Source organism: Homo sapiens, chromosome 5 (genome assembly GCF_000001405.40).
Source record: "Homo sapiens chromosome 5, GRCh38.p14 Primary Assembly".
NCBI classification, from domain to species: Eukaryota; Metazoa; Chordata; class Mammalia; order Primates; family Hominidae; genus Homo; species Homo sapiens.
The window spans coordinates 101,475,683-102,052,398 of record NC_000005.10 but is presented as its reverse complement, the minus strand read 5'-3'; the positions used below and the strand labels follow the sequence as shown (position 1 = coordinate 102,052,398).

At 35.4% G+C, this 576,716-nt stretch overlaps 1 long non-coding RNA gene and 2 pseudogenes across 3 annotated transcripts, besides 3 other annotated features; 2 read left to right on the top strand and 1 right to left on the bottom strand.

Moving 5' to 3' along the window:
* The first annotated feature begins 198,063 nt into the window (after positions 1-198,063).
* Positions 198,064-526,816, top strand: LOC105379102 (uncharacterized). Of its 3 annotated transcripts, XR_948628.3 has the most exons (7): positions 198,064-198,274; positions 236,660-236,742; positions 322,097-322,190; positions 421,190-421,265; positions 460,678-460,762; positions 516,491-516,568; positions 521,237-524,757. It is a non-coding gene; the product is annotated as an uncharacterized LOC105379102 (long non-coding RNA). The 3 variants fall into 3 exon arrangements; XR_007058891.1 differs by lacking the exon at positions 516,491-516,568 and having other exon boundaries at positions 521,237-526,816; XR_001742829.2 differs by lacking the exons at positions 198,064-198,274; positions 236,660-236,742; positions 322,097-322,190 and adding an exon at positions 373,671-373,795 and having other exon boundaries at positions 521,237-524,253.
* OR7H2P (olfactory receptor family 7 subfamily H member 2 pseudogene) lies at positions 235,619-236,516 on the top strand (annotated as a pseudogene).
* Positions 269,041-269,793: an enhancer, noted in NCBI's record as "NANOG-H3K4me1 hESC enhancer chr5:101118310-101119062 (GRCh37/hg19 assembly coordinates)". NCBI's record gives its function as "activates a minimal SCP1, AML or CMV promoter by ChIP-STARR-seq in primed H9 embryonic stem cells {active_cell/tissue: H9 hESC(primed)}" and the evidence as "EXISTENCE:reporter gene assay evidence [ECO:0000049][PMID:30033119]".
* Positions 333,141-333,733: an enhancer, noted in NCBI's record as "NANOG hESC enhancer chr5:101054370-101054962 (GRCh37/hg19 assembly coordinates)". NCBI's record gives its function as "activates a minimal SCP1, AML or CMV promoter by ChIP-STARR-seq in primed H9 embryonic stem cells {active_cell/tissue: H9 hESC(primed)}" and the evidence as "EXISTENCE:reporter gene assay evidence [ECO:0000049][PMID:30033119]".
* Positions 393,026-393,526: an enhancer, noted in NCBI's record as "H3K27ac hESC enhancer chr5:100994577-100995077 (GRCh37/hg19 assembly coordinates)". NCBI's record gives its function as "activates a minimal SCP1, AML or CMV promoter by ChIP-STARR-seq in naive H9 embryonic stem cells {active_cell/tissue: H9 hESC(naive)}" and the evidence as "EXISTENCE:reporter gene assay evidence [ECO:0000049][PMID:30033119]".
* On the bottom strand, positions 470,271-470,569 carry RN7SL802P (RNA, 7SL, cytoplasmic 802, pseudogene; annotated as a pseudogene).
* Positions 526,817-576,716: the final 49,900 nt, after the last annotated feature.

The window sequence follows — 576,716 nt, the reverse complement described above, 5'->3', positions numbered from 1 at the left end:
CACATACACACACACACACAAACACGCACACGTGCACACGTGCACAGACACACACATGGAAATGGAAAAAAATGGTGAGAAAATTCAAGTTAATAATGGCCAAATTGCCTAAGAATATCTATGACTTTTTCATATGAGTAGGCCAATATCGTCTGGTTGCCAAGTTGTAATATATTTACACATGTGAAAAGAGTATGCATTGATTTCACTCCCAACAGGATTGTGACCACAGATTTGATGTTGTAACATCCCAGGTAGATAGAATTATTACCCTTCCTATTGTTTTGTTTTCAATTTATATTTTCTGGCACCTGAAAAAATGTTTAGTAATTATCTTAAACAGTATCCTTCTTTTTCTTTGTTGGTGTCATTACATAAAGCCATCCTTTGGAAATTGTGCATAAATAACTACCATAAATCTGAAGTCATTATTAAAGACTGCAGAGTTTCCTGAGTATGTTCTCTTTTCTTAATTCCTTTGGAAAACTGATGAGATCATGGTATTCAGAGATGATCAGATTTTTTATTGCTTAATGGAATATGAAATTATGCACTAGAAATGAAGTTCCCAACTAGAAAGTTAAATCACATTGCAATTAGTTTAAGATATAATGGTATTTAATGGATGTAGTAAAATGCAGGGTTATCAGTCTCTGGATTCTTCTATCTATTTCTCATACATTTTTTTTGCAACAATAGAACTCAATGTTCCAATCTATTTAATATACAAACTCTCTTCTTCTAAAAAGAGGTTATAATTGATGCTACACTCACTTCCTTCCCTTTCCTGAAAGCCATGGCTATATATATGCTTAGTAACATACAGCTTAGGTGTAACACAATTATTTTTACTATGCTAATTCTTCAAGACATGAGAATGGAGAATGAGCATTTTACCAGTACTGCCTAATCCTATAACGTATTTGACACTATACTTCCTATTGCTACAAATTAATCATCATCTGCGTAAGAAAGTATTGAATTGGGATAATTTCAATCTATTTTCTTGGAGTAATGGGATAGAGGTTATTTCACTTCAAATATATATAGCCATGGCTTTCATAGCTATATATATATAGAGAGAGCTATATATATATAAAAATATATATAGAGAGAGTTATATATATATATAAATATATATATAGAGAGAGCTATGTATATATATAAATATATATAGAGAGAGCTATATATATATATAAATATATATAGAGAGAGCTATATATATAAAAATATATATAGAGAGAGCTATATATATATAAAAATATATATATAGAGAGAGCTATATATATAAAAATATATATAGAGAGAGAGCTATATATATATAAAAATATATATATAGAGAGAGCTATATATATAAAAATATATATATAGAGAGAGCTATATATATATAAAAATATATATATAGAGAGAGCTATATATATATAAAAATATATATATAGAGAGAGCTATATATATATAAAAATATATATAGAGAGAGCTATATATATATAAATATATATAGAGAGAGCTATATATATATAAATATATATAGAGAGAGCTATATATATATAAATATATATAGAGAGAGCTATATATATATAAATATATATAGAGAGAGCTATATATATATAAATATATATAGAGAGAGCTATATATATAAATATATAGAGAGAGCTATATATATAAATATATAGAGAGAGCTATATATATAAATATATATAGAGAGAGCTATATATAAAAATATATATATATATATATATATATATATATATATATATATATATATTGCTCTGTGTCTTCAAATAGGGGAATTCTGATATTTGCTTTCTTCCCTTTTATGCTTTTGGGTTTGTTTCATGAAGTAAGTTTTTTTGATAACTCCAAATAATTGTTTATTCTGCAAATTTCTAGGCATCCCTAAAGTCTCATTGTTGTTTTTCATGCTACATCCAGGCCATGATTAAAAAGCTGTTACCATAGACACCCTATAGTAAGTCCCTAGAACTCTTAATTTCTATGTATTAATTCAAGACACCACCAGGAGTTGTTATGCATATTCTAAATGAGTTGACATTATTTTTTATTTTTATTTTTATCTTTTGAGACGGAGTCTCCCTCTCTGACCCAGGCTGGAGTGCAGTGGCACGATCTTGGCTCACTGCAAATTCACCTCCCAGATTCAAGTGTTTCTCCTGCCTCAGCCTCCTAAGTATCTGGGATTACAGGCAGCCACCACCACACCCGGCTCATTTTTGTATTTTTAGTATAGATGAGGTTTCACCATCTTGGCCAGCTGGTCTTGAACTCTTGACCTCAAGTGATCTGCCTGCCTTGACCTCCCAAAGTGCTGGGATTACAGGCATGAGCCACTGCGCCCGAGCAAACTTATGTTTTTTGTTTTCATTTTTTTTTTTTTACCATAGTTTAATTATTTTTGGTCTCATGTTGCCTTGTACAGGCTCTATCAGGATGTTAAGTGAGAAGAGTCAGTTTTGCTAGATTAAAGCATGTATCTTAAACAGTAACTATTCTGTACTTTAACTTATTTATTTCCCTTTTTCTAAATGTTGCTGCCTAAGCTCACCATGCCTGCCTAGATGGGGTTTCTGAATGGTAGCATAATACCAACAATCATGCTGAGCATTTAGTGAAACACAGACTGTGGAATCACAGGAAGCAGGTGCAATTCCTATTGTCAAGATTGATGATGTGTAATGTTGCTTAAGACAGGAAGAGCCTAGCACTGTTCTCTCATGCCAACATCTGCCAATGTAAAATAAACTTTAGCCACTAGATGCTGCTTGTGGATATATCTTCATGGACAAATACCATAGATTATCTAAGGCTTCTGATGGCTCTAAAAACTAATGATAGTTAATGATTTACCAACTTTGAGGTAGATAAAAATATAGGCAAGTAACATATAGCTTAGGTGTAACACAATTATTTTTACTATGCTAATTCTTCAAGACATGAGAATGGAGAATGAGCATTTTACCAGTACTGCCTAATCCTATAACATATTTGACACTATACTTCCTATTGCTACAAATTAATCATCATTTGCATAAGAAAGTATTGAATTGGGATAATTTCAATCTATTTTCTTGGAGTAATGGGATAGAGGTTATTTCACTTCAAAGAGGTGATTTGTGGGACAGTGACAACAGTGATTACTAAATCACACATCTCTACACTTAACAGATGGCTGCCTGAGAACTTGAACTTGATAAATGAGCTTTCTGTCTAGAGCACTTGCTACTTTAATGCCCCCAAAGGAGGCATATGATTGGAGAGCATCTAAGGAGGGAAGTGGTTTTCAGAGAGTGATGCAATCATTACAGGAATGTAGTCCAGAAGTAATTTCTGTCCCTCTGGGTTAAGAGAGACTCTCCAGGGGAGGAATAATCTGATTTCCAACAGAAACATATTAGGATTGATTTTTGTATAACTTGCTCTTACATTATCCGGATTAATATTTTGCATACCTGGGTATTAAAAATAAGTGTGTGATATTTGCCTTGATTATTAAATAGTCATTTAAGGTACAGGCTTAAAATAATCTTTACCAGGAAGTTTGACTTATTTTCCTATTAATTTTGGGAATTCAAAGATAAAGAGAAAAGCAAGAGTGGCTTTCTTCTAGGTTTAAGTGATCACCACACAAGGCTGATACAGATAGCTCTGTGGGATTTTAAAAAATTTATCCCAGTACTCTGTGTGTGTGTGTGTGTGTGTGTGTGTGTGTGTGTGTGTGTTTCTTGTAATAATAATAAAATTAATTAATAGATAGAATCAAAGAATGTACATAGCCAAAAACAGATTGGAAAAGGACAAATTTATTTTTAAAAATGAAATTAAAAATAATAAAATTATATATTTATGTTGGAGATTTTCTGCATTCTATACTGATTTTAAGATTTTAAGTTTAAATCATAATGCTTTCTTAGAATATAGCCAATGTTGGCCTGGCGTGGTGACTTACAGCTGTAATCCCAGCACTTTGGGAGGCTGAGGCAGGCCGATCACGAGGTCAAGAGATCGAGACCATCCTGGCCAACATGGTGAAACCCTGTCTCTACTAAAAATGCAAAAATTACCTGGGAGTAAAATTACCTACTTGGGAGGCTGAGGCAGGAGAATTGCTTGAACCCAGGAGGTGGAGGTTGCAGTGAGCCAAGGTCACGCCGCTGCACTCCCACCTGGTTACAGAGCAAGACTCTGTCTTTAAAAAAAAAAAAAAAGAATATAACAAACTTCTCTATCAAAGCTTTGTGAAGACAGATCTTGAAATTTTAATACTAAATAACTGCAAATAATCTATCCCACATTTCAGAATAAAATTAATATGCAAGTAATCTTCTAATATACAGTTTACCATATATTGCCCAGGCAATGGAACTAGGAAGTAATCTTAGAGCTCCTACATGTCTAAGTATTCATTTAAGATAATTAATTGCTTGAATTCATAAAACTATGTCAGATGCTTGATTTCAGATGAGATTGTTATAAATCTGCCGCCTCATCTTTTAAGATGGGGTTAGGGGAAGCACAGATAAAGGGGACTGAGAAGACATTTTAGACCAACTTGCAAAGGTCAAGAACTGCCATAGATGTGAATTGAAAACAGAGGTTACCAATTGTGGAAAATGAAATCAGCAGTGAACAATAATAGCCTATCTAAAAAGAAAGGTGTCCGTTTAGACACTGATTTAAAGATCCTTTCATTATTTTGTAAAGCTATGTCTAATTCATTTAGAAAGCATCCTACTTATGAAAACAGCTTACTTGCAGCTACATTTAAAAAGTAATTATGTTTACTTATTTATTTATATTTTTAAATTATATTTTAAATTCTGGGATACATGTGCAGAACTTGGAGGTTGTTACATAGGTATACATGTGCCATGGTGGTTTGCTGCACCCATCAACCCATCATCTACATTAGGTATTTCTCCTAATGCTATCCTCCCTTAGCCTCCCACCCCATGACAGGTCCCAGTGTGTGATATTCCCCTCCCTGTGTCCATGTGTTCTCATTGTTCAACTCCCACTTATGAGTAAGAACATGTGGTGTTTGGTTTTCTGTTCCTGTGTTAGTTTGCTGAGAATGATGGTTTACAGCTTCATCCATGTCCCTGCAAAGGACAAGAACACATCCTTTTTTATGGCTGCATAGTATTCCATGGTGTATATGTGCCACATTTTCTTTATCCAGTCTATTAGTGATGGGCATTTGGGTTGGTTCCAAGTCTTTGTGATTGTGAATAGTGTAGCAATAAACATATGTGTGCATATGTCTTTATAGTAGAATGATTTAGAATCCTTTAGGTATATACCCAGTAGTGGGATTGCTGGGTCAAATGGTATTTCTGGTTCTAGATCCTTGAGGAGTTGCCACACTGTCTTCCACAATGGTTGAACTAATTTACACTCCCACCAACAGTATAAAGACGTTCCTATTTCTCTGCATTCTCTCCAGCATCTGTTGTTTCCTGACTTTTTAATCATTGCCATTCTAACTGGTGTGAAATAATATCTCATTGTAGTTTTGATTTGCATTTCTCTAATGACCAGTGATGATGAGCTTTTTTTCATATATCTGTTGGCTGCATAAATGTCTTCCATTGAAAAATGTCTGTTCATATCCTTCACCCACTTTTTGATGGGGTTGTTTGTTTTTTTCTTGGAAATTTGCTTAAGTTCCTTGTAGATTCTGGATATTAGCCGTTTGTCAGATGGATAGATTGCAAAAGTTTTCTCCTATTCTGTAGATTGCCGGTTCACTCTGATGATAGTTTCTTTTACTGTGCAGAAGCTCTTTAGTTTAATTAGATCCCATTTCTCAATTTTGGCTTTTATTGCCATTGCTTTTGGTATTTTAGTAATGAAGTCTTTGCCCATGCCTATGTCCTGAATGGTATTACCTAGGTTTTATTCTAGGGATTTTATGGTTTTAGGTCTTATGTTTTGTCTTTAATCCATCTTGAGTTAATTTTTGTGTAAAGTGTAAGGAAGGGGTCCAGTTTCAGTTTTATGCATATGGCTAGCCAGTTTTCCCAACACCATTTATTAAATAGGGAATCCTTTCCCTATTGCTTTTTTTTGTCAGGTTTATCAAAGATGAGATGTTTGTAAATGTGCGGCATTATTTCTGAGGCTTCTGTTCTGTTTCATTGGTCTATGTATCTGTTTTGGTAACAGTACCAAGCCGTTTTGGTTACTGTAGCCTTGTAGTATAGATTGAAGTCAGGTAACATGATACCTCCAGCTTGTTCTTTTTGCTTAGGATTGTCTTGGCAATGCGGGCTCTTTTTTGGTTCCATATAAAATTTAAAGAAATTTTTTCTAATTCTGTGAAGAAAGTCAATGGTAGCTTGATGTGATAGCACTGAATCTATAAATTACTTTGGGCAGTATGGCCATTTTCACGATATCGATTCTTCCTATCCATAAGCATGGAATGTTTTTCCATTTGTTTGTGTCCTCTCTTATTTCCTTGAGCAGTGGTTTGTAGTTCTCCTTGAAGAGGTCCTCCACATCCCTTGTAAGTTGGATTCCTAGGTATTTTTGTTCTCTTTGTAGCAATTGTGAATGGGAGTTTACTCATGATTAGGCTCTCTTTGTCTGTTATTGGTGTATAGGAATGCTTGTGATTTTTGCACATTGATTTTGTTTGTATCCTGAGACTTTGTTGAAGTTGCTTATCGGCTTAAGGAGATTTTGGGCTGAGAGGATGGGGTTTTCTTTTCTTTTTTTCTTTTTCTTTTTCTTTTTTTTTTGAGATGGAGTTTTGCTCTTGTTTCCCAGGCTGGAGTTCAATGGTGCGATCTCAGCTCACCACAACCTCTGCCTCCAGGGTTCAAACTACTCTCCTGTCTCAGCCTCCCGAGGAGCTGGGATTACAGATGCATGCCACCACACCCAGCTATTTTTGTATTTTTAGTAGAGACAGGGTTTCCTCATATTGGTCAGGCTGGTCTCAAACTCCTGATCTCAATTGATTGGCCCACCTCGGCCTCCCAAAGTGCTGGAAATACAGGCGTGAGCCACTGCGCCTGGCCTGACGATGGGGTTTTCTAAATATACAGTCATGTCATCTGCAAACAGAGACAATTCAACTTCCTCTCTTCCTATTTGAATACCCTTTATTTCTTCTCTTGCCTGATTGCCCTGGTCCGAACTTCCAAAACTATGTTGAATGGGAGTGGTAAGAGAGGGCATCCTTGTCTTGTTCCCGTTTTCAAAGGGAATGCTTCCAGCTTTTGCCCATTCAGTATGATATCAATTAATGATTAATTTCCATCTAATCAGAAGGCACAGAGCATTTTAAATGAGACTTCTGCCCCTTAACACTCTATACAGGCATTCACATAATATTAACAGTTCGGTAATTTATACATAGCTATAAATACAAACACTTTTTTACATTATTCTTCACATATCTAAAAGACCCTATGCAGAGAGATAGTAACAAAATGTTACTCTCTCAACATCTGTTAAATGTATTAGGAAACAAAAAATTAATTTTACTCATTTTATGTACGGATAACAAAAATAGCATGTAATTTTGCAGAAATTATAGTAAATTATTAAATTACAGAAATTATTAAATTAATTTCATAAATGTTTGCTCTTAACAAAGGGGTTACTTTTCCCTGTTAAATTTTGCAATAACAATGTGGAAAATGAAACTAAAGTTTTTAAAACTTTAGGTATCATTTTTGGGAATAAATAAAAAATAAGATCAAATTACTGATAATGCACACAAGATTTCATTTCTTTAAAGGAGTAACAAAAGACCATATAGTTTTATTAAATCTCTAGGCTGGAAAGAAACTTATATTTTTTGGTATTCCACTGAAAATCTCCATTTTTTTATATAAGACTTTATCAAAATAGTTGTCCAGTCTCTAAATAGTTATTGGTTTGTCATAAATAGCTCTTATTTTGAGATACGTTCCATCAATACCTAGTTTATTAAGAGTTTTTAGAATGAAGGGGTGTTGAATTTTTTTGAAGGCCTTTTATGCATGTATTGAGATAATCGTGATTTTTGTCATTGATTCTGTTTATGTGATGGATTACGTTTATTGATTTGCGTATGTTGAACCAGCCTTGCATCCCAGGGATGAAGCCAGCTTGATCATGGTGGATAAGGTTTTTAATGTGCTGCTGGATTCGGTTTGCCAGTATTTTATTGAGGATTTTCGCTCTGATGTTCATCAGGGATAATGGCCTGAAATTTTGTTGTTGTTGTTGTGTGTATGTTAGGTTTTGGTATCAGGATGATGCTGGCCTCATAAAATGAGTTAGGGAGGATTCCCTCTTTTTCTATTGTTTGGAATCGTTTCAGAAGGAATGGTACCAGCTCCTCTTTGTACCTCTGAAAGAGCTTTTCTGTAACCAGTAATAGAGAAGTCCTAGCTAGGAGCTAATGTGATAAATAGAACACATGAACAAGCAGGTATAACATTTTTTGAAACATTATTTAGGATCTCTTCTAGAGTTGCCTTGAGACAAAATTCTCACATGATAAAAAAAATTATTAAAGGCCTGAATCATGGCAGACACATCTCTTTGAGTCAAAGTAATTAGTCAAGCCAGATATTATCTCGTGTTTGTACAAAAATATCAAACAACACATTTTCTTTTTTACTCAGAAGACAAACTTGAAAATTTACCTGAAAGTGCAAGGTTAGTCTATATTTTTTCTAAGAATTGTATAAAATAATAAATACTAAGAAAATGGCTTATTTTTTTGTAGCTTATTAATATCTTAATAATAGTGTCTGTGGGTTGCCTAGTTTTCAAAGTATGTGATGATACAATATAGCAAATACATTTCTGAGAAATTAAATTTGTGTGTGTGTATAGGAGAATAGTATTGATTGGGAAAAAATAATATAGACAGCCAAGGTAGGTAGTTTACCTCGAGGTCATTGAGCACCCACAATATATACATTGGTCCCAAATATTTAGCAACATCTTGAATCAGAGAGTTTCTTCATGATCTTTGGACTTAAAATGCTCCATTAATTTTTAAAATGCTTCTTGAATACACAATTTTTAAAACTATTTAATAAAATGAGATGTGCTGTTGTAAGTTTGCCTTATTAAATAGATATATCCTGGCCTAGTTTGGGTGTTTGCTGTTCAGAATCTTATAAACAAAATACATAATTCTTTGTTTTAAATTTTACATGTATCTAAAAAGCACACTATGACAAACTGAACATTTTGATGTAGTGAATGTAGGCAGCAATCCCGTAAATGATAAAGAATTACTCCTTAGGTGACTTAATTATATCATATGTACTTTCAGTGCTGAACTATAACTATATAGTATCAACTGTAATGCAAAATGGAATGTTTTAATATCTCATGATAAGATTGCTTTAGAGAAAACAAAGTCTGAGAGTTACGTAAAAAGTGCATGGATTTATGTATGTATCCATTGAGACATTTAGATAATTCACATTATGAAAATCCCAATATTCATGGTTAAAAAATAAACAATTATCAGGCACTTGTTTTATGAAAAATTCTTCAAAATGCGTACAAGACAGGGGAAAAACACTTCAGTATTCACTTGATACAAAACAAGTTGGTTTCTCATCACAAAGAAACATAATACGAACTTTTCACAAATATTTGCACGGGACTATTGCACTAAAACTCCCTCTTTGATAGTGTTTTCTGGATTTCCTCTCAATGTCTACCGAGAAATAGCACATATGTAGAGATAGGCATATAAAAATTCATGCATATGGGTACATTGGCCTTCTGTAGGAACATTATTGTGTGAACTTATTTCTGAAAACATGTAACACTAAGGAAAGATAACAGATTGAACTGAACTGGTATGTTTGTGGCTCATTAATTCAGTACAGATGTTGAGAAATCAAGGGATCAATCTTACACTCATAAAGAATGATAATAAATATTATATTATCACAAATAGAGATGCATTTTGGAGTAGAATGCAAAATCTTTTTAAATTTTAAAAACAAATTCAAGGCTCTCATAGAAACTCGAGCTTTTGAAAAGTTGCTTGGGATGATCCAATCAGGCTTGGATGGTATGCTCATTCTGTCTCTTCTGCTGGTAAAAGTAATTTCTTAGAAAAGTTAGAGAAAAACATGTAGAGTCCAGTCATCGTACCATCTTCATTAGCTTTTTTTTTTTAATTTAGCTTTATTAAGGCATGGTTTACAAAATTGTATATGTATAAGGTGTACAACCTGATGATTCGATAGTCATATACATTGTGAAATAATTATGACAATCAAACTAATTAGCACATTCATCACCTTACATATTTCCCTTTTTTAGAATTTTATAGTAGGAACACTTAAGATTCTTCTCTGAAAACTATTAACTATAGTTAATAATAATTACTATTATTAACTATAGTATTATTAACTATACTCCCCATGTTCAACATTAGAGTTATAGCAATTATTTATCCTTCATAACTGAAAGTTTGTACCCTTTGACCTGCATCACTCCACTTCATCCTCTCTCCAGTCCTTGGTAACCACCATTCTACTCTGTTTCTATGAACTCGACGTTTTTAGATTCCACATATAAGGGAGATCATGCAGCACCTGACTTATCTCACTCAGTGCAATGTCCTCCAGGTTTACCCATGGTGTCACAAATGGCAGGATTTCTTTCTTTTTTAAGACTAAATAATAACTACATTTTCTTTATGTATCTATTGATGGATACTTACGTTATTTTCATATCTTGGCTATTGAGAATAATGCTGCAATAAACGTGAGTGCAAATGTCTTTTCAGCATACTGTTCATTTCTATTGGGTATATATGTAGAAGAAGGATTACTGGATAATGTTAATTCTATTTTTAATATTTTGAGGAACTTACATATTATTTTCTATAATTGCTGTGCCAGTTAACAGTCCTACCAACAATGTACAAGGATTTCTTTCTCTCCACATCCTGATCAATATTTGTTATGTCTTGTCTTTTTTATAATAGCCATCCTAACAGGGGTGAGGTGATACCTTATTGTGGGTTTAATTTGCATTTCCCTGATGATTAGTGAATGATTGTATTAGCTTTCTGATTGCTTATTAGCAGTGAGATTTCTGTCATGGAACTTATTTAGAGACTGGACAACTATTTTGATAAAGTTTTATATAAAAAAATGGAGATTTTCAGTGGAATACCATAAAATATAAGTTTCTTTTCAGCCTAGAGATTTAATAAAACTATATGGTCCTTTGTTACTCCTTTAAAGAAATGAAATCTTGTGTGCATTATCAGTAATTTGATCTTACTTTTTATTTATTCCCAAAATGATACCTAAAGTTTTAAAAACTTTAGTTTCATTTTCCACATTGTTATTGCAAAATTTAACAGGGAAAAGCAACCCCTTTGTTAAGAGTAAACATTTATGAAATTAATTTAATAATTTCTGTAATTTGATAATTTACTGTAATTTCTGCAATGTTACATGCTATTTTGTTATCTGTACATAAAATGAGTAAAATTAATTTTTTGTTTCCTAATACATTTAACAGATGTTGAGAAAGTAACATTTTGTTACTATCTCTCTGCATAGGTTCTTTTAGATATGTGAAGAATAATGTAAAAAAGTGTTTGTATTTATAGGTATGTATAAATTACCGAACTGTTAATATGTGAATGCCTGTACAGAGTGTTAAGAGGCAGAAGTCTCATTTAAAATGCTCTGTGCCTTCTGATAGGATGGAAATTAATCATTAATTGGCTAACAAATGTTTTAAAAAGCTGAGGATAAACAGAAACACTAATGGAAACAATGATTACTTCCAAGGTTTGCAGAAGCTAGCATCTTTGAATGTTGGGCCATTACTGATAATTAAGAGCCTTTTTGTCTGGTTTTCCTGCTGTGCATGTCATTTTACTGTGAAAAGCAGGGACTAGTGTGGCACAGTGGGAAACCAAGCATGGCAGGATTCTAGAGTCTACAACATTCTAAAATTTCCTTTAATTTCCTCGCATGCTCATTTAAGAATGCAAATGCTTCCATCCATCATCCTTGTGTGTATAGAGGGGAGGGGGTTTCTGATGAAGAATATTACTTAAAATGTTGCTTGAGAAACCTGGTTAATAATAATGGTGATGATGATGTCTGGGAATTATAAGACTTTTGCTTTAAAGTGCAATAATTGGCTCTGATTTTGTAGATAATTTTGTTCATTGATTGGAGCTGGAGATTTGTTAACTACTTTATGACACCAGTCAATTTTATAAATATTATTTCCAGGAAACAGCAGTTTATGCAACAATCTCAGACTGTGCATCTGTCTTAAATTTTCTTAATTTGTAGGTCACCTTGGAGGATCCTTTCAACTATGTATTTTGTTATTTTGATTGGAAAATATTTTTCATATTATTTTATTTGAAATATCATGAAATGGTAAATGCAGCACATTATTTATTTTGGGTATTTCATGTATTGGGGGCCTATTTAAAGGTTCTGAAGTGGTGTAAATATCCAATGAGTTAAAAATACCAAAAATGTTGCATAATAAATGCATGAAAATAATATGTACTAGCAAGAGAGAACCTCACATAAACTATGGTCTTTGAATGATAATGATGTGTCAATGTGGGTTCATCAATTGTAGCAAGTATACCACTCTAGTGCAGGACATCAGTTATGGGGGAAGCTGCAAACATATGAGGGAAGAAAATACATGGCAAATCTTTATCTTCTGCTCAGTTTGGCCTTGAACCTAAAACTTTTCTAAAACAAATAATTTTTTTTTGAAAATTAAGTTTATTGCAAAAAGAATATGTACAATGCAATGGTTATTGCTATGTTTAATTAATTTTGGAAATGATTGTGGTGCAATTTGTAATATATTTAAAAATTTAAAAAGTCGATTTATTTTCAGGCCATATGAAACATAAACATCATTGAAATGTCTATCTTAGCAATAATATGAGAGTGAACCAATTTTTAAAAAATTCAGAGTAAAACAGACATTAGACCTGATCAGCTTGAGGCTGTGTAAAACAAGCAGAACACACCTGTACCAAATAACACTAAAATATACATTAATTAAATGAGCAATCAAGCCTGTGTAGCATTGACCTAAAGTTTTGAAAAAATGGGAGAGAAATAACATGAACACAAACTCCTGACCATTAAAGCATTTGAGAAATAATAAAATCAAATGTCTGACAACCCTTAACAGCATAATATAACACACTAATGTGGCTAACAATAACATATTGTTTAATACTCTTGAGCACATACTTTGTGTAATGCAAATTATTTTAAACAGTTCATGGCTATGAACTACTTTAATTCCCATAAGGTACAGTGAGAAAGATACTGTTTTAATCCCCATTATACAGATAAAGAAACATGCACAAGAGGTTAAGTAATTTGCACACCATTTCACAATTAAAATATGGCAAGAAAATCAGGGATATACAAATGAAAATATATATATATATATATATGAAAAGGAGACTCTTTGGGAAGGCTTTTTGTTGCTGAACTATGCCCCACTAAATTTAGAAGTCAGTGTTTTCCCCATCTAAATTTAATCCAATAATTATCTTGACCATTCATTGCTTTTAATATTAATTTAGCTAAAAAATTACTTTTGGCAAGATACTTGTTTTTAAATTAAAGAATAGATTTTTCAGCTTCCATGTGAGGTCAAAGAAAATATAAGCATTTGTTTTCCTGTTTCTGGATTACGATTAAGATCTTAATACATCAGCTTTCAAGAAAGTATATTAGATTAACTGTTTCTTTTGAAGCATGAACACTATTATTACGAGACTCCTTTATGGCTTCTCTCTCTGTCTCTCTCTGTGTCTCTCTCCCTCTCTCTCCACTCCCCACCAAAAATATAACACACACATTGTGTAAATGAGGTCTCATGGGGATCTGATCTCTCCCAACTCTGTGCTTATCTCCCTAAGACGTGGAGTGAAGACATGGTACTAATTCTTTTTTTTTTTTTTTTTTTTTTTTGAGACAGAGTCTTGCTCTGTCGCCCAGGCTGGAGTGCAGTGGCGCTATCTCGGCTCACTGCAAGCTCCGCCTCCCGGGTTAAAGCCATTCTCCTGCCTCAGCCTCAGTAGCTGGGACTACAGGTGCCCACCACCACGCCCGGCTAATTTTTTGTATTTTTAGTAGAGACGGGGTTTCACCGTGTTAGCCAGGATGGTCTCGATCTTGTGACCTCGTGATCCGCCCGCCTCGGCCTCCCAAAGTGGTGGGATTACAGGCATGAGCCACTGCGCCCAGCCGGTACTCTGGAAGATATCTCTAGAAGTGTCAGACCATCTCAGATGTCCTTCTGTGGTTTTGTTTCTCTTGTTGTATTGTATTTAACTTTTATTAAAGTTTTGTGAGATTTGGTTAGCCCCTGAAATAATCCAAATGTGCATAATTAACAAAACTGGCTATATAAAAATTTATATACACATATATGTATGTATAAAATGTACGTATGCACATTTCATCTATTTATTTATTATATGATCCGTGATTATTGGTTGTAAGCCAGACACTGACTGAAAAAATGATGCAACACAAAGATAAGCAAAATGTGATCCTTCCTTGAGCTACTCACACTTCTTTTTGCATGTTAGTAAATTAGTAATGATGATATTAGGTAATTAAGGAGTCAAGTACTGTCACCCCAAAATATGGCATCCTTTTATACTGAGTATTTTGTAACTAAAATACTTAACCATTCCTTTCAGTGAAAAGGTCCCTAGAGGGAGGTGTGGCTACATTCTAGAGAAGTGTTTTGCAGATTATTGTGGTGATGAACTATTCCACTTTTCTTATTTCCAAATTATCCCATCTAATTTTTTTTTTTGTAAAATAGGCCAGTGTGTACAGAGTGTAACACCTAGTGATTTAAATAATGGGAGACCTTTTTATTAAAAAAATCACTATGGTAATTCTACAATTTACTTCTACCAATGAAAATACATTTCTAACAATTATTATTTAAATTAGCGAAAAAAGCAATATAAGGCGGGGGAGGGGAGTAGCTAAGCTACTTGTAGCAGCCTCCAGAACAGCCTGTTCTGTTTAAAAATACTTGATCATCTGCCAGTAGTGAACTCTCAGTCACACTAAGTGACTATCCAAGATCCATAGTAAAAACATCACCCTATATAAAATGAAGATTGTGCTTTAAAGTATATTATAGTAATCATATGTCTTAGTCCATTTGCACTGATATAAAGCAAGGGTTCCCAAGCCCCAGGCTGTGTACTGGTACTGGTCAGTGGCCAGTTAGGAACCAGGCAGCACAGCAGGAGGTGAGTGGCCAGTGAGCCAGCATTACTGCCTGAGTTCTGCCTCCTGTCAGATCAGTAGTTGGCATTAGATTCTCACAGGAACATGAACTTGTGAACTGTGCATGTGAGGGATCTAGGCTGCACACTCCTTATGAAAATCTAACTGATGCCTGATGGTCTGAAGTGGAACAATTTCATCCAGAAAACATACCCTCTCCACCCACACACACCCCCACCCCACAAAGTGGTAGAAAAATTGTCTTCCAAGAAACAAGGCCCTGGTGCTAGAAAGCTTGGGGACTGCTGTAAAAGAATACCCGAGTTTGGGTAACATAAATAAAAGGTTGATTCGGCTCACAGTTCTGCAGGCTATACAAGAAACATGGAGCCAGCATCTGTTTCTGCCAAGGGACCTCAGGAAGTTTTCATGGATGTGGAAGGCAAAGGGGAGCAGGCATCATAAAACAAGAGAAGGAGCAAAAAAGTGAGGGGAGGGGTGTCATGCTTTTTTAAATAAGCACTTCTTGCATGAGCTAACAGAATACTCACTCTTGAAGCCTCCAACCATTGTGTAAGAAGTGTTATTTTCCAGAAATTACTGTGCTATGAAAAAGTTAAAATTAGCCAATGCAGAGAGACCACTAGAAAAGCTTGAGCAAGGAATTAAAATAGTCAGGCTGTGATCCATTTGTTTTCTGATTGAGGAATCAGGGAGAAGTACTTCCAGGGGAAAAAAGATAAGTGTCTAATTCCATTGTAACTAATGGATCTCCTGGTAAATGGACAGACGATAATTTCTGGGAGGGGAGTGCTGACCTATGGAATGCACTGTAAAGAGTGTTCCAGGTATAGGATTGTTTGTAGTAAATACACTTTTACTCAATTCATTTATTAAGTACTTCTCCTTGGAGAGAATCATATAAGTTATACAACTCCCTGATGGGCAAAATTGAATGTTTTATCACATAAAAGCATCTTGCTGGGTGAAGTAACTTGCAACTTTACTGAGAGACATCTGTGCTTCTTGATTCTTTGCATCCTTAGTTATTAGGGAGACTTTGTACCAAGTTGTGTGGTTTGTTTGAGTCTCATTTGACAATGTGATGTTTTATGTTTGCTTAATTTGAACTGCTGTACTGTCAAATTATATTAAAAAGTAGTATGATGTAGACTTTCAATTCTGATGCCTTAAAATTATCTTTCTGATTCTGGACCAGTAAAATACTTTAATTAAAAATAGATTTTAAAATATTGCTTTCAAGTATTTTGTGGAGAAACTCATCTCTTTCTTTACCTCTCTTCAAATAATTCTTGGTGATGTTTTATTTTTCCTATTCCAAGATACATTTAATATAATTTTTGTCAAGTCCCAGAGATAATTTTACAGATGGAATATAATATTTATAATATTTGGATTTCCTATCCTGGAACATCAATAATTTTTCTTCATTTCTTCAAATCTTCTCTTCCATTTTCCACAGATATCTCTGTATTTTTATTTAGATAATGTCTACAAATTAACGTTTAAAAGCATTGATACTGTTTCAGTTCTTCTAAGTAATATACCAATTTCCCTTAAATGTTCTGTATTTTTCAACAATTAAAAAAGAGTAATGCATGTTTCATTGTACCAATGTATAAAAATAAAGTTGCAATTGTTCCTAGTCTCTTCCATTGTCCCTGTACTGTTTTAGCATAGCAGTGTGTCCCTCAACAACTTTTTTCTTTGTGTTGATATAAAAACAAACATAAACACAAATGTGCAGACACACACACACACAGGTGTTTACTTCTTCAAAATCGTATTATGTAATTTGCATGCATCCCATTCTGTTTTCTGCTTAGTAATATCTGTTATATAGAAAAGGTTTTACTTTTATAAAATGCAGTGTTTTTTTTTGTCACTTTCAGGTAAATTATCATATGTAAATAATGCTAACAATATCCATATTCCTACTTTTCATAAATGTGCTTTTTATTTTTTTCACATTAGCTAGACCTTAAGAAAAAAAAAAGATGAAAATGGTGTTAAAAACATTATTGATATTGTATATTTCCTAATTATTTTGATAATTTCAGTAATTTTTCTCTTATCATAATCAGAAAAATATGCATCTTTTCCAGATTACTGATTTTCTGGTGGTACAATTCGATAGAAAATATCATCATATATATCACAGTCTATCAAGGAAATGATAATTGAATAATAATAGAAAGACAAATTATGTTGTTAAATTTGCTAATATTTGGCATTTTTTAAATCTTAAATACGACCAGTTTAATTTCTTTTAAAAATAATGCATGTTCAGGAAGAATAGCTAATGGATGCTAGACTTAATACCTAGGGGGTGGGATAATGTGTGCAGCAAACCACCATGGCACATGTTTCTCTCTGTAACAAACCTGCGCATCCTGCACATGTACCCTGGAACTTAAAATAAAAGTTAAAAAAAATACAGGGTTTTAATTTTTTGTTCTTGCTTCAGGTTTAAGTTGGATGTTCAGTGCATTAATATTGATTAAAATAGTAAAACCGTAAGTTTTACTCTGAGTGTGGCTTTGTGAAATAGCATATATTAAGATAACATATTGAAGATACCATAAGAAATCATAGACTAAATGCCATGTGTTAAGAAACTACATATATAGTAATTATATATGGTATATAAATATATAGTCATTTTTTAAATAGTCTGTAATCATAATTTAGATAAGGTTCTTTCTATTCTTTTGTTATTTAGGAATTTTTATAATTGTTTTAAATGGTTTGGATTATTTGGAGTTGAGTTTTTTGGTCAGTTTGGAAAAAAACGTAGCTAATTACATTCCAGTTAGTGTATATGCTCTTGTATTATTTCTTTTCTAGAAATTTTTCTGTATGTATCAACACAGGTAACTGTTTTTTGAACTTTAGAACACACACACACACATGCACACACACACAAATACAGTGTATTAAAGCAGCCTTAACAATATCAGCAGTCCTCAGTATATGCTCTGTGATCTCCTGGGGGACTTAAACTCTTTCAAGTGGTCCACAGTTGAAAACTATTTTCATAATAATACTATGATGTTATTTGTGTTTTTTTTGTTACATTGATATTTAGACTGATGTTGTAAAAACATTAGTAGGTCAAATGCCTGGCTCTTACACATGAGTGAAGGCACAGGCATTCTGTTGTATTAGTATTAATGTAATCTTTACCACCATACACTCACAACTAAAAAAAATACATTTTCATTTAAGAATGTTTTGTTGAAGCAGTGAAAATTATTAAAAAATCTTTAGCTTTGAGCATTTATATTTTTAATATTTTAATAAATATTTAATGAATATACATATTTTTAATAAAGCAGTTCTGCTGCAAATCAGAATATGTTTGTCTCTGGGAAAACCACTTGTGAGGTTGAGGTGTAGGATAAACTAGCCACTTTTTTTATGGAGCACTATGTTCATCTGGCAAAATGACTAGCATGCAAACTATTGTCATTCGGACATGAGTAATGGATTTCCTTTTGAAGAAACAAAGTGAATTTGCTGCTGACAGGGAAAATAAGTGACAGCATTATTGCCAAAGTGAGAAGTATATCTGTTAAAGAAAAATTTGAGTGTTGAATTCCTCAAATCTGCAGCCCTGAGCATGACAGTTTATCAATATTTAAAGACTTCTGATGAGGTTTGTGGAGTATTAAAAAATGTGACTTTTTTATGTTACCAAGATTCTTCATAATTCACTATCATCACAAATGTGATATATTATATGATACTTTACATTAATTATTGCAAAAAATCCTCTTGGTTCATGAAATAGTAATAGGAAAATATGCGTTAACATTTATTATAAAATGTTTAAAATACTATAAAAATGATTAGTAAATACGAAAGGTACCATTTTCACAAAGTAATCTTTACATAATAAATTTGCATGTGCAAAATAAATGTCCAAATAAATCTATGATAATAACAACTGATTTTCCAAACAAAACACACAATTCAATTAGTACTTTTGTCTTCTTTGGGAAAAACAGTAGGTAGTTTAGATATAAGAAATAAAAGAGTCAATCTATCAAGGATGACATTATAATACAGCAAATGTCTTAGTAGGAAACCTAAATTGATTTCTATGCTTAGGATCTATTTTCCCTTTAGTCCCATTTATCAGTCTGGCAACTGTGAATAACCTTATGGTTTTCTACTCTTATTACCTTTTTAAATAAGAATAAACTTTGCTTTACTTTTTCAAATAAGACACTTAGCAGGTACAGTCGAGCAGTGAGACAACAGGGCAGCCGCTGTAAGGGAAATATTTCCAAAGGTTGTCAAACCTTTTAGCCAAATTTCACCAGTCACAGGATGATTATGCAATCAAATCTGTTCATGCTCATACCTCGCTCTTAATAGTTTTAGATGAAATATATAACTAGAGATGCCAACATGTTATTGAATTTTACACCTACTTTCTACTAGATATGTAGGTGTTTTCAAAATAGGTGCTTCAGCCACAGTGATTATGTGCATTAGACATGTGAAAACATGTCATTGAGTCTAGTGTTTTCAAGTTTTAAACTAAAGTAACAGTGTGGGTGTGTATTAATACATTTTCACGCTGCTGATAAGACATACCCAAGACTGGGCAATTTACAAAAGAAAGAGGTTTAATTGGACGTACAGCTGCACTTGGCTGGGGAAGACTGACAATCATGGCAGAAGGCAAGGAGGAACAAGTCACGTCTTACATGGATGGTGGCAGGCAAAGAGAGCTTGTGCAGGGAAACTCCCATTTTTAAAACCATCAGATCTCATGAGACCCATTCACTATTATGAGGACAGCATGGGAAAGACACACCCTGTAATTCAGTCATCTCCCACCGGGTCCCTCCCACAACATGTGGGAATTATGGGAGCTACAGATGAGATTTGGGTGGAGACACAGAGCCAAACCATATCAGGGTTATTCCTGCATGCCAAGAATATGTAGCTTCATTCCTAGGGGACATATTTCTAAATAATTTCCAAAATAAATTCTTCGTGATGAGCAATAGGCACCAGCATTTTATATGACACAAAATGTATGGACACATTCACCTCACCACTGAGGAAAGCAAAATCAGTATTTTTTTTGCATACTACATGGCAATCATCATGGAATACAGTAAATGAGAGACAGTAAAAAGTTACAAAGTACATATGTTTGACAGGGTTCGTGGCCTCTACCTTTACAGCCTGGTTGAGAAAGAAGACACTGTCCCTGAAACCTATGTGTAGCAATGATTTCATGTAAATCCAAGTGTTAAGGAAAGAGCCAATGAGCAGGTGTTGAAAATGCTAAAAATGATGTAACTCAAAAGACATAGTAGTATACTGCCATTTAACAGGTTTGCTGAATACTCAATACTCTGAATATTCCTAAGGGTGAATATTAGAGATGTTTTTATGCAATTGTTGTTAGAAGGTTTTATTAAGATCATCAATTTCAATTTTCCCTTGTCAGAAATCTCAAAAATATTCTGAGTAGTAATATTATCGATTTTTTTAATAATTAGCACCAGAAGGCATCAATGCTTTTGCTAAATTTATTGACATTTTATGGGATCCTAAGATCTACTCTCATAAGATAAACATATTATAATTGTTTACTCTGTGAAAATGGCTATGCTGTTTATTTTATTTAATAATGTATAAATTATGAGGCATCCCTTTAAAGTGTTTACTTGTATGATAGTAGTGGTAGGCAGAATAATGGCCCCTACCTCTACCCCTCACAAGATGTTTATGTTCTAATCTCCAGAACTTGCAAATGTTTTACCTTACATGGGGAAAAGGACTTTTCAGATGTAATTAAGGGTACTGACCTTGGAATGAGGAGATTATCCTAGATTATCCAAGTGGGTTCAGTGTAATCACCTGAGTAAAGCCAGTAACTTTTCCTGACTGGGTCACAGAGATGAGAAGAAAGAAGGAGGAGAAATTCAAACCATTAGAGAGACTTGACCTGCCGTTGCTGACTTCGAAAATGTGTAAGGGGACCATAAACAAGAAATGTGGGTGGCTTCTAGAAACTAGGAAGGCCCTCAGCTGCCCACTAGCAAGAAAACAGGTATCTCAGTTCCACGGTTGCAAGGAACTGAATTCTGTGAATGACTCAAGTGAGCCAGAAGTGGAGCCTCTCCTAGAACCTCCAGAAGTAAACAAAGCCCTGCCAAAAATCTTGATGTCAGTTCTATGAGACCCATGTCAGATTTCTGACCCACAGAACTATAAAATAGTAAACTTAGATTGTTTAAGCCACTAAGTTTGTTGTAATTTGTTATAACAGTAATAGAATATTAATAACTTTTTCTACCCTATCCACTTGGATATGAGACTCTTCCATTAATCATCTTTTGCTCCAGAAATCCTGCATTCAGTTGTACACATTTAAGTTTTCTGTCTTTTGATGATTGAACAGATTTACACATGCATTTCTAATGTAAACCGCTTTAATTACTCAGAATATTTAAATATAAGTTTTCATTTAACAAGATTTGTTATTCTTATGATTTCAGCCATGAGTGATGGTTTCACCAAGGTCCCAGCTTTGTTTGCATGCATGTAATCAAGTGAAGTGCAGCCAGTGTTCACAATTTGTTCATTGCCTTTGATACCTTTGCTAATTCCAGAAAAAGAAAATGTGTTCTGAAGATTTGGTATTTAGTTTTGCTCCCAAAGGATCTCGTATAAAGGTTCTGAACTTTACATTAAAAAGTTTGTTTTGTCTTATTAATAAGAAATATTCTTATTAGATTAAACACAATAGAGCCTTGAATAGTATTTATCCTTTTATAGAAAATGAATTCACATTTAAGACATCAAAATTCCAAACATAATACTCCACATGAACACCGTGCAATAAATCTTCTTTGAAGAAACTTTCTCAACCCAAAATTTTGAACAGTATAATAAACACTATGGTAAAAAGTGGTTCATTCTTATTGTCATAAAGAAAGGATATGAAGAATAGATGTTTTTCTAATTCATCTGATATTCTAGCAATATAGTTTGCTACTATAACCTGCAGAAATAAAGATAGAAAAATTAACTTTATTGAAAAAGCCTGAAGTTTATATTTTAAAGTAAATACCTGGTTAAAAAATAGTTTTTTTCCCCCATTAGGAAGATGGCAAAGTTCTATCTTTATCTAACATTAGACAATACATTGTTATGGACAATACATTAAGCCAACTTTTTAATGTAGGAAGAACTCATTTGTAATTTATATGTTGAGTGGCTCAACAGTAATTTCAAATCTTGACAACCTAAGTAACACCATGAAAACATAGACCACTTGGAGATTATAATATTAATAAAAAAGAAATACACAGATAAAGTATAAGGCAATTAGAAGCAAATGGAATGAAGATGGATCTGAAGTTAATCCATAAGTTTCTGTGTAGGTAGCTTTTGCTACACACTTTCAGGGAGGACTGCAATGTGTAATAACAGACTGGATATTAAGGAACCAGAGAATAATGCATGTTGAATGATTAAGAAGCTCGTCTCTCAACATTGGTTCAGCCAAGAAAAAAAGAAGGAAGGAAGGAAATAAAGGAATGCTTTAACTAATCATTGGAATTATTTTAATTTACTCAATTTACTCAATGCTATTGAAAATTTAAAATAGTGGAGGTGATAGCTGAGGAGTCATGGGTGATTCAATTATGGATATTACAGCCCATCTTATGATTATGTACAATATTATTTTGCTACAGGCTATATCTTTATTTGGTCAGTAACAGGAATGATGACAGGTGAAACAAAGACAAAGGAACATCATGTAGGTCTCAAATAAACACTCTTTTTTCTCCCCCCAAAATTTATGGCTAATTTAAAACAGAATAATATATGATCTAAGTACCAATAAACTTAAGAGACTAGACCTATGAACTAATGCACTGAAATAGAGTTTGCATGGTATAGAAGAATTAGTCAATAATTTTCATTAAAAATTGAATTTTTACAAATTTACTGACAATATTAAATACTGAAAATGTGCCAAGATACCATGCTAGCTGGTAGAAAACACTAGTAAATGCAGTATTTATTGTTCCTACCATCTTAGAATTTCTGTTCTAAGGGGGAGTATAGTCAGTACACAAATTATATAAACAAATTAAATAATTTGTAATAACCAATATTAAGCAGATTTAAAAAGTGACATAGAAAACAATGTGAATTTTGTTTGTTTGTATTTTGTACTTCTTATAGTCAGGTAGATCTATGCCAAACTAAGTTTTAGACTGAAATATTTTGCTATCTAACATAGAGGTATCTGATCAAAATAATCTCATGAATGGATATCCTAAAATAAGTTTGTTGAGAAGGACATGACATTTCTATTTTGATAAATGATTATAACATACTTGTATATTTTTCATGTAGTTACTTATAATCAGATCAAACTGAGTGGTGATAAACTCGTAGAAAGCACAAAGTAATAATAATAACAGTAAATTATTGTATGTTAGGTTTATCTGTTTCAAATTGTATAGATTTCAAATAGAAAATCATGAGATTTTCTAGTACATTAGTAGAATGTTAGTCAAAATATTTAATTTCCTGCATGAAAACAAATATTTGCTTTTAAGTGAGCTGACCAACTTATTTTCTTTTTTCAAATTACTTTTCATATTGACAACTTAGTTTTAAAATAGCAATGTATAATTTTCTTAGCTGGATTTAGACTTTTCCTCAGGAAATAGTTTAAAATATTTTCATCAATTTTAAGCTTTGCTTTTGCTTAATTAGCTTTCAATTCCATGTCAGTAATAACCTTGTCTCTATGTTATATGAAAGAATGAAAGAGCTATTTAAAAACTTGCTTATGTCTCAGAATTGCTGTGAATATGAAGAAGTCTTTTACTGATTTATAGTAGGTTTTATATTAATGTAAGAGGCTATCATTGGCATGCTTAATACCATTATTGATAACAACATGTCTTTTGAGTTAAGTGAAAATAACAGAAGTGGTTCTTGGATACATAAAAATATTCATAGCTTTTTACATTAAGGAGAATGTTGTCTTTCATAAAATCTGTAGAAAATAAACAAATTACTAAAAAGTAGAAAATGTTGGCATTAAAACCTAGTGCTTAAAACACTATTTCTCTTAAGCCTGTAACTATGTAACCATTTCTCTTATGCCTGTAACATGTAAGTTACATGTACATATATGTATATATGTATGTTTTAAGTTCAGGGGTACAAGTGCGGGTTTATTACATAGATAAACATGTCATGGGGGTTTGCTGTACAGATTATTTCAACACCCAGGTATTAAACCTACTGAAAAAATTGTCAAACTCTAGGTGACAAAATCACAGTTGAGAATGAGGCACAAAAAGCATTTGAAAGGAAATATATATATATATACACACACACACACACACACACACATATATATACACACACACATATATATAACTATGTAAAGGAAATATATGTATTTACATATTGCTATATATAAAGGAAAAATATATATATTTGAGTTTGAACATGTTTAATTTACTGTAATATTAGAGTCAAAAGAATTCTGTCATTTCTTGCAGATTTCTTTAACATTTATTTTAGGTTCAGGGGCACATGTGAAGATTTGTTACATAGGTAAACGCATGTTATGGGGTTTGTTGTACAGATTATTTCATCACACAGGAATTAAGCCCAGTAACCAGTAGTTATCTTTTCTCTTCCTCTCCCTTCTCCCATCCTCCACCCTCGAGTAGATCCCAGTGTCTGTTGTTTCCTTCTTTGTGTTCATAAGTTCTCATCATTTAGCTCACACTTACAAGTGAGAACATGTGGTATTTGGTTTTCTGTTCCTGTGTTAGTTTGCTGAGAATAATAGCCTCCATCTCCATCTATGTTCCCACAAAAGACACGATCTCGTTCTGTTTTTATGGCTGTATAGTATTTCATGGTTTATATGTACCACATTTTCTTTATTCCATCTGTCACTAATGGGCATATAGGCTGATTCCATGTCTTTGCTATTGTGAATAGTGCCGCATGTGTCTTTATGGTAGAATAATTTATATTCCTCTGGTTATCTACCCAGTATTGGAATTGCTGGGTTAAATGGTAGTTCTGCATTTAGCTCTTTGAAAAATTGCCATACTACTTTCCACAATGGCTGAAATAATTTACATTCCCACCAATGGGATCACTCTATTTGAGAGGAAAACAGGCACCTGTGTGAAATATGTCTAAAGTCCATATGTAATGAAATTGTTTTCATTTTGAGAGAGTCACATTTGGGTTAAATGTTAATAAATCACAGCCTAAAATTTAACTAAAAGGCGGCTTCCTTCACCATCTGGCCACAGCAACTTTTATAATATGCTAGATATTGACAGTCAATATTTTCTCCTCTCAAGTGTGAACCTCTGGAAGAATCAGTTAAATGGCAAAATGTACTCCAAGATTTTTATTTTTTCCATAACTATGTTTTCCAATGATGCTTGGAGATTAGAATCCAGATGTATATTATGAAGGTAGATGACCTCCTCCTTTATGGCAGAAACTTTTTAAATCCATTGCAGTAGTTTCATTTAAATAATTTTAACACTGTATTTTCAATATCCACCACACTGAAGCTTAAAATACCTAAGTAGAAGAGAAATAGAGGAAGTAATTTTTAGCTGAGTGGGTACTACCTTACAACTTTTATTTTACCTTATATATTAAGTACTTATACATAAAGGAAGCTTAAATTACTTAATAGAGAAGCCAAAAAACCACATAAAAATCACTGAGATCTTGTGAGACACTGGAATGATGGAACCATTCTATGTATTGATATGGTGGTGATTATTGACTATGTCTATACTGGTCATAGCATATTGAAATTTATGGAAAATTTGAGGAATTGTAAATAAATGATCACTTAATAAAGCTGATTTTATAAAAAAAATACAACTTGGCAAGTTGGAAGTGCTTTACAAAATATTTCAGCCTTAGAGATAATACATATGCATAATATACTTAGTTAAAACTGAAATAAAATTACTATTGGAAGAGCCAAACTATAAAACCAAAAGCAATATGAATACTTATGGGAGCATCTTTCCTTACATTTTGTTGTTAAAGATGCTGCTTTTAGGAACAAAATCTTTAGACGTATCACAGACATTATAGTAGCATGTTTTGTGAAGGAACAACATGGCAAATGCATGTTAATCACTTTACTTACATCCTACACCCTACAGATTAGACAACTGATGCCTAGAGAGGGGAGATAGCTTGATCAATGTCACAAAGCTACTATGTGCTTGAGTCAGTAGATAACGGTTAGAGCTTTTTTCTTTACATGATTTTTAAAAATGTGTTTCATTTTTGCTATTAGAATGACAAAAATTCACTATCTTTTCTCATTAGACATAGACTTTCTTGAGATAGGTATAGAGTTTTAATTAGACCCTAGAATTTAGCTCTCTCAAATATATCACTATGTTTTAAAGTCGTGATGAATGTTCCAAAATATGCATCACTATCCATTCATTATGCTTTCTACCTGGAAGGTATTATGCTAATACTAAATATTGTATGTAAACTATTTTAATCCACCAAATCCTGCAGAGTCAATATAATTTCTAATTTGAAATTAAAAAAAAATGAAGCTTAGAGGGTAAGTTACCTGTCTAAAGTTGCAGAGCAATTAAATAGTAGAGGTTAATAAAATAAAATCAGCCATCACATGCCAAAAGTTGATCTCATGTGTTGGCATTGTCATAATGATGATGTTTTTGGTTACAGTATCTTTCCACTGCTAGCATCTGGGAAAAATAAGAAGAAAAACAAGAGGAAATATCACTCAAGCCAAAGTTATGAATGCACAATAAAATTATTAGCCTATACTTTTTAAAAATATTCAGGTCATTAATTACAAAAAATGTGAAGAAATTGTTCCAGATAAAATAGACTAAGGAAACATGACAGCTAAATTTAATGCATATTCCTGGATGGTGTTTTAGACTGGGGAAAATAGTCATAATAGACATTTTTGCAAAAATATGTGAAAATTATGAACTATGGAGTAGAAATTAGCATTGTGTCTATATGGAAATTTCTGATTTTGTAATATGCTTATATAAGAGGAGTCGTCATTCGTAAGACACACATACGTATGGGCAAAGTAATATAATACCTGCAACCTACTCTTTTTTTTGTACATTAATTCAGGAGGTGTAATTTACTTCACACCTACTATTCCTGTGTTACAAACAACCCAATTCTTGCTCCTTGGGAACATTCTCAGATTTGCTTTGTTTTCTGTTTTTTTTTTTTTTAATTATCATATTTTAAGTTCTGGAGTACATGTGCAGAACATACAGGTTTGTTACATAGGTATACACGTGCCATTGTGGTTTGCTGCACCCATCAACCTGTCATCTACATTAGATATTTCTCCAAATGCTATCCCTGCCCTGGCCCCCGCCCCCTGACAGGCCCCGGTGATACTCCTCACCCTGTGTTCATGTGTTCTCATTGATCAACTCCCACTTATGAGTGAGAACATGTAGTGTTTGGTTTTCTGTTCCTGTGTTAGTTTGCTGAGAATGATGGTTTCCAGCATCATCCATGTCCCTGCAAGGGACATGAACTCATCCTTTTTTATGGCTGCATAGTATTCCATGGTGTATATGTGCCAGATTTTGTTAATCCAGTCTATCATTGATGGGCATTTGGGTTGGTTCCAAGTCTTTGCTATTGTGAACAGTGTCGCAATAAACATATGTGTGCATGCATCTTTATAGTAGAATGATTTATAATCCTTTGGGTATATACCCAGTAATGAGATTGCTGAGTCAAATGGTATTTCTAGTTCTAGATCCTTGACAAATTGTGACACTGTCTTACACAATGGTTGAACTAATTTACAACAGTGTAAACACATTCCTATTTCTCCACATCCTCTCCAGCATCTGTTGTTTCCTGACTTTTAATTATCGCCATTCTAAGTGACATGAGATGGTATCTAATTGTGGTTTTTATGTCCATTTCTCTAATGACCAGTGATGATGAGCTTTTTTTCATATGTTTGTTGGCTGCATAAATGTTTTCTTTTGAGAAGTGTCTGTTCATATCCTTCACCCACTTTTTGATGGGGTTGGTCATTTTTTAAAATTGTAAATTAGTTTAAGTTCCTTGTAGATTCTAGATATTAGCCCTTTGTCAGATGGATAGATTGCAAAAATTTTCTCCCATTCTATAGGTTGCTTGTTCACTCTGATGATAGTTTATTTTGCCCTGCAGAAGCTCTTTAGTTTAATCAGATGCCATTTGTCAATTTTGGCTTTTGTTACCATTGCTTTTGTGTTTTAGTCATGAAGTCTTTGCACAGGCCTATGTCCTGAATGGTATAGCCTAGGTTTTCTTCTAAGGATTTTACAGTTTTAGTTTGTATGTTTAAGTTTTTAGTCCATCTTGAGTTAATTTTTGTATAAAGTGCAAGAAGGGGAAACAGTTTCAGCTTTCTGCATATGGCCAGCCAATTTTGCCAACACCATTTATTAAATAGGGAATCCTTTCCCCATTGCTTGTTTTTGTCAGGTTTGTCAAATATCAATGGTTGTAGATTTGTGGCATTATTTTTGAGGCCTCTGTTCTGTTCCATTGGTCTATGTATGTGTTTTGGTACCAGTACCATGCTGTTTTGGTTACTGTAGCCTTGTAGTATAGTTTGAAGTCAGGTAGCATGATGCCTCCAGCTTTGTTCTTTTTGCTTAGGAGTGTCTTGACTATGCAGGATCTTTTTTGGTTTCATATGAAATTTAAAGTAGTTTTCCAATTCTGTGAAGAAAGTCAATGGTAGCTTGATGGGGATAGCACTGATTCAATAAATTGCTTTGGGCAGTAGGGCCATTTTCATGATATTGATATTTCCTATCCATGATCATGGAATGTTTTTCCATTTGTTTGTGTCCTCTCTTATTTCCTTGACCAGTAGTTTGTACTTCTTCTGGAATAGGTCCTTCATATCCCTTGTAAGTTGGATTCCTAGGTATTTTATTCTTTTAGTAGCAATTGTTAATGGGAGTTCACTCATGATTTGGCTCTCTGTTTGTCTATTATTGTTGTATAGGAATGCTTGTGATTTTTGCACATTGATTTTGTATCCTGAGACTTTGCTGAAGTTGCTTATCAGCTTAAGGAGATTTTGAGTTGAGAGGATGAGGTTTTCTAAATATACAATCATATCTTCTGCAAACAGAGACAATTTGACTTCCTTTTTTCCTAATTGAATACCCTTTATTTCTTTCTCTTGTCTGATTGCCCTTGCCAGAACTTCCAATACTATGTTGAATAGGAGTTGTAAGAGAGGGCATCCTTGTCTTGGACCTTCTCAGCACCACATCACACTTATTCTAAAATTGAAGGGAATGCTTCCAGTTTTTGCCCATTCAGTGTGATATTGGCTGTGGGTTTGTCATAAAGAGCTCTTATTATTTTGAGATACTTTCCATCAATGCCTAGTTTATTGAGTGTTTTTAGCATGAAGGGTTGTTGAATTTTGTTGAAGGCCTTTTCTGCATGTATTGAGATAATCATGAGGTTTTTGTCATTAGTTCTGTTTATGTGATGGATTACATTTATTGATTTGTGTATGTTGAACCAGCCTTGCATCCCAGGGATGAAACACACTTGATCATGGTGGATAAGCTTTTTGATGTGATGCTGGATTTGTTTTGCCAGTATTTTATTGAGGGTTTTCACATCAATGTTCATCAGGGATAATGGCCTGAAGTTTTCTTACTTTGTTGTGTCTCTGCCAGGTTTTGGTATCAGGTGATGCTGGCCTCATAAAATGAGTTAGGGAGGATTCCCTCTTTTTCTATTGATTGGAATAGTTTCAGAAGAAATGGTACCAGCTCATCTTTGTACCTCTGGTAGAATTCTGCTGTGAATCTGTCTGGTCCTGGCCTTTTTTTGGTTGGGAGGCTATTAAAGGGTGTCTCTATTTCAGAACTTGTTATTGTTCTATTCAGGGATTCAAATTCTTCTTGGTTTAGTCTTGGGAGGGTGTATGTGTCGAGGAATTTATCCATTTCTTCTAGATTTTCTAGTTTATTTGTGTAGAGGTGTTTATAGTATTCTCTGATGGTAGTTTGTATTTTCATGGGATTGTCGGTGATATCCCCTTTATCATTTTTTATTGCATCTATTTGATTCTTCCCTCTTGTCTTTTTTGTTAGTCTGGCTAGTGGTCTATCTATTTTGTTGATCTTTTTAAAAAACCAGCTTTTGGATTCATTGATTTTTTGAAGGGTTTTTCATGTCTCTATCTCCTTCAGTTCTGCTCTGATCTGAATTATTTCTTGTCTTCTGCTAGCTTTTGAATTTGTTTGCTCTTGCTTTTCTAGTTCTTTTGTGATGTTAGGGTGTTGATTTTAGATCTTTGCTGCTTTTTCTTGTGGAGATTTAGTGCTATAAATTTCCCTCTACACACTGCTTTAAATATGTCCCAGAGATTCTGGTACCTTGTGCCTTTGTTCTCATTGGTTTCAAAGAACATCTTTATTTCTGCCTTCATATCGTTATTTACTCAATAGTCATTTAGAAGCAGGTTGTTCAGTTTCTATGTAGTTGTTTGGTTTTGAGTTTCTTAATCATGAGTTGTAATTTGATTGCACTGTGGTCTGAGAGACTATTACGATTTCCATTCTTTTGCATTTGCTGAGGAGTGTTTTACTTCCAATTATGTGGTCAATTTTAGAATAAGTGTGATGTGGTGCTGAGAAGAATCTGCATTCTGTTCATTTTGGGTGGAGAGTTCTGTAAATATCTGTTAGGTCTGCTTGGTCCAGATCTGAATTCAAGTTCTGGATATCCTTGTTAATTTACTGTCTTTTTGATCTGTTTAATATTGACAATGGGGTGTTAAAGTCTCCCACTATTATTGTGTGGGAGTCTAAGTCTCTTTGTGGGTCTCTAAGAACTTGCTTTATGAATCTGGGTGCTCCTCTATTGGGTGTATATATATTTAGGATAGTTAGCTCTTCTTGTTGCATTGATCCCTTTACCATTATGTAATGCCCTTCTTTGTCTCTTTTGATCTTCGCTGGTTTAAAGTCTGTTTTATCAGAGGCTAGGATTGCGACCCCTGGTTTTTTTTTGCTTTCCGTTTGCTTGGTAAATATTCCTCCATCCCTTTATTTTCAACCTATGTTTGTCTTTGCAAATCAGATGAGTCTCCTGAATACAGCACACTCATGGGTCTTGACTCTATCCAATTTGCCAGTCTGTGTCTTTTAATCGGGACATTTAACCTGCTTACATTTAAGGTTAATGTTGTTATGTGTGAATTTGATCCTGACGTTATGATGCTAGCTGGTTATTTTGCCTGTTAGTTGATGCAGTTTCTTCATAGCGTCAATGGTCTTTACAATTTGGTATGTTTTTGCAATGGCTAGTACCAGTTGTTCCTTTCCATGTTTAGTGCTTACTTCTGGAGCTCTTGTAAGGTAGGCCTGGTGGTGACAAAATTTCTCAGCATTTCCTTGTCTGTAAAGGATTTTATTTCTCCTTCATGTATGAAGCTTAGTTTGGCTGGATATGAAATTCTGGGTTGAAAATTCTTTTCTTTTTTTTTAATTATACTTTAAGTTTTAGGGTACATGTGCACATTGTGCAGGTTAGTTACACATGGATGAAAATTCTTTTCTTTAAGAATGTTGAATATTGGCCCCCATTCTCTTCTGGCTGGTAGAGTTTCTGCAGACAGATCCACTGTTAGTCTGATGGGCTTCCCTTTGTTGGTAACCCGACCTTTCTCTCTGGTAGCCCTTAATATTTTTTCTTTCATTTCAACCTTGGTGAATCTGACGATTATGTGTCTTGGGGTTGCTCTTCTCGAGGAGTATCTTTGTCGTGTTCTCTGTATTTCCTGAATTTAATGTTGGCCTGTCTTGCTAGACTGGGGGAGTTCTCCTGGGTAATATGCTGAAGAGTGTTTTCCAACTTGGTTCCATTCTCCCTGTCACTTTCAAGTACAACAATCAAATGTAGATTTGGTCTTTTCACATAGTCCCACATTTCTTGGAGGCTTTGTTTGTTTCTTCTCACTCTTTTTTCTCTAATCTTTTCTTCATCCTTTATTTCATTGAGTTGATCTTCAATCTCTGATATCCTTTCTCTGCTTGATCAATTCAGCTATTGATACTTGTGTATGCTTCACAAAGTTCTCATGCTGTGTTTTTCAGCTCTATCAGATCATTTATGTTCTTCTCTCAACTGGTTATTCTAGTTAGCAATTCGTATAACCGTTTTTCAAGGTTCTTAGCTTCCTTGCATTGGGTTAGAACATGCTCCTTTAGCTCAGAGGAGTTTGTTATTACCCACCTTCTGAAGCCTACTTCTGTCAATTCGTCAAACTCATTCTCCATCCAGTTTTGTTCTCTTGCTGCTGAGGAGTTGTGATCCTTTGGAGGAGAAGAGGCATTCTTGTTTTTGGAATTTTCAGCCTTTTGCGCTGGTTTCTCCCCATCTTCGTGGATTTATCTACCTTTGGTCTTTGAAGTGAGTGACTTTCAGATGGGATCTCTGAGTGGATGTCCTTTTTGTTGATGTTGATACTATTCCTTTTTGTCAGTTTTCCTTCTAACACTCAGGCCCCTCTGCTGCAGGTCTGCTGGAGTTTGCTGGAGGTCTCCTCCAGACCCAGTTTGCCTGGGTATCACTGGCAGAGGCTGCAGAACAGCAAAGATTGCTCCCTGTTCCTTCCTCTGGAAGCTTCATCCCAGTGGGGCACCCATCAGATGCTGGCCAGAGCTCTCTCGTATGAGGTGTATGTCGGCCCCTAATGGGAGATGTCTCCCAGTTAGGATACACTGGGGGTCGGGGACCCACTTGAGGATGCAGGCTTCTCCCTTATCAGAGCTGGAATGCTGTGCTGGGAGATCCGCTGCTCTCTTCAGAGCTACCAGGTTGGGACGTCTAAGTCTGCTGAAGCTGAGCCCAAAACTGCTCCTTCCCCCAGGTGCTCTGTCCCAGGGAGTTGGGGGTTTTATCTGTTAAGTCTCTGACTGGGGCTGCTGCCATTTTTTTCAGAGATACCCTGCCCAGAGAGGAGGAAATCTAGAGAAGCAATCTGGCAGCAGTGGCCTTGCTGAGCTGCAGTGGGCTTCACCCAGTTCAAACTTCCTGGTGGCTTTGTTTACACTGTGAGGGTAAAACCGCCTACTCAATCCTCTGCAATGGCAGATGCCCCACCCCCCACAAAGCTTGAGTGTCTCAGGTCTAGCTCAGACTGCTATCATGGAGAGAGAATTTCAAGCCAGTGGATCTTAGCTTGCTGGGCTCCGTGCGGGTGGCACCCACCGAGCCAGACAACTTGGCTCCCTGACTTCAGCGCCCTTTCCGGGGAAGTGAACAGTTCTGTCTTGCCGGCATTCCAGGCGCCACTGGGGTATGAAAAAAAAAAAACTCCTGTGGCTAGCTCGGTGTCTGCCCAAATGGGCTCAGAGTTTTGTGTTGGAAACCCAGGGCCCTGGTGGTGTAGGCACTGGAGGAATCTCCTGGTCTGTAGGTTGTGAAGACTGGGAAAAGCACACTATCTGGGCCGAAGTGTACGGTACGGTCCCTAATGGCTTCTCTTGGCTAGGAGAGGGAGTTCCCTGAGCCCTTGCACTTCCCAGGTGAGGCAGAGCCCCGCCCTGCTTCGGCTGGCCCTCCTTGGGCTGAACCCACTGTCCAACCAGTCCCAGTGAGATGAACTTGGTACCTCTGTTGGAAATGCAGAAATCACCTGCCTTCTGCATCAATCTTGTTAGGAGCTGCAGACCGGAGCTTTTCTATTTTGGCCATCTTGCCAGCTGCACCTGCAATCTACTCTTAAATGATTAAAAAAGTATTTATCTAACACTCTATCTATCCATCCATACATAATGCTTTGTAGCTAACCATTTATCATTTTATCAGATTAAAAATACGCACACCTTTTTATTTAACAATATTATATCAACTAATTGAAATGTTTACCACAATTATCTCTGTAAAATATTACTTTTTCTGCTTTCAGTTTCACAGATGTATGAAAACTTCCCATTTCCACACCCCTAATTATATTTCAGAACTATATTCACATAAAGCATGCTTGCATATTATTAAGTACAAATTTTGCTTCAGTAGCTTTCTAGTAGATTGGACTGACTTCACATACATGTATTTTGTGCCAGCACTACTCAATGATTAATGTGCATTAGAATCATCTACTTGTTAAAGTGATGATTTAGATTCAGTAGTTCTGGAATAAGCCTAGGCTTCTGTCTTAGGGTTCTACATTTCTTCAAAGATCTCAAGGTGATGCCATTACTAAAGAACACTGTGAGACAAGGTCTAGAATTTACCTTTCTCTAGCATCTTTTCTGAAGGCATTTCCTTCCTCTGAATAGCCCCCCTAAACCCTCTTAATAATGATTTTCAAGAGGATGTATGATTGAGCACAAAATGGGCACAACTTAGATTTATCTCAGAAAAGATGAACTAGGGAATCTGTATTTATCAGGGTTCTTGAGAGAAATAAAATAGTGTGTACACACACACACATATACATATACACACGTACACAGAGATAAATATATAGAAAGAGGCACAGATATTTTTTCTGGATTCCTTTTAATAATAAATAAACTTATGAATTATCATATGTTTTATAGCATGGAGATTTGTTATGAGTATTTTCCCAAGTGGTTATGGAGGCCAAGAAGTCCCACAATCTACTACCTGCAGTCTGTAGAACCAGGAAAGCTGGTACAATTCAGCCTGAGTCTCAAGGCCTGAGAACAAGGGGAGTAGATGTGTAACTTCCAGTTCTAGTCTAATGACTTTAGAACCAGGGGGTTGTTTGTGTAAGTACCAGTGACCAAAAGCTGAAGAACTGGGAGCTCCAATGTCTAAGGGCAGGAGAAGATGAATGTTCCAGCTCAAAGAAGGAAGAGCAAATTGTCTCTTAGCCTTTATGTTCTATTTGGACCTGCAACAGTTGAATCTTCTTTACTCAGACTACCAATTCAAATGCTAATCTCATTCCAAAACACACTCACAGAAATATCCAGAAATAATATTTTATCAGCTATCTGGGTATCCCATAGCTCTGTGAAGTTGACACATAAAATTAACTATCACAAAGTCATTTCTCTTTGAATAAGTTTAATTGAAGAAAAAGATCAGATTAAGAGTGGAAGCATGGAATAAAATTTGAAGAGAACTGGAGCAAAATTTGGAGAAAGAACTTGACTGTTAAATATAGTGACTATAGTGATAAAATGCAGGCAAATATTTCTCAGGGCATCCAACATACTTCAATGCACTTCAATATCCAGATTTTTACATTTCTTGTTTAAGAAAAATTTATTTTTAGTATTTCACACACTAAAAAGGCATCAAATGTCCAGGAAATTTTAAGATTCTTCTGTCTCAAACAGCTGCACAGAAAATTTTTTGTCTGAAAAATTGTCTTTGTTCACTTTAATTCTCTTTGCATTTACCAGATGCATTTGCAGCTCTACAATTATTACTGTTGAAATGCATATGACTTTATTTTGTTTCATTTTGCTGTCTCTTTAACTGATATTTTAAAAATTGGCAACTGATATTTTAAAAACATAGGTTATCTTTAGTTTTTTTGATGAGGTGGAAATAGCAGGATCTATATACTAGCATATAGTTTGCAGAAGATAAAAGCTGAAGATGCACAAAATAGACATCTCAGCTACTGCATAAATCTGTCTAAAGAAATTTGTTTTGCATTATGGTTGTTTGTGTCAGTCAACCAGTGTTAGTTCTGTTGAGATAGAATATTGTCTTCTTTGTAATATCATTGATGACAGGCTGCTCTTTAGAACAGAAAATAATTGAGTTTTATATTGCACTTCAGGTTTTCCTTTCTTCCCTGGACATTTTTATAGGTGTGTTATTTACAGCATAATTTCATATATTAGTTATTTATGTGACTCTTCAAATTCTCATCAGATACAAGTAATACCATGAAAGTATCTATATTCCAACATGTCACATATAATTTAATACACTAGAGTGTTCAATCTTTTTTTCTTTATTGAGGCACAGAATTTTATTCTGAATTTCTTTTAATAGTAAAAAACTTTATATGTTATTTTATATTTTTATAGTGTGCCCCATAATATTAAATTTTACCTCACTGATTTATCTTGATATATGCAGTTTCATTAAATTAATAGGTACATAATTTTAGGTCAAAAATATAAATGGATATGCTATTTAATAAAGTTTTTTAAAACATGATATGTTTTTGTCTCAGCTTTTGTGATGTGTATATATGGAGAAAAGCAAAAGTTATTGGGTGTGCTTTTAAGAATATCAGATTAAAGAAAGGGGCTATGAAATGTCAAAAAGAACTGGGACATAATAAGTATAAATTGATGACAAGATAAGAGTGGAAAAAAACTGGTTAATTCAACTATAAGTTAGACATAAAATGTAAAATATCTTCCAATCTTATCCTTCACCACGAGTTCTACAGGGTTCTCCATTTTTCCAGTGAATTTATTGAACTTCAGAGAAGACTCAATCCTGACACTCTCCCACCCTTTCCCATGCACTTTGTGGTTTGAAATATGATGAACATATATACATCCATGTGCTCATACATATTTTCCTATGGCTTATGACAACTCATAAATGCATAGTTTTTGAGGATATCATGTCTAGTAAATATTTTCCATGAAACTTAGTAGCCTAGTTAATACAATTTCAGGGAGGAAGGGTAAAGACCTGTAGCAATGAAAACCAGAGAAAGTAGCAGTAAGAATGGAGAAAAATATGTAGGAAGAGAGTAACTTTTAAATATTAAGAATAATAACAGTTTGGGGAAAGAATTTACTGACCTTATGAGATTAAGTAACTTGAAATATGAATTTTATATACATAAGATTACACACACACACACACACACACACACACACATATATATATATATATATGTATGATAGTGTTTCTTTCATCTAGGCTGGAGTTCAGTGGTACAGTCATAGATCACTGTAACCTGGAACTCCTGGGCTCAAGCTATCTTCTCCTCTCCTGCCTCCCAAGAGTAGCTAGGAAGACAAGTGCTCACCACCATGACTGGCTAAATTTTTATTTTTACTTTTGTATCATCAAGGTCTCACTGTGTTGCCTCGGCTGCTCTTGAACTTCTGGCCTCAAGCAATTCTACTGCCTTGGCCTCCCAAAGTGCTAGGATTACAGGCATGAACTGTAACACCAGGCAAAATAAAAAAAAAATTCAGCAAAAGAATATAAATCTTTCTTGATCCCACATCCTCCTGAAGCTACTATCCAATTTCTCTTTCCGTCTTTATAAGAAAAATTTCTCTTTCCTTCTTTACAGGAAAAAAACTTTCCAAAATTCCTGTAGCATTTTGTGTTCTAGAATTTGAAATGTTTGTGGTTGAAAATTTGTACACAATAATATTCAAATATCAAAAATAATAGCATTCTTTATTTTTTACAGGTAGTTTCCCTTCCCTTCCCTTTTCCCTTTCCCTCTCCCTTCCCTTTTCCCTTTCCTTCCCTTTTCTCTTCTTTTTTCCCTTCCTTTTTCCCTTCCCTTCCATTCTCTTTTTCTTTCTCTTTTAATCTTCTGGAAGGCATGTTGGGGGAAGAGTGGAAGGAAATAAACAATTCCATAATTTTAAAGAGTCATATGAATTAATCTATATCATAGCTTTTGATACACATTAAATGTTTTAGACTCTCTTATTTTCCATTTTTCTAGACAAAAGAGATCTTGCCAAAGAAAAAATATTTGTCTCCTTTCATGTTAACAACTCTCTCAGCTGTTTGTAAACTCACAAGCTCAGCGATATTCTGGTGTTAGGCTGGATGCATTGCCGAATACATTTGCACATATCCCAATCTTCCAGAAATGTTTTCAGAATCCACCAGGATTTCCCATTAACATCTCTAGATATTTCTAAACACATTCCTAAGGTATTAGGGATGAACAAACACTTGGTCTAGCCCCTTTCTCTCTTCTAATTCCTCATCCACTTAATGGGTGGGAATTTTAGTATAGCTGTGGAAATAGGGAGTGTGGGGGAAAAATGGATTCCTTGAAATAGAATAGGTCATTCTGCATTGAGGTTAGAGGCTCTGCATTGAGCTGTTAGAGCAAGGTTCTCTTGGAGATGCACATTTTCAATCATGCTTTTTTTTCTGGTACCCAAAATTATGTAATGCCTCTGGCTATATAATTTTTTAAGCTAAACCACTATAATCTATTAGAGATTAATAATGTAGTAAGATAGTATAAAATAAAATGTGCTTGTATTATATAAATTCTCATCATTAAGGAATAAAATAAAAGTAATTTAAAATGCCACGGTTTGCTTTCATGTAAAATAAGAAAATATTTTTATTTTCTTTAAATAATATTCAAAGTTTAAAAAACTGTGTAATAAAGGCCAATTCTAATTTTACATGTTATATATGCATAAAATAAGAAATTAAATACTTCAACAGCTGTTTTAACACGAGGTAGATTTTTTTCCTCCAGCGAGGAAAAACCGGTAAACCTGGAGAGATGCTTATTTATCAAACCCCCAACTTGCTCTCCAAAATTGTGACATCTTTAATTTAGCACTAGATTGATATCGACTTCTTCATTTTATTTTTATATAACCTGAACAGTAAATTTGTCTTTTCTTGAAAATGTAATATACAATTTTATAACTTTCAAACATTAATACAATATAAAATTAAATTTTGTTATAATTTATTAAATCAGTAAGTTGAGACAGGTTTGTCTTTTTTTTTTACATTTATAGGTTCCCAATATTTACCTTAAATTAGTGCACTTACTTCATTAATCAAGACTATTTGTGTGGCATATCCAATATTTTTATCATTCTGTTATTTAGTAACCTTATTGAGTTATAATTTACATATCATAAATTCAATCCACATGATTAAACGATTTTAGTAAATGTCTAGTTGTGTGCCATCACTACAACTTAGTTTTAGAACATTTCACAACATGGTTAACTTTGCCTGATTTTTCAGGCTTTCCTGGTTTTAACACTAAAAGTCCCACATCCCATGAAACAATCCAGACAAACCCAAGTGATTGGTCACTCTATATTTCAATCATTCTGAATGTAGCTTCCTATCAGGGTATAGTCAACATAAAATGTCTCTTCATTTATTTAGATATTTAGTTTTCTTCACATTTTATATTTTTCAGTGTATAAATGTAAGATATATTAAACTTAAGTTCCAAAGGAAAATATATGAAAGAGACAGAGGAATTCTTGGGAAAGGTAGGAAGTTCAGGGCATTAGAGTGTTACAAAAGGCAGAGACTGGTAGGAAGACTGGGCTGGAAAACAGAATTTAATCCCAAAGGTTGTAAATTCAATGGCAGGAGAAAAATAGAAAAAGATACAGATTTTAAAACACTGTAAATATGTGTCCTTATAATTTCTGAAGTTTTATGCTTCATAATTCCATAGGGATTAAGGTAATTAAGGGGTTGAACAGGAAAAGAATGAGATATATGCAAAATAATTTTTTATTGGCTCAGGGACATAAATTATTGCTAGAGAAGTCAACAAAATCAAGTTAAAATTGCTTAATTTTATTTTGTTTTAAATATTCGGGAATTTTTGTTGTGTTTTTGAATGAGAAACCACTAGCAAAGAAGAGATGGAATATTTTAAAAGAAGAAATAAATGTGGTCGTACAATCCTTCAGGAGTAAGAAATTGGTGGGAGTTGAAGCCCAGGTGCTACAATTTATTTGAAGAAATGGAAAGGCATTTTTCTCTTATTAAATAAAGAAAGGTGAGAAAAGGCATGCCATGAGAATGAAGAGTCCTAATAGATTGAGCTCTCAACGTCTTTCTCTAATAGCAATATTTTTTTTCTTTTTTCTTTTTTTTTTTGAAACGGAGTCTCGCTCTGTCAACCAGGCTGGAGTGCAGTGGCATGAACTTGGCTCACTGCAAGCTGCACCTCCCGGGTTCACGCCATTCTCCTGCCACAGCCTCCCGAGTAGCTGGGACTACAGGCGCCCGCCACCACGCCGGGCTAATTTTTTGTATTTTTAGTAGAGATGGGGTTTCACTGTGTTAGCCAGGATGGTCTCGATCTCCTGACCTCGTGATCTGCCCGCCTCGGCCTCCCAAAGAGCTGGGATTACAGGCGTGAGCCACCGCGCCCGGCCGGCAATATTTTTAATATCAGAACTGAAGGGAAAAGTTTGGGAGGTGAGAATTATACAAAGTTATTAATAATTAGATCAAAGTAAAATGAAAGTTGAATTTTGAGTGAGGTCAGTAAAAGGCTATTTATGCCGTTCATATAGGGCAGTAATACCAGAAAATAGGCAGTAGTTAGGAACTCTATTTAATAAACTGACAGAAAATAAGTAAATAGAGAGTCTGTAAGAAAAGATTATTTTTCTTGATTTCTGAAGAGATCAGCTTCAAAAGCTGATTTTATAAAAATAACTATACTTTAGAGGAAGACTACCTATCTCTCCTCACCAACCTAACACAAATTGTTTCTTAAATAATCTAGAAAATATTCCTAACATAAAATAATTGATGGCCTAAGCACTCTTTGAACTTCGTATATTATTTCTCTATTTACTGGTTAAATAAATGTTTAAATGACCCTGAATAATTGTGAGTAAAATTATACAGACTTCTTTTAACTTCTTTCCATTTAAAAAAGAATAATTTGTTTAAATTAGTGTACGTAGATAATGGCATCATGTACCAGTATGTCTATATAGCCGAAGATGTTTTTAAAACAAAAATTTATCTGTATATAATGTGTGTTTCATTTCAAATATTTGTGTATTATTAAAACATATTGCTTTGGGAGATCATAAACATATAAATTTGCTTTATAATTTTTAAAGTTTTTCTTGATAATTTATAAGTAGTAAATCATAAAGATCATCTAGCCCCAAATTTTCAGTAAATGGATAATTATTCTTAAAATTGCTAGTTTCCCTAATATGGATTTTAACCATCTCTACTTTCAAAATCATATAAAAATTGAGGATATCTTAAAGCATAGTTTTATTATAAAATCCATTTATCAAAACTAATTGAGTGAAATGAGTGAAGGAGTTACCATGGCATATTTCTTAGTACCTAATGTTCTCAGATTTATAAGTACAGATAAAGCTTTAACTAGGTTTACATAATATTCTATGAATAGAAAATGTAGGAACATCAAATGGGCTCTAAAAGCTCTGCAGAACTTACCAATTAAATTAAGAGACACATAAAACCCTTGTGTCTCCACTAATAGAGATGTAATGATTAACAAGTGAACACAGTTCTAAAGACATGATGTCAGTAACATGGTTTTATTTGAGTTGAATTTTTATCATTATATGCATCTTCAAATTTCTAAGCAAATATGTTTTTTATGTTTTATCATGAAAGACTGGTTATCACACCATTTCCCTGATTTTATAATACTCTTATTATTCCTATTGAATTAAAATTAAGCTGGGTGTGGTGACTTATGCATGTAATCGCAGCTACGTTGGAGGCTGAGGTAGGAGGATTGCTTCAGCCCAGGAGTTTGAAGCTGCAGTGAGATATGGTCACACCATGCACCCCAGCCTGGGCAATAGAGCGAGAACCCGTCTCCAAAAAAATAAAATAAAAAATGTATAAATTGTGTTAGGACTTATTTTATTTAATAGTCTGTGTTAGGGTTTATTTTGTTTTACTATGTATATACATATATATATACACACACACACACACACTATATCATTATATTGTGTAGTGATATCTATCACACATATATATGTATATCTATCTATACACACATATATATGTATATGACTACATATAGGAAAAAATTACATTTTTGTGTCCTTAAATGTAAGAAACAGTAAATTCACAGAGTTAATTCCAAATGAAATTAAACATCTGCTGTATAATCATTCTAGAAACAGGATGGATTAAACGTAAGATTTTTTATTTTTAACCTGGGAATACAAAATTCCTGTACTTTGTTTTGGGGTAGTTCAGCTAGGTAGGATTTTTGTCATTTTGGAACATGGTAGGCATGCCATTTTCCCCAGAAAGTTCTTTTGTTTATTTATTTATTTATTTTCTCTCTAAAGTGACAATAGAACAGAATGTTCTTAAAATATTGATCAGATATTATTAACAGTAAATGTTCTCTAAATGATCTCACTACTAAGTAATTAAACTGTTTAACAAAATGTGCAGCTTACTGACCATAACCCTATTGAAAACTCCATGTCTAAAGAGATCCAAGAATAAATATGTTTCCAAGTCATACCAATTCTTGTGACATTGCATGCCCTTAACCACTATGGACAAAAGATCAGTTCATCAGAGGATATTTTCCTAATAAATTTCTAGCTACTATCCTGCTCTTCATAAAACTTCATGGTTAGTTTCCCTGATTCAATCTTATAAGGACAATAATACGATATTACCTGGAGTTCAATATTAATTAAATACAAAGCTTTATTAAGGATTCTAGCAAAGCAAAATCTAAAAGGTAGGAATAAAATTCTGTTGATACTGATTAGCAAAATTGTGAATTCTTTTTTAATGATTCCAGGAACAATGCAATATAATCAAAATGTTAATGTATAGTTCCCCAGTACTTGATACATTCTAGAACATACTAACTCAAAGAAGAGTTCCAGCAGCAGCAGCCCTCCCTGATCTCTTATTAAAAATGCAAAATGTCACACTCAACCCAGACATCAGAATCTGCATTTTAAACAGATTTCTACTTAGGTGATTTTTGTGCAAATGAAAGTTTGAGAAGCCCTGATTTAAAATATTATACTTTCATCCACCAACCATAGTCTTCTTGAGTACCACAAATATACGAGACTCTATGCTAGACATAGTGGGTATTAAGATAAATTATTCCTGCACTGAAGAGTCTTAACACAGTAGAAGGAGAGAAAAGCAGCCACTATGGTGATAGTTGGGTGAACAGAAGGAACCAAGAAGAGAAAATAAGTCACCACCCTGTGATAGGCAGAGAATAAAGAGATCGACATTGCCACTGGGCCTTAAAAGGTGGGAGTATTTCTCAAGCTTTCAAACTTTTATCAGCAAAGGATAGAAGGGAATTCTGTTTCAGGTAAGACAAATTTCCCACAAAGTCTTCAATTCTCTCTACATGCTCTAAGTAATTCCACACAACCCCTGAGCAGGATCTTTACCCCTGTACATTGGGATACTCACTACTCCATGCCTCACAGCAAGCACATTTTTGCTAAAACTATATAACTGGATTTTACTATCATTAAACTCATAAGATTGTTGCAAGTACTACAGGAAGCCCCAAACTTTCTTATACCTCCTGGGTTATCTCTTGAATACTTTCTAAACTCGTAGCTGACCTTTTTAGTCCTCATCTCTGACCACTCTCAAACTCTCTACGATTCATATTGTCAACCTCTTTTCTGAAATTTTTCTTCAACATTTTACTCTAACAGAAACTTGGATCTCTCCTGATGATACCTCTTTTCCTGAAACCCTCTGAAGTGATACTTTTTTTTTTCAGATTTCTAAAACCACCAGAATTAAAGATGAAGTATTTGTCCTTTAGGTCTCTCATTGACAATTCCAGACTCCCTCCATTGTCCCTAAAACTAACAATTCTGAATCTCCCATCTTACTGTACATGGCTATTTCTTATTGTGTTATTTACAAATATCTGGAAACTCCCTTCACCTCTCGATGATTTCTAGCTATTATCTCGTTGTTCTTACCAAATCTCCTTACATCTTATTTCCTGATGATTTGAATAAAGAGATGATTCTTCCAACCCTTTGGCCTCTCCATTACTTTAAATATTCCCCTGCAAGGAGCTTGACCACCACTGTCTCAGCCATTCACTCTTATGGTCAGAACCCAGAGCATGTCAATTCCAATACGTGTAACCTTTCCATTATCTCAGTTTCATATATCTCATTCTTTGATTACTCCTCTTTCTTTCTAGTTCACTTCCTCTAGAATTCCAAATCTAACAAGTTATTGACCTACCGTGACCTCCTGTCCATCAAACCTACCAGTCTCTTTGCCGGTCTTTCTTCTTTTCCTTACCCTTTGCACCATTTTTTTTTTCTGTCTACACTCACTCCCTTGGTGATCTAATTTCATCTGATATATTTACATAGCATGTATATACTAATGATACCCAAATTCACGTCTCCAACCTACAGCTCTCTTTTAAACTCCAGACACAACCTAATATATCCCACATAGACAATTCGTTTTGCTTTTGCTGTTGTTGTTCATTTGTGTGTTTCAGTTGTTTGAGCAATGTCTGGAACATGGCAGGCCTTTAATAAATGAATAGATGTGATTTTTTTTTTCCCACCAAAGCAAAGAAATAGGGTAGTAGATGGCTTACTGAAATAATTTGGAGTAGTATTATATGGTAGACATGAAGAGTTCATGTATATTTGTAAGGATGGGAATATTGATTGGAGTGAATTTTAAGGAGATTTTACTTTATTTTTTAGACATAAAGGAATCTGATTATTTTAAGCATCTGAGGTTTCTATCTTCAGTTAGCAGGTATATGGTGAAGCAATCAACACAGAGTGGGGAAAGAGTTTATGAGGTAGTCTTTCTTAGTTTGAATTGGACATCCCTGTGAGATAACCAAAATATTAGCCTTTAAACAACAGCATAAGCATTAAGCTGGCAGTGAAGGGTAGTGTCAGCTACAGATAAATATCGGGAAGGAAGGATTATATTCCTAAGACATATTTTATGAATAATTTTAAGTACTGATTTCTTTCAGTAAGGTACATCTTTATGTCAGTTTACTGGTGTGATTCACAAAAACACCTTTCTTTGAGTGGAAGTCATACAAAAGTACAGGAGTTTTAGGGAAAACATAACACATATCTTCAAAAGTATTTAACAATAATTTATTTTATATTATAGTAATATAACTTATTTATTAAAATAAATATAAATATAAAAATAACATCTTTTGTGACTAGCTGGTCTAAGTTCATTAAATAAAATTATATCATTATATTTAATGGATATATAAATGTTTTATATAAACATGGACACAAGCACAAATACATATGTATCTATTTGTGTATGTATACCTATATGTGTATCTATGCATACACACATATTCTGACCATGTCTCTAATTTTTGCATTTATGTGTTCAATAAATCAAAAGATTCAGTCTTTATTAAAGTATACTTTGTTATCATAGTATCTTAGTTTTTCATAGAATTATAGAATAATAAATCATCCTCAGGAGAGAATTCATAGCCTGAACTTACATATCATGGTATGTTATCTAGCATGTCATGTCTATTTCTATGAAATTAGTAAGCAAATAACCATGTAAACTATAGCTGTAAAAAGTATGATATACAGCAAATGTATGAAAAAGGCATAGTAAACGTTCATGGACAAATATATATACGATGAATATAATATCTTGATCATCATAAAAATTTAAAAATATTGGGATGGAAGAATTTGCATTCATGTGTACTTTAAGTGAAGTACTTGATAAGAATTGGGAAAAGATATGATACTTTATGCAATTTTATTGCAACATAAAAATGTTTTTGCAGCTGTAATGAATGGCCCATCTTGTTGTAAAAGAGAGGTGAATGGTAGAAAATTGGCCAGACTTTAATGTCATAATACCATGTTTCCTCATCTTGGCTAAAAAATCATTAAGTTTAATATCAGCCTGAACATACTGCCATTCTTCTTTCCTAACACTGCATAGGCATGAATAACAATTCATAATAAATGAGGGATTCATTAATAAAAGATTTATTGGATATGGGCTACAGGTAGTGAGCTTTGCTTCACTGCAGCAACCATATGTGTCAATGCACTTTTTCAGCACTCAGCATATAGTCCCAGTACAAGAAGCAGAATTAATTTTTTATCTGGTTTCTCTTAAGAAATGTGTCGAGGTATTATTAACTTTATAGTATCTCCGGAAAAGTATATTTTATGGTTACATCAGTGAATTAGTTGTACTTTTGTACATAAACTTATTTCTGTTTATTAAATGTACCTCACCATCTATTACCAAACTATTGTAAAACTGCTTCAGTATTTTTTGTAATATATCCCAAAATGTTATATCAGTTAATATACTAAGTGGAATTAACTACAATTCTTTTATTTCCATAAAGTTAAAATAACACCAATCTTCAAAAACAGAGAGATCACCATAGTAATATCACTAATATTATAAAGGACTATTATGAAAATCTTCATGCAAAAAACTGATAACTTAGATGAAATAAGCAAATTCATAGACATATAAATTACAATTCTGTCCCAGCTTTCCATCAAGAAGTGGCTCCTGCTTCACCAGTCCTTGAATCTGGATTGGCCATGTGATTTACTAAGCCAATGGGACTTCAGTAAAAGTGGCAAAGATAGATGCTTGAAAAATTTTGGCATTTGATGCTGTTTTGTTATTGTTAAATGTGGAAATCTTAAGGTGAAGAATCCAGTGTCTGCTGGAGGATGAGAAAATATGTGGAGAAAAGCAATGCACCTGAGACAACAGTTTGTCTATGGCTATAAACCTAAGTGAAGACACTTTAAATCTTCTGGGTACCTCATGACCTAGCAACTGACAATAGATATATGAGAAGGCTAAGCAGAGTCCACCCAAGATGATCTAGTTTATAAAACCACCCATTAAAACCCCCAATTATGAGATAATTTAAATTCTTGTTTTAAACTTCTAAGCTTTGGAATAATTTATTATAAAGAAATAGCTAACTGATGCAGCAATGTGTTTTTCTTATTGATACTCTCTTTACTATAAAAGCACACAAAAAAGAAAAAAATCTGACATACGCTTTTAAACTATCACTTGTCAGAGCCTGATTAAATAAATAAACTAGATAACATCTGCTTTCTCCATTTCTAGCTGGAAGTTGAGAGCACTAACATAGAGGCAGAATTTCAGGGTTATGAATAAGAATCAAATGATTAAAAAGCCCAAATTATATTTTGACTTATTTCAATACTTCATTTGAAGTATGTTTCAGAAAGAGTTGTTTAGGATAAATTTATGAGAGGCAGAGAGAGAAAAAAAAGGGAGACTGGGAAAAAATAGAGGTAAGAAGACCAATTAGAGGACCCTTGCAATGATATAAGTGAAAGATAAAAGATTCTGAATTATGATTGGCAATGAGAATTAGTTCAAGATTGGTTCAAAAAGATTGTGAATGAATCATTAGCTTATAAAAAATTGCTGTAATGCAAAATCTGGTGTTACTCAGTCTAAGCTAAATGAGGTAATTTATTTTCCTGAAAGAAATAATATCAAAGCTTAAATAAATTAAATATTCCAGAAAAATATTTTAATACATGAAAAATAATATACCTTTTAATTATATATTAGTGTTGAAACTCCATTAAATAATACAAGGTCATACTTTTAATATAATTTTTATCTTTTTTCTTTACTTCTTGAATTTTGTGCTTTTCCTCTTCCTCTTCTCCCTCTGCCTCCCCCTCTCTGTCATCCTCCTTTTTTTGGATACTTTTTGGTTATAATATAGACTTCTAGCACCCTGTCTTCAGTAATCCATGGGAAAGAATACATTATAGTGGTGGATGGTGGACTCAATGTTTATGGCTCAGATCCAGCACCTACTAATTTGGTAAACTTGGATATGTTACTGAAACTCTCTGTAACTCTGTTCTAATATACATATGGAATCACAAGAGACCACAAATGAAAAATCAGTCTTGAGAAAGAACAACAAAGCTGTAGACATTACACCTCTTGATTTTAAAATATATTATGAAGCCACAGCAAACAAAACAGTATGGTACTGGCATGAAGTCAGATTTCTTTAGTTTCTATGTTTCTAAAATTAGAAAACTTTGGAAACTATTTGTGTCTATGTTAATCTTATCTAATTTCCTTAAAAAACATCCTCGCCAACCCTTCTTGTCTTTCAACAATGGCTTATTTTCTTGCCACTTTTATAATAGTTTTAAATTTTTAAAATTAAAAATAACAAACCACTGTTGCAGCATGGATTCAGTAGACTCCTACTTAAAATTCAAATTACATTTTTGCAGCATATTAGAAAGTACAAATGAGCAAGGATTCACTAATTTTTTTTAGTCTAGTAACTTTTATACCCTTTAGAAATAATATTTTTGATGCTTAAATTTCATATTATGAAATTTGTATACTTGCACATGAATTTGCATTTTTAAATGAGTTGGGTTCAAATTATATGGAACATATCACAGTATATTTGGTGTTAACCAAGCTCAGGTGACATTTATTATACCAAGTCTTACGTATAAGTGCTCTAATTAGTTAAATTGATTATTTATTCAGAAAGGAATGTTTCCAGAGATTTAATTATAGAATTAAATTTTGTATTTTCAGATTCATGCTATGTCAGAAAAGATGAATCTATCTTAATTCAAATATCATCCATTTACCCTGTGCATATATTGACTCTTACATGGAAGCTTCTATGTATATATGAAATTCAAATATTTCAGAAAAAAGGCTATTTATAGCTGAATCTAAATTCGTGATTAAAATTATTTATGAAAGTGTTGATTTTATCATCAGCCATAGGAATAAGGCATAAATGAACAAAATCAATTTATACTACAATTATTTATCTCACTTTACTGACAATTTCTTTTTTATAGCTTTATTGAGACCTTATCAGTTGCTACTTATATTTATTAGTGGTTTTCTTTGCTCTTTGTCTTTTAGCTAATTAGCTGTTTGAACCTATGTGAATTCAAGAAAATGTCTTTATGCTTTAATATTCCATTAGTCACACTTTACTTATATTAATAATGTCCAATTTAGCAATGCAGCAATTGTGGAGGTGAGATATTGCCTAATGAAACATTCATCAGCTTATTACCTTCTTCCTCACTAATTTATGCTCTGCCATGTGTTTTATTTCATTTTCATCTTATTTTATCTATTTTGTTACCTGATCATCTTTATTCAAAACTGAAATAAAATTGTAATTTAATGGGAAGTTTCCTGGAACAAAATTCACCAGAGATAAAATAAGTAGGATGGGGAAGATTTTAAATGTTGTTCTAGATCTTAGAAGATACATTTTTCTTCTTTCTTTTTTGAGTTTTTAATGTTCTGTGAAACTCTGTTTTCCTCTGACTAAACACATGTTCAAAAGAAAGATTGAAGTAATTATTTAAAAAATATTTTTTCCAAAGTTGTATGTAATATAATCCAGCATAAGGTGGTAAATCAAAAGATAGACACTTCAAAATTAAAAGTTGAAATCCTGATTATGTTACCTTGCACTGCAAAACATGCCAGTGTTTGTGAAGCTAATTAGTTTTCTATAATGGAAAACAGTATAATTGAGTCTATATGGTTATGAGATAAAATTGAAAACAATTGCATATTTCCTGAAATTTATATTCCTAAATTATCAAACATAATTGTTTTTAGTTTTGCAGATAATTGACTTGCAATTTTATAAAGTTATTGGAGTATATTTCTGCTTCAAAATCTTTTCATAATCCATATTCCAATAATTTCATTTCAAAGACTTCAGAATGTTACATTTTTAACCCATTAGTTGGCTGCAAGAATTATTAATTTTACTAAATGAGAGTCACTTTATGGATAAACTAATACTTTCTTATAAATGGCAACAATCCTGTTTATTATAAAGTCAACATAAATATTGCAGAAATGTCAAATTAGAGGGGGGAAATCCTTAATTCCAAACAACCTGAAATGATAGCATTGCAATGTTATTGTATTGTTGAAACTGTTGTATGAATTTTTATATAGCTATGTATATAAACATATAATGTCTTTTCATTTGTTTATATCTTTAAGTTCCTTCATCAATGTTTTTAGTTTTCAATATACAAGACTTTTACCTCTTTAGTTAGTTTTATTCCTGAGTATTTTATTCTTTTTGATACTGTTGTAAATGGAATAGTTTTCCTGATTGCCTTTTCAGATAGTTTGTATATATAGAAACACAATTGATTTTTGGATATTGGTTTTGTATCTTGCAATTTTATTGAATTTGTTTCTTAGAACTAACAATTCTTTTTTTTAAATGAAGTTATTAGGCTTTTCTGTATATAAGACCATGTTGTCTTGAAACAGAGACCATTTTACTTCTTCCTTTCCAATTCGGATGCCACTAAATTGACTTTTCTTGCCTAATTGCTCTGACTAGGACTTTCAGTACTATGTTGAATAGAGAGCACAGAAATAATTTCATGTAAATGTGGCAAACTGATTTTCAACAAGGGTGCTAGGAATACACAACAGGAAAAGGATGATCTCTTCAACAAATGGTATTGGCAAATTGGATATCCACATGTAAAAGAGCGAAATCTGACCCTTAACTTACCCCATCCGTTAAAATCAATTCAAAATGGATGAAAGACTTAAATGTAAGACCAGAAACTGTAAAACTCTTTGAAGAACATATAGGGAAAAAGCTTCATGACATTGATTTTTCAGTGATTTCATGGATATGACACCAAAAGCACAGGCAACGAAAACAACAACAAAATAATTAGGACTATGTCAAACTGAAAAGCTTTCCAAAGCAAAGAAAAAAAATCAACACAGTCAAAGGCATCCAATGGAATGAGAGAACATATTTGCAATTCTTATGTCTAATAAAATGCTAATGTACAAAATATATAAGGAACCTCTACAACTCAGTTGCAAAAAAAAATAAAAAACTAATAACTGAACTAACAAATAGACTAGGACTTGAGTATACATTTCTCCAAAGAAGACATACAAGTGACCAACAGGTACATGAAAAAATGTTCAGTGTTACCAATTGTTAGAGAAATGCAAATCAAAATCACAGTCTCACAGAGATATTATCTCTCACATATTATAATGGATATAATTTTTAAAAGCAAAAAAAAGACAAGTATTGGCAAGAATACAGAGAAATTGGAATGCTTGCACACTGTTGGTAGGAATACAAAATGGTACAGCTACTATGAAAAATAGTTTATAGATTCCTAAAAAAATTACAAGTAGAACTACTATATGATTCAGCAATTTCACTTCTGGGTATTTATTCAAAGGAACTGAAATCAGGATCTCGAAGAGATATTAACACTCTCATGTTTATTGCAGCACTAGTTACAATAGCTAAAATGTGGGAAAAAAACTGAATGTCCATTTCAGAGATCTACGGATAAAGAAAATGCATTATATACCTACAAGGGAATACTACTTAGCCTTAAAAAGGAAGGAAATTCTGCAATATGCAATATGCATATTGCATAACAAACCACTGTTGCAGCATGGATTCAGTAGAATCCATGCATATTGCATGGAATATGCATATTGCAATATGCAATAAAATGGATGAACCTTGAGGACAGTATACTAAGTGAAATAAGCCAGTCACAGAAAGACGAATAATACATGATTCCACTTATTTGAGGTATCTAAAATAGTCAGATTCATAGAAGCAAATAGTGGGATGGCGTTCGCAAGCGGGTGGAAGTGGAAGAAATGGAGAGTTACTAATCCATAAGCATGAAGTTCAGTTAAACAAGATAAGTAAGTTCTAGAGTTCTGCGGTACAACATTTTACCTGTAGTTAATAATATGGTATACTACACTTAGAAATTTATTAAGTGGGTAGAATTAATGTTAAGAATTCTTACCACAATTTTTTAAAAGAGGGGTCTCTAAATATTTTTTAAAATTTCAAAATATATCTACTGTTATTTATTTTTAAAAAATAACTGAATATTTTTAAACCTGAAAAAAGCCAACTTTTCAAAGAGCTATCTATATAATAGAATATTTACCTTTCAAAAGCCAACATTTTATATTTTCTGCAAAATTTGAAAGAAAGCATGAATTTATCCTTTTCTTTGCTTCTGACTATTATTCTCATAGCTGCAGAATAAGCCAGGCTCTAGAAGGCGGGGGAGAACCCTGGGCAGCAAAGACTGCATGTTTTTGATCTGATGAAAATCAATTCAGTCAAAACTCACTAGCCAAATCAGTAAGGAAATAAAATCATATATTTTATTTGATTGATTTAACCATTTGAGTCTTTTGTGATGCTTAATCTAGAGCCAGCACAAGTAGAAAAAAAAGAAACTCCCTATGCTTTCAAAATAAATTTTCCTGAATCATATATTTAGGTCAACTTAATTATTTTTTGAACTTATGAGAATTCTTTCAGTTTCCAATCTTCAGCTTTGAAGTTTTCTTTCATTGCTAACCTTCATTATAAAGTATGCCTGCCTTTATTGTCTTTCAAAAGATGAATAATGAATATATTTTTGAAGGTAGATAAGAAATCTGTTCCTATAATAACATTCAGAAATATGTTTCCTCAGTATAATGAATATTTTTATTTGGTCAGTAGATCTTTATTTTTTTCTTGATATTGGTAAATTGTAGTGTTTTGGGCTGTATATATTTATCCTTTATATAAAATGGCTTTGGAAAATTAGACTTTCCTTGTCTTTCTCATAGTAGCACATGACTTTGAAAGGACATTTATTTTCTCTTTCTTGAAAATTATTGGAAAACAGGCCTTTTCCTCTAGACTTCTATTGCATCAATAAATGTGGCCTAACAGTGACATTTATAGCATGAAGTCCTCCTGTTCTGCTTAGGATCTCTGTTTACATTAAATTGCCATTGTGCTGCTTTCTTATATGCAAAATAAATAGAAAAGACTACTGTTTTAACATTTTATTTTTAACATAATATATTTTTATGAAACATAATCTACCACTCTTGTTTCCCTGATCTGGAGTCATTTCTGCCAAATGCAGGGATTTTAGTCACAGGACTGATAGACCAATGGAATCAGTGAATTCCAAGATACTTTCCAGCTACAAAAGTCTGTGGTAATTCTAATTTTTAATAATGGGAAATTTTCAGAACTTTTTCAATATATTGTCTCTGCTTTCTTTTTCTGGAACGTCCTCTCTCAGGCTAACACACTTGGAAGTTCCTCCAGAATCTATCTTTAGAAGTCATAGCTCAATTTCCATTTTCCACAAAACATCATTGTCCTTCAAAGAAAATTAGGCTCTATGGTCTTTGTATTTCTCTAGTCGATACTCCAGTTGGCTATCATCAAATGTTTGTCGAATTGAATTGTTGAAAGGAGAAAGAAAAGAAATAGATGAAAATCAAAACATTGTTTGAAGCAGTGGTTACAATAGCTAAGATGTGGGAAAAAACATGAATGTCAGCTTAAGAGACAGATCAATGGATAAAGAAAATTCTCTATATACTTAACAAGGGAATACTATTTAGCCTTAAAAAAGAAGGAAATTCTGCAATATGCAGCAACATGGATGAACCTTGAGGACAGTATGCTAAGTGAAATAAGCCAGTCACAGAAAGTTATTGGAAGAGTCCATTGAAATAAACAGTACAGAAAGACAGCGTAACATCTGTCAAATTTACTCTGTGTCACAAACTCTAGTCACCAAATGTTTTATGGCCATTATCATCAGCCATTTGTGTAGCAGCTGAAGGAAGGCCTCCATCCTAAGGGAAGAGGTGTTATGGGTAGCGTGGTATCCACTACATCTGTCAGAAACTGCAGAAAGTTTGAAACTTTAAAAAGGCAAATTACTCAGCAACTATGTGTATCAAAGTAAAGACAAAATAAATTTACATTTAGTTTTGCTCTAATATGTAAAGTAAATGATTTAATAAGTTCTTCATTTAGCATGAACTAAGCTATCTTTAATGCCTTACATTCTCTGGAAAGCATTAATTTCATAAAACAATGAATTACATTTTTTCAAGTCATTTCTACCATGCATCACAGAATAACATAATGACCTGACAACAATTTTTACTAAGAGCATCAGTTGCTATTTCTAGAACATATAAGGGTAAAATGTCAAAAGCCAGGAGTCAACTAAAATGTCTCTATGTAATGTTTGCTAGCTATTACCAGAAACATAGAAAATAATTTAAAATACTCAATGATAATGATGTGGATAAACAACTTGGAATCTAACATTTCCAGGTTACCCATCAGAAACAATTATTTGAATTAATATGAATTTTCCCTTTTCCGCTGACCTGTCTTCTCACTTTGGCTTCCATTTTCCATAAACAATCTATAAAATAAAATCTCACATTTTATAAAAAGTTTTTCAAACCAGGAGCAGTATTAACCACTTTTATTATGTGTATCGAATGTGTTCATTTACGGTTTCTGTAATGAATAGGTTGATAATAGAAATGCCAAAATAGTCATCACTCACAAATTTACTAAGAAATTATGAAACGTGCTTTAAATACTAATGGAATTTCTACCCTTATTTTGAATATGATGATCATCATTGTGAAAGAAAAGACTCATGGATATAAATAAATTCAGAATTAGGATAAATTTGGCGATTAAAGTAAAGATTACACACTGACAACTCTTTTCATAAGCCAGCTTATTTAATGAAATTAGTAATGAGAGGGAGAGAAAGAGGTGGGGAGTTGGGAAGGAGGGAGGGAGGGATAAGTTGCAAGGGAGAGAACACTAAATAGGATGCGAAAGAGGTAAGACTAACAACACTGATGAATTTATCTTTCCAAATATATACAACAAAGGATAATCATGAACAAATACATTCTGGCACAGGATCCATTAATGTACATATCCAAGTGATAAAGTGCATTTTTTTGTGTGTGAGAAAACCTGGATTCTTCTATCCCTCTGTTCTCTCTTTTTTTTCCTCCTTCTCCTTTTCCTCCCACTTGTTCCTCATCTTCCTCTTCCTCCTCATTCTTTGTTCCTTATCCCCCTTCTTCTTCTCTTTCTTCTTCTTTTTTATTTCTTTTTCTTTCTCTTTATTCTTTCTTTTTCAAGTGCCTTATTCATGTTTAGAACTTTGGCTTAATCTTTTAAAAATTATTTGAAAAGTAATTTTCCTGTTGCATGCAAAGACTTCATCTAGCATGAACTAAGCTAGTTTGAATGCTAGCAACTTATAACTGCTATGAAACAAATGACTCACAAAGCATTCTCCTCTTTGAAAAATGTAAAATATACTGTAATAGTTTAGCAGTCTTCAACTGCTGAATTTAAATTCACATTTTGGATTCATTCTGCCGTAGCTGATAAGAGTCTGAGGATAAAGGTGTTGTGAGGAGTATTCAATGGCAGTTTTGGACAGACTGTAATGTTATCAACTCCAGCAATATTCTGTCATCTGCCTTGGCAGCAGGAAAAGCAAAGATCTATCTCACAACAACAACAACAACAAAAAAGCAGCAGTAAACCAAAATAAATGACAAAAAAAACTACTCAGAAAGTCTTGAATGTCATTGGCCTTGTCTGGGACCCTGCTATGGGGTCCTGTTATATTATACTCCACTAACAACAGACAATTTCAGAAATGTTAAAAGAAAAAAAAAACATTTTTAGCCTTGACAATGGTCAAAGTTGTAAGAAATATCAGCAGGATGACGATATCCCTATTGATATGGCATGGATTATGTAGGATGATGATGTGAGTAGAAAAGTCAGCAGCTTCTCACCCTAAGTCCTTATTTTCTAAATGCACAGTGTCAGGGCAGAAATCTTTGATAGATCAGTTTTTAACTTTGAAATTTCATTGTCAACAGAAAGGGCTTAATGGTTTATGGCACATCTTAACATATATTATTTTTCCAATGGTAACACTGATCATAGTCAGTTTTATGCCTGTTTTAAGATCTTAATTGTCATACAATATCACTAATAAAGTAAGTCTTGAGAGGTAATTATAGACACTTATCAACAGGTTGTGTTGGTGGCAGAGGACAATTCTGTTTCAAACAGTATATTCAATTCTGTTTCAAACAGTAATTTCAAATAATATTGCTATGTTTATTTGTAAGTAATATAAAATTTTTATTTAATGCTCACATTTTAACTCAAACTAAATATAAATCTTATTTGAGTCATAGCCAATTTTCTTAACATGTCTTCTCATAGTTTTGATAATTTCATTAAACTTTCAGGTTGTAGTGTGTTCGCATGCTGGACAACCAAAAATAAGATTCTCATGGGAGTGACAAAGACATTCTCCTTGACCAAACCTTAGGCTTCTGTGAGCCTTGTTCTTGAGTACACCTCAACATTGGCCTTTTGTCTTTATCTTTGCCGAGAACAGTTTTAGCAAGAATTTTACTAAGCTTAGCAAGAATCACCTACCATTGAGAGCTGATAAATTTCTTCCCACACCCTTAATACCTAAGTCCTTTGTTTGCTTTAGCAAGAATCCTGTTAGGCCAGTTTTGCAAGAATCTCCCTATTCTTTATGTCTTCTGGTAGTAATTTTCGATTTACTGACCACTTAGCTCTACTCCCTTGCTATAAAACCCCACTTTTCCTTCTGTTCAGAGTCCAGCTCAATCTCTCTCTTTATTGCAGCAGCCTTGAAGGAAGTCTTCCTTACTGTTTTTAACAAGTGTCAGAATAATTGTTCTTAGACAGGAGGGATACTTTGATTCTTCTTCCTTGTATTTCCATGACATGATTTTTGTTCTAAACCTCCAATCTCAAGAGGAAATAGTATTGGGAAAACTACGTTTGTTTTTTCACTCCACTTCTCTCATTGATTTCTCCCCTCAAAAAAAAAAAAAAAAAAAAGGAAAGAAAAGGAACGAAGAAGGTAAATATATAGAAAAATTTGTTGAAAAATGAATTCCTATTATGTCTACTATTACTAAATATCTACTGCTGTGTTTACAGTCATAGTTCCTGTATGGCCCCATATCTTCTCATCCCCTTTTCTCCCCTCTCTCTCTCTGGTTCTCACTCATGCTATCTACAGTTAGCTCATATGTCTTCCTCTGATGATCCTCACCAGTCACTACTCACTTTGGGGCAAGGCTTCTTTATATGTTTGAGGATAAGTGGGGTCTGTATCCTTCCAACTGTTCCATTCCCTACCAGGGTGGCTCCATCGGTTGAATTCTGAGAAAAGGGAAAAAAAAAAGAAACAATTTAGGATCATTTTCAAACCTCTGCCTCCAACCCACTATTGTTTCTGTAGTGAAAACAAAGTCATTGAATTCTCATATGGTCTCAGTTTAGAATACAATAGTGAGGAGAGTTCCCACTGTCATCTCTATAAATAATTAGGGTTTATAAGAAACCTGGAAAACAAGATCAAGGTATAGCAATAACTTGATTAATGGGGTCAGAAAAACACCCAATAAACTTCATAGAGGGGGCTGCTCTTTGTTAGATAGGAGATGTGCCTTAGCTTAGCTTTGATTTAGAAAGATCTATAAGAACATCCCCTTCCCTAAATCAAATCTACAGGTTCCCCATCAGTATCTTATACAATGTTTGCCTGGGGCAGTCATTTGTCATCCTATTGGGAAACCTTGATCTGAAATTCTCCCCCAATTTTAAGTAGACTTTCTAACAGTAGTGCTATTTTTATTCTCTTTAAAGCATTATGTCCTGGTGGGTTTTTTAACCTTTATCTGCAGGTAAAGAATATATAGGTTTCAGTATTTCAACAGTGGGTCAATGCCAGATATTCTTGACCTGTCAAATTGTACTTTTGACATGATGATATGAGATAAATGGGCATTCTAATTCTAAAACCTCTACTTATTAAACAAAACATCATAATTACCTCCACTTTTTTCTTAATATGCATCAGCCAACATTCCTTTCAAAGCTTCCCTTTCAGTTCCTTTATTAGTTTTATTTTTATTCTGAACTCCTTTCCGTTTGTCTGACACACTCAAATAATAATATAAAACATCTTACTTATATCCAGAAGGATAGGACATCTTTTACAATGCTACTTAGAGAAGATATGACAGCTGCCTTCCTCACAATGCAAAGCTCTCAGTGTGACTCTAAAACAAGTGTTACCAGCGTCTGCATTAAACACATAAAAGTATCATTTGATAATTACATATAGTGATACAATTAATTAATTGGTTCATTAGCAATGTCTTAAAAATACTTATTTCTTCAATGTTAAAATAGGAACAAGTCAGTAATAATCATTTGAAAATAAGTATTAAAGGGTTGTACTTTTGGCTATGACTGAGTGATTTATGATCAGGAAATATGCTCTCCAAAAACAACTATAAAGTTGTACCAAATGGACAGAAACAAATATTTCAGCACACCAGAACTTAACTAAAGTTGTAGAGAAGACTGAAAAGTGTTTGTTTTTAAAAGTATGCTGAATATCAAAGAGTCTATTAGAGAAGTAGATGGCAAGGCTGAACTGTAGTTTATAGAGTGTAATGAAAAAGATTGGGATTGTGGCTTAAATACAATAATCTAAATAACTATATGTATCCAGCTAGGCGGGGAATCACAGCAATCAAAAACCACAATCTGCTTATGACAATATTGTTGGCAAAATTCTGTTCCCTTAGAATTATGGGGAGCTCAATTATCTGTGTGTTTGTGTATAGTAGGTACAGGGTTAGCAATACCATAATGGAAACATATATAGGAAGAAAAAGAAAGCTCCAATGAGAAAGTGGTCAGTTTGGTTTTCTCTGTAGGCAGCAAGAACAGCAAGAAAGCCTTCATAAAGATGTCACTCACAAAAGTCCTGAAGTGGAAAAGATGAATGTCTGTGGTAAGATGTGTTGGACAGGGGATGAAAGAAGAAAGGGCATTTAAGATAAACAGGCACAAGGACAATACAAAGATATAATTTGGTCGGCTAGTCTGTCAAATGGTGATTCAAAGAAGTTGCAGTGCATTTTGAAGATAGTTGGGCACCAGACCCAGATGGCCTTTTTCGTAAATGGACGGAGAGTCATTATTAAAAAGCTGGTTACTGGTGAGTCTATACTCACCAGTATCAGTTGTACCTATTAGAAATTCCAGTCTGATAACAGCATGGATAGACTGAAATGAGAATGAAGTCAGGGAGACCACTTGGGAAGGTTGCTATAATCATCCAATTAGTGTATAATGAATATATAGACCTAGAGCTGCAGTTCTCAAGCTGTTTGGTCTAGGGACCTCTTTACACTGTTAAAGATTATTGAGATTGCAAAAAGCTTTTGCTTTTTTTTCTTTCCTTCATATTTTCTGTATGAAAAATTAATACAAATTTTAACAATTAATAATTGTAATTAAAATATCAATAACAAAGTTACTACAGAATATTTTACATTTCTGGAAAGGTAATTATATTTTCCACATTAAAAAAAAATCAGTTAAAAGAGTAACATTGTTTACAGTTTTGTAAATCTTTTCAATGTTTGCCTGGATCTTTATATCTGCTTCTGCATCCAAAACAATCAATTTTCTTTTGGCTGATGGTTATGAAAACAACTTGGCTTCACATAGATCTGAGTTGAAAAAGGAAGGATTATTTTAATTATCTTTTCAGATCACCCTTAGTATTCCTCTTTAACATTACACCAAAACTTAACAAGCGAGAGTTCATTAAAGTTTAGTTTTAATATGAAATCTGAAAATACATCAATAAACTTTTCATATCCTCTTACGTTAAAATTCCTTGATCATCTTGCACTTTAGTAGATCTTTGTTCCATGAATGACTTCATAGCATAATTAACTGGTCATTTGGAAAGTACTGAGCCACTACATTTTTCACCTTTCAAATATTGAGACATATCATTATGTAATATTTTAGGAAATTTTGTTTGTTCTATCAGATCTCATCAGAAAAGCCTTTAAGAACTGGAAGCAGTCAAACTAATGGTGATGAAAATTGTTTTTCTAAAATTTTAATTTTCAATCGAAATCTCAAATGTCATTGGCAACAAATATCATCAGTTGTTTAAGTTACAGGCTCACAACATTGAATTGTGAAAAAGTGTCTGACAAATACCGAAGTCTGAATAACAATAATTTGTCCAACAATCAGTCATTCTATCAGGTAAACATGTTGTTGTATGAAAAAAAAAAAAAAGGCAACCCAAAACTTAATCACACAATGGTTTTCTTCCAGATTACCATTGTACTTCAGTATACAAAAGAAATGTTTTGTGTGTACTTTCCATTTTCTCACACAGAAGATGTATTCATTGCTAAGGTTTAATTAAATTTTAAACAAAAAGTAAACTTTTTGTTTCATAAAGGACATTTTTTTTTTCTGAGATAGAGTCTCACTCTGTCACCCAGTCTGGAGTGCAGTGGTGTGATCATGGCTCACTGTAGCCTTGAACCCCTGAGCTCAAGGGATCCTCCTGCCTCAGCCTCCTAAGTAGCTGGTATGTGCCACCAGGCCTAGCCATTTTTTTTAATTTTTTTTTTTTTTTTTTTTTTTTGTAGAGATGGAGTCTCACTATGTTGCCCAGGCTTGTCTGGTCATGAAGGACATTCTTAAGTGTAACTGCTATTTATTTTTCCTGAGAGTACTCAGCCTCCTAAGTAGCTGGGTGTCAGGTGTGTGACACGAGGCCTAGCCAATTTTTTTTTTTTAACATTTTTTATAGAGCTGGTAACTTACTATGTTGCCCAGGCTTGTTTGGTCATAAAGGACATTCTTAAGTGCAACTGCTATTTATTTTTCCTGAGAGTGCATGGCAGTGAAGAATAAAATGACTAAAAATCAGTGTACTTTGTTTCCACTTCTAAAAAGCCATCAATTTTACCTACCATTGTGTTTGCACTGTTAGTACAAATAACAATATGACAAGAAAAACAAATAATATAATTGTATGAATAAAAAAATGATTTTTACCTGTAGACTTCCTGGAAGGGTGTCAAGATGACCAGGAGTCCGTAGACCACACTCTGAGAATCACTGACTTGGAGTAGAACAGAAGAGAAACAAAGTGTGAATGAATGCAAAAGATTTGGATAAATAAAATTTTTAAGAAAATGTCTTTTTTATCCTTTCAAAATGCTGATGTTCATCTATTTGAATTATACAGGGTAGCCCTTTTTGTGTGCTTCTCTGTATTCTTTTCAAATGGTTTCTCTGTACAATTTGTCTAACTGATCTACTTGTTAAAGCTTTGGGAAAAAGAGTCTGTCTTTTTCTGTAACCATGTAGAATCTCCATAAATGTTGGTCACGTAGTAATTACACACACAGTTAATAAGTTTTGAATTAGTTTGTAGCTACTGAAATAGACTGAAGGAGTTGTACAGTAGATTTGCACTCATGTAATCTAATATTATTTTATTAAGAACAACTCATATTTTTAAATTACTCTGAAATTTAGAACTTTCAAATACTAAAGTTACAGCTATTGTCATATTAATTTTTAAAATTTAATTACAGATGACTTTTGAATAATGCAGGGTTTAGGGGTGCTAACCCCCTATGCAATTGAAAATCTGTGTATAACTTTTGACTCCCCCAAAACTTAACTACTAATAGCCTACTGTTCATCAGAAGCCTTGCTGATAACATAAATGGTCAATTAACATGTATTTTATGTGTTATATGAATTATATATTGTATTCTTACAACAAAGTAAGCTAGAGAAAAATTTTATGAAGAAAATCACAAGGAAAAAAACTGTATTTGTCGATACCATAAGTTCATTTAGCCTGTTTACAAGGTGAATTGTCTCTCTGAAATGGCAGGTAACTACAGCTGCACGACACAGCTGCATATCAAGCAATTCAACTTCTTCTTGTAATGACATGACTTTTCTCTGCTTCTTGAGAGACTTCCATGATCACTAATGGCACTTTGTATGGGTCTTATGGTGTTATCAAAGGTCCACGGTATCACACTAACAACAATGAAAAATATATGACAACCATGAGAGGTCACTTTTTACTGTGATACGCAATTTACTGAAGAGATGAGCTGCTCATACATAGATGATTAGAGTCACATACCTATAGACTTCAACATGATTTGAATAAAAGCAAAGTTATTAAATAAAAACTTAAAGCAAAAGGAAGGTGAAAGCTCTAAAGCTGGAGAATTTAATGCCAGTAAAGGATGGTTTGATAATTTTAGAAAAATGTCAAGATAGAAGAAGAAGTTGTTTCTGCTTATCCAGAGATAGCACACAAGTTCCCAGGCATTATTAAGACAATCATTGAGGAGAAATTATAGCTTCCTAAACAAGTTTTTAATGCAGGTAAAAGTGTCTTATCTAGAAAGAAAAAAAAAAGCCACAGAGAACATTTAGTAAGGAAGAGAAACAAGAAACAGGATTTAAGGCAGGAGGAGATAGGCTAACTCTACTGTTTTGTGCAAATGTAGTCAGTTTTATGATCAGGATTGCCCTTGTGTATAAAGCTGCTAACCCTTGATCCTTGAAGGGAAAATATAAACACCAGCTACCAGTGTTTTTATTGCATAACAAGAAATCCCACACAAGAGAACTCTTTTTGTGGGTTGGTTCCATTGATGCTTTGTCGTTGAAGTCAGGAATTAACTTGCAGGTAAAAAGGACTGCTTTTTAATGCTCCTTTGATATTGAACAATGCCTCTGGCAACCCCGAACCCCCTGAGTTCAGCACTGAAGATGTCAAAGTGGTCTCCTTGCCCTCAAACAGTCTGTCTAATTCAACCTCTACATCAGAGAGTCATAAGGACCTTTAAGGCTCATTACATGTGATATTCTATAGAAAGAATTGTCAACACTATAGAAGAGATCCCAGTAGAGAGAACAACATAATGAAAGTCTGAAAGGATTACATCATTGAAGATGCCATCATTGTTGTAGGAAAAGGCTATGAAAGCATAAAGCTTAAAACACTAAATTGAGTAAATTCCTGTTGTAGAAAACTATATCCATATGTTTTGTGCATAGTTTCACAGGATTTATAACAAAGCTAATCAAGGAAATCATGAAAGAGATTATGGATATGAAAAAAAGGGTGGGGCATAAAGGATTTCAAGATACAGATCCTGGAGAAATTCAAGAGCTCATAGACATGACACCAGAGGAATTAACCGATGGAGATTAGTGCTTCCAAACCACTGCCAGACAGTGAGGGAAAGACATGGAAGATGCAATACCAGAAAACAAATTGACATTGGAAAATCTGGAGAAAGATTTTGATTACACAAGAATTGCTTTTGACTTATTTTATGACACTGAGCCTTCTAAGATATAGGCACCAAAACTAAAGCAAAAAGTGGAAGGATTGGTACTATTTAGAACATTTATAGAGAAATGCAAAAGCGAAACAGTCAGAGATTACAGTGTATTTTTGTAAGTTAAGCTGAGTGTGCCTGGATCTCCTGCCTCCCCTTCCACCTCCTCTGCCTTTTCTGTGTCTGCCACCCTGAGACACCAAGACCAACCCCTCCTCTTCGTCTTCCTCCTCAGACTACTCAACGTGAAAACAACAGGATGACCTTTATATTGATCCATTGCCACTGAATATATAGTAAATAATATTCTTTCCTCCTTATGGTGAGACTCCGTCTCAAAAAAATAAAATAAAATAATAAAACATTTTCTTTTATCTTGCTTATTTTATTTAAAGAATACAGTGCATAATACATATAACATACCAAATACGTGTTGATTGACGTTTATGTTACCAGTAAGGCTTCTAACCAACAATAGACTATTAGTAGTTAAATTTTGGTGGAGTCAAAAGTTAAATACAGATTTTTGGCTGTGTGGGCAAATTAGTTCTCCTAACTACTGTGTTGTTTAAGGGTCAACTGTACTTTCAAACTTTATATAAAAAGGCCCAACTCTATCTCATAATGAGCAAATAATTTTAAGACATCACAACTTATAGGAATATTGATAATAACTTCTAAAATAGGATGGCAGATTTTCTATGGATTAGTTAATGCTTTCATTCTGTTTTAGCATCCCCAAATAAGCATACATGATGCGTGACGAAGAAAACAAGAGCATAAGGACATCTCTTTCTCTTTCTTCCTTTAACTCTGCCTCAAAAATTGGCCTCTATTACTATAATAAATAGCTGCGGGTGCTTGGAAAAAAATTAGACCCGCTTTCCAAGCAGAACAGGAAGAATGCTTCAGGGAGTCAAAGTTGCCATTTGTAGCCCTGATAAAAATGGAAAAGTGTAAACTACTTTAATCAGTCTTACCCTGCACTTGCTTGTGCAGTTATCCTATAAATTCACCTTTTCTCTAATTGTATATGAATTGAATGTGGCAGGTTTTTTGTTTTTTTTTTTTTAGACGGAGGCTTGCTCTGTCGCCCAGGCTAGAGTGCAATGGCGCAATCTCGGCTTACTGCAACCTCCGCCTCCTCCCAGGTTCAAGCGATTTTCCTGCCTCAGCCTCCCGAGCAGCTGAGAATACAGGCGCCCGCCACCGCGTCCAGCTAATTTTTGTGTTTTTTAGTAGAGACGGGGTTTCATCATCTTGGCCAATCTGATATCGAACTCCTGACCTCATGATCCACCCGCCTTGGCCTCCCAAAGTGCTGGGATTACAGGCATGAGCCACTGCGCCTGGCCGAATGTGGCAGTTTTTGATGGAATTAACATATGTTGCTTCTGCCTACTTGATTGCTATGTCTCCTTTGTCACACAAGGAAGTCTTGATTTCTTTGTGAGGGAATCATTCTTCTCACTCTGTGTCTAGTGTTCATGGCAGAGTCTGAATGTAGTCAGACCTGAGTCAATCAATTATTCAATTATTTTTCAACTTATTTTGTCATCACCTAGGCAGAGTGATTTTTTCAGGAAGGGCTCCTGACCTACTTCTGGCCAGCTTCCCATAAGTCCTGATTTTATAGACACCTTTTGGAAGGAGAAGGTCTCTCTTCTCTTTTTTTTTCTGTGGTTGCTGACAGAATACGATATAGGCTTAGAGTTAAATAGCAAACATGTTTTCCTGTGAGGTAAGTTGGTTTGTGACCAAAAAAAAGAGTAAAAAATCTTAGTTATAACTGAACTTTTAACTTATAATAAAAACTAAAATTTTCTTCTCCGTAAGCCATTTCAAGTACGGCATCTTATTATTTTGCATTTGAAAATTTCACTCTAATACATAAAACTCTCTGCTGTCCCTTCATATTTCTTTACGTGTACATTATCTTAATAGAATTAATTGATTTTACAACTGCTAAAATTAAAATTAAATTTAATTTAATTAAAATTAAAATTTTTCTAGTGTCCCTATGAACTGAGGACATAAACACACACACACACACACACACACACGAGATCATAAACTATCACAAATAGTCTCTCAAATAGCTCATTTAGTTAAAAATACAAAAAAGAATCTAGTACTTTGCTTTAATCTTTGATAAAAGCATGGTTTGCTAGATAATTATATTTGTATATTATCTATTCAAAATTTAACAATAATCCATTTCAAAGAGTATTGTGTATTCAATTATTTTTGAACTAATTTTTCACATGTAGATCACACACTAAGGGAAATAGTACTAAAAAACATAGGTATAAAATAAGTGGAAAGAATTAGTATGCATACAAAATATTCTCATGAGGAGAATTTAATTTGATCTTTTTTTCATGCCTTGCCTTGAAAAATAATTTTGATTATAATAAATGTAGCTTAAGTAGTTATAGCTAATTATATCAAAACTTATAGCTGTGTAGAACCTTTGCTTAACATTGACCTTGAGATAGTTCTTGTGTCTGCCAAGAGAAGATTTATCCATACTTGAAATGTTGTAGCTTTCTCAGCCTCAAAGAAATTGTATCCTGTGAAATTTCCATTATGGTATTTTCCTTGGGATGGAGCTATATTTTCTGTCAGAGTAATTGAAATTGTGGCTATATATTGATACTGAATAGCCTAGGGCTTAAAAGACAGTGCTGGACAAATTCGTATTATCTACACCCTCAAAAAATGGGTATGACAGCAAAAAAAAAATTAATCATGTCTCTCACTTCAGGAAGATGAAGGAGGCAAAGATGAAGAAGTGCCGCTCATTGAATGCAGTTTCCATTCAATTATAAAATAGAAGTTAAAGCCTTCCTATCATGTCAATGAGCTTACGATCCAAAAAAGATGAAAAAATAATATGCTGAGAAAATGTATATAATTCTAAAACAAAACTGTCTGATAAGACATATAAGACTTAGGATTTACCCTGGGTAAAGTGGGAAGCCATTAGCAGGTTTGGAGCAGAATGACACTCTGAAATATTTTATGAGGAGGAATTATTCAGATTTCTTTGTGGAAAGTGGGCTGTGGAAGAGCAAGAGTGGAAATAGGGAGAGCATTATCAAATCTTTTAAAATATTCCAAGTAAAGGTAATTGTGTCTTGGACTAGGGTGGTTGCAGCGGAAGTACTGGAGAGTAGTTGGATTCTGGATATGTTTTTATAATATGATGTGCTGTTAAATTAGATGTAAATGTGAAAAAAAACAAAATAACAAAGTGACTCCAAATTTCTTGTTCTGAATATCTAGAAAATTGGTGGTATCATTTACTGAGGTAAGAAGGAAAGTAAGACAAAGATTTGTAAGACAGGCGAGTATGGGGTGAATTGTTTGAGATATCTATTGGTCATGTAGATGGAGATATCAAGCAGGCTGATGTGTACATGGAAATGGAGTTAAGAGAAAGTCAGAGAAATAAATTTGACATCATCAGAAATAATTAATATTTAAAGCCAAAGAACCATATATGATCATCTTCATAGTACATGTAGACACAGAAGTATCCAAGAATAATTCCCAGGACATGTGTATTTAGAGATGGAGATGAAGAAATCAGTGAAGGAAACCCGGAAGAAACAAAGAGTGTGTCAGAGGCACAACAAGAGAGAGTGACGTATCTGAGCAGACAAATTGATAGTTGATAAGGGAGAATTCAAAGATGATACTGAGGTTTGTCTATAATCAGAAAGCTGGTCATGCATTACCTAAAACTGGGTAAAGAGAGTATAATTATGTGTGGTTATTGTTTTTTCTATTCTAAATTGGAATGCTTTTTTTTTTGGCCAGGTATGGTGGCTCATGCCTGTATTCTCAGCACTTTGGGAGGCTGAGGCAGGAGGCTTGCTTGAGCTTAGGAGTTTGAGACCAGTCTGGGCAACATAATGAGAAAAAAAAAATGAGCCAGGTTATGGTGGTGTGTGTCTACAGGCCCAGCTTACTCAGGGAAGCTGAGGTGGGAGGATCACCTGAGCCTGGGAGATTGAGGCTGCAGTGAGCCATAATCATACGCTGCACTCTAGCCTAAGTGACAGCCTGGTCTCTAAAATAAATTAGAATGCTTTTTGTATAAGTTGTTATAGATAAAAGAAGCTGAAATAAATACCAATATTCCAAATATGGGTCATTTAAAAGATAGAACAAATAATATATTAAATTCTTTTAAATTCTTAATACATGTCCTAAAATTTTAATGATTTTTTTCACAGTATTAGTAACAGAGGCTGGGAAATTTTATTAATAACAAGCTTACATACTTCACTGTGCTTATTAAATTATCATTGTTCTCTAGTGGTAGTAAGTAGATTCAGTTATATCTGAATATATAATGTTAACCATTCTAACGATGGTAAATTTGAGTTAAGAAATCTCCGGAAAGAGTATGGCATGGTCTCCTGAGTTTTCTGCTTATTTACACAGAACAGCAGGGATTTTCAAATTTTTTATTTAGCAATTATAAAAAAGGGATTTGTATGCCTTCACCAAATTTTTAAGTTTAATAAGAATTTCTTTTAGCGTGATCAGATTGTCATGCTTTCCACAGAGATATAAGAATTCTCATTAATATCACCAATATTGGGATTCCTAAATCCTACTTTGACAGCGATGGTATCTCTATGAACTCATTTATGTGAGAGTCAGCCAACACAACTCGTATTCAACAAGGCATGCTATCTAATGAATTCTGGCCCAATACTTTAATTGAACTTTGGGAACATAGTATAATTAACAAACTCTTTAATTATCCAGACTTTCTTTCTTATTCATGCATTTGCTTTTATTTCCAACACATATTAAGTACTCAACATATTCAATTGGATCACATAGAATTTTATGTAGACAGAGTAAGAATGCGATAGTTAAGAATCCTTTCTGAAAGTCTTAGAATGATGAAAATATATAGTGGTGTCACCATGGTAGAATGAAATACACACTGTATTTTATCTAACAGTTACTCATATATTTTGTGCAATTGGACATTTTCTTTTATGGAATAAATACATCATTTTACCACAACACGATAAAATTAATATAACTTTTCATGGGAAATAAGTGCTATAGTTTGATTTTTAATTTTCGTAAACATTTCTACATCACTCTTCAAAATTTACATTCAAAGTTAAATCAGCAATTTCAGTATAAGAAGTATTAAATTATAATGCAATAATAAGACCATTTACTTGGACATAACTGGGTCATATCTTTGAATATGGCTTTTGGTACAACTATTTTCCAATTATATATCTATCTAAGAATCTAATTTTGTCAAGTGGAATTTTTCCATTTGATAGGATAGGTGATAAAAACAGTAACATTCAATGACCTTATCATTTAAGAAACTGTGTAACAGCATTTCCTGATTACATGGGTAATAGCAAAATATTATTTGTGATAGTTAGATATAATTCATATTGTTACACTCAGAAAATAAGCTCTAAATAGTTATCTCACTTTTAAAGCATTAGCGCAGGCATAATGTGCTTTCGACATATTCACATATCTTCCACAAATACCTTTCACATACATTAAAAACAATAAAGGAAACACATCCATATGTAAAAGAACAGCTCGTTTACTCTTTTTCCAGATACAAATTCGTACTGCCAAGAGAGGGAGAAGAATATGTTTGTTCCTACTGGGGATGAGAAAGGGTGAGTGTCTATACACGTTGCCATAGGCTGGAGTGAGAAGTCACTCTCCAAAAGCCTTCAGTCCCTGACATACTGTAGTGCCAAGATGGAATGGAATTTCAGCAGCTCCATGGTATATCATTCTTTGGTGGAAAATTACTCAAACCCTAAATGTGCTCAAGAAGAGAGGAAAGGCACTCCTATCCTATTTCTGGTTTCCCCTTTTCTCATACACCCGTACACATTTTCTTTTACTGTCGTTGATTTTTAAGGGTAAACTGCTAATACCACTAAAATATACAGGAATATTAAAAGTTGTAGAGTCCAATAAATAATTACATTTGCTAAGTAACAGTTTAAGTGTTTTCTCCTCAACTTAACCTATGAAAATATAAGGATAATCAAGTAACAAACCTGGATTAATAAACAAAAATAAACTTACCATCTTAGCTTAGAACAGTACTTTCCAAGTGCTGATTGTGCATATGAACCCTTTGTAGAAATTCAGTATTTTTTACACAGTTGGGCACGTGTGGCAGCCCACCTAGCTCTCCTCTTCCCTGGTTCAGCTTCTGAGTATGCACACAGAACCCAAGGGCTCTGCTATGTATTTTGAAAAGCAGTGGAGTATAATGTTAAATTTTCATTAAATATTAGTTTTGATGATTATGATGATGATTAAACCCTTCTAACACAAGTAACTATTGTGTTTACAATTCAAAAAATGTTATTGTGTCTTTGCTATGCATCAGGCATGTTGCTGAGGACATAAGATGATCCTTCTGTTCTTTTGGTTTTGTTGTATTTTTACAAAAATGCTACCCTTCATAAAAGTTTCCAGCTATGGAAGCATTTGAATATGCTTCTTGTTTTAGCCCTTGAGAATTCTGAATTATCATTATTATTATTTTTGTGTATGCGTGTAGGTAAAATGTGTGTAGACTTGTTAATGACATTAGAATTCAGAAAAAATATTTTGTGTACTTTGAATAATTTTAATGACTAGCTGGATGCAGACAGAAGAAGAAAAAAGGCATAAACAATATGAATAAAAAAGTTATGTAAAAATTGAACAAAATATCATCTCTTCAGTGACCCTTTTTCTGGTAGTTGGAACCCTGGCATAAGAAGATAGGCGTTCAAGTCACAGCTCTAGAGTGCACTTCCAATCCCTAAGCCCACCCTCTTTCTGATCCTTACAGATCAGTAGCAAACCTTTCTCCTCAGTTTCTCAGGCCAGCGTTTCCAGCACTATCTTTACTTACTCTTCTTTGCCTCTCAGTTCGTATCTCATCCATCCGCAGTCTTAATGATTCTGAATCCAAAGCATAACTTTAATCTGACTACACCTGCTCATCTCCATCTCTACCGTTCTGGTCCTAAACTTAATCACACTTCTCTTAGTCTACTGCAATAGTGTTTAAATTGCTCTCTATATTTGCACCCTTGCTTCTGTATAATGTAAATTAAAAAAAATTAATCATATATTATGTCCACTCAATACTACCCCTTTCAACCTTTGCAATTAGAATAAAGTTCAGCCCTTTGAAGGTTATTACAAATCCCTGATTGATCAGTCTCTGTCTACTTCTCTGTCCTCTTCTTCTTTCTCTTTCCCCTTTATCCCGTGTAGCCATGCTGGTCTTTCTCCTCTTCTTCAAAGATGCCACACTCAGTCCTTTTTCACAGCCTTCTCACACCCTTTTCTCCCCCAGAATGCTCTTTCGCCTCATCTTTACAGGTTTTATATTTTCTAGACAGTCACATCTTAGTTTAAAAGCCACTTTCTCAAAGAGGTCTTCCTCTCTGATCAATCGGTTACTAATTATTAATTACACAGTTTGGTTATATAGTACTTGTTTCTATTATTTTTTTCTTGGCTTGCATGTTTATATCTTCAGCCTTCCCCTACTGAAAAATAAGCTCCATGGAAGAAATAAGTGCAACTTAACTACTGCAAAATCTTTAGCCCTTGAAAAGTTCTGATACATAGCAGCCTCTCAATAATTATTTACTATGGGAAGAATGAAATTCCTCATCTATAAAAAGGCTAACAAAATGTACCTACACTTTCAGAAATTTTATTAGTATTGTACGATGACCGCGTAGAACTTAGCACAACATGGTAAATATTAAGAGCTCAGGTAATGTTGGCATTATTATTGTAACACTATTACTAAATGTAAAATTATTATGAACATTCCTATGGATGACTGGCTAATCATGGGAGCTGTTTTTATCTATGTTAGTTTTTTTCTAAAATGGTTACATAGAATGTTAATATATCATTCTAATGCTCTGAAAAACCAGGTTCAATAAATCAATAAAAGTCTCAAGAAACATCTTCATCTTCAATGGTCTTTCAAATTTCAGTGGAAATTTCGTAGCATTTTATAAGTTTTACAAAAGGCTTTTACTTCTTTCTCTTCACTTGATCTTTATTCCCATGCTCTCAATTCTATTTCTTTAGTAAATGAAAGGATAGAATGGCCATAATTTTAAAGTCATTTGCTTGAAGATACTACTTTCTTCCAAATCTTTTCAAGTTGGGGCTAATTTTCCACGATTCCGTATCTTGAAGCCAATGCCTTTTCAGCACTATCACTCTGTATATTAGTATAAATAACTATTTTGATTATATTTTTGAATTAGTGATTTCAGGAGAAAGTCACTGAACAGTCAATGACGTATGCCTGTTAATCATTCTACAAATGTTTTGAACACAGTTCTTAATGTTAGTTACTTTAAGGGTGTGGAGGTTAGTGGTGGATGTGGTCATATTTTATCAAATAAATATAAAACACAGACCTTGTTCTAAAGAAGCTGAAAATATATTAGGAGGGTAAACAAGTTGGGTAACCACAAGTTGACACTATGAAGTATTAAAAAGAGTTAGTATTAATATCTTTTTTGATAAAAGAAGATTTGATAAGATAGAAACAGATTTAATATAGTTCAGGAAAATTCTCACTTTAAAAAGAAATATAAAAATATTGTTAACCTGATTGCACTGAGCCTCAGCAGTAGGATAATTTAGTTATGCCCATGTAAATATCAAGTGACCAAGCATCTTAGTAACATGAGGAAGTTTCAGATTTCAGGTTCATGTTCCCTTTTAATAAAGTGTTATTAAAAATGTCTCATTCTGAACACTTTGTTCCTTATGTTTGGTGCCCCACGTGCTGGTGCTAGGTAGAAGGGGATGGCTGTTGGACCTATAGTTCTCATTTAGTTATTTTTTTTTCTCTGTCTCTTAAGGCCTTATGATGAAAGAACTGAGAAACCAGGTACCTAATCAGGTGCCAGGCATCCCTTAGCACAAATTAATACTAGGTGGGGTAAAGTGGCAGCTTAACATCTTAATGTCATTCCCTTCTTTGTATATGGTGTTTAAATGTGTAAGAAATTACTCCCCAATTCTTGTTTTTTATTCAGCTTTCACCAATATTTTCAGCCTTTATCTCAGCTAACCAGCATCACTTTCAGGATTCCTGAGCTTATATCTCTTTCCACATTTTTCTAACAGCACCCTTATATTAGTCTGTTTTCACGCTGCTGATAAAGACATACCCGAGACTGGGCAATTTACAAAGGAAAGGTTTAATGGAGAACTCACAGTTCCACGTGTCTGGGGAAGCCTCACAGTCATGGCGGAAGGCAAGGAGGAGAAAGTCACATCTTACGTGGGTGGCGGCAGGGAAAGAGAGAGCTTGCACAGGCAAAGTCTTATTTGTAAAGCCATCAGATGTCCTGAGACTTATTCACGATCACAAGAACAGCACAGGAAAGACAAACTCCCATGATTCAATTATCTCTCACAGGGTCCCTCCGACAACATGTGGGAATTATCGGAGCTACAGGATGAGATTTGGGTGGGGACACAGAGCCAAACCACATCAACCCTATACTAGACTGTCTCAATCCCAGGGTTCAGGATTCCAAAATATTTATCTCCTATATTAACCTAAGGTCCTCTCAGGATTGTTACATTATATTAATACTATTCATATTTACTGAGTATCTAATATATACCAACAATCTTTAAGGGCTAAAGGTAAAAATGCCAAATAAGATAATTCTTCTTCCCTGAAAAGGTTTACAATTAAGTGGACACAGACAAACACATAAACTCATGATTGCAATGTAACGTGAAAGGGGTAATATAAAGCAGGTATTTACAATTTTGTCCAAGCTTTGGGGTCTCTGGAGAAATTTTAAAAATACCAATATCTAGGCTTAATCCTGACCAACTCAATACAAATCTCTAGTAATTTCCAAAGTTTCTCAGAAGATAGGATTGGGGATCCTTGAGAAACAAAGGCATTCATAATCACTAATGGGAACATGGAAAAAATTATGGACGGCTGGAAGTTTTTTTTTTTTTTTTTGCAAGTGACTCTAAGTCTTGTGGGATGAAAAAGACTTCTCTTGGACAAGGATGGTGAAATGAACATTACAAGGAGAGAAAATATCCTGGAAAATTGACAAAAGCTTATTACTTTATTTGAAATCTTGATGTTTATATAAATCATCTTTGCATACCTCTTTTCTTCCAGCTCTTAGTCTTTCTCCACCTGGCTCCTACATACGTGATATAAAAAAATTATCAAAATATTAAAATTTAATATAAAATCTGAAAATCTTCACCCCAAAGCTTTAGAGAGTTTTAAGATTTAAGAGATTTAAGGGAGTTTTACAATATTGGAATATACATAACTTATATAAGCTTCAAAAACAAGGTATTATTATGCTTGAATGAAATGTGTAAAATGAATAATCTTGGTTAAGTTTTTGTTGTGAGTATATCTTTGGAATACAATAAGTTTTACTTTGAGTATAGTTTTTCATTTATACCTATGTTTGGGTAGCTAATACCCAAAGCAGGCTTAGTATGGTTGGTATTAAGAGAAAAGTATTTATAAAATTGAACCTCCATCTCCCTTGCAAATGCACCAAATTTCTCCAAAATAAGGGGTCTTTCTCTGTCTTTCTTCTTTCTCTCCCTCCCTCCCTGTTTAGCTCTGTAATATAATCAATGCAAATTAATCAAAATGGGTACTTTATTTGAATAGAGCTCTGAGTGTGTCATACACTTATACTTTTATATATTTGACATAATAAACTTGTAATTTTAGATATTATGCACATATTATTCAAGTTTTAAGCAAATCTCATATGATTGGTCTTTTGTGATAAATAGTATTTTCTAAAAGACCCTTCAGTAAATTATAATCACAAATCTTCCAAGTCTTCATTTTGCACATGCACACAAAACAATTTCTGTCTCTGTCACTGAGTCTCTATGTGTGTATTTCAGAACTGGTGGGTTGCATCTTACTAAAACAACAACAAAAACCAACAAACAAAAGTACCACATTTTAGTTTTGTTTGAAATTGAGCCTGAAAGTGTGGATTGTTTGAATTTGAAATATCACCACTAGATGGTGCTCGGTATCCTGTCAGAAATGTGAGGCTTTTTAAAAGAACAAAACCCTTGAAACTGGTGTTACCAAGGCAACCTGCTTAGCTTGGTCTGGTTGCTTTTCCTTGTGCCCATTTTTCTGTCTCTGCCTCCTTTTTATTCTTTTTCCAATTAATTTATTTTTCTGTTAATGCACATGGGTTTATACTGTGGGTTTCTATATGGGTTGCTATTAAAAAAAATTGAGAAAAAAGAATGTGGTGTATATCATTTTGGAGTAACCACTGTGTGCCAGTCACTTCTGAGGGGAATACAGGGGAAGTTTTGGCCATGGTCTGCAGCAGTTTACAAACTGATTCTTAAATCAGTTTTATGTCATAAAAAGAAAAAAAAGCAAAAACATGAAATACCTTGTTCGTACTAAATATGATCTCTTATTAGTAAATATGGCTTGCTCAAGAGAGCATCATTTCATGAATTAGAAGATAATCTAGATGGGCCACTAATTAAATGGGTTACATGAAGCAATTTATTTAATCTCCCCTGTTCTTAGAAATGTTTGAATAAACTAAATGATCTTTAAGGCACCATCCAATTCTAATATAATTTAACTTATTTTTTTTTTTATCTTTTAGAGTTATAGGAATTGCATGAAATGTACTTTAGGCCACAGTAGTCAGAAAAATCTCATTTATTAATAGGAATTAATAATGTATATTTGAGAAGGCAAAGTCTAAAGAAGAGAAATAAGTGAGGAATCTGATATTGTCTAATACTCAGACATGCCCAGACCTGGAGTGTGTTTGTTAAGCTAAGAGGGTTTCAGGTGCTCATGTAGGAAATGTGCTCTGTAAATTTGTATGTTTGTACTCCCTCCAAGTACTTGGGAATGAGGCATGGCCTTAATAGTTATGGTAATAAAATAAAACCATAAAGGTTTAGAGGAACATTTTTTTTAAAAAAAAGCCCAGTAAAATGTTATTATCTTTCAGATCATATAGTTTTTTAAAAATCTCTACATATTCTCATGATACTTTCCAAACTAGATCTTGATTTAAATCTGACTCATCAGTAGACCCTAGAGGAGAAGCTACATAGGATCCAGATTCAAATTCAGCCACATCTTTTTTTAGTTCTCTAGTTGTGCTTTCTTGCAACTCTTGCTGTATCTTCAACAAGTAGTTCTTTATTCTGTTATTTGAAGTCTGTGGGCCTGAGGTAGGGATCATTAAGTTTTCTCTTGGAATATGTTTTCTGTAGAGCCCTAAACTATTATTAAGATTTCCAACACAAGGTGAGTCTAGGACTGGCCTTGTAGTATGATTAGTAAATAAAGATCTGGTCTGCTCTTTCTCCACAAGAAGTTTGGTACTGACCTCTGCTAGTCTCTCATTAGTTCTGTAAAAACAGATTGACTTCATTTAATTTTTCTACTATTACCTGTCTTGCTCTTTCTTTAGTCTCTGATTGATACTGTTCTAATTGTCCACATTCTGCCATATTCATTTCTGTGTGGCTTTCAAGGTTTATTACTTCTTATTCCAATTTCTTTGTATTCTTCTGTAGTTCTTCACATTTCTTTTGTATTGTTTTCATAGATAATAACTCTTTTTTACTTGCTGTGCCTTCTGCCAAACGTGCAATCTTGTTAGATGTCCCTTCTGCCAACCATTATCCTTCTCTTTACCTTGGAAAGGTCTACATACAGAGTTACTTTCTATAGAAGTCTTTAAACTGTTGGTATCTTTACCCAGGTGACAGGTGCAGTAAAATTTCAGACTTCACCAGTATACAATTCATCCATGTAACCAAAAACCACTTGTACCCCTAAAGCTATTGAAATAATTTTTTTTTTTGACGAACAAATTGTTCCTTGTAGATTCTGGATATTAGTCCTTTGTCAGATGTATAGTTTGCAAATATTTTATCCCACTCTGTGGGTTGTCTGTTTACAGTGCTTATTATTTCTTTTGCCTAAAGCCATAATTTAAAAAAAATAGATGTTGGCATGGATGTGGTGAAAAGGCAACACTTTTATACTGCTGGTGGAAATATAAACTAGTACAATCACTATGGAAAACAGTGTGGAAATTCCTTACAGAACTAAAAGTAGAACTACCATTTGATTCAACAATTCCACAAGAAAATCCACAAAGGAAAAGAAGTCTTTGTATGAAAAAGACACTTGCACACCCATGTTTACAGTAGCACAATTTGCAGTTGCAAAATTATGGAACCAGCCTAAATGCCCATCAAACAAACACTGGAAAAAGAAAATGTGGTATATACACACCATGGAATACTACCCAACCATAAAAAAGGAATAAAATAATGGCACTTGCAGCAACTTGGAAGGAGTTGGAGACCATTATTCTAAGTGGAGTAACTCAGAAATGGAAAACCAAATATCGCATGTGCTCACTTATACGTGGGAGCTAAGTTATGAGGATGTAAAGCCATGAGAATGATATAATGGACTTTTGGGATGCAGGGGGAAAGATGGGAGTGGGGGTGAGGGATAAAAGACTACAATTGGGTACACTGTACACTGCTCAGGTGACAGGTGCACCAAAATCTCAGAAATCAACACTAAGGAACATATCCATGTTTCTCCCAAACTATTGAAATATAATAATAAACAAATAAGTAAATAAATTGTTGGTGTCTGCCATGCCAAAACAGCAAGAGAGTAATTATGACATAATCATGTGAAAAATGGCATAACCCATTTTTATCAATGCATTTTGAGTACCCTCTACATTGAAATCACCTCTGGTGGTTGTTAAAACTAGATTTTCTTGATGCACTAGAAATCTATTGTATTAGAATTTTTGTGGGGTAAGTTTTGAAAATTTTCTTTCTTAAGGAGAATCTTAGAAGATTCTGAGAGAGATCATAAATTGAGAGCACCCACTATTACCTACAAAAGTGCACTGATGATTTAAAGCAATAATATGTTAATGAAGAGAAGTCTGAAAAGAGGATATCAGTGGACAGGAAATCAGGTGTATGTTTCGCTCAGGCAACAGGGTACCCCATCTGTTGTTTGTTTCTCAATAGGAGATGGAATATTGACAAGACTAGCAATTGAGACAGTGATATAAATGGCTTGTGGCTCACATGTTACACAATGTCAATAATTTATTTTTAAAAAGTAACATTTAACATTTGGTTAAATTTTTATCTTCTGTTATGCATCTTGAACTAGTATTCTGTATAAAGCACTATTTAGCAAATGTTTAGATAAATGAGTGAAGAGAGGAAATTTCCTGAAGACAAATTTACAATAAATCAAAAGGAAGGAGACCTCATGAAAAGGCACTGGAGTAGCTAACTTTTTGTTTTGGCTCAAATGTCATATTCGCAGATATCAACTTTCTTTACCACTGTCTTAAATTAGCACATTCCAGCTTTCTAATTATCCCATAGCTCTGTTTATTTCATTATAGTATTCATCACATTATGGATATATTGGATTTTATGTGTTTACTTATTTATTATCTATCTCTACTCATTCATTTTAGGCTCCTGGGAAAGTTAATTTCATTATTTTCTTACTGATGAAGAAGTAAATGGTATCACCGGAGTCTACATAGTGGCATTCAATTGTTGAATAATTGGCATAGATGGTCGACACTGTAAACATTAAATTGTTGAATAAAGGAAAAAGTAAATAAGTTAAGTTAGCTTATAAGTAAATATAAGTAAATCACATAATTTCATTAGATTTAGAAAGATATGAATGCTCCAAATATCTCCTGTCTATTGCTGATGTAACACTATCTATTTGTAGAAGCTCACGAAGTTTTTTTTGGGTAGAAAAAGCTTACCTGTTGTATTAGTTTGTTCTCACGCTGCTATAAAGAATTGCCTGAGAGGAGTTCGAGACTAGCCTGGCCAACACAGTGAAACCCCTTCACCACTAAAGATACAAAAATTAGCTGGGCATGGTGGCCCAGGCCTGTAATCCCTACTAGTTGGGAGACCGAGGCAGGAGAATCCCTTGAACCCAGGAGATGGAAGCTGAAGTGAGCCAAGATCACACCACTGCACTTCAGTCTGGGTGACAGAGTGAGACTCTGTCTCAAAACAAAACAAAACAAAACAAAAGAACTGCCTAATACTGGGTAATTTATAAAGGAAAGAAGTTTAATTGACTCACAGTTAGGCATGGCTGGGGAAGCCTCAGGAAACTTACAATCATGGTGTAAGGGTAAGCAAACACATCCTTCTTCACATGGTGGCAGGAGAGAAGAGTGCTGAGCAAAGAAAGGGGAAAAGCCACTTATAAAACCATCAGATCTCGTGAGAGCTCACTCATTGTTATGAGAACAGCATGAGGGTAACTGCCCCCATGATTCAATTAAATCCCATTGAGTCCCTCCCATGACACACGGGGATTATGGGAACTACAACTGAAGATGAGATTTGAGTGGGGACACAACCAAACCATATTACCTGTTAACAAGTATTATTAACTTACAGTGAAATTTAAGTTCCTTTTAAAAACAGTATCTAGTGGAGAAAATATTTGTATGTAGAAGGTATAAAGAGAGGAAGTACAGAGTATAAAACATTCTATGGGAAGACTAATTAGAATAGGAGGCATGTTCTTGGGCACATGGATTAGGGAGAGGGCAACAGAATAAAATGTGTACATTCCTCAACAAACCTTTTAACAAGTGTTTCTAGCAGGACATCAGTACCGTTCGAACCCACGTGTATTTAGCACAACCTTCTTTCAAGACATTTTGCAGGATATTTTTAGAGATTCACATGAGGAGATGTTTTTTCTCTCCTATTGGAAGTTGAAGTTTAATGCATTGAATGAAAAATTAACAGAAGAAAAAATAATTAACTTCAGAGTTTTTCTTTGGCTCATATCTGGGTTTTTTGCAACACTCAAAATAGAGCTCACCTTGGATTCACCAGTAATGGGGCCCTGCACTTTAAATGCCTAGGAATGTTATATAAACCTCTCTAATTGTATAACAGTGTGATGCTACACTTACCGGTTTGTATGTAATTGGTTAACAAAAATAAAGCATAATTATTGCATTAAAAAGTTAAATTACTTGATAAATGTTATAATATTGTAATGTAGTGATATAACTGACAGAATATTTCCTTGGATTTTAACCTTCTACTGAAGATAATTGGAAATGTTTTTCTTCTTGAATAGATGTATTTGTGATTGTATGGTTTTAACATTCTGATGGGATTTGTTGCTTTAGCCCTTCTTAAACTCTTACCTCAAGAGAGATAGTTCTCAGATCATTCCATTACGGCAGCATTACCCTGATACCAAAACCTGATAAAGACATTACAGGAAAAGAAAACTACAGACTAATATTTACCATGAACATAGATGCAAAAATTCTAATACAATTTTAAAAAATCAAGTTCAACAAAATATAAAAACAAATAATCCATGGTAGCTAATGAGATTTATCTTGGGAAAGAAAGGCTGATTTAATATAATAGGATGCTTAATGACATTAATCAATAGGGACATGCAGTGACATACACACCGATAAGAATGGCTACATTTAGGCCTGGCGCGGTGGCTCGCGCCTGTAATCCCAGCACTTTGGGAAGCCGAGGCCGGCGGATCACGAGGTCAGGAGATCGAGACCATCCTGGCTAACACGGTGAAACCCCGTCTCTACTAAAAATATAAAAAAATTAGCTGTGCGTGGTGGCAGGTGCCTGTAGTCCCAGCTTGCTCGGGAGGCTGAGGCAGGAGAATGGTGTGAACCCGGGAGGCGGAGCCTGCAGTGAGCCGAGATATCGCGCCACTGCACTCCAGCCTGGGCGACAGAGCAAGACTCCATCTCAAAAAAAAAAAAAAAAAAAAAAAAGAATGGCTGCAATTAAATATACTGACCATATTAAGTGTGGAGAAGACTGTGGAGCAGCTGAAACACTCATGCAGTGCTGGTGGGAATGTAAATGCTACAAACAATTTGGAAATCAGTTTGGCAGTTTCTTAATAAGTTAAACATACACTTAACATACAACACAGCAATTATAGGTATTTTACCAAGAGAAATAAAATAAACTTGTTAGTTTCCCTGATGTGATTAGAGAGACAAACAATGCAGCAAAACACAAGGCTAAAATTCCCAGGACGACTTCAAGGATGAGAGAAGGGTAGATATACCGGAAAGTTATACTAGTATTACATTGCACAACTCATAAAAGACCCAGGGAAAGATGAAGGCATTCAGTGGCTTGTCTGAGGTTATGCATCTAGTGAGTGATGAAGCTGAGCTTGACCAGCATTAAGTTCTATAATCACTGAAACATGGCGAAGGATGAGGTAAAATTTCTGAAAAACTAATAGCCATCAATAACTTAGCAGGTTTTAGTATATCTATGGTGTGATAGTGAATAGTATTTGTCCCTGAGGGATTCTAATTTTCTATGTTTATGCATCAAATAAACTTAGTGTGTTTGCTTCATTCTTTTTTGTAATGTCAGTTTAATTACAATAAACTTGTATTTTAGAATAGTTTTAGAATTATATAAAGGTTCAGAAGATAGTACCAAGTTCACATATATCCCACTTTCAGATTTTCCTCTCATTAACATGATATGTTAGTATAATACTAACATATATAATACTAACATACCATGTTATCATACTGGTGCTTGTTGGTGGGGTGGTTTGATATGGGTGAGGTTGAACATTCTATACTATTATAATTTAGTGGGCCTGTGTTTTGGTATTATAGGCTTCACTAGTGTTTCTGTTAGTCCTCTGGTTTTTGTTTTCCTGTGCTATTCCAAATCTATTTCTTTTGAGTCCCTGTTCTCAATTTGCTACATGTTATTTTTCCCCCATTGTAAGACAAGAAGGCTGGAGGAAGTTGAAGTAGGAAGGTATTCCCTTTCCCTAGTTGGGATATGGTTTCAGAATTGTGTTCTGGTGAAGTCCTTTTGCTATAGATAAGTCTCTTCCTGTGTTTCAAAATGGTTATTCTTTTTCTACCATGTTTGGGTCCAGCAGGGCTCTTTCTTAGGCTTTCACTGTGAAAACCTGATGGAGTCCTGGGAGGAATGTGAGTGTGAGCACCATCACCCTCTCTCCATAAGAATTTAGCTATCAGAAATTTTTTATTCTCATGAAAGTCTTCATTAAGCTTACAAAAACTTGTCAAACTTGTCAAATTAAATATTCCTACCAGTTTATGGCTTCAGTGGCTTCTATTCAGCAGGTGTTTGTTGGATGTGCATCTTTTGGATATGCATGTCTCTCCAGAGTGGAGTGGCAATTTGCTTTATGATCTCAGTTTTTGATGGGCCCACAAAGTCACTGACTTTCAGTTTCTATACTTTCTTGTTGTAAGGATGGCAATTATGTTTCTAAGTTCTTTACAACTGGAGTTAACACCAGAATTTCTCATTTCATTCATTTTTCAACAAATATTTGTTGAGAACCTATTTTATGCAGGTAATTCTTAATCATTAAAGATAAAAAGGTAAACAAAACAAGCATGAATTGGGCCCTTATGGACTATAATGTGGAAAAGAGTCATTAAATAAGTAATTATAAATATATCTAATCCATCTTTATGCATACTGTATAAAATAAAGATAACAAAAATGATAAATATAACAAAAATAAGGATTGCTGTAAGAATGCATAATAAAGTGACGTGCACAATCCATATGCTGAAATGCCAAAAAGTTCCATCAAATTAAGCCATTAACTTGTTACAAATTTATTAGGTGCCTTCATGTTTCTCCAGAGTTTTTTAGCAGCAATCATCTAGGTAAGAGAGTAGAAAGCATGATTTCTGAATCTGATCAAGACATTTTTTAATCTGAGTGTTGGATTTATTGTAATCTTTAGAATATGAGCAGAAAGGAAAGCACTCAGTTAAAACATTTGATTTACTGTAGAGTATCACATCAGCTTAATTCTGTTCAGGGAATCAAATGAACATATTTGGGTTAAGAGCCACTAACAGAGACCAAGTGGGATATATTTGCTTCTAGTTAAACATCAGCTTTTCCTGGGAACAAAGCAGTATAATGTAAACAATATTTGGCAGTAGTTTTTAAAAAGCCTATTATGCATTGGAAAAGTAAATTGCTTTATTTGAAAATGTTAAGTATTTCCCAGAATAACGGAGCACAAAGCCATTTATCTACAACTTCATCTATAATTATTTATAAAACATAGATTTTTTAATACATAGCAGGATTCTTGGGTAGGTGTTCTACTTAAAGATGAAATTAGAATTTTTAAAGTAGTATTTGGTCCTTGATCGATAAGATATTAATAATGAAGTCACCATTCTTCACTCACTTTAAAGCTATCAAATTAACAGGAATTTACTGAGTTCTTACTATGTGACTAGAATTGTGGTAGTCACTTTATATTGGAAAACAAAATATGGTTCCTGTATTCCAATAAAACACAGTATTTTGAAGAAAAAAGTACAATTCAGAAAATTTAGTAATACATTATCAAATTGCTTGAGATAAACATGAAGTTCAAAATGAGTTTAGAGAATGAATAATAAAAAGAGGCTTTCATGACTAGAATTGTCAAAAAAGGTTTGCTTGAGGAAAGAGGTCTTTATTTCAAAATGGTTATTCTCCCTCTACTCTGCCTGGGTCGAGTGGAGCTCTTTCTTAGACTTTCACGTGAAAACTTGATGGGGTCATGGGAAGAATGTAAGTGTGAGAACTACCACCCTCTCTCCATAAGAATTTAGTCATCAGAAATTTTTTATTCTCATGAAAGTCCTCAGTAAGCTTCCAGAAACTTGCTAGGTCTGACTTAAAGCATGCCTTGAATCACCAGAAGAGAAAAAACGATATTATTCAGGGCAAGGATCAATTTGTGTGGAGGTTGGAATAAGATAAATAATCTTTGATTCCATTATACCAGGGCCTGGAAGGGCCTGAATGAATGGTCTGTGTTAAAGAAAAAAGACTTTTTTTTTTTTTTTCCAAGATTTTGTTTTCCTTTCTAGGCTGGAAACTACTCAGAAGAGGACATGTGTGACATGCGTGGACTTGTTAACCATTTATGACAAGTAGTGCATCAATCTAATTCAAGAGATTACTGAAAACAACAACCTTGCATATGCTTGGGGTGGTTTGGGTTTACATGTTCAAGTAAAACATAACATTTCAATGAATAAAATGTTGCAATCCCAGAGGCAAAATATCTTTACCTCATCTTTAATCCTATCAGATATCCTTAAACATTTTTTGGCAGTCCTTAAAATTGGACTGTCAGTAACCAAAACAGCATGGTACTGGTACTAAAACAGATATATAGACCAATGAAAGAGAACAGAAGCCTCAGAAATAGGGCCACAAATCTACAAGCATCTGATCTTTGACAAACCCGACACAAACAAGCAATGGGGAAAGGATTCCCTATTTAATAAATGGTGTTGGGAAAACTGGCTAGCCATATGCAGAAAACTTAAACTGGACCCCTTCCTTACACCTTATACAAAAATTAACTCAAGATGGATTAAAGACTTAGACATAAGACCTAAAACCATAAAAACCCTAGAAGAAAACCTAGGCAATACCATTCAGGACATAGGCATAGGCAAAGACTTCATGACGAAAACACTAAAAGCAATGACAACAAAAGCCAAAATTGACAAATGGGATCTAATTAAACTAAAGAGCTTCTGCTTAGGAAAAGAAATTATCATCAGAGTGAACAGGCAACCTACAGAATGGGAGAAAAATTTTGAAATCTATCCATCTGACAAAGGGGTAACATCCAGAATCTACAAAGAACTTAAACACATTTACAAGAAAAAACAAATGAGCCCCTCAAAAAATGAGAGAAGGAGATTGACAGACACTTCTCGAAAGAAGACATCTATGCGGCCAACAAACATATAAAAAAAAATGCTCATCATCACTGGTCATTAGAGAAATGCAAATCAAAACAACAATGAGATATCATCTCATGCCAGTTAGAATGGCTATCATTAAAAACTCAGGAAACAACAGATGCTGGAGAGAATGTGGAGAAATAGGAACACTTTTACACTGTTGGTGGGAGTGTAAATTAGTTCAACCATTGTGGAAGACAGTGTGGCGATTACTCATGGATCTAGAATAAGAAATACCATTTGACCAGCAATCTCATTACTGTGTACATACCCAAAGGATTATAAATCACTCTACTATAAAGTCACATGCACACGTATGTTTATTGCAGCACTGTTCACAATAGCAAAGACTTGGAACCAACCCAAATGCCCATCCATGATAGATTGGATAAAGAAAATGTGGCACATGTACACCATGGAATACTATGCAGCCATAAAAATGATGAGTTCATGTCCTTTGCAGGGACATGGATGATGCTGGAAACCATCATTCTCAGCAAACTAACACAGGAAGAGAAAACCAAACACCACATGTTCTCACTCATAAGTGGGAACTAAACAATGAGAACATATGGACACAGGGAGGGGAACATCATACACTGGGGCTTGTCGGGGGCTGGGGGGCTAGGGGAGGGAGAACATTAGGAAAAATACCTAATGTAGATGACGGGCTAAAGGGTGCAGCATACCAACATGGCACGTGTATACCTATGTAACAAATCTGCACATTCTGCACATGTATCCCAGAACTTAATGTATAATAATAATAAAAAAAACCAAACAAACAAAGGAAAGGACTATCAAAACAAGTTGTTAATTTTAATGACATATCAGTGTACAAATTATAAGAACATATACCCGTTTTCAAAAATCCTAGAGGCTAATTTTGGTGAAGAATTTGTAAAATGTTTAGTATATTCCTTGGGAGAGAATTTTGTTGCTCCCGTGGATTATGTGAAGTAAGAAAGTCTTTGTTTTTTATTTTCTCCAGAGTGCAACAGACATTTGTTAACCATGAGTGTTTGGGAACACCGTATACATTAACCATAATTTGGCAAATATACTGACAGAAATACAATTTAGGTTTTAAAAATAACACAGATATCTAGTTCATATTCTCAAATTGACTTCTTTTCTCTTTTTTGATATTGAATTTACGGGTAGGGAACAGAACAGAAAGCCACACTGAGAGAGAGAAGAGAAGATCGATATGCCGAAAGAAACACACTTGGGTGCTTCATGAAAGAGAAGATTAAAACTCTAGCTTTCTCATGGGTATTGAAGAATGAAGATTACTGCATCACCCATTGCTCAGTGTTGTATGGGGTCTGATAAAAAGGCTGAATAAAGCCACTGTGGAGGCTTTTCTCTGTGAGGCTCATAGAACCAAGCATGACTAAAGAGCACTGTGAGCTGGAAACAAAACTGGGCTGCTTGGAACTTGTTTCTTTTTGTTAGTTTTCTATAAATCTGAGTTGTCAGCTGAGCAAACCTTTGTATAAAGTACATTGTTCATGCAGGAATCAGGATGGAAGAGTGGGCTTAATTTTAACTGCATCTTGCATATTTATCAGGGGAAACATAAAAATATGCTACAAGTTCTTTTAGAGGCCTCATGTTTATTAGCAGACTTGAGATTATTCATTACCCACATTTTTCCAGTATTAACACTTGGTTCTTTGCAAAACCAAGTATGGAATTCAATTTTAAAACTACAATTCATATGTAAAATCCATATAATTGATATAATATTTTGCAGACATTCAAATGAGGTCTCTTCATATTGGCATATAATTTTTTTGACATATATTAAGTAATAAAAGGTACAGAACAGAGTCCATAGTATGGAATATCTGCATAGCAAAGTGATATATACATACGTTTTGCCTATCTGTGAAAGGATAATAAAAAGGATTATACTCCACAATGTCACTGGCCAGGTAGACAGAGGAATAAAAGTGTAAGATGGAAGGTTTTAATTGACAGAGCCCTATATGATCTCCTACTTTGCACAATGGTTTACTGTTCTTTACATATAAATTTCTCAGATGATCAAAATTATTTTCAAATATAATACATGCATATGGAAAAACTTTAAAGAATATTAAAAGGGATAAATTACAAATAATAATGGTTAGCTATTATTTAAATTGAAGTTGCAAATTCAGAGGCTTCTTTCTCCTATCTTTAAAATAGTACTGTATTTTATCTTCTCTCCCATATTCTACCTTATAAGATTATCATAATCTTCATGAAATTTCAGAATAACCAAGAAGTGTGTTCTCAAAATTCTACATGTTATATGAGTTTGCATTATTTGTGTAGTAGACTGACTCAAATATTTGCAAAAATAATACATATTTCAAGAACCAATATGTATTGATATGTAGAGATTCACAGCTGTAGTTTTATTTTTTGTTTTATTTCTATCATCTTTAATCTCTTCTTGCACTCTCATCTGCTCTTCAACTCTTCCTCCGTTACCTCGCAATAAGCACAGAAAGGATGAGCCTGCTAATATTTAATCACTAATATGTCTTTGCTTGCTGCTGATGGTGAATATGAAAGTCATATTTAATAATAGATTATTATTTGATCATTGACTAACAGTTGATGTTGTTAAATATCTCTTTCTTCAGGTCTTTACTCAGGTTTCTCCTTCATAGAAAATATTCCATGAACATTGTGTTAAAATTGTAACCTCACCAGGATTCCTAACCATTACGCATTGATTATGTTCTTCTGCTTTCTCCCTAACTTAATATATGCGTGTTGAATAATAGGAAAATTTGAACTCTGTGGCCTAGGCCACTCTTAGATTTCAAGAACTTTTACTGTATAAAAGAAGTAATGCATTACATTGATTCTTTCCTCCTGTCTTAGTCCAGTCAAACCACTATAAGAGAATACCATATATTGAGTGGCTTATGGACAACAAAAATTTAAGCATTACTGTTCTAGAGTCTGGAAAACCCTAGATCAAGGCACTGGACACATCTACTGTTTGGTGAGAGCACTCTTCCTGGTTCTTCTCCTTGTGTCTTCTCATGGAGAATGGGCGGAGGGAGTTCTCCAAGTTCTCTTTTTTAAGGGCACTAGTCCCATTCATGAAGTCTCCCACCTCATGGCTAATCACCTCCTAAAGACCCCACCTCCTAAATCCATCTCATTGAGGGTTAGGATTTCAACCCATGAATTTTGAGAAGACACATGCATTCATTCTATAGCAATTCTCTTCCTTTTCTAATAATATCTTTCTTCGGGATGCCAAGGTTTTATTTCTCTGGATACTCACGTTCCTCCTGCTCTTCATTTATTATTTACTCTCTCAATGTCATTTTCTTCTTTTATTCATGTTTATTAATTGTAAAAACTTTATGAAGCTCTTTTCTTTTTGCAAACAAGCTAATCCAAGCCTTGAGTTAACTTTTCTGTTGTTTATATATATTTTGTTAATATTTAAAAATAGTATAAAATGAATACTTACTCTTGCTTAAATTGAAAAGTAGGATTAGCTGAGAATATAAACAGAAGAACAACCTTGAACAACCCTGTTTCAAAACTGCTTAAAAGGCACAAACAACATATTAATATTTTAAATTCAATATTGAACACTTACTATGTGATGGACACTATTTTAGCTCTCATAGATAGTGCTTCTGGAAGGAGTGAGGCAGGAATTGTTGTCAGAAATTATTATAAATACACATGCTTAGTGTCTGTCTCCAGAGGTTATAACAGGATTGCTGGTAGACTAGGAGGAAACTATGTGTATTTTGACAAAATTTTCCTCATGATTTGCATATACTATACTCTTTCTTTACCTTTCCATCCCAATGTCCGTATATTTTATTTTATTTTTCTAAAGAGATAGAGTTAGTGATGTGACCATGGCTTACTGCAGCCTCAATCCCCTAGCCTTCCAAATAGTTTGATTACAAGCACATGCCACCAAGCCCAGCTTACTAAAAAAAAATGTTTTTCTAGAGAAGGGGTCTGGACTTTGTTGCCCAGACCGGTCTTCAACACCTGCTCAAGTGATCCTCCCACTTCAGCCTCCAAAAGTGCTGAGATTATAGGCATGAGCCACCATGCCCAGCCTAATCTCCCCATCGTTGACACAGTCTTCATTATAGGTGTCCTCGTCTGATTTATGCTCATCTCCTTATGGTACTCGATAGTACACTTTGGCTGGGACATCATAATAAATAATTGCTGAGTGACTGAATAACTAAATGAACATCCAAGAGACAATAAAAATTGAATGGCTGGTCAAACATGCATGCTTCTGAGTATTCTGAATTTTCTAAATTTGATTTTGTGATTCATTGTTAATTATTACAGCCTCGGATGGCTTTCAGCCTTGATAGTAATACCTGTGACAGCCTTAGGCTGCTTTGCCTGTCTCTATTTATGGCCCTTAAGAGTGGCATAAATTCTCAGTCTCTTTGGCTTTATTTTCTGTTTAAGGTGTGATGTTCACTCTAAAAAATATGTAGACAATTTCTTGGGATTTCCATGAATAAAAATGAAAAATTTGGAATGTTATGTGGAATACACATTCTAAGAAAGAAATGAGAGAAATTCCTATAGTCCAGTTTCACTACACTAGAAAAGGTACAGAGTATGAATAAGGTCTCAGTTTCTTACAGGACAAATTGAAATTTCTGATGTATTCCAATAAAATCAGTATAATAAAACAATATCTTGATTCCTCAGAAAGACAATAAATGTCATTTTAGCAGCATACCTGAATTTCAGTAATACAGATTTAATCTATAATGTGAATATTCTGTTTATAATAAGGTTCATTAACATTCAAAGAGCTCCTTATGAATGGATGATTGGAACATAGCTGTTGGTAAATCAGGACAGCATGTATTTATTTGCAAGCGCCTGCAAAGATTCCAAGTGTGTTATCAAAAAATTTGTATCAGACATTTTTAATGTAAATTAGCAACCTTTGTAATAAAAGCTTTGTAAATGAAATGCGCTTATCGGCAATATGCTTCTATTCCATAATCATCAATATTCAGTTTTTTTGAGATTATGGCATATACATATGTGAGAGGTGACAGCATGCTGGCAGTCCTCAGAGCCCTCGCTTGCTCTCGGCACTTCCCCTGCTTGGGCTCCCACTTTGGTGGCATTTGAGGAGCCCTTCAGCCCCCCCCACTGCACTGTGGGAGCCCTTTTCTGGGCTGGCCAAGGCTGGAGCCCACTCCCTCAGCTTGCAGGGAGGTGTGGAGGGAGAGGCGTGAGCGGGAACCGGGGCTGCCTGCGGCGCTTGCGGGCCAGCTGGAGTTCCGGGTGGGCGTGGGCTTGGCGGGCCCCGCACTGGGAGCAGCCGGCCAGCCCTGCTGGCCCCGGGCAATGAGGGACTTAGCACCCGGGCCAGTGGCTGCGGAGGGTGTACTGGGTCCCCCAGCAGTGCCAGCCCACTAGCGCTGCGCTCGATTTCTCACCCAGCCTTAGCTGCCTTCCCGCGGGGCAGGGCTCCGGACCTGCAGCCCGCCATGCCTGAGCCTCCCACCCACTCCATGGGCTCCTGTGCGGCCCGAGCCTCCCCAGCGAGCACCACCCCCTGCTCCACAGCGCCCAGTCCCATCGACCACCCAAGGGCTGAGGAATGCGAGCGCACGACACAGGACTGGCAGGCAGCTGCACCTGCAGCCCCTGTGCGGGATCCACTAGGTGAAGCCAGCTGGGCTCCTGAGTCTGGTGGGGACTTGGAGAATCTTCATATCTAGCTCAGGGATTATAAATACACCAATCAGCACCCTGTGTTTAGCTCAAGGTTTGTGAGTGCACCAATGGACACTCTGTATCTAGCTGCTCTGGTGGGGCCTTGGAGAACTTTTATGTCTAGCTCAGGGATTGTAAATACACCAATCAGCACCCTGTGTTTAGCTCAAGGTTTGTGAGTGCACCAATCGACACTCAGCATCTAGCTGCTCTGGTGGGGACGTGGAGAACCTTTATGTCTAGCTCAGGGATTGTAAATACACCAATCGGCAATTTGTATCTAGCTCAAGGTTTGTAAACACACCAATCAGCACCCTGTGTTTAGCTCAAGGTTTGTGAATGCACCAATCGACACTCTGTGTCTAGCTGCTCTGGTGGGGCCTTGGAGAATCTGTGTGTCGAAACTCTGTATCTAACTAATCTGATGGGGACGTGGAGAACCTTTGTATCTAGCTCAGGGATTGTAAATGCACCAATCAGCGCCCTGACAAAACAGGCCACTGGGCTCTACCAATCAGCAGGATGTGGGTGGGGCCAGATAAGAGAATAAAAGCAGGCTGCCCGAGCCAGCACTGGCAACCCGCTTGGGTCCCCTTCCACACTGTGGAAGCTTTGTTCTTTCGCTCTTTGCAATAAATCTTGCTACTGCTCACTCTTTGGGTCCACACTGCTTTTATGAGCTGTACCACTCACCGGGAAGATCTGCAGCTTCACTCCTGAGCCCAGCGAGACCACGAGCCCACTGGGAGGAATGAACAACTCCAGACGTGCTGCCTTAAGAGCTGTAACACTCCCCGCGAAGGTCTGCAGCTTCACTCCTGAGCCAGCGAGACCACGAACCCACCAGAAGGAAGAAACTCCGAACACATCTGAACATCAGAAGGGACAGACCCCCGACGCGCCACCTTAAGCGCTATAACACTCATCGCGAGGGTCCGCGGCTTCATTCTTGAAGTCAGTGAGACCAAGAACCCACCAATTCCGGACACATATGTATTTGTCTTGAAAAAAGGTGTGCTAGAACCCAGTTTGATTAATGAGTTGCTGTGTTAGCCAATCAACTATGTAAAAATCTATATGCTTTCTTCATTGCAAATGAAACAGTAAAACAATAAAAAAGCATTATATGCCACCCCTGATTTTAGAGTAGTATTGTGAGAAAAATATGAACAAAGAAGAAGTGGGGTCTCGTAATCTATAGTTTCTCTCTATTCTTTGCGCTTAAAGCTAACTTTTAAAAACTATGTATTGAATTTCTAAAATTATTTGTATTTGAATGTTGCTTAAGTCATGTCATAAGATATAGTCAAGAGCTTATTAATTGACAAAAGTCTTATCATGGGAAAGTTTTTTGTTGCTACTTTGTAAATAATGAAATAAATAAAAGGACAGTGTAACTTACTTGGAAATTCTTGTTCTACTTGTTTTCTTTCACTCTTTGCCTCATTGTTAAAAATTACATTAAAAAGTACTGAATTTGTACTTGTTATTCCTATTTTTATCTCCAATCACATATCACTTATGTCAATCCACATATGTAAAACATTTAAGAGAAGACAGACGTTAGCTTTAATGAGCCTACATATATTGCATATATTAAAATAACAAATACAATGTATAATTATAAATTTAATTTATTTAAGAACATTGGTGGTTTTGGCTATTCCCTTCTGGATTCACATGTTAATAAAATCTGCTTGCATTGATAGTTCTTTTCTCTATATAATTATTAAGTCTGTTTTAGGGCTTTAAGTGCACAAAAAACTGATTAAAACAAACGAATACAACAATTGAGCTTAAGACCAGAGACTAAGTTGCAGAAACCAGAAGCTATCCTAAATATTTTAAAAAGAAATGAATTTAATATAGACAGAATTAGTGTCTTATATAAGCAATGAAGGTGCTGGTAGAGTGGCCCTGGACCATGAAGAAAATCGTTTTGAAAAAGATCACTTAACAGGTGTTCACGGTGAAATGCTGCTTCCGCTAAGATGGAGAATCAGAAGGTTGCCATGGAATTTGTTAGATCAAAGGATACATTGTCCTAGTTTTTCATCCATCATAGGAAATTACGGCTTCAAATCCTGCCTCCTCTATTGCATCTGCCTCTTGAAATCCATGATGCCAACACATGCACACCTATGTGCCATTGCAAACAACCTTACTACCTCTGCAAAGCAGCTTGTGAGGTACAATAGCTAAAAAGCAGAGAAAGACGGCCACTGCTTAAACATAGATACCTCTAATTATTGGAACCTAATTTCCCTCTACAAACATAGCTGCAAGGCAATGTGAACAATATAGTTTTTAGCCTTACAGATTCTGTAGTTCACAAAGACGCACTAAAGGCAATTGAAACAGATGTTGGATGCCTTACCATATCTACAATATTCATGTTTGTCAGTCTCTACTAACCTTGTAATAAATATGTTATGACTTCAAAGAAAGAACATATTAATCAGATTAAACTATTACTTGGTTGTAATGTGAATTTCTTAAGGGCAGTGATTACATATTAATTTTTGTGGAGCTTCAGAGCATCCAGCAGGACTTGGCACCTTAAGGGCAAATACACATTAAAAATAAGAGCCTTAGTTTGCTCTGTTGAAAATAAGGGAGGATATTTTTTCCTTGCCCCTTTTTTCTGAGAGCATTTATTTTAAAAACATGTAAGCATAAGTTCTCTTTCTGTCTCTTTGAACTGTGTGAAAATCTTTTAAAAATTTAAATGTACCACTTGTCAGTTTAATGTCTCGGGAATGACTTTCTGCAGGACCTGAGAACCATCTCACTGGAATATAAACATACAGAGAAGATAGGGCCCCCTATTCATTAGTCTCTGTGGAAGGTTAGGAGCCTAACTTCCCTAGTGGGTCTTGCATTAAATTGCAAAACTATTTTTTATTGTTGTAAAAGTATGAGTATTTTTTCCTTTGGATAAAGCCAAGTAGGCAACAAAAACTGTCACCAAAATTATGAGGTAAACTTAAGACAAACTGCATGTGACTGATGCTGATGTCAAGTCCTCTTACTTGAGGACGAGTTGTTTATCCTCAAAACGTGTGTAATGGGTTGTATCTATTTAGTTATAAAAGGGGTGAGGTGTTTTTGCTTGTTTATTTATTTATTTTTGTTTTCAATTTCTTAGCCAGATTGCCTTTAATAAGCATTACATTTTGGTTTGATGCTTATTCGATAATAATAATAAGTTTGTCTTTTTTTTTTCTCTTTTCTTTCATGGAGATGTTTTCTGGGTTGGGAGAAGCTTTTGTTTTTAACTATATTTCTCCAACAGCACATAGGAAATATTTGCTATAAGATATTGTTATTTGCACAGGCACAAATTTCTTTCTTCTTATAGTACATTCTTATGGGATGTAGAAGTCTCCACTCTGCTTCATTCCTTAATGTATTTTTAGGCAAAAATAAATGAAACATTATATATATATATAATTATAGTTATTTGTAATATGTTATATATATAATGTATTATATATATATAATGTGATTTTTAAGATACAGTTCTGAGAAATAACTAAAACATGTTTGGTATTTAGGGACCAAGGGAGAACTTTCCCTCTGGACCTCTGGAGGTTTGCTGAAAAATCAACTTTCAAAAGGGAAGTTAACTGCAGAAAAGGCATACAAATTTATATAACATGTATACATGAGACACTACGGAATACAAACCTAAAGATACAGGGAATATTGCCCATTTTTATGCTTAGGTTTAATAAAGTATGGGCAGCCATCTAGAAATACGACTGAACAAAAAGGGATGTGATAGAATGCTAACAGACTGAGTGGGAAAACTCAGCCAGGGCTTTCTGTCCAGAATCGTCTTGGCCTCTCTGAGCAAGCATTTCTTCCTTCTGGGTATGAGGTATGAGGCAGGACCCTCTCTGGAATGGGGGTCTTATGACCTACATTCAAACAAGGAAGTTCAGATAATTTCTTTATGGCCAATTTTTACAAAGATAAGGTAGAAAGAGTAACATTTTTAGGTTTTATGACTAGCTTTGGGGAAAAGAGGTTCTGGTTTCTACCGCCCACCTTGGGGAAAAGGAATTCTAGTTTTTATGGTTAGCTTTGGGGGAGAATGGGGCTGAGAGATAGAAGGTCAGGAGAAGGTCAGATAAAAAAATTGCTTCTGGGGCTGATGCTGAGGTCTTCATTTTGGGATATTGTTTTCTGAGTCCTGGTAATTATTATAGAAGGCTACTCTGCCATTCTTACCAAATCAATCAGTCCAGCCAGAAACACAATTTTGTTTTGCTGAAATAGATAATACACAAAGATGAAAGATAAACAGACTTCAAAAAAATAATGTAAGCTTTATAACAGCTGATATTTAAATAATCTCCAATCATATCTTTTACTTTTAAAATAAAAGATCTCAGTGCTTTATATTCTCAAAAACATTAATGTCAACTTGTGTTCTAATATGTTTTTCCTCTTAAGTGCTTACTAAAGTAATCTTTTATTTGTAAATTCTACTTGCCTGAACAAATTTTAAAATATAAAAAAAAATCTTTAAAAAATATGGAAATTGTTGTCTGAAAAAATATAAAATGCATTTTGTGATAGCAAGCAATGATTATTAATCAGCATAGTATCTGTATCATTACATGTAGTCAGTTAAATGATTTTATTATATTTTAACAATTTTAACTTTTAATAATTTGACTTTAAAAATTTTATTTTACTCTGAATAACTATTGAGACCTATAGCCCTTTGCTAACCTCTTTGCAAAAATGTTTATATATTTTTCTTTATTTCTTTGTTTATTCTTATTCTACATATACTTTTATTGCCTTACAAATTATGTTTACTCCATGAATATTTATTTAAATACTAATCACTGAGCTCTGGGCAAATTTGTTTTAACTATATCATTCTATTTTACTTTATGTTTATCTTACTTTTACTGATGTATCACTGCCCTGCAGTTACACATTTTGCGATTTTATGCCACATCTCTCATCCCAGGTATTAAAGTTAAGTTGTCTAGAACCAAATCCCCATATGGATAACAATTCTCTATTCAGGTTAGGTCAATTTCACTGCCTAAAATCTCTTGCCATCCAGTATACCTATGATTGTTCTCAATGCTCATTACAAATGATCATATTTCATGACCCCATAGGTTAGTCTTTGGTATTTTGTACTCTATTGAAAATGGTCTCAAATCTAAGGCTATTATGTCCACAGATTTTTCTTACTAACTCTGTGTTCTGTCTAAAAAAAATTGTCCCATTTCCTAGGCACTTTCCCTGCTTTTATGATTTCTCTGTGTGACTGACATATTTAATCAACCTTTTATTCTTATTTAGGTCTCTGAAAATGTGGCTTTAGTAGAAAACTTTAGAATTATCTTCTTTTAAAATTTAAAATTTCTTTAGAACTTTCAGGGATAAATGTGTTGCACTATAATGGCTTCCAGTGTCCACTTTTCCAGTGTGGAAATGTTGGTTTTGATTAAGCTGGCAATATTGCAAAAAACAAGTAAACTAACCAGAAATCAAGGTGAGAAATGCAGTTTGTTCAGCAGAAATTAGAGTTAGCATTCTGAGAAAACTTTTTGTTGTTGTTGTTGTTGTTTTTCCTTTTGAGATGGACTCTCACTCTGTCACCCAGGCTGGAATGCAGTGGAGTGATCTCGGCTCACTGCAACCTCTGCCTCCCGGGTTCAAGCAATTCTCTTGTCTCAACCTCCTGAGTAGCAGGGACTAGAGGTGCTCACCACCATGCTTGGCTAATTTTTTTGTATTTTTAGTAGAGTTGGTGTTTCACCGTAATGATCAGACTGGTCTTGAACTCCTGACATCATGTGATCCACCTGCATTGACCTCCCAAACTACTGGGATTACAGTCATGAGCCACTGCACCCCGCCTGGAAAAAGTATTGATGAAACAAATCAGCTTCTCAGGGCACTATGAGAGCTAATAGAGGGTTTAAGCTGTGTCCCAGGAGGTGCTGGAACTTGGAGAATTAGCCAATATTACTGTTAAATCAAACTAAAATTTGGCCTGAGAAAGCTTCTGTACTTGCAGACTTGAGTTTTTATGCAGGAACCACAACCTAACTCTATACATAAACAAGCTTAAAAATCTAACTTAGGAGTACGCTTCTGTAACAATAGCCAAGTCTCAGCTAGTCACAGCACATCCTTCACTCACAGTTGGCTAACTGTTCAAACCATGTTCAAATAAGGCAAATCTTGAGCTGTGACCAATCCAGATGTTTCTGTAACTCACTTCTGTTTTCTGTACATCAATTTCCTTTTCCTGTTCATAAATCTTAGTTGGCCATGTGACAGCTCTAAAGTCTCTCTGAATCTCTTGTATTTATGGGACTTGCCAGATTCTCAAATTGTTTTTTCTTTTATTTTTTTCTTGCTAGAGGTCTTAGTCCCAGAGGGAGGAATGCTGCCACCAAGAGACACAACAACGATTCCATTAAACTGGAAGTTAAGATTGCCACCTGGACACTTCGTGCTCCTCCTACCTTCAAGTCAACAGGCTAAGAAAGGAGTTACAGTGTTGGCTGTGGTGATTGACTTGGACTATCAAGATGAAATCAGTCTACTACTGCACAACAGAGGTAAGGAAGGGTATGCGTGGAATACAGGCGATCCATTAGGGCATCTCTTGGTATTACCATGCCCTATGATTAAGGTCAATGGGAAACTACAACAGTCCAATTTAGGCAGGGCTACAAATGGCCTAAACCCTTCAGGAGTGAAGGTTTGGGTCACTCCACCAGGAAAAAAACCACGACCTGCTGAGGTGCTTGCTGAAGGTGAAGGGAAATCAGAATGGGCAGTAGAAGAAGGTAGTCATCAATACTAGCTATGGCCACGTGACCAGCTGCAGAAATGAGGACTGTAATGGTCATTAATATTTCCTCCTTCTTTTGTTGAAAACATGTTTGTGCATGTATACACTTGTACTAAGAAAATGTCTTCATTTCTCATTCCTTTTTCCTTTATCATGTGACATAAGATTTACTGACTTCACATCAGCATTTAAGTATTGTTAACTTTATGTAATATTATTTGGGTTGGGGACTGGTGCGTTTTCAGTTGTATGAAGGATAGTTATGTTAGGAATAATTATGACCTTATTATTGTCTTTATTTGAAGATTATGTATGATCTCAGGAGAGTGTGTGGTTCAGGTGTATGGGTTCAAGTTGAGAAGGCGTGGACTTGTGATGGTTAATAATGAGTGTCCACTTGATGGGATTGAAAGATACAGAGTATTGATCCTGGGTGTGTCTGTGAGGGTGTTGCCAAAGGTGATTAACATTTGAGTCAGAGGGCTGGGAAAGGCAGACCCATCCTTAATCTGGGTGGGCACCACCTAATCAGCTTCCAGCACAGCTAAAATGTAAAGCAGAAAGAAAAAACATGAAAAGATGAGAATAGCCTAACCTCCCAGCCTACATCTTTCTCCCATGTTGGATGCTTCCTGCCCTTGAACATTGGATGCCACGTTCTTCAGTTTGGGACTTGGACTGGCTCTCCTTGCTCCTCAGCTTGTAAATGGCCTACTGTGGGAACTTGTGATCATGTGAGTTAATACTTAATAAACTCTTATCTATCTATCTATCTATCTATCTATCTATCTATCTGTCTATATCTATCTATCATCTATCTATCTATTGGAGTTATATAAACCTGTTTATATAAATATTATATATATATTTATATATAAATAAAATATTTATATTTATATGTTCAAACCATTTCAAAAAAGGCAAACCTTGGGCTGATATATATATATATCTCTGTCCTATTAGTTCTGTCCCTCTAGAGAACCCTGACTAACACAATACTTTATCACGAGAGAACCCTGAAGTATGGTTACAGGGCAAAGTAAGAAGGGCTGTCATAGCAGAACTTGTAAAGATACCGTTAAAACCAAACATCCCAACACCAAGGGTGAAACAGTTTCCCCTAAAACCTGAAGCACTACAGGAATATAGCCCATGTTAGAAAGCTTCTTACACCAGGGGCAGATCAGGTCTTGCCCGTCCCCATATAACACCCCTATCCTGCCTCTTCAGAAATCAGGAGCAGGAGAGTATAGGTTTGTGCAGGACCTTTAAGCAGTCAACAGTGTTGTTCAGGACATTCTCCCAGCAGTGCCCAATTCCTATACATTTCTAGCCATTCTCCCAGGGGACAAAAACCTTTATTGTGCTACATCTCAAATATGCCCTCTTTTGTGTCCCTCTAAGCACTGACTCTCAGAAATTATTTGCCTTTGAATGGAAATATTCTAAGATGCATCAGGGGCAGCAGTATTGCGGGATAGTCCTTCTCCAGGGTTTCAAGAACTCCCCAACGATTTTGGGGGGAATCTTGAGTTGGTATCTGTGGGACTTGCACATAGGAGCAGGGCATGGCTCTACCAATAAGTAGATTATATCCTTATGGCCAGACTCACTAAGGAAGATTCTGATAAAATTACAATTCTAATCCTGAATTTTCTAGCAGCAAGGGGCTGTAAGGTGTTAAGGAAAAAGGCTCAGATTTCAAAGATGGTCCAGTACTTGGGGTATGTCATCTCTCAGGGGCAGCAAGTCTTCCCTAAGACCAGAAATTGGCTCTCTGCTGCTTGGCCTCTCACAGAAATTGCAAGCAACTGTGCAGATTTTTGGGCATGGTGGGATTCTGCTGCATCTGGATCCCAGATTTTAAGCTCATAGCAAAGCTGCTTTATAAGAAACTTCAGAGCACCAACACTAACGCTTTTGAATGAGATGGTCAATGTGATCAGACCTGTTGGAAGCTAACAAAACCTGTTATTAGAGGCTCTGGCCCTAGGACTGCTAGCTGAACTTAGCCTTTTGTTCTCTGCATCCATGAAGAGCAAGAAACAGCTTTCAGACTGACCCAAATGCTAAGACGTGTGAAAATTATAGTGACCTACTTCTCTAGAAAACTTGATGTTGTGACAAGGGGCTCAGCCCCTGCCTTAAGTCAGTGGCGCCACTTGTATGCTTATCCAGAAGCCAAGAAGCGCACAATGGGCCAGGATTCAACTCTTCAGGTCCCCCACCAAATGACAAATGTATTAGAGGCCAAAAGGCGTCATTAGTTGACAAGCAGCAGAGTGTGGCAGTATCAGGCCCTATTGTTAGACACCCCAACATCTGTGAGTGTACATGCTAAACCCTTAACCCTGCTACCCTAATTCCCAGTACCCAAGATCCCCTAATCCTAGCCTAATCCACAACTGCTCTGCCACCCTAGAGGAAATACTCCTGCAGAAAGGATTTGCAGAATGTCTTCTTCCTGGTTTGGAAGACATATGGTTTGTAGATGACAGTAGCTGCATGGGAAGAGGCCATAGAAGGGCAGGATATGTGGTTATCTTCCTACAAGAAGCCATTAAGGCCAAGAGCTTCTCCTTAGGGGCTTCAGCCCAAAAGGCTGAGATAATAGCCTTAATAGCTCTTAATAGTTGCAGGTAAAAGGGAACATTTCTCATACAAGAAACACGACATCAGGGAAAGCATAGGTGTGATATAGAATGAAAATCTGTCTCAGTCTTCTTGAGCACAGATGCCTCAGAGTGTTTTTATTTTTAATACAAGGAGAATTCCTTAATGATGAAATATGCAATAGTATCCCCTAGTTTGAGGCCAGCAAGAAAGGAAAAGAGGAATCCAGTCCAGTAGCTTTTGAGGGACTGACGTCTTTGAGCGCAGTATTTGACTCTGTCAAGATTGCTAATGATAGAATAGTCTTTATAGTATGTGACAAACTGGGCATGGAAGGTGCAGAAAGACAGTTTTAAAGCAAATTATTATTTGTTTGTTTAATGATTCTGTTGTCCATGCTTAATTTTTAAGCCATCTAGTATGTCACATTACTATGAAGGGAATCATGAAAAGATATTTTGGGAACAAATTGGGTTGGAATATGAGAGTTTGGAAAAATGGATCCTAGGATTCACCGCTTGGAACAAAGTGTTTAACAATGTATACAATTTCCCAAGGTTAAAGTAAGACTTATGAAATAATAAAGGAAATAACTGGGGTCACTTTGACATAAGGAACATTTTGCCATCTGAAAATTTTCCTGCAATAATTAATATTTACATATCCTGAGCTGCATTTCCCAAGGAAGATGATTTCTTTTACAGGCTTATAGATTCTTTTTGCATCCTTTCCAAAAGGGAAGTTTAAAATGAACAGATATATCCTCCAAGGACATTCTGAACCCAATTACTGGGGTTGTGAACCCTATGAGCAGAGTGTGGATGAATTCTTTAGAAAGCTTGGCTTCATTTTGTAGATATTTCATAGGGGCATGCTTCTGAGGGTATGCCCAGTAACTGGGGACCTAACAGGGTTTTCATTCGTCCATTAGGAATCTTTACCTGAAGTAGACACAGCCCATGGACAACTCTCAGTGCTAAGGTACATGGTCCTACATGTAGGCTGGATTTTACCTTTACATACCCATTTTTTTCCAGATAGTTTTTGTAGAGTATACATCCTACAAAGCTCAGTGAATCATCCCAGCTGATAATTTCAATTTACTTAATTTCAGGCCAAATAGAAAAAAATGGCAATATAATCTCATAGAATAGGAACACAGACAAACTCTCCTTTTCGTTTTCTCTCACAATCTTACCTTGATTAAGACATATGCCTGGTTTTCAAAAAGAAAAATAATTCATAGGACAGTTACATATTTTGTAGTAATCTTCATATATTCAAAAGCAATATAGAAAAAGCCATTATGAGACAGAACAAGTGGAAGCTTTAAGCTCAGAAGTATTTATTCTTCTACATTTTTTACATACTTACTTTATAGTCATTATTAAGTTGAATTAGAACTGTGTGTATATTTTCTTGCTTACTCCCAAAAGATGCTCCTTAAGGGCGAGGAGACTGCATTTCATGTTTGAATTCCAAGAAAAGAGCATGGTGCCTGGCACATAGTTGGCATTTAATGAATGCATGGTATTTCTTATTTCTCACTCTCTTACTTTCTTAAGGAACATTAGAATTTTTTTTTTGGAGTAACGAAGAATATTTCTGATGACACATAGCCGTGTTTTTTCTCTGTACTTTATTTCTTTTTAAGATACTTTTATAAAGACTATGCCTTAAAATACTATTATAGCTAGCCAACAGTAAAATTTTTATGCTGAGCCTCTTTTATTTTACTTTTTTTTTCTTCTATTTTGAGGCTGCACTTTGAGTGATAAAATTGGGGATCTATGTCCTCTGTCAATCTTTACTAATTATACATTTTAAGTGACTATTTAATGACCCTAAGCTCAGCACAGTCTGTGGTAAAATATAATAATTTGACAAATTGTAGCTTGGTTATAAAATAGAATTATTGATTTGAAATTGCCTAAAATAGGATTAAACATTAGAAGAAACAACAGACTGTATTCAAAGTATGATTGTATTCAGCCTCTGATTGAACAAATCTTGTTTTCAGCCAGTATTTAATGTCTCTGTAATGTATACAGAGCTGTCTTGTTTTCCTTTTTATTTTATTAAAACTTCTATGACATGAAGGATCTTACAGAATTTATTAGTATGTCAAAAGTACATTTTAAAACATTTAAGCATGATCTTATTCTGTCCTAATAATTCAATAAAATAAAACCCTCTCCTGCCCAGGTTTAGTGCCTGCAGTATGAAAACAACTTTTGAAATATTCTATTGGAAGTTGCCATGTTTAAATCCTTTCCATTTTTTGCAAAACTTCATTTGTTTTTAATAAGGAATCAAGTAGAAAATTGGAGGCCTGAATATGAAACACTTTCTGGTGATTATTTAACACAAGTAAACATTTTTGTTTTGGAACTGAAATAAATTCCTTATATCAATTTTTAAGAAATGTTTGTAGGGTAAATTTGTCATTCATGATTCTTCAAACATGGGCTTTGCAAAATGATCTTGAAAATAATCTGTATTTAAATCTTAAAAAAAGCTTATGAGGAGAATAATACTAACTCTAGAGTTTACAATGGTTTATGTCATTTAGAGGGAATAATATAAAGCTGTCCCTGACTTCCTATGGTAATTAGTGCCTCTTTTATGGCACCATAAAATGCTCTAATGGTAATGTTGTGGGAAGTCATTTTTTTTTTTTTTTATCAACTGCTGAAATTACTTTGGATGTTGTCACTGAAAATAGAGAGATATATAAGTATGTCAGCACTCAGGATGCAGTAGTGCAGCACATGCCTGCCTGAACCCAGCTTTTATTTTTTGGAGGCTCAGATTAAAGGCCTGATTTTGTTGTCTCCTCCCTCACAGTAAGTGAAGTCACTCACTGACATTCACTCAGTTGTTCTTATGGAAGTAAGGAAAGGAGGTCAGGGTTAAGGAATGAGAGGGAAAGAAATAATTAGGGAGATACTTGAAATTTTTTAATTGTTTGGCATTTTAACCACTTACTAAATATTAATCTATAAAGTTCTACATATGATGACTAATCTCACTTTCAAAGTTTGTTTTAAAGAAGATAATTTTTAAATAATATTTCTGTACAGTTTCTAATAAGACAAATATGAGAGAAGAGAGAAAAAAAACAAACAGAACAAGACCAAACGCAGGAAGAAATTAAAAAAGAGAAAGCCTGAAAAGTCTTTGTCAAGCTGCCACATTGTTAGAGATGGTCAAAGTTTCTCAGCTCTTTTGCAGTTCAGTTCGTCTTGCTGACTTTTTTCTCATGCTATCACTGTTCATTTTTGTCTCTCTTTGCTTATACCTATTTTCTTATTTTTCTTTCTAAATGTTCATCTTTACATGATCTGTCATGTGACATCTTTCAGTTAGCCTAATAGTATCTGCTATAACCTTGACACTTATTACTATTTCTATTACATGCGTGAGGCTAATGCATCTGTGAACATCATAACCTACCCAACTCTGAAAATGGCAGCTCTCCACCAGGGGAGTGTTTCTCAAAATTTTTGTCTGAGAGCAAATATCAGAGTGGGGCTAAATGCTCTCGAGTTATATAAAGATGGCTGTGGAGGGCAAAGCAACTCTATCTTGGAAGCTAATCTGCCATGTTGGCTTCTGATTAACCCCTGTTCCTGGAAGACCTCTAAGATTTCAGTCTATCTATTGCTTGTTGTGTAAGAGCAGGTACAGCAGGTACTTACCATAAATCCTGCCCTTAGGTCAATAACCTTAATGTTATTGTATTTCAATTGTCCTACACATCTCTTCTAAACTATCCCTCTCCTATGGTCTGCAGGATAATGGCATGGGGATCTACCATCTTGTCTCACTGCCGCCTGAGACACAGACAGGTCTTCTGTTTGTAAGTCCCTATTAAATGTTTCTTTGTAGGAAACTGGATTTGTCAGCCTCTTTCTTTGGCCTAAGATTCCTCAGACTTTGGGGTCAGGTTTACATAGATTTATCCACTGCAGAACTATGGCCAATTAGCTAATCTGTTTCTAGAAATATATTTTAAAATTTTCTCAACAATCCTATGATTATAAATATGCTGACAGGTACAAAATTGCAGACCTGAGTTTGGAAGAAGTCTGGGATTGCATGCAATTAATAATCATGAGAATAAATTCATAGAAATATGAATATATTTAAAAGGATAGCATATTTCATCATTTAGTGAAGACAGTTCTAATTGTTCAACTGATGATTTTCGCTTTATGGACTGACAGTATGACAACATTCAGAAGTCAAAATCAAAGTTAGTGCAGGACCATATGACTGTTCTGGAATGGGAATGTGAGTTAAAATGATGTGTTTCCTTTAGTCAGAGGCATGTATAAGTTAGTATGTTTCTTTTTCTCTTCCATCTCTCTTTCTCTGCCTTGACAATCCTAGAAATCATGGAAAGCAGCCATCAGAAGGTGGAGGGAAACCCCTACCTGGCTGCACTGACTTTTCACAAATGAGAAATAAATTTTTATAGTACTCAGTCACTGATAATTTATGCTTTATTTGTTACCACAAAAGAATGTAGCTGATTCTAACACCTATGTTTAGTGCAAAGTCCTAGAACATACTTTCTATTAAATGATAATTATCATGTTATGATAGTATTCTGTGGGTCTACTGGAAGATGAAGTACATTTATTCTACCTTCATGGATAATGATCTTTATGAAAATAAAATCAGGCAAATATGATAGAAGGTACTTTAGATATTTATTAATTTCCTTTGGCTCACTGTGTAGTATATTGTAACATGACAGCAAGTAGGTCATTTTCATTTAGATATACTATGTCTTTTAATTTATGTTATCTTTTACATAACCAGTAATGTCTTTGGCCTAATTTTCAGAGCTCTCCATCATTTAAATAATTAATAACATAGAAAGAATTTTAGAAGATAAGATAAGGTAGAGAACTGGAACAGAAAAAAACTACAAAAAATGGAGAAAACAGGAAAACTTGTCTTCGGAGTTATTTTATGTTACTTCCCTCAACAGACTGCTCTAGCACTAGTATAGGTTTTTAAGACTTCTACATAGAGGAGCTGAAATCACTTAATATATTAAATGACTCAAATAACCAAGAAGCTAGATAGTGAATAAAGCATGTCAACATGTCAAAACTGTAGTCATGAAGTATGGCTTGACTGCTTATCCTGCTGGAAGTTTTAGGAGAAGATCCAAGAAAAATAACTGTATACAGGTCCCATGATTAAAGAGGTCATTTACAGAGATAAAGAGCCTTGAATTTGTTAGTCAGCAGGTCTAACTGGTGTTTATAGGTGGACTTTTAAAGCGCATATAATGGTTGTTATAACCTCAACTCTCCAATTGTACACATTGTGAGAATAGCACATGTATTTGATGTACTCAAAGCATGCTCTTCTTAAAGAAGTGCAGCAGGATATTTTAGCAGTGAAAGTAAACTCAAGTTTACTTAAATGTTCATGATAACTTAAATGTTCATGATAACTTAAAATGTTCATGATAAATTTGACATCTAAAAAAACTAGTCTTTAATGTGAACAGAGTAATTTTTATTCTTTTATATAAGGTATCTATTTATATCTTTTTTATACTTTTTAATTTGTTTTTCTTATACATGTCATCCTGATAGAAAATGCCTCTCTCTATGAAGAAAAAGTAAAATGAATTCCATTTCTCTGTTAATCATTTTGCTGTGACAATATTTTTTAGCCATGAATTGGATAATCAATTTGTGGCTTGGGTGCAATACGCTAGGTTTGGATTCAAGGTTGTTCTGCGTATCTCTGATTCTAAAACAGAGGTAAAATAAATAGCAGTCATTGGGGGTATGCTCTTTTTGTAGCAGATAGCAGAAGGCAAGAGGGCAAATAGAAGTATGTAGCACCTTTCAAAGTCCCTGCCTGGTGTGGCACCATTTCATGTGGGTGAGAGTTTCCTTGGTTAAAGCAAGTCGTGTGACCAAGATCAAAGTTAATGGGGTATAGATGTATAGTCTACTCTCCTGAGAGTTCCTACAGAATTCTTGATATATAATTATAATATTTATATTCCATTAGATAATCACATGTATTTTTTGTTTATATCTTGACAATAAATTAACCCTATAAGTGAATATTTTATTTAAAAATGTTAGAGAATGGTGTGTTCCTTTTCTTTATTATATGAACATTCAAAATCATTATTTAAAAGTGCTCATTTGCAAATTAAGTCAAATTAACTGCATTCATAAAGCTACATTTATGTACAATAATTCTGACCATTATGAATGTTAAGATTGAGTTATAGTTATACAAATACCATTTCAATTTACTTTTATGTGTTACTTAAATTATAACTTCTTATAGTCATAGTAAAGTTATTTAGAATATATTATCTTTTAAAAATGTAATCATGTTATACAGAGTATATATGGGCATTTGTATACATTGAAGTATTGTCTTAACTAAAATTTAATAATGTCTCTAATAACAAGTAAGTAACTACTATTAATAATATTTCCCAGGCCAGGTGTGGTGACTCATGCCTGTAATCCCAGCACTTTGGGAGGCTGAGGCAGGTGAATTATTTGAGGTCAGGAGTTCGAGACTAGCCTGGCCAACATGGTGAAACCCCGTCTCTACTAAATACAAAAAAAATTAGCTGGGCATGGTGGAGCATGCCTGTAAGCCCAGCTACTTGGGAGGCTGAGGCAGGAGAATCACTAGAATCTGGGAGTGGAGGTTGCAGTGAGCTGAGATTGCACTACTGCACTCCAGCCTGGGCAACAGAGCAAAACTCCATCTCAAAAAATAAAAATAAATTATAAATAATATTTTCCAAGAGAGTAATGAGTGCTTGAGTTTCATGATGCTTGTATGCATTTTATGCATGATGTAATATAAAATAAGACAAGACTATGTGCACCATTTATTTAGTATATACCTTGTACCAGATTCAGTGGTCACTACCTTACTTGGATTATTTCTCTATAATTTCCCAAGAGCTCCATGAATCTGCAACTATTATTGTCCTCCTTTTACAAATGAACAAATTTTATTTAGAGATTGATTGGCTCAAATTTATGCAATTAATAAGGGCTAAACAGATGTATTATGAGACAACAGAATGTCAAATGTAATCATTATTTTGTGATCACATCTTCCATCACAATTAAATTCTAAAAAAACCTAGGAAACCTAGCAATAAATTATGTGGAATGGATAACTCATGGTGATTAACTGTACCAGTAAGACTTTTTTCATATTATAGGAGCATTTTTTAAGACAATAGGTTACCTGAGGGGAATTTAAACATGTTGTACTTTATAAAAAAATCAGTTGGCAGGTTTCAAGTGCACATTTATTGGGTTATTTTAGATAAACATGATTCATGAAGGAGCCGTGAAGATGGTCTGAATTGCAGCAAGCAGACTGTACTGGATTGGAGAATTAATATTGTTAAAATGTCTATACTACCAAAAAAGATCTACAGATTAAATGCCATCTCTATCAAAATTCCAATGACTTTTTTTACAGAAATAGAAAAACCTATTCTAAAATTGGTATGGAACCACAAAAATCCCCAAATAGCCAATACAATCTTGACAAAAAAAGAGCAAGTTTGGAGACACACTTCTTGATTTCAAATTATGCTATAAGACTATAGTAACCAAAGAAGTATGGTCCTGGCATGAAAACAGACACATAGACTGATGGGGCAGAATAGAGAGCCCAGAAATAACCCATGCATATAAGGTCAACTAATTTTGACATGGACGCCAAGAATATACAATGAGAAAAGGGTAGCCTCTTCAATAAATTGTGTTGGAAATACTGGATATCTACATGCAAAAGAATGCAATAGGACTCATCTTACACCACACACAAAGATCAACCCAAAGTGGATTAAATACTTAAGGATAGAAACTGTAAACCTCCTATAAGAAAAAATAGGGAAGACTCTTCTTAACATTGGTTTTGGCACTGATTTTTTTGAACATGACACCAAACGCACAGGTAACAAAAGCAAAAATAAGTAAGTGGCACTACATCAAACTTAAAAGCTTCTGCACACCAAAGGAAACAATCAATAAAATGAAACAAATCAAACTTAAACAAATCAACAATAAAAGACAAATTACCCCATTAAAAAGTGAGCAAGGAGCATGAACAGACAATTCTTAAAAGAAGACATACATGTGGCCAAAAAAAGATGAAAAAATGCTTGACATCTCTAATCATTAGAGAGATAAACATCAAAACCACAATAAGATAACGTCTCACACCAGTCAGAATGGCTATTATTAAAAATATAACCATCAAAAAATAACATCATCAAAAAATAACATACATAGGCGAGGTTGCAGGGAAAAGGGAATATACACTTTATACACTGTTGATAGGAATGTAAACTATTTCAGCCTCTGTGTGAAGCCATTTGGAGATGCTATAAAGCAGTGGTCCCTAACCTTTTTGGCACAATTTTTCCATGAACAGGGCAGAGTTGCGGAGATAGTTTTGGGATGAAACTGTTCCACCTCAGATCATCAGGCATTAGTTAGACTGTCATAAAGAACATAACCTAGATACTTTGCATGTGTAGCTCACAGTAGAGTTCACAGTCCTATGAGAATCTAAGGCTGCCCCTGATCTGACAGGAGGCGGAGCTCAGGGGTAATGCTTGCTGGTTACTCACCTCCTGCTCTGTGGCAGGGTCCCTAACAGGCCACAAATCTGTACTGGTCTATGGCCCAGGGGTTGGGGACCCCTGCTATAAAAGAATACCTGAGACTAGGCAATTTGTAAAGAAAAGAGTTTTATTTTGGCTCATGGTTCTGTAGACTGTAAAGGAAGCTTGGTGCTGGCATCTGCCTCAGGGAGCTTACAATCATAGCATAAGGGGAAGGGGAAATGAGTCAGCATGTTACATGGCAAAGGAGGAAGCAAGATTGATGGGGAAGTGTTACACTCTTTTAAACAACCAGATCTCCTTTGAACTCAGCAAGAACTCACTCATTACCTCCAGGAGGGCTCCAAGCTGTTCCTGAGGGATCCAACCTCATTACCCAAATATCTCTCAGTAGGCCCCACCTCCAAAATTGAGGATCACGTTTCAACATGAGATTTGGAGAGGATACATATCCAAACTATATCAGAAGATTTCTCGAAGAGCTAAAAATAGAATTATCATTTGACTGAACAACCCTATTACTGATTACATACCCCAAAGGAAATAAATTTTCCATAAAAAAGATACCTTTACTTATATGTTTATCTCAGTACTATTCATAATAGTAAAGACATGGAATTAACCCAAGTGTACATCAATGGTCAACTGGATAAAGAAAATGTGGTTATGTGTTTAAGATAAGTAACTAGATGCAACTGGGAAGCGCCACTCTCACAGAGAGAAACCAGGATTTTGGCCATACCAACATAATTTGTACAGACCTTTGGGGAGAAAATGCCAAATGTGGATGGTGAAGACACAGTCACTGATGCTGATGAGAGAGGAGACTAGGAACCCTATGTGGTTATCTAAATGCTACGTCTGGTTCACTGCTCCAAAAGATGCCTGGGTATGGATGAGTGAAGGGACTGGGGGACTGTTCACTCTTGCTGCAAACCTTTGGAATCCTAGCTGCAGTGACCCCACAGCCCATGAATGTGTGAGCCGGCAGGGGATTCTCCCTGGAGATTAGATGGAGATGGAGCTGCAGCAAGCACAAAGCTGGGGACCTTTGAGTGGATCAGCTCTGGCAAAGCTCAGCTGTAAGCACCCATCCCCTAGGGCTGCCCATCTACCTTTGAGAGGCTGTGGCCCCAGCTTATGGCTATGGGGAAAGCCAGGCCAGTTTCTCCCTGGGACTGGGACTTATCTTTCCTGCAGGCCCACCTATCCGCCAGCCTCTCCTAGGGCCACTGCCTGGCTACTCCATACAAGTGTGTATATAATGCAGCCTCTGCTTCCCAGCTCAGTTGCTTTGCTCCACCTACATACTTTCCAGCAACGTAGATGTCCTTTAGATGTCAGGCTGCACCCAAAACCCAACTCCAAGCGACCGGAGGAGGGAGCTGTGAGAGGGTCCTAGTACCTTAGAGCTATGGCCTGTGGCTCAGAAGTACTGAGCTGCGAGCTGTGCTCTGCATTTGAAAGGGGCAGGAGTCACACTCTCAGAAAACTGGAAGAGCTGGGTTGCACAGTTTGATGGGCTGATGTGGGACCTGGCTGTGCCTCCTTCCACTCGGTTGGGGTGTGGCCTGATTCTCTAAGGGACTTCTCCCCAAGGGAGCCCTGTGGCCTGAAAGACCTAACAGCAACAGGAAAGAAAATCATGAGAAGATTGCTGGTGATCAGGGGTAGCTCCCCGGGGGCCTTTGAGCAGATCTGGTGAGGGTGTCACCTCTATCCCCATCGCACTGCAGAACACAACTGCAAATGTGAAGATATACAAAGGAACTGTGTGGCTAGGAACTGCCTATGGCTCTCAAGTGCCATCTATTGGATCGCAGCCCAAACTACATCAAAAATTCTCTCTCATTGGAAACAGCAAGAACGCTACAACAAAGAATCTGTACAAAGCATTAGTCTTCTGAAATTCCAAAAATGAAGGCAATAGGCAATTCTCAGTTTACACCACAACTAAGGAAATACCAGCCCTGCCAGGTGGGAAAGGATCAGTGAAATAACTCTGGCAATTCAAAAAGCCAGAGTGTTCCCTTACCTCCAAATGAGCCCACTAGCTCCCCAGTGATGGTTCTTAACTTGTCTGAATTGTCTGAAATAACAGACATGGAACTCTGAATCTGGATGGCAAGGAAGCTCATTGAAATCAAGAAGAAACTTGAAACAATCTAACATAGTGAAACAATACAGTAAAACTATTCAAGAGCTGAAAGATGAAACTCCCATTTTAAGAAAAATCCAAACTGAGCTTCTTGAGCTGAAAAATTCAGTATGATAATTTCATAATACATTTGAAAGTATTAACTGCAGCATAGCCAAGCTGAGGAAAGAGTCTTCAGGCTAATGCTTCAAATCAACTAAATCAGACAAAAATAGAGACAGAAGAATTAAGAAAAATGAGCAAAACCTCTGAGAAATACAGGATCATGTAAAGAGACAAACCTGTGACTCAGTGGCATTCCTGAGAGAGAAGAAGGGAGAATAAGCAACTTGAGCATTATATTTGAGGATATATTCCACAGCAATTTCCTTAATCTTGCTAGAGAGGTTGACATGAAAATCTAAGAAATACAGAGAACTCCAGCCAGATACTATACAAGGCAACCATCCCCAAGACACATAGTCATCAGATTCACTAAGGCCAGTGAAAAAGAAAATATCTTAAAAGTAGCTAGAGAGGAAGGTTCAGGTAACCTAAAGAAGGAACCCCATCAGGCTAGCAGAAGACCTCTCAGCAGAAACTTTTATCAGCCAGAAGACATTGAGGGCCTATTTTCGGTGTCCTTTAAGAAAAGAAAACCCAACCAAGAATTTAATATTCTGCCTTACTAAGTTTCATAAGTGAGGGAGAAATAAAATCCTTTTCAGACAGGCAAATATTGCGGGAATATGTTTCAACTAGACCAGTCTTACAAGAAGTTTTTAAGGGACTGTTAAATATGGATTCTAAAGAAGGACACTTGCTATCACAAAAGCACATCTAAGCATACGGCCCACAGGCACTATAAAATGCAACTACGCATCAAGTCTACATAACAACCAGCTAGCAACACTATGACAGGATAAAAATCACACATATCAATGCTAACCTTGAGTATAAATAGTCTAAATGTCTAACTTAAAAGACACAGTGTCAGACTGGATACAAAGACAAGACGCAAACATCTGTTGTCTCTAAGAGACCCACCTCGCATATAATGATATCCAAGGGCTAAATAAAAGAGTGGACTAATATGTAGCATGCAAATGGAAAACCAAAAAGAGCAGGAGTCTATTCCTGTATCAGATAAAACAAACTTTAAACCAATCAAAATTAAGAAGGACAATGAAGGGCATTACATAACGATAAAGGGTACAATCCAACAAGAAGCCTTAACTATTCTAAATATATACACCCCCAACATTGGAGCACCCAGATTCATAAAATGGGTTCCTGGCCAACAAAAAGACTTAGACAATCACAGAATAATAGTGGGAGACATTAACACCCCACTGACAGTGTTAGACAGATCTCGGAGGCAAAAAACTCACAAAGAAACTCTGGACTTCAACTTGACACTTGACCAACTGTACCTAATGACACCTACAGAATACTTTACCCTACAACTACAGAATATACATTCCTCTCATCTGCACATGGAACATATTCTAAGATCAACCACATGCTTGGTGGTGAAGCAAGCCTTGATAAATCCAAAAAAATTAAAATCATACCAAACCAAACACACTCTTGGACCACAGTGCAATAAAAAATAGAAATCAATACCAAGAGTATCTCTCAAAATGATACAAATACATGGAAATTAAACAACTTACTCCTGAATAACTCCTGGGTAAACATAATTAAGGCAAACATTTTTTAAAACTTGAAATTAATGTAAATAGGTACACAACTTACCAAAATCTCTGGGATGCAGCAAAAGCAGTGTTACAAGGAAAGTTTATAGCTCGTAACTCCTTCATCAAGAAATTAGAAAGTCTCAAGTTAACAATCTATTGTTACACCTAAAGGAACTGGAATAAAAAATAACAAACCAAACCCAAAACTAGCAGAAGAAAATAGATAACTAAAATTAGAGAATAACTTGTTGAAATTGAAATGCAAATTCCATACAAAAGATCAATGAAATGCAGATGGTTTTTTTGAAAAAAATAAATAAGACTGATGGGCCCCTAGCTAAACTAACCAAAATAAAACAGAAAGAGAAGATCGAAATAAGGACAATCAGAAATGACAAAGGTGATATTACAACATACAAAAGATATCAGAGACTACTATGAACAACTGTATGCACACAAATTAGAAAATCTAGAGGAAATGGACAAATTCCTGGAAGTACACTATCTTCCAAGATTAAATGAGGTACAGATTGAAACCCTGAATAGACCAATATCAACTTCTGAAATTGAAACAGTAATAAGGAGCACCCCCTCAAAAAAAAAAGCCCCGACCAGATAAATTCACAGCCAAATTCTACCAGACACACAAAGAAATGCCAATATACCAACAATATTAAAACTATTCCAAAAAATTGAGGAGGAGGGGCTCCTCCCTAACACATTCTATGAAGCCACCATCAGCCTGATATCAAAATCTGACAAAGACACAACGAAAAAAGGAAACTTCAGACCAATATCCCTCACAAACATACACATAAAGGTCCTCAACAAAATACTAGCAAATTGAATCCAGCAGCACATAAAAAAACTTAATACATGTCTTTTTTGGGAACATGAATGGAGCTAGAGGCTATTATCCTTAGCAAACTAACGTAGAGACAGAAAATCAAATACAACATGTTCTCATTTATAAGTGAGAGCTAAATGATGAAAAGAAAAGATAATTATTGGGTACTGGGCCTAATACGTGGGTGATGAAATAATCTGCACAACAAATCCCTGTGACACGAGTTCACCTATGATGTTAAAAACCTTCACATGTACTTCTGAACCTAAAATAAAAGTTTTTTTTTTAAAGTTAATATACACTATGACCAAGTAGGTTTTATTTCTGAGATATAAAGCTGGTTCAATGTACACAAACCAATAAATGTGATTTACCACGTATACAAAATCAAAAGCAAAAACCATATGATCATCTTCGTAGATGTAGAGAAAGCATTAAATAAGAAACAACATCCCTTCGAAGTAGAAACTCTCAACAGACTAGGCATTAAAAGAAGATCCCTCAAAATAATAACAGCCATCTATCACAAACCCACAGCCAACATTACACTGAGTGGGCAAAAGTTTGAACTATTTCCCTTGAGGCCTGGAACAAGGCAAGGATGTCCATTCCCATCACTCCTATTCAACATAGTACTGGAAGTCCTAGCCAGAGCAATCAAGCAAGGGAAAGAAATAAAAGGCATTCAAGTAGGAAAAGAAGGAGTCAAACTATCTCTCTTCACTAATGTTATGATTTTGTACCCAGAAAATCCTAAAAGCTCTGACAAAAGGCTCTAGAATGGATAAACAGTCTTAGTAAGGTTTTGGGATACAAAATCAATGTACACAAACAGTAGCATATCTGTACAACAACACCATCTAGGCTGAAAGTGAAATCAAGAACACAATCCCACTCACAAGACCCACAAAGAACATGAAATACCTGGGAATACAGCTAACCAAAGAGGTAAAATATCTCTACGAGGAGAAGCACAAAACGCTGTTGAAAGAAGTCAGAGATGACACAAATAACTGGAAAAAAAACAGTCCATGCTCATAGATTAGAAGAATCAATATCATAAAAATGACTATACTGCCCAAAGCAATTTAGAGATTCAATGCTATTCCTACAAAACTACCAACATCATTCTTCACAGAATTAGAGAAAACTATTCTAAAATTCATATGGAACCAAAAAAGAGCCCAAATAGCCAAAGCAATCCTAATAAAAAAGAACAAAGCTGGAAGCATCACACTGCCCGACTTCAAACTATACTATAAAGCCACAGTAAACAAAACAGTTTTGTACTGGAAAAAAAAAAAAACCCAGACACATAGACCAATGGAACACAATAGAAAACTCAGAAATATAGCTACACAATGACAACCATTTGATCTCAAACAAGGGTGACAAAAACAAGCAATGAGGAAAGAACTCCCCATTCAAAAAAATGGTGCTGGAATAACTGGCAAGCCATATGCAGAGTTATTGAAGCTGGACACTTTTTACCACATACAACAATTAACTCAAAATGGATTAAAGATTTAAATGTAAGACCTCAAACTATAAAAATCCTAGAAGACGACCTAGAAAATATCCTCTCAATATCGGCCTTGGCAAAAACTTTTAGGTAACTCCCCCAAAGCAATTGCAATAAACCAAAAATTGACAAGTGGGAACTAATTAAACTAAAGAGCTTCTGCACAGCAAAATAAGCTATCAACAGAGTAAACAGACAACCTACAGAATGGAAGAAAATATTTGCAAATTAAGTATCCAGCAAGGGTCTAATATCCAGAATCTATAGAGAACTCGAAGAAATCAACAAGCGAAAAACAAATAACCCTTTTAAAAAGGGGGCAAAGGACATAAATAGACACTTTTCAAAAGAAGACATAGAAGTAGCCAAGAAACATATTTTTTAAATGCTCAGCATCACTAATCAGAAAAATGTAAATCAAAAGCATGATGAGATACCATCCCACACCAGTCAGAATGCCTGTTATTAAAAAGTCAAAAAACCAAAACAAAACAAAAAACAGATGCTGGTAATGCTTGGTAGAAAAAAGAGAATGCTTATATGCTGTTGGTAGAAATGTAAATTAGTCCAGTCACTATGGAAAGCAGTTTGGATATATTTTACAGAACTTTAAACAGAGCTACCATTTGACCCAGCAATCCCATTATTGGGTATATACCCCAAATAAAATAAATCAGTCTACCAAAAAGATGCATGCACTTCCGTGTTCACTGATGTACTATTCACAACAGCAAAAACATGGAATCAACCCAGGTGCCCATCAATGGTAGACTGGATAAAGAAAATGTGGTACATATACGCAATGGAATAATATGCAGCCATGAAAAGAATGAAATCATGTCCTTTGCATCAACATAGTTAGAGCTGGAGGCCACAATGCTAAACAAATGTATGCAGGAACAGAACACCAAATACTATATGTTCTCACTTATAAGTAGAAGCTAAACATTTAACACACATGGACATAAATATGGGAAGAATAGACACTGAGGATTACTAGAGGGCGGAGGGAGGTGTAGGTGGGTTCTGAAACTACCCATCGGGTACCATGCTCCCTACCAGGATGATGGGATCCATATTCTAAACCTCTGAATTATGCATTACTCCCAATCTGCACATTTATCCCCTGTATCTAAAATAAAAGTTGAAATAAAAAAAATTAAAAGTCTCTACCTCCCAAAATAAAATGTGGTACATATACACCAGGGAATCCTATGCAGCCATATTAAAGAATGAGATCATGTCCCCCTCAGCAACATGTCTGAAGCTGGAGGTAATTAATCTAAATTAATTAATGTAGAAACTGAAAATCAAAAACCACATGTTCTCACTTATAAGTGGGCATATGCAGGTACAAAGATTGGAACAACAGACACTGGGAACTCCAAATAGGGTGAGGGAGGGAGCCAAGGGTTAAAAAACTACCTACTGAGTACTATGGTCATTATTTGGGTGATGGGAACAAGAAAAGCCCAAACCTCAGCATCCCACCATATACTATGTACCTTGGGGATGTCTACATCCAGAGCATGTGTCCCCTGAAGCTAAAATAAAAAAACACAAACAATCATGTTGTACACCTTAATATATACAATAGGTTGAATGTGGTGTCTCTCACCTGTAACCCCAGCACTTTAGGAGGCAAGGTGGGTGGATTGCTTGAGCCCAGAAGTTTGAGACCAGCCTGGGCAATGTGGTGAAACACTGTCTCTACCAAAAAAAAACTAATAATAAATAAACAAAATAAAATAAATTAGTTGGTCTTGGGTGGTGTAGTCCCAGCTACTTGGGAGGTTGAGGTGGGAGATCACCTGAGCCCAGGAAGTTGAGGCTTCAGTGAGCCATGATTGCGCCACTGCACTCCAGACTGGGTAACAGAGTGAGATCCTGTCTCGGAAAAAAAAATAATAATAATAAATAAACATATATGATAAAAAAAATGAGATATATCCTCATACTTGTTAGGATGACTTATCAAAAAATAATATATATGTATCTTTTAAGATATATATATATACATATTTTTTTCAAAGAAAATGGAATCACTATCTTGAAGATGTCTGCACTCTCATGTTCATTATAGCATTACTCACAATAGCCAAGATACAGAAACAGCCTGTGTCTGTCAATAGATGAATGGATAGGAAAATGTGGTGTGTGTGTGTGTGTGTGTGTGTGTGTGTATAAAATGAAATATTATTCAACCTTTAAAAAAATTCTGCCATCTGTGACAACATGGATAAACCTGGAGCATATTATGCTAAGAGAAATAAGCCAGAACAGGAAGAAAAATACTGCATGATTTTCATTATATGCAAAATTTAAAAAAAGTCAGATTCACAGAAGCAGAGAGTAGAATGGTAGTTCTAATAGCAGGGGCAGGGGGAAATGGGGAGATGTTAGTCAAAGGGTACAAAGTTTAAGTTACATAGGATGAATAAGTTTTGGAGATCTCATATACAGTATAGAGACTATGTTAATATTGTAATGTACACTTGGAATTTGTTAGATAGAAGATCTTATGTGTTCTCACCACAGAAAAAACAGTAAAACAATATCATTGTGATATGATTCCTAGTTATCTGAAGTCAGTGAGTGGTATAAGTTCTGTAATACACAGAAGCTGAAATGCAGTTGAGAATGTCTCATATTACCAATGGCAAGAAGAAAAAGATAAACTGGCTTACATACTTGATCTATATTATCTATACTCAATAAATGCTGAGTCAAACTATTGGCTTATTTTTTTCCTTATTACAAATATGCTTAAGTATTGGATGGTTCCATTTTATGGAATTGAGAATTTTACTCTTATTGAAATTCACCATCATGGCTTTTCATATGGAAATTACTATTCCTCAAGTATACCAGAATAAAAGTATAGTTTTTAATACTTCAGACTCTAAAGAGGGTCTAGATCTTGCTGTTAATGAATGTGTAATTGTCTGTAAAGCATTTCAGATTAAAAGAAAATTTATTTACCATAAATATTTCGATGGTTCCTTTGAAAACAAACACCTTTTAAACAGTTGAACCATAATGGATCTAAATATTTCTAAAATATATCTTAAGTAAAATATTGAGTCCGTATACAATAATTGCACATAAATATGTATTTGGGAAATCATTTTTGTACTTTATGGATTTAGTAACCTCTTGCTAATCTTCATTTCTCTCCTGACACATAGGCACACGTTAGCCAAAGCGTCCTTTATTCTGGATAGTGCATTTTTGCCATACTGTCTCAAAACTTTATTAACTATTTTAATTAAATTATAGCAATAAAATTAAGTTATTATTGATCATTAGACACAATGGCAATTCTACCTTTTACATTTTTTTCTTAACTTTATATTTTTATATTGCACATTGAATCATAGACACTTAAAGTTGTACCATAAAATTCTTGGGATGGAAAAGCATTTAGAAGTCATCCAGCCCAGTGAGTTATAACTTTACTTTGCCAGCACAACTCTTTTATTTTCAGATACAATTGTATATGGAATCCCAATAATAAAGCAGATAGAAAGTGCAGCAGCTCTGATTCAAGAGAAAGAAGCAAGCTTGGCTTCATCCCCCACAATAGGACTCTGAGGTTCCCCCGAGCACAGTTTGATGATCATTGACCTGGCTAATTTGTTCAAATCTGCTCAGAATCTTTTTCTAAAATATTTCTTTTGAAAAATGATCATATCGTATCATTGATAATATGTCTAGGCACAGGGATATGATTCCTTACAAGAAAGGCCATTTTGTTGGGCGGGGGGGGGGAATGTATTAACTATTATCAAATAAAAAGTATTTTCTATATTAAACCTGCAAGGAACACTTCCTTATTTATTTTATTGTTGTTTTCTTTGGTGATTAAGTCAGGGCAACAATTTTCCAGATATTTGAAGACAGTAAAGCGCTATGACTTACATTACTCTGGCCAGAAATAAACTTGGCTAAAAGCTAAAGGTGTTCAAATTTTCCTTCTAGAGAAGTGAAATACTTTCTGTCCCTTGCTTTGATCTTCCTGGATGATACTATGTTCAGGAGACATAGTGACTCTGTCCTTTTGTTATGTCCATGGAGCAAAACAGAATCTTATAGCAGAAGCCAGATGAAAATTGAATTCTGAGTGTGGCAGTCACAGGAATATATAAAGAGTATCAGTTTTGAAGTCCCAGGGATTCGATAGAGAAGAAAAACCATACTCAAAGCAAGAGGGACTAAAAAGGTAAATATGTAAGATAAAAATAATTTGGGAGACAGAAAATAGAGAGATCCAAAGTGAAATAAAACTTTATGTAGAAGGAAGGAACATTTTATGGAGGACTTTTTCCTACAAAGAGAATGTGATAAATACATTAATACATGTATGTGTTCCGTCTTACCTGGTACACTTGTTACAATGAATGAACAAATATAATACATCATTATTAATTAACATTGACAGTTAATTCATATTTTTCTATTTTTTATCTAATGTCCTTTATGAGTTCCAGGAACGCACCGAAAATAGCACATTACATTTAGTCATTATGTCTCTCTAGGCTCCTCCTGACTGAAAGCTTCTCCAGTTTTCTTTGTTTTATATGACCTTGATGGTTTTGAGGAACGTTGGCCAGGTATTTTGTAGCATGCTCCTTCATTGAAATTTGTCAAATGTTTTTCTCATATTTAGACTGTGGTTATGGATTTTAGAGGATATACCACAGAGGTAAATTGCCATATTCATTACATCGTATGTAGGGTACTAGCAATGTGATTTATCATTCTTGGTGTTGTTGATGTTGACCTTAATGATGTGTCTGAGGAAAGATTTGCCAGGTTTTTTCATTGTAAGTTTACTTTTCTTCCCCATGGCCTCTTTTCATACTTCCATCTTTGGAAGGAAGTCCACTCTTAGGAAATAAAGAGTTAAGTTCCCCTCCTGAGGGCAGGGTATTTATATAAGTTCTTTGGATTTTTTCTCCATGAGAGATTGGTCTTCCATCTCACGTTTACTTATTAATTAATTAATTTATTTGTATCAATATGGATATATAAATATTTATTTTATACTGAAGATTATTGTATAGTACTACTTATTTGTTTTCTTGTTCTGATTCTTTCAGCTTTGGCCATTGAGAGATTTTTCAGTTGGCTCCTGTGTCCTTTTGACATACCCCTATCAATGTGTTTTAGTGCGTATTTACTTTTTGGCTATACAAGACACTCCAGGCTCAGTTTGTACCTTTCCACAATGACACTGAGTCATTCTTCCAGGAAACCCTGGTTCCTTTTATTCAGCACACAACTATTATCTATGTTAAGGTAAATATTACTTCATATTAACGTCTCTAGCTCTAATCCATTACCAAATTTATCATTCTATACTACTCGTTTGGGTTATTTGTAAATTCCCACACCAATGGTGAGAAACCTGACTCCCACCATTTACAATGTATTTACTTAATTACTGAATTTTGCTATGTATGTATAGCAGTATCACCATTTTAATCCGCACCTTGCAAGAAACAGCCTTATCAGCAATGCAGTGCATTATGTTCAATTCCATTTGCCTCTAAACTTACAGAAGCCATTCATTTCTAAACTTCCTAAGGTCAGCAGGTTTACTGTCCTGTCTCCTAACTATTTTCAGCAATGCCATTCCATGTTTGTAATACAGATAGATTCTTTTCTTACAGTTTGCATTCTATTTCAGATCTTTTCTCCTAAATGACTTTTTCTTTAAGTTTGCATACATTAAGTTTCAGTCTTTGTCCAGTGAAGTTTTATGGGGTTGACAAATGTGTAGTATCATATATCCACCATTGCAGCATCATACAGAATAATTTGCCACTGTCAAAAATGCCCTGTGTTTCATCAAACTCTGAATATTTAATTGTCTCTATAGTTTTCTTTTCCAGAATGTCAAATAATTGGAATTACACAGTGTCTATAATTCTTTCAAACTGGCTTCTCTCATTCAGAAATGTGCATTTACGGTTCCTGTAAGTCCTTTCATGGCTTGAAAGCCCTTTTCTTTTTATTATTAAATAGTATTCCATTTTATGGATGTAACGGATTTTTAATACATTCACCTACTGAAGAAAATCTTGATTGCTTCAGTTGTGATGATTGTGAATAAAACTGATATGAATATTTGTGTGCGGGCTTTTGCCTGGGCTTGAATTTTCATAGTACTGCCAAGGAGTGTAATTGCTGGATTATATGGTAAAACAAGTTTTAGGTTTGTAAGAAACTGCCAAATCATTTTCGAAAATGGCTGGCCCACTTTGTATTTTCACTATCAGTTAATTATAATTTCTATTGTACCATATAATTGCAAGCATTTAGTATTATCAATTTTTTAAAGTATTAGTCATTCTTCAAGATTCTTCAAGTCAATGCAGTGCTCTCAGTGATGTTTTAATTTGCAGTTTTTCAATCCCAAATGATATTAAGCATCTTATATGCTTAATTGCAATATGTGTATCTTCTTTCATTGGATATCTGTTCCGGTCTTTTGCCCAATACTTGAGTTATTTTTAATCTTATTTTTGAGTTTCAAGAGTTATTTGTATGTATTGGGTACAAGCTCTTTATCAGATATGTGTTTTCCACATATTTGTTTTCTAGGCTTATATTTATCTTTGATCCCTTAAAAGTTTTTTTCAGAGAAGAAGGTTGTAATGTTTTAAAAGTTCATCTTGTCAATGCTCTTTCATAGATAGTTCTTTTTGTGTTGCTAATACTATCATTTGATTGCTGAGATCTGTCCCTTCCAGAAAAGTATATGTCCTATTAAAATTGTATATTTCCATTTGTCTGAAGGCTAACAAAATATTTCATTAATTATATGCTTATTTGCTTTTAAATTTTTTTTTCGAGACTGGATCTCACTCTGTCGTCCAGGTGGCTCTCAAACTCTCAAGCTCATATGAGCTTCACCTCAGCCTCCCAAGTAGCTGGGACTGTAGGCATATGCCTAGCTTCTGACCTGCTTATATTCTATATTGTACAACTAAGAGAGAGGTGGCAAAGATTGTGTAAATACAATGTGTATTATAAAGTTCTATAGCTATTTTAAATTTTCTATATAAATATATATAGGTTATGTTAGAAATAACCTATATATATGTATTTATATATATGACTACACTTAATCTGTACCTAAAAATATATAAAGAAACAATGTCAAGATAAAAGTTACATATGTTTAATGAGTTTTAAAAGGTATTTCATAAATAAAATTTGGAGTGGGAAATTTATACTACCAGCTAATCAAATTATTTGAGCTATGTTCTTATTTGAAAATTTAAATTTAAATGTAGACAGTTTGAGTGAATGAGGCCAGAGAACATGTTGTCTGATATAGCTAGTTAATCGAGGCACCTGTTTAACTCAAATTATCCTAATAAACAATTCACTTAATCACCTATGTGCATTTAAACATCTTGTAAATTAGTAACTAAAAAATGTACATTAGGGATTATATACTCAAAATATGTTTTTGTGCTTTGAAGTACACTACTTCATGGATTAGTGTTATGTCCAATTTAGAAAAAACCTCCCTCAGAATTATAATTTTCCATTTTTTTGAACATAGTGAAAAAAAATCACAAATTGGGATGTCAAGATGTAAGCAAGATTGAACTTGCAATACTTGTTTCAATTTTGATTTTATCATTGTTCTCTCTTTGATAGTACTAAGCAACAAGTATAATTTGATTTAGCATACATTTTTAAATAAACTTCCAAAGTATATTCTTACAATGTGAATTATTTATATTACATAGACCTGATACTGAAGCGTTAATGCTCTTGATCATATAACTAAGATTATTATTATGAGTCATATGCTTAGGAGGTTTATTGAAAGTTATAAAATGTAATCCTGTCAATCTGGGAATGTGAAAATGGGAAGATTGGCAGTGAGTAGACAACCAATTTTCTTTTACTCATTCGTTTAAAGTTTCCAAATATTGTTGCTAGAAAAAAGAGGAGCTATTACCTACAAAAATGTTGAAGTCTGCATTTTAAAAATGACAGACAGTACTGGCTTTAAATTATTGTATTTTTTTCATTCCTCAAGGCATTATAAATCACAATGTCAGTGAAACCAGAGGCTTCTTTATTCTCTCAACATAAATCATAATGAGTTCCAGATGAGTAGACTAGTAGATATTTGTATGACTATTTAAATGCTTTGATTTAGAGTAGTAATGATCTCATAAAAGCACAGAAGACAAGTGAAGGTAAACAGCATGAAACAGATATGATAATTTAACACTGGGTTTTTCACTAAATGCTTGAAGGATATACACAGTTTATGGGCTAATAAACACTGACTTTTATTTTCAACAAAATGTGTTTGAGAAGAAATCAAGCACTGTTTCATAGTGACTAAGAACAGAACTTGAGCTTTTTAACTCTTTGGAAGGTATTAATATGTATAATTATCAGTGATGTTGAATGTCCCTGTGCTGGTCCTTCTTCAAATTCTTTGGAAAAATTTGCAAATGTTCTTTCTCAATTCATGACAAATAGAATATGGACCCAGGCATACAGAGATTAGCTCTATGGTCTAGTGAATCACCATTTATTTTTTTTTCCATTTCTTTTTATTTTTTTTATTTATTTAATTTTTTATGTTTAATTTTTGTGGGTACATAGTAGGTGTATATATTTATGGGGTCCATGAGATATTTTGGTACAAGCCTGCAATGAGTAATAACCACATCATGGTAAATTGGGCATCCACCCCCTCCAGCCTTTATCTTTTGTGTTACAAACAATCCAATTAGACTCTTTTAGTTATTTTTAAATGTACCATTTATTTTTGCAGTAAATATTGGAATACTACTTTTTGATAAGTAATATCCAACTTTATTAACCAAGAAGCATAAATTAAACAATACATTTTTTCCCATCAAATAAGACTTTTAAAATGGGCAGAAACCCTCTCACACACCATTGATAAAAATATAACACAATGTTTCTGCAAAACAATTTGGAAAATACATTTAAAAACCTCAAAATTCCCTTTCACTCACTCATCACTTCTAGAGCTGGATGGAGTCACTAACACCTGTTATGGGGATAGGATAAGGCCAATAAAGGCTCTGCCCTCCAGGAACTATTCTAGAGTACCTTAAAACTGTAGATTGAGTGGCTTTTTACAATTAGTCAGATGTTGACCTCAGACAAGGTGCCTGTCTTTGAAGCCAGGAAATTGCATGAACGATCTTGGTACCTACAAGTCATGTCAGGAACAAAAGGGGTATGGCAAAAATTTATAGGAATAACATTGTATTAGTATCCTTGACATGTATGACCACGATTCCTTCTACTTGACAAGATTAATTTATACATAGACAAAATATAATAAGGCCCATAGAGAAACTAGTCTTAGCTGTTAAAATAGGCCAATATTTATTTAGAGTCAAATAATTTTCACAAGAGAGAGAAAACAGCAATAAGTCTCTTAGCTTCCTATGCCATATTGGACTCTGCTGATAGTGAGGTTCTGTGGGGACACATAATTCACTAAAATGCCATGCAATAATGAAATGATCAGCCTCTCTTTTTTTAATTGAGGAATAAGTTTATTATGTAGAGTTCTTATTATTATTATTTTTGTACTTTAAGTTTTAAGGTACATGTGCACAATGTGCAGGTTAGTTACATATGTATACATGTGCCATGCTGGTGTGCTGCACCCATTAACTTGTCATTTAGCATTAGGTATATCTCCTAATGCTATCCCTCCCCCCTCCCCCCACCCCACAACAGTCCCCAGAGTGTGATGTTCCCCTTGCTGTGTCCATGTGTTCTCATTGTTCAGTTCCCACCTATCAGTGAGAACATGCGGTGTTTGGTTTTTTGTCCTTGCCATAGTTTACTGAGAATGATGATTTCCAGTTTCATCCATGTCCCTACAAAGGACATGAACTCATCATTTTTTATGGCTGCATAGTATTCCATGGTGTATATGTGCCACATTTTCTTAATCCAGTCTATCGTTGTTGGACATTTGGGTTGGTTCCAAGTCTTTGCTATTGTGAATAGTGCCGCAATAAACATACGTGTGCATGTGTCTTTATAGCAGCATGATTTATAGTCCTTTGGGTATATACCCAGTAATGGGATGGCTGGGTCAAATGGTATTTCTAGTTCCAGATCCCTGAGGAATCGCCACACTGACTTCCACAATGGTTGAACTAGTTTACAGTCCCACCAACAGTGTAAAAGTGTTGCTATTTCTCCACATCCTCTCCAGTACCTGTTGTTTCCTGACTTTTTAATGATTGCCATTCTAAGTGGTGTGAGATGGTATCTCATTGTGGTTTTGATTTGCATTTCTCTGATGGCCAGTGATGGTGAGCATTTTTTCATGTGTTTTTTGGCTACATAAATGTCTTCTTTTGAGAAGTGTCTGTTCATATCCTTTGCCCACTTTTTGATGGGGTTGTTTGTTTTTTTCTTGTAAATTTGTTTGAGTTCTTTGTAGATTCTGGATATTAGCCCTTTGTCAGAGGAGTAGGTTGCAAAAATTTTCTCCCATTTTGTAGGTTGCCTGTTCACTCTGATGGTAGTTTCTTTTGCTGTGCAGAAGCTCTTTAGTTTAATTAGATCCCATTTGTCAGCCTCTCTTTTTGTAAAATTACTCAGAAGGAATCAGAAGTCTAGAAGTGTATTGACTAACAATGTGGAAAACACATTCCTTATGTATGATTAATGAAACAAAAAACTTGAATTAAGAAGTGAAAAGTAGCAGGAGAAAGAAAAACACAATAAAACTATAAATGAAGAAGATTAAATTATTAGTTTTGATTTCTTCCTGGTTTTCAATTAAGGGGCAAGTTCCTAGTCATAATATGATACTGAGGTATTAATTTACAATAAGTATTATCTGAAGATATTGTTTAGTTTCCTATTGCTGTTATAAGAAATTATTACAAACTTAGTGGCTTAAAATAACACAAATTTATTCTCTTATAGTTCCAGAAGTGAGAAGTCCAAAATGGGTCACACTAAGCTAAAATTAAAGTATCAGCTGGGATGTGTTTCTTCTGGAAACTCTGTGGGAGAATCCGTTTCCTGCATTTTCCAATGTCTAGAAGTTATCTGCATTCCTCGGCTTGTGGCCCCATGTCACTCAGATCTCTGCTTTTATTGTCATATCTTCTCTGACTCTGACTCTCCCAACTCCTGCTTTCCTTATAAGGAAACCCTTATAAGGTGATTACAATGGGTTTATTCATATAAATCAGGATAATCTTCCTATTTTAAGACTCTGAAGTCAATGACATCTTCAAAGTCTCTTTTACCATGGAAGAATACATGTTCAAAGATTCTAAAGAGGAGAAGTGGATACCTTTGGAGGGCCATTCTCCCCACCACAAGCTTATGACACTGCTTTTTATGCAAAGCAAGGTGCTGTTCCTAGGAAGAGTATTGTACATGGAGAAAAAAGAATGTTGGTTCCAATTTATGACTCTACTATCACAGTCACATGTTCTGTAAGCCAGTAATTCTGAGCATCATTTTCCTAAACTGTCTAGAGTCAGAGATGCCTCCCTTGATTACTTCCCAGCTGTGCTGTAAAAATTCAATGACATAATCTAGGTAAATGTTTTCTGCAAGGTGTACATAACTTATAATAGGTGAGATTTTATTAATAATACTGAGCAAATTAAGGACCCCAGCAAAATAAATAAAGATTCTAAATTCCATGGCCTGTCAAATTCCATGGAGGAAAGGGAACCCAGAAATGACACTTTCACAAATTTATTAAATAAAATTTGTGCAAGTAATCTCTTTGCAGCATTGCTCAAAAGTTTCATAGACGACACTATTGAAACTGCAAATGGAGATAAATAAAAATGTGTGAGGAAGGAGTACAGTGTGATGAACAGCACTTGTGAGATTGCGTTTTAGACACGTGGCTTGTGGGGATGAAACTGTTTTATGTGTACTCAGGAAAGTGGTTTGAAAACTGTTCATTCCATTCTGCTAAATGGGAAAATAGCAAGCCAAATGTGTTGCCTGTTGCATCTAGTCATTAATGTAGAACTGTGAGATATTTTTATTTGGCTTTGGGAAGTGATCAACATATTCCTTGGAAACCTAAGGATTAATAACCATTTCTGACTCCTACAAAATCTCTTAGAAGCACTCAACATATCATCAGAACCTTAGACAAATTGATGCAAGAGTTTAAAAAGATATCCTAGAGCATCAAAGTGTGCTGAGGTGGGAGAGTGAATCATTAAACTTATAGCCCTTTAAACAATCTTCTCATCTTACTTTTTTTGCCTTTCACCTTTCTCTTTATAATTTAATTGTATCAATCGTTTTTGAGTACATCACCTGAAGTAATGTTTTCTTTTTGCAGGTTTGTATTTATATTGGCAATTTGTAAACATGTTTAAATCAATTTCTCACATCTCCACATGTTAACATTTAGAATTAAGCTCCTTTTGTTGATGTTGTCATAGGTGCCTGTCCTTTTATTGTATCAGCCTTTAGATTTCTTTTCTCTGAAATTTACCTCTGTCTGTAAGCTTTGTGAGAAAATTTCCAACAGTGCATGCACACAGCTTATCTCCGGAGAGTAGAGTGTGGGGCAGAAGAGAGAGGAGAAGAAGGAAGAGAAGAAGAGGAAGAGAAAGAGAATAATGTACATTACTTATTTTATGTGCATTATAGTTTTCTACTATATGATATGCAATATTTTATTTATATTAATTTTTCACCTTTAAAGACAATTGTTTACATCTGTCATGTGCAAGAGCATACCTACGTTACAGATGTAAATATTAAGTTGTACATTGTAGGATGCATATATCTTTAAATGTACCAAAAACTATGCAACAAAATTACTTTGTAGCCCTGCTTTTTTTTTTAAAGGTGTGAAAAATAAAGGATGAAGAAAATAAACTTTTTATTTGAGACATGTGAGCCACTTTAAATTACCAGGACCAGAGAGGCATTGGAATGAAATGGCAGTCTCGTCACATCCCTTTGAGCTAAAATAATTACCTCTTGAAACCACTTACTATGTGGACTCTGGACTAACTGATGCCAAGTAGCAATAAAATGCCATACAGTCTATAGTTCAATAATATATAACCTATCATTAACCAATGTTATTTCTATAAACCAATGAGAATTCCTGACAAACAACTTTTTTTTTTCAATATACTGTATATGAAATTCTTTTTATTATTATTATACTTTAAGTTTTAGGGTACATGTGCACAATGTGCAGGTTGGTTACATATGTATACATGTGCCATGCTGGTGTGCTGCACCCATTAACTCGTCATTTAGCATTAGGTATATCTCCTAATGCTATCCCTCCCCGCTCCCCCCACCCCACAACAGTCCCCAGAGTGTGATGTTCCCCTTCCTGTGTCCACGTGTTCTCATCGTTCAATTCCCACCTATGAGTGAGAACATGTGGTGTTTGGTTTTTTGTCCTTGCCATAGTTTACTGAGAATGATGATTTCCAATTTCGTCCATGTCCCTACAAAGGACATGAACTCATCATTTTTTATGGCTGCATAGTATTCCATGGTGTATATGTGCCACATTTTCTTAATCCAGTCTATCATTGTTGGACATTTGGGTTGGTTCCAAGTCTTTGCTATTGTGAATAGTGCCGCAATAAACATACGTGTGCATGTGTCTTTATAGCAGCATGATTTATGGTCCTTTGGGTATATACCCAGTAATGGGATGGCTAGGTCAAATGGTATTTCTAGTTCTAGATCCCTGAGGAATCGCCACACTGACTTCCACAATGGTTGAACTAGTTTACAGTCCCACCAACAGTGTAAAAGTGTTCCTATTTGTCCACATCCTCTCCAGCATCTGTTGTTTCCTGACTTTTGAATGATTGCCATTCTAACTGGTGTGAGATGGTATCTCATTGTGGTTTTGATTTGCATTTCTCTGATGGCCAGTGATAATGAGCATTTTTTCATGTGTGTGTTGGCTGCATAAATGTCTTCTTTTGAGAAGTGTCTGTTCCTATCCTTTGCCCACTTTTTGATGGGGTTGTTTGTTTTTTTCTTGTAAATTTGTTTGAATTCATTGTAGATTCTGGATATTAGCCCTTTGTCAGATGAGTAGGTTGCGAAAGTTTTCTCCCATTTTGTAGGTTGCCTGTTCACTCTGATGGTAGTTTCTTTTGGTGTGCAGAAGCTCTTTAGTTTAATTAGATCCCATTTGTCAATTTTGTCTTTTGTTGCCGTTGCTTTTGGTGTTTTAGACATGAAGTCCTTGCCCATGCCTATGTCCTGAATGGTAATGCCTAGGTTTTCTTCTAGGGTTTTTATGGTTTTAGGTCTAACATTTAAGTCTTTAATCCATCTTGAATTGATTTTTGTATAAGGTGTAAGGAAGGGATCCGGTTTCAGCTTTCTATATATGGCTAGCCAGTTTTCCCAGCACCATTTATTAAATAGGGAATCCTTTCCCCATTGCTTGTTTTTGTCAGGTTTGTCAAAGATCAGATAGTTGTAGATATGCGGCATTATTTCTGAGGGCTCTGTTCTGTTCCATTGATCTATATCTCTCTTTGGTACCAGTACCATGCTGTTTTGGTTACTGTAGCCTTGTAGTATAGTTTGAAGTCAGGTAGCGTGATGCCTCCAGCTTTGTTCTTTTGGCTTAGGATTGATTTGGCGATGCGGGCTCTTTTTTGGTTCCATATGAACTTTAAAGTAGTTTTTTCCAATTCTGTGAAGAAAGTCATTGGTAGCTTGATGGGGATGGCATTGAATCTATAAATTACCTTGGGCAGTATGGCCATTTTCACGATATTCATTCTTCCTATTCATGAGCATGGAATGTTCTTCCATTTGTTCATATCCTCTTTTATTTCATTGAGCAGTGGTTTGTAGTTCTCCTTGAAGAGGTCCTTCACGTCCCTTGTAAGGTGGATTCCTAGGTATTTTATTCTCTTTGAAGCAATTGTGAATGGGAGTTCACTCATGATTTGGCTCTCTGTTTGTCTGTTGTTGGTGTATAAGAATGCTTGTGATTTTCGTGCATTGATTTTGTATCCTGAGACTTTGCTGAAGTTGCTTATCAGCTTAAGGAGATTTTGGGCTGAGACGATGGGGTTTTCTAGATATACAATCATGTTGTCTGCAAACAGGGACAATTTGACTTCCTCTTTTCCTAATTGACTACCTTTATTTCCTTGTCCTGTCTAATTGCCCTGGCCAGAACTTCCAACACTATGTTGAATAGGAGTGGTGAGAAAGGGCATCCCTGTCTTGTGCCGGTTTTCAAAGGGAATGCTTCCAGTTTTTGCCCATTCAGTATGATATTGACTGTGGGTTTGTCATAGATAGCTCTTATTATTTTGAGATATGTCCCATCAATACCTAATTTATTGAGAGTTTTTAGCGTGAAACGTTGTTGAATTTTGTCAAAGGCCTTTTCTGCGTCTATTGAGATAATCATGTGGTTTTTGTCTTTGGCTCTGTTTATATGCTGGATTACATTTATTGATTTGCCTATATTGAACCAGCCTTGCATCCCAGGGATGAAGCCCACTTGATCATGGTGGATAAGCTTTTTGATGTGCTGCTGGATTCGGTTTGCCAGTATTTTATTGAGGATTTTTGCATCGATGTTCATCAGGGATATTGGTCTAAAATTCTCTTTTTTTTTGTGTCTCTGCCAGGCTTTGGTATCAGGATGACGCTGGCCTCATAAAATGAGTTAGGGAGGATTCCCTCTTTTTCTATTGATTGGAATAGTTTCAGAAGGAATGGTACCAGTTCCTCCTTGTACCTCTGGTAGAATTCGGCTGTGAATCCATCTGGTCCTGGACTCTTTTTGGTTGGGAAGCCATTGATTATTGCCACAATTTCAGATCCTGTTATTGGTCTATTCAGAGATTCAACTTCTTCCTGGTTTAGTCTTGGGAGAGTGTATGTGTCTAGGAATTTATCCATTTCTTCTAGATTTTCTAGTTTGTTTGCGTAGAGGTGTTTGTAGTATTCTCTGATTGTGGTTTGTATTTCTGTGGGATCGGTGGTGATATCCCCTTTATCATTTTTTATTGCGTCTCTTTGATTCTTCTCTCTTTTTTTCTTTATTAGTCTTGCTAGCGGTCTATCAATTTTGTTGATCCTTTCAAAAAACCAGCTCCTGGATTCATTAATTTTTGAAGGGTTTTTTGTGTCTCTATTTCCTTCAGTTCTGCTCTGATTTTATTTATTTCTTGCCTTCTGCTAGCTTTTGAATGTGTTTGCTGTTGCTTCTCTAGTTCTTTTAATTGTGATGTTAGGGTGTCAATTTTGCATCTTTCCTGCTTTCTCTTGTAGGCATTTAGTGCTATAAATTTCCCTCTACACACTGCTTTGAGTGTGTCCCAGAGCTTCTGGTATGTTGTGCCTTTGTTCTCGTTGGTTTCAAAGAACATCTTTATTTCTGCCTTCATTTCGTTATGTACCCAGTAGTCATTCAGGAGCAGGTTGTTCAGTTTCCATGTATTTGAGCGGTTTTGAGTGAGTTTCTTAATCCTCAGTTCTAGTTTGATTGCACTGTGGTCTGAGAGACAGTTTGTTATAATTTCTGTTCTTTTACATTTGCTGAGGAGAGCTTTACTTCCAACTATGTGGTCAATTTTGGAATAGGTGTGGTGTGGTGCTGAAAAAAATGTATATTCTGTTGATTTGGGGTGGAGAGTTCTGTAGATGTCTATTAGGTCTGCTTGGTGCAGAGCTGAATTCAATTCCTGGGTATCCTTGTTAACTTTCTGTCTCGTTGATCTGTCTAATGTTGGCAGTGGGGTGTTAAAGTCTCCGATTATTATTGTGTGAGAGTCTAAATCTCTTTGTAGGTCACTCAGGACTTGCTTTATGAATCTGAGTGCTCCTGTATTGGGTGCATATATTTGAAATTGCCCCCATCACTTCTGATTCATCCCTTTATCTTTAAAAATCTGAACCTCTCTTTTGTTCTCTGGTGCACTCCCTGAGGCATCTTGGAAGTGTGTCCTGGGCCGCAGTGCTCAACCTTGACCCAAATAAACTCTTTATGTTAATTTTGCCTCAGCTTCTTCCTTTTAGGTTGCTGACACATGGTAAAATGAAAAAAAATCTTACGTCCTCTTTTCATATACTATGCCATTCTGGGCAAGTCATTTGCCATTCCTGTGCCTCACTTCTTCTCAGCTATATGGAATAATTAGTACAAACCTCAGAAGGTTGCTGTGAATGAAAATTAAAAGAAGTTGTGTGTAAGAATTCAAGTAACAGTGCCTGTGAGGGGAGGCAATTAATAGTGAATTTAAAAAAAGCGGAAGGAAATATGAAAAATGTTAACAACCATTCATTACATTTACAACTTCTTGCTTTCTTCTTTTTTTGTTTTGGAACTGAACAGTTATATATGCAATGGAGACTTAATGTTGGCTAATATTCAGGGAGAAAAGGACTAGTAACAAGGTCTGGTTTCAGAATACCTGGCTTCTATTCTGAGCTGCAACACTAACATCTGGGCTTCTTTTGTTTGCATTTTCAAATGTAGTTTGGGGCTAGATTTATTAGATAATTATTTAGTCATTAAGACGTAAAGTCTTCCATTTTCAAAATATATCAATTAGGAAGTACATTTTTATACAATCTGCATGTCTAAAGCAATTTATACTTTTTCCAGTTAAAATTTATATAACTGCTATGATTGAACACATCCAAGAAAAGAGCGTACTATCTTCAAAAGAGAGCTCACTTCATCTTCAAACATTTTTGAATGGTAGAACACGTATTTTATATTGAATGGTCATCTGCCTTCCTGTAAAAGCCTCATGGATGTGTTGATATGCGAATTTTTTAAAAAAATTATCGTGGAAACTCATTGTACAATTGTTTTCCTAGGCACTTTATAGACATCCTGAAAAAAGAAACATTTTATAGACATCCTGAGAAAAGAAACTTTTGCTCAAGGTGACATGTCTTAATAATTGTAAGAGAGGCAGAATTCTAACTAATTAATATCTTAATTACTTTTCTGTTGCAACTGGATTTTTATCCATTTTATTTACATGCACAACTAGTTTAATAGCTTTTACTGAATACATTATTTGAACTAATTGACTGGAGAGTTAAATAATCAAACCAGTGCTGCATGGAGATGTGAAGTAAATTTCTACTTTTATAGAATTTAGCTGGTCATTAGCCTGCTTTATGAAAGTCTTAACTAATTCTTACTGACCTCTTCACCCTGTACTGTTCCTTTTAGGTCATTCTGCTGAGATGAAAAAGCTTACTGTAGCAAATGAGATTATTGAATAGATAGTAACATAATTTATCCTCCAATAGTTGCTTGTTTATTAAATAGGTCATTATTTGAGAAATTTGTTTTATTCTACTATGTCTCATGGCCACTATGTTCATATCGCCCTTGGTTCTTATTTGAAGGATTTCCAGTTATTTTTGTGACAAGCATTCACTTTTAGAATATTTCAAAACTAATTTTGACTTTCTATTTTGTGATAATTCCCAAAGGTGAATGTGAGAGTTACATGAAGTTGTAAGAAATGATTCAGAAAGGTCCCTTATACTATTCCCCTAGTATTCTCCAGTGACAACATATTGTACAACTATAATCAAATATCACAACCAGAATACTGACACTGATACAATCTACTTAATCTATTCAGATTTCATCAGTTTTAAATGAACTCATGTGTGTAGGCTAGTGTATGGGCATATCTAGTTCTATGCAATTTTATCACCACATGTACCTTTGTGTGACCACTGTCACAATCAAGATACAGAACAGGTTCATCTCTATTGGAATCCCCATAAATATACCCACCGGCATCTTGACGTTGTTGTTATTGTCCTCATTCTCCTCCTTCTTTTCCTCTTTCTCCTTGACAAAGTTGCCACTGGGGAAAGAAAAATCTTTTCAATAAATGGCGTTAGAACAAGTGGATAGACAAATATTTATTTTGTATTATTTTAAAAAAGAAACTACACTCTTCCCTCACACAAAATACAAAAATTCACTTCACTCACTTTAGTCCAAATGGATCATAGATAAAAATATATTAAGCTTCTGGAAGAAAACATAGGAGAAAATTCATAGTAATCTTGAGTTAGACAAACAAATGGTTAAAAATTGATAAATTGAATATTGTCAAAACAGTCATATTAGACATTGAAGGTTGCAGAGTTTGATAAGATCTTTCTTATAAAATTAAAAATGTACTTATTGTAGCCCAACAATCCCACTGCTATTTACCCAAGTGAAATAAAAATCAACAGACAAAAACTTCTATTCTAATATTTAGACACTTTATTCATAATTGCCCCAAACTGGAAATTACCCAATTGTCTGTCAACTGGAGAATGGATACATAAACTCTGGTTCATCAATAAAATGAAATGGTTCTCGGCCGGGCGCAGTGGCTCACCCCTGTAATCCCAGCATTTTGGGAGGCCGAGGCTGGTGGATCACGAGGTCAGGAGATTGAGAGCATCCTGGCTAACACGGTGAAACACCATCTCTACTAAAAATATAAAAAATTAGCCGAGCCTGGTGGCGGGCGCCTGTAGTCCCAGCTACTTGGGAGGCTGAGGCAGGAGAATGGCCTGAACCCAGGAGGCAGAGGTTGCAGTGAGCCAAGATGGCGCCACTGCACTCCAGCCTGGGCAACAGAGTGAGACTCTGACTCAAAAATAAAAAATAAATAAAAATAAATAAAAATAAAATGAAATGGTACTCAGTAAGAAAAATAAATATATTATTAACACACATGACAACATGATGACATGGACAATCCTCAGATATATTATGGTAGGTTAAAGAAGCCAGATTCAAAGGCTGCATACCACCATTTGATTTTATTTGTATGCTATGTTGGAAAAGGAAAAATTTAAGAATAGCAAAAAGATTAGGAATTTTCAAAGACTGAGTGTTTGACAAGTGTTGGACTACAAAAGGCCAGTTAGGAATTTCTGGTGTGACTGAATTGTTCTGTATTTTGATTATAGTGGTCACTACGGAACTTCAGGTGTTTGTAAAAACTCACAGAACTATATACTGAAAAGAGTATACTTTACCATATATAAATTGGCATTAAATATAAAATATGCACTAAGTCAGAAAATGATATGATAAAACTTGGATATTAACCTTGAAAAATGGGTTGGAAACCTGTATTTAGTCACATAACACATAAATTTCAGACACTGAAATATAAAACACAAAACTTTAAAAATACTGGAAGAAAATATAATATGTTTATAATTTTAGGATAAGGAAGATCCACTTAAGTCAAAAGATGAAGAAATTATAAAGAAACAGATGCCTTTGTTTACATAACATTAAACATTTTTATGTTACAAAATATGTCAGAAACAAATTTTAAATACTAATAACAGGCTGGAAAATATTTAAAGCATATATCAGAAACAAAGAATGTGTAGGAAAATAATGGAAAGAAGAAAACCAGATAAAGCTTAACCAAACAACTTGAAAAGTTTGTGGACAAGAAAATCACACAGCAGAATATCAAAATTACTTTTAAACATCTGAAAATATTTAACCTCACATGCCATCTGGAAAATAAAAGCAAAGATAATTATATACTTTTCTCCAACAGACGGCAAAATATAAAGGAAGAAAAATAGATACATCTGACATATTGGATAAAGTCCAGAATTGGCCAAGTCGTGAGAAAACCCTCATGAATATTTCAAAGGACTATTAATTGGTTCAGTGCTCTTGGAAAGCAATATCACAGTATGTATTATGTTTAAAATTTGCATAATTTTAAATTCAGAAATGCTTTCTCAAAATATCTTGAAAAATATTTGTACAAAGAGAAATACATTGCATTTTTGTACTATTTTTTAAAAACTTGGAGATAGACTAAATGTCTATTAGTATCAAAATTGTTCCTTATGTCATGGTGCAAAATTATTATGGCACACTTAAAAATGGAATGTAGTGAAATAGATTTATATCTACAAGGAAAATCCTCTTATTTAAAATAACATAATTTATAAAAATTTATATGGCCTTATTCCAGTTATAAAGAAAGCCAGACTGAACACGAAACTACAAGTTCTTCCATCAATACCTGTTTACAGTACCGTTAAAATTATATATAGCTATATCTATTAAAATTTGACCAAGTTTATAATATAGATAGGTAGATATAGATTCACCGTCCTGCAACACTAACGTTTTGTGAAGTAAAATGATAGTGCCAAAGGGCAAATATTTTTCATGTAAATCATTGTCTACCATTATAACAATTTTTGAATTGATTTTTTTAGGAATCTACGAGTTTAAAAGGGAGTCTAATCTTAGGAGATAAAGAAAACCACACATACTGCATTAATATTTACTCATTGCAAAATCTTAAGAATCTATCAACATATTTAGTAACATACTGCAAAAATACCTAATAAACAATAAGGAAAGCATGTTTAAAATACAATAAATTGTTTCATTTGAATATCACAAATTAGAATTTAAAGGAATACAAATTTAAAATCCACTGTGATGTTTAGTTCAGGAGAATCGTGGGTGATGAAGCAGTTTCAAACACGTTGGGTTTTAATGTATGACAATATTTTGATTTTACTGTTCATCTTGCTATATAATATCTCTGCCTGAGGCTACAAAAAGCATCCCATTTTAGATTCTTGAATAAAAATGATAAACTCAAGATATTAAAACTCTAAGAGATAAAAAGTTTCTATATAATTTACTCCAGTCAAAAGGAAAATTATTCTTTTAATCAGCTTACCAGATAAATTCTAAATTAGGCAATAGGCTTTAACAGGTTTAATAATGTCAATGCACTCACATTGCCTCTTCATAGAGGAGAAATTGTCATTAACAGCCTCCAGAAAGGAAATCAAACAGATGCTCGAATCCTAAATTTAAGAAAATGCTTAATTTAAAAGTGTGTTTAACATCTTATTTTCATTAGTAAAAGCATAACTTTTGAAATCTTTTTCTTTCCTATTTCGTTATCATCTACTGCCTTCCTGTTCTCTTGGAAATGTAAAGCTTAATGAGATATTCTTATGTAACAACAGAAGTTCTTAGAAGAAAATTAGAATGTTTGCTCCTGAAGCGATTTACAGATTAATTTGCCCAATCACCTCATACTATAAGGGAAGAAATCAAATAAACATTTTACGCAAACAGAAAGAATGACTTTTTTTTCTCCATGTCTATTATGCGGGGAGTTTCGCTGGCTTCTTTCGGTGTGGTTTGATGTTAGGCTTTTATAAGGTGACTCACGACTCAAGACGTGAAAGACATGCAGGCATCAGCAGGAGCACTTCTGGAGGCTGGTAACATGCAGACCATACTCAAAGCAGACTGTGGATCTCCAGCTATTTTTATTTCATTTTGTTTTGTCTTTGCTAAGGACTGAGAAAAGGAAACCATGGAATATTGAGGAATTATCTAAGGTTAATATCCCTTCCTTGTGTACAGACAAGCTGGGGACAACTTACACAGAAACCAGATACACTCTCCAGGCGCACACACACACACAATCACTCACAGCTAGTTAGAAGGGAAAACACAAAAAAGAAAGAAATGTGAGGGTGGAGTGTGGAGGACTTATTTCACAAAAAACTTCGACAATCTGTATTCTATTGTACATTAAACTGTATCCATTGTACTGAATTTTACATGGTTGTGAAATCATTACCCTTTTTTCACTTGGGTTATTAAGCCTTTTTGGTTCTTTGAGGATCTGTGGTTATGAATATTTACATCAAAGAATGACATTTGAAAAGCAAAGTATTATAACTGAAGCAATTTTCAAATTATTCTGAGTAGTTGGAGTTATTACAGAGGCTGCATCATTTGTTCATCTCTGTGACTGTGGCTATCATCAGCCATCATTCAGGTCCATGACAAGTTGTCTTTTTTCAAGACAGAGAAATTGTTTGTTCCAGTTGACATGATGAAAAAGGCAACTAAAGATGCTTGTAGCATGCCCACAACTCAATTGTCAGCCGACCTCGTGCACTCTGTAAAATTGCAACTTGAGAAACTCATGGGTAAGCAGTATTAATAAAAGACACAGATATCCTCACACGCAACCAAATTATGAAAGCAAAATATCTAAAAAGGAGCATAATGAAACTGTATATTTTTATCAGGATAGAAAGTCCTTGACCTAATAAAATAGAAGAAAATATTAGATGATGAAGTTCTACTTGTTACTAACTTAAGATGCAGTTCCCAGGGAGTAAACTTAATCTCTAAATTTAGGGAAAGAACAAATGTGCAATTAAGTAACAGAAATATTTCAGCCAAGAATTTAGGAGAATTCTCTTAGCCCTGGACTCCCTAACCTGCCAAAGCTAAATGAGATCTTCCAACTATACCAAACTACTGTTTGTCAGGCTTGAAAGAGTTCAGTCCACTACAGTGTCCTACATCAGAAAGCACATTGGCCTCAATAGAATGTGAATGTAGAATAAAATGTATATGGTTGCTGGAACTGAAAACAAACCTTTGCTGCATATAGAAAAGTGTTACTTGTGGAAAATTCCCTATTTAATTCCGGTCCGAAAATATCTCTGCCAGGCACACAAAGGTAATTTGAAAACAAACATATATATGTGTATATTTGTATAAGAAAATATAAATATATAAAAATATATATAAATTTATAGACTTTACTTTTTAAAAATCTGCCAAAAAATGAAGTTCATTATTTCATTATTACAGAAATGCCTTGTGTGGGGAACCAATGGCCTGAGTCACCTAAGTGATGGAAGTGGTTCTAGTCCATAGAGTGGGGCAGACTAGGGTTGGATCACACAATTTGCAAAGTGAATAATGTCATCCTTGCTAGGAGTGAAAAATAGCTACTGCTTTCTACATATGGCTAGCCAGTTTTTCCAGCACCATTTATTAAATAGGGACTCCTTTCCGTGCTGGGAAAACTGGCTAGCCATATGTGGAAAGCTGAAACTGGATCCCTTCCTTACATCTTATACAAAAATTAATTCGAGATGGATTAAAGTCTTAAATGTTAGACCTAAAACCATAAAAACCCTAGAAGAAAACCTAGGCATTACCATTCAGGACATAGGCATGGGCAAGGACTTCATGTCTAAAACACCAAAAGCAATGGCAACAAAAGACAAAATTGACAAATGGGATCTAATTAAACTAAAGAGCTTCTGCACAGCAAAAGAAACTACCATCAGAGTGAACAGGCAACCTACAAAATGGGAGAAAACTTTCGCAACCTACTCATCTGACAAAGGGCTAATATCCAGAATCTACAATGAACTCAAACAAATTTACAAGAAAAAAACAAACAACTCCATCAAAAAGTGGGCAAAGGATATGAACAGACACTTCTCAAAAGAAGACATTTATGCAGCCAACACACACATGAAAAAATGCTCATCATCACTGGCCATCAGAGAAATGCAAATCAAAACCACAATGAGATACCATCTAACACCAGTTAGAATGGCAATCACTAAAAAGTCAGGAAACAACAGATGCTGGAGAGGATGTGGAGAAATAGGAACACTTTTACACTGTTGGTGGGACTGTAAACTAGTTTAACCATTGTGGAAGTCAGTGTAGCGATTCCTCAGGGATCTAGAACTAGAAATACCATTTGACCTAGCCATCCCATTACTGGGTATATACCCAAAGGATTATAAATCATGCTGCTATAAAGACACATGCACACGTTTGTTTATTGCGGCACTATTCACGATAGCAAAGACTTGGAACCAACCCAAATGTCCAACAATGATAGACTGGATTAAGAAAATGTGGCACATATACACCATGGAATACTATGCAGCCATAAAAAATGATGAGTTCATGTCCTTTGTAGGGACATGGACGAAATTGGAAATCATCATTCTCAGTAAACTATCGCAAGAACAAAAACCAAACACCACATATTCTCACTCATAGGTGGGAATTGAACAATGAGAACACGTGGACACAGGAAGGGGAACATCACACTCTGGGGAATGTTGTGGGGTCGGGGGAGGGGGTAGGGATAGCATTAGGAGATATACCTAATGCTAAATGACGAGTTAATGGGTGCAGCACACCAGCATGGCACATGTATACATATGTAACTAACCTGCACGTTGTGCACATGTACCCTAAAACTTAAAGTATAATAATAAAAAAAAAACAGCTACTGACTGTGGAGTGTCAGTTGGCTCTCCTCTTCAGGGTTCCATGTAGGAAAGGGAAGAATGAGGTAGCTTTGGAAAAGAACCAGTGTTTAACTACTCTTTTTTTTCTTTTTTTTTTTTTGGTAAACTTAAAAAGTGAAAGTCAATTTTACCTATTCACAGATCTCCATTCAAATGATATAAATACTACTTTATAGTGAAAATAAAGGAATCTTTCAAAATATTTTGGTAAAGAAAAAGTTAAAACATTATTTATGAGGATTATTTGATTTCAGATTAACTTCTCTGTTTGCAGATGACATCATTCTGTATCTAGAAAACCTCATAGTTCTGGCCCCAAATCTCCTTCAGCTGATAAACAATTTTAGCAAGGTTTCAGGATACAAAATCCATGTACAAAATCACTAGCATTCCTATCCTATACACCAACAACATCCAAGAAAAGAGCCAAATCGGAAAAGCAATCCCATTCACAATTCCCTCAAAAAGAATAAAATATCTAAGAATACAGCTAATTAGGGAGGTGAAAGATCTCTAAAATGAGAATTACAAAACACTGCTAAAAAGAAACAGAGAAGACACGAACAAATGGAAAAACATCCTATGCTCATGGACAGGAAGAATCATTATTATTAAAATGGCCATACTTCCCAAAGCAATTTACAGATTCAATGCTATTTCTGCCAAACCACCAATGATATTCTTCACAGAACTAGAGAAAGCTATTTTAAAATTATTCTGGAGCCAAAATAGAGCTCAAATAGCCATAGCAATCCAAAGCCAAAAGAACAAAGATGGAGGCATAACTCTAGGCGACTTCAAATTATGCTGTCAGGCTACAGTAACCAAAACAGAATGGTACTGGTACAAAAATAGGCACATAGACTAATGGAATAGAGTAAAGAGCCCAGAAATAAGGCCACACACCTAAGACCATCTAATCTTCAACAAAGCTGACAAAAACAAGCAATGGGAAAAAGGCTCCCATTCAATAAATGGTGCAGAGATAACTGGCTAGCCATATGCAGAAGACTGATGCTGGATTCCTTCCTTATACTATATACAAAAATCAACTCAAGATGTATTTTACTGGGCACAGTGGTTCACGCCTGTAATCCCAGCACTTTTGGAGGCCGAGGTGGGAGAATCACTTGAAGTCAGGAGTTCAAGACCAGCCTGGCCAACACGGTGAAACCCCATCTCTACTAAAAATACAAAAATTAGCTGGGCATGGTGGCATGCACTTGTAATTCCAGCTACTTGGAAGGCTGAAGCACGAGAATCCCTTGAACCCAGGAGGCAGAGGTTGCAGTGAGCCAAGATAGCGGCACTGCACTCCAGCCTGGCAGCAGAGAGAGACTCTTTCTAAAAAAAAAAAAAATCAACTCAAGATGAATTAAAGACTTAAATGTAAAACCCCAAACTAAAAACCCTAGAAGACAACCTAGGCAATACCATCCTGGATATAGGAAGAGGCAAAGATTTAATGACAAAGACACCAATAGCAATTGCAACAAAAGCCAAAATTGACAAATGAAATCTAATTAAACTAATGAGCTTCTGCACAGAAAAAAAAAAAACTATCAACAGAGTAAACAGACAACCTACAGAATGGGAGAAAATGTTTGCTAAGTATGCATCTAACAAAGGTCTAATATCCAGCATCTATTAGGAACTTAAGCAAATTTACAAGAAATAAACAAACAACCCCATTAAAAAGTGGGCAAAGGACATGAACAGATATTTTTCAGAAGAAGACATACGTGTGGCCAACAAGCATATAAAGAAAAGCTCTATATCACTGATCATTAGAGAAATGCAAATCAAAACCTCAATGAGATACCATCTCACAACCACTCAGAATGGCTATTATTAAAAAGTCAAAAAACAAATTATGCTGGCAAGGTTGCAAAGCAAAGGGAACACTTATCCACTGCTGGTAGGAGTGTAAATTAACTCAACCATTGTGGAAAGCAGTATGGTGATTCCTCAAAGAGTTGAAAGCAGAACTACCATTGAACTCAGCAATTCCAACACTGGGTATATACTTAGAGGAATATAAAGCATTCTCTCATAAATATACATGCACGTGAATGTTCACTACAGCACTATTCACAATAGCAAATACGCAGAATCAACCTAAATGCCCATTGACAGATTGGATAAAGAAACTGCGGTACATATACACACCATGGAACACTATGCAGGCATAAAAAGGAACGAGATTATGTCCTTCGTGGGAACATGAATGGAGCTGGTGGCTATTATCCTCAGCCAATTAATGCAGGAACAGAAAAGCAAATACAGCATATTCTCACTTATAAGGGGGAGCTGAGTAATGGGAACTTTTGAACACAAAGAAGGAAATAACAGACACTAGGGTTCTCTTGAGGGTGGAGGTTGGGAGGAGAAAGAAGAGCAGAAAAGATATCTACTGGGTACTGGGCTAAATTCCTGAGTGATGAAATAATCTGTACAACAAACCCCAGTGACATGAGTACCTATGTAGCAAACCTTCACATGTACCCCCAAACCTAAAATAAAACTTAAAAAAAAAGTCCTGTTAGCATAGCCAAGAACATACAATAACCACCCTCAAATGGTAAATTATTGAATTGAAAACTTGGAACACATTCACCATGAGTAACCTGAATTCATGAGGATAAGATTTTTTTTTTTTTTGAGATGGAATATCTAGCTCTGTCCCTCAAGCTGGAGTGCAGTGGCACGATCTTGGCTCACTGCAACCTCCACCTCCTGGGTTCAAGCAATTTTCTTGTCTCAGCCTGCTGAGTAGCTGGGATTAGGGACCGTCACCACACCGGGCTAATTTTTGTATTTTGGTAGGGGCGGGGTTTCACCATGTTGGCCAGGTTGGTCTCGAACTCCTGACCTGAAGTGATCCACCCACTTTGGCCTCCCAAAGTGCAGGGATTACAGGAGTGAGACACCACGCCTGGCCCAACTCCAGTATATATTATAAATACAAAGAAGATAGAAAAACTAAGATATTTCTGAGGAATGCAAGAAACAACTATGGTCAGAAGAATGATACCCTGATGTCTTATGTCTTTGTCTTCCTCATGCTAATTCATATCAGGTCATTGATAACTTAGATACATCATCCAAAATAATATTTCAGAGTTGAGAAAATTTGCTGTGATTCTGAAAGATATTTGCTGGTGCTTTTGACTTTTAGGTACTCTTAGATCCTGCTTTCTCTACTTTATCAATTCCAATTTCAATTCCATTTGACTCCATTAAGTTTATTTTTATTTTTATATTCTTACAGCAAGCAGGTTGCTATGCCTAATGTTTCAGGGAAAGAAGAGGCAAGTAAGACACATACTCTACTCTTAAAACTTTTAGTTTATTAGTAACAATCAAAAGTTCAACACTAATATATTTCAAGAAGAATATATATAGTATGAAAGAAATCTAATAAAAATGTTATAATAATTTTTAAATAATCAAATAACAAATAAAATTTCCTAACCTAAATGGTGCCTCTAATTAAATTGAAAAAATGCTTGTCTCTTCTTTGCCTCAAGTTTACTTCCATTTCCTTGAAAACTATCATAACACATATGCACATGCAAGTGCTGCCTCCCTGAGCTCTGTACAGCTATATACAGTGGCCATAAAATAAAATTAAAAATCTATATTTATATACATATAAACATATGTATATTTATAAATATATATATAAAGATACACGCACACACATAAAGGAGAGAACATGAAACAAAATGCCCTTAGGGAACAAAATAAGTGACTTACCCCCAAGATATGATACATTTATTACAAAGTATGTTCCTTATTATCAAGGGGGATTTTTAAAGAACTCTTATTCAAAAGCTCAGCAAACTCTTGAAGTCATTCAAATAGAATTACCCTTGAACAATGTGGAGGTTAGGGTTGCCTTGAAAAATGTGTGCCAAGCCTTGCACAGTGGAAAATGTGAGCACAACTTTTGATTCCCCAACAACTTAACTCTCAATAGCATACTGTTGGCCAGGAGTCTTGCCAATAACATAATTGTCACTTAACACACATTTTGAATGTTATATGCATTATATACTGTATTGTATTACAATGAAGCTAGAAAAAAGCTAAGGCTATTAAGAAAATCATAAGGAAAAGAAAATACATTTATCATTTATTAAGTGGGAGTGTATCGTAAAGATCTTCATCCTCACCACCCTCACATTGAGCAGACTGTGGAAGAGAAAGGGGAGGGAGGAGTTGGTCTTACTGTCTCAGGACTGGCAGAAGCAGAAGAAGTGGAAGGGGAGTCAGGAGAGGTAGACACACTCAATGTAACTATGAAAATACATCCTAATTTATGTTTTACATTTTTGCTTTTTCATTTCACTAAAAATATTGTATATAATACCAATCATTCTTCCACCATTTTCTTCAGTTTCAGTGCCCAAATCATAGAAAGGTCCATGTGGTAAAAGAAGTCAAAAGTGTTTTTGAATAATTGGAACCTTTCTGCCAGATTATCTTGTGTCAATTTGTTTCTTGGCATTGCTTCTTCTACATCTTCTTCCTCATCTTTGGGCACTGATTTGGAAGCATTCATCTCCATCAGATCGTCTTTTGTTAATTCCTCTGATGTGGTGTCTATTAGATCTATATCTTGAAATCCATCACCCTCCACCTTTTTGTCATAGCACAAACTCTGTCATGATTTTCTTGATTCTCTCATAAATCCTATGAAACGTGTACATCAGGACACAGTTTCTCCAGCAGGAATTTATTATTTTTGAGGCTTTCATTGCTTTTTCTATAACAACTATGGAATCTTCAATGGTATAATCCTTCCAGCCTTTCATGATGTTCTCTTTACCAGGGTTCTCTTCCACAATATTGATGATCCTTTTCTTAGAGTACCATGTGTAATGAGACTTAACGTTCCTTGTCACTACCTGACAAAGTGTTTGGGAATTTGTAGACCACTTCAGTGCTTTTGGTGTTGAACTCATGGAGTTCTGGATGGCCAGGGGCATTGTCTAATATTAACAGAATTTTGTAGGGAAGTTCCTTGCTGGCAAGCTACTTCTGACTTTGGCGACAAAGCATCAATGGAACCAATACAGAAAAAAAGGGGTTTCATTCAGGTTTTCTTATAGTACAAGCAAAAGATTGACAGCTCATGTTTATCTTTTCCCTTCAAAGCTTGGGGGTTAGTAGCTTTATAGATAAGGACAGTTCTGATCATAAACCTGACTGCATCTGCACAAAGCAATAGAGAATCTATTCCTTCCTGCCTTAAATCCTGGTGCTCACTTCTCTTTCTTATTAATAAATATCCTTCGTGGCATTTTTTTTCCAGAATAGAATACTTTCAAGGGCATTAAAAACATATTTGGGCAGATATCCATTATCCTCAATGATTTTCTTAATGGTATCTGGGAACTTGTCTGCTGTCTCTTGGCCAATAGAAGCTTGTTTTCCTATTATCTTGACTTTTTTTTTTTTTTTTTTTTTTTTTTTTTTTTTTTTTTTAGCGTCTCGCTCTTTCAGCAGGCTGAAGTGCAGTGGCGTGATCTTGGCTCACTGCAACCTTCACCTCCCAGGTTCAAGTGATTCTCTTGCCTCAGCCTACCAAGTAGCTGGGACTACAGGTGTGTGCCACCACACCCGGCTAATTTTTTGTATTTTTAGTAGAGACGAGGTTTCACCATGTTAGCCAGGATGGTCTCGATTTACTGGCCTCATGGTCTGCCCACCTCGACCTCCGAAAGTGCTGGGATTACAGGTGTGAGCCACGGCACCCGGCCTGTCTTGACATTTTTAAAGCTAAACCTCTTTCTAAAATTGTCAAGCCATCCTTTGTTGGCATTAAATTCTTCAGTTTTAGATTGTTCACCTTCCTTTTGCTTTAAGTTGTCATATAATCACTTCTCCTCACATCATATGAGAATCTATAGGTATATCTTTATTACAGCAATCCTACACCCATATACACACTGCATTTTCAGTATAAGATAAAAAGGTATTTCACAAAAAGTGCAAGATTTCAATGCATGCTACCATAGCTGCAGCTATGGATTCATGAATTTCTTCTTCTTTTTTTATACAGTGGTCCTTATGCTGATTCATTTATCTTTGACATGGCAGGCAATTGTAGTTGAAGACCCCAGTATATGGTACATATCAATCCATGAAACTTTTTCTTGTAATGTCTTGACTTTTCTCTGCTTCTTATGAGCATTTCCAGCATCACTAGTGGTACTTCGCTTGGGTCCATGGTGTTATTCAAGGTTTGTGGTATTGCACTAAATGTGATGAAAAACATATGCTAGAACCATAAGAGATCATTTTTACTGTGATACGTAATTCACTGGAGAGATGAACTGTTCACAGGAAGACAGTTAGCATCATACAGCATTTTAGGGGATGCTCACAACACTTGAGCTCACCTCACTAGCAACAGGAAGTGGTTATAAAATTATTGACAGTAGTATGTAGTATGTACTACATTTAATTTTATGTAGTTATAATTTAATACTGTATATTTACATATTTTTACATTTGTTTTGACTGCAAATGGTACTGTGTATGCTCTTAAGTATTTATGTGTATGAGTTTTGATAAAATTTAACTTTTTATAATAGATTTGTGTGTATTTATGGTAGTAAATATTAATAGAGAGTAGTATCTACACATACTTCATTTTTATTTATTTTTTGAGATGGAGTCTCACTCTGTCACCCATGCTGAAGTGCAATCTTGGCTCACTGCAACCTCTGTCTCCCAGGTTCAAGCAATTCTCTTGCCTCAGCCTCCCAAGTAGCTGGGATTAAAGGCATGTGCCACCATGCCCAGCTAATTTTTCTATTTTTAGTAGAGACACGGTTTCACTATGTTGGCCAGGCTGGTCTCGAACTTCTGACCTCAAGTGATTTGTCCCCCTCAGCCTCCCAAAATGCTGGGATTACAGGCGTAAGCCGCTATGCCTGGCAATATCTATACAAATTTCATGCATTCATAACACCTAACTTTAAAAAAATTTTCAATATTTTTAGGCTACATGGTTTACTTGCAGGTTTTTTCAGTATGTTGCAAATATCCAAAAAAGCTTTCCAACATATTTATTAAAAAAATCTGCGTCTATATTGACTCACACAGTTCAACCCCATGCTGTTCTTCAAGGGGCAACCATACTCTAATACTGGGAATATTGTTTTTTTTTTTCCTATTGCTTTTACACACAAAAACTAGAACATTTCTGTAAGTGGCATTTATCAATGCCTCCATTGATTAAAATAACAAAAGTCATCCACCCTGTTTTGTACAAAATTTCAATGTTCAAGTGAACCTTTTCCAAAACAAGGGAAACATGACTAGCAAAAAGGTTTCAGCTCTAATAGCAAACTTCTAGCTTGCTATTATTTCAAAATAGAAATAAATAACTCAGTTTTAAAGAAAGATGTTTTACTTTCAGACATTTAATATTTTCTCCATTCTGACCTAAATTATATTTTCACCTTTTTCACAATTTGTGTTGTACATATTATTTAACTCAAATTAGTGTTCTAGATATTAGAAACTATTTTTGAACCATAGCAGCTACACAGAGTCAGCTGGAGATTACTCACAATAGATAACTTCATATTAAGGGTGAGACCCTCCAGAGCTTTTGTCTTTAGTCATGAAGGTGGAAGTTATTTATTTGCCATATTCTAACAATGGAAGGTCAGACCATTGTGTAACACATTTACTGTTTTATTCATGCTATTATAAAGTAGGTCTTTTGCCTGGGAAAAAACAAAGACAAATCTTTGTAAATAGCTACAGAAACCTGGAAATACCATAAAACAGTTCTGGAATCTTTTCTCTTGTTTCTGGCACACAGATCTCATTTGGCAGTTTCCATGAATATTGCACAATTACTGCTTTCTGTGTAGTTCAAGGAAACAATGATGTGGCATTACTGAGGTTGTTCTGGACCTAAGAAAGAATTCCCAGAGCTGGGCACTGATAAAGGGTCTAGATGGAAACGGGAGCCAGGAGAAGGCTTGTTTTAAGAAAGCTAAGTCAAGTCACCTCTGGGACACTGGGAGAGGCAAAAGTATAGCAGGAATGCTAGAAAGCCTTTGTAAATGCCGCTTCATTAATCCTCACTCTCCCTAATTTTCTCTCACACACATTCTAAAACCTAAAACTAAACTGAAAAGCTCTGGTATTCTCAGGTGCCTTCTCGGTCACAGGATTATTGAGGAAGAAAAAAAGCCAACTTCACTACTGATTCAAATTTACTCGTAACCTAGAAATGGCGTGGGAACAGGTATAGATTTGGAATTTCCTTCTGGTCCTATTTACTGTAAAATATAATAAACAAAATCTTAATAAGCTTTTGCAGTAAAGCACATCTATGGAGATATAGGGTGTTTTTTTGTTTTCACTTTTTGAAAAACAAATTGGAAAGCATTAATATTTTGATAACTTATAAAATTCTATATTTATCTCACATCAGTGTAAATGTAATGTTCAATGTTGAAAAGTGGCCATTTCATAGTGATGCTAATGACTACCCTAATAGTTTGTGAGCTGAAATTTGAGATTAAAAAAGTTTTCTTTTATGAAATTGATACATGGAAAATTCAATGATCCTTTAATCTAACTAAAACACATTATAAACATCTTATCCTCGGTCCACATTGCATGGCAAAATTTCTTATGCGAATGAGAGTTGTTTACTTTTATAACATCGTGCAGAATTTAAGTAAAAATTTGGGCATATACTGAGGCATTGGGCATATACTGAGAGGCATATACAAAGAAAATATACTATTTCTATACTATAAGACTTTATAATTTAATTTAGGAATGTGTTAATTTAGTTCCTCCAAGAAGCAGACGCCAAGACAGAGTTAGATACGTGAAATATTTACTGGGGTTGGGGAGAAGGAATGCCAGAGAAATAAAGAGGATGCAGAAATAGGCATGAAGAGACTTCAGAGTTAAGGCAGACCTGACACCTATGAGAAGAGAGAGGGAACTAAAAAAGATTGGTCAGAAAGTGCTGTATTGCAGTCCTGAGTAGTACCAATCAGACTGACGGGGAGTTCTCAAGATGAGTTATGCATCAGGGGAGTTCCATATCTTACAGGAATGGTCCTGAACTATCCCCAGCATGTGCAGTCATTGACTAAGAGCAGCCCAAGGGAATAATGGCTTTAGTGCAAACACTGCAGTTTATCCAGACAGGAGTCACTTGGAAGAATTGTGCATTTTCCAGGATAGGCTACTCTTTCTATCATGCAAACTTATTTCTCCACAGAGATACAGACAGCAAATCCTTGTTAGTTCCTGTGGACTTCTCCTTTTGAGGAAAATTTAGAAAAAAGAAAGGCAATGAGATGAAATGTAGCCCCTCCTGTAGTTTCAATTGAATTCTTACTTGTCTGTATGTTGTCTGGCATTGGTTACACAAAAGCAAGTGTTCACATCCTGTTTCATTAATGCTCATGGCAGCTCTGCAATGGAATTAGTCTCCCATACTAAAAACAAACAAAAGCAATACAACAAGAAAGCAAGGAAAAGAAAGAGAAAAAATGGAAGAAGAAACACATAATGAAAATTCAGAAATGAATGCTTACTGTTGGTTATTGGAGAGAAAAAAATGTCACTTAATTTCTAGGAATCATGACCCTGACTGTTAAAATGTGCAGTAATTAGAAAAGTTAGTTCTAAATTCTAATAAAATGCAACAGTTTTGGGTAAGAGAATACACTTCATTAAGCCTGATTAACATAATTTAAAAAGCTGGTTGATTTAAATTTTTAAAAAGAAAAGGAGATGTAGAAGAAGAGCTAATGTAAAAAAAGAAACAGAATGCCACATATATGGAAGGCATTCTTTGTAAGTATACATCTTGGAAGTATACCACTCTTTGTAAGATGATTTCTTACAAATCAATCTATAATCAAGCTTATCTGTGTTATTATCTTTATTTTCCATTTCTATATCTGTATCTAACTACTTTATATATAAAGAGATGAATAAACACTGTATTTCTATTCCCATGGCTTTCTCTTTCTATTTGCTTTGATTTGCCTTTAAATTTTTACTGTGGTTCCCTTTGAATACATCAATATCATGCCAGCATAAAAGATGAAAAGGAATTATGAGGCAAAGAAAGAGCCACAGAGATAGAGATGTTAGAGCCTTAAGTCTGATTCCCTCTAACTCAAGGTTTTCTCTTTTATATTGCTAACTCTTATATACACTGTATGATCTTCTTTTTGGCTTTGAGAGCATTTTTCTCTTCAAACTAATTAATATGTTGATTTATACATGTTTCTGAGATGAGTGTTGGGGGCGGATTTAATTAATGTGTTACTTCTTTCTCAACCAGGGTGTTAAAAAAAAAAGAAGTTTGATCTAACATTTGTTTACAAACCATATTAGAAAATACTTTTCTAGGTTCTTGTAATTCCAGCTACTCAAGAGGCTGAGGTGGGAAGATCGCTTGAGCCCAGGAGTTCAAGGTCACTCTAGGCAATATAGTGAAACACCATCTCTAAACATATATGTATTTTTATATATCTATCTCTATATATTTATGTATTACTATTTAATCATTATGACATCTTAATGATCTAGATTTTTGTCACTTTAGTTTATGTGAGAAAACACCTAAGTTTATTAATTTCAGACTAGACTTAACTGCACGTAAAAAATTATGCTACATATCTTTGGCTGTCTTCCACAGTACCGCACGTTAAGACCAGCCCAACATGTAGCTAACATAACCGATGTTGAGAATGTGAGCTTCTTAAATTTTTCCTGTACATACTACTATAACTCAAAGATGGGACAAAGAGAGAAAATTTATAGTACCCACAATATTACCACCTAAATAAGTTAGGTAATTCTAATAGGCAAATGTATTTGACAATTTTTTTTTTTTTGAGACAGAGTTTCGCACTGTCGCCCAGACTGGAGTGCAGTGGTGCTATCTCTGCTCACTGCAACCTCTGCCTCCCGGGTTCAAGCAATTCTTCTTCCTCAGCCTCCGGAGTAGCTGGGATTACAGGAGACCACCACCATGCCCAGCTATTTTTTTTTTTTTATTTTTAGTAGAGATGGGATTTCACTATGTTTGCCAGGCTGGTCTTGAACTCCTGACCTCATGATCCACCCGCCTCAGCCTCTCAAATTTCTGGGATTACAGGCATGAGCCACCACACCTAGCCGACAATTTTTAATATGATTAGTGTGTGTGCTAACAACAATAGATACATTATTGTTTTTAAGTGCCTTTTTCCCACTGATATGTATTTGATACTTTTCATGTCAATAAATGTGTATCTACATTGTCACTCACACTGAGTGAATGTTATTCTATTGTATGTCCTACATTATTTATCAATCAAGGGATTTCATACATACCATTGTTAAAATGAGGCCATTAAAGTAGGGTAGATCCCTAGTTCTATATGAGTGATATGCTTACAAGAAGATGGCCACGTGAAGGCAGAGACTTATAGGAAGAACATTATGATACATCCAAAGCAGAGATTGCATTGATGCAGCTACAGGCCAAGAAACACGAAAGATTGCCAGCAAAACGTTAGAAGCTAGACTAGGCAAGGAAGGATTCCCCTGCATGTTTCAGAGACATCATTGACCTGCTGACACCTTGATCTTAGAATTCCAGTCTCCAGAATTTCTGTTGTTTTAAGCCACCCAATTTTTGTACTGTTACAACAGCCCAAACAAACTTATACAAGTGACAACACCAAAACTATTATTTATAATAAAGACGCCAAAGTTTCTCTAGTTAGAATTCCATAATACAAACCCATTGTAAACATGAACCTCTGTAATGTACGGAAAATAGAAACCAAGAAATAAAGATGATATTCCACATCTTTGTTTAATTTGGGATCATGGATGTTTTTGATGTTTGAAACTTAGAGAGTATGATATTGACTAAAACATTGCATCCCAAATTTCTTCAAAAGATACCCAACCAAATAAAGAGGATTAGTTATAAATCTTATATGAAGGCCTTGTTATCTCCAATTGATACCCTTAAGAAAGTATGCAAGTACATCTGTTCCATTATTACAAAATATCTCATTTGGATAATTGAATGAAGAGTATAATGTAAGAAAGTTTTATGTTTTAAAGCAAGCTAAAAGACATAAAGATATGGACAGAGCCTCTCAGTACAATACAGAGCAGAAATCATGGAACCATTAGCATTTAAGGGAAGACTACAATAAGGCTATTAAAATATAACAGGAATAAAGCCTGCTCGATTTAACAGAGATATCTATATTAAGAATGGTTCTTAAAAAATACGGGTAGAAGTTGCTGGCCTTCAGAAAGCTTTTATTGTAGTGACAATAACCTCACTCCAAGCTGAGCAAATTGCTTGATGAAAGCAAGTGCGGCAATAACCTTCAGCTCCTTCAGTCTGCAGAAAAATACTAAAAACAAAGAAAACAAAAATCTCTAAACTTGAAGTTTTCAAACTATGGGTCAAGGCACCTGGAAAAAAACTCAGCAAAGTAAGCAAAGTGCTCTGCAGTATTTTACATTTCCAAGGGAAACATAACTACCTTTGTTGGACACAGCATAAGCTACTATCTTGAGGTAGTTTATAGTTTCAACATTAAACTAATTTTCATAATGACATATATTTGCAGAGCTGGATTTTAACAGTTTGCCTGATAAAAAAACAAACACAAGTATCGTATGAAAATTTATCTGGGATAGGTAATGCATGGTGATGTCCAATAGGACTCAAAGATTTGAAAAGTTGTACAGTGATCAAAACATGCTCAGTTGTTAAGACATAAATACTTATCAAGATGTTAGAATTAACTACTGTTTAAAATAAACTGTTAGGGTTTGTTTAGGTTTAAGGATTCCATGAAAAACATTACTAACATGCTAAGTGCACCCTGAAGCAAGATGATGTGGAGACCTTCAGAGTAAATGTTAAAAATATTTTATACAAGAGTGATGGTTGTTATTCCCCAGCTATTCTGGAACCTTATAAGCCTAATTGCCTAAAATAAACTCAACGATTCAGCCAAGGGAAGCACCTAGGAAATGGAACTTTTCTCCTTGAAGTTTATATTTTATTAAACAGAAAAATCTGGTTTTATAAAATCTTTTAAATCTTAGATTTTAAGTCGTAAATTGTAAAATATCACATTTTTTCCCAATAGAAGATCAGTTAGCCATGATTTTTAATCTTTTTGAAATATTGCAGATTAAAAACAACAACATTGTATCATCAGTGTTGTCAAATACAGTGTTCTATATTGGAGGGTGAAAACTGTTTCAGCATTTTGAGCAGAATATATGAGTGCATACATAAAAACATCTATATTCTTTACCAATTGTGTATTTTGTTAAATTTATTCTAAGAAAATGATCAAATGAGTATTCATGTAAGTATATTAATTTCAACACTCTTTATAGAAGAAAAAATGGAAGTAAAGCCATTATCTACTTATAGGGAATCTCTTGAATGAATACTGTCATATATATGAAACATGTTTCTCATATATAACATATCAAATATATGACATATTTTTTATACATATGATATGTTATTTATATTTGTTGTTGTCCATGCTGAAAAATAAAAATGATTTTATGTATTTTCACAGAGAGAATGTATATATATTTGGAATAAAAAAGTATTAACTTGATCTTATAAAAATACAAATTACCTGATTGTAATCATAGAACTAGAAGAAGGATTCAGAGAAAATAATATTAAAATATAAGTACCATTATTTTGCTAATATATAGTATACACACTTTCACTTTTGATGATTAAACATGAAATACATAGAGATAGCATATTTAGAAACAGAAAATATACAAAAGATCCAATCTAAAAATGTGACTTTTTTTTTGCCTTCTTTGTGGTTGGTATTATACAAGGATTCGAAGGGGTTCAAACAAGCACTTTGAGACATAGTTCTTGAGGAGTTAGCATAAAAACATTACTTAAATATTCTCCTCATCCCATCCCTTATTTAGAAAATGCCTCAGTGAATGTGTACAGCTCTGATATAAATATTTACACATGAATGGAAAATGACTATGTGCACTGGTGTGTGTATATATATATATATATATATTATTTGCACATTATTTATATTTATATGTTTATATGTCTGTTTCTCCAACTAGCCTGTGAGCTGCTTATGGTGAATGTTATGTCTTATTCCATGCCCAACCCCTGGCACATTGAGGTGCTAAATAAGTATTTGTGAAATGGAACAAGACACGGTCTCTGCCTTCAAAAAGCCTATAATCTAGAACATCTGTAAATCTAAATAACTTAACCTTATCAAATACTGAACACATTTTTAAAAATAATTTATCTGTATATAAAGAATATGAACTTTTGCATTCTGTAAGCCTAAATAACAATCGAGGAGAGTAAATTGCAAAAATAGTAAATAGTATAGTAAGCAGCAGCATTTTTTTTAAAAAAGCAAAACTTATAGAGAATGTATATTTTTAGAAAAAGGGAAGCGATAGAGCAGCTGAAATTCTGAAGAGAAGGTGAATGTATAGAGGGATCAGTGACGTTAGAAAACTGCGACTTTTCCAGATGACCAGAGAAGCAAAATGGAACATGGTATTCCCCAGAGGTCAGTGTGGTCTCAGCAGCTGGTGATACTGCTGTTGGAAACACTACCAGATGCCTCTTTATTAGGCAGCAGGAGCTCTGCTCTCAGACACATTGCCACTTCTTGCCATTATGGCAGCAACTCACAGTAAGCCATAGTCACATGCTGCTCCTGTAAAGAGAAACCCAGGAAGTGTGCTGCTGAGAATGCTGGAGTACACCTCTCACTACTGTTGTTGGAACCACGCTGTCTGAGCAGGCACCTCGGAGTCTGTACTTACCTGGCATTTATAGAGCTGTTTACAGACACCAAAAATAAATGGCTCATCTTTTCTCCCCCATGTGCAGTACTCTGCCAGCGGCTCTCACTGGAAGACTCTTTAACTTGAAGTCAATTTGCAAATGAGTCTAGATAACATAGTTTGTTAGCCTCTATACTTCCTATGGCACAGAGGAGAACACAGAACAGTGATAAAATTGAGAGCTAGAAAACCAGCACACCTCATAATGAATAGTATGCAAATTTATACACAAATAAATTTTATCACATGGAAATATGTTCAAAATATTTTTCTATTTAAAATTAGCAGTTGCAAGAATAATATGTACATAAAACATATTAATCGTATCATCTATATTTCTCAAAAAAGATTAAATCTGGGAAAGTGAAAATATATAAAGATGTTTGTAATCATTTAATTTACATGATTTGCATATTTATAAGTATATATTTGATTTACACACTTAATATAACATATGTTCTATATCAGTGCAAAAAGATCTGATTAATTCTTTCTAGAAGCATTATAAGCTACTGTTTATGAACTGCTTTCACCATGCTGTATATATTCCAAGAAAAATAATTTACCTTTTATTGACAAATATTTATTGATAAGAAAATATTTATGATCTGATTAGGGCATGATCTGAACTTGTACCATGTGTATATGCATAAATGCCAGGTAAAACATATTTTTGTACAAACGCTTACAGTCTCCTTTGAAATCCCTGCTGCTAGAGAATTCAAGACTTGCCTGCTCAACTTTTCCCTATACTTTAGGGTGAATGTGTCTTTCAGAGTGGTTTTGAGACTTTGTAAAACAGAATCTGGAAAATGGAAGAGAAAGTAAATGAAATCCATATGAGGCAAATGATAGAACATGTAATAAGGAGAAGCATAAAGAAATAGAAATAAAAAGAAAGAAAAAGAGAAGCCTGGCCAGAAATACTAAGTTCACCCTTCACCTAGAAATACTAAAATATATTTAGGCAGATTAGAACATGAACTACAGGGAAGTGAGTTCAAAGTATGCATATGGGAATACTTTGACATAGAAATGAGCAGATATACTTTAAAGGAGTGCTTTCAAAACAGCTTTTGCAGGGGCAAAAATGAACAAATAACGAAACAGCAACAACAAAAAGCAAAAGGAGTAACTACCAGCAATTGGTTAGTGAAGAGGAAAAATAAAAATCTCATAGGACAAAAGTCAATTGCAGGTTTGGAGGACTTATTTCAGAACCAAAACAATTAAATGAAATACTATCAGAATACATGAACTTTGCAAAACTGAGAGAAGATATTATGAATTTACAACTACCATAAAATGCACTAAAATTGTAAAAATTAACAAAAGTAATGTACAGTTCACACAGACCTATTGTACAATCTCAAGAAATGAAAGTGCACACATATCAAATGAGGAAATCCACCTCTAAAAGACAATCTTGGGAAAAAGGAAATTATAATTCAAACAGAATTATATATACTCAAAGGAGTATTTGTGGATATAAAAAAATCACCTTGAATTGGAAAGTCAAAAACTATATAAGGCAAAGAATGTTAACTAAACTCAGGAAAGAAAAGAAAGAAAAAATAATAAGAAATGAGGAATAAATGCCAAGGTGCTCAAGGGAGAATAGAGTGAAATAAAATGTAATAGGAACATTAGGGAAAGACAGGAAAACAACCAAAGGAATGAAAATAATAAAGAAATATGCAAAGTGGGTTATAGAAAATGTAGTAGAAATACTAGTTGGGAAAAAGAAGAGTGATATTAATATTAGCAGAGAACCTGAAGAATCAAAACAATAGAAAAGAGTCAATATTTAAAACCATAATTCAAGAAAACCTTTAAAAAAGTTGAACAATGCTTGGATCTATATATTGAAAGGGACTGCCAGTTAACTTAGAAAATCAACTCATAATAATCATCTATGAAACACATTCTACTAAAATTATTGAATTTTATAGAAGATAAAATCCTCAATGCCTTTAGGCAAGAAGATCAAATAACTTGAAGTGATAAAAGAATTGACTATCAACAAACTTTTCAAAACCCAAATGCAAAACACGGCAGCAAGAGAGCAGCATTTTTATAAAGCTCAGTAAAAGAAAGTGTGTACTAAGGATTTTATATGCACCCAAGCTGTCCTTCAAATATCAAGGCTATAGAAAAATTTATGATAGAAGATTTAGGGAATTCTGTACCCAGCAGCTCTTCTAGAGTAACATTTATCATTTTAGTCCAGGAGGAAATATCATCAGACCTAGGCCTTTAAGAGTGTAATTAGAAAAGTGTCAGCTGTAGTTCTTCTCCAGTAATGCCATGTAAAATAACATATTTGCCGGTTTCCAGGATTACAACATGGACATCGTAGGGAAGGCATTATTTAACCTATCACAGCTGGATTTATGTTCATTTATAAGGTCCCACCTTTAAATCTGGGAGTTAACTAAGTAACTAGAATAAAGGAAAAAAAAATAATATGTATGCTAATATGATTTTAATTTCTACTTAATTTTTAATTTTAATACTTTATAATTGTTTCTTAATCAGAAATTTATTAAGTGCTGTTAAATGCTAGTTAGTTAATTGAATTATATAATCTGTGGAAAATTATTTTTGAAAAAAACAATAGCAAAACATGCACTAGATTGAGTCAGAACACTTAGACTATGTTCCCACTTCCACCAGGATTAGTCTGAGTGATCTTGTATCCTCAACTCTTAATATCTCTAGGCCTCAGTCTCCCCTTGAATTGCGTAATATATTTAATTAGATCAGTGATTTTCACACTGTGTTCTGTGAAGGCCTAGGACTTAGTGGAAACATTAAGGAGAATAAGCAGGGAGGGCTTATTCCTTTATGTTTTATATATCAGGTTTCTGACTGATTTTATTTGATGACTAACAAATAAATATTAAAACTAGTAGGTAAAAACAATTTTAGAATACTCATATTTTCTATAAAGTTATTAGGAAAAAAAATGGAGACGAATTGTAACCAGGCAGCTTAACTTCAAAATGCATTTTAAGCTTATTTTTTCCTCTTTATTTTGGGTTTCAAGATATAACTTTGAGGTAAACTGCAGAAGCCTTTCTCCTTAGCTTTAAAATTGACTCCATGTCCCTCCCTTTCTCCCTGTAATATACTCCCTTCACATTCATCTAACTGCATTCTAGTATCTAATTATGTGCCATCTTAGAAGTTTCAGGGGCTAATCTTGACAGACCAAATATGGAGATCCAGCTGCAAAATTCCAGAGATAACTTCAAGGCAGCTAATTAACAACCCAGCCATTGTTGAGATGATGCTAGCCTGGGATCCATGTGGACTGAGACCCAGAATAGCTACCAGAACCAGACACACAGACGTCATACTCAGCACAATTCTTGTAAGCTATACCTTCCTTATCAAGCTTTTTATTCTTTTTTTTTTCTTTTCTTTTTTGAGATGGAGTACCGCTCTTGTTGCACAGGCTGGAGTGCAGTGGCGCAGTCTTGGCTCACTGCAACCTCCATATCCTGGGTTCAAGCGATTCTCCTGCCTCAGCCTCCCAAGTAGCTGGGATTACAGACGCCCATCACCATGCCTGGCTATTATTTTGTATTTTTAGTAGAGATGAGGTTTCACCATGTTGGCCAGGCTGGTCTCGAACTCCTGACCTCAAGTGATCCACCCACCTCGGCCTCCCAAAGTGCTGTGATTACAGGCGTGAGCCACCTTGCTTGGCCAAGTTTTTCTTTTTTAATCCCCTGTCTTGCCCGTAAAAACAGAAGTGATTGCTTGGGATGAGAATCCAGCCACTTCTCTTTTACTAGTTTTGGTTAGTAAAGTCACTTTCTTTCTACCAACCCCTGCTTTTGTTAATTAGACTCTGCAAGTGGAAAGTATTTGGACCTGTGTTCCATTACAGAATTCCTACTGCATATAAGACTCTAAGAATTCTGAGGATTCTTCCTCTTGAAGAATGTATAACGTGGTTGAGGAAACTTAAAAAAATAATAATAATAAAATTTAAAAAACCCCCAAAGACAAAAAAAGTGAATCCTGGACATGCAATTGTTTTAGCTGGCCAAACTTTACCTTCACCTATAAATTATGTTCATACTACCTTCTTCTTGTGTTTATTAAAAACAGTACAGAACGTAGTACAGTAAATTCCTTCTCTTTGACATTATTACAACTATATAAATTTGTCAAGGACTTTTGTAGTAAAAGCCAAGTGAACAAGTTGTGAGGACTGTCAGAAGTAAACTGTCATCCAGCACCTTCCACCAATGTCTTTGTACCACTTTGTATTCGTTTTCAAAACTTGGCAGAAACTGACAGCCACACCACCATATCTGAGCCTGCTAGCTCTCAAATCTATTTTTCTTCCTTTCTCCTGCTCTGCTCTGATGCTGAAACCTGAAGGACACATTTCCCAGGCTCTGCTGTCACCTTCTTCTGGCAGGTTGGGCTAATGGGAATCACTGGAATCTTAGCTTGTAGGGGTAAGAAAGCAAATGATGAGCCAGGATGTTTTTCTCTTCCCTCTCTTCCTTGGGGAACTTCTTTGGAAGCTCCTGTATCGATCTGTGGGTCCTACTTCCTCTGGATAGGTCCACCCTATTTTCAGTTCCCATCACAGGATCCAACCTCCAGACTCTGGTAACACTAAATCCTTCTCCCTTTCTTTCCTTCAGACCAAGAGTGGCCCAGAAATCCCATTTCTGGGTATATGCTCAAATAAAATGAAGTCACTATCTTAAAGAAATATTTTCACCTGCACGTTCTTTGTAGCATTATTTACAATAGCCAGGGTTTAGAAACAACCTATGCGACCTTTGATTAATAAAGAAATGTGGTGTATGTATACAATGAAATATTATTCATCCTTAGAAAGGAAGGAAATTCTGCCATTTGCAACAACATGGTTGAATATTATGCTAAATAGAATAAGCCAGACATAGAAAGACGAACACTCTACAATCCCACTTATATGTGGAATCTAAAAACATTTAATTAATAGAAGCAGAGAGTAGAATGATTATTGTCTAGGGCTTGGGGAGAAGAGGGAAGAAGTTGGTCAAAGATTACAAACTTTCAGTTAGAAGATGAATTAGCTCTGAGGGTCTGTTAGAGCATGGTGACTATTAATATAATTAATCATACTGTATTGTATACTTGAAATTTCCTAAGAGAGTAGATCTTAAGTGTTCTCCCCATAATAATAAAAAGGTAATCATGTGAGGTGACAGATATGTTAATTGGCTTGATTGTGGTAATCATTTCACAATATATACATGCATTAAATCATCACATTGTACACCTTAAATATTTATAATTTTTAATTTCTCAATTAGATATCAAAGGTGAAAAAGGAAACAGTGCTCTTGGCATATTGCTAATCTTGTAGTTACCTCTTTTCTCTATTTTGTTTTGATAACGTCCATTGCCTGTGGAATCCATTTGTTGCATTCTGTTTCTTCTGTTTTAACTTCCAGAAGGACTTTCTGTTTTCTGTGATAGATCTAGACCAATATACTATCCTTAAAAAAGAGGGGTTCTAGTTTGCCCTACTCCTTAAGTAAGAGGCAGTTGACCTTCATTTATGGAACCCTCCCTTTTTATAGAAATCATTTCATTTATTTCCCAGGAAACTGGGGTCTAATTCAGGAATATTCTCTGGCTTAGCATGTTATGTACAGTTGCTACAGCATTAGTGGACTTTGAAAAAAATTGTAGTTCTCTGTTCTCTTTTAAGAAAAAATGCATCCTTTCAACTTGGTCTCAGTACTTTTCTACATAATGTAGTTTATAGTTTCTTGATAGAATTTTTCTTTATAAAACATATTACACTGCTTGTGTTTCATGTTTTATGGTGTGTAACTGTAGCCTGCAAAGGAATAAGATTACTGATATTTGATGAATATTCTTCCAAACCAATAAGCCAATTATTTTATGATGTAAGGAAATGTTGCTAAAATGATTAATTCCATGGAGAGTAATAGTGCAAAAGGTGACAGAATTCACAAATACATTTAGGGGACAAGTGTAAAGAGCAGTTAGGATCTTGATACATAGTGGATAGCTAACTAACCTCACCATCTTATTATGTTTATTTCTCAGAAAACTAAAAATAGAACATGTGATTTTCATAATTTAGAGAATGATTTTTTAATCCTAAATTTAGATAGAAAAATTACTTTGAAAAAATATCTTTTCTAGTTAGAGATTCAACCAGTTACTTTAAAAGGGAATTTATTTATTAATCAATTAAAAATGTGAATGTATAATTTAAAAATATTCAGCAACATACTAGGCAATATAAGAAATATAAGCTGTAGTTAGGGCCAGGTGCAGTGGCTCACGCCTGTGATCCCAGCACTTTGGGAAACTGGGATGGGTGGACCACATGAGGTCAGGAGTTTGAGACCAGCTCAGCCAACATGGTAAAACCCCGTCTCTACTAAAAATACAAAAATTAGCCAGGTGTCGTGGCAGGCACCAGTAACCCCAGCTACTCAGGAGGGTGAGGCAGAAGAATCACTTGAACCCAGGATGCCGAAGCTCCAGTGAGCTGAGATGGCACCATTGCACTCCAGCCTGGGCAACAGAGGGAGACTCTGTCTCAAAAAAAAAAAAAAAAAAAGATGTAGTTAGACACTTTTCTCACAATCTTGAATTCTAATTAAAGAAAAAGATACAAATATGGAAATATATGTAAATGGGCTAAATGGGCTAAATGCCCCAGTTAAAAGACACAGACTGGCAAATTGTATAGAGTCAAGACCCATTGGTGTGCTGTATTCAGGAGACCCATCTCACATACAAAGACACACATAAGTTGAAAATAAATGGATGGAGGAAGATCTGCTAAGCAAAGGGAAAGCAAAAAAAAGCAGGGGTTGCAATCCTGGTCTCTGATAAAACAGATGTTAAACCAACAAAGATCAAAAGAGACAAGGAAGCCAATGACATAATGGTGTAGGGGTTAATTCAACAAGAAGAGCTAACTATCCTAAATATATATGCACCCAATACAGAAGAACCCAGATTCATAAAGCAAGTTCTTAGAAACCTACAAAGAGACTTAGACTCTCACACAATAATAATGGGAGACTTCAACACCCCACTGTCAATATTAGACAGATCAACGAGACAGAGAATTATCAAGGATATTCACCTCTGGACCAAGTGGACCTAATAGACATCTACAGAACTCTCCACCCCAAATCAACAGAATGTACATTCTTCTCAGCATCACATCGCATTTATTCTAAAATTGTCCACATAATCAGAAGTAGAACACTCCTCAGCAAATGAAAATGAACAGAAATCACAACAAGCTGTCTCTCAGATCACAGCGCAATCAAGTTAGAACTCAGGATGAAGAAACTCACTCAAAACCACACAACTACATGGAAATGAACAACCTGCTCCTGAATGACTACTGGGTACATACCAAAACGAAGGCAGAAATAAAGATGTTCTTTGAAACCAATGAGAGCAAAGACACAACATACCAGAATCTCTGGGACACATTTAAAGCAGTGTGTAGAGGGAAATTTATAGCACTAAATGCCCACAAGAGAAAGCAGGGAAGATCTAAAATTGACACCCTAACATCACAATTAAAAGAACTAGAGAAGCAAGAGCAAACAAATTCAAAAGCTAGCAGAAGGCAAGAAATAAATAAGATCAGAGCAGAACTGAAGGAGATAGAGACACAAAAAACCCTTCAAAAAATCAATGAATCCAGGAGCTGGCTTTCTGAGAAGATCAACAAAATTGATAGACCGCTAGCAAGACTAATACAGAAGAAAAGAGAGAAGAATCAAACAGACGCAATAAAAAATGATAAAGGGGATATCGCCACCGATCCCACAGAAATACAAACTACCATCAGAGAATACTTATAAACACCTCTACACAAATAAACTAGAAAATCTAGAAGAAATGGATAAATTCCTGGACACATACACCCTTCCAAGACTAAACCAGGAAGAAGTTGAATCTCTGAATAGACCAATAACAGGTTCTGAAATTGAGGCAAAAATTAATAGCCTATCAACCAAAAAAAGTCCAGGACTAGACGGATTCACAGCCAAATTCTACCAGAGATACAAAGAGAAGCTGGTGCCATTCCTTCTGAAAGTATTCCAATCAATAGAAAAAGAGGGAATCCTCCCTAACTCATTTTATGAGGCCAGCATCATCCTGATACCAAAGCCTGGCAGAGACACAACAAAAAAAGAGAATTTTAGGCCAATATCCCTGATGAACATTGATGTGAAAATCCTCAATAAAATACTGGCAAATTGAATCCAGCAGCATATCAAAAAGCTTATCCACCACGATCAAGTCTGCTCCATCCCTGGGATGCAAGGCTGGTTCAACAAATGCAAATCAATAAACATAATCTATCACGTAAACAGAACCAATGACAAAAACCACATGATTATGTCAATACACGCAGAAACGGCCTTTGACAAAATTCAACAGCCTTTCATGCTAAAAACTCCCAATAAACTGTGTTGATGGAATGCATCTCAAAAGAATAAGAGCTATTTACGACAAACCCACAGCCAATATCATACTGAATGTGCAAAAACTGGAAGCGTTCCCTTTGAAAACTGGTACAAGGATGCCCTTTCTCACCACTCCTAGTCAACATAGTGTTGGAAGTTCTGGCAAGCGCAGTCAGGCAAAAGAAAGAAATAAAGTGTATTCAATTCAGAAAAGAGGAAGTCAAATTGTCTCTGTTTGCAAATGACATGATTGTATATATTTAGAAAACCCCATCATCTCAGCCCAAAGTCTCCTTAAGCTGATAAGCAACTTCAGCAAAGTCTCAGGATACAAAATCAGTGTGCAAAAATCACAAGCATTCCTATACACCAAGAAAAGACAAACAGAGAGCCAAATCATGAGTGAACTCCCATTCACAATTACTACAAAGAGAATAAAATACCTAGGAATCCAACTTACATGGGATGCAAAGGACCGCTTCAAGGAGAACTACAAACCACTGCTTAACGAAATAAAAGAGGATACAAACAAATGGAAGAACATCCCATTTTCATGGGTAGGAAGAATGAATATCGTGAAAATGGCCATACTGCCCAAGGTAATTTATAGATTCAATGCTATCTCCATCAAGCTACCACTGACTTTCTTCATAGAATTGGAAAAAACTACTTTAAATTTCCTATGGAACCAAAAAAGAGCCCGCATTGCCAAGACAATCCTAAGCCAAAAGAACAAAGCTGGAGGCATCACGCTACCTGACTTCAAAGTATACTACAAGGCTACAGTAACCAAAACAGCATGATACTGGTACCAAAGCAGATATATCGAGCAATGGAACAGAACAGAGCCCTCAGAAATAACACCACACCTCTACAACCAACTGATCTTTGACAAACCTGACAAAAACAAGCAATGGGGAAAGGATTCCCAGTGCTGGGAAAACTGGCTAGCCTTATGTACAAAGCTGAAACTGGATTCCTTCCTTACATCTTATACAAAAATTAACTCAAGATGGATTAAAGACTTAAATGTAAGACCTAAAACTATAGAAACCCTAGAAGAAAACCTAGGCAAAACCATTCAGGACGTAGGCATGGACAAAGACTTCATGACTAAAACACCAAAAGCAATGGCAACAAAAGCCAAAATTGACAAATGGGATTTATTAAACTAAAGAGCTTCTACACAGCCAAAGAAACTATCATCAGAGTGAACAGGTAATCTACAGAATAGGAGAAAATTTTGCAATCTATCCATCTGACCCAGGGCTAATATCCAGAATCTACAAATAACTTAAACAAATTGACAAGAAAAAAAACAAGCAACCTCTTCAAAAAGTGGGCTAGGGATATAAACTGACACTTCTCAAAAGAAGACATTTATTCAGCCAAGAGACATATGAAAGAATGCTCATCATCACTGGTCATCAGAGAAACGCAAATCAAAACCACAATGAGATACCATCTCATGCCAGTTAGAATGGTGATCATTAAAAAGTCAGGAAACAACAGATGCTGGAGAGGATGTGGAAAAATAGGAGTGCTTTTACAATGATGGTGGGAGTGTAAATTAGTTCAAGCATTGTGGAAGACTGTGGCAATTCCTCAAGGATCTATACTGGAAATACCATTTGACCCAGAAATCCCATTACTGGGTGTATACCTAAAGGATTGTAAATCATGCTACTATAAAGACACATGCAGATGCATGTTTATTGCGGCACTATTCACAATAGCAAAGACTTGGAACCAACCCAAATGTCCATCAATAATAGACCGGATAAAGAAAATGTGGCACATATACACCATGGAATACTATGCAGCCATAAAAAAGGATGAGTTTATGTCCTTTGCAGGGACATGGATGAAGCTGGAAACCATCATTCTCAGCAAAATATCACAAGGACAGAAAACCAAACACCGCATGTTCTCACTCATAAGTGGGAGTTGAAAAATGAGAACACATGGACACAGGGAGGGGAACATTGCACACAGGAGCCTGTTGGGGGGTGAGGGGCTGGGGGAGGGGTAGTGTTAGGAGAAATATCTAATGTAAATGACCAGTTGATGGGTGCAGCAAACCACCATGGCACATGTATACCTATGTAATAAACCTGCATGTTGTGCACATGTACCCTAGAATTTAAAGTATAATAATAATAATGAAAAAGAAAATATATGTACCAAAAAAATTTAAAAATTGTGAAAATGTCACCTGCAGATATCACAAGACATAACATTACTTGAGTGTCTGATAAGAGTTCTAGAGGGCTCCATCAGAATCTTCTGAAATGCCTTTTAAAATAATATATCTCTATACCTAAAGATCTACTTAGCCAGAAATTCATGCATGATGTTGAGGTACTATACCTCTGAGGAAGCCAGGCCTTATTTTATTGGTGGGAAGTGCCAGGGGCAGTGGGGGATGTAGGTCAGGGGAGTGAAACATTGCAGGATCTGAAGTGACATGGGAGGGCTTTTAGGAAGAAACATGACTCTACCAGAGCCTTGGAGGTTGGGGTTATACCGGTAGGTTGATAAGGGATGGGGATGGATTCTGTTAGGAAACTAAAGTTGGGGTTATATGTATCAATATAGAGATGATGAATTTACCAGCCCTCCTAGACCAGAAAATTTACCTAAGAAAGAAGGAGGAAAAGAAGAAAAAGGCAGAGGAAGAGGAGGAGGAAGAAGAGGAGAGAAAAAAAAATCTGTTTTGGACTTAATTGTGCTACCCAAAACTCATATGCTGAAACCCTGAGCCTTGGTACCTCAGAATGTGACTGTATTCGGAGACAGGGGCTCTAAATAATTGATTAAGTTAAATGAAGCCATTAGGTCGCTCTAATTCAATCTGACTGTTGTCTTTGTAATTGGAGATTAGGACACACAGAGAGATACTAGAAGTTCAGGTGCACAGAGGGATGACCCAGTGAAGATGCAGAAAGAGGGCAGATATCTGCAAGCTGGGAAGAGAGGCCTCAAAGGAAACCAGCTGTGCCAGTACTTTGATCTTGGACTTCCAGCCTCTAGAACTGTGAGAAAATAAATTTCTGTTGCTTAAGCCAGTCTGTGGTGCTTTGTTATGGCAGTCGTGGTAAAAATAATACAATATATAATGCAGTTACGTTCCATATTTGAGCAGCATGACACACAGTTTGCTATATTTCTTCTACATCTTCTGATCCAAATCAGAGGAAAACAGCCCCTAAAGGAGTTCAGGAAATCTGAAGAGATTATAGATCCTGGTGATGTTTGTACACTGAGAAAAAGTGGACCTTGGTGTTTAGATTATTTAATACAACAGGTCCATGAATAACGTTGTTTTGTTCAATGTCATTTCATTATAATGTTGATGAGAATAAAGATCGATTTCCAGCGAGGACCACTGTCTGTGTGGAGTCTGGAGGTGCTTCCTATGTCTGTGTGGGTTTTCTCTAGGTACTCTGTTTTCCCCCCACGTCTCACAGCGGTGCATGTGAGATGAGTTGGCCTGTGTGATGGTCCCAGTGTGAGTGAGTATGAGTGTGGGCGTGAGTGTGCTCTGTGATGGGTTGGTGTCCTGTCCAGGATTGGTTACTGCCTGGAACCCTGAGCTGCCAGGACAGTCTCTGGCCACCTGTGACTCTGAACTGAAGTAAGTGGGTAAATAATTATCTTACTTGTTTTTATGAATCTTTTTAAAATGTGTGTATAGCTCACATTTATGTCACTGTTTAATACTAAAAGAGTTTGGAGTCTTTTTTTAGAAGTTTGATGATTTTTTTTATTACCAGAAATATTTCATAGGAACTGAAGTCTTGTTTATATTAACTAGTTTAGGGTCAAATATGTCTTCTTAGACTTTGCTTTGCTTAAAATTGTGGTTTCCAAGAACCTATCCACAAGGTTACATGAGGACTTACTGTAATTCTGTGCTTCTCCATGTCTTTTTCTGTAAATTTCCAAGTTATAAATATTAAAAAAACTATTAACAAAGTACTTATATATAATAATTAGTGTGGTTGTTTTTTAATCTCAGGCTATAAAAAGGAAGAAAATTTGGTGGCATTTGCCATAAAATCATTTTCATTATGTGACAAAATAAATTTAAAAGATTAACCTTTTGTTACTGAATAATCATTTCATTCTTATAGAATGAATTAACAAACAAAACTATTTCATGATTATGATTATCTGATAAATGAATACATATATTTTTATAAAAATTATTGAAGATTAGGCAAAATTGAAAAAACAATTCTAGCTAGAAAATTATTTTGTTATTATCATTAATGAAGTATTGTTGGAACTGAGTTTTTACATATCTGCCTTTTACATCTACAAACTTATTTTGTTTTCTGATTAATCTATGAAAATATCAGCTCTGTTAAACTGGAAATATTGATTTTTTTGTTGTTGTTGTTCACTGCCTTTTCCCAAAGCCTAGAACAGTGCATGGTACATAGTAGGTTTTAAAAAAGTGTGTAGAATTTATAAAGGAATCACAAATGTAACACAACCTCCCAGGTAAAAATGCAAACAACCTAAGAGTATATAAAATATAAATAGTTTTGTGTTTCTCTCCTTCTTTTTCTCACTTTCCAGGATGAAATCACAGTTACCATGGCATGTGTTTTAATACATGTATTTTGTGTGCTTATCTGCCTTCCTCAGCACAGGAACCACAGATAAATAAGTAAATCACTGCAGCTACTCACCCAGGAGTGTAGAGTTTTCCATTTGAGAAGTAGCTTGATCATAAATCCATGTCAGCTGTTAAATATATCGTGTGGCTTTTAACTTAGGGTTCCTATTTGAACCTGATATTTTTTTCTGTTTATTCACAGCAGTTCTATTTTTTTTGAATACTTAAATAATTCTGAAGGGCTTAAATCTCAACATATCTGTTATGTCTCTTTTGATTTGCATTAACTAAAGGTTTCCTGAAGCACTTTCTAATTCTCTGGAGAATTAAGAAAATGACCAGCTATAACTTTGAGCTGCCCACCCTTGTTTCAGGCACCAAGTCTCAAAAAGTTACTTCGATTACATAAGATAATTTTATGATTTAAGACTTAACATCACAAACATACACTCCAAAGTTAATGAAAACATGCCTTTTATGGTGTAATATAATAATAAAAATGTCTAAAACTAGTTTAATTTAGGCAGCAATATTTTAATCTCTTTCCTCTAATGTTTGAGGAAGCTTTAAGGAGACATTTAAATCATGGGAAATAGGAAGACACATAAGACTACATAAGGAAAAAATAAAATCATGTCAATACATAGGTCATAAACTAATATTCAGTAACTAATTTTAGTATGAAAATAGGCACTTATCTGCCTATCAACAAAAAATAAGTCTATTTATTTAACCAACATTAAAGAGAAAATTGTTTCCTTTGAAGATAAAATGCTATTTCTAGCACACATTTGAAAAAAAATGTTTTCTTATCCATATATTACATTGGCTTGAAATTAGCTTACATCTTGGTTAGAATATCTTCCAGTAGCCTAAAACTGTCTACCTTAAGGAGGCAGTTACGAAGTTATAAGATAGCATTCATCATTTAAACTGTCTAACTACAGATAGGCTTCAAATGTTTAGGTTATTCAAAACATCACAGTCTGAGAGTAGAAAAATCCTTGAGAAATCATCTAGCTTATCTTTTTTATTTTACAGTAAAAAAAAACCTGTATGCCTTTGATAAGGGCTATTTAATTTTTCAATCCTTTATACATAGACTTGTTCAAGAAACAATAAGTTAGTACAGAGTAAGAAAATTATTTGAGTTAAATATTGAAGCTGGCCCTAAATGACTGTGATCATTTTTCTTCTCTAAACCAGTTTCTTCATTTTACTTATAGGGAAGGTAAAATTCCTCATCTAACCTGTTAGGATATCCAGCTGGGACTGATATAAAACAGATTAGCAGGAGAAAAACATACAAATTTTATTTAGTAGTTTTTACATGTATATGGGAGCCCTCACTAGAAAAATGAAGACCCAAAGAAGTAGATAGGCCTGAGTGGTTATATACTAGGTTAAAGAAAGAATAACAATTGCAGAAAATTAAAATATATGGGAAGACAAAAGGAAGGTAATTATCTATTTGTACAGGGTTCTCACAGCTTTGACTGCCCATCTCTGGCAGTAAAAATGTTTCTTTTCTCCTGATATAGGGAGGGTATCTTAGAAATGGACAGTGATATTTATAATTACCTATTTACTTAACTTACCAAGATAATGACTTACAACCTAGATTTTTATTTCCTTTATTTATTTTTTCCACCAAATAAACATTTTCCAATTTCTTCTTTAAAACTGTGAAAAAATATGGTTTTGCAAGACGTTATACTGACCAAATTTATGCAGTTGCTTCAATTGTGTTCAGTTTTGCCTGGAATCTGTCTACATTTTACCAAAAAAAAAATGGCACATTTATTTTCTAGCCTCATTTAATTATGTGTAATTTGGTCCACATATTGACAGGATTTTAAAAAGTGTAAAGTTTTCATCTACCATAAATGATTTGAACATCAACAAATAGCCTTGCAACTTTCTTCTAAGGAATGGAAATCTTGAAACACTATGTTATTGCCTTTCATATCTTGGTTTTTGAATAGCTAGCGTGGCTATATTTTCTTAGCCAGTTATTCTTCATACTTTACAGTGTGAGTCCAGAACACATTAATAGGAGACACTTGGATTATTATGTTGTTATGAAACTAATAACTGCTATTGGCTATGTTTATGTAGAAGGGGCATAAAATGTAGCATTTATTTACTGAATAAATCTCTATTAACAGAGATAATTAAAAACACTGATTCTAGAAGTCAAATAGCTCATTATTATCATATGTCCCAGGGGCAAATATAAAATTGGCTAAAGTTTGATTTATTCAGCAGGGAATGAAACCTAGATTCACATTTTGACTGGCCTGCAATATTTTAGCATTGCTATTCCCCATAAAGAGATATTTCTAAATAGATTGGAAAGTAAATATAATTATGTTCACACCACTGGCTAATTAATTATGTAAATGGGCCTTTGCTTGCATTATGTTCCTCTTCTGTGAATAAGTGATTAAAGTTAGGAAAAAGAAGTGTTGCTATTTCACGGTTTTTCAGAATGTCCTTTGGATAGCAATATTAGAGTTTTGTTTTGCTGCTTGTTTCAAGTTTAGTTTATTCTGCCTTTTCTAATGTCTTAAATTGGAAATTTAGATTATTATTTGAGACTGTTCTTCTTTTCGACTGTAAGCATTAGTTTTTGTCCTAGCTGTTGTGGTTATTTCTCACAAATTTTGAATTTTCATTCTTATTCAGTTTAAAATATTTTCAATTTTCCCAAAATGTTCCCATTAACCCCTGTTTGACCTATAAGAGGGTTGTTTGTTAATTTCTATATATATGAGAATTTTCCACGTAGTTTTTTTGTTTGTTTGTTTGTTTGTGTGTTTTTGACACAGAGTCTTGCTCTGTTGCCCAGGCTGGAGTGCAGTGGCCCGATCTCAGCTCACTGCAAGCTCCGCCTCCTGGGTTCATGCCATTCTCCTGCCTCAGCCTCCCAAGTAGCTGGGACTACAGGTGCCCACCACCACGCCCAGCTAATTTTTCGTATTTTTAGTAGAGATGGGGTTTCGCCATGTTAGCCAGGATGGTCTTGATCTCCTGACCTCGTGATCCACCTGCCTCAGTCTCCCAAAGTGCTGGGATTACAGGCGTGAGCCACAGCACATGGCCTTCCACATAGTTTTTTTAAATTACATGTTATTTTGTGATCTAAGAATATGAAGTATATTCTTTCTTTTTTTTTTTTTTTTTTGCGATGGAGTCTTGCTTTGTCACCAGGCTGGAGCACAGTGGCACAGTCTTGGCTCATTCCAACCTCCACCTGCCAGGTTCAAGTGATTCTCCTGCCTCAGCCTCCCGAGTAGCTGGGACTACAGGCCTGCACCACCACACCCAGCTATTTTTTTGTATTTTTAGTAGAGACAGCTTTCACCATGTTGGTCAGGATGATCTTGATCTCTTGACCTTGTGATCCACCTGCCACAGCCTCCCAAAGTGCTGGGATTACAGGCATGAGTCACTGAGCCCAGCTGAAGTGTATTATTTCTATTGTTTTAAAATTATGAAGGTACGATTTGTGGGCTGAAACAAAATCTGTTTTGGTGAACGTTCCATGTGTACTTTAAGAAATATTGTATTCTGTTTCAGGCTATGTAAGTGTCAATTAGGTCTAGTTGGATGATAGTTTTGTTAAAAGTATATATTAATTCTAGTTTTAGCTCTGACATAAATGAAGCTAAGAAATAATAACTCACATCCTTACAACAAGAAAAATGGGACAAGCTGAAAATCAACCACTGTCCTTTAACCTGTCAAAGCAAAAATCACACCAGACACACTGAAACAGGCAGGAAAAACTTTAAGGTTATTAGAACAGAGGAAAGAAACTCAACTAAATTCTGCTAAAACAAATAACTGAAGAATTTTTAAGAGCTGGGATGAGGTGAATCACAGGCCATATGTGTATGTTAATTGGCTTTACCAGAAGGAAAGGTAAATTTTCTCCTATCTTCATGACAAGAGGTAGTTTTACACATTGGAGCAGCAAAGTGTCCACCTGTTAGGCTCCTAACTCCTACGATATTGAGAGATAAGGGCTTTATCTTTTTTCATGAGTACATTTCAAAGGATAGCTCCCAGGTGCTTGAGAAAGACATTCATGGGTTGCAAAACTGACCAGAGGCTTTTAAAGTTTGTTTTATTTTTGGATTTAAAATAGACATTTATTTGTCTTTCAGACAGCATTCTGAGGTAAGCAGGGATGGCAGATGAGCAGATGGCTTTACCTGTTTTGTCCTTTAGGCACCCAGCTTCTTGCTATCTGACTGCTCTACCATTGCTTAAAGCAGTACTGCCCATGAGAAGTTTCTGTGATGATGGGAATATTCTATAATTTGCATTGTCTTATATGGTTGAGCCACATGTGGCTATTGAGTACTTGAAATGTGGCTAGTGAGGCTGAAGAACTGAATATGTGATTTATTTAATTTTAACCAATTACTTAAATTTAAATAGCCACATGTGGCTAGTAGCTGTCGTATTGCTTAGAATAGCTCTAGAGCATTGTTTCTTGGTTTTGTGTGGTTTTGGTTTATTTATTTGATTGTTTTCGGCTTCGTCAAGGTATAATTGACAAATAAAACTTGTATATATTTAAGGTGTACAATGTGATGCTTCCATATACAGATAAATTGTGAAATGATTATCACAATTAAGCCAATTAACATAGCAATCACCTCACGTGGTTAACTATTTTTGTGCTTATGGTGAGAATACTTACCTGCTCTCTTAGCAAGTTTCAGGTGTACAATACATTATTATTAATTATAGTAGCATGCTGTGCATTAGACCCTCAGAACTTCTCAACCTTATGACCAATTTGTACTCTTTGACTAACATCTCCCCATTTCTCCCACTCCCAAACCCTTGGCATTATCTTTTATATATAGAATATAAAAATGTTAAAGTCATACAAATGGAAAGTAGAAGGGTGATTACCAGTGGCCAGAGAGTTTTAGAAATATTTATGCCCTCAAAGGGGCAGAGAAATAATATGCAAGTTTTCTAAAGTAAATGCTCTAAGGAGAAGGAGAATAGGGGCCTAGTGGCAAGAAGAAGCCTATGGAAAGTTTAGTAAAGCTGAGAGAAAAGTAAAGGCTTTCTTGGTCAAACTCATCAGAGATCTGATGTCACAAGTCAAAGCACCATGACAAAATCTGGAGAGATAAGAGTACTCCCCCACCAAAAAATTGAACTGAGATCTACTGATGGCTAGGCCTCTAGAAGACTGTGTGGGATATTTTTATGCCTCCTCTTGTAAAAATAAGCACATTTTGGCTAAGAATAAGCAAAACAAGCCCATTATACCTTGCTTCCTTGCATGATCAGTGGATTACTTCACACAAAGGTTTGCTCAGCCAAAAACTCACATTTATAGAAAACTTAAAGAAATAAGCTCCAAGTGGCCGTGCTCCATTGCCAGCTCACAGTCCTGTTTCGTCACACCGGGTTCTGTGAGCCACACAGAGAAAAGCCTCCACACTGGCTTTATTCTGCTTTTTTAATCAGCCCCCAAACAACATGAGCAGTGGGTGTTGCAGCAATCTTCACTCCTTATCACCCATGAGAAACCTGGAGTTTTAATTTTCTCTTTCATGAAGCACCAAAATATCTTTTTCTATTAGCAGGTTGATCTTCTTTCTTCTCTCAGCACAACTTTTTGTTTTATTCTTTACTCATAGACTGTGCCACATGAACAAGAAAGAAATCAGTGTGGAAATTTCATTTGGATATTTGTGTTATTATTCAGTTTCCTAAATTGTATTTATATAGCTATTAGTGTAATTCTGTGATTACTGTACCATGTGCTCAAATACTCATGATTAACAAATGTCTATAGCACTCTGGAGGAGACGAAGTACAAATACTCTCTTATTTCACATAATCACCCAAACCAATGAATTTTTTTCCATAAGACTAAGGAAACATTATGTTATACAAATCATTTATCAATAATTTTAATGTAGGGTTTTATTAAACTCTGTTCCTTTTTTGAATATTTCCCATATTGAAATGCATAATCAGGCACTTGTCATGATACTTCATTTTCAATAACCACACACATACACACACACACACACACACACACACACACACACACACGATTTAGGGCTATCTGTTATAATTAAAGATGAGATAAAATTTCATGTTTCCAGGATTGCCAAACTTTACTCATTAGACTATTATGTTTCACTTGAACATATAAACCTAAAACACCCCAAGTAAATGCCAGTGATCATTCAGACCATTGTTTTCTGTAATGTTTTATATTACACTGACCTATTATGTGTCAAAAATGATTCATGAGTTCCTACACATGTCTCCTATGAGTAGTTGTTAGCCCAGGAAGCAAAATAAAATCTTGGAGCTAATCTCTGCTCTTTGACACAGACCATTCAGGTCCTCCCAGGTCCTAGACTAATGGTCTCCAAGATGATTTATGTCATTCTACCCTTGACACAGAGTGATGTTTGCCCTGAATAATATCCTTTCGTTTCTGCTCTGTGATCCAAGGCATATAAGTCAGATCCAGCAAGTGTTCTGCTTTCTTCATCAAAACTTTCTTACAATTCTAGTCTCAGAAGCCTCTTCCCGTTATTCATTCTCTAATCTCATTTTGCACTTTTCTCTGTATCAAATGAATCTCTCCAAATATTCTTTTTATTGAATACAGAAACCGTATTCTCAGTTTCTGTGATACACAGAACTGACTATTATAGTGTGAGGCACACAATAAGAGCTCAGTAAATGGCTATTCATTTGACAGTTCAAAAATTAGTGAAAATTTAATTGATTCATATAAAATGAGAGCCTCCATTATTAATGTCCAAAGAGAATCAAGAAACACATGCTCTTGTAAAAATTCTGATTTGTTTTAAATAGAATACCTTATGTCTGGACCTACACGATGGCCCTGCCTTGTCTGTATATTCTATTTTGTGAATAATGGTAGACAAAGTTGTGGGAAAATGGCTCTGTGCTCAGTTTTCCTGGGAAAGCATTGATATTTCAAATAATGGAATTCAGTATTCCAATGCATAACAGGTTTTTAAAAACCTAGCAAAAGTTTATTCACATAAGCTTGTTCTGTCCCTAAGGAAAAATAACTAGAAATAAACACATCCAACTTGGTCTTCATTGGCAGTTATTCACCCAAACATGTTCACTTGCTCCGAATAAAGACTTAAGCTAATACCATACTTTTTGTAGTGAGTCACAAGTTCTAACTGAACATTTATCATTCTTCAAATATATTATTTTATGTTCCAAAGATTACAATGAACACCACACTCACAAAGAAAAAAATATCTTGAGCAAATGCAGAAACCTTAACAGAAATCTGTGGTCATCCTCCCCAAAACCTATAAACCTCTGTAACCATGAGAAAAGTATTACACAAACGCATATAAAAAACATTTTACAAAAAAACCTCACCATTACTCCTCAAAACTGTAAAGTCATTCAAATAAGGAAGACTGAGAAACTGCTGCAGCCAATAGGGGCCTAAGAAGACATCGTTACTAAACATAATGTGGTATCCTGATTGGGACCCTAAAACAGAAAAAAAAGGCATTAGGTTAAAAAATAAGAAAATTGGAGTAAAGCATATACTTTATTTAATAATAATATGTCAGTACTGGTTTATTACTTGTGACAAATATAGCATATTAATGTTAATGATAAGGTAAACTGGTTGTAGGGTATATAGGAGCCTTCTGTACTAGGTTCACAACATTTCTGTAAATCTTAAGCTATTCAAAAGTAAAAGTGTATTTTTTAAAATATGCATTTTAATGAATTTATAAAAGTATTGAATAAGTATGAGGAGAATAAACATGGCACTTCCACATGGGAAATGTCTTTTGAGATCAGCAGTGTATCCAACGTAGAGGGACATGAATAGCCAAGCGATTTCCAGCACATATCTACCGTTTTAATTCTACATAGATTTAATCCATATAATATTGTCACATTATTTAACATAGATAATACTAATTTAGATTTCTCATGTTAATTCTTAAAATCACTCTTTACCTTATCATTGAACTGGTCTCATTTCATTTTTACCGAAATAATACCTTTTTAAATATGGTTGTCAATGAAAAATTCAAGTTTTTTTTTTTCAAAAATCCCTTTATCTTGTTTCATTTGGAGATACCATTTAGCTGGTTATATTAGTCTTCTTGGGCTGCAATAACAAAATACCACTGACTGGGTGATTTAAACAACAGAAATTTATTTCTCACGGTTCTGGAGACTGGGAAGTCTGAGATCAAGGTGCCAGACAGGAAGGTTTCATTCGGAGGCCTCTTCTCATACTCCTAGTGTCTGCCGTCCCACTGTGCCATGTGCTCACATGACTTCTTTGCACATGAGAGGGGAGAAAGAGAGAGAAGCCGCTCGTATTTTTATTGTAAGGACACTAATCCTGTTAGGACTCCAACCTTATGATCTCCTTTAACAGTAGCTACCTCCCTATAGGCTCTATTTTTAATATAGTCATACTGGGGGTTACAGCTTTAATATGGATTTTGTGGGGGACACAATTCAGCCCATAGCACTGGTTATAAAATTTTATGTTGCTTGGTATGCTATTTAATTACATTGCTTTCTGTTTTTAATTGTTTAAGTTGAAAGTTATCTGCAAGTTTTATTCGCGTCCCTTTGAAGGCATTTTGTCATTTTCCTCTTTTGCTTTCTGAATATTCTCTTTCTCTTTTTTACCACTATTTTATAAATCAAAGGCAGCAGAAAGTAGTTTCTTTTATTGTTGTTTTGTCTCATTTCTGTATTTCATTTTGTTTTCCCTTTCTTTCAGTAAGCCAGTAGCTAATGAGTTGGCAGATTTACTGTCTCCGCAAGGGCACATCTCTGGTCTAAAACCCATCAGGAAGAGCGGGGGGCAGTCATTTCTTTCTCAACATGATGGAGGTTCTTATTTTATTCCAGCACAGAATGTCAGCAGGCAAAGCTTTTTGAGAGTATAAATAGCATGCTGGTACTTACAATTCTTCTCTAATGAAATAAACCAGCAGTTTTGGCTCAGGTCACCTTGAAATCCACTGATTTTCCTACCTGTATCTAAGAAACGCCACTGTGTCTTCTGCTGCTACCTCCTCAGCCTTTGCCAGTGGAATTCTCACTTGTTTTCCCCATGATATTTAAGAATTTTAAGCCTGAGACTCACCTTCCAAGATCCAACAGTAGTCTCTATTGAGTATTGTGTGGCTCCAGAGAGGAAGATAGAAAAGCAAGAAATTTAGAACCAGACATTTAGGATTCCCCCTATTCCATTTTGTTTGCATTTACTACAAATGTGTTCAGTTTTATGTTGAAAGTTATAACCATAACATTGTATCAATGGTTTTATATTTGAACTTATATGTAAAGTATTTTCACAGAGCAATTTGGAAATAATTTCAGATTCTAGAATAGGCCTAGGTCACTTTGTTAAAGTTACTTTACGTATATGTTATGTTACTTTACATATATGTTAATGTTAAATATGTGTTGAAGTACTTTAAAGTACTTTACATATAAGTACCAGAAGATTCACGCTATTTTAATGCACTAAACATGTAGCTCTCTGTACTGCATTTTCTATTTCTGTAGAAATAGAAAACTATTTACATAAAAACATTTTTATTAGGTATTTCTCGAGCAAGTCTTAAAATTAGGCTTATATCACTGTATCCATTTTATTGAGTTATTCACACAATCTGTTTTTGCATGTCGCCACTGAATTCAAGAAAATGTTGGTTTGAAAATGATTTATATGACGGTGAATGAGTGGACTGAACTGGCTGAGATAAAACAAATATATGTCTCTGGTCTCATCTGCACACCTGACTGCTTTTGTGATTCCTGGGAAAGTAGTGCTGCCCTCTAAGCTGTATTTTGTAAGAATATAGCTCTGAAATAAGATCCCAGAGGTAATGACTTTGATTTCAAATGTGATTTCCTAATATGCTTATATCTGCTTGATATGTTTGAAAAAGAAAATAATCCAATAAATGTATAACCTACTATAGTATTTTCTGATCAGTTGAAGTTTTATTATCTTTTTCTGTTGTCTGAGATAAGTTCACTGATTTAGGCTGCTCAATATTTTTCCATATAAGATCATTCCTACTTTCACTTAACTCTACTTTCCCTTCTCATTAGCCTGGTCACTCACTGGTCTCATCTCTTTATCTTTTTATAAGTGTCGTGAACGAAACCTACAGGATTCAGCTTTGTAGTGGGATTTACCTCAAGGGAACATAATCCAAGATCATACATTGATTTTGAAATTGATCAGTTCATTTATTATGTTTAAAAGATTAAAGTGTATTGTATTAGGAATAGTTTTATTAAAAGGTAGTAAGAGACTCCCTTCTTGCTAAACTGTAAATTATTTAATACGTTCTTTATACAAAATTGCGGATGAAATATGCAGCTCTCATAGACAGAAGGGTATTTTAACAAAGCACCTCAAATTGTGTTTAAAATGAGAGTAAGTCATTACAAGATAATGAATCTGGTGAGTAGATTATTCTTTCTGAATAGCTTCAAAAGTCTGAGCATCTCTAATCCAAATTTAGGACAGACAAATAGATCTTATCACTCCTTTCTTTATGAGGTAGAAATTGCCTTAGTCATTTATATCTAAGGGCATCCATAGTAATGATAAACAGTTTCAAACTTTCCTTTCTTATTTAAAGCACAGATCCCCTTAAGAGATATTACAATATAGCTTCACTGTACCAGTCTCTCTCTGCAACAGCTTTCTAGTCTCTGTGTGTGTGTGTGTGTGTGTGTGTGTGTGAGAGAGAGAGAGAGAGATAAATAAGCGTATAAATAAGCGTATAAGCATTGCTGGATAGCTAGTGGTATGTGGCCTTTCCAAGGGTGTCATGCAATAATCTAAAGTACCTGTAAAACTTCCTAAAATCCCCCTTTATCAACTGATCAATTCTCCATCTACTTCTCAAATCCCAAAGATTATCACTATCCAAGCCAGAAAAAACTCCCTTCAACACTGGGTGCTCATGGCTGTCTCAGTGCTTTAATCTTAACCCATCCCAGCCCACTCCATCCTCTCTCACCTTTTTATGAGCCCAGAACTTGTACACTTCTTTTGATCCCACAACATCTCTATCTAGAATACACTAAATTTGTTTTATTGCTTGTATTCCTCTAGTTTCTCCAAATCTTACACCAAAAATTCCTGATGACAGGACACTTCTATAAAGTCAGAAAACACTAAGTAAAAAAGGCAGAACTATCTTTAGATGATACAGATGAGAGAAGAGGAAAGGGTAGAAAAATACATGTTAAAATATGTATTCCTATTAATATGTTTTTTAAACTGTTTCTCGGTAGAGGTGGTCATGAGTAAAATGAAGATAATCACTTGATGACTTGTGGTCAAGTAAAGGGCCCTGAAAAGAAACTCTTTGGGACCCAGTCGATACATAGGACCCCCTCTCCCGTTCTGCTGAAGGCAAATGCCAGGTTACTGTCCTTATGAATAATGCTATTATAACTTTTAATATCCATTAAGACATGAAACCAAAGCAGACTCATACTAATAATGAGATATCAATTAATTCACAGCTTTTGACATTAAACCACCTAGTGGCAAATGACACGAAGGACAAAAGCAGAGCCCTGGGGTCATAAGCACTAGGTTTTGAATCAGGTTTCTCTGTCTTATATTGTCTATTTAGTTTAACCATTTTTTTTTGTATCTCTGCTTTTTATATTTGATGTGATAACAATATATATGTAACAACTCTTAGTTTTAAAGACAATGCATATTGAGCACCTAACTCCATGCCTAGTATGTACTACTTAATTCAAAGATGGCACCAACTCTTTTCTTGCATTTTTTCTTTTTGTTATCTATTCATATATACTTATATGTGTTTATATATTCATTTATTTAATTACTTAAGAAGCTTATTTGTTCTCCTATAAAATGGGTACAGCAATAAAAATCCATTTATTTTAGAGTATGACCTATTAAGTAAACTTGTATTTTGGGTTTTGTAAGAAATTCCAAAGGTCTGAAACGTGAAAAGTGAATGGAAGATAGGAGACAGCTGCTGGTTAAATATCACTAATCAAGCATTTCATGAACTCCTGCTTCAGTATTAGATCTCTAAACACTTAGAAGCTGACATCTTAAAGAAGTTGGGTATCTGAGTTAAATTATAAATGTGGCTAAGGCAATAAATATTTTAAAAACATTAATTAAATCTGATATTTGGGGCCATAGGATAAAATCTTTATTTAATAAATTCCAAAGGTTAAAGCTTTCAAATCAGCCAACCAGAAATTTCTGAGCAGGTCAACATATGAGCAGTTCAAAGTCAATTTTGCAGTGAATATAAAGTTAAATTTTATATTTACATATGCAACAATTTTTTTTTTTTTTTTTGAGACGGAGTCTGGCTCTGTCGCCCAGGCTAGAGTGCAGTGGCACCATCTTGGCTCACTGCAAGCTCCGTCTCCCGGGTTCACGCCATTCTCCTGCCTCAGCCTCCCGAGTAGCTGGGACTACAGGCGCCCGCCACCACGCCCGGCTAATTTTTCGTATTTTTAGTAGAGACGGGGTTTTACCGTGTTAGCCAGGATGGTCTCAGTCTCCTGACCTGGCCATCTGCCGTCCTCGGCCTCCCAAAGTGCTGGGATTACAGGCGTGAGCCACCGCGCCCTGCCTACATATGCAACTTTTATTAGACATACATTTGCTCAAACTCTGGAAAATTATTGAGAGATTTAAGTTAAATCTAAAGAGCAATTTCTGCCTGAAGTAAAAACAGTCTCTTACATTTTAGATTGCTAAACTGCTTGAGCTCCAGATAACCTATGATGTGAATTGCCAATATGTATGTCCATCAGTGTTTCAGATTACCAAGACATAACTCAATTCTTTCAATCTCATGTTCAATTAATGAAGTAGACATCTCCAATTTTTAACAACATTTATATAATCAGACTGGCAAATATTAAACGTAAAGTATTTGTGAGTTTTACAAGTACAGATTTTTAAAAGTGTTATTTGTAGAAAAAATTTTGTGTGAACTCCAATTTTATTTTAGCTTCCTTTTTTTTTAGGTATACTTAGAATGTCTATTCAATAGGCATGATTACCTTTAAAGTTAAAACAAATAGTTCAGGAGAACTAGAATTTGAGGAATGTTAGTTAGAAAAAAATACTCTTTGGTAAATCAATGAAATTAATGCGTCAACTCTTTTCACCCAACTTCTCACCCCACCCCAATCTGATACACTATCTTCAGGCTCAGTTGACTCCCTTCTTTACATGAAGTATATGTAGCCCATTCTGGTCTCCAGTACTTTGTGCTTGCTATTTATGACTTATGTTTGAATGATCTTCCTGGAGACAGTCACACAAGTAACTCTCATTCATACTCCTCGGAGAAGCAGTCCCTTTGGAAAGTACACACCTACTTAATTATAAGTAGCCACCCTCAACTTCACAATTACCACCGTTCTTTATCACATGTATATTCTGTTTATAGTACTTAGAAAAATATTTTTAAAATGTTTTTATATAGTTGATTTTTCATTGTCTGCTTTCCCCTACTGAATTTTAACTTCAGTGAGGCCAAGAACCATAACAGACTTATTTGTCTGTATCCCAGGGCTTGAAACAGTGGGTGAAAAACTCAGGTAATGATGGTTGTCAAGCAAGTAAATAAATTTTGCATCTTCAAAAATCTCATATTAATTGGGTTTTTTCCTGAATCATTCTTTAAAAAAAGATTGCTTTGCAAAATTATATAAAGTAAAGCAAAGACTTAGATTTTTGTCTTAGATAATTAACTCAACCATAATATTTCAATTTTTTTATTATTTATGGTTCCACAGTGCTCTGTAACTAGGTGGAAGTTTATTGCTTGCTTGTTTATTCTTATAATAGTATGTATAATTGGTTTTAATAATCATTTATGAAGCATAAATTAGATTTAAAATACTTAGGATATCGTGTATAATTTATTTTAGCCAAACTAATTTAAACTTGTCAAATCTGGGTTAAGCTGATTATTTGTGCATAGAAGGACTAACATTTTGCTTTCTAAAGTCTTAAAACTTAGGTGTCCCTATTGTCTTTATATTGCTTTCTTTGTCACCCTTGGAGGGTATTCATCTGTCTTCACCGTTGATCCTTGAACTGTGCCAGTCCGCTTATATGTGAATTTTTTTCAACCAAACTTGGATGGAAAATACAGTATTCACAGGATGCAAAACCCATGTATATGGAGGGCCAACTTTTCATATGTGCAGGCTCTGTGGGGCCCACCGCAAGACTTGCATGTGCTTAGGTTTTGGAATATGTAGGGGTCCTGGAACCATTCCCCCAACCAATACAGAGGGACAGCTGTAATTTATAAGCAGGTATACTAAGAGAAAGAGACTGTATAATTAAGGATAATAATATGTGTGTAAATTATAGATGTTATCAATTGCAATGACATGGAATATTATATATGTATACACATGTGCATACAGATATACAAAAACTATCAAATCTACAGTTTTGTGAGTTTTGTCTTGTCAAATGAAACTACTGCTGCAATCAAGATGCAGAGTATTTCCATCCTCTACAAAATTTTCCCCATGGCCATTTGCAGTCCATCTTTTCTGCTGCCCCTAGCCACAGGCAATCACTGATTGCCTTTTTGTTATTTATAGATTCATTTGCAATCTCTAGAATTTTATATAAGTGGAATCATAAAATAAGTTTTTGATTCTGGCTTCCTTCATTTAGAACACTGACTTTTATATCAATCTATGTTTCAGGTATCAGTAAGTATTTTCTGGTATATACATATTTATTGCTATTACTGAATAACATTCTACCATGTAGATGTGCAACACTATGTTTGGTAGATATCTGGATTTATTTCTGCCACTATGAATAAAACTACCATGGACATTTATACACTAGACTTTGTGATTTTATTTATCTTAAATAAATACCTAAGAGTGGAATGTTTGGATTGAATGTCAAGTGCTCATTAATTATTTTTAGAAACTATCACTTTTCCATGGTGTTTTATATGTAAAATGGATATTAGCAATGTATGAGAGTTGAAGTTATTCACTATCCTCATCAACACTTTGTGATTTTAGACTTTTTTTTCACTTTTTCCATTCAAGTTATGAATAGTGTTATTTTATTATGATTATAACTTACCTTTTCCAGATGACTAAATATTAACCATTCTTTCATATGCTTATTGGGCATTTCTAACTCCCTTTTGTAAAGTGTCAATCAAATTTTATTCTTTCCCCTCGATGAATTACTTGATATTTGTCTGCAATATCAGGTGATCCATTATGTGTGGGACTATTTGTGCACAATTCATGGCTTATTAGGAGGTTTCACATGCACACAAATGAGGCAGAAAATGCCTATTCAAAAGTAACATCCAGGATGGACTTGGAAAATGCCTAATTCTTGAATGCACTGTCCAATCCACTGTGAGATCCTTTGATAGAGAATGGAACCGTGACTAAAGTAAGATATTCAAACATAACCTCTGCCAAACCTGTGGCTGAATACTAACCTATGCAAACACAGGTGCATCCCCTAGGAATCCAAGTTAAAAATAAAAAAGAATGTAAAAAGCAGCTGCACATTGAGAGGAAGCGAAATTCAACAGATCTTACAAGTTATTATAGTTAAAAATATCAATAGTGAAAAGAAAATTCAAACCTTCTAAAATATTAGAATTAAGAGTTATAAAGCTATATGACCTTAAATGTCTAAGTTTCTACAATAAAAAAATCAGAGACATTCTAAGAAAGAGGAGAAAATAGTTGAGCAGTGACCTTATGCATAAGAAGGTGACACAGGCAACTTCTATGCCAGAGAAAATATACTGTGGGACAACATTAAGTATACCTGTATACTAAATGAGGACCCCAGAAGGAGAGAAAAGACAGGCAAAAAATGTAAATAAATGGCAAAAAAAAGTCCAAGTTTGATGAGAAACATAAATCTACATATTAAGCACATCAGCAATTCTAACATAGAATAAATATAAACACATAGACACAACATAGCCAAACTGTTAAAGGTGAAGAATAAGAGTATTTGTTGAAATCAAGATGATAAAAATAGCTAGCTATGGTAAAGGTTATACGATGCAAACAGTAGCCTTAAGAGAGCCAGAGCAATTATTTTAATGTAAGACAAAACATATTTTAGAACAAGAAGTATTATTGGATACAAAGAGATTTTTATTTTTGAAATAACAAAAGTGGATTTTATTAATATCGTCAGTGTCATGAAAATACTTTGTTCTCAACTGTCATTATAAACTCATGTTATCATTTTATCCCTTTGGTAATTTATATATTTCTTTTTTTGAACTTTTATTTTAGGTTTTGAGGGTACATGGAAGGTTTGTTACATAGGTAAACTCATGTCATGGACATTGGTTGTTCAGATTATTTCATCACCCAGGAATTAAGCCCAATAAGTACCCAATAGTTATCTGTTCTGCTCCTCTCCCTCCTCCCACCCTCCACCCTTCAGAGGACCTCAGTGTCTGTTGTTTCCTTGTGATTATGGGTTCTCATAATGTAGCTCCTATTTATAAGTGAGAACATGCAGTATTTGATTTTCTGTTCCTGTGTTAGTTTGCTGAGGATAATAGATTCCTACCTTTCTTACGGCTGCATAGTTCAAAAATTGCCAGCAAACCAAAAGGAGGTAAGAGAGAGGCATGGGACAAATTTCCCTCTGACATACATCAGAAGGAATCAACCGTGCTGGCATCTTGATCTGAACCTTGTATTCTCCAGAACCATGAGACAATAAATTTCTGTTGTTTAAGCCACTCAATCTGTGGTACTTGGTTATGTCAGCCCTAGAAACTAACACAGCTAGGAATGAAATTTCTCCATTATTTTTAACTCTAAGTCTTGTTTTTCTTTTCCCAATGCGCAGTGGACGTGTTGGTTCTATGGATTATCGAGGTATTCTCCAGCTCTTTCACTATATAATTCAGATGACCCTCTGATTTCTGTTTTTCCATAGGTAGATGAAATTGCTTGTCATTTTGTTAGCTTTCCCTTCAGTTGGGCAACAAATTATTTAGATTCTTCACTAGAATATCATTTGTTTATGCTTAGGCAGCCCAAGAAAACCATGGTTATCAGGATTGATGTTCTTTACACAGGTGTCCTTCTGTTTAATTAACTTTGGCAGAAGAATAAATTTCTAAACACATTGAATATTTAGTTAGGTGTTATAGATGCCTTAGGCTTTCTATGAAGACTCATTCAAGACAGTTCCAGCTGATGTCCAGGTGTATTTCATGACGGCAACATTTTCTTTTGTGCACTAACAACCGTAAACAATAAAACAGTAAAAGATATTTTCCTTATCCCAACTTTTCTTGTCACTTGGCTTCATGTGCTATGGGAAGGAACTTCCTCCCGTAGCATATAGGAAGAACTGATATATATTGTGCCAAGATGATTGTTTTATTGTCTGGGAAATAATTCTCATGGTGGCACTTTTGGGAAATTGACCCTTTCATCGAGAGCAAGTACACAATTACTTTGTCAGTGCAGAAAATAATACAGGAAAGAGAATTCTAGATACACCCTTTCTACTACAGATTTTTTAAATTAATGCAAACATCAGAAGCCAAGGTACAGCTAAGAACATGACAATAAAGAAATAGAATAATGGCAGTCACCATCAATAGCAACATGGAGTAAATGGAATATGCAAGATCTTTGTGGGAGGCAAATTTTAATAGAATATTTCACAAGATAATAAGGAGGGAAAGAGAAATATTGCTTATAAGCTCACATGGACATAATAGTGTAATAAAACCTGGAGTAAACAAGTATGGTAAAATGAAAAGTCTGAAAGAAAAGAAGAGAATCCATAAGATGCTTCTGAAAATGTCACCAGGGTTTCATTAGGAATAGGTTTGAAATAGGAATGAAAATAGGTCACTGCTGAGAAATTTGTGACATCCCTGAATAAAAAACAAAAAAGAGAGAAAAATAAAGATAGGTGAGAATACAAAATAAAATGAAATGCTGATTTAGTTATTCATCACTAGGTAAAATTTGGTTTAAATTATGATGTCATATATATTCTCAAGTAAACATCAATTATTAAGCCAAATTTCGGTAACCTGAAAATATATCAGTAACATTGCAAATGTTCAAATCCACACAGCATATGTGGAATCCTTAGAGCACTGTTCTTTAGGTGTTATTAATTGTCCTGTGGAAGAGAAAGAGAAGGAATTCTTAAATGGCATTTGAAATTTTATCATTTTCACCTGCTTTCCATGCTCTTCACTAAAATGTCTTTCTTACTGAAATGCAGACAGTTTCTTTTTAACTTTTATTTTAAGTTCGGTGGTACATGTTCAGCTTTGTTATATAAGTAAAGTTGTATCATAGGAGTTTATTGTACAGATTGTTTCGTCATTCAGGTATTGAGCCTAGTATCCATTCATTATTTTTCCTGATTCTCACCCTCCTCCTACCCTCCACCTTTTGATAGTCCCCAGTGTACTCTATATGTCCATGTGTTGTCATCATTTAACTCTCACTTTTAAGTGAGACCACGTGGTATTTGAATTTCTGTTCCCATGTTAGTTTCCTAAAAATAATGTCCTCCAGCTTCATCCATGTTCTTGCAAAGAACATAATCATCTTCTTTTTTATCACTGCATAGCATTCTATGGTGTATATGTACCACATTTTCTTTATCTAGTTTACCATTGATGGGCATTTAGGTTGATTCCATGTCTTTGATATAGTGAATAGTGCTGCAGTGTGCATATGTGTGCATGTGTCTTCATAATAGAAAAATTTATATTCCTTTGGGTTTATGCCCAGTAATGAGATTAGAGTCAAATTGTATTTCTGTTTTTAGATCTTTGAGGAATTGCTACACTGTTTTCCACAATGGTTAAACTAATTTACACTCCCACCGAAAGTCTATAAACATTCCCTTTTCTCCACAATCTCGCCAGCACCTATTATTTTTTGACTTTTTAATAATAGCCATTCTGACTGGTGTGAGATGGTATCTCATTGTGGTTTTGATTTGCATTTCTCTAATGATCAGTACGTTGAGCTTTTTTCATATGATTCTTGGCCTCATGTATGTCTTTTGAAAAGTACATGTTCATGTCTTTTGCCCACTTTTTATGAAGTGATTTGTTTTTTTTCTGGTAAATTTGCTTAAGTTCCTTATAGATGCTGGGTATTAGACCTTTGTCAGATGCATAGTTTGCAAAATTTTTCTCCCATTCTGTAGGTTGTCTGTTCACTCTGTTGATAGTTTCTTTTACTATGCTGAAGCTCTTTAGTTTACTTAGATATCACTTGTAAATTTTTGCTTTTGTTGCAATTGCTTTGGAATCTTTGTCATAAAATCTTTGCCTGTTCCTATGTCCAGAAAGGTATTGCCAAGTTGTCTTCCAGGGTTTTTTTAGTTTTAGAATTTACATTTAAGTCTTTCACCCATCTTGAATTAATTTTTGTATATGATGTAAGGAAGGAGTCCAGTTTCAATCTTCTGAATATGGCTAGCCAGTTATCACAACACCATTTGTTGAATTGTTGAATAGGAAATCCTTTCCCAATTGCTTGTTTTTGTCAGTTTTGTTGAAAATCATTTAGTTGTAGGTGTGCAGCCTTATTTCTGGGTTCTCTATTTTATTCCATTGGTCTATGTGTTGTTTTTATAAAAGTACCATGCTGTTTTGCTTACTGTAGGCCAGTAATATAGTTTGAAGTCAGGTAGTGTGATACCTCCAGCTTTGTTCTTTTTGCATAGGATTGCCTCAGCTATTTGGACTCTTTTTTGGTTCCATATAAATTCCAAAATATATTTTTCTAGTTCTGTAAAAAATGCCATAGATAGTTTAATAAAAATAGCATTAAATCTATAAATTGCCTTGGGCAGTATGGCCATTTTAACTGTATTGATTCTTCCCATTCATGATAATGGGATGTTTTTCAATGTTTGTGTTATCTCTGATTTCTTTGAACAGTGTTTTGTAGTTCTCCTTGTAGAAATCTTTTCCCTCCCTGGTTAGCTGTATTCCTAGGTATTTTATTCTTTTTTGTGGCAATTGTGAATGGGATTGCATATCTGATTTGGCTCTTGGCTTGACTGTTGTTAGTGTATAAGAATGTTATTAATTTTTGTATGTTGATTCTGTATCCTGAAACTTCGTTGAAGTTGTTTATCAGCTTAAGAATGAGGCTATAGGGTTTTCTAGATATAGATTCATGTCATCTGCAAACAGGGATAATTTGACGTTGTCTGTTCTTATGTGGAAGGCTTTTCTTCCTTTCTCTTGCCTGATTGCTCTGGCTAGGATTTCCAATACTGTGTTGAATAGGAGTAGTGAGAGAGGGCATCCTTGACTTGTGCTACTTTTTAAGGGGAATACTTTCAGCTTTTACCCATTCAGTATGATGTTAGTTGCAGTTTTTTATAGACGGGTCTTAGTATTTTGAAGTATGTTCCTTGAATACCTAGTTTATAGGAGTTTTTATTATGAATGGGTGTTGTTGTTGTTCTTTTTTTTTTTGAGGCAGAGTCTCACTCTGTCACCCAGGCTGGAGTGCAGCGGCACGATCTTAGCTCACTGCAAGCTCTGCCTCCCGAGTTCATGCCATTCTCCTGCCTCAGCCTCCCGAGTAGCTGGGACTACAGGCACCCGCCACCACGCCCGGCTATTTTTTTTTTTTTTTTTGTATTTTTTTAGTAGAGACGAGGTTTCACCGTGTTAGCCAGGTTGGTCTCGATCTCCTGACCTCATGATCCACCTGCCTCAGCCTCCCAAAGTGCTGGGATTACAGGCATGAGACACCATGCCCGGCTGAATGGGTGTTGATTTTTATCAAAAGCTTTTTTCTCTATTTATTGAGATAATTAATGTGGTTTTTGTCTGCAGTTCTGTTTATGTGATGAATCACATTTATTGATTTGTGTATGTTGAATCAACCTTGCATCACAGAGATAAAGCCTGCTTGATTTTGGCAGGTTAGCTTTTTGATGTGCTGCTGGATTTGATTGGCTAGTATTTTGTTGAGGGTTTTTACCTTCATGTTCATCAGGGTATTGGCATGATTTTTTCATTTTTGGTTGTGTTTCTGCCAGGTTTTGGTTTGATAATGCTGGCCTCATAGAATACATTAGAGAGGAGTTCTTCCTACTTAACTTTTTGGTGTAGTTTTGGTAGAAATATTGCCAGCTGTTCTTTGTACATCTGGTAGAATTCGGCTGTGAATCCATGTAGTCTTGGTCTTTTTCTGGTTGGTAGACTTTTTATTACTGCTTCAATTTTGGAAGTCATTATTGGTCTGTTCAGGGATTCAATTTCTTCCTGGTTTAAACTTGGGAGATTGTAGTTTTCCAGGAATTTATCCAATTCCAAGTTCTAGCTTGTGTGCATAGAGGTGTTCATAGCTGTCATCTCTGAGAGTTTTTTTTCTCCCCATGGGGTCGGTGGTAATGTCACTATTATCAATTCTGATTGTGTTTATTTATATCTTATCTTTCTTTCATTATTAGTCTAGCTAGTGGTCTATGTCATTTATTGTTTCAAAAAACTAACTCTTGCATTCATTTGCCTTTTGTATGTTTTTTCATGCTTCAATTTTATTCTGTTCAGCTCTGATTTGTGTTATTTTTTGTCTTCTGCTAGCTTTGGGGTTGGTCTGTTCTTGGTTCTCTAGTTCTCTTAGTTGTGATGTTAGGTTGTTAAACAGATCTTTCTAACCGTTTGATGTGGGCATTCAGTGCTGTAAATTTCCCTCTTAAGTCTGCCATAGCTGTGTCTCAGAGATTCTAGTATGTTACATGTTCTCATTATTTTCAAAGAACTTCTAGATTTCTGCCTTAATTTCAAAAGTCGGACAGGAGTAGGTTATTTAATTTCTACATATTTGTATGGTTTTGATGATTTTCTTAGTCTTGATTTCTAGTTTTATTGTGCTGAGGTTCAAAAGAGTGGTTGTTATGATTTCTAGTCTTTTGTATTTGCTGAAGATTGTTTTATTTTCTGTTGTGTGATTGATTTTAGATTATGTGTCATGTGACAATGAGAAGAGTGTATATTCTGTTGTGTTTGGGTAGACAGTTCTGTAGATAGGATGTAAATGGACTCTGTCAGGTCCATTTGATCCAGTGCTGAGTTCAGGTCCTGAATATCTTTGTTAATTTTCTGCCTCAGTGATCTGTCTAATACTATCAGTGGGGTGTTGAAGTCTCCCACTATTATTGCATGGGAGTCTAAGTCTCTTTGAAGGTTTCTAAGAACTTGTTTTGTGAATCTGGATGCTCCTGTGTTGGGTTTTGGGTCTTTATCCAGCTTGCCAGTCTGTATCACTTTATTGGGTCATTTAGCTCATTTATGTTTAAAGTTAGTATTGATATGTATGGATTTGATACTGTCATCATGATGTTAGCTAATTATTATGCACACTTGTTTGTGTGGTTGCTTTATAGTGTCACTGACCTGTGTATTTAAGTGAATTTTTATAGTGGCTGGTAATGATCTTTCCTTTCCATATTTAGTGTTTCTTTCAGGAGCTCTGGTAAGGCACATCTGGTGGTAATGAATTGCCTTATGTGTCTGAAAAGGATCTTATTTCTCCTTGCTTCTGAATCTTAGTTTGACCAGATATTAAATTCTGTGTTAGAATTTCTTTTCTTTAAGAATGTTGAATATTGTCTCTCAGCCTCTTCTGGCTTACAGAGTTTCTGTTGAGAGGCCCACTTAGACTGATGGGCTTCCCTTTGTAGGTGACCTGAACTTTCTCTATAGCTGCCTTTAACATTTTTTTTTTCATTTTGACCTTGGACAATCTGATGACTATGTGTCTTGGGGAAGATCTTGTTAAGTATCTTACTGGGGTTCTCTGCATTTCCTGAGTTTGAATATTTTCCTCACTAGCTAGATTGGGGAAGTTCTCATGGTGATACCCTCAAATGTGTTTTCCAAGTTGCTTACACTCTCCCTGTCTTTTTCAGGGACACCAGAGATTCATAGATTTGGTCTGTTTACATAATCCAATATTTCTCAGAGATTTTATTATTTTTCATTTTTTTCTGTATTCTTGACTGGCTTTTTTGTTGTTGTTGCTGCTGTTTGTTTGTTTTCAGACAGCCAGACTTCAAGCTCTGAGATTCTTTCCTCAGCTTGGTCTATCCTGCTGTTGATACTTGTGATTGCATTATGAAATGCTTGTAGTGTGTTTTTCAGTTCTATCAGATCAATTATCTTCTTTTCTATAGTGGCTATTTTGTCTGGCAGTTCCTGGATCATTTTATTGTGATCTTAGCTACCTTAGATTGAGCTTCAACATACTGCTGCATCTCAATAATCTTTATTCCTATCCATATTCTGAATTCTATTTCTGTTATTTCAGCCTTCTCAGTCTGGTCAAGAACCCTTGCTGGAGAGGCGATATGATTGTTTGGAGGAAAGAAGGCACTCTGGCTTTTTGAGTTGTTTGAGTTCTTGTGTTTCTTCTCATCTTTATGGGCTGATGATTCTTCAATCTTTGAAGTTGCTGAACTTTGGATTTTTTTTCTTTTTCCTATTTGATAACCTTGAGGGTTTAGCTGTGCTATAAGGTGAATTCATCCAATAAACTACATTTTTGGAAGATTTTAGGGGGCCAGCACCTCAGCTCTCAACTCCTGGATTACATGCTCTAACTCTGGGGACCTTATATTGGGGCCTGACTTTGTTATCTAGCTCCTAGAGGTTAGGAATCCACTGCACTGGTTGTAGGGGAGGGGGGTGATGAGGTGCTCCTGGACCGTTTGTCATTGAACTCCAGTGGGTCCACCCAAAGCATTTTGTAGTGAGGTGGCAGTTGAATCCTTACTTTTTCACAAGTATGAGCAGCAGCAGCCGCAGCAGCAGCAGTGCAGCAGGGTGCATACTCGTTGGCTGCTGCAGGATGCTAGTGGGTGCCGGGGTGCCTGCTTCCATGTGGGGATTCACTCCAGTGGTGGAGGCAGCACGGCTGTGGGGTTGGGGGCCCTTGCTTAAAACTGTGAGTGAGATTTGCTGGTAGTAGTGTTAGCATGGGGGCAGGGAGCTGACAGCACAAGTCTGTGTGTGCTCTTTGTGCACCACAGGCAGGAGTGGTTGCTCAGGGCAGGGGAAGGTCCACTGTTCTCTGTGCCTAGTTTCACTCCCACGGTAGTGTTGGTGCAAGAGTGGCTAGCTGGCTCTGTGGTTCTGACAGCAACGGTGGTCTAGTGGGGAGATATGGGCAAACTGCATTCCTGCCACAGCTGTGGCAGGGCAGGGCGTATCCACACGCTCGTGCTGGTAGGGCAAGGAAGGCAAAACCCGCCTCCTCAAGCCGACGTGCTGGCGAAACAATATGAGGGGTTTGCTGTGGGCCTGGGGTAAGCTGCAGTGTGGGGAGGCAGCAGGTATGCTGGTGTATAACCATGGGGGCTGCCCTGCTAGAGCTCTCTTCAGGTTAGGCACATCCACTGGTGCAGGAGCTATGATGCGTGCCCCCAAGGCACCTGAGGCGCCCTGCAAGCTGGTGTGGCCAGGCTGGCACCCTACAGAGGCCACAGACCAACAGTTGCTCAGGTTGAACTGGCCCCATCTGATAGGGAAGACCGCTCTGCAGAGTTCAGGACCGACAGTTTTCTTATGGCTGAAGTCTCCTACCGGAGCAAGTTGAGCCTAGGGGAATGGCCTTCCCTGGCTGTGCTCTGCTACAGATACACTGGCACCAGACCCTCTGAACTTCACATCAGCTGGCTTGAGGCCCCTACCACTTCTGTAAACAGCTCTCCCTGCCAACTCAAGTGTTTGTGGTGGTCAAGGGGGTCTCCTCCTGTTGGCATTCTGGAGGCCCATGGCGAGAGTGGGTTACTCCTTGTCAGTTCAAATTCACCCGGTCCCCCAGAGTCACTGGGAGCCCACAATTAGTCTCATTGCACAGTATCTCTCTGCAGGGTTCCCAGCTTCTTCTCCTTTCAGCCCGGCTTCTGCGTCTTCCCTTCCTCCACTCTCCGTGCCTCCCCTCTGAAGATCTGGTAGGAGTGCACCAGTCGTCTTAGTTCCTCAGAGGCAACAGTTCCACCTGGCTGGGTCTAGTCGGCCATCTTGCCCTCTCCCCAACCACTCTCATTTTATTGTTTTCACTTACTTGTAGCTTTATATGCTATTACACAGTTATATAGAAAAGAAATCTCTTTAAAGGATATGTAAATGATTCATATAGCTCACCAAATATTCCTGCTTTTGCCCACATCCAGGTATAATACAGGCTTTCAACTACCAGCCCCTTTCAATCTACAAGTTGCCATTTGATTTGCTTTGGATAATAAAGCATGAATGATTACAACCACATTTACATAGAATTCGGAGTGCTAAGATGCAAAATTCACCACATCTTACTTCTTTGCCTTGGTAATCATGGATGAATGTTCCAAGATGATGATGAAAACTACAGCAGCCCGGGTTACTAAGTGACTACAACCGAGAACACCCCACATGCCTCCCCACATCATCATCTGTGAGGGACAGGTGGCATGAGCAAAAATATAAATATTTGTTAGTGTAAGCCACTGAAATTACAGGATTGTCTGTTACTTTGGTATACCATATATTAATTGATAAGAATGGTATCAAATCTTCTACTTCGTTATTTAAAAATGCATCAAAATATAACATACACTTAAAGATTTGAGTAGTTATTTCTTTAAAAAAGCAATTAACAGAGAATCCACTTTGAATGTGTCACTAAAGAAAAAGCAAAATCAAGCAAACAAATCAAAATAAAACCTTAACTATCTATGAATTGTTTTCCTAGAAAAAGTGTTATATATTTTTAGAATCAAAATTAGCAGATTTTAAAGTATTCTGAGCTATTAAAAATTAAAGAAATTAAATTTATTTGTTCCAAAAATTTATAATTTTGGTCTCTCTGTCTCTTATTAAAATAACGGCAATTCATTTTCTGGAATAAAATAGTATTGTTTTTAATTCTATGTGTCTAGATTCACAGAGTCATGAAATTTTAATAACCTTATGGAATCCTGATAGAAACATTCTAATCTGTCATACTATCTGTTTTTGTATGTCTTCCCACTATTCCAAAAGGGATTTATAGTAAGTAATATATGTAGTGGGTATAAAGCTAATCTATCAGACAAGATCAGCACAATGTTGCATTTGATTAGTAATCTTGTTAATCATCCAAAGACATTGGAAATTATTCCAGATGTTTTCTGAATTATACCAAGAAGTGGCAAAGAAAAATTACACTTATGAAATAACGTAACTAGTTTAATGTTATTTTCTTGCTGAGCTACCACTACCTCACGTGAAATTAGTTACTTCTCAAATTTGCAAATCACTCCTCAATACCATCTCTTCAAACTGAGCCTTCTGTATTTCTCATTCTCTCTCTCTTAACTGCCTGATATGATTTGGCTGTGTCCCCACCCAAATCTCATCTTGAATTGTAATCCCCATAATCCCTACGTGTCATAGGAGGCACCTGTTGGGAGGTAATTGAACCATGGGGGCGGTTTCCTCCGTGTTGTTCTCGTGATAGTGAGTGAGTTCTCACAAGATCTGGTGGTTTAAAAGTGTTTTTACAGTCCCCTCACTCTTCTCTGTCTCTCTCCCCTGGCTAGGTAAAATGCACCATGCTTCCCTTTCGCCTTCCGTCCTGATTGTAAATTTCCTGAGGCTTCCCCAGCCATTCGTAACTGTGAGTCAATTAAAACTCTTTTCTTTATAAATTACCCAGTCTCGGGTATTTATTCATAGCAGCATGAGAACTGACTAATATACTGCCCTTATCAGAACTATTATTTCGTTAAGTTATTAAATGTTCAATTTGGAGCTTCTTTTAATATTTTGCTACCTTTTACATCAATACAAGTCATTGGCCAAGTGGTGGTCAAACATAAGAAATGCATTAATACAGTAAGAAAAGTTTTAATGTCCATTAACGTATAAAAGCAAATGTCAATTTTAAACAATATAGACATATCCAGAAAATATAACATTAGCTTAGACTATAAGTTGAAATATTTTTAACTTTTATTTCTAGATTTTAACTTGTATTACATTATGTACAGAATGGTCTGTTTATTTATTTTAATTTGCTTCCCTCATATTTCATTGTGTTTATTTAACACCTTTCTACCACCAGTGTGGATCTTGAGTAAATGGGGAAATTTATTAAGCTTCCACACTGTCCTTCTATTAGTAAGCAGATAAGGCTTATATTGTCACCATTATTAGGGTCTTTTTTCCCTCTAGGTCTTATTATTTTAGTTGCTTCCCATGATGCTCAGTTTATACATTAAGGAGATAGCAGAGGATCTTTAAAACTGTATTTAATTTCTAAGAAGTAAGTTTTTGAATGTAATAGCAAAATATTAACAGACGGTTGCATCCCTTAAATCCATGTGAGAGCACTCTTGAGAAATCTAGCATGAACAGTGTAAGTTCAACCTTTTAAGATTCCTATCTAGTGAGAAATTGTCATCTATATTTTCTTCTCTTAGGTATTTCGAGATAAAAATCACACAGTAGCATTTCATATTTCACAAACTAAATGACAGTACAGGAGTAGTTTCCCATAATAAAGGTGCTTTGGGGAGTTGAGAACTATTATATGACTCATCAGCTTCAAATAATTTTGCCACTGGAGATGAAGGGTAATATCTCCTGTTGAAAGCACAAGTTGAAATAAGTATTTTTATGAGAAAATTTTTAGAAACTCTCTGCATAACGTATAGTCCAAAATTGTGACAGGTTTATACTATGCAGTTCTGCTTAATGGCTTGTGAGAAACCAAATCAACAAGAAATAGCTAAAGAAAAAAAGGGATGTGCAGAGTGCATGGTAGAGAAATTTAGTGACTGAAGCCAGTAGGCTAGCTCATAGGTACATAAAAAGCTACTTTGATGACCCCTAGAATCAAATGAAATAGAATAAATTATACCTTAAATGGAAATCTTATTCCCCTGATGTGCTAATTATCACCAGAGTTGGATAATCACTTTATGGGTATTAATCCTTTCTGGACAGTAGATTGTTATGTACTAAGACTGGTTTAAATAATAGCCTAAAAACTAGAATACTTTATTATTAGGGGAAAAGTTAATTTATCATTCTTCAAATTTAATCTCAAATGTGACAAAAGATATTTCAAAATGGCATTTCTTTTTGAACACCTGATGTTCTGCAAACAATATTACTCAGTAAATATGATTACAATTGTCTAATTTATTTTTGTATTTATAAGCCTGTGATTGGTCCATTGCAAGAAGGCACTGGTGGAAATATCCCCCACTCAGATTTTTCTCTCAGTCGTACAGTGTCCTAATGTGGGCAGATAATAATTTATGAAGTGAAATGATGCAAAATGTTAAAGAATGAGTTTAGAAATAATAACATGTACCTTTGAGTAGGAAAAAATTAGATCATTCTGTTGGCACTTCTGAGAAAGACTAGAGGAAACCTTAGTAGAATAGTCTTCATAAAATGATAGACACGTAGCTTCATTTTTAAATTATTTTTAATTATATTTTTCTTTATTTCATATGGACTTGGGAAATTTTATCTTTCTCTTTTTCTCACACCCTTTCTTCCACTCTTAATAAAATACAAACAGCCAAACAGAAACAATTGTATTCCATAATTTACAAAGAGTCTGAAGTACAAAGGAGTACCTGGCTTACTGCAGTCCAGCAATCTGCAGAATGCATTAAGTGTTACTATTCCCATATCCAGGTACTACTTAGTGGACCAATGATTTGTGGTTTTGTAGTTTGCTTTTATGAGAATTGAATTGCAAATGCAAATGCCATGAAATGGTTTGAATTGTAACATTGATGAAAATGTGTTTGCTAAGTGATTTCCTAAATTACTTTATGGAGCATAAAATATCTGCATTTAGTTTGATTCTGTTTGGCTGAAAAATAAACATTTCTAAACAATACCCTTCATGCTTGATAATGATAATATACTGAAAACTTTAAATTGCATAAGGCAATCTAAATGTTTTCTCTTAAAAAGCAGATGATATTGTTAGTTTGTGACATGCTAGACTGTACTGCTTAAATGGCATATTCTTCCTAAAGATATGTAAATGTCATGGTTGTGTATTCTCACTTACAAAGCAAACAATAAAGGACTATCTGATAAATACTGGGATATAAGAAGACAACTTTTGGATCTACTTTTCAAAATTGACAAGTGTAATAATAAAATACCCTCTTATAAAATGATGAAAGAAACAATAGGGAGACAATGTTTCTTGATTTCCTCAAATAGAGAAGGCAAAATTCAATAATTCTATATTGCTTAGTAATTTCATATTCCTTGTCTAGCAAACATTAAATTTAGAGTAATGCACAACAAGAGTCAATACATGATTTATCAAGGTGTTTTGGATACAACAGAAATTTCTTTTTTTTAAATTTTTTTATTTTTTATTTATTTATTTTATTATACTTTAAGTTCTGGGATACGTGTGCAGAATGTGCAGGCTTGTTACATCAGTATACACGTGCCATGGTGGTTTGCTGCACTCATCAACCCATCATCTACATTAGATATTTCTCCTGATGCTATCCCTCCCCTAGCCCCCACCCCCCGACAGGCCCCAGTGTGTGATGTTCCCTTCCCTGTGTCCATGTGTTCTCATTGTTCAACTCCCACTTATGAGTGAGAACATGCGGTGTTTGGTTTTCTGTTCCTGTGTTAGTTTGCTGAGAATGATCGTTTCCAGCTTCATCCATGTCCCTACAAAGGACATGAACTCATCCTTTTTTATGGTTTCATAGTATTCCATGGTGTATATGTGCCACATTTTCTTTATCCAGTCTATCACTGATGGGCATTTGGGTTGGTTCCAAGTCTTTGCTATTGTGAACAGTGCTGCAATAAACATACATGTGCATGTGTCTTTATAGTCGAATGATTTATAATCCTTTGGGTATATACCCAGTAATGGGATTGCTGGGTCAAATGGTATTTCTAGTTCTAGATCCTTAAGGAATCGCCACACTGTCTTCCACAACGGTGGAACTAATTAACACTCCTACCAACAGTGTAAAAGCGTTCCTGTTTTTCCACATCCTCTCCAGCATCTGTTGTTTCCTGACGTTTTAATGATCGCCATTCTAATTAACATGAGATGGTATCTCATTGTGGTTTTGATTTGCATTTCTCTAATGACCAATGATGATGGTTTTTTTTCATATGTTTGTTGGCCGCATAAATGTCTTCTTTTGAGAAGTGTCTGTTCATATTCTTTGCCCACTTTTTGATGGGGTTGTTTTTTGCTTGTAAATTTGTTTAAGTTCCTTGTAGATTCTAGATATTAGACCTTTGTCTGATGGATAGATTCCAAAAATTTTCTCCCATTCCATAGGGTGCCTTGGATACAACAGAAATTTCAACCAGAGGTTTTCTGTAAAGAAAACGAAAAGGACACCATGTGTGTTGTGATCTTTGTGTCAGAAGACCCATGGAGCATGCTTCCTACAGTGTGCTGATGCTGAACAGCCAGTATGATTTGGTTTCTGCTTCTCATGCATCGAGACAGGAAGAGTTGGTCCTGTGAAGAAACCTGTGGTGAGGAAGGTGAATGCCTGACTTGATCTCATTTTTTCCATTGTAGAAACCACAAGTCCAGGGTATCTTTTCAACATGTTTTCTGCCAGTTTGGAAAAGGGTTGTTGTGGATACAGAGATCTGTTTCTCTTACTGTGGATACAGAGATCTGTTTCTCTTACTTCTGCTTGCAGTTTTTTTACTTCCCCTTGGCCCCAAGGATCATAACTGTCTCCGTTTTGAGTTCCGGGATATTCCTTGGGATAAGGATGGCACCGAATAGTTGTTTTTGGTTTTCTGAAGGGAAAGGTGGGCCAGATGACTTCTACTCTGCCATTTTGGTGATGCCACTTTCTTGACTGATTTTTTATGCTGATTTAGTATCTTACAACTTTGCTTTTTTTAGTAGTTCTTTTTCCTGGTGGAGTCTTTATATTTTTTAAAATATATAAATTGTGTCATCAACAAGCAGAACTTGTTTCTACTTTCAAATTTAGATGACTTTTATTTCTTTTTCTTGGTAATTTCTTTGGTTAGGACTTCTGGTACTATGGGAAATAGAAGTGTTTGGAGTGGGCACCCTTGTCTGTTCCTGGTCTTGGAGAACAAACTTTCAGTTTTTCACTATTTTGAATGATGTTAGCTGTGGGCTTGTCATACTTGGCTTTTATTACTTTGAGGTAAATTTCTTCTATACCTAGTTTATAGAAAGTTTTATTATGGCCAATATGTTAATTTTTTTCAAATATTTTTCTGCATCTATAGAGGCAATCACATGATTTATTATTTTACATTCTGTTAATGCGGTGTATCGTTTTGTTTGGGTTGAACATGTTAAAACATCTTGCATGTCAAGGATAAATCCTTCTTGGTGTTGGTGTATGAGCTTATTAAAATGCTATTGTATTTGGTTTGCTAGTATTTTATTGAAGATTTTGCTTCCATATGTATCAAGAAAATTGGCTTATAGTTATTTTTGTTTTGTTTTGTTTTTTGTACTGGTCTTATCTGGTTTTAGTATCTGGGTAGTGCTGGCCTCACAGATGAGTTTGGAAGTGTCACATTCTGTTCAGGCTGCCCTGACAAAATGTCCTAGACTGAATGACTTATAAATAATAGAAATTTATTTCTCAAAGATCTTGAACTTCGAGGTCCAAGATCAAGGTATGAGCAGTTTAGGTGTCTGGTGAGGGCCTTCTTTTTAAATAGATTTCTTCTTGTCTCTTCTGAAAATTTTTGACTTAATAGCTGCTTTGTCTAATATAAGGATAGCCAACCCTGCTTTCTTGGTTACCATTTTCATGGACTATATTTTTGTATCGTGTCATTATCAGGCTATGTGTGTCCTCAGATCTAAAGTAAGTTTTAGTAGACAGCATATAGTTGTATCTTTTTCTTAAAATCCATCTAGCCAATCAACGCCTTTTTTTTTTTTTTTTTTTTGAGATGGAGTCTTGCTCTGTCGCCCAGGCTGGAGTGCAGTGGTGCGATCTCGGCTCACTGCAACCTCTGCCTCCTGGGTTCAAACTATTCTCCTGCCTCAGCCTCCTGAGTAGCTGGGACTACAGGCGTGTGCCACCATGCACAGCTAATCTTTTGTGTTTTTAGTAGAGACGGGGTTTCACCATGTTAGCCAGGATGGTCTAGATCTCCTGACTTCGTGATCCGCCCTCCTCGGCCTCCCAAAGTGCTGGGATCACAGGCATGAACCACTGCACCTGGCCCAATCTATGTCTTTTGATTCAACAAATGTTTAAGAAATTACATTTATAGCAATTATTTATATGGAGAAACGTCCTTTTCCCACTTTGTTAATTGTCAGTTTTCTAGTTCTTTTGTCCTGCTTTTTCTCTCTTGTTGACTTCCTTTGTGATTCATTGATTTTTTTTGCAGTGATATGCCTTCAATCATTTTTGTTTTCTTTGTGTATTTTTGTAGATATTTTCACCATGAAACTTACATAAAATATATTTTAGCTATAGTAGTCTATTTTAAGCTAATAACAGGTTAACTTCAATCTCATACAAAAATGCTACTCTTGTATTTTCCCTTTACACTTTGTTATTACTGTCACAATTTACATCCTTTCATAGTGTATGCATTAACATATATTTGTTAGTACAGTTATTCCAAATACTTTTGTTTTTCAACTCTGTATCATAATTAAGTGATTTATACTACCATTTTAGTATTACTGTATTCTGTATTTGTTTATATTTACTTGTGAGTTTTGTACTTCATATACATTTGTGTTGCATTCTTTTGTTTCAACTTGAAGGACGTCCTTTCAAAATTTTTTGAGACAAGTCTAGTGTTGATAAACTTCCGTAGTCTTTGTCTGGGAAAGTGTTTATCTCTCTTTCATTTTGAGAGACAGTTTTCCCTTATGTGGTATTTTTGTTTTTTTGTTTTTCTTTTAGCATTTTGAATATATTATACCACTTCCTTCTGACCTGCAAGATATCTGCTGAGAAATCTGATAGTCTTATGGAGGCTTCCTTATACATGACAAATATTTTTCTCTTGCTGCTTTCAAAATTCTTTTTATCTTTGACTTTTGACAATTTCAGTTTAGTGTTTTTAGTGTAGACTTATTTGGGTTTAACCTACTTCAGGGCTGTTGGGCTTTATGAGTCTGGATGCCCATTTCAGATTCCTTAGGTTTGGAGTTTTCAAAAATATTTTTTAAAAAATCAGCATTCTGTTTTGTGTGTGTGTGTTTAAAACATGTATTCTCGTTAAAGGACTCCTATGATGCATACACTGTTCCACTTGATGGTGTACCAAAAGTCCTTTAGGTTTTCTTTACTCTTTTATTTATTTATTTTCCTCATCTGACTAGATAATTTCTAATAACCTATTTTCTTAGTTCACTGATTCTTTCTCAAGTCAGATTATGTTTTAGTCCATCTTCTGCTGCTTATAACAGAATATCCCAAACTGGGCAATTTATAAAGAAAAGAAATTTCTTTCTTATAGTTACAGAACCTGAGAAGTGCAAGACTGAGGGGCTGCATTTGGTGAAAGCCTTCTTTGCTCATGGGAACTCTTTGCAGAGCATCAGGGTGGCATATCACATCACATGGTGAAGTAGTTGAGTATGCTAGTTAAGGTCTCTCTTTCTCTTCTTAAAAAAAGCATCATTGGACAGATCTTCCAGACCAAAAAAAAAAAAAATCAACAAAGAGACATCCAGTGTAATCTGCGCTGTAGACCAAATGGATCTAATTAATATTCACACAATATTTTATCCAATGACTGCAGAATATACATTATTTTCCTCAGCACATGAATTACTCTCAAGGATAGAACATGTGTTAGGTCATAAAACAAGTCTTAAAACATTCAAAACAATTGCAATAATACCAAGCATATTCTCTGACCACAATGGAATAAAATAAATTAATAAGAGGAATTTTAGAAACTATACTAATATATGGAAATTATATACAATATGCTTCTGAATGACCTGTGAGTCAATGAATAAATTAAGAATAAAATTGAAAAATTTCTTGAAAGAAAGGATAATGGAAACACGGTACACTAAAACCTGTGGGATACAGCAAAAAAAGAGTACTAAGAGTGAAGTTTATAGCTGTAAGTGTCTGCATCAAAAAAGAAGAAAATTTTCAAATAAACAATCCAATGCATCTTAAATACAGCAAACCAAACCCAAATTAGTAGAAGAGGAGGAATAATAAAGATCAGGGCAGAAATAAATGAGATTGAAGAAAACAATATGAAAGATCAATAAAAAAAAAGTTGACTTCTGAAGAGTTAAAAAAAAGATAAACCTTTAGCCAGACTAAGAAAAAAGAGGCAAGACCCAAATAAATAAAATCAGAAATGAAAAATGAGACATTACAATTGATACTGCAGAAATTCAAAGGATCATTAGTTGGTACTATGATCAACTATATGCCAATACATTGGAAAATCTAGAAGAAATGGACAAATTCCTAGACACATACAACTTGACAAGATTGAACCATGAAGACATCCAAAACTTGATCAGACCAATAACAAGTAATGACATTGAAGCTGTAATAAAAAGTGTCCCAGTAAAGAATAGCCTGGGATCTGATGGCTTCACTTCTGAATTCTATCAAACATTTAAAGAAGAACTCATACCAACTCTACTCAAAATGTTCTGAAAAATAGAGGAGGAGGGAATAATTTAAACACATTCTACCAGGTAAGTATTACCCTGATATCAAAACCAGTCAAAGACACATCAAAAGAAGAAAACTACAGGCCAATATCTGATGAATATTGATGCAAAAATACTCAACAAATTACTAGCAAACTAAATTCAACAATATATTATAAAGATCATTCATCATGACTAGGTGGGATTTATGCCTAAGAGGCAAAGATAGTTCAACATATGCAAATTAATCAATGTCATGCATCACATCAACAGAAGGAAAGATAAAAACCACATGGTCATTTCAACTGATGCTGAAAAATCATTTGATAAAATTCAACATCACTTCATTGCAAAAACCCTAAAACAATTAGAGGTAGAAGGAACAAACCTCAGCATAATAAAAGCTATATACAATAGACCCATGGCTAGTATCATATTGAATGGAGAAAAACTAAAGTATTTTTCCTAAGATCTGGAACATGACAAGGATGCCCACTGTCAACATAGTACTGGATGTCCTAGCTAGACTAATCAGACCAAAGAAAGATATAAATAAAGATATAAAGATACAAAAGAAAGATATAACGGGCATCCAAATTGGAATGGAAGAAGTCAAATATCCTTCTTTGCAGATGATATGATCTTATATTTGGAAAAACCTAAAGGCTTCACACACACACACACAAACTATTAGAGCTGATAAACAAATTCAGTAAAGTTGCAGAATACAAACTCAACATACAAAATTAACCGTGAATAATCTGAAACAGAAATTAAAAAAATCCCATCTACAATAGCCACATATAAAATTAAATACCTGGAAATTAACTTAACCAAAGAAGTGAAAGACATCTATAATGAAAACTATAAAACCTTGATGAAAGAAATTGAAGAGAACATCAAAAAATGGAAAAAGGTTTCATGTTCATGGAGTGAAAGAATCAATATTGTCAAAATGTCCATACTACACAAAGCAATCTACAGAGTCAATGCAATCTCTGTCAAAATACCAATGACATTCTTCACAGAAATAGAAAATAAATCCTAAAATTTATATGAAACTACAAAAGTCTCAGCATTGCCAAAGCTATCCTAAGTAAAAGGAGCAATACTGGAGGAATTACATTCCATTATTTCAAATTATACTACAGAGTTATAGTAACCAAAACAGCATCATAGTGGCATAAAAACAGACACAGACCAATGGTTCAGAATAGAGAACTCACAAACATCCATACACCTACAGTGAACTCTCGACAAAAGTGCCAAGAACATACACTGGTGTAAAACCAGTCTTTTCAATAAATGTTGCTGATAAAACTGGTTATCTATATGCAGAAGAGTGAAACTGAACCCCTATCTCTTGCCACATATAAAAATCAAACCAAAATGTGTTAAAGGCTTAAGTCTAAGTCCTCAAACTACAAAACTACTACAAGAAAACATTAGGAAAATCTCCAGGACATTAGTCTAGGCAAAATTTTATTGAGTAATATCCCATAAGCACAGACAACCAAAGCAAAAATGGACAAATGGGATCATATCAAGTTAAAAGGCTTCTGCACAGCAAAGGAAAGTCAACAAAGTAAAGAGACTACTCCCAGAATGGGAGAAAATATTTGCAAATTACCCCTCTGACAAGGGATTAATAACTAGAGTATATTAGGAACTCAAACAACTCTATAGGAAAAAAATCTAAGAAACCGATCAAAAAGTGAGCCAAAGATTTGAATAGATATTTCTCAAAAGAAGACATACAAATACCAAGTAGACATATTAAAAACTGCTCAACATCACTGATCATCAGAGAAATGCAAATCAAAGCTACAGTGGGTTATTATCTCACCCCAGTTAAAATGGTTTTTATCCAAAAGACAGGCAATAACAAATTCTGGGGAGGATGTGGAGAAAAGGGAACACTTGTATGCTGCTGGTGGGAATGCAAATTAGTACAACCACAATGCAGAACAGTTTGGAGGTTCCTCAGAAAACTAAAAATAGAGCTACTCTATGATCCAGCAATCCCACTGCTGGGTATATATCTAAAAGAAAGAAAATCAATGTTTCAAAGAGCTATCTGCACTCCCATGTTTGTTGTAGCACTGTTCACAATAGCTAAGATTTTGAAGCAACTTAAGTATCCATTAACAGATGGATGGATAAAGAAAATATGATACCTATATATGATGGAGTACTAGTCAGCTTTAAAATAGAATGATAGTCTGTTATTTGCAACCACGTGGATGAAACTGGAGATCATTATGTCAAGTGAAGTAAGTAGGGCACAGAAAGACAAACATCACATGTTCTCATTTATTTGTGGGATCTAAAAACCAAAACGATTAAGCTCATATAGATAGAGAGTAGAAGGATGGTTACCAGAGGCTGAGAAGGGTAGTGGGGTGGTAGAAAGGAAGTAGGATGGTTAATGGGTAAAAAATAATAGAAGAATAAGCCCTAGTATTTGATAGCACAACAGGGTGACTATGGTCAATCATAATTTAATTGTATATTTAAAAAAAACTAAAAGAATACAGTTGGATTGTTTCTAACACAAAAACGATAAATGCTTAAGGAGATGGATACCCCATTCTCCATGATGTCATTTTTTTGCATTGCATGCCTTTATCAAAATAGCTCATGTATCCTACAGATATATATACCTACTCTATACCCATAAAAATTAAAAATTAAAAAAGGCACCAGAGCCACACTAATCACAGCTATTAATCTATTAACTTATTAATTCTTAATTCATTAAACCATGAATAGACTAATCCATTCTTGAGGGCTCTGCCCTCATGATCCAATTACTTCTTAAAGGTCCTACATGTCAAATCTCTTAAGTATGGTAGGCCTAGGTTTCTGGCTGGCAATCAGGTGGGTTTAATTAGATCAGTTATTTCCTGGTTGGCACAAAATAATCACCAACAGTAATATTGCATTTGTAATTTTTTTTAAAGTTTTATTCTTAATTTCTTGTAAACATTCAGTGCACTGAGGATATATCATTTCTTAAGAAAGCCCTGCATCTTGCATTGGTAATCTCTTAAATAATGTGAAAACACAAATAAATTATTAAGCTGCAGGCATCTTAGATCATTTCTCATACTTTTTATATTTTCTCACCCTAAAAGCAGGCTAACTAAATGTAAGTAATAATATGCTGGACCAGTAGAAATGCATGTGGGAGAATTTGTGTTATGGCAAGATACTGTAATTAATGGCAGGAGGCTTCCTTACACTCTCCAATCATTCTTTCATTATTCATTTATTATACAAACATTCACTGAGGGCTGCTTTGTGCACAAAGGCATGCTGACAGCTTCATGAATTTGCTGTAGCCAAGGAGCCTTGGGAGTACAGCTGATCAAGCAGAGGATGCAATAATGTCCTAAATGGAGTGGAAGTTAAGAACAAAATGATCAAAAGAATTCTGGTCAATTGGCTAAGTCTTGTGGTTCCCTTGAGCAAGGCTGTTCTGTCTAGAAACCAGTAGTGTCCTTCTTCATCTTTGGAGACATCCTCTTATATCCATTTTTTCAGACAGAGATGTCTCTATTATTTAGGAGGTGAAAATTCATTACACAGTCACTTTATATTAGAATGTTGTCATCTATGTTTGTATGGGATGGGTGTGTGGATTTTTTTGGAGGTAGGGGAAAAATTGTCATCTCTGTAAAATAGCTATCATTAAAAATAGGGACAATATGTAAAGAGAACAGTACTGGTAGCCATTAGGGAAAATAGAACAGAGAGGAGCTATGAACCAAGCTCATTTATTTCAAACAAACGTGTTTTAAAAATAAAAAAATATGTATTTCCACGTTAGGGATTACATTTTAACATGAATTTTAGAGTGGATGAAAATTCCAACCATCACAAGCAGTGACTCCCTCTAGTAAATTTTTAATTCTGTTTTTATATTCTTTAGCTTCATAATTTTTGTTTTTTTAAGTTTTATCTCTTTGTTGATATTCTCATTTTCTTTATGAATTGTTTTTGTGATTCCATTTTGTTTTTTCTCTGTGTTCTCTTGTAGCTCACTGAGCTTCTTTAAGATGATTATGTTTAAACCCTTTCAGGTAATTCATTTTTTAATTTGATTTATTTTGTTCTTTTGATAGGCTAACACTTCTCTTATTTTTTATATTTCTTATCTGTGCATTGGTAACCATTTATTTGAAGAAACAGCCAGCCACCACAGTCATTACAGACTGACTTCTACAGTGAAGAACTTTCCCCAGTCAGTCTGGCTAGAGATTCTTGGAGCACTGCAAATCTTTTCTATGGATATGCCTTCTTTAGACTGTGCATGTAGTTTTCTTTCTTTTAAAAAAAATAATTAGTACAATTTACTTTTAAAAAAAAGTCCTATAATCTTTTCCTCTCTCTGGTGTGTGGCTGCTGTACCACGGATTATAACTGGAGAGACACTCTTTTCCCTCACTTTCTGGGGTGAAGCCTCAAGTTCTGTTTTTTTCCCAATCTCATCAAGCCATGCAGCCTTCAGCAAGTCATTTGTCCCTTTACTTTGTTCTAACCTACTCTCCAGTGTTAAAACGACACAGTTTCCATCAGTACTCTGTATGGAATGAAACTGGTTTTTCGGGCAGCGCTCTGAGAGGCCAGAGAACTTGGACACATGCTCTACTCTCTCTATTCCCTCAAGTGAAAAGTTGCATGTCTAGGTGATCTTTCTCAGTGCTGAGCTGCACTGGTTTAGGAGAGCAGCTAATGCAGGTATAGTTAGATTGCTCTTCTTATCCATTTCAATGTGGCCGTTCTCAGTTTTGTACTTATGTACAGCACTGCAACTTCTTCAATGAATATGCACATCTCATACAGATATCTTGGTTCATTTATCATTGTTAAATCTGTGTTTCTGTGGAGAAACAAGGGTGGGACTTTCTATTTTGCTGTCTTTCTGACATCACTCCCTGGGATCAATATAAAGTGTTTTAAATATAGCTTATTTTGACTCTTTCTGATTAAAATGTAAATCAGATAGATTAATAAAAAACACACAGAGAAAAAAAATAGACCTGTTGCAGCCCAAAAAGAGCAGATTTATCAGGCCAAGTACCTAAAATATGCCTTCGGTGGTTCTGTTTTCTTGTTAGCCATTACACTCTGAGGCAACATCATGATGCCAAATAGTGACAGTGAGAAGCCTCGCAATTCTGATCAATTTTCTATCTCAGACTTCATGCTCACTTCTCCTAAGTGGAAGGGCTTGTCTTTTCCATGTCCACCCAAACATCATTAATAACCACAAGTCAAGGGTTCTCCTAGTTAATTCTAAATCCAAGTTGTGCTAGTATGCTAAAAGGATTTACACATCCATCCTCCTGGGAAGCATGTGTGGTTATTAATACCAGTTTTATATAGGTTATGACACTACATCTGTGTTACAATTATTTATAGTAATGGTGACAAATGCAGGTCAGGTAAATAAAAAGATAATACATTTAATGATTGGGAAATCAATGGCTTTACTCAATACATATTGACAATTCTTAAATCTAAATGTATAGTTTACAAGTCTGTAAGCCAATAAGTTAAATACCTAATTACATACCCAATATCTTCACTTGGAGGTCACAATGGCACTTCAAATTGTGCATCTATACTCATGGATTCTGTTTTCACCCTCTGATCTTAATACACTATTCTACTGGCCACTGCTCTACCCTGATAAGAAACTGAAATTCTTGTTTCGCTCACACCTGCTCCTAAACAAATTATTTACATTATTAAGGAAATACTCTTCAAAAAAAAACTTCTTACAAATACAGAGTTCACTCTATTTTCAATGGCATTTTTTTCTTTATTTTTGAACAGGTTTCTTGAGGTAACATTTACTTTGGTGAATAAACCTTATTTTTTAGCAGATCATTGTATGGGTTTTAAATTCACATGCACTTGTGTTGCTAAAACCAAAATTAATATGTAAAACAGTTTCATTATCCCTCAGAATGCTGTCATGTGCCTTTGTACTCAAATCAACAACCCTCAGTCATGGGCACCATTTTGTTTATTTCTTATCCCTATACTTTTGACTTTTCTGGAATGTCATATAAGTAGAATTATTCAAAATATAAATGATTGTGACCTCTTTCACTCGGAATAATACACCTGAGATCCATCCATGTGATTGTAGAAATCAATAATTTGTTCCTTTTTTATTGCTAAGTAGTATTCCATTATATGGAAGTGTCACAAAGTTTGTGTCTATTCTTTTATGAAAAGGCATTTGAATTGTTTCCAGGTGTAATGGGCTGAATGTTTGTATCTTCTAAGAATTTGTGTTGAAACCCTGACCTCCAATGTGATGGCATTAAGGGATGAAGCCGTTGGGATATGATTAGATTATGAAGGTGACACTCTCATGAATGGCATTAGTGCCCTTGTAAGAGGGATCCCAGAATGATATCTCTCCTTTCTTCTGACATATTAGATACAGGAAACATGGCTTCACTAGACACAGAATCTTTTGGTGCATTGATCCTGGACTTTCCAGTCTCTAGAACTGTGAGAAATAGACCTTTGTTTAAGCCTCCCAGTCTATGGAATTCTGTTATGGCAGCCTAAATTTACTATGGCAAAAGGTTTGAACATTTAGGAATAAAACCACAATATATGTTTGTGTTTAAATTTTTGAGTGAACCTGAGTTTCCTTCCTTCCTTCCTTCGTTCTTTCTTTCCTTTCTTCCCCCCTTTCCTCCTTCCCTCCTTTCCTCCCTCCCTCCTTCCCTACTTCCCTCCTTTCCTCCTTTCTTCCTTTCTTTCTTTTTCTTTCTCTTTTTCTTTTTCTTTCTTTCTCTTTCTTACTTTCTTTTTCTCTTTCTTTCTTTCTTTCTTTCTTTCTTCTCTTTCTTTCTCTCTCTCTCTCTTTTTTTTTTTGACAGACTCTTGCTCTGTCACCCAGGCTGGAGTGCAGTGGCATGATCTTGGCTCACTGCAATCTCTGCCTCCTGGCTTCAAGCAATTCTCCTACTTCAGCCTCCTGAGTAGCCAGGAGGCGCCACCAAGCCCAACTAACTTTTGTACTTTTAGTAGAGACGGGGTTTCACCATGTTGTCCAGGCTGATCTCGAACTCCTAACCTCAAGTAATCTGCCCGCTTCCGCCTCTCAAAGTGCTGGGATTACAGGCATTATCCACAGTGCCCACCTGACTTTCCTTTCTGATCAATAAATTTCTATAATTGGGAAAACTTGGTCATACTGTAGATGTAAGTTTAACTTCGGGAGAATTTTTAAAATTCTTTTAGGAGTTATCTTTACAATTTTGCATTTTCAACAGCAATGCGTAAGTGTTTCAACTGTTCTACTTTCTTGCTAGATGCTGGTATTGTCAAATATATTTGCTTTCATCTATGCTAAGTGTGATAGTACTTTCTTATGCTTTGTAATTACATTTATTTTTCTAATGTAAAATGGGGTGCATATCTTTTTATGTGTGTTTTAGACATCTATAGATATATTCTTTGACAAAATACCTATTCAAATATTTTGCCTATGCTTTTGGTAAGTTTTTTTTGTTATGATTGAGTTTTGAGAAGTCATATATTCTATAGATACAAGTTATTTATCAGCTATGTACTTTGAAAATACATTATCCAAGAATTTGGCTTGTCTTTTTATTTTTTTAACAGTATGTTTTGAAAAGCAAAAGATTTAGTTTTAATGCTACCTATTTATCTATTTTTTAATAAATTGTATTATTGATGATATCTAAAAAAATTACCCAATGTGAAGTCACAAATATTTTGTCTTTTGTTTTCTTCCAGAAGTTTTAAAATCTTAGGGTTTCTATAAATGTATAATATCCTTCTTGAGTTTTAAAAACTTGTATGAAGTATGGGTCAAAGTTTTGTAAAAATTATTTTTATTTTTTGCATATGTGTATTCGAATGTTTTTGAAGAGTTGATCTTTTCTCTATCAAATTTTCTTTGTGCCTTAGAATAAAATAAAAGGACATATATCTTCTCTTTCTGTCTCTATGTGTGTGTGTTCATCTATTTCTTCACTGTCTTTTCTTAAACATAAATCTACATGTCTTTAATTTTGCCATTACTACATTGTCTGAACTGCTGTACACTTTATAATAAGTTTGGAAATCAGGTAGTTGAGTCTTCCAACTGTGTTGTTTCCTAAATTGTATTGGCTATTCCGGCTCATTTGCCTTTTTCATACATTTAGAATTAGCTTGTTCATTTCGATAACAATCTGTCTAAATATTTGGGAAGAAATACACGTCTTAAAATTACTAAGTCTTCTGACATACAAACACATTATATTGCTGCATTTATGTGGATCTTCTTTGACATCTTTCATCAGTATCTTGTATTTTAATCATATAGTAGTTGAACATATGTTGTTGGATTTATATTATTCTATAATTGTACTGCTATTATATATGATATGAGTTTGTTTCATTTTCAACTGTTTCTCACTAGGTTATATAAATATATTTTTGTATTCTAAGATTTTGTTGGATTCATTGAATAGTGCTATTAGCTTTTTATAGATTCCTTACAATTTTCACTACAATAATCATACCTTCTTTGAATTGAAAACTTTTTATTTCTTTCTCTATTTATTTTACTTACCTTACAGTGCTGGTAGGAAACCCAGTATCATGTCGAATAGAAATGGTGAGAGCAGACATCTTGTCTTTTTCCTAAACTTTGTGAGAAATAAGTGAGTTTAATCATTAAATTTAATCATTAAGTATAATGTTAGCTGTAGGTCCAGTGACTTTATCAGTGTGAAGAAGTTTTCTATCAATTCCTATTTTGACTTTTATTTCTCCTGTGCTCTACCACAGAGCACAGAGACCAGTGCTTATGTGTGCCCTCTTTTTGGAGGGACAAATTTTTTCATATATTTTATGCTACTTGGTTGCCCTGTAACTTCATTTATCTAGTGAATTTATTCAAACTATAACCTGGCGTATTTCTTCTTCTTGCATTGTGAGTGGTGTAATTTCCAACTTTCCATTTTAGATGAAGGCAGCATATGCTTCTTTTTCTTAGGTTAAAGTCCATATGTGCTTAACATGCTGCGTATTTTCAGTCCCTTTACTTTTCATGATTTCCACACATACATTCTTTGTTCATATTAAGATTACATAAATTTATTCCCAATGTCATTCTCTTGTGGCCCAAGAGTCTGAGCGCACTGTGATGTATGCCCAAAATATGACCCCATATTTCTATATAAAATTTACCAATGTCAATTATCCCTCACATCTAAGCATTTATCTCATTATTTTCTGGGAATCTTCCTTGACATTCAAAATTTGGATGTTGAATCTCTCTCCTTTTCTATAGTACTATAACATTATTTCTATACTCTTATAACTTAATAGTTCTCCCCCTCACTGGTTAGCACTGAAAACTAATAGATTTGTTAATCTTGGTCAATGTTTCAAAGCAGCCCTCTTCACAATAGCCAAAAGGTGGAAATAACCCAAATGTTCATCAGCTGATAAGTGGATAAATAAAATCTGATATATTCATACAATGGAATATTTTTCAGGACTAAAAAGAAATGAAGTACTAATACATCATACATCACAGATGTACCTTGGAAACATTATGCTAAGTGAGAGACACAAGAGGCCACATATTGTATGATTCAATATACATGGAATCAAAAACAGCAAATCATTCAATACAGAAAGCAGATTAGCGTTGCCAGAGAATGCAATAGGAGAAAATGGGAAGTGATTTCTTATTAGGCAAAGGGAATTCTTTTGGGGGTAATAAAAGAATTCTTAAACTAGATAGTGGTGATGATTGCAAAACTGTGAATGTAATTAATGCTAATAAACGTAATTTAAAATAGTTAAATGGTAAACTTTATATTATGTATATTTTATAACAATTAAATGTGATGATTCATATTATATATATAAATATATATAATATGAGTCTTTATATATGGCTTCACATATATATGTGAAGACACAACTTTTCCACTGGAACTCACATGCCCGATCTTTTTGAAATCTTGTTTGGATGGCATATGCTATAAAAGAAATTGGCTAATTTTTAGTTTCTACCACTGCTCTGTTAAAAACAGAGCATAAACTACAGAAATTAAATTCTGGTAAGCATCACAACTCAAACAACTTTATTAAAACTAAAGAACTATCTCTTTAAAATCTGCATTTTGACTTAAATTTTATTTCATCGTTTGGAATAAAAGTGCAATATGATATTTCTGTCCATATTTATGACACATGTACACATTAAAACAATGCTACATTATATATAATTGGAGATAGGCCGCATTTGATGTCAGTTTGTATATTGCTTCTATTCCCAGAAGAATGGAACAACCATAAATACTGGCTAATAGTCCCTACTTACACAAAAGTATTCACATATTATATGAACCAACCAAAGACAGGTTGTCGTAATAAATATCTTTCTTTGTCTTAGAATTTATGTAATCATTTCATTAACATTTTCTTAAGGACATTTTGCTGTTGCTATCTCCTGCACACTAATATACCACGATTTCTTTTTTCTAAAAGTTTTTTATGTTCATGATACAAGTTTAGGAAAAATTATTTAATAATTTTGCTTTTCTAAAAGACTTGACCTTTCTTCTCTGAGTTAAATTTCTACTTGATTGTGGCATTTTCATTTGATGTCAGCTACTTAGTTGATTTGATGAAGGCTCAAATGTATTTTGATATAATGGGGCACTTAGAAAAATGTTATTACCTTCTTAGATATTTAGTATTTCTTTTCAAAATGCAGATAGAAATATGTGTTAGCATTATCAAATGGTATATATTTTTCTAGGTGTTCTTAAGATAATATACTCAGATGTTAATCTTCTCTTTTCACATTCATAAACTAATAGCAAAAATGACCATTTAGCTTGTATTAGATGGAGTTCAAGGTCTATGTTTTAGATAGAAGAAGATTATACTTGGCTAAGGATACACCTTAGAATTCTTCAATGACTTCTAGAAAATGATAAAAAAGGTCAAATGTGAGAATCAGTGCTTTAAGATAATGACAAGCAAAGAGAAGTAGAATAAAGTATATATCACTTATTTTTATAGCTTAATAGGAAATATACATAAAATGAAACAAATTAATATTTAGTGGTGGAAACATGGTTTAATGAAAGAAAAGTAATAATCCATAGTTTAGCAGTTAACATCAGAAGCACGTTGGTGTGTGTGTGTGTGTGTGTGTGTTTGTGCACGCGCAGAGGACAGGGAGGGTCAGACACATGATCAAAATATTTTGGAACTTTGCCCTGCTCTGAAGTATTTTGGATTTGGATTAATTCATAAACATCCAGGCTAGAATTTCTTCTTTCTTTTCCTGGTCTTGAGCCTCTCTGCATTATCTTTCTTGTTTTTCCACACGTGTTTGCATTGAAGAAACTGACACAGATTTGGCATTTGTGGCTTTAAGTACTACTGAATTCTGAAATGAGGCCAAGAATGCTTAGAAACTCTGAGCTAATCAGTGTACTTAGTGCTGGAAGAATGTGGAGGAATTCGCTTCTCTATACTTCAAGATGGAGAACAAAAATAAACACAAAATCTTGTAAATTTGAAATTTCCTTCTCATTATACCCTATAACACAAAGTAGCAATCCATTTTAAACATCATTTTCAGGCAGATGCACTATTGCTGAAAAGTACATTTGAGTGAATATTTCTTTACTGTATATTTAGAACATGATGCGAATTTATATTCTGTGCAATACAGTTAGGGATTTTTAAAAAATGTAAGCCAGGGTAATCTTCATTAAATGTTATTTGTCTACAATAGAGAATACACATTTCTGAATTTCATATCCTGACAAACTAAGCTTCATAAATGAAGGAGAAATAAAGTGTTTCCCAGACAAGCAATTGCTAAGGGAATCCATCATCACCACACCAGCCCTACACTAGATACTAAAGGGGTTACTAAACATAGAAATGAAATAACAATACTTATCACTACAAAAGCACACACAAACATATAGCCCACAGACTCTATCAGCAACTACACAGTCAAGATGACAAAGCTTCTAGCTAACAAGATTATGACAGGAATGAAACCTCACATATCAACATTAACCTTAAACATACATGGCCTACCTGCTTCACTTAAAAGACGTAGAGCAAATTGGATAAGAAAACAAGACCCAACCTTCTGCTGTCTTCAAGAGACCCATCTCACATGTAATGACACCCATAGACTGAAAGTAAAGAGATGGATAAAGATCTATGATGCAAATAGAAAACAAAAAAGAGCCGGGTTCACTATTCTTATATTAAATAAAATAGGCTTTAAACCCACAGCAGTAAAAAAGAATAAAGATCGGCATTATGTAATGATAAAGGATTTAATTCAACAAGACTTACTTCTCTTAAATATATATGTACCTAACAATGCAGCACCCAGACTTTTAAAACAATTACTTCTAGATCTCAGAAAGGACTTTAATAGTCACATAACAATAGTCAGGAACTTCAACACCCCACTGGGAGAATTAGACAGTTTATTGAGGCAGAAAACTAACAAATTCTGGACATAAATTTGACACTTGACAACTTGGATCTAATAGATATCCACAGACTACTCCACCCAAAAAACAGAATATACATCTTTCTCATCTGCACATGGAACATACTCTGACCACATGCTCAATCAACACAAGTCACAATAAATTTTTAAAAACTTGAAAACATATCAAGAATCTTCTCAGGCCAGAGTGGAATAAAAATAGAAATCAATGCCAAGAGGAATTCTCAAAGCCACATGAATACATGGAAACTAAACAACTTGCTCCTGAATTACTTTTGGGTAAACAAGAAAATGAAAGCAGAATTAAAAAAATTCTTCGAAACAAATGAAAATACAGATACAACATGTCAAAACCTCTGGGACGCAGCAAAAACAGTTTTAAATGGGAAGGTTTGTAGTCCTAAGAGTCTACATTAAAAGGATAGAAATATCTCAAATTAACAACCTTAGCTCACAACTAAAGAAACTAGAAAAACAAGTACAAATGGAACCCACAGCTAGCAGAAGAAAAGAAATAATTAAAATCAGAGCAGAACTAAGTGAAATTGAGAAAAAAACAACAACAAAAAACAAAGGACTGACAAAATGAAAACTTGTCTTTTTGAAAAGATAAAAAGAGTGATAGACTGCTAGCTAGATTAACAAAAAAAGAGAAAAGATCAAGTACAATGAGAAATGACAAAGGAGACATCACAATTGCTCTCACAGAAATACAAAAGATTCTTAGATATTACTATGAGCATGTCTAGGTACACAGACTAGAAAATCTAGAGGATATTATGAATTCCTGGAAATACACAACCTCCTAAGATTGAATCAGGAAGAAGCAGAAATAATGAACAGACCAAGAGTGAGTAGTGAAATTCAGTAATAAAAACACCTATCAACCAAGACAAACCCTGGAGTAGATTGACTCACAGCTGAATTCTACAATATATATAAAAAACAGCTAGTGGCAATCCTATTGAAACTATTTCAAAAAATTGAGAAAAAGAGACTGTTCCCTAACTCATTTTATGAAACCAGTATCTGACACCAAAATCTGGCAAAGTCTCAAGATACAATATTAATGTACAAAAATTGGTAGCATTTCTACACACCAATAATAATCAGAGAGCAAAATTAAAATAATCTCATTAAAAATAAATTAAAATACCTAAGGTTACATCTAACCAAGAATGTAAAATACCTCTAAAAGGAGAACTACAAAACACTGCTGAAAAAAATCATAGATGACATAAATAAATGAAAAACATCCCATGCTCATTGAGTAGAAGAGACAATATCATTAAAATGTCCAAATTGCCCAAAGAAATTTACAGGTTCAGTGCTATTTCTATCAAATTACTAGTATAATTCACATAATTAGAAAAAACTATTCTAAAATTTATGTGGGAAGATAAAGGAACTCAAATAGCCAATGCAATCCTAAGCTAAAATAATAAATCTGGAGGTATCACATTATCCAACTTCAAACTATACTGTAAGAGTACAGCAACCAAAGCAGCATGGTACAAAAATAGACACGTATACCAATGGATCAAAATAGAGACCCCTGAAATAAAGCCACACACCTGCAGTCACTTGATATTTGACATAGTGGACAAAAATAAGAAATGTGGAAAGATACCCTATTCAATAAATGGTACTCAGAAAACTGGCTAATCTTATTAATAAGAATGAAACTGGACCCCGTACATTTCACCATATATAAAAATTAATTCAAGATGGATTTAAGACTTAAATACAATATCTAAAACTATAAAAATTCTAGTGGAAAATCTAGAAAATACTTTTCTGACATTGGCTTAGGAAGAAAATTTATGACTAAATTCTCAAAAGTAAATGCAACACAAAAAATTGACAACTGGACCTAATTAAACTAAAGAGCTTCTGCATACCAAAGTAAACTATCAACAAGGTAAGCAGACAACCCAGAGAATGGGAGAAAATATTTGCAAACTACCCATCTGACAGAGATCTAATATCTGGAATCTATAAAGAAAAACAGATCCAAAAATAAAAATAAATAACCCCGTTAAAGAGTGTTCAAAGGAAATGATCAAAAACTTTTTTTTTTTTTTTTTGACAGAGTTTCACTCTTGTCACCCAGGCTGGACTGGAATGGCCTGATCTTGGCTCACTGCAACCTCCACCTCCTGGGTTCAAGCGATTCTCCTGCCTCAGCCTCCCAAAGTATCTGGAATTACAGGCGCCTGCCATCATGCCCAGCTAACTTTTTTGTATTTTTAGTTGAGATGGGATTTCACCACATTGACTAGGCTGGTCTTGAACTCCTGACCTCAGGTGATCCACCCACCTTGGCCTCCCAAAGTGCTGGGATTACAGGCATGAGTAACCACACCCAGACGATCAGATACTTCTTGAAAAAAAAAAGACATACAAATGGCCAAGAGCATATCAAAAATGTTCCACATAATTGACCATTAGCGGAATGAAATAAAAACCACAATGAGATACAATCTCACAATGCTCAGAGTGGCTATTACTAAAAAATCAAAAAATAACAGATGTTGGCAAGGTTGTGAGGCAAAGAGAATGCTTATACACTGCTGTTCGTAATGCAAATCAGTTCAGTCACTTTGGAAAGCAATTCAAAGATTTCTCAAAGAATTAAAAGTAGAATTACCATTTAACCCAACAATCCCATTACTGGGTATATATACCAAAGAAAACAAAGCATTCTACCAAAAAGATACAAACACTTGTATATTTATTGCAGCACTATTCACAAGAAACAAAGACATTGAATCAACCCAAATGACCATCAACAGTGACTGGATAATGAAAATGTGGTACATATACAACATGGAATACTATTTAGCCATAAGAAAAAAATGAGATCATGTTATTTGCAGCTATATAGATGAAGCTGGAGGCCAATATTTTAAGCAAATTAATACAGAAACAGAAAACCAAATACCGTATGCTCACTTATAATTGGGAGCTCAACATTGTGTACATATGGACACAAATAAGGGAACAATAGACACCAGGGTCTACTTGCGGTTGGGGGATGGGATGACAGTGAGGATTGTTTGGAATCTGTGCTTATTTTCTGGGTGATTAAATAATCTGTACACCAGACCACCACAGCATGCAATTTAAGCATATAACAAACCTGCACATGTACCCCCACACATAAAATAAAAGTTGGGAGGAAAAAGAAAGCTGTGTTTACACTTTAATATAGTCTATTAATTGTGCAGTAGCATTACATTAAAAGCGTATGTCTTTTAATTTAAAATATAGCTTAAAAATGCTAACAATTATCCCAGCCTTCAGTCAGTCATAATCTTTTTGTTTGTAGAGGGTCTTGTCTTGATGTCGATGGTTGCTGACTGATTAGGACAGTGGTTACTGAAGACTGAGATGGCTGTGGCAATTTAAAAAAATAAGACAGCAATGAAGTGTGCTGGATGAATTCACTTTTATTTTCATGTACAATGTCTCTGTATCGTGCAATACTATTTCATACCATTTTACTCACAGTAAAACTTCTTTCAAAATTGGAGTAAACCCTCTCAAACCTGACACTGCTTTATCACCTAAGTTTATGTAACTTGTTGTCATTTTAACAGTGTTCACAGTACCTTCCCCTAAGGTTGCACCTCAAGGAACTGGAAGAACAAGAACAAACTAAACCCAAAGTTAGCAGAGGTAATAAATTAATAAAGATCAGAGCAGAAATAAATAAAATAGAGACTAGAAAAACAAGAGAAAAAATTAAAAAACAGAGAGTTGACTTTGTGAAAAAAAATTGAGAAACCTGTACTTGGACTAAGAACAGAAAAATAAGACTCAAAATAAAAAAGAAAAAAGGAGACTTACAACTAAAGCAACAGAAATACAAAGGGTCATGAGACTGTTATGAAAAAAATTACACCAACAAATTGGACAAACTAGAAGTAACAGGAAAATTTCTTTTTCCTAGATGCACGCACTCTACCAAGACTCAATTATGAAGAAATAGAAAACCTTAACACCAATAATAGGAAAATTGAGTGAATAATAAAAAGTCTCCCACCAAAGAAAAGCCCAGGATCTGATGGCTTCCCTGCCGAACTCTATCAAATATTTAAATAATGAGGGCCAATTCTCAGATTCTTCCAAAATGTGGAAGAGGAGGGAACTCTTTCAACCTCGTTTTACAAAGCCAGCATCATCCCAATACCAAATTTGCCAATATCAAAGCCAGATAAAGACATACAGAAAAAAAAATACAGGACAATATGCCTGATAAATGAACATTGGTGCAAAAATTCTCAACAAAATACTAGCAAACTAAATCCAAAAGCACATTTAAATGATCATTCTCCATGATCAAATTGGTTTCATTCCAAGAATGCAAGAATGGATCAACAAATGTAAATCAATAAATATAATATATCACATTACCAGAATGAAGAACAAAACCACATGATCACTTCAATAAGTGCAGAAAATTGTTCAACACAATTTAAAATCATTTTATAATAAAAACCTCTTAATAATTAGGCGTGGAATGTATCTTAACACAATACATGCTATATATGACAAGCCCACAACTAACACCTTAGTCAACTGTGAAAAGGTGAAAGCTTTTTTCTAAGATTCAGAAAAGGACACAACATGGTACTGGAAGTCCTAACCAGAGCAATTAGGCAAGAGAAAGAAATAAAAAAGCATCCAAATTGAAAAGAAAGAAGCTAAATTGTTCCTCTTTGCAGACAAGATGATCTTATACACAGAAAACTCTAAAGGATCCACCAAAAAACTGTTAAAAATAATTAATGAATTCAGTAAATTTGAAAAATACAAAATAAACATGAAAAAATTGTTTTTCTATACACTAAAATCAAGCAACCTAAAAAAATTAAAAAATAATTTTATTTATAATAGCTACAAAAATAAAATAGGAATAAATTTAACTTAAGAGGTAAAAGATATCTACACTAAAAGTAGGGAACATTGATGAAAGAAATTACTAGTCATTAGAGAAATGCAAATCAAAACCACAGTGAGATACCATCTCACACCAGTTAGAATGATGATAATTAAAGTCAGGAAACAACAGATGCTGGCAAGGATGTGGAGAAATAGGAACACTTTTACACTGTTGGTGGGAGTGTAAATTAGTTCAACCATTGTGGAAGACAGTGTGGTGATTCCTCAAGGATCTACAACCAGAAATAACGATTTAACCCAACAATCCCATTACTGAGTATATACGCAAAGGATTATAATTCATTCTACTATAAAGACACATGCACATGTACGTTTATTGCAGCACTATTTACAATAGCAGAGACTTGGAACCAACTCGAATGCCCATCAATAATAGACTGGATAAAGAAAATGTGGCACATATACACCATGGACTACTATGCAGCCATAAAAAGGATAAATTCACGTCCTTTGTAGGGACATGGAAGAAGCCGGAAGCCATCATGTTCAGCAAACTAACACAGGAGCAGAAAACCAAACACCACATTTTCTCACTCATAAGTGAGAGTTAAACAATGAGAAAACATGGACACAGGGAGGGGAAAATCACACACCGGGGCCTTTTAGTGGGTGGGAGGCAAGGGGAGGGAGAGCATTAGAACAAATACCTAATGCATACAGGGCTTAAAACCTAGATGACCAGTTGGTAGGTGCAGCAAACCACCATGGCACATGTATACCTGTGTAACAAAGCTTCATGTTCTGCACATGTATCCCAGAACTCAAAGTAAAATTAAAAAAAAAAAAGCAAACTAAAAAAAAAAGGAGACACAAATAAATTTTAAGAAATTTATGCTAATGGATTAGAAGAATTAATATTGTAACAATGTTCATATTAGCCAATGTGACCTATAGCTTTAACACAATCCCTATCCAAATAACAATAACATTCTTCACAGAAATAGAAAAAAAAAATCCTAAAATTCGCATAGAATCACAAAAGATCCTAAAGCCAAAGCAATATTGAGCAAAAAGGACAAAACTGGAGGCATCACATTACCTGACTTTGAAACATACTACAAAGTTACAGTAACCAAAACAGCATGGTACTGTCATTAAAAACAGACATATACACCAATGGAACAGAGTAGAGCTCAGAAATGAACCCAAACATGTACAGTCAACTGATCTTTGGCTAAAATGCCAAAAACACACTTTCATGTTTATTATAGAATTATTCACAATAGCTAAGATATGGAATAAACCTAATTGTCCACCCACAGGTGAGTGGATAAGAATAATGTAGTATTCATACAAAATGAAATACTATTCAGTCATAAAAAAGAATCAAACCCTGTTATTTGTGACAGCATGAATGAACCTGCAGGACATAATGTTAAGTGACATAGGCAGGCACAGAAAGACAAATCCCTCATAATCTCACATATATGGAATCGAAAATGTTTGATTTCTTAGAAGTAGATCATACAATGGTGGTTACTAGGAGCTGGGGTTGTTGGGGTGGTGGTTGAGCAGATGTTTGTTAAAGAATACAAAACTGTAGTTAGATAGAAGGAATAACTATATCTATTGTACTAAATAGTGACTATAGTTAATATATTGCATTCTTGAAAAATGCTAACAGGATGGATCTAAAGTGTTTTCACCACAAAGATGAAAATTATGTGAGGTAATGCATATGTTAATTAGCTGGATTTAATCATTTTACAACATATATACTTCAGAACATCACATATAATCTTATCTGTCAATTTAAAATAAAATACCAAAAAGAAATTATTTTTGTTTAAAATAGCATCAAAATAGCATACTTAGAAATTATTTAACAAGAGAAATGAAAGACTTCTATGCTGAAAACTGTAATTTATTGTTGAGCAAAGAATGAATAAATAAATAAATGAAGATTTACATAAAATAGGAGACAATGCATATACTTGAATTAGAAGACTCAATATTGTCAAGATTTTTCTCATTCCCAAATTGATCAATAGAGTCACACAATTCCTTTTAAATAACTAGCAGTGTTTTTATTTTGCAGAAATTGATAACCTAACATAAAATGAATACAGAAATTTAAATGATTTAGAATAGCCAAAACAATTTTGATAAAAGGGAATGAAATTGAAGGACTTAATCCAATTTCAAAACTTACAATAAAGCTATAGTAATCAATCAAAGAGAGTGTTTTTAGCACTAAAACAGGCTTATAGATCAATATAACATTTTAACATTGGTGCCAAAACAATTTAAGGACAAAATGACACTTTTTTTCAGCAAATAAATTGAACAGTCACATTAAAAAATCTGAGATCCATACTGAAAATTAACCAAAAATGAATCATAGACCTCAATTTAATAGTTAACACTATAAATCTTCTAGATTGCAACATAACAATAAAGCATTATGATGTAGGATTGGAAAATGAGATAAATACAACATTAAAAGCCCAATTCATTGATAAGGTGTAATAAAAATTGAAAACTTTTGCACTTTAACAAAACAAATTTAAGAAAATAAAGCAGTTGCAGATAGGAACAAATGCTTGTGAATCATATATCTGATCAAAAACTTTTATTTAGAATATTTCAAGTTTTTATCCAGTTAAAACTCAATAATAAGGCAAACAACCCAATTAAAATTTGAGTACAAGATTTGAATAGATATTTCACTAATGAAATATGAATTACTAACAAGCATATAAAATGATGCTAAACTTAATTAGACATCAGGGAGAAGCAATTAAACGAACACTGGAATAACTAGCAGAAAATGCCGTATTTGCTAGAATATAGAAAACTATATCCCTCAATATTGCTTGTGAGAATATAAAATAGTAAAGCTATTTTGGAAATGATTTAACAGTTTCTTAAAAATTAAACATAAACTGACCGTAGGACCCACAAATTCAACTCCTACATATTCTCCAAGAAAAATTTTAAAAATCCACGTGAAGATATATGTGAGAATGTTTTCAGTAACATTATGCATAACAACCGAAAAACAAAAACAATCCAGATGACCATCAACTGTTTCGCAATAAAAAGGAATAAAATTCTAATACCTATTACATACTACTAATAATATGTGCTGCAACATAGATTAACCTCCAGAAATGCTGAGTGGAAGAAGAAAGATGCAAAAGATGACCCATTGTATGGTTCAACTTATATGTAATATCCAGAAGAAGTCTATTTATAGAGACAAAAAGCATAACATTGGCCCTTTGGGCCTGGTAGTGAGATAAGGGAGTGACTGTAAATAGGTACAAGCTTTCATTTTGTGTCATAAAATGTTCTAAAACTGAATTGTGGAAATGGTTACATGACTCCAAAAGTTCACAAAAAATCATTGAATTGTGTACTTGTAATGGGTGAAATATAAAGTATGTACATTATACTTCAGGGTGTCTAGGGGAGGGATAGCATTAGGATAAATACCTAATGTAGGTGACGAGTTGATGAGTGCAGCAAACCACTATGGCATGTGTATACCTAAGTAACAAAACTGCATCTTCTGCACATCTACCCCAGAACTTAAAGTATAATAAAAAAAGAAAAAAAAGTTTTAAAAGATGATTAAATACAATGAACTGCCTTTTATCAGACAGAAGAATTAGGTAAAGCCATTAACTTAATAGGAGACTTACATTCCCAATCTCTTAGTTACCTTTATATCTAAAAAAGGATTTTCTCATTTTAAGCATAGAACAGTCAAAATTTGAATCTTAAAATTTATATCTATTAGAATCTAGTATGATTTATTTTAAAATTTTATTGACATAGAAAATATCAGTTTGACCATTCTATAATTTCAAGTATCTTATCCAAAGATAAGTGATCTTTAATAGAGGAATTTTTGTTTGAATGATTTTCAATAATTAAAGAGATAAAAGCTTTCCATGTGAAATGCCAATGAATTCGGGTAATTCTGACCATTTATATTACTGCCTGTAGTCTACTACATTACCCTGTTCTCTCTTATTGAATCATAATGAGAAAAAAATGTAAGATATGTGATGGATAAAAATATAGAGAAATGTAATTGTTAGAATTAAATAATTCTTCATTCTCCTTTCTCAATTCACTGTTACAAAAATGTTTGAACATGTATTAAATAAAAGGGAAATGCATATAGGTATATGATTGTAATAGTTCAGTTAGATGTTTATCAAATAACATAAAATGATTTAAATTTCTTTCAAGAAAATTAATAATGCCACAGCACTTTCATAGTTTAGGACAATGTTAGTAGTTTTTAACTTTTTAGGACATATTCTTACTCTACCTTTTCCAGTAGTATTGTTTGTTTTCTTCTGAGACTTCTAGCCTTCTTTGATCGTTGGCAAGGTTTATGATTTGATTAGAATTTTATTTATAAAAATAGGTGGTAGGTAAAATTTAGCCTGTGGGTTGTAGTTTGTAGAAACTTGCATAAAATCAGAAGCCTAGTCAATGAGTAAAAATACATTGACTAAAATAAGTGTTGTTCCTTTATCCCAAACCATGGCAAAGTAGTATCTTGTCTTTATTATTATATATTTACAAAGTAAATATATGATATATTAAATATATATTACATATAGAATTTACATTATATATAATGTAAATTATTTAGCTACTTTGGATTATTTGAGAAGCACATTCCAGCTCTGAAAGGAAGAGAAGGGAGAACAAAATGTACTTTGCAGAAATGCTAAAGGAAGGACATCTTTAATGCTGTTTCATAAGGCCGAATGGAGTTAAGATAATCAGCCCTAGAAAATTCTGTAGTTGTTATTTTTGCAACTTTTTCTATTGCTAAATGATTAGAAAATTCAATTATTGAAAAGAACTAGTAAACATAACTTGGCCATCAACAGACCTTGTAGTGTGCTATAGTGTAATAGAAGAGCTTCCATATTTTTCTATTTAAAGGCCATTAAATAGAACCAATTTTCACAAGTTGGGTTTTAATTAGAAACTCCCTTTTTTTTCTTTTATTATTATACTTTAAGTTTTAGGGTGCATGTGCACATTGTGCAGGTTAGTTACATATGTATACATGTGCCATGCTGGTGCGCTGCACCCACTAACTCGTCATCTAGCATTAGGTATATCTCCCAATGCTATCCCTCCCCCCTCCCCCCACCCCACAACAGTCCCCAGAGTGTGATGTTCCCCTTCCTGTGTCCATGTGATCTCATTGTTCAATTCCCACCTATGAGTGAGAATATGCGGTGTTTGGTTTTTTGTTCTTGTGATAGTTTACGGAGAATGATGATTTCCAATTTCGTCCATGTCCCTACAAAGGACATGAACTCATCATTTTTTATGGCTGCATAGTATTCCATGGTGTATATGTGCCACATTTTCTTAATCCAGTCTATCATTGTTGGACATTTGGGTTGGTTCCAAGTCTTTGCTATTGTGAATAATGCTGCAATAAACATATGTGTGCATGTGTCTTTATAGCAGCATGATTTATAGTCCTTTGGTTATATACCCAGTAATGGGATGGCTAGGTCAAATGGTATTTCTAGTTCTAGATCCCTGAGGAATCGCCACACTGACTTCCACATTTGACTGAAACAATGATACGGAGACACATTCCATAAATATTAATTCCAAAAAAATATATAAAAATACTGTTTTTACTCATTCTCACTTTTTACATTCAATTGTTTGCTTTCCACTACCCTATGTAGATATAGATAGACTTAGTTATAAATAAAAATACAGATACATTTGTTTAGCAAATACTTATTTGATATTATGCCAGGCATTAGCAAGGTTTTGGGAGAGGTACATTAGCAAGGTTTGGAAAACTAACTAACAGTAGTGGATAGAAGCATTTCAATTTCTTTTGTTATCAAATTATACCTTCTTTGCTTTGGCAATTACCCTACAATGGCTTAAGATGTGACTTGCAAAATTTCATGTGCTGGGGTAAGGACTGCTGCAATTTCTGCACTCCTTTGAGGATGGTTCACATTCCAGAAGGAGGTGTATAAGTAGTCATTAAATGAGCCAAAACTTTCAAATATTCCTAGATTGTATTTCCCAGATTTTGCTGACTTTCTTCTTTATTTAAAATATTTTTCTTATCTAGTGGCTTTAAATTTACTCTGAAATCACCTTAAATATCTATCTATTTATCTTTTACCTGCTGTTCTAAAATGTAAGTGCACACAAAATTACCTATAGGGCTTGTTAAAAAATGTCTACTTTCCAGATCACAACACTAGAGACACTGATCCAGTGAATCTGGGGCTGAGCCTCAAAAGGCAGCATTTTATGAAGCTCCCTAAGAAGTTCTTATGCAAATGGATCAAGACTATATAGATCAAGAAACCATAGTTTAGATTGATTGCAAAGATTTTCTCCCACTCTGTGGGTTGTCTGATTAGTCTGCTGATTATTTCTTTTGCTGTGCAGAAACTTTTTTAGTTTAATTAAGTCCCATCTATTTATCTCTGTTTTTGTTGCAATTGCTTTTGGGTTCTTGGTTATGAAGTCTTTGCCTAAGCTAACATCTAGAAGTGTTTTTCTGATTTATTGTCTAGAATTTTAATGATTTCAGGTTTTAGATTGGAGTCCTTGATCCATCTTGAGTTGATTTTTGTATAAAAAGATAAATGAGGATCCAGTTTTATTCTTCTACATGTGGCTTGCCAATTATCCCAGCACTGTTTGTTGAATAGGGTGTTCTTTCTCCACGTTATAGTTTTGTTTGCTTTGTCAAAGACCAGTTGACTCTAAGTATTTGGATTTATTTCTGGGTTCTGTTCCATTGGTCTATATGCCTATTTTTATATCAGCACCATGCTGTTTTGTTGATTATGGCCTTATGGTATAGTTTGAAGTCAAGTAATATAATACTTCCAGGTTTGTTCTTTTTGCTTAGTCTTCCTTTGGCCATGCAGGATCTTTTTTCATTCCATATGAATTACAGCATTTTTTTTCTAATTCTGTGAAGAATGATGGTGGTATTTTGATAGGAATTGCATTGAATTTATAGATTGCTCTTGGCAGTATGGTCATTCTCACAATATTGATTCTACCCATTCATGACCATGGGATGTGTTTCCATTTGTTTGTGTCATCTATGATTTTTTTCAGCAGTTTTTTATAGTTTTACAACAAAGTACTAATATCCAGAATCTCCAAGGAAGTCAAACAAATCAGCAACAACAAAACAAACAATCCCATCAAAAAGTGGGCAAAAGACAGGAATAGACAATTCTCAAAAGAAGATATACAAATGGACAACAAACAGATGAAAAAATGCCCAACATCACTAATTATTCTGGGAAATTCAAATAACCACAATTCAATATGACTTCACTCCTGCAAGAATGATCATAATAAAAAAATCAAAAAATAATAGTTGTTGGCTTGGATGTGGTGAAAATGGAACACTTATACACCGTTGGTGGGAATGTAAACTAGTACAACCACTATGGAAAACAGTGTGAAAATTCCTTAAAAGCACATCTACCATTTGATCCAGCAATCCCACTCCTGGGTATCTACACAGAGGAAAATATGTGGTATATGGGTATATATATATACACACATATATATAGTATGTATAGATGTATATATAGTATATATACACATATATATAGTATGTATAGATGTATATATAGTATATATACACATATACATACACGTATATATACACACACACGTATATATATACACATATCTATATACCATGGAATACTACTCAACCATAAAAAGGAACAAAATAATGGCATTTGTACCAACCTGGATGGAATTGGAGACCATTATTCTAAATGAAGTAACTCAGGAATGAAAAACCTAACATTGTGTGTTATCAGTCATAAGTGGAAACTAAGCTATGAGGATGCAAAAGCATAAAAATGATACAATGGACTCTGGGGACTCAATGTAAAGTGTGGGAGCCAGGGTGAGGGATAAAAGACTATACATTGGGTACAGTGTGCACTGCTCAGGTGATGGGTGCACCAAAATTTCAGAACTCACCTCTAAAGAAGTTATTCATGTAACCAAACACCACCTGTCCCCCCCCCAAAACTATTGAAATAAAAAATTAAATTTTAAGAAATAAAAATAAAAACAAATAAAATAAAATAATCTTAATGGTTTACCATTTAATCCTTGAAACAATCCTGGGAGGTAGAATTTTTTTCAGGAGTGTTACACCTTTATCTTTCTGTATGGTTATAAACAAGTCTGATTTTTTTTCATCAAATAGAGATGAGTGGCAAAAAAAGAGAGAAAGAAACAATACTTTATTCCAAACTAATATTTATATGTTCTCTAATTCTAGATTTTACTGAACAACTCTTTCCAAATCAGTGCACAGCTGCCACTTAGCTCAAGAAATATTAAAAGAAGTGTGTAATACACAGTTACAAGGTTTTGGAGAATAAAATGTCTTCATCTCAAGTGAAAATTAAATGAGATAGTCACATATCATGGGTCAGTTATCCATGGGGGTCACATTTCTACACATCTTGCAAGCAGAGACACTGACAGCTTTCATTCTGAGCTCTGTTTTCAAGGATTACAAATAATTAAAAATATAGAAAGTACATTCATTTAGGGCAGAGGGCAGATTTGTTTACTCTCTAGTGTAATGCAGATAATTACTCCAGTGTAACAAAGATAATGAATCTGACCCAGTTGTCCCATCAAGCTGATGTTTATAGTTTCTTTGAATAAATATAGATATTGTTCCTCCCAGTCTTAAAACTTTAGAAATTCTAGTTACATTCATTTTATCTGAGTTCCTTTCTCAGGAAACCAACCAACAGGCTTCAGAGATAGCAAGGAGCTGAAACTCACCAGTTCACTGCATTTGGACAATGAGATGTCAGACCCCTCACCCATCATGATAGCCTAAATGACCACCTGCTCTCTGTTGACCAACCCCTCTCTTATCCTTCTCTAATTCCTGTTTCCCTACGCATGGTTACATTTCTTTCCTGGCATATAAACTCCTCATTTTAATTGGTCAGGAAGATGGATTTGAGACTGATCTCTCATCTCTTTAGCTGCAGCACCCAATTAAAGCCTTCTTACTTGGCAATACTCATTTTTTCAGTGATTGACTTTCTGTGCAGCAAACAGCAGTATGTAGCCCAAACACCTGGTGTTTCAGTCACAATAATTTGCCTAGCTTCAGGAAAAAGAGCAAGTTCACTTACAGATCCATATAAAAGACTCAAGTTTTCTAAACTTAAGTTCTCTCTTCTGTAACACAATTCATTGCAGGTGCAGGCTTCACCTGATGATTTCAGGATGATCAGATCTTCTTGTGGGAACTGAGGCTCAGGCAATAAGGGTAGGAAAATGGTGGTACTCCCATTACTGCTATTTCTATGAGGAATTACTCCCCTTTGTCTCTGATCCAGAAATATTTTGTATTCTTTTAGTATTCATGACATTGTGACAAGCTATCTTGTTAGTTTGCAGGTATTATAAAATCTCAGGTGTTTGTAGTTCTTGATATAACCTATACTTTATAGATTTATAATTAAGTACAACACGTAATTTTCTACTATTGTAGACATCTTTAAACTACATTCCTAAAATAACAGTAAATGGATACTTAAATATGTTTTGTAAAAATGATGAAGACATTAATTTGAATTATATAATGGTCTCATAGAATACATGATTAAGGAAGTATGTAATGTATAATTTTTATACCACTTTTGATGAATATATTTAAACATCTTAAATAAAATAGATTTAGAGGAACTAAAGGAAATTTTCTCTAAAACATAAGTTGAGCATGTTAGAAAAATCAACACAGTTGTCTTATACTTGGATGAAATATATACCTTTTATTTCCTACTTGGAAAGTAATTATGACAAAACTTTCATAAAACGTTTCTCCACATGTGAAATATTAGCTACTTTTTTTGCGTGGAGATCCCCAATGCTCTATTGTGCCTCTGACAATGTCCCTTTAATCTGATGAATGTGTTTGTGTTCAATGCAAAGTAGTTGAAATAACCTAAAATGCCTTATCCTCCTGATGTGATATGAATTTACAGAAGGTTCTAAAGAAAATACTGCTTGGGGCTGAGAACATTATGAATATTTCAGTGAAACTGAAACTGTCAAAATATAGAAGTAAATGCCTGTTGGTTATGTAGAATAAATGAATGGAAAGATGACAGTTGAAAATTATAATACATCCTTCCCAACAGATTTGTTCTGTATTGGAGACCTTACTGGGAAATTGAAATGGAAGAACTATAATAAATTTGAGAAATAACAGTGATTTAAAGTTATATAATAAATTCATTAACCTATGATGAACAGAGATATTATTAAACTTGAAGAGATAACTACTAGTAGCCATTATGATATTGTAAATAATGGTCTGCTAGAAAAAAAGGTCCATTTTAAATTTCTTGTTGCATAGAGGGGATTTTACATTATAGTAATATAGAAACAAGAGAAAATTTGTATTGTATAAAATGAAAGTTTTAATTATCTATCCATTCATTTTGCATTCAACATTTATTTGGCATTTACTTTTTGTCAGCCATTGAGGGATTAGGGATAGTAATTAGAGATAGTAATTACCATTAAAGTTAAAAAAGAAGAATAGAATTTAAGAATATAAGGATATATGTGAGGTCTAAAGGGTAGATAAGTTAACATTTAAGTATATTCTATGTAATAAGTACTAGATAATATTAATCTCATATGGCATAAAAGACACACTGAGAAAGGCAGCTATGGTTTGAATGTGTCCCCCAAAGTTTGTGTTACAAACTTAACCCCCAGTGCAACAATATTAGTAAGTGGAAACTTTGAGATAATTAGGGTCATGAGGCTCTGCTCTCATGAATTGATTAATGTAGTTATTGTAGGAATGGGTTCCTTATGAAAGTGAATTGAAGCCAAGTATAGTGGTATATGCCTGTAGCCTCAGCTACTCAAGAGGCTGAGGCAGGAGGGTTTATTGTTCTCAAGAGTTTGAGGCCAGCCTTGAAAACTTAGAAACAGCCTATCTCTAAAAAAAATAAAAATAGAAATAGAGTGAGCTGGGCCCTCTTTTGCTGTCTTGAATGTATTGCCTCACCACTTAATGCTTTCCACTGTCTCCTGATGCAGCAAGAAGGCCCTCCCCAGATCCAGACCCTTGATCTTGGACTTCCCAGCCTTCAGAACTGTGAGGAATCAATCTCTGTTCTTTATAAATTACCCAGTCTGTTATTTATACTGTATTCTGTGCTAGCAGCACAAAATGGACTAAGACTGATGTCCTAACCCAGAATAAGTTATTAGAGATATCCTGAAGTAAGCCTTATAGGGCAAGTAGGGCCCATGTGAACCCAATAGAGTAGAGGGCCATGACAATGTATAGGCAAAGAAAAGAAAAAAACGAAAGACATAATCCAAATTTGAGAACTGCAAGTAGTTCATTGTAGTGACACTATAGAGTACAGATGGCCATAAAATCAACTCTGGTCCAAACCCTGTCTCTTACTTTTTTTTTTTTTTTTTTTTTTTTGAGACGGAGTCTCGCTCTGTTGCCCAGGCTGGAGTGCAGTGGCGCGATCTCAACTCACTCACTGCAAGCTCCGCCTCCCGGGTTCACGCCATTCTCCTGCCTCAGCCTCCCTAATAGCTGGGACTACAGGCGCCCACCACGACGCCCGGCTAATTTTTTGTGTTTTTAGTAGAGACGGGGTTTCTCCGTGTTAACCAGGATGGTCTCAATCTCCTGACCTTGTGATCCGCCTGCCTCGGCCTCCCAAAGTGCTGGGATTACAGGCGTGAGCCACCGCGCCCAGCCCGTCTCTTACTTTTAACAAGTTACTTGCTTTATCTAGTGTCCTCTTGTCCTTATATAAAAAATACTGTAGGTAAACAAGTTCTTTAACTTTTTTTCAAATTATAATTATTTATGATCCTATGGATTTCAAAACATTTGCTTGAAATTCTACTATGGACTAAAAACTTTTTCTAAAATGCTGTTAATATCGTATTATCTGTGAAGTTAATCAACCTACGCAAAATTTTAAGACCAGTGGAGATCATTTTATCAGCTTTCTCATATCTTTACTCAGTTTAATTCCTGAAGCCTAAACTGTGTTATCCAAAAAACATTTTATGAAACTTTATTTGGCATATCCATTAAAAGCAGGAAATCCAAATCCTGCATCCAGTCGTGTGTTATTTCTTACCTACCAAAGTTACTTGTTCAATAAACTATATTTATACATTTTTACTAAGCAATATAACAAGTTAATTCATAATGAAAAAATCAATCAATCAATCAATCAGTTATCCTAAATAGAATTTCTTTTCCAATTTTATTTTGCAGATTATTGCTGGAATGAGCTTTGGTTTAATCCAGATACACATATTACAGATGGTGGAGTGAGGTCACAGTAATAAGTACTGAAAAAAAATTGGTGGTTAGAACCTTTTAATAGCTTCCATGAAAGCGTTCTTCTACCTACCTAGGCATAAGGAAAATCCTCATGTCCTTAACATTAGCCAGGTGCAGACATAACTCTGTGGGTTTTGGGTTTAAACATAAGAAAGACAGAAGAAAATAGGCCAGAGAATTAGAAGACTTCGTTAGTGCTGTTTTTCTCCTATTTAGTAGCAGTGTCCCTAAGTAATCCATTTACCTTCCAGAACTTTAGTTCTCTCTTCTTTTAGCACGTAGAACATAACTACCTTTAGTTCTGTTGTAATAATCGAATGAAGAAATATATTTGAAAGCTCTTTATAAAGTCTGTAGATAAGAAAAGTGAATGAGGTGGAATAGATAAGGAAGTGGATGAGGTGAAGGTCATAACTTTGAGGAACGGAGAGAAAACTTTGAGGGTCACGTGGGGCAGTCAGGAGAGTTTATTTGAAGGTAAAGGTGACTGGTTATTTAAAGGGTTCCATGAATTGATGAATTGTGTATTTTTCAGTTGCCAGGTATTATAACTTAGATTACTGTAAATAATACAATTTTATGAATATGTTTTAATTGCATCTAACTCTTGCTAGGAGCACAGGTGTGACATCACCCTGATGATATCCTCCACCTCCAAGATTTATTTTCCATACTCATCCAGGATATGAAAATGGTCGGAAAAGAGCTGGCAAAGAGGATATAGACATAGCCCCACACATACCACAAGGCTGCACCACCTCCATTCATTCCTGAAAATTATTTGGTTATCTGAGGACCACTCCATCCCTAACACTGTCAAGACATTTATTTACCCTCTCAAAAACCACAATATTAAAATAAGCCCAGCATCTGTTTCACCTTTTTGTGTTCTAGTTGCAACTAATTCTTTATTTAAATTTTACTTAAGCCCATTTATGGTGTTACTTACAACTTGGACTACCTTGAATAAAACTTTTACTAAAAAGGCCTTGGAATCCAAATTGCAATATCATGGGCACTCTTTTTAGTATTCACAAGAATCCCCTTTATTGTAAAGAACTTAGCAATATTCTGTTATTCCTCCTGTAGTCTCTGGGTTACCCATGATGACCAAAAATGGTCCATTGGTTCTAAGCAAGAAATTACCTGCCTCAGCTTCACACTATATGCTATTAGAGTGACAATTGGTGATCGCATATTTTGATCACCTGGAAATAGAGTCTCTCACAGGCCCTTAGCCTGTAACCCTCCATTTCCAGATGTCCATTATGCCTTGGTTTATAGAAGCTTTATTCTATGGCTAGGCACAGCCAAAAGCCTTGTTGTTGAAAAGAAAATTGTACCTATAAGCTAGAACCAGTACTGGACAGTTTGGTGTATCATATTTAGTCCATTGCCAAATGACATGATGCTGGAGAAGGCCACTCATCTCTTAGATCTCTTGACTACTTGGGACATTTCCTGTGAATTTCAAAGGGAAATTGTACGTTTATGGATGACAGTGCCACCATTACATGTCATGAAGCTTGTTGGGGAGCTACTGTTTTTCACCGCTTAACTGAAATACCTGATAAATGATGAGGCCCAAGGGTTAGCACAATTACCTGAACTTCGAGTAGTCATCTTAACAATGAATTTTCTTGAAAATAATAAGCCCTGTCAGAACACTTTTTACAGACTCTTGGGCAATGGCCATTTATTTGACTGTCTGATATAGCCAATGGAAACCACAATTTCTTATTCTAGTGTATTCCTTTAGGGCAAAGAATTCTGGAGTCTCATACTGCACAGATTTTGAACATGTGTACTACAAATCAAAGACACACATGTCTCTACACATACTAAAGCTACAATGTAAGTCCCCACAAACATGCTCCTTTCCCCTTCAGAATTGGTCATTATTATTTTGAGTAATGTTATTCGAATTACATAATTCCTCTTTAGGCATTATTAAAATGAATGGTCAAAGCATTCAGTTTATTACTTAAAATACATAATGCTGGGCTTTTGAACAAGATGTTCAATGGAACTTCTGGCTTCTTTATCAACCTGAGGCTACAGGCCTCATAGAATATCCCAATGATTTATCTAAACAGTTTCAAATGCAAGTAAATGAAGCAAGCAATTTCAATCATCACTTAAACATCAAAAGTAAATTATAATAAAGCATTTTACTCTAATTTTGATGATTGACTTCTGATATCTTTCAATCCCCATTTCCCCTTTCTTTCCCACAGCTGGGAATGCTGATAAGAAAGCCTGCATGCTCTCTTATTTGGTGACGGTAGGAAGCTGAAACCTGGCTCTTGTGAGGCACCCTTTAGCGCAGCTTTATCCCTTCACCACTATAAAACCCCAAGCCAGTCACTCCTCTCTGATATTTTGGCTCTATCTGCACTTACTTGGAATTATGTGAGAGCCTTTCCCATATTCTTTCCTCAAAACCTTCTTATATGAGTAAGAAATCTGTTTATGCCCTCTTGGTGCATGTGTGGTATCACCAGTCTATATATCTACATCAAATATGGGGTTAGGTGGTCCCTCTCCTTACTGTTAAATGACAGCAATGACTTACCTGTAATTTCAGCCTACCTTTCAAAAAGATAGTCCCATGTGGCTATTTTTTAAATGAAGTGAATGTGTAACTTTGAGATCCAAGCATGTAGTAGCTGGTGTGTCTCTTTCATATCTCATTTTCCCTGCTACGTATCCATGGGACCGTGTTTTACAGTTGATTTAACTAGGTCTTGAGACTAAGAAAAGATACCTGATCTTCATCAGACTATAAAGAGTGACAAATATACTTTTATAGTTAAGTCGCTGAAATTTTTTTTACCTGTCTATTAGGACAGCTAGAGTAAATTACCTTAATGCACAAGATGGTGTTTTTTGCTTCACATATTCTCACTCTATTCCATGCTTGGACCCGCCTGAATGTTATTCCAGCCCTCTGTATAGTGTGAGCAGATAGGCACTTCGCTACTGTGTCAGGAAAAACTTCTTAAAAGTTTTCTGCTAACAGTCACTGAGTGTGAATTTCCTTGTTTTTGGTAGTTTTGTGTGATGAAAAACTATCTGGTAACTCAGATCCAGCACTTAGTTGTAGAATGACTTAGACAAAGGTGATAATACAGGGTTTATATAGATATGAAATAATAAAGGTGGTATCACAGTTTTGAGGAGGACTCCAAAGAGGATGAAAAATGTCCATCTAAGGGTGATACTGTAAAGTGATGATGAGGTGAAGTGCCAGTTGGCTATTCATTGAATGTTGCTTTTGCCTCCTTCCCCAGCAGACATGCCAGCTACATGCAATCAGAACACCTTGCAGAATTTTCAGAATTCCTCATTTTGAGCCTCTCAGGAGATCCAGAACTGCAGCCCCTTCTTGGGCTGTTTCTGTCCATGAACCTGGTCACAGTGCTTGGAAACCTGCTCATTATCCTGGCCATCAGTTCTGACTCCCACCTCCACAAGCCTATGTACTTCTTACTCTCCAAATTGTCCATGGCTGCCATTTGTTTTGTCTTCACCATGATCCAAAAGATGATGGTAAACCTCAGGGCACAGAGCAAAGACATCTTTACTCAGCCAAGTGGTAGTCCAATTCCATTCTAAATGTGTAGTCTTATCAGATTTCTTCTAATTTAGCAGAAATCTGTTGTTTTAATCTTCGAATACTCACTGGTTCTAATTCTCCTATTTGAATCTGAAGATGTAAACTAATTATTCTTTTGTATGAGCCTTTCAAAATAATTGAAGACAGTTATGTCCTTTTCTTGATAATCACCATACTTTCTTCACACTAATTGATACACAATTGTTAATAAGTCATGGATTTTCTACTCAAACAACCTTTATTCTATCATCTTATGCTTCTGGTTATGTAACAGTTGACTCTCAATGCTTTATTTATTTTTTAAACATGATGATTACTATTAACCTCTTTGTAAGATTTAAAAATATCTTTATGCACAGTAGTATCTCAATAAATTACAACTATTATTTTAAAAAATAAAATAAAGGTGGTATCTATGAGATATATGAGATGATGTTTGTAAATAAAGTCAGTTTACATGTACATGGTTTTATATGTGATAAATTTACATGTAAAAGGCTGCTGTCCATTTCAAGAACCCTGACATTTTATTTATTTTCATTATCGCAGTTATCATTGTTATTTTTTCTTGTGTTAAATCAGTTCCTAATCCAGAAACAACTTAGCTATAAATGTTTATTTGATAAGTTCCTAGGATAACCTTGATTGAATGAGGTATAGCTTTATTTTGCTGTTATGGAGAGTAAATTGAAAAAGAAGAACCTCTTGATTTGGATTTTTTTTTCTTGTAGACAAAACCACAGTCAACATGAATTCCAAGTGGTAACACTTAGTGTCCTGGGATGGAGTGCTGAGAGAAATCCGGAGGATTCAGGTGAGAAAACATTAAGATGATAGTAATTTGTAGTATATATAACTTAGATTGGCATTTGTAGCCTTTATCTGTATATCTACTTTTGTTTCCTATAATTCTGTAAAGTGTTCTATTATTCTATTATTATTTTTTATAGAAAAGCCAAATGAAGCTCAGGCAGGTTATATGACTTAGATAAAATTTGTTGGTTCATGAATAATGAAGCTGAGTCTTCGATTCCAGAAGCTGTACATTTCTTCTTTTGAAGAATAAAAACCTTCTTAAAAGTTTTGCTCATATGTTGTGTGTGGTGTATAAATGAGATGCATCAATTTTACTTAGAAAAATACAAATTTCCTACACTTTAGTCCTCCTGTTGTTCCTTTGTCTGAAACAGAATGGTAAGTAGTTAGAAAAATCAGCATGCAAGCATGAAATTGGAAATGGCAGGCTAACACTCTTAAATTTTATTAGAGGATGAAAAAAAATAAAATAACCCAAAACCTCTTACACAAAATGTTTGATGTATGTGGCCTACTCCCCAATTTTTAAATACTGGGTATTTCTATTTCATTTTTCAAAAATATGACTGCCATACAGAACCAATTCTGCATTGTTTAAGGTAATAAGAGATGAAAGTGTTGCTCTGTAGATGGTATGCGGAACTACCTATGGTGTCATGCATTATTCTATCAGACATGAAGTGCCTGGGTACAATGATCATGGGGACTAACAAGTCTTTGGTTTTTATTTATAAGTACAATTAACACTATGGGTTATCTTCTAGCCTGTTTTGTTCATGAATTAATCAATTCCTCCTTTGCCACGGTCACACCATGTCAGCCAACATGATATGCTAAATGTTGGAGCTATCTACTAGGCTAGTGTCACTTTTCCATTTCTGCATTTCAATGTCTTAATGATCGGTGAAATTACATCTTCATTTTAAGCTCCCTTGTTATTGAAAACACAAGACTTTCTATTAATTGAAGCAAAATAAGAGCTAAATAACCTATTTAGCACTTTCAGACTAACCATGTTACTCTGAAACCTCTGTATCAGCTCCTCCCTAACTGAAGTTGTCAGTGATAAGAATGAGAAAATAGAAGCAACTAATTCAGTAAGAATATTTTTTAAATTATGAATTTTAAAATTGTTAGTGTTGGCAGTGTATCCAAATGTATCATTATGCAAATGTCCTTTATCTTCTGAAGCATTAGGAGACTTCAGTCGTAGTTTTATCTTTTATAGACTAATGACACCTACGATGATAGTAAAGGAGTTGGGACACAAAAAATTTATTTATATGAGACTCTTACATATGGTGGGCCATGAATCAGAGGATAGGCCTTAAAGGTAAAGTTGAATCTACAATAATAATATAGATAAAGTTTGTCACTATCCTCAAAATCTTATAGCACAGCCAGGTCATTTCAATGACTGTCTTTAGTCAGTTGTAATAGAATAAAATGAGGATTAGAATTAATGGAAGAAAAATGTTTGTCTTTAAAGAAAATTTACTTAGTGCTAGCCATGCAGGAACACATTCATATTGCCAAATATCTTGATATCACTAAATAACTTATAAATATAGAATTTTATGTGAAATCTCCTAACTAAAAAACATTGATGACAGAGTAATGATAGAATTTTTAAAAAGAAAACAATAGAAAATAAAATTTTTTTAAAAAAATATCTAGCTCTAAAGCCTAAGATTCCATTTTTTGCCACCTCAGCTTAGGTTAGTGCATTGGATTTTTATAATTCCAAACAAAAGACATATATCTTTTCATCAATAATATACTGTCACTGAGTCCTGAGAGGTAGTAAAGTAAGATGTTTTTGAGGAATAAACTTGACACTCAAATGCTGAAAATCTGTACAAGTATTAAATTGCTCAGTTGATAGTTACCTTGTATACTGCAATGAGCTACTACTTGTTGGAACGTAGAAAACTCCCTTAAGGAAATTTAAGTTTTATTCTGTATATGAAAGGCTCTGAAAATCAATTTAACTACCAATGATGGCTCCCAGCTATCACATAGGATTTATACACAAAAGCATAAAATAGAATACAAAGTGAATGTTTATATTTGTGAATAGCTTTGAAGAAACATATCATGAATGTCACTAGTCTAATATGATTAGATCATGTAAAATATCATTAAGGTAATAAATGTTTATGGTGATTAGCTATGTAAAAAGAGCAATGTAAGGATTACCAGAAATCCTTATCAATTAAAAATCAATTCTACGTAACGCATAACATGTAAAACATATATGCAGCCGAAAATCTTAATGAAACTTTGACACATTCTTGGGCTACTGTTTAGTGTGTGGTCTTAAGATCATCCGTTTTTCTGTCTCTATAAATATGCCATACTCTATTTTAAGTTTTCAATGTCATTTGAATAGAGCATTATTGCTTTGAGACAGCAAATCAGATATTCTCATAAAGGGTGCATTTCTAAAAAACAGGCTTATTCCAGGTTACTACAAGTCAAATTGACAAACCAACAGGTACTTCCTGAAAACTTGTTTAGTGGATCACCTGCTAAAATCCATTATGGATATTAGCGAGACATGGTTTAGGAACTCAGAATCTGATGTGTAATAAAGATACTCAGTCATAAATAATTAGAGGACAATATAAAAAGTGTAGAATAAATGCTCTGTTATTTCAAGGGGGAGAAAAGTCCATGTTACTTGGATAATCAGCAGGGCTTTAATGGAGTACATGTGGCTAAGCCAGATCTTGAAAGAGAAGTAGAATTTTAGCAAGTGGGAAGAGCATAAAGAGCCATCAATAAATGTAGGCTATTCTCTATCTCATGGGATGAACATCAGACTATTACATTAGAATTTGTTCTTGGAACATAACTTAGGCATTAGTTTACCTCAGCATACCAGGTTTCTTTGATAACGAACTACTCTGTGACAAGGACAGATTTTTTTTTTAAGCATTTAGTAGCTGGCATATGCCAGTAAGGGCACATTTTTGTTAATGAAGAGAAACATTATATATCTTGGCATTTTATAGCATGGTATGTGTATCAGTCAGAGTTCTCTAAAGAAAGAAAACCAATAAAATACATGTGTTTGTACTAAGAAATTTATCTTAAGGAATTGGTTCATGTGACGGGGAGCTGGCAAGTTTGAAATCTATAATACAGGCAAGTCCTAAATTTTTAGTACATGCTGGCATGCTGGAAACTCAAACAGGAGATGATTCTTCAATCTTGAGGCAGAATTTCTTCTCCTGGAATACTGTTTTCATCCTTAAGTCATTTCAACAATTGGATGAGGATCATCACATTATCAGAGGTATCTGTTTAACTTAAAGTCAACTGATTATAGATATTAAGCACATCTACAAAATACTCTCCCAACAACACCTAGGTTAGTGTCTTTTTACATAACTGAATAGCCTATTCGAGTGAATCAACAAAACTAAGCACAATAGTGTGTATTCAGGCTGTGGATTCTGGAGTCAGACATCTTGGAAATGGACCTAGATACCACCAGCATGTGAAGTTGGGCGTCTCAGACAGTCTGCTTCTCAACTATTTCTTGAAAATAAGGATGAATATAAGATAAGCTATATCATGAGGAGGGTTTGAGTGTAAATATGCTAATATATGGTAAGCGCTTGGAAAAGTCATTGGTACAGAGTAAGCGTTGAGTAAGCATTAGCTCTTACTGGCATCAGGGTATATAATCCTGTGTAGGGATAACTTGACAGCAACAGAATTTGAGATGTGATATCTTGTTTGTACTCTCTCATAATCTTAGTAGAAAATATTAGTGTTATAAGAAAAAACAACAACAAAAACTAGGGACACAAATAGATGGAGTACTAATGTAGTTTTTTAAAATCCCAAAATCCTTCTCTCTGTTAAAAAAAAAAAACTTTACATCAAGTTGTCATTTGTTTGTTTAGTTATTTCTTTATTTTAGCTATGCAGCATTTGGTTGTAACCATGATTTATGATTCACAGGTGAACTTAGCCAAATATCTGAAAACATCTGCACTTGATCCATATGTTTACATCTAACTACCAGATGTTAAACATGTCAGAAGTTTATATTTATTTTCATTGTCTCAATACTTTTGTGAATTAGCCAATTCACAAAACTGCAGTAAACTAAAAGAACAAACCAGAAAATAACTAGAAATAAGTTTTTAATAAAATTGAAAATATTCAAGAGTCATGAGCATTCCAAAATACACTTCAGGATTTTGAGCATAATCTGCCACTAGAATATGAGATAAGAAATAAAATTCATCTTACACAAAAGTTTTGTTGTTGATTTTACTTCAAGGAAAAACCATTTAACATATTGATAAACATAGAGCTAAACAGAAAATTATAATTTGAAATATGTTGATAGACATTCTGTTAAAAAATAGGATTCTGAATTCTACACCTCTAAAGTTTCAAAAGGCATATCATCCCAGTGAAGTCCCCAAAAATTCCTATAGTAAGAAAGAAAGCAGTTTTAAATTCCATGTTCATAAAACATAGTTGATCACAGGGTTTGTGACCTCTTTGCCATAGGATCCTAGTTCATTGATTCTGAATTATTGGTTGAGGGTAAAGACCCATTTAAGACCTATCATTTCTGTTTTAAACACACTTCCCAGGTAAGTGTTCTGTCCATTGACGTTTATGAAACATACACCAGGCTGGGTGTGGTGGTGCACACCTGCAATCCCAACACTTTGGGAGCCTGCGGCAGGCAGATCACCTGAGATCGGGAGCTCTAGACCAGCCTGACCAATATGGAGAACCCCATCTCTACTAAAAATGCAAAATTAGCCAGGCGTGGTGGTGCATGCCTGTAATCCCTGCTACTCAGGAGGCTGAGGCAGGAGAATCACTTGAACCCAGGAGGTGGAGGTTGCGGTGAGCCGAGATTGAGTCATTGCACTCCAGCCTGGGCCACAAAAGTGAAACTCTGTCTTAAAAAAGCAAAACAACAAAAAACATCCACCTAAGCTATGACACAGGAAGTAGGAAAGCTGGAGCTGTGGAAGGGAAATATTAGATAATATCTGTTGGGCTGGCCTCATAGAAGAAAACAAAACAACACTAACTCTCCACACCAAATAATTTTGTAGACTCCCAAGAGAACCACTGTGAAAATATACCATCCATTTGTGATAGTTCCTTGAATTTAATGATTCATTTCTTGAGGTAGGAAGATAATCTCTTTAATCTATAAATTTGCTAAAATAACTATCGAGTATCACCCTAATGTGACTCTCTGAAAGGGTGACAGACTTTGCACTATAATGCAGTTATAGTCCACCTGTTATTAGTTCTCCTTTTGCATTTCTGACACCTATATGTTTAAATTGCATTACTCTTCAAGATTCCAGTTTGGTTTCTCCAACCATGTTCAGATGAGATATCTGAATACTTTCCTTCACTTTATTCTCTGTGCTTGTGAATGTGACAGGTATGTATGCATGCAAACAAACCTTTTTCTACAGATATTCTAGGTTCAAAAACCTTGATTAATTAGGATAGATGCTAAGCCAAAACCTACCAAAACAAAAAGAAATATTAAGATACTATAAAGAAGCAAATTTAAAAATTGTTTCTTTTGAAACATGCTCTAAAAGGTTATGAACAATATAGGAATCTGCTAACACTTGTTCCTTGAATACTGTCTTCATAAAAGTGCAAAATAATTCATTGTTCCAATAAATTTTACCTGAACATACCACCTTTTTTTGACATGTTATCTGCTCCTTGAGTTTGTTACTAGGTAGAAAGCAAGCAAGCAAACACGTGTTCAGGAAAGTTATCTTTTCATGGTTTCTTTAGCAGCTTGGGTGAGTTAAAAAGTAGTTTAAATTATGTTTTCTGAACCTTAACAGAGGTGAAAGAAAGACTTCTGGAGAGAAAAATATTTTAAAAATAATTTCACTTTTTTAAATACTTAAATCTTTTAAAAACAAAGTAAATGAAAATGTAGATGCATATTTCTAAATTTATTATTCTTTCTTTTCTGAGCAATCTATGATCCTACAACTTCTGGTGCATGCTTCACTTATTTTTAATCATTACTGAGCAAATTGGCAATCCTAGCTGTACGTTTCCATTATTTATACTGTCACTGTGATGGCAGTAGAACTTAACATGCCATTTGTTTATGATGCGCCCATGTAATACAGTGGCTGAAACCTTGAATTCCTGTTGTATTAATGTGTTTGTATTTATGCAGAACTTAGAATATCATCGTTTTAAATATTTAAAGTGTCAGGTTTAAATACTGGTAAGTTAGCTAAAATAAAAATATTTCAATATGTATAGTAGGAAATACACAATAGAACATACATACACAATATAATAAAATACATGTATATATTCTTTTTTATTATACTTTAAGTTCTGGGATACATGTGCAGAATGTGCAGGTTTGTTACATAGGTTTATATATGTCATGGTGGTATGCTGCACCCATCAACCCATCATTTAGGTTTTAAGCCCCATATACATTAGGTACTTGCCCTAATGTTCTCCCTCCCCTTGCCCCTCACCCCCTGACAGACCCCCGGTGTGTGATGTTCCCCTCCCTGTGTCCATGTGTTCTCATTGTTCAGCTCCAACTTATGAGTGAGAACATGTGGTGTTTGGTTTTCTGTTCCTGTGTTAGTTTGCTGAGAATGACGGTTTCCAGCTTCATCCATTTCCCTGCAAAGGACATGAACTCTTTCTTTTTTATGGCTGAATAGCATTCCATGGTCTATATGTGCCACATTTTCTTTGTCCAGTCTATCATTGGTGGGCATTTGGGTTGGTTCCAAGTATTTGCTATTGTGAATAGTGCTGCAGTAAACATACATGTGCATGTGTCTTTATAGTAGAATGATTTATAATCCCTTGGGTATATATCCAGTAATGGGATTTCTGGGTCAAATGGTATTTCTGGTTCTAGATCCTTGAGGAATCGCCACACTGTCTTCCCCAATGGTTGAACTAATTTACACTCCCACCAATAGTGTAAAAGCGTTCCTATTTCTCCACATCCTCTCCAGCATCTGTTGTTTCCTGAATTTTTAATGTTTGCTATTCTAAATGGCGTGAGATGGTATTTCATTGTGGTTTTGATTTGCATTTTTCTAATGACCAGTAATGATGAGCTTTTATTCATATGTTTGTTGGCTGCATAAATGTCTTCTTGAAGTGTCTGTTCATATCCTTCACCCACTTTTTGATGGGGTTGTTTGTTGTTTGCTTGTAAATTTGTTTAAATTCTCTTGTAGATTCTGGATATTAGCCCTTTGTCAGATGAATAGTTTGCAAACATTTTCTCCCATTCTGTAGGTTGCCTGTCCACTCTGATAATATTTTCTTTTGCTGTGCAGAAGCTCTTTAGTTTAATTAGATCCCATTTGTCAATTCTGGCTTTTGTTGCAATTGCTTTTGGTGTTTTAGTCATGAAGTCTTTGTCCATGCCTATATCCTGAACAGTATTACCTAGGTTTTCTTCTAAGGTTTTTATGGTTTTTGGCTTTACATTTAAGTCTTTAATCCATCTTGAGTTAGTTTTTGTATAAGGTATAAGGAAGGGGTCCAGTTTCACTTTTCTGCTTATGGCTAGCCAGACATAATCATCAGATTCTCCAAGGTTTAAACGAAGGAAAAAATGTTAAGGGCAGCTATGGAGAAAGGTCAGGTTACCTATAGAGGGAAGTCCATCAGACTAATAGCAGATCTCTCTGCAGAAACCCTACAAGCCAGAAGAGAGTGGGGGCCAATATTCAACATTCTTATTGTTAAATAAGATGTCTGGTACGTGGCTGTTATGTCACAGGATCCTTGCGGTGTTGCTTTTCTGGCTGGAAACCTCTGTGGCCAGTGACACCTTTGCCCAAGTTTTCTTGGGCCCACTGGCCTTGTTACATCTGGCCTGGCAGGCAGTGCTTAGCTCAAACTACCAGCCTGGATTTCATGTCTGCCAAGGATGAGCCTAGCACTGACCAGTGAGGGATGTGTGAGCAAGCGAGCATGCGGTCCAGCCACTGTGCAGAGCCAGGCATGCTGGCTTCTGCTGGGTAGGCAGCTACAGGTGCTGGCATAGGTACTGGCTCCTTGCAAAGCTGTGACCAGGTGTACCACAAGCAGCTTCCATGGCTGGCACTGAGGAATGTGGTGGCACCTGGAAGCTTGGAGATGCCAGGAACGGCATAGAGGGTGTCACAGCCCTGGCTCAGGGAGTTCCTAAGTCTGAGTTCCCCAGCAGGTCACAGATCTTCTCTCCTTCTCTTTTGTCTACTTCTAATCACCTGCACTGTGACAAGCAAGGGGTCTGTTTCAGCCCTGTTCATGTTACAGCTCTTTCAGCCTCACCATTCAGTTGTTCCTGAGTTCTTGCCCCACATCCAGGAAGAATAAGGCACATGGACATGTGGAAAGTAAGCAAGGTGAAGAGGTACTTTATTGAGCAATAGAACAGCTCAGAGGAGACTGACAGTTAGTAGCTCCTCTCTGCAGACAGGGCATCCCAGTGAGTGTTCAGCTCTTAGCAGAGAGGAGACCCACAGTGGGTAGCTCCTCTCTGCAGGCAGGTTGTCGCAGGGAGTCTGGCTGAGTCCAGGGTTATTATGGGCTTCAGAGGAGAGGAAGTGCCTGCTAACTGGACCATGGACAGACATGGGCAGGCCCAGAAAAAGCACCATCAATTCTCACTCTGATCCATGGAACTGGAAGCCTGCCCTCAGGCTTCAGGCCATCTCAGACCTGAAAGTGGGGCTTCCCCCACTTTCAGCCTGCACAAACAGCAGGCTGTTTGTGTTGAGGGGCACCTGCAGGCTGGTGCCAAGCCACCCTCAGCACCCCCTTGGCCTTCCTCCCATGGTCATTGGTGCTCAAAGTCCCAAGGAGGCTGAGGTGGCAGGGGACTGGTGTGTCAGCACTGCCCTGAGGACGTGCACACCCAGCCAGTTGCAACAGTGCTAGGGCTCACCCTCAACTTTGCTCTGAAATCTCAGTGGGCACCAGGAGTGGGGACAGGCTGGGCAGAGGGAATAGGCATTTCCAAGCCTGCAGGGGCAGGGGCAACTTCTGGGAGTCCAAGAGCACAGGAATGCCCAAGTCCACAGCCGTGGCTGGGTAGCTGCAGCTGTATCCAAACCTGGGAGAATGGGGCTCCCAACCCTCCAACTCAGAAGAGGTGAGCTTCTGCCAGTTCCTGGCTCCCTCTGGTTCTGTGAATCACACAGCCCAGGTATGCCTTCCCTGCTGCAGCTGGCATCTTAGCAGTGGTTACTCCGGATGGGCCATGGCTGCCATCATTACATCACTGTTAAGGTTCAGGTGAAATAATAACCCTGGTGAGGGGATGGATATTAACCTTAGGAAAGTAATACACCTCTTCAGATGCTAGATAATATTTATTATCAGTAACTGTGTTTGTTTCATTCTTAGCCTGAACTATTGAAATGTTACAGGATATATTTTATTTGGTTACTTGCCTAGAAAAATTCAAATACATCTTTGTCTAAGGAAACAGCCCATTCAGAGTTTCCAAAATGTGCCTTCAAAAACCTGAAACCAAATATGTTGATATTCAGCCAAAAAACATAAGACATGGGGAGTTTCATGACAAATTCTTTTCTGCTTTTCTTAGGCAGAATGTATTAAATACATTAAAATGTATCATTGCATTTGAATCATAGATTTGTATAATGGGAGAGCTCTTTAAAGATATTCTGGTTCAACCAACCAGGAAGTTGCTCCAGGAAGCCAGGAATGGTGGATGACTCCCTGCACTGAAAAAATCGGGCTGGGTTTATGAATGATGCTAGGGACACTGCACTGTAGTTTTATTCCAAGCAAGGGAGAAAAACTGGCCCATCCTGCGTATCCTTAACAGGCTCAGGGGTGTTAAAATTACACCTTTGGCCGGGCACAGTGGCTCACGCCTGTAATCCCAGCACTTTGGGAGGCCAAGGTGGGTGGATCACAAGGTCAGGAGATCGAGACCATCCTGGCTAACATGGTGAAACCCCATCTCTACTAAAAATACAAAAAAAAAAAAAAAAAAAAATTAGCCAGGCATGGTGGCGGGTGCCTGTAGTCCCAGCTACTGGGGAGGCTGAGGCAGGAGAATGGCGTGAACCCAGGAGGCGGAGCTTGCAGTGAGCCAAGATCTCATGCCACTGCACTCCAGCCTGGGCAACTAAGCAAGACTCCGTCTCAAAAAAAAAAAAAAAATTACACCTTTATATATCACAACGATGACATAAAATGGCTTTTAGGCCCACAATCTTATTAGTGAAGAAAATAAGTGGTACAAACTACTGCTTTGGAATGTTATATATGAATGAGTTGTGGTGTCAGCATCATTTCAACAATCCTCTTCAGTTAATATTTTTACTTTTTAAATTTGTGCTTATTTTTGGATATTCTTTAAGTGCCTCTAGACCTGTGCTATCCATTAGAGTAGCCACCCAGAACTTCTGGCTATTGAGCATTTTAAATATGACTATGGCTACTAGTAATCTGAATATTTAATTTCCTTTAATATAAATTTAAATTTAAAGACATATTTATTCCAATTATGACAAAACTTTTAAGTAACTTTGAAACAGTTGGATATAGGGCTCTACTTTTTAAAGTAAATTTATATTTATATTTAATTTGAGGTTAAGTATTTCTGATGAAAATGTAGCACCTGAATTCAAATATACATTATATTTCAAGTATTTCATATGAAAAAATTATGAAATTATCTCATTACTCTATCTAATAATATTTATTACATTTTGAAATAACATTTAGGATATATTTATTTAAATAAAATATACTATAGTGATAGTATTTATAGCATCTGTTTCTTTGTACTTTTTGAATATGACTAATTGTAAATTTAAAATTACATATGTAGCCCACAATATATTTCTATCAAAGAGCCTTGCCCCAGATCATGGTTCATAAATCTGACCCTAACCCCCGTAACACCTATGGTATAACCACCTATCCCCAATTCCATACTGATGACAGAGTTTTTCCTTAGTAACTTGAAGGTATAAAGAGATAAATAATATTGTGTGTCCCTAAATGCTGATTCTGTTTATATGAAATTTTGGAATCGAGAGTGTTCCAGAGTTAGTGAAAAAGTTCAAGATACTTTACCAAGTTACATTTCAGTATCAGATATAACATTTATATTTTATATAACAAAAATTAAATATAGCAATATTTTAGTACAAATGTGTATCTTGCAATATAATATGTCTCATGCAATATTTCAATTCATTTAGAACATACTTGTACTAAAAAAATTTGTTGTTTATCTGAAATTTGAATGTAACTGGGAGCCCTGTATTTTATGTGACATCTCTAGAAATTGGGTATGATTCAGAGTAGGGAAAAAATATCATTTTCAATAAGTGATAGAAAATTAAAAATCAGTATGGGAAAAAAAGAACCTTGATAAATGTTGCAAACTATACTATAAAAAATGGTTCTAAAATGTGCAGATCTCAATGTGGGAAGTAAAATAGGAAAATATTTAGTTGATAAAATAGTTGATTATCTTCATGACTTTATGGTAGGGAAAGTCTTGTTAACTTTGTTAATAAAGCATTAACCCAAAAGGAAAAGATTGATCAGCTAGATTTCAATAACGAACTTCTATTTATTTTTTAAAAGGGATTTTAACTTTTTATTTTTATTTTTTATCTTTTTCAACTTCTTTAAGCTCAGGGGTACATGTGCAGTCTGTTGCACAGGTAAACTTGTGTCATGGTTGTTTGTTGTACAGATTATTTTATCACTCAGATACTTAAACTAGTACCCATTAGTTACTTTTCCTGATCCTCTCCCTCCTACTACCATCCATCCTCTGATAGACCCCAGTGTGTGTTGTTGCCTTCTATGTGTCCATGTGTTTTAATCATTTAGGGCCCACTTATAAGTAAGAACATGCAGTATTTGGTTTTCTGTCCCTGTGTTAGTTTTCTAAGGATAATGGTCTCCAGCTCCATGCACGTCCCTGAAAAGGACATGATCTCATTCTTTCTTATGGCTGTGTAGTATTCCATGGTGTTTTGTACCACCTTTTTGTTATGAAGTCTATCATGGATGGGCATTTATGTTGATTCCCTGTCTTTGCTATTGTGAATAGTGCTATAATGAACATATGCATGCATGTCTCTTTGTAATAGAATGATTTACACTCTTTTGGTATATACCCAGTAATGGGATTGCTGAGTTGAATGACATTTCTGTCTTTAGGTCTTTGAGGAATTGCCACACTGTCTTTCACAATGGTTGAACTAATATACACTCCCATCAACAGTGTGTAAGTGTCCCATTTTCTTCACAGCCTCACCAGCATCTGTTATTCTTTGACTTTTTAATGATAACTATTCTGACTGGAGTGAGATGGTATCTCATTGTGATTTTTATTTACATTTCTCTAATGATCAGTGAGGTTGAACTTTTTTTCATGTGATTTTTGGCCACATGTATGTCTTTTGAAAAGCCGGGTTGTGGTGGTTCATGCCTGTAATCCCAGCACTTTGGGAGGCCTAGGCAGGCGGATCACGGGGTCAAGAGATCAAGACCATCTCCTTGCCAACATGGCGAAACCCTGTTTCTACTAAAACTACAAAAATTAGCTGGGTTTGATGGTGCTCGCCTGTAGTCCCAGCCACTCAGGAGGCTGAGGCAGGAGAATCACTTGGACCAGGGAGGCGGAGGTTGCAGTGAGCCAAGATCACGCCACTGAACTCCAGCCTGGGTGACAGAGCAAAACTCCATCTCAAAAAAAAAAAAAAAAAAAAAAAAAAAAATTAGCACTTTCTAGCTGTCAGAAGGCAGCAACTTAATATAATTACAACATTTTAGTCTGAGACAGTAGCGGAGAGTATTGAGGTTTCTCCCTTGGATGTTTGAGACAGGGAGGCAATCCAACTCTAAGTCCCTTTAGATTCACAATCAAAATTGAACTGTGTAGTTCCTATACTCAGCTCCTTCAAGGTGTTTAATAATAAATGACAAATTTTTGATGACATGAACTGTATATATACGTTGAGTAATAAGAGTAATCATTTATGTGGATATACAGATGACATACTTTTTTATATGTTTATTTTCAAATAACTGAAAGTTATTTGAAACTCAATTAGCAGGAAGGAAGCAGCTGTCCATTATTTTAATGTATTCCCAGTTCTATATAAAGTTCATTTTTACCTTTACAATTTCAGTTCATGGATTTTTTTTTAAGAAAATACACATTGTTTTTCAAAATCTGGCAATGAAAAACAATATTGTAAGACTCTGGCATTTTCTTTGTTAAGTTTTATTTTTAATTGGAAAATAATAATTACATGGATTTATGGGATACAACATGATGTTTCAATATATGTATATATTGTGAAGTAATCAAATTCATGTTGAGAAAAGTAACATTGAAGCATTCAGTTTCTATTCAGAGACATAAGTATAGGCCTGTTTGAGGAAGGCCATTTTACTAATATATTCAAACTCTTATCACTTTGCTATTTCAATTTAGGTAAATAGATAAATAAATAGATTTGTGGGGAATGCTGTAGTCAAAATATCACAAACTTGAAGTGCTCAGATATGATATTCAACAGGAGAGAGAAAAATGACTTGAAAACATTATAATTGAAAATTATATTGATAGTTAAAGCTGATAAAAAATTAGAAATAAAATTCAATTATTTTAGCACTGTCAGTACATCATACTTAATGTTGAGAAACCCAAAGCTTTTCCATTAAGAATAGGAACGAGACAAAGATGTCAACCACTCATCTTAAAAGCATACCCAAAGTCTTGTCTTAATGAAATAAGACAATAAAATAAAATAAAATGGTAGAAAGGAAGAAATAAAACTCTTTGTTCCTTGAAGACTTGATCATCTATGCAGAAAATCCAGAAAAATCAGCAGCAACAACAAAAACCTCACCTGGAACAAGTAGTTATAGTAAGGTTGAATGATACAACAGTAATACACAGAAGTCAGATGCTTTTGTATATACAAGTAATGAACAAATAGAATCTGAAAATAAAAAGTTAATATCATTTACACTAGCTTCCCCCAAAATAAAATGCTTAGGTAAAAATTTAACAAAATATGTATATATCATATGCGAGAAAAACTACAAAATTCAAATAAAAAAATCAAAGAATAACTAAATAAGAGATACTCCATGTTAATGGATAGAAAATTTAATATTGTGAAGTTTTCAATTCTTACCAACTGGATCTACAAATTCAACATAATCCCAATCAAAACCCTAGCAAGTTATTTTGTAGATTTCAACAACCTGATTGTAGAGTTTATATAGAGAGGTAAAAGACACAGTGTAGCCAACACAACATTGAAAGAGAAGAAAAAAGCTGAACGGCTGACACTACTTGACTTCAAGACTTACTATAAAGCTACAGTAATTGAGACAGTGTGACATCAGTTAACAAAACAAGACAAATAGATTAATGGAACAGGATAAAGAGCCCATAAATAAATCAACATAAATACAGTAAACCAATATTTGAAAAAGGAGCAAGTGCAATACAACAGATCCGAGTTGCTTTTGTTGTTGTTTTCAACGAATGGTGCTGGAAAAACTGGGCATCTGCATGCAAACATATTAATCTAGGTACAGACCATACACCTTCAAGAAAATGAATTCAAAATTGATCATAGAGCTCAAGGTAAAACAAAAAACTATACAACTCCCAGAAGATAATACAGGAGAAAAGCTAGATAGCTTTGGGTTTGACAATGACATTTAAATCATAACACCAAAGACATGATCTATGAAAAACAGAGCTGATAAGCTCTACTTCATTAAAATAAAAAAAAATTCTGCTCTAAGAAAGAGAATAAAAAGTCAAGACACAGACTTAAAGAAATTATTTTCAAAAGGCATATCAGATAAAGGACTCTTATCCCCAATACACAAAAGAGTCTTAAAATTCAGTAATAAGAAAAAAAAAATGAAAAATTTGCTAAAGACATTGACAGACACCTCACCAAAGAAAATATACAGAATAAGGATATGAAAAGATGCTCCTTATCCTAGTTCATCAAGGAAATGCAAATTAAATGGTATATCACTGCACACCTATTAGAATGGCCAAAATTCAGAACACTGACAGTATAAAATGTTGATGAGGATGTGCAGCACTGGAACTCTCATCTATTGCTGGTGGGAATACAAAATGATGCAGCCACTTTGGAAGACAGTTTGGTGGTTTCTTGCAAAACCAAACATACTCTTAGTATGCCGTATAGACAACACATTTCTTGATATTCACCCAAGATAATTGAAAAATTGAAGATGTATGTCCACAAAAAAACTTCAGCTTTATTAATAGTTGCCCCAAATTGGAAGCAGCTAAGATGCCCATCAGTAGGAGAATAGATTAATAAACTACGGTGCACCCAGACAATGTAATATTATTTTGTGCTAAAAAGAAAGAAGTAATTAAGTCATAAAAAGGCTAGGAGGAAGTTTAAATGCATATTATTAAATGAAAGAAGCCAATTTGAAAATATCATGTACTATATGATTCCAACTATATGACATTCTGGAAAAGGCAAAACTATGGAGACAGTAAAAAGATTCAGTGATTGTCAGGGGTTGGGAGAGAGACAGGTGAGTAGATGGAGCACAGAGGATTTTTAGGGCAATGTAACTGTTCTGTATAATAATATAATGCAACACACACATCATTGTACTTTTGTACAAACTCATAAAATGTACAACACCAAGAGTGAAACTTAATGTAAATTATGGACACTGAGTAATAAAGATGTGTCAATATAGGTTCATCAGTTGTAACAAATGCACCATTCTGGTGGGAGATGCTAATAATGAGGGACTATGCTTGTGTGGGAGACTGAGGTATATAGGAAATTGTTGTACCTTCTTAATTTCTCTCTGAACCTAAAACTGCTTTAAAAATAAAATCTGTTATAAAATTAAAATAGCATATCAAATTGCATTTTTGTTATTAATCATTATGAATAACAAATGTCCTTTGACAGTGGTTTGAGAAGACCAGGTATTTTGGACAAGCTGTTAGCTGACTTTTCCAAGGCAAAAACAAAACACAAATGGAAGAGTGTATTATATAGTTCCTTTCTCCATGTTACCCTCTTCTTAGAACCTACATAAATCTGAATGGGAACAATGCCAGACCTCAACAAAGACAATTGTCAATATGCATACTGGATATAAAAGTTTGTATTTATGGCACAGGGGGATAGATGGAAACGGTGATTGGGGTGCTCTGGATAGCCTAGCTTTGGGAATATGTATATTGACACAATAAGTATATATGTCGAGTAACTTTATTAATGGTTTCAGAGAATGACCAGATGAAGGCTACTGCAATCTTGGTCACCCTTCACAGTTAAGCATGGACATGGTTATACAGGAGAGTGGGTTTTTACATTACAGAAAAAAAAAATCTTGTGGTACAAGGGAGGGATTTTCTTCCTGGCCTTCTCCAATGACCAAGACTATAAAGCTCATTAATGTGTTTCATTCATTAGATTTTTTTTACCAAATTTGCAGCTGCTCCACAATTTATTAAAAGAATGTGCTTGACTAGCTCTACAAGGTATATGTTATTGTCTCAAAAGAACTGTATTACTAAAAATAAACAACTTATTATGAATCATATATGCAGGGCCATTTCTAAGTTTGACTTCTATTATAATTTTATATTTTGTTCAAAATATGTGTTGTTTGTGATGATTGCTTTGTCTGATTCAAAAGTAAATTTTAAAAGTAAAATGTTCAAATTAAATTTTTTGACATTTTAAAATGTATAAATTTGTATATTAGGTATGAATATACAGTTATGTGTTTAAATTGTATCTGTAAAAATAATACAATTTTGTGATTTTATATTTATCTAATTTCTAACTATCTGCATCACTTGAAAATAAAGTGCAAAGTATCTTTTGTGAACAGTTTGAATAAAGGGTTTTTTTCTAAGAGAGAACACACTATCAAAAAGTTCAATTTATAAACTGTTTAGAAAGATAAAAATGTATGGATATGCAGGGGAAAAAATGTATTGCAGCTGTGTAAAGTAGACTTTAGATATAGACAGACATGAACATGGGAAAAGGGTTATCCAAGACGCAGTAACTAGGAAAAAAAAGAACCAAACTGGGCTAAGAAGAATGTCAGAATTTGAGGGTAACAAAGCAGAGTAACAAAATACCCCATCAAAACTAGAGAATTCAGAGCAGTTATGAGACTGGGCTTGGAGAGAATCCTTGAGCTGCACATACAAATGCACATACATACAGTCTTAGGAGTAGGTGAATTGGAGCTCCTAATGGTGTCAAGGTTGTTCACACACACACGCACACACACACACACAGACAAAATAGCATAGAAGAATTTGGAGGGATTTCAGAGAAGAGAAGATAAATTGTGACTAGTTCAAGGAATTATTTCGTTTTATTTTTCAATTCATTATGCAATCATCCAACAGCTATTTTTAAGTAAACAAATTCAAACACCTTTCAATAAGCCAAATATATAAGATGAAGAATATATGCCACCATTTATGACCTACTTATTTAGTTGTAATTGATAAAGTAATTGTATATATTTATGGTGAACAACATGTTTTTTTTATTATGCTTTAAGTTCTGGGATACATGTGCAGAACGTGCAAGTTTGTTACATAGGTGTACACGTGCCATGGTGGTTTGCTGCACCCATCAACCTGTCACCTACCTTAGTTATTTCTCCTAATGTTATCCCTCCCCTAGCCCCCCACCCCACAATAGGCCCGGGTGTGTGATGTTCCCCTCCATGTGTCCATGTGTTCTCATTGTTCAGCTACCACTTATGAGTGAGAACATGCAGTGTTTGGTTTTCTGTCCTTGTGTTAGTTTGCTGAAAATGAGGGTTTCCAGTGTCTTCCGTGTCCCTGCAAAGGACATGAACTCATCATTTTTTATGGCTGCATAGTATTCCATGGTGTATATGTGCCACATTTTCTTTATCCAGTCTATCATTGATGGGCATTTGGGTTGGTTCCATGCCTTTGCTATTGTGAACAGTGCCTCAATAAACATATTTGTGCATGTGTCTTTATAGCAGCATGATTTATAATCCTTTGGGTATATACCCAGTAATGGGATTGCTGGGTCAAATGGTATTTCTAGTTGTAGATCCTTGAGGAATTGCCACACTGTATTCCACAATGGTGGAACTAATTTACACTCCCACTATGATGTTTTGAAATAAGTATACATTGTAAAATGACTAAATCAAGCTAATTAACATATTCATTTTCTCACATACTTATTTGTCTGTGGTGAGAACGCTAAAAATTTACTCTGTTAATGATTTCCAAGTATACAATAAATTGTTATTAATTACAGTCACGATTTTGTACAATAGAACTATGGGAGAGCGTACAATATTCAAAAATCAAGCAGTGATGTAAGTGTTAGGAATGGAGGGACACATAGTAAGGATATTCTATAAAGATATTTTAAATAACCAAAGAGAAAAAACAGAACAGACAAGATTATAAATATTTTCAAATGCTCAGATTCAGTTTTCTGAACAATTTGGTCAAGTATGGATCAATCGAATGTGAGTACTTCCAGAAATTTTGAAATAGAATACTTGACCTTTAGTTTTTTAATTATTTGCACCTAGGTCTGAAAGACTTAGTCAAAATGTTTTTTCTAATTACACAAAATCTTTAATTACAAAAATAAGCAGGGGCATAGCAAATTAATCTAATTCATCACAACTATTAGTTGGGAAGAATGAAACATAGCTGTCTCTTTTCTTGCACCCAGAATGACTAAAATGTAGTCCAATCTTCATATGATGGCTCTGGAATATAGCATTAGAACAAAAGCCTGCTGGAAGGAAAAAGTGTGGAAGATTATTTATAAGCCATAAATTCAGAGCCATTCTCTGCTCCAAATATGCATTGTTCATGATGATTGCTTTGTCCAATTCAAAATTTCAGATAGGGTTGCAAAACAGAAAGAGGAACCTAAATATATAAATAGTACAAATGGCTAGTTACATAATCATTTTTCATGATTATCTGGGTAACAGTATTTACCATGACTATGAATCATGAAACTGTTCTTGTAAACATTTCCAAATTAAAGTTATTGGAAAAAGAATTATTTTTGAAGATAATAAACTTCACAAATGTAGTTTGGGATTGCTAAAAATATTATAACTCCTTATATATTTAAAATGCAATTAAAGCACTATAATCTATATGAAAATATTATTTTTATTAAACTGTACTCTTACTTTAAGATAAAGTTATTGCATGTATAAAAATAAAATTTTAGAGTGATTTTACAATTAAATTATTACCTAATATATTTCCAAATCTTTTATTGTTGTTTTTATTTTATTTTTTATACCCCAACTGTATGTTTAATTAAATTCTTGTCAAGTAAAGCAGTATTTACATGAGTTTAATGGAGACTTATAATACCTGCTGACAAACCAGATATGTACTTGCATATTTCTAAAGTGGAAATCAGGCTAAGTAAAAATTATTTTACATTGCTTTGGCCTCATAAAATAAGTTAGGGAGGAGTCCCTGCTTTTCAATTGTTTGGAATAGTTTCAGTAGAAATGGTACCAGCTCTTCTTTGTACCTCTGGTAGAATTCAGCTGTAAATCCGTCTGGTACTCAGCTTTTTTTGCTTGGTAGGTGATATTGTTAGGCTTTGTGTCCCCACACAGATCTCATCTTGACTTGTAATCCCCATAATCCCCACAAGTCAAGGGAGAGACAAGGTGTAGTTAATTGAATCATGGGGCTGGTTTGCCCCATGCTATTCTCATAATAGTGAGTGAGTTCTTACAAGATCTGATAGATTCATAAGGGGCTCTTCCCCCTTTACTGGGCACTTCTTCTTCCTGCTGCCCTGCAAGAAGGTGCCTTGCTTTCCTTTCAACTTATTTCATGATTGTAAGTTTTCTGAGGCCTCCTCAGCCATGCTGAACTGTGAGTCAATTGAACCTCTTTTCCTTTCTAAGTTACCCAGTAATTATTACAAGTAGAAAACAAACATCATCCTGATACCAAAACCTGGCAGAGATACAACCAAAAAAAAAAACTTGAGGTCAATATCTCTGATGAACATCGATGCAAAAATCCTCAATAACATACTGGCAAACTGAATCCAGCAGCACATCAAAAAACTTATCTACCACGATCAAGTTGGCTCCATCCCTGGGAAGCAAGGTTGGTTGAACATACACAAATCAATAAATGTAATTCATCACATAAACAGAACTAAAGACAAAGACTACATGATTATCTCAAAGGACACAGAAAAGGCCTTCAATAAAATTCAATATCCTTTCATGTTTAAAACTCTCAATAAACTAGGTGTTGAAGAAAAATACCTCAAAATAATAAGAGCCGCCTATGACAAACCCACAGCCAATATCACACTGATGGGCAAAAGCTGGAATTTCAAGCATTCCCCTTGAAAACTGGCAAAAGAAAGGATGCCCTCTCTCACCACTGCTGTTCAACATAGTATTGCAAGTTCTGGACAGGGCAATTAGGCAAGAGAAATAAATAAAGGCTTTTCAAATCAAAAGAGAGAAAGTCAAATTATCTTTCTTTGCAAATGACATGATCCTATATCTAGAAAGGCCTGTCATCTCGGCCCAAAAGCTTCTTAAGCTGATAAGCAACTTTAGCAAAGTCTTTAGATACAAAGTCAACGTGCAAAAATCACTAGCATTCCTATACTCCGACAACAGATAAACAGATAACCAAATCATGAATGAACTCCAATTTACATTTTTTACAAAGAAAATAAAATACCTAGGAATACAGCTAACAAAAGAAGTGAATGACCTCTATGGGAGAGTTATAAACCACTGGTCAAGGAAATCAGAGAGGACACAAGCAAATGGAAAAACATTCCATGCTCATGGATAGGAAGAATCAATATTGTTAAAATGGCCATAGTGCCTAGAGTAATTTATAGATTCAATGCTATTCCCGTTAAACTATGATTTACATTCTTCACAAAATCAGAAAAAAATATTTTAAAATTCATGTGGAATCAAATAAGAGCCTGAATAGCCAAGACAGTCCTAAGCAAAAAGAGCAAAGCTGGAGGCATCACACTACCCAACTTCAAGCTATGCTACAAGGCTGTAGTAATCAAAACAGCATGGTACTGGTACAAAAACAGACACATAGACCAATGGAAGAGAATAGGGAACTCAGAAATAAGACCGCATATCTACAACCATCTGATCTTCAACATATCTGACAAAAACAAGTAATGGGGAAAGAATTCACTGTTTACTAAATGGTGCTGGGATAACTGGCTAGCCATATGCAGAAAACTGAAACTGGACCTTTTCCTTATACCTTACACAAAAATTAACTCAAGATGAATTAAAGACTTAACTGTAAAATGCAAAACTATAAAAACCCTAGAAGAATATCTAGGCAAAACAACTTAGGACATAGGCACGGGAAAAAATTTAGTGATGAAAACACCAAAAGCAATTGCAACAAAAGCAAAAATTGACTAGTGGGATCTAATTAAACTAAAGAGCTTCTGCACAGCAAAAGAAACTATCATCAGAGTGAACAGACAATCAACAGAATGAAAGACAATTTTTGCAATCTATCCATCTGACAAAGGTCTAATATCCAGAGTATACAAGGAACTTATAAAACATTTTCAGGAAAAGAAAACCCATTAAAAAGTTGGCAAAGAACATGAACAGGCACTTCTCAAAAGAAGACATTCATGTGGCCAAAAAACATGACAAAAAGCTAAGCATTAGAGAAATGCAAATCGAAGGCAAAGTGAGATACCATCTCCCACAAGTCAGAATGGCAATTATTTAAAAAGTCAAGAAACAACCGATCCTGGTGAGGTTACAGAGGAAATGAAATTCTTTTACACTGTTGTTGGGCGTGTAAATTTGTTCAACCATAGTGGAAGACAGCATGGCAATTCCTCAAAGATCTAGAAGCAGAAATACCATTTGTCCCAGCAATCCCATTACTCAGTATATACTCTAAGGAATATAAATAATTCTATTATAAAGATACATGCATGCATATATTCGTTGCAGCACTATTCACAATGGCAAAGACATGGAATCAACACAAATGCCCACCAATGATAGACTGCATACAGAAAATGTGGTACATATACAGCATGGAATACTACGCAACCATAAAAAGGAATGAGATTGTGTCCTTTGCAGGGGCATAGATGGAGCTGAAAGCCATTATCCTCAGCAAACTAACGCGGGAACAGAAAACCAAACACCACAGATTCTCACTTGTAAGTGGGAGTTGAATGATGAGAACACATGGACACATAAAGGGGAACAACACACACTGGGGCTTGTTGGGTGAGTGCGATGGGAGGGAGAGCATCAGGAAAAATAGTTAATGCATGCTGGGCTTAATAACTAGGTGGTGGGTTGATCTGTGCAGCAAACCAACATGGCACACATTTACCTATGTAACAAACCTGCACATCCTGCACTTGTAACCTAGAACTTTAAAGTTGAAGAAAATAAATTGTTTGGTATACGTGCTATGGTTTGAATGTCCCTGCCAAAACTCATGTTGAAATTTAATTGCCACTGTAGCAATATTAAGAGGTGAGGCCTTTAAGAGGTGCTTAGGCAATAAAGTTGCACCATTGTGAATGGATTAATGCTATTATTGTGTGGGTGGATTAGTTGTTCTGGGAGTTTGGCCCCGTCTTTTCTCTGTCTTATGTGTGCACTTCTACCTTCTTCTCTTTCACCATGGGATTACCCTTGCCAGCTGCTGGCTCCTAACCTCCAGAACTGTGAGAAATATTTTTTAATAAATTATCCAGTTTGTGTTATTCTGTTATAGCAGCAAAAGACAGACTAAAACAGTACATTGGTACCAAGGAGTGGGGCTGTTGCTATAACAAATAACTAAAATATGAAAGTGGCTTTGGAACTGAATAATGGGTCGAGGCTAGAAGAATTTGGAGGGGCAGCATGGAAAATGCTTTGTTGTCATCAATAGACATTTAATGGTGATTCTGTTGACGGCTCAGATGACCAGAGCTGTAGGGAAAGTCTGAATCTTCTTAGAGATTACCTAAGTGGCCATGACCAGTATGTTAGTAAAAATATGGACAGTGGAAGGCCATTATGATAAGGTCTAAGATGGAAATGAGAAACAAGGTATAAAAACCTGGAGTTAAGGTCAATATTATTATAAAGTAGCAAAGAGCCTGGCAAAATTATGGTATCTCCTAGGGCTTTTTGGAATGCATAACTTAAGAGTGATGAACAAAGAACTGCCTAAGAAATATTTAAGCAGCAAAGCACTCAGTCTGCTTTTTAGCTAGTTTTAAGTGTGTACAGTGAGACACGAGGGCAGAAAAAATGACTTAAAGATGGAATCTATAATTAAAAGGAAAGCAGAGTAGAAAGGCTTGGAAAATTTGCAGCCTGGCCATGCAAAGAGTGCAAAAAATATGTTCAGCAGACCATATTAAGAGTGTTTGTAAGGGACCACTGGCTAATGAGATTACTATGGATAAAAGAATCCAGGTCAAGATAATGAGAGAAAGAAAGACCCCAAAGGTATTTTAGAGATCTTCAGGCTTCCCCTTTCATCACAGGCCCAGTGCTCTAGAAGGGTGAGTGGTTTGAAAGGATGGTCCTGGGGCACCCTCCATGCCCTTGCTAGTCAAAAGCATCTTGGGTCTCTGCTCCTGGAATTCCCACACAGTGATCCCTGGATGCCTCAGCTGTGGGTCAAGAGGCCCAGGTGTGGCTAGACCCACTCTTCTGCAAAGTACAGACCATATATACCTTGGTAGCATCAATCTGATATTTAGTCGGCAGGTATGCATTATGCAAGAGCTGTGGAGGCTGTGACTTCCTTCAGTTATATTTCAAAAGATGCCACAGACCACCTGGAAGCCCAGGCAGAAACCTGCTGCAATGAAACTGGGGCAATGTCTACTGGAGCTGTGGGAGTGGGGAAGCACCTGAGATCCCAGAATTGTAGGGTGGCACCAGCATCCAATTCCAACCTGAGAGAGCTGAAGCATAGACTGAGCCCAGCAAAGCCAAGGGAGGCCTAGGGACTCAAACCCAGTGTATGCAGAAAGTGGCACATGGAATCAAGAGATTATTCTTCAGCTTTGATATTTAATGTTGTTTTCTCTGCTTGGTTTTGGACTTACCTAATACCAGTTCTATGTCTTTTCTTGCTTATGTCTTCCTTTTGGAATGGGTTTATCTATTCTACCCCTGTCCCATCATTGCATTTTGGAAGTAGATACCTGTTTTGAATTTACAGCTGGAGGGAATTTGCCTCAAAAGGAATTGTGCCTTGAGTCTCACCTATATCTTATTTAGATGAGACTCTGAACTTTGGACTTTTGAGTTGATGCTGGAACAAGTTAGGACTTTTGGAACTATTGGGAGTGAATGAATATATTTTGTATGTGAGAATGACATGTTTTGGGGGCCAGGGGTAGAATCCTGTGCTTTGAATATCCTCATTCAAAACTCATGTTGAAATTTGATTGTCATTGTAACTGTATTAAAAGGTGAGGCCCTAGCGGGGCATGGTGGTGCATGCCTGTAATCCCAGCATTTGGGGAGGCCAAGGCAGGAGGATCACTTGAGCTCAAGAGTTCAAGACTGGCCTGGGCAACAGAGTGAGGCCCCATCTCTACAAAAATAAATTAACTGGGCATGATGGTGCACACCTGTGGTCCCAGCTAGTTGGCAGGCTGAGGTGAGAGGATCACTTGAACCCAGGAGTTTGAGGCTGCAGTGAGCCATGATCATTCCATTGCACTCCAGCCTAAGTTTCCAAAGGGGTGGGAGGGGAGGGGAGATCTGAGGCCTTTTAGAAGTGATTAGGTCATGAGGGCTCTGCCCTCATAAATACATTAATGCTGTAATCGTGGGACTGGCTTAGTTATCATGAGTTTGCCTCCTTTTTCCTCTTTCTCTCATGTACTCACTTCTACCTTCCATCATTCCACCATGGGATGACCCTCACCATATGCTGGCATCTGTGCTTTTGGGCTTCCCAGCCTCCAGAATAATGAAAAATAAATTTCTTTTTTTTTTAATAAGTTACCCAGTCTGTGGTGCTCTGTTATGACAGGAAAAAAAAAAAAAGGACTAGGACAAAATGCTGTAAGATTCTTTTGAAATTATTATTGGGCACATTTTATTATCACTGTTTTCTCCATAAATTCTATTACAAATTTTCTAAACGAAATGAAACCAAACCAAAACAAAAAGCTTATTTTGCCCATCAAAAGGTTTTCCTAATATATATTGAACTTAGAAATAAATTATCCCATTCTACTAGACAGAATTATCTTGACAGTGTTTTTAAGTAATTATGACACTGCTTTATACTTTCTAGACTTCTGAAGCATTTTCTAGTTTATATGGCAGCAATACTTTATTTCATTTGAGGAACCCAGTTGACATCCTTCTTCCTTTTCCTTAAAACTGACTGCATGAGTTGTAACTTAAAATTATCACTTTTCTTCCTCAAATTATATTTTTTTTCCTCCTTTAAATTCTGGACAAGGCTTCTTTCTCCCCCTTCTGGCTCTAGTTTGTTCTGATTTAGTTACTCTAGTAACCTTCCTGTTCTTCATTCATTCTACCTGTCTCCAATGCTCAGAGTTTACATAGGGGTATGTGTAAGAAATAAGCAAGAGTTATCTCACATTTCAAAACACCGTCATGCCTTCCCAACAGTCCTCCAAAGTTTTAACTCATTCCAGCATTAACTCAAAGTCCCAGTCTAAAGTCTCATCTGAGTCAATACAAGTCCCTTCCCCCTAACAAACCTGTAAAATCAAAAACAAGTCAGTTACTATCAAGATACAATGGGGGTACAAGCATTTGGTAAATGCTTCCATTCCAAGGGGAGAAATTGGCCAAAATAAAAGTGCTACAGGCCCCATGCAAGTCCAAAATCCAGCAGGGCAGTCTTTAAATCTTAAACCTCTGAAATAATCTCCTTTGACACCCTGTCTTACATCCAGCACACGCTGATCCAATGAGTGAGCTCCCAAGGCCATGAGCAGCTCTGCCCCAGGGGCTTTGTGAGGTACACCCCCCATGGCTGCTTTCATGGGTTGACATTGAGTTTTTGAGGCTTTTCCAGGCTCACGGTGCAAACTGTCAATGGATCTACCATTCTGGGGTCTAGAGGACGGTGGCCCTCTTCTTGCAGCTCCACTAGGCAGTGCTCTGGTGGGGACTCATGTAGGAGATCCAACCCTACATTTCCCCCTGCATGGCTCTAGTAAAGATTCTCCATGAAGGTTGCACCCCTACAGCAGACTTCTGCCTGGAGGCGTTTCCATACATCCACTGAAATCTAAGTGAAAGCTCCCAAGCCTCAACTCTTGTTTCTTCATACCTGCAAACCCAATACCATGTGGAAGCGACCAAAGCTTGGAACTTGCCTCCTCTGAAGCCACAGCCTGAACTACACCTTGGCTCCTTTTAGCCATGGCTGGAGCTGAAGCTGCTAGGACGCAGGGTACCAGGTCCTGAGGCTGCACAGAGCAGCGGGGTCCTGGACCTGGCCCAGGAAACCACTTTTCCCTATTAGGCCTCTGGGCCTGTGATTAAAGTGGCTGCCATGAAGGTCTCTAAAATGCCTTTGAAACATTTTCCCCATTGTCTTGGCTATTAACATTTGGCTTCTCTTTACTTATGCAAATTTCTTCAGCCTTAAATTCCTCCCCAGAAAATGGGTTTTTCTTTTCTGCCAAATGGTCAAGCTGCAAATTTTTCAAACTTTTTTGCTCTGCTTCCCGTTTAAATATAAGTTCCAATTTCAGATCATCTCTTTGTGAATGCATATGAGTTGTTAAAAGCAGCCAGGCCACATCTTGTACACTTTGCTGCTTAAAAATTTCTTCCACCAGATCCTCTAAATTATCACTGTCAAATTCAAAGTTCCACAGATTTCTAGGGCAGGGGCAAAATGCCGCCAGTCTCTCTGCTAAAGCAAGCAAAAGTGGCATCTACTTTAGTTTCCAATAAGTTCCTCATCTCCATCTGAGATTACCTCAGCATGGACTTCACTGTGTGAGAAAACATTTTAAATTGTCCATTTTCAAAGCATGATAAATCCAAGTAATGGCAGCCAGCCTGCAGATGTGACAAACCGCACAGCTCATGCACCTAAGCAAACCAAGTGTAGAGGAGGGGTCAGCCTATAAAAGGGAAGACAGTTTCATTATTGGGAAATCGAAAACTAAGCAGTGAAGTGGACTGGGATATAACCTTATAAGGGGGATAATGAAACTTAGGTGACATCCAGGTACTCGACTAATGAGGAACTGGGGGAGGGACTTGCATGTTAGGAGATAAATTACCTGCTGTAACTGCCGAGGGTGTGCCTGCCTACCAGACACCCAATCTTGCGAGACCACAATTAAAAGTCTTGCTTCTATTGTTCTTTGTGTCTCTGGGCCCATTCTTTGGGTTTGCATGGGTGAGTGTGTTTCTCACAACTGTCCATGTTACTTTGTCACAACCATTTGACAAGTCTCTAGGAAGTTCAGAACTTTCCCTCTTCTTCTTATCTTCTTCTGAGCCCTCCAAACAGTTCCAACCTATGCCCATTACCCAGTTCCAAAGCTGCTTCCACATTTTCAGGTGTCTTTATAGGAATGCCCCTCTTCTCTTGTACCAATTTTCTGTATTTGCCCATTCTCACAATGTTATAAAGAACTACCTGAGACTGGGTAATTTACAAAGAAAAGAATTTTAATTGACTCATAGATCCATAGGCATACAGGAAACATGGCCTGCAGGCCTCAGAAAACTTACAATCATGGCAGATGGTGAAGGGAAAAAAAGCATGTCTTACCATGGCAGAGTAGGAGGAGAGCAAAGGGTGAAGTGTTAAACACTTTTAAACAACCAGATCTTGTGAGAACTCACTCACTATCATGAGAACAGCAATCATCTCCCACTTGAACTCTCCTCCAATATTAGGGATTACAATTTGACACGAGGTTTGGGTAGGGAAACAGAGCTAAACCATATCAGCATTGCAGTGGAGACCTAGGGCTGTAAGTATGGTGAATCTGTTTACTTACGTTATTTACATATATATTACAATATATATGTTATATACTATGTTATATATAATATAAACCTCATAAGCATACATATTATATATATCTCATGAATAAATGATGTATTATATATCAAATATGATACATAAAACATTTATATTTTATAAGCAAATGGATATATATGAGATATATAATTTCATATATATCATGTGTATGTATATATGTGTGTGTGCATATATTTGTGTGTGTGTGTGTCTCCTAAGTAAGCAAAGTCACCCTACTTCCAACGCTATGCCTTACTGCAATAACTTTTTTATCTACCTAGGCATGTATACAAAATGTGAGTAGTTATACTTTAAGTTTCACTGAAGGTAACGACCAGATACATTTTAAAATTTTCTGAGAGAATTTTAAAATGCATTTTCTTGACTCTTCTAATTATAGGTAACAATTGTAACTAACATGCAATTTGGGTAAGCTGTATTATTATAAAAGCACAATTTGCTCTAAGTTATCCATATGTATTCATGAAAAGCTTTGAAAGGAATGTGAAAAAAGATTGTGACAATGCCAATTACAGATCAATTATTTATACTACTTTGGGCAGAAGCAGGTCAGATATGAATTATACTCATTATTTTTCCAGATTACCATAGGCCCCCATCAGTAAATATTCATTAGATCATTCTTAACGTGTGAATTCCCCTAAACCCTGCATTCACATTTTCAAGTCAAAAATGCTTCATTTAGTTATTTCTCTCAACTATTTATCGTTAAGTAAATGGAGTTTATGAAAAGTTCTACCTAGAAAACTGGAAAATGGAAGCATGCTTATCCAAGCCTTTCTGAGATGAGGTCCACGAGAGAATTAAACCCTAAAGCTCTAAGACATCTACTGTATGTGGTGAATTAACTTCTCTCCCATGTATACAGAATGGTACTAGTTATAACACATCTTTTAAGTAATTGAGAATATCATCACATACATTATTTTCTTATATTATGAATCAGATGAGATTCCTGCTTGAGAAAGTTTTACATTCAAATGCAGAGAGAGACCTGGTAGCTAAATTATGTGAATAAAGAAAAACATATATAGGAAAAATAACTCAGAAAGTAAGATGTTAAATAGAAAATTTTCTAGATTTAGTAGTAAGAATGGAATAGTGGCCAAATTTAGGAAGACTCCTGTTTAAAAGAGACAGCTTCTACTCAACTACCGTTGTTATTATGTGGGACAGTTAGTCCAATGTTAGTAGGTTTGCTTTTCTTTTTGAAGAGAACCTTGAAATCTTAGTTTTTTTCATAAAAAATTTCTTGGTTTTGAAATCTTGGCAAATCATTTCAAAATTTTGAAGTATTATCCTGGGAAACACACTTCTGTAAGTTATAACCATCCCCAGGCTGCCCATTAGTGAAGACCTCGGTATTACAAAAGCTATCTGAATAGGAAGCTCTCAAGAAACATTTAATATCTACCTCCCAAAGTTTCATTTGCATAGCTCTAGCTGAAAAAAATATTTTAAAATTCATTTTATAGAGAGTACTTAATCTGTGTAGTCTTGAATCTAGTAGCATGTTAAGTAGCGCCAAACTGTATTCAACTTGGCCTGTTTGTTATACCTTACTTTTTTTTTTAATTGGCAAATTGGTGGGGTGTGTATTTAATCTACCTATTATATTAACCATGTAGGAAACACTTTTCTAGTCACTAAATTATCCTAATACGGGATGCGGAATTCCTGTATTTTCAATCCAACACACCATATTCTATAAAATCTTCAGAAGGAACAGCATTAAAATCGCAAAGTTTCATTTTTTTCTCTTCATGGTTTTCAATTTTTATATGACTTTCATGTAAGTTCTTGTTTGGATTTTTTTTTCTTAGTGAGGAGTTCATATTTTGTTTTTGTTTTTATTTCTATCTAAAGTTCATTATCTAACCAACATTTCCATTGAGAATTCCTGCTACAGTTCCATCTACAAACATTTCTACAGTAAAACATTGTCATTTGAATGTTTAATCTTATCTTTTGAGAGTCTCCCTCCCACTTAGTGCTCTAACTTTACTGAACAGCCTGATATTCCCTGAAGCACCATTCTTTTTATGCCTCTGACTGTACGTACTCTGCTCTGTTTAGGATGTTCTGTCTTGTCTGCTTGTTTAACTCCATAGTCATCCTTGAAAACAGCCTTGAGGTTTCCTCCTCCAAGAAGCTGTCCTCGTTTCTTCTAACACTCTTGCCATTCTAGGAGCTTACCCAGATACATACTTCCAAGCTGCTGCTAGTGAGCTGCACAATGTTGCAATTTATTTCTTTTAATGTGTGATTTCCTTCTGAGATAATGACCTCCTTGTCTGATCAGGGGCTACAATATATTCATGTCTGTGTTCTCACACTCTCATACACAGCCTGCCCCATGGAAGTTGATCAAATAAGGCTGGATCAATTTAATGAAATATTGAATATTTCTCCATAGGCGCCCACTATTGGTGTTTTATTTTAATCTTAATTATACTTATTTACCAGTTTAAAATTAAAAAAAAAATGTAGAGGATTTGAAATCCTAACCAACATCACCACAACAGATGCCAACTTCTTTTTGTTTAATTTTCAATTTTTGCTGATTGAGAAATAGTCAAGAGAAACAAAAGTGTATTAGTGACAGCGGATTTGCCAAGGTATCCATAATGGAGAAATGCTTTCTGTGATACACCGAAATGTCAAAGAAAGTTCATAATTAGTGGATCCTTAGAGAGATTTGTATCCAAACACACAGCTGACTCTTCAGCAAGTTCTAGATTCAGAGGTTCTTATTTTCTAAATCTTCAGGGGGCATGATAGCCTCTCTTAGGGAGGAAGATTACTAGTTGCGCCTAGTATTTTTTGACCTAGAGGCCCTGTAAACCCAAAGGGTAGGGCTGCCTGATAGCTGCAGCCGCTGCCTAGCCAAAGACAACAAGGGAATCCAGGGGGGAGTTTCTGTGGAGACAGGAGGATCCTGAGATGATGGAGACTTTTCCCCATTCCCAGGACCACCAAGGCACAGGTAAAAGATGGCACCGGACCAAGGGAGAGATAGAACAGCAAGTTTCCCTCAGGAAGGGTTATAACAGCTTCCAGTATCAGCTATTACAAAGACAAATAACAGACTAAACCGATTGTGGAGACCTTTGAATGTCTTTCTGCCACTCCCTTTCTTTGAGTAGGGAATGTAAGCAGGTGCTCTGAGTTTAAAAGGGAGGTCCTTAGTGGCTACTTTTATTCATAATTGTTTCTCCTCCGGGAAACTTGCGTGAGAACAGTTTCCTTCACTTCCCCAGGAGGAGAATTCACGAAGGCCAGGAAAGAATGATATAGATACAAAGTTCCTAATGGCACTTCTGTCAACACTTGTTTCCGGAACCATCATGAGCTAGGGTTGTCGTCCACAACCCATGCTGAGTGGGCGAACGGCTAACAGGTTCACGTGTGTATTTGTACTTTCCAGATTGAGCTGTGCACGGAACAATAAACGTCCTCTTCCTTACCCCTCCCTGCCCTGTTTCACTCCACCTCAGAGGCATGAGAGTGCGTGTGAGCGTGTGTGCTGAGCCAAGACACTTGGAAGACAGTACCCTTCTTGCAGCCCCACTCCCAGCTCTCCAAAGCATTCCTTGGGCCGGACGCGTCTGTAATCTGTCCCCAGCGGAGGTGCCCACTCCATGCGAATGCAGACAGTCTCAGGGCTGACACCATGGACTGAGGCTTTGGTACTCCACGAAGGAGATTTAACTCTCTCTTGGAGCCCCAGGTGCCTGCGAGTGTGAGTGTGCGTGTCTGCGACTGTTTCTTTTTCTCCCAGCACTGGGTAGGCAGCGCCTGCAACAGGATACGTCCGCAGCCTCCACCCTTTCAGTCCAGCGAGTGGCTGTTTTTGTTTTGTTTTGTTTTGTTTCTTCCCTCATTTCTCTGTGAGGAAGGGGGAAGGACCAGTGACATCCCTGAGCCCAACTGCAGAGGCCGTTGTCATCTCCAGTGCACAAGGGGGGTCCTCTAAAAAGAAACCTGAGCCCCAGGGAGGTGGCGCAGAGTGACCCTGGCAGGGGCAGGGCAGGCACCAATCGCGAGGGAGGGACATCTCCAGGGACTCGGAAGAGCTCAGCCATCACGGATCCTCCAAACTTGTTCTGGGAGTGCCTGCTCCACGCAATTCACGCGTTTTACTGACTTCTCCCCTTCGCTCTATCTTCCTTGAACAGAACTTTTCTGTCAAGAGAAGGTGCTGAAGTTGGTGCTTACAGGACGTTCCCAGGCACCCAATATGCGCTCCATCAGAAAGAGGTGGATGATGTGCTCAAGTCTGCTCCTGATCTTAAGACAAAATAAATAGCAAGAACAGAGGGACAGAGGGGAATGCAACTCATGGGGTAATTTAAGATATGACAAAAAGTTAAGCAATAAATGAAATGAGAGACTATAGACGGTAGCGTGAAAATTGAGACAGTGTGTGTGATCCTGTGAGCTTTTGTGTGTTCAGATTCATGAATTAAACAACAAAGGCTGTTGTGCTGTGTGGGCTTCTTTAAGCTGTTCCCAGTACAAGCTCAACTTTCTCAAGTGCAGCGGTGTTGACAGTTGTCCTGGCGCCGATGACTCCTATGACAAAAGAAGAGTCACTGCAGAAGTGTCAACAAAAACGTGTACCTTTGTTCCTTTAATCGGTGGGCAGACCCTAAGCGAGATGTCAGTATTCATCATCCTGTTGACCTTCCTATTTTCTCTGCCCCAACGCTCTAAAAAGATGCTAGAGAATGCTGGTTTCCCAAAAGGCTTAAGTTAAAGCTCTGAAAGCAGAGATGCCTTCCTCCTGTTTCTTACCTTTTTCTTGGCTACAGTAGATTTATGTATTGAATCAGAAACGACAGTACTATTAAGGAAACCACATTATTTGCCTTGTCTTGGAATAAAGATTTTTATAGACTTGAGTGTACATGTAGAAACTGGTTATTTCATACATCAACTTATCTAATAAACTTTCCCTTGTGTTTACCCAGGTAGAGTTTTTAGTTTAATAAACATCACCTTAGTGATTTTGAAATTTACCAGGAAGTGGCTATAATTTTGTTGTGTGGACATAGCTTGGAACTATTTCTAAGGATATGAACCTGGTTATAAACTCATTTAATAGTCCATTTCTAGAAATTCTAACTCTCTTTATATGAGAAAGTTGACATGCCAAAAAGTAAAGGTGTAGGTGCTTGTCCTAATGTAAATAAATTCCCCTTATCCTTCATACTTTCTTTGTTCTTTTCATCTGCTATCCTTAAAAATATGTACAATAAATAGAATTTTAATTTATTTTAGCTATTAATAAAAGTAAATGATGTCTTATGCTTCTTAAAATTCATTTTGTTTTCATGGAGATGACATTTTTGTGTGTTCCATTTCACAGATGAACTCTGAATTGATCTTTCGTTAATACTTCTTCAATCTTTTTGTGCTCTGGAAAGTTGCACAATGAACTTTGCATCATGTTATGGAATGCCTTTGCTTGAGCAACATATTGAACACTGATTTATACTTTAAATATGGATATTTTAATAAGAGAGCACAAGCTCAATTTAACAATGGTCAGTGAATGACGTGAATTCATAAACATGATTGGCATGTTAAGGGATCCGCTTGTGAGTTTCAAATACATAGTCTTCACGCAGATACATTAAGATGCTTAATAAAGTAATTATACTTAGCATCTTATTATTTCTGTACTTAATGGTCTTCCAGGGAGGATCTAAATTTATATGTTCCTATTTAAAAAAAAAAAGAGATGTCTTCTGATGGGAACATGTTCCCATAATAAACTAGATGGAAAACTGAATTGAAATAAATTTTAAGAAGATATGTTTTCCGATGGGAAATGTTCTTATAATAAGCTAGATAAAACATTGAATTAAAATTGAAATAAAACAATCAGGAGATACTTTAAATATTTATTAGTTTATCTTTAAAGATTAAATGATGCTTATGTTTATGTCCTACATCAATGAAATATTTAACAATGACTGTTGACTGTGTATAGGCCTCTTTGGACAAAATCCCTACTAAAGGGAGTAATTGGAAAATAAAACAGTGAATTATATTAGGTACTAGAAGAAATAAAAATGCAATGGGGTTAAAAGGAAGGACAGTTTACTATTTCATTATGCCAGAAGAATTTGCCTCATCTAATAGAGAAAATGAAACATAAATTACTCTCTATGAATAAACAGAATTTTGACACATAAAAATTGGAGAAAAGGGGAAAAGGCATAGAGGACATGCTAAGACATTGTTCAGAAACTAGTTTGAATAGAACTTTATGTGTCAGAAAATAGAAGAAAAAGTGTCAAAAAGTGTTGAAAGTAAGTAGAAGAAATAAGTTGTACAAACCTGGCTTTCACTCTCATGACTTTGGCCTAATACTTCCCAAGAAGCACTTCCCTGTATGCTCTAATAAGAGAGCAGAAAGCACTATCAAAAGAATTAATAGCACATGACCCTAATAAAAAAATAGTCTTATGGAGAACCATTTGGCAGTCAGCTGTCCCTACCCTAAGGAAAGAGGAAAGTGACTTGAAGCCATTCGTCAGTTCATGGGAGATGGGGTAGTTAGTGTTGGTCACTAAAAAATATGGAGAAAAGGGAAAAGGAAAAAATGCCTATTCCTGGCCTTAATATTGTTTCCTTAATGCTAATTGATGTTGAAAAAAAGGTAAAAGTCTGTAGTTTTCTTTTAAGTATCAAGAAGTAAAATTTAAACTGTTGCGTTTCTCAGTCTCCAACCTTATGAACAAAAATGTTTAATTTTGACTTCCTTGCTCTGGATATCAAAATGCCTATAGCATGGACAGTTTGTGTCAAAATGGTCTATATATGGGAAATGGTATGTGAAAAGAGGAAAAGACTAAAGACCTTGGGACATACCTCTTTAGAGACTGGGTGAAAGAAGAGGTTGTGGAGATATGAGATTTCTAGTAGAGGTATACAACGTCATTTAAATGCAGGTAGGTAAACAAAGTTTTTGCAGCCATAACTAACAGAAGCATTAAAAGTAATCTCAAGTTTATGCCCTGTTTATCAAGGTACTCTGAAACATTAAGATTAATCCTTTATAACATATCATATTAGGAAATATATATTAATATCTATATTCATTCAGATTTTATTATGTTCTTGCTATAGGCATGGCACTGTTTTGAATCAAGGGTCATTTTCTAAGTACAGTTTTAGAAACTCATTAATTACTAATTATTTTGAGGGTTTATTTTTGTAGTTAGAAGTAGTAAAGGTGATTTTTTTTCTTCATAGTTAGACCCTCCCAGTAATTTTAAAATATCATAACTTGACATAATATTATTTTGGCCCCAGCATACATATAGCTAAAGTTTTATTGTCACAGCTATTAAAATACTGCAAGAGTTTAGGAAAATCTTTTGTTAAAGTTTAAGCATAATTATAGAATAATAGTTCAGAAATGATTAATTAATGTTTTGCTTCTGCTACTAGTGGCACATTTAAATTCAATCACTAAGATATACATGTATATATATATATATTATTTTTCTAATAATGTAGTTTCCCCATGAATTAATGAAATAAATCTTTGTAAAAAATGCAAGCTAAATTGACAGTCCTTTGAAAATACAAAATATGGACTGAATATCTTTATTTCTCAGCACATAGTATACTGTCTTAGAGTTAGTATATCAAATACTAACTACTCAATAATTACCTACTAATCAATAAAATAACTACACATGGAAATATTTTAACTTAAAAATTACTAAATAGAGAATATTGATTTATCTGCACAGGTATATTTATTTATCTATCTCTGAATATAAGTTATTTGCAAACAGAGATTGTTATTCTTAAACTAGCCATTTAGTTTATACAATCAGAATGGAAGTAAGTTGGAAGATTCATTGTCCTCCAGTAATTATAAAAATTTTCTTTCATCTAAAACAAACACACATTCATTCCTTGATCCCACACATCTCATCTTATTAAAGTTCTAGTGTGCATGCACTGTCATTTCTTTTGACCTCACTTTCATTCTTAAATTAACTGGCCCTGCTCCCAGCATTTGACTGACAATGCTATGTTGTCAGTAATATCTTTTTTTAAGTTCTTTTATACAGTTTATAATTTCAACTTTTATTATAGATTTGGGGGTAGTTTACCCCCTATATACCCCATATACCATGTAACAAACTGTGTAGGTTTGTTACATGGGTATATTGTGTGATGCTGAGGTTTGGGGTATGACTGTGCTCAGTACTGATCCCAGGTGCTGAGCATAGCACCCAATAGTTAGTTTTTCAACCCTTACCTTCTCCCTCCCTCCCCTCTCCAGTAGTCCCCAGTATCTGCTGTTCCCATCTTAATGTCCATGTGTACTCAATGTATAGTTCTCACTTATAAGTGAGAATATGCAGTATTTGATTGTCTGTCCCTGTGTTAATTCACTTAGTGCAATGGCCTCCAGCTGCATCAATGTTACTGTGAATAACATGATTTTGTTCTTTTTTATGGCTGTGTAGTATTCCATACAATATATGTACCACATTTTCTTTAGCCAATCCGTCATTGGTGGGCACCTAGGATGATTCTATGTCTTTGCTATTGTGAATAGTGAACATATCAGTGTATGTGTCTTTTTGGCAGAATGATTTATTTTATATTTTCGCTGGGTATATATATTTGTTTTAAATATATACCCAGTGATGTGATTGCTGGGTAGAATGGTAGTTTTAAGTTCTTTAAAATTTTCAAACTGCTTTCCACACTGGTTGAACTAATTTACATTTCCAACAACGGTATATAAATGTTCCCCTTTCTCTGCAGTCTTGCCTGCATCTGTTGTTTTTTGACTTTTTAATAGTATCCATTCTGCCTGGTATGAGATGATATCTCCTTGTAGTTTTGATTTGCACTTATCCAATGATTAGTGATATGGAGTATTTTTTATATGTTTCTTGGCCACTTGTATGTTTTCTTTTGAGAAGTGACTGTTCAGGTCTTTTGCTCCTTTTTTTTTTTTTTTTTTTTTTTTTTTTTGAGATGGAGTCTTGCTCTGTCACCCAGGCCACAGTGCAGTAGTGCTATTTTGGCTCTCTGCAACCTTGGCCTCCTGGGTTCAAGCAATTCTCCTGACTTCTGAGTACCTTGTATTACAGGTGTGCACCACCATGCCCAGCACCACTTATTGAATAGAGAGTTCTTTCCCCATTGTTTATTTTTATTGACTTCATCAAAGGTCAGATGGCTATAGGTGTGGTGTTTTGTTTCTGGGTTCTCTATTCTGTTCCATTGGTCTATGTGTCTGTTTTGTACCAGTACCAGGCTGTTTTGGTTACTGTGGCTTTATAGTATAAAGTCAGGTAGTGTGATGCCTCTGGCTTTGTTCGTTTTGCTTAGGATTGCTTTGCCTATTCAGGCTCTTTTTCTGGTTCCATATGAATTTTACAATAGTTTTTTTTCTAATTCTGTGAAAAATGCTGGTAATTTGATAAAAATAGTGTTGAATTTGTAGATTGCTTGGGCAGTATGACCATTTTAATGATGTTGATTCTTCCACTATATGAACATAAAATATTTTTTCATTTACTTGGACCATCTATGATTTCTTTTAGCAGTGTTTTGTAGATCTCCTTGCAGAGATCTTTCACCTTTTGGTTAGATGTATTCATAAATATAATTTTTTTGTGGCAATGATAAATAGAATTGTGTTCTTGATTTGGCTCTCAGCTTGAATTTTATTGGTGTATAGAAATGCTTCTGGTTTTTGTACATTGATTTTATGTGCTGAAACTGTACTGAAGTTGTTTATCAGTTCCAGGAGCCTTTTGGAGGAGTCTTTAGGGTTGTCTAGATATGCATATTACCTGCAGAGAGATAGAATGGGGGGTGGGGTGTGAGTGGACACCCTTGTGTTGTTCCAGTTCTCAAGGGGAATGCTTCCATTTTTGCCCATTCAATATGATATTTGCTGTGGGTTTGTCATAGATGACTCTTATTATTTTGAGGTATGTTCCTTCAATGCCTAGTTTCTTGAGGGTTTTTAAAAAATTATAATAGGGTGTTGTATTTCATCAAAAGTTTTTTCCATGTCTATTAAGATGATCATATGGTTTTTGTCCTTCATTACGTTGATATGATGTATCACATTTATTGATTTGCACATACTGAACCAACCTTGCATCCCAGAAATAAAACCTACTTGATCATGGTGAATTACATTTTTGATATGTGGCTGGTTTGGGTTTGCTAGTATTTTGCTGAGGATTTTTGCATCTATGCTCATCACTGATATTGGGCTGTTTTTTTTTTTCTTTGTGTGTGTGTCTTTGGCAGTTCTAGGTGTCAGGGTGATGCTGGCTTCCTATAATGAATTTGAGAGGAATCCCTCCTCCTCAATTTTTTGGAATAGTTTCAGCAAAATTGGTACTAGTTCTTTGTACATCTGGTAGAATTTGGCTGTGAATCTATCTGGTTGGAGGCTTTTCTTTCACCGTAAGTTTTTTTTAATTACTAATTCAATTTTAGAACTCAATATTGGTCTGTTCGGGGTTTCAAATTCTTTCTGATTCAATCGTAGGTGTGTTTCCCAGAATTTATGTATTTCCTGTAGATTTTCTAGTTTGAGTAGATAAAGTTTTTCATAATAATTTCTGAGGATCTTTTGTATTTCTGTGGGACAGGTTGCAATGTTACCTTTGTTATTTCTGATTTTGCTTATTTTGTCAGTCATATCTTATTGAAACTTTTGGCTGCAATTTGTTGTTCTGCTAACCTGCTTCTTCAAACTTGCCTTTTATTCAGTTTCTCTGACCTTTCTCTCCAGCATTTTTTCATGAGCCCTTTTTCCTCTATCTACCTCTTAAATATTATCATCTCCAAAATATCACTTATCTTCTAACTTCTGTAGTGTTCACCTGTTTTTAAAATAAATTTTTAAATAAATTTTTACTCATTAAATATATATGTATTACATATGTATAAATATATGTATGTACTATATATGTATTTTACTCATTAAATATGTCTACTCATTAAATATGCTTATATATTTTTAATGAGTAAAATCATATATTTACATATAAATGAGAAAAATTATATATATTTAATGAGTAAAATTTTAAAATGTATTTAAAATTTAAAAATTAAAATTTAACAATTTAAAAATTAAATTCAAAAAATAAAAAAAAAATTACATCTGTAATATATTCCTAGCATCTAGCAGTTTATGTGTGAATGCTCCACAGGCTTCTATACTCTAGAGAGAGTCGACATCCTATCTGGTTGATCTTATCTAGCTTCAAGGTTTTGGTACCCTTTATATGCTAATAACTATTGAGGTCACTAGATTCAGGCCAGATTTCTTCTGTGAATTTGAGGCTCTTACCTTAACATATTTAAAATCAAACATATCTCTATCCTGGTTTGAATTTTTGATTTCCAAAAACCAAATTTAAACATTTGATAGTCACCCTTACTATTCTATCCAGTCCCCATCTTCAGTCATGCAGACATCAAACCCTGATTATATTATATCTAACATACTTCCCAAATCTGTCTACAATCCTATACGACTCGAATATTTTCTTAAAACAAACATTTTACTGATTTTCAACTTCACTTCTCACCACTCTTTGCTTCAGATATTGTGCATATTTCTCCACCTAAGATACTGTCTCTCCACTTAATGCTTCATCTGAAGTTACACTTTCTCCCTTCCTCATACTTGAAGTTTTATCTCAGGCATTAGTTTCTCCAGCCACTGTTTCCTAAAATGTGGCTTGTTTTACACATTTTACCCCAGTGCTTCCAAAATGCAATTTGCAAATATTGGTCACTGCCCATCTGTATTCCTACACTGTGATTTTCCTGAGAGTATAAAATATTTTGAAATCTCTGTATTTCTAGTACCTAAAAAGTGCCTAGCACGTACTTAATATGTATTGGTTAAATTAAATGAGAAAATGGAGAAGTGTATTTGCTTAGGATTTATGTGATGGATGGTACTGTACTGTACTGTACTGTTAAGAGGCAACATGGAAAAACATTGAATCTGGAAATCAGGAAAATTATATTCTTCCATTATTAATAAGAGAAAAAAAACAAAAGAAGAAAGGAAGGAAAAGAAAAAATAGGAAGGAAGGAAAAGAGAATAAAGAAAGGAAAGAAAGAGAGCAAGAGGTAAGAGGGAGGGAAGGATAGAAGGGAGAAAAGGTGTAAGGGAGGAAGAAATGGAGGGACAAATGGAGAGAGGAAGAGAGAAAAAAGCATCAAAGGGAGAAAGAAACAAAAAACAGAAGGAGAGGCTGTGTGTGAACTTGGATATGTAACCTGAGTCTCTGGATTACGCTCATTGACAAAAATGGCACAATGAATAATCTATAGTTGGTTGTAGAGTGGAATTTTCTTTTTATACTGTGCTTTTATGTTCTATGAAAAAAATGATTTATACACAGTCCTGGACAGCTGCCAGAATCAAAATATAATACCATATTTATCAGGAAAGACTTTTATTTTTCTACATTCTCTTGAAGATGCCATAGTTTTACAACAGATGGATACTTGCTCAATCTACCTTTTGCTCTCAGGAGGTCAGGTTAAGGAAAGAGGATGGGAAAGCCTAGCTAGCAGATGATCTTCAACTGCAGATTTGTAATAGAGTCTACTTTGAGGTTACTTTTCTTGGAGTCTTGTTCTTCTCTCTTATCCATTTCCCCCTGATTTTTACTTCACCTTTATCTTTTTGGTCATATTAATTCAAGGAATGTCCTTTTAACACTTGCGTAAAGGAATGTGACATAATGTGATGACATATTTACTCTATATAGCTATGTTGAGGACATAAATCTCTGTAACATTTAAACATGCTAGAAAAGGGCTCTGCTGAAGTATGTTCGCATGTACCCACCAGCCAAATTATTAGAAGTTAAATTAGTATCTCCCTTGTACAAATTATATGGTCTAGAGGGAACTTTAAACAAGGATTTTATTTTCTAAACTTACTGAGAGCTGATACGTGTGTTGCTAAAATACCGTGTACTTACAGTGTCCAACCTGTCTACTACATCTGAAGTAGCCTCCCTCCTCTTCATTTCTCTTACTCTGCCTTATTTTCTTATCACTGAGAGGTGTTTCATATATATGTATGTGTATGTGTGTGTTTTTTATATATAATGTATGTGTGTGTGTGTATATATATATAGTGTGTGTGTGTATATATATATATGTAAGATTTTATACACTTGTCTTTCCCAATGCTTTCCTCTCTCACTAGAAGGTAAATCCAACAATGGAAGACTTTTGTCTTATTTTGTTTATTCCATTAATGAATCTTGTCTATTCACTCAATTAATGTGTTTTATTATTCATTGAGTGAATAAATAGTAAAACAACATTTGAACTGTTCATTAGAAATTTTAAATATAGGTTGTTTTTATTTTATTTGTTACCTTCGAAGGAGAACTGGGAAACTTTGCAATATCTTGTAATGCTAATTGCAACTTTTTCACTTTATCACTACTCTTCCTTTGGATGAGATGGAACCCAGTGTTTATCTATCTGCTTTAAATGTTTCTTAAATTCTTTGGGAGGCCGAGGTGGGTGGATCACAAAGTCAGGAAATCAAGACCATCCTGGCTAACACGGTGAAACCCCGTCTGTACTAAAAATACAAAAAATTAGCTGGGTGTGGTGGCGGGCGCCTGTAGTCGCAGCTACTCGGGAGGCTGAGGCAGGAGAATGGCGTAAACCCGGGAGGCAGAGCTTGCAGTGAGCCGAGAAGGCGCCACTGCACTCCAACCTGGGCGATGGAGCGAGACTCCTTCTCAAAAAATAAAAAATAAATAAATAAATAAATAAATAAATAAATAAATAAATAAAAAGTTTCTTAAATTCAGTTCCAAAAAAGAAATGCAAAGGTAGCTTGTTTTTGCTTGTTTTTATGATGTTAACTCTGGGGAAGAATAAATTCACATATTTATAGATGGCTTTCTTGAACCCTCCAGTAGAGTTATGCACTGCCTATTCTTTCCTCTATGTCCTTTCCCTGTGCATAAAGCAGTCCCAGACCACTCCCATCAACATGGACTCGTTTTCCTTAATACTCTAGATGTAATATTGTTGAACAATTTACTTGGCAGTTACTCCTGAACTTCTTTGTGACATCACTTTTATTATAGTTGGAAAATGTTATTTAACTTATAATGTTGTTTTCCTCAAATACATGTTTAACTCTTTGAAGGCAGTGGCCATTTATTCTAACTTGCCGTAGTCCATATAATAGGCATTTAATAAATGCTTATTTATATGATACACCATGACATACAATATTTAGTATCCTAATCACTGATTTGATCTTAATTTTGACTCTCATTTTAAATGTAGATTAAGATGAATCCTTTTTATTCAGATGCTATTGCTTTCAATGTAGTTAAGTAGTGAAAGAGAACTTATTAGAATTTTATTATAGTTTCTTTACAATTTTATTATAGTTTCTTAATTTAATGTAAGAATTCTGCAACAAATGCTCTTCCAATTACCAAACCTCTTGGTAGACAATGTGTCAGCATTACCAACAAGAGAATCTTAGAGAAATATATACTACAATATGAGAGAACACAATATATAAGGATTATATAATCAAACAGTGTTTCTTTTCCTAATAAACATAAATGTTTCTATGTCAGTAAATACATATTAAATTAAATCTAATATTCAATCACCTCAGATTTCTTTACCAATCAACATAAATATGCAGGTAGATATATAAATTATATGTGTATGTTTATTTTATATATATATACACGAATGTAATCTATACATACCAACATGTGTGTGTATATATATGTGTACACACACTAATACTTTAAAATTACATATGTAATATATACAATATAAATTCCAAAGCCTAGGTTTTAATCTACATATTGAAATAAAACCAGAATTTGAGAAGTATTTCAGCTTTTTCGTATTACCTAGCCTGAAGAAATTCAGCAATTGGGATGTTTATCTAGAGACAATTAAAATTTTTGTCAGAAAAAAATCATAATAGTGATAGTTATGAATCATAATAAACCTTATAGATGCATCATTTATATGCGGTTTTGGTCTTGGGAATAATACTAATAAGTTCAACACTATAACAAACTAACGAAAGCATAAAAAGAGACATAGGAACATTTTTAATACCTTCAAAACCAAGACTTATAACACAGGATTCTGTGAATGTCTTGGCTTCAAAATGACATTAGGAAATTTAATTTTCATGATAGTTAAAGGGAAATAAATTCCATAACCTGTCTTGATCCACACCATAAAATCAGAACCATCTTGCTGCATACTGGTTCTGTGATGGCTGGATAAGCAACTAGAGTTGTTTAGTATATGAAATCTTGATTAATATTGTTGATTAATTGTTTGCAAGAGAAGAATGACAAGGACATGAGTCTTTAAGGGGAAGTTTTAATCATATAACTAGAAATAAATAGACAAGCACAGCAAGTTGCAGAACCCAAAACAAACAAAAAAAAAACTGGCAAATAAAACACACTTGCATGGCATATATTCATGAGTTCATTACAGTTAATTTAATTTTTACAACTGTTACCACATACTATGCTAATTGTCATTGCAATCAGAAGTTATATGTTAAATATTGCTTAGGAGAAATAGGTGACTTTTATTTCCAAAATTTCCTATTTGTCTGACTTTTTTTGGTAAAGTCAACCAGTTCATATAGAAGTTTATTTGCTCATAAGTTATTTTTGTCCCTATGAAATGCTTTATAAATATAAAATACATTGAGACTACATATTAAAAAATAAACATTAAAAACAAATTTACCTATAAATGTATTAGCTTTATATTTTACTACTGAGACCTAAATTCTGCAGAGAATTCTGGGCTAGCAATTACACCACAAGCAGATGTATATTACTTAAATAAAATATCTGTAAATATTTATTAGGATATAATTTTTTTCAATTTTTCTACTTCAAATGTAAAGGCTATATTACTTCATTATGTGATATAAATGATTGTTGAATACTCCACAGTGAATTTTGGTGGTCCTATCTTCATATCTGGGTTTCTGAATCAGTGAGAGTGTGTGTGTGTGTGTGTGTGTGTGTGTGTATCTGTGTGTGTATTAGTCCCTTCTTGCATTGCTATAAGGAATTACCCAAGACTGGGTAATGTATGGAGAAAAGAGGTTTACTTGACTCACAGTTCCACATGGCTGGGGAGGCCTCAGGAAACTTACAATCATGGTGGAAGGCACCTCTTCACAGGGCGGCAGGAGAGAGAATGAGTGCCAGCAGGGGAAATGCCAGATGCTTATAAAAACATGAGATCTTGTGAGAACTCACGCACTATCCCAATAACATCATGGGGGAAACCACCCTCATGATTTAACTACCTCTCACTGGGTCCCTCCCACAACACATAGGGATTATGAGAATTACACTTCAAGATGAGATTTGGGTAGGGACACAGCCAAACCACCATATCAGTGTGTGTATATACATAATCTCTCTTTGTCAATCTCTATATAGATTTAAAGAGTATGAGAATATTTCTATATTTGCAAAAAACATGATGTACACTAATAAAAAATTCAAAGATATACATTTCTAGAAATTTTATGCACAATATATGTAGATATTTGTCAACTGTTTCTTAGGAGAGCAATACAGGTAACATCTGCTGCAGAAAGAACTATTTCTGAAACAAAACCTTGAAAATGGTAAAATCTGAATTCAAACTTACTTACATTTCTTGGAATTTTCTTTCTTACTGATACTCTTCTGTGTTAAATCTAAGTTATGTGAAATTTGTAATCTTAAAGGTAATGCATTGTGGTGAAAAGAAAATGAACTTAGATAGTCATATAGGCTTGAGGTTGATCTTTCATTCCAATTCCAGGGCAGCTCTTACCAGTTAGTCCTGTTAACAATGGTTGGTTCAACTCATTAATCCCAGATGCAACATCTACTATACAAAATACATGAAATTATTTTTCAATTTGTAATGAGGATTAATTTATACAAGTTGGGCATCACTAATATGAAAATCTGAAATACAAAATAATCCTAAATCCAAAACTTTTTAAACATCAGTATGACACCATATATGGTTTGATTTTATCCCCACCCAAGTCTCATTTTGAATTGTAGCTCCCACCATTTCTACATGTTGTCGGAAGGACACAGTGGGAGGTAATTGAATTATGGAGGAGGGTCTTTCCTATGCTGTTCTCATGATAGCCAATAAGTCTCATGAGATCTGATGGTTTTATAAAGACGAGTTCCCCTTGACAAGCTCTCCTTGCCTGCTGCCATGTAAGATGTCCCTTGCTCTTCTGCCATGATTGTGATGCCTCTCAGCCATGTGGAATTGAGTCAATTAAACCTCTTTCCTTTACAAATTACCTAGCCTCAGGTATATCTTTATTAGCAGCATGAGAACAGACTAATATAGTAAATTAGTACCAGGTAGCGGGGTGCTTCAGTAAAGATACCCAAAAATATGGAAGTGATTTGGAACTGAGTAATAGACAGAGGTTGGAACTTTTTGAAAGGCTCAGAGGAAGATAAGAAAGTGTGGGAAAGTTTGGAACTTCCCAGATACTTGGAGGGCTCAGAATACAGAAAGATGTCGGAAACTTGGGAATTCCTGAAGACTTGTTGAATGGCTTTGACCAAAATGCTGTTAGTGATATGGACAATAAGGTCCAGGCTGAGGTGGTCTCAGATGGAGATGAGGAACTTGATGGAAACTGGAGCAAACGTGACTCTTGTTATGCTTTAGCAAAAATACCGGCAGGATTTTGTCCCTGCCCTAGAGATCTGTGGAATTTTGAACTTGAGAGAGATGATTTAGAGAATCTGACACAAGAAATTTCTAAATGGTAAAGCATTCAAGAGGAAACAGAACATAAGTTTGGAAAATTGGCAGCCTGACAAAGTGATAGAAAATAAAATCCCGTTTTCTGGGGAGAAATTCAAGCCAGGAGCAGAAATTTTCATAAGTAACAGGGAGCCCAATGTTAAGCAACAAGACGAAAGGAAAAATGTCTCCAAGGGCATGTTGGAGACATGGCAGCACCTCCTATCACAGGCCCAGAAGCCTGTGAGAAAAGAATGATTTCCAGGCCTGGCCCAGGACCCCCTGCTGTGTGCAGCCTCAGGACATGGTCTCCTGCATCCCAACTGCTCCAGCCATCCTAAAAGGGGCCAAGGTACAGCTCAGCTGTGGCCTCAGAGGATGCAAGCTGCAAGGCCTGGCAGGTTCCACGTGGTGTTGAGCCTGCAGGTGCACAAACATCAACAATTGAGGTTTCAAAACCTCCAGCTAGATTTCAGAGGATGTATGGAAAAATGTAGATGTCTAGGCAAAAGTTTGCTCCTGGGGTGGGGCCCTCATGGAGAACCTCTGCTAGGGCAGTGTAGAAGGGAAATGTACAGTTGGAGTCCCCACACAGAGTCTGCACTGGTGCACTGCCTAGTGGAGCTGTGAGAAGAGCTGTACCTTACTCCCTTTTAGCATGGCTAGAGCAGCTGGGATGTAGGACACCATGTCCTGAGACTACACACAGCAGGAGGACCCTGGGCCTGGCCCAAGAAACCATTTTTTCCTTATAGGCCTCTGGGCCTGTGATGGGAGGTGCTGTCAGATCCCAGAATGGTAGATCCACCAACAGCTTGCACTTTGCACTGTGCACTAGGAAAAGCTGCAGACACTCAATGCCAGTCTGTGAAAGCAGCTGGGAGAGGGGCTGTATCCTGTAAAGCCACAGCAGCGGAGCTGTCCAAGGCTATGGGAGCCCACCTCTTCCGTTAGCATGACCTGGATGTGAGACATGAAGTCAGATATCATTTTGAAGCTTTAAAATTTGACTGCCCTGCTGGATTTTGGACTGGCTTTGCCCCTTTGTTTCCAATTTCTCCCATTTGGAATGGGTGTATGTACCCAATGCCTGTATCCCCATTGTATCTAGGAAGTAACTTACTTGCTTTTAATTTTACAGGCTCATAGGAGAAAGGGGCTTGCCTTTTCTTAGATGAGACTTTGGACTGTAGACTTTTGAGTTAATGCTGAAATGAGTTAAGACTTTGGGGGACTGTTGGGAAGGCATGACTGGTTTTGATATGTGAGGACATGAGATTTGGGAGGGACCAGGGGCAGAATTATATGGTTTGGTTGTGTCCCCATCCAAATTTCATCTTGAATTGTAGCTCCTACAATTCCCATGTGTTGTGGGAGGGACCCGGGGGGAAGTAATTGAATCATGGGGGCAGGTCTTTCCTGTGCTGTTCTAGTGATAGTGAATAAGTCTCATGAGATGTGCTGGTTTTATAAAGGAGAGTTCCCCTGCACTAGCTCTCTCTTGCCTGCCACCATGTAAGACATCCCTTGCTCTCCCACCATGATTGTGAGGCCTCTCCAGCTGCGTGGAACTGTGAGTCAATTAAACCTCTTTTCTTTATAAATTACCCAGTCTTAGTTATGTCTTTATTCACAATGTGAGTACAGACTGATACACCACCACAAGTAGAAAATTTCACAGCTGATATCATATGATGGGTCACACTCAAACACAGTAAAAACTGTTTTATTCACAAAATTATTTAAATTTTTCTATAAAATTACATTCAGGTTGTGTGTATAAGGTATATATGAAACACAAATGAATATTGTGCTTAGGTTTGTGTTTCATTCCCAAAATATATCATGTACAGGCAAATATTCCGAAATTCAAAGAAAAAATTAAAATCTCAAACACTTTCAGTCTCAAGCATTTCGGATAAGGAATATTCAATCTGTATGATGTATTTGAATTGACTTGATAGTAACTTCCTCACTCAGACTTAAAATTATTTTCTCTCTTTCTTTCATGATGCTTCAGTTGAAAGTTAGAAAGGTGTTATTGGTGGAAATCACATGCATTATTATATACTTTTTTTTTTGAGAGGTGTCTTGCTCTGTCACCCAGGCTGGAGTGCAGTGGAGCGATCTCAGCTCACTACAACCTCTGCCTCCTGGGTTCAAGCTATTCTCATACCTCAGCCTCCTGAGTAGCTGGGATTACAGGCATGTGCTACCATGCCCAGATAATTTTTGTATTTTTAGTCGAGACCAGTTTCACCATGTTGGTCAGGCTGGTCTTGAACTCGTGAACTCGTGATCCATCCACCTTGGCCTCCCAAAGTGCTGGGATTACAGGCATGAGCCACCACGCCTGGCTGCATTATCATATTTAAGAGTAAGAAAGAAACATATTTAAACTTGTACATGAGGCTCTATTTTATCATTATTATTTTTTGTTCTGAAGGTACATCAGAAGGCTCTATTTTGTTAAATATTTTTCCCATGAAGTGTATTAATACATAAGCAGCTGGCTGTTCACCTAGTTATTCACCTGTTTCTTTTGTTTTGAAGTAGATTCATGATGAGTTTCACTTCCTCCAGTAGGCCGTTAGGTAACACTTACAAAATATTTTCTTCTGCCCTTTGATATGCTCATCAGACAATCTCTAGTTTCCTTTAAAAATTATAGGTTTTCTTGAAGAGTTTTTTTGTAGGTTTTGGTTTTACATTTAAGTCTTTAATTCATCATGAGATGATTTTTGTATATGTTTATTGCAACACTAATCATAATAGCAAAGACATAAAATCAACCTAAATACCCATCAACTGTGGACTGGGTGATAAAAATATTGTACGTAATCACCATGGAATACTATACAACCATAAAAAATGATATTATGTACTTTGCAGCAATATGAATGAACCTGGAGAACATTATCCTAAGTAAGCAAACATAGGAACAGAAAAACCAAATACCGCATGTTGTCGCTTATAACTGGGAGGCAAACACTGAGTACACATGGACATAAAAAAGAGAACAACAGACACTTGGGCCTACTTGAGGGTGGAGGGTGGAAGGAGGATGAGGATTGAAAAACTACCTATTGGGTACGATGCTTATTACCTGGGTGATGAAATAATACGTACACCAAATCCCCGTGACATGCAATTTGTTTATAGAACCAACCTGCACATGTACCTCAGAAACTAAAGTAAAAGTTAATACATAAATAAAGTGAATTTTTACTACCAGCAACTGGGCAAGAGGACTTGTCTCATAACCTTATGATTCTAAAAAGAAGACTTCCTTAAGTTGTAATTTATAGAGAAATATGGATAAGAATATTTTACACTTAATTATGTAATTCTGTATACATATATCTCTATATTAAAAGTGCAAAGTATGAAGATAAAACTATGATCCTTGTAGATTTAAAAACAATACTTTAGAGCAATAATTTAATAAACCAAAAGGCCTACCTTAAACAAATTGAAAACACAAATACTAAATTCTAACCTGTGCCCTTTCCTATCATTAAATATGCAGATTTTATCTTTTCACATATTTTCACAAATGTAAAGCTTTCAGTATAAGAGTATAATCATCATTAGATTTATACCTAAAAAGTTTAAAGAACTTTAACTTTAAATATGTATATTCTTATATGTGTACATTGTCCTAAATATACATATTTCTATATTATATGTATTCCTAAATATATATATGATGTATATATGGTACTTGTAAATACTTATAGAACATGAAAGTGTCCTTTAAAATTTGTTTCTGAAAAATTAGCTAAAGTCAACTTTCAATTACTTATTTGTTTTGTAAGACTGTTCTACAGATAATAAAAAAAGTTACACTTTTTTTTATCATTCATCTGATTTCCTGAGTGCAGACTAAAATTCATTCATCTTTGTCTCCCAAACACTTAATAGGGTGATTTGCTCATAGTCATTAGTCAAAAATCATATTTACATTCAGTTGATTTTCAAGAATATATTCTTGAATACATTTGATTAGCATACATATTCTAATCAAATGGATAATCTTTGTCTTAAATTTATAAAAAGAATGTCAACACTGCTATTATTGAATTGGCTGTAAGTGAAAGGAATCACTACCTGATCAAGATATTTATGAAATTTTTGTTTCTCAGTGTCCTTTTATCTCATGATTTTTTTCTTTTTTACTTCTTGCTGACATTGGTAAAAGCTAATGACTTTTATTAAATTTTAGTTAAGATAGTATTTGTTTTTCTTTATATGTACTGAGACTGCAGTGAGTATAAACTCTTACAAATATTTTGTTTAGTTCAGGTCATATTAATAACATTAATTTTAACAGAGAAAAGCTAAGGTAGTATGAACACAATGGATTTGGTCAAAGGGTGACTGTATCATATGACCACTTCCTTTTGTCTGATTTATATTTAATATTTCCACATATATTGATTTCAGGCAATGTTCTTTTGCCTTGGCAAAGAAGTCTGTGTTCATCCAAATATGAGTTTTATCAATTTTTAAAAAATTTTTAGGAACTGTTGACTGTCTTTATTAATTAGACTTACTATTTTATTATTTTCTGGTTTGTGCTAAGAAAATATTGATTTAAGCTTAGAGGAAAGCTATATGATTATTGTTAAAGAGAGCTGCTTTTCAATTTTCAAGATATAGTTTGATTATATGTCACATAAGAAAATAATAGGTTCTGTTTTCATCTAACTGACGGGTTAAATGTTTTTCTAACCCTCTTGTAAAGATATCCTAGCAGGCTACTTTTATATAAAATATAATTTTAAATATTATGAATGGATTTATGTTCACAGAGCCCATTAAAGGTCTCAAATTATATTTTTTCTATATTTTAATAAATATATTTCAGATATAAAGAACATCAATTTATCATTAATATTATTTTAGTCTATTTATATCAATATTGTATTAGCAATGAAAAGTAGTGATTTAAATGTTTTGGTATAAACTAAGAACAGCACAAAGATTGGTGCTGGGTAATTTTGAAGGAAGAGAGAAGTATACAAAAAAATATAAGATTACATATGTAAAAAATAACAATAAGAGATGAAACATAATACCATCATAGTGTATTTAAATAGAAACCTAGAATAGGCAATATAATTGATCTACTATAACATCTTCACATTTCAAATAAGCAAATTCAGGTCTTGTGAAGACAAATGACTTACCCATTACATAAATATTGGTGATCTATCTGTAAGCCTAGTGCTCTTTTCACTATACCATGCTGCAGGTAATGAGAGAATAAAATTTTTATGTAAATTTTTTGCCTAAAAACTAACTCCTCAGCTCATATATTTGATGTATAAGTACAGTTTACCCTTGAAAAATGCAAAGTTTGAGGTGCAAATCCTCTGCACAGCTGACTATCTGCATGTAACTTTTGAGTCCCTAAAGACTTAACTACTAATAGCCTATCATTGACCTGAAGCCTTACCAGTAGCATAAATAGCAAATTAATACATATTTTGTGTGTTATATATATACTATATTCTTGCAAAAAAACATACTGAGAAGCTGTAATTATTCTCTGTATTCACTGAATATATACTTCTAGAAATATACAAATCATTTTATAACAATATACAAATCATTTTATAACAATATACTATATTATATATTTTATATATTATATATACAATATTACAACATATTTGTCGTTAATTGCAATATGTATGTTTAAAAAACTATTTCTGTCTTTCTCTATTTCTCTTTCTATCTTGAAAGCTTAATGCTTCTTGGAATTGATGTATTTAATTTAGTCTTCTTTATCAAAATTATCAGTGTACCATTTAAAAACTATATTTTTGTGCAAATCTTGAAATATAATGCCTCTTTCCCTCTTATCCCAGCACATAAATACTCCTTTTGCATTTTTGTATTGGTATCTAATTTTACTAAAAATAACACAAATATTAAGTTACATTTTAAATATATTATCAAAAACAAACAATAATGGAAATAATGTCATTACTAATTGTTGAAGGACTCATCTAGAATCAAGACATATTTTACAGCTTTAACCAAATATTTTGTTAAGAATTGTTGCTCAAAAGTATTTACTTCAGATTCAGAACTGAGTTCAGAATTTTATGTTTATTTACCTTAAATAAGCTGACTTGTCAATCTGCTTATTAAAAGATAGAAAAATATGACTTCTTATAGCATAAAGTAATGGGACAGATTGCAATAAATATTTCAAAGATGAGTAATATAGATATACATATAACAATATATAATGTATATTTAGCAGATATTTGTATTATTTAAATGATTGCTGTTCATTCATAGAAAATTTATTTTCAATTTATCCTTAGGCAAATATGTAATTATTTACAATGTCTTAAATTGATTAAAGATATCTTTTATTCAGTAAGGTTCCTATATATTTTTCCCATTGTGGAAATTATTTTTCCACTGTTCTTGAGAATTTCATTTCATAGTTAATAAAAATTTTCAATTCGTAAACCAGCAGTTTGATAAATTCATAATAAATATATTATTCCATGGAAAACACATACCTACTTTTAAGAGAATTAAAATAAGTATGTTGAGAGATGTGTTCACTCCCATTGTAAGGAAAATGGCAGTGCTTCAGTCAGAAGTGGGCTAAGGCAGTGGTACAGTATGACACAGCAGATTTGGAGCACAGGCACACAATCCCACGCACTATGTAATCACATTTATGTAGCCATTTCATATAACCTGTTTGTGTGAGCTCATACCTGGCTTTGAGCCACTGTTGTCTGTGAAAAATATAACTGCACTGCTGACTCTGTAGGAGGGGAGAGAATAAAGCCATGTCCAAACTGCCTACAGTCTCTTGAGTATGCTTTTTTTTTTTTTTTTTTTTTTTTTTTGAGACCGAGTCTCGCTCTGTCGCCCAGGCTGGAGTGCAGTGGCGTGATCTCCGCTCACTGCAAGCTTGCCTCCTGGGGTCATGCCATTCTCCTGCCTTAGCCTCTCGAGTAGCTGGGACTACAGGCGCCAGCCCCCATGCCCGGCTAATTTTTTGTATTTTTAGTAGAGACGGGGTTTCACTGTGTTAGCCAGGATGGTCTTGATCTCCTGACCTCGTGATCTGCCCGCCTCAGCCTCCCAAAGTGCTGGGATTACAGATATAAGCCATCACGCCTGGCCTCTTTTGAGTATTCTTTCAGCTACCTGCCACCTGTCCACCAGCTTCTCTCGGACCCCAGCTTGGGTTGGAACCTGACAATTGGCATAGTCGGCAGGATCCCAAGGTGTGTGAGCCCTTGGCCCCCAGTGATCCTGGGTAGGCCATGTGGCCCCAGCATGGATTATGGTATCTAGTGGCTGCCATGTTGCTAGGATGTGTCCTGATGTAATTATGGGTGGCAGTGGACGGGTCCCCCATGAACATGGAGAAGGCACTGAAGCACCTGGATGCACAGCAAATAAAGAAGGAGCACACCTTTGCCAGCAGAGTTGGATGGACGTTTTTGATTGTGCTACAGGAAGCGCAGTGTACACTCAGTCCCTGTGGGATGCAGGGCAGGTAAAACACCTCCAGGTGCAAGTAGAATGCCTGGAGGCCCCGAAACAAAGCTTGGAATGAGAATTAGGGGCAACAGTTAGTGTGGGTCTGAGCCCACCATCCCAGTCAGAGACTCCTGCTTGGTCTGATACCCAGGAGGAAGAACCTCTGTTGCAGGCTTGCCCAGTGGTCCATTAGAAAATAGAGCATGAACACCCATTGGGTCCCCAGGGATGGGTTCAGGGATCCCCTACCATGATAGAACACATGTAATACACTGCCCATATCCCAACTGAGTTGTGGGAATTAGGTAAACAGTGTTGGCAGTGCTTGCGGGAACCCCTACCCACCTGGATGCTTCACCTTTGGGATGAGGGAGCTGACAATATTGTCTGCTCTGCCTCTGAAATAGAAAAGTTGGCCTCCATTATGACCCATTCCTCCCTCTATCAGTGATTGCAGGTGAGCGGGTGGTTAGCACACGGGCAAGTTGACCACACCCTGATTAAATGGCTGATAGCAGCCATATGAACAGTATGGAACGATCCTGGAGAAATATCTGAAACTGTAAGTAAGTGGCAGTTGTACATAAATCTGGTGCGAGTAATTTGGGTGACGGGTATGTGGCAGGCTATGTTCAATCTGAATACCCAAGGGCCAGATGATGAATGCTTTACCTCCTACATGAGGGACCTTGTGTTGGGCTCTGTGATCCCAAGTTCCTTCAGCTCCCTGGCTGCTGTCTTCATTCTGTGTGTGAGGTGCCACATACATGAGGTGACTACTGACATGGTAGCCCTCATGAAAGCAGAGGGCCGTAGATGGGACTGGAGAGTCTGCACCATAAAAAAGAGGAAGACAAAAGGAGACCCGAGCAGGTGACACGCACATAGATGTAGATTGATTTGATTTTGGCTGGGATTGACCAGGAAAAAATTAATAGGCAACCCAATGAAGTGCTGTTAACTTTATGGAGGCAATCGTCCCAAGAGCAGCAATTCCAGAAAATGTCCCAAAGTGGGCAGGATGATGCTGCTCAACCCAGTCCCACCTGGACACTCCAGCTCAAGGACTACTTGCAGATGGGTGGAGGTATAGAGTCTTTTGTGTTTAATTAGGAAACTGGCCAAGGTGCCCAGCTTGGGAGAGACACCAGACAACCAGAGGCCACATGTGGAATTGACAACCCACTGGTCCTACACCAATGTACAGAAAGTGCTGGTGCTGGTTGACACTGGCACAGATTGTAGCATCGTCTATGGAAACCTAGATAAGTTTCAGGAAAGACTGAATATATAGACGGCTATCGAGGACAGTCAGTCAAAGTAAAACCACCTTGGCATTGGCTGCTTGGCTCCCTTCTTATACACTGTGTATGTCTTGCCCATACCTAAATACATTCCAGGGGTAGATATTTTACGTGGCTTGGCTTTACAAACCACGACCAGAGAATTTAGACTCTGAGTACATGTGGTTAAGGGGTACTCCATGAACACATGCATTACTGTCCCCAAATCCTGCCACAACCCTGACGGGTTACTTCCACCTGCCAATACTGCTTGCCAGGTGGGCATATGGAGATAACTGAGACTACTAAGAAGTTAGAGGAGGTGCAGATAGTGTGTGACACCCACAGCCCCTACAATTCTCTTGTATGGTCAGTCAGAAAGCCTGACGGAACTTGGCGGATGACGGTGGATTATCGAGAACTAAATAAAGTATCACCCCTTTACATGCAGCAGTGCCATCTATCAGTGAATTTGCTGGACCGCTGAATGATGAAATTGGGACAGTACCACTATGTGGTGGCCTCGGCCAATGCATTCTTCTCAATTGACATGCTCCAGAGAGCCAGGAACAGTTTGCCTTCATATGGGAAGGGCAACAGTGGACTTTCACAGTGTTGCTGCAGGACTATGTGCATAGCCCCACCATATGTCATGGTCTTGCAGCCACCTGGAAATATCCAAAGGGGGTCCACCTATTTCATTATATTGATGAGAATCTCAGATTCTCTTGCAGATTTAGAAGTGGTGGCACCTCTCTTGCGACAGCATTTGGCAGCATGTGGTTGGGCTGTCAGTGAATCCAAGTTCCAAGTGCCTGGGTTGTCTGCCAAGTTCTTGGGAGTTATCTGGTCAAGTAAGACAAAGGCCATACCAGAGGCCATCATTGATAAAATTCAGGCATATCTCCAGCCCACAACGATGAGGCAGCTACAGACTTTTATGGGCCTCTTAGGATATTGGCAGGCATTTGATTCACGTCCCATTTGGCTTAGGTGATATAACCATTTTATCAGTTGACAAAAAAAGGAACTACCTGGGATTAGAACGATGAGGCTGAGATGGCTTTTCTAGCAGCCAAGAAAGCCATACAGCAAGCACAAGCCCTACGAGTAATTGACCTGGGGTGCCCATTTGAACTTGATGTGCATGTGACCACAGATGGTTTTGGCTGGGCCTATGGCGGTGCATGAAGCACTTTAGAACAAAGTTGAGCTTTTGGTCCCAACTTTGGAAGGGAGCTGTGATCTGGTATTCATTAATAGAAAAGCAATTAGCAGCTACATATGCCACACTCCAGGCTTGTGAGAGCCTGATGGGATGGGCTATATTTGTCATGTGGACAACTTACCCAATAATGGGGTGGATACCTTCATAGATAACAACTCCACAGACTGGGACGGCAAAGACATCCACCTTAGCAAAATGGGGCACCTACTTATAAGAGCATTGTACCCTGAGTACAAGCCCCTTAGCAGCAGAATTACAAGAAGTCTTAGGACCTGTAGTCCTAATGCAAGATAAGGCATGGGTCTGCCTGAGGCCCCCTTAAACCCTGAGTCATTATCATTTAAAGAAGGGGGCCCCCCAGTTCCCAATGGGTCATGATATACAGATGGGTCCAGCTGGGGTGCTACTGCTGCCTGGACCACGATATGGTCAAAATAGTCAATGAGCTGAACTCAGGGCAGTGTGGATAGTGATCACCAAGGAGGAAACACCTATGGTGATCTGCACCTATAGCTGGGCAGTTTATGAAGGTCTACCTTGTGGTTAACTACCTGGAAGTTACAGAACTGATTAGTTGGCCACCAACCCATTTGGAGCTAAGCCATGTGGCAAGACCTATGGGAAATGGGACACCAAAAGAATGTAACTATTTATCATATGTCAGGCCTTATGCCTTTGGCTGCCCCTGGAAATAACGAGACAAATGCCTTGGCCAAGGTTCAGTGGTTGAAGTCAGCAGCTACACAAGATATAGCCCTATGGCTGCATCTAAAATTGGGCTATGCAGGGGGTAAACTAATGCATTAGGTCAATAAGCATTGGGGTCTGTCTGTGCCAACGCCAGATATCTGGGGGTCCTGCCAGAGGTGCCCAGCATGCGCACAGGAGTACCCCTGTCAGAGACTGCTGCCCAAGGTGGCAGCTGTGCTCTTTTGGGAATGCAATGTTGTATCTTCATCCCTGACAATCAACTAAACATAGTAACAGCTTTGCAAGGAGTTTCCCAGGAAATCAAGGCAGTTGAAAACCTTACTGACAACCCCCTACAGACATGATGGGCGTCTCTGGGCTCTGGCCTGTGCTGGACCCTAATAATTATGGGCAGCATAGTGGCAATATTAATAGTGAGTTGTTGCTCCCAGTATTGCTGCTGTGGCCTTTGGCTCCAGAGTTCTGCCCTGTGGGCATGTCTCCCCACTAAGAGAGCTCCCTTGACCTAGGGTGTGGAGTGTAAGGAAAATGGCTGTGCTTTAGTCAGAAGTAGGCTGAGGCAGCCATAGGTACAGTATGAGACAGTGGGTTTGGAGCACAGGTGCACAATCCCACATACTATGTAATCACATTTATGTAGCCATTTGACGTAACTTGTTTGTGTAAGTTCATACCTGGCTTTGAGCCACCGTTGTCTGCGAAAACTATAACTGTACTGCTGACTTTGTAGGGGAAGAAAGAATAAATCCATGTCCCAACTGCCTACAGTCCCTTGACTGTTCTTTCAGCTACCCGACACCCATCCAGCAGCTTCCTTCGGACCCCAGCTTGGGTTGCAACCTGGCACCCATGTTCACTGCAGCATTATTTATAATAGGCAAGATTTGGAAACAATCTAAGTGCACATCAATGGATGAATAGAAAAAGAAAATGTGTTACATACACACAATAAAATACTATCAGTCTTAAAAAAGAAAATTTTGTAATTTGTGACAACATGGATGAATTTGGAAGACCTTTTGCCAGTGAAATAAACTAGACACAGGAAGACAAATACCACATGATCTTAATTATGTGGAATCTAAAATAAGCCAAAATCATATAAACAGAGAGTAAACTGGTGATTATCAGGGAATGGAGTTGGGGAGCTATTGGTCAAAGATTACAAAATTTCAGTTAGATAAAAGGAATAAGTTCAAGAAATCTATTACCAATCATAGTGAGTGTACTTAATAGCAACATATTGTATTTTTAAATTAAAAAAAATTTTGTGGGTACATAGTAGGTATACATGTTTATTGGTTACATGAGGTATTTTGATACAGATGTGTAATGTGTAATAATCACATCATGGTAAATGGATGGGTAAATGGAGTATCCATCACATCAAGCGTTTATCCTTTATGTTACAAACAATCCAATTATATTCTTTTAGTTAAGTTAAAATATAGATTTAAATTATTGTAATTTGAAAATTGCTAAAAGTAGATTGTAAATGTTCTCACCACAAAAAATGATAAGTATATGAGGAAAGATATGTTAATAAGCTTGATTTAGCCATCCTGCAATGTGTATATATATCAAAAGTGATGTTTTATACCATAAATATATACAATTTTTGCTGTCAATTAAAAAAGGCAAACTATAAAATTAAACATACAATTAAAATGCTTTGGATTATATTATTCTATATGTCAGGCCATATGCCTTTGGCTGCCCCCGGAAATATGCTAAATAGGGATTTTATATTGCATTATTTTTATAGATATGACAATAATAACATATTGTAGCTTTTTTCTTAGCACTTATACTATCTAAAATGGCATTAGTTTTTAAAGTGGTCAATAATATATTAGAAAGTTAAGAATTTTATAATTTTACAACTTATGCTGTCATCACTGCCTTTCTTCAGATACCTTTATAAAATAATTTCCTCAGGATAAATTCCTAGAAGTAAATTATTGGAACAGATATTATGAACATTCAAATCCATTGTTTTTCAAGTTGTGACCTGTAATCAGTTTACTAATTTCTACTTCCACTAAAAAAATGAAAGTTCCTGTTATCCTGCAGCATTTCCAATATTCAGAATCCAACTCCTGATGTCTAATATGATATATATTTCCTAATCCACTAGCAAGTTGTAATTTCCAGGAATGTTCATTGATGATTTATTCTTTAATTTCTTCCTTATTTGATAGTTGTTCTCTGTATACTCAAATAAGTGTCTCATGGAATATAAAAATCTTGAGTTTTATATAGTTTCACCCAGGACTCAGAGACATTGCTTTGTTGTTTGGAATAGGGTATTAAATTAATCTTTTACCGTATTTTTGCCATTTATATTATCTTGGCTAAAATGTGTCTAGTAGCTTTGTTTTTGTTTTTGTTTCATTTTCCAAGAAGGACTTCTGCATGTATAAGGATGCCTGTCTGTTACACATTGAAATAAAAAACAGATTACCTGGGTCTAATATCCCAAGTCACATTTTATTTCTAAATTTCAGAGACTATTTTATGTCTGGATACAGCAATGCTATAAAGAAGTCTGAGGACAGTTTAACTTTTTCCTTTTGTAGGTGACTTGATTTTTCTGTCTGAATGATTAAAGAACTTGTATCTTTTTATCTTTAAAATCCAATTACTTATCCAAGATAAATTTTGCAGGTAAGAATACTGGAATTAATTTTTCTTTAAAAAGAATGTGTACTTTAGTTTTCTAGATTCAAATCTTAATTCTGAGGATTTTTTCTTTAATTGCATGTTACCTTTTTGCATACAGTTGATCCCTATGAAAAATCATATTTATCTTTTGTTGGGAAATAAAACTTTCCTGTATTTTCCAGTGCTCTTATAAAAGCTCCTAATTCTCTTCACATACCATAAGGATTAAATTTATAGCCATTCCTCCATTTAATTGTTCTGATCCCTGAGGGCCAAATGGTTATAGCCCTAATAAGATCCTTAGGTTAAGTCCGAGGGTGAGAGGGAGATTAAAATATTATCTCCCTAGAAGGAAAAAGGGATAAAACTCCAGTAATTGACGAGTGTTTAGGTCATTAAAGGTCAAGAAAAGCCTTCTGGCTCTTGGAGAGGTTTTATTACCATATCAAATGGTTTATAGGAGGAAAAGTATCAGCTTCCTCCTTCTTCCTTTTAGTGAGAAAAAAAATTAAATAATTTTTCTTGTCCCTTATCTTTGGATTGTCAGGTTACTTTTAATGAGATATTTGACCTTTCTTTGATCATGTTATTTTACAGATAAGGCCTGTACTGAGAGTAGGCAAATATACTTATTATCTACTGTGAAGTAGTTGATTACTTATCTATCTCTAATCTAGAACAACTTGTGTCCACATGTATGATAAATTAGTACAGATGAATATTAAAATCCTGATATTTGTACTCCATGTACTGAATTGGAAGTACTTTTAATAACTATACCTTGCCTGTGGACTGATAAATGGATAAGGAGTGTAAAATGTCCAGTTCTTTTCCTGTCTGTGTAACTAGATAGGTGGTGTATCAGTCTGTTCCCGCATTGCTAAAAGGAACTACCTCAGACTGAGTAATTTATAGAGAAAAGAGGTTATTGGCTCATGGTTCCACAGCCTGTACAGAAAGCATGGCTGAGGAGGCCCCAGGAAACTGACAGTCATGGCAGAAGGTGAAGGGGAAGCAAGCATGTCTTACATGGCTGGAGTAGGAGGAAGGGAGTGAAGGAGTAGGTTTTCCAGACTTTTAACAACCAGATCTGGTGAGAACTCACTCATTATCACAAGAATAGCAAGAGGAAGTTAGCCCCCATGATCCAATTACCTCCCACCAGACCCCTCCTCCAAAACTGGGGATTAAAATTTGACCTGAGATTTGGGTGGGGACACAAATCTAAACCATATGAGGTGAGTAGGTCTTAGACCAGCATCCTGAACTGATTTCTAGTAGGGGCCTGCCAAGCAGTTACTGAGATGGCTGCCTGAAGTGTAATGCCTGCTACACATCTACTGAAGCCCAGAGAAAGCACCAGAGAGTAGCAGGATTTAACACATAGACCCCACCTAGCAAGTTTGGACAAGGACATTAGGATCTCACTCACTAATCAGAGAAATCACTCTTTTATTTGTTGGGAAGCCAGGAAACAGTAGTCATGTTACAGGATTCCTTCAGGGCTCCTTCACAAGCCTGAAATCTCTGTGGCCACCACGACTTCTGCCTGGGGCCTCACTTGGGGCTTGCTCCATCTGTTCATCCCGGCAGGCTGCATTCTGCTTCTGCCTCGGCCCAGGTCCCATGCCCACCACAGGATCCACACTCAGCCCACAGCTGGACCAGGCATGTAATGAGTGGCTTCCGCATTGGGCACCAGTGCCTAGATTAGGAGAATGCAGTAGTGCCCGAAAATTCGGAGAGGCCAGCCGTTGCAAAGCCCCAAGGGTTGTCACAGCTCTTGCTCAGGGAGTCTGGAAGTCTGAGCACATAAGGAATGTTGCAGCTCTTTATTCCCGTAGCTCGGTGAGCAGGTGCATGTCACAATTCTTTTATTCCCATCTTCCACAGCTCCAAGAGTCAGCCAGGAGTGTCACAGCTCTTTTATTCCTGCCACCTGTAGCTCAGCCAGTCAGCCAAGAGCATCACAGCTCTTTTTGCACCCACCATTCGTCAGGTCCGGGTTCTTGTACCAAGACCAAGAGGAATGAGTTACACTAGAGAGTGAGCAAGGCAGAGAACAATTTTATTGAGTAACAGAAAAGCTCTCGACAATGAGATTGGACCTAAGGTGGGTAGCCCTCTGTATGAGAGGGGGTCCGAAAGTGGGTAGACATCTGTGAGGCTGTATTCAGGATTTTTATGGACTTAGAATGGGGGACTGCATCCTGAATGGGTCATGGCTGGGTTTGGAAAAGGCACCATTTGATTAGGTAAAAGGCGTTGAGAAAGTTCTCACTCCAGCTGTGGGCTCTACCTGGAACTGGCAGCTGAGTTTTCAGGCTTAAAAGATCGGGTTTCACTGGGGACCCATTTCTGTCTGCCTAGGAGTTTGTTTGTCCCCTGTTGCTATCAGAGAAAAAGACAGAATTTTTCTATGGAAAATACTCTTTTTATAATGAAACAAGAATGCAAAGAAGATAGTGAAAACAATATGTCTTACATCTTATTATATATTGTGTTCATTCTAATTGCTTTACTCTTTGGCTATGCGCCATTACTTTTCAAATTTTATGGCAAGGTGCTGTATCTCTTTTCCTGATGAATTGCTCTGGTGAAAAAAATATTCTGGTGTATGCACAGTGACCATCTCAAGTCTTTATTTCATTCCAGAATTTTGATTATTTTGCTCTATCATTTCTGATGCATATTGTTTCTAATGTACTTCTCACATCTTTTATTGTATTGTTTGATACTTATTTGTTTTCTTAGATCAGCATATGTCTTTTCATCTCATTGTGTTGATTTAACATTTTACCTTTTTGTTCATTTTTGTTTGTATTGGGTTTAGGTTTACCTTAGATGTTTTGCTAGTGAGAGGTACTCAGAGAATATTTTTTCCTTTTGTGTTTTTTTTTAAGCCAAAATCTTCATCTTTTTTTTTTGTGATTCTTCCACCCTTCACTTGCTACCTCCTGTATTTACCTACAATAACACAATTATTGCATAGATATTATACCATTTCTCTCCATCTTTCTCATGCTTGAAAGTTTCAATTCCCACTTTTTGTCTGTTACATATTTTGGGTGAAGTGTTCTTGCCTCCCTTGTTATCTTTTTCATTCCTTCAGTGGATATTTATCAAGCACTAGCTATGTCCCAGTGTTCTAGGTACAAATTATTTAAGGACACAATGGATGATCAGAGAAAGTCTCTTTTATTATGTGTCATTTGAGCTGGGACTGGGATGATAAAAATGAGTCAGCCATATGATGATCTTGGGAAGAAAAATAAGGGCTCAGGTGCTGGTCTTGGAGGGCTGGTTGGAATGTTTCAGGGGGAAAAATGAAAGAAGAAAACAGAGGGACACAGTGAATCAAAAGAGAATTATTTAGATGTAGATCATATAAGTTCTTATGAACCAGTATATTTGTCTACTAGGGCTGCCATAATCAAACAACACAGACCCAGTGGCTTAAACAATACAACTTTGTTTCTTATAGTTCTGGAGGTTGGAAGTCTAAGATGAAAGTGTTGGCAGATTTGTTTTCTCTTGAGGATTCTCTCCTTGGTTTGAAAACTGAATTAGAGGCCTAGACCTCTGATGGTTTAGTCTACTTCCTCAGACTCTCTCTCCCTAACAGCTGATATCACTCCCCTACTCAGCAAAAGAAGAAAAATGAAAGTAAGAAAGATTTCTGCAGAGTGATGGGTGAAGAATAAATGACACTGAACACTCCATGTACTTCTCAGCCGCCACCTTCAGCAGTCCACTTTCTTAGAAAGTCTCCTGGTTTCTGTGCTTCTTATTTATTGCTCACAATAATTATCTAGACAGATACATGATAATTTTATTTCTTCAATCCACATTTCTTTCATCCTGAATAGACAAAATAGATGAAACTGTCTCCTGGAATGTTTTTCTGCTTTAACTGAAACCCCACTTTAATGATTTCCTTCCTAACTTTTTCTAGATATTACTTCAGTGTGCCATGTCCTGCATTTGTGAGTGCTGCTGGACATTCTCAGAATTTTCTGAACACATTTTCTGCCCTCCTACGTATTTTCTTGGAAAGGACTGAATCAGTACACAAACATGTCAGAATTTTTACATGGCTTCCTTTGCACCATTACTTTTCAAATTTTATGGCAATATGCTGTATCTCTTTTCCTGATAAATTGCTTCTGGTGAAAAACTATCCTGGTATATGGAGTCTCCCAGTGGTATCTTGTGGGGACTGGTCTCAGGACCTCTCTCAGGTACCAAAATCCATGGAAGCTGAAGTCTCTGATATAAAAAGATGTTGTATTGCTATATAACCTATGGACATCTTTCTGTATACTTTAAATCCCCTTTAGATTAATTATAATACCTAATACAGTATAAATACTATGTAAATAATTGTTATAGTGCAATGTTTAGGGAATAATGACATGAAAAAGTCTGTACATGTTCATTATAGACACAATTTTTAAAATATCTCAATATCAATCTGCAGTTGGTTGAATCCATGGATGTGAAACCCATGGATATGAAGGGCTGTCTGTTATTATTATTATTACTATTATTTTGTTTGATATTGGTAGAGGCAAAAATTAGTCATCCGGTTTCAGTCTGCCCTAAAGTCTCTCTTTACATCTTTTATACTGTATATTCCTGCAATTGGTTCACATTTCGTTTTGCACTTAAGGATTTAGCTACATGGCAGCCACTTACTCTCCTTAATTTTAGAGTGACTTCACTTGTTATTTTTTAATTAAAAGTGTATATACTGCTGGATTTGTGTTTTTTAATCATGAAAATGACATAGAGCAATTAGTTGCTCGAAATTATAGGCAAACTAAACCACAAACTTCTCAGCATGCATTGATTCTCCACTGACTTCTTTTGCATTCTAAGTGAAGAAGGGAACTCGTAAAAGACTCTGCTGTGAACAGAGCAGACTGAGATAAGACAAGCTCAGACACACCAAAGCTAATTACCTATAGTAACTGATTTGAAGCAGGACCGGTAAGAGATTGGGGAATAGGCATATTAAAGCCACTATAATAGAAGACATGCAATAAGACAAAAGAAATAAGGGATGGAAATGTAATGCATGCAAAGAAATTCATACAGAAGATTAAGAAAATTACATAGCTATCGTTTTTTATTCTGATTAAAGTGAATGACCTTCACTGGCAATGATTTTGAATGCAGTATTTATGAAAGAAGAGACTTGTTCGGTAGCTGATGGCATACAGGTTGATGGCATAAAGGACACATCCTTTTTGTCCTCCCAGCCCCACCTTTTCTTCTTATCCCTCCCTTCATTGCAAAGATAATTAGATACACGGCAGAAAATTATGTGGATGTGTCAACTCAAAGAGCACGGATGCTGTGGGCTATGCTTATCTAGCTGAAGGCAGGATTTTCCCAATGTCATATCCTCTTCATCAGTCACAAAACTGCTGGGCATATATATTAATAATTCTTCACTTGATAAAAGGATGTGCTGTCAGAGGACATTTTTCTAACTTGCATTGAATTGCTATTCCCAGTAGGCCTCTCCCTCAGGTGGCTGGATGTTTCTATATTGGTGTAAAGCCATTTTTTCAATATCTTATTATAATATTCTAATAAATATGAATAATATGTCTTATTATCCCTGTGACAAGGTTGCAGTGGGCCATATGGGTGGGTGGAAAAATGGAAAGTAAGTTGGGCAACAACTTGGACTGTGTACTTTTCCCTTGGGTAAGAGGCTTGTGGTAATATCCACAGCATTGTAATAAATATGTACTTGACTTATAAAGGAGGAATGGAGAGACAGGTAAAAATCTCATAACCATTTGTTAATTGGTAAAAGTAAGATAAAAAAAGAGACTAGTAAATTAATCCAGTCAGATAATTTAACATTGTAGTTTTATAGAGAGAAGACTCTGGTCAAATAGTTTTTAAGCTATTATACCATGATATGACTCAGTCATTTTAGCAAAATTATAAAGCTTAAACATTTATAAGTATTGGCAAATTTAATATTTTAGGATTCTATTGTAAGACCACTAATTACATAAATACAGAGATGTTTTCCAATGCTTTGAGATTAATATAGCAATAGCGTTACACTGGAGAGGGTTTACTTTCCCAGAAAAACATACACTTTTGCTGTTTTAAACAGAAAAGGATTATTATTATTGTTACACAATACTGAATGACTTAAAGAAGTATTAGGCAAGCTGATAAAATATACTTCATGCTGAATAAACAGAAATAAACTTTCAGGTCACGTCATAGACCTGAGAAGCCAAGGGAGCCCATGATGAGGACGGTGTCTTTTGAGTAAGAAATCTGTGCTCAGCTGATGCTCTGGGGCATTGCTGACTCTGCCATCATTCACACCAGGAAAGTGGCACCTCACTGTTTCTCTTCCCACTTAACTCAGTTCTGAATTTTAGTTTCAGAATGCCTCTGATTGGTGAACCTAAATCACATTTAGAACTCCATATTTAAAGGAGTCTGGAAAAGAAACATTTAGGTTTTCAGCTCATGAAGAACAGAGAAAACACTAGAGTTAAGTATCTGTTGAATGAGTTAACCTAGTATTTGTAATTTTATACTATGGGTGTATCACAAAGATCCGTTGCATTTCTATTGCACTCGTTATATTTCAACGCACCTTCAGAGTTTTCAGTGCATGTCATTACCACAAGATAATAATAATTATAGGCATGTATAGGTAGATATGACAATTTTTTCATACTTGAAAACAGTTTGTGAAAATACTTCTAAGACATTTATTTGCCTTTGAGTAATATATTTCAGTGGCATCAAAGAATTACATGACAAATGCATCCCAAGGTATTTAACAATATGCTATTTAGATACATTTATTTAATTTCCTATCTTCTTCCACTGTAAGTAACACTGCAATAAATATCACTGGCCATATATTTTTGTATGCTATTATTTTTTTCTTTTGCCCTATCAAAGGATGTGTGACTTATCTCTTAACCATTTTTATCTTCTTTCTTAGCCATATACCCCCTAAATATTAGCTGAGCATATATTTTTGTTATGGATAGAAGGGGCTATGTAAGTAAGTAATGTAAGCACAATTTATAGAAAATTCCCTTAAAAGGAAAGAATGATCCCTTTTATGCATTTCTCTTCATATACTAACTGAAATTTAAATGTGATGGCTGGAACACAATTATCCACCTTGAGTCATGAGATGTAACCTATGGGTTAAGGTGGTAGCTATGGACAGGACCCTGATGACTATATGGAGTGTTATATTAGTCAGGGTTCTCCAGAGGGACAGAAGTAACAGGATATATATCTATATATAGATATATATCTATACACACACACATGGATATAAGTATGTGTGTGTGTGTGTGTATATATATATGTGTGTGTGTATATATATGTGTGTAATAGTGTGAGCCAATTCTCCCTAATAAACTGCTCTGTCTACCTACCTACCTACCTACCTATATCACTAATAGGATATAAGTATGTGTGTGTGTAAGTAGGTAGGTAGGTAGACAGAGCAGTTTATTAGGGAGAATTGGCTCACACTATTACAAGACAAAGTCCCACAATAGGCCCTCAGAAGCTGAGGAAGAGAGAAGCTGGTAGTCTGAAAGCCTCAAACCAGGGAAGCTGACAGTGTAGCCTTCACTCTGTGGCCAAAGGCCCAAGAGTCCCCAGCAAACCACTGGTGCAAGTCCCAGAGTCCAAAGGCTGAAGAACCTCAAGTCTGATGTCCAAGGGCAGAAGGAGAAGGAGGAAGCATCCAGCACTGGAGAAAGAAGGCAGCTAGAAGACTCAGCAAGGCAGCTTAATCCCACTTTCTTCTGCTTGCTTTTGTTCTAGCCATGTTGGCAGCCAGTTGGATGGTGCCCACCCATATTGGGGTTGGGTCTTCATCTTCCAGTCCACTGACTCAAATGTCAATCTCCTCGGGCCACACCCTCACAGACAAACCCACAAACAGTACTTTACCAGCCATCTAGGCATCCTTCAGTCCAATCAAGTTGACACCTAACATTCACAAGTGTCCTAACCAGATTGACTACTTCCAGTCTTCTTTTAATTGAGAGAGAAACTTTTACAGTGATGCGTCACATAACAACATTTTCTATCAACAACTGTCTGTATATACAATTGTGGTCCCAATAAGATCACAATAGAATTGAAAAATTTCTATCATCTAGTGTTTACTATACTATATTTTTATTGTTATTTTAGAGTGTACTCTGTGTGTGTGTGTGTGTATTTAATTATAAAACAGCCTCAGTTGCGTTTTTCAGGAGGTACTCCAGAAGAAAGCATTTTTATCATAGGAATTGCAGCTCCATGAAGGTCTCCCTGAAGACCTTCCAGTGGGACAAGATGTGGAGGTGGAAGACAGTTATACTGATGATCCTGACCCTGTGTAGAGCTAGGCTGATGTATGTCCTTGACTTACTTTCTAACCAAATAAAATTTAAAAAGAAAAAAAGAAGTGCTTATAGAGTGTGAATCTGAAGAAATAATATTTTTGTACAGTTGTACAATGTGTTTATGCTTTATATTAAAAGTTGCAAAAGAGTTAAAAAGCTTAAGAAATTTGAAAGTTTATAAAGTAAAAATTATAATACACTAAGGTTAATTTATTATTGAAGAAAAATTATTTTCATAAATTTAGTGTAGCCTAAGTGTACTGTGTTCATAAAATCTATGATAGTGTACCATAATGTCCTAAGTCTTCATATTCACTGACCACTCACTCACTGACTTAACCCAGACAATCTTCCAGTACTGCCAGCTCCATTCATGGTTAAGTGTCCTATGCAGGTGCACCATTTCTTATCTTTTATACCATATTTTCATTATGCCTTCTTTATGGTTAGATATGTTTAGATACACAAATACCATTGTGTTACAATTGACTACAGTATTAAGTACAATAATATACTGTGCAGGATTTTAGCCTAGGAGCCACCACATAGTCTAGGTGCATAGTAGGCTATACCATCTAGGTTTGTGTAAGTACACTGTGTGATATTCACACAACAAAGAAATCACCTAATGATGCATTTCTCAGAACATGTCCTCATCATTAAGTGAAGCATGACTGCGTTTTATTTTACCACTGCCGTATTAGACTTCTGTTACTTACAGCCATATGTCTTTTCATTGTAATCATCAAATTGTGTCCAAAAAGGATGTAAACTTATTTCCATTAACAGTAAATAAAAGCATCGTTTTTCTATATTATGGCTTGTTTTTTGCCAATTAAATTAGATTAAAAAATTAGTGTTCATTTATTTTAAATTTCCATAGTATTGTGTTTGAGCGTGTTTTATGTGTATTTGGCCATTTGGATCTGCTATTTTATGAATTTTCATATCAGATTGATATGTCTTTTATCCTTACTATTAATACTTAATAGCATTTCAATACTATTAACTACTTAATAGCAATTTGGCAGATTTCTTCAAGTCTCCCTTAACGTGTACTACTAAGAACTATAATAATAAAGTATATAAAAATGCCAATAAAATATATTTTGCAAATTTTCCCAAGATGAATTCAACGTAACTACCCAAAATACCAATCATGCCAACTGGTGTTAACCTACTAGCTGAGTGCTTAAAAGAAATTGGGCTACATAAGTCTAATACCATTAAAAAAAAAGAGAATGTTTATTTGATCTTTTTAATCACAATCAACCACTATTCTGTCATTACATTTAAAAAAACAAACAAAAAATTTTTAATAATCCTAAACATGTTTCAAGTTTACAGTTAATAATTAAGAGCACATGATCCTAGAAAAATAAGTGTGAACATTTTTCCTGGTCTCCTTGTAAAACTTCACTATACTTGCCTCCCAGAGAAACTCATTAGTTTCTCTCACCAACCTAGTAAAATTGTCCTCCTGCCTTTTGTGTCACCTGTGAACACTGACATTTGATTATGCACTCACCCTATGGTGAACAATATGACAGTTCCCAGGAATTCAGACATTGTAATGTAAATCTGCATCCAGGCCATCTTCATCTGTTGCAATTCCAGATTCCTCTTGTGTACTCTCTCACCCAATCTATTTTCTCAGCATTCTTCACCAACAGTGTAATGGGAAGAGAAAAAAGATAGAGAAAATATTTTTCACAGTTCTGCATCATGGTTTTCCTGACAGGCAGAGAAAAATGGCATCTGTTGTTTCCTCTTACTTCTAACTCACATTCTATTTCTTCTTTCTCTCTCAACTACCATCTAAAGTCCCTGTATAATGTGTGTGTGTGGTGTGTTTTAATATCCACGCTCCCCAGCAACATGCCAGCCTCAATGTCTTGACATAAGGTCTTCAATAAGCTTAAATGATTATCACACTTCTTTAAGGCTCATCTTCAAGCAGATTTTGTGCTTATTTTTATAGTGTAAGGAGAAAAGTGGTAAGGATGTGGCCACCTGAATGAAATGGGGGATGAAGAGAGGGAGGAGAAGGAAAATACGTGAGAAAAACACATAAATGTATTTGTTTATCCTCAGACAAAAGTATTTGGAAATTCTAATTCTAATGAAATCAGTACCTCAAAGAGATATTTGCACTCCCATGTTTGTTGCAGCGTTACTCACAATAGCCAAGATATGGAAACAACCAATGTATTCATCAGTGGATAAATGGATAAAGGAAATGTGATATATTTACACAATAGAATACTACTCAATCTTAAAACAGATAAAAATTTCATCATTTGTGACAACATAGATGAACCTAGAAGACATTTTCCTAAGTGAAATAATCCAGACACAGAAAAAAAAGTATTATGTGACCTCACTTATCTGTAAAATGTAAAAAAAAAAAAAAAATTGAATTCATAGAGGATTTGAATATTATAATCCTAATCCTGGGAGGAAAAATAAAATTATTTTTGTATAAAAATTATTTTATGACACTGGCAATTCTATTAAATTTCTCATAAACAGACAAACCTGACTTGCAATAGATATTCTGCAGAATTAAAAACTTAAGAAAAAAATATTAAGAAATATAGATTTAAACTAGAATGTTATTTTTCAAACTTTAATATACCCTTTAAGAAAAACAAAGTTCTTTACTAAAATAAACTACTATGCTTTATCCATAAAAATAAGAATGACTTTTTTTTAAAAAAAATTATCTTATAACTGCAAGTTTGTGCATTGTGACCAACTCCTCACTCTTTCCCCCATACCAAACCCCTGGTAACCACCTTTCAACTCTCTGTTTCTACGAATTCAATTTTTTTTCTACATTCTACAGATAAGTGAGGTCACATAATATTTTTCTTCCTGTGTGTAATGCTTCCAGCTTTGTTCTTCTTGCCTAGGATTGTTTTGGTGATTCAGGCTCCTTTTTGGTTCCATATGAATTTTAAAATAGTTTTTTTTCTAATTCTTTTTTTAAAAAAAGATGTTAGTAGTTTGAAAGGAATAGCTTTGAATCTGAAAACTGATTTGAGTAGTGTGGCCATTTTAACAATATTGATTCTTTCTGTCCATAAGCATGGAACCTTTTTCCATTTGTATCGTCTCTGATTTCTTGCAGCAGTGTTTTCTAATTCTGGTTTTAGAGATCTTTCACCTCCTTGGTAAGCTGTATTCCTAGCTATTTTATTCTTTTTTTTTTTTTTTTTGGTTATTGTAAATGGAATTGCAGTCTTAATTTGGCTGTGAACTTAGACATTATTAGTATATAGAAATGCTACTGATGTTTCTACATTGATTTTGTATCCTGAAACATTACTGAAGTGATTTATCAGTTCTGGGAACCTTCTGTTGGAGTCTGTGGGGGTTTTCTAAGTATAGAATTATATAGTTTGACTATAATAGAGCTTGGAGAAATTTTATTTTGGTTGAAAGTGACAAGAGTTTTAAACTTTATGTACTTGGATGTCTATATTTTTCCAAAAATTGGCGAAGCTTTTAACTACTATTTCTTTAAATAAGATTTCTCAAAATATCTAGGAATACAGCTAACCAGGGAGATGAAAGACCTCTAAAACCGGAATTACAAAACACTACTGAAAGAAATCAGAGATGACACAAACAAAATGAAAAACGTTCCATGCTTATAGATAGGAAAAATCAATATTGTTAAAATGGCCATACGGCTTGCTAAAAACAATTTACAGATACAATGCTATTTCTATTAAACTAACAAAAACATTTTTCACAGAATTAAAAAAATTCTATTTTAAAATTTATATAGAGCCAAAAAAGAGCCCAAATCACCAAAGCAAACCCAAGAAAAGACAACAAAGCCAGAGGCATTACACGATTTGACTTTAAACTATACTGCAAGGCTACCGTAACTAAAACAGCATGGTACTAGTACAAAAACAGACACATAGACTAATAGAACCTGTTAGAGAACCCAGAAACAAATCCACACACCTGATCTTCAACAAAGTTGGAAAATGTAAGCAATGGTGAAAGGACTCCCTATTCAATAAATGGTGCTGGGATAACTGGCTAGCCATATGCAGAAGATTGAAAATGGACTCATTCCTTTCCTCATATACAAAAATCAACTAAAGATAAATTAAAGACTTAAATGTAAAACCTAAAATTAGAAAAAAACCCAAAAGAAAAAACCTAGACCATACTATTCTGAACATGAAAATATTTCATGACAAAGATCCAAAAGTGTTAAAAGAAATCACAAATTGACAAATAGGTACTAATTAAATAAAAGAGCTTCTGCACAGCAAAAGAAACTATCAACAAAGTAAACAGACAACCTAAAGAATGGGAGACAATATTTGCAAACTATGCATCTGACAAAGGCATAATATCCAGAATCTATAGGGAACTTAAATTAGCAAGCAAAAACCAAACAATTTCATTTAAAAGTGAGCAAAGGACATGAACAGACATTTCTCAAAGGAAGTCATGCATCTGGCCAACAAACATATGAAATCATGCTCAACATCATTAATCATTACAGAAATGCAAATCAAAACCACAATGAGATACTATCTCACAACAGTCAGAATGGCTATTACTAAAAGTTTAGAAATAACAGATGCTGATGAGGTTGCAGGTGAAAGGGAACACATGTATACTGCTGCTGGGAATGTAAATTAGTTCAGCCACTGTGGAAAGCAGTTTGGAGATTTCTCAAAGAACTTTAAAAAAGCTACCCTTTGACCCAGCAATACCATTACTGGGTTTATACCCAAAGGAATATAACATCCTACCAAAAAACACATGGACTCATGTGTTCACTGAAGCACTATTCACAACAGCACAGACATGGAATCAACCAAGATGCCCATCAATGGTGAATTGGGTAAAGAAAATGATATATATGTGGAATACTACACAGCCATAATGAAGAGCAGAATCATGTCATTTGTGGCAATATGGATGGAGCTGGAGGCCATTATCCTAAGCAAACTAACGCATGAAAAGAAAAGCAAATAGAGTATTTTCTCACTTTAATTGGGAGCTAAAAATTGAGTATATGTGGACACAAAGAAGGGAGCAACTGACACCAGAGCCTACTTGAAGGTGAGGGAGGGAGGAGGGTGAGGATAGAAAAATGACTTCTTGGGTACTATGATTATTCCCTGGGTGATAAAATAATCTGTACACCTAACCTCACAACAGGCAATTTACCTGGTTTAATACCTCTACATGTACCAACAGAACCTAAAATAAAATTTGGAAGGAAAAAACATTGTCTTCTAAAGTTTTTATGATGAAAATTATTAGCTCTCTTGATGGTGTATTATATATCCATAGACTTACTTTACTTCTGTTGATTCTTTTTTCTTTTCTTATTAGAGTTTTCTGCAAATGACCTATCTTTGAGTTCACAGATTCTTGTTTCAACTAGATTAAGTTTGCTATGGGCACTCTTGATTGCATTTTAAAATTTTATTCATTGTATTCTTCAGCTCCAGACTTTTTTTTTTTAAATGATTTCTATCTCTTTTTTAAATGTCTTGTTTTGTTGTATTGTTTTTCTGATTTCATTGAATTGTTTATCTGTGTTCTTTTATGGCTCACTGAGCTTCCCTAAAACAATTATTTTGAATTATTTGTCAGAAATTTCATAGATTTCCATTTTCTTAGGGTTGCTTACTAATATATTTTTTGTCTTCCTTTGGTGATGTCATATTTCCTTGATTTTTCAGGTCCTTGAAGTCTTACATTATGTTTATCTGTTTGAAGAAGGAGTTACCTCCTCCTTAATGAAGTTTAATAACAGTAGATAATAAAATGGGTGCTTGCACATTGTCCACCCGATATTGTTTGGCTCTGTGTCCCCACCCAAATCTCAACTCAAATTGTAATCCTCACCTGTTGGGGGAGTGGCCTGGTGGGAGGTGATTGAGTCATGGGAGTGGACTTTCCCCTTGCTCTTCTCCTGATAGAATTCTCATGAGACCTGGTTGTTTGATACATGTGTGGTGCTTTCTTTCTCTCGCTCTCCTGCTGCCTAGTGAAGAAGGTGTTTGCTTCCCCTTCACCAACCGCCATGATTGTAAGTTTCCTGAGGCCTCCTCAGCCATGTGGAACTGTGAGTCAATCAAACCACTTTTTTAAAAATAAATTACCCAGTCTCAGGCAGTTATTTATAGCAGTGTGAAAACAGATTAATACACCACCCTAATCTCCAATTAAAATAACATTCTAGGGACAGAATATTTATATATTAAAAAATCATTTAGAAACAATATGTAAATCACATCTCCGTTTTGAGTCTCAGACCCTGAGTTGTCATATATGCTGAGTTATAGGTAAGCTAAGGGCTTCAGGGAGGTTTCTGTTTCTTACATTTTCATAATTTTCTAATAACTTAGAAAAATGTTTTGTCAATAATCTGTGAATTGAAGAACGGCTATTCTCTTATATATTTCCAGAAATATAAACAAAGCAAAAAAATACCCTTAGAAATTTTTGTAATGCATTTCTCTAGTCACAAAAATAATGGGACCCTGAAAGGGTTCCTGAAGTCATTTATTCCACCTTTGAATGAGCATCCTAATAAAAAAATTTTCCAATTAACAGAAAAAGCAGGTAATACTTGCATTATAAAATATACTACCATAATAGCAGACCCTTGTTGAGCATGTTTTTCATGCTCAACATGCTCTGCATTTGTCGATATTTTGCAAAATGCCTCTAGGAGAATTGAGCTTATTTATTCTTCAGGTACAATATTATGTTAAATTGTGTTTGCAAGCTGTTAGATCATCATTGTATTTGGTGCTAAAGTAGATTCATTGATGTTTTCTTTCATACCATCACTTTGAAACGGAGACAATTAGAAATTCTAAATTTAAAGCAAGTACAAACTGGATTGATATAAAACTTTATTTTAAACAAATTCTGTGTTTAACATATTGTCCAACTGTTGAGTGTAAAAAACTAAAATAACAAAAATAAAAGCAAAAATCCTATTAAGCTGTTTCTAATGTTCTTAATCAATATTATTGTTTAATATTTGGAAATGAAAAAGGTAGTTTTAAGAAAAAGTTATATTGTTGACATTACAATAGAACTAGGCATTTAAATATGATTTTGAATTTTGTGAAACTTAATAGTATGTTTAAGTTTGCTCTTTGAAAATTGCTGCTTGTCCTCCATGCCACACATCTAGGGGACAGTTGCATTAGGAATTCTTTCTATTTTTATAATTAAGAGTGTTGCAGGCTTTAGTAGCTAACCACTGGGTTTTTATTATTTCTTCACACGATAATTAAAATTATGTCTAATGAGTTGTATTTTTGTTAATGCATACTCAGATGTTTAAAGAGAATATAACTATTTTTGTTTTGTTTTCTACGACTTCTTTGTCAGAAGCCTGTTGAATGAATAACAACCACAGTCTCACGTGTATATTCAGAACAATCCAGTAAATTCATTCATATCCAGAGACCCTGTTTCTTTATGTTTACATATTTGTTTCAAATTATGTAATCTGCACAGAGTTCTTCTCACTCCATTTGCTTTTCCTAAGATACATTTTGTGTGCTGGATATAAGGTTTATATGACCTTGTAGTAGTGTCAGGAGACAGTAGGCAACATAATTCTCTCTGCATCATTCCTAGTCTCTGCTAAATTGTGGCTGGTCCTTTCTGTTCCTTTTACTCATTACCACTGAGGTGCAACGGAGCTCTTTGTTTCATTTAACACTTTGTGGACATCTGTTACATAGTGTAGTTTCAAACACTTCATCCCAATCCAGGTGTATGATGATTCACTGCAAGCCTTTTCCAGGACAAAAACATAATCGTTTTGAATCACTCTCATCTCCTAGTGCCACACAATGTCGTACATGCTATGCTAAATATGGCCACATCCCAGTGTCCTGCAGCATTCTCAAACTTCTAGATAATCATCTCACTGACCACCACTACTTCTTAGTGTTCTCAAGATCAACTTTTTCTAACTCGTCATTTCCACAGAAAAAATATAAGAACATGGATGTTTAAAGTTTACCATCACATTTAAATCCATTAATTCCCTTCCTTAGTGGGTGAACCCCCTACACTCTTTAAAAGAAGAGAGCTTTTCTATATCATCCTTCTCCTTTCTGACATGGCATTCACTCCATCTTTTTTTTCCTGAGGCCCAATTGCAGGTAGGAAAGAGCAAAACTGTCTTACAGCTAAGAGAACATAAATTAAGAAGTATTTTAAAAACACTATTTGTGGTTTGCACAAATCATTTTTCTTTATATTTGTAAATAAATGTCAATAAATAGGCATTTAAAGGAGTAGGTCATTTTGTTATTATAATATTAAAATATTTATTATCTGTTATCTATATTTAAATATCTTTTCTGAAATAACTACATGAGTTATGGGAAGCAAAATGTAATGATCATGTATGCTCCAGGTAAGAGAAAAGCAAAGTGAAGAAATAATTTAAGAAAACTACTTTGATGTTAACAACATTGAAGTGAAGTGTCCGATTTCTGTTTATACTATGCATAGAGTTATGCCAGCACTTCTGTTTCCCCTCTCAAAATGAACATAACTACCCTGTTGTATTTTAAACAATAATAATAACAATCATCATCATCATCATATCATTGTAATAATCATCACCATCATTTCACCATACTGTATACTGATAGAGGAAATCATATCTGAAATGGCTTTTCAAATACTGTCAGTGCCATTATGAAATAATAAACTCTCAAAACAGGAGAGTAGAAATATTTTGTGATTGCTGTTCTTTTTTTTTTTTTTTTTTTTTTGAGACGGAGTTTCGCTCTGTCGCCCAGGCTGGAGCGCATTGGCGCGATCTCGACTCACTGCAATTTCCGCCTCCCGGGTTCACGCCATTCTCCTGCCTCAGCCTCCCAAGTAGCTGGGACTACAGGCGCGCGCCACCATGCCCTGCTAATTTTTGTATTTTTAGTAGAGACGGGGTTTCACCGTGTCAGCCAGGATGGTCTCGATCTCCTGACCTCGTGATCCGCCCGTCTCGGCCTCCCAAAGTGCTGGGATTACAGGCGTGAGCCACCGCGCCCGGCCGTGATTGCTGTTCTTGTCTTTGACATGAAACATTTGTGTTAGTGAGCTTGCCTTAGTAGCTATAATTTGCACTTATTTACTGAGTAATTATATACAGCAATGAGGTAACAAATAGCTATCTGTGGTGATAGTAAGTCAGTCACTCTTAACTATAGAATGACAGGGAGATTTATAGAATATTTAAAACTCTAAAATGTATTTTCTTTCATTAAAATAGATTCATTTAAATCTTCCTTCTTTGCAAATAGGTTTGCTGCTGAATTCTATTCCTTATTAATAGACGGAGGGCTCAATCACATTTTGCATCAATGATTATTTAGTAACAGCTGATAGTTTATATTCATTCTGATGATATCCAATACCGGATTCCCACTATTCCCATGGGTTGATTAAAGACTGGCATAATTCGTCAGCCAAATGTCAGCCTTGTCTCTTTTGTGAGAAAACAACTCCAGGATGGTTTTTAAAACTTTAAGGAGGCTTGTACACAATAACAAGGGTAAACATGCAACAAACTTATGAGCATTCTCATGACCTCTGCCCAGACAACTCTCTGACTTCAGAATGGTTTAATTCAGTGTGTTTGTGGAGGTGGTGTCAACCAGAGCAAGACATTGGGGGTGTTGAGCATTTAAGAGGTCAAAAAAGAGGTGAGCAAAGAAATCCCCATCCCTCTGTTCATCAGATGGTCTCCCTAGAAAAGTACCACACCTTCTTAAGCCCACTTTTCCGTCTTCTCACTAGCTGCACACAACCACCTAAACATGACTGGTAAAACTAAAAAAGAACACAGTGTTCTTCTAACTATCTAACTTCAAATTTATAAACAGAGATTATTTTCACTGGGCCTTTAGTACTATCTAGCAAAACTAAATACACTCTTCCACTCTCCAAGGATTTTCCATTTTCTCTTTATACCCTGAATTCAACAGGCTCTCCCTGATCCTAATTCTAAACTTATGATCTCATTTATTTCAATGAAAAATGAAATTTTTAACTATGAAAATAGTGGACTTGATGATTTATTGTCTTTAACATATGTTAAGGTAAATGTATACATAGAACTGTTTTGAAATAGTCATATCACCTAAAATAATATTATGTTCTGTCAGTTGTAGACATGTTATTTATTTTGAAACACTGATTTAGTAATAAGGAATAAATCTATTATTCTGGAAACAAATAATTATTTTTGTCATTGTAGAACAAGTAGTAGATGATTGTAACATATCATTCAAAAGGTATAAAAGGGTAGAAAGTAAAAACTAGGTCTCTCTTTTCTGTCCCTGGATTGTCCTAAGACAACCACTGTTACTAGTTTCTCATGTATAACTTCAGTGATATTTTATATTTATATAATCCAATGTGTATGTATGCCATATACTCATTGCATTTTAATTATTCTAAGCGATATGGTTTTATTCCATATTTTAGTGGGTCTAAAACTGGAAAGTATTTCATCAACAATGACATCTTGCAAACCCTGTTGACCAGGTTTTACATGATATGATTGTTATTGCTTGCACATACATAAACTTGGATTTCATTCCTCTTGGCCAATCTAGACAAATGTTTTCATTTTTAACCAATAAACTGAAATAATATGAGTTCTGGTTGTGACCTAAAACTATTCCATGACATCTTCTCACCTATACAATAAAGTACAAAGCATCAAAATGTGCAGAATGCATGTCAGTAGCAGAGGGAAATCCTAGAGAGAGAATGGACCTACATTTAAGAAATTCAGCATATTTGTCCAATTTTTAATGGGGTTGTTTATTTTTTCTTGGAAATTTGTGTAAGTTTATTATAGATGCTAGATATTAGACCTTTGACAGATGCATAGTTCGCAAAAATTTTCTCCCATTCTCTAGGTTGTCTGTTCATTCTGTTGATACTTCCTTTGCTGTGCAGAATCACTTTAGTTTAATTAGATCCCATTTATGAATTTTTGCTTTTGTTGCAATTGCTTTTGGCAACTTCATCATGAAATCTTTGCCCATTCTTTGTCCAGCATGGTATCACCTAGGTTGTCTTGCAGGGTTTTTATAGTTTTGGGTGTTACATTTAAGTCTTTATTCTGTCTCGAGTAAATTTTTGTATATGGTGTAAGTAAGAGGTCCAGCTTCAATCTTTTGCAAATGGCTGGCCACTTATATCAATACCATTTATGGAGTAGGAAAGCCTTTCCTCATTGCTTGTTTTTTTTTTCAGGTTTATTGAAAATCAGGTAATTGTAGGTTTGCTGCCTTATTTCTGGGTTCTCTATTCTGTTCTATTGGTCTATGTTTCTGTTTTTGTACCAGTACTGTGCTGTTTTGGTTACTGTAGTCCTCCAGTATAGTTTGAAGTTGGGTTGTTTGCTCAGGTTTGTTCTTTTTGGTTAGAATTGCCTTAGCTATTCAGGCTTTTAAAATTCCTGTTTAAAAGAGGACATACATGTGTCCAACATCATATGAAAAAAAGCTCAACATCACTGATCATTAGAGAAATGCAAATGAGATACCATCTCACAACATTTAAAATGGCTATAATTAAAAAGCCAAAAAATAACAAATGCTAGCAAGGCTGTGGAGGAAAGGGAATGCTTATACACTGTTGGTGGGAGTGTAAATTAGTTCAGACATCGTGAAAGACAGTGTAGTGATTCCCCAAAGACCTAGAAACAGAAATACCATTTAACCCAACAAACCCGTTACTGGGTATATACCCAAAGGGATATAAATTGTTATATTACAAAGATGCATATGTATGTTTATTGCAACTCTATTCACAATAGCAAAGACATTGAATCAACCTAAATGCCCATCAATGATAGACTGGCTAAAGAAAATGTGATAGAGATACATCATGGAATACCATGCAGCCATAAAAAAAAAAAAAAACGAGATCATGTCCTTTGTAAGAACATGGATGGAGCTGGAGGCCATTATTCCTTAGCAAACTAGCACAGGAACAGAAAACCAAATACTGCATGTTCTCACTTATAAGTGGGAGCTAAATGATGAGAACACATGGGAACATAGAGGGGAACAGCACACACTGGGCCCTATCTAAGAGTGAAGGTTGGGAGGAAGAAAAGATCAAGAAAAACAACTAATCGATACTATTCTTAATACCTAGGTGATGAAATAATCTGTACAACAAATCCCCATGACACAATTTTACCTACATAACAAAACTGCACATGTGCCCCTAAACTTAAGATGAGTTAAATTTTAAAAAAATTGTAAAGAAAAAGAAATGCAGCACGATCTATGTCCTTGAGTATGTGAAAAGACACAGAATCAATGCTTCTGAGGCAAAAGTGACTTACAAAAATAGTTCTTTAATGTTAATTTTAACATAGTTATTTCTGTATATGCAATAGTAATATATAATCAAAATCCATGCCTAAAGTATCAAAAAGCTGTTTTAGTGTGTGTTAAATGAAATTTCCAAAAGATAAGAAAGCATTATGTCATAGTTTAATTGGCAGCAATTTTTTTCTTTTTAGTGTTATATAAAATAATGACTCTCCTTATGGTATTTTAGATCTGTTGAATGTGTGTGTGTGTGCACGTGTGTGTGTTTGGGTGTGTGTGTGCATTACACAATTGGTTGAATCTTATACCCCTATTATGCACCTTGTTTTTTTTTCTTTATTTATCTGAGTAATCCGTAACACTACATATAGGATTATATAGAAATCTATGGTAAGGATGTACTATAATATATTTAATCGATATTTTGAATATCATTTTTTATTCCTAGGCTTGTGCTATTAACCACATGGTAGTTGATATACTATATATGTGTTATTTCATAGAATAATAAAACACAAATACTATAAATTTATAGAAATTAAGTTGCTGGGTCAAAAAAGGGATATACTTTAAATTTTAATACATATACAAATTTTCTATAGGTATGGTACCTATTTAAGCACCTACAAATAGTATATATGTTTGCCTAATTTCCTCTCACTTTAAACCCTAAAAACAGAATTTTACATGTCAGTTTCTAAACAGCGAATCTGATGGGTAGATAGCGGTAAGGGTGGAGAAATATATTATATGAGCAGGAATGTTTTGATTGGAAGTTGCTGAAACTTATCTTGAATACAAATAAACAAGGAAAATAAAAGAAATAAATGAAACAAAGGGATTTACTGAAATGAATTGAAGGAGCTTCACTGAATTAAATAAATATATGCTGTAAGTAAGGTATCTCTGTGGTCCCCAGGGACTGGTATCAGTAACACTGTGAAACTAGAATTCTGATTTTGATCTAATCTCTTCTTTTCTCAGAGTTCCAGATTCACTTCCACCAGCTTCTTCCTAGAAAGGAAATTTGTCTACCATAATTTCTAGGTGCTTACTCAAGTAGCTGCAATCAGGAGTGGGCAAAGAGATTCTGGGGCTATCAACTGAAGAAGAAAAATAAGAAAGGCCAGAATGTTTGAGTGTGGCTTTAGTCCCTTGCCTACCTCTTGGCAAACTTCTGTGACAGGAGAGCAACATATATTATTTATCCAGCCCAGATCATGGGTCTCCTCAATGTAGTCAGGGTAATGGGAACCACTGCCACCTCAGGTTCATTTTCATTGGTAGTAACTTTATTTTGTCCCTTAAATTAGCTACATGGGTAGAAACACCCTATCTTATTATAAGTTTGGTACTGTTTGTGTTCAGTAGCCAGAGAAAAATCAGGGCTGTGAGCTAGTGTGGGAGAATGTGTTTGAGTGATGTGAGAGTATTCGTGTGTGTGAAGCCAAGAGAAAGGAACAAATATAATAGGGAAAAAGGAGGGAAGGGGTGAGAGAGTGAGAGTAGAATGAAATGGTAGAAGGAGGTGCTAACCAGTGACGAAGGAATAGCAAGGAGAAACTGCAGCACAGCAAAGGAATAAAGAATGATAGATCAAACTGAATAAGAGAATCGTGGCAAAAATAAGACAAAAGGTAGACAAAAAAAGTTTGAAATGAAGATAAATTCCAGGTAGGGATGCTCCAAACTGATTTTTCACTCTGCAGCTTGGTGAAAACCATGTCTTCCTGAAGGGTTATGACATTACTTTGAAAGACACAGCATTAGTTAGAAAGTCCTGCATACTTGGAAGGATGGGAATAAGGTTTTACCAACATTATTTTGCAATATTGCTACCTGGCTGGATATAATTGAGAATGCTCCTTATCTTGTAACTGTGTAGTAACGTACAGAGAAATGTGTCTGAATTCAACTCCTTCAACACAGTGTATACACCTCTTAGCTATGAAGAGCAGAGCACAAGAAAATGTAATACTCTTGGCTCTAAGAACGTACAAGAAAGAGAATTGATCTATAGATCTCATTATAGGGAGATCTGAAATTTTGCTCTATGGAATCTGTGTAGAAACTATATAATACAAAATAATTACATTCAGATAAGTGAAAGAAAAAACAAACAAACAAAAGCAACAAACAGCTAGAGGTCACATCAGGCATTATTTAGTTGATTCCATTTCTACCTGTCAATGGGTTTCTTAGGAATCTCATAAAAACCAGCTTTTATGGTAGCCTATGTGAACACTTTTTATTCCTATAAAATGTATTTTCTCATAACAGACTATGGACATTCTTGTGTCATGATGGCTTTTTGAAATAAGGTAACAAATTATTTATATAGAAATACTGTAGTTTTTATTTATGCATTAATATTTTTTACAGAAAGATTCTTTTGAATATCCAATATTTATATTTTTAACCTTTTGATTCCAACAATTTAACTCCAGAATAGACACTGGTTCTCTGAGGCTGATCAATTTACATTCTAAATCCTCAAGTCTGATAGTCTGAACCCATTACTTCTTGGTTAATGGCTGATGGGTTTGCACACATAATACTGGTGTTTTTCTTAAAAGATTGAATTATTTTAATATTCTTAGAATATTCATAGGTTTTAGTTTAGTTGGTAGTAGCCAAGAGTTATCAATAGTGATTATAAAAACTTACATGTTTACTAGCATTATAGGAGAATGAAGGAAGGATGATAGAGATGTTCTGATGCTGTATATTGACAATTTTCTTATTATGATGAGATAATTTTTACAACATACAATTGGGCAATTTCTACAAACTCATGCAGGAGAGTTAAGAGTTCGGGAAACTTGAATTCAATACACTATTTCTTATAACATCTTTCTTGTATTATATAGCAAAATGGTTTAATTATTTCCATTAGCCTCTAATAAAAGTAAAATAATTGTATTTCTTATATGATTCTTGTAAATGCATATACTAAGTATGTTTGTGACCTGTGTGTTTTTAAATAACATCTGCTAAAAAATTAAAACCAGAATATTTGTCTTACAAATGATAACATGAATAAACAGAATAAAGATGTGTCATATACTGAGGTCACAATAGAAAAAAAAAACAAAGAACAAGAAAACATTAAAAGTGAAGTCATTAATCAGAAAAGCTGAAGCCAAACCTAGTGTGGTAATTATAGTAATGAAAGTATGCAGCCCAATTTTTTTTCTATCAAAAGGTAATAGTCTCACATTTGAATGTAAAAACAATCCTACAATAAGCCATTTGCAAGATCCACATTTAAGAAAAATTATCTAATAATGAAATATGTAATGCATTGAATTCAATGTTAATTGAACCAAACTGTGAAAGCATGAATGAAAAAGCATAAGATAATCATTGTGTAGTCACAAATGGAATTCATAATGCTGAATAAGATAAAATCAGATTTCTAAACAGTAAAAACTTATATAAACCTAATCTGGTAAAACACAGATATTTGCAGTCAAAAAATGACCTTGAGCCTATTACTGACCAGTTAGACAAAAATTAAGTGAGAATATGCCTGATGTATGGAAGACACTAAGTCACAGTTTATGTAGTGGATTCATAAACTATTTACCAAAACAATAGTCATTACATATTAAATCACACAAAAAAGCTTAATAAATGTATAAAATATTATTGAAATAAAATATATACATGAGGGTTCAAATTATTGGGAAACAGTAAAAATATGGTGATAAAATATAGGAAATCATATTTTAATTATATCAAATTTTTTGTTTTTTCTATTTCTAAAGGCATGTCATTGTTAAAACTTTAAATAATAGGATAATCTGATTTCCAATACTTTCTTTTTAAATTAATGTTATTTTTAATTGATAAATCATAATTTTATTATATTTATGGAGTATAATGTGATATGTTTATAAATGTATACAAACGTAGAATGAGTAAATTAAGCTAATTAATGTATTCATCACCTCACTTAACATTTTTTATTGTGATACGTTTGAAATTTACTGTCTTAGTTACTTTAAAATATACAATACATTATTCATTGTAGTCACCTTGCTGTACAATAGACCTCAAAATCAATTTCTCCTGTCTAGCTTAACTTTGTTTCTTTGAACAGCAACACCCCATTCTCTCAACTCTCCACCCCTGGCCCCAACTTGGGTAATCATTTTACTTTCTACTTCAATGAATTCAACATTTTTCAGATTCTACATATAAATGTGATTGTGTGGTGTTTGTCTTTCTGTGCCTAGTTTATTTCACTTAGCATAATATATTCTAGATTCATCCATGTTATCCCAAATGATAGAATTTTGTTTAGGCAACAATATAGATTATTAGAAAAAATAAAAATATATTTTCTTTTTTTCTATTTTATTTTTCGAGACAAGATCTTTCTCTGTCACCTAGGCTGCAGTGCAGTGGCACCATCTGGACTCACCGCAACCTTTGCCTCCTGGGCTCAAAGCAATCCTCCCTCCTCAGCCTCCTGAGTAGCTGAGACTACAGGCGTATGCCATCATGCCTGGCTAATTTTTGTATTTTTTATAGAGATGGGGTTTCATGATGTTGCCTAGGCTGGCCTCGAGCTCCTGAGCTTAAGGGATCCACCTGCCTCAGCCTCCCAAAGTGTAAAATATATTTTCATAATCAATCAAAAGCCATAATTTCCAATTATCAAGGAAGTAATAAAATTATTTAAAAATATAAGCAGATTCAAAGTTGTGTGTGTGTCTGTGTGTGTATGTATGTATTTCCACTATGGTCTGTGGAAAAGTAATTTGTTAATTTTCAAGAAGAATGAATTCTCACCCCCATTTCAGATTGGATTTAACAACAAATATCTGCTTGTTTCTAATAAAGAGCTGTAAGGACAGGAAAAATAACTCACTGAGGGAAAGTCAACACATCTTAGCTCAAACCCCATCTCCCCAGTGTTCTATATGGCTGAAACCAGGTTAAAATAAACACTAAGCACAGTCTATAAAAGGGGAGACAAATGCGTAAAATAGTCTGGCAAAACCATGTGCCAGATGTCTTCTGTTTACTTGTCTAGATCCATTCTCTACCCAAATCTACTCATTTCTACTCTTTTTTTCTCAGAGAAGATGACCAAAAAGGACTACTTCACAGGGCTCCCATGTGCTCAGCTTGCAATTGGATTCAGCCACCAGAGATCCCTGGCAAGAGAATAAAGGTGGGTAGGAAAGCAAGGATGAGCTATTTGTGTATCTATCTTCCACCTGTATGATTCCTTTGGATTGTCTATGTCTTACTTACAAAGGTTCCTGCTGTCTTCAAAGTTGTCCCTCTCCACAGAGCTTTCTTGTCTCCAATTATGGACACCACTCTCTTACCTTATCCTTTCAAGCTTCAGCTTAGTAATAGTTATTACTTACCCTGAGTTTACACAATAACCTGTATTTTACAAACATTTTGCCCACACTTAAGTAAACAGCTTTTATTTTTTGGTTAAAGTTACCTTTATTTTTTTCAAATCTGAGCATGCCGTGAATTTTTTCCTAGAATCCTATTACTCGTGAGTACAGACAATACAGCTATTCTGTTCACCACTGCACACCGAGTACCTGGAATAAGGCCAGAGAGAGTAAACATTGGATTTGTGAATGAATACATGAAGGAAGAAATGTAAAAGTAAAAACTCCCATAAAAGGCAGAAGCACCAGCTGCTTCTTTTTTGTGGTTTGATTATTGTCATTTGGTGATTTTAAGGTTGATTGTAGCTGGTCTCTGAAGTAGGCCTCCAACATTTCACCTCGACTCCTGCAATAGCTTCAATCACAATCTTTGCCTCCACTTTTGGTTTCTCTAATCTGTTCCTAATAGAGCAATCAGGCAATTTCTTTAATATGTTAATCTGACCATGTTGTTCTTTTCCAAAGCTTAACATGCTTTGATGTCACCACAGCCTTCTAGATATACTACAATCTTCGGAATAAAAAATACAAGATGCCATCACTGATGTCCACCTCCCTCGGACTCTTCTCTTATAATTCCACTCATGAAAAAGATTAAAAAGTACTCAACCAATTTCCATCTCCATATATACAATGCTTTCTCTTACCTCTGAACTTGTCTATGTCTTGCTTTATCTATTTCATCCTCTTGACAGCAGCCAGATCAGCATTTTGTATCAGTTCCTCACAGGGTAACTCAATGAGGGCCTGCATGTGCAGTGGGGTTACATTGTAAGAAAGGAATCACAAATTGTTAAGAGACAGATTTCATAGGACTACTGGCACATCTGCTCATCCTGCCCTCTAGAGTGAGAGAGTACTCATTACTTCAGTGTGTAAGCAAATCTCCTCCAAGTGGGAAGGGGAAAGGCATCTCCACATTTATTACACTGGAAACCAAGAAAATGCTTCCAGAATTTCTCTTCAATACCTGGGGATGTTTTCTGGGAAGTATATGTCTATATATAGAGATACACTGTCTCTAGTTTCCAAGATGTTTATTATTCAACCATTTCCTTTGCTCAGAATGGCCAGACCATATAGAAATGCAATAAACTCATGGATAATTTTCCCCCAACATTTATATTAACAGTTTGAATGTGAACAAATCAGATCTACAAAGATAAATGGTATTTGTCAATATCTATTGAATGTAGTGTAAAATGGCATTTGTATTTCCCCACCTGTTTCTACAGATCTTTGCATTGTTAGGCTACAGTGTCAGTTGTGTAAAGTTGATTGCATTTATTATTTTCTACAACCTAAGTGACAATGACAGCTTCTGTGAGTGACAATTTCAAAAGCATTATTCAGCATAAAATTGATATGTCCAATTTTCCCAATTTTCTGGTCAGTTAAAATTAAGAAAGTAAAATCAATGAGAGACCAAATTTATGTACATAAAGTATATTTAATTATGATCTTATCAAAAAGGAAATATCGTTGATATTAAGGTAAACCTCTCAAAGGGCAGTTTTAATTCTGGCCGATAAAGCCTACAAACTTATTTCCAGACACATTGAAATGGACAATAAAAACTGCTTTGCCAAAAAGAAAAGGATTCTGAGCCTGATAATCTATTCAAGTAAATTTGAAATTAAATTATTTTACCTTGTTTGGAATGTGTTGATATCTGTGCTCCTTCATACTTAGTACGCCTTATTTACATGAGCGAATCAGGAAAATTAATAAACCATGAACTACGGTGAGATTTTGAAAAATAGTAACAGTAGAATGTGGTGATATATTGGAGAAAAACTTAATTGGCTTTAGTTCTTGGCTTTGAATTTTGGAATAATCTGGATCCTAGTGTCTGTGCATAGGGGAAGGGGATAAAGGCTACTTCCTGGAAGAAGCTGGTCCAGTTTTCGGTTAGGGACATACATATACATAGAAACATTTGGGAGAAAAACATATGTGCTATGCAAATAGAATGTATCATCATGATGATTTGTGAAGCAAGTTTTTTTTTTCATTTCAGACTTCTGAAATGGCTGCTTACACAAATAATGCAAATTATCTATGAAATAAAATAAAATAAAATAAAATATGCACCTATACTGTACGAACCTGAGACAAATGGTTGTTAATATGTTGATGGCTACACTCTCAGGCTTATATTACATATAATAAGCAGCAAATTCCACTAAGGTCAGCATGTTGATTCCCTTATTTACTGTTGGAGCACCAGTGCCTAAAAAACAAATGCCTGGATGTATTAGTACCCAAAGAATATTTGAATGAATTTAATGAAAATTGGCTCATGGCCTAATGTCTATGTTGTTACAACTTTTCTTTTTAATTAATATTCCATAAGTGTATTTACATGTCAGTAAGTATTAAACCGTATCATTATTTGAGAAACAACTTTCTAGTCTTCCTTCTATAATAATATTGGAATTTTTAAAGCACTGTTTATGTTTTGAACTTTTAAATTGTTCCAGATTTTTATGTTACAAACTCCGGTGCTATTAAGCTTTTATCTACTAGTTTACTTCACAAACAACTTTCTATAAATGGAATTGCTCAGTCAAAGGCCATGTTCTTTTTCAGGGCCTGTGACACATACCACTTTTAGCTCTCCAATTAAGTTGAAAGTTGAACAGTTCCAACGGAGGTGCTTGTTTCCTGCGGAAAGATATTCCAGTTGAAAGTTAGCTACAGGTGAAATATAAATATAAAAATAATGAAGACTCTAACACTAGACTTACCACAACATCCTGTTTTGCAGATAATTTATGTGTCTAAGTTGGGGTCTTTTTTAAAAATAGTTATTAGGTTAATTGCCTTACTCTTTCTTTTTCCTTCAGGGTGGAGACCTAACTACTACTTCATCATGATAGTCCTTTCATTATTTCATAACAGCTACCACATATGAATGAGAATACCTGTTATGTTGTAGGCATGACATTGGGCTACCATATATATGGAAGCTATTATGAAATGGTATAGTAGATATATATATATGTATATATATGTGTATATATATAATTCTCTCAAGAAAAATATAAGATAGAATTATTTCACTAATTAGAAAATTGAGATTCAGAATGAAAAAAAATAATTTGCCCAGGTTTACTTGGGCTAGCAAGTGACAGAAGAGGATATAAAACAAGGTCTATCAGACTTTAACTTTGTGCCCTTTCAACTAACCTACACATAAAGAATGTATTGAGCATCTGTTCTGTTACTGTTAGATAGGCTTTTACTGAAAATTGTTGATACAGTTAATCAGAAAATGAAAAGTCATTTATCTGTAACAAAACCTACATTTCTCTAATCTATCTTATTGACATATTTATTCTGCTTGTATGATATGTAATACAATAGTATCTGCCTAAGGTGTTGCTTTATGGAGATGACTATATAATAAGTGATGTAGTTTGGATTATTGCTCAGGAAATATTTATATTTTCTCACCTCACTGTCCCAGGTAAGTGGAGTACACTTTTCTATCCTACTGACATTGAGTTTGGCTGTAGAATTTGCACTGATCAATGGGTTGTTTGCAATTGTATTGTGAGCTTAAAATCTGCTTCGGCTGTTGGGGTTGGCCAGTTAAATTCCTGTCTTCCATGAGAAAAGTATGTCTCAGTTACTTACTGGTCCAAAGAATATAAGACACTCATAGACTTTATTATTTTTCTCTTTTAATCGACTAAGGCAGTAAATTAAGTTGATTGATTTCTAATTAAACCACCCTGGCGTATCTGTGATAATACCTACGTGGACATGAAAAATTATTTTATGTATTGCTAGATTTTATTTTCTAATCTTTCGTGTGCCTGAGAGATCATTGTTCCATAGTTTTATTTTTATCTACTTTATTATTATTATTATTATTATTATTATTGTTATTTTGTATAGTTTTGACATCATGGCAATGCTGGCCTTAAAAAACAAGATGAAAAAGTTTCAAAAAAATTTTCTGCATGAGATTTTGTACAGTTGGTAATATTTTTTCCTTAGTTGATAGAATTTGCCAGTAAAGTATTTTGGAACTGAATTTTATTTGTAAAGTGGTTTTTTGGGGTTTTTTGTTTGTTTGTTTGTTTGTTTGTTTGTTGTTTTGAGATGGAGTCTCGCTGTTGTTGCCCAGGCTAGGGTGCAATGGTGGGATCTTGGCTTACTGCAACCTCCGCCACCTGGGTTCAAGCAATTCTCCTCCCTCAGCCTCCCCAGTAGCTGGGATTACAAGCATGCACCACCATGCCCAGCTAATTTTCTGCATTTTTAGTATAGACGAGGTTTCTCCATGTTGGTCAGGCTGGTCTCAAACTCCTGACCTCAGGTGATCTGCCTGCCTCGGCCTCCCAAACTGCTGGGATTACAGACGTGAGCCACCACACCTGACTGGAATGCTTTTTATATATGAATTCAACCTAGTTAAGAGTCATAGGTTTACATCGTAGGTTGTCTATTGCCCCTGAATGAACTTTGGTAGTCTGTATCATTCAAAATGCTTGTCTTTAAGCTAGTAGTAGAATTTATTGCCATAAAGTTGTTCATAACATTACTTTATTATCCTTTTAATGTTAGTTGGAACTTCAATGATGTACCTTTTTTCATTCCTAATACTAATAATTCCTGCCTTTATTTATCTTACTTTAGATTGACTGGAGGTCTGTCAATTTGTTTTTCCTTTTATTAATTATTTCACATGGTATTCATAAATAATAACATCACTTTGTACCACATACATATATAGAACTATAATTGGTCAATGTACAATATAAAAATAAAAATTAAAACAGATTCTGGCAATAATGATTTCTCTATATTTCTATTTGTTTTCAATTTCAGTGGTTTCAGTTTTTTTTTTAATATTTGCATGGAATATTCTTTTCCATCCTTTATTTTTTAAAATCACTTTATTGAGATATAATTCACATGTCATAAAATCCAACCATTTAAGATAAGTAGTTTTTTAGAATATTCACAGAGCTCTGCATTCATCACTGCAATATGATTTTAGAACATTTTCATCATACCCCCAAGACCCATCCATTAACTTTTAATGGTATTTTTACTTTTAAATGATAGTTACATTGTTATATTTAAAGTGGGTTTCTGTAGACAGCATATAGTTGGGTCTTTTTTTCTGCCATTTTGAGTTTCAGCTCTTCACTTCATTATTTCCATTCTAAAGATTTATGTCAATTTTATCTATTATTATTTTTCTTCTTTCTTAAGAAGGTATCATAGATTATTGATTTAAAGTCTTTACTATTTTCTAGTATAAACATTTAATGCTATAAATTTCTCTATAGAGAAGATAATTACTGCTTATCTGCCTCCCATACATTTTTATATTATGTGCTTTAATTTTTGTTCAATTCAAAATATTTCATTTTTTTTCTTCTGACTTGGTCTTTTATCCATGAATTACTTAGTTCTATGTCTGCATGTTTTGAATTTAGAAAATTTTAATGATATCTTTTTGCTGTTGAATTTTAATTTGATTTCATTTTGGCTAGAACATTTAATTTGTAAAATTTAAATTCTTTTACAGTTTTTGGAATTTTATTTTTCTAAGAATATAGTCCACCTTGGCAAAGGAAAAAATGTATATTTTTCTGTTGAGATGTGGATGTTTCTAACATCACACATATTAAACATGGCTAGTACACGTGAGAAAGTGAACTTTCAATTTTATTTAGTTTTAATTCATTTAAATTTAAATTTAAATAGCTGCATTTGGTCAAAGTCTACTATATTGGAGCACACAGTAATATAATTATTAAAATATAAGAAAACTTGACTTTTATATTTACCTTCATTTTTGAAGTTGCCACAGATCTTTGTTTATTTGCAAAAAAAATAGGTTTTCCATAATATTCTACACTTTTAAAAAGTTAATTACTCACACAAGGGGTTCCTGGGGACAGCTGGGTGAGCAGGAGAAAATCCAAGCTGGCTTGGGCTTACTAGAAGGAGTGGGTTGGGCCTATATAGTGACTGGCGTGGAGGGATGGGACTGGGGCATGTTCTCACTAGCAGAAAGTTTAAATTTCCCACTGGCACTAAATGAGAATGTGACCTAACAGTCTTTCTTATCAGTCTGTCTAGATGTAGGACCAAGAACAAAAAAAGAATTGAGGTTTAAAAAAAGTCAACAATCAAACATCAAAAATGAAGTCAGACTTTGATTACACCCTGTTTAACTGTATTCTAAGAAATGCAAAAATGAATTAATTTTTGGCAAGTATTAGCATCATGACTCATTCAAAAGAAATACAGGTGTGAAAAAAATAAGTAAGCAGACACATAAATACATTGAAAAGTAATTTAAATGTTTAAATATGACACTTATAAAAGTAAATTAAAATGGAGATCAGTCATGAAGAATCCCTGAGTAGACAAAGCCAGTTAGGCCTCATAAGTAACCTTAACTTTGCTTGATTTGCAAACATAAACAAAACTTAACCTGAGTCGGCTATTTCCTGTAAATGCCAATATTAAAGAAAAATGAAACTTAAGGCTAACCAATCAGAGGTTATCATAGTTACATAACTAAGAACTTTCTGGGAGGACTGACCAAATAAGACAACGGTATAACTGTAACCAATTAAATATTTGCTTTGCTTTACTTTTACGTTCACCCTATAAAAGTTCTCCCTTTGTGTTAGTCCATGGAACCTCTGAACCATTGCTAATTTGAAACTGCATCATTCATAAATTGCTGTTTGACTAAATCCATTAAAATTTTATTGTGCCTCAGTTTACCTCTTAACCCAAAGAGGTCACAAAAGAAATTCCACTAGAACTGACATTAAAAAAAAATACCCTGGAGGCCGGGCATGGTGGCTCACGCCTGTAATCCCAGCACTTTGGGAGGCCAAGCGGGGTGGATCACAAGGTCAGGAGTTCAATACCAGCCTTGCCAAGATGGTAAAACCCCGTCGCTACTAAAAATACAAAAAATTAGCTGGGCACGGTGGCAGGAACCTGTAATCCCAGGTACTCGGGAGGCTGAGGCAGGAGAATCACTGGAATCCGGGGTACGGAGGTTGCAGTGAGCCAAGATTGCACCACTGCACTCCAGCCTGGGTGACAGAGTGAGACTCCGTCTCAAAAAAAAAAATACTCTGGAATTTCTTTAGCTTTTTTTTATCTCCCTGAAGTCCCACACGTATTGCTCATAACTTTTTTTTTAACTCTTTTCCTTCAAAATTGAAGCTTTATTCTCTCTCTCTCTCTCTCTCATAAAACTCTACCTGTGTTAGCTTTCCCATCTACTTTCTCATCTATTTTTGTTCCATACAATGAAGTCCTTTATGTTGTAAGTAACATCCTTTCCTTTCTTATGTTAATGAGCGTCACTCAATTTAGGCCCTTTTATTACTGCAATTCTCTTTTTAAAGTTGTGTAGTATTATAAAGCCAACTGCCAAAACTTGATGATGTAAAACTGTAAAAGCAACAAAAATTCCCTATATCTCATTATTCTGTGGGTTAACTGAGCGCAGCTGAGTGGTTCTTAAACGTCAGGTAGTGTTGTCAGGGACGAGATCATTGCAAACTCCATTGAGTAGGGATTTTCAGTGAGGCCCATGCACACAGGTGGCAATTATTGCTGGATTTATTTTCAGATTTCAGTTTGGGCTCAACCAGTGTGCTTTGATTCTCCTATAGGTAGCTTCTCAACAATGCTTGGAGTTCTCACAGCATACCTGATGAACTCCAAGAAGGAGCCTTCCAAAATTTAAAGTTTGAAGCTGCTGAATTCTTAAGGCCCATCTTCAGAAGTTGTACAGTGTAATTTCTGCCTCATTGTATTGGTGAAAACAATTTACAAAATAAACTCAGATTCCAGGAAAAAGGAAATAGATTCAAACTCTCAGTAGGAGAAATGACAAAGACATTGCAGCCATCTTTAATGCCATATCTTTGTATAACTTTTTCCACAAAAACAAAAATTTGTTTATGCTGATTCAAGAGACATTCCTTTTTTTTCAAGCAAGAAAGGTGAAAAGCAATGGAGACTTAAACATTGCCATATGTTGACAATGCCAAAAGGTTTATCTTTTATATTTCATAAATCTAGAATAATCTCACAACCAATAGTAGGTAATACTTATAATTGGCAGCATATATTTTCTTTATAAATGATATATGTTAAGATTTAGTTTACAATTAATAGTGGCTTAGATTTGATGCAATATGATAATTTGGGGTTTGTATGTGTCTACTCAGCATTAATTATTCTCTTTTCAAGCTACAAAAACTAGAAATTCTATTCTATGCCCAATGTTGTTATTCTTTGTGTGCTGTACATGTAGTCTCTGCTACAATAATACCTTTGACAGAAGGAAAAAGAATCTATGAGAAGACCAACTATATATGTCAGGGTATTAGTCAAATAGCCTAGGCTACGCTGCTTTAAAAAAAAATCCCCAAATCTGTGGCTTAGTACAATGAAAGATATTTTTCTCCCATGCCACCTGAACTTTGCTGGTTGATGAGGAGCTTCGTTTTATGCAGAGTCATTCACACACCCATGTTGATAAGGTGTTTGTTCACATTTTATCCAGTATCAGATGATCTTATAGTATGGGAGCAAAAAAAAGAGATGAATGGTGACACAGGTACAGACTCTTCGGCTTTTTTCTATTCCTTTTTTTTTTTTTTTTTTTGAGACGGAGTCTCGCTCTGTCACCCAGGCCGGACTGCGGACTGCAGTGGCGCAATCTCGGCTCACTGCAAGCTCCGCTTCCCGGGTTCACGCCATTCTCCTGCCTCAGCCTCCCGAGTAGCTGGGACTACAGGCGCCCGCCACCGCGCCCGGCTAATTTTTTGTATTTTTAGTAGAGACGGGGTTTCACCTTGTTAGCCAGGATGGTCTCGATCTCCTGACCTCATGATCCACCCGCCTCGGCCTCCCAAAGTGCTGGGATTACAGGCGTGAGCCACCGCACCCGGCCTCTATTCCTATCTATTCCACAATCTATTCATCCTAATAAAGATGGCTTCACACAAATGGAAAAGGAGCTGGATTTGTGGGGTGGCAGATCGAATGTTGGGTGTGTATATCTCTCTCTACATTGGCCTGCATTTCTTCTAGCCAGTGTGATTAAAAGGACTTCAGGAATTTTCATATTTAAAAAAAGTTACACTCTAAGTCAATTATTCATGTTAAAATGTCCATTACTAAAGATTTGTTACAGTGGATTAAGAAAGTATCTCTCATTAACACAATTATGTGACTATGTTCTGAATGCTGAACACTTTGAATCATTATTAATATTAACAGGTTGATGTTAATAAAGTTGTGACAGGTTTCTTTATGAGTGAACTTAGTAAAAAATAACTTGATATTGGGAAAATCTAGATTCAACTCAGTAAAGTCAGCCTCAAGTAGTATGTTTATATGATCCCTGCAACTCAGGCAAGGATAATGGTGCTGGGCTTTTCAGAGTGACAGAGGGAACATATTAAGAGCATGTTAAGTAAGTGGTGACATGATATCAAAATAAATCTTACTTTAAGTGACTTGCTCCCCACAGTAACAACTAAAAGAAAACAATTGTGAGAAATGTTGGTGGTGTTCTCCAAATATTTCTAATTCTCTGCCTTCAGGGTTCATGCAAATTTTTACTTTCTCACCTGTTATTATGAATGGGGCCTGAATCAGGTCTGATTCATGGACATGTTATCAGTGTGGTCACATGGTTCCCTGGTTAGAATATTCCAGGCGTGTAAGAGAGCCCAGACATAAGCAGAAACTACCGCTAGATGACCACACCTGACTACAGATGAGTGAGCGATCCCCTCTGAGAATGCTTAACTCTTGTAGAGCTGCCCAGGTTGCCCATCAGCTTATGAGCTACTGAATTTTTGTTATTTGGCAACAATAGCAAACTGATACAAAGACCTGGGAGATGACTGTTATCACAGCACATTGACTGCAATGCCACTTTTTCTGAGCACTGATTATGTGTTCCAGATACTGTTCTAAGCCATTTTTATATTATCACATTTGAGCCTTGTGCCAATTAGACTGCTATGGTATTATCCTCAGTTTACTGTTAAGATAATTTAAGTAGCAGAAAACCAGCAACTCATCTAAGGATTGTAATACGTATGGCGTAATGGAAAAGTGGGCAGTTTCATATTTAGGCCTGTTTGTATATTACTGCATTATTTTGCTCAAGGTCACAGAAATCTATTTGTATGACATTAGCAAATTGTTTTCTTTTGGCTCGGCTTTCCTCAATTTGGATTGGTGATGTCAAGGGCCTTCCAGCTAAGAATTTAGTTTCATATTCTGCTCTACAATTTTGATTCAGGCTAGGGGAACAGCAAATGTGGTAGATGTAAATTTCCATGTAACAACATTTTGTCTGATTAAAGAGACAAATCCTTAGGTGTTCTACTGTGACTCTTTATTGTGCAGCTGTATGATGGCTCCCTTGGCTCTCACCCTTTGTCCCACAGCCTGGGCACTCACCCTGATCTCTCCTTTTGGGGTCAGCTAGCATGTATTCTGTTCTGGGTAGTTTCTCTACTCCAAGCCTGCAAAAGGTGACAAGTAATTTTCCAGAGGATATTTAGTGACAATTACTAAAAGAAAAGATTCAATGAGAAAAATGATAAACTAAAGTAGAAACAAAACAAGATACAATAAAATGAAATTAAATAAAGAACATGGAGAAAACTTCCAGGTCTGACACAGGCTCAACGATTATTCCCCAACCCCTTACTAAAATGGTAACTGGAGGTGTATTGAGATTTTACCATAGCCTTACGTTCTCTGGTGTGAGGTTGATCAAACTGACCTCATCTTTCAGATTCCTTGGAAATGACCACATGAACCCTCTTCTTTTTCTCAGAACTTAAGTTACAAGACACATGGATTACCAAAGACTGATGCACTCCTGCCTTATATTTTTAAAGCCACCTACAATGAGTTGAAAGAAGACCTCTAAGCCAATGGTTCTCAAATTTTAGTTTGCATCACAATAAAGACTTGTTAAAACATAGGTTGCCAGATACCGGCCTGACGTTTCTTATTTAATTGGTCTGTGCGGGGCCTGATGAGAATCTGCATTTCTAACAAGTTGCTGAGAGATGCTAATATTGCTAGACTGGGGACCAGTGTTGAAACCCCTGCCTTGATTTTTTTTTTCCTTAGCTTAGTTAAAATGTGTTATCTTACAATTTAGTCTTTCTCTTGAAATTATAGCTATTGGTGCTTTTTACATTAAGTAAACACAGTTTGCTGTTTCTATTTTCCAGTTTCAAGGGTACCACAGCATTCATAATTGTTGCAAAATTTCAAAGCAGATCTACTATAATTCTAGTTATTCTTTAGATTCAGATACACTTGGGAAAAATTGTAGTTACAGTTTTATAGGAAGAAGACTTGGTAGTAGGGTGAATCTCAACTTATTTTCAGGCTATAGTTTTAAAACAGTACTTCATGTAAATCTAGATGGCTCTGATAATTGAAAAAGGAAGAAAACTGCAAATTAATTTGTCCCCTCAATAACTGTGTAAAAACAGACATTCCACAATGGTGTTAACCCCAGGAGATCATGGTGAAAAATAGCCCACTGGTGTTTTGATTACCACAATGAGTTTGTGGAGGCATCACTGATATATGGTTATGATTGTGTATTCACTCACAACTTTATAGAACTCCATTATGAAAGTTTATAGCAGAGTTGCATCATTATATGTAACACGAGCAGCTAGAAAACCCTGAGGAAACATAGTTAAGTAGAGGATTAAATAGCTTTTTAAAAATGGATGGAATAGTCTAGTATTAATTAGAGAAAGGATTATTTTCAACTATGAAAGCCAAGGCTTTCTGTCACTTGCCTATGGGGTTATGGCTCTCTCTGCAATGGAATCAATACAAGACAAGTTTTTGTAAACTGCCTATTTGAAGGACTGAGGAAAACAAATATACATTTTCACCAAAGTAATCAACTTGTAGATTGGCATCCTAACCATCTTCTATGGAAATTACCAATCCCAGTGGCATGGCAGCTGTCACCTTTCTTCTCAGTAAGGGGCCAGCTGTTACTGTCATTGGACTCAAATTCTCTGTCAAACACTGATGTGGAGCACAAAGTTAATGTGTCTCTCAGTCCAATTTGAAAAGTATCTCACATTAATGTATTCCTTTAATTATCCTTTAAAGTAAAACATTCTTTTTATCAAATTCTCTTTTCCCGTAGACATATAATCCAACTGGTATAGTGTTCATTTGTGAAGGAAAAATTAAACCAGAATATATAATAGAATCATGCCAGTATAATTAATACCTTAAAATTAACTATATTATATGTAATTAATATTTTTAAATTACTCACTAAAATGACTAAATTAAATGCTTTTTCTTTAATAATATGAAAGGTTGGAGTGGCTAGGAAGATTTATATATGGCACAATAAATAAAAGGTGAAAAAAGTTAAATAAAACAAAATCTGGACATGCCAGCTTAACTCCTAAAAGGGTACTAGACTTCAAAGTCACGCCTATTTTTTGATGCTGAGAGAGCAGGTGTTGGGCCCGAGCATGGCTACTGAGCACGCTTGCATATTCTTCCCAAGTGAGCCAAGAATTCATGGCCCTGATGCCTCTTTTCCCAAGCCATTTCTCAGATTTGTGTCTGCAGTGATAAACCTTAAGGGATGAGATAATGTGTCTCATCAGGATAAAAAAGAGACATTCTCCATATTCCATTTCTATAATGTAGCTTGCTGAAAGTACAAACTCCCTCTGGGCCTGTGCATGCCCTGGGTATGATTTAGTGGCAAGATGAACCTAATCAAATATACTGACACTCAGCCTGATTGTTGTGCAGTGAGCAAAGAGGACTTTGTCTTTGATCCAGGAGATTCTTATCTTCTGTCTAGAAGATAAGAATGTTGACTAGAAACAACAGTAATAGGCAGTTTTTAGAAGTAAATTTGCTAATTTAATAGCTATACCAATACAGCTATGCAAATGATACAAAACACAGTCACGTGTAAATTAAGAGCACATGTACATTCCTAGAGTTGCCTGTTTCTGGACACCATTTAATTAAAGTAATTAAACATTGTAAACCAAAAATAAAATCCTAAGTCCCTCACCAAATAAATCGAGAAAAACCTTAAAAACAAAGTTCCCAGCCATGATAGGACAGAAAGTCCGACAGGCTCATTATGCCCCCTCTCTTTTGCAGTTTAGACACAACAACTAACCTCATGAGACTGACAGAACAGACTCTTTGTGGCAATAAGATACAAAATTATAAACAGGACCTAAGGCTATACCAGGCAAGGGTTAAGTCATGCACTACACTTAAAGAATAAACTGTATTCTATCTGCCACAAGGTTTTTTTTTTTCCTTTTTTTTCTAGCAGCTAAATAAGCACTGACCTTAAGATAAGCAATATTAAAACAATTACAAATCATCTACCTCACAGATGATGACTAACTGAAACCCTGTTCCACCAGCCATAACTACAACTTTGATTGGACAAGAAACCGATTTCATTAACTTTCTCCAGTTAAGAAGACTACTGACAGAAGATGGCCAAATAGGAACAGCTCCAATCTGCAGCTCCCAGCGTGATTGATGCAGAAGAGAGGTGATTTCTGCATTTCCACCTGAGGTACCAGGTTCATCACATTGGGACTGGTTGGACAGTGGGTGAAGCCCATGGAGGGTGAGCCAAAGCAGGGCGGGGCATTGCCTCACCCAGGAAGCACAAGGGATCTGGGGATTTCCCTTTCCTAGCCAAGGGAAGCCGTGACAGACTACCTGGAAAAATGGGACACTCCCACACAAATACTATGCTTTTCCCAAGGTCTTAGCAACTGGCAGACAAGGTGATTCTCTCCCGTGCCTGGCTCAGTGGCTCCCACACCCATGCAGTCTTGCTCACTGCTAGCCCAGCAGTCTATGATCAATCAGTGAGACTGCAGCCTGGCTGGGGTAGGGGCGTCTGCCATTGCTGAGGCTTGAATAGGTAAACAAAGTTGTCAGGAAGCTCGAACTGGGCAGAGCCCACCACAGCTGAACAAGGCCTACTGCCTCTAGACTCCACCTCTGTGGGCAGGGCGTAGCTGAACAAAAGGCAGCAGACAACTTCTGTAGACTTAAATGTCCCTGACTGACAGCTCTGAAGAGAGCAGTGGTTCTCCCAGCACAGTGTTTGAGCTCTGAGAACCGACAGACTGCCTCCTCAAGAGGGTCCCTGACCTCCGTGTAGCCTAACTGGGAGACACCTCCCAGACAATTCATATAAGTGGCTGTCCCTCTGGGACGAAGCATCCAGAGGAAGGATCAGGCAGCAGTATTTGCTGTTCTGCAATATTTACTGTTCTGCAGCCTCTGCTGGTGATACCCAGGCAAACAGGGGCTGTAGTGGAACTCTAGCAAACTCCAACAGACCTGCAGCTGAGGGACTTGACTGTTAGACTGTTAGAAGGAAAACAAACAAGCAGAAAGGAATAGCATCAACATCAGCACAAAAGGTCATCTACACCAAAACCCCATCTGTAGGTCACCAACATCAAAGACCAAAGGTAGATAAAACCACAAAGATGGGGAGAAACCAGAGCAGAAAAGCTGAAAATTCTACAAATCAGAGCGTCTTTTCTCCTCCAAAGGATTGCAGCTCCTTGCCAGCAACGGAACAAAGCTGGACAGAGAATGACTTTGACGAGTTGACAGAAATAGGCTTCAGAAGGTTGGTAATAACAAACATCTCCGAGCTAAAGGAGGATGTTCAAACCCATCACAAGGAAGCCAAAAACCTTGAAAAAAGACTAGATGAATGGCTAACTAGAATAAACAGTGTGGAGAAGAACTTAAATAACCTGATGGAGCTGAAAACCATGGCACAAGAACTTCGTGACGCATGCACAAGCTTCAATAGCTGATTCAATCAAGTGGAAGAAAGGGTATCAGTGATTGAAGATCAAATTAATGAAATAAAGCAAGAAAACAAGATTAGAGAAAAAAGAGTACAAAGAAACAAACAAAGCCTCCAACAAATATGGGATTATGTGAAAAGACTAAATCTACATTTGATTGGGGTACCTGAAAATGATGGGGAGAATGGAACCAAGTTGGAAAAAGCTCTTCAGGATATGATCCAGGAGAACTTCCCCAACATAGCAAAGCAGGCCAACATTCAAATTCAGGAAATACAGAGAACACCACAAAGATACTCCTCGAGAAGAGCAACCCCAAGACACATAATTGTCAGATTCACCAAGGTTGAAATGAAGGAAAAAGTGTTAAGGGCAGCCACAGAGAAAGATCGAGTTACCCACAAAGGGAAGCCCATCAGACCAACAGTGGGTCTCTCAGCAGAAACCCTGCAAGCCAGAAGAGAGTGGGGGCCAATATTCAATATTCTTAAAGAAAAGAATTTTCAACCCAGAATTTCATATCCAGCCAAACTAAGTTTCATAAGTGAAGGAGAAATAAAATCCTTTACAGAAAAGCCAATGCTAAAAGATTTTGTCAACACCAGGCCTGCCTTACAAGAGCTCCTGAAGGAAACACTAAACATGGAAAGAAACAACCGGTACCAGCCACTGCAAAACAGGCCAAATCATAAAGACTATTGATGCTATGAAGAAACTGTATCAATTAGCAGGCAAAATAACCAGCAAACATCATAATGACAGGATCAAATTCACACATAACAATATTAACTGTAAATGTAAGTGGGCTAAATGCCCCAATTAAAAGACACCAACTGGCAAATTGGATAAAGAGTCAAGACCCGTCAGTGTGCTGTATTCAGGAGACCCATCTCACATGCAAAGACACGAATAGGCTCAAAATAAAGGGATGGAGGAATATCTACCAAGCAAATGGAAAGCAAAAAAAAAAAAAAAAAAAAGCAGGGGCTGCAATCCTAGTCTCTGATAAAACAGTTTTAAACCAACAAAGATCTAAAGAGACAAAGAAGTGAATTACATAATGGTAAAGGGATCAATTCAACAAGAAGAGCTAACTATCCTAAAAATATATGCACCCAATACAGGAGCACCCAGATTCATAAAGCAAGTTCTGAGAGACCTACAAAGAGATTTAGACTCTCACACAATAATAATGGGAGATTTTAACACCCCACTGTCAATATCAGACAGATCAACGAGATGGAAGGTTAACAAGGATATCCAGGACCTGAACTCAGCTCTGCAACAAGCAGACCTAATAGACATCTACAGAATTCTCCACCCAAAATCAACAGAATATACATTCTTCTCAGCACCACATCACACTTATTCTAAAACTGACTATATAATTGGAAGTAAAGCGCTCCTCAGCAAATATAAAAAACAGAAATCACAACAAGCCATCTCTCAGACCACAATGCATTCAAATTAGAACTCAGGATTAAGAAACTCACTCAAAACCACTCAACTACATGGAAACTGCACAACCTGCTCCTGAATGACTGCTCGGTAAATAATGAAATGAAGACAGAAATAAAGATCCTCTTTGAAACCAATGAGGACAAAGACACAATGTACCAGAATCTCTGGCATACATTTAAAGTAGTGTTTAGAGGGAAGTTTATAGCACTATATGCCCATAAGAGAAAGCAGGAAAGATCTAAAATTGACACCCTAACATCGCAATTAAAAGAACTAGAGAAGCAAGAGAAAAAAAATTCAAAAGCTAGCAGAAGGCAAGAAATAACTAAGATCGGAGCAGAACTGAAAGAGATAGAGACACAAAAAACCCTTCAAAAAATCAATGAATCTAGGAGCTGGTTTTTAGAAAAGATCAACAAAATTGATAGACTGCTAGCAAGACTAATAAAGAAAAGAGAGAAGAATCAAATCAATGAAATAAAAAGATAAAGGGGATATCACCACTGATCCCAAAGAAATACAAACTACCATCAGAGAATACTATAAATACCTCTATGCAAATAAACTAGAAAATCTAGAAGAAATGGATAAATTTCTGGACACATACACCTTTACAAGACTAAACTAGGAAGAAGTTGAATCTCTGAACAGATGAATAACAGGCTCTGAAATTGAGGCAATAATTAATAGCTTACCAACCAAAAAAAGTCCATGACCAGTTGGACTCACAGCCTAATTCTACCAGAGGTATAAAGAGGAGCTGGCACCATTCCTTCTGAAACTATTCCAATCAATAGAAAATGAGGGAATCCTCCCTAACTCATTTTATGAGGCCAACATCATCCTGATACCAAAGCCTGGCCAGAGACCCAACAAAAAAAGAGTATTTTAGACCAATATCCCTGATGAACATCAATGTGAAAATCCTCAATAAAATACTGGCAAACTGAATCCAGCAGCACATCAAAAAGCTTATCCACCATGATTAAGTTGGCTTCATCCCTGGGATGCAAGACTGGTTCAACATACGCAAATCAATAAATGTAACCCATCACATGAACAGAACCAATGACAAAAACCACATGATTATTTCAATAGATGCAGAAAAGGCCTTCGACAAAATTCAGCAGCCCCTCATGCTAAAAACACTCAGTAAACTAGGTATTGATGGAACGTATCTCAAAATAATAAGGGCTATTTATGACAAACCTACAGCCAATATCATACTGAATGGGCAATAGCTGGAAGCATTCCCTTTGAAAACCAGCATAAGACAAGGATGCCCTCTCTCACCACTCCTATTCAACATAATGTTGGAAGTTCTGGGCAGGGCAATCAGGCAAGAGAAAGAAATAAAGGATATTCAGGTAGGAAAAGAGGAAGTCAAATTGTCTCTGTTTGCAAATGACATGATTGTATATTTAGAAAACCCCATTGTCTCAGCCCAAAATCTCCTTAAGCTGATAAGCAACTTCAGCAAAGTCTCAGGATACAAAATCAATGTGCAAAAATCACAAGCATTCTTATACACCATTAACAGACAAACAGAGAGCTGAATCATGAGTGAGCTCCCATTCACAATTGCTACAAAGAGAATAAAATACTTAGGAATCAAACTTACAAGGGATGTGAAGGACCTCTTCAAGGAAAACTACAAAACACTGCTCAAGGAAATAAAAGGGAACACAAACAAATGGAAGAATATTCCATGCTTATGGATAGGAAGAATCAATATCATGAAAATGGCCATACTGCCCAAAGTAATTTAAGATTCAATGCCATCCCCATCAAGCTACCAACGACTTTCTTCATAGAATTGGAAAAAACTACTTTAAAGTTCATATGGAACCAAAAAAGAGACTGCATTGCCAAGACAATCCTAAGCAAAAAGAACAAAGCTGGAGGCATCATGCTACCTGACTTCAACCTATACTACAAGGTTACAGTAACCAAAACAGCATGGTACTCGTAGCAAAACAGAGATATAGACCAATGGAACAGAACAGGGGCCTCAGAAATAACACCACACATCTACAACCATCCAATCTTTGACAAACCTGACAAAAACAAGCAATGGGGAAAGGATTCCCTATTTAATAAATGGTGCTGGGAAAACTGGCTTGCCATATGTAGAAAGTTGAAACTGGATCCCTTCCTTACATCTTCTACAAAAATTAATTCAAGGTGGATTAAAGACTTACACATAAGACCTAAAGCCATAAAAACCATAGACGAAAACCTGGGCAATACCATTCAGGACATAGGTATGGGCAAGGACTTCATGACTAAAACACGAAAAGCAATGGCAATAAAAGACAAAATAGACAAATGGGATCTAATTAAACTAAAGAGCTTCTGCACAGCAAAAGAAACTACCATCAGAGTGATCGGGCAACCTACAGAATGGGAGAAAATTTTTGCAATCTACCCATCTGACAAAGGGCTAATATCCAGAATCTACGAATAACTCAAACAAATTTACTAGAAAAAAATACCTCATCAAAAAGTGGGCAAAGGATATGAACAGACACTTCTCAAAAGAAGACATCTTTGCAGCCAACAGACATAAGAAAAAATGCTCATCATCACTGGTCATCAGAGAAATTCAAATCAAAACCACAATGAAATACCATCTCACACCAGTTAGAATGGTGATCATTAAAAAGTCAGGAAACAACAGATGCTGAAGAGGATGTGGAGAAATAGGAATACTTTTACACTGTTGGTGGCAGTGTAAATTAGTTTAACCATTGTGGAAGACAGTGTGGTGATTCCTCAAGGATCTAGAACTAGAATTACCATTTGACCCAGAAATCTCATCACTGGGTATATACCCAAAGGATTCTAAATTATGCTACTATAAAGACACATGCACACATATGTTTATTGCAGCATTATTCACAATAGCAAAGACTTGGAACCAACCCAAATGTCCACCGAAGATAGACTGGATTAAGAAAATCTGGCACATATACACCATGGAATACTATGCAGCCGTAAAAAAGGATGAGTTCATGTCCTTTGCAGGGACATGGATGAAGCTGGAAACCATCATTCTCAGCAAACTATCGCAAGGACAGAAAAACCAAACACTGCATGTTCTCAATCATAGGTGGGAATTGAACAATGAGAACACTTGGACACAGGTTGGGGAGCATCACATATTGGGGCCTGTCATGGGGTGGGGGCGCTGGTGGAGGGATAGCATTAGGAGAAATGCCTAATGTAAATGATGCGTTGATGGGTGCAGTAAACCAACATGGCACATGTATACCTATGTATCAAATCTGCACGTTGTGCACATGTACCCTAGAACTTAAAGTTCTTAAGTCCTTCCCAGTTTATGGAGGCTGCACACTTGAGTGCTTATGTGTTCTGAAATGATTTTTTTGACATATCCAGCCTAATTGTAATATATTTAATGATAAGTCTCTGCTCCAACGTGAACATGAGTTGTATGTTACATATGTGTTTGTTCAATACATATGTGTCAAGATCACCTTCATGAATATACATAGCTCCTCCTGTAACTTGTTAAATATGTATCCTTAGCCAACTCATTCAGCATAAATCTCCTACCCCAATCTTCCTCTATTTGAAGTGCCTTTTTCTGGGCTTTGGTTGGAGCCTGTGCTTCCTGGCTTGCGGGATAACAATCTTGCAGGTTGTAACCATTTATAAAAACTGAAGTCTCCTTTCCAAACTTAGTGTGATTTTTAAGCTAACACATATATTAAATACATGTATGTAAATATATGCAATAGATCCAAAAATTATTCTCTTCTTTATGCAGTTAATAAAATCACATGAAAGGAGTGGCCAAAATGGCTGACTAGAGGCAGCTAGTGTGCATGACTCTCAAAAGGAGGAATGAAAGGGGCAAGTAAATACAGCACCTTCAACTGGAACATCCAGGTTCTCACATTGGGACTAATCAAGGAAACAACTTGACCTCCAGTAAATGGAGAAAAGCAAGGCAGGACAACAACCCAGCCAGGACTGACAGGGAGCCAAGGGAACCACTCCCATCCGGGGATGCTGTGAGTGAACACGTGACCCTAGGAACCCATGCTTCTGCCATGAATCTTTGCATCCCTCAGGTCCAAGATCCCCTCATGAGCTCACTCCAACAATCTGACACACAGAGTGTGAATTCTTGGCAGAGCAGCCTGATAGACCTGATAGAGGTAAAATGTACACTACAAGAATGTCATAATGCAATCACAAGTATTAATAGCAGAATAGAGCACATGGAGGAAATAATCTCAGAACTTTAAGACTGGCTTTCTGAAATAAGACTGGCAGGCAAGAATAGAGAAAACAGATAAAAAGGAATGAGCAAAACCTCCAAGAAATATGGGATTATGTAAAGAAACCAAATGTACAATTGATTGTGTACAAGAAAGAGATGGGGAGAATGGAACCAACTTGGAATACTTATTTCAGGATACATTATCCATGAGGACATTCCAACTGAGCTAGGGAGGCTAACTTTCAAATGCAGGAAACGCAAGGAACTCCAGTAAGATATTCCACAAGAAGATCATCCCCAAGGCACATAATCATCAATTTCTCCAAGGCCAAATTGAAAGAAAAAATGTTAAAGGCAGCTAGAGAGAAAGGCCAGATCGCATACAAAAGGAAGCCTATAAGACTAATAGCAGAACTTTCAGCTAAAATCCTAAGGCAGAAGAGATTGGGGACCAATATTCAACATTCTTAAAGAGAAGAAATTCCAACCCAGAATTTTATATCCAGCCAAACTAAGCTTCATAAGCAAAAGATAAGTAACATCCCTTTCAGACAAACAAATGCTGAGGAAACTTTTTACCAACAGACCTGCCTTACAAGAGCTCCTGAAAGAAGCACTAAATATGAATAGAGAAGACCATTATCAGCCACTACTAAAGCACACTGAAGTACATAGACCAGTGACACTATAAAGCATTTACATAAGTGAGCCTGCAAAATAACCAATTAACATCATGATGACAGAATCAAATTCACAAATATCAATACTAATCTTAAATGTAAATGGGCTAAATGGCCAAATTAAAAGACACAGAGTGGTAAGCTGGATAAAGAACCAAGACCCAATGGTATGTTGTCTTCAATAGACCCATCTCACATGCAAAGCACACATAGGTTCAAAATAAAGGGATTGAGGAAATTTACCAAGCAAATGGAAAAAAGGAAGAGCAAGGGTTGAAATCTAATTTCTGAAAAAAAAAAAGGAGTTTAAACCAATAAAGATAACAAAATACAAAGCAGGCATTACTTAATGGTAAAGGGTTCAATTCAACAACAAGATCTAACTATCCTAAATATATATACACCAAAATACAGGAGCACCTAGATTCAGAAAGCAAGTTCTTAGAGACCTTCAAAAAGACTTATATTTTCACATAATAATAGTGGGAGACATTAACACCCCACTGACAATATGAGACAGATCATAGAGACAGAAAATTAACAAAGATATTCAGGACCTGAACTCAGCATTAAATCAAATGGACCTGATAAGACACCTACAGAACTCTCTACTCCAAAACAATAGAATATACCTTCTTCTCATCACCACATGGCACTTACTCTGAAATCAATCACATAATCAGAAGTAAAATACTCCACAGCAAATTCAAAAGAAATGAAATAATAACAAACAGTGTCTCAGACCACAGAAACAATAAAATTAGAAATCAATATTAAGAAATTCATCCAAAACGATACAATTACATGGAAATTGAATAACCTGCTCCTGAATTACATTTGGGTAAATAATAAAATGAAGGCAGAAATCAAGAAGTTATTTGAAAACAATGAGAACAAAGATACAATATAGCAGAATATCTGAGCACAGCTAAGGCAGTGTTAAGAGGGAAATTTATAGCTCTAAATGCCCATATCAAAAAGGTAGAAAGACCTCAAATTTACAACATAACATCACAACTAAAGGAACTGGAGAACCAAAAGCAAACAAATCACAAAGCTAGCAGGAGACAAGGAATAAGCAAAATCAGATCTGAACTGAAGGATATTAAGACATGAAAATCCATTCAAAAGATCAACTAATACATAAACTGTTGTTTCTTGAAAAAACTAATAAAATAGACCACTAGCTAAACTAATAAAGAAGAAAATATAGAAGATTTAAATAAACACAATCAGAAACTACAAGGGGGATATTACCACTGACCCCACAGAAATACAACCAACCATCAGAGAATATAATGAACAACTCTGCAAACATCTAGAAGAAATGGTTAGATTCCTGGACACATGCACGCTCCCAAGTCTGAACCAGGAAGAAATTGAATCCCTGAACAGACCAATAATGAGCTCTGAAATACAGGCAGTAACAAATAGCCTACCAACCAAAATAAGCCCAGGACCAGATGGATTCACAGCTGAATTTTACCAGATGTACAAAGAAGAGCTGGTACAATTCCTACTAAAACTATTTTTAAAAAATTAGGAGGAGAGACTCCTCTCTAACTTATTCTATGAGGCCAATTTCCTCCTGATACCAAAACCTGGCAGGGATACAACAACAACTACAACAACAACAACAAAAACTTCAGGCCAATATCCTTGATGAACAGTGATGCAAAAACCCTCAACAAAATACTGGCAAACCGAACCAGCAACCCATCAAAAAGCTTATCCAGAAATGTCAAGTAGTCTTCATCCCAGGATTCAAGGTTGACTCAACATGTGCAAATCAATAAATGTGATTTCATCATATAAATAGAACTAAAGATAAAAAACACATAATTATCTCAATAGATGAAGAAAAGGCTTTCAATTAACTTCAACATTCATTTGTGTTAAAAACTCTCAATAAACTATGTATTGAAGGAACATACCTCAAAGTAATAAGAACCATATATGACAAATGCACAGCTAACATCATATTGAATGAGCTAACCTAGAAGCATTCCCCTTAAAAACCGACCCAAGACAAGAATGCCCACTCTTACCATTCTCATTCAAAATAGTATTGGAAGTCCTGACCAGGTCAATCAGGCAAGAGAAATAAATAAAGAATATCCAAATAGGAAGAGAGAAAGTTAAGTTATCCCTGTGCAGATGACATGATTTTATACCTAGAAAACCCCTAGTCTCAGCTCAAAATCTTCTTAAGCTGATAAAGAACTTCAGCAAGTCTCAGAATGCAAAATTAGTTTGCAAAAATCACTAGCATTCTTATATAAAAATAATTATCAAGCCAAGAACCAGATCAGGTCAGAGCTTTTATTCACAATTGCCACAAAAGAATGAGATATTTAGAAATGCAGCTAACTAGGGAGTTGAAAGATCTCTACCAGGAGAACTACAAGCCACTTTTCACAGAAATCAAAGATGGCACAAACAAATGGAAAAACATTCCATGTTCTTTGATAGGAAGAATCAACATTGTTAAAATGGTCATACTGCCCAAAGCAATTAATAGATTCAATGCTATTCCTATTAAACTACCATTAAGATTTTTTACAGAACTAGAGAAAAACTATTTTAAAATTCAGTTGGAACCAAAAAGGAGCCCAAATAGCCAAGGCAATCCTAAGCAAAAAGAACAAAGCTGGAGGCATCATGTTGCCCTTCTTCAAACTATGCTATAGGGCTAACCAAAACAGTATGGTGCTGGTACTACAACACACACATAGACCAGTGGAACAAAATAGAGAACACAGAATTAAGACTGCACATATACAATTGTGTGATTGTCAACAAATCTTGCAAAAATAAGCAATGGGGAAGCATTCTGTATTCAATAAATTGTGCTGGGATAACTGGCTAGCCATACCCAGACGATTAAAATTAGACCCCTTCCGTACACCATATACAAAAATTAACTCAAGGTGGATTAAAGACTTAAATGTAAAACTCAAGCCTATATTAATCCTGGAAGACAACCTAGGCAATACCATTCACAACATAGGCACAGGCAAAGATTCCATGACGAAGATGACAAAGGCAATTACAACAAAAACAAAATTGATAAATAGGATTCAATTAAACTAAAGAGCTTCTGCACAGCAAAAGAAACTATCAACAAGGTAACAGACAACCTACATAATGGGAGAAAATGTTTGCGAAGTACACATTCAGCAAAGATCTAATATGCAGCAACTGTAAAATCTTAAACAAATTCACAGGAAAAAAACGAACAACTCCATTAAAAAGCTGGCAAAGGACATTAACAGACATTTTTTAAAAGAAGACATACATGTGTCCAACAATCATATGAAAATAAGCTCAACATCATTGATCATTAGAGATATGCAAATCAAAACCACAAGGAGATAAAATCTCACACCAGTCAGAATGGCTGTTATTAAAAAGTCAAACAATAACAGATGCTCCAAGGTTTTGGGAAAAAAGAACACTTATACACTGTTGGTGGGAGTGTAAATTAGTTCAACTATTGTGGAAGACAGTGTGGCAATTCCTCAAAGACCTGAAGACAGAAATACCATTCAACCCAGAAATCCCATTACTGGATACACACCCAAAGGAATACAAATCGTTATATTATAAAGACACATGCACAGATGTGTTCATTGTGGCACTATTCACAATAACAAAGACATGGAATCAACCTAAATGCCCACCTATGATAGGCTGGATAAAGAAAATGTGGTAGAAATATACCATGGAATACTATGCAGCCATAAAAAATGAGATTATGTTCTTTGCAGGGACATGGATAGAGCTGGAGGCCATTATCCTTAGCAAACTGGCATAGGAACAGAAAACCAAATCTTGTGTGTTCTCACTTGTAAGTGGGAGGTAAATGATGAGAACACACAGACAGAGGGGAACAACACACATTGTGGCTTTTCCAGTTTTCATGTGGGAGGCACAAGAGGATCAGGAAAAATAAGTAATGGATACTAGGCTTAATACCTGGGTGATGAAATAATCTGTGCAACAAACCCCCATGACACAAGTTTACCTACAAAACAAACTTACACATGTCCCCCAAACTTAAAAAAAAATTACAAAAATAAAATCATGTGCCAATATATTAAATTCTATGCAACCTGCTTCAATTTGATTTGCTATTTTTGTTTTGGGAAAGGTAAAAACCCTTTTTAATATAACAGACACTGCTTATTAACATAGGTAGTCAATTGTATACCCCTCAGCCAAAAATATTTTCCTGTCAAATTTATTCTATTGTATTTTACCATTTCTTTATCCATGAGATCTGTATTTCATCACCTTGGGAATTACATTATTGACTACTAAAATCTCCCAGAGACATATTTTCATACAACATGTAGTGAAGACAACTTAGCCCACTGACTATAAAGTCATACAAATATGATGATTTTAGATTAAGAAAATATAAAAAGATGAGAACTGCATTTGCCATATATTACTACGTAGGTGAGCATTAAGAAGAACTCAGGAATAAACAAAATCCATCATTTACTTTTATGCCTTTTATGGGGCATCGATTTGCCTGTCAATTACTGAGCATGTAGCATGTGCCAGTTTTTGTGCATAGCACTTTACAGATTATCTTTTATCCCTATAATATTATTCAAGTTAAATATTTTCATGCCTTATGAAGCAATTTAGAAATGTTTATCTATAAGCAAATGCTCATATATATATATAAAATTGTATTTCATTGCTGGTATTTGAAAACTGTATAATTATATTATTGGCAACTTATATACTTTGCGTATTTATCCCTGCTCAAATCTCATGTTGAATTGTAATTCCCAGTGCTGGAGGTGGGGTTTGGTGGGAGGTTTTGGGATCATGGCGGCAGATCCCTCATTGCTTGGTGCTGTCTTCATGATAGTCAGTTCTTGAGAGATCTGGTCATTTATAAGTGTGTGACACCTCCCTCCCCCCACTCTCTCTCTCTTGCTCCCATTCGTTCTCACCATGTTATGTGACTGCTTCCCCTTTGCCTTTCACCATAATTGGAAGCTTCTTGAGACCTCTCCAGAAGCAGATGCTCCTATATACACTTCCTTTACAGACAGCAGAACCGTGAGCCAAATTACCCAGTCTCAAGATTTCTTCACAGAAATACAAGACCAGCCTGATACAGCAACTAAGCCAAGAATCAAACTAGTAATGTTCAGAGTACAATAAATACATAATTATCCACTGAACTTAACTTCATATTTTTCCAAATATTAATAAAATTAATAATATAATTATATTATATTATTAATAAAATGAAATTGTATTATATTATTTTACCAGTCATGTGGGTGTGAATATATCAGACAGTATATGATTTCTATTTCTAACCAACAACCATTTCTTTCATTCTTTTTTATTAGCAGAATCTGATTTTGTTCAGTTATCTACTGTAAAAACATAACAACCCTCTCCTAAATTTAAAAGTAAATCTGCTTTAGGGTAAACTCATTATGGAAATCTCAAACCATTTACAGATGATTAATGTAGGACTGGCATGTGAAAACAGTTCCGTCCAATGGGAAGTGAAGAAATGTCAGCAAGAGGGTTTCTTGGAAACATGTCTGTTTTTAAAGTAACTAAATTGGAGGAAGCTGCACCTTATTTTCCCCACTGGACATTATTGTGTTTTTGTGTGATGCATGGAACTGCAGCACCCAGTGTGTGACAGTAGGAGACTTAGAAAGAAGACAAGACCAGTGTTCTGAGAATGGCAGAGATAAAAAGGGTTCTAAGGTTCTCAGTCATTTTTTTGAACATTTGGGGTAATATTTCATAAAGTTCTACTATCAGGCCTTTTCATTATAAGACAGAAAAATTTAATTAAACTTATTTCAAGTTAAATACTTTGTTACCTGTAGCTGTGGGGCATTCTATTTGTTACAGTGTACAAAGCACAAAGTCTAAATGGACTATTAAGAGATGAAATTGATTTGATCTATGATTTGTTTTACATGTGCTCTTTTTGGGATTCTGCAACCAATAGTATTTCATTTGCTTACTAAATAATTTATTCTAATAGTACTCAAATTCAAATTATAATACATAAAAATATATAATATCTCAACTAGATAAGATTATTTTAGTATGTAAATAATTCAAAGTATACCTAGAATACTTTGAAAATTACTTTTTTCCTGAGGTTTTTCTGGTTATCATCTGTAGGTTTCCATAAATATCCCAGTCAATGAAATTCTTTAAAACTCACAAGAATCGAATGAATGTGTTAAACTTTACCAAATATAGAAATAACTTTTCACATTTATCTGATCTGAAGTCCTTTAGGATATATGAGAAAAATATATTGCAAATTCAATGAATAATAAGTCAAAAACTGGGCAATTCAAAGATGAAAGTGATTTGTAAATATCAAAGATGACATAAAAGCACAGATGTGGGAATTTACAAGGCCTTTTATAATCTAGCTTCTTTTTACTTTCCTTCCCTTACCCCACGCAGTATTTCATCCTCATCTCTCCCCTCACCCATTCTCTGCATCAGAATTATTGAATTTCTTTCCATTTCTCATTGAAGCCAAAGTTTCTCTCAACTAAAGTTTTTGTTTTAGCTACAGAACCTTCTTCCGGAAACATTCATTCTCAAATCTCCATTTGATCAGCTTATATTTCATTCACTTCTCAGATTAGTTACCACTTTCTCTTTGGAGCTTTTCCTGACATAATGCAAGGTGTTTAGGCACCTTCCTATTTAGAGTGTACCCTCTATTATTCCCATTATACCACTAATTCCATTATATTGAATTTGACTGTTTTAACAGACTGTGAGCTATAGGAAATTGAGTGTGTGTTTGACTTGTTTACCTAACACAGTGCCTATTACTTTGTGGATACTTAATAAATACCTGTAGTTTTTCTGAATTAATAATAATTATTCTCAGTAATGATGCTGGCATTTTGGAGTTTATGGGAGAAAATATTACACAGAGAATGGGATTAGAGACTTATAATTCACACTCACTGGCAGATCATTGCAATGTTTTCAGGATGAGGGACCCCACAGAGTTGTAAGCTAATTTTATAAATACCAACAGCTATTCAGTATGTTATTTTAACTTTCTACTATATATAAGACACCATGCTAGGTGCTGCTTAAACAGTGATGAATAGGACCTTGGTTTCTCTGCCTTTAATGAACTTACAATCTGTAGAATGAATGTATGAATAATGTGTCATTGTTTCTGAGCAGGAATTGTTTAGGGTAAAGTATTTGTAGTTACTGTAATTCCTCAGATACTCTTTTTCTTTCCCCAACCCATTTCTCTTCCATTAATAACTTTATCCAAGGAGTTTACATTTAGCTACCGAGAGGGATAACTTGACTATCATGCTCACAGCTACATGATTTATCTACTAGTTTTGATGTGGTAAATTTTCATGTGTTCTATCTTAAATTGTTTACCTTGTGATAGATTTACAAACAGATAATGAGAGGGGAGAAATGTATCAGACCCTTAATTAAAGGGTGGTTCTAAGAACCATGTTGTAAAACATGAACATGTTGTACAACTATTCAAAAGGTTTTCTTTCTTCATATCCACGTTCTATAGGCTTTTCTCTATTCTTTGAAAATAAAAACAGATTGGCTGAAATGGTTGAGCAATAACATAATTGAACCTCTCTTGGCACAAATATTCAGAATGTTTTTGTTAAATTAACATTGGCCCAGGTAATATAAGCACTACTTGACATATTAGATAACAATAAAAATAGATGCTTTATTACTAAGAAAAAATGTTACATAATGTTGAAATGAATTACAACTCGGTTAAGTAATGACCATTTGTATTATGAATACTCATCTTCTGAAGAGCCAGAAATGATAAATCCGGGCTAGCACAAAGTGAAAGAATAAGAAATATTTGCACATTATAAACTGGACTCCATTTTCTTATTAGTGAGACTTAAATCAGCCTTTATATTGAGCATAGAGACTGAGCTCTGCATGTCCAGAATATCTTTTTTGGGAAAACAAGTCTTATTTAGGACACACATCAAATAAACCAGAACAAATAAAAGGAAATACTTACCTATTTTAAAAATTAGAAATATATATATTTTTTCTGTTTTGTTGTGACTAAAATCATTAAAATAACTACTTATAAAGAACCTGTGTAATAACAAAAATATGTATCACGGATAATGCTACTATACTAACCAAATTATTGTTATTAATAACTATATTTGTTTCTCTTTCCAGGCTTCTAAGTTTTTAAAAATATCATTGTTTATTTCTCAAAAATCTTTAGAGAGAGAGAGAGGGTGACACACATACACACCTACATAAATAGTCATATGCCACTTCACAATGGGGACACCTTCTGAGAAATGTGTTATGCAATTTTGTCATTGTACAAACATCATAGCATGTACTTACACAAATGTAGATGGTATAGTCTCCTACACACCTAGCTGATTGCTAAGTGTGATAGTTTATTGCTCCTAGGCTACAAACCTTTACAATATGTTGCTGTATGTAGTACTGTGGGCAATTGTAATGCAATGGTAAGTATTTGTCTATCTACACATATCTAAATATAGAAAAGACACAGTAAAAATACAGTATAAAAGATTTTAAGAAATGGTGCCCCTGTGTAGGGCACTTACCATGAATGGAGCTTGCAGGACTAGAAGTTGCTCTGTGTGAGTCAGTGTGTGAGTGGTGAGTGAATGTGAAGGCCTAGAACATTACTGTACACTACTGCAGATTTTATAAACACTGTACACTTAGGCTACACAAAAATTTAAAATAAATTTAATAAAAATTTGTTGTTATTGAATGTTAGCTTACTGTAACTTTTTTACTTTATAATCTTAATTTTTTAAACTTCTTTACTCTTGTAATTACACTTAAAACAAGAACATGTTGTACAACTATTCAAAAGGTTTTCTTTCTTCATATCCTTGTTCTATAGGCTTTTCTCTATTCTTAAAGTATATTTATTTATTTGACTTTGTAAGTTATTTTATTAAAAACGAAGACAGACACACATTAGCTTATGCCTACACAAGGTCAGGATCATCAGTATTACCACCTGCCACATTCACATCTTGTTTTTCTGGAAGATCTTTAGGAGCAATAACACACATAGAGCTGTCATCTCCTATGAGGATAATGCCTTTTAGAGGACCTGCTTAAGTCTGTTTTACAGTTCACCTTTGCTTTCATAAGTAGAAGGTGTATATTCTAAAATAACAATAAAAAGTGTAATGTAAATACATAAATCAGTAACATAGTAATCATTATGATTATCAATATTATGTACTCTACATAATTGTATGTGCTACATTTTTGTATGACTGGCAGAACAGCAGATTTGTTTAGTATACTATTATCACCAAAAAAATGTGAATAATGTATTTTATTACAACATCACTAAGTGAAAGGAATTTTTCAACTTCACTATAATCTTATTTGAACTACCTTCATATATGTGTCCTGTAGTTGACTACAACATTATTATGTGTTGCATAACCCATTTATTATTTATTTATTAATTTATATATATATATATATATATGTATAAAGCTTGGTTTTTCCCTTCATCTGGGGCTCGTCCTCTCTCTTAGAATATCTGGTAATTTTAGGTTGATTATAATTTTCTCTTACTCTCTTTAGAGGTTCCAGATGATGTTTCTAAGGGAAAAATAGACAACAGAAAAAGACTCAGATGATCCAGCTGTAGGAGGTTATAGCCTATAAGTTTAATAGAGTTGCAATTACCATACTTAGGAAAATGTGAAAAAGAAATGGAAGAAAAAGAAATGATTTGGAAATTTATTAGATTGAAACATGGAGAATACTTGAGAGAGTCTGATATACCCTGTGGAGTTTATGGTTGCACTTGAACATAGACTGAGTGAACATAGACACTGACTATTTTCTTTTGTTAATTTCAAAAGTAGGAAAGTGGCTAGAGGAGCCTGCCTCTTTAGAAATTAAAGACAGGGCCAAAATAAGGCATCTTGTACTCCCCTATGGAAAGAAAACTGGAGTTTGCCAAATGTATGCCACTATAGGTTGTTGAGGTCAAACTGTCTTTAGGCAAACTGTCCCTGCAAATGAGAATAAGTCTTCTTACGTACCTTCAGGAACAGTAATTATGCAAGTAGGAGTCTAAAAGTTTCATGCAAGAATATTGGCATTTGCCAAATGTATGTATGCATTGTTTTTCCAAATAAGATTTAGATATTGTTTGTAATGAGATCTTACAATGATGCAAAAAATTAATAGTTAATAACATTATGGTTATTTCTGCGAATGGTAAGGGTTACTGATGTCCCAACCATGTTATAAAAAATCCTATTTAAATAAATTTCTTAAAGTAAATAAAAATAATATAGCATATACATTTGTATATGAATATAGTGCATAGCACATACAGAATTTTCCTCACCGTAATTTTCATAACTTAGCTCAAGACAAGAGCTGAAATATTTTTCCCCTGAAAAAAATAAGTAAAATGAAATAAAATGAAATGCAGTAATATAAAGCAAAACAAAGAGAGTCATAGCAATTTTCAACATAATGCAAACTAATGTCATAAGAATAATTTTGGGTTCTTTGGAGGACCTATGGAAAACTCAGCACTTTCTGTTCACCTGATAGGTGTATTTGAAATAGCATTCACCTATGTCAGAAAGACCTAGACTAAAAGTAACTTCTTAATACTAGTAATTCAAGTAGTTGATAATTTATTCTGGTTAGTCACATAACATATCTTGCATTAGTTTCCTCATATGTCATAGAAAATAAGATTATATCAAGATAAAATTTTACAAAATAACAAGAAAAGCCAATATCATAGTGCCCGAACAGATTAGCTAAGTAGTAGATATGTATTAGTCCATTTTCATGCTGCTATAAAGAACTACCTGAGACTGGATAATTTAGAAAGAAAAGAGGTTTAATTGACTCACAGTTCAGCACGACTGAGGAGGCCTCAGAAAAATTACAATCATGGCAGAAGGCGAAGGGGAAGCAAGGCATCTTTTTCACAAAGCAGCAGGAAGGAGAAGTGTGGACTAAAAGCCACACTTTTACTGGAAAACCAAAAGCTTCCAGTATAAGGGAAAAGCCAAAAGCCCCTTATAATATAATCAGATCTCATGTGAACTCAGTCACTATCATGAGAACAACATGGGGAAAACCGCCCCCATGATTCAATTATCTCCACCTGGTCTCTCCCTTGACACATAGAGATTATGGGGATTATGGGGTTTACAATTCAAAATGAGATTTGGGTGGGGACACAAAGCCTAACCATATTAGTATAGGAACTCTTCTTATCATCATCAGTTCCCTTTCCTAAATTTTTTGTTCCACATTCTTTTTTATTTCTAGCTGCTGAAATCCTACACTTACCTCAAGACTAAACTTAAATTTTGCTTCCCATATTTACCCAATTGTAAATAATAATTTCCACTAATAGCCTATGAAAATTATAAATACAAAACTAATAATTAGAAAAAAAGGTCAACACCTTTTAAAGCCTTTATTTCAAGATACAGGCTCAAGTATTAAGAGAAAAATAAATTGATTGCTGACATGATTACTACATTACTTCCTTTCACAAAACACTTATTTTTATGAAACTGATAATTTGATTTTAAAAATGGGGGAGTTCTACTTTACATTTCATGATTTTTTTCAAGGTGTTAAAAATTACACCCACCTCCTTATACACAGCACACAATTATTAAAAATAATTCAGTGCTCCGTAGTTTATTTTTAAAGGGAGAGGGAAAAGGCTGGTATGCCATTTTGTATAAGTAGAGTGTTTCATACTTATAATAATAATAATAATAATAATAATAATAATAATAAACTTCTCACATAAAGAACAAATTAGCTGCACTGGGAAGACTTGGAAGATAAGTGATCTATAACTGCAGATGTAGCTGCCTCTCCAGTTCTAACTCTTGGTAACTTAGAAGCTGCACTTGGAAGATATTACACTTTGCCAGAGTAAGTCCTCCTCCGTTTTAATGAGCTGAAATGTACTTCTGCGTCTGTGCGATTGGATAAATTCCTATCTGGACAAGAAAGGGCTATTAAAGTTAAAGAGGCCAGAGTATAGCAAAAACTTGAATAATGTTAAATACTAAAGTCTTCATGCACATAATGATTCTTCCTAACATTAATGGATTTTAATGAAATGTATGGAATTGATGTATCTGTAATTATTATCCTTATTTTTAAGAATAGGTGCATCCATTAAGTATGAATTTTTATTTTTTTATGTTAGAAACCTTGAATATTAAAAATGTAATAATCAAACATTGCTTTTGTTCCTACAGTAAGATCAAATCAAACAAACAACATAAGAACTTGGCACCAGTAAGTTATAAAGGAATAAGTACACAAAGAAAAATGTATCAAATGTGTCTTGGAATTATCAGAAGCTGTTTCAAGAAGGTCCCTTATTCTTAGTCGCTAACATTTTCTTTACCTTTTACTCAAATCTTTCTTTAATTATAATGGAAAAGTGTGATCATTATGTCCATAAGCAGCTATGATCACTTGAGAAAGACAAAATCTAGCAGTTGGCAATACTAGATGATTGAACAGTTTCCTTTGGCACTATTTGTCTCAAGTAAAAGGATCTGGAATTTATAGATATGAAATGCATTAATAAAGGGAGGGTGATAAAAGGCCTCATCTTAACATGATGTTGGCAACCTTAGCAGTGATAAAATATTTTTTATTTGCATTAGTGGTTTTCATGGAAATGAATAGTTCAACTAACTGAAAGTAATGCTATTTTATATCCAACTAATTACTCATAAAAAGTCAAAACGTCAATATAATTTATAACAGCAAATTACATCAAAATATGAAAGATTTGCTTCTTCTTTATAAATGATTGCATAAAATGCCTTTGAAGACAAGCATTCATATTCCAGAAATGGGCTATGTTGAGAAGGCATTTAACAGAACTTGAGAAGATGACAAAATCTGTAAGTATAGTGATTCTAAGTTACCAAGAGTTAGAACTGGAGAGGCAGCTACATCTGTGGTTATAGATAAGCTCCTTTAAGGTTCTTTCAGGGAATGAACCTTCCTTTTTAACACTGTGGACCAAGGAGAAAACAGATATTTTCTTTCATAACCCCGTGTAAATCTGAAGATAGTTTAAGATCTAAAGAGCCTGGGAGTAGGCCAAGCACAGCAGTGAATGCCTGTAATTCTAGCTCTTTGAGAAGCCAAGACAGGAAGATTATTTGAGGCCAGGAGTTTGAAACCAGCCTGGGCATTATAGACCCACATTTCTAAAAATATAGAAATTAGCTGGGCATCAAAGCACATGCCTGTAGTGCCAGCTACTTTTCAGGAGACTAAGGTGGATGGATCACTTGAGCCCAGGAGACTGAGGCTGCAGTGAGAGTTAACTTCAGCCTGAGTGACAAAGCAAGAACTTGTCTTAAAAAAAAAAGATAAAGAACATGCATGAGTCCTGAGATGATAAAGAAGCTGAGAGAGGTCTAAAACATTACGAACTTTTTAGGTTTGTAACATGTTAATAATGAAGAAATCCAAACCAAATTATAAAATTGCTGTTCTTTAAATGTATTATAAACAAATTTACATCTTAATACATAATACATGAATATGACTATTGCATATATGGCATCTTTTAGTTTGTCATTAATAACCTAAATCATTAACTTCCTTAGAAATATGAGACCTGGGGCAAATGACCAATTTTCCTGCTTTGTGTGGGTCCTGGATTACTTTCCAGAATTTTTTTTTTTTTTTTAAGAAAGAGTGTCATTATGTCGCCCAGGCTTGAGTGCAGTGGTGTGATCTTGGCTCACTGCAACCACTGCCTTCCAGGTTCAAACGAATTTCATGCCTCAGCCTTTGGAGTAGCTGGGACTACAGGTGCGTGCCACCATGCCCAGCTAATTTTTGTATCTTTTAGCAGAGATGGGGTTTCACCATCTTGGCAAGGTTGGTCTCGAACTCCTAACCTCAAGTTATCCATCCGCCTCTGCCTCCCAAATTGCTGGGATTACAGGCATGAGCCACTGCACCTGGCCCAGAATTTCTGCCTTGTTGCAAATGGATCTTAAGAATGGAAAGTGCATCTCTGAAATGAGTGCCTCCATGGGGAAGACACTATCTTTCACACTCATTACAAATGAACATCTTCTCTTTTATTCACACTTTAAATTTTCTGTGAGTGAAAGGCTGATTCCCTTTTCTTTCTTCCCTATTACCTGTATCTAATTTTCTGGCAGAAAAAAAATTTAAATGATTAAAATGCCCTAATATTATGCACAAACCACAAAAGAGAGAGAACAAAAATAAGATCATTTGCTTACAAGTGGCAGGCTAGCAAATGAGAACTCTTTGCTTTTATAAAGCTAATAAGTCTCAAGTGCTAATAATCCGAAGATTTGAACTTTTGGAAATTAAAAGTTTTTTTTTCTCATTTTATGTCGAAAACTCCTCAACAGTCTTATAAATTATTTTATTAGTAATTATAGTTTACATCTATCCTGGGTCACATTCACTTTGGGGTAAATTTCTGTACACAGATCCTGCTATCTAATTTGCCATATTCACCACCTATTATTTATAATGACGAATTAAAATAGAGGTATGTGGCAATGTTAAAATATCATTCACTAGTAACTTATGACATATATGCATATATATATATTATATATATATATATATATTTGCACAAAGATGAACTAGACCATTCAGATTACTCCCGTGAGTATTTGTAATCTGGCATCATTCAGTGACTGAGGTAGCTGATATTGTGTCCAGAAGCTGGTCTAACTGAAAAAATTACTTGATTTAGGAATAAGATTGAAAATAAGATTTAGGGTTGTGGGCAAGCATACATGATGAGGGAGCAGACCCATCAGTAACCAGAAGAAGCTGGCTTATAGAGGAAAGAGAACCAAGCACAGGAAGAAAAGATGCTATCTAGGCCCTGAAAGGGGGAATCTTCATAATTTTTGACATTTTTTCTTGTCTAGTCGTCATGGATTTTTGTCAGTAAACACTACATTTTTCTTAAAATGACTTGAACCTGGGTCAGTGCTAGCTTTTATAGAAACCTAACTAAATCATTGTCAGTTCATATTATTTACATAGGCTTGACCAAACAACATTTTGAGTAAATCCTGTAGGGGTGATTAAGATGAGTATTCTTTGTTCTCCACCTCATTTTATGACCGGGATTCCATTGAGGTCACCTTTAGAAACAGTTGATTTAAATTTGATATCAAAGTCATTGGTGATTGAGCAACTTCAGCTTCAGTGAAGAGATTGAAATTTTCAGCAGCTTTGATGAGGAGATTCAAGGTTGATGGGTATCTAACAGATTGTTTCATTAAAAAAATCTCAAGAATGATTGATGTAATTGGCAAATAATTGTTTGTGAGAAGCTGTCCCATCCAGGCGGCTCCAAACCTAGGAACAAGTAGCTTGAGTAAAACCGTAAAAGGAACCCAGTACAAATGCATCTTTTAGTTTATGTTTATCAGTAATTTACTAAGTACCTGCTGGGTACCAGGCACTGTGCTAGTTGTTAAGCATTCACTGGAGCAAAAATAAGCAAACCAACAAAAACACAGGCAAACAAAACTACCAACAAAAAATCTCAGGTTAATTTTGATTAGGTTTTTTTGTTGTTGTTTAGAGATTTGGATTTTGTATCATATCTATTGAAGTAGTATTAAATGGTAATTTTGAAAAGCATTTTGGTTCATAAAGGTTGTATGAAAATATAAAATGCTTTACATGGCAAAGTTAATATATAAAGTCACTAATTGTCAATAATTTGTTAGCAAGAATTAATTTAGTTTAGTAGATTTGAGCAAAGAGAAGATAGTGCTTTTGATAACATTTTCAGCCCACAAGACAGAGCACTGGAGAAATATTCACAACAGGGCCCTTACCAAGGGTCACAAATCAAGAACCATAGGCAACTCTTTTTTTTTTCCTTTAAAGAATAAAACAGACTTGAATTTGGAGTAGACGATAAAAAGTTTAAAGTTTTTACACCTCTATGGGTAATTCTCAAAACTGAAGAAACAGCTTGAAGGTACTGGGTATTGGGCAAGGGGAGGGATGAAATGGGGGAGAAGTAAAAGAGAAATAAATGCTAAAAATGAGTAACACTTAGCAATACAGTGTCAGTGAGAAGCCAGAGGTGTAATGCTGAAAAACTGGTTAGTATTTTGGCTTCATTTGATGGTACTAAGATTCCATAGCCTATTGTGTTGACCATGCTTCCCTAAATTGTGTGTCTTCATGGAAACATTTTTAAAGCCACATGTTGACCCTGGGAATCACCAGGGCAACACATCTTCCCACGATGAGAATTAAAACTCATGAAGAAATATTCCAGTGCCTTTACCTTATGGCAGACATAGGGTGAACCATTCGTTTCTGAATGTAAGAAATTTAAATTAAAAATAATATTATCATGCTAATAATTATCATCTAGTAAAATAATATCCAGAATTGAAACTAGCATTTATATTTTTTTAAAAAATAAGCTGCTTACGGAAGAAAGCAGACTTTCAAATTCAGAACAATGTATAATTTAATTCTCCAAACAGCATCTTAGGCACTAATTGACTTTGAAATGATTTTGCTTTTAGAAAGAGACCTTGTTGAACTCTTACCTCATCTGATAAAACATGCATTAACTTACTGAAAGTAAAGAGAATTATAGCATGATGGAAATAAAGAGCAATATAAATGCTGAATGACAACAATGCCATCTCTACATGACACCTGCTGAGTCTTTGTGGTTGGAAAAGTTCTGATTGCATACTAGGTTACTATTTCTTTTCTTCTATATTACATAAGTGAGATGAAAGTATTTCTGCAAGAAGCAGAAAATGAGTAAGTGCAGAAAAAATTAAATTTATATTGAATATTTAATATACTAGACATAATTGCTAAAAGTGTTATCAGCTGTAGAGTTGTAAGAAACACATACCAGTAGTAAGTCAAGTAAATATGATAGAAAGAAGACAAAAGTGTCAATATGGAAAGGAGTAATGACACAAAAGATAGATGTCTAAACAATCAGCCATATTTTTCGAATATGTGATTTTATGAGAGCAACCAACATGGCCCTGAATTCTGCTGATGGTCATAATAGAGTTCCTGTTGTGTCAGGATTGTGTCTAGCACCTGTGAAAGGAGAAAAATCACACATGCAAGCCTTTATATTGTAAATCAGAGAGGTGTAGAGGGCAAGAAGTAAAACCTGAAACTTTAATTCAGAAGAAGAATATTAGATGCATGAGAGGAGTAAGATCAGTTCTTTTCTCTTCTTTAAGGAAAATGACTCCAATTAAGTCAAACAGGCAAAAAGAATATATTGGCTCACCAACTGGGAACTTCAAAGGGGTAAATGGGCCTTAGATATGACTGAACTCAGCATTAAAACTATGTGATTAGGAAATTTTCTCTTCCTCCATCTCTCAATTTCACTTCCACCCATGTTGGCTTCATTCTCAGTGTTTTGTTCAGAGAAATAAAGAGAATCACCACCAAATGGATTAAATTGTCTTTCAACCTGGAAATCTTAGTGAAAGATTATACATCTTTTCCAAGAGTTTCAGCAAAGTTTCTAAAGATTCTGATTTGTCTGGCTTGTATCATGTGCCCATCAATAATCCAATCACAGTCTAAAGAATGAGGACTCTAATTGGTGGACTTGGATAATGTTTCAACCATTATCTAGGTGAAGGGTTCAGGAGTGAGCAGGTTATAGTCATACACAGACACAAAGTGCTTTTTATAAGAAAAGGGACCAAAAAAGGGGAGCAAAATGCATGATGGGTAGATAATAAACACAGCTATAACAGTTCATTACATCCTGTTTCTCAAAGGGTGGTGTAGTGGGCCATTCTTGCATTGCTATAAAGAAATTCCTGAGACTGAGTAGTTTATAAAGAAAACAGGCTTAATTGGTCCACAGTTCTGCAGGCTGTACAGGAAGCATAGCACTGGCATCTTCTTGGCTTCGGCGGAGGCACCAGAGAGCTTTTATTTATGGGAAAAGGTGAAGCAGGAGCAGGCACATCACATGGCCAGAGCAGGAGCAAGGGTGCTGCCACACACTTTAAATAAGGGTGGCAGGGAGATGCCACACACTTTAAATAACCAGATCTCATGTAAAGTGAACTCACTCACTATCGCAAAGACAGCACCAAGCTAAGAAGGATCTGCCCCCATGACCCAATCACCTCCCACTGGGTCGGACCGCAAATGTTGGAGATTACAATTCAACGTAAGATTTGGTGGTTACACAGATCCAAGACACAATAGGTGATGTGTAAAGGGGCAGTGTCAATATTACCTGGGAGCTCTGTGCAAATGCAGAATTGCTGTGCAGACTTTATACCTACTGAGTTAGAATGTGCATGCTAAAAAGATTCCCAGGTGATTTGTATGCATACTAAATTTTGAATAGCATTCATTGATACTTTCACAGAGAATTATATCCGTATCAAATCTTTACAACACTGCCTTTTGCCAGTTCATATTATTAATCTTTTTTCCTACGCATATCCCTAACTTGGTGGCACAAAGGTCCCAGAATGCCTGACACCTTTCTTCGCAGGCTCTCATATATCAAAATAGTAGAAATAATCCTCATGCAAAGTGACACTTGGTGACAAGTTAGTTTGTTCATAGGATTATAAATACGTATCAATTCCTTTTTCTAGATAAATTTTAATTCAACTCTGTTATTTTACTTATTACTCATTTCCATTTTACTCATTTTCTTTTGCTTTGTGTAAGATTATTTTATAGTGTATGCAGATATAAATTTAGAAGGATTATTTCCATTTTAGTCATTTTCTTTTGCTTTGTGTTTAATTATTTTATAGTGTATGCAGATATAAATTTAGAAGCATTATCAGATGTCCTTTTAGTCAACAGTCTTTACTCAGATCTTGTTTAATTCACTTGATTGGCAATTGTTTTCTCTGCTATTGTCTGGATAATCCCAAATACCCAGACAGGGATTGTCAAACACATTCATTGTTCTTTCTCTTCCTTGCTGTGCTACTGCACTTGCTCTGTGTTAATGTGACATTACTGTTAGAAAGTTTTCAATTTGTCTGTCACTAAAAGTTTCACTGCATTTTTCTGTGGCAGTTTAATCACATGCCCTGGGATGCCTTGTCACTTACTTGCAATCACAGAGCTAAAGTGATTTTGGCATTTCTCACCTGTAAGTTTACCAAAATACACTGCAGCCATTTTTGCATTAAATATGATATTTATTTGTCCTTTAACTTTAAGTAAATAGTAAAGTGATCACTACTTTATTTCTATTTCTAAAGCTTAACTACTCCCATTAGCTACCAAAGTCCTTGCTTCCTGACTCCTGTTTCCTGGAAGATATTTTGCTAAAATGTGACATTTTTGGAAACCAAAAATAGCCTATTCGCCCAAATAGAATGATTTCTGGTGTTGTTATTAGGAAAAATAGAGAAGTAGACATTTAGCCTCAAAGAGTTTAACATGGAAATTTAACGTTTATTTACAATTACCTCCAATTTCCTAACAATCAGACCACTTCAAGAGAAACAACAACAACAGCAGAATCACATGGAAATCATCATACATTTTTGAAGTATGGTGAAATGGGATGCTTCTGAAAGGGTCAAAATTCAAAATGGCTATTTTACACATTTTAATACATCCTTTTACACAATGAAGAAATCAATACACCTACCATGTGTAGGTCTCCAGCCTGTCTCTCATTCCATGGGATAACGTTAATTTCTGCTCCTATGATATTAGTATAACTACCTTGTGGCACAATGTGAAGACAAGACAAACATGCACAAAGTCATGCAATGATTATCTCATCTCTGCTTGGAGGTTGTTTTATCCTTTATGGTGATGAGCAAATACAGGCAGAATGAATAAACGTTAGAACACATTTTCCTTGGTAAAATATAAAATAGCTTATCAGGTTTTAGAATACTAACCAGCCATAATTTTAATTTTATTTAAAATGTAATAAAATATTACATATAATGGAAATAAAATAAAATCTATTTTAATGAAAATACATAATAGAATATTATTCAGCCTTTAAAAAGAAGGAAATACTGCCATATATGAAAACAAAGATTTACCTGGAGACCTTCATGGTAAGCAAAATAAACAAATACAGAATGACAAATCCTGCATGATCTCATATGCAGAATCTGAAAAAGCTGAACACATAGAAATAGGGAGTAGAAAGGTGGTTACCAGAGGTTGGGCAGTGAAGAAAATGGGGAAATTTTGGTCAAAATGTACAAATTTCTAGTTAAAATATGAATAAGTTCTAAAGATTGAATGTACAGCATTGTGACTACAGTAATAATAATATACTGTATGATTGATATTTGCTAACAGAATAGTTCTTATTCTCACCTCACATACACACACAAACCATGTGAGGTCATAGATACATTAATTAGCTTTATTGTGGTAATAATTTCACTATATATAAATATATATTAAAGCATCACATTGTGCACCTTGAATATATGCAATTATTTGTACAATTTATGGTTCCTCAATAAAGCTGAAAAAAATATAAATAGTACTGTTTGTGTGGATAGATCCCATTCTAAATCATACTTTAGTCTGAGTTCAAGGGAAGCAGCAAGAAAGGGAATATCAAATGCTTCATATATGCTAGGCAAGTGAAATGAGAAGAAAATGGATTAGATAATAGTCATCTTAAAGTAAAGTAATTAAAGGGAATTCCTTTCAATATAAGCTATACTTAGCTATCCATAAAACTGGGCTGCATAAACAGGGATGGAAGGGCATGATGTGAACTTTTCAAGCCACTCATTGAGTCATCTCTCATGACTCATGGAAGTTCCCTAAAAATATATATTTTCCATGAATTGCTTAGGCTTTTAGAAATCATTGAGCTTTATGAAACTTTATTAAAAATTTCTGATCTTTCATAAGTAGTCCTAGGGCAATGAGTCTCTGTTAAGATAGATCTTGACCCTTTACCCTTGAGAACTCACTGGTCAATGTGGTAGCCACTAGCCATGAGGCTAATAAAAGCTCTTGAAATGTGAGTAGTTCAGATTAGAATATGCTGTAAATGCAAAATACATGCTGGATTTTGAAAGTTAATTTGAAAAAAAGTAAAATACATTTTGAATGAGTTTTATATTGCTTATGCATTGGTAACAGTTTGCATATATTGGATATTTATTATTAAAATTAATTTCAACTGTTTCATCTCACACTTTAAGTGCAGCTACTAGATAGGATAATAAAAAATTACCTATGTGGCTTCTATTTGTTGCTCACATTATATTTATTTTGCAGTGATGATCTAGATTTTTACTGTTTCTGAAAAAATTTTAACTTGTTTCAAAATTGCTTAATAATACTTAAGTTCTTAGTTAATTAATGAGATATGTTTATCTTCAATATTTCTAGTGAGAATTGAGATGGAAGGACATACACATATCTAATGTGATTTGAAATTAGGAGAATATATAATGCAATGTATTTGATGGTGCAGTGCTTTTAATTTACTATTTGAGCTGTCAAATAACTGAAATATGGAGAATAACAAAGGAGTTACTGTTTAAAAGGGAAAGAGGCAGAAAAATGTTTCCCCTGGGTACTCTTTGGAAATACGAATAACCTTTGCATTCACTTACCACATCTGTGGCTTAGCTAGAGATAATGTTTTATATGTATTAGAAGGAGATACAGTTAGGCTCTCAAAAGGAAGATTAAAAATAAGTCACTAGCATTCTCAATTACATTATAAAGGACAAATCTTTGTTAGTTGTTGAATGAAATAGCCAGTTTATAAAAACTGAGTAATAAGAAAAGACCTTGCATAAGGAAAAAACAAAACAAAACAACAAAACAGTTGGTTTCCTAGGAAGCAATTTGCATAGGTATTCCGCAAAGTTAAGAGTTAGTATTGAATCTTGCATTGTTAAGTAGTTTTGCTCAGGAATTTTATCGACATAATTATGATGTATTTTTCCATTAGAAAACCAATTTTCACTTAAGTGGTGAAATCAAGCTCCAGCTTGATTGTTATGATGAGAAGGATTATGCTGTCAAATCAGATGGATCCATGTAAAAGCAGTGTTTTTGTTTAGACAAATACTGAAAATTATTTGAGTGCAAAAGATCAGGACAACAATAAACTTCTAACTTCATCCAAAAAACTTTAAAGAAAAATTTTCTTTCTTAAATGAGTTTAAAATAGACTACAAAATGTTATGAAGCAGAATTTTTTCATTTTGAATTCAAAAATTTGATTTTGATTTATTTATTAATTACATGGAATACCATATTGATAGTGTTTTTCTTTACTTATATTGTTAATATTTTGTACACTTCCAATATTGCAAGGAAGACCAGACATTCTGATCATATCAGCCTGTTTCTAATAGCACTGCTTATATCACACGGGGAACCATCAATCCCTTCCCTCTCTGTACTGAATGGTGCTTCTGAAATAAATAGGTGAAATGTCATCCTTTCTTTTAGAATATGGCCTAGCTATAATGACTCAACTTTTTTGGGTTTGTTTTTTTTTTTCTGGTAAAACATGGCAGAAGTCACTTTATAGAATGCCTGTAATTTCATAGAATGCCTTTAATTTTATATGATGCTTTCATTGTTTGTAAAGTACATCATGAAACCAGTAGTGGTCAGTGGGATGAATTCATATCCGTGCACACTTTGCTCTTGGACCTTTATTTTAATTCTACCCCAAGATCGCTAAATTTAGTTTTGAGATTTTTTTTTTTCTGGTATTCCATCCTTGGATTTTTACAAGAAACTTATCTTGCCTTTTTGGCTGTGGCAATTCCAGGCTCCAAATCTGCCCCTGCAAATGAAGCAAATACTCACTACATGGCTGAATAGCTGGGCATCCTAACCTAGAGTTTTTTGAAAGGCTATTGTCATTAGTGAGATATGTTTTTCCATGGTTCCTGTGAATTATGGAATTCTGGGAGAACAGTAAAATTACTTAACACAACTGAATTCTGTGATGAAAAATAAAGTGAGTTGGTTATGTTGTTGGTAGGAATTGTGTGTTGGCAGCAATGTGGATGTTCTTTGAGGTGACTCCCATTTTACATAATCCGAAACTAAAAGTTGGGCAGTGTATGCATTATACAGATGAATTTGAAATTGGAGAGCCTTGAAGAACATCCTAAAATCTGGCATCTCCATTAAAAACAATGAGGTTTGAGGGTTGGGGACAGTGGCTCACGACCATAATCCCAGCACTTTGGGAGGCTGAGGTGGGTGAATCACTTGAGGCCAGGAGTTCCAAACCAGCCTGGCCAACACGGTGAAACCCCTTCTCCAATAAAAATACAAATTAGCTGGGCATGGTGGCTCGTGTTTGTAGTCCCAGCTGCTTGGGAGACTGAGGCATGCCTTGTTTGAACCAGGGAGGCAGAGGTTGCAGTGAGCTGAGATTGCACCACTGTACTCTAGCCCGGGCAACAGAGGGAGACTCTATCAAAAAAAAAAAAAAAAAAAGAGGCTTGACAATCCACAGAATTGGAAAAGCACATAGACAAAATGAGTGCGAGGAGCTGTTGTAGTTGGGGGAAGGGGGCAAATGCATGGGATGAAGGATATTAATATATCAATGCAAATAAAGTATGTAAAAGAGTAAGGCCAGGTGGATGATATCATGGAAGTATAGGTATTAGGAAGTATTAAAATATTGTTCTACTGAAAATATGTGTAGATCCTTCCAGCATTTTGAGTTGTTGTGGTTGTCTGACTGGCAGGGACATCACAAAACATGCACAACATGAGGTTAAATTGCTGGTGGAATGCAGTGTCAATTGCATTGAGACCAATTACACTGACAATTGGTGGGCACTTATCTTTCTGAAACTGTATGAGGAGGTAGGCACCACAGAGATACAATTTTTAAAAGAAACATACTTTAAGATTTGGGAACCACTGGATATTAGTTTTTATCTTGACTTGTAGCTGCACTGAGCCCACAGAAATGCAAAAGTAGGAGGGAATTTTTTTTTTTTTTCGTATGAGAAATACTATGTTTTTCACAGTGGAAGAGGAAGCTTTGATGAATGCCTGACAAGTTGATCTCTCTAGACTAGTGCAGATCATATGTCAGACACGGAGAGTTTATAGACCTACTTTGAAGCACATGGTCCCTAGGAAACAAATCCTAGTTATATATAGTTATTGATCATGATAGACCACATTCTCTTCCTTGTTATTGAAAATAAATTCTCCAAAGTAATACTTTTGTTCAGTGCTTTGGGTTAACTAAGGTTGCATAACTGACCACCCCAAAACTCTGTGGCTTTAAATGATAATTTATTATTATCTCTCAGTACTGTGGGTTGGCCAGGCTCAGCTGGGCAATTCTCACTTGAGGCCTCTCATGCTTTTTTTTATAGTTGGATGATGGCTAAAACAGGAATCATCTGGAGGTTCAACTAGGCTAAAAGCCAAAGATGACCTCTTCATTTCTATATTTGTCACCTCTGCAGAATTGGGTGCAACACCTGGAAGATGGTTGGGCATCTAGCTCTCTTTCTACAGTTTCTCCATATGTCTGCTTCAGACTTCCTAACAGTATGGCAATCCTAGGGAAGTCAAATTTCTTAGTGCTGACTGGCTTATCCTAGAATAAGTTTTGCAAAAGCGAAAGTCACAGAAGACATAGGCAGAAGCTGTGAAACGTCTTATAATTTAGCCCTACATGTCCTATAAAGTCACTTCTGCCATGTTTTATATGAAAAACAAGTCACGTTTTGGGTAGGCCATATTCAAGGAAAAAGCAATGAGATTTTACCTCTTGATTTCAGGAACATCATTCAGTATGGTGAATAAAGGGATCATTAGTTTTCTTTGTGACATAAGCAATGCTAGTAGCAGCAGGTTGATATGATCAAAGTGTTTGGGTTCCTGAGAGATTACTGGGTAACGAGTTCTCAGATTAGACAGAAGAAAATTAACAACAACAACAACAAACTTCTTAACATTATCTACATAAAACTTTCCATCCTGTTCCCACAAATGGTATAAGTAGAATATGAATAGTCTTGGGTATCATTGATCACATAGTAAGGGACATGCACAGGCAGTCATCAGCACAACCTTGACTCCTTGGGCCTACTTGACAGGAGCTTGGCCTGTGCAATGATGTAATATCCTCAAGACCATCATGACTTTAGTTTGCAGGCAGGAACTAACCTTCCTGCCACTTCTATTTTTCCTTAGTTCCATTGTCTTCCTTCCTTGCTTACTTTTCTTTATTTTTCCTTATATCCTTTCTTTCTACTCTTACTTAACTATTTTATTTTAATTCAGTGTCTGTTATGTACCAAGCCCTATGCTAGGAATGGGTAAAACAATAGTTCAAAGAATCAGACATGTTTCCTGTTTTCGTGAAGTTAACCTCTTAATGGTAAAACAAAAACAAAACAAAACAAACAAACAAAAACCAAAAAAAATTCCTTAAATACAACACTGAATTTTATTTATTTATTTATTTATTTATTTTTGAGAGAGAGTCTCACTATGTCACCCAGGCTGGAGTGCAGTGGCTTGATCTCCGCTGACTGCAAGCTCCACCTCCCGGATTCACTCCATTCTCCTGCCTCAGCCTCCGGAGTAGCTGGGACTACAGGCGCCCACCACCACGCCCTGCTAATTTTTTTTTCATTTTTGTATTTTTAGTAGAGACGGGTTTCATTGTGTTAGCCAGGATGGTCTCGATCTCCTGACCTCGTGATCCTCCTGTGTCAGCCTGCTGAAGTACTGGGATTACAGGCGTGAGCCACTGCGCCCAGCCACAACATTGAGTTTTTTAATAAAATTAGGGTTCGGGCTCAACATGGTGGGCTAGAAATAGCTTGTGTGTTCTGCTCTCACAGAGAGAAAACAAAGTGGTGAGTGAACACTAACTCTGCAAGTGGACCACCTAAGAAAGCACATTGAGACCCATCAAGGGAGTGAGGCAACATGAAGAAAAGAGAAGAGCAAAACCGGGCAGCCACTCACCCAGGACTTTTACGGAACCAGGAGAAGCTCTCTAACATGGAGAAAGAGTGTGAAAGTGAGAGCCCTCAGAAAATTCATACCTCTCACAGGAACCTGTGCAATCCTGGGAAGAGGAGAACACCTCGCCCCAGCCACCCCCGCCCCCCAACCCTGGACCTCTGGACTGATACAGAGAACCACCTGGAGTTGACGGGGAGGTAGCACTCAAGTCCATGGGGATCCCCACAGGCCTTCAATCCCTGAAAAGCCCAGTGACAACTGCATAGTCCCAATAGAAGCCTCAGTCGCAATGCCAGGGAGCAGCCAAATTGCTCTACTCCTCCTTGCCAGGCCACACTTGGTGCTAGCTTTCAGAATGGCAGGCCAGCCTCTGCCTGAATTATGTGGGCAGGCATGGCTAGGGACTGGGGAGGTTTATAAGGTATGTGGTTTTTATAGTTTCCTTGTTGAATGCTCAGAATCACTTGTTTTTCTCTTTTGCAGGGGTTTTAACTTTAATCTAACTCACTAAAGAAGCTAAGAAAAATGAGTTATAATTCCACAATCTGTAATTTCATAAGTTCATGGCAATAAAGAAAAAAGTAATCTCTATGGGCGGAAGTAATTGTTGAAGGATCATAGGAAGACACTGGGGTAAAAGTTAGAAGATTTTAGTTCTTGCCCAGTTCTGCCATTTAATAACATTATGACCTGGGGTCTTAGTTTATTCATCTGTAAAATGAGGTAATTATCACACCAGGTCTTTTCACTAAAACACTGTATAACTCTCCAGCAGTCCATATGGATCTGTTGTTTTACTGGAGGCTTCAAACCCAAGCTACATACTGTGTCTTCGCATTTTACTTACTCTAATATATATATTTATATATATATATATTTTTTTTTAAATGAGGAAGAATATATGTATAGTTTTTGGTAGCCACTGGGCTTTACATCAAGTAACTTGATAGTTTTATACCTAGAGGGTAAAATAAATCAAAGGGATGATCTACTTGGTAACTCTTGACATATTTTATGTTGTCATTTGGATGCATTTTCAGCTACCTATGCCAATACTAAGGTTGTACTCCACATCTGAGTGTATATTTGGGCTTTTAAAATGAAATTGAGTTTTCTGTGCCTTTTGGTATTTTGTACACTAAAAAATTATTGATATGGGGTGGTGGTAGTTAAATGTTGCTTGTAGTAACAGAAATTGTATTTCTGCTGGTGAAAGAGAAAAATGCTTAAAGGTTGTGTAAGGGTGTGCATAGGTATACATGTATATATATATATATGCACATTTGAACAAACTATAATTCCCACTAGCAGAAGTAACACAAACATTAATAACCCTCAGTAATATATTTCAGTAGAATTGATTTGTTTTATGAATATCCAAAAGCTCTGTGTTATACAACCAATCGGATCCTAAACCAAGTCTTCCATAAAGTTGGTACTGTTTTATTTGTTAGCCTAAAGTACCATAGACATCTACCAAAAGTAAGGAAGGGCAGCCTGTTATCATCTTTATTATGCCCCTCACAAAAAAATTGCTATATTTTCTTAGAATCTAGTTAGTTAGAGGGACTTTTGGAATCATCCATGGAAATAACTTACATTTTAGTCAAAGAAAAATATATTTTTCTCTATGTAGCAATACACATTTCTTTCTATACCAATGACTCAAGTGAGGAGCTGGCCAAGAAGTCAGAAATTAAAATGAGCCATGATATTTTTCCTCTATTTCTCTCTTTAAAGCTTGCTTTGTTTGTGGAGTACACAGATAAGTTTTCAAATCAAAACTGACTATATTATCAAGACAAGAATAGGAACTAGCCAAAGAACCACCTATGAAGAGGCCGGGCACAGTGGCTCATGCTTGTAATCCCAGCACTTTGGGAGGCTGAGGCAGGCAGATCACTTGAGATCAGGAGTTCAAGATCAGCCTGGCCAACAAGGCAAAACCCAGTCTCTACTAAAAATACGAAAAAATTAGCATTCCTGTAGTCCCAACCGCTCAGGAGTCTGAGGCAGGAGAATTGCTGGAACCCGGTAGGTGAAGGTTGCAGTGAGTGGAGATCATGCCACTGCACTCATGCCTGGGCGACAGAGTGAGACTTTGTCAAGAAAAGAGAGAGAGAGAGGAGAGAGAAAGAAAGAAAAAAGAGAGAGAAAAGAGAGACAAAAAAAGAAAGAGAAAGAGAGAGATGTATGAGGAGTTGCTACTGGTAGACACATATAACTACCTTTTCTTCCCATCCTAACTGATAACTTGTTATATTAGTATTCCATGGTGTTGCGCTTATAGAATAGTAGAGATCACATTGTCTAAAGTCTTTATTAGAAAGTCTTTGTCTTGGCTTATTTGGGGTGCTTGGACTGTTTCTCCTCTGGTCATCTGATTGATTCTATACTGTCTGATATTGTGATACAATTACCAACAGAAAACACATGGGGTTTTCAAACAAGTATGAGTGAGGTTCTTGGGTTTGTTAAGAACCCTGCAGAAGGATGGGAGTGACAAAAGGAGTAATGACTCAGCAACTGTACTCAGGGCCAAAGTCTTGAGGCTGGATTACAAACAACGGTTTATGCAATCTGCCTATGGCATATTCTCTGACTCTCTCTAAGACAAGCGATGGGTCTAGGCAGGTGGTTTTATATACCAGACTCTTCATGTTTCCTGGGTATATGAGTTTTGGAAAGTCATAGGACTGAGACATAAAGGCATTGGGAACTCTGTCAGGGGAAGTCTGTCTCAACAAGAGCTTAGTGTAAGCTGTAACATAAAGACTTGGTCTTTCTAGCTGTTTTTTTGTGGATGATTCTCACAAAGAGAGACAACCTCCTCAAAGTCACATAGTTAATAACTTGGACTCATTCCCAGGTCTGTCTTACTTTAGAACCTGGGCTTTGTACCCCATCAGTGGTTGCCATCTGTGCTTGGAGATATTCCCACAGCTCCAGAGAACTCCTGAGAGGTCTGGATAGGGTGGAAGTTAGAAACTAATCTAAACTTTTATCTGATTCACATATTTGATTTTTAGATAGGGTGGCTCTTAAAAAATGATACCATTATTTTCACTACTTTGAAAACCTCGCAATATTTTTGTCTAATATTGCCACTGCCGTATTTCAAAAAAATAGAAGTAGATATGTGGATATATATGTCAGTGCAATTGAATTATCTTCTTCCCCCGATCATATATGCTCCGCTTTAAAAATATATGCATATTTTTATGTATACATAAATGGAGAGAGAGAGAAAGAGAAAGATGCATTCCATGTTTTTCCCTACAACCTTAACCACCTGCTTTAATTGCCCAGAAGGTAATATTTGTAATACTTTGGTTTAGTATGAAGGTGACATTGTTAAATCTGGTGGCATTTTCTCTTCTTGTTATCATTTTATTAACAAGCAAGCTTTGGCATTGTAGCTTTCTTTCCCTTCAGATCCACTTTAATTCTAGCTATGAACACAGAACATGCAAAACTGTTTTGCCCTTATATCATATGAAATTTGGAGGGGGGGTGTTATGGTTTTGAAAATACCTGGTGATAAAACAGAAATCCCAAGATTCTTTGGGAACTGCATGTTTGGTAAAGAGTCAAAGTCTATCCTTAATGACTACCAACAGTGTCAATAAAAAGTGATGGACTTTTTTGTTTTGCTTTAAATATGAGGAAAAATTGGTTGGGAAGTAAAAGATTTCATGAATATCTACAGTATTAATTACTGTGTAGTAGAGCGTCCCAGAGCAGCTGAGGTAGTACTGCATTTTGCCCCTAGGTGGCAGAAGAGTACTCCGGGATTGGTGGAAGTCTGTGGTTTGCGACCAGGGAATCACGGATTTCAGTGAAAGGGTCTGAGACCACAGCCATAAGCTGTGAAAGCCAAGAGGACAGCTAAGGACTAAGGAATTGACACTAAGCCCGAATCTGGCAGAAGAGTCAAGCCCCAAATCGTGACATGCACACAGGTATGGAACTGAAGGGGGTCGGAATGCAGTTTTTTAGCCATCATGAGCAATTAAGGGAGCAGCACAGGTCTCTGAGTAGGTAGTTTAGAAAGCTTGAATGTTTCAGAGCAACTTTCTTCCTGATTTTAAGACACTGGATCAGAAAGAAGATCTGGATTCAAGATCTACCTTCGCCACTCATTATAGTGCAACATGAGGGAACAATGGGCTTCAGTTTTCAGATTTAGAACAAAGGCAGCTCAAAGGTTTTTCAAGCTCCTCTATTTTACAATTCTCCCAGTCCTGGCTACACCTGGATGTTAAATCCGCCTGTGTCTTTAACTGCATTCACCTGATTTTGTGGATTTTGTTCGTCAGCCTCCCTTTCAGGTTTGAGTTTTCATCTGGTTCCTTGTTTTCTGGCCCTCATCTTGCTACACGAGCCTCTGGATTATCCTTGGTCTTTGATCTGGGTGTGCTTTGGTTTGTTATCTCTTTTCCTTTGTTCCCTGTTGGAGACCTGTCTCAGGACTGGTTTAATCTTGTCCTTCTTCCACTCCCACAACGATCTTCCCAATCCAATCAAATTACCAGGGTTTAGGTATCTTAACTCTAAAGGAGGACAACGCAGAAAACAATTGCTTGTTTTTTAGTTTTAGGTACACTGAATGGCCATAGAATACAAATTATGGGAAAAAATGAAAAACAAGAACTCTGGAAAGTCTTTTTTGTTTAACATAAATAAATTATGCAAATAAGTTAAAGAAAGCATGAAGAAGCATTTGGCATGCATTGAAAACATCTGGGTTTAACTGAAAAGAGAAAACAAAACATTTCATAAAACAAATATTTGAATTTAAACAATGAATTTATTAATTTTCACATCCTAAGTTAGATTTTGTGATGGATTCTCTTTTTCCTAAGTATGGCAAAAAGTATTAAGAAATAAAAACATATATATAAACATAAAATGTGAATTTACGGGGAAGCCTTGATGATACAAACAAAATCGGTCATCTCCAGAATTCTCTATGTGAAACCTGTAACAGGTTCCTTGGAATCGTTCCCACGACATCCTCTGGCTCTTGCTATGGCTTAGCATCTTTTACTATGCTTTCAGCCTATACCCTGGTGTATCACATTCTTTTTTTGCCATTTTAACAACACTAAATTTCCATTGCAGAGTCATTTCTATCCATCAATTAGGCCTTCTGTTGACACATCTGCATTTTGTAGACGGGCCACTATGGCATCCTCAAGTGGAAATTTGTAGCCAGAAGCATCACACATCAACCTATGTGGCAGATTGCGGCGGACTTCTGCAATGATTACAGTAATGTTATTTTCGTATTGGATGACGATTACAAAAACTGTTCTCTTGACATAATGTGGTTTGGGGTGTTTAGCAGTTAAAGAAATACTGGCTTTAACTTCCGTGTTTCCTTACTGGTTTCCCAAAGCTCTACGAAGCTACATTGCCCTGTGGAAAGAGATTGAACTACGAAGTTAGGAAAATCTAGATTTGAATTTATGCTCTGCCCTTTATAATCTGAGCAAAGCTTGGCGAGCTCTTCATCACTTCTCAGCCTGTGTTTCCTCTTCTATTAAATGAAGACAATACCTTGTAGTAGGGTTTCTTAACCACTATTGACATTTTGGGCTGGATAATTCTTTATCATAAGGGCTATTCTGTAGTTTATAAGGTTTTGGCAGCATCCCTAGCCTCGCCCCACTGGATGCCAGTAGTTCCTCTCTAGTTATGACAAACAAACATGTTTCTAGACATTGCCAAATATACCCTCAGGGGTAAAATTTCCCCTGGTTGACAACTCCTGCCTTACGGGATGTGAGGATTAAATATGATATTTGTGAAGTGCTTAATATGTGGAAATAACTACTTATGCTCTCTTGGATATCATATCCACCTCTGATTTGAATTTGTATTTTGAATGCTGAGAATTAAACTACACAGAGCAGAAAGACAGGATCCAAGAGCCTGATGATCATTAGAAGGGATTTAAAGGGTCATTGAGCTGGAGTTAGGCATGAAAGCAATTTGAATAATATGTTTGGTGGCATATATTACAGTGTGACACTGAACATCTGAATCTCTAATGTCTCCATCAACCTCTCTTAATTAGGCAGACATGAGGGTAATGCATTTTTTATAAGGGGGTAAAATACTTAATTTAGGGACACAAAGAGCCATTTGGGCGTATAACATTAGCCAGTGGTAAACCTGGCAAACGTCTAAGAGTAATAACAACAAAAAAATACCCAGAGCCATCCAGGAGACTGTCTTCCTGAGAGAAATACATTTTGCAATCCAGGATCTGTTAGTCTTTCAGCAAGATCTTAAAAATGTTTCTCAAGAGAAGATTTCAGTTTTCAATTGTCTCTTCTCTGTTGTTGTTTTATTGTGTAATATGTAATATTTCATCGTGATTTACAATGTAGTATGTGAATTATTAGTTGAGAGATCCAGAAACCTGTACCCATATTCTCCCATGCAACTATAAATATTGCCTTGGAAATCTTTGTGGCAATACACTATATACTCTGGGTATTGCTCGATGTAGTGTGGACAGTTTTATAAATTAGCTTGAAAGGAAGAGGGTAGTAAATGTGAGTCATGGTACTGCATGCTGCTATAAACAAACTGGGGTGGGCCCAGTGACATTTTGAAGTCATTCAGAAGTGTTTTGTGAAGTCACCTGTCCTATTAGATGCATATTCTTATTAATGGTTTTTTTGCTTTTTATTTTTATTTTTTTTGAGAGGCGACAAAGAGGAGCTAGGAAAGGAGTAGAGGCAGGTGGGAGGAAGTATCAGGACTTGCAATTAAATTTATTAACTCAATTACCTAGGATACCAATAAAAGCTGTAATCATGAGGCCATCTAAAAGGCATTAGCTGTTTTACTGCTAATGGAGCCCTTGCCAACAGGAAATAGAACCAGATGCTCTTGGTGGGTGCCGGCAGCTGTTTGGTAGCACAGAATCAAATAGGTTGGGCTGTGATAGGGCATATGGACTAATGCCAAAAAACATTTTGTGTTCATAGAGTATCTCCATTCAAAAAATACCAATATATAGTTTGCAAAAATGAGTGCATGAATCCTTACAGGACCTCCCCTGGGGAGATAGCCATAAAGGTAGGATGATGATTTTTATGGATGAAAGGAAATATAAGCGGGAGCACATTGGGGTGTGCCTTCCCAAGCCATCTGTGATGGAATGAGCTGTAAAATCATAGCTGAGATATGCCCCAGGTTTTCCTTTTTCTTCCCAGCTTTCTAGGTGGGGATGCTCTAGAAGTTTTAGTGCCCACTTTAAACTGTCAACCTAACTAGCCAGTGAGCTGCTTGAGAGGGGACATCTATTCTACATTCTGAGATCTGGAATCACTTATTTTATGAACAATTATAGGTTGGCCCTTGAAATGCTAAGATATAAAGCATGGCATCTAAATATTTAGATCCTTTATTCATTTACTGTATATTTATTTAAATATGCTAAGTGCTAAACATTGGGTTGGAGAAATGAAGTCAATGAAAACACAAAGTTTTTTTGCACAGAGCCCTCAGGACAGCCTACAACAAGGGACATTAATAATATATTGAGGAAATTATGATAGATACATATAGTCTGGTACATTCATGGATGGTTAGGAGAGACTTCATGGCAGTCATGAGAAAAGCATGTCAAAGCTAGATGAGAAGGAAGAACAAGAAATATCGAGGTAAAGGGTGGAGAGAATAGACAATGCCATGTAGATGGCTGAGCATGTCAAAAGCCTGGTGGCAAAAAAGCATCTTCTGTTCCAAGAATAATAAATGAAGAAGTCAGAAGATAGGAAAGGAAGAGAAGGAAGGAAGGAGAATGGTGGAAGGTGAACTGGAGAATTATTCATAGGACTAAATTATTACAGGCACATGAAGAATTCAGATGGTGAGATCAGTTGGGGAGGACACCCAAAGGTTATTCTGCTGGCATTCTGGAAATGAATAAAATTGGAGACAAGAAGACTAACAAGTGGTGGCTGTAGTAATCCAGAAATGAGGTCATGAAAATCTGGTAGTGTGCAAGAAATAATGGAAGGTTTCAAGAAGTACATAGCAAATGGAATCTTCAAGACTTAGTGATTGTTGGATGAGATCTATTTCTGAGTCTCCCTTACTCTGGGGTGTAGCCATCAGGTCCTAATTCAAGGTGACTTGAGTGTTCCAAGGCCCTACATCTTGAACTACAATATTTCCCTGTAGCTCACTGCAGCTGGCAAACGCAGAGCCCAGATTCTGTCACACTTACAAATTCAGGAAAGGCATTTGCTTTCCATTTCTTGGAGATAGAAAGCTCCCTTTTGATAATTACCAGTTAAAATAGCCTTGCAGAATGTTCAAAAGCTTAACAGACTGTAACACCAATTTACAGCCCTAAAGAATTTCCACATGGTTTTCCTACATTGCAGTGATAGCTCTGATGGGGCAATGGAGAAGATAAATAAAGCCTGATTTTTTTTTGCCTCTGTTTTCTATAAGGCAAGCACTTCTACAAATGGTATATGGAAGTGCCCATCTTGTTATTCTCCTCTCAAAAGTACTGAGTACTACATTAGGATTAAAATTAAATAAAATTTTCCAATTCGGAAGATAGAGTGATTGATTTACTTGTCATTATTTTGTTAATGAATTGGTAATGAGTTGAAGTCGGATATTTTGAGTATCATCATACATCATATTGGGTTTGTTTTTTTTTGTGTTTGTTTGCTTTTGTTTTTTTTTTAGGCAGAGTCTCACCCAGGCTGGAGTGCAATGGTGTGATCTCAGTTCACTGCAACCTTCTCTGCCTCCTGGTTTAAAGCGATTCTCCTGCCTCAGCCTCCCGAGTAGCTGGAATTACAGGCACCCACGACCATGCCCGGCTAATTATTGTATTTTTAGTAGAGATGGGGTTTTGCCATGTTGGCCAGGCTGGTTTCAAACTCCTGACCTCAGGTGATCCACCCACCTCGGCCTCCCAAAGTGCTGGGACTACAAGGGTGAGCCACTGCGCCCAGCCCATATTGGTATTTTCTCCAATCATTATGTTCTTTTATTTGTGATGATTTCTACTTTTAAAATTTAATTTAAAAGTTTTACGGTGGCATACCTTAAAGTGAACTTTGCTGAATCATGCTGTTATAAAATTCTCTCCTAATAGAATATGACAAAGGTGGTGGAAGTATATTGCATTATATAATACTTCCCCTTAGCAAACTGGAGTGGGAGCTTCCCTGTCGCTTTGAAGTAAGCTGCCGTGTTGTAAGAGAGCCTCTTAGAGGAACACTTGGGAAGGAATTACTACTGGCATGTGGGAGCTGCGAGTAAAATCTAGCTAATACCCAGCAAGAAAATGGGAACTTATGTCCTACAATCAACTGGAACTGAATTCAGGTAGCAACTGTGTGGTCTGGGAAGAGCACCACGAGCTCCAGAACACAGCCAACATGACAACTCTATTGCAGCCTTGTTAGACTCTGAACTGAGGAGCTGCTTTATGCCTGGACTCCTAACCAGTAAAAACTGAGATAATAAATGGAAGTTGTATTAAGCTGCTGGTGGTGATTTGTTACACAGCAACAGATAACTAATACAGTTTTCATTGGATCAGATTTATTTTTGTGTGACTTTTCCACTGTTTAAATTCCATAGAAATGCTCTGCCCACATCAAGATCATTAAATAGTCTTCTAATAATGATGTGTGTTCAAGTTCAGATTGAATGCTGGACATTCACTAGGAAATAGGTTTAATAGGCTCTATGTTTCCAATTCATTCATTTATTTATTCTTTGAGTTATTCATTAAAAAAATTGACCTCAACATCAACTGTTTGCAAAGCACATGATGAATAAGCCACAGTTCTTGTTTTTGAGAGGTTGTAGTCTGGTGCAGATAGAGTCTGAACATAGACAAATATTTTCTCTGTAATAGGTGGAAAACTACAAAAGAGGCCTGTGCAAAAGTTAATAAGAATACGTAGAGAGAAATTTAATTTTTTTAAAGGATGATATAAAAAGTCTTCAAAGAAGAGATAATCCTGGCCTGCATCTTAAGATATGCAGATGAGATTATCAGGCAGAAAAGAAGACAGGAAGATATTTCAGAAGGAGAAAAAAAGATTTGCAGATACATCGAAACATTTGAAATAGGTTTCAGGCTCAATGAAGTTCGATCCATTTCTGGCTCTATCACTTTCGTCCTAGCACATAGCACTTTTCTTTGCCTAAGTGAGCTTTTAATATGCTCTGGATACATGAAAGAATGAATGCAAGCAATTGTGCAGGAAATAATGAGAAGTAGTTCAGGAACAGAAACTTTTTTGCTATGACTGGAGCACAAAATGGTCTGGTAATGGGATGTGAGAGGGAACGGGAATGGGAGGTAAAGGGCCTCGTTTATGTAGAACCCTCACACCTGACACCCATTCAGGTCTGAACGAAATGACTGGCCACTTTTATCTGATAACAGAGTGAAGTTTTGCTACTTTACACAAGAGCTTTTTAATGTGATAATGGTTAAAAAACTAAAACTCCTGATTTCTTTGGCTTTTTAAACTTTTGATTTCAATCTATTAATTGTTTTTTTTTCTGACGATAATCCAAACATATGATTAAGATGGTAGAGTTTTGAAAGCATTGGCAGGGATATATTAATGTATCTATGCTGTAGAAAAGAATGTGAAATTACTGTCCAAGCAGCAAGGTTATTTGTTACCTTGATTCCTGCACCGTGAAGCAGATTTTGTCCTTTCCAGGTCCTGTTGGTTTTCTCCATGCCAGCAAGGCTGATGACTGTCTCTATGTAAAACACTGACGATTTTCATGATCTCTCTTACCTCAGAGTCTTAGTGTGATGTAACTTGTTGCTGTATACTGCAAATGATGCCTATAAAATTTGGAGGCTGATTTCTGAAGTCATTAAAGTGCACCTTGTGATGTTATTTCTGATATTATTTCTCAAGAATAACTACCATAATTTATCATCTTCTCAACTCCCATAATCTGGAGTTGAGAAGCCTTTTCAGTTTAACACATTATGAAGAGAGAATTAAAAGGAGTTGGTGATAATATAATTTTCCCTTTCTATGCTGCTTTAGGAATTTAGTTGACAAAACATTTCCTATGTAGGGAAAATGCATTACTGAATAAAATTTCCAGGGATGCTTTCTGACCAGAACTACTCATAATGAGATAAGATTGCCTGGCTTAGATTGAGAAGAAAATAATATATCAGACAGAAACATAGATGAATACACACACACCATAAATATAGCAGCTTTGAAGAGATTTTGCTGAACTGGTATCATTTAAATAATCCAGTGATCATTTTTGCAGTCCTTCAGCACCCCAAGAAGCACTCCTGGGTCTTCAGCATTTGATGATAATAAAAATATGTTTGCATATCTGTGCTCATTATTGGAGGCATTCTACCATTGGGAAATGGTAGAAATTTTTTTTGAAAATTTTTTGAAATTCCCATAAAAATGCAATGATTCTGGAGCTGGCGTGGACATATGCATGAGACAACAAGTTAACAATCAATGCCTTCTTAGATGTAGCTGTGATGGTAGTCTCCTATTAATTCTAGCAGGAGGCCGTATTAACTCCTCATTAATAATTTCCCTTTCAATGAAATGACTTTCAAAATATAACAGGTCAGAAACGTATTTGTTTTTCCATATCATGTTTGGTAAATACCCCAGTTTTGAGTGTCTTTAACTCAGCGTTTTGGCAATGGATTTGCACTGGTGCTTTGTCTTCTTGTCGTTCTCTGATCCTACTATGAGGGTGTTTTCTCTTACTTGAGGAATTTATAGATGTATAATTGTTAATTGTATGATTATGAAGCCCCTGTTTCAATAACTTGCAAGTTTGTTCAGATGAGATTTTCTGGAAGTCAAGAAGGTCTGTGTGCAACGACATGAAAGACTTATTACTTGAATACAGATATGGCAACAGGGAATTATCTGGCTGTTTGCAAGTAATACTAAGTTCTGTGTATGCTTCATAAAAATCACCAACATAAGTTCCAACTCCACATAGTCATAAATGCCCATAGGATAGAAGCACACAATGTGAAAATAAGGGTGATTGGCTTGAGTTGCTTATGCTTTTGGTTCCTTGCCATAAATTTGTACATGTGTTGTTTGTGTGCATTAACTAGGGAATAAGGGGCAGCAAGTTCCCAAGAGTCAATAAAAAAATAGAAAATTTTAAAAATGATATATATTAAATTAAAATAATAATTAAAATTTTAATAATATTAAAATTAATGTCATAACACCATCCATATATCCTCCTAAAGAATGTTAAAATACCTCTAATATGTTATATTAGCCATGGTTTACCTCACTGCAGCTGCCACAGTTTCGAGTATGACAAATCTACTATTCTAATTTGACGAACTTCTGGAATATGTCATAATAACATACAAAGCAAGAAATGACTTCTATTTAATCTGGGTGAAGATAAATTCTGAGAAAAGGAGAAGACACAAAAGCTCATGGAGGAGAATATTAATTATTACACAAAATAATTACCTGTGAATTCTCTACTGAATAAAGTAAATAAGGCACAAAGCACTGTTGAAAACATCTGTCTCAGACTGAATCTGGGTAGGTAAATAGCACAGTTAAAGCTAATTTTTAAAATGAAAAACAAAAAAAGACAAATGAAGTTTAAAGATAAATTTTCTTAAGTAAAAAACTCTATAGGCTTCCAATACCTAGTAATGTTCTAAATGTCAAATAGATACTTGAATAATTGCTTGTCTAAAACATAAAAAGGAGATGACATATTAAACTATATTGACTTACATTTGCATCTTGACTATGACTTGGAGAATAGTATATATCTTTAGATATTTTTTATTATTGTTTTATAAACCAGCATTTTATGATTTAAACATCAGATTGAGAGTTGACTAGTTACCCTAGTTGTGCCACATTATACCATAAGTTCTATGAATCACTAAAAAATTCTTAACCTGACTTATTTAGTGTATCTGCCATTCTGTGGATTTGTTACATAAGGATGATTAATTATGTATTTACTACAGTCATATCCCAATTTACCTTAAGATTGCTGATATGTGTTTAGAAAAGTATTTATTATATTTGCATCTTTGCTTATTTAATAATGTGATCATTTTGCTGTTGTGCTGTCATGAGTTCTAAAATTTGCACTCAGTACTTATTTGTTTTGTTATGTGGAGATTAAATCTATTACTTCACATCTTCAACTATTGACTCTTAATTGGTATTTCATCTATAAGTTTAGTAACAAAATTAACATTTTTGTTAATAAGGTAAGAACTCTAACTTCATTAAATATTAATACTATAGCTGCTAAAGAAACATAGAAGAGTAATCTAGTTTTGAAAACTCAGGATTTTTTTCTTTTATTTCAATTAAAAGAAAAAGGATTAAAGAAACTTTGGTATGTATGTGGATCAAAAGTAATGGTCATAGATTTTAAACACATTTAAGGGTTTACTATAATATTAATCTCCTTTTCCCCACCAAATATTATATAAATCCATGAATTTTAATTTGTTAATCATCCACAGAAGAAGTAAGTAAACATTATCACTACATGACTTTTGTCTTTATTATTTTTTTAATATGAATTAGTCAAAAGCAAAAGCTACAAAATAAAGGACTAAAGATAAAAGTTTTTAATCGTTACGATTGTTCTAAAACAATACAAATGAAAGTGATCTCTTAACATCAAATATTTGTGTGCCAGAAAGCTATACAAGTGAGTTACATGATATGTGCATGTTTCAAGATATTATTACACCTAGAACAACTGCAATCTTCTGAAGGGATTTTTATGTTCACCTCTCCATGATCATGAGTGTTGGTTAGAAGAGTCTCTCTCTCTTTCTTTCTCTCTCTCCTTCCCCGCATTGCATCACAAAAACTCTGGAAATATATACATGCAGATTTGATGTGGTAATCAAAATAATATCTTTTAAAACCAAATTTATGTTTTATTGGTTTGGTTTTGCATTAATAATGATGGAAGCCAAAATTAAGTCTTTTAATATTCCATATCTTGCCCAATATTATTAGGATTTAATATTTGAATGGAGCTAAATTTATTTTTTCCATAGATGACTGAGTTGGTCATATATTACAGTGCAGTGAATAGTTCAGTGTCTACTTTTTTCTGAGTTTTAACATCCAGTCCAATTGACAAATAAGCCTCTTAGGAGTCTTCTTTTCACTATCTGAAGAATAAAGACGATTTCAAAACACATAGATTGTTTATTGGGGAAGTACTTGCCATGTGAATCTTAAACTGCTAAAAGATTAAAAGAGAATAAGGAGAATTAAAATCCAAGATTCTCTCCTGAAACAATAAGAATTTTTTAAAAAAAATCGATGGGTCTTCTGAAGTGAAGGAAGCTGTTTCATTTCTTGACTTCTCTTTCTAGGATATATATCAGTAGGGAATCTTAATTTCATTTTCACTGTTCCATAGAGGCCACTACCCCAAGGCATAATGGTTAAGGACTAGGACTAGAATTCAGGAAACAAGCTAGTGAATTCTGATCCAACTCTGTTTTCAAAATTACATTTAGAGATCATATGTCTGGAGTTTTTATTTTGCATAATCATAATATAAATTGATTATGCCATGGTGTCATATATATCAGTATACTATTTAATGTGCCTACCATTTTCATAGCTGGTTTGATAATTTATTGAATAAACATAGAAAACTTTGTGCTATATATACAAAGAATTATTTTTGCCACTACAGTAATTAATGTAATGTCTTTATAGTCTTTGTTTTGCTACTACTAAGGACCTGTATTAAAAAGTAAAATTCTTAAACCCCTGTGGTTGATTATGATGTAATGAACCAAATTTACTCATGCATTCCTCTGACCATTACCTTGGGTATTCCCTTCCTAAATTGAATCTTGACTTGGCCATGTGGTTTGTTTTAGCATTTTGGACAAGGGGTTGATATCAAACATGACAAAGGAGCAGAGATTTGAAAAGCGCTTCTCTAATGCTGCTCCCTGTATAGCTTGTCTTCTTTGGTGACTTGGGAAAATATTTCACCTTTAGATTCGTCCTCCATTAACTTCAAATTATTCAATCTCTCCTTTTCTAGCAATCTAATTCTAAATCTAATTCTAAGGGTGACTTTGTGGTAAGAGAAGTTTCTAGTAAAGCCTGTCAATATCTTCACAAAAGAAGGTCAATGTGATGATATACAAGCAGATGCTGTTTTTTCTTAAAAATTATTCTTAATGATGAGGATGCTCCTCATTAATAAGATTATAGAGACAACTCATTTGCATAACCATAGTAAAAGGGAGCTAAAGAGGGCAGCTCTTCATCTTCATGTGTGAGAAAAATTGAAAATAGCAATATGCTCAATAGGCTATGTGCATGTTCTAATCACAGGGCTCTGCATGTCACTTTTAAAATTAACATATAAATAGATGCTATTTTAATCTCTCTCTTTGAATGAATTATCACACATCAACTAGATATTTCAGTTAATGAGATAGCATTGCATAATATTATAGAAAATGGGTATCTCTATTAGGACTCTTGAAAATTGGAGGAAATGATGAAGAGTGTGGCAGATGTCTTCTTCAAAGAATTGTTTGACATACATGCAAATCCACCCTGAACTGAAGTGCCTTGGGAAATGGGAAATGAGCCAGAATGGTGTGAGTGATAGAGTTGTGTACGCATTACCCATTATATAAAGATTTGTTTATTTTATTTATTTATTTATTTATTTATTTATTTATTTAGAGATGAAGTTTTGCTTTTGTTGCCCAGGCTGGCACGCAATGGCACAATCTCGGCTCACTGTAACCTCTGTGTCCCGGGTTCAAGAGATTCCCCTGCCTCAGCCTCCCAAGTAGCTGGGATTACAGGCACCCACCACCACACCCCGCTAATTTTTGTATTTTTAGTGGAGATGGAGTTTCACCATGTTGACCATGCTAGTCTTGAACTCCTGACCTCGGGTGATCCACCTCGGCCTCCCAAAGTGCTGGGATTACAGGTGTGATCCACTGTGCCCTGCCCTGCTTATTGTTTTTTAAAAGTTTAATGGGATTTATTTTACGATAGATTTTAGGCAATGTCATTTCCTTTGAAGACAAGACTGTATTTGACAGCAAGGGACAGAAGTTATGTACGGTCATTATTATTTACAAAATATGATAAACTAAGTCATTGCTATCTCTTTTTGAAAAACAACTGGTTAAATGTTCTGTCTAATAAATATCATAAAACAAGTAATATAATTTCATGGGATATACATTATATATAATAGAAGCATACTCCAGGGAATTTAAAAAAATTTAATTTTTAATCAAAGGAAAAATTATTTTTCCTGGTCAACAAAAATAATGTAATATGCAGCAAAAGTTTTGTGCTAAACAGTGAAGAGAAACAGGATGGCATGTCGTTACCTCAATAAAATCAGAACATTTAATTAAAGCAATATTTCTACATTAATTATATAGCTATTTTGAGTAGAAGCATACTTTTATGCAGCTCAATCATATATATTAAACATGTAATTTTATATTTAAGTTCCTTATGACTTTATAATAGAATAATATTTTATTTCATAGCAATACCTGCATGTAGATGCTTTCAACAAATGTGGGTACTATATATCCTAGATTTAAAAAGATAACTCCAGTTTCAAATAATACTTCTCTGCATCTATCAATGAGTCATATCACTTTAGTATTTGCCAATATTGATGAATTTGCTTAATAAATGTTCCGTAATGGAAGTCTTATCAGTAGCATATGAAATTTAAAAAAATAATGAGGTGATATACTGAAGACCTCTTTATAATCACGTCAGCTTTTGTAGGTCCTGTTAGAACCACAAATCCTTCAGTGGTTAACTGAATGCAATGAAGTGGGTATAGTTTTAATTAATATTATCGGACTCTATGATGTTGACATATCTGTAGTTCTAGTTACATTTTTAATCTTGAAGTATTCTTTTAAAAAAGAACACTGTGAAATTTCTTAATTACTATCTAGATTTGATTCAGATTTCAGTAACTATAAATGTTTTGCCATCACTTCTAAAGGCAACAGACTCACTGAATTTTATTGTATAAAGCTATTTTTTCAATGTCAGTGCCTAATTTTCCACATGAGACTGAATAGCACAAGTTTTCATTTAAAAGACTTTCAATATTTTTTCATTAGTATATGTTGGTCCAATTTTTAACTTGTTGCTTGCTAATTAAATTTTATGAGATTGGATTGGATTATAGTTAAGAGTGCTTCTGACAGAGGTATTTTGATTCTAGGTTGATATATTTTTAAGTTCTATAACAAGAATTGTGGTGATTTAAAATATTTACTCATATAAACATTTTTATTCCATCTAAGACAATTTCCCTGCTGTTTTCATATATTATGCTTTCTCCTGTAATCGTTTCTCTTCTTGCAACAATTTTCAGCTCTACATCTGTCAAGTAATTATTTTTCCTTTTTTGTTCCAAAAACACTTCACTCTTCATCCTCCATAATAACTCTATATAAATATTTGCATATATTAAATATTTGATATATTTAGTCACAGCATTAAATTTGTATTTGTTTCTCCTTCTTTTCCTGTCATTAATCTAAATATGCAGAAAGAAAAAAGAAAACATTGGAGTAGACTTCTATTATCCCATCAAAAAATACTAAAGCATCATCACTTTAGTTGGTTGAATCAAAAGACATTATAGCAATATAAATTGTTATATATTAATACCATGTTCACAACACACATATGGGTCAAATAATATCGTTGCCTGTATGAGGTGTTAACGCAAACTAAATATGGCCTGAGGACTCAGTACTTGTATATTTGAATCCTTATGGATGAACTACAACCTAACGTAATAGGTAGACAAGACTGAGAACCTAATTGGGAGTGTGTGCCTGTAACAGTGGCTGGGTCTTGGCCAATCCCTGCAGCCATACTTCAACCACTCATACGTTGTCGAGTGTTCAAATGGTGTTTAAATAAGGCAAACGCTGAGCTGTAACCAAGTCAGTTGTTTCTGTGTGTCACTTCTGATTTCTGTATGTCACTTCTTGTTTTTCGTCTATAAATCTTCTTCCATCACGTGGCTGTGCTGGTCTCTCTGAATTTGCTGTGATTCTGGGGGCTGCCAAATTTGCAAATCGTTCATTGCTCAATTAAACTCCTTTAAATTTAATTCAAGTGAAGTTTTTCTTTAACAGAGGAAAGAGTAAAAAAGTGCTTGCACAATTTTCTAAAGATCACAGTCTTGAGACTGCTCTGAACCACCACCCTGTGATAAGTAAAGTTCAGCCTATTTATCCAGCAGAAATGTTTCCCAAGGTTTATTTCCCAGATATTGTTAATTCACTGCACCAGACTTATTAAAGATTATTGTTGCAAGTTTCTCATTTCTCATAGTTGTTTTCTTAATATGTGAAAAATACATTATCTTTGAAAACTGACACATGAATGATTCCTAAATTAAATAATATTTAGATAACTTCACAATATTACTTTCAATAATAGGTAACAGTTTATGTGTAAAGTCAAAACACATTTATATTAATGTTAAACTACCTACATGTCAGATATATTTTAAAAAGTGAAAACAAACCAGATTCTCAGTATTTTACAGCAGGGTTTATTATACAGTAAATTGATATAAAGGAGGGTGGAAATTGTGTTCAGAAAATTTACTGTCTATTTGACTCACTCATTCAGATACTCATCTACAAGTCAACATACCTAGGAACTAAGTAAATTTTACTTGACCTTACTCAGCAAGGGCTTCCTTCACTGAACCTTCACACGCACATAGATCTTTGATTCCCTTTTCCTGACTTCATAAATGCATGCAGCCAACTGCTATGAGCTCCTATGGGAAAGGTCACAATAAGCTCTCTCTTTTTAGTTTCTGTGTATTTATATATTTTCTTCTCCCTTCTTTTAGCTCTTTCTTCCCGATTCTTTTTGAACTTCTGCTTTCTCCAGGAACATGTCAGAACCAGTTCCACATGTGTCTTCAGCCCCTAGCAAGGAAGTATAGCACAAATCATTTAAAAATTTGCAAGGATGATCTGGAGAGAAAAATAATAAGTTCATTTTTTTTAGTGAACCTAGTTATCTTAGCTCTTTATTACATTGTCATAGTAGTTTAATAGTTGCAAAATACTATAGTATATTTTAAACAGGACATATTGGAAAAAGTTTAACATGAACCACAAGATCTTTGGTGTGTATTTATTCCTGTACATGTGTACACAAACAAGTGACAAATCCTAGGCAGAGAAATCTAAAGGTGATCTAGTAGATGTGTTTCTAAAATCATGGAGCTTATTTTTGAGTCTTGTACTGAAGTGTATCATGATTTACAATTCACTGGAGTCTGCAGCAGTGCTCTATAAATACTTCATGAAATATTCTATTGAAAGTATTAGCATTTTGAGATACAACAGAAATTATTTATATGCCTTTGCTTTTGGAAAACAATTTTTGTCAGTATATACGAAGACATGAAAAACTTAGGTTTTGTTTATAGTTGGGAAATCTTGTTTTAGAATTTACTGTAAGCTGAGGCTTTGCATGTTGAGATTCTGCCTTCATTGCAATAGAAGCAAATTCTTATACATATCCATGGAGATATAAATATGTATATATATTTCTCAAACATATCCACATACATATGGATTAGCATCATTAAGAAATGCTGCATATTTTGCAAATTTGAATTTAAGGTATTTTAATACAAATATTTAATATTTTTAGAAGCATTAGCTTTTTCCTATGGGTAACAAACACATTTTCTTTCTTCATCCAAACTTCAGGAAAGAAAGAAGAAAGCCAGCCTACAAAAGTTTGGGTAAGAATAAAAACTGTCATTACAAATAAACATAAAGGACACACTTTGAATATTTAATTTCTAATATAATTTAAAAATAAATATTTATATGTAATGTCTAGAAATAGATGTTTTCCCATTTCTGTCCAGTCTTTATTCCCTAAACCCATTGTATTTTTCAGTTATCAGCAATTTGGGGTAATTACATCTAGTCATCAATTTAGAGAGAATAAGATGAGGAAAGAGGTCTGTTTTGTTCAGTAAACACCTATCAAACTGTTGCTTCAGGCTAAGCAATAGGCTTAGTGCCAAGTGTACAAAAATGAAATACCATGTGGCCCCTGCCATGGACTACTTCTAATTTAGTAAGTAGGGGAAAAATGCCTACATCATAATAAAAATGTTCAGAAGTAGTTGTGACAGATTAACAAAGTGGTGTTATAGACAATACAGAGGAATGACTACTTTTAAACAGAGAATTAGAAATTATGAAATTAAGTTGATAATACTAGCATCCAGAAATTTCTAAAATGAGACTAATTTAAAGGTCTAGGGCAAAGATAATTCTCTCCATGGTAGCAGAGTAAACATAAATCACCTTTTTATCTAACTTATTGTATTATTTTAATATGTATTCTATTAGGCTTTTTTTCTAATTCTAAGGAGCTGTGGAAATGACACAAAAGAGAATATGCTCTATATATTCTTGATATGTTAGTGATTTAATGTTGAATTTGTAATCACCTTCATAGTTTGATACATTATGTTTAAAAAGTTCTATAACAAAATTTTTCTGTATTGTGGTTAATATTCACCACTTTAATTCCCTCTTGTATCCAGATAATACTCTGAAGTGCTCTATATGCACTTAACAAAAATTAAAAGTATGCCTTTAAGTCTAAAATAAATGTCTGAAGATACTAAAGAATAGTCCACTTTTCCTTCTCTTCTTTCAGACCATACTAAAGAATAGTCCACTTTTCCTTCTCTTCTTTCAGACTATTTCATAGAAGAGAAGATCATTGAATAGACATCTATATATTCAGATGCCCTGATCCCTGCATGACTGTTATCCTTCAAGGTAGATTTGATACTTGAGGGAATCATTGGTTTGTTTATTTGCTTGAAATTGATATGTATACTATTATGTAGAGAGAATGTCTGTGCTAGCTTCATCCTGTCAGTCTGTGGACAAGAAAAAATCACATTCTAATTATTTGTTAAAAAACAAGCAAATATGAAACTAAAATTTTAAAAAAAATGAATAACCAACAAAACACCCTCCTATTTCAGATTTTTTGTTTTTGTTTTTTTGCATAGGCTAACTTTCTTGGATTAATAGCATATAGATTGAGAACAGTTTATGAATTTATTTAAATCCTGTATTCATGGCCCTTATAAAAATTAAATCGTGATATCTTTATTTGAGAGAGTGGCAGATAACGATTTCTCAAAAACAAACTTTCTGTGGAACACGGCTTATCTCTTTTTTATGAAGGACCGGAATATTTGAAATTCCAAACTCTTTTGATGGTTGAATCAGTGATGTGGAAATCTCTGCACAAAAGAACCATATCAGAACCAAGAACCATGACTGATAAACTATGTTGATCCACTTACATGGGAGACTTGAGCAAAGTGCCTATAATATTTCAGAGTCTTCTGTAGGAATTATAAGTAATATATGACCAAAGACAATGAAGAAACTTAGATATCATCAAGGCTTGGTGCTTACAATTTACTTACTTATGTACTTATTTATGATTTGGTGTCTATGGAGGTGTTTGAAACACAATTTTGGTGGTTGGGATTTAGAGTAGTCTACTGAGAAGTGATCATGAATGTGGGATAAGGTTAAGAATGAGCAATCTCAGGCACATGGCCATGCTTGGGTAACTTACTTAGTAGTTCTGTTACCAAATTTCTATTTCATTCCTACAAAAATATCTTCTAAACCAGTGGGAATTTACATTTTTCATGTAAGATAACGAAGCCAGTGAACATGCTTACAGTGGTCTTTAGAATTGGTGCTAACAGCTGTGATTTAGGGAAACAGTCAGCATTTAAATGGGGAAAATTAAAACATAAAATAACTTGTTGTCACATAAATTATTTTTATGATGTACTACTGTAGCTATGTTATGCATGGGCATGTTCTCATTTAAAGTTGGGTTGCTTGAATATTGTTTATGCCTTGAAAATATGCATGCTTTTTTGCTTTAAAAAGATCCTAAATGCTTTTTGCATATTCTATAAGCACATCCTACAGAGCTTTTAATAAAACACTGACTTAAAGGTTAGGAGAGTCACTATAAATTTGTGACTTTGTCCCACTCTCTTCTGCTCTTCTGCTTCATGGCCTCTAGGCATTTAATTTGTAAGAACAGATAATGAGGAATGGTAAATGACTGTCTATACCAGACTGATTCAGAGGCACAGTAATATAATACTGGCACATGCTTAATGTTACTGCTGTTGAACAACAATATAGTTATGAGGAACATTATTTTCCTCATAACTGTATTTTTCTTACCATGGCAACTTTAGAACTTCTCTCATGTAACATAATTTGTCAATATATACCCAATTAAAATTCTAGTTGCCTTGTTTTATGTTTTCTAGATAGGCAGCTATTGGATCAAAACCACAATATGGCTAAACCTGGCTGTACTATGTTCTAATCAAAGAGGCCAATTGAACAGTCAATTAGAAGAAAAAAAGTAGCTTCATTAACAATGGTTTTTAGGTGCAGAGTATTGTAGGTGTGTTTAAAATGGTGTTGAGTTGTTTAAAAATATCTCTACTTTAAGTATGAATTATGAAATAAAATTGTGTGAGTTATTGATATCTTGAGATAATGGTTTAGGGATTAAAGTACAAAAGGCTTGTTGAAAACAAACCTTCCATATTTTCCGGTTGGCTAAGTCTCACGTATGGTTTAAGTTGTTCTCTGCTATTCTCTCTCTCTCTCTCGCTCTGCCTTTTTCTCTGTCTTGAATATGTAAATTTAATGTATGGATGCTGAGTCTTAAAAATTATAAGACCTTCTCATTTAGCCTAAGCCTTTTTCACCATCAAGAATTCTTTAGACACAGTCACAAAATTGGCAATATGAGGCTTGCGAGATGCATGAAGCAAAAGCTTTGTTTTTTCAGTCCTCACCCCCTTTTAAAAATTACCTTGGTATAAATATTGCATTGCCAAGAAAAGTCTACTTTTACCCTTCCAAGTTCACCATGCTTTCCTCTTCTATGGTAACACCCATTACAATCTGTCCACATGTCTCTTGTACTTTCCACATTATGAAGTGATAACATCACCCCATTTTAGGTGCACAACCACCCTTGTGCCTGGTAAAAGGGCAGCATCTCTGTGTTGTAGATGCAGAGGCTCATGTCCAGAATGGCTAGTGAGTGGTAGCACTGAAACTAGAACCCGTATCTAGTAAACAATTTCAGCGCTCTTCACATTTTGGCTGCACAGCCCATCACCCTCACACTGTGCACGTGCCAATCCTAGACTTTTAAAACGGGAATTGTTCTAGCATCACTTAACTAGTCTCACTGCCTCTTCTTATGATTATGCCCCATTTCTGAAAGTTGAAAAGTGTTCTCTTTCAGGGAGAGATGGCCCCTGTGGATGCATTACATGTGTAGCAAAAAGTTGTGTGAGGCCAGGTGTGGTGTCTCACGCCTGTAATCCCAGCACTTTGGGAGGTGGAGAGGGGATCACCCAAGGTCAGGAATTACAGACTAGCCTGGCTAGCATGGCAAAAGCCCGTCTCTACTAAAAATACAAAAATTAGCCAGGCACGTGGCAGGCACCTGTAATCCCAGCTACTCGGGAGTCGGAGACAGGAGAATCACTTGAACTCAGGAGGTAGAGATTGCAGTGAGCCAAGATCGAGCCACTGCACTCCAGCCTGAGTGACAGAGTGAGATTCCATCTAAAAAAAAAAAAAAAAAAGTTGTGTGGGTGTGTGGGTACGTCTGTGTGTATGTGGAGGTAGTGTACAAAAAAATGCAGCTGTGTCTTGGTGAGCAATGACTCAGCCTGTTAGTGGCGCAGTCAGGACAAGTAAGAGAGTGCATTGTCCTCCGACTCAGCCTCAAGGACAGGGGCTTCCTTTCCCATTGCTGACCACCCCCAGCATTTCCATTACACTCAGCACTTCTCTGCGTCCTATCACACTCAGCTTCGAAAGTTACTCAGATTTCGTTTTCAACACTTGGCCAAAATATAAATAAAATGTTTCTCAATGCCTGCATTACACTCTTGTCAGTAGTATTTTCAGGTATTTTGATCCCTTTTATATCTGCTTTTTCATTTTGTAAAGCTAAAATTATTTTTGAAAATATAAATAAACAGATACATAAGCAAAATGCAACATTTTCTGAAGTTAGAAAAATATAATTTTACCATGATGAGATTCCTACAGATAGAAATTGAGGATCAAAGATAAGACATAAATTATGGGTATGGATACTCCTTGGGGTTCAGCAATTGAATTTTTCTTAAACAAATTATACCCTTTCAATTTCCTATTTCCTTTTTCTTTGTGCATCTTTGATGTTTTAAAAGATTTAGTGTAATTCTATGGATTTGGAAAACAACATAATTGATGTGTTATTTGTATAAACAAATTTGCATTAATGCAAAGTTAGAAATACGTTACAAGTGAGTTTGATTTCTAAAATTTGCTTTCTCAGATGTGACTGGTAATTGCTCACAAGGAGTAACTCACTATTTCCTCTTTCAAGAGACTTATGACAGTTGAGCAGCAATCAGGAATGAATAAACCCAAGGGGGGTGAACAATATTACATACCCCAACAGAAAATAATTGCAACATTTATTTCTCAGATCTGTGGTAAAGCTTATGAACAGATTCTCTTAAACTTTGTTACAACTTGTGCTGCAATATGGATTCTATAAAAATGAAATACAACAACTCAGTTTTGCTAAATTACATGTATACTTTAAATTTTTAAGTCAAACTGCTTTGATTATAAAGTCAATATAAAACTGAAACAAACAAATGCCTAAGAATACATCAAATATGTCCATGTATCATTCAGCAGCTGTGCTTCAAGGATACAACAGTGTTTTTTCAAGTCCCTGGTTTTGGGAGGCAAGACAACTTTCTAGCTTTGAAAATTATGCAATTTTGGTATTTGGCATCAACTTCTCCTTGTGCACTTCAAATGATTCTCAAAAATAATTTAAAAAATAAACAAGCAAAGGTAAAGCAGTACTTATACAGATAAATTATATAATAGCTCTTGGTATTCTACAATCAGGCATTAAAATAGAATAAATAAAGGCACGTGCTTTCCAAGATTTTTGAAATGGTTTATTTCATCATCGCCAACCCTATGTTTGGTAAAAAATAGTTGAAGGTATTACCATTTTGTTTTAGTGTTTTTCTAGAATCCTGAGTTTTGTGACTTAACATAAAAAGCTTCAACGATGGGCAGTATTCGTTTTTTCACTTTAGCAGTCTACAAGATAACATCAATGTTAGGTCAGTAGGAAGTAAACAGATTCATTGGAAGCCAACATGAATGCTATTAATTAGAAGATTAACTGTGTTTTTAAAAAATCTATATATTCCATCTGATATATATTATATACAATATATATTTATATACATACAATTTAAATATATATAATTTTAACCACTGTTTTTGTCAAAGTAGGCTAATTGCCATAACAATCTATCGCATAAGAAACCTAACATAATACAATTTTATTTTATTTGCCTAAGTAATTACCAATCACAGATATTCCTAGTTGAGCAGCTCCCCTTCAGATTGTCATTTTGTGTCTTGGGCTCCATTCATTTTGGTTCTTTCCTTCTTTAAAATCAGAAAGTTCTTTATTAAATGGGCAACAAGCAACCTAAAGTATTAAGAGTAGGTAGAATGAGAACTGAAACTTTAACCAACAAATATGTTTCCTTGTAAGAAATATAGGGGCAGAGAAGAGCAGGCAGAAAGCCTCAGGGTTCCTACTTTTGAGGGTTGCTCCATGTGACTACTGCTACCATTTGATTCTAACCATTCTAATCTCTTTAATTTGTCTTGTTCTATTCCCAGCAGCCCTCTTATGCTCCACTAGTCTTTCTCAGGAAACTTTCCTCCTTTTCCCAAGACAAAGAACCTCCTCTCTCTTTCCATCTTGAAAATGCTGATATAACAAACTGTTTTCCTCTTTCTCCAAGGGCAAACAAACATTCGCTTTAAACAGATTACTATTCTTCGAGAATAAGACTGGTTGAGTTACAAAAATGTAAATATATTCATTTTATTAACATAGTTTTTACTTGTTCTTTGTGAAAATCAATCCTGGTATCATTGTACTGAGAATGAGCTGATGCTTTGATTAGAAGAGTCTCACTACATAGGTCTCCACATTAGAGGCAAATGCTTTTTAGTAATTTGCAGTAGATGACACATGACACCAACTACAAATTTTATCTTATATCCCTTATATTTATACCTTGCTATAAAGGGGATGGGAATCTCCATTTTGTCACATTAGAAAAACCTAAAAATTGACCACTCTGTACAACTGTATGAAGATTGAAAGCTGATTATTAGTTCTTGTGTACTGGGACAGATTAAGTATGTAGAGGACACATGCCAGAACTTTCACAAAGCCTTGATATTATTTCAGAAAACTGCCAAATGTATTTCTTTAAAAACTAAATGCATGTGATTATTTAGTAATATAGTCTGCATGTTAACTAAAGTAAAGGATATGCTGTCTAACTTATGAAATATTCACTTACATGCTAATTTAATTGAAAAAGCTCAAAATTTGACCTTATGAATTGCATTTAAGAGATAATTTTGTTGCCAGGCATGGTGGCTTACGCCTGTAATCCCAGCATTTTGGGAGGCCGAGGCGGGTGGATCACCTGAGGTCAGGAGTTGGAGACCAGCCTGGTCAACATGACAAAACCCGTCTCTACTAAAAATACAAAAATTAGCCGAGCATGGTGGTGGGAACGTGTAATCCCAGCTACTTGGGAGGCTGAGGCAGAAGAATCGCTTGAACCTGGGAGGCAAAAGTTGCAGTGAGCTGAGATGTGCCATTGCACTCCAGCCTGAGCAACAAGAATGAAACTGTCCAAAAAACAAACAAACAAAAAAAGGTAATTTAGGATCACCTCTAGTACTTTTAATCAGACTCAACTGCCTACCTCAAAACATCAACAGCATTCTTACCACTGTAAGAGAAACATGATGGTGCTGATGGTGGTGATGGTAGCAGTAGAAATGGGAGAAGAATATTTTAATTAATTATTTAAAAATTAAAATGCAATTGTTTAATATAACAGTACAGGATTTAAAAATGTCTGCAGATATAAAAACTTCAAGCAGCTCAGCCACTAAAACAATTACCAAAATATAAACATTTCAAAGGTTGACATTCTTATAAATATAAGATGATTTTCAAATTGATATGCAACATGTATTTCTCACACAATACACAGGCTAAGTATTTATAGTACCTTTTTTGCTCTTTATCAAAACATTTGCTCAAAGACTAACACTTTCCGAAATGCAGATTAATCATCATTATTACTTTAAATGACTTGCAAAAATAATATTTTTTATGTCTGCATTGTATTCTTCTCTTCACTACTAACAAATTGACAAGAGAGTTTACCAAACCGAGGTTATCTTACTACATGTACCCAAGAGATTTTTATTTATAATTCTGTTATTACTATTCAAGGAACTTAATAAAAATTGCCGTAGGATCAATACTACATTACTCTCCTAATTTTAGCTTGCACTATAAGCCTTCTGCACATATTATTCTCCTAATTTTAGCTTGCACTATAGCCTTCACAAACTTCATGAGACAATAGATCACTTTATAGTTAAAATATTGAATATATGAATTATCAGGAAGTGTTTTTGTTTGTTTTACCCTTACTTTACTCAAGGTCATACATCTAAAGTTTTTAGGATACTCTATGAATTAGCATATCCTAAAATCTTATTCTATTTAATTAAAGACCTGGGTTTATAAATAAGGTTAAGTTTAGATCAGGCCAGTGTGTCTTGAATTCATTGCCACCTTCGATATCAGCTCTAACTTTCCTACTTTAAACATTGCACATCTTGCACATGCATTATCACAATGATTTCCCAAATGGCTCCCTTGTCCTTCTCTACTAAAAATATCTCCTCTAAAAAATCTTTCTAAAAAGCCGATGAGATCATCTGATTATGTCCCCTCTCTGCATCTGATTTTGCCACTCCTTTTGGTGCCTGTAAAACATGGACACTTCTTTATTATTCTTTGCTTTCTTTATAATCTCCACGATCTGGACCTTATCTACTTCTGCTTTTCTAAATATCTATCTTCTCACCTCTCCTGCTACATCCCTGACATAGCACATTTCTGGCAGTTTCTTAAGATGTACAAGTGTGTCACATCTTTTATATTTGTTGATCCCTGTGCCTAGGGCACTTTTATTTGTCTGGTAATATTTTGATTACGCACTGATGCCCAGTTTAACTGTCTCCTCCACTGATTTGCTGCACCTTCTTTGAGTCATCTTTGCAAACATGTGCCTCTCTATAGTAGCATTACTATATTATAATTATCTCTTAACATGTCTAGTGCCTCCACTAGTCTGTGTTTCCTTAAGGATTGAAGAGTGGTGCATTTATTTCTGTGCCATGACTGCATAGACATGCAACCTGGCATACAGTAGGTGCTTTTTTAAAGTTTGGTGAATAAATGAATATTGCTGGAACAGCATTTAGTTCTGATGGCTGGCTCACTCATGGCCATCACATTTGTAGACATCACATTTACTTTGAGCCTGAATAAGAAGAAATCTGAATTAAAACTGCATTTTCTGGCATGATTCAAAGAGGACATATAATAGTCCAGAAAAGTTTTTAATGAATGAATATTCACAGTAAGAGCTCTGCTTCCAAAATGCAAAAAAGAGAAGAAATAACAATAAAAGCTCAGTATACTAAAATTTGATAATGTACAGTTTGTGTTATTCAGCTGATATTTATGATTTTAGGCTTCTGTTCAGATTTAATTTCATGTTTTCTGGCAAAAATATTCATTAAAGACATCTGTGCTCTTCAAATGCAAGTACTATTTGTATTTTTAGCTTGGCATTGGTATCTGTATGAAATAGAGGATTTGTGTAATATATCTGAATTAGTCTATTAAAATAAAAAGTGTATGTGATCTGTGGGTGTGGCTTGTAGGTTGGGAGGATTTACTGGTACTGCAATGTCAGATGTATGTGAAAACTTTTGTTATTGAGGAAATTAAATTGTACCTATGCTATATTTTTAATGTAAGTGTTAAATTATACATCATTTTCACAACTAGTTTAGTGTCTATGGTTTAATTAATGTCTTCAATATTTATTTCAGAGTTTTTATCACTAACCATGCTAGAGGTTAAGGTAAATTGTTTTTAGGTTTGCTGGATGAAGTTTTTGCGCTGGCAGTTACCATATCCTCAAGAGGAGTGGGAGCCGTATGCTTATGATGATGGTTTTTATCAGGTACATTTCTGTTGTTTTTCACTTCACAGAAAGCTTTTGTTTGCAGTAGTACAAAAGGCTTCTTCAATGTTTTTTATTCCTTTTTGTTTTTAATATCAGTGGAGTGCTTATGTTCCTGTTTTCTTATGAGTCATTAAAATAGGAAGGGTTTTTAAAGTCACACTTTCCTATGTCCACAGATAATGAAAAAGATTTAAAGTTTGAAGCTGATAATACGTGAACAGATTTATTATAAAAGGCCATATTATGCTGCTGATATTTCCCATTCTCTGTGTGTGTGTTTTCTCCCTTAAAAATGTGACAATAGAAAACACTTACCATTGGAATAATAAAAATCATCTGTCTGTGAATATTTAAAACTATGTAGAAACACAAGGTAATAATTGGGAATCATTTCTACAGATGTTGCAATGAAATCAATTGGTGACTTTATCTTTAAAATTGGACTTCATGTGCCCTTATACTTACCGACTAGATTGCTTATTATGTATTCACTGGATCTGTTCTGTTTCTGAAAATAAAATAAATAAGAAATGCACTTCCTCTAAGGAAGACAGGACGAGCCAGTTTATACTTTAGCCTTATGTTTTCTAACCTTAGGAGCATCTGCCCCTGACAGTAGGTGCTTGGCAGTTTCATGGGACTTAGGAGGAGTGTGCTGCAGAAGAAGGATGACTGCATTGTGTCAGGGCCAGTGGGTGCCACGCTCATCCTGGAAGCCATCTAGCAGACCTCATGTGGCAAATGATGATAGGGGAAAATATCTCCCACACTATAAGCCTTCTGTTCTTTTAATCCACATGCACAAAAAGAGAAAGAAAGAAATGTGTATACATGTTTTCTTTTATTCTTATTTCAGAGCAGGAGTTTGAGCTTCAGAAAAGTTGGTTGCATTATCCCTGTTAGGATGAGAAAAACTATTTGAAAGGGTGATCAAACAAATTGGAGAAGAAGAAAGACATGCAAGGAAGCCAGATAAAAGAGAGTCTCTGAGCACCAGGTAGAACTTATCTTGCTGAGAAAATGAGACCGGATTTTCTTGTTTTGTTTGTGTTCTCCATCTCTAGGACTATGAATCCTTAAAAAAAAAACCTCTTTTGCCCTTGAGAGCTAATGTTTCTGTTTAACATGAGCTGCTTTAGCTATTTCTTATTGTTCCGAATGTACAATTTTAACACCTTTTTATTTAAAAATGCTGCCTAAAAATCCTATTAATTACAATTATTTATTTAAGAGTTCATCTTACTGTTAAAAAGATAAATAAATGCTGATAGAAAAAATAGCAGAAGATGGGTGTTTGCATCCTAAGACTGAGTAGGCTATACAAATGTTAAAATTCAATTATGTATTGACTATCATTTTCTTTTTAAGATTTGGCATTACAGCTCTTATGTAAACATTTTTGAAATTTGTTAATTAAGCCAGCACAGTCAACATGGTCTTCTAGTACCTATTGTTAGTGAGTTCATATTATTGAAAAAGCACACATGTAGATTTAAAATATGTAACCACATAAAAATTTAAAATATGATTTTATAAAAATTTTTGAAGGAGTGAAGAAAGTCCACAGAGCTCTGTACTAACAGGGCTACATTAATGAAGATTCACCTCTAGTTTCAAAGATATGGCTATGTAAAAATGTTAGTAGTTCTGATAGGGAAACAGAGATTGCATAAATTAAAGAATAAAGTTTTCGGCCGGGCGCGGTGGCTCACGCCTGTAATCTCAGCACTTTGGGAGGCGGAGGCAGGCGGATCACGAGGTCAGGAGATGGAGACTATCCTGGCTAACACGGTGAAACCCCGTCTCTACTAAAAATACAAAAAATTAGCCGGGCGTGGTGGCGGGCGCCTGTAGTCCCAGCTACTCCGGAGACTGAGGCAGGAGAATGGTGTGAACCCGAGAGGCGGAGCTTGCCGTGAGCCGAGATTGCGCCACTGCACTCCAGCCTGGGCGACAGAGCGAGACTCTCCTCTCAAAAAAAAAAAAAAAAAAAATACAATTTTCATAAAAGTAACAATTGTCTATTAAGTTTCTAGCAAAGGATTAATATTATTTAGATTAACTACATGGAAACTATTTGACAACCACAGCAGCAGCAACAAGCATTTATTGTTGCTTCCTATTTGCCAAGCTCTCTATTAAATACAAGTTACCACATTTAAATCTCTCACTAACATATGAAATAAAAACCAAGTTTATCCCCACTTTAATTTTTAGAAAAATCGAAGAGAGAAAGGTTGAGTCACTTGTCCAACATGTGGTGGCAGAGTCCCTAATGGAGGCCGACTGAATTTAAAACCTATGTTCTAATCCATACTCTGAAGTGTGTTAATGAGGTTAAGTAAAGTATAAGTCTTAGATCCCTTGTGATAATAACCTCAAAATACACAACAATAAATGATTAAGTACAGATCTTTATATGACAGGTTATGCAGTGGAATTATATGGAAGAAGGAGGTCAGTGAACACTAGACTGACCAGTAAAAGCTTTTCTGGTAGGTATTTTGAGCTGACCATTGAAGAAGGGACAACATTTCATTATTGTTTGTACAGGTAATGGGGATGGTGGAGAAAGAATTCTCATTTAGGAAAATACATGAAACATAGCAGGGAACATAATGTACTCATAAGACAGAATTTGAATAAAGAGTATCCTTTTGCAGAATTTAATTCAATTCAAAATTGCTTTTTATGTCCCCTCACCTTCTTCATAGCACAACCCAAGAAGATATTTTGGCAAAAAATCACAGTATTGTGAAGTAAATTGCGGTAGAAACAAAATAAAGAAAGGAGCTATTTGGAGTTTATTATTGAAAATGACTCATTCAACTCTGTATGATTTTGTTTTCTTATTCTCCAGTGATTGGCTGCATGGCTTGAATAGCTCTGCACATTCAAAGAATAAAAAATCTTTAGACCTGGGAAATAATGACAAAATGCAGTGGGCACTAGGACAAAGATGTGTGCATTTTCAATGAGAATTTTTCCATAATGCAAAATGTTATTTTCTGGAGTGACCACTCCAAATAAGGTACAATATACTGTCCACTTCAGTTGCTTCTTCAGAGGTAAAGAAAGTAATATTAGGCAGTGTAATGAAACAGGAGAATCAATTCAGTGTAGAAGAGTTCTACTCAAGGTGAGATTAAAAACCTCAGGTTCATCTTTAGACGTTAACTTTTTATTATACCACATATATCCCTAAATAGATGTATGCCTCCTTTTTGACAAATACGAAACCAAATTTTTTCAAGTTGTTTTTAAGTCAGTGAAGTCGAATACAAAAAAAAATTACCTAGATAATTTCAGATTAAATAGCATATCCTATATCAATGCAGTCTATGGATGCTAAGAAATAATATGGATGTAGACATAAGGTTGGCAATCTTTAATTTTTTTCAAGGAAGGATATATAATAAAAGCAAAATACTGCCACTATATCTTCTCATTTTTTTTAGCATGCAGAATATTTAAATGTAAAGTAGAAAGTACACAATCTTACAATAAAGGATTGTCATGAAATTGAATGAATTAAATCAAATATACTTGCTACATTTTTCTTATTTTTATTATACTCTGATGGACAAGCAAAATGTTATCAGTGACTAGCTCTGGTTTGTGGATGGGACTGGAATCACCTCATTCAGATTAATAATTTAAAATCGTGTTACAGCCTGAGTGATCAGGAAATATCTATTATGCTACTCTCAGTAGGATACAATATGGAAATAGCTTTGTTTGTTTCCTCTATATACTTCAAACCCATTTTCCAAAATTTCTCTTCCCTATTATTTCTCAACATCTTAAGCATGTTCCCAAAGTTTTCTGTTTATTTTTGTCTATTAGAACAGTTTTATTTCAGTTATTATAAAGTGCTAATAAATTTGAATCAAAATATTAACCTCTCATTCAATTCAAACTTACCACGCTTAGCAACTCAGGCCACCGTTAGAATTTTCATAACAGCAGTGGGAGAGGGACCATGATCTGTTCTTTTTGTTCTTATTATTCTTTTTTTTTTTTTTTTTTTTTTTTGAGACGGAGTCTCGCTCTGTCGCCCAGGCCGGACTGTGGACTGCAGTGGCGCAATCTCGGCTCACTGCAAGCTCCGCTTCCCGGGTTCACGCCATTCTCCTGCCTCAGCCTCCCGAGTAGCTGGGACTACAGGCGCCCGCCACCGCGCCCGGCTAATTTTTTGTACTTTTAGTAGAGACGGGGTTTCACCTTGTTAGCCAGGATGGTCTCGATCTCCTGACCTCATGATCCACCCGCCTTGGCCTCCCAAAGTGCTGGGATTACAGGCGTGAGCCACCGCGCCCGGCCTGTTCTTATTATTCTTACTTCCCCATTTGCTCTGCTGTTTCTGGCACCTCCAGAAAGGGATCGGGGTAGAGTCACCTAGAGTCAGGGTGAATTAAATTCCTCTTTGTTTGGAGCTGATGTAATTTGGCACTGTATGTTATATGACCAAATTTTGTCTATCTCTTGCATGAAACTCTTTTGCTTATTTTTTGAAATGCTTTCTTTGAGGGCTGCTGCACTGAACTTATTACCTGTTGTAAGTAATGCTCTATTTAAATAACTTCTCATATGGCCTCCTATATTCCTAACCACTAGCACTTCAGCATTTCTATTAGAACAGGGGTCCCCAACCCTGAGGCCCCAGACCTGTACCTGCTCATTGCCTGTAGGGAACCAGGCTGCACAATAGGAGGTGGGTGGTGGGCTGAGTTCTGCCTCTGGTCAGATCAGCCATGGCATTAAATTATCTTTTTTTTTTTTTTTTTTTTTTTTTTGAGACGGAGTCTGGCATTAAATTATCTTAAGAGCATGAACCTTATTGTGAACCACGCATGTGAGGATCCAGGTTGTGTACTCATGAGAATCTAACTAATGCCTGATGATATGAAGTGGTGCAGTTTTATCCACAAATCATTCCCCTTCTGCCCCGCATCTGTGGAAAAATTATCTCCCACTAAACCAGTCCCTGGTTCCAAAATAGTTTGGGACTGCTGAACTAAAATAGCTGCAGCTGGAAGGCAGATATCCTGGGACAAATCTCTTTAAAGTAAATCCAAATGTCAGAAAGCATAAAGCCATTGGGATTCCTGCAATGTTGTTCCAACAAACTGGAGGCACAGACCACACTCATTATTCTCCCCTTTCCTTGTCCTAATCCATTAGCAGCTACAAACAACTGCTCTACTTGAGAATTCAGGGGACGGTCAAGTCCAAATCATTATGTCCTACTATAACTCCAGAGCACTATGTCAAATTTTGCAAATATTCTTCCATAGTGCTCAGTGATAATATTATAGTAAAGCCATATCTGTTTTACAGATTAGCAACTATCCATCTAGAAACAAATTTTTGGTCTCCTGTCTGGAAACGAATCCTATTTCAAAATCACTGTTATAGTCTCTCCAAGGAATTCACTTGCTGCTCATTTTACTTGGCTGAAAGTGGATAAGGGAATATGCCTCAGTTCTCTCTACTCTTGCAAATTGCCTTAAATGATTATTTTCTCTCCTAAGTGAATCTATGGCCTTTTATCTAGCCTGCATATGGATGTCGGGACTGTTTTGTGATACCACTTAGTAAAACTTGAAGGGGTATACTTTTATGTGTGGAAAATCATCCCCCATTTTATATGTCTACATCTAAGGGAAAAATCCCTTAGACGTAGAAAATGTCCTGTCAGAAATTCATTAGATTTGTTTTCACATTTTCTGAATAATTTATTTGAAGTATTGGGAAAAACACTGATCTAGACAAACCAGAGTTGTAGACTTCAGATATTACTTTTTTAAAGTTAAGGTTAATTGTAAAGTTTATATTTATAGAAATTGTAGTAAATGGCTCAGCTCTTCTTGATTTGAGAATGGGCATACATAAGAACATTATTCTTCTGTCTTCTATTTGGAAACATTTATTTACAAAGCCATTGCTGGGGAGAAATGGTTCCATGCAGTGTCATCTTGAAGCTGAGTTTTAAAATTTGGTGTGTGCTTCCCCATACATATTTTGAAAGCACTGTTATTCAATTCTAACTAAGATGATGAGAGTATTTTATTTTATTTATTTATTTATTTTTAAATTATACTTTAAGTTCTAGGGTACATGTGCACAACACGCAGGTTTGTTACATGTGTATACATGTGCCGTGTTGGTTTGCTGCACCCATTAACTTGTCATTTACATTCTGAAGGAAGCACTAAACATGGAAAGGAAAAACCGGTAACAGCCACTGCAAAAACATGCCAAATTGTAAAGACCATTGATGCTAGGAAGAAACTGCATGAACTAATGGGCAAAATAAACAGCTAACATCATAATGACACGATCAAATTCACACATAACAATATTAACCTTAAATGTAAATGGGCAAAATGCTCCAGTTAAAAGACACAGACTGGCAAATTGAATAAAGAGTCAAGACCCATCAGTGTGCTGTATTCAGGAGACCCATCTCACATGCGGAGACACACATAGGCTCAAAATAAAGGGATGGAGGAAAATCTACCAAGTAAATGGAAAGCAAAAAAAAAAAGCAGGGGTTGCAATCCTAGTCTCTGATTAAGCAGACTTTAAACCAATAAAGATCAAAAGAGACAAAGAAGGCTATTACACAATGGTAAAGGGATCAATTCAACAAGAAGAGCTAACTATCCTAAATATATATGCACCCAATACAGGAGCACCCAGATTCATAAAGCAAGTCCTGAGATACCTATACAGAGACTTAGACTCCCACACAATAATAATGGGAGACTTTAACACCCCACTGTCAATATTAGACAGATCAACGAGACAGAAGGTTAACAAGGATATCCAGGACTTGAACTCAGTTCTGCACCAAGCAGACCTAATAGACATCTACAGAACTCTCCACCCCAAATCAACAGAATATACATTCTTCTCAGCACCACATCACACTTATTCCAAAATTGACCACATAATTGGAAGTAAAGCACTCAGCAAATGTAAAAGAACAGAAATCACAACAAACTCTCTCTCAGACCACAATGCAATCAAATTTGAACTCAGGTTGAGAGTATTTTAAAGATATTTGGATAGACAGTTTGATGTCTCTCAAAGTGAATAAGGCATTCTTTTATTTTTTCCTGTTTAAATCCTTTTTCCACTTTCTACAGTTTATTTTTTCCTCTTTAAATACTTTCTTCACTTCCTACAGGTGCTCCTATATGCTTTATTTTACTGTCCCAAAACTTCCACCTCTCCAAATCTACTTTTTGTATCTTCAGCTCATTTAAGTTCTATCCTTTTATCTTGGAAACCTTTTTATGTTTAGCCCATTCAAAATAAATTTTAAAAATGGTTTATTTTTAAATTGTCTAATGAATGTGAGTTCTTGAGGGATGTAGATCTTGAACTAGGAGTGAACTTGGTGCACAGTACTAATTTCTTGAATGCATAAAAGATCTCCAACAAATAATTAGAGCAAATAATAAGTGAGGATAATTTGCATATAAGTTAATTGAGAAAGTAAATTAGAAATTTAGAGAAAGATGCTAAGTTCTTTTAGTTTCTGATAAACTGGTATTTAAAGACTTAGTTGTACAATAATCATTACTGAATATAGTGGAATGATTTAGATGAGTCAAATTATTGCAAGATCAGATGTAAATATAAACAAAATCAATTTAACAAGTGTACCTTTAAAATATGGATATAATTTCATGTTTATTATATAGACCTTTTATAAAATATATGAATTACAAGTTAGTAGTAGTATTTTTTGTCCAAGAATTAAGCAAAGTATATCAATGGAATTTAATTATCCATATTATATGAATAATATAATTCCTTTGCTTCTACTTCTTTTGATTATTTTATTTAGGACTAGTGTACTACAAATAATAAAATACTAATTTAAATTCTAATTTTCAGTTGGAATTTGGGGGGCTTATGTAACTGCAGAGTTCATAATATTCAATCTAGCTAGCTTCCGTCAATCTGGATTCAGGATCTCAAATAACAATATCCAAACATGATCTCTTCATTTTGTAGCTCTACTTTTCTTTTATTCTCCTTCTGTTTGAGATAGTTGACTTCATACAGTGTCTGATATTGTCATCAAAAGTTTTGTTTTAGCATTCCACTGCCTAACAACTTACAGAAAGTAAGTGGCATATTGAATAATATTAGCATAATTCTTGAGTTTGACTTTTATTGGGATGACTTGGGTTACATTTCCATCCCTGGGATAATTGTTTCAGCCCAAAGAATGGAAGATACTGACTGGTCAGGCCAGAGTTCTGTGTCTACTACAAGGTGGGGAATGTGTTGAGAGGTTTGGGGAAGTCAGCACTGTCCCTGCCAAACCTACATGAAATAAGTATGGGGAAAGGATGGTTTCTTCCCCCCAAGAAAAGACAATTATCAAATAGTAAAATGGATAATCATAAACAATAAATGAGCAACTCAAATATTAATCTATCTAATCTATCCAGTATAGATTAAGTAATAAAACCCAGATAAAGTTATTTGGCTAAGATCATTAGATGGCTCACTAGAATTAGTGATAGCTAGTAATGCCATTTTTGTGATAGCACTGGGATCAGGGGATATGGGTCTTTGGCATATTCTGTGATTGTTTCTTTAAATATGCATAGTGTCCCATCTTTGAAAGAACTTTGAATGGTACAAATTTAAACCATTACAATAATGAGCAAATATATGAGGAGAAACCAGAAATGTACACAAATCAGAATGTTCTACATAATGTACCTGAGCCCACTCTCCTCCTTTGGAAATCCTAGAACTCTCTAAAGCTAAGGTTTAGAGGGTACAAGTTGACTTAATCCAAGGAAACTATACCTTTGACTCTCTAGAATATTCCACATAGTTGATAATGTTTGTACTTGGACCATATCGATAAGAAATAAAATTAAGTTATTGCCATCTTATTTTATTTTATATTTATACTTCCCAGAAATTTAAAGACTTCTTAATAGTTTTCTATAAAGTATTCTACTATTTTTTCTTATTGCTATTACAGAAAATGATACTTTGGAAACTAGTTTTGTTTATGAATATTTTGGAGGAAATCTGTGATACGAAACGTATGAATAACTGTCATAAACATGAAGTAGCTGTTATATCAAAGTCAGCAATTTTCCTGCATATGTTCTATTTCCTTAATTATTTCATGAGCAAAAGATGATGATGTCATAGACTTTATTGGTCATCACAGAGGTCAGCTGGTATTTCTGATTGCTTTATGACAAATGAAATTGCATACAGAAAACTGAAGCTCTCATATAGAAATTTAATTCACATTGCAATTAGGTATTTCAGTCTCTCTGCTGGGTGAAGAGAAGTGCAGTGTTTACAGTTTCTGCATCCTTGTATCTATTTTCTTATATAAGACATTGTGTAAGAAAATGCATTTTCTTAGCAAAAAGAGAGCATGATATTCTATTCTATTTAATTCACAAGCCCTTTTGTTCAGAGGAATATTGTGATTGATGTCGCACTGCTGTACTTTTTTCCCTAAAGCCATCACTGTTTCTATTGCTCTGAGTTTGTGCAATGCAGGCAATTCTGTTGTCTTTCTCCCTTTTCATACTTTTGGATTTCATCGTACAGAGATTGTCAAGAAACTCCAAATAATTTCTCATTCAGCAAACTCTAGAATTCTCAAAAGTGAATTGTTATCTGTCTTCCTATATACAGGCTAGATTTACTTCTCATCAGAGTAAACACTTTATCAGCATACTCTTTTTAAAAAGCTTGTGTTTACACATAAGGTATCACTCTAAGTGATATATTCCTGGGCTTTATACCCCCTTATGCTAAATGTATCCGGGGTTAGAAAAGGGAAGTCTGTTTTACAGGGTTGAGTATACATTCTAAATAGTAACTATCCCTTGCTTTTTATTATTTCTCTTCTTACCTCGAAGCTTGCAGGATGAGTGCTGTTCATGCCTGCCTGGTTAGGGAATTCTAAATGTGTTTTAAGAGTTCCAGGAACCCTCATGCTGAGCATTTCATGAAATGCATACCACGAAATCACAGAAAGTGTGTACATTTCCTACTGTCAAGACTGATGATGTAGAATGCTAATCAGGACAAGGGGAGTCTAGCCCTGCTCCCTTTCCCTAACAACAGCAAAACAAAAATAAATTTTACCTGCTAGAAGCAGCTTATATCTTCATGGCTGAGGTTGTGTATTATATAGGGATTATACTGAAACTATGTTTCAGTAAGTTATGATAGTTCAGTGCATGTGAACTGTAAGGTGGAATGTATGTTCTAGTAGCATATGATCTGAATATACGCACGATGCTTTTTTGTTTGTTTGTTTGTTTGTTTAAGACAGAGTCTTGCTCTGTCGCCCAGGCTGGAGTGCAGTGGTGCGATCTCACTAACTTCAACCTCTGCCTCCTGGATTCAAGCAATTCTTGTGCCCTAGCCTCCTGAGTAGCTGGGATTACAGGCACACGCCACCACGCCTGGCTATTTTTTTTTTTTAATTTTCAGCAGAGATGGTGTTTTGCCATGTTGGCAAGGCTGGTCTCAAACTCCTGACCTCAAGTGATCTGCCCACCTTGGCCTCCCCAAGTGTTGGGATTACAGGCGTGAGACACTGCTCCTGGCTATACAATGATTTTAATTATGTGCATGCCTCAAAGAGATAAAAACATTGAATGAACTTTTGACAGTATGTCATCCAGTAACTTAAGTTAGCCTCCAAAATTTGACAGTGTGTCATCCAGTAATTTCTAAAATTTCCTGTTGCAACAAATTAACCTTACCTGTAGTTGGATAAATTCTATTTATTTTTAAGGAGTAGTGGAGTCAAGGTTCTTTTACTTAAAAGAGGGGAGAAAGAGAGAATGCAGGGTAGGGGGAGGACAGAGAGAAATAACAATGATTGGTATCTTGCTACTTTCTAAATACCTCCCTGATGACTATTTTGAGAACCAGTCGGGAAATAAGCTCATGTTGCACAAGATGTGATGTTCTCATGACCCTAACAGAGGCTCACCAGCGGTATTCCAGGATAGGAGCCACCTTCAGATAATGATGTAGTTGTTCAGGAATATCATCCTAAATACAATTCTGCAGCAAGTTCTCTCCCTTGGGGTGAAGAGAGACCCTCTAGTGGCAAAACTTATGCTGTTCCAAGATGCTAGAGTAGCAATAAATAAAACATATATATACAAAAGTGTTCAGATTGACCTTATGTATCTTACAGTATGAAAAAGAACTGGACTGGCATATTTATATTGATTTATATTTATATTGATTGTTATACCTCAGCCCTACTAGAACTAGTCTCAGAAATAATATTTAATAATGAACCTAGAATTTGTTTCCCTGTTAATTTTTTTATTTTATTTATTTAGAAATTTAAGGAGAAAGAGCCATTCTGACTTCTTTTCCAGGAATTGAGGGACCACAAGATTGGAATGTTAGAAGTCAGTTAGAATTTTACTCAAACAGGGGTGTGTGTGTGTGTGTGTGTGTGTGTGTGTCTGTGTGTGTGTGTTTGTGTGTGTGTGTGTATGTTTCCTTTACTCCTTTTTTTTTTTTTTTTTTGAGATAGAATCTCGCTTAGTCTCCCAGGCTAGAGTGCAGTGATGCGATCTTGGCTCACTGCAACCTCCTCCTCCCAGGTTCAAGTGATACTCCTGCTTCAGCCTCCTGAGTAGCTAGGACTGCAGATTGCGCCATCAAGCCTAGCTAATTTTTTGTGCATGTAGTAGAGATGGTGTTTCACCATGTTGTCCAGGCTGGTCTCCGGCTCATGACCTCAAGCGATCCACCTAGCTTGGCCTCTCCCAAAGTGCTGGGATTATAGTCATGAGCCACCGGTGTGTGTGTGTTTTCTATTATTTGATAAGCAGTACATGAAAGCTAACATAACATCAAGCCTCTGAGCATCCAAAGATGAACTTGTGCCCTGGTCTCTGGGTTCATCTGCCCTTGGTTGAATTTTCTAGGGACCATGACCAAGTATAAGGAAGCAGCAATGGTGGAAATCTCTGAGAAACCTTCCTTCTAGTCTGCATGGTGACAGTTTATTTTTCCAAGGAATATGGTTAAATTTGCTCTTTTCTTGAGTTCCTTAAGAAGATCTGTGTTTATGGAAGGGAGAGGGGCTGTCAGAGAGGCAGATAAAGAAGAAGTAGCTAGAAATAAAATTATGTGTTAATAATCTTACTATTATATATCCTTGTTGAACATTAGGCCTTCATTAACTTGTCCCTGTGAGCCAAATACTAGTCAAGTTCTCTCTAACTCTGACCAAGCAGCTCCCTCAGGTGAAATATGTCCTCATCCTATACCTGCCTGCATATAGTATTATAGATTGTTTTCCAGTTCCATAGTTGCTGCTTTATGACTTGGAATGTGATATTTGACATCATGGTAGGTATTCTTATTTGAATAAGAAACCAGAAGAGGGCAATGTTAACCTTATATTTTTAAATCAGGGAAAGTTTTGTTTTTATTTGAACACATGCTTCTCGTTAGATACTTTGTTTTGCTGCATGGTTAGAACATTTTGTATTATATGGATCTCAATTGGTGTTTAGCATTTTTTAAAGTTTCCAAATCTTAGTTAAAAATAATTTTATTAGCTGTTAAATAATAAAAGTGTAGTACTAAAATTCTTGTATTTATTGTGGAATATCCTATGAAGATATTTTTTGTTTTTAATGTGAATGCTTGCTTTTTATTAAGCAGCATATTGATCAAGGGAAAAACTACATTGATTTAAAGTTTAAAAGAGCTAAGATAAGTATAGCAAGCTATAATAAGCTATAATATATTTAAGATGCATCTCATTAATGAAAAGGTTAGCATTAATATAATATGTTTCTCACCCATGAAAATGTGGAGATATGTGAATTTGGAGAAAAGAACGTCAGTTTTCACTTATAAGTTTGTCTTATGTATGATTAGCTCAATTATATGAAAATCTAATTTGGTGCTGATAACCTTCCATGCATTTACTCTTTCCTAAGTTTACTGTACTGATTTTATTGCTCTTATGATAGGATTTTAAAATATAATTACTTACGTTCTATTTAAAAAGAAAAAAGCCATGAAGGAGAACTTCTTTTTCGTTGTTTGGCCAGTACTTCTTGAGTCTGTCTTCTTCCATGTTTGCTAGCAAAGCATTCATTTTGTCATGAGGCTCTAATTACATGCTATTTATTTTAAACATGTCTCACCTAAGGTCTCCCATGCAGAATGGGAGTAATAATACTACTTATTTTAAAGGCTACTTGCTTTTGGAAGTGTAAGTATAATGCAGTGTGAGTTTCTCCACCATATCTGCACTTCCATGAGCTTCCCTTGTAGCTCAGCTCACAGGCACCTTCAACAGAAGGAAGTCCTGAGTTCCTGCCTCATCAAATTATCAAGGACATATGCCAAAATTCCCCAAAAGAGTTGTCCTAACAGAGTTTGTCAGGCAGTGGCCAGGGAGAGAAGGAAAGGTATTTAAACATTACAATGGATAATATTTTAGCAGATTTTACCCAGGTTAATTTGGGATAACGTTTTGGTCAATAAACAGAGTTCTTACAGGCTTCATTTATAAAATATTCCCTTTTGGCCAGGTGCGGTGGCTCACACCTGTAATCCCAGCACTTTGGGAGGCCGAGGCAGGCAGATCACGAGGTCAGGAGATCAAGACCATCCTGGCTAACATGGTGAAACCCTGTCTCTACTAAAAATACAAAAAATAGACCAGGCGTGGTGGCGGGCGCCTGTAGTCCCAGCTACTCGGGAAGCTGAGGCAGGAGAATGGCGTGAACCCGGGAGGCGGAGCTTGCAGTGAGCCGAGATCGCTCCACTGCACTCCAGCCTGGGTGACAGAGCGAGACTCCACCTCAAAAAAAAAAAAAAAAAAAAAAAAAAAATCCCTTTTTCCCGTATGGCTTAGGCTATATCTAACTTTTTGAAAGGGGTTTTTTCTCTTAAGAGGAATGTTCAGTGTAAGAATTTTATCTACACAGAAAAGGACATTAGGTCCCCCCTTCCCATTTTTTTAATTTCACAAAAGTATATTTTGGCTTGCAGTTAATGTGTTTGTTAAAGCAAAAAAAAGTACAGGGGCTAGTAAGAAAGACAGTCGTAAGAGGTGTGATAGCCCTTGTGTTGATTCTCAGGAAAGAGGTTGAAGAAAGGTGACCTGGCCTAGGCCTGTGACACAGCATCAGGCCCAAGGCAATGAATAGCATCCTCAGGCCCATCCTAGTACAGTACTCAAGTGGGCAACAGAAGCAAAAGCACCCCTTGCTGCTGTGAAAAACACATTGATGTATCAGGATACATTGCAGGAAATGTAACATATTAACTTACATTAATGATCCATAGAACTAAAGTGTGAAAGTTTATTGCTTTCATTGGTGTCTTCAATTATATTACTTTATTTTTCACCTACTTCAGATATGTATAATAATGTATTACAATTTTTTTCCTCTCTAATATGTGTTTAGTTGTTCATAATAAAGTTATTACTTTTAGTTAAACACTAAATATGTGTTTCATTGTTCATCATAAGTTATTATGAACAACGAAACACATAGAACTAAACATTCTGAATTATTTAGGGACTGAATAAGTCCCTAATCTATGGTCTCCAAACTTCTTCCTATAACTTGCTTCTCTTAACATCCAAAGTTAGCTCACATGTGAAATGGAATCCGTTTTTCTCTCTTGACACATACCACCCACAGGGATATCAAATCAAATAATCTTTATACCTAAAGGAGCATTCAGAATCTCCTTCCTTTCTTAATGTAACGGGTACCAATGGCCCCAGTTGCACTTCTAAATCTCCATTTACTACTGAGGCTATGCCAGCGCCACAGAATTAAACAAATTGTCACAATTATATATGTTTTTATTTTCAAACCTAAGGTTAACTGACAATAATTGATTTTCTTTGAGGCTATTTATCTCTTAAATCCAAGAAAATAGGTTAGATAGAATGCATTGAACAATTTGCTGAAAGTTTCCCTCAGCTTGAAACATGCACAGAAATGTTCTTATTGGAAGAGTTGCGCCACAAACACACAGTGTTCTCTCAGATTACCTGGATAATATTATTTTGAAATTGATTATCCCATACAACATCCTCCAAACTGTTCTTTATGATTTGCTATATCATGATTTTTCTTATTACTGTGTTCCATTTCCAAATTTATGATTCATTAAATATTGTTTAAATGTTTGTTGCTTTGACACTGTTAGGCAATCTATATCTTATAATCTATTTTTATATATAAAGTGTGTGTGCTATATTAAGCAGTTTCACTGTGACTAGTTACCAACTTATCTTGTGTGGTAAGACATAACACCCATGTGCACAAGTTTCACAAAGTGAGTTTATTACAGATAGCAGCGAGGGACAACAGAAGCCTAAGATTCACTGTGAGCTGGTCTCCTAGGGCTCAGGAAAGCTGCCCAGCTTGGAGATGGCGTCTTGATTGCATGTGCCCCACTTGCATCCTAGCTAAGGGACCCTGCAAATCACTCTGACTTATACAGCCCAGGGTTATGTGAATCATTGGGCAAAAGCATTGAAGGGCATTCTTTTCTAAGAAGGGACTGGAACAGAACCTGGGCTGTTCTGGCCAGCTACTCTCTTATCTCGCCATATTGCATTCCCAGTACATCCTGCAGTTACATTCTTGGGAGCTACAAGCAAGAAAGGGAAGAGAATTGAATTAGTCCAAGGCTACCTGGAGAACAGTCCAGCAATATTGACTTGCCTTTAAAATATAAATATATACTTTTTTCTTCCATGTTTATAAAAATTAATGCATGTACATTCTAAATAAGCAATACAGAAAGGTTTGACTGAAAAACGTTTATAATCTTATCAGCCAGAGATCTCCTTAATGTTTTGCTTTATGTATTTCTAGACATAATTCTGCACATTCATATTCATATCACACACACACACACACAATCATACTTTACCAAGGTGCATTTGAATTGTATATGCTGTATCAAAAATTATTATTTTCATTTAATAAATTATGGGCATTGTTCAATATCAATACTTACCCCTTTGCCTAGTATTTTATTATTTGATGATACACTAATTAAAACCTAATTTTACCATAATGACTTGAAAGGTGTCATAAATTTTGCATTTTATGTTCACATAAAATATTTTCATCTATATTTTCAAAGCTTGTTATATCTAGTCTATTATGTAATTAAAGCCCCAAATGTTTTCTCCTCATTGTACAAAATAAATTATGTGTTCAAAACTTTTAATTTTATGAATACTTCTGCATTCTGGAGTTCTTGACTTGGGAGATAAGCTTTATTATGTAATAGTATATCTGAAATGCACTCAAGAGATGCATGTGCTTTTTGTTCTTATATGCTTCAATATAAATCTATGTGGAATATGTGTTTCTGAAAGGAAAAGAAGATAAGTTGAAATTTTTAGATTAAGTTGTCTTCAAATCAGATCTTCATAGACAATTGTTTGTTTCTGCATTCCTCTATGTTACTTGTCTTATCTTTAATTTCTCCAGAATGTATATTGGTGATATTCCTTTTAATTCGTTTTTTTAGACAGTTTTGCTCTTGTTGCCCAAGCTGGGGTGCAATGGCTCACTGCAACCTCCACCTCCCAGGTTCAAGTGATTCTCCTGCCTTAGCCTCCTGAGTAGCTGGAATTACAGGTGCCTGCCACCATGCCAGGCTAATTTTTGTATTTTTAGTAGAGACGGGGTCTCACCATGTTGGCCAGGCTAGTCTGGAACTCCTGACCTCAGGTGATCTGCCTGCCTTGGCCTCCCAAAGTGCTAGGATTACAGGTGTGAGCCACCATGCCTGGCCTATTTCTTTTAATTCTTAGCCCATAACAAACTATATGCTTACAATTTCTACATTCTAAATTTTATTCCAGAAAATGTATTATTACATTATATTTTCCTTTTTATCATTTTCCCATTTGTTTTGTAAGGAACATTAAATACATGTGAACAATAAAGTACATTTTGAGATTCTTTTATTTTTATTTTGTTTTTATTCTTCTGTTCAGGTATGTTTAATCAATTTTTATTTTTTTGTTTCAAAAATGACCCTTGCAATTTGTAACAATTTCCTCTATTTAACTTTTCTTAAGCTCTTCCTCACTCACCTTAATTGTTTTTCAATGCTATTTAATGACTTTTGCAATTTTTAAAATCTCTACTCTGAGATTTTTTTCTCATTTAGGCAAAGATTGTATTGCCTAAGATGTTCTAAAACTAAAAAGAACTCTATATTTTCCTGTCTTTCTTCTTGTAATATGTATTTTTCTTCTAACTTTTCTTCCTTTATCTTTATATTCAGAACCAGTTTTTATTTATTTTTGTAAAATTATTTCTAAATTTTACTCAACTTCAAAGAAAGGCTGACTTTCAAGTCTATTTATAATAAATTAATGTGTATTTGACTTAAACAAATAGATAAGCGGCCAACATTTAATAAGTGATTTTAAAATTGGACAACAGAGAAGACAGGACTGGTATCTTTAGAGTAGGGAAACAGACATGATAAACTACAGGTTCACCCAAGCTTTCTGTCTTTGGACATTCTCCAAAATACATCACACAATGAGTAAAGAAAAAACAGATTGATGTTTGAGGCTATTAAATTAAAATTTGAGAGGAAAAGTACATAAGAAAAGGCATGCCAAAGAATGAGAGAAGGAGAGAGAGCAGAGAAAGAGAGCCAGTAATATTCACAGGTTCATCCTTGAGTCTTTGGTCAGTTACTAAACTGCACATACACAGAGTAAGACTACAAGGTTTTGCAGAGATGAGGTCCATGGAGCCTATGAGCCAAATAAAAATTCCAGTGATAACACAGTGCTGTGGGACCTTAGAATCTGGCCATTGAGAGTGCAAAGATGCTTTTGAATACCCCTAGAGGTACTCAATAAAGCCTAAAAACAGATTTTAAGAGGATAAGTCTGTTTACCATATACTATTTTTTTTTTTTTTTTTTTGAGACAGAGTCTCGCTCACTTGCCCAGGCTGGAGTGCAGTGGCGCCGTCTCGGCTCACTGCAAGCTCTGCCTCCCGGGTTCACACAATTCTGCCTCAGCCACCCTAGTAGCTGGGACTACAGGTGCCCGCCACTACGCCTGGCTAATATTTTCCTATTTTTAGTAGAGACAGGGTTTCACCATTTTAGCCAAGATGGTCTCTATCTCCTGACCTCGTGATCCGCCTGTCTCGGCCTCCCAAAGTGCTGGGATTACAGGCGTGAGCCACCGTGCCCGGCCACCATATACTATTTTTTTAAACGAATAAAATTTGCCCCTCTTTAGAGAAAGCAGCAAAATCCAGAAACTCAACAATATAGTATTCACAGGGCCAACATGCAACAAAAAATACCAAATGGGTAAAGAAGCACAAACATATGAGTCATGACAAAAAAAAAACCAAAAAACAAATATGAATATATTCTGAGATAAGCCACATGCTGGATGATTAAACAAGAAGTTTAAAACTACTCTTATACATGAGTTTAAAAATACAAAACAAGATGAAAAGCTGTGAAACAGGTGAACAGATGCAATATCTCATTAAATATAATAGGAGTCTATGAGTCTATACTGATATAATTAATTAACTAATAAGTAATTACAAAGAAAGTCTCTTTCATAGAGTAGAAAAATAATGTATAAATGATAAAAATAGAGTAAGAACTTTTCAGGGTAGCATCCCCCATAATAATAATTGGTACAGGCAAACATAATCAATGGAAAATAAAATTAATGAGTGAAAATTGCAAGAGTACAGACTATTCACATGTTCTCAAAATGCCTCTCTATTAGATACTTATTTGTCAAAGGATTATACTAACTTTACAGTGGAGAAATCTTTCAGGTATCACCTAAATTGTGATTCACCCATAACATAAAATTAAATGAAGTTATTAAAAATGACTGTCCCTTTCTCTTTCTTTCTCTTTGTGTTTTTTTCTCTATATATATACATAAATATATATGCACATAAATACATATAGATCTCTTTATATATACACATAGATACATATGGGTGTCTATATATATGATATACATATTATCTCTCTTCTGTGTGTGTGTTTGTGTGTTTATGATATGATATGGGTTGGCTCTGTTTCCCCACCCAAATCTCATGTCAAATTGTAATCCTCATGTGTCAGAGGAGGGTCCTGGTGGGAGGTAGTTACATCATAAGACAGACTTCCCCCTTGCTGTTCTCATGATAGTGAGTGAGTTCTCATGAGATCTGGTTGTTTGAAAATGTGTGGCACTTGTCGCTTTGCTCTTTCTCTCTCCTGCTGCTATGTGAAGAAGGTGCCTTGCTTCCCTTTACCTTCTGTCGTGATTGTAAGTTTACTGAGGCCTCCCAGTCATGTTTCCTGTTAAGTCTGTGGAACTGAGAGTCAATTAAACCTCTTTTCTTTATAAATTACTCAGTCTCAAGTAGCTCTTTATAGCAGTGTCAGAACAGACTAATATAGAAAATTGGTACCAGAAGAATGGGGCACTGCTGTAAAGATACCTGAAAACGTGGAAGTGACTTTGGAACTGGGTAACAGACAGAGGTTGGAGTAGTTTGTAGGGCTCAGAAGAAGACAGTAAGATGTGGGAAAGGTGGGAACTTCCTAGAGACTTGTTGAATAGTTTTGACCAAAATTCTGATAGTGATATGACAGTAAAGTCCGGGCTGAGGTGGTTTCAGATGGAAATGAGGATCTTCTTGAGAACTGGAGCATAGGTCACTCTTGCTATGCTTTAGCAAAGAGACTGATGGCATTGTGCCCTTGCTCTAGGGATCTGTGGAACTTTGAACATGAGAGAGGTGATTTAGGGTATCTGGCAGAAGAAATTTCTAACCAGAAAAGCATTCAAGATTTAACCTGCCAGGTTCTCACAGCATACAGTCGTATGCATTCACAAAGAGATGGTCTGAAATTGGAATTTATGTTTAAGAGGGAAGCAGAGCATAACAATTTTGTAAATTTGCAGCCTGACTATGTGGTAGAAAATAAAATAACATTTTCTGTGGAGAAATTCAAGCTGGCTGGCTGCAAATATTTGAGTAAGTAAAGAGGAGCCAAGTGTTAATAGCTAAGACAATAAAGAAAATATCTCTTAAGTCATACCAGAGATCTTCACAGCAGCCCCTCCCATCACAGGCCTGGAGGCCTAGGAAGGAAAAATGGTTTCATGGGACAGGCTCAGGGTCCGACTACTCTGTGCAACCTTGGGACATGATGCTCTGTGTCCTAACCCCTCCAGCTTCAGCAATATCTAAAAAGGGTCAAGGTGTAGCTTGGGCCATTGCTTCAGAGCGTGCAAGCCCGAAGCCGTGGTGGCTTCTACAAGGTGTTCAGCCTGCACATGCACAGAAGACAAGAGTTGAGGTATGGAAACCTCTGCCTAGATTTCAGAGGATGTATGGAAATGAATGGATGTCAAGGCAGAAGTCTGCTGCAGGAGCAGAGCCCTCATAGAGAATTACTACTAGGCCAGTATAAGAGAAAAATAGGTTGTAGGAGCCCCCACACTGAGTCCCCACTGGGCACTACCTAGTGGAGCTGTGAGAAGAAGGCCACCATCCTCCAGACCCCAGAATGATAGATCCACTGATAGTTTGCACCATGCTTCTGGAGAAGCTGCAGGCCCTAAATGCCATCCTGTGAAAGCAGCTGCAAGGGCTGTATACTACAGAGCCACAGGGTTGGAGCTTCTCAAGGCTTTGGGAGCCCACTCCTTGCATCAGCATGCTCTGCATGTGAGACATGTAGTCAAAGAAGATTATTTTGGAGGTGTAGGATTTACTGACTGCTCTGCTGGGTTTTGTACTTGTATGGAGTCTGTAGCCCCTTGGTTTTGGCCAATTTATCCTTTTTGCAATGGGAGCATTTACCCAATGCCTATACCCACATTGTATCTTGGAAGTAACTCACTTGTTTATGATTTTACAGGCTTATATGTGGAAGGGACTTGTCTTGTCTCAAATGACACTTTGGATTTGGATTTTTGGGTTAATGCTGGAATGAGTTAAGACTTTGTGGGGACTGTTGGGAAGGCGTGGCTGTTTTGAACTTTGAGAAGGACATAAGATTTGGGAGGGGTTAGGGGTGGAATGAAATGCTTTGGTTCTGTGTCTCCACTCAAATCCAATCTTAAATTGTAATCCCCATATATCAAGGGAGGGGTCTAGTGAGAGGTGACTGAATCATGAGAGTGGACTTCCCCCACACTGTTCTCATAACAGTGAGTGACTTCTCATGAGATCTGGTGTTTGAATGTGTGTGACATCTCCAGCTTTGCGCTCTCTCTCTCCTGCCACCATGTTAAGAAGTCGCTTGCTTCCTCTTTGCCTTTCACCATGACTATGTTTCCCGAGGCCTTGCAGTCATGTTCCCAGTTAAGATTATGGAATGGACTAATATGATATATATCATGTACATCATATATTTTATATATATATATTATATGTATATAAATTAGGTAGAAAAGGGAAGAGAGAATATATATATATAGTCTCTGTATAGTATATATACAAAGCTACAGCATATATAAATACAATATATATGTATATATGCACATATTTATATACAAAGCTACAGTTTGCAATTGCGTAGTAATTTGTGTAATATAATTACCTACATATGTCATGGTTTTTATGTTGGTAAAAAGAAAGAAACAAATAAATATTGCCATAGTACTGAAAGTGATCACTTAGTACAGATTAGGCAAACTAAGACTTAAAGGCAAATCTGAAATTTGTCCTACTATTTTTGTAAATAAAGCTTTTGTAAATAAACTTGTATTAGTCACAGTCATTTAACTATAGTCTATGGCCACGGTGCACTACAACAGCAGACTTGAGTAGTTGCAAGAGATCTTATGCTACATAAACCTGAAAATATTACTATCTACCTTTTTGCAGAAAAAATATGTGGGCCACTGGCTTAGGAAGACTGCGTTTTCAGGGGAAATGACCCATGGGTGAGCGCTGTGGCACAGTAAGTACATAGTTTTGGTGGAGAGGAAACAATAAGCAAAGGGAGTGAGAAAATATTTTTAACACAACTTGAAAAGTTTATGGTTGCCCTGACATAGACTTTACCCTGAGATTCCCCTAAGTGAAATCAGTAGTGAGAAAATGCAAATAATCTAAACATCATTAGGGTATTCTTAAATTATTATTTAAAAGGTACATGCTATTACTGGATTTACAAATGAATCTTCTCCTTGACATCCTTTGTGTGAGAACATTCTGACTCATAAAACAAGCATTTCTGTTAATTTATTTAAAAGGTAATTGTGTTCCTTTTGGAAGAAAAACATACATACACATTTATGCATATGCCTGCCTGTGCAAACGTGTACACACACACACTCATATTCAAAATATAGATGTGCCAAATAATTGTTTAGGAGTTGACAGAATAGACAAGCAAATAAAAATTACTCAAAACAGTCTTCAAGTTCAGACCTGAAAATTCATGGAACATAAATATTATATCAAAGAAGACAATTTTGTAAGTCCTGCATGTCAAATATATACATATGAGGCTCTTTAAGAGAACACACACACACACACACACTCAACACATACACACAGACACACACACACACACAGAAAAAGAGAGAGAGAGAGAGAACTTTGAATAATACCGTTCCACAAAGCATATTAAAATACTAAGAAACATTTGAAAATTTGGTTAAAAGGCTGAGGTGAATCTGTGTACTTCTAGGGTTGTATAAAACATAACCATTAAGAATATGGTTACTTTATGTGTCTTTATATTAATAATAAGAACTTTGCATTCATCTTAATCAAGAGCCTAATACAATTTTTTGGAAAGAAATTTTTAAAAATATGAGTGTGCCACATATGTATGTGTATGTACAAAATTTACTGGGAAAAATACTTGTACAGACAGACTAGAGATGAGGCCAAGTCTGTTCTAGGCAAAATGGTAGGTGAACACACACATAGAAGATTAAGGACATTGAGAACCAGTTGTCATCATATAGCCATTTATTTTCTGCACCTAAGTGTATTCCTCTTATACTCCTTTACTTGGGTACACTTAAGTTTTGTTTTAATTTTGCTTGAAGCACTTTTTTTTTTTTTTGTGACGGAGTCTCGCTCTGTTGCCCAGGCTGGAGTGCAGTGGCGCAATCTCGGTCACTGCAAGCTCCACCTCCAGGGTTCACGCCATTCTCCTGCCTCAACCTCTGAAGTAGCTGGGACTACAGGTGCCCGCCACCACGCCCGGCTAATTTTTTTGTATTTTTTAGTGCAGACGGGGTTTCACCATGTTAGCCAGGATGGTCTTGATCTCCTGACCCCGTGATCCTCCCACCTCAGCCTCCCATTTTGTTTTTTTTTTCTTTTTGAGATGGAGTCTCGCTCTGTTGCCCAGGCTGGAGTGCAGTGGTACGATCTCGGCTCACTGCAAGCTCCGCCTCCCTGCAAGCTCCGCCTCCCGGGTTGAAGCACATTTTTAATGTACAAACATTTAATGATATAGAAGTGCTTTTGCACTTCACCTTATTACGTTACCTTATTAAGTGGATGTATTCCGGTTTTTGTAGGATAAACTGTTGGTCAAATTCTTATGAACACAGAAAATAAGTATTTACTTTTTATTTTTACGGGGTAGAAAGATATTATGACAAGGAATGGAAAGCCAAATACGGTAAATAAATGGCATCATCCTCTTGGTGATAAAGAACGAATTACCAAAGTTACTCACTTAGCAGATGTTTTTCATTCAAGGTTGGGCACTCCTGTAATTGGCGCCCTAGGTTGTGATCTCCCAGGGTGGAAAAGACAGATCACCAGACATAGCCAGCAAAGAGAAAGAGAGAGTTTCGTTTAGCTTGTGCACAAGGAAAGTCAGCACCGTGAAAGAAAAATGGACTGCTCCCCAAGGGTAGATTAGTTTTACAGGGCCCTTCTATAGGGAAGGGTTTCATCAGGGCATTTATAGAAGGAATTTCTCTAGTGCTTTTGCAGTGGTTTTACATGCCTCTTTATGCATCACATGTAACATTTTAAATCTCCACCCTTGGGAAGGGGTGATTATATGTTGAAGTTTAAGTCTAACTACACATATGGGGCCCCGAGGAAGTCGCTAGCCCCCTAAAGCAATAACTTGTGCTTAGCCGCTTCCTTTATCTTTTGTTGTGGAATGGCTGGAAGTTAGGAAAGCTACGGCTTGAATAAAGAGCTTTTGCTGTTTTCTCTAAATCACATAAAAATGGGAAACTAAGCAGCCTTTCTGTCTCATTCTGAAGCAGCAATGGCGATGGCAAACTATGACAAAATTGATGCAGAGAAAATAAGATCTTAGAGTTGGATAAAATGAGTAAGGATTATGTATCCTTTTAGAATGTGGATAATTACATTACGAAAAATTAAAGAATTCTTGGTTTAAAAATAACAAAACAACCAAGTCTTTTTTTTTTTTTACTCTCTTTAAATAAGCATTTATTTAACACGTTAAAAGAAAGACATACCAATGGATCAGAGACTTTTTCAGTCCTTTGTCTGAAACAAACAATTTGCCTTCTCACCAGGAAGAAAAACTTGCAAAATTTCCATATACAGTAATTGTGGTATATTGTACTCAATACTTTTTAAAAACTGTATTCAATCATCACCTATTTAATAGCATTTTCAGAGCTTCTCCTTCAAGATTATCTTGAGATAGCCTATTATATAGTACACGTACAGTAGCCATTTAAATGCATGTTATTACATGAACCTTTTTGTAAGAATGCTCTGACCTGTAGACAAAGGAGAGTATTTCCTAGGAAACTGAAGCAAGCAATGTGGTCTGGTGTTGTACAATGCAGTTTTTTTTTGTTTGTTTTTTTAAATTTTATAGGTGTATCTCACTCACTGAAAGATTGGTACAAAACCAAATATAGACACGTTCTGTGGTACAATGCAAATACCCTTGAAATTTAAAGATAAGCCCAAAGATCTTAAAGACTGTTTGATATAGTCAAAATACACTTGATATGGTTGGATTTGTGTCCCTGCCCAAATCTCATGTCAAATTGGAGGAGAGGCCTGGTCTGAGGTGACTGGAACATGGGGGCAGTTCCCTCATGCTGTTCTTGTGACAGTGAGTGAGTTCTCACGAGATCTGGTGGTTTAAAAGTGTGTGGCACTTCCCCCTTCTCTCTCTCTTCCTCCTTCTCCACCGTGGTAAGACTTGCTTGCTTCCCCTCCACCTTCAGCCATGATTTTAAGTTTCCTGAGGCCTCCCAGCCATGCTTTCTATTAAGCCTGCAGAACTGTGAGTCAATTAAACTTCTTTTCTTCATAAATTACTCAGTCTCAGGTAGTTCTCAATTTCAGCAAGATGTCTGAGAGCCTCAATTGGTTTGATTAATTAATAGTGAGATTCCCATTAAGGAAGTAATTTATACAGAATGTGGACCTTCAATTGGTAGAGATATCACAGCATATAATTAACTAAATTTGCAGTTGGAATCAAATAGTTTAACATATTTTTCTAATGTTCATGACTCTAGGTGTCTTGTTTCTTTGTTTACTTAAAGACTTGAAACTTCTACATTCACTTTTTATAGCTATGATTGTTTTTTCATTGTTTCCTAATTGCAACCAAGGGTCATTATTCTTTAGCTCAGAATTCCATAGTCTTCTTTCAAAATTCAGCATGAGTAAACAGTTCTTATTTATGTTTCTTTTTCCTCTTTTTTGAAAAATAATGAGTTGCTTATGTTTTTGACATTTTGTGTCTATTTTCTGTCTTAATTTACTTTGTATTATTTTTGAAATGCAAATTTCTGGATTTTGAAAATAGCAGATTCCTAGATTTTTCCAAAGCTTCAAAATATTTTCTTATTTGTAATATAAAATGTGTTTAATTTTGACTTTTTTCCTTAATTTGTTTTATAGACATAGAGATGGCACTCACATCTCTTTTTCTACACAAAGATCCTTTCAGATATGTTAAAGCACAGGTCGAAGAAAGGTATATATTTGTAATTATAGACTAAACAAGTAATCAGGGCAAGAAACAAAATTGCTAATATCTAAAACCATTTGTTACAGTGTATACAGTTAATATTAATGTGAATATCACTACTCTCAAGGTAGGCAAAAAGCTTGTGTGGGGAAAGGCTTGCTTTACAAGCTAAAGCTGTGCACTTTCTGATTGACTGGAAGTAGTCATCAATGGCTCAATTGTCATTTAACAAATGTTTAAAATTCTAAAAATAAACAGAAAACCTAGGGTAGAAGCAGTGATTGTTTGTAATGCTTGCAGAACATTACTTCCTTAAATGTTAGGCCATTTTTGCTCATTAATTCCTTACTTGGCTAACCTTCCTGCTGTGAACAACTTACTATGAAAAGCAGGCTCTTGCATGACACAGCTGGAGACCAAGCATAACAGGATTTCAGAACCCAAAACATTCTAAAATTTCCTGTGATTTCCGGACACACTTACCTACAAGTGCTAAGGCTTCTATTGTTTACCATTTTATGTTCATGTGGTTTCTGATTAATTATACTACTTGAAATGCTTCTTGAAAAACATAATTGTGAAAATATATGTGGAAAGTATCAGATTTTTTTTTTCTGCAGAATTTAACGGATAGGGTTGAGTTTCATTGTATAGGTAGATTTGGGGAAACATATCTGTTTATTTTTTGAAGGTAAGATAATTAATCTGTCACCATAATCAATTTAATAAATTACTTTCTGAGATACTGAAAATTGTATTAAGGACGCAGGCCTTTTCTTTATGGGTTAAGGTTTATTTACAAGGCAAGGTTGTTAGATTAGATTACCTTTGAGTCAGTTTTCAATTATAAAATTGCATGATTCTAAAAGGTAATGTTTGACATTATTCTCATCCATAAATAACAAATATTGAAGTCATGTCTTTTTAAAAATTTTCTCTCTTTCTGTATAGAAACTTGCTGGATGCAAGTACAATGTCAACTGTAGAATATTCACATAGGGAAAACCTATAGCAAGTTTTTGAAGTGGTGTGATACTTTGCACAATACTAAACTATTAGGAAGTTCAAACATAAAAGTATATTCAGATCAAATATGTAAAGAACTTGTCACCACTCATTTTCTTAAAACAAAGAAAGGCTGGAAAATGGAAAATCAGTGAACTAAAGAGAATTAAAGTCAAAGAACAAACCGCCATCTGAAAATCTGCAAAAAGACACAGAGGGACACAGGAATCAAGATCTGCTTATTTAGAGCAAAAGCTGCTGGAGATACAAATTGAAAAAAGAAAAAAAAATACTCCTTATTGTGATGAATTGCTGTGTGCACCCACACTTTCCTGAGCCCCTTTTCAGGTGTCCTTTAAGTTCTTCTTGTGGCCTACCAGGAGGATGAGAAAAATAGACAACTATGCTATTCAATTTGGATGTTTCAACATTACTTTGTCAGTAATGATTAGAGAAAGCAGGCCAAAAAATCAGTAACAACATGGTTGCTGACCCTTAATTTAATTGGTGTTGCTAAAATACTGATTCTAACAACAACAGAAACCATATTCTTGTCAAAATCACAAGGAAAATGTATGGTGAAATACTATATTCTTTACCATAAAACACAGTTTGACAAAATGACTAGAAATAATACAAAGTATATTCTCAGATCAAAGTCAAATTAAGCTAGAAATTGGTAACAGAATATTGGAAAACCCTTAAATACTTAGACATTAAATAAAACATTTCTAAATGACTATTGTTTAAAGAAGAAATCTGCAGTTGCACTTTTCTTTTTCTCTTTTTGTGGAGAACGGGGATTTGCTATGTTGCCCAGGCAGGTCTCAAACTCCTGGGTTCAAATTACCCTCCTGTCTCTGCCTTCCTAAGTGCTGATATTACAGTAATGATCCACCATGCCTGGTCAGAAATATGAAAAGTAATTTTAAATATTTTTAACTAAATCAATATGAAAATAGAACTCATCAAAATTTTTGTTATTCAGCTAAAACTGTAGTTAGAGGGATATTTATATCATTAAATTTATATGTTTTAAAGTAAGGAATATCTAAAATTAGTAACCTTAGCTTCTACCTTAGGAAAATAGAGAGAAAAGAGAAATAGTGCTAGTAGAAATAATAAAACTAGAGCAGATGTTGACAGAGTAAAACAGGAAAATAATAGAGAAAATCAACAAAACCAAAAGCTAGTTCTTCAAAAAGATCAATAAGATTGATCAACCTATATCAAGGTAACCAAATAAAAAGAGAGATTACACAGGTTACCAGTATCAGAAATGAAAAGGGAATCATCAGTAATGTCATCAACAGACATTGAAAGGATAATAAGTAAATAATACAAACAACTCTATACTCACAAATTCCATAATGTAGATGAAATGGTCCAGATCTTTGAAAGATGCAAACTACCAACTGACTCAAAGAGAAATAGGGTAACCTGAATAGTCTTATGTCTATAAAAGAAATTGAATCAGTAATTAATCTTCCAAACAAGAAAGTACTGGGCTAAAATGGTAAATTCTATCAAAGTGTTAAGGACGAAGTAATACTAATTCTCCTCAATGTATTTCAGGTAATGGAAATAGAAAGAAGACTCCCTAATTAATTTTATGAGGCCAAAATTACCCTAATATGAAAACCACATAAAGTTATCATAGAAAAAGGAAACTATAGATCAATATGTCTTATGACCGCAATTGCAAAAATACTCGGCAAGTATTTAAAAATCAATTTGGTAATATATAAAAAGGAAAATGCATGCTGACCAATTTGGCTTCACAAAAGAAATGCAAGGCTGATTTAACATTCAAAGATCAGGAATGCATTTCATCATATTAGTAGACTGAATAAGAATATATATATATGTGTATATATGTTTATAATATTAATGGATTCAGAAAAAAAGTAACACAATTTAAAACATATTTATGGTAAAACTCACCAAAAATCCCTACAAAATAGAAGGGAAATTTCTTAATCCAGTAAATCATAAATATGAAAATTCTCCAGCTAACATCATACTTAATGGTGACTAAACATAGTCACTTTCTAAGATTGTGAAGAAAGCAAGCATGTCCTTTCTTATAAGAAAAATTAATAAAAAAATGTAAAGACTGGAAAGAAAGAAATAAAAATGCCTTTATTCACAAATGACATGCTATTGTTTGTACAAAACTTCAAAGAACCCACCCACACACAAAGAAATCCTGAAACTTTTAATCAAGTAGAACAACATCACAGGATATAAGGTTATTAGACAAAAATAAATTGCTTTTATATATGTAAGGAGTACAAATTTGGAATTTGATATTACTTAAAAATATTACTATATACCAGAAATTTAGATAATTAAATATAAATTTTAAAATATATGCAGGATTTGTATGGGAATAACTATAAAAGAGTGATGAATAAATCAAAGAAGAGCTAAGTAAATGAAGAGATAATTTATATTCATGGATTGGAAGACTCGCTATTGTGAAGATTTCAGTGATTTCTAACCTGATTGATAGATTTAATACAATCTCAAACAAAAGCCCAGCAACTGATTTTATGTTTAGTGACTTACAGATTCTATAGTTTAAATATAAAGGCAAAGGAAATATATTATCCAACAAAATATTGAAGAAGCATAAGGAAATAAACAAAAAAGACAACAACAAAGTTGAAGGAATTGCACTATGTTATTTCAAGACTTGGTAAATGCTTCAGTAATCAAGGGAGTTTGATATTGATGTAAGAATAGATATATAGATCAGTGAAACATAGAGAGCCAAAACCAACAGAAATATAATCTACTAATTTTTAACATAGGTGCAAATACACTTCAATGAAAAATGGGTACTTTTTGGTTCAACAAATGGAGTTGAAGCAATTGGGCATTTACATGCAAAAAAATGAACTTAGATGACAACTTTGCAGCTTATGCAAATATTAACTCAAAAGTGCATTATAAACCTAAATGTAAAATGCAAAACTAAAACATCTAAAAGAAAACAAGCATACGGGTAAAATCTATATGACGTTGGTTTTTTGGATTAGATTTTTAGATACGATTAAGAGTACTATCCTTAAATAAAAATGATAAGCTAGGCTTTATTAGAATTAATACCCTTTGCTCTGACACGATCAAGTGAATAGAAACAAAAGCCCCAGACCAGGAGGAAATATTTCTAAATTATATATTTGATAGAAGACTTATATCCAAAATGAACAAAGTACCCTTTATCACAAAACATACAACCTAGTTTAAAAATTAATCAAGTATATAAGCACATAACTCACCAAGGAAGATTTTTTAGATGGCAAACAAACATATGAAAAGATGCTCAACCTTGTTTGTTATTAGAGAAATGCAAATTAGAACAACGAGACACTACAACATAGGTAGTACAATGCTTAGAATTAAATTAACAAAAACTTGAAAAACTAATAGCTGGTGAGAACGTGGTGCAACAGAAACTTTCATTTGTTGCTAGGAGGAATGCAAAAGGTGTAACCACTTCAAAAATCGGTTTCTTACAAAGCTAAATGTAGTCTTGCCATACAATCCAGCAATCACCATCCTAAAAAATTTTCCAAACTCACTGGATAAACTATGTTCACACACAGTCTTGCACAAGAATTCATTTAAAGAAGATTTATTAACAATTGCCAAAATCTTCAGACAAGGAAGATGTCCTTCAAAAGATTAATGCATGATTAAATTGTTAATTAAATCCACAGAATGGAATACCGTTGGGTGATAAAAAGGACTGAGTTAACAAGTTTGTATGCAAAAGCAAACAGAAAAACCCAATGATGGTACATTTTAAACCACAAAATAAATAAATATTGGATTATACCCCAAATTATATAATCCATATCCATAAGTCTATACTGACATAATTGGAAAATAAGTAAATAGAGAAAAAAGACAAATTTTCCACACAAAATTGAATCAATTTATGTAGATACTCCCCCCTTAAGTAGGTAGACTCTCACATCTCACTCTTTAAGTATAAACTGCTCATACTGACTTCTTTCCAAAAAGTACATTATTAAACAGGGGAAAGAGATTTAGTGAATGAGTAATTTTACAGTGGAGAATACGCTCAGCCAGGTGATCAAGGTAAGCATCAATAGTGGTAAATCATATTGATTGTATGTACCCTAGACATGATGTGGTAAGAATGGCATCTTACTTCTGTGGTCTTCCTCCTAAAAAAAACATAACTCCAGTGGGATCATGAAGGAAGGAAGCATCAGGCAAATTTTGGTTAAGAGACATTCTACAAAATATCTAACCAATACTCCTCAAATTATCAAGGACATCAAAACAAGGAGAGTCTAAGAAACTGTCAGTCTAGAGAAATGTCAGGAGATATCACAACTAAATGTAATGTAACATCCTGGATGGAATCCTGGAACAGCAAAACAACGAGATAAAAACTAAAGAAATAAGAACAAAGTCTGGACTTTAGTTAATAATAATCAATTAATATTGTTTCCTTCACTGTGATAGATACACCATATTAATTCACATTAATAATAGAGTAGACTAGATGTGCTGTATATAGTGATTCTCAGTCTACATTCTTAAGCTTTCTGTAAGTCTAAACTATTCTAATTTTCTTAAATTAATTTAAAAAGAGTCTATTTTGCCATTTAAAAAGTATATTAAAGTCTAGCCATTAAAATATCTTTTTGGATATTTTCTTGCAAATAATGAAATTAATTGCTGAAAAAAAACTGGTACATCTACAGCAAGGAATAAAAAGGCACAAATTACCACACACACACAAATTGAATGAATCACCGGGAAATTATGCTGATTGAAATATAGAATAAATTGTTTGTTACCAGGGATCACAGAAGGGTGTGTGTGGCTGTAAAAGAGCAACACAAGAAACCAGTCAGGAAATTGTTCTGAATCTTGACTCTGTTAATATCCATACTCCGGTTGTAAAATTGTAGTATAGATTTGTAAGCTGTTACCATTGTGGGGAACTAGATGATAGGTCAATGGGATGTTTTTGTAGTATTTTTTACAACTGCATGTGTATCCACAATTACTCTATATAAAAATAAAAATTGTATTGAAAAAAACCGTATAAAATATACAATAGAGTTACTAAATGTTCAGAACAAACTAAAGCTACAGAACCTAAGTGAATTGCAAGTCAGTGGCATAACTACTATAAGAAAATAATTATTCCCAGTACATTTATGCTGTATGCACTAAATTTGTGGGATATAGGTATATATGGAGGTATGAAAACAATCCTCTGATTGCTTCCTTTTTTTTTTCAATGAAACAGAAGGCAAGGAGATCAGTTGAGGATGAGGGTCAGTGTGAATGTGTTGGAGCTGAATTGGGAAGAAGTAAGAGTGAGTGGACCATAGAAATGAGATGTGATTTCTGTATAGCACTAGAATCACACTTGAAGTGAGTAGAGATGTATTTAAAGAGATGAAGATATAAGATGAGGTTAGCAGTTGTGTGTTTTTCTCAAGTAAGGACCACTTGAAGATCGGTGTTCTAGGTAGACAATTGGCTTAAAGCAGGATAGGGTTTGCCAGGCTAGTATCACAAACGAAAAAATCATATGTCTGGCAGTTGAGGTTGTATGCAAGAGAATAGTGATAACGATGGACTGCGAAACTTAAGGTGGATAGTGAGGGTAACATGAAATTAAGAGTATTGGCAGTGAAAAGGTCATTCTACTCAATGAATAACAGGATGAAGCTGGGTCCTGAAGTGAATCCCCATCTGCTGACCGTAGAACCTGAGAAATCAGCAACTTAGCTATCATCCTCCTGTGTGTACAGTAGTCTTCCTAAAGCCTCCTTGAGGCATGGTACTGAGCCTTTGGCATGCCTTATGTTCTGAAGTATTTACAAGTGGTAGCTTACGTTTACAAGCTACTGAGATTATTAATTTTTGTTCATTCACAGGACAAAACTTCTTGGTGGTTTTTAAAATTTTTAAAAAGTCTGTGTATAAAAATAGCCCAAAAGACCATTATATGGATTCCTTCTAAGAGAAGACAATATTATATGTATCATCAGATATTTCCTAGAGAGTCTATCTACAAAATGTGAATAGCATATATTCATCATTCTAGATTCGGTAATAATAAGTACCTAGAGGTAAATGGATGAAAATAACTTCTGCATGGGCTAGCTAAGATGCAATTCTATAGCACATTTGTATACAACAAAGCTAAATATTAGAATACAAGTTATTATCTTTTTTTTGCAGCTATACCAGCTGTGCCACTTGCTTTAGAAGAGGATTAGGAAGACTGAAAGACCTAATTGACTCTTACTAGAGATTGGAACAGAAATGAGCAGTTTACAGTGAAATATATCTATAAGCAGTGCTCTGAATAGGCCACTTCTTTCTGTATATTTTAAAAATATTTGATGTTTTTAAAATGCCAACATCACTCGTTTTCAAAATGAGTCATTTTCCTTTTTATTATTTTTATACAATACCTACTCTGTGTAGAGTATTGATCTATCTGTAAAATATGATGTGGTGACAGAAAAAAAATACAGCATTTACTCACTGGCATGTAGGAGTTTTATCTACTATAGGATAAAGGTGCATGCTTTAGTGAATATATATCTATGTTTATTTTAGCAAACATTTAGAATATGTATAATAAGCATTGTGTTAATTGCTAGAAATTAAAAAAAGGATACATTTATCCATGATTTGTTTAGCAATAAAAAAATTAAATTCATGATGTACGTGGTGTTGCTCTAGGTGCTAGTAAATTAGAAGTGAACAAGGTTGGCACATTTCTATTTATAAAGAGATTATGTTCTGGAGCATAAATAAGTTTATAAACAAATTATGGAGATTATTTTTAAGCATTATAAGGGAAGATAGGAAAGAAAACAAGAAAATATTAAGAAGTTTAGGAAAGTAGTTATTTTGTTTCAGGTAGAGGTGGGTGAAGGTGAGGTGAGAATCATGTCATTAGTTGATTGCTGTGTATGTCTCAGATTTTGGCACTTTTGCAGTTTAAGATGGCTATGTGAATGATTAACAGTGAAGAATTCATAAATCTGTAATGAAAATTATGTGTCAAAACAAGTAATAATGATTGATCCAATTTTGCACATCAGGAGTCCAAAGAGAAAGAAGGAGAAAAAGAGAATGAATAAGAGATCTGTCTATTCTATGTTCTTTCCTTCTTTTATATTTCTTTGAAGTTGATTGATTCCTTTATATTAGGTTCCATTTTAGTTGAGATGTTTACAAATTTATTTAATCCCAGATATTTTTAAAATAAAAATTGATGGATATTCTTGCTTCCTCAAAAAAAAAAAAAAAAAACACTCACATTTCTATTATCTCAAGCCCTTAAACTATTATTGTCATGTATTTTGGTTCTCACTCATTTCAACTCCAAAATATTTATTCCTCTTATTTGCTATAGTCACTTGTTTAAATATACCTGAGTATATTTTTGTCTTTTCATTTTTTATGTAGCAAATCTTCCAGCTGTGATTTTTTTTTCTCTTAAAAGGAAAACATTTAGGAGATTCTCTATTGATGTTCTGTTCTATTGATTTTAGACTCTCTCTCTATATATATATCTCTCTTCTTAAATGCTTCCTATTGATCTATGTACCCATCTATTATTTTTATTAATTATAATATTTCCAGTTTAATAAATAAGAAACAATAGTTATATTACATACATGTTATGGAGTAAAGAATTAACTCAGCAGGCCTGGTTTGTCCAAACTTTGCACATTCCAAACATGGACAGGGAACCAGTAAGCCCTTGGAATATCCTGCCTGTGAAGAGTGTGTTTGTTTACCTGAGTCCTCGAGCCACACCATATGACTTATGCTAACCATGTGATTTATGGTATGGTCCTTGGGCCATGTAGTATCAGCTTGACCTCCAGAAAGGATGGAAACTAAAGGTCAGCCACTCATCTAGTCAGCCATGCCTATGTGACAAACCCCCAGTAAAAATGTCTGGGCCAGGTGCGGTGACTCATGCCTGTAATCCCAGCACTTTGGGAGGCTGAGGCAGGCAGATCACGAGGCCAGGAGATCGAGACCATCCTGGCTAACACGGTGAAACCCTGTCTCTACTAAAAATACAAAAAGTTAGCCAGGCATGGTGGCATGCGCCTGTAGTCCCAGCTACTCGGGAGGCTGAGGGCAGGAGAATTGCTTGAACCCGGGAGGTGGAGGTTGCAGTGAGCCGAGATCGCACCACTGCACTCCAGCCTGGGTGACAGAGCAAGACTCCGTCTTAAAAAAAAAAAAAAAAAAAAAAATCCCTGGACACTGGGCCTCAAATAATCTTCCCTTATTGGCGAATACTCCTTTCATGTCATCATCATTTTGATGGGAGAATGAAACATTTTCTATATTTTTTCATTGGATGAAGACAATCAGAAGCTTGTGTCTGGTCTTTCCTGCCCTATGTGACTTTCCCATTGCTGACTTTAGTCTGTGTCTTTTCACTGTAATAAAACATAATTGTGATTATAACTATTTTTCTGAGTTCAGAGAATTCTTCTAACAAGTCAATGAACTGCGGGTGGCCTTGAGGATGCCTAAACACATAGGACATATGATAATTTTTTCTTCTAGGCTGAACCAGCATAAAGAAATGCACTCTAGGTTCAGACTCATAAAAATCATAAATATTTGTCAATATTAAGCTTTGCTAATAATTTCAAAATACAGATAGTAAAGCTGCTGACACAAAGCATGTCTAAAAAATCACACATAGTTATCCAGGTCTTTTTTTTTTTTCTTCTCTTCTTTGGCACCAGCAATCCGGTCCACAACAATAGGTGAGATTACAAAGTGAGAAACCGCTAATAACTTCAAAGGAGAGGATTCATTTATGAAATTTCTTCATTTTATACTCCAGATCATGTGACATTTTCCAGGGAGCTATGCCTCAGAAGCCAAAGATTTTATTTATTATACATAATCTTTAGCCAAATACATCCTCCTAAGACCATTTCAGAAATAAGGACTGTTGCTCCTAGAAAATATCACTAATCTCTTTATGAGAAGAAGGTTAGATTGGGTTACCTTCTTTCTTTGTTTTTCCTCTGGTTAAAGAGATTAAATAGACATAAGGCAACTGATTAATAACCTTGTTTCCCAAAATAGATTCTGTATGAACTGTGATAATATTTAAGTTGGACAATAATTTATATCTAAACATGACAGTAGATCAGAACTTGTTCTCTTTTCTAAGTTCCCTGGGATCTCTCATGATTTTTGAAACAAAGTTTACTGTTAATATTTTATTCTTAGTGTTAATAATAATTATTATTATTTTTCCATTTCTGTTAAAACCCTTTTCACCAACCCTCCACTCTGTTTTGTCAGATAAACTAACACATTCTTTTTAACCAGCTTCTTTCATAGAGTCATATACTTTATTATATTAATTAGCTATTGCTGTGTAACAACTTACTACAAAACCTAGTGGCTCAAAACCACAATAAACATTTATTATCTCTCACAGTGTTTGTGGAGAGTAATGTTTCAGTAGCTTTGCTGAGAAGTCATGTCTAATCCCTTCTGATAAGGTTGTAATTAAAATGTCCACAGGGATGTCAGTTTGAATATTTGGGGATAGAAGATCCACTTCCAAGGTGGCTCATTCACGGGCAGGCAAGTTGGTGCTAGCAAGTTGGCAAAATGTCTCAATTTTTCCCACAGGCCTTTTCATAGAGCTGTTTGGATATCTTCACAACATAGCAGCCTGCCTTCTTCAGAACAAGCAATTTGAGATAGAAAGTGCCAAGCAAAAAGTATACCTAATTTATGACCTAGTCTCAGAAGTCACATAATACCTTGGCCATGTATTATTTTTAGTCCCGAAATCTAGCAACCAACAGTCAAGGGATGGGAAATTTGGCTTTACATTTTGAAGGTAATAGTGTCATATAATTAGTGGACATATTTTAAGACTAACACATTTAATGTTGAGAATAACCTTCAACATAGCACAAATTCATTACAACAACTAGAATTTTTTCCCAGGTCTGTTTCATCAAAAGGTTATTACCATTATGCTCAGGGATGATATTTGAAACATTTGGCAATGAAATCACAAAAGGACTGAACAATCAGTATAGAAGGCAGCTCAGCCAGGATGGTGTTCTGCACTTTCACTATGCCCAGCCTTGCTTTGCTGTTTGTAGGTTTCTATAAAATTTGGATAGTGTCTTAATCTTTACTGGGAAAGCCTTACTTATTATCTCTTACAAGTTTGCCTTACCTCTTTTTTTGAAACTTCAATTAGATTTTCTCACTTTGCCCTCTGTATCTTTTACCTTCTTATTGTATGCACATGTGTTTATCTATCTGGGGTAACTTTTAGATAACGGTTTTTTCAGTCTATCTTCTTCTTAATTTTCTCTTCAATAGTAAATATTAATAATACTTTGTTAGAAAGCATACAGAAAGCTTAAATTTCCACTGCCGTATTTTTATATCTAGAAGTTTTTCTTGATTCTCATTTTTCAATGTAGTTTTTCCTTTCATATTTAAGCTCTTTCATTTTTATGAAATACATTAGTTTTTACTCTATATCTGATAATTTCTGTGTTTGAATGGTTAGATTTAAAAAAAATTTCTGCCAACTCTTGCTTCTGGTACTGTAATTTCTTGTGCATTTACCAAGTTGCCATTTACGGGTTTTACTGGCAAGAAAAATACTAGTATGTTTTGTGAAAAGATCATATATGCAAAATGAACCCCAAATGTGGAAGGAGCCAAGAAACCAAAAAATGAGATAGATAAATCTATTTTGGTGGTAGAGGGTAATTCACTGGGGAACTTACAGGCAGAGGCATAGTACTGGATGGCAGCAAAACAGGTAGATCTCTGTACCATTACTCCCCAGACCCAGGACTTGCATACCATAGAGAAAGAGGGTACATGCTCTATGGAGAAAATTAACAGCAAGCCTCCAGAACAGGCAAGAATGCTGTATGTGTTACAGCCCCTAATTTGTGCAATAACATCAAGATTGATTTGATGTAAGGACAAGATTTATGGTAAGTACATGTTCTTACACTAAGGATGGTAAATAAAGTCGAAATTAGAAGGCATTCCCAGGACTGAAATTAATCAAAAGGCTTTGGTCTCCACATTCTACTCCTCTAATTTGGTTCTGAAAATCTCACATACCCACCTCTTCTGCAATGTTCCCTGAGCCTCTAGTGGGGAGGCCAACGTGGGTGACAAGCTGCTCCAATTTGCTTTCTACTTAAAAGCAGAGGTGACAGCAACAATACAGACAACAGCAGACAATGACACTTACGGCAAATATAAAACACAGAATCAATGATGCCTTTTGCCACCATGTTCCCCAGGATCCAAATCAAGAGGTATAGAGGAGAACAGCAATATGAATAGAAAACTATGGGCAGAAATACAAGGGATTGGTAGGTACTTGGCGAGGCAGCTCTTCATCATCAAGCAAAATGATTGTGATAGCTTCATCTTAGTCAGGACATAGGCAGCCAGAGGAGTATGTGCTGGGCATGCATGCCAAACATGTTGCCTGAGGGGCAAAGGTGCCTGTGGCATTATCTGTAAGGTTACAAGGGTGGCAGAGGACCATGTCAAATGGGCAACTAGAGAGTCTTTTAAAAGGGGCTATATTCCAGTGTGTTGGTACATGGAACATCTTGGTTCAGACACCCACAGAATCAACAGAGACCACTTTAGTTAGCCAGAGAATTCCTTGCTTTGCGATAATTAATACCCTATTTAACCTGGGAGAAGTTGTCAGTCCAACCCCCATTTAGGTGTTCCTTCCCATGGTTCAAGGTCTTGGGGAGTCCTGAATAACATTTGTCATTGGCCTTTTATTAGTTCCAGTAGAAAGGCATCTGGGTGAACTTTTTTTACAATTATGGTTAATAGACCCTTCTCCACAATGGTCCCATGTCATTGGTATGGTGCCACCCCCATGTTCATTTCAATCGAATGAAGGTTCCTAATGGCTTGAGACAAAAACTTTGCCCACCCATGCAAAGTATTAGATTGTAATGTGTTTGCAATTGGGCCTTCAAAATGTTATTTTTTCTTTCAATCAATCCTGCCATTTGGAGATTATGTGGCAAGTGAAATCTCCAGTATATATCTTTTTCATGTGCCCAGTCTTGGGTATCATGTCCATTGAAATGTGTGCCTTGATTGCTGAGGATATCCATACATGACACTGGGTTGCTACAAGCCCTTAATGGTAGCTGTTTGGTTTGTCCTTTTGCAAGAGAAGGCCTGCAACATTTTCATGGCAGTATCAACGCATTATAGTGCATACTTTTATCCTAAGCTTACTGATGGGTTTGATATAGTCTCTTTGCCAGTCTCTCATGAAGGCAGCTCTTAAATATGTGTTCTGGTGTGTGTTTGTGATGTTGCAGGGGCACATATAGGAGCAAACTAAGCAGTTGGCTATTGCTGCCACTAAATCTGTAAAGTGGAGGGGCACTCCTACTCTTCTTGCTATTTGCCAGATCAATCATGCACCAATGCCCACTATGTTTGTGTACCAAATCAGCTAGCTCAGATGATTTGGAGAGAGGTAGTGTTCTATTTTTTTTTTTTTTTTTTTTTTTTTTTTTTTTTTTTTTGAGATGGACTCTGGCTCTGTCACCAGGCTGGAGTGCAGAAGCACGATATAGGCTCACTGCAACCTCTGCCTCCCAGATTCAAGCGATTCTCCTGCCTCAGCCTCCTGAGTAGCTGGGATTTCAGGTGCGCGCCACCACACCCAGCTAATTTTTGTACTTTTAGTAGAGATGGGGTTTCACCATGTTGGCCAGGATGGTCTTGATCTCTTGACCTCGTGATCCACTCACCTTGACCTCCCAAAGTGCTGGGATTACAGGTGTGAGCCACTGCACCCAGCCGGTAGTGGTCTAATTTTTGCTAAGGTATCTCCTTCATATTACTGGGAGGTGAATCTGACCAGTATGTTAAAATATGATACACAATCAGCAGTGGGTTCTTGTAGCCTCTCCCAAATGTCTTTCCAAATGGCAGCTCTCCATCAGGGATTTTTAAGCACATATCAATCATCTTGAGTCCACTGGGCAAGCCAAGCTGTAAGACCCTTAAATACTGCCCAACTGGCTGTACAGAAAACTGTAGGCCATTGTGTATGGGTACAAACAGACCATACAGTTCAGAGTTCTGCCCATTAACTGCTCTGTTGCATTGCCATTTCAAACAATATAGTATCTGTCTGTGGTTGGCCAGCTACTGCCATCCATATACCAGGATTATCTCAGCTCAACCCATCTGAGAATTATATGTTTACAAGAATAGAGGCTGTGCCTTTATATTTTATTAAAGGTATCTCCTGTGGGGTTTCCACAGTAGAAGCAGCACTGGTCTCATAGAGTACTGGCCCTAAGATAGCATGCAGTTCATCTCTCAAGGGACTCATGGAGAGGGTGCTATGTTGTTGCATGTATGCATGACACCCTTGTAAAGTGGAGGCCTAGGGAATACCCAGTATAGGCCTGATAAACAAACCTTTTATCCAGCCTTTAATAGGGAGGCCTGTTCTCACTATTACGAGCAAAACATCAGTTATGGTTTCAACTTGCAGCAAAACTTGTATAGTCCCAGGACCCATGGTAGGTTTAAGCACTCGTCCATAGTAGTGAAGGGTGAACTGCTTTCCTATGCTGGACTTGCCAGAGGTCCCAACTGATTTCCTCAGAGATTATGATCCCATCCAAAGACATTGGTATCCCAGGAAGAGGGAAACCTAAATCTGTCTAAGCTGCTAGTATTTCAGCCTTCTCAAAGGCTTCCTCCTGTTCTTTATCCAAGCACCAACTAGATTCCTTCTTGTATAAGTGATACAAACATTGAGCTAAATATGGAATAAAAGCCGGCCAATATTCCAAAAGACCTAGGAAACTTTGTAACTGTTTAACTGTTTTATTTTATTTTATTTTATTTTATTTTATTTTATTTTATTTCATTTTTTTTTTATTTAGAGTCTTGCTCTGTCACCCAGGCTGAAGTGCAGTGGTGTAATCTCAGCTTACTGCAACCCCCGACTCCCGGGTTCAAGTGATTCTCCTTCCTCAGTCTCCCAAGTAGCTGGGACTAAAGGTGCCTGCCACCATGTCCAGCTAATTTTTGTATTTTTAGTAGAGGAGGGGTTTCACCATGTTGACCAGGATGGTTTCGAACTCCTGACCTCAAATGATCCACCCACCTCGGTCTCCCAAAGTGCTGAGATTACAGGTGACCGGCCTGTTTAACTGTTTTAAACATGAAAAATTGTATTTTCTCAATGACTGCTCCTAGGGTAAGGTATTGATAGCAGCAGGAGACAGACAAATTCCTACGCAGACAGGGACGGTCCGTAGTGAAACCCAACCTTCAAGCCAAAGACACCTTAAAGCCTGAAAACTGAGCTGCTAGTTCCGGGTGAGTCCACGACTGAAGTGAGAACTTCCTCGATGCCGTTTAGTCAATGAAATGGTGCTTTTTCCAGGCCCACCCATGGACCAGTCAGCAAACAATCCCACATTTTGAGCCCATGAAAACCCTGGACTCAGTCACACGTTTGGACTACCTGCTTTCAGGCCCCCTCTCACACAGAAGGCTATCCACTTTGGGTCCACTCTTATATTGAGAGCTTTTCTGTTGCTCAATAAAACCCTTCTCCGCCTTGCTCACTCTCCAGTGTCCATGGGCCTCATTCCTCTTGGATGCAGGACAAGAACCTGGAACCCAACAAATGGCGGGTGTGAAAGGAGTTGTAACACTGTAAACTTTCCGCCTTCTGCTGTGCTTGGCAGCTGTCCCACAGGATGAAAAGCAGAAGCAGCAGGGCCAGGCCAGCCCAGGAGCCACAGACTAGAGCAGGGTGGCAGGACCAAATGAGCTGTGACACACCCTTGTTTGCCAAAGCATGTGGACGGCAGGAACAAAAGAGCTGTAACACAAATGAGCTGTAGCATGAACAAGCTATAATACAGATAAGCTGTAATGCTTCCTGGGGTCTCAAATTTCGAGAATCCCCGGGCAAGAGTTGTAACACTCCCTGGGGCTCCACGGCTGCTCTTGTCTCCAAGTTTTTGGGTGCTGCTGCCTCCTCCTTGTACAGACTCCAGCACCCAATGTGAAAACCGCGGCAAGCTGGGCTCAGCCATGCGCTGAGCATGGAGTCCCTGTGCCTGAGTGGTGATATGGTTTGGCTGCATCCCCACCCAAATCTCATCTTGAATTGTAGTTCCCATACCCCCACATGTTGTGAGAGGGACCCAATGGGAGGTAAATGAATCATGGGGGTGGTTACTTCCATGCTGTTCTCGTGATAGTGAGTGAGTTGTCACAAGATCTGATGGTTTTACAAGGGGCTTTTCCCCACCTTTGCTGAGCACTTCTCCATGCTGCCACCATGTGAAGGAGGATGTGTTTGCTTCCCCTTCCACCATGATTGTAAGTTTCCTGAGGCCTCCCCAGCCATGCTGAACTGTGAGTCAATTAAACTTCTTTCCCTTATGAATTACCCAGTCTTCTGTATGTCTTTATTAGCAGCATGAGAATGGACTAATACACGTGGGATCTAGGCTAGTAGCACAAGCTGAGTTCAGCCCGCTGGGCCAAGTGGGCAGAGCAAGCCCAGTGGAGAGCCTAGAGCTGAGGGGAGCCTAGAGCTGAGGAAAGCCCAGGCAGAGGCACCCACCTGGTGAAGCGGCACCAAAAGAATCCTGAGTCAGTATGTCTTACCTAACCAAGTAACCCCTAGAGAATTTATAGCCAGTCCTTGTCCTTATATCTTTTGTGGGTTGATGGCCCATTTTCTAGATTGAAGTAGGGTGCTCAATGCATTGAGGTGTTGCTGTAGCAATGACAAGCCTTCAGAGGTTAGCACAATATCATCAATGTTATGAAACTGTTTATCAGCAGGTGGCATTGGACATAAAGTTGAATCTTTAGCAATAATTTTATGGCAAACAGTGGGACTCTGTAGATATTCCAGGGATAATACTTGGAATGCTCATTGTTGGCCATTCCAAATAACAGCAAATTGCCCTTGTCAGTCAAGGTGTAAAGGAACACTGAAGGAGGCATTAGTCAAATCAAACACTGCATGATAAATGCCTATATTCTCTATTATTTGTTCTATCACTTGAGTTATATTAGGCACAACGGCGTTTATCTCAGGAACCACATTATTTAGTTTCCGGTAGTTCATTGTCATGCCCCAGCTAGCACCTGATTTTTCTTCCCTCCATAAAGGGCTATTGAAATGGCTCTGGGCTAGCCAAAGAAAATTTACTTTGGTCAGTTCCTGTATGATGGTTGTAATTTCTTCTATCCCACCAGAAAGATGGAATTGTTTCACACTAACAATATGTTGTGCAGGAGGGAGTTGTACAGATTCCATTTTGCTTCCCTTCTTAAAATACATCTCACAGCCCAAACTTATAGGTAGAATTTCCCCGCAGATGTTTGTGTTGTGCATCTTAAAGGGACATCCATACCCAAGATGTTTTCTGGAATAGGTTAAATACAGTATAGTAAGCAGGATGGGGACTCAGGGGGTGGGGGGCACTCTTTTCAATACTAAGGAGGAGAGGAGTTTGTTTCACTTGGATTTTTCAACTATGGACCATCTATAGCTGCTTACTTACCAGGGCATCTTTCTGAATTTCCATGAATTAAAGTACATTCTGCTCCCGTATCCATTAAAGCTAACGTTCTCTGCTTGGTTTTGGATACTAATAGATTATGAGCTCCATTTAGGGCCTCTGGTCACCCCCTATTATTCATACAGGGAGGCGACCTTGGCCACACTTCTAGTTTGTAGGGTGGGGAGGCATCAACTCCTGAGGCATAGCAATTGGAATTCTCTTATGTGGAGTTTTTTTTTTTCTCCTTTTCCCTCCTCTGGCAGGGTTCTGGGAAGGTATCTGAATCCTTGATCAGGAGTCAGGTTTTTCCAAAGCCCCACTAATAAAGCATGGGGTTGCCAGTCTATTATTTCTTTGTCTACCCCAGCTGAGATCAGATAATACCACATTCGTTTCCTGGCAGTCCTATCTGGGATATTTAGGCCTTGCTTTCTTAGTCTGGCAGACATGGCTCCCTTTTTTTTTTTCCTTTTCCTTTAGTAACCCACCGACTTTAACTCTTCCCTTTTTAGTTTCTTCAAGATCAGCTATAGTTTCCCCCATGTCCTACACATCTTGTCTCAGGAGAGGGCTCAGGTGGAATAGGAGGGGGCCATGCCACTCCCAGTGGGCACCTTGCAACAATTTATTTTTCATGCTCATGGTAAGCACAGCCTTATCTCATCCTTCAAATTGTTGGGTATAGATGGCCTGACACATGTCCAACTCCCTAAATCACTCTGTGCTTCCCCAGAGATTGTCATGCCACCATCTGACCAAAGAATTCCCCTTTCTTGGGCCAAGCTTTTCTCATGGCCAGGAAAACCGAGTCCATAAGACTATGATTTTCCTAGAGAGTTCTAGCATGATGCAAATGCTATCTCAAAGCAAGATGAGTGGTCATATTACTCATTTTATTCAGTTTCACTCCCTGCTGGGGAAATGTCATTCCAATCACTGTCACACAGCCACACCAACAGTGTGGCTAAGCTTCCTCTCAGCAGCTGTTGAAAAGTTTTTCTTATGTCCAATAAAAATTCTGCTGAGGCTCTCTTGGACAGTTAAGGTTTCCTGAAAAGGTCATCTATTATTGCCCAGCTGCATGTGCTGGGCTTTTGTTTTCCACTACACTAGTGGTCTTGCTCTCAAAAGGGGAGGATAGTTATCCCAGTCCTGCAAGATAACTTCTGTCTTCATCTGACTCACTAGCTGATTCCCAAAGATTTCACATCTTAGCATCTCAGGTCAGTTTAGCAAGGATAGCTCACATTTTCAGCCAGCACTGTTTCCTTTCTCTCAGACATACAAAGTGGAGTGGCAGGCAAGGGTTTCTAACTGCATCTCCTGAGTTTTGAGCTTATCCATGACTAGAAACAAATACAGACATAGAGGTACTCATATCCTTTTCTAACTGTAATTCTTCCGCTAGTTTTCATATCATTGCCTGAGCAACAAACTGTGCCTCTGTGGTCATTCCCACAGCACATGACAGTGGCCAACCCACTGTTGCCATAACCTGGTGATCTTCCTTACCTCAGTGGGTCATACAACTTTCTACTATACTCATGTGGTGATCCACAGGCGTGTAGTGGATAGAAAAGAACACCTCACATGGATAAGGAGGGCCACCTCAGGATTCTCCCTGCTAATGTGTGCTTCCCTTTGCCCATATTTTGGTTCTTGGACTCCTTCGACTAGCTCACTAACTCTCCCATGAAAAGGCAGTATATACAAAATGACACTCAAACACAGAAGAAGCTGAGAAATCACAGAATGAGAGGGACAAATTTAGTTTTTCAGTATAGGGTGATCTACTGGGGAACTTATAGAAAGGTGTGTAGTCTTAGGTGGCAGTAAGACAGATAGATTTCTGCACCATTGTCCTCTAGACCCAGGACTTATATACCATAGGGAAGAGTGTATATTTTTTATAGACACAATTCAAGGAAACTCTCCAGAACAGGCAAGAATGCTATGCATGTCACTGTAATTTGTGTGATAACATCACAGTTACTATAATCTAAGGCCAAGATTTATGGTAACTACATGTTCTTACACTAGGGGCAAATAGGTGGCAATCCCAGAACTGAGATTCATCAGAAACCAACATGGTAGATTAACATCCAAGTTGGAGTCACGTTTGCCTCCACATAGTAACAAATGAAATATATACATTTTTTTCTGATCAGAAGTATGTAGATTTAAGTGCAAGAACTATTGGTAGGCCTTATTCAAAATAAGATATAAAGAGATTATTCAAAAATGAAAAATGTATGTGAATATTTTCTGCTTCTAGTTTTCCAAATAACAAAGTAGAACCATCAGAATCATTGCTTGTGGAAGGTTTAATGCATGTATTATAAAGAAAAGCACGTGAGCTTTGAAATAAGGCAGAATTGGGTTTAATTTCCAGATACATTTATTTCATCTCAATTTACTAAGAGATAAAGTAGAGGTATTAATAATTACCTCATGCATTTATGATGGAGATTAAAGAGATAATGTATGTGATGTGTCTAGAACATGTTTTGCATATAATAGGTACTCGATGATGAACTGTTGCTGTACTGTTATTATTGATATGAAATTATAAGGAGGACAATCTCTAAGCCAAAATATGAGTCATTGTATGTACCATGTAACAGTATTTTGGAATCTAATAAAATTTTTGGTGGTTATTGTTTTTAGAATTTTTAAATTTAAAGCAACTAAATATGATAAAGGACAGATATATTCGTCTCCTTATTACCCACAGTGAATTTCCAATCAATTTAATGAAGTGGTTTAAGGAACAGATAATGAAGCCTGACAACCTGGATAAAATCTCATTTCTACATCTCACTACTTGAAAGACTTGGATAAGTTACTTAACTTCTCTCTGCATCAATTTTCTCATTTATAAAATGAGGATAAAATAGGGCCTACCTCATAGATTTGGTATGAGAATAACATTATTAAAGTGTTTAGCAGATTGACAGAAACTTACTGAGTTCTATGTCAGTATTTTCTTCAATAAACTTTTTAACACAAACATTTTATTACATAGGTTTACATTAAGTAGACTTCAGGAAAAATTATTCTAAGTTTAAGAGAAAACTTTACCCTGAAGAAACACACACTTGGTTTTTGAGCCATTTTGATAATTGATTTTTTTTTAAGTGAGCCCCTTGTTTGATTACATAGTTTTGATTTAGGATTTTTAAGATGGAGAACATCCCTCCTATGAATAGAAGAAACACAAGATGGAAATAAAGATTTTAATACTTCCAAATTCCAGGAGCTACACACCATCTCAGGAGGCCCCAAACACACGGAGGTCAGGGAACATGTACAGAGAGAAAGGGGCACTTTATTGGGTCCAGGGTGTTTTGCAAACAGGTTTCCTATAGGGAGTTTTAATTGTGGTTTAAAGCAAGCAGTCATGAGTTCCAGTGGGTCATGCTGTTACTGAGAGTTAGTTGTTGTGGCATATCTTCATAGACTATATAGAGTATGAGAGTCACTGGAACCAGTGAAGTCGGCTATAAGCAGTTGTCCTGCAGTGAGTTGGTCACCAGGAGGAAGTTGTATAAGGTAGATATCTGGATTGACCACACTGAGGAAGTGGAAGGAGTGTAGAACTGAAAACTATGTGAAGCATGACTGAACCCGTTTCTGGCACGAGAAAGCCAGACATATTTAAATTGAAGCCAAGACAACATAAACTTATACAAATTAACTACAAGTACATTTTCATATCTGAGTTATATCAACCAGGAGAGTATCTCTTACTAAGCATAGCAGATATGAAAGGGGTGTGTGTGTGTGTATGAAATGGGAGCATTGGAAATAGTGGAGAGCAGTGAAAAGCAGAAACTTAAACTCCTGTTCTGTCTGATCAAAATGACTGAGCTAACTACTGTTTCACTTACTTCTCTTTGATTATTTTTTTCCTGAACAACATCAGGCACTCAGTGATTTCAAGGATGCCTAGCTAACCATGTTCCTCCTCAAGGCAATACTATCTGTAAACAGAGATCATAATAAAATGAACAGAAGAATATTGTGCTCTTCCAGTCTATTCTTATGAAAATCAATGGATGGAATGTCATATAAATGTCATATAGTATATAGCCAATGAAATTTATTTCATTCGCCAAAATTCTCTGAAGGTTCGAGCAGATTGTTGCATATACCTGTAGTTCATCTTTTTTAAATTTCTTACTGATATCCTATGGTATAAATGTAAATGTATCATAGTTTAACCATTCACCCATTGAAAGGCATCTTTTTTCACCATTTTTTTTGCAATTACAAATAAAGCTGCTATTAATATTCTTATATAGTTTGTGTGTGTGAGTGTGTGTGCTTGTGTGCATGTAAAGTACATGTTCATTTCTTTGGGATAAATGCACAAGGTTGCAACTACTGAAGTCATATGGTAGTTTCATGTTTAGTTTAGATTTTTTTTTAATGCCAAAGTATTTCCAGATTGGCCATGCCATTTTATTTGCCACTAGAAAAGTATGAATGAGCTACTTTCTTTGCATCCTTGCCAACATTTGGTGTAAAAAACAACAACAACAGCAACAACAACAACAAAAAAAACCAAAGCAACAGCAACAAAAAACAGTTCTTCTACCTCTATTTCCAATACTTCTGAATCAAAAGTGTGTTTTTTAAATTTCTCACCTGCAACCAATTCTCCAACTTTTGACACATCAACTGGGTGATTCTATTGAGTCCAATAATTCAATTCAATTCAATTCAATTCAATCTTAAACTACCTACCTAGAGTTAAAATAGACTCCACAGGTTAAGGACTCAGCTCCACAAGATTACCCTCAGTAAACATTCCAGTTGCAAGCCTGGTCCATCCATACTTCTGACCAACCAAGCACATATTTGGGTAGTCACAAAATCCCTTCCACAGGCTTGATAATTTCCTAGAATGGCTTGCAAAACTCAGGAAAACATTTATTCATATTTAGTGGTTTATTATAAAGAACATAATACAAAATTAGAGTTTTAATGAAGATTCTTTTATGTAGACATTAGTGATTGAATCATTTACTATTAGTGATTAGTTCAATCTCCAGTCCTTCACCCCTCCCCAGATGTTAGATGAATGGGGCTGAAAATTCCAACTCTGGATCACATGGTTGCTTCCTCTGGCAACCAGGCCTCATCCTGAAGCTATCTGGAGCCCCATCAAGAGTCACTTCATTTGCATAGGCTCAAGAATATTTGAAAGGGGCTTACTGTGAATAGCAAAATATGTTTTACTTATACCTATTACTCAGAAATTCCAGGGATTTTAGGAGCTCTGTGCCAGGAACTAGGGATAAAGAAAAAATACATGTCTATTATGATATCATAGTATTACAGATGTTATCACTATATCTACATCTATCTATCAGTTATCTGTTTATCATCAATCTATCTGTCTATCTATTTGGTCATTCTGATAGGTGTGTAGTGATATCTTATTGTGGTTTTAATTTCTATTTACCTTTTGACTAATGATGTTGAACATTTTTTATGTGCTTATTTGCTGTCTGTACATCTTCTTCAGTGAAATATCTGCTCATGTCTTTTGGTGATTTTCCAGTTGGATTGTTTGCTTGTTTGTTCGTTTTATATTGGTGAGTTTTGAAAGTTCTTGATCTATTTCAGATACTAGCTCTTTGGCAATACAACTGCACAAATTTTTTTCCCAGTGTGTAGTTTTCCTTCTATTCATCGTAACAAGGTATTTCAGAGAGCATTTTTTTTATTTTTTATGAAGTCCAATTTATCAGTTTTCCTTTTACAAATCATGTTTTTGGTTGTTTAATCATGGATCCTAAACATTTTCTTCTATGTGTAATTTATTTAAACAAGTATTACTTTACTTTCCACATTTAAGTCCATGATCTATTCTGAGTTAAATTTCATAGTGTGAGACTTAAGTCGAGGTTAACTTTTATTTTTATTTTTTTAATTTATTATGGATGTCTAATTGCTCCAGCACCATTTTTGAAAAAGCTATCTTTTTTCCACTGCATTGCTTTGTCAACTTTGTGAAATATCAGTTCCACGTTATTTGTGTGGGTCTGTTTCTTGGTTATCTAGTTCCTGTATTGTTCCATATATTTATTCCTCTGCCAATACCACACAGACCTGACTAATATGGCTATATGTTAAACCTGGAAACCACTATGGCTATATGCTAAATCTTGACATCTAGAATTATTTTTCCACATTATTCTTCATTTGTAAAAACACTATTTTAGCTCTATTGTTTTTTATACAATTTTTAGAATAATATTTTCTATATTTGCAAATATTTTTGTTGAGTTGGGAATCTTGCTTACTCTATATATCAATAGGGGGAGAACTGAATTATTTACTATGTTGAGATTTGCAGTCCATTTTATCGCTCTCCATTAAAAAATTTTCTTGACTTATTTTATAGTTTTCAGCATACAAACCATGAATCTTCTTTTTTAGATTTAAACTTAAATATTCCATCTTTTGTGCAATTATAAATGATATTGTATTTTAAATTTTATTCCTTACTTGTTCATTGTTAGTAGAAAGAAATAGAATTGAGTTTTTGTGTTCTCTCTTATCTTTCAAACTTCCTGAGCTCACTTTTAGGATGTTTTGTTTGATTCTTTTTTTTTTTTTATGTAGACTGTCATGCCATATGCAAGAAGGGATAGTTACATTTCCTTCTGATGTTTATGATATTTATTACCTTTTCTCTCCATATTTCACTGGTTAGAAATTCCAATACTATATTGAATAAGATTGTGAGAACAGACTGCTTTATTTCCAACCTTAAGAGAAAGCAATCAGCCTTGCTAAACAAAATGTGTTAGCTATAGGGGTTTTTTTTTTCTTTTTGATAGATTTCCTTTATTACACCCCTCTGTTTCTATTTTTGAAAAATTTTGTCAAGAATCAGTGTTGAATTTGTCAAATGGTTTTTCTGAGCCTTTTTTTATGATCATATGGTTTTTTTTAATCATTTATATGATGAATCGCATTAATAGATTTTGAATACTGAACCAGCATTGCATCCAATGGTGGTTTTGATTTGCATTTCCCTAATGAATAATAGTGTTCAGCACCTTTATAGGTGTTTACTGGATATATATATATATATATTATATATATATATATACTTGTAAAGAATTCTATGAAGATCCCTTGTCCATTTTGTAATTGTGTTATTTGAATTAAAATTTAGTGTAAGTATCTTTATATATTCTGGAAATAAATCTCTTATATGAATTGCAAATTCTGTGAATCATATTTTCAAATTGTTGATGGTATTGTTTGTAGCACAAAAGTTTTTAATTTCAGTTAAGCCAAGTTATTTTCATTTTTTGCTACTTGTGGTTTGGATTTGATATCTAGGAGGAGTTTGCTTGACATGTCACAGAGATATTATATTTATTTTAAATTTTCATAGATTTTGCGTTGGTATTTAGGTTTAGATTTATTTAGAATCAATGTTTATTTAGAGAGTGAGGAAAGTGACACTTTATTATTTTGCATATGGATATCCAATTGTTCCGGTACTATTTATAAAAAGTCAATTGAACATAAATGTAAGGATTTATTTATAAACCTTGAATGTTTTTCCTGTTAATCTTTATATCTATCCTATCGCCAATATCACACTGTATTGATTGCAGGAGACTTGGGTTAAGTTTTGAAAACAGAAAGTATGAATCTAGATATTTAGATCTTTATTTTTTTTTGCTTTTTTATAGGTAAAAGTTATATATATTTATCATGTACAAGATGATGTTTTAAAATATACATAAATATGAAATGGCTAAATCAAGACATTTAACATATGTATTACCTATCATTAGGTACTTATCATTTTTGTATGTGGTGAGAACATTTAAAATCTACTCCAGGCAGGGCACGGTGGCTTAGGTCTGTAATTCCAGCACTTTCGGAGGTTGAGGCAGGAGGATTGCTTGAGCCCAGGAGTTTGAGACCAGCCTGGGCAGCAGAGCAAGACCCTATCTGTACAAAAGATTTTTTTTTTTTTAATTAGCTGGGTGTGGTGGCATGTGCTTGCAGTCCCAGCTACTCAGTAGGCTGAAGTGAGAGGATCACTTGAACCCAGGAGGTCAAGGCTGCAGTGAGCTGTGATAATGCCACTGTGCTCCAGCCTGGGTGACCAAGTAAGGCCCTGTCTCTAAATAAATAAGTAAATAAATAATAATAAAGTAGGATCTACTCTGTAAGCAATTTTCAAATGTGCAGTATATCGTTCTTAACTGTAGTCACTATTATGTATAATACATCTCCTGAACTTATTCATCCTGCTTAACAAAAATTTTGTGTCCTTTAACCAACATCTACTTATTTTCCCCACAAGCTAGACTCTAGTAATTCAATCTTACTCTCTGGTGCTGAGTCTGACTTCTTTATGCTCTATTTATAAATGAGATCATGTAGTATTTGTCTTTCTGTGCCTGATTATTTTGCTTAGCATAATTTTCTCCAGGTTTATCCATGTTGTTAAAAATGAAAAGATTTCTTCCTTTTTATCAGACTGAATAGTTTTCCACTGTTTATATACATAACATTTTCACTTTCTCATTATCCGCTGCTGGAGACTGAAGTTGATTCCATGTTTGGCTATTATGAATAATGCTGCAATGAACATCTGCATATTTCACAAGTGCAGATGTCTCTTTGATATATGCAATTCATTTCCTTTGAATATGTACTCAGTAGTAGGATTGCTGGATCATATGATAATTCTATTTTTAATTTTCTGAAGAACCTACATACTGTTTTTTAATATGTAGTATAATGGCTATACTAATTTATTTTCCCTCCAACAGTGTACAAATGTTACCCTTTCTAAACATTTTTTCCACACTTGTTATTATTTTTCTTTTTGATAATAGGAATTCTAATATGTATGAGAAAATGCCTCATTGTGGTTTTGGTGTGCATTTCCCTTTTGTCACATACTTGTTGACAATTTGCATGTCTTCTTTTGAGAAATGTCTATACAGTTTTTTGACCATTTTTTAATTGGGTTACTTGTTTTCTAACTATTGACTTGTTTGAAATCTTTATGTATTTTGCATATTAACCCATTATCAGATGTATGGTTTGCAAATACATTATCCTATTCCATATATTGTCTCTTCATTCTGTTGGCTGTTTCCTCTGCTACACAGAACCTTTTAAGCTGTATGTAATCCTATTTGTTTATTTTTGATTGTATTGCCTGTGCTTTTGGGTTCCTCTCCAAAAACAAAAGCTTATTGCCCAGCACAATGTCATGGAGCTCTTCCTCTATGTTTTCTTTTAGTAATTTCACAGTTTCAAGTCTTACGTTTAAGGCTTTAATTCATTTGGAATTGATTTTTGCATATAGTCTGATATTAGCATCTAATTTCATTCTTCTACGTGTGGATATCCAGTTTTTCCAGCACTCTCTATTAAAGAGATTTTCCTTTCCCCCTTGTATGTTCTTGGCATCTCTGTCAAAAATTATGGACTATAAATGCATGGATTTATTTCTGAACCTCTATTCTGTTTTATTGGTCTTAATGCCCATTTTTATGCTAGTACTAGGTTTTGATTACTGTAGCTTCATACTAAATCTTCAAATCATGTAATATGGTAGCCCCAGCCTTGTTCCTTTGGCACAAGATTGCTTTATCTATTCTGGGCCTTTTGTGGTTCCACATGAATTTCAGATTTTTTTTTTTCAGTTTCAGTGAAAAATGTCATTGGAATTTTGATAAGAACTCCACTGAACCTCGAATTGTCTTGGGTGGTATGGGCATTTTAACAACACAAATTCTTCTTACCTATGAACATGGAATACCTTTCCATTTATTTGTGTCTTCAATTTCTTTCGTCAATGTTTTATTGTTTTCAGTGTATATATGTTTCACTCCCTTAAGTGAGTATATTTCTAAGTATTTTATAGTTTTGTACATTTTGAGAATGGATTATTTTCTTGAATTTTTGGACACTTCATTGTCAGTTTATAGAAAGCTTACTGATTTTTCTCTTGATTTTGTATTCTGCAAATTTACTGAATTTGTCTATTAGTTATAAGGAGTTTTGGTAGTCTTTAGGGTTTTCTATATATAAGATTTTGACCTCTGCCAAATAGATACAATTTAACTTCTTTTGTTTTCCTAATTTAGATGCCTTTTTCTCTTCCTCTTGCTTAACTACTCTGACTAGCAATTCCGGTACCATGATGAATAGAAGTGGTGAGTAGGCATGTTCATCATGTTGATCTTAAAGAAAAAATTTTATTTTTCACTGATGAATATGGTTAGCTATGGGATTGTTGTATATAGACTTTATAATAATTAAGTCCATTCCTTCTAATTCTAATTGGTTGAGAGTTTTTTCATAAAATAATGAATTTTCTGCATATATTGAGATTTTCATGATGTTTATCTTTGATTCTGTTAATATGGCATATCATATTTTATTGATTTGTATATGTTAAAAAAATCCTCTATCACGGGGATAAATTCCACTTGATCATTGTTTATGATTTTTTTACTGAGCTGCTGAATTCAGTTTGCTAATTTTGTTGTTGTTGTTGAGGATTTTTGCATTTTTGTTCATTGGGAATATTTGCCTGTACTTTTCTTGTAGCATCTTTTTATGGTTTCGATATTAGAGTAATGCTCACCTCGTAACATGAATTTGGAAATGTTCTTTCCTCTAACTTTTTTGGAAGAGTGAAAATAATTGTCTTTAATTGATTTTAAATGTTTGGTAGAATTCAGCAGTGAAGCTGTCTAGTACTACGATTTTCTTTGCTTGGAGATGTTTGGTTAGTTCTTCAATGTCTTTACTTGCTATTGGGCTGTTCAGATTTTTTATGTTTTCTTGACTTAGTCTTGTTAGATTGTATGTGTTTAAAAATTTAACTATTTATTACAGATTATCCAATTCATTGGCATATAATTATTCATAGTAGTCTCTTATTCTTTTATTTCTGTTATATTAGTTGTAATGTGTCCTCTTTCCTTTCTGTTCTTTTCTCTTGTTTTCTTAATCTAGCTAAAGTTAGGTGGATTTTATTTATCTTTTCAGGAAAAAACCCAACTTTTCATTTTCTTAATCCTCTCCATTGTTTTTCTGTTCTCTATTTTATTTATCAGTGCTCTGATCTTTATTATTCCCTTTCTTCTATTAACTTTTGGCTTACTATAGTATTTTTTCTAGTTTCTGGTTTCTTGAGGGACAATATTAGGATTTTATTTGGGAATTTTCTTTTTTATGTAGACATTTATTGTTGTAAAGTTCCATCTTAAGACTGCTTTTGCAGCATTCTGTAAGTTTTGTTATGCTATGTTTCCATTTTCATTTGTCTTGAGGTATTTTAAAATTTCCCTTTAATTTCCTATCTGACCTATTGGTTCTTTAGAAGCATGTTTAATTTCCACGTTTGTGACTTTTTCAAATTTTCTTCTATTAGTGATTTCTAATTTCATTTCAGTTATCAAAAAATACTTAATATACTATTAGTCTTCTTCAATTTGTTAAAAGATATTTTGTGGCCTAACATATGATCTGCCACAGAGATCGTTCCATGTGTGCTTGAGAAGAATGTTTGTTTTGCTGCTATTGGATGATATGTCTGTATATTTCTATTAAGCCCATTTTGCCTAGAGTGCAGTTCAATTCAAATCTTTGCATATTAATTTTTTCTCTGGATCATCTGTCCACTATTGGAAGTTAAGTTCTGAAGCCCCACACTATTTTATCACAGTCTATCTTTTTCTTCAGTTCTATTAATATCTGCTTTATATATTTAGCTCCTCCAATATTGAGTGCATATATATTTACATTTGTTATACAGTTTTCAAGAATTTATTTCATTATCATTATATAATGGCCCTTTTTTTTTCCCTTAGTACAGTTGTTGGCCTAAAGTCCATTTTGTCGAACTGTAGCTAGCCATGTTCTTTTTTATTTTAATTTGCAATGAATATCATTTTGCATTCTTTCACTTCAGTCTTTGTGTGTCCTTAAAGGTGAAGTGAGTCTCTTGTAGGCAGCAAGTGAGTCACTTCTTTTGTTTTGCTTTGCTTTCTTTGCTTTACCTTTATTTTTTCCATTTATTCAGCCACTGTTTTTTAATTGGAAATTTTAATCCATTAACATTCAAGGTAATATTTGATAGGTAAGGACTTACAACTGCTACTTTGTTAATTGTTTTCTGGTTGTTGTGTAGGACCTTTGTTTCCTTCTTTCCCTCTCGATGGTTTTCTTTGTGATTAGATTACTTTCTCTAGTAGAATTCACTGATTCCTTACTGTTTATCTTTTGTGTATTTACTGTAGGTTTTGGTTTCGTGGTGACCATGTGGCTTGGATAAAATATCTTATAACAGGTTATTTTAAGCTGATAACAACTTAATTTTGATTGCATAATAAACATGATGCATTTTTGCTTTACATTCCCTTCTTAGTCCTTTTGGGCTGGTATAAGAAAATATCTTAGGCTGGGTATTTTATAAACAACAGACATTTGTTTCTCATAGTTATGGTAGCTGGGAAGTCCAAGGTGAAGGCATAGCAGAAATTTGTTTCCAGTAGGGTTTTACTCTCTGCCTTATAGATGGTTCCTTGTTGCCTTGTCCTCACATGGTGGATGGGTAATCCGTATATCCTTCCCCTCAAACATTTATCTTTTCTTTGTATTGGGAAAATTACAATTTATTATTTTTAATAGATTTGTCTTTTAACCTTTATACTAAAGAGATAAATAGTTTTCATGCCACCATTACAGTATTAGAGTGTTCTAAATTTGATAGTGTATTTTCTTTTACCAGTAAGTTTTATACTTTCAAATGTTTTTCTATTACCAATTAGCAACCTTTTCTTTTAGCTTGAATAATTTGTTAGTATTTGTTGGAAGACAAGTCTGGTGGTAATGAACTCCTTCAGCTTTTGTTTTATGTATCTTTAATTTCTGAGGGACAGCTTTTCTAGTTACAAAATTATTCGTTGGTAGTTTGTTTTTTGGCATGTTGAATATATCATCACACTGTCTCTTGGCCTTATAAGCTTTCTGATGAGAAATCTTATGATAGCCTTCTGAAATTCCCGTCTTTATAATTTACTTCTATTTTCTTGCTGCTTTCAGGATCCTCACATTGTATTTTATTTTTGAAGTCTGATTATGGCAATGTAGTCTTGTTTTGGTTAAATTTGGTTAGAGACCTTTAACCTTCATGTATGTGGACACTTAGATCTTTTCCCAGATTTGAAAAGGATTCTGCTTTTAAATTCTTTAAATAAACTTGCTATTCCATTGTCTCTTCTCTTTTTTGACTTTCTGCAACTCAAATATTTGCTCTTTTGATACTGTTCTGTAAATCCTGTGATCTTCCTTTATTCCTTTTTATTCTTATTTCTTTTTTCTGTTCTTACTATGTATTTTCAAATAACCTGTCCTCAAGTTGAAAGATTGATCATTCTGCTGTTGATGTTCTCTACTGTATTTTTCATTTCATTCATTATATTTTTGAACTGAAGAATTAAAAAAAAATTTCCAATCTCTCTGGTAAATTTTTCACTTCAGGCATTGATTGATATCCTGAATTCATGTAAATTCTCTGTATTTTCTTCAGTTTCCCTGAGCTTCCTTAAAACAATTGTTTTTAATTCTTTGACAGGAAATTTGTATGTCTCCATTTCTTTGCTGTCAGCTATGGAGAGATTATTTTGTACTTTTGGTGGCATTATGTGTCCTCTTTTTAAATGTTTCTTGTTGCCTTACATTTATATTTATGCATTTGGCAGAGTAGTCACCTCTTGAAGACTTTATGGGCTAGGTTCATTGTGAAAAGACTTTAAGGAGTGCAAGGTTGCTTGCTTATTGGGGCATAGTGATTCTAGAACCAGTAATAGTGCCAGCTTTGTATTATCTGTGTGGCTTTGTAAGCTGAGGTCCATGTTGATGAAGATTATAGGCATCTTCAGTGTTTAGTGCTGTGGATATCTACAATGGTGGGAAGGGTCACTGGTTCTTTGTTGGCAAAGATCTTCCCAATATCTCTATCTCCAACCAGAAAAATTGTGGGTGAAGAAATTTTTATTGGCACTGGGTATGGCTTATAGGCTTGCTTGCAGTGGTTGTGGCACTGGTATTTCATGGGTGGTGTTTATGGAGTGACCATGGGGCTAAGGCCTGAAGCATGGGCACACACGGAGGGACTATAGCTCTGAGATTTGGGGAACTGGTGCCCATGATGAAGGCACCCCCTGCCTCCATTTTGGTAACAGTATGCAAGGTACAGATTCTTGTGAATTATCTGAGAAACCAAGCATGACAGCACAGGAATGCACAGGGTAGAGTGACTCTGGGATTACGGCAGGTTCCAGCCCTCCATAGCAGTAGAGCTGGTGCCCCAGAGCATGGGCATATGGTGCCTAGCTCTCCATAGCAGCAGAGCTGGTGCCCACAGCAAGTGCTTGGCTCCATGGCCCAGAGTGAAAACTAGCTTGCTCTGCCATTGGCTCTGATATCTGAAACGTGGATCCATCCAGTGTTGCCACTGAGCATGGGTCCTTACTTTGGAGACTCAGAGAGTAGCCATGTATACAGGGTTGGGGTACATGAAGAGTTGGGCTAGGTAATGGCTCCTTTCCCAAGCAGTTGTTTCTTTGGGGAATATGGGTGTGCAGCCATGTTTTCTTCTCTAGGATTTCCTGGCAGGATTAGCTGTTGGTTACCTCAGTGACAAGAGATGCCAGTGTCCTCTGTGTAGCAGGTTGCTGGGGAGCATGGTGGCTCCCATCACATGGCTGATACCAATAGCTTCCATCTTTCTTATTCCCATGTATGTCAGTATCACTAGAGATCCTTTCTATGTGGATATTCTCCATCTTTTCTTTCTTTCTTTTTTTTTTTTTGTTCCACTGTGTTGCTGCAGATTTTCTAATGGGCCCTTGAGCCCTCTCTGGCCTATTTTGATTTGTAAATAACTGTCTGTTTTTTATTTCTATTTTTTTTTGTGGCAGGATGAAAGCTGATATCTCCTACCCTGTCATCTTGGTGATATCACATCTTTATCATAATTTTTGAATATTATGGATTATTCACATTTATATATTACTTTTGCATCATCTTACAATTTGTTCACAAAAGTAGCTGGGAATTTTATAGAGATATTGTTGAATTTGTCAATCAATTTTGGAGATATTTCTCTCTTAACCATATTAAATCTTCTAATCAATATGTATGAAATGTCTGTTTATTTAGGTTTTAAATTAATCCAACAATATTTTGTTGCTTTCAGATTACAAGTCTTTCACTTATTTGTTAAATTTATTTCTAAGTGTTTTTTTCTATTTGATGCTATTAAAAATGAAACTGATTTTTAAATTTTATTTTTAGATTTGTATTGCTAAGATGTAGAAATTTATGAATTTTAAATATTGATCTTTCATTCACAAACTTTATTGAATTTCTTTATTATTTTTTATATTAGTATATTAGATTCCTGAAGATTTTCTCCATACAGAATTATTTCATCTGCAAGAGAGATATTTGTATTTCTTTCTTTTTAATCTAGATGCATTTTAGTACTTGCTTTATTGTCCTCACCAGATTTTCTACGACATTGTTTTTAAAAGGCAGCAAGAGTAAATATTATTTTCCTCTTATTGATCTTAGGTAGAGAGCATCCTCTTACTATAACACTTTTGCTTTCAGAATAGGGCACTGGGTGTGGTGGTGACAACTGGTATTCTCATCTTGTCTCTTCCTGCTTACCAGTTTCACCTCTGAACAACTGAGGACCATGAAAATGGGGTCCAGTGTTTCTTACCTGCTGAACATAGGATCTATATTCCACCCAATGAGAGGATACTCAAAGGAAGAAATAGAGGCCTGGTACTCTTAGCTTTCTTACCTGGAATAAAACTTCTGCAAAACAGAGCTGGTGTATGTGACAGGGGCTGGTGGTAGAGGACAAATGCTAATGACCAGCCTTTCCTGGGAAGAAACTGTAGCCCAAACCTGGTAGCAGGTGAAAGACGGAACCATGCCTTCTTCATTCTACCTATGTGGCTTAAAATGTTTATTATGTAGAGCTAGAGAGGTAGAAAAGAATGAATCTTTACACACATGTCAAGGACTTTTGCTATATATATAATATATATGTGTGTGTGTGTGTGTGTATATATATATATGAAAGATCAATATTTAAAATTCATAAATTTCTATATCTTAGCAATACAAATCTGAAAATAAAATTTAAAAATCAGTTTCATTTTTAATAGCATCAAATAGAAAAAAACGCTTAGAAATAAATTGTCATATATATATATATATATAGAGAGAGAGAGAGAGAGAGAGAGAGACAGAGAGAGACAGAGAGAGAGAGAGAGACTCCCTCTGTCACCCAGGCCAGAGTGCAGTGGCGTGATCTCTGCTCACTGCAACCTCCGCCTCCTGGGTTCAAGCAATTCTCCTGCCTCAGCCTCCCGAGTAGCTGGGACTACAAGCGCCCAACACCACGCCTGGCTAATTTTTGTATTTTCAGTAGAGACAGGGTTTCACCATATTAGCCAGGCTGGTCCCAAGCTCCTGATCTTGTGATCCATCCACCTCGGCCACCCAAAGTGCTAGGATTATAGACGTGAGCCATTGCACCCAGCCGTATGTTTGTTTTTTGGAGACAGGGTCTCTGTTGCTCAGGCTGAAGTGCAATGGCATGATCATAGCTCACTGTAGCCTCAAAATCCTGGGCTCAAGCAATCCTCCCACCTCAGTCTCCTAAGTAGATGAAACTACTACCAAGCGTGCACCACCATTTCTGTATTTTTTTTTTGTTTGGATGTGATCTTGTTATGCTGCCCAGGCTGCTCTTAAACTTCTGGCTTCAAATAATCTTTCTGCTTCAACCTCCCAAAACAATGGGATTAGAGGCATGAGCCACTGTGCCTAGCTCTTGCTGTTCTTTATATAATTTAATAGTTTTTCTAAAAAATAAGTGATTCTTTATTTATTGTGTGCACTCAATTTTATAGATTTTAATTTTTAAAAAAATTATATATTTTTTTAAAAAATGATATTTGCCAATTGTGATTGTTTTTCTGAGTACAGGGTCTATGGAACTCCTCCTGTCACTATTCTAGAGGTGCTAGGTTCTATCTATAATGTTTTAAAATAAGTTATAAGATATAACATTTTAAAATAAGTAATAAGTATTTAAAATAAGTAATAAGTTATAAAATGTTTTTATAACTTATTTTAATGGTTGACCAAGGTATTGTATTATGTTTATATAGTTTTCCTAATAGTGACATCATTTTACATGTTTTGGTGACATCTAGAAATCTTACTTATCCTCCTGTTTATAACTGTTTTAAATATTTCCTGTATTTACATTTTGAATATTATCAGTCAGTGTTATAATTTTGACTTCAAATGTCAAATATAATTTAGAAAACTCAAAAAGAATAAAATTCAATTGTATTTGCCTACTATGTTCTTCCATCCTTTCTAATGTTACAAGATCTCTCCTTATATAATTTTTTGTTTAGAGACTTTCTCCTTTAGCTATTTTTTTAAAATCTATGAATATGTTAAGTTATATGGCAAAAGGAACTTTGCCACAATCCATAAGGAAAGGGACTTTTCCTTAATCTAAGAATATCTTGATTTCCCTTTTGCTCCTGAAGAATATTGTTGGTAGATATAGAATTGTGGATGTACATGATTGTTGTGTTTTATTTTTCTTTTTGTTTTTGTTTTCCTTTCAGGACTTAAAAGACTATGACACTTTCTTTTGGCCTCCATCATTTCTGATAAGAAATTCACTGTCTTTCAAATTATTTGCTCTCACAGGTAAGGTGCTGTTTCTCTCTATAGATTTCAAGATTTATTTTTTTTCTTTAGTTTACAGAAGTTTGAATATGATATAACTTGTCATGGACTTATTTAAGATTATCTTGTTTTGCATTCATTTAGCTTCTTAAATCTTAAGTTTTATGTCTTTTGCAAAATGTGGGAAGTTTTCATCCATTTTTCAGTACATTTTTGTTCTGCCTCTTTTCTCCTCTCCTTTTAGGATTCCAATGATGTGAATGTTAGACCTTTTTTTTTTTTTTTTTTTTTGTAGTCCAAAAAGTGCCTGAGGCTCTTCTTACTTTATTTTTTCAATATTTACTGGGTTTTGGATTCTGTTCTCTCTACCCTGCTGCTGAACCCGTCTGTTGAGCTTTTCGATTATTGAATTTTTAAGTTCAAAATTTTTCCTTTGTTTCTTACTCATATCTTCTGTGTCTTTGCTGATTTTTTTTTCCATTTGTTCAAATGTGTTAGTAATTGCATGTTGAAGTATTTTTATAATGGCAGTGGTAAAATATTTGTTAAATAATTCTAACATCTCTCATATCTGTGTTGACATCTGTTGATTAACTATTTTTTCTCATTCAGTTTGAGGTTTTCCTGATTCTTGTTAGGAGGAGTAATTTATTAAAAATTAAAGCCTAGACATTATGGATATTAAGTTATAAGACTGGATTCTACTCCTATTTTAGTTGGCTCTCTCTGACCCCACTGCAGTCTCATTTAGATGTGATGGAGGGAATTGCCTAATTATTTTCAGATGAGGATAGAAGTCCAGATTTCTCACTAGGCCTCCATTTACACCTGATGAAGGTGAGAGCTCCTTATAGTTGAGCTGGGTTGGGAGTTCTGGCTCTACAATAAGCCTTTTTGATGCCTTCCTGGCTAGGATGCATAGTGCTGCTTCATTATTTCTTTCCAAGTGGCTTTAATGAACACAACAGAGAAGGGGAATTATCTCACAGCCAGAGGAACATTTTGAAAATTTTGACTTTCCATGTGGCCAATTTTGGTACTATTCTTGTTACCACCAGGTGGTGGTGTAAGTCCAGGCTCCACTGGTGGTTTCCACTGAGACCATGAGGAGGGGGTTATTATGCCCCAGTATGGATGAAAACGTAGGCTTCTTTCTTGGACATCAACCAGGTGTTGTGATTAGAAACCTCATTATAGCCTGTGGGCATGGAAACCTGCTCAGTGTTTTTTGGCATGGGTGGGATTGGGCCACAGTATTTTTCTTTTATGATTGGCAGGAGTAGAGTGGTAATTATCTAAATGATTTCTGATATGGTTTGGCTGTGTCCTCCAAAATCTCATCTTGAACTGTAATCTCCATAATCCGGATGTGTCAAGGGAGAGACCTGGTGGAGGTAATTAAATAATTTGAGTGGTTTCCTCCATGCTGTTCTCATGATAGTGAGTGAGTTCTCATGAGATCTGATGGTTTTATTAGTGTTTGGTAGTTCCTCCTGCGTTCATTCTCCCTCTTGCCACCTTGTGAATAAGATGCCTTGCTTCCCCTTCAACTTCCACCAAAACTGTAAGTTTCCTGTGGCATTCCCAGCCATGCTGAACTGTGAGTCAATTAAACCTCTTTCCTTTATAAATTACCCAGTCTCAGGCAGTTCTATACAGCGTATGAAAATTCACTCATACAATTTCTATCTTTCTAGGCTGTCTATTACTTGGGAAGAGAGATCAGTTACTTGGCTAGTGAGATTAGTCTTTGCTGAGGAATTATTTTGTCTGCTGTTTTGTTTCTGGATTCCGACCTTCTTTGGTTCCAACTCTAGGATATATGAAGCTAAATGAAAACCCAGTAAAAGCACTACTGTGTCTCCAGAGTTTCTTGCTTGTCTGCCTTCTCTTCACCTTTCAGGGGCTCATATATTTGTTTTATATGTTATGCCCAGGGATTTTAGTTGGGCTTAGCAAGAGGATTGTGGAGAAGGACATTTAAAAGGACATCTATTTCCAGAAGTACCTTTCTGGAAGCATAAGTCTATGTTTTTTTGTTTGTTTTTTGTTTTGTTGTTGTGGCTGTTCTTTTAATTTCAAACACTGTTCAAATTTTCTTGTGATCTTGCCTACATTCATTCAGGTCATGATATGCTAACTTATGTAGCTTTCTTTTTTTTTCAGCCATATATTTTTTATTTTTTTATTTTATTATTATTATACTTTAAGTTTTAGGGTACATGTGCACAATGTGCAGGTTTGTTACATATGTATACATGTCCCATGTTGGTGTGCTGCACCCATTAACTCGTCATTTAGCATTAGGTATATCTCCTAATGCTATCCCTCCCCCCTCCCCACCCCAACAACAGTCCCCAGAGTGTGATGTTCCCCTTCCTGTGTCCATGTGTTCTCATTGTTCAATTCCCACCTGTGAGTGAGAACATGCGGTGTTTGGTTTTTTGTCCTTGCAATAGTTTGCTGAGAATGCTGGTTTCCAGTTTCATCCATGTCCCTACAAAGGACATGAACTCTTCATTTTTTATGGCTGCATAGTGTTCCATGGTGTATATGTGCCACATTTTCTTGATCCAGTCTATTGTTGTTGGACATTTGGGTCGGTTCCAAGTCTTTGCTATTGGGAATAGTGCCGCAATAAACATATGTGTGCATGTGTCTTTATAGCAGCATGATTTATAATCCTTTGGGTATATACCCAGTAATGGGATGGCTGAGTCAAATGGTATTTCTAGTTCTAGATCCCTGAGGAATCGCCACACTGACTTCCACAATGGTTGAACTAGTTTACAGTCCCACCAACAGTGTAGAAGTGTTCCTATTTCTCCACATCCTCTCCAGCACCTGTTGTTTCCTGACTTTTTAATGATCGCCATTCTAACTGGTGTGAGAGGGTATCTCATTGTGGTTTTGATTTGCATTTCTCTGATGGCCAGTGATGATGAGCATTTTTTCATGTGTTTTTTTGGCTGCATAAATGTCTTCCTTTGATAAGTGTCTGTTCATATCCTTCGCCTACTTTTTGATGGGGTTGTTTGTTTTTTTCTTGTAAATTTGTTGGAGTTCATTGTAGATTCTGGATATTAGCCCTTTGTCAGATGAGTAGGTTGCGAAAATTTTCTCCCATTCTGTAGGTTGCCTGTTCACTCTGATGGTAGTTTCTTTTGCTGTGCAGAAGCTCTTTAGTTTAATTAGATCCCATTTGTCAATTCTGGCTTTTGTTGCCATTGCTTTTGGTGTTTTAGACATGAAGTCCTTGCCCATGCCTATGTCCTGAATGGTATTGCCTATGTTTTCTTCTATGGTTTTTATGGTTTTAGGTATAACATGTAAGTCTTTAATCCATCTCGAATTAATTTTTGTATAAGGTATAAGGAAGGGATCCAGTTTCAGCTTTCTCCATATGGCTAGCCAGTTTTCCCAGCACCATTTATTAAATAGGGAATCCTTTCCCCATTTCTTGTTTTTCTCAGGTTTGTCAAAGATCAGATGGTTGTAGATAGGCGGCGTGATTTCTGAGAGCTCTATTCTGTTCCATTGATCTGTATCTCTGTTTTGGTACCAGTACCATGCTGTTTTGGTTACTGTAGCCTTGTAGTATAGTTTGAAGTCAGGTAGTGTGATGCCTCCAGCTTTGTTCTTTTGGCTTAGGATTGACTTGGCAATGCGGGCTCTTTTTTTGGTTCCATATGAACTTTAAAGTAATTTTTTCCAATTCTGTGAAGAAAGTCATTGGTAGCTTGATGGGGATGGCATTAAGTCTATAAATTACCTTGGGCAGTATGGCCATTTCCACGATATTGATTCTTCCTACCCATGAGCATGGAATGTTCTTCCATTTGTTTGTATCCTCTTTTATTTCCTTGAGCAGTGGTTTGTAGTTCTCCTTGAAGAGGTCCTTCACATCCCTTGTAAGTTGGATTCCTAGGTATTTTATTCTCTTTGAAGCAATTGTGAATGGGAGTTCACTCATGATTTGGCTCTCTGTTTGTCTGTTAATGGTGTATAAGAATGCTTGTGATTTTTGTACATTGATTTTGTATCCTGAGACTTTGCTGAAGTTGCTTATCAGCTTAAGGAGATTTTGGGCTGAGACGATGGGGTTTTCTAGATATACAATCATGTCATCTGCAAACAAGGACAATTTGACTTCCTCTTTTCTTAATTGAATACCCTTTATTTCCTTCTCCTGCCTAATTGCCCTGGCCAGAACTTCCAGCACTATGTTGAATAGGAGTGGTGAGAGAGGGCATCCCTGTCTTGTGTGAGTTTTCAAAGGGAATGCTTCCAGTTTTTGCCCATTCAGTATGATATTGGCTGTGGGTGTGTTATAGATAGCTCTTATTATTTTGAGATACATCCCATCAATACCTAATTTATTGAGAGTTTTTAGCATGAAGAATTGTTGAATTTTGTCAAAGGCCTTTTCTGCATCTATTGAGATAATCATGTGGTTTTTGTCTTTGGTTATGTGTATATGCTGGATTACATTTGTTGATTTGCGTATCTTTTAACAATCTATAAGAGTATGCCTTTATATCTATGGAGCAATATGATAGAAACTGTATTAGTCCATTTTCATGCTGCTGATAAAGACATACCTGAGACTGGGCAATTTACAAAAAAAGAAAAAAAGGTTTAATTGGAGTTACAGTTCCACATGGCTGGGGAAACCTCACAATCATGGTGGAAGGCAAGGAGGAGTAAGTCACATCTTACATGAATGGCAGCAGGCAGAGAGAATGAGGAAGATGCGAAAGCAGAAACCCCTGATAAAACAATCAGATCTGGTGAGACTTATTCACTATCACAAAATTATGGGAAACAGCCCCCATGATTCAATTATCTCCTAGCGGGTCCCTGGCACAACACATGGGAATTATGAGAGTACAGTTCAAGATGAGATTTGGATGGGGACACAGAGCCAAACCATGTCATTCTGCCCCTGGCCTCTGCCAAATATCATGTCCTCACATTTCAAAATCAATCATGCCTTCCCAACAGTCCCCCAAAGTCTTAATTCATTTCAGCATTAACTCAAAAGTCCCCAGTTCAAAGTCTCATCTGAGGCGAGGCAAGTTCCTTCTGCCTATGAGCCTGTAAAATCAAAAGCAAGCTACTTATTTCCTAGATACAATGCGGATACAGACATTGGGTAAATACAACCATTCCAAATGGGAGAAATTGGCCAAAACAAATGGGCTACTGGGCCAATGGAAGTCTGAAATCCAGTGGGGCAGTCAAATCTTGAAACTCCAAAATGATCTCCTTTGACTCCAGGTCTCACATCCAGGTCACACTGATACAAAAGGTGGATTCTCATGGTCTTGGGTAGCACCGCCTCTGTGGCTTTGCAGGATACAGCCTACCTCCCAACTGCTTTCACAGGCTGTCATTGAGTGTCTGTGGCTCTTCCAGGTGCACGGTTCAAGCTGTCAGTAGATCTACCATTCTGGGGTCTGGAGGACAATGGCCCTCTTCTCACAGCTCCATTAGGCAGTGCCTCAGTAGGGACTCTGTGTGGGGGCTCCAACCCCACATTTCTCTTCTGTACTGCCCTATTAGAGGTTCTCCATGAGAGCCCTGCCCCTGTAATAAACTTCTGCCGGAACATCCAGGCGTTTCTATACATCTTCTGAAATCTAGGTGGAGGTTCTCAAACCTCAGTTCTTGGCTTCTGTGCGATGGCAGGCTCAACACCATGTGGAAGCTGCCAAGACTTGGGTCTTGCACCATCTGAAGTCACACCCTGAGCTCTACATTGGCCTTTTTCAGCCATGACTGGAGCAGCCTGGACACAGGGCACCAAGTCCCAAGGCTGCACACAGCTCGAGGACCTGGGCCTGGCCCATGAAACCACTTTTTCCTCCTAGGCCTCTGGGATTGTGATGGGAGCATCTGCCATGAAGACCTCTGACATGCCCTGGAGACATATTCCCCATTGTCTTGGGGGTTAACATTTGACTCCTCATTACTTATGCAAATTTCTGCAGCCAGCTGGAATTTCTCCCAGAAAATGGGATTTTCTTTTCTCTCAATTTGTCAGGCTGCAAATTTTTCAAACTTTTTTGCTCTGCTTCCCTGTTAAAACTGAATGCTTTGGACAGCACCCAAGTCAACTCTTGAATGCTTTGCTGCTTAGAAATTTCTTCTGTCAGACAAACTAAATCATCTCTCTGAAGTTTAAAGTTCCAAAAATCTCTAGGGCAGAGGCAAAATGCCGCCATTCTCTTTGCTAAAACATAGCAAGAGTCACCTTTGCTCCAGTTTCCAACAAGTTCCTCATCCCCATCTGAAACCATCTCAGCCTGGACCTTATTGTCCATATCACTATCAGCAATTTGGGCCAAAGCATTCAACAAGTCTCTAGGAAGTTGCAAACTTTCCCACATTTTCCTATCTTCTTCTGAACCCTCCAAACTGTTTCAACCTCTGCCTGTTACCCAGTTCCAAAATCACTTCCACATTTTTGGGTATCTTTTCAGCAATGCCCCACTCTGCTGGTACCAATTTAGAAACAACAACTACATTTAGAGAAGTAGAATAGTGAAACATACCCAGTAATTAATCACAGTATCTATGGAAACACAGTCCGTTTTCAGTTATCTGTTTAATTTTTTTGAAATCCCTTTGCTACCTCTTGCTATCATGGGTACCATAGGATCACTTTAAGAGGAGATAAACTTATTATGTTCAGTAAAAACTTTGTTTCAATATTTGGTCATTAATATTTATATATATTTTGGTAACCTCAAGTCATTAAAATTTCATTTTATTTTGTCGCTCTATAATTGTACACTAGGGAAGAACTTCGACTGAGTAAAAAGTATAAGAGAGCTACATTGTTTAGGAGGTGAAGGTATTAAAAATTGATATGGAATAACAAATCCTGGAAACTGACCAAATACGGGCTCTCTACCAAGTGTCTGAGTTTTTAAAAATCACAATAAAATTGTTTTCTATACTTTAAACATACCAAATGAAAAATATGATAATAAGAATAATATAACACTGAAAACATCTAGCATGAAAATGACCTTTAAAAACATTTGAACCCTATATGTGTTAGAGGTATATGTATACGTGTGTTTGTATATATATATATATATATATATAGAAAATAAAATATATATTTTTAAATATACATAATTTTTTTATATTTGGTAACTATTGAAAGGCATTGAAAGGGGAATGTTTTCTAAACAATCCCTTGAAGGTTATAATAAAAATATTAGATTCTTACTTGGAAACCTGGATAGGTAGAAGATTTTATTTTCCAAGTTGAGTCTTGTCTTTTGGTCTTGTATTCTGATGTGGATACTAGTACCCCACCCCCTTGACAGAGAAAAAAAAATATTGAAACAGATAACTTCTTTTTAAAACTATAGTCTGAGCTTTTTAAATGGGATGAAAGAGACAAAAGAAAAAAATAAACCATGACACCAATAATAACATAAGTTAGGCTTGAAAAATAAAAACTGTAATTTGTAATGCAATTTTACATAGAAGGACCAAGATAAAGTGGTTGAGAAAGGAATAAAAAACAAGTTTCTTGAATCATTAATATCTGCTGCATACCAGAATAGGCATTCTCAAACATACTATTGCACATTCAAACTAAAAAACCCTTAAGATGTATGGATTACATTTGTATGATAAGAACTAGAGAGGTTATGTAACTTTTTTTGAAATGAGCAGCTAGTGAGAGACAAGGCATAGAATTTGAACCTGTGCTTTCAGATGACAAAGCCCATACATATCTTCCACTTTGAAAGAATAATTCACATGGAATTGTTACCTGTGTATACTTGAAAAAGAATATTTAATGCTACACAAAACCATAAACAACAGACACTGGGGCCTACGTGAGGGTGGAGGATGAAAGGAGAGAGAGGATCAGAAAAAATAACTCATGGGTACTAGGCTTAGTGATAAAATAATCTGTACAACAAGCCCCGGAGACATGACTTTACCTATATAACAAACTTGCGCTTATACCTCCAAATCTAAAATAAAAATTAAAAAGAGAAATCTAACACTGAGCTCAGTGTCCTGACATTATTATTCTCACTTCTCACACCAAATAATACCGAATATCTCAATTTTGTTGAGAAAAATACGTTTTCTTTCATTTCAAAAGATAATAAAGGATAATTTGTGGACTTATTAGAAAACTGCTTTGCAAATTCTGTTTTTTTTTGAGACGGAGTCTCGCTTTGTCGCCCAGGCTGGAGTGCAGTGGCGTGATCTCCGCTCACTGCAACCTCCGCCTCCCGGGTTCATGCCATTCTCCTGCCTCAGCCTCCTGAGTAGCTGGGACTACAGGCGCCCACCACTATGCCCAGCTAATTTTTTTGTATTTTTAGTAGAGATGGGGTTTCACTGTGTTAGCCAGGATGGTCTCGATCTCCTGACCTCGTGATCTGCCCGCCTCGGCCTCCCAAAGTGCTGGGATTACAGGCGTGAGCCACTGTGCCCGGCCACAAATTCTATTTTATGTAACCGAATAACTGTGTCTTTCCTTTCTAGGTCTAAAAATAAATGAGAATAAATTGTGGTAGACTGTAACTCAAACTTCTTCAACCTGCAGCCTGTGAGCAAGGTGGCCCAGGACAGCTTTGAATGAGGCCCAACACAAATTCATAAACTTTCTTAAAACATTATGAGTTTTTTTTGCAAATGATTTTAGCCCATCAGCTATCATTAGTGTTGCTGTATTTTAAGTATTGCCCAAGACAATTCTTCCAAAGTAGCCTAGGAAGACAAAAAGACTGGACACTCCTGCAACTCAACAAAGATAGAGTGTGGTCTCCAATTACGATGACTGTGATTGTGGCACAAAGATAGAACATTTTAAACTCGGCACAGCATGGTGGCTCACACCTGCAATTCCAGCACTTTGGGAGGCCAAGTTGGACAGATCACTTGAGGCCAGGAGTTCAAGACTAGCCTGGCCAACATGGCAAAATACCATCTCTACTGAAAAATACAAAAATTAGCCAGGCATGGTGGCACGAGGCTGCAATCCCAGCTACTGTGGAGGCTGAGACACAAGAATCGCTTGAACTTGGTAGGCGGAGGTTGCAGTTAGCCAAGATTGTGCCACTGCACTCCAGCCTGGGTGACAGAGTGAGACTCTGTCTCAATAAATAAATAAGTAAATAAATATATATTTTAAAAAAAGAATATTGTAAGCTGGTGCAGAAGGGCATTTTGTGAATTTTTACTTGAAATTCAAAACATGCAAGTCACATGATGAGTATATTTACTGCACTTATTTCACTAAATTAAGTTCACAGACACAACAGTAACTTGAAATGATTAACCTATTTATGCTTTCCAACATTATCTTATAATGTATAAACATTACACATTTTAAATTAAATATATACATACTGATGTAATATACATATTTAACCTAAAGCATACAATATTTATTTATTTGCTAAAATACCAGTGTATGCCTAAGACTGCTTTCATTTCAAGCTTTAAAAAAATTATTTATTTATTTATTTAAATAATTTATTTTAGAGATGGGGTATTGATAAGCTTCCCAGGCTGGAGTGTGGTAGCTATTCATAGGCACAATCCCACTACTGATCACTGCAGGAATTTTTACCTGCTCTATTTCTGACCTGGGCAGGTTCACTCCTCCTTTGGTAACCTGGTGGTTCCCTGCTCCCAGGAAGTCACCATATTGATGCTGCACTTAGTGTGAATGTTGGATCAGCATAGTGTACTATATCCCAGAACTCCTGGACTCAATCAGTGTTCCTGCCTCAGTCTCCCAAGTAGCTGGGAGTACAAGCACGCATTAACATGCCCAGCCAAATATATATTTTTTAAATCTAACCTGTAGTCACAGGGCATCTATGTTTTCAGTTTGGATTTGTATGAATTAGAATAGGAACTTATATTTAAAAGGACTCTGAGCAACAAATTTTAATTTTATCATTTTCTCCAATCACTCAGTCATGTCACATTTAATCTGAAACCCTTTATATAATATTGACAGCATTAACCTTAATTAAAGTAACTATCATAATAACCATGGCATAAACAGATTGTGGAAGAAAAAATTACTTATGTTGGAAGTATTCAATTCTACTGGTGGGCAGACAGTTTTCTGGGCATTCTAAAGAATCAGTGTTCCCATGCACACATATGTTTATTGCAGCACTATTCACAATAGCAAAGACTTGGAACCAACCCAAATGTCCAACAATGATAGACTGGATTAAGAAAATGTGGCACATATACACCATGGAATACTATGCAGCCATAAAAAATGATGAGTTCATGTCCTTTGTAGGGACGTGGATGAAACTGGAAATCATTCTCAGTAAACTATCGCAAGGACAAAAAACCAAACACCGCATGTTCTCACTCATAGATGGGAATTGAACAATGAGAACACATGGACACAGGAAGGGGAACATCACACTCTGGGGACTGTTGTGGGGTGGGGGGTGGGGGGAGGGATAGCATTAGGAGATATACCTAATGCTAAATGACGAGTTAAGAGGTGCAGCACACCAGCATGGCACATGTATACATATGTAACTAACCTGCACATTGTGCACATGTACCCTAAAACTTAAAGTATAATAATAAAAAGAAAAAAAAAAAGAATCAGTGTTCCATAGACATTGGTCTAGGGAGTACTGATTAAACCCACAAGTCAGTTAACTGGAAATAGGTAAAACCATTCATTGCCTTTGTTTTACATTCACTTATCATGCCTGAAGAGTGACAGTCCAGGAAATGTCTTCTATTCCTCGCAAAGGGCTTGGAATAGCTCTCTTTCTAACCACCACTTGTGCCACCTCTAACAAATGCAAATACCATGAGCCACATTCTGACTACAATGTGAAGCTAGTTGTGACTAATGCTTGTGGGTTGGTATATTTTCTGTACCAACTGTTCTTCCAGATGATTGGATCTATAATGGTGACGGGTGTTGTGGGTTTTATTACTCCTCTTTACTAAGAAATTTTTGTGCACTTAAATGTTTCGGTTGTATATTATTATGCTCAGATGGCTTTCTCTCTTTATCCTGTCTTACTCATATTATAATCATAATCCTAAATAGTAATAATATCTAGTAACCTATTCTTTTCCTCCTTGCATCAAGCATGTAATATACTCAGAAGAGCAGGAAACAACTCTTATGAACTAGGACTCTTTAGGTTTCCACATGGCTAAGAATGACTCTGACATTTTTAACTATTGTTAAGCAACTCATTTTTTCCATTTGAAGGGGAAAAGAATATGCCACTCCAAAAATATGCTGCTTTGGCATAAGAATTATTTAAGTTAAAGGCAATTGAGAAAAAGCTCTCCACCTTCTCCTGTGTGCCTAAAAGCAGGACATAACTTTTCCTTGTGAGGGTATGTATTAGTCCATTATCACATTGCTATAAAGAAATATTTGACACTGGGTAATTGATAAAGAAAAGAGGTTTAATTGGTTCAGGGTTTGCAGGCTGTACAGGAAGCATGGCGGCATCAGGTTCTGGGAAGGCATCAGGGAGATTTTACTTGTGACAGGAGCAACTGTCTTCCTGGCAAGAACAGGAGCAAGAGAAAGAGAGAGAGGGAGGAGGTGCCACACACTTTTAAATGACCAGATCTCAGGAAGATCACTGACTATGGTGAGGACAGTACCAAGGGGCATGTTGCTGATCCATTAGTGAGAATTGAGCCTCCGTGATCTAATCACCTCCCACTGTGCCCTACCTCCAACATTGGGGATTGTAATTAAACATGAGATTTGCACGGGGACACAGATTCAAGCCATATCAAGACATCTTCCTCTTTCATACCAGGAAGGAAGGAACACCAATTATCCATGCACATGGAGAGAGTCCTAAGATGAATCTAAGTAAACAAAATCTTACTAGATAGCTCCTACCTTCCATCCACATATTCTTGCCTTCCACAATTTACTGCCCATAGAAGCATGGACCCCTTTTTTCTTTTTCTTACCACATCTTCTCAATTTGTCATCCTCTGCTAAGATTATATATAAGTAATACAAATTTAATCACCTCTTTGGATATTGACTTCTATTCTGTGACTATGCACATAAAATTTTTAAATATTAACATTAAATAAAAATTGTATACCTTTCTCTTTTTGATGTATTTTTTAGTTTAATTCACAGTTTGCGGCTACATACCCTTAAAGGGTAGACATGTTAGAAATATCATATTATATATTTTAAGTGCCAATAACAGTATTTTCCTATATGATTCTTTTGAGTACTCAGTTGTGGAGAGGAATAGTGTTGTGAACATTTTATTTTAGAGGCAGTGTATGTACTATTGAAGAGAGTTCTGTTGTCAGACTGACAACTTTTAATCTTACTCCGTCACTTACTGCCTGATTTTGAGAAATTAAGTCATCGTACCTTACAGTTTTTCTAAATATGAAAACAAATTTATTTCCTCATAGGATTGTTGTAATAATTTTTAAAAACCTCTATAAACACAAGTCATGTAAAACAGTATCTGACTCATAATTTTAAATCAATGTTAGCTTTAAATAATAGTATAAATGTAGCAAACTCAAAACAGCCTATGTCATAAACTCCAGTACACTGTAGCAAAACAATACTCATATTACATTAATGATATTAGCTTGAATTTTATTCAGTTTGAAGCTGCTGGAGCTCTGAAAATGATACCATAAACTTTGGCACTTGGACATGCTAAGTGCTTTGAACTAAAACATGTTGGAGAGGACTCAGAAGCAGAGTCACTCTGACCTTCTCCTGCCCTCCATTCTCCTTGCTCCTCTTTCTCTCCCAAGGCAAGTTGTAGAATCTAGAATTCCTCTTCCCCAATGTGGATCATAGAAACTAGAACTCCTCTCCTCCAAAGTTAGCCATGAACCCCAGAAATACTACTTCAGCCTTCCTTCACCTTTCTGTGTAAGAGCTGGCCATAAAGAAATGGACTTGCCTTGTCTGAGAGCAGATCATAATACTCTCATTCCAGAAAGGGTCCGGCCTTATACTTGGGAAGAAGAAATGTCACACAGAGAAGCCAAGAAGAATCCGATCAGACAGGCCTTGCTGGGTTTGCCCGCTCAATCTAGTACTATTACATTATTTCGTTTTTGTTTAATCACGTGTCTCCATGGCTGTTCACTTGTTATTGAATTCAAGCATAAAAATGCACGGTCTTCCCTTGAGTCTTTAGGTCTTCATTTCTCAAGGCTCCTGTGTCATATAAAAGTTTCATCAAATAAATGTATTATGCTTTTTTCTTGTTAACTTGTCTTTTGTTTGAAGAATGTAGCTAAGATCCTTACGATGGGAAGGAAATGTATCATTCCTTTCCACCTCTACAAAGCTTTTAAAAAATTTGATTTTTAATAGTTTGTAATTTAACTTTGGTTTTATTTCTTTATAAGGGCCCTCAGTTAACTCATATATGAGAAACACTCTTATATATCTTCTACCCCTCTAAGTCATGCAGCTCAATTTAACCTATAAATAAGTACATTCAAGTGGTATGTTGGACAGCATAAAAATGAGCAAATTGTGAGCTTCTGGCAAAAAGCAATGTAATATTTTTTATTTGGTAGAAAGCTGGGAATCTGCTCTCTCTGCTAAGAAGTCAGGGTAATTTTGAATATAAATAGACTAAAAATTTACTAATACAGTTGAGTAGCTAAAATAAAACTTTTACTTTATGAGACAATAGAAAATATAATTATACGCTTATATACAATTTATATTACATTTGCATTTTTTGTAGAAGCTAAATTTTTCATCTCACTAATGTATTTATATAATCAGATAAAAATTTGCCTCATTCCATATATCTAATTACTCATTCATAATTTAACATATACCTTTGACTAACATGAAACTAGTCAAGATTCTTACTTTTCATAGAATTTTCTTAGACATTTAGAGCAACTTCTCTTAATCATCTGGTTCTTAACTCCTTTCCATAACATGACACAGATATGAAAAATGAAATAATCAGGCTGAAGTATAAAGTAACATATTTATAAAGTTGTTCCGTAAATTGTCCTCTCCTACCCGTTAGATGACTGATGTGATTGATATACTTAGTGCTGTAGTAGGATTTTGTATTTTCTGTTGCCATGAACAAAACAGTTTCATGACACAGGAGCATATCCTGTACATGTGGTAGTATGGTAATAACATCAAGTGTCTCACCACTTGTACATTAAATAAAAACCTTCTAAAATGATTCTATATGATATTTCAGAAACAATTTTGGAAGGCATAGCCAATTTAGAAAGGGCTATGGAAAGACTAGGTTTTCATTTATAAATAAGACCACATTTTAACTAAGGATTTAGGATTTAGATCTATCTTTAGCAGTGGCTGCTTCCCATGATGAATATCTTAAGAAACTGAGAGAAGGCAACCTTTTAGGAAAATGTTTCTGCTTGAGATGGTCTTCATTTAATTACATTGCTTAAACACTGACCAATTTGGTTTAGCAAGTTTCTTTTTTTAAATCTAAATATCTTAGTGTGTGTATTCATTTGGTTTATTAGTCATTTATACCTACTATAGAATACTATGAAGTATTCATACCCACTCTAGAATAGAATACAGTAAAGTTTACATTTTAGAACACTATAGAAATTTCCATAAGAACTCTCCTAATATACCCTCATATTTAATAGCTCAATATTCAAGGTCATTTAACACAACAGTGAACACCACTGTTTCAGGGGCTAGACTTCCTGAAGACCATAGGAAAGTCATGAGAACCTTAGGGAAGTTATTTAAATTATCTTTGCCTCAGCTTTCTGATTCATGAAAAGGGGATAATGTCTGATATTGTGAGAATTAAATGAGGTAATATATGTAAAATGCATAGAAGAGTAGCTGGTATGTGATAAATTCTCTTTTGCTATTGTTGTTATGCTTATTAATGGAAGTCTGCACAGTTAATTTGCCCTAAGTAAAAACCAGGGTTAGTACTTGTAGATACTACTTAGAAACATATTTCTTTAAGTAATTCATTAAATGTTTGTGGAAGGAGTGAGTGGAATGAGAACTGATGCCTTCTGTCTCAGTCATCACAAAGCCACATCCAGAGGTAAGACATAGCCCATCTCCTTTAAGTGGCTTGTGTTCTGTAGGAGAGGGGTAGATGAGAGGAGACCTGTACTACTACTTGATTTTCAGCAAGAAACGAATAGGGCAGCAGAATCAAACAATTATAGGACTGCCCCTTCTGCCTGGCTTCATCACACTTCAGATATCAACTAAATGGTACTTTGACAAATGGAAGAAATTACTGTACTAATTTGTTTGTAAATGAACCAGACACACTTAAGTCTAGATTCATAAAGTTAGTATTTCTGTCATCCTTAAATCAAATTTTTGATCCAATTGAATAAAATTGACCAGAATCAAGTTCTAACATAGTGATCTAATACTCTTTTAGCAGTAATGTTTAAGAAACTAAAGATAAGCATCAGTGTTTATAAAATGACTGAAAGTTGCCATAAGTAAAAACATCACATCAGTGAAAGTGATGAAGAACTTTAAAATGCTTTCTGAGATCAAAACATAAAGAATCAATTTAGTGAATACGACATGTGCTCTAATCATGTTCTCAACATTATATCTCACTTGCTTTCTTTTCAACAGCTCAATGTTCCTGGCCTAATCATCTCTTTTCATGATAGATAAGGAATTCAGTGTTTCTAGTCCTCTCAGAACAATAGTTGATCTTAGCCTCCCTTCTATATACAGTATGTATAACCATAAGTAATTGTGCTGATGGCTAAAGTTCCCACTGTTCTTTTCCACAAAAACTAACATTGCTCTATTATAGGTATTCTTCGCCTTTGCTTGTAGGGCCACTGCTTACCAAATAGCAGTCATTTCTTTTCAATAATGCCTGGAAAGTTCAGCACAGGAAAGTTAAAGCCCTTTTTCTTTTTTTGAAGTCCATCTTCTTGGGAGAGACAGTCAAAATGCTAGAATTAGAAAATTCTCTGATTTTATATGGGATAATTATTCTCCCTATTCATACCCTTACTGATAACTGGGTGATGGAAAGGGGCGGGCTAGGACAGGGATGAGGTTGTGAGTGTTTCTCAAAGGCGATGGAAAGTAATTATGCTAGCAGTCTTAGGTCTTTGCTCCCTAATACTGAAATTCCAGTGGGAAATATGTGAGGCCATGACTACCATCAATGCTAAAATATACAGGTAAAGCCTCCTGTTCTGTATCTGTATATAACTCTATATACAGGACAGTTTGGGGGATATATTGAATCAAAAGAAGGAATAAAACGGGGAAAAATCAATTGATAAGGCAAATGAAGATCATTTGAGATCAACAGGGGATTGGACACAGGACAGAAAAGAAAGGAAGGATAAAAGCTTAAGGTGAAAGTATCCTACCAGGGAGGTTACTGGATTTGTGATGGAAAGGAGTTATTTGTGATGGAAAGGAAGGCAAAATGATATTGGGAACAGACACAATGAAAGTCATTTAACGGGTGTGGTGGCTCACGCCTGTAGTCCCAGCACTTTGGGAGGCCGAGGCAGGCGGATCACGAGGTCAGGAGATCGAGACCATCCTGGCTAACATGGTGAAACCCCATCTCTACTAAAAAATACAAAAAAATTAGCCGGCCGTGGTGGCACGTGCCTGTAGTCTCAGCTACTCAGGAGGCTGAGGCAGAAGAATGGGGTGAACCCGGGAGGCAGAGCTTGCAGTGAGCCAAGATAGCGCCACTGCACCCGAGCCTGGGTGACAGAGTGAGACTCCCTCTCAAAAATAAATAAAATAAATAAATAAATAAATAAATAAATAAATAAATATTCAAATATTTACTTTGATGTTATAAAATACATGTTTATGTTTCATTTTCATGATAGTTTTTAGCCTTGGTCTTTTTCTAACTCAGCATTTGTTTAGATCTGCTTATATTTTACATTCAAACCACAATATTTCTGAGGAAGAAACATACAATATGTAATCAGGGTCAGGATTTGAGTCCCTGCCCTTGCCCTCACTATCTTTGTCATCTTGTTCGAGATGCTATAAATTCTTATTTGCAAAATAAGTTTTTTTGTTTTTTTACAATACATAGTTTATATGGTTGTTTTAAAGATTACATAATGTAGATGGAAAGTGCTTTTAAAATATAAACCGTTAAGCTGATCTATGTTGCTTTAAAAATATGGTGAAATGTAAGATTCTTGTGGTGGTTTTATCCATTCTAGTTTGTTAGACTTTTGAAAAATCCATGTGTTACTTACCAAACCTGGGTTTGGTTCTGCTTGAGCCCTTTCATGCTTCTGTTGCCTGAGGGTTGCTGCCATGTCACAGCACTGGAAGTTTATAGACAAATCAGTGTCTTGGTCCCGGGCACGGATCCCATGTTAAATAGATGAGTCCTAAGATCTGTGATGGTGTCCACGGGAGTTGACAGCAGGCATTCAAGCTAAAGGCTGATGCAGTGGAGAGTTCTCTGGAGCCTTGGCACTAACATCCTGGAGACATCTATACTCAAAGATATTTTGGCATCTTCCAGGAGGTTCTAATGCCTTCACAGGACAAACTTTCAAGCTTTCTTTTTCAATCTTCTTCAATCTAGCCATTCCAGCTCAATTCAAAACAGTTACAATAGTTTAATATCGTTGGGGGCCAGGCCCAAAACACCTTCTTTCTCATTTTTGCTCTTTCTATTCAATCTTTTAGCCAAAGCTTTGTTTACAGGAATTCTGAAATACTGCTTTCCCTCTACAAGTGACATTTTTTTTTCCTCTGCTCTCAATTAGTCATGATTAACAGCTACCACGGTAATTATAGCCAAGGTGAAATAAGTAACTCTAAAGTAATTCTAAAACCTAGCTCTACTGCCTTGGCAGCCCTCTGCAGCTGAGAAAGGCCACAGGAGTTTGGTCTGCCACCTCTGTGGAGATGCATTACAGAGAATAATTTACCTTGACCTGTTCTCAAAACATAATTACTGTTTAAAGTCAAAGATAGACACACATTTTCATATCAAGTTACTGAAGATTTAAAAAGACACACACACACACACACACACACACACACACAAATCAAAACAACAACACAAAAGCCTCTGACCATTATTTTGTCCTCTTAAAAAAGCTACCCACTTTTGTGCTTTAGCTTCTTATTGCTATCAAAATAATGGTATTTTTCTAAACACACATATTATTTATTTTTAAATAATTGACATTGGATTATTTTGCTCTGAGTTTATGGTAAATTACTAATCTTTTTTTTTTAAGTGAAAATTTGTCTATCACTAGTGACCACAATCATCCTCTGTGTTTTGTTGGAGTTTTTTAACCACCAATGAAAGCAAAGTTTACTTGGTCTTTCATACACAAATTTTGCTATATATCTGTGTTGCCTATTTACTTTGTGATATTTATGTGTAAGAGTGAACAAAGGAGCACTACTTTTTAAGTCTTTGAGCGTTATTTTTTTTCTTATTCTCAGAAAAATAGTTGTCAACTGTGTTCCCATGTCCATAGCCTCATTTATCTCCAGTGCTGTTTGAACATGGTCTCTGTGGAGATGCTTAGAGGGAGGTAGGAGGAAACAATAGGGAATAGATAAAGGCTATTACTCTGTATCTTTTGAAATGTTTGCAGATTTTCTAGTCTTTACACAATAGTTTATTAAAAATGTCTCTCTCAACAGCACCAGAAATTATATAAGAAGCTAGATGCGTTAGTCCAATATTACTGATTTGGTTTTGAGATTTTTTAAAATGCATCTTTGCTCCGATCAATAATACTGATGTTTTACAGGTCTCAGGCTTGGATCTTGTTCTAATCTTATGGTCTATAGTTTCCAAGGCACTCGTTATTGAATTGTAAGCTATAACTACAAATATCATTGAAAAAATTTTCAATTCCACCTAGACTCTGTGGCCATAGTTTTACCACAATCATTTCCTTTATTACTATATAACTAGTATTTTTCTATAGGAACTAACCATTTTTACTGCATTTTCAACATGATTTAATTATAATAAGACTTTAAATATTTCCCAAAGATCAAAGTATGTCTCGACATTTTTCAGAAGGTGAAGTAGAAATAGTTTGTATGGGGAAACACACTTTTTTTGTAAATCTCTTATTGACTTTTTCAGTACATGTTTATTAGCATTCCCTAAAATTACAGTGACAACAATGCTGATATAATACAAAGTACATATTTGGCAATTATCAAATTTATTTGGTCTTATAGGTTCAGATAAAACAAATGTCACATGGCTCTCAGATTGCTTTCTGGGTTATGTTTTTTTTTTTCTAGACAGACATTATATAACAATGACATTAGCAAATAAATGACTCCAAAGTTAAAATTTTAATTAATTCTATGAAGCTCAGATGACTGAAGTATGGCACAAAGAAAATATATATACTATTTCAATCAATCAAAAAGACAATATATGCAAAATTCAATCTTATTTTGCTGTCACTATATTTGAATCAATTCCCTAACAGTGGCTAATGAAAAGTGAAAGAGTTCATTTTATATTTATGGATACATATGTAATGTAGAAGATTTTCTTTTCATAATCACCTCTAATATTATCTTTTCTGAGTGCATATTTAGTAAATTATATAAAGCATGAAACATGCATTATCTCATATAATCTTCGCAAAAGTACCAAGCCAAGATAAGAAAAGCAGATTGCCTGAGTTCACAGCTTGTTTCTCACACTCACCAGCTGTGTGACTCTTGGGGAATCACTTCACCTTTCTATGACTCCATTTTCTTGTCCATAAAATCGGAATGATGATAATTGTACCTATTCATAGGGCAGCTGTGAGAATAAACCATGATAAAGTCATATGAAATACTTAAGGGTCTAACACCGAGTAAGCCCTTTATAAATGTTACTACTGAAATGATATAATTGTTATCATTATCACATATTATGGATGAAGAAAATAAGCACAACTTTCAAGAATGTTTCCATGAGCACACAGGCAATAGATTATGAAGTTGCGATTGTAACACAGATAAACCTGATTTTAAAACCAGAGTTCTTATGGATTCCTCTGGTCTCTCTCACTGCTGGTGAACTCTTTTCCATTGACAGTCCTAATACAGATTTTTCAGAACCATCTTCCTTAGCTATATTATTCATTCTATTGTGAAACAAAATATGTCTAATCAAATGAATAGCCTTTGTTGTTCCAGCCAATCAGTATTTCTCTTATTTCGCTCAAAATTTAAAGATTTATGCTAATTTGGAGTTTCATATAGTTTTAACACTTTACACTGTTTAATAACTAGAAAATAAATGACATATGCTTAATATCATTGTCTGAAGAATGTTTATGCATTAAATTGATAAATATTTGAAAATAAGGAATTGTTAACTGCTCATTATCCACTTTTTTAGGTAAATGTGGTTTTTAGTATTATTCATCTAACTGGGTTTTTTTCAGATGTACAGAAATCATAAAAAATGTATTTTTAAAATAAAGATTTGAGTCTCTTGACCTACTTGTTTTATATTATGTCATTCTATCACATAAATCCTGCACATGTATTTTACTTCTCAGCATGTTAATGGTAACCTTGAAAGCAAAGAAATTCTTTGAAATACTCTCTGAATAAACAGTTTCTCCCCAACCCCTAACTCATTCCCAAATGCCTAGTACAAGTGTCCTGTGACTTTTACTTTTATCATTCTATCACCTCTATTGCCTCTAATCTTTGTGTCAAAAACCCAGTTTTCTTCTCCACTGCCTATTTTTATTTGATTTAAATTTAAACACCATAAGCTTTTTTTTTTAACACCTCATAGAAAGAGGCATTAACCTCCTTATATATCTTCCAGTATCCTATGGAAATGAAATGAAGAGCAAATATAATTTTAAAATCACAATGTGTTTAATAACAACAGCAAAAAGAGTTAAAGGCAAACGAATGCATTCAGAGCAACTGTCAGAAATTCAAATGCTATTTTGAGTTTAAAAGTTAAGAGTCCAATTTCATCCATGTCCCTACAAAGGACATGAACTCATCATTTTTTATGGCTGCATAGTATTCCATGGTGTATATGTGCCACATTTTCTTAATCCAGTCTATCATTGTTGGACATTTGGGTTGATTCCAAGTCTTTGCTGTTGTGAATAGTGCCGCAATAAACATACGTGTGCATGTGTCTTTATAGCAGCATGATTTATAGTCCTTTGGGTATATACCCAGTAATGGGATGGCTGGGTCAAATGGTACTTCTAGTTCTAGATCCCTGAGGAATCACCACACTGACTTCCACAAAGGTTGAACTAGTTTACAGTCCCACCAACAGTGTAGAAGTGTTCCTATTTCTCCACATCCTCTCCAGCATCTGTTGTTTCCTGACTTTTGAATGATCGCCATTCTAACTGGTGTGAGATGGTATCTCATTGTGGTTTTGATTTGCATTTCTCTGATGGCCAGTGATGGTGAGCATTTTTTCATGTGTTTTTTGGCTGCATAAATGTCTTTTTTTGAGAAGTGTCTGTTCATGTAAACTATCGCAAGAACAAAAAACCAAACACCACATATTCTCACTCATAGGTGGGAATTGAGTAATGAGAGCACATGGACACAGGAAGGGGAACATCACACTCTGGGGACTGTTGTGGGGTGGGGGGAAGGGGGAGGGATAGCATTGGGAGATATACCTAATGCTAGATGACGAGTTAGTGGGTGCAGCACACCAGCATGGCACATGTATACATATGTAACTAACCTGCACAGTGTGCACATGTACCCTAAAACTTAAAGTATAATAATAATAAAAAAAAAGTTAAGAGTCTAGAGTAAAAAGATTACTTTGAAGAATGTTAGAAAATACGGCACTTTTATAAATTTTCTAATTTAAGAGACAATATTTTGAGCAAAGTTGTATGTTAGGACAAAAAGTTTTGAAGTATAATACTAATCTAAAATAAATTAAAATGAGCTATTTTGTTGTGTATCTCTTGCTCTTTATTTCTTTCTGTCTCTCTCAATTTATTTGCCTCTCTAGGTGCAAGATTTACATGTTATATATATTTTTATGTATTATATTTATATTATGTTTAATTTATATATATAAAGCTTTCCCACTCTTCGAGTCTCTGGTAGATGTAAGTGATGGTTACTGACTAGAGCAAGTCTTTGCTTTTTTTCTCATTCTGATGTTATTTATGTATTTCATTCACTTTTTCAACCTCCCTTTCCCAAGGGATCTCAGGCCAGGTGACAGATACACACACACACACACACACACACACACACACACTCACACACACACACACACACATATATATATAAACATATATAATATATCCACTACAATAAAGATAATGTACATATGAATCATTCCCCAAAATGTCATTGTTTCCTTAATTTCTTTTGTAAACTCTTCATCCTATCTATACCTATGTGTTCCATCCCCAGACAATCTTCTGTCTTCAAATATTTTTGTGCATTTTCTAAAAAGTTATATAAATAAAATCGTAAAGGATATGCTATTTTATGTCTGCTTTCTTTCATTCAGCATAATTGTTTTGAGATGGATTCATGCTGTTGCATGCCTCACTACACAATTCCTCTCAATTGCTGAGTAGTATCCCATTGTATAGACATACCACAATTTGCTTATCCATTCACCTGTGGTTGTATGACATTTGGATTTTTTCAGTTTAGGATTATTACAATAGAGCTACTACAGACATTCATATACACATCTTTGTGTAGACATATGTTTTTATTTCTTTGGAGCAAATACTTAAGTATGAAGTGAGTAGGTTGTATGGTAGGTGTATGTTTAACTTTTTAACAAACTACCATGCAGGTTTCCAAAGTGATTGTATAATTTTAGATTCCCATCAGTAGTTTATGAGAAATCCAATTGTTCTGAATCCTTACCAACAATTGGTATGGTTAGAATTTTTAATTTAAGACAGTCTCTTAAGTATGTAGTAGTACCTAATTTCATTTTAAATTTTATTTCTCTAATGCCTTATGATACTGAATAAATGCTATTTTGCAATAAACATATCTTCTTTACTGAAGTGTTTATACATTATTCGTTTTTGGCTAACTAGCTATAATTCAACAAAAGATCATTGACTTTTCAAACAAAATGGATATAATATATATTGGGATTTTTAGGATATGGAAATAAAAGGTGTTACTATAACACAAAGCCTGGAAAAAAAGCGGTAGGGTAAGAAGTAGATAAAAACAAGTACAGGAATAAACTAAAAGTTCCTCTTCATCCTCCATACCCAAGGGCAAGGTGATACCATCAAATGGTTGGTTCTATTGGAGAGAGTTGCCTGCTTGTAGAGTTGGTCAGAGAAAAAATTGTCAGAACAATTTAGAACAAATCAAAATAATCATCTATGTTGTGAATGCTATATCACCTACTCTCTAAATAGAAGAGGGTACAAGCAATATCACCATCTTTAACCCACACTTTGAAATAACATCACCTAAGCTAGCAGACTTATCTGGGGAAAATTTGCTCCCCATGGAAAATTTATGGGAATTTTGATTAAAACACTGGTCTTGTAACTGAACACAGGTCCAGATGCTCACCCCCTGCAGAGTCCAATTAACAAGAACGAGGTATGGTAGAAAGAAAGTGAATTTATTAACTGAAACTAGTAAATGGGTAAGCAGCCAGATTCCTACCCAAACTAACTGCTTGAATTTCCGTGGGGTCGGGAAGGAAGTATGGGTTTAAAAAGGGAAAACTTGATAAGGAAGACATGTAAGAATTGGGCTGAGCACAAATCCATGTGTCTTGTTCTAGCAGCTATGTTGGGTTCCAGTCTATCTGGATCGCAAGCTGAGGACAATGCCTTTGTGTCTTGTTCTGGTGGCTGTCTTGGCTCCCAATCCACTGAGCTGACTTTGTCTCAACAATGGCTGGGTGGTTGATTAGATGTCTTCAATTGGTCTCTGAAATTTTGCCACTGGGTCTTCAGACTTCATCTGTCTGTCTCAAGATTAGCCCCTGAAATTTCTAAGAAGACACATAGTGGCTGGCAAGATGGCCGAATAAGAACAGCTCCAGTCTGCAACTCCCAACGATATCAACGCAGATGGTGGGTGATTTCTGCATTTCCAACTGAGGTAACCAGCTCATCTCATTGGAACTGGTTAGGCAGTGAGTGCGGCCCACAGAAGGCAAACCAAAGCAGGGTGGGGTGTCGCCTCACCCGGGAAGTGCAAGGGGTCAGGGAACTCCCTCCCCTAGCCAAGGGAAGCCATAAGGGACTGTGCCATGAGGGATGGTGAATTCCTGCCCAGATACTATGCTTTTCCCATGGTCTTCACAATCCACAGACCAGGAGATTCCCTCGGGTGCCTACACCACCAGGACCCTGGGTTTCAAGCACAAAACTGGGTGCCGTTTGGGCAGACGCTGAGCTAGCTAACTATCCTAAATATATATATGCACCCAATACGGGAGCACCCAAATTCATAAAGCAAGTTTTTAAGAGACCTACAAAGAGACTCAGACTCCCACACAATAATAATGGGATACTTTAATACCCCACTGTCAATATTAGACAGATCAACGTGACAGAAAATTAACAAGGACATTCAGGACTTGAGCTCAGCTCTAGACCTAGCAGACCTAACAGACATCTACAGGGCTCTCCCCCCAAAATCAACAGAATACAAATTCTCAGCACCACATTGCACTTATTCTAAAACTGACCACACAATTAGAAGTAAAACTCCTCAGCAAATGCAAAAGAATGGAAATCCTAACAAACAGTTTCTCAGACCACAGTGCAATCAAATTAGAACTCAGAATTTAAAAACCCACTTAAAACTGCACAGCTACATGGAAACTGAACAACCAGCTCCTGAATGACTACTGGATAAATAACAAAATTAAATCAGAAATAAATAAGTTCTTTGAAATGAATGAGAACAAAGACACAACATACTAGAATCTCTGGAACATGGCTACAGCAGTGTTTAGAGGGAAATTTATGGCACTAAATGCCCACAGGAGAAAGCGGGAAAGATCTAAAATCGACACCCTAACATCACAATTAAAAGAATTAGAGAAGCAAGAGCAAAAAAATTCAAAAGCTATCAGAAGGCAAGAAATAACTAAGACCACAGTAGAACTGAAGGAGATAAAGACATGAAAAACCCTTCAAAAAATAAATGAATCCAGGAGCTGGTTTTTTGAAAAGATTAACAAAATAGACCTCTAGCCGGACTGATAAAAAAGGAAAGAGAGAAGAATCAAATAGACCCAATAAAAAATGATAAAGGAGATATCACCACTGATCCCACAGAAATACAAACTACAATCAGAGAATACTATAAACACCTCTACGCAAATAAACTAGAAAATCTAGAAGAAATGGATAAGTTCCTGGACACATACACCCTTCCAAGATGAAATCAGGAAGAAGTCAAATATCTGAATAGACCAATAAGAAGTTCTGAAATTGAGGCAGTAATTAACAGCCTACCAGCCAAAAAAAAGCCCAGGAACAGATGGATTCACAGCCAAATTCTACCAGAGGTAGAAAGAGAAGCTGGTACCATTCCTTCTGAAACTATTCCAAACAATAGAAAAAGAGAGGTTCCTCCCTAACTCTTTTCATGAGGCCAGCATCATCCTGATACCAAAACCTGGCAGAGACACAAAAAAAGAGTACTTCAGGCCAATATCCCTGATGAACATTGATTCAAAAATCCTCAATAAAATACTGGCAAACCGAATCCAGCAACACATTAAAAGCTTATCCACCACGTTCAAACTGGCTTCATCTCTGGGATGCAAGGTTGGTTCAACATATGCAAATCAATAAACATAATCCATCACATAAACAGAACCAACGACAAAAACCACATGATTATCTAAATAGATGCAGAAAAGGCCTTTGGTAAAATTCAACACCACTTCATGCTAAAAACTCTCAATAAACTAGGTATTGATGGAATGTATCTCAAAATAGTAAGAACTATTTATGACAAACACCCAACCAATATCCTACTGAATGGGCAAAAGCTGTAAGCATTCCCTTTGAAAACCAGCACAAGACAAGGATGCCCTCTCTCACCACTCCTATTCAACATAGTATTGGAAGTTCTGGCCAGGGCAATCAGGGAAGAGAAAGAAATAAAGAGTATTGAAATAAGGAGAGAGGAAGTCAAATTGTCTGTGTTTGCAGATGACATGATTGTATATTTAGAAAACCTCATCGTCTCAGCCCAAAATCTCCTTAAGCGGATAAGCAACTTCAGCAAAGTCTCAGGATACAAAATCAATGTGCAAAAATCACAAGCATTCCTATACACCAACAACAGACAAACAGAGAGCCAAATCATGAGTGAACTCCCATTCACAAGTGCTACAAAGATAATAAAATACCTAGGAATCCAACTTACAAGAGATATCAAGGCCCTCTTCAAGGAGAACTACAAACCATTGCTCAAGGAAATAAGAGAGGATACAAACAAATGGAAAAACATTCCATGCCAATGGATAGGAAGAATCAATATTGTGAAAATGGCCATACTGCCCAAAGTAATTTATAGATTCAGTGCTATCACCATCAAGCTACCACTGACTTTCTTCACAGAATTAGAAAAAAACTACTTTAAATTTCATATGGAACCAAAAAAGAGCCCATATGTCCAAGAAAATTCTAAGCAAAAAGAACAAAGCCGGAGGCATCACACTACCTGACTTCAAACTATACTACAAAGCTACAATAACAAAACAGCATGGTACTGGTACCAAAACATATATATAGACCAATGGAACAGAACAGAGACCTCAGAAATAACACCACTCATCTACGACCATCTGATCTTTGAAAAACCTGACAAAAACAAGCAATGGGGAAAGGATCCCCTATTTAAAAAATGATGTTGGGAAAAATGGCTAGCCATATGCAGAAAACTGAAACTGGACCCCTTCCTTACACCTTATACAAAAATTAATTCAAGATGGATTAAAGACGTAAACATAAGATCTAAAACCACAAAAACCCTAGAAGAAAACCTAGGCAGTACCATTCAGGACACAGGCATGGGCAAAGACATCATGACTAAAACACCAAAAGCAGTGACAACAAAAGTCAAAATTCACAAATGGGATCTAATTAAACTAAAGAACTTCTGTTTGTAGTCCACATAAACTAAAATGATATGTATAGACCAGCCAAAATATGATTTTAAACATTTTTAGAGAGACAAGATGGATACTAATAACATGGAGCAAGGACAAAAAAAACAATTATTTTGTAAATAAATAGTTAATAAAATTTAATAACTCACTGGAAATATTAGACATAAAATAGTGAATAAACTACAAATTAATGAGCTCAAATCCAGGATAAGGAATTATCCCAGAAAGCATCAAGATAAAAAACAAAGAAAAGAAAAAGACTTAATAATAAGTAAAGTGATTTGGAAAATAGAAATAGAATTGTAAGCATCTTTATATTATGAGTGCCAGAAAGGGGGAAAAAAAAGAGGGAGGTAATCTTAAAAGAAGAAAAAAAAGTCATTCAATCACAAGGAAAACTGCATTTGATGGAAATGTGGATCTACCCAATGGAATGAAAATAAATGGAAATGGAAATAATGTGAAAATACAAGACTTTTTTTTTCCTTACTATGAAATCTCTTTTTTAAAAGTTTACTGGAAAATGTCTAATTCATTTCAAGTCAAAAAACCTTAGATCAAAGTGAGTCACAGGGTACCAACTTGATTTTTGTCCAAAGAAAATTATAAAAGTATATTACATTGAATGTTGCTGAAGAGTTTCTGTATTTTTATCCTGGTAGGAGACAATGCTCAAGCCAAATGTCATTCCACAGTGAGTGACATTGCTTCCAACTTTGTTTTTCCACAATGCAGCTGAGTACTTCTTTTATATCTTTCTTCCTGGCATTAAAATGGATATTATGCCTGGAGCTTTCAGCCATTTTCTTACAGTGAAGGCCAAGAAAATTACAGAGATGCTGGTCCTGGCATCACTTAAGATGGGCAATAGCAGTGCTACTTAAGATTTTGTATGTAATAACAGCAGTACTGGGCCTCAGCATTCCAGTATTCAATTATTTTTTATTATTTTGAATTTATTATTTTAACATCAAAACATTTTACTTTGTTGGTATACTGCTATTTCAGACACTGGCCAAAAGATTTGTGCACTTTTCTGTTTATTTATGTTTTCTATTCTTTCCTTCTCTTCTTCTTCTTTAATCCCCTCCCTACTCACTCATCTCTGATACCTCACCACAAGCCGTCATACTTTTCTTTACCCCTGGCTTCCTTTAACTCCTCTGTCTCCATCCATCTTTACTGCCCTAGAAAGGGTTGAAAGCCTTGCTTCGCCCTGTTAGTTGTTCCCTTATTTACATCTGATAAAGTTTCTCATAAAGACAAAGGAAAACTCTATTTTTCATTAAGTGTATACATTTGGATGCAAATTAAACAAATAGAAAATGATCAGTTATATCTAAAGTAACAATGGAGTGGTATTGTGTTTTTATCAAGGAGTACTTAAATTGTTCTCTTCTACTTGGAAAAAAATACATTAGTTGTGTAAATGGAAAAAAAAATCAAAAGCAATGTGAATAAAAAGCAAAAATGAGGACCAGTCTAAGAACTGTTATTTGACCATTCAAAGGGGAGACAAGTGGAGTGAAAGGCTTTCTTGGTTTCTTTCTCCTACTTTCAACGAGGACTATTTCCATCTTTCTTCATTTTGCTTCTACTTCTAACTCATTTCATCACTATCCCATACCTCTCCATTCCAATTATTTTTCTTACATTCTGTGCCCACAGAGAATAGAAACCAGTGGTTAGATTTCCTGGAAGTGAAGTTACCAGATGTTCAGCTAGTCCTGGTTCTGAGCCCCTCCTCTCTTAATCCTCATTTTGTAATAATTTACTCTTGGGTTCTGGATATAATCCTGTCCTACCCTCTTGGGAATCTAATATCTATTGATAATTATTTCTCTCATCTTTATCTTCAAATTTTTCCTCCTCTTAAATGATTTCTTTTGGGAATTATACTTGTTAAAATCTTTATCTTCTCTAACTTAAAACAAATCTATTTCTATTTTTTACTTTCTATTTCTCTTTTTTACTACAATCTTCATAAAATAGCTAAGAGTAGTTGTTTATACTTGTTGTTTTCTTTTCCTCATCACTGTCTACTTACAGTTTAACACCCTCTAATACAACTAACTGTTGGTTCACCAAAATGGCTATTGATATTGTCATTGTTCAACTCTATGCCATTAAGTTCCTTTGTCATTTTCAGTCCTAAATATCGATGATGTCTAAACAAGTTTTGAGTACTCTTTGGCTTTCATCACCTCGTTCTCTCCTGATTTCTTTTTAACAATTGCCTTTCTATATTCTCCTAATTTGTTTTTTACTGGTTCATCATCTTATCTTCAGCCTTTTGATGTTGGAGAGCCTCATGATTTTGTCCAAATCACCCTTCTTTTTTTCATTATCTATATTTTCACAGAGAAATTTCATGCCCAAAGTAATAATTATCATATGTAAGCATCTATATGACCTTCACATTCACATATCTTGTCCCAGATCTTTATCTCAAAGCATGCTTACTCAGCTGTCCACTAAAGTCATATACTTAGATATTTAATAGATATCTCAGAAACATGTTTTAAACAGAAATCTGAGTATTAGCATTTCACTCAATTTTTCTTGTTTGTGCTTTCTATATGTCTGTATTTTTTATTACTGTTTTTACTTTTGGTTTCCAATCCAGATAGATATGAACTTTCTTAACACCCTCCTTCTTCCATTGCTCATCAAAATTCAACTGGTCATTAGGACCTGTTCATTTTTGCCTCCTTAACATCTTGAGTTTCACCCAATTTCTCAAAAAATATTATAGTGCATTTAATATCATCTATTGTGTCATTCCTTAAACTATGACATAGAGATGTAAATGACTTTTTATATCTGCATTTTTCATTCTTACATTCAGTCTTCAAAATAAAGCTAGAGTTATATTTTTGATTATCATTATGGAAACCTTAATTCTGACTATGCACCTACAAATTAAGCCTTTTCTGTGGATTTAATTTTGAGATTATCAACCTAAACTGTTAACATGTTATGCAATTTCTCACTTATCTGGCCTTTACTCATATTTAATCCCTCATCTAATATCACCCTTCTATTTGTTCACTGTGGTCCACACCAGATTTCTTTATTTTCCTGAAATGGACTACCTTCCCTCCTACAATTGGGCTCTTAAATTTGTTGTTCTCCCCACCTAGAATGGTGTTTTCTTTTTTTTTTTTTTTTTTTTTGCCTAATTAAAATCTTATTTACTTTTTAGACAACAGCAACTCTTTCTCATTCTCTGAAAAGCCTTCTCTGGTGTCTGTGGAGTAAACCAGTTAAACCAGTTCTCACTCCTCTGTGCTATCCTGTCACGCTTTTTTCTGTTTTGCATTTTTTTACATTTTAAGTATTATTTAATTTCTCACTTCCCAGTCTACGATGGTAACGATTATATATGCTTTGCTTGCTTTTGAATTCCTAGTATCCAGCATTGTACCAAATACATGGTAGATAATCAGTAGATATTTGGTGGATGTAATAAAGTGAAATGAATGAATGAATGAGCTAGTGAATAAATGAATCACTCAGTCAATCAACAAACACTAGACTGAACAGAGAATTGTGATGGCATGGTAATTCCTGTTTCCCATATAATAAAATTAAGAAATATATATCAAGTACTGTTTATTCATTGAATAGATTTCCACTGGAAAAAGAGGAAAGAAGCCAGGCAGGCTCTTTCTAGAAAGAAGCATTCAGTCATTGAATTAGTATTTATTAAATTTCTTCTGTATTGCAATCACTTTTCTAGATGCTGAGGATAAAAAGGACAAAATACACACCTCTTGCTCTCAAAAGATCAGGAAAAAAACATGAAACGTACATTTAAGTTGATTAACAGGGGTGAGTAAAGAGAAGTGGATGCAAGAAAAGACAACAATAGGGAAAATGCATTCATTCTTATTCTCAGAAAATTTTCATGTCTTTTTAAGATAGAAACTATTTTGAAATTTTCCTTTACTTCAGAGTCATTCTATCTTTTCCGCCTTTGTTGTAGCTAAGTTCTCTGAAAAGAATATCCATTTGAGACATGCTTTAGCTGCTCTCTAGCCATCAGTTCACAGTGATAAAATAGTGATGATAAATACTCCCCTTCTTATCTCACAAGGTTCAGATAAATAAATAAGCTTTGAACTTTATGGAAACAAATGTAAATTACTACATTTATGCAAAATATTATTATTATTATCTTTGTTCAGCTATAATGCCTATAAAATATTTTGGAAACCAAGTACAAATTATTGCAGCAATGTTAGATTGTATTATTACTTTATTTAATCTATAGGGCTGTGTCACAGTATGAATATTGATGAAAGCATTTTAATAAAATTGTAATGTATTCTTATTTGAATGAAATTTAATTTTAAACCAAGATTTCTAAATATAACATGAAATATATGTTGGTACTATTGTATAGAAATTAGAGAACTGAATTATTTGTATGTTAAGATATTCCCCGTTATATTTTTCTCATGAATTTATATGCAAGCAGAGTAAAATAATATCAAATTCAGAGTAGAATAATGTCAGCTGTGTCCTGAATCATGATACTGAATTAATAACTATATATTACATGGTACAGGTGAATTATATAGAACATGAACTATATCTTAATAAAGCCATTATAAAAATACTAGCATTTATATCAAATAATGAAATAATAGAATTAATGTTGTAATACTACATTTGGGTAAAATAATTATTTTCCATAATACAAATAATATAAAAGGAAAGTGTCTTCAAACTTATAAAAAAGGTACAATAAAGGTGAAATGATAATGTTTAGTGGGTTCAAGTTGAGTGTATAACTATTGAAATAGATTAGTTTTTCTTTAAAATCTGTGTTATCTTGGTCAAAATTATTGGCTTAAAATATGGATAAGCATATGCTCAGAAAAAGCTCCCTAGATCATCCATTTTGATTAAATACATAGAATAAAACAAAATGGATGACTGTATGTCATGCTTTCTGATATCAGAATGATGTATTAGATCCTGTACCATGAAACACAAAGGCTGAAGGAGAGAAACTCCTTTAGAAGCTCATGTTTTTCTAAGGCTGACAGTTATCTTCATTCTACTGCCATCTGAATTCTTGTTAAGTCAGTGGAATAGCTAAGTTAAAGCATTGTAGTAAGAAATATAAGCAATGTTTCTGTCTATTCAAGGTAAAACTTTAGGGAAAGGACAAATGAAATAAAAAATAGAAATTAAAATAACACTTGAAATAAAGTTGGTGTCTAAAGAAACAGCCATATTTGGCCAGTGCTTTTAGTTATAATTCCAGACAAAAATATAGTTAGTTTGACCTATATTTGGTGACTATAAATTTCCAGGCTGAAAGCTATGGAGTCTTATATTTTCTTTGAGAGTTCCATGACTTTTCCATACCATATTTTCCGGGAAAAGTTATTCTTATCCCTGCTACAACTACATTGTGAAATTATTTTCTTATGAGATGTAAAGCATTTAGTTTTTATGATTTGGAGCTATGGATTACTTTAACAAGGAGTTTTGAAATAATCTTTCTTAAAATTTTAATGAACATATTATTGAAATTAAAACTTTTTCTATGTAGTTTTAAATTAAGAAAGAATAGAAGGTTCCTATTAATTGTATTTCTCAATAGAAGAAAGTGTTGTCAGATGATGATAATATTGTTGCTTCCTTCACCTAATGACTAATTTACCACTCATTCACACTGTATATATTTATTTAAGAATTTCTACGTGCCAGGCTTGGTGCTAACTGGTAGATACAGGCTTTGTCCTAAATAAGTTCAGAGATAAAAATAATTCTGCATGAGTAAATATTTTTAAAGTCTATTTAAAATAGGAACAAATTAAAAAATGTTTCTGAGGACAACTTTAGATTTCTTACAAAATATCCCAAAATACACAACTGCAAAAATTTCCTAATTAAACTCCAAGCCACAAAAGCACTGAATAAACTATTGTTATATGGTCTTGAAGAGGAAGAGAAAATATTGTTTAAGAAATATTAATTCATGGTATGTTTCCTCTACTAATAGCAATTCTCAATTGGTTACATACAAAAAATGACTCTAAATGATTCTGTATACTCAACTGGTCATAAGTGAGTACACTATTTCATGATCTGTGTAATTCTTGTTTTGTATTTAAAATCATTCTGATAATTTTTCTTGCTCTGAAATCTGCTTTTCCTAAAATCATATTACTGGCCATTCCAGTTTCTTTTGATTTGCGATAGCATGGTATATCTTTCTCAGTTACATTTAACCTATTTGTGTCATCATATTTAATGTAATTTTTTAATAGGTAATATAGTTGATATTTTCATCCCTTGGAACATCTCTGCTTTTAATTTTTGAATGCCTTCTACTTTTAAAATGATGATTGAGATAGCTAGACTAACGTCTACCATATTTAGAACTACAACCTGATATTTTGTCTTAATATTACGTTATGAACATTTTTCCAAATCGCTAAATAATTACAACATTATTCTTCAAGCTTTATAAAGCTTTTGAAAGAGTATTTGTTTAGACATATTCTGTTTTGGAAGAGTAAGTTGTACTGTAATTTGTTAATGTAAATATCTTTTGTCTACACACTTTTACATATACTTGATTATTTCCTTAGAAAAAATTAAATGTAAAATTATTAGGTCTATATAAGTATATAATTTTTAAAAAATTTCTTACTTATATGTAAATTATCTTTCAACATTATCATCCAATTTATGTTTCTAATGTTCAATATATGGGAATAATTTAATCTCTCCAATTTGCCTAAATTTAATTTTTTTTAAATTTTACTTAAGTTTTAGGGTACATGTGCACAACGTGCAGGTTAGTTACATATGTATACATGGGCCATGCTGGTATGCTGCACCCATTAACTCATCATGTAACATTACGTATGTCTCCTAATGGTATCCCTCTCCTCTTCCCCCACCCCACAAGAGGCCCCTGTGTGTGATGTTCCTCTTCCTGTGTCCATGTGTTCTCATTGTTCAATTCCCACCTATGAGTGAGAACATACGGTGCTTGGTTTTTTGTCCTTGCAATAGTTTGCTGAGAAAGATGGTTTCCAGCTTCATCCACGTCCCTACAAAGGACATGAACTCATCATTTATTATGGCTGCATAGTATCCCATGGTGTATATGTGCCACATTTTCTTAATCCAGTCTATCATTGTTGGACATTTAGGTTGGTTCCAAGTCTTTGCTATTGTGAATAGTGCCGCAATAAATATAGGTGTGCATGTGTCTTTATAGCAGCATGATTTATATTTCTTTGGGTATATACCCAGTAATGGGATGGCTGGATCAACTGGAATTTCTAATTCTAGATCCCTGAGGAATCGCCACACTGACGTCCACAATGGTTGAACTACTTCACAGTCCCACCAACAGTGTAAAAGTGTTCCTGTATCTCCACATCCTCTCCAGCACCTGTTGTTTCCTGACTTTTTAATGATCGCCATTCTAACTGGTGTGAGAGGGTATCTCATTGTGGTTTTGATTTGCATTTCTCTGATGGCCAGTGATGATGAGCATTTTTTCATGTGTCTTTTGGCTACATAAATGTCTTCTTTTGAGAAGTGTCTGTTCATATCCTTCACCCACTTTGTGATGGAGTTGTTTGTTTTTTTCTTGTAAATTTGTTTGAGTTCATTGTAGATTCTGGATATTAGCCCTTTGTCAGATGAGTAGATTGCAAAAATTTTCTCCCATTCTGTAGGTTGCCTGTTCACTCTGATGGTGGTTTCTTTTGCTGTGCAGAAGCTCTTTAGTTTAATTAGATCCCATTTGTCAATTTTGTCTTTTGTTGCCATTGCTTTTGGTGTTTTAGACATGAAGTCCTTGCCCATGCCTATGTCCTGAATGGTATTGCCTAGGTTTTCTTCTAGGGTTTTTATGGTTTCAGGTCTAACATTTAAGTCTTTAATCCATCTTGAATTAATTTTAGTATAAGGTGTAAGGAAGGGATCCAGTTTCAGCTTTCTCCATATGGCTAGCCAGTTTTCCCAGCACCATTTATTAAATAGGGAATCTTTCCCCATTTCTTGTTTTTGTCAGGTTTGTCAAAGATCAGATAGTTGTAGATATGCAGCATTATTTCTGAGGACTCTGTTCTGTTCCATTGGTCTATATTCTGTTTTGGTACCAGTACCGTGCTGTTTTGGTTACTATAGCCTTGTAGTATAGTTTGAAGTCAGGTAGCGTGATACCTCCAGCTTTGTTCTTTTGGCTTAGGATTGACTTGGCGATGCGGGCTATTTTTTGCTTCCATATGAACCTTAAAGTAGTTTTTTCCAATTCTGTGAAGAAAGTCCTTGGTAGCTTGATGGGGATGGCATTGAATCTATAAATTACCTTGGGCAGTATGGCCATTTTCACGATATTGATTCTTCCTTTCCATGAGCATGGAATGTTCTTCCATTTGTTTGTATCCTCTTTTATTTCATTGAGCAGTGGTTTGTAGTTCTCCTTGAAGAGGTCCTTCATGTCCCTTGTAAGTTGGATTCCTAGGTATTTTATTCTCTTTGAAGCAATTGTGAATGGGAGTTCACTCATGATTTGGCTCTCTGTTTGTCTGTTGGTGTATAGGAATGCTTGTGATTTTTGTACATTGATTTTGTATCCTGAGACTTTGCTGAAGTTGCTTATCAGCTTAAGGAGATTTTGGGCTGAGATGATGGGGTTTTCTAGATATACAATCATGTCATCTGCAAACAAGGACAATTTGACTTCCTCTTTTCTTAATTGAATACCCTTTATTTCCTTCTCCTGCCTAATTGCCCTGGCCAGAACTTCCAACACTATGTTGAATAGGAGTGGTGAGAGAGGGCATCCCTGTCTTGTGCCAGTTTTCGAAGGGAATGCTTCCAGGTTTTGCCAATTCAGTATGATATTGGCTGTGGGTTTGTCCTAGATAGCTCTTATTATTTTGAGATACGTCCCATCAATACCTAATTTATTGAGAGTTTTTAGGATGAAGGGTTGTTGAATTTTGTCAAAGGCCTTTTCTGCATCTATTGAGATAATCATGTGGTTATTGTCATTGGTTCTGTTTATATGCTGGATTATGTTTATTGATTTTCGTATGTTGAACCAGCCTTGCATCTCAGAGATGAAGCCCACTTGATCATGGTGGATAAGCTTTTTGATGTGCTGCTGGATTCGGTTTGCCAGTATTTTATTGAGGATTTTTGCATCGATGTTCATCAAGGATATTGGCCTGAAATATTCTTTTTTTTTGTTGTGTCTCTGCCAGGCTTTGGTATCAGGATGATGCTGGCCTCCTAAAATGAGTTAGGGAGGATTCCCTCTTTTTCTATTGATTGGAATAGTTTCAGAAGGAATGGTACCCGTTCCTCCTCGTACCTCTGGTAGAATTTGACTGTGAATCCATCTGGTCCTGGACTTTTTTTGGTTGGTAAGCTATTAATTATTGCCTCAATTTCAGAGCCTGTTATTGGTCTATTAAGAGTTTCGACTTTTAGTCTTGGGAAGGTGTCTGTGTCAAGGAATTTATCCATTTCTTCTAGATTTTCTAGTTTATTTGCGTAGAGGTGTTTATACTATTCTCTGATGGTAGTTTGTATTTCTGTGGGATTGGTGGTGATATCCCCTTTATCATCTTTTATTGCGTCTATTTGATTCTTCTCTCTTTTCTTCTTTATTAGTCTTGCTAGTGGTCTATCAATTTTGTTGATCTTTTCAAAAAACCAGCTCCTGGATACATTGATTTTTTGAAGAGTTTTTTATGTCTCTATTTCCTTCAGTTCTGCTCTGATCTTATTTATTTCTTGCCTTCAGCTAGCTTTTAATGTGTTTCCTCTTGCTTCTCTAGTTCTTTTAATTGTGATATTAGGGTGTCAATTTTAGATGTTTCCTGCTTTCTCTTGTGGGCATTTAGTGCTATAAATTTCCTTCTACACTCCGCTTTGAATGTGTCCCAGAGATTCTGGTATGTTGTGTCTTTGTTCTCCTTGGTTTCAAAGAACATCTTTATTTCTGCCTTCATTTTGTGATGTACCCTGTAGTCATTCAGGAGCAGGTTGTTCAGTTTCCATATAGTTGAGTGGTTTTGAGTGAGTTTCTTAATCCTGAGTTCTAGTTTGATTGCATTGTGGTCTGAGAGACAGTTTGTTATAATTTCTGTTGTTTTACATTTGCTGAGGAGTGCTTTACTTCCAACTATGTGGTCAATTTTGGAATAAGTGCGGTGTGGTGCTGAGAAGAATGTATATTCTGTTGATTTGGGGTGGAGAGTTCTGTAGATGTCTATATTAGGTCCACTTGGTGCAGAGCTGAGTTCATTTCCTGGATATCCTTGTTAACTTTCTGTCTCATTGGTCTGTCTAATGTTGACAGTGGGGTGTTAAAGTCTCCCATTATTATTGTGTAGGAGTCTAAGTCTCTTTATAGGTCTCTAAGGACTTGTTTTATGAATCTGGGTGCTCCTGTATTGGGTGCATATATATTTAGGACAGTTAGCTCTTCTTGTTGAGTTTATCCCTTTACCATTATATAATGGCCTCCTTTGTCTCTTTTGATCTATGTTGGTTTAAGTGGGTCCCTGACCCCCGAGTAGCCTAACTGGGAGGCACCCCCCAGCAGGGGCAGATTGACACCTCACAGGGCCGGGTACTCCTCTGAGACAAAACTTCCAGAGGAACGATCAGACAGCAACATTTGCTGCTCACCAATACCCGCTATTCTGCAGCCTCTGCTGCTAATACCCAGGCAAACAGAGTCTGGAGTGGGCCTCCAGCAAACTCCAACAGACCTGCAGCTGAGGGTCTTGACCGTTGGAAGGAAAACTAACAAACAGAAAGGACATCCACACCAAAACCCCATCTGTACGTCACCATCGTCAAAGAACAAAGGTAGATAAAACCACAAAGATGGGGAAAAAACAGAGCAGAAAAACTGGAAACTCTAAAAATCAGAGCGCCTCTCCTCCTCAAAAGGAATGCAGCTCCTCACCAGCAACGGAACAAAGCTGGACAGAGAATGACTTTGACGAGTTGGGAGAAGAAGCCTTCAGATGATCAAACTCCGAGCTAAGGCAAGAAGTTCGAACCCATGGCAAAGAAGTTAAAAACCTTGAAAAAAAATTAGACGAATGGCTAACAGAATAATCAATGCAGAGAAGTCCTTAAAGGACCTGATGGAGCTGAAACCCAAGGCATGAGAACTACGTGATGAATGCACAAGCCTCAGTAGCCAATTCAATCAACTGGAAGAAAGGATATCAGTGATGGAAGATGAAATGAATGAAATGAAGTGAGAAGAGAAGCTTAGAGAAAAAAAGAATAAAAAGAATAAAGAGAAACCAGCAAAGCCTCCAAGAAATATGGGACTATGTGAAAAGACCAAAACTATATCTGATTGGTGTACCTGAAAGTGACAGGGAGTATGGAACCAAGTTGGAAAACGCTCTGCAGGGTATTATCCAGGAGAACTTCCCCAATCTAGCAAGGCAGGCCAACGTTCAAATTCAGGAAATACAGAGAATTCCACAAAGATACTCCTCGAGAAGAGCAACTCCAAGACATGTAATTGTCAGATTCACCAAAGTTGAAATGAAGGAAAAAATGTTAAGAGCAGACAGAGAGAAAGGTCGGGTTACCCACAAAGGGAAGCCCATCAGACTAACAGCTGATCTCTCGACAGAAACTCTACAAGCCAGAAGAGAGTGGGGGCCAATTTTCAACATTCTTAAAGAAAAGAATTTTCAACCCAGAATTTCACATCCAGCCAAACTAAGCTTCATAAGTGAAGGAGAAATAAAATCCTTTACAGACAAGCAAATGTTGAGAGATTTTGTCACCACCAGGCCTGCCCTAAAAGAGCTCCTGAAGGAAGCACTGAACATGGAAAGGAACAACAGGTACCAGCCACTGCAAAAACATGCCAAATTGTAAAGACCATCGAGGCTGGGAAGAAACTGCATCAACTAACGAGCAAAATTATCAGCTAACATCATAATGACAGGATCAAATTCACATGTAACAATATTAACCTTAAATGTAAATGGGCTAAATGCTCCAATTAAGAGACACAGACTGGCAAATTTGATAAAGAGTCAAGACCCATCAGTGTGCTGTATTCAGGAAACCCATCTCACATGCAGAGACACACATAGGCTCAAAATAAAGGGATGGAGGAAGATCTACCAAGCAAATGGTAAACAAAAAAAGGCAGGGATTGCAATCCTAGTCTCTGATAAAACAGACTTTAAACCAACAAAGATTTTAAAAAATTTTTAAATTGTATAGAAATGTTCAGTATTTTTATGTAGACCCATTACCTTGTTATTCATGCTTTTGCAGTTCTAATTTACAATTTTTTCTATCACAAAAATGTGAAAAAATAATATTTTCTACTTTTTTATTTCATTTACCTTTTTATATGTTTATTTTTATCAGAAACTTATTTTCATGGAATTTTGGATGTAAGGATTTAGCTTTTATGTTTTATATTTCAAAAAGTGTTAGTTAATTGTCTAAACATCACTAAATTATTTCTCAACATCTTTCCTCAAATTCCCACTGACTAGTTTATTCATACATTGTCACTGATATAATAGAAATAATAAATTTTATTATATAAAACATACAATAATAAATTATATATGGAAAATAATATGTTCTTGACATCTTAAACTTAGCCATACCATAAATTGCTTCAGACTTTTTGCATATGCTTCCATACTTCTTACTGCATGTTTAGGGTGCACATATATACACTGTTTTTTTTACAAAAATGAATTTCTACTCAAAATACTGCTATGTTTCTTGGTTTTTCTTCTAAGTCAATATATATGTTAGGTATTATTCTCTGTCAGTACACACTGTAATACTGTATTTTTTAATTAGAAAGGACTAAAAATCATTAAAAATATTAAATTAAGCTTCTGCTTTAGGAAACTAAAGAAATAATAGCAACTTAAATCTAAAGTTATCAGAAGACAGGGATTAATAAAAATTAGAGGAGAAATTAATAAAAATAAACATAGGAAAGTAATAGGCAAATACACTATTCAAAGTTTAACTCTATAAAAAATTAGTAAAATTGATTAAATTCTAACCAGATTAACCAAAGAGAAAATGAGAGAGATAGAATGCAAATTTTGCATCATGAATGAAAGAGGTTACTTCCATGTTAATCTCAGATACATTAAATGAAAATGAGGTAATGTAAATCATCCTATACTCTTATGTTTTATAAATAAAATAATATGGACACTTACATGAAAGACACAAACCAAAATCCCTTAAAAATTAACAGTTATCGGCAATAACACATGTAGTCTGTATCTATTAAATAAGTTAATTTGTAATTAAAATAAACAAAACTTCCAAGATAGGATAATTCAGGCTCAGCTGTTTTTTATCGAGTTAGTTATACTAAACATTTAAAGATAAAATCATACAAAATATTAACAATACCGAAAACAGAAGAAGAGAGACCACTTCCCAACTCATTTTAAAGGGTCGGCATTATACTTACAGGAAAACCATAAGAAGACATTACAAAACAAAATGATTATAGACAAATGTCTCTCATAAACACAGACACAAAAATCTTTACAAAATGTAACACCGAATTTGTAAATTATTTTACTAATATTGCATTTTTATATGTTCAACATTTTAATTTGACTTTCATGTGTCTAGCATTCCAATTTGACATAATATATGTCCAGCATTTCAATTTGACTTGTATGCTCAATGAAAATATATTCTAAATTTTACCTGACAATTATTTTAGTTAAATTTTACTATCCATATGAGTACAAACTTTTTTTTGCAGACTTAGCACCATTTTCATGCTGTGTGTTAAGTAAAACATCATTCTTAATCATGTGTAGGACTAAATTTCTCACATATAATACATATATATTACACATATACACACATTTTTAGGGTAGAATTGTTTCTAGGCATATTATTTTGACATACAAGTGTTTGTCTGTAACTAAGCCAGTGCCACATTCTTTAAGTTACCCTGTCTTCATAAAAGTTTTCATAAATTGGTAAAACAAGGTTTGATTTATTTACATATATATATATATATATATATATATACATATATATATATTTTTTTTCTAAAACACAACTGAAGACTGTCTGTCTATTCTCAGATAGTATTGTTGTTAAATTGAAAAAATTTTAGAAATAAATTGCTGGAGAAATGCCATAATGAAATACTGAGACTTCTTAACCTAGAACACAATTTGTCTCCGTTTAACTAAGTCTCTTCTTAGGTTTTGTAGTATTTATTTTTTGTTTGTTGTCTTTATCTATTACTTTAATTATCTAAATTATGTTGACGTTTAGTATTTTATAATTATTTTATTAGTTATAATGTAATATTTTCTTTAGTATTTTTATTTTGTTACAGTAACAATAAGCAAGGTATGCTACATTATACAATAAATATATATTACAAGCATGTGTGTTTGTATGAACAAAAGATACACACACAAATATAAATTATAACTTCCTTTTATCCCCTACTCATACTGTACCTGAAGTAACTTAAAAAAAGTCCTAGCGCATGTTCTGCCTCAAATTTCCTTTGCTGATATAAGCATAGATAGATATACACATACATAATATCTTAATTTTGATTAAGATATTGTCATATTTATACTCTACATATAATTAATTCTATCACCCACCTGGCTACTGGAAGAAAAAACAGTAGTTTCTTCTACTACTGATTATAATTACTAAATAAAGGAAATATTTTTTCTTTCTGGATAAAACCAAAAGGGATTTTTTAAAGGTAGAAATGAATATAAAACAATATTGCCTACATTTTAGTGATCCTCAAGGCCACATGAATTGAGAAATAAATGATGGTTATATTGTTAAATTTACTAACATTGGAGATATTCTCTTACTCCTGATATAAACCATGCTAGTTTAATCACTTCTATCTTTTATTTTAATTTCAAAATTTAGTATGAATTATTCTTGATTAAATCATTTAAGTTATGCATTTTATTCTGAGTGTATTGTTGGTCACATGTCATGAATACTTTTACTTGAATAATTATTTTAGGGATAATTGTATATTCACATGCAGTTGTATAAAATAATGCAGTGATATCCTTGGTACTCTTTACCCAATTTCTTGCCATGGTAATAGCTTTCAAAACTTTAGTATAAACTGAAACTATAGTAAATATTACAACCAGTATATTGTGGTATTGATATTGATACCATCCACAAATAGTATTGAGATATTTTATCAGAATTACTTGTACTTTTGTCAGTGTGTGAATATATTTAGTTCTTTGTCATTTTACCATGCGTATATTCATGAGAAACTTCCACAATCAGGATACAAAGTCGTCATGAGAATCCTTCATATTTTCCATTTGTAGGTTTCCTTTCTTCTCTCCACCTCACTCATTTCTGATTCAGGACAACCACTACCTTATGCTTGATTTCTAAAATGCTTTATAAGTTGGATTATATTGTATATATATTTTGGGTTAGCGTTTTTTTTTAATTTACTATAATTTCCTGGAGAGTCATTCAAGTTGTTGCATCTATCAGTAGTCCATTTATTTCACCAAAAACTGTATACAGATGACAAAAGCATGAGAAGAGGATATAACATTATTAACCATCAAGGAAATGCAAATTAAAACCACAATGGGATATCACTCCGCAACTACCAGAATAGGCAAATAAAAAATAGTGAGAACACCAAACATGGTGGAAAATATGTAGAACATTTTTGGTGCGAATGTAGAATGGTATAAACAGTCTGGTAAAGATTTTGGAAATTTCCTGTAAAACTAGACATATAATTACCATATCATACAGCAGTTCCACCCTTGGGCATTTGTCTTAGAGAAATAAAAAACAGATTCACAGAAAACATGTATAGTAATGTTTATTACTGCTCTATCCGTAATAAACACTAATGGAAAGAATAGATGTTTTTCAATGAATCAATGGTTAAATAGACCATAATTTTTATGTTAATTTATAAATTAACTATAATTCTAGTTTCAATTTAGTACTTCTTGACCCATAACTACCAAAATATTTTTCTAGTTATTTATTTACAGCATCTTTGTTGAGATAAAAAGGACATGCAGAAAAGTGCCCTTATTTAAGTAAATGCACATACACACACATATATGTACATGCATACGTATATATCTCCATGACACCAGCAACCCCAAAAGTATTTTGAACAAATCCACCACTTCTAGAAGTTGGTTGCCTCATACCCATTTATAATCCTCCACTGCTGTCCCTCCCTGTGCTCTTTTTGACCCCTGAAAACCACTGATCTGCTTCCTTTATTCCTATTTATTCATTATTTATGTTCTTTTTGAAAAGTTTTTTGATAAAGACACAACATGAGATCTACCTTCTTCATAATTTTCAAGTGTACAATACGTTATTGTTGGTTATAGGTACAATGTACAGCATATCTCTATGCTTATTCATCTTGCTTAACTGAAAATATATGGCCAGGGTTCGGTAACTCCTCCTCTTCTCCAATCCCCAGCCTCTGGCAAAAGCAACCACCATCTCACACCTTGATTCTATGAACTCAGTCATCTTATATACCTCATTTAAGTGGAATCATGCAGCATTTATATTTATGTGACTGTCATATTTCACTTAGCACAATGAGTTCAAAGTTCATCTGTGTTGTCACAAATGACAAGATTTCCTTTTTTATTAGGGCTGAAGAGCATTTCATTGTGTGTATATATATTCCATTTTCTGTGTGTATATATATATACGTAGCTTATATATCCATATATTTTATATATGGATATACGAAATGTGATGTGTGTGTATATATATATATATATATATATATATATATATATATATATATACACACACAACATTTTCTTTTATATGGATATTTATATAAGAGATTATACTTTCCCCATTGTGCCTTTTTGACAACCCTGTCAAAGATCAATTGATTTCATATGTGAGGTTTATTTCTGGGCTTTCTTTTCTGTTCCATTAGTCTAGGTATCTGTATTTATGCCAGTAAAATGCCTTTTTGATTTCTATACCTTTGTAATATATTTTGAAATCAGGAAGTGTTATACCTCCAGCTTTGTTCTTTTTGCTTAAGACTGTTTTGACTAATCAGGGTCTTTTGTAGTTGTATATAAATTTTAGAATTTTGTTTTGTATTTCTGCAAAAAAATGTTATTCAGATCTTAATAGGGATTGCATTGCATATGTAGCTGTCTTTGGGTAATATGAACATATTAATGATATTTTTTACTCTAATCCATGAACACAGGGTGCCTTTTTGTCTTTTTTAATTTCTATGAATTAATAGCAGAACAAAAACCTGAAAATTTAGAAATATTTTGAAATTAAACAACACACTTCTAAAAAACCTGTGGGTCAAAAAGGATATATGAAAATATTTAAATACAAATGGAAATGAAAACACAACATCCTGAATTTTATGGAATGCAGGAAAAGCAGTATTAAGAGGATATTTCACAGAGATAAACATCTACATTAAAAAAAAGATTTCAAATAAACAATCTACCTTTACACCTCAAGGAGTTATAAAAAGAACAAATTAAGCTGAAAGTTACAGGGGTGTAAGTAACAAAGATTAGAACAGAAATAAACAAAATAGAAAATAGAGAAACAATAAAAAATGTAAACAAAACTAAGAGTTGGTTTATCGCATCATAAACAAATTTGACAAACCTTTACCTACAGTAAGAAAAAAAGAGAGAAGTCTCAAATAAATACAATGAGAAATGACAGAAGAGAACTTACAATAGATGCTACAGAAATAAAAAGGATCACCAGAGACCACTATGAACAATCACATGCCAATCAACTGGATAACCTTGAAGAAACAGACACATTTCTAGAGACGCTGTAACTAAGTTATTAAGAAATAGTCTTAACAGAACTACAACTAGTATGGCAATTGAATCATTAAGTAAAAACCTTTCAGCGAAGAAAAGCCTAAAACAGATAGCTTCCCTGTTAAATTCTACCAAGCATTTAAGGAAGCATTAGGCTGGGTATGGGCATGGTGGCTCACACCTGTAATCCCAGTGCTTTGGGAGGCTGAGGTGAGAGGATTGCTTGAAGGCAGGAGTTTGAGACCAACCTGGGCAACAAAGTGAGCCCTCATCTCTACAAAAAATTAAAAAAAAATAGCTGGGTATGGTGGTGAATGCCTGTAGTCCTAGTTACTCAGAAGCATGAAGTGAGAGGATGGCTTCAGTCTAGGAATTTGAGGCTGCAGTGAGCAATGATCATATCACTGCACTCCAAAATGGGTGACAGAGGAAGCCCCTCTCTCTGAAAAAAATAAAAATAAAATAATGCCAATTCTCAAACTCTTTCAAGAAATTGAAGATGAGGGAAGACTTCCAAATACAAACTCATTCATAAGCCCAGCATTATTCTGGTAGCAAAGCTAAACATGACATAAGAAAAGAAAACTATAGGCCAATATCTCTGGTAGATATGGAGCGAAAAGTCCTTAACAAATACTAGCAAATCAAATCCAACAGCACATGTAAAGGATCACACAACTTGAATAAGTGTTATTTATCCCTGGGGATGCAAAGATGATTCAATATAGTAAAATCTATATATATATAAAACACACCACAGTAAAAAAATGAAGGATAAAAATCACATGCTCATCTCAACAGATGTAGAATAAGCATTTGTCAAAATTCAACACTTTTTCATGATAAAAAATTTCAAAAAACTAGGAATAGAAGAAAAGGATATCAATGTAATAAAGACTATATATGAAAAATCCACAGCTAGCATCTTAATAGTGAAAAACTGAACGCTTTTCTTCTGAGACGAGGAAAAAGGAAAGGATGCCCACTATTACCATTTCCATTTAACATAGTGCTGGAAGTTCTATCCAGAACAAAAAAAATAAAAATAAAAGCATCATAATTGAAAAGGAAGATGTAAGACTGTCCCTGTTTGCAGGTGACATGATCTTTTAGAAAACCCTAACAATTCTGTGAAAAATCTTAGAATTAATAAACAAACTTTTAGTAAAGCTTCAAGATACAAAATGAATACACAAACTCAGTAGTGTTTCTAAACACTAACAATGAACTATCTGAAAAGGAAATTAGGAAACAATCTTATGTAAACTAGCACCAAAAAGAACAAAATACTTAATAAACAACTCAGGAGGTGAAAGACTTGTATTCTGAGAACTACAAAGCATTGAATAAACCACTCATCTATTTTCTGACACTATAGATTAAATTGCAATATATAAAGTTTAATGTAAATGATAAAATATGTGACTATCTGTAGTTTCTTTCATTTGATATAATTATTTGAGATTCATTCTTGTTGTTATGTGTACAAATAGCTCAATCTGTTTTACTGCTGAGTATACATTCATCTGATGATTGACTTTTGGACTCTTTCCAGTTTTGAGCTTGGGACTTTTGCATACAAGTCTTTCTATGGACATTTGAGTTGCTTTTTTTTTTTTTTCCTTGGGTAAATATCTAGCAGTTGAACAGCTATATTATATGGTAGGTGTATGTTCAACTTTTTATGAACTTATCAGGCTCTTTTTCAAAATGGCCAAATTGTTTTACATTCACCCAATTAGTATATGAGGATTTCAGCTCCTCCACATCCTGAGCAACATTTGGTATGGTCAGTTCTTTCCATTTTAGCCACTGGCAATATTTGTATAGTAGTATCTAATTTTTAATTTTTATTTCTCTTACTATAAATTAGGTTGAGCATCTTTTATGTGCTGATTAGCTGTTCATATATTTTCACTGGTGAAATTCTATTTGAAAATTTTTGCCTATAATTTGAGGATTCACTATCTCGTTACTAAGTTTTTAATGTTTTTAAACATACTTTGAATTCAAACTTTTCATCAGCTTCATCATGAAGTCCCAATTATCATTTTTTGTTTCATGCTTTTGGTGCCACATGTAAGACATCTTTGCCTAAGTAAAGTTACAAATATTTTTCTGATTTTTTTCAGGAGTTTTATAGTACTTGGTGTTACATTTAGACTATTATATACGTTAACTAATTAGTTCAGTTTTACACGGTATAAGAATAAAATTACTAATTTTTGTATATGAATATACAAATATACAATCATTTCAACCCCATTTGTTAAAATGATTATATTTCTTTCTTTGCACCGTGAGAAAAAATTAACTTTTCATATACTCATGGGTCTATTTCACGACTGTCTTTCCTGTTTCTTTGATCTATTGGTCTATCTGGAAAACAACAATATATTTTTTGATTAGTGGGTGATCACAGACCTATAGAGTGAATACATTAATTCTGGTGTTTAAGTACCTAAGTACATATATAATTTAAACTACTGTTTTATAATAATTTCCCTATCAGGCTTTACTTAGAGTTGTATATATTTGGAATTTTTTTTCCATTATAAAGTGAGCTACATGTATTTGCTATGTCTGACTCATTTCACTATTACCTAACCAAGTTTTATGCTTGCTAATCTTTGACCCAACTAAACACTAACACACACCAGGAGAATGCAGTTACCAAGTTAGAAGTACGGCTTCTAAAATACTCAGGCATCTAGGAGAAAATAGATGGAAACTTAAATATATTTTGCTATGGCAAGTTATATTTTTCACCCAAAACTGCAAACAGCAGAATATGAGTGTAAATAGATTTGATAACACATTTTTCCTATTATAAAATTTACAAATAATATGTAGCTAGCATAAATATTTTTGGCCTCCCCAAATGAATTATTAGAAATATAAGGGACATTGAGAGAAATTCCATAATAATAGGATAAGTTAACAAATATATCAGCTCCTCTTCACTTCTAGCAACAGGATGTCATTGAAAAGTATACGAGTTAACAAAATGCTAAAACCTCCAAGGAATGAGCCACAGTAACCCAGATATCTGCAACTGATTGAAACAAGGATGGAGAGTAAGTAGAATAATCTAAAGGCATAAGCTAGAGGGCTTACCATGGAGGCAGGGACAATGGCCTGTAAGTGCTAATGAGAAGTAAAAAGGGAATCTTCCCTAATTACATAGGTCCCAGTGTTAGTACTATGTGGGAGACAAACTAGTCACCTCTTGAGGGGGGTGCGAAGAAGAAGATTCCTTGAGGACAGACAGTTTTAACTAAGACAATCGGGTAAGAATGATACAGAGCAAGATCAAGGGTAGGCAGGTGATGGACTATGAATTCCAGGTTGGAAGCCTTAGAAAGAAGGAGGAGAAGATAAGATCAGAACAGAATATTGTTGATTCTTCTGTATCAAATTTTCTGACTCATAACTGCCACTTTTATGTGAAAATTCAAGTTTTTCTTTTGAGAATGTTTTCTTTCATCTGAAATACTTTTGCATTTGTTTTCTCTGTTCTCTCCTTCAAAAAAAAACAATTACTAAATCTGCCAAAACGGTCATATATTTTTCTTTTAAACTTTTATTGTTCTCTAGTCTGTCTACAGTACGTTATACTGTTTACAGGCTTTTAATTCAGAATTTTGCTGCTCCTATAATAATATTTCTTTTTGTAAAGTTTCTACTTACTCTTTATTTTAATTCCTGTGATCTGCTGGCTTGCTAATTATTCTGTTATGTAAATTTGTCTTTGAACCCTTATGCTACTTATCTATTTTATCATTTTGGTGTACAGATAGATGAGTTTGTTCAAATGCATACAATCATGAATATCACCAACAGCAAAATGTAAATTATTTCCATCATCACAAAATGTTTTAACATGCTTCTTTTTTCCTTTCTCATTTATATTTTTGACAGCATTATTGAGAAATAATTCACATACCATGTAAGTTATTCATTTAAAGTATATAATTCAAGGGATTAAGCATATTTCCAGAGTTTTGCAGCCATCACTACAATCAATTTTAAAATATTCATAGCACTCCAATAAGAAACCCTGTACTTAGCCTTCAATCCCACCTTCCCACACCCAGCCCTAGATAACCGCTGTTCTACTTTTATTCTCTACAGATTTGTCTAATCTGAGTATTTCATATGAATTCAGTCGCATAATATGTGGCCTTTTGTGGCTGATATTTTAAAAATTTACTATAGTTTCATAAGATTGATTTATATTGTTGAATATATCATTACTTCATTTCTGTTTATATTTGAGTAATATTCATTACTTCATTTCTATTTATGTCTGAGTAATATTCCATTGTATGAATATATTACATTTGGTTCTCCTATTCAGCAGTTGAGGGACATTTGATTATTTCCACATTTTAGCTATTATGTGTAATGCTGCTATAAGCATTCATATATAAGTTTTAGTATTTTCATTTCTCTCTAGATAGTGGTATATATTTAGGGATGGAATTGGTGAGACATATGGTAGCTCTACATCTAACCATTGGAAGAACTTCCAAACTGTTTTTCAAATTAGCTGCACCATATACATTTCTACCAGCAATGTACAAGGGTTTGTTTGGATTTCTCCACATCCCTGTCAACACTTATTATTATCTGTCTTTCTGATAATAACCATCTTAGTGAGTGTGAAGTGATATCTCACTGTGGAGTTGTTATGCATTTGCAATTTGATAATGAGAAAGTTTTTTTGCAATTTGCAATTTGATAGTGATAAACTTTTTTTTTTTTTTTTTTTTTTTTTGGAGACAGAGTCTCGCTCTGTCGCCCAGGCTGGAGTGCAGTGGCACGATCTTGGCTCACTGCAAGCTCTGCCTCCTGGGTTCACACCATTCTCCTGCCTCTGCCTCCCAAGTAGCTAGGACTACAGGCGCCCGCCACCAAGCCCGGCTAATTTTTTGTATTTTTAGTAGAGACGGGATTTCACCATGTTAGCCAGGATGGTCTCCATCTCCTGACCTCCTGATCCACCTGCCTCGGCCTCCAAAAGTGATGGGATTACAGGTGTAAGCCACCATGCCTGGCCAATAACTAGAAACTTTTTATGTGCTTATTGGTCATTGTATATTTTCTTTGGGGAATTATCTATTGCTCATTTTAAATTGGGCAATTTGCCTTATTACTGAGCTGTAAGAGTCATTATATATCTTAGATACAAATTCCTTTTAAGATATATGATTTGCAAGTTTTTTTCTCCTATTCTGTGGATGTTTTAATTTGCTTATTTGGTCTATTTCTTTTTAAATAAAATTTCCATTAATATAATTTGCTTATGTTTAATTGCTTATCCTGTTGTCTATTTATTAACTTGTGAAGTCCATTACATAGTTTAGTTACAAGTACTTTGATATATGTTCTGCAAATGCTTTCCCCCACTCTGTGACTTGCCTTTTCATTTCCTAAATGATACATGTTTAAGAGCAAAATACATCATAAGGCATAATATTTATATACTATAAGGCATAATATTTACTTATTCTTCTTATATATATCTGGCTGAATCTGTGTCATTTGATGAAAACATTTTCCTTTTCCCATTGAGTAGCTATGTCAATTTGACAAAAATCAATTGATTATATTCCCAGTCTCTTCAAATATCTCTTTTTTCCTGAATACAATACTTTTTGGTTATAGTATTTTTATTCTAAATCTTGAATTTCAATGAGGTAACTTTTCCAAATTTATTCCCCTTTTTAAATATTCCTTTGGATATTTTAGGTCCTTTAAGTTTTTTAATACATTTTACAGTCACCTTGCTTATATATATATATATATATATATATATATATATATATATATAAATCTTGCTAAAATTTTCACTAGGAATTTGTTGACACTAGAATTCAATATAGGAAAATAGCCATTATAACACTGTTGATATTCTAATCCGTAAACACAGCATAACTTTTCACCTATGTAATTTCTTTCATAAAAATTTTTAGTTCTCAATGTAGAATACAAGTATATTTTTAGATTTACCCTATATAATTTTACTATCATAAATGGAATTATTTTTTAAATATCAATTTTCTGTTTTTTCTGCTACATATACAAATATTATTACAATTAATTTTTATGCTAAACTATGTCCTGTTAACTTGATACAGTCAATAATTTGCTTTCTTTTTTGTATAGTACATTTCCTGAGATTTTTCTGTGCAAATAATCATCACACTCATCTTTGTGCTTATCAACTACCGAGGTAAATTAGGTCATTCACAGCCAGAATTACTAAGAAATTAACTGTTACATATGTTATAACTGATGTTCAACTGATATTTAATGGTGTTTTGAAGTTCTAACCACCACCTTAAAAACCAATATTGCAGAGGATTCCAAAATATATACATAATTTTCTTTTTTTTTAACCTTTATTTTAGGTTCAGGGATACAGGTACAAGTTTGCTATGTAGGAAAAATTCCATGTCAGGGGGTTTGGTGTACAGATTAATTCATTACCCAGGTAATAAACATAGTATCCAATAGGAAGTTTTTCAATCTTCACCCTCCTCTCACTCTTCACCCTTAAGTAGGCCGACAGTGTCTATTGTTCCCTTCTTTGTGTCCATATGTACTCACTGCTTAGCTCCTATTTATAAGTCAAAACATACCATTTGTAAGTGGCATTTGGTTTTCTGCTCCTGTGTTAGTTCACTAAGGGTAATGGCATCTAGCTCCATCCATGTTGCTACGGAGTACATGATCTCATTCTTTTTTAATGGCTTGTAGTATTTTATGGTGTATATGTATCCCATTTTCTTTATCCAGTCTACTATTAATGAATAGTTAGGTTGATTCCATGTCTTTGCTATTGTGAATAGTGCTGCAATGAACATACACATGCATTTATCTTTATGGTGGAACGATTTATATTCCTTTGGGTATATACCCAATAATGGGATTGTTGGGTAAAATGATAATTCTGTTTTAAGTTCTTTGAGAAATTGCAAAACTACTTTCCACAATGGCTTAACTAATTTCGATTCCCACTAGCAGTGTATAAGCATTCCCTTTTCTCCACAACCTTGCCAGCATCTGTTATCATTTGGCTTTTTAGTAATAGCCATCTGACTGGTGTGAGATGGTATCTCATTGTGGTTTTGATTTGTATTCATGTAATGATTAATGTTGTTGAGCATTTTTTTCATCTGCTTGTTCACCATATGTACATCTTCTTTGCAATAGTGTCCGTGTGTGTCCTTTGCTTACTTTTTAATGAAGTTGATTGTATTTTGCTTAATTTGTTTAAGTTGTTTATGGATTCTGGATATTTGGCCTTTGTTGGATACATAATTCATGGAAAATTTTTCCCAGTTTGTAGGTTGTCTGTTTACTCTGTTGATAATTTCTTTTGCTGTGCAGAAGCTCTTCAGTTTAGATACCATTTGCCAATTTTTGTTTTTGTTGCAATTGCTTTTAGCTTTGTGGCTGGAGAAAGTCTTTCCTTTCCGTATTTAGCACTCTCTTCAGGGCCTCTTGTAAGGCAGGTGTGGTGAAAACAAATTCCCTTAGCATTTGCTTGTCTAAAAAGAATCTTATTTCTCCTTCAATTATGAAGTTTAGTTTGGCTGTATATGAAATTCTTGGTTGGAATTTCTTTTCTTTAATAATGCTGAATATAGGCTCCCAGTCTCTTCTGGCTTCTAGGGTTTCTGTTGAAAAGAACACTATTAGCCTGAGGGGGTTTCCATTGTAGGTTACTTGCCCCTTCTCTCTAGTTTTCCTTTCTTCTTCTTTTGTTTTTACTTTGACCTTGGAAAACCTGATGACTGTGTGTTTTGGAGATGATCATCTTGTGTAGTATTCACAAGGCTTCTCTGCCTTTCCGGAATTTGAATATTGTCCTCTCTAGTGAGGTTGGGCAAATTTTCTTAGATGATATCCTGAAATGTGTTTTCCAAGTTGTCTACTTTCTCTCTCTCTCTTTCCGGGAAGTCAATGAGTCACAAATTTGTGTTTTTGTTTTGTTTTTTTACGTAATCACGTATTTCTTGGAGGTTTTGTTCATGCTTCTTTATTGTTTCCTCTTTATTTTTGTCTGACTGAGTTGTTTTGGACAATCAGTCTTCGAGCTCTGAGATTTTTTTCCTCAGCTTGTTTAATTCTGCTATTAATACTTGCAATTTCATTCTGAAAGTATTGACGTAAGCTTTCAGCTCTGTCAGATCAGTTTGGTTCTTTATAAAAATGGCTGTTTCATCTTTCATCTTCTGTATCATATTATTGTATTTCTTAGAATCCTTGGATTGGGTTTTGACTTTCTCCTGAATCACAATGATCTTCGTTTCTATCCATATTCTGAATTCTATTTCTAACATTTCAGCCATTTCAGCCCAGTTATCCATTGCTGGGGAACTAGTGCAGTCATTTGGAGGTAAGAAGAAACTGGCTTTTTGAGTTGCCAGACTTCTTGTGCTGGTTCTTTCTCATATATGTGGGCTGATGTTCCTTCAGTCTTTGAAGTTGTTATACTTTGGATGGGCTTTATGCTTTTATCTTCTTTGAGGCTCTTTGGGATTTGATTGTGGTATAAGGTGGGTTCAGTTGACTAACTTCGTTTCTGGAAGATTTTAGGGGGGAAAGAATCAACTCAGCACTCCTGAGCAGCATGCTCTAATTCTGGGCGCGGGGGTGCGGGGGATGGGTAGTATCAGCCCATGGCTTTGTCCTTTGGCCCCTTGAAGTTAGGAACCTGCTATGCTGGAGGGGCCAAGAGTTCCCAACCACTGGCCACAACACTTCAATGGTTGGTTTCAACCAAAGTGCTTCGTCAGAATGGTGGCAGCTGGATCTGTGCTTATTCACATGTGCCAGTGGTGGCACCAATGCAGCAGGGTGCATGCTCATTGGCTGGAGCAGGACACTGGCAGGCAGGGCTACTAGCCTCCATGTGTGCGTTCCTGCTGCTGGCAGTGGCGGCCACATTAGGGGGGCTGGATGAGATAAATATTTCCAGTAATAATTTACATTAACATTTCAAATTAATAACAGACACCAAGCCACAGATTGAGGAAGCTCAAAAAGAACACTAAGTGTGAAAAATAGCAAAAAAATTCACATGTAGACATATCGTACTAAAACTTGTTTATTATTTGGCCCACAATAATGTAAGTACCATAGTAGTAGGGCGTTTTTCTCTTTTGTTCACTGCTATATCCCAAGGATCTAGGATTGTGCCTGTTACACAGATACCATTCAATAAATGGTGAATCTATGAATGAATTAACCTCCATACATGAAGAACTCTTGCATCCACAGACTTTCCCATTCACTCAACATCCTACTGTCACACACGTTTGCACCCAGGTTTTTACTAAGTGGGGCTGCCTTTCCTGTTTTCATGTACTGAGAAGCCAACAGTGGTGTTCCTGGACACACAGTTCTGTGCAGGGGGCTTAGCCTAGGGTTTTGCAGGAGTGGCTTTCCATGAGCCCTACTCTCAGAGGCTGGGATTGCTACTTTATTTTTAACACAATACAAAGTTTTCCATATTGATATGATGACACAGAAAATTCCTAAGCCAGAGTTCATAATTGGGATTGGGAAATGGTAATAACCCAAATTTTGGGAACTGAGAAATTATAATTTCAAGTAAATTTTTCAGAAAAATTTCATTTCATTTGAATATTTTAAAATAAATGATTTTTTAGTGATTGAACATTACTACTGCCTCAAAAATAATTTTAAAAACTATTTTTGAAAAACATAGTAATATTCTTGCTTTTGTTGTTAAATAAATTATCTTAATGTTTGGTTCCCATAAATTTCAATTAAAGGAGATTACATTTATCATACTGATATTTTTATTCATTAAAAATGCATTTCTCACATTAATTTCCACCAAGACATACAATTATTGATCCTATGATTATTGATTTAAAAACTTTCAATGTTTTGAGATAAAGCATTTTAATCCATTAAGGTAATATGTTTAATCAGAATGCCTGTGCTCCTCCCACAGCTCTCACATCTGAACTAGCACATGGATTGATTCATTTATATGACCACTAATAATTTTGTGATTTAAATCTCTTCCATCTTTACTTATCTTTAGAGGCTGACATTATTTATGCTCTCCACACTATTGAGAAAGGAGGCAGCTAGAGGCTGTTTAGGCAGATAAAAAGGGAGGGTCTTGGGAGAAGAGCAATGTTCATAGGAACATCCGCGGGACAGCACCTACACTGCCTCTGCAGCTAATGGGAAGAAACATGGTTAAGAAATTCCCCTTATGCTGGAATGTTCTTCAGAAGGGACTGTCCTAACTTAGATGCAGGCACAATAAGTCAATCTAAATGTCCTTAATTTGATCCAACTCATTATAATGTCATTAACATGATATTAGCGTTGCGGTTTTATCTCCCATGTGGGTTTCACTTAGGCACTCATGAGTAATAACCAAGATGGAGTCACGCTGGCCAACTGCAGGCATGCACAGTTACAGCACCCTTAGGAGGAAACTTTACCCCTATCGTTTTGGGCAGAATCCCCAGAAGGCTTCCTTGTTCTTGCCACATAAAAGACCCAGAACTCAGCCCCATTTCTGGCCACCTATTTTCAGGTTTCTTCTGTTTGCTGAGAGCTATCCTTTTTTTTAAGAATCTCTACTCTACTCACTCTTGGGTGTCTGCATGCCTTATTCTTCTTGGTTGTAGAACAAGAACTCGGACCTGGCTGAGCTAGAGACTAAGCAGACTGCAATATTTGGGACCTCATCTGGGATTGTCAGAAGGGTGAGTCAGATCAGACTTCCAACTCTTTACTTTCATTTCTGAGGCTTCTTATCCTTTTTTTTCTTTTTCCTCAAGATCAAATAAAACACCAGGCCTCTGTCAGCCAATTAAGAGCAAATATCATGGCTGCTGGACTTAAGACTCAGAGGTCAGACTTGCTGGGGAGGATTTTGTCAATCTCCCAACACCCTTGAATGTTGGAAATGTTGGCTTTATCCCAAACCAATTTTCCCTCATGGAGGTCTAGCTGTCACATGGGATTAGGAGGTCCTGGGGCAGCTGAGAGTATCTGGATGAGGCTAAACCTCCAAGTCACCCAAAGGTCCCTAGATTAAATCCATTCCCAGACAGCCTGTTAGGGTGTTGGCACCAGGACTTCCAGTCTTTTCTATCACATTTTTTTTCTTTCTCTCTTTCATGGCTGTTATGGCTCCTATCTCTTCTTTGTATGCAATGTTGTGGGTGTTTTTGCAACCTGGAGATACAATTTTGTTGGCTAAAGTCAGCAGGTGCCTTAGCAATCAGCAATGCAGCTCAAAGGGTTGTTGTTTTTGTGATTTCCCTGAGACACGGGGATTTCAAGATTTCAGTCTAAGGGCTTCTCTGTCCCCCTATGATGTCTATACATGGGACTGAATAGGGGGATATTTCACCCTGAGTAGCTACCCTCCTCTCCATTTAGGCTTTTCTTTCTTCATGTGAGAACTCAGCACTGTCCAGTGAATTTAAGCATCCCTTCTATAAGACAAATTAATTTTCTTCTGCTAGGAGACATATTGTGGGGACAGCCTATCAAGCCCCAAACCTCTCTTTCCAACCTCTGCCTAGAAAGTATTTGGAGAAAACGTTACAGCTTAACATTTCAATCCTTATCAAACCACCAGATGAGGTAGGATTTCTTTCCCTAGGGGGCCCTATCAGCCCTCTTCTCCAAACCCTTAGTTTTCCAATTACACACCCTCCTCCAGCAGCCCATCAGAGACCAAGTCCCTTGTCACATTTGCAAATGGAAAATTTACTGTATCATAGGGAGGAAGAAGAAAGCCTATCTAGACTGATGTTTTCTGCTATGTTGTCTCCGCAGAAAGGAGGCAACAAGCCCAACCATTACGGCCTTTTGAGACATCTGTTATGTCTCCAGTTGCAATGGCGTTTATACAAAAGAGAGGAATTATGTTTGGAGATGAATCATTCCCAAAGATGTCTGGATCAGGATGTCTTGTTTTGCCCCAATCTCACGGACTTCTGTCCATAAAGAAAATCCAGTCAGAGTTTTCTAAGTTTTCCTCAGATATTTTTTTCTGAAAACAGTGCAATGCAAATAAAATATATTTAACGTGTAAAGTATTGTTTAAAGGAAACTCTCTCTCTTTGAAAGTTTTATCTTGCTCAATCTCATGTTAAAATGTTATTTTTAAATAGTTTGCCTTATTAACATAATTGAGGAAGAGCTTAGCATCTTTCTTTGGGAAAATAGCTTCAGTGATCTTTTGCAAAAAAGAGTATGACCTGACAGGTAGAACCAGTTAGTAACATACTTCCCGACATCTGTATCAAAATCACATGCCTGTTATAAAGGTAATTTTAGAATAGTCAAATTTGTGAATGTTTTTTATATTTTTGATGAGTTCTGATTGTCTTTTTGTATTTTGATTAGTTCTATCTGGCTGGTTAGTGTCTTTTCTGTATTCCATATTTTCAGTAGTCTTGTTGTTATAAACTGTCCACGATGGTTAATTCCATTAATATTTTAAATGATCCCTACTAATGACTGATTAATACTTCTTTATTGCTCCTTTGGCAGCTCTATAGTATCTTTCTTAAGGATCAATTTCAGAATTAACAATTGCACATCAAATCACTGCTTTACATGATTTCCAAGAAAGGTAAATCTTCCTCTCTTTACTCCTTTAAGTACTAATTAAAATAACAATTACCACTTGAGATAATTAAACTTCTTTGTTACCAGCACACCGTTAGTTTTTCTACAAAGTAAAGAAAAATATTTCAAATATAATGTTGTCAGAGCCAAGGTAGTATATTTTACTCTAGATTAATAAGAAATACAGCATCATGATATCAGAAAAATACATAGACTAGAATGCAAGGATTTATGAATTGTTCTCTGTGAGTACTACAGGATATTGTTGAAACTGCATTATAACATTTACATATTTCTGTCAATTTAACTGCTTAATGAAACAATCACAAAAATCTTAGAGTCAAACTGAATGTACAGAATAAGAAAGGGGTCTGAAGATGAGAGAGAAGTTTGGAGTAACTTGGGAAAAAGAGTATGTTTTTCTTTTATGTTTTGAATCAGTTTTTTTTTTTTTTTTTGAGTCTGAGTTTTGCTCTTGTTGCCCTGGCTAGAGTGCAATGGCACAATCTTGGCTCACTGCAATCTCCGCCTCTGGAGTTCAAGTGATTCTCCTGCGTCAGCCTCCCGAGTAGCTGGGATTACAGGCTCCCACGACCACGCCTGGCTAATATTTTGTATTTTTTAGTAGATACGGGGTTTCATCACATTGGCCAGGCTGGTCTCAAACTCCTGATCTCAGGTGATCCACCCGCCTCAGCCTCCCAAAGTGCTGGGATTACAGGTGTGAGCCACCACGCCCAGCCTGAATCAGTTTTTTCAAAATGATGTGGACTTTGGATTTTGTAGAGAAATATTGGAAAATAGAATTTGTGTTATTGTCTAAACTATTTAGATATACTTTCTATTTCCTGTGGAGCACGAATCGGAGGTCTTAGACTTTTATCTCATGTTATAAACAGATTTAGATCAACATCTAAAATGGAATGGGACGGCATTCATCATGGTTCTGGAAAAGAAATTAGACATTGCACTTACCTAATTTCATCAATTTTTTCATATTTCTTTTGAAAATCAAGTATGGAGAACAAAAAGAAGAAAGGTGGGGTTTAACTATCAACTGAAAAGGCCAGAGTAGCTTTAAGGTTGATGTGATGTAGTTTTCTAGTCAGACTTCCATAGGAATTTAGGTAGTAGCTTACCAACACCTAAATTATTAGAGTTCACATTCCATCCAGGAATATAGACTGGCCTTCATAAAATACATGTAACTGAACTAGTTCTTCTGCTGTAAGCAGCTACAAAACTGGACAAAGCATACGAGGTATCTGGTTTCAGGAAGTGGACAACAGTCAGTGGAAAGCTGCAATCTCTGAATTTCAAAAGTGACGTCAGGATTCCAGAGTCAGTCTAGTCTTCACCTGGAAACAATTTTCTTAGGTCTATGTAGAGATTTTCCTTTTTGCAGAGTGAGGCAGCATACTGTACTGAAGGGGATGCTGTGCAGAAACTGAATTTCAGAAGTCAGGATGGAGGTTCCTTGTAAGTTCATGACTAAAATCTGGGCTGCACATTTGCAGGGTGAGACCATTCATGTTACCAGAATGTGACTGGTCAAGGATAGAGAGAGGAACAAATTTTAGAAAATAAGGGCTATAGTGGATTACCTGTGACCTATTCAAAACCTCTTTAAATATCCTTGGAAACTGAAAAAGCCAAACCTTAACAGTCAGCACCATATCTTAGAGTAAGGCTTACTGTGTTAGTTTTCCGAGGCTGCCATAACAAAATACGACAAATTGCATGGCTTAAAAAATAGAAATTTATTGTTTCACATTTCTGGAGGCTAGAAGTTCAAGATCAACGTTTTAACCGAGTTGTTTTTTTTTTTCTGAGGCTGTCGGGGAGAATCTGTTCCATGCCTCTCTCAGTCTCTGTTAGTTTGCTGGCAACCTTTGGTACCTCTTGTCTTGTAGATTCATCCCCTCATCTCTGCTTTCATGTTCACATGTCATTCTCCCTGTGTACATTTTTCTGTGTCTAAATTTACCCTTTGTATAAGGATGCCAATCCTATTGATTTGGAGCCCATGCTACATCAGTATGACCTCATGATAACTTGAGTAATTACATCTGCCATGGCTCTGTTTCCAAATAAAATCACATTCTGGGGTATTGGATGTTAGGACTTCAGTTTCTGAATTTGGAGGGGACAGAATTCAACCCATTATCAAAATTGCCATATTTTACCAGATAAGTCTCCTAACTGAAAATCACTATAATTCAGTCTGATCATCTAGAAAGTCATTTAAATTCCATGTGTGTATATGAAAACATAAACATCTATTATGTAAATATATATTTCGTGTATACTCCATATTATTTAAATATAGAGTAAAAGTATATCCATTTCAGACATATCCAGGGATATGGAAGTGGGTACTGTTTTAAATAATCTTTTATATGAATGAAAAATTAAAGCAAAAAGAAAATATTATACAGAAGTTGGTATAGTAAGCATATTTTAATTGATCAACTGAGAATTGTACAATGATTGTAAGAACATAGGTTGTAGTTCTTATCTAAACAAAAAGACAGAAGCAAGACACAGAGCATAATTAGACCAACTTTGTATTCAAAAAAGGAATAATGCTAGTGATACCATTTGGCTCTGTGTCTCCAACAAAATCTCATCCCAAATTGTAATCCCCACATGTTGGGAGAAAAGCCTGTTGGGAGTTGACTGAACCATGGGGTGGACTTCCCCTTTTTCTTCTCGTGGCAGTGAGTCAGTTCTTACAAGATCTGATATTTTGAAATTGTATGATACTTCCCCCTTTACTCTTTCAGTCTCCAGCCGCCATGAGAAGACATGCCTTGCTTCCCCTTCACCTTCTGCCATGATTGTAAGTTTTCTGAAACGCTCAAACCATGCTTCCTTTTAAGCCTGCAGAACTGTGAGTAAATTAAACCTTTTTACTTATAAATTGCCCAGTATTGGGTATTTACTTATAGCAGTGTGAAAATGGACTAATACAGTCAGTTTACTTCATTATTTCTTTTTCTTTCCCAGCTTGTGGATAAATCATGATAGCTCTGCCACTGATTTGCCATGTGACTTTGAAAGTGTTACGTTTCTTCCTTCAGGAGCTCTTGTAGGGCAGACCTGGTGGTGACAAAATCTCTCAACATTTGCTTGTCTGTAAAGTATTTTATTTCTCCTTCACTTATGAAGCTTAGTTTGGCTGGATATGAAATTCTGGGTTGAAAATTCTTTGCTTTAAGAATGTTGAATATTGGCCCCCACTCTCTTCTGGCTTGTAGAGTTTCTGCCGAGAGATCAGCTGTTAGTCTGATGGGCTTCCCTTTGTGGGTAACCTGACCTTTCTCTCCAGCTGCCCTTAAAATTTTTTCCTTCATTTCAACTTTGATGAATCTGACAATTATGTGTCTTGGAGTTGCTCTTCTCAAGGAATATCTTTGTGGTGTTCTCTGTATTTCCTGAATTTGAATGTTGGCCTGCCTTGCTAGGTTGGGGAAGTTCTCCTGGATAATATCCTTCAGAGTGTTTTCCAACTTGGTTCCATACTCCCCGTCACTTTCAGGTACACCAATCAGACATAGATTTGGTCTTTTCACATAGTCCCATATTTCTTGGAGGCTTTGTTCATTTCTTTTTATTCCTTTTTCTCTAAACTTCTCTTCTCACTTCATTTCGTTCATTTGATCTTCAATCACTGATACCCTTTCTTCCAGTTGATCTAATCGGCTACTGAAGCTTGTGCATTCATCATGTAGTTCTCGTGCCATGGTTTTCAGCTCCATCAGGTCCTTTAAGGACTTCTCTGCATTGGTTATTCTATTTAGCCATTCACCTAATCTTTTTTCAAGGTTTTTAACTTCTTTGCAATGGGTTCGAACTTCCTCCTTTAGCTCCGAGAAGTTTGATCGTCTGAAGCCTTCATCTCTCAACTTGTCAAAGTCATTCTCCATCCAGCTTTGTTCCATTACTGGTGAAGAGCTGTGTTCCTTTGGAAGAGGAGAGGTGCTCTGATTTTTTGAATTTTTAGTTTTTCTGTTCTGTTTTTTCCTCATCTTTGTGGTTTTATCTACCTTTGGTCTTTGATGATGGTGACGTACAGATGGGTTTTTGGTGTGGATGTACTTTCTGCTTGTTAGTTTTCCTTTTAACAGTCAGGACCCTCAGCTGCAGGTCTGTTGGAGTTTGCTGGAGGTCTACTCCAGACCCTGTTTGCCTGGGTATCAGCAGCAGAGGCTGCAGAACAGCGAATATTGCTGAACAGCAAATGTTGCTGTCTGATCGTTCCTCTGGAGGTTTCCTCTCAGAGGGGTACCTGGCTGTGTGAGGTGTCAGTCTGCCCCTAAAGGGGGGTGCCTCCCAGATAGGCTACTCAGGGTCAGGGACCCACTTGAGGAGGCAGTCTGTCCGTTCTCAGATCTCAAACTCCGTGCTGGGAGAACCACTACTCTCTTCAAAGCTGTCAGACAGGGACATTTAAGTCTGTAGAGGTTTCTGCTGCCTTTTGTTTGGCTATGCCCTGTCCCCAGAGGTGGAGTCTACAAAGGCAGGCAGGCCTTCTTGAGCTGCGGTGGGCTCCACCCAGTTCGAGCTTCCCACCCACTTTGTTTACCTACTCAAGCCTGGCACCCCTTCCCCAGCCTCACTGCTGCCTTGCAGTTCGATCTCAGACTGCTGTACTAGCAATGAGTGAGGCCCCATGGGCGTGGGACCCTCCGAGCCAGGCATGGAATACAATCTCCTGGTGTGCCATTTGCTAAGACCATTGGAAAAGATCAGTATTAGGGTGGGAGTGATGCGATTTTCCAGGTGCCGTCTGTCACAGTTTGCTTGGCTATGAAAGGGAATTCCCTGACCCCTTGCGCTTCCTGAGTGAGGCGATGCCTTGCCCTGCTTTGGCTCATGCTTGGTGCACTGCACCCACTGTCCTGCACCTACTGTCCGACAAGCACCAGTGAGATGAACCCAGTACCTCAGTTGGAAATGCAGAAATCACCCGTCTTCTGCGTGGCTTACACTGGGAGCTGTAGACTAGAGCTGTTCCTATTCGGCCATCTTGGAACCACCCCCCAAAACCGGTACCAGCCACTGCAAAAACATGCCAAATTGTAAAAACCATCAATGCTACGAAGAAACTGCATCAAATAATGAGCAAAATACCAGCTAACATCATACTGACAGGACAGGATCAAATTCACACATAACAATATTAACTTTAAATGTAAATGGGCTAAATGCTCCACATAAAAGACACAGACTGGCAAATTGGATAAAGAGTCAAGACCCATCAGTGTGCTGTATTCAGGAAACCCATCTCATGTGCAGAGACACACATAGGCTCAAAAAAAAAGGGATGGAGGAAGATCAACCAAGTAAATGGAAAGCAAAAAAAAGCAGGGGTTGCAATCCTAGTCTCTGATTAAGCAGACTTTAAACCAACAAAGATCAAAAGAGACAAAGAAGGCCATTTCATAATGGTAAAGGGATTAATTCAACAAGAAGAGCTAACTATCCTAAATATATATGCACCCAATACAGGACCACCCAGATTCATAAAGCAAGTCCTTGGAGACCTACAAAGGGACTTAGACTCCCACACAATAAAAATGGGAGACTTTAACACCCCACTGTCAACATTAGACAGATCAACGAGACAGAAAGTTAACAAGGATATCCAGGAACTGAATTCAGCTCTGCACCAAGAGGACCTAATAGACATCTAAGAACTCTCCACCCCAAATCAACAGAATATACATTCTTCTCAGCACCACACCACTCCTATTCCAAAATTGACCACATAGTTGGAAGTAAAGCACTCCTCAGCAAATGTAAAACAACAGAAATTGTAAAAAACTGTCTCTCAGACCACAGTGAAATCAAACTAGAACTCAGAATTAAGAAACTAACTCAATACCGCTAAACTACATGGAAACTGAACAACCTGCTCCTCAATGACCACTGGGTACATAATGAAATGAAGGCAAAGATAAAGATGTTCTTTGAAACCAAGGAGAACAAAGACACAACATACCAGAATCCCTGGGATACATGTAAAGCAGTGTGTAGAGTGAAATTTATAGCACTAAATGCCCACAAGAGAAAGCAGAAAAGATCTAAAATTGACACCCTAACATCACAATTAAAAGAACTAGAGAAGGAAGAGTGAACACATTGAAAAGCTAGCAGAAGGCAAGAAATAACTAAGATCAGAGCACAACTGAAGGAGATAGAGACACAAAAATCCCTTCAAAAATCAATGAATCCAGGAGCTGTTGTTGTGAAAAGATCAACAAAATTGATAGACTGCTAGCAAGACGAATAAAGAAGAAAAGAGACAAGAATGAAATAGATGCAATAAAAAATGATAAAGGGGATATCACCACCAATCCCACAGAAATACAAACTACCATCAGAGAATACTATAAACACCTCTATGCAAATAAACTAGAAAATCTAGAAGAAATGGATAAATTCCTCGACACATACACCCTCCCAAGACTAAACAAGGAAGAAGTTGAATCCCTGAATAGACCAATAATGGGCTCTGAAATTCAGGCAATAATTAATGGCTTACCAACCAAAAAAAGTCCAGGACCAGATGGATTCACAGCCAAATTCTACCAGAGGTACAAGGAGGAGCTGGTACCATTCCTTCTGAAACTATTCCAATCAATAGAAAAAGAGGGAATCCTCCCTAACTCATTTTATGAGGCCAGCCTCATCCTGATACCAACGCCTGGCAGAGACAAAACAAAAAAAGAGAATTTTAGACCAATAACCCTGATGAACATCGATGAAATAATTCTCAGTAAAATACTGGCAAACCAAATCCAACAGCACATCAAAAGCTAATCCACCATGATCAAGTGGGCTTCATCCCTGGGATGCAAGGCTGGTTCAACATATGAAAATCAATAAACATAATCTAGCATAGAAACAGAACCAAAGACAAAAACCACATGATTATCTCAATAGATGCAGAAAAGGCCTTTGACAAAATTCAACAGCCCTTCATGCTAAAAACTCTCAATAAATTAGGTATTGATGGGATGTATCTCAAAATAATAAGAGCTATTTATGACAAACCCACAGCCAATATCATACTGAATGGGCAAAACCTGGAAGCATTCCTTTTGAAAGCTGGCACAAGATAGGGATGCCCTCTCTCACCACTCCTATTCCTATTGGAAGTTCCTCACCACTTCCTATTGGAAGTTCTGGCCAGGGAAATCAGGCAGGAGAAGGAAATAAAGGGTATTCAGTTAGGAAATGAGGAAGTCAAATTGTCCCTGTTTGCAGATGACATGATTGTATATCTAAAAAACCCCATCATCTCAGCCCAAAATCTCCTTCAGCTGATAAGCAACTTCAGCAAAGTCTCAGGATACAAAATCAATGTGCAAAAATCACAAGCATTCTTATACTCCAATAACAGGCAAACAGAGAGCCAAATCATGAGTGAATTCCCACTCACAGTTGCTTCAAAGAGAAGAAAATACCTAGGAATCCAACTTACAAGGGATGTGGAGGATCTCTTCAAGGAGAACTACAAACCACTGCTCAAGGAAATAAAAGAGGATACAAACAAATGGAAGAACGTTCCATTTTCATGGGTAGGAAGAATGAATATCGTGAAAATGGCCATATTGCCCAAGGTAATTTATAGATTCAATGCCATCCCCATCAAGCTACCAATGCCTTTCTTCACAGAATTGGAAAAAACTACTTTAAAGTTCATATGGAACCAAAAATAGCCCGCATAGCCAAGACAATCCTAAGCCAAAAGAACAAAGCCGGAGGTATCACGCTACCTGACTTCAAACTATGCTACAAGGCTACGGTAAACAAAACAGCATGGTACTGGTACCAAAACAGAGATATAGACCAATGGAACAGAACAGAGCCCTCAGAAATAATACCACACATCTACAACCATCTGATCTTTGACAAACCTGAGAAAAACAAGAAATGGGGAAAGGATTCCCTATTTAATAAATGGTGCTGGGAAAACTGGCTAGCCATATGGAGAAAGCTGAAACTGGATCCCTTCCTTACACCTTATACTAAAATTAATTCAAGATGGATTAAACACTTAAATGTTAGACCTGAAACCATAAAAACCCTAGAAGAAAACCTAGGCAATACCATTCAGGACATAGGCATGGGCAAGGACTTCATGTCTAAAACACCAAAAGCAATGGTAACAAAAGCCAAAATTGACAAATGGGATCTAATTAAACTAAAGAGCTTCTGCACAGCAAAAGAAACTACCATCAGAGTGAACAGGCAACTACAGAATGGGAGAAAATTTTTGCAATCCACTCATCTGACAAAGGGCTAATATCCAGAATCTACAAAGAACTCAAACAAATTTACAAGAAAAAAACAAACAACCCCATCAAAATGGGTGAAGGATATGAACAGACACTTCTCAAAAGAAGACATTTATGCAGCCAACAGACACATGAAAAAATGCTCATCATCACTGGCCATCAGAGAAATGCAAATCAAAACCACAATGAGATACCGTCTCAGATCAGTTAGAATGGCAATCATTAAAAAGTCAGGAAATAATAGGTGTGGATAGGATGTGGAGAAATAGGAACACTTTTACACTGTTGATGGGACTGTAAACTAGTTCAACCATTGTGGAAGACAGTGTGGCGATTCCTCAGGGATCTAGAATTAGAAATTCCATTTGATCCAGCCATCCCATTACTGGGTATATACCCAAGGACTATAAATCATGCTGCTATAAAGACACATGCACATGTATGTTCATTGCGGCACTACTCACAATAGCAAAGACTTGGAACCAACCTAAATGTCCAACAATGATAGACTGGATTAAGAAAATGTGGCACATATACACCATGGAATACTATGCAGCCATAAAAAAGGATGAGTTCATGTCCTTTGTAGGGACATGGATGAAGCTGGAAACCACCATTCTCAGCAAACTATTGCAAGGACAAAAAACCAGACAGCGCATGTTCTCAGTCATAGGTGGGAATTGAACAATGAGGACATTTGGACATAGGAAGGGTACATCACACACCGGGGCCTGTTGTGGGGTGGGGGGAGGGGGGAGGGATAGCATTAGGAGATATACCTAATGTAAATGATGAGTTAATGGGTGCAGCACACCAACATGGCCCATGTATACATATGTAACAAACCTGCACATTGTGCACAGGTACCCTAGAACTTAAAGTATAATTAAAAAATATATATATATATAAATAAACACAACAAAAATGAAAAGAAAAAAAAGAATGTGTTACATTTCTCAACCTCAATTTCTTCATGAAATACTAAAATGTGTGCCTTTTTGCAAAGTCACTATGAAGATTAAAATGATGTGTATAAATATTTATTTTTAGCATAATGCATGAGATGTAAAAGTCAACATATGGTGGTACAAGATAGACTGATATCATCAGCATAGTTACTTATTTGGCTGTGTGGTTTCAGAAGGGAAGGACTGTCATTCTCAGCGTCATTTTTTTTAAGGGTACAACAGGCTATTTGTTTCTGGGGAATAATCTATGACTTTGAACATAAAGATCTATTAAGAAAGGCAGAGGCTATAGACCAGATCATGAAATTCTTACAGCCATCTCAAGTAAGGTTGAGGTTATGTGAAGAAAATCTGGAAATTCCTATCCTGCTTTCAAAATTTAATCAGGTATAAAATCAATTATATTTCATGGAAATCGTGCCAACCTAAGAAATTACAAACTTTTCCTTTACTGCGTCAACCACTTTGCTCCTTGGACAAGTTACCTACATTCCCTAAGACCAGTTTTCCTATCTGTGAAATACGCCTTATGTGCTTGGTAGGCATTTGACACCATTACTGCTTAAAGAAAGCTATTTTTATTACTGTTTATTTTCTATCCCCATACTCTGACCTTATATGTAGCCTATTCAACAGCAAAATTCAGGTAAAAGTCCCCTCATAAATACCCTGGTACTTTTCGATGTTCTGCTTTGGCTCTCTCATCGATAAATTCACCCTCTATTTTTTAGTATTTTATCTTAGGTTGGCATTATCTCTCAGATCAAATAAATTTTGTGAGGTTGTTTCACTTTGCCAAGAAGTACTCATTTTATTTCTCCCAAACTTTACTCCCTAAATATTCAATATGATAGGTGTTGGAAACATAATTTTTAAAGTATTTCATTAAAAACAGCTGTTAATAATAGCTTCAACAACTACCATCTTAAAAGAACAGCCCACCCACCTCTAAATTAAGCACCTGGAACAATTTCTGAGGATTCATTGAAATCAAAGGGCTGTGTGGAAATAAACGTCTTCTAGGAGCAAACCTAGCCACTCAACTAATACAAATTAACACTGAAGAGGATAAGATCAACATACCGTTAACTTTTGATATCTAGCACATTATATAAATTACATCTTGCAAAGTGATGGTGAAAACCATTCCCTGAATTACCTTTCATTTTCGAAATTTAGATCTGAATAAATCTGAATACAACTAGTTAGGATGGCCTCCCAGCCTCACTGCACTGTGTTCTTTTCCCTCTCAAATGGAAAGATCAGATTTTTACTTTATTACAAATGTATTACTTTCCCCTTTAAATATATCTGGCGTTTTATTCAAAAGCGTGATTACATCATCTTGGAGCTAGCTTTTCTTCTCAGGAAAATGTCTGTTATTTCGTAGTCAGGTCACTATAAAAATACTATTTTTGGCGTATTATTTTCTTGCCAGCCTTTTCTGATTTCGCATAATACGTTATTCCATTATTAAAGCTTTCCTGGAATGACACATTTTTCTCCAAATAAAAGTAAAGTGCCAAAATCTTGTCTGTATCTAGATATTATCTAAATAATATCTAAATAAATGTAATTAGATATTATCTGCCTGTTTTCACTTAACTCAAAGTACTTTTTTTTTCTAAATCAATATAGGCTGTAATATTGGAAATGAAAAATTTTGCTTTGAAATAAAACTGGGTACCAGTTTTCATTACTCACAGAGACTTTATAGGAAAGATAATCAAGTTTTAAAATATCTCTCCTTTGAAAAAAATTTAATGCTAACACAACTAGAAGCTAACTAATCAAAAACAATCTTTAATATTGTATAAAAATTTCAAATCATTTCATGAGGAAAAGACCCATGACCTAAGAAAATTCTATTTTAGGAATAATTTATCAACATAAGAAGCAATTGGAAACAAACAAAACTGTCAGTGAGTTCATATAGTTGTAGAAAAAGTTGCATTCATATACAAGAGATTTAATAGTTTACTTTTAATAACATTATGCATTTGAAAAAGCTTGATGATTATCTATTTGTAAAATACGCAATTTCAAACTATTACATAAATTCAACACATTATCACTGTATGAATTTATGAGTTTTAGCAATATTCAAATTAGTCTAATCATAGCAATAATGAATATTATCCAAGTTAAGTATTTATTAGTAAAATAAAATCTTTCATCTTCGTCTAACATTATAGGATATTTGATCATGATTTTAGTTTAATTGGGTCTGTATATATCAGAGTGCCATGGATTTTTGTCTAAATTTAAGTTGATATTTATCTTCCTGTTTCTGTGTATCTGTGTGTGTTTTTAGCACCTATTTTTCACTTTAATAGTAGTTATCAAATGTATTTCATTTATTTACTTACATGTTGACCATTCTTTCCCATTAGTATTCACAAAGGAAAGTCCTCATTATTCACATCATCGTGCCTGCCAAAGAAAGACCACAGTGTGGTTCTTCTCTAGTTTCTTCATGTCCAGTCTGTGATGACATTTTTCAGGATTTCAAATATGCACTTTATCAAAGGCCAACTGGAAACAAGCCTGGGATGTATTCTAAGGCCCATTTCATGTGCCTCCAAATTCTTTGTTCTTTATATAACATCAGTTTTCTCACCCATTTTCCAGAATTTTTATCTTCTTGTTCTAGAGACGTTATAATTGAAGAAGAAATTTTGGATCATTCAGTATGATCATTAATATCATTTCCTTATGCTTATACTTCCGGTTATATCCAACCAATTACACATTACAACTTACACATTACATACACATTACAACTATGGGCAGGAGCTGCCTCAAGTCTGCACCTTGTTAAGTGCCCCTGGAATCCTGCCTAACTGAACTTAAAATGCTACTTATTTTAACACTAGGCCTAACTCTAATACCATAGTTAGACTGAAACTACATTGTGCCACTCATCTACACAAATTATGTTTTTTAAGTTAGTAAATAATTGCATTGTGAGTTATTTTCAATGTCAAATAGCCCATAGCAATTTGAAAAATTGCTACATGTTGGCTATGTAATCATATAAATCTTTGAGTGATACAAATTAAAAAAAAGAACAATTACTTAATTAGTATTATTTTATATTTAGAAAAATGAGTTCTAGATAAATAGGTAACATGATATAAAAAGTTAATTTTTTAAAGTAGATAGCTCAACAAAATGGAAAATGCATTAAATGAAGTTTATAGCAGGATGGTGTAACAAGTATATAAATTTAAAATTAAATTAGAGATATGAAATATAACATGATATAAAATAATGTTTTTATGAGACACAAAAGAAATTCTGAAACTTCTAATGTCCCTCTGCCTGTCACCTGTACTTAGATAGGAGTTTTCAACAAACCATAGCACTCAAATTTTTACCTCTAATATTGTCCTTACTATGAGACAGCAAAATTAATGCTTCAGACAAAAGAAGTCAAGATAATCCAGGGATTTCTCATTACTGAAAGAATGAAAAGATAATTTCAAATATGTCTAAGATACTACCAATAAGAATGAGGATGTCAGACTATCAGAGTCCCTGTCAACCTAATAATAATAATTTGAGCCTCATGAAAAGAAATAATAATTTCAGTCAGTTGTATCAAGTTGATTCTTTATAAGGGCCTAAGTCCATGATGACACTCACAAAAGACAAATACCTTAAAATTTACTAATGATGAATCATACAGAATTTTCCTAAGTATATATTTTTAAAATATTGCTGTATGATTAAAATAAATTATGTAAGTAGGCTATTTAAGTTTTTGTTATTGCCTGGTTGAGAATATTCAGGGTATGTGGCACTTGTGAGAAAATACATAATAAAGGTAACATTTTAAGATATTTATATTGCTTGTTAATGTTAATAAAAACTGTAAGAATACGTGGAGCCATATCAAAGATTCTAATAAATTAATACTATAGCATCAATATCATAGATGCCATAATTTGTTTTTACCAAAACATCAGAGGTTCAGTCTAAGTCCCGTTGCTCACATCACAGAAAGCCAATTCCTGAGACAATGTGTATTTCCAGGGAAGAAGGCTTTATTTGGGTGCTGCAGCTGAAGAGATGGGAGATCAGTCTCAAATCTATCTCATTAACTGACTAAAACTGGGAGTATATAACAGGGAAGGAATGTAGCTACCTGTGGGAAAACAAAATTTAGGGAGGAATAAGGAAGAAGAATTGATCAACAGGAAGCCAGTGGTCAGTTAGGAAAACAGGAATTACAAGAAGTTTCAGTTCCTTGATAGTATCAGGGAAGGCTGAGGTTGGTTTCCTGTGAAAGGAACTCATGTAAAACAAATGTATATTTCAAGCCTTAAGACTGGAAGATTAATTTCTACTTTTTTTATTAAACCATAAACATTAGTTCTATGGGACAATTGACTGAGTTTCAAAATCACATAAAATTAGCAAAATATATAATATAATAAAACAGAGTATGTCAGGAGTTTACACCTTCATTATATTATAGATATCAAAACAACTAAAGAACTCAACAATAAGTTAGTAACTATCTTTTAAGACAAAATTAAACAAATGCAGTAAAATAGCTTGCTGAAGTTTTCACAGTATCTCACAACTAGTGAGAGGTTTCATGTTCCTGATCTTTCTTCCTGTCAGAAATAGGGACACACTTATACAGCACACTTTACCCCATAGAGCCTTACAGGATTTTTATCTGATGTTCTGCCAGGCGTATAAAACTGGTTTGAACTTTAGTTTCATTAATATTCACCTTGCTTTAGTTTTTCTGAAAAGATTCTAGGAAACCTTAATTATGCTGAATAGTATTAAACTTGAGGTAGAGAACAAGGTTTCTAGGATAAATTAAAGATGGAAAACTGTAAGTTAAACTAACTTCAATTTTTATATTTTGTTTCAGAGTTTATTGAAGCTTTAATAATTTAATATTTGTTGAATCTTCAAAGGTATTAATGAACCGCAGAATTGTGTTCTACTTTGAGAATCTTGAGGAAATATATTTTTGCAAAATGCACTTTATAAAATTGTTTTCATTTATTGCACAAAAGGCACAGTATTCTAAGAATCAGATTAGTAACACACTTTGCAACTTATATTTCTGCCATTTCTGAGATTGAAAGAAAGTTTTGTGGTGTGTAGAGTGCTCAGGATGCTTGTAGGATTGCACTGGCATCAACCTAGCTATAAAAGTTTATTTAAGAAAATTTTTAAAGGAAATTTTTAATAAAAAGAGAAACTGCATACAATGCAATTTACCTGTTTTTTTCTAATACAGCATTCAGTACTAAAATTCACTTTATGCTCCAATGTACATTTTACAGAGCTTAATGTACATAGAATATATAATAAAGAGTAATTTCTCTTCTGATTTATTATTTATTTGAGATCCATAACAGTAAACATGGCTTTCTCTAAAAGTATATTTTATATTATGCCAGACTAAGATTTTTAAAATTTACCAAAGTTAAGACTTTTTCTAGAAATACATTATAATAGCATCAGGAATCTAATTGGAAGTTACATTAAAGAGAAATAACATTTTCTCCCTCTCTAAAAGCAAAAAGTAATACTTGTTTTGGATTTGCAATTCCATAATGTTCTTTATCTGAATACTTCAAATGCTCAGCGTGTGATTATAAGGGCATCAGGTTTACACAACAGGCTTATGAGAAGAAGGATTTTGTGTAAATGAAAACATTGTATGATTTCAGAGAAAATTTGTTTTCAAAGTATTTGAATATGAGCTGGGAGTCTGTGTTTTGTTACTGTGATTATAATAAAGGTAGTTTTTATTATCTGCCTAGTAACTTTCAGGGGATTAATGACTCAGCAAGAATCAGGTGTTTCGACTTGTATTCAACATGACAGCAAACATTTAGTTATTTAAAGTAAAATACTAAATACAGGAAGATAGGCCAAAAGTTTTAATACTTAGTAGTAAAAACTCTTCTGTGACTTCTTTAACTTCTTCAGTACATCTAGTTTTATGGGCCTTAGGACAATTCAGTGTGGGCATCATACCCTGTCAGGAAAATGGAATCAGCTTGTCCTGAGTACTTTTATCCAGTAAGCTAGATCATATGGCTCTCCATAACAGTGAAACCATGTTCCAGAGACCTCATTTCTGTGTTCTTGGTGTTAGATTTATAACCATGCCACATGTTTTGTAATTTTTCAACTTAACATAAACTCTTGCACATTACATAGGATTTCTCACATACACAAGTTTCTAAGGTAAGGGCTTTGCAAGCAACAGTTTGGCTATGGCCCACCACACTGAGTAATTGCTAACATTATATCTAATATTTTATAAAGCACTTTTGTCAAGTTCCTTTATATTTTGAATACAATAGTTTTCCTGAGAAAATCAGCCATTATTAGCCCAGAACAATGCTGCATGTACATTAACCAAAGATGGTTCTGAATAGATGTTTATCTTGGATGAAAAGAAGACAAAATTAAAAGTGGCAACAGTGTGAGTGGGACAAAATTTAGCTATGCTCTGCCCTATTTTTCTATCATCAATTTAATGTATTTTTTAAATGGAATAGTCTGAGTGGATTTACTAAACCTAAATGAGTTCAAGGACAGGAAGAGCTAAAACAGGAATGAAGTTCCAGATGGTGAGTGTAGCACCTGCCTGCCAGCACCTGCAGCTTTGATCTTAGTGTGGGATTGGCTGTTCCTATCAGTGTACACCAGAAAGCAAACTAACTCGTAAACAGAGAGCACACAGGGCCTGCCCAGGCGTGTTTGTTTGTATACTGCTTATTTAACTGCTATACATTGAAAAGCATAAGTTCTACATTTTTCTTCTTATTGTAAAATATCAAGTATATACCAAATATGTAAACAACACTTTCACACATCAGTATTATCTTTCAACCCTTGCTATCCTCCAAAGGAATATTACCATTTTACAGATGAAGCTAAATTAGGCTCAAATTAAGCAATTCGACCGAAATCATTAAAATTAATAAGAAAAAAGAGGAAGAGTTGTTATATTAATAAAGATGCCAAAGTTGGCTCTCTTTCCTTTATAACCTAATCCTTCCATTTATTCATACATTGACTATTTGCTGAAGACTAACCGAGTATTCACCTCTGAGCTAAGTGAAAAAATGTATGTGACAGTTACAATAAGCACCCTTCCAGGAGCTCTTGTCTCTAATTCTATTGCTAACAGAGGGCCAATGTCATTTGAGGCATCCCCAGGGAATGTTTTCCTGGAGTCATAATAACCCCACTCCTCTTTGGTGGCTACATACTTTTCCTACTTCCCTTGCAGCTATAAGCAGCCATGTAACCCAGTTATGGGCAAGGAGACTTTTGTGAAGCATTGTTTCTTTGACGAATAATCGTACCCTCTCAAGGAGAATGTATTGCTCCAACCCTTTCTTTCTGCTAGGTTGCTGGAGTATGAAGATGTTATGTGTAACTGTGGCAACCACCTTTTTGTGATAATGAAAGACAAAGATGATAAGCCAACAGTTTGAAGAGAGTGAAGAAGACAGAATGGGTTGATGATATCATTGAAGCACTAAGTAAAGTCTGATCTAACCTCTAAATTAATTCTAATTAACCTAAACCTAATTAGGTTAGGAAAAACATCTCCAAGAGTGACATAGACCTGAAAGATCAATAAGGATTAATTAAAAAGAAAGAGCAGTTCCTCCCAGGCAGCAATGTAGCATAGTGCGTTTTAAGAATTCAAATATATGATGTTGTGCAGTAAGGGTTTAACCTTGACAAAAGGTTTGGCATTTTGCCCTCAGCCTCTGGGAGGCCTAATCTCAAAATCTTCATAAAATCCTGCCTGTAATGAATAACTCTTTTTACCAGGGGGTCTTGGCCCATGCCATGTGGTCTGTGCAAACAGTGTAATTTATGGTGGGGCCTTGGAGAGGCTGGAACCTCTGGAGGGCCTTGAAACTAATGTCAGCCATGTGAGCAGTCAACCATGTCTATGTGACATAACCAACAAAATCTCTGGCGCCAGGTGATCATCCCCGGTTGGCAACATTCTATGATGCGTATTGTCTCACATAGTTTCTGAGAGAAGTAAATTCTGTGTGTACAACCTCACTGGGAGAAGACAATGTGAAGCTCCACACTGGGAAACCTTCTGGTTCCCACCCCACATGCTTCTTGCTTTTCTGATTTTAATACATATCATGTCAAGGTAATAAACTGTAACTTTGAGTAAAACAGTTTTCATTGAATAATGTGAGTCAATCTAGCAAATTACTAAACCTGAGGGTGGTCTGGGGGAACATCAAATTTGCAGTTGTGCCAGAAGTAAGGACTCTTTGGGAGACACCTATACTTTGCAGATGGTTTGCAGATTATACACAGTAAAATTTTAGGTCAAAAAAGCAGCATTATTTACATTTTTTATTATATCTGGTTCTTGTGTTTTTATAAAGAGTTATTTTTGCGATGGCTGGAGATAGTATATAGAATTATGTAAACTTGACTATTAAAGAAAAGTTTTTCTGCTTTAATTTTAGTCTTTTTTTGATTAATCTATATGCCCAGAAAATTTTAAAGAAGGATTCTTGTACTAGTTTGCTGGGATTGCAAACAAAGTAACACAAACCGTGTGGCTTAAAACAACAGAGATTTACTGTCTCACAATTCAGGAGGCTAAAAATTCAAAATCTAGTTGTTAGTGGGGCTATGAACCTTGGAGCAAAAAATCTTTTCTTACACTTTCCTAGCTTCTGGTGATTTGCCAGAAGTCCTTGGCATTCCTTAGCGTGCAACTGCAGAACTTTAGTCTCTGCCTCTATCATCACATGACATTCTCCCCTCTGTGTCTGTGTCTAAATTTCCCTCTTATGAGGACTGCAGTCATGCTGAATATCAAGGGTCCACTCTACTCTATGATGATGATATCTTAGCTAATTATATCAGCTATGATGCCATTTCCAAGTGAGTTCACATTCTGAGATACTGGGGTTTAAACATGCATTTCGGGGGGACACAATTCAACCCATAACAGTTCTCATATTTACTTTACCTTTATCTATTCATAGGGCATTGTGATACATGGAGAGTTGTATGTGTTCTAATGGTGACATCTAGCCCAGCTATATTCAAAACTATGGCTATGGGGACTTAATGGAGTGCTCACGTTTGGCTGAATGTGAAGACTTTAAATTAGGCTATCACATTTCCCTCAGGCTCCAGTCTATGAAGCTATTAGGGTTTCATCACAAATCTAAGTTCCTGTAGAAAATCTCTATCTACTTTGGAGAGTAGTAGAGAATAAAAAGTAAGAATACTTGGTTGGAATCTTCTATTTTCTATCCTCCAGGTTCTGTTCCATTTCCAATGGAGCGAGCAGTTTAGGATGACATTGCATATACATTGTATGGTGAGAGGGCAGGGACTATGACTTTGTTCCTGGAACTGAGTAGTTACAAATTCAGCTCTGCACTGGATGGTGAGAACATAGTTACTATGGATATATTCATTGATAATAATTCTTCACTTATTTTTCAATCTTCTGAAATGATAACATCCTTTACTGGATCAGATGCATAGGATCAAAATAAGTAAAGTATGCATTTAGTTTTTGACCCCTTTTCATTAAGGATTATTGAGGGTGGCCATATAATTTTCTTGAACACTCTTGGGCAAACAAGATATTTGGTTATTATGGTACCCAATAACTGATTTGAAGATGAGGGTCATCTTTTAGTTATTTCTGAAACAAGCAGAGTGAAGGCAGATCCTCCATTCCAAATATAGTTACCTTAAATTTAGCAGTTTTGGATTAATTACTTGACCCTTTAATTAAACTTATTTATTTGATCCTCATATTGAAATGTATATCCCTTTTCCAGAATGCTCCTATATTCTTAATGATTTAGAGAAATGATAACTATAATTCTCTTAATTTTTTGTTCTAAACCCAAGTAAAAAGAGGAATAAAACTCAGATGAGTAGTAGAGCATCATCTGAAGCAACACTTGATGGATAGGTTTGGTTTAAATCTGAAACTAAAATAAACATTTGTATTCCTTTTTATTTGAATTAAATTGGTGTTGTCACACATTACTGCTTGTTTTACAAAAATCACCACTAGTAAGCCTTTTAGTTTTTGCAAGTAAGTAAAATATGTCAACAGCTTACATTTATGGAAAGTATTAATTCAATGAAATAATCTGAGTGCACATTACAAAGACTAAAGGATTAAAGGGTACACTTCTTATCATAAATTATTTGACTGTCTGTAGATCCTTTTGCCCATCATTGGGGAAATACAACAACTCTATAGCAGATTTGTTTTACTGTTATGGACTCAGTCTGTCCTAGGGCAAGATACTTCTCCTTAGCAATCTTAAATGAGCTTCCATTTAAACCATTAAGAAACAATTTAAGAACATCCTGGCATGAGCCTCCATTCACATTTAGGAAGAGACTATCGAAAAATATTGCTTTAGCCATGGGTTAGTCCAGCATGGAACAAGTCATTAAGCTGAGTAATTGACATTATTGGAACTATAAAAAACTGAAATTATCATGATTATACATCCTGAGTAAAGTTAAAAGTAAAAACAAATAAAATGTAATAATGTGAAGAAGATAACATCTCATGAAATTATAAACAAATTAGAAATGAGGGTGCAATAAGCAGAAAAAATGGTACTATCAAGATATACACAACTTAATTGAATATCATATGTTACATAACAAAGAGGAATTTGGGTAGCATGGAGAATGAAGGTTGCTAATTAGCTGACCTTAAATAAAGATATTATTCTTTATTAATGGCTATATGTAAAACAGAGAGGGAGAGGTGTGAGTGTCAGTGATGCAAAAGCCCAAAAGAAGGAAAAGGGCCATAAGTCAAGCAATATAAACAGCCTCTAGAAAATGGAAAGGCAAGAAAATGGATTCTCGAGCCTCCAGAAATAAATGCATCCAGGCCAATGAGACCCATTATGGACTTCTGAGCTCCAGAACTGTAAAAATAATAAATTTTTGTTATGTTATACCACTAAACTTGTGGTCCATATGATAGAGGAAGGAAAGCAGAAAAGGGAGAAAACAAATAAAAAATAGGATGAAATAGTAAATGTATAAAATATTTGGTAATGGAATTTCTAGAGAGAAATCACCAGAGATAAAAGATTCTTTGCTTTTCTTCTAAAGCTACCCCCACCCTGAGATTTTTCTCCTTTCAGTACATGCCACACCATCTACCAGATGTCCTGATGTATGAAAGTATGCATCAGTGTATCTATGAAAGTATGATCACAGGACCAGGGTGAAATTAAAATTGCTAATGAAGTTTCATGTCCCACTGGGCAAGCATTGTCATTGATAACATCTTTTCAGGAGACAGGGTTTGAGAGCAGACAACTGGTCTGACTAAAATTTACTAGGCAGGAATTTCCTCGTCCTAATAGGCCTGGGGGTGCTATGGGAGACTGGGGCTTATTTCATCCCTTATATACAACCATGTAAGACAGACATCCCCAGAGCAGCCATTTTGGAGACCCCCCCCCCCCCCCCCCCCCCCAAGGAAAGCATTCTCTTTCTCAGGGCTGTTCCTTGCTGAGAAAAATAATTCAACGATATTTCTCCTATTTGCTTTTGTAAGAAGAGAAATATGACTCTGTTCTGCCCAGCTCCCAGGCAGTCAGACCTAATGGTTATCTCCCTTGTTCCCTGAACATCGCTGTTATCCTGTTCTTTTTTCAACGTGCCCAGATTTCATATTGTTTAAGCACACATGCTTTAGGAACAATTTGTGAAGTTAACACAATCATCACAGGGTCCTGAGCCGACATACATCCTCAGCTTACGAAGATGATGGGATTAAGAGATTAAAGTAAAGACAGGCATAGGAAATCACAAGAGTATTGATTAGGGAAGTGATAAATGTCCACGAAATTTTCACAATTTATGTTCAGAAATTGTAGTAAAGACAGGCTTAAGAAATTATAAAAGTATTAATCTGGGAACTAATACATGTCCATGAAATCTTCACAATTTATGTTCTGTTACGGCTTCAGCAGATCCCTCTGTTCAGGGTCCCTGACTTCCCACAACAACCTAGAATGGTGAAGGGAAGACCTCACAAAAGAAATAAATTCTCATTTGAGATCTGAAAGATGACTTCCTATTATGTTGGGTATTTCATATGCCTATCATTTGCTCTAAAAATTATGTGAGTTGTTCATTTGGTAGAAATTGGAAAAAAAATCCACTTGAATGTGAGAAGTTTCTTTATGAAAGCTGGAAATCATTTGTCTTCTGAACTTGAAAAATTTTATTGGAAACATTTTGCAAATGTGATTTTATATACATGAAAGTCTTACAGAGTCATACTGAACTAAAACCAAAACCATGAAGATACTATGACTTGGTTTATCCAAGAAGAAATCACTTAAAATTCATATTTTTTAATTAAAAAATGCAAAGCATTATTTTCCTAATTTAATCATAAGCAATTGCAGTTAAGAAGCAATCTGCTATTGGTTAAATGGCAAGATACATAGAGAAGAGTTTACCTCATCCTTCTGAAACTTGAAAATAACAACTTAGTTCTTTTATCATGTATGTTTTAATAAAATTCATAAATGTAATATGTCACATTTTATAGCTTTTTCTACTATGATTTGTGTTTTAAGTTTAGTTTTATGTTTGGTTCTCTGAGGCAATATAACCCTGAGTACAACAGACTATTTGCCCAATAACCTATAGAGTAATACACATTTTTCACAATGGAAATGTCAGCAACAATTATGTTTTTCTGAACAGTACCTCCAGCACACTGACAGCACAGGCATGTGCCTGCTCTCAGGGACAAGAGGCCATTCCAACTCTGTTGTGTTCATTTTTCCTTCTTTTACACTGTTTTCTGAAACTAATGCTGATGAAAATAACTTGGGGAAATAAGAGAAAAAGTTAATTAGGTGAAAGGAAAGCAACGCATCAAAGTCTGCAGCCTTGAGCTAAAATGCAAAACAATATTATTGTTCTTACAAGAAATCCTTTCTTAGCTTTCAATATGTGAAAATTGTGGAGATTAATGATCCTTTAGTTGAAAGACTCCAGCAGAAAATATCCGTAAATCATTTGTTAGTTTCTAAGAAAATACCCCAAGAAACTTTCATTAGATGCTGTACTTCAGTAATATCATTTTTCTTTTTCTCCAAGCTTTTTATTTCTCAGTGTTGCTGGGCTTATAACCCATGAAGACATGTTAATTTCATTTATCTCCATTGTGGCTTCATTGTAGCACCAAGCTTTCTGTTTATCAGATTGCTCTGAATGGGGTTACCTGACCTACTGACATTCCCACAACCAGTTTGATACACTTAAAGATTGTATCTTTAGTTCTTTCATCTTGGTTGCAGACATAAAAATATACAAGATTAATTTCAAATGTGCTCCATCCTTTATAATATGTCCTTACTCATCTTTCTTTACTAAAACTGGGAATCATCTGTCTTCTAAACCTGAAAAATTTCATTAGGCAATTCATGTTTCACTTTAAAATTACTGCTAATATCCAGAATCTACAAATAACTTAAACAAATTTACAAGAAAAAAAAACAAACAACACCATCAAAAAGTGGGCAAAGGATATGAACAGACACTTCTCAAAAGAAGACATGCAGCCAACAAACACATGAAAAAAAGCTCATCATCACTGGTCACTAGAGAAATGCAAATCAAAACTACAATGAGCTACCATCTCACACCAGTTAAAATGGCAATCATTAAAAATCAGGAAACAACAGATGCTGGAGAGGATCTGGAGAAACAGGAATGCTCTTACACTGTTGGTGGGAGTGTAATTTAGTTCAACAATTGTGGAAGGCAGTGTGGTGATTCCTCAAGGATCTAGAATGAGAAATACCATTTGACCCAGTAATCCCATTACTGGGTGTATACCCAAAGGATTATAAATCATTCTGCTATAAAGACACATGCACACATATGTTTATTGTGGCACTGTTCACAATAGCAAAGACTTGGAACCAATCCAAATGCCCATCAGTGATAGATTGGATAAAGAAAATGTGGCACATGTACTCCATGGAGTGCAGCCATAAAAAGTGATGAGTTCATGTCCTTTGCAGGGACATGGATGAAGCTGGAAACCTTCATTCTCAGCAAACTAACGCAAGAACAGAAAGCCAAACACCACATCTTCTCACTCATAAGCGGTAATTGAACAATGAGAACACATGGACACAGGGAGAGGAACATCACACACCAGGGCCTGTTGTGGGTTAGAGACTAGGGGAGGGATAGCATTAGGAGAAATACCTAATGTAGATGATGGGTTGATGGGTGCAGCAAACAACCATGGGACATGTATACCTATGTAACAAACCTGCACGTTCTGCACATGTATGCCAGAACTTAAAGTATAATAACAAAGTCAATTAAAAATAAATATTTTTATCTGTCAATTAAAAATAAATAAATATCTGTCAAAAAATTACTGCCTTTTTTCTCTACATCAGTTTTCTACTCTGTTATTTTGTTAATTTCTTTGAGAGAAACATGAATTATAAAATTTGATGGCATTTTTGGATATTCAACATGGATTTCAAATAGTATTGGTTTTCAGTGGTTAAGTATTAAATAGTGACTATGTTATGGGACGAAGTTAGAAAGCAATAAGCACATAGAGAAACCCTATAAAGTGAATGTCAACACCATGGATAAAAACCTCGCCATATTCGTTTAGGGGATGAAAACTGTTGGAATTATCTTTTAATTTAAAAAAATGGGAGAAGAAACTCTATAATAGGAATGTGTTTTAAAAATAGATAAGCAAACTACAAGGAAGGAGTTCAAAGTTAATAACTTCTGCTTAGAGAAAACTTTTCATTGAGTGGGAAGTCTGTGTTCCAATAAAGATAATTTTATGTGTTTATTTACTAAAAGCTACAAAAATTAGTATTTTGGAATTAAAAAGTATTTGTTGTGCGTTCCTAAACTCATGTTAGTAAAGCCATGTTCAGTTACTAAAAAAATTTACTGAAAAAGTTACTAAAAATATATTTATGCAACTGTTTCCGTTACTAAAACACACACACACACACACACACACACACACACACACACAAAGACACAACCTCTGAATAATAGAGTAAAATGTTATGAGTCAAATTATTTCTTTTCTCACTAATCAAAACATGAAATTACACTTAATAGGAATATGGTGGTTCTCTAAAATTTGGTTTAGCACACTCTATGTGTGCTAAAATTCAAGAAAAATGTTGATTATTCTGTAAAGTTTCTGGTGTCACACAAATGGTTAGTATATTTTAAATGTACTTAACATAAAAATACATTATATTGTTTTACAAATTTTTAAGCAAAGAGACTTTAAATTTGTTAATGCATCGTATAGATTTGCACTTTGATAAAAGGAATGCAAAATAATTAATATAAAAATCTCTATATTATATATTTTCTTTGAACATTACTTTTTGTACATACAGTTGATACTTGAACGATGAGGGAATTGGGGTGCCAATCCACCACAAAATCAAAATTCCATATAGGACTTATTTATTTATTTGTGTATTTATTTAGTAGAGACAGGGTCTCACTCCATCCAAGATGGAGTTCAGTGATGTGATCATAGCTCACTGTGGCCTCAAACTCCTGGACTCAAGTGATCTTTCTTCCTCAGACTCCTGAGTAGCTGGGACTATAGGCACACACCACCATGCCTGGCGAATTTCTTTATTTTCTGTAGAGATAGACTCTTACTATATTGCCCAGTCTGGGCTTGAACTCCTGGTCTCAAGTGATCCTGTTGCCTTGGCCTCCAAAGGGGCTAGAACTGTAGGTGTGAGTCACTGTGCCCAGCCCACAAATTACTTTTGATTCCCCCAAACATTAATTACTAATAGCCCAATCTTGACAGGAAGCCTTAGTGATAACATGATCAATTAACACATATTTTGTTTGCTGTATGTATTATATACTATATTCTTACGATGAAGCTACAGAAAAAAATGTTATTAAGAAAATCATAAGGAAGAAAAAATATATTTACTATTCCTCAAGTGGAAATGGGTCATCATAAAACTTTTTATCCTCTTCATCTTCACATTGAGTAGGCTGAAGGTGGGGGGTGCTCTTGCTGTCTCAGGGGTGTCAGAGGCTAAAGGGGAGAAGGAGGTGGAAGGGGAGGCAGGTGAAGCAGGCACACTTGGTGTAACTTTAGAGAAATACCTTGTAATTTCTGTTGGACTTTTTTTTAACTTTTTAATTTCTCTAAAAATGTTTCTATATGATACCAATTCTTTTTTCACCGTTTACTTTAGTTTCAATGCCCATATTATAGAAGCATCCATGTCTTAAGAGTAGTCAAAAGCAGTCTAGACTAATAGGCACCCTTCTTTGAGATTATCTAATGTGAATTTGTTTTCTGACATTTTTTTTTTTTTCTGTATCTTCTTCCTGATTGTCTGGCACTGGTTTTGAAGCACTTACCTCTCTCAAGTCATCGTCTATTAATACCTCTGGTGTGGTATTAGGCAGTTCTAGTGTTGCTATTAAAAAATACCTGAGGCTGGCAGGGTGTGGTGGCTCACGCCTATAATCCCAGCACTTTGGGAGGCTGAGGCAGTTGGATCACGAGCTCAGGAGATTAAGACCATCCTGGCTAACACAGTGAAACCCCGTCCCTACTAAAAAAAATACAAAAAATTAGCCGGGCATGGTGGCAGGCACCTGTAGTCCCAGCTACTCAGGAGGCTGAGGCAGGAGAATGGCGTGAACCTGGGAGGCAGAGCTTGCACTGAGCCGAGATAGCATCACTGCACTCCAGCCTGGTCGACAGAGTGAGACTCTGTCTCAAAAAAAAAAAAAATACCTGAGGCTGAGTAATTTTTAAAGAAAATGGGTTTAATTGGTTCATGGTTCTGCAGGCTGTACAGGAATCAAGGTGTTGGCATCTGCTCAGCTTCCAGTGAGGTCTCGGGAAACCTACAATCATGGCAGAAGGCAAAGGGGAAGCCAGGGTATCATGTGGTGACAGCAGTAGCAAAAGAGAGAATGGGGAGGTGCCAAACACTTTTCAGCAGTCAGATTTCATGTGAACTCAGAGAAAGAATTCACTTATCACCAAGAGGATGGCACTAAGCCAATCAAGAGGGATCTTTCCCATGATCCAATCACCTTCCACCAGGCTCCACCTCGATTATTAGGGATTACATTTTATCAGAGGTATGGAGGGAATAAATACCCAAACTATATCATCCTGCTTCTGCCCCACCAAATATCACGTTCTTTTCACCTTGCAAATACAATCATCCCTTCTCAATCATCCTCCAAAGCCTTAACTCATTCCAGCATCAAGTCCAAAGTCCTAATGTGTCCAAAATTGGTGGGTTCTTGGTCTCACTAACTTCAAGAATGAAGCTGCAGACCCTCAGGGTGAGTGCTACAGCACATAAGGCGGCACGTCTGGAGTTGTTTGTTCCTCCTGTCCGGAGCTGTTCATTGCTCCCAGTGGGTTCGTGGTCTCGCTGGCCTCAGGAGTGAAGCTGCAGACCTTCGCAGTAAGTGTTACAGCTCATAAAAGCAGTGCAGACCCAAAGAGTGAGAAGCAGCAAGATTTATTGCAAAGAGCAAAAGAACAAAGCTTCCACAACGTGGAAGGGGACCCATGGGTTGCTGCTGCTGGCTGGGACAGCCTGCTTTTATTCTCTTATCTGGCCCCACCCACATCCTGCTGATTGGCCCATTTTACAGAGAGCTGATTGGTCCATTTTACAGAGAGCTGATTGGTTCGTTTTGACAGGGTGCTGACTGGTGCGTTTACAATCCCTGAGCTAGCCACAGAGTGCTGATTGGTGTATTTACAAACTTCTAGCTAGATGTAAAAATTCTCCAAGTCCCCACTAGATTAACTAGACACAGAGCACTGATTGGTGCATTTACAAACCTTGAGCTAGACACAGAGTGCTGATTGGTGCGTTTATAAACCTTGAGCTAGACACAGAGTGCTGATTGGTGTATTTACAATCCTTTAGCTAGACATAAAAGTTCTCCAAGACCCCACCAGATTAGCTAGATACAGAGTGCTGATTGGTGCATCCACAAACCCTGAGCTAGACACACAGTGCTGATTGTTGCATATGTAATCCTCTGGCTAGACATAAAAGTTCTCCAAGTCCCCACCCAACTCAGGAGCCCAGCTGGCTTTGCCTAGTGGATCCTGCACCAGGGCTGCGGGCGGAGCTGCCCACCAGCCCCGCACTGCATGCTCGCACTCCTTAGCCCTTGGACAGTCAATGGGACCGGGCGCTGTGGAGCAGGGGCAGCGCCCTGCTGGGGAGGTTCAGGCTGCGTGGGAGCCTACCAGGGAGGGGGGATGGTGTGGGCATGGTGGGCTGCAGGTCCCGAGCCCTGCCCCATGGGGAGGTAGTTGAGGCCTGGCAAGAATTCCAGTGTGACGTGGGCAGGCCAGCAGTACTGGGGGACCTGGCGCATCCTCCGCAGCTGCTGGCCTGGCTGCTAAGCCCCTCACTGCCCAGGGCTGGTGGTGCCGGCCGGCTGCTCTAAGTGCGGGGCCCACTGAGCCCGCACCCACCCGGAACTCACACTGGCCTGCAAGCGCTGCGTGCAGCCCTGGTCCTGCCTATGCCTCTGCCCGCCACACCTCCCCGCAAGCAGAGGGAGCTGGCTCCAGCCTCGGCCAGCCCAGAGAGGGGCTCCCACAGTGCAGTGGCGACCTGAAGGGCTCCTCAAGAGCAGTCAGAGTGGGTGCCAAGGCCGAGGAGGCACCGAGAGCGAGCGAGGGCTGCTAACATGTTGTCATCACTCACTAAGTCCCATCTGAGACTCATCTCCTTCCACCTATGAGCCTGGAAATAAAAACAAGTTATTTACTTCCAATATACAATGATGGTACAGGCATTGGGTAAATATTTTTATTCCAAAAGGGATAAATTGGCCAAAAGAAAGGATCAATAGCCCCCACACAAGTCTGAAAGTTGGAAGGCAGTCACTAAATCTCAATGCTCCAAAATGATATCCTTTGTCTCTATGTTCCACATCCAAGACACACTGATGTGAGAGGTGGACTCCCAAGGCCTTGGCAGCTCCATCCTTGCGCATTTGTTGGCTACAGCTTTTCCAGGCTGAGGAGGCAACCTGCCACTGTCTCTACCACTCTTGAGTCTGGAGGGCAGTGGCCCCCTTCCCTAGTGGGCAATCTGTGTGGGGGCTCCAATTCCACATTTTCTATTGGCATTGCCCTTGTACAATTTCTCTGTGGCAGGCTTTTACCTGGGAAGCAAGGCTTTCCCATATATCCTTGGAAATCTAGGTGGTAACTTCCAAACTTCCTTCACTCTTGCATTCTCTGTGCCTACAGGCTTAACACCACAATGAAGCTGCCAGTGCTATGGAATCTTGCACTCTCCAAAGTGGCAGTCTGAGCTATACCTGGGGCCTTTTGAGTCACAACTGGAGCCAAGCAGTCAAGTTGTGAGGAGTAATGTCTATGAGGTGGCACAATGCATTGGCACCCCAGACCTGACTCCCCAAACTATTTTTCATTTCCTGCTAGGCCTCTGTGCCTGTGATGAGAAGGGCTGTCTTCAAGATTTCTGAACTGCCTTTGGGGCCTTTTTAAAAATTGTCTTGGAAAATACCACTTGGTTCCCTTTTAATCATGCTAATCTCTTTAGCAAGTTGTTGTTCCATAGTCTACTTGAATTCCTCACCCGAAAATGCTTTTTCTTTCTTTGCCACATTGCCAGTCTCCAAAATTTTCAAACTTTTATTCTCTGCTTCCCTTTTAAATACAAGTTCCAACTTTAAGTCATTTCTGTGTACTCATATCTGACTATAGGTTGTTTGAAGCAGCCATGCCACATCTTTTTTTTTTTTTTTTTTTTTTTTTCCGATGGAGTTTTTCTCTTGTTGCCCAGGCTGAGTGCAATGGCACAATCTCGGCTCACCACAACGTCTGCCTCCCAGGTTCAAGCGATTCTCCTGCCTCAGCCTCCCGAGTAGCTGGGATTACAGGCATGCACTACCACGCCCAGCTAATTTTTTGTATTTTTAGTAGAGACGGGTTTTCTCCATGTTGGTCAGGCTGGTCTCAAATTCCCGACCTCAGGTGATCTGCCCACCTTAGTCTCCCAAAGTGCTGGGATTACAGGCATGAGCCACTGCTCCCTGCCAGCCATGCCACATCTTGAACACTTTGCTGCTTTGAATTTTTTTTCCACCTGATACCCTAAGTCATCATTCTTAATTCCAAACTTCCACAGATACCTAGAACATGAATACAATGCAGCCAAGTTCTTTGATAGGGCATAACACTGGTAATTTAATTGCTTTTGTTACAAATAATTTGTTCATTTCCATCTGAGACCTCATCAGCCTGACCTTCACTTTCCATATCTCTATCAGCATTTTGGTCACAATCAGGTAGACAGTCTCTATGAAGTTCCAAACTTCCCCTCATCTTCCTGTCTTCTTCTGAGCTCTCCAAACTCTTCCAACCTCTACCCGTTACCCATTTGCAAAGGCACTTCCACATCTTCACGTATATTTATAGCAATGCTCTACTCTTCAGCATCAGTTTTCTATATTAGGTTGTTACTGAAGATATAAAGACGTACCTGAGACTGGGTAATTTATAACATAAAGAGGTTTATTTGGCTCATGGTTCTGCAGGCTGTACAGGAAGCATGGTGCTGGTATCTGCTTGGCGTCTGGTGAGGCATCTGGCAGCTTAAAATCATGATGGAAGGCAAAAGGGGAGTTGGCATCTCACATGGTGAGAACAGGAGCAAGAGAAAGAGGAAGGAGGTGCCATACACTTTTAAACAACCAGATCTCATGTGAACTCAGAGCAATAAATCACTCATAACCAAGAGGATTGTGTAAAGTCACTCATGATAGACCTGCCCCCATTATCCAATTGCCTTCCACACGGTCCTACTTCCAACATTGGTGATTGCATTCATTATGAGATTTAGAGGTGACAAATGTTCAAACCATATCAAGTATCTATTATTACTTTGAATTCCTCCAAGTTCCATATGTTGAAAACCTTGACCCCCACCTTTTTTGCCAGTCCAGAGTGTCTTTCATGATCTCTATGATTGGCTCTGTCATAAATCCTGTGAAGTTATGTACAACATCTGGGCTTATTTGCTCCAGCAGGAATTTCATGTCTCAGGTTTGATAGCTCTCAAGGCTTTTTCTATAACAGTCATTGCATCTTCAATGGTGCAATCCTTCCAGACTTTCATGGTGTTCTCTCTGTTGGGCTTGTTTTCTGTAGCATTATTTCCATAGAGTACTAGGTTTAATGAACCTTAAGGTCCTGATGATCTTCGGATATAGAGACTGAATTACAGACATTGTTTTTGGGGCAAATAGACCATTTTGACACCTTTGATGTTGAACTCTGCATGGCCAGAAGTACTGCCCAATATCAAAATAACTCTACAACTAAGTACATTACTGGTAAGGTGCTTCCTAATTTCAGGGACAAAGCATAGATGGAACCAATCCAGAAGAAAATGGTTCTTGATATACAAACCTTCCTCTTGTACGATCAAAAAACAGACAGCTGGAGTTTATATTTTCCCCTCAACACTCAAAAATGAGCAGCTTTGTAGATAAGGGTAGTCCTGATCAGAAATCCTACTGCATTTGCACAAAGCTATAGAATTAGCCTATCCCTTCCTGGTGCTTCCTTCTCTTCCTTATTAATAAATATCGTTTTTGACTTTTTTTTTTTTTCAGAATAGAGCACTTTTGTCTACATTAAAAACTCATTCAGGCTATACATTCTCCTCAATGATTTTCTTTTTCTTTCTTTCTTTTTTTTTTTTTTTTTTGACAGAGTCTTGGTCTGTTGCCCAGGCTGAAGTGCAATGGCGCCATCTTGGCTCACTGCAAGCTCTGCCTCCTGGGTTCAAGGGATTCTCCTGCCTCAGCCTCCTGAGTACTGTGATTACAGGCATGCGTCACCATACCCGGCTTTTTTTTGTTGGTTTTTTTTTTTTGTATTATTAGTAGAGATTGGGTATCACTATGTTGGTCAGGCTGGTCTCAAAATCCTGACCTCAGGTGATCCTCCCTCCTTGGCCTCCCAAACTGCTGGGATTACATGGGATTACATGTGTGAGCCACCATGTCCAACCCTCAATGATTTCTTCTTTTTTTTTTTTTTTGAGATGGAGTCTTGCTCCGTCGCACAGGCTGGGGTGCAGTGACATGATCTCGGCTCACTGCAAGCTCCAGCTCCCGGGTTCATGCCATTCTCCTGCCTCAGTCTCTGGAGTAGCTGGGACTACAGGCGCCTGCCACCATGCCCGGCTAATTTTTTGTATTTTTATTAGAGATGGGGTTTCACTGTGTTAGCCATGGTGGTCTCGATCTCCTGACCTCATGATCTGCCTGCCTTGGCCTCCCAAAGTGCTGGGATTACAGGCGTGAGCTACCGCTCCTGGCCCACTCAATGATTTTCTTAATGGTGTCTGGAAACTGAACTTGTCTTCCTTGGTCAGCAGAAGCTGCTTCTCCTGTTATTTTGACACTTTTTTAAGCCAAACCTCATTCTAAAATTATCAAATCTCCCTTTTTTGGAAGTTTTAGATCTTTCACCTTCCCATATCTTTAAGTTGTCATATAATTACTTTACTTTTTCTCAAATCATATCAGAGTCAATAGCTATGCCTTTCTTGTAGCAATACTGCAACCACATAAAATCTGCATTTTTAATACAAAAAAAGGTATTTTTGCAAAAATTACGAAGTTTTCTTGCCTGCTGGCATAAGCTTGCCTGCTGGTATCAATGACTTCACAAATTTTATTTATCTTGAATTAGTGGACAACCTCAGCTGCAAACTTCAAGCAATTCAACTTCCTCTTATAATGTCATGATGTTTCTCTGTCTCTGCTTTTTCCTTTTTTCTCTTTTTTTTTTTTTTTTGAGACTGAGTCACACACTGTCATCCAGGCTGGAGTGCAGTGGCGTTATCTCAGCTCACTGCGACCTCCGCCTCCTGGGTTCAAGCGATGCTGTTGCCTCAACCTCTGAGTATTTGGGATTGCAGGAATGCATTATCATGCCCAGCTAATATTTGTATTTTTAGTAGAGACGGGCTTTCACCATGTTGGCCAGGCTGGTCTTGAATTCCTGACCTCGGGTGATCCACCCGCCTCGGCCTCTCAAAGTGCTGGGATTACAGGCATGAGACACCATGACAGACCCATTTCTCTGCTTTTTGGAAACACTTCCAGCATCACTAGTCGCAGTGTATGTGGCTCACACAGTGTTACTCAAGGTTTATGATATTGCACGAAACATGATAAAAATACTCAAGAACTCCAAGAGATCATTTTTAATGCAATATGCAATTTACTGGAGAGATAAACTGCTAACTGGTAGATGATTAGCGTCGTAAGATGTTTTAATCAGAAACACGCAAGACTTGAGCTCACCACAACAGCAACAGGAGGTGACTATGAAATTATTACAATCATGAAGTATGTACTACAGTTAATTTTTTGCAACTATGATTTAACATTGCATCCTTACATTTGTTTACATTTTCCTCATCTGCAAATGGCAGCACGTATGGTCGATAAATTTTTTGTGCATATGTTTTGATAAATGTTAATGTTTTATAATAGACACATATACAGCTTATATGGTATCTTTTATGGTAGTAAATAATAAAATAGATTATTATCTACATATATCTCATGTACATATATCTACATATAACTCATAACTTTTTTGATTTGATTTTTTGATTTTTTATTTGATTTTTAAAATATTTCCAGTCTATGTGATTCATCGTGAAATTTTAAATTTTGAATTTCACATAGGTTAAAAATATTTTCCAATATATTTATTGTAAAAAATTTGCATATAAGTGTACCCATGCAGGTCAAACCAATGTCATTCAACAGTCAACTGTATATGACAACTTTGTTTATTTCTGCTAGTAATTTATACTGCTCAATATATGCAAATTTCTTAGCATAATATTTGCCACAAAATAACTTATGTGCTATTAAATTTATCGATTAATCTGCAATTATTATATATATACTTATATACCTATATACACTAGATTTTGCTTCTGTAGGTTTAAAATGGACATATCAAGTTCCTTCAAGGGAGGGGCTCTCTCTATCTTTCTCATTGTTGTAACCCAGTATCTAGCAAAACAGCTTGCATATGGAAGACACTTTTTATGTAGGGAAAGATTGATAAGAATAATACAAATAAGTGAGATAATGTACTTCTGATAAAATATGAGCAATGACAGAAATAACAACTATTGAATTCTGATTCTACGTCTTATAAACACACAGGGCAGAAATATCATTATATAATGAGAATAACACCTTAAATTTTCTTTTCAGCTCAAAATAAAATTAGAAATAAATAGAGGGTTGTACATCATCTCTATGGTTCATTTACTTTTTAAATTTTATGACCTTATAGTTGTTGTAGCATGTCAATATTTCAATAAATCTAGCAAAACACCTTGTAGAATACTCTACTCATAGTTAAAATAGGGTAGGAAAAAACTCTTTTTATAATTGAAGAGTTGAACTTCCAAACTGTTTTATGTATGCTAGTATGTGTATGAAGAGAAATCATTACAATGGTTTGCATAAGACATTAAAGCCTACATGGAACACTACAATTCCACTTTCAATCTTAAAATGTTCACAATAACCCAAACAAATGATTGAAATAGCATATATTCTTTTATATTAAATCCATACTGAATCAAGTCTTTAATTATTTTAAATAAACATTTTAGTTATTTGCCATTAGCCTCACTATACTTCCTGAAGATAAACGGATGCTAGAAAGTGGTTGAAATCATTTTACTCATGAACTTAAGGAACTATAAGCCTCTTATATCCACATTATATTGTTTATCATCATAAAACCTTCTGAGTATTTAAGGAAAATGTCTACCTGTTAGTCATGTTTGTTTCATGATATACACACTTCGGTTTTATTGCCCTATTTTGGCAGTTGGCTTGCTATAAGGCATAACACAGCAAAATCAGAATTCTGTATCTCATCTCTGCTGGGTTCTTGTCTAACACAAAATGGAACATTAAGCCAAAAGGGAAATTTAGCACAAGTCTAGATTTATTACAGCTGGACTTTGATATAATGTGGATTCCAGAGAAATGAGTGCAGTTAGTTCAAGCATGCTGAAATGTCCAAAGCTATCTCTTATTCGGAATAGAAGAAGATAGATAAAGAAGGTCATTATGAAGATGGACTTTTCTATTTAATACATATTTCTTAAGGAATACATTTTTTCCCCCTCAGGAAAGCTTATGACTTGAGGCAGAAAGATACCTGCCGTAGTCTCTGCAATTAAACTACTGCTGTTTCTCTTCCAGAGAACTAATTCACCTCTTGACAAGGGCCAGGGATTAAGTTTAAAAGGCTAGGTTGAAAGTTCAACTAATTTATTGCTACTACTTCCAAAGAAGAAGGTGTGAAATAAATGGTAAAGTTATCAAACTTTGAAAGCTAACTATGAGCAAAGAACTGTTAAGAATTCATAGATGAATAAGGCGTAGCTTTTTCCTTCCAGTAGGTGCGTTCTGGTGAAGGAAACAAACCCTTTCAGCACAGTTTGGGACTAAAGTGGCAAACTCTACTGGTTTGGTAAAGGCAATGGGCTAAGAAAGTCCAAGGATCATAAGATTAGTTTTGACTATATGCTTGGGAAATCTGTGGGAAATGGGGATTAAAATTGACCTTAAAGGGTGGGTGCAAGGGGACTTTCCTGGGACTTTCAAGGAGAGGAAATTCAAGGCTAAGAATCACGGATAATGCTGAAAAAATTAGAAAAAGTCTCCTTATTTTAAATTGTAAGGATTCAGAATTTCATACCTGGAAACTATGTTGGAGTTAATTTATTTTTTGGGTCTTCAAATCACATTTCTTGTTACCCTAAAAGTAGAAGTATCTATAGGAGATGGAAACAAAGGGTAGCATATTTTTCTTAAAAAAATTAAATTTTGGTGCCAGTAGTCATTTCTAACTGTTCAATTTTACCAAACATGAAATGACTTCTTGGAAGAGGGATGTAATATCCATTTTGTCAGAAATCATTCTGCATGGAAGACACTGAAAAGTCTTTATTTGTATACAGCAAACTTTACCTTACCTTACTTCTACCACATCTTTATATAAAGAAGACTGAATCAATCTATCCAAATTAAAAAAAAATAGCATCCAAGTTTTGACAGTATCAGATCATAATTTTTCTTTTTATTTAACAAATTTTTAAACGTGATTAACGAGCCTCTGCTATATGCTAGGCAGTGTTTCTATGCATGAGAAATGCAGAAGGAAACAAAGCATAGTCCTGTTTATGTGAAGTGTGGATTCCAGCAGCTGGAGCAAGAGAGTGAATGAGAAAAGAGATGTTGACCAGAGAGTACAGGGTTTCAGTTAGGAGAAATAAGCTGTAGTAATCTATTACACAGAATAGTGACTATCATAAAGAATAATGCATTGCATATATCAAAATTGCTAAAATATTAGATTTTAAATGTTTTCTACACACAAAAAAGATAAGTATGTGAGGTGATGAATTTATTAATTAGTATGATTCAATAATTCCACAGTGTAGCAGGGCATGATGTTATGCTCTTGTAGTCCCAGCTACTCTGGAGGCTGAGGCAGGAGGATCACTTGAGGCCAGGAGTTTGAGGTTGTAGTGGGTGATGGTGATGCTTGTGAATAGTCACTGCTCTACAGGCTAGACAATACAGCAAGACCCTGTTTCTAAAATAAATACCTTAAAGATAAAAATAATCATTCTACATTGTAAACAAACATCAAAATATTACATTATACCCCGCAATACATATAATTGTTTGTCAAGTAACATGATATTAAATAATAACAAAATAAAATATGGTTTACAGTGAAATAATTTTTAACAGCTTATTATTCATAACGTGTACATTATTATTAACATAATCTCGTTGTTTTCAATGGAACAGCCTTACTCAGTTTGTAGTTGAGAGCAGAAAAATCATTAGGAATGTGGGCTCGGGTAGTAAAATGTCAGTATTTAATCTAGCCTTTATTCCTTATTGTGTGAATATCCATATGTAAATTACTTAACCTCTCCGTGCCTCATTTTCTTTATTTGTAAAGTTACATAACTATGATGTTGAGTTCATAGGGCTGTTCTGAGGTTTAAATGAGATAATACATGAAAAACATTTTCGAACACCATGTGGTATATAGCCAGGATTTATGATCATTTTGTTATTCTCTTTTTAAAATTTGTTTTAGTTGCTGTTCCTCCCACAGTCATAGTCCTTTTCTGGTCTTTTATTTTTAACTTCTTTATTAAAATATAATTGACATTCAAAACAGGTATATATTTAAAGTATACCATTTGAAAAGTTCTGAGATAGAGCTATATCCTTGAAATCTTCCATCACAATCAAGATGATGAACATTTTCTATCACCTTGAACAGTTTTATCACATTCCTCTGTAATACCATTTTCCTCCTCCCTACCTGTTCCTAGGTAACCACTGGAGACTACACTTCCATTTTCTAGAATTTAATGTAAATAAATCACAGGGTTTTTTTTTTCTGACTTCTGCTCAGCATAATTATGTTGAGGTTCATTCACATTGTTGCATGTATCAGAGTTTTAAACAATCAGATCTCATGAGAACGCTGTCATGAGACAACACTAGCAGAATGGTGATAAACCATTAGAAACCACCCCATGATCCAATCACCTCCCACCAGGCCCCACCTCCAACACGTGGAATCGGAATCACAATTCACTATGAGATTTGGGTGGGGACACAAAGCCAAACCATATCACTCCACATCTTCACTAACAATTGATGTTGTTAGGGTTCTGATTTCTTGCCATTCTAATAGGTATGTAGCGGCTTCCCACTGTGGTTTTACTTTGCATTTTCCTGATGATATATGATATGGAGCATATTTTCACATGCTTATTTGCTATGTGTATATCTTCTTTGGTGAGGTGTCTGTTAAAGTCTTTGGCTATTTTTTAATCATTTTTTTATTGTTGAGTTTTAAGAGTTCTTTGTATATTTTGAATAATTCCTTTATCAGATGTGTCTCTTGTGTATATTTTCTCCCGGACTGTGGTTTGTCTTCTTGGTCTCTTGATGTTGTCTTTTGCAGAACAGAAGTTTTTAATTTTAATGAAGTCCAGCTTATCAATTATTTCTTTCATAAATTGTGCCATTGGTATTGTAATTAGAAAGCCATGACTATACTCAAGTTCATCTAGGATTTCTCTTATGTTATCTTTTAACAGTTTTATAGTTTTGCATTTTGTATTTATGTCTGTAATTCATTTTCAGTTAATTTTTGAGGAATGTAAGATATATTCAAGATTTTTTTTGAATGTGGGTGTTTAATTATTCCCTCATTATTTATTGAGAAGACTAACTTTGCATTGCCTTTGCTTCTTTGTCAAAGATCAGCTGGTTTTATGTATGTAGATCTATTTCTAGGCTCTCTACGCTGTCCCATTGATCTATTGGTCTTTTTTTTTTTTTTTTTTTTTTTTTTTTTTTTTTTTTTACTAATACCACACTGTCATTATCACTGTAGCTTTATCATAAGTCTTGAAGTCAGGTAGTGTCAGTTCTCCAACTTTGTTCTTCTCCTTCAATACTGTGTTAGATATTTTTGGTCTTTTGCTGCTTGCTTTTTAAAGTCTGGAATGGTTATGCCATGAACAGTCACTGAATACAGGTCAACAAATTGCAGACAACAGTTTGGGAAACTCTGGATAGGAATGCAGTATAATAAAACTTTTGTTTATTTTAAGAGTGTTTTTTAGCTAAAATTAATTGATTTGATGTTTCTATTCTGTTATCATATTTCTGAAAACTGATAAGCAGCAAAAACTTAGGTGAGTCGAGCTCATTATTTAAATAAATATTGATAACTTTCAGGACCATTTCTGTCTCTATTAAACATATATATTTTTGGCATATTTTACATTTAGAATGCACAGCAATATAATAAGCTTGATTATGTTGTGCTAGCAAACAAACCCATAATCTCAATAGAAATATATTTTTCTATCATACTGCATCATCACTGCCTGTCTTTTAGGACTCATCCCTATATTGTTTGTACCCTGGGATTAGGTTGTCTGCCTGAAATATTGTCAGCTTTTATTGAAAAAGTAAAAAGAGACAGCATGGTGAGTCATGCACTGACTCTTAAGGTTTTACCCAAAGGAATAAATATTTCTTCTACTCATGTTTAATTGACTAATTCACATGGCCACCCTTAATTCTAAGGGTCAGTGAAGGGAGACCCCATCATGCACCCATAAGGAAAATTGGAAGTATTTAGTAAGTTGTACTAATATCTACCTGTCTTTAAGAAAAAAAAAACACTAAAATTTCGGATTTGACAATGATATATACACTGCAAAAGTAGACATATGTAATTAATGCAGTAATAGACTTAAGAGCAACTGGAATAATAGAAAAGTTGTTTTGAGTAGGATTGTTTCAGAAGGTTCCATGGATGTAGTATTTGAGCTGGACCTGCAAAAGCAGGAAGTAGCCACAAAGGTATATGAGCCACCTACCCATGTTAAATAGAGTGGACAGTCATCATAACGTGAAGGGTAGACTAGAGAATAGCGAGAATGGATGGAACGATCTTTGAAAATCCAAATGATAACAGTCAAAATGAAGGACAATGGCATAAAGAGGAAGGGTAACATGCAAGATTGCCTGAATTTGGTCAATAGTAGGAGTGAAAGTAAGAAGAAAGAATTTCATTGACAAATTTGTGGTTGTAGCTTGAAAGATTCTTCAGAAATAGAATTATATGCAACCCTAGTTCAGTGGCGTGGTAATTCTCATCCTATAGAAACATTACTCATGATCAAATAACATTGGAAAATATTGCACCTAAACATTTCTCTGTATAATTACCACATAAATATTTGCCCATTAAGATTATGGGAATTCCTACAATGAACATATTTAAGTAGAGTTCCCAACTTGATAATATTGTTTTGTAAACAATATCTGTTTATCATCCTACACACAATAAAAACAAAGCTTAGATGTTATGAATTAAGTACAAGGTAGATTGCCTACTATATGACTAGGAATGTTTTGCTTAATTGCTTATACAAATGAAGTATCAACTGCCAAGGGGGAAAGATGAATACAAAATATATGCCAAATATGTGCCAGAGTCTTTATTAATTCATAAGTCACTTCAGGATATTGAAAAGTTTCAGGGTTCTCATTATGTGCTATGATCCTAAAACTGGAAGAGTCAAGAAATTATTTTCAATCTGTATTAATCTTATTTCTTATCTTGGAAACAAGCTGTGAAAAATAGGCTTCTAAATTCAGCCTACTTCCTTGTCAGTTTTGTTTACTTGAAAGAACATGAACAAAAGATGAGTAGTGTGGATTTTAACATCTTAAAAAAATACATAAATCTAGATATATATTAGCTCTATAATCAGCACAAATAACTTTGGGTCTTTCTAATTAAATCATTTTTCTTCCTCACTCTTCTAATATTTGTATTGTTATAATTGATGTTATTCTTTTCTAGAGAGATTTGAGAGTGACATAATGAATTCTGTTTTTAACTGGGAAGATTTCAGTTATCTGAAGCAATAATCGTATTTATTTTAATTACCAAAATTAACAAAAAACTCAAGCTTCTTTACTGATATAGAGTCTGGCATATATTAAGCGATCTGAGTTGAATAACTAATTAATTTTTCCCACAAAAGAGTATTCTCAGGTGTTCAAGTATAAAGGACAGTCTTATTTTCAGATCCATGTTGTGCTATGTCATAAAAGGTAAATCTACATTAATGAAAATACAATCTATTATCGATGACATGTATATATATTTGGCATATGTATAAATATGCATGCCTATGCCTTATTTTTCAAAATGGGGTTATATGTGATGTACAAATTTATGGTTAACTTATTTATGGAAAGTTGAATTTATCATAAATTTGGGAGAAAATAATTAGCAAATCCAACTACAATTACATTGTTATCTCATTATTTAAAAATATATGTATAATTATAATGTGTCAATTAATAATGAAATAAACCTTTAACATTTTTCAATAACATTTGTTTCATCATAAATAACTTCTATAAAAATGTCAGTGGATCTTCATCAGTTACTATCTTGCATTTATTAGCTGATATTTAATATGACTCAACCTTTGTCCAATAATTCCTTGTTGTTATGAACTGAGTATTTATGCTTTCATATTCTATTAGATATACTTTACTGGCAATAATAATTTTTATATTAGCAATGCAGCAGATACACACATCCTTCTACTCATTGTCTTCCCTTTCACTCACTCCTCTATCAGCATATGTGTTTTATTTTTTCCTTTTCTTTAATGTTATAAGTTTAATTATACAATCAATTTTCTGTGAAATGCAATATGCTTTAATATTGTGACTGCGTATAAAGAATTCTTAGGAAAACACATCAAATATAATTGTTATATAAATCAGGTGAGAAAGTTTGTCTCTGAAAAATCATTTGGAGTCCAAGAAGATAATGTTTTCCTTTTGTATGTTTTACTACTCCTATGCAGCTAAGTATTTGTTTGGTTGACTGACCTAACAAGATATACTCCTAATGGAATAATTGAATAATTATTTAGGGTACCATATGTGTGTATACACATGCACTCAAACACATGCAAACACATATACATAAGTATAGACATATAGCCCCTGACACCATAAATTAAAGCATACTCACTTGAAATTTTAAAAGTTGAGATCTGAAATATCATAATTTGCATCACAAAGATGCCAGTTTTGAGCAGCTAATTAGCCTTTTCATTTGGAACACACTGTAATTGAATATCTTCTATTATGGAAGCTGAAATCGAAAGAAGTATATTTCATACATTTATATCCCTAAATTGTCAAACATAAATTAATTTCTACAGGTAATGTACTTGTAATTTACATATTGTTGTGATGTATCTCTGTCTTGGAGTCTCTTTATAATCCATATTACCCTGGAAATTCTTCATTTGAAGAACTATACAGTGTGTTACAACATCAACTCATTTGTTCAATGCCACTAAAATAGTATCATCTAAAAGGAAATAACTTTGATTATAAACTAATAAAACATTTTGGCACACTTTCTTATGATTTGTAACCCTTTTTATTACAAACATTATAAAATAATAGAGTATATTCAAATAGAAAGAGGAGACAATTTGTAATAATTTTAATTTCTTGAGACATTTAGATATTTTTACATTGATACATCTATACTTTGAATTATTTTACATTTCTAAATATAATGGTTTTAAGGAACTAAAATTTCTGAGAGAGGAATGTTTGCTCCCCTCGAGGGAGACCGTAAATGAGAAAAAAATATTATTGAAGTTTAGGGATTTACAAAGTGTCAGATTCAGTATATTTTATTTTATTTTATTTATTTATTTTTTTGAGACATAGTCTCATTCTGTTGCCCAGGCTGGAGTGCAATGGCACGATCTTCGCTAACAGTAACCTCCGCCTCCCAGGTTCAAGCAATTATCCTGCCTCAGCCTCCTGAGTAGCTGGAATTAACAGGCGTGTACCAACAAGCCTGGCTAATTTCTGTATTTTAGTGGAGATGGGGTTTCACCACATTGGCCAGGCTGGTCTCGAACTCCTGGCCTCAGGTGATCCACCCACCTCGGCCTTTCAAAGTGCTGGTATTAGAGGCATGAGCCACGGCGCCTGGCCAGATTCAGTATAATTTATAATTATATTTTTAGTAATATAGAACTCTTGATAATTGGTTGTTTATGCTACCAAACAGTAGATGAGGGAGATAATTAAATACCATAGTATATGATTAATAATGGGTATATGGTAGCCTAGAACAGGAAGTATCTAGACAGAAAGTATTGGTAATTGTAGGAAAGGATATGTTGCAGGAACAAACAAAAAAAACACATCAGATTAGTTCTACAAAATCACTAATTTTTTCTCACCCAGTATCCAATTCATGTTTTGGTTGGTTCAGCTTCACAAAATTAAAAGGGGCCCAAGATAATGGAGACTGCATTGTCTTTTATGTTAACTTACTCTCTGTAAAGATGAGATCTCTTTGAAACAGGTGAAGACATAAAGAGTTTTGCAATTAAATGACTTAGCCTAGAAGCAAGGTACATCCCTCTGCCCACATCACTAGTACAAGAACAAATCTTAATTCTCTATCTTAATGAAAAGGTATGAGAAAAGTTGGTTTTCTCTGTGAGCCCCAAAGGAGAGCCAGATGGTTGTAAGCACTAATCATATTTACCCTAGATATAGCATTTGAACTTACTAAATATAATTGGATTGATTCCTAATTATAACATTCTATTTCTTCAATATATTTTGTGCATTTTCTATTGTGACCCCAAAATGCATATCTACTTGGAACCTCAGAATGTGACTCATGTGGCATTAGGGCCTTTGCAGATGTAATTAATTAAGTTAGGATGATATTGCGCTGGATTACAGTAGGACCTAAATTCAATGACTGGTATCCTTATAGAATGAGGACGGAACACAGAGAAAGCCCATGTGAAGATGGAGGCAGAGATTGAAATGATACAGCTACATGCCAAGGCATGCCAGAAAATACTGGCAACCACTAGAACATAGAAAGAGGCAAGGAAGAATTTTTCATTAGTGCCTTCAGAGGGAGCGTGATCCTGGTGACACCTTGATTTTGGACTTCTAGACTCCAAAACCGTTACAGAATAAACTTCTGTCGTTTCAAGCCACTAAGTTTGTGTTATCTTGTTATGGCAGCCTTAGGAAATTAATACAGTGTATTTAACCCAGTTTTCAAAAATTCAGCTTTACTTTTTGTTTTCCTTATAAGGGTCTTGAGTGACTCTTATAATGAAAAGTTGTATTGAAAATTATACTACAGGCTTTAAATTCTATTTAACTCCCTATTTCAACCTTGGATTTTCCACTAAAAGTTGTGTCTTCTTTTGGAAGAGAAAAATCCTCCTATAAGTCTATTTGAATTAAAATGATCATCTTAACAGCATGTAATAAATTAAAATAATAAAGGTCTAAAATTGCAACTTGGCATTTTTAAATCTATACAATTCACATTATATTTAATGTGTAATTTTATATTTTAAAATGTTTTCAGTGTTTCACACTGTGCAGGTATTCAATAAAGAAAAACATAAGACATAGCTCAATTGTGATGAAACTGGTGTGATTCTATGTAATTGATAGTAATTATATAAATTACTATTAGATTTAGACAATAGAATTTTACTATTTACCCTGAATCATTATTTTCTGACTCTATTACTTGGAATTAATCAAAATAAAGTAATATCTTCAAAATAAATATATAAAGAAAATAGAAATATGCATAAATACACTTATTTACACTTTATATAAAATGACAACATCCAAAACCATCTATATGAGTGAGGAACGTCCAGAAAAACAGAACCAATAAAGACAGACAGATAGATAGATAAATGATACATAGATAGATAGGTAGATAGATAGATAGATAGATAGATAGATAGATAGATAAAAGAAAATTTATTATGGGAATTGGCTCACACAATTATGAAGGCTGAGAAGTCCCACTATGTGCCTTCTGCAAGCTGAAAAACCAGGAAGGCAGCTGGTGTAATTTAATCTGAGTCTGAAGGTCAGAGAAACAGGATCCCTGATGTCCTAGGGCAGGATAAGATGAGTATTTCAGCTCAAAAAGACAGAAACAGAATTTACCCATTCTCTTCCTTTAAGTTCTTATGTGGACCCACAATATATTGTCTGATGCCCACCCACACTGGTAAGGGCAGATCTTCTTTGTTCAGCCTACTGATTTAAATGCTAACTTATTCCAATAACACCTTCCCTAACACACACTGAAATAATTCTTCACCAAATATCTGGGCATCCCCTAACTCAATCAAGTGTATACACAGAACTAAGAATCACAAAATCTAAAATGAAAAAGTAGAAGAACATATTTAGATAAGTTAGAGACCCCTGAGGAAATTTTTATTCAAGTATTGGAATAATAACTTTGAAGACTACAACAGAAACATAGAAGATTTTATAGTAACTATTAAGAAGGAATAGGCAAAATAAAAATTGCATTTTATGTTTTGACTGTTGTGAATAATGATGCAATTAACATAACAATGCAGATACCTCTTTTGACATAGTGATTTCAATTCCTTCTTTGATACCCAGCAGCAGAATTGCGGCATAATGTGATGATTATTTTCTAATTTTGCTGCATCATGTGTTGGTTATTTTCTACTTTTTTTGCGAACCCTCCATACTGTTTTTCACAATGTCTATACCAAATTACATTCTCACCAACAGTAATACTAATAATAATGGAATATTATTCAGCCTTTAAAAAGAAGGAGGAAAAACACAGTGTGCTCTCAGTGGGAGAACATTTTAGCAGAAAAATAGAAATTGTATCAAATAAATAGAAAGAATAAAAGAGAACCAAATAGAAATTCCAAAAACTGAAAAATAAATATCTGAAACAAAAAATTCATTGGATGGATTGTGCCACCGAATGGAGATGACAGAGTGAAAGAGTGTATGAATTTGAGCTTAGGACAACAGAAATTCAAGGTAAAGAACAAAAATGAAAAATGAATTGTAACACAAGAACACAGTATTAGGGCCTGTTAAATAATAACAGAAAGCCCAATTATGTTTCATTAGGAAACAGGAGACAATAAGAATCAACATGTTTGAAAAAATAATGATCCCACATTTCCCAAATGTAATGAAATCCAGAAGTTTGCAGATACAGGATGCTAAGAAAAACCAAGTGGACTAAACACAAAAAAAGTTTATGCCAAGGCACATGTCTTAATTCTTTTGTGTTGCTGTAAAGGAATACGCAAGGCTGCAAAATTTCTAAAAAGAAGATGATTATTTGGCTCACAATTCTGATGTCTGGAAAAGACTAAGATTGAGCACCTGCATCTAGCAAGGGCCACAGCCTGCTTCCATTCATGGCAGAAGGTGAAGGTGAGCTGTTGTGTGCATAGGACACATAGCAACAGAGAAAGCAAAGGAGAGAGTGCAAAGATGCCAGGCTCTTTTTAACAACCAACTCTTATAGGAACTACTACACTGAGAACTCACTAGCACTCAGACTATACCAAGCCATTCAGTAGGGATCCACCCCATGAACCAACCATCTCCCAGTGGGCCCCACCTCCAACATTGAAGATCAACATGAGATTTAGCAGGAACAAACATCCAAACTGTAGCAGCACATAGTAGTTAAGTGGTTAAAAGCCAAACATAAAAAGCAAATCCATAAACAGCAATAGAAAAACAATATATTTCACATAAGGAGTAACAATTCAATTAACAACTGGTTTCTCAGAAAACCAAAGATCAGAAGAGGGTGAACCTATATATTTATATAAATCAATTCAGAATTATATAACCGTCAAAAATACCTTTTAAACATGAAGGTAATGAAAGATAGTTTTAAATAATAGCAAATTAATTTTTTGCAAGCCAACCTGCACTATAAAAAAAATTCCAAGGGGAATTCTTTGGGCTAAAGGAAGTTATAGCTAATGGAAACTCAAATTCTCAGAAAAGAGTGAGGTGAATTGGAAATGATAAATATTTGGATAAATGCAAAACACTATTTTTTCTTTGTCTTATTTTCTTTATTTATAAGTCGCATGATGAAATTCTATAAATCTATTCCACTGCTGTCACAATTATTCACATCCCTTTCCTTATAGCCTATGTAACTGCCAATAACTTTCAACTGCCTTTCCTACCTGTAATCACTCTCATTTCATGCCTACACGTGTGCACATATGTGTATGCATGCACAAGTGTATACACACATGCACACAAGTTCATCTTCAATAACTGTTTCTAAAGCACATTTCACTATGTCATGCTTTCCTTGCAAAAACAATTTTTGGTCTTTCAAATTGCTGCTGAATTGAATTAAAAAGTGGCATTCTCCATATTTTAGATATCAAGTATCATCTCCAAACACCTCATCAACCTTAAACTCTAACCACCTCCCTTCCAGTTTTCACACCCATGACTTAAAAGCTGAGGAGAGGGATGTATAGTTGAATAATTAAGCAGACCAAAACAAGTAGTAATTTCCTTGCTCAGATCAGGTCTTTATGTAACAAAAGAAGTAGCTGTGGAGAAAAAAATATTTTACTTGGAAGTCTCTCTCTTTTTATTGCCATGAAGAACATTCATTAAAAAATAGTGGAGTGATGGTTCCCATGAGGAAAATGAGCTAACATTGTTCTACAAAATAATGTTAAATGCTATGTTCGTTGTAAATGAAGCAATTTGCAAATTATAGCATGGTTAGAAGGAAATACATTTTTCTTTTTTATAATCTAGAATGTTGTGTCTCTCAGGATCATATTTACATATCTGGGAAATGTGGATGTTAGGGAAGAAAGGTGATGAAGTGGGGAAGAGGGAGAGAGAAAGATCAATCTACCAGTTTTTCACTAATGTCCAGACAAACAATTTTGCATGTTATCCTATTAGAAAGACTTAAAAAGGTGCAAGACCTAGAGCCCTGTTCTTATTCTGAATTTCTCTGGGGTATGGAAGTAATAAAACATCTCTATTTCTGAGGGCAGAATATATTCTGAAGTCCATTTAATCCACATCTCCGTATCTTAGGTACTAAGTTTTTTTTAAGTTGTCTAGAAATTTCAATACTGCAGGTTTGAAAGGAAAGCATTTCATACCACATGAAGCCTTGACCAATCCAGTGAAAATATATGGAGGGACTGCTGCCTGTCTGAGTTTTCCTGAAATAATCTGAAATGGCCATTCTTTCATCCCTGTGTTCTGGACCAACACGGGAGTTGCCCCTGTGACAGCATGATTTTGGCCTCTACAGCTGAAGCAGACCTTGAAGCAGCGACAATTAAAAACATGTCTGCTGTCTGCACTTCCCTAGCTGGGCAGCAAGTTTGTTTTGCACTGGGATGTGGGCTACTTCTGTCTCTCTCACAGTCCACTTTTTGTGTTTTCTGAATCCTCTTATATGCTCTGGAAGCAGCTACTCTAAAATTCTTATGAACATTTCTTTCTCAAGAGAAATTAGAGGAGGCTAGTGGGACAAACAACAGATCCTGCTCTGCAGCTGGCCTAGAGCTTAATTGAATCTTATGCACTCCATGCTCCATTATTCATTCTAGGTTACTCTTACCCTTGACTACTACATTACCTAAGTGGCTTTATTAAAGGCGTGGCCTTGTCACCTCACAATCCAGAGTTAATGTATCTATCCATTTACAGTCATCATAGTTAAGCAAGGAAGTACCAAGAAGTATCCAAATATATCATCTGGGTTCCTCACATTTTTCTCCTTGCCCTCATTGTATATTAATGCTCTAGTGTCTCCTGATGATCAGGGTCAATTATCACTGCTAGCATAGTAATACAATTTTTCTTCTGGTCCCTGAACATAGGATGCCAAGAGCAACATGTTAAAATTTAAAGAGGTTCATTCTTGATCAGAATATAGCCCCTTTGATGTCAAGTTCCTCTAACTCTTTTGAGGCCAGAATTGTGAGAACAGGAAGCCCAGAGTCTATGAGTGGTTTTGGGGGGGTAATGGTATGTATGGCCACTCTTGCTACCACCCCTAGTATCTCGAATGCAAGTATTCTAATCACAGCACTTTGGGAGTCTGAGGCGGGCAGATCACAAGGTCAGGAGTTTGAGACCAGCCTGACCAACATGGTCAAACCCCGTCTCTACTAAAAATACAAAAATTAGCCAGGCATGGTGGTGCGCAATTGTAATCCCAGCTACTCAGGAGGCTAAGACAAGAGAATTGCTTGAACGCGGGAGGTGGAGATTGCAGTGAGCCGAGATTGCACCACTGCACTCCAACCTGGTCAACAGAACGAGACTCTATCTCAAAAAAAAAAAAAAAAAAAAAAATCTTCGATTTATCGCCTTTACTGAATCTTGCAAGGTGACTATCCATCCTCACACACACACACAAAAATAGCTTCTGGACCAGTGTTTCAGCTGTACATTCAACAGGTTGGCAGCTTCAGAGTGGTACAATACCTAATCATGTTACTACCTAATCCCATTACCATAGGCTCATTCCCTTTAAAATATTTATTTTAAAATATTTCCTGTTATCTGATGTGATATCATGTGGGATCCCATGCCAGGGATCAAACACTTCTTACACCCTCAGCAGCAGTGCCGGTTAAAGTCCTGCAAGTGAGAAAGGCAAACTCATTGACAGAATACCTGTTTATTTGTGTGAGAATCAATCAATCAATCAGTCAACTAAGCTTGTCTTTCTGGGAAGGAAAGGGGCATAACATAGTCAAATTTCCACCAAGTTGCTAATTGGCCTTCTTGAAAAACGTTGTCAAATCACCATGTGATATAGTTGGGCTCTGTGTCCCAAATTTTATCTCTGTTTGTAATCCTCACATGTTAGGGCAGGGACCTGGTGGGAGGCAATTGGATCATGGAGATGTTTTCCCTCAGGCTGTTCTCCTGATAGTAAGTGAGTGCTCATGAGTGGCAATGGTTTTCAAGTGTGGCACTTCCTCGCTCTCTGGCTGTCTTTCCTACTGCCATGTAAAACGTGTCTTGCTTCCCCTTATCTTCCACCATATGGAACTGTGAGTAAACCTTTTTTATGAATAAATTACCCAGTCTCAGGTAGTATCTTTATAGCAGTGTGAAAATGAACTAATATACCATCTCTGTTGGTGGCAGAGGACAGTTAATGGCAGCAGTAACTAGAATAACCTGTATAAGTGTGAATGCATTCTGTTGAGCCTATATATATCCTTCTTTTTTTTTTCTTTTTTTTTTGAGATGGAGTTTTGTTCTTGTTGCCCAGGCTGGAGTGCAGTGGTGGGATCATGGCTCACTACAACCTCCGCCTCCTGGGTTCAAGCGATTCTCCTACCTCAGTCTCCTGAGTAGCTGGGATTACAGGCATTAGCCACCACGCCTGGTTAATTTTTGTATTTTTAGTAGAGATGGGGTTTCACCTATATCCTCCATTTCAGTTACCCAGCCAAACATTTTGAAACTTCCCAACAGTTTGTATATATTCTAAAATTGTTCTACATGGTTCTCCACATAAAATGGATGGCTGTGTTCACCATGTTCAGTCCATTGAGAAGACTTTTCCATTTCAAACTATTTCAAGAACACCTGAAATAAACTTGCAGTACGTCTAGGGTGTATATTTCATCTTTTCCCAACAAAACTAGCTATTCCATCAGTAAACCAAGCTCTGACTTCTTCCTCCTGTTTTTCATGCTTGCAAATAATTTCCAAGTGTCAGAGGTGAGAGATGAGGAAGAGTGGTGGATATCGCTGGTCTGGGATTATGATTTATGCAACTTGTTTGTGCCTTCTGTTTTTGTTAATGCTCAATCTTATTTGTGACACTTTCATTTTTGATCAATTTTATTTTGAGCTTCCTAAAGTTCTTAATGTGGTGGTTCTGATAAGATCCGTCTTCTGATAAGCAGTCTTAGATAGAGGGTTACTTGGTTTATTATGTATTCCTTCTCCATCAGGGACTGGGTGCGTGCTAGAAGAGGTTTTTCAGAATGTATGTAATTCATCAGTGCAGGTACCATCATCTCGCTCCAGAAAACCATGGAATGGTATTCTCCTTTCCCCCCTGGGATTTGCCACAACTCTATATGGCATCATTTACCATCACCGATCTCTCCAACACTACCTGGTCTCCAAGTAGCAGTGTTGCCTGTACCACAGCCTGAAACTTTGTCTTGTCTGAGCCCAACTCAAATTCACAGGCTTTCATATCCTCTAGTACATAAGGCAGAGTAATACCCAAAGAGATCTGCTAGACGTTGTGCTCTGGCTTGGATGGACAGAACAGTGTGCGGAGGATTGTATCATAAATTTTAGCTCCAGAATGACTGCAGGAATAAACCAGGAACAGGAATACACCAAATACTGTAAGTGCCCAAACTGTAGAAGTGGGAAAGGAAGATAGAGCCTCTGCCCCCGAACACACACCCCCACTGGGGAAACTGAAGTTCTGGATTGCAGGAGAATTTTCCAGTCTCACCTGGAGATGAGTCAATTTGGAGAGCCAAGCAAAATACAGGGGTAGAGGAACCAGCGGGAAAGGCCCTGGGAGCTCGCTGGATTCCCAAGCAGGCCATTCCTGCCTGGCACCATAGGGATCCTTCGGGAGGGCAGCCAGAGGTTGGGGAGAATGCCACAGGAGAAGGACGTCTCCAGCTAAACTTTGTAATAATTTGAACTGGGTGAGAAGACTCCTGGCCAGAACTCAGGGGAGGGCCTGAATCTGGCGTGCAGGCCCCACAGGCAGGGGTAGAACTAAAGCCCTTTTCTTTCACAGCTGGGAGGCAGGTAGCCTGGGGCAAGTTCTCATCCCTGCTTGCCCTCTGTCTGGAAACAGACTTGGTGCTGTTAGTGGTGTGGGAGTGAGACCGGCCCCTTGGATTGCCCTGGGAGCTGGGCAAGGCCTGTGACTCCTGGCTTTCCCCCACTTCCCTGAAAACCTGCATGACTCAGCAGAGACAGCCACAATCCTCCTGGGTACACAACACCATTAACCTGGGAAACTTACCCCCATCCCCTACAGCAGCCACAGCAAGACTCGCCCAAGGAGATTGAGCTCAGACATGCCTAACCGTACCCCCACCTCATGGTCCTTTGCTTCCCACCCAGGTAGTGGAAGACAAAGGGCATATAGTCCTGGGAGTTCTAGAGTTCACTCACCACCAGTTCCTCCCCATACTACCACAGCTGATACTCTCTGGAAAGCACCACCTCCCAGCAGGAGGCCAACCAGCACACAAATAGAACATTAAACCACTAAAGCTAAGAACCCTCACAGAGTCCATTGCACCCTCTGGCCACCTTCACTTGAACAGGTGCTGGTATCCATGGCTGAGAGACCCACAGATGGTTCACATCATAGGACTCTGTGCAGACAACCCCAGTACAAGCCCAGAGCCTGGTAGATGTACTGGGTGGCTAGATCCAGAAGACAGATAACAATTACTACAGCTTGGCTCTCAGGAAGCCACATCTACAGGAAAAGGGGGAGAATACTACATCAAGGGAAACCTTGTGGGACAAAAGAATCTGAACAATAGCCTTCAGCCCTAGGCCTTCCCTCTGACAGAGGCTACCCAAATAAGAAGGAACCAGAAAACCAACCCTAGTAATATAACAAAACAAGGCTCTTTAACACCCCCCAAAAAATCACACTAGCTCACCAGCAATGGATCCAAACCAAGAAAAAATCCCTGATTTACCTGAAAAATAATTCAGGAGGTTAGTTATTAAGCTAATCAGGGAGGCACCAGAGAAAGGCAAGGCCCAATGCAAGGAAATCTGAAAAACAATACAAGAAGTGAAGGGAGAAATATTCAAGGAAATAGATAGCATAAAGAAAAAAACAATCAAACCTTCAGGAAACCATCAGACACACTTACAGAAATGCAAAATGCTCTGGAAAGTCTCAGTAATAGAATTGAACAAGCAGAGAAATAAATTCAGAGCTTGAAAACAAGGTCTTTGAATGAACCCAATCCGACAAAGACAAAGAAAAAAGAATAAGAAAATATGAACAAAGCCCCTGAGAAGTCTGGCATTACGTTAAATGACCAAATCTAAGAAAAATTGGCGTTCCTGAGGAAGAAGATAAATGTAAAAGTTTGGAAAACATATTTGGGGGAATAATCGAGGAAAACTTCCCCGGCCTTGATAGATACCTAAACATCCAAATATAAGAAGCACAAAGAACACCTGGTAAATTAATCACAGAAAGATCATCACCTATGCACATTGTCATCAGGTTATCTAATGTTAACATGAAGGAAAGAATTGTAAGAGCAGTGAGACAAAAAGTTAGGAGTTCCAGGCCAGCCTGGCCATCATGACGAAATCCTGTCTCTATTAAAAATACAAAATTAGCCGGGCATGGTGGTGGGTGCCTGTAATCTCAGCTACTGGGACAGCTGAGGCAGGAGATTCACTTGAACCTGGAGGGGAAGGTTGCAGTAAGCTGAGATCGCACCACTACACTCCAGCCTGGGTGACAGAGACTCCATCTTAAAACAAAAACAAAAAGTCCATTTTCTCTCTATAAACATAGAATGTATCAATATTGTTTATCATTATAGCTTCCGTGCCTTATTATAATGGTTGCACATTTTTGGTCCTGACAATTTGAGTATAAATAAAAGGATGTATCATAATGTAGGGAAGGCATTTCCTGATGTTCAAGAATATGATTATATATTGAATGTGCCAGAAAGTTCTGGTCATGAGATAATCTTATTTTTTCTTTTATCAAATTAGAAAACTGGGTCATAATACAGATTTCAATTACGACTTTCTTTAAGTAGTCAACTTTATATGAATTTCTCTATTTTTGAGAAGTTTTCATTGCCATTATGATCTCATATTTCACAAAAGAGTATGTGATATATAGATTTTTTTCTCTACATAATTTTGTAGCATATTGAAAAGATGAATTTGGTGGCGTATTTATCATAAAGTGAATGATAGTAGTCTAAGAGAATGGCAAATGTGTAACCTATGTATATGGTCACTACATTGTAAGATGCTGATATGAAGAAAAATTATAATATGAATCCAAATTATTTATTAATTCATTTAGTAATAAATATATACTGGATATAGATTTTAGCCTTGGTTTTATGGTATAAATAAAAAAGAAAATGTCTTATCATTTACGAAAAATCTTATACTTCCTAGAAGAAGAGACAGATAATAAACTAAGCAGATGCATTATGAAGAAAAGAAATTGTGAGAATTACTGTGATTCAAGCAAATAAGTAAATATACTATTAAAACTGTGAAAATTTAATTTTTATAAGATGGTCAGAGGAAGCCTCTTATAAGAATAGACTAAAAGAATTTCAGGTAGGCAGACAAAACTCCTTTTGGTACTTTTATATGTCAAGTATAACTAAGTTACATTGAATTTACAAGTGAAGTTTTGATACATTGTTTATATACATATATTTCTCTGCCTTTAAAGATACAAATAATGTAAGAAATTGCCTATACTATTATACAATGTAAAAATCAATTTCCAGAAAGTAAACTTTCCTATGGGTCTTTTTATGGAACTTAAATTCCCCTTCAGTAGTAGGATGACAAAATATCTGATCAAAGTGGTTAAATAGTTGTAATTTTAGATGACTGATTGGTGTGTACACATAGGAGAAATAATGCGGGGCTAATAACGACAGGAAGAATTAATTTAGAGAGCCTGAGAAGTATGCATGTCTCCATCAACTTCCATCATAGAAGACAGTGGTAAAAAAGAAATAGATACATCTGAAGTTCCTCATATGTATAGTACTTGTTTAATTTGTCATTTCTGTTAAATGAATGCTATTTTCACTCTTCTGCAGTTCATATTATTGTCCCTGATATAGGATTATGTAGAAAATTATTGAAGCTATTCTATTGAATGGCTGGGGGTGAGGGGGGTTAGATTGCATTCCATACGATGTTTTAATACTTTGACCAACAGTCCAGAAAAGAAATAAAAAGTAAAAACTACCTCCAAGCCAAGTGATTGAATGTAGCAGTGACCTAGAAGATGATTTATAATCAATAATCGATTGTTATCATACAGTTTGGGCTGAATGATAATCATAAACAAGATCATAGAATGTCTTACAAAATAATCTTTTTTCACTTGCTGTTTGCTTAAGTTTCTGGTTTATATTTACAGCCAATTTTATCTAAAACAGGCAGAAAATAACGATGTAGAAGATGCATACAAATTGGTATTACAAAACAGTTTTCATACTTATGACCTGTCAAGAGAACAATTTTAACTGAACCTAATAAAAACATTCAGACTCAAAATATAAATTTCCATCAACAAATTAGAATGTTTTCCACAACATTATTGGGAAAATTAAAAGATTTTCTTCTCTCATAATGAATACATTTCCAGCAAATATTTATCTAGGTGGTTTTATTTTTATTTATAGCTTTATTCCCCTGTTATGTTGCCACAAGTCCATATGCCACTCGCTGCTGGGTACAGTTAGAAGAGTTACTGTATTATATGTAAAGCCTGCGGTGCAATTCAACTTTCATTTGCTAAGATACTTCTGTTAAGGAGGAATTCATCTAGATAGTGATAAACAGGAAAGGACTAGGATTGCATTGGAGACAGAATCTCCAATTAATGCCAAAATTCACAGACAGTGTAGGATTGTGGATTCCACCAGCAACACAGCAATCTCCACAGATGAGAGTATCTTCAGCATTGGCTGCTGTGGCAGATTTGCAAACAAGACTTTCCCAACAGATTCCAGCATCAACTTTAGCGGCAACCACTTGCAACACAGTGTTTCCGATTTTCTAAAATGTTTAACACCCAAAATAAGTTGGATGGGGTACAGAGATAAAAAGTGATGTGATTGAAGAATATAATAATTTAGATAAATTATTCATACTTATGTTGACAAAATGCAACTCAGGAATATGTGTATAGGAAATGTGGAAATTTCTGTAGCAATTGTTTTGACAATGCATTGCAGGTGGTTTTCTGATGAAGTGGAAAGGTACATATATTTTTTTCAATTTATCACAACCGCTTCCCTGGTTATATTACAGACACACAAAACCTGGTTGCAGGCAGACAATGAATGAAGATATAGTCACCTGTACACATACCTTATCTTTTATAATTCATCTTGAGTTCTCTTTTATTTATGTAAAAATTTAGAAGTAGCAGTTACTCTGTAAAAACTAATTGTTAACGGAAATATAATGAATTAATTATAATATGTCAAGTATGGTAGGCTTTTCTTCTTTTAATTTTGCTCTTCTCCCAATCACAAGAGATCAAACCTACTATTAGTTGATGTGAGATATTAGCAGAAATCTTGAAGCTTAAAAACCAGAATATGTTCTTAGCACATAGATTCTTCTTAAAATTTGCTTTTCTGCCTGCCTGCTGTTTTTTTCCTACTAAGTTTAAACCTCATTTTCATATATAGCTGAGTCGAGGGGAAAATTATAACTCAAAAATGGCAAATTTACGTGATTTTAAAAGGCATACTGAAAATTAGAAATAATATTTAAAGAGAAAATATGATGGCAAAATGAAAAGTTCCATTGCCCGCAAAGGTAACAATAAAATAACATAGGTCCTTAGAGACAGAAAGCAGATAAAGACCATATACTTTCAGGAGACACAATAGCAGACTATTCGTTTTATAGGTCAGGACCTTAAAATGCTTTGGTTTTATGGCAGTTAACAAAGATATATAGTTCAGATAATGATTATACTGGTTAACATTTTAAATGTGCAAACTTTAATAACTTGACATCACTGTTTAGATAGGATTTTAAGAAAATTATCAGATACTAAACGTCACCACCTGCTAATGAATCACTTATTGCTTTTGAAACCAATTTATTTCTTTTCCAAAGCTATTTCAGCTGAATTCAAAGCTATAAAAATAATTAGATACAAGTGACATGCTGGGAATATGTGGAGGAAATAATCTATTTTAAAATAATTATTATTTCTTAGAAGGGGAATCCAACAGATTAGACTACTACTGTATTATTGGTTTCTAAATCATCAAACAATCAGAAAACTTGGGACTTTTTCTCTTGCATCTTAAAATATTATTTTTATTGAGATGTAATTTATACACAATAAATTGCACATATTTAAAGTGTACAATTGTTAAGTTTTTATATATGTATATACTCATGAAACCGTCACCACAATCAACATGCAGAACATAACTATCACCCTCAAAAGTATCCTGGTGCCACTTTGTAAAGCTTTCTTTATATCTTTTCCTGAACTTTCCTTCCCCAGGCACTGCTGACTTGTGTTTAGTTTGCATTTTCCAAAATGTTACATAAATTAAATAATACAGTATATATTCTTTTTTCTTTTTTTTCACTCAGCATAATTATTTTGAGATTCCTCTATGTTGTACTACATACGAATAATACATTTTTTATATTGTCTACTATTATACCATTATGTTGCTGTACTTTAGTTTGTCATCTATTCACTTTCATCTGAACAATTTTGGCAATTACAAATAAAGCTGCTATGTACCTTTGTGTAAAAGTCTGTGTGTGAATGGATGCTTTCGTTTCCCTTGGATAAATGCTCAAGGGTGCAATGGCTGGATCTTGAGAGAAGTGTATTCACATTTTAGAAATGGACAAATTATTCTCCAAATAGTATTTTACATTCTCGTGACTAGGTGTGAGATTTCCAGTTTCTCCATATGATCACCAAAACTCTTTTATTACCACTCTTTTTGCTTTCAGCTATTTCAATTGATGTTTAGGGTGTGTAGTGTTATGTCATTTTGGTTTTTATTTGCATTTTCCTAATAATTATTGATATTGAACATCTTTTCCTGTACCTATTTGTCATTTAAGGATCTTTTCTGGTGGAGCCTATTCAAATATTTGCACTTAAAAAATTGGGTACTTTGTTTTCTTGTAATTGAATTTTGAGGGATTTTAATTATATACATATATGTATATATATTTAGGATACAAATTCTTTATCATACATATGATTTGTAAATATTTTTCCTAGTCTCTAAATTGTCTTATTTTTTACAGTGACCCTTCCAAAAAGGTTTGTTGTTGTTGTTATTATTTTTGTTGTTGTTCATTAGTTTGATGGTTTTACTTAGCAAGCAGTAGATGTCCATGGAAAATCTTTTAAATATATTAATTACTGAGCTTCGTTTCTGGTGATTCTGATCCATTGAGTTTGGAGAAGAGCTTGGGAATATGCAGTTCTTCAAAACTCCGCAGATTTTCTGATGATCAACCAAGACTGAGAACTATTGTTCTATATAATACCCTATAATAACCAGATTTATATTAAAAAGAAAAATAAATGAGATACTTTACCAGATTGCTTAAATGTATATACTTAGTTTAAAAAATTATAGTATTGATTTTTTGGTTAGTTGGTTAATCAACTTCATAAAGATATGATTTACATAAAATTAAGTTCAACAATTGTAACTTTAGAGTTTGAAGTGTTCTGAGAAATATATGCTTTTGTGTAATTATCACCAAAATCAAGATGTAGAATGATTCATCTCCCCCCAGATTTCCATCTTATCTTGTAGATAGTCAGTACCTTCCCAGTACCCCCAGTGTCTTTCAACCAATGGTCTACTTACTGGAGCTATAGGTTTGAATTTTTAGAAAAATCATAAAAATATAGTCAGACAATTGTACTTTGTGTCTGGCTCCTTTCACTTAACATAGTGCGTTTGAGATTCATTAGTGGTGGTGGTATCAGTGATTTGTTCTGTTTTGTTGTCGAGTAGTGTTTTGTGGTATTTATGTACCACCCTTTTTATATTTATCCATAATTAATGAACATTTTGGTGGCTTCCAATTTTTGTCTATTATGAAAAATGTAGAATATTTGCTTAAACATTTTTGTGTTAGGACATGTTTGCATTTTTTTAGTATAAATCAGTGATATATGAAAGGTCTAATTGCTCCACATTCTGTTCAACGTTTAGAATTATTAGTAGTTCTGGTTTTAGGTATTCTTATGAAAGTCTAGTTGTACCTCATTGTGGTTTTCGTTTGCATTTGACTAATGGCTAATCATTTTAATATTTCTTACATGTGTATATCTGTATAACTTTTCCAATAAAGTGCCTGCTTAAATATATAGCCTACTTAGATTCATTCTTTGGCTTCTCATGGTTGAGTTTTCAGAATTTTTTAAAATATAAATCTTTTACTAGATAATATGTTTTGCAAATAACTTATCTCATTCTATTTCCTATGCTTTCATTTTCTTCACAGTGTCTTTCAAAGAGAAA